The sequence below is a fragment of the Stegodyphus dumicola genome, chromosome 3 (genome assembly GCF_044657685.1).
Source record: "Stegodyphus dumicola isolate Sdum_Otavi_A_Nest chromosome 3, ASM4465768v1".
In the NCBI taxonomy this organism is placed as follows: domain Eukaryota; kingdom Metazoa; phylum Arthropoda; class Arachnida; order Araneae; family Eresidae; genus Stegodyphus; species Stegodyphus dumicola.
In genome coordinates, this window is record NC_140770.1 from 132,532,066 (window position 1) to 133,108,781 (window position 576,716).

The following is a 576,716-nucleotide window of genomic DNA, read 5'->3' on the forward strand; positions in this document are numbered from 1 at the left end:
AACTGTAAAGAAGCCTGGAATCTGTAAAACGTTTTGGGAATGAATATTTTTATAATAAGTAAAAATACAGCTCTTAGGTTCCTTTCTAAGTACATGTCATAATAATCCAAGGCTAATATTGTTCAAGTTCGTTCAGCTGAATTAAAAATCTATCTCTTAAGATTCTTTCTCATCATATATTGTTTTCCAAGGCTAGTTAATATAATGATATTATTAAAGTTCATTTTGCTGAGTTCACACTTCTGAGCAATAGATAAGAACAAAAAAAACTAAAAGGAAAAGTGTTGCATGTCTTCGAAATGAGTTTTGATTCACGATTCAGTTAATATGTTTACAAAAGAAAGCTGTCTGAGATTCAACACTGATCTTACCTATCAGCAGGCTTGCTTTTCTATTACAAAGACCTGAAAGAACGTACGTGGGCTGAATCATTTCAGTAAACAATAAAATATTTGCCTACATTTATAACAGATTGTTCTAAGAAATATATATTTACTTTTCACGCAGGTTCATAGAAGAAGTGTATTTTCGACGTATATATGCATTTATAGAGTGTTAGTTATCAGAATTACATGTTTCTAGTAAAATTATACATGGAGCTTCCTTGTATGCTATTTGTATTATGAGATATTACAGATGTCAAATTTTTACAAATAAATAACTAGGAACAAACATTTGATTTTAGTTGCCAAGCAGGATATTTATGTCTTACAGATCTGCATATTCCAACATTTAAAAACATAAAGCTTTAACAATCTGTATACTAAAAGAAGCTTAGTACTAAAAGTAATCTTAATGGAAATATTTATTTGTTACATTTACAGTTGCATTTTACGTTCTAATATGTATATGTATGAAACGGTGAGCAAAAATCGTACTGTTCATTGAAATCATAATAACTAAGCTGCCATAACAGCTTTATAAACTGCAGTAATCGTAATAATCGCAAGCCATAATGAACGGTCTTAGAGTAAGTAAAGATAAAGATTATGAGGCTTTGTCATATGAATAATTATATCAGTCTTTAACACAACTTATGTAAATAATAACAACACAATTACTGCTGCATCTGGCTTAGAAATGAAAGCATTAACAACGAACAAAGGACAAGTGAAAATCCGTGCTGTAGATCGTGTTAATATTAAATGATGCCGTACCTGTTCTGAATGACAGCTGTATTACGGTAAAGTATAGATGAAATGAATTTTCAATATTTTTTTTGGTGTTTTTCATGGTATCGAATCTCCAAAAGTTCTTTGCGTTCCTACCAAAAATTACATGAGTTTTATTTTCAAGATCCCCCGACCCAGCTATTCCAGAGATATTGTTAAAATTTTAAATCTGGATCGTTAACAGGTTGTTTCGTAATATTGTCCTGTATTAGCTTATTTTTTATTTAGAAAATTGTAAGTTGTGATAATATTCAAAACACAAAGGTTAATAGGGGTCATGGATGGGATAAAAATCAAACATCTTTCACTTAATGGATTTGAATACGTGATATGAACTAAAACTAAGATTAATTAAAGAGATATAGCCTAAACTATCACGATTCTAATCGAGTTGGCCCCTTAACTCTATTTGACTACGAAGCTTATCAAGGGCTTGAGTACGGCCGAGCGTAATAACAACTTTGAAAGAGTAGCCAAAAGGCAGACGCGTGCAAATCAGGAACTCGGATTCTCTCTAACTCTGCAAGTAGACTTCGCGGTTTAAATACCGCTCCTCCTCATTAAGTATTCAGAGTGATTCCAAAACTAAGTTCTGGCCAGAAGTAGTATGTTGAAGTTAAGAATTTGACAGGAAAGGAACCTTAACTTAAAATTTAACTGTTAATAAAATTAACATAATCCTTACAACTTAGTGAGTGAAAAGGAAATTATTTACAAGCAGAATAACTTTTTGGTTAGGCCTACCCGAGGGCAAGCGGTAATGTCACTGAACACTGGTAGTTTGGTCTGAGGTTCGGATCTCGCAAATGGGCTGGTCGTATGGGCGTTTTCCTGGGTTTACTTGGCGGTTTCGTGGTGGCGACAGACAAGATGAAGCCTCGATACGACACGAGAGCTACAGGATATCAGTTCAACAAAGGAGAAAAGGTGTGATTGCGGAGTCCGATTCGATGGAAATGACTTTCTCTTTATCTGCAGTCACTTTGGGATTGTCTGTACACAGTCTGAAACGGGCTGAACGACGTCGTAGTTTGGATCCGTAAGTAGACCTAAAGTCGTTCAGTACGACAGATTAGCTCCTTACTGTGGCCATAGTACGTAGTGTATATAATGGCCATAGTACGTAGTGTACGTAGTGTATATAAGATTTTTTCTTCTAAATTTGTAAGTTTATGAATTCAGTTATTGATTTAGTGCTTGATTTGACATTTATTGAGATTATTGTTTCATTCATGTAAGCTCCTTAAAGCTCAAATCATGTAATACATGCCAGGGATTTGTGCTGCCCGGGACATGCAGTCCTTAGGAAGGAGGCAATGTTAAGTATTTGGTACATAGATACTAGATGATTTTAGTCCAATCATTTGTAAAACAGTTGTATTTTTTTGCGTAATATAACGTAAAAAATCTTAAGAGACGAGTTATGCCCGAAAAGTACCAATACAGACTTTTAGGTTTTATTAGATTACGGCAAAGCACTCGAGGGCTATCTGCCTTAAGGGAGGGATGCCTTCGTGGAGGACTTTCTAAGAGAACTGGCTCGTATACATGTTACACATGGGGAAAACCACGAAAACGCTCATGCAGCCAGCCCGTTCGCGGGATTCGAACCTCGGACCGAGCTACCACTGCTCAGCGACGTTACCGCTCGGCCGCTGGTGGGCCCACCAATACAGGGAAAATCCATTTAAAATTCAGTAAATAGATAACACAGTAATGTAGCGAGAAATTGCCAAAAGTCGCCAAATTTGGTAACATTTGGGTCCAGTTCCTTATCTCTGTATAGGTGTTGTAATTGAATAAATGTAATTGATCCCATAATTACCCACAGCAGTAATTCGACCTTCGACCTTCATATTGCTTTCCAGTAATTTTGAGAAGCAGAAGTACTAGAAATATCTCGGTGGCCGGTTGAAAACTATAAGGTCGGAGAGAGCATCTGCTCGCAGTTAGTTAGTTGTTTAGTTGTTGTTGTTCCTTGTTGTTAGTTCAGCGTAAACTGAGGTATCTCCAGGTTAGCTTTCTCTTTAGGTGCGCTTTACATTGTCTTGCGTTTAACGTTCTTAGTAGTTTGAAGTGTAAGTATTGATGGCACTCTGTGATCACCTGTACGAATACTTATGTGGAAAATTGCAAAACTTTAAAGTGTTTCATTTGAGAAAAATAAATTTTATGAACCTCTTATCAAACCTGTGTGTATTCAATCTATTAGAAACCCGTACGCACGCAACACTATTTTGACTGAAGAAATGAATGTGAAATTTAATATGTGTTTAGTATTTAGTATTGGTACCTAAATAACTATTCTAAATCATTCTAAATAGCCTAAAGTGGTACAGATTTCGCCATAGAAAGGACAGGAAAAGTAAAGAAAAATGTCATTTCTGAAATTTTATTAGCACGAAAAATGCTTCTCTGCCGGAATGATGACGAATGTAAATCTCTCAATAATATGAGAGTATGTATATCATATGCTTACTCTCACACTGTGAGTTATGTATATCATATGCTTAAATCATATTTATATTTGTTATGTATGCTTTTCTCTAATCTAAATACTATGTTAAGGAATGTTTGAGGATATCGTCTGGCTTACCGTTTAAGATGATTTTCAGTTCTTAAGCGGCTCGAGAGTATGATTTCTTTATAGAACACGTCACCAAGAACATTCTTCTATGGGATTTATATTCGGCGACTATGTAAGACATTTAACGTGTTTAAAACCTGTTCTTTGGAGAGTCTGAGATGCTTCCGCTGTCCTGTGTGGGCATCCATGCTACATCTGCTACTTCAGCAGGCGTTTAATTATAGCACAAAATATTACGATAGAGAATAACGGAAGAGATATTCTTCAGTATAAGTTTTGATCGTCTCCAGGATTAGTGCATGACTTGCACTGACTGCCCTACTTCTAAAAAATTAATGATAAGTTGTAAAGTAAAATATCCATCGTATTTCTTTATTAGCTGGTCTCCATCTTCAGCTAAATGTTAATATTCTGTTATAAAAATGTTTATAAAAAATTATGTTGTCTAAGATTCGAATCCATAAACAGAACATCAGAATGGAAGAAAATGAGGAGACTTAAGCTCATTATAATAATGCTACTTTTAGTACTTTTGATTAGTAGCTAAATTTCTGTACGCTGTTCTACCTCCATTGATAAGGCTTTATTTCCTAAACGAGAACATAGAAGTCATCATTACGATGTACTTAACTTACAGTTTCTATTTCATATCTTATCTTTGACATGTTAGTCGAAGCACAACAAAATTAATTATATTAAAGAATTCTTTTTCATAAGAAAGACTTTATTCATCGCTCTGTTATTCAGATCTCGGTGCATTCTTTTCCGTCACAAACGGCGCCTTCTATAGACATATAGTACTAACTGTATGCAGCGTGCAACTCGATTGATTAAACGACTACCCTACTTTATCCTTTATCGCAAACCATCAATATGTTGATCATCCAGCGTTCATCTGCATTTGTTTTGAACTGTTACTGTGTTTCAGTTACTATATATTTTTGGAATGGAGAAACAGACACCAGCACTCATTTTTGGGGAATCTTTAGCAGGAAACGGCAGGCGGTTCTCTCATTCTAAAGGTCACTTACATAATCATTGTAATGTTAGAAGCAACACTCTATACTTGGGTCATTATCGTCACTGTAGTTCTTTTCTTGAACTAACGAGCTATTAGATCACAAATGCATCTGTCTAAATGTTGTCTACGATTTGCTTTATCGTCTGTAGTATACGATGATTTTATTCCATTTATCATGACAATACATGCGAGAACTATCTGTCTGGGGAAAGGGATTCTTTAGGGGAATGCACTCTAGTGAAATCTGGATTTTATATTGATGAGCAATACCACGAAACAACTGTTCCAAGATGCAAACTCCTGTCGAATTACTAGCATTCAGCAGCTGTATTTAATAACAAGCAATAGAACAAAAGATAATAAGTCGAATATCTTTAATGCGATGCAGGTGGTCCTAATGTTCTATGCAACTGAGATTATTAGGTCTATGTTCGAGCAAAGATGTCAGCGTTACGCAAATCATAGTGCTTGTTGCTTTACTACTTTTAGTTTGTTATTACTGCTATACTCAATAATGCCCCGAGTTCGCTTTTATTTTGTTGCCGTTGCCTAATGCTTCGTTATGTTACTTTTCCCTTCGACCTTACGTTCTGCATACTAAATCTTAAGTTGATGTTAATAATTTTCCTAAATAAACATAAAAGCAGTAGTAATTAATAACAATTAAATAAAATCCGCAGTTAGAATTTTAAAAATAGACAAAATTCAAGCTTTATTTGGAGTTGATTTCAAGATAAACTACGATGAGCTGCCTGAGTTGCATGACTTCAGAGTAGTGCTTCTATTATTCAATAGTACATGACTACTATTCTTGCTATTATACGAGGAATTATTTTTCTACCCAACAGTTAGGGACATGATCTGAAATTAATTTTAGATTCAATTAGATAATTCTTTTTCTGCCATAAAACTATTTCAAGTCGTAGAGACATTAGGTATTTTTGGAACCAGGTAAGATGAAAAATGAGCAAACCCCTTCGCCGGGAATCGAACTACGGGCCTCTGTAAGACCAGCCCAGCATGCAGAACCACTACACCACGAAGGCACGCTAGGAAAGCGGGAGAAATACCTCATGAAGTATTAATTTCTTAGTAAAAACAGCACTAGTGCTGGAAATGATAAAAAAGAGGGAAAACGAAAGAAAGGAAAGGAGTGCTTCTAGAAAATGATTAGCATTAGGATAGCTTTATTTTCATAAAGATCTCAGTAATGATTATACTTAGAAGCGGGCGACAAAGATTTATGTTTCGAAATTTAAACCTAGAAGTGGACTAAAGTGGTGAAGCTATTAAAACCCTCTGATCAGCACGGGATTTCTGAAAAAAAAAAGCCACCACAAAGCGGTATTTCCTCCATTTTAATGCCCAAATGTTCTTGATCCTTCATACTTAAATTTATATACTTTTAATATAGTATCTAAATTGATTGGACATATATCAAGATGTAGGTATAAAAAATTTCTTATAGACATCATAAAAAGTATTCTTGGCCGTATATATACGGCCTCCTGACCTGAGGGTTAACATATAAGACAAAACGTTCGCGTTTCTGATTTATTAAAATGGCAGGTCTGATTACGACTATGCAATTATTATATTTTTTCTGTAATTAGATCTAAAAATTTTCAAGATTTTTTATATTACAACTGAATATATTCTAAAGTACCTCCAAATGTTTAAACACGATTCAGGATAACTTATGGGATGATCGAACACTAGCCGACTAATCATCCATGAATTCAAAATTAAATATGGTAAGGCAGATTCGATACAACTCACCTCGCTAATAGGATCGCTATTCTGACCAGCCTTATACTGCGAGTGTTAAGTGGGCGATTTAAAGAGATGTGCTTGAAACCTTGCTGATTTGAATTTAAGCTTGTAAGTGCTAAGTTCAAATAAGCAACTTAAGTATGATTAAGAAATTCCTATACAAAATATACATAGCATCTCACTTACGTGTTTACTTAGCTCAAAATCACTTGCGCAAGAAAACATTCAGAAGCGTTTAAATTTGAGAAACCTTTTTCTGTTTACACACATGTTACATAATACGTTTCACATGACATAGATAAGCAATATATGTGGCATTCAATATGCTGCCTTGAGCGAATATGTATCAAATATTATTGCTCATCATCATCAAATATTCATTGCTAAACACACATAAAAGATTTATAATTACTTTCGTGAATAATCTATGAATGCCGAAAGATACTAAAACCGGATTATATTAGAAAATTCGCTTGTATGTAGAGTTCATTCTTATGTTACAAAGATTGCTTCTAAATTTCCATTAATAATTGGCAACCGAGCTGACAAAGTGAATAGTTGATACGCAATCGATATTATCTGAAATTACTTTCGTCGCTTTCAACACTGTCCTCGTCGCAAATGTTTAATCACTAGAAATCATCTGATATGGTGATTTATTCTCTCCATGCTTTAACACTTACTGGATCTTTAATATTTACCTAGTATCACAAAGTATTTTTTGTTTGAATTGAATTTGCAAAATACTGATTTGAATCCGCTTGACCAAATGATCATCGCAAAGGACATTAATACAATTGCTATATTATTTAAAGTATTCTAATTTTAAATTTTTATTTCTTTTTTTTTCTTTTAATCAGCTGCTAATTCTAATAAGTTTGCAAATAATGTATCTGAAATATACTTTGTGGTAGCTTTTCAAAGATTTGAAGAAAAGGCAAAATGTTAAAAGTTTGCTTATTCACCTCGATTTTCCCGTGTTTATATCACAACGGAAAAGCGTTTTATATAGTTTCCTGCCCGTGCAACGTTAATGCGAATCAGTTATTTTTAGAATGTCCTCCCAAAAGTCATCTCAGCCCTTAGATAGCCCTTGCGATAAACGATTAACATAAAAAATACTGTATGCTTCTGAATTTGAGTCTCTTTTAAGGTGTCTTAATTTTGTATCATTCTTTTTAACTCTGCTTTAAATGTAGGATAGGTATTTGAAGTTAACAAAGCCCGCAAGGGCAATCTGCCTGAGTGAGGGGACATCTTTGGAGCGAGTTTCTAAGGAAAACTGGATCGTAGTAGTATTACACATGAAACAAACTGACCATGCAGCCAATACCTTCTCCTAGGATCGAACCTAGGTCTAGCTACTAGTGTTTAATAGTCTTTACCACATGGATGTTTGGTTGGGCGCTTGAAAAGCAGGAAAATTCTATTAGTTATAAGGAAGACGCAATGGGCATCAAAATGAAGCTACACGGAACCTATTAGCAGAAATACCAATATGTACGATTTCAAATATTTAGTAACGAGAGAGAAAGAGATAGAAATACAAAAGGATTTACAGTGTACATGTAAAGAAATCTTAATTTATTTTCATGTTTAGGTGAAAGCATTTACTTTAGTTAACAATTCCTTTAACTTGAGATCCTATTTCTCTAACTCTCTACCGTACGTGGGCTACCAACTTTCTATAAATTATACTCTAGTCCAGCGTTTCCCCAAATGTGGGTCGCGACCCGTCACCGGGTGGCAGAAAAATTCAGCTGAGTCATGGCAAAAATTGTAAAAACACAAAAATTCTATAACATTTTGCTCTAAATTTAATATTTTTCGAAACGCTTTCAAGTACCACAGGTGGCAATTCTTTACCACCGTTTCCTACCGGACCGTTTAAATTCGTATGCTCTGATTGGCTGATTTCGATTCGTCATTATGTGCCTTCTTCGGTACAAGGGCCGTAAACTCACATGTATCAAAACAAGGTTATATTTGAATTTTTGTTACCTACTTTATTTGACAATAGTTATTATTACCTATTATTAATATCAACTCCATATTGGTAAGTAATAAAAATACTTTTTCTTATAAATCATTGATAAACAAATTCTTTTTATTAAAGCTTTCACCTTTTTTCAAAATGGATAAATGGTTAATCAGGAAACCACAGATTTAAATGATGATGATCAACCAAGCACGAGCAAAGCTGAATATCATAATCGTGAAGAAACTGTACCTGAAACACCTAAAGCAGATATACAGCGACAAAAATAACAAGCGTAAAGCTACTTGGACTCGCAACAATTGTAACGAATATTTACTCTTTGGGTTCATTGCTGGCAGCAGTCAAAATAATTTGCCGCTATGTGTTATTTGCAATGAGCAACTTCCAAATGAAAGTATGAAACCATCAAAGTTGAAACGGCATTTAAACACACTCCATTCGGATTACTCTGATAAGCCAATTAACTTTTTTACTGATAATAAAAATGAACTGATTGCTGCTAAAAAATGAAAGATACCCTCTTACCTCACCAGTCAAATAAAAACCTCACTTTGACATCTTCTGAAATTTTCAAATTAATAGCTGAAACTGGGTATCCTCATAGGGCTGGAGAAAAATTAATACTTCTCGCTTTGAAAATTGTCGCAAATAATTTGTGCGGAATAAAGGGAAAATGTTTATTTTCGGCGATACCATTATCAAATAATACAGTTAAACGGAGAATTGATGATTGCGCGAAACATTTAGAAGAAAAACTGGTTCCTCAAGTAAAAAAGAGCAAGTTTTTTTCTTTGCAAATAGATGAAAGCACATATATCGAGGATAATGCAAATCTAATGTGTTTTATCAGTTATACTGACGAAGACACCATGCAAGAAAATTTTTGTTTTTGTTAAAGGCTACCGACAAGAACAACCTCAGATGAAATTTTTAAGGCTACCAATAATTTTGTCACTAGTCACGGTATTGATTGGATGAAGTGTATTGGGCTAAGTAGCGACGGAGCACGTGCAATGGCAGGTTGTCATAAAGTTTTGTTTAAACAAATTCAAGAATTAGCAATTAATTGTGAATGGGTGCACTGTAGTATCTATAAACAAGCGTTGGCGGTAAAATGAATTCCTCTAAATTTAAACATGACTTTGGAAGAATGTGTCAAGTTTGTAAACTATACAAAATCTCGTCCATTAAATAGCAGACATTTTATCGAATTATGCAAGGAAATCAGGAGTGATCATAAATACCTCCTTTTATTTTGTAATTCACGATGGCTTTCTAAAGGAAACGTTTTAAAAAGTCTGTTTGAGCTAAAAGACGAAGCCTTTGTATTTCTGAATGAACACCCACCATCTAAAAAAGATGCTATTTTTCTAGGTAAGGATAGATTTCATGATTTCGAGTGGTTAATAAAAGTAGCTTATTTGTGCGACATATTTGTTACATTCAATGAATTGAATTTAAATTTGCAAGGCTTTGGTTTAAATATTTTCAAAGTATCGGAAAAAGTCGCTGCATAATTTTAAAAAATGACTCTGTGGAAACAACGACTTTAAAAAGGAAATTTTAAATCTTTTGAAACATTATTTAAATTTATCGAAATCCATTCAAACTAGGATGGAGAAGATTTGCATCTTGAAACACTATCAGTTTCAATTAAATCTTTAGAAGCTAGTAAATAGTTTCAAAGACTACTTTCCGGATATTCCTTCAAATAATATGTGGATTAAAGATTCTTTTTCTGTCGATACTGAAAAGGAAGAAATGTTTAATCTTAGTGAACAAAAAGTTGATAATTTAATTGAAATTTCATGCGGCACCGATCTTAAAAAAGTGTTTGAGACTATACAGTTAATTAATTTTTTGTTGCGCTGTCAAAAGGAATATACAAGCGTAAGCGATAGAACTGTACAACTTTTAATGCCTTTTGTCACCACTTATACGCGTGAAACTGCGTTCTCAGCCTTGGTGTACTTAGAAAATAAGTATCGAAACAGACTGGATATCGAACCTAATTTGAGAATAAAATTAATAACATTAAGTCCTAATTTGAAATTACTATGTGATGAAAATTAACATCATCCTTCGCACTAAGGTCAAAATATGTAAAACAAATTTTACTTTATTTACTTTAAGTTTTAAATGAAGATAATGGATTGTCTTTAATTATTTTTTGTTATATAATTATTTTTCAATTTTTGTGTATGAAATAAACAAGCAAATAACTTGAATTTTGATTTTTATTAAAAAATAAAATGTGTTTTGTAAATAAATGTTTTTTTCAATAAGGTGGGTAGCGAAAAAATTTAAATTCTCGTACCGAGCCGCGGTCAAAAATGTTTGAGAAACGCTGCTCTAGTCGATGCCATGCAACTTAAAACTCCAAGTTGAACTTTCTTGCTATCCTATTATTCCTCTATAAACAAAAGTATTTAATTCCTTTGTGTGTGATATATCTGCAACCGTTACAAAATCCAATTTAGTTCATTAGTGAGCCAGCATATTATATTAATGCATTAATATAAGTTAATGTATTCAAAAAGATAAATGATGAAAACTTATAAGATCACTGTTTGATCTCACATTATATATGCATATATATTATATAAGCAGAATCTATGCAAGCATCAGACTATTAGGAATGAAAATTTACTGAATCGAGAGGATTCATTTAACTGCGTAGAATAAGGATGATTCCATTTTTTTCAAGCATTGCTTTTTTATTTTTTATTTGACCAGTGGGTCGTGTTCTATCTACTAGATACTTTTCTGTGAGAAGATCGTCCATGTGTCGTAAAAGGTAGATGTCTTTGTAGTCACGAAAGTTCCACGCCGTTTTAATATAATTTTGGGATTCTGCGCAGTTTGGCAGAGAGCAGAAAAACGAATGATGTTACACACTATTTGAGAGCACTAATCGATAGAGAAAGTACATAGCTGAGATATACCCCCCATATCTCAAAAGATTGGTGCACTTGGTTTTTCCTCCTGTATCTGAGCCAATTTCCCTTAGAAAGGTGCTTCATGAAGACATCTCTTTCCTTAGGCAGATAACCCTAGTGTGCTTTGCCATAATTAATGTAATTAATGCTATAATCAAACGTTTTGACCGTTTAATCTCACAGCTTAACGATCATGTCGAACGCAAGTAAGAGAAACGAAAAACATATTAAGATAGTCAACGACAAAAGGCTTCCTAAAACCGCGTGAAAAGTATAGGTGATGCTACATCCTATTAGCAGACAATAAAATAAAGAAAGACCAAAATTCATGCTCAAAACGAGAGGGAACTTATTTAGTGTTCCCCAATCGTTCGGCCTTTACGTATGACACTGCTGACTCAGCTAAGCCAGATGAACTCCTTGGGACTTTCCACAGCTCAGCCTTATGTGCTTGTGAGCTGATGTTTGATCTTCAAGACCCAGTAGGACTGTAGCACCTCTGCGGAGATGAGGTTGGTTTGGTTTGGTTTATTCTGCTTATTTGAAAGCGCAAGAGAGGTTTTCTGCCTACGGGCAGGGTTCCCTTCTTGGAGGAATTTCTGAGGGAAACTGGCTTGTATCATGTTACACATGGAGAACACCACGAAAACGCTCACACGGTCATCCTCTTAGTCAGATTCGAACCAGAGACCTAATTACCAGTGTTCAACGGCTTTGCCGCTCGGCCGCTAGTGAGCTCTCCGGAAAAGAGGCAGAACAAGTATATTGCTGACCGAGACGTCGTGCGAACTGGAGGGAAAGTCTGTAATCCAACGGCTTTCAAGCGCATGGTTTTGGCAAGACAAAGTTCAGAAAAGGGTAAATGGTAGTAGTACGGAAAAGTTTAAAAGAAAAAAGTAACTGTATCCTTGTTACTGTTTTTTTTTAGAAAAACAGTAACAAGATAAACAACCTTTAAACAATGCTGAAGTGGATAAACATTTAAAGATGAGTGGATATATACTGTGGATATTTTGTCTTCTCGTTTTTGGCTTTTACTTGAAGGATATTTCTTCCTTTTATGATGTAACTAATAAAATATGAATGCATTTTAGTAATAAAGTATTCTATTATAATACCATAGCACATACCTTCAGTGTAATTTTAGTTTTAAAGGAGAATGAAATATTTAAAAAGCTAACAACATTTAGTTATATGGATATAACTAAGAGCTTAGTTATATATGGATATAAATATAGTGAATAAACACCAGCAGAATAAATTTTTGGAAATTAATTTGGGAGTGTTAAAAATTCTAATGTGTAAGACAGAAACTTAAAATAAATCTAGCCCAACGAAGTTGCATATAAATATGTAAAAATAAACCTAATATAAATATATGGTAGAAATAAAGGAACTGTTACTAATGTAATAATATTTAATGTGCCAAGTGTAATGATAGAAGTGTGTGATCTGGAAAAAAATAGAATTAAAGTAACTTACCCCCAAAGGATGACACTTCAAATAATGGGAATTACGAGAAATTTATTATACCTTGACACCGTGAAAATGTAAATAAATATTAGCATAAATCAAGAAACAACACCAGACATAAGACAACATACCACGTGCTACCATTTTTGAGTCCTAACTGTTCGTGCACAAATGCGTTAAAGATCCAATCTAATAAATCTCAGTTCATCTTCGTTACACAAAGTTACAAGATAACAGAATTCAATTTTTATAACGAAGGACTTTTACTTCAATGATTATTTCAATATATTTTTGTTGAAACATGAAGCCAACACAAGATGCGACACGTGCACGGGAATTCCTCTCAAGTCGTAAAACACCATTCATTTACCGCAGAAGCCAGCATCTAAATCAATTTAGTTAATTCTTCATCCGATTACTATTATTTTTTTACAAAACTGCATTCTCTCGAAACTATATGGAAGTGGTCGTCAGAAATGCACGAAAAGGAACAAATTGCAGACACGCATCACCCCCGGTGAGGACGGGCAGAAGAAGGTCCTACTCCTTCGAAGTCTCGCAGCAGAAGAGAGCGAAAACCGGTTGTAATCGTCAACCTTGCTCTGTCATTGAGCGGTCGCAGTGAAGAGACTTGAAGCTGAATAAATGTGGAGGCTTGCCTGCTCAACTAATTAAATGATTCTACATTGATTTTTTTTTCAGGGATTGTGAATCCATAATCATTCCATCATTCAACAATTCAGGAATCTCCTACACCAAGAGAACGGCCCTTCTGTCCTTCTTGATATAATGCAAGTTCATACTTCTATTAAAATTATTTCATAAACTTTTGTGAAAGCAAGTATAATGCTTCCCTAGGATTCCGATTACTGCAATCAATTTTTTTAATTAAATTAATTCTAAGTTGTAGTCAGTTTCAGTTTTGAAAGTTCTTTATTAATTTGATAATGCATATAGATATATGTACTTGACAGCAAATTAGTGTCACAATTTTGTGTAGGCTTCTGTTTTACAATTTAGCAAGCTGCAAGTAACCTTGCTTTTTTCTGAAATCATTTTGATAGCTTAAGTCTAAAAGAAGACATTGTGTCAGGACTATGTGTCTTATGCATACTCTTGGCAAACATATTGGTGACAGCATCAAGTATAATCTGACAGTATCAAGTATAATAAATATCTTGTAGTGACAGTATCAAGTATAATAAGTATCTCGAACAGTTAGATGAATGCAGCTATGTTCTTGTGAGTGCTAGAAGAACTACAACGTAAGAAGGGTGTAAAATACACTTTTATTTAAATCACTATTTATGTGGGAGTCATCAACGTCCAATGCTGAATTAGAATACTAGTATTATGACGTCATCAGTATAGCATCACCCAGCGCAGTAAGAATCATCCCAGACAGCGTTGAGACCTGGTCGAAAGCGGAGGGCAGACGTGAGCAGACGGCTCACACGTCTTCAAGAGTTTATGAACTTAGATTGTGCTTTTGATGTTATGCCTTTAGGTGTAAAAGGACTACATTATTATGTTAATCCTGCATACCGTTAACTTCATCTTTATTTACTTTTTCTTATTTACTTTTACTTCTTTCTATTAAATAAACCATTTAAATATTACTTCGTGCTCTCATGCTGTGAATTAAGTCAAATTCTACAAAAACACATCGGGACCAACCGTGCGGCTCGAATTCCAAAATGTGCGAGTAGTAGAACTGTGCTTTGAACTGTGAACTGAGTGAACTGTTCTCACAAGTTATTCGATTTATTGGATTACTCGTATAAAGTGTGGATTACCCAATTGACGACGATCAGCTGTCGGGTGAGTACAAAACTTTCTTTCCAATATGAAGTTAGTAGAAATTCCAGAATTGGAAGCAGCTTTAAAGAACAGTAAAAGTTCTGAAATCAAAAGTTTGCATAAGCTTATTTTTAATACTGATGGAGACCGAAATAACCGGAAAAGATTACGTGAATTTTCTGGCTTTATATTTAAACCAGATTCTGAAGAATTTAATAAGAAAATAGATACAGTGCAGAATAGTTTTACTTTGAATGAGTTAATTAAAGTTTGCAATGTATTGTGCATAAATTCAGAGGGTTTGAAATCGGAGGTAGTAACCCGAATTGTCTCTTTCCTATGTGATTTATCTGTATTATTTGAAAATATTTTGCATGAAGAAAATAGTGATATTGAAGATGAAACTATTAATAAAATTTCTGAAGTAATGCTTGATGATAATCAAAGAGACAATCCTGGTTTTAATGAGTCTCAAGTAAATAACAGTATGCAGCTTCTAATTCAAGATCATTTTAAACCTCATCTTAGTTTTTCTGATTTTGAAAGTATTGTTAATCCTTTTTCTGGTAATGCATATGAAAATGTTGATAAATGAATTGATGAATTTGAAGATGTTATAAATTCTTTGAAATTGAGTGATTTGCATAAATTAGTTTTTGCTAAAAGATCATTAAAAGGTAAAGCGAAACTATTTATTCAGAATGAACCTAAAGTTAATGATTGGTGTAAGTTAAAAAAGCTTTTGAAATCTGAATATGGTAAAGCTTTTAATTCTGCTGAGTTGCATGAAATGTTATGTAAACGTAAATTAATGCCTAATGAATCTTTAGATGAGTATTTTTTGAAAATGAAAGAAATGTGTTCGCGAGGTAACATTGAAGATGCTTCATTAATTAAATATGTTATTGATGGTATTCCCGATTCTGTGGTTAGGAAAACTATACTATATGGTTGCGAAACAATAACTGAATTTAAACAAAGGCTTAAAATTTATGATAAAATGAGATCGGACAATGATAAGTTTAAAAATCCGAAACCGAAAGTAGACACTCAAGTTAAAGATAGAAGTAAGCCTGCCTCATCTAACCGAAATCAATCTAACGTTAATAAGGTCAAATGTTTTAATTGCCAGGAATTTGGGCATTATTCAAAGCATTGTGTAAACAAATCAAAGGGTGTAAAATGTAAAAAGTATGGGCATTATTCAACGGACTGTCCAGAGCGAAACCCCCGAGACACATCAAGCAGCTTTATTACAACGAATTTCCGACAAGGATAGAATTATGAAGACTGTAGAAATAAATAATCATTTAGTTGATAGTCTAGTTGACACTGGTTCAGATGTAACGATATGCAGCGTAGAGTTACACAAGCAGATTGGTTCTCCTAATTTAAATTGTAGTGATATCACATTAAACGGAATTTAATCAAAGCAAACGTACCCCATCGGCTTTTTTATTTCTGATATTTCAATTGATAGTTTTTCACTGCGTACGAAAATTTATGTTGTTAAGTCGTTATGTAATCAAATTGTATTAGGTTTGGACGTATTGAATCAGTTTAACTTCTCTTTTACTGAGAATGGCCTTCAAATAATTTCTCATCGGAATAAAAGTAATGTAAACTTGATAACTGCTGCGTCATTTCGAAATTCTAACGTTCGTTGCGTTATGGGAAATTTGAATATTGCTCTATCATTGAAGAATGTTTATGATCTTTCTCAGTCGTGTGGCGTTTCCGTTAATGTAAACAAAAGTCCCGAAAGCGGAAGTAGCTCGACGTTTAATTACCTTTTACATCTGGTGAATGCTATTTCTGTCAACGAGATTGATTTATCGCATATTTCGAATGTAGAGCATAAAGAAAGACTGTGTAATTTAATTAATTCGTACCAGCCTCGGAAAAATAGACAATCTGACTTCAAGATGCAAATAAATTTATGTGATGATATTCCTGTCTGTCAAAATAGAAGATACATGTCTTTTGCGGAACAAAATGTTGTTGACGATCAAATTAAGAAATGGTTGAAAGAGGGCATAATAAAGCCTAGCAATTCTAATTATTCGGCGCCTATTGTTTTGTGTAACAAGCGTGATAATTCGAAACGTTTATGCGTGGACTATCGGAAATTGAATAAGAAGATTATTAAAGACAAATTTCCACTGCCTTTAATTCCGGAAGTACTTGATCGCTTAGAACAGTCAAAAGTTTTCACGACACTAGATTTGAAAAATGGCTTTTTCCATGTAGACATAGATGAAAATTGCACCAAATATACCGCATTTGTAATACATAATGGTATCGACGAGTTTCTTAAAGCTCCTTTTGGTTTATGTATTAGTCCAAATGTTTTTCAAAGGTACATTTATTCAGTATTTCGTGACTTGTTAAATGAAGGTGTACTAATTATTTATATGGATGATATAGTCATACCGGCTAATGATGAAGTTGAATGTTTAGACAAATTAGAAAGAGCATTCAAAACTGCTTCGGAATATGGATTACAAATAAATTTCAAAAAGTGCCAATTCTTAAAACGTAAAATTGAATTTTTGGGACATGTAATTGAAAACGGAACTATTCGACCATCACCTTCCAAAACTGTTGCTGTTCGAAACTTTCCACAACCGCGTAACTGTAAACAACTACAAAGCTTTTTAGGACTAATGGGATATTTTCGTAAATTCATTCCTCAGTATGCTAAAATAGCTAAACCTCTTAGTGACTTACTTAGAAAAGGTATTGGTTTTAAGTTCGATTCCGAACAACAGAAAGCTTTTTGCAGATTAAAAGAAATTCTCTCTCAGGCACCTATTCTACACATATTTAGGCAATGATATCCATTAGAACTCCATACTGATGCTAGTAGTCAAGGCTTTGGTGCGGTATTACTCCAGTTGTCTGATGATGGTAATTATCACCCAATCCAGTATATGAGTAAGAAGACTTCACCGCAGCAAGAGAAACCCTGTAGTTACGAATTAGAAGCCCTTGCAGTAATAGAAGCTCTGAAGAAATTTCGAAACTATTTGTTAGGGACTAAATTCAAAATTGTAACTGATTGTCCTGCTTTTCGGAAAACTTTAGATAAGAAAGATTTAACTCCTAAAATTGCAAGATGGGCAATGTTTATTGAAGAATTCGATTACGAAATTGTACATCGTTCAGGAAGCCAAATGAAACATGCTGGTGCTTTAAGTAGAAATGCTCTAATTTTAACATCATACACATCCGATATAACTGAGAAGATTCGGTTAGCACAACAACAGAATGAAGATGAACATGTGAAACTGATAAAGAATTTAGTTGAGAAGGGAGAAGAAAATGGATTCTTCGTGAGAAATGATATTTTGTACAAATTTGAAAATGGTAAAGATCTTCTAGTAGTGCCAGAATCCCTACAGAATGAAATCATACAGAAGGTACATACAAAAGGTCACTTTGCTGTAGGTAAAACTGTGAATGCCGTAGAGCAAGAATTCTATATTCCCAGACTGAAATGTAAAGTTGAGAAAGTAATTGCTAACTGTATAGAATGTATACTGTACAACAAGAAGCAAGGAAAAGCAGAAGGATTTCTTCATCCTGTACCGAAAGAAAACGTTCCCTTGAGTACGTATCATATCGACTTTATTGGACCTCTTCCATCGACAAACAAGAGATACCAACACATTCTAACTGTTGTCGATGCTTTTACGAAATTTACTTGGTTCTATCCAGTGAAATCACCAACTGCGCAAGAAGTTATTTCAAAATTGAAGCAACAACAGACTGTATTTGGAAATCCAGCCAGAATCATTTCAGATCGAGGTAGTGCCTTTACATCGAAAGAATTTTCAGCTTATTGTACTGAAGAAGGAATAGAACATGTCAAAATTACTACCGGTATTCCAAGAGGTAACGGACAAATTGAGCGAATTCATAGAATTTTGATTCCTGTTTTGTCAAAATTATCACATGAAGATTCAACGAAATGGTTTAAGTATGTTCCAGATGTTCAGAGAATAATCAACAGTACAACTACGAGAAGTACGAAATATTCACCGTTTGAGCTTCTCATAGGCACGAAAATGAAGAATAAAGAAGATTTGAGAATTAGTGAGATATTGAATAAAGAATATTTAAAGCAATTGATGCAAGAACGTGATGAGATGAGAGAAGATGCTAAAAACAACATTTCGAAGATACAGGAAGAGAATTGTAAACAATTGAACAAAAAACGTAAGAAACCGAAACTATACAAGATTGGCGACTTGGTAGCCATTCAAAGAACTCAATATGGGACTGGTTTGAAACTACGACCTAAGTTTCATGGACCGTATAAAATCATAGCTGTTCGATCAAATGACAGATATGAAGTCGAAAAAGTAGGATGCCATGAAGGACCAAATTTGACATCTACTGCGGCTGACCATATGAAGCCATGGTCAAATTGATTTAATGCTTGTATCAGCTCAAAACCTAAGGACCTGATACTCTCTTTTTTCTTTTCTTTTTTGTTTTTTTTTATTATCTTTGCGGGTACATGATGGTGATGTCCATTCAACAGACATCGAGGACGATGCCTCTTCAGGCTGGCCGAAGCTGTGGGAGTCATCAACGTCCAATGCTGAATTAGAATACCAGGATTATGACGTCATCAGTATAGCATCACCCAGCGCAGTAAGAATCATCCCAGACAGCGTTGAGACCTGGTCGAGAGCGGAGGGCAGACGTGAGCAGACGGCTCACACGTCTTCAAGAGTTTATGAACTTAGATTGTGCTTTTGATGTTATGCCTTTATGTGTAAAAGGACTACATTATTATGTTAATCCTGCATACCGTTAACTTCATCTTTATTTACTTTTTCTTATTTACTTTTACTTCTTTCTATTAAATAAACCATTTAAATATTACTTCGTGCTCTCATGCTGTGAATTAAGCCAAATTCTACATTTATAGTAACTCCCAGCTTTGGAGTGATAACAAAAAATAATGACCGCGCTTGGGTCTAAACTGAACAATCAAACAATTTAAAGTAAAGCTTAAGTAGAAATTTAAATAGTCGCTGTTCTCAGAGCTTAAACGCGAGATTTGGCCTATCTAAGGTGCGTAGCAAGCCTTAGCTAAGTACTAGCGCACTTAAATCACTTCAATAAGTATTAGAGTAATAGCGCTAAGGCGTAAGAATTTAATACTAACTAGTCTGGCGAACGTTCACCGAGCCGAAGTGGTCTGAGACTAAAAGCTCTCACACACTTGAGAAGTTTCTCACTAACCTCTAAATACAAAAACTTGGCTCCAACCCAAATTAGCATAAATTCTGAAGGGAAGTTGGAATAAGAGTTTACAGGAAAGGGTAACTTAAAATAAAAAGAAATTTGGTTAGTTTAAATTAAAACCTTACAATTGGACTAGACTCTTAAATCTAAATTTATATCTTCATTGCATAGCATAAATGAATATTGTTTCAAGAATTTCTGATCAGGTATTTGACATTAACAGACTTTACACAAGAAGGTAATTAACTAAGAAATTTAATAGATCTGAGATTTAATAGAATACAGAAGTCCAAGATATATTATAGTTTCTGAAGTGACAGAAATGTAAAGTTGAGAAAGTAATAGTCTATAAAAAGTCTCTTCAATAGAAGAGACCGGTTCTGAAAATGAATTAGATGACATATCTGGAAGTGAATTCACAAATATTTTTTTCAAATAATGTCTCTGATTCCTGAATCATATAGTAGGAGATTATAAAACAAAAAGCAAAACGGTGCTTCCGATTTATCTAAAATAAATTCAGGCGAGTGAAAAATTTGAAACATTTGGAAGGAAGCTATTCAAATATCTGCTGAAAGCAAGAAAAACTTATTAGAAACGGAAGTGTTAAGGTGCATAACTCGTATTCACATTACCTATGAGGAAAGTTATGAACATTCTCTACAACCTATCCGTTTACCGTGATTTGAATTCCCTTGGAACTGTGTCCACCTCTGTTCAATAATTTTACCGAGTGATTGCAGGTGGCTTTGGTTGTCATTCAATTCATCTCGTCAATTGGAAGTAGCGTAAGACAGATTACTGATTTAACCAATTTTACTAATACACATGTGCTATACATTCAATGCAGTTTCAGCATATTTATGATCAGGTAAATTTACTGCTCTTTCTGTGGAGCAAAATGAATTAGAATGTGAGGTATCTTTCGGTACTCTTCTGTTATCGGGACCTGATTCAGAATTGTATGTATGTATGCATGTGTGTACAGATGTATATGGTCATGTATGCATGTATATAAGTACATAAATATGCATGTGTCTGTATACACATACACATATGCGATCATACATCCATACACAAGTGCATACATGCTTACATTTTTTAATCTGGTCTCATAACAGATGAGTACTCAACAGTATAATGATTTCCAGAACTTCGTGGATCTAAGCTAATTTTCCAAAGATTGAATTTCCATCAGTTGTACTTAACTCTTCGTATTAAGTTACTGCGCACTGGCAACCAAAATGTATATCTTTAATTTATTATCTCTACATTCATTACTTTATCTTTTCGCTTTTATAATCAACCAATTCCGCGATTTTTTAAATTATCAAAACTGCATTTAGGAATTTCACGATTAACGCTGCGCTGTATCTTGTATATTACTCGATTCCTTATGCATATCATGTAAAAATTCTTTCCTGCCCTCTGTCACCGTGTGTCTTATAAAGCAATTAGCACCCATTCTGTTAATCAATCTAATTAGTTATGCAGTTGTCTTTTAATATATCTGCAATATGTAGTACCTCAAACGGCCCATCCGTTTAAGCAATCAAAATGAAATTACAGATATTGTTTTTGCAGGTATGCACTCGAGATGAGATTGTGATGATGTAAAACAATAGAGCTCTCACAGTTAATGCTACAGTTGACATATTTCGAAATTTTCGGGTGGCAATACTTATTTTTTCCTGCGCGAATTGATCAGTGCACCGAAAAACCATCAATAGCCCTGGAACGATACACGTTTCACGAAACTTCCTGGTATGAAATATTTACAAAGAAGAGCACTGCCAAAGAGAAGAAGAGGAAAAGAAACTTTTATTGGAGTTACAATCTTTGAACATGCCACTTTCGCTGACGATAACGCATTGCATGCGTGAGATTGTTGATGACGAATGGAACAACGCAGGAGTAATCTGTGTTACTTCAGGTTCCTTGACATCTTTCAATTCTGACAAGTCTCGTGATTTTAATGTATGCACCTTAGATTTCAGATAACCGCAGAACCAGAAATCTGTCGGAGTGAGATCGTGGGATCGCAGTGGTCCCGAAAGTACAAAATTTCAGGAGATGACCTGATCTTCAAAGTGCTGTTGCAGCGCTTGCAAAACATATATGTCCATGTACGGAGGACTACCGTCATGCATATATACAATGTCATTAATAACATTATGCTACTGCAATTCTGGAATTACGTAATTACGTAATTGTGCAGCAGTGCTGTATACTGAGCACTTATGATAGAGCACTTTTTCATACCAGCAGAAGTGACCTCTTCTGAGACTCTTCTCTTCTTAAATATCATATATCAGGACTGAGAACGAATGTGCTTGCGATGCCACACAACGCAGTCACTTTAGCTTCGTGTAAAGGTGCTCTGGTGCCACAACGTGAGGGTTTTCGTCAGTCCAGTGAGTGCATGGACCTTATAAGAAATAGACCAACCCAAATGGGTTTTCTCCCTCGTCCTGACGCATTCCCGGCTGTCACGTTGACCACATCCGGAGGAGTAGGGACGACTTGCAGAAACTTAACAATAGTTGGCAATTGCAGCGAGTATAATTTCCAAGAAAAAGCTGGTGATGTCGCCTCATTTCACAAATTAGAATTTTTCGGTATTTTTATTTTTGGAACTGAGATTGAGGTTTAAAAATTTAGCATCCTTATCAAACATAATTAATGTTCTAAATAAAGCTGTTTCTTAGCTTTTCCTATGCTGTAAGGAAATTTGTATCCACTTATTTTAAAAAATAATATTTTTAATCTGAACTAATCAAAAAATTCAAACAAACAATTTTCTCTTACGATTATTATGCTTTTTATTGGTGTAAATAATTAAAAAACGCTAAAATCCTAAAAATGGATTTTTGAAAGTTTTTGGTTAAAATTCTTAATTGTGCCGCTTTTTTTAAAATTATAGGTGAATATTATAGCATAATATTCTACAAAGGATTTTTTCAATGATATTTCATAATACGTCATAGTGATAAACACTTTTAACACTTTAATAATTTTTATGCATTTATTCTAATGTTAAAAATTGTATTTAACTGTAATAATTAATTGTGCTAGTATTTTATAGTGATTTTTTTTTAAAATTTATTTCTAGTTCTGCTTTTCTTAGTTTTCTTATTTATTGTGAATTAATTTTATTAACTCAAAGCGGCGGCAGCTCAGAAAAGCTATTAGTTTTGAAACGTCATTTTCCTATAAATGTCCGTTTCACTTTGCAGACTGTTGCCACCCAATATTATCGTCCTGTATTATATTTAAAGAAATTAAATAATGAAAACTGTGCATGAATGCATGTATGTTTCTCGCATAGTGAAAAAACGAAGGAATTCAGAGGCATCAAATTTTGAATAACGTAATCCTCCACCCGAACGTGGGCACCTGGAGGGCCGAATCTCGAATTTGTTTTAATCCATTTCAAATTTTGTAAAACTTTAACGAAGTTTTGATTAACAAACTCAACGAGCTCAAAGCGAGCATTGGCAACCATGTACAGAAAATAACATTTTTATATCCAGGGAGGAAATTCTAAAGATATGCCATTTTCAAATATTTTATGATATTGCTTTTGAATTGAATTTTATGTGGTTTACTTGCGAAGAATATCATATTTAATAAATAAAGGTAACACGCAAAACGTTAAAAAACGCCCCTTTGGACATAATATAAATCAAATCTGAGTCCTTCCTGATTTTATAATTTTTTTCCTCATTTCACTCAGAAAAGTTTATGCTCCGAATTTCATGAATTACTAAAATAAATAATTATCTTGTAATGTTATTAATGATCTTATTATCAAACAAATGATCGTCTTGTTATGTTATAATATTTTTAAAAACCACTACCTGAAAATGCTCATAAGATCAAAGAAAATTATTAGATCTTGTTTAATTTTACCTTATTTGATTCAAAGCATCATGTAGTATCAGTCCAATTTAATTTTTCTTTATTTATACACAAAAATAAGTTCATAAATATTGCATTTAGAATTTTTACAGTTTTATTAAAGAAATTCATACAAGAATTACGTGGAAAAAATGCGCAAAATGCAGTAATGTGGCTTTCATAATATCATCACTTATAAAACGTATCACATTTAATAATTAAAAACACTTATGTGATACACACGCCATAGGTTTCCGTGTGAAAGTAAGCCAGATCGTCCCTACTCCTTTTTGCGGACATGTGGGTGACGCAAGGTCCATGAGTGAGTGCCACGCCTCTTACCTTACCCTCAGCGCACCTTCAACCATGATAATTCCGGCATATCAGCGGAACTAGGAATTAGCTGTTCTTAGAATTTAGGTTCCCAGTTAGTGAGAAAGTCACCTCATTAGTCCCAGTTAGGGAGAAAGTCAGAGAGGTTTTCAGCTTCAGAGGTTCTGAATAGAAAGGTTAAGTGTACTCTATAATTACAAATTCGTACTGAAGAGTACAGGAAAGATAAATACTCCGTAACCGCTGGAATGGAAGATAAAATAGCTTTGCTATTATTTACTACCTTATGTTTTTATATGAATATTTCAGCATTCTTCTTAATTTTAAACTTTCTTTCAGCATTAAGTTTTTGACGCTGAATATTTATTCGTAACCTATCATTACCATTCACTAACCTTTTATTGCAGGATCGTACATTTACCATGACATTCAAGCTTTATCAGCTAGTTTAAACAATGTCTTGTTTGCATGGAATTTAATAAAATTATTATATTTTCCTGTGTGATAAGAGAATATTACGATTTATGAGAAAACTACGCATTCTAACGTGCACTCAACGTTTGCCTTCTTTATTTCTCAAAAAGCCAAGTGCTTAAACTTTGATTTAGAGTCCATTCCGGAGGCTAATTAGATGCCAGATGCGCATACATTTTGAGAAGACATATTAACCCTAACTTTAATAACTAAAATAAAAGATGCCACACTGAATTCATATTTATTCAGATTACCTTTCTGATTAGCATTGTCAATATTTATTTTGTCAAATGAATGTTATCTTGTATTTGAAAATCATTTTTCCCTTCCAAAGCATTTTCTAAACTTCTATTTAAATTTTTTAGAATCGTTATTTATTTACAAAGGAATAAATTATTCTTCTTATGCACTTTTGAGTCATAAAGCTTTTAAATTGTGATCCAGCAACTAGAAAGTTATGAATTCAATTTCGGCTTGGGCGATATTTTATTACAATATCTATTTTGAATTCCTCTTCCTTCACTACAGTTCTCGCTCAAAGCAAAAATAGTGGGAAATGATCCACACCAAAACGTGGCATTTGTTCGCCTTTCTGAAACAACCGTTACGTAGAGAAAAGTGTAAGGAAGCTAGATACTCCTTCAAGAATAGACGATCCATTTCACGAATTGATGTTTCAGAACTTGAATCCGAACAAGGTTGATATCAGAATAATGTAATTTTACCTCTACCGTTTTCTCTCTAACATTATATTTAATGTTTGAAGGATAGCTTTGATAGTAGAAAGATCATCATCGTTCAAGTTATCTTATGGTTATTCAATTAGCTAAAGTTACACATAATAGCTTTTTGCACGTGTGTAATAATTCTGTAGATGACTTAAGGATTAAAATACAGCTTAGATGAATATGATCGTATGACGGGGAAGAGTAACTGGGTTTTAGTACTGTATAAATGCATCAAAGTGAGTGATAAATACGAAATAAAACTATTAATTTCAATTTAGCAGTAGTCCTTTTAATTCTTTATTTTGATTTGGCTATATCCACTCCCTCTCCTTGAAACTACTAATATATGAAACTAAAGGGTTTTATCTGAAACCTAATCCGCATTATGGCATCTTATTCCTCCTGCAATGCGGTAAGTTATTTTAAAATTATTGCTAAAATTTAAACATATCTATAAGACATCATCGTTTTTAAATATTCCTTTGCTGAAATGCACACTTTTTAAGCCTTTCTTTCCTTGGGCTAACCTCTGTTTCTTATTTCTCTGCTTCATCCATCGTCTAGAAATATGATCAGTTATTTAAATTGTAGAGTGCTTATCGCATCTATAAGGATGATGTGGAAAGAAGAATATGTGTACTAAGAATTAATTATCGATGAAAGTGTGAGGATTCTATGTTACGTCTACAAGTCTTTTTTCTGCGTTATGCATTTTATGAAGCTAAGCAACTCTATCATTCTACGTATTCCGCAAAGAATCATCAAGTAACAGAAAATTATTAAAGTAAATAGCAACAACCCCTTAATTCCTCATTTTAATTTGTGTATCTCCCCTTTGTTTTCCAAACTGTTAAACTAATCCAACTGCCTGAACTGATGAACTTTCAAAACTGATGATGATGAGAACAGTAGGACAATGAAAAGGAGGATGTGGAAGACAAGTATGAAAAGAAGGGAAATATATATGATGAGGAAGAGGAGAAGTATCGTGAGGAGGATGAGGACTATAAGAATGAGAAAGATGAGGCTGAGCATGATGAATAAGGATGGAGCAGGATGAGAATGAAGATAAGGATGGGAAGTATCAGGCGCGTGAAAAGGCTATAACATAAATAACACTAAAGTATCTTGGACAAATTTAGAGTGAAACGGAGCCCAATTATCTTCAGTTCTAATCGAGTGAAGGTACGAGAAAAGAATTCTTACGGATAGAGAATTACATGATTTTTTATGGAAACCCACGTTTCATCCAAACATTTTCAACTCTTCTTGTTTCTTCCGCATTATATTATATTTATGCCGTCAAATCTTCTTTGTATGTTTACGATAAAATGAAATTATAGTTTCATCTATTTCATCTACTTAGCATTTAATAAAGAGAAGGGGAAGGTTGTGGATGAGGAGATTTATTAGGCATATGGGGATTCAGAGGATTAGAATCTTGATAATGAGGATGAAAAGGATAAGGAAAGGTATGGCGCTGAAAAAGGAGGTTGAGGTAAATGTTCACGAGGATAAGGTGAATAACGAAGAGTATGGTAAGCAAAATGAGGATTAGGATGATTATGATAATAAGAATCATAATAATGTTCATGAGGATGAATATAATGTTGAATACGACGAGGATGAAGATGGTGATAAAATTTAGAATGTTGTGTAAGATGGAGATGATCAGAAGCATGAACAGGATGTAGTGCATGAGAAGGGGAATGAGCAGCAACGTAGACGAGTTGGTTAAAATGTCAGTGAATCGGAGGTTCACTAAGTCTCAATTATATTCAGTTGGCACTAAGAACGCCTCAGAAAAAGACGCCTCTTGAGATCTTGAAGAAAATGTAAGCCTCATTCAAACAATATCACCTCTTCCTTTTTTTATCATCACTTTCCATTTATACCATCTGATTTTATCTATTGGTGCGAAAACATATGGTGCGAGTTAGATGTTCGTTTATTTTAGATTTTAAATATTTTGTTCACTTAGTTTTTTTATTTCCAAATTTCCATTTTTTTCGTCAGGAATTTAATCGCAACTCATACAGTTGTATAATAGCTGTTTAAGTACTGCTATAAAGCTTTAAATGGGCAATTAATCAGGGTCCATAAGCGGATTAATTCACAGAACTCTATTCATATACGAAGAATTAAAAGTTAAAAATACCTGAAAACAACATGAACATGGAGCTCTGTAACACTGCAGAAGCATTTCAGTACTTCGAGTTGTATTTAGGAATTTTTAGCACATATTTAAGAACAGATTACTATTTTTCACTAGTACCAACATTGAATTAGATACTGTCTCAATACCAGATAATAAGTTACCTTATGTATTGAAAGCTACTTGACCAAGAGGAACTGTTTTTTTAATCTGTGGGGACGGATTATCTTAAATCGGAATTAATGTTTTCGAATTAATGTTAATGTTTTCCCTCATATCTTACTAGTCTTGACTAGTCTAATTTTGCACCATAGTAAAAAAATTGAATTTTATCAGACTATTGAGTACGGCGTTTAGAAACAAATATAAATTGTAAGAAACAAAATTTAAAAAGAAATATACAGTCTTAGCGGAGGATAAAACACTTTATTTTTGCGACAAAATAGATATAAACGATTTTCATCAACATGTGGAGAAGCTCGTCACACTTTCGATGAAGAGTTATTTATTCAAACACATGCATGCTTGAAAGTTTGCACCTTGGTCAGAAATATTTCAAAAATAAAAATGATTCTTACAATAAATACAAACAACACAACACATTTGTACTTAGTTTGAATTCAACCTGAAAACTCGGGATGATAAACGCTTTTGTTACAATTTTCAGTCTTTTCAGAAAGTTCTTGATTTATTCTCTTAACAAAAAATTGTTATCAATTGCTCTTAGAAATGTTCTTTAATTTTTCAGTGTCTTTCCGAAGCGTTATCCAGTCGGTTATGAAACAAGCCTGATAGTTATTCTACTCATTAAGCATTTAATTGTGCTGTAATTCTTTAATTATGAAATTTACTCATTAATCAAGTTTTTAATCATTGAAACTTCTTTATTTTATGCTATATCGTAACCTACCTGCATACTCAAAGATTTCACACTTTAAATGTAGAGAGAACTGTTGGAATGAAATTTTAATTGCAACCCATACAACATAGTACTTTCAGACATGTATGTATCATACGTGCCATAACTGTTAATTGTTAACGCTATTCGAAATGATTGTACCTTTAAAATCGATAATTATGCACCTCAGATCAACGAATGCATAATTTGTTTCACCAAACATACAGTGGGTACAAAACGTATTTGCACACATACATTTTTGTTCACAATTTATAAGAAAATGCATTAAGAAATACAAAAATTGGCATTTAAAAATAGAATAAGCTTATTCATTTAAATTAATTACAAAAATTACAATAATATTAATAAAAGACATTTCTTGCAACAATATTAAAATAGCTTATATCAAAAAATATTTGCACACTCAACTCAACTTTAGCAAATTTGCATTTTTATGCTATTATTTGAGGTAAAAAAGTAAAAAAGTAAATGTTTGCTTCTCTACTGTTCGGTATGTTATAAAGAAAGAAGATCTACATCAAATAACTTGCGTTCTGGAAGCCCAAAGAAACTTTCACTGCGAATGAAGCGAAAAATCATAAGAGAAGCATAAAAAAATCCATTTGTTAGTGCAGTTACTTTAGTCAATTATGTCGCTTCAACATCTGGAGTTCAAATCTGTGCTCAAAGTTTTCGAAATGTCCTGCACGATGCACACATTTATGGGAGATCACCAAGGAAAAAACCTCTCATAACTGAACGAAACAGACTGAAGAGACTTGAATTCACTAAGGAATATATCAATAAGCCAATTGATCCTGGAAAAATACCATATTCTCCGACGAGAGTTAAGTTCAATATCTTTAAACCAGATGGCAGGAAATTAGTTTGGAGAAAACCTTGTACTGCTTTTCATATTAAAAATGTGTTACCTACAGTTAAACATGGAGGAGGTTCTGTTATGATTTGGGGGTGCATGGCTAGCAAAGGAGTTGGTAATTTGTGTTTCATTGATGAGAATATGACAGCTCGCACCTATATTGATGTGTTGCGAGATAATTTGTGCAATAAAATTGCAATAAAATTGGGTATCAGTAATTCGTACTATTTTCAGCAAGACAATGATCCCAAGCACACTGCCGGTATAACACGTATGTGGTTGCTTTATAATGTACCCAGAAAACTTGCCACTCCACCACAATCACCAGACTTAAATCCTTTGGAAAATTTGTGGAATTCTGTGGATTTAAAAATAAGAAAAAGGAAGATTTCAAGCAAATCTGCCCTTAAACAAGCCCTTATTGAAGAGTGGTCGAATACTGACCCTACTGTTACAGAAAATTTAATTAAACCAATGCCAGCAAGATTACAAGCAGTAATAAATGCTAAAAGAAATGCGTACTAAATATTAGTTATTTGAAATTTGCTTATATATTTTATTTCTTTTGTATTCATGCAGGTGTGCAAATACTTTTTTGATACGAGATATTTAAATTTTGTTACAAAAAAGCATTGTTATGTATATTATTGTAATTTTTATGTTTGTTTTGGATGATTAAACTTATTCTGATTTGGCAATACCAATTTTTTTATTTCTTAATGCTTCTTTTTATGAATTGCAAACAAAAATGTAGGTGTGCAAATACTTTTTTTACCCACAGTATATTATTTGAATAGGTAAATATGCGCATATACATACTGAACTTCGTGCACTATATTGCACAGTACTGAAAGAGGTGCCTATACACGATATTGTGTGTGTAGCCTCTTCATTTGTGTTCTACACATGAAATGACATTAGACTTCTTGATCATCCGGGGGAAGGGTAAACATGACACTCTGATCTTTGTATTTAGTTTTCCATTTAATACCTGACAGACTTACATATACATATATATTTTATATGATCCATGAGCATTGTGCGCACTTGCTTTAACCGACGAACGAGGTCGCAACCTCTCTTGCATTTTTACTATATTAGTACTGTCTCGCTATTTTTCCGTTTCGTATCTTTTAGATTTAATATAAAAATGCTGTTATCTTACACACAAACACACAAAAAAAACATATATATGTTTGGGTTGAGATTCAGAAATCATTGGCGGCCATTTTACACGCACGATTTTCCAGAGAACAAAGCAAAACAGAGACGAGTACGTATGACCGCTGAAGACCACATAGACACCTTCTTACAATCTTCATCTGCATTTAAAATTTCTTAATTTGATAATGATGCAAACAGTGTGCCTTAATTTTATTTCCGGGAGAATTTTCATATTCAATAAGTTAAGAAATAAAAGTAAAAATAAGTAAATACATAAAATGAACTTTTTCTATGAAATAAATTTATTTATTTATTTTTATTCGTTATTCCATTTTATTTGTTGTTGTTATAGCTGCGAATATTATGAATAGCTTTTCACTTACCCATAACGTGGTAATATATTCTGCTTAAATGTTGGGAGGATTAAAATGATTATTTTACTGATTTATTTTTATAATTAAATATGTTCTTACATATAATATTGAACGACAAAATATGTACATATGTGTAATTGTGCACCTTAATCGGTTTTTATAATGTTAAGTTTTAGCACTAATAACCTTCTTATTTAACAGCTAACAACAAATTATAAGATTAATTCAGTTACTGCAATGATCTCTAATTTATTTTAAGAAGAAATGAATATGTATTCCTGATTATATATAACCTTTATCTTATTTAAGTACTTTCTAAACTAAAGGAGTTTGTTTTCTTTATTAATTTTGATTCCGAGGAAATAAATGGAACTTGCCTGAACTTCAGTAAATTTTTATATCTTTTGTTTTGTTGCAGTTGACAGGTTTACTTGTTGATTTGTTTATATTTTTACTTCCTTGTACAAAGTAAAGGACGTATTGTAATCGCAAAAAATGTCAAATATCGTATTTCAACGAAAATACCCATCTCAGCCGCTATCGGAACCACTTGAACAATGTTTTCGAGAGACATCTGTACCTACGGACATAATAAAGAACTGCTTTTGGCAAAAAGGATTGTAAAATACATTTAAGGGATTGAGAAGAGACTTTTCTCCTTGACGTCTGTATATATGCATCTCGCATAACTCAACAAGTAGGTGTAGAACGTTAACATTTTATTTATGGTATTTATTTATGCTATAACATGTAGCTGACCACCTCCCTTTTTCGTTGCAATTGACTGCTCCAATATTATATATATATATTTAAACAAATTTAAATTTAAACAAATTAAAATTTTTAACAAATACGTATGAAAGTAAAAAAGTAAAAAAGCAAATTTAAATTCTAAAAAATGCCAAAATAATTTAAAATAATTTAAAAATATGCAAACATGTAAAAGATTTAATTCTCGAACTAAACTACAATATCATTTAAATTCAGAAGCATAAGCAAATCAAGTTCAAAATCTATCCATGAAAATAAATCAAGTTCAAAATCTATCCATATATATATTTTCCCTCTCTATTACCTGGCTTTGTGAGCGTAGTTTTTTTATTCTTATATGTTGGTAAATTGTACATTTTTTTCTTTAATGTGAAAGAATTAAGTGGTTTTTGTGTTCCGGTTGAGGTTTTTATACCTTTAATTAATCTTCATGCAATATATGCAGAATTGTCAACAATTTAAAAGTTTAAGTGGTGAGTTAAGCCTAACGCACCGCCATTTGTTTGCATTAGAATTGTGAATTAAGTCATTTTCTGCACCTTTAATGTCCTTTTGCCGAGTAAGTCCAAAAGTAAACTTCCAGTTTTGTGCGCCCAAAAATCTGCCTTCTTCCCTGTTGGTCAGATTGCTTGTTTTTACATAGAAAGAAAATCTAATTTTAAATGCGAAAATTGTTTTTTAACTGTTTTAACTGTATTCAGTGTTTTAAGTTTTTCTATATTTTGCAAATTTTAATGAGGACGATGGGGTTTTATGTATTGTTAATTTCCCGTGAAGTGAGGACTGAATAAATTGAATGAGAAGTATATCTCTAATGAAATTCTAGGATTAGGTTTAAATGATGTAGCAAAAAATGCGTTAAATTTAATAGGCCATGCACGTACGCCATGTGGTATTCACATACGATATTTCATTATGCCATCCAATCAAGAATTATTCAAAATTCTAAATGCCATTTGTTTAAAATTCAGATTTTTTTCTTTAATATATTTCTAACAGTTAAAAGATTTTATTCAAGACTACAAACTTTATTTATTTATATTATCAAGTATTTTTTAATAAATAGTAATAAGTTTAAATGTGTCTAATTTTTTCTGTTTAGTGATATTCAACTTACTTGAATTAATTTATTTTCTTAATATTAATTTTATGGGGTGAAAATTAATTTAAAACTGTGAAATGGTTTCTTTGATATTACATCTGCTACGAATAAACTAAAGCTAATATAATTTCTTTCCAAACACTAACTGTACTTATTAATTAACTGCAAAATTAAAATTATATACTAGTTGAATTAACATTACGAAAATTATATATCACACTTTCCCCATGTCCCATTTTAGTAAAATGCTATTATGATGCTGCATTTAAGAAATTTAGTCAAGTGTTTTATTAGTTTTCAATTTTCAATCAATGTTGTGAGTTTTAATAATTCCTAAACAAATAACATTTTGTGTTTTTCCATGCGTACATGATATAATATGAAATTTTAAAAACTTTCAAAGAATTCTGCGCTGCAATGTCCTATTTAAAACAGAGACTCCTCTTATAGCATTTTATGTAACCTGAATACCTGAAGTAACCTGAATAAATGCTCACTGATTTTAAAGTAATGCACATTGCCGTATGTTGATGATGTACCTGATCCATGTTTAAATGTATTTTAATAACTATGATAATTTATACCCTGTTTCCTTACGAATAATGTTAAAATCATATATTTATTTTTCTTAGCAAATTACGCTATTGTATTAAAAGTTACGCTATTGTTTAAATAAAATTGTTTTTATTGTTGTTTAATTACGCTATTGTATTAAAAGCGTAATTAAAATTTGCATCTATTTCAAAAGTAAAACAATTACTGAATACAACTCAATTAATTTCTTTTATTGTTTTTCGTAAATTACTTCAAGTTATTTAGACTTCATCTCTTAATGTTTAGAATATTTCTAATACCACATGTAGCAATGCATTAATTATTACTTAAAAGACCTTTTGTTTTTATTCAAGGAACAAAGAAAATCATTTCAAATATCATATGTAGCAATGCATTAATTATTACTTAAGTGGCCTTTTGGTTTTGATTCAAGGAACAAAGGAAATCCATGTAGTGAGATTTGAAATACTAATAGGCATCAGGAAAAAAAGCTAAATTTGAAGTAAAGATATTAAAAAAAACCACTTATGCTAGAGTTATACTCATGTTACAGGTTTCCATTTTGTTTCCGATAAAAGTATATAGTAGTTTTTTCTTTTTTAATTTTTCACTTTGAAATTTCATCACATAAGTAAAATAAGCATAATTATACAGTTTAACAATTTGTTAAAAATAATAAGATTCTTATTTATTTCAGATGCTTAATCAGTTACTGCAATATGTTTTTTGCTTAAGAGATGCACACCATCTTCTAAATCAAATAATTTGCCAATTCAGTACGTTAATTCGAATTAGTATATACATTTCATACAAATATGGAATATCTCAAAAATATGAAATACACATAAATGAAAGATATGACGTTAAACACTATTCTTCGATCAATTATTCTTCAATGATTGACCACGTAACTTTGCAAATTCTTGTTGGGTTGCAGTATCATATTTGAGTAAACAAGTAAATGGATATATGATCAGATTTGATAGTAGCTCCATAACAGAAACTATATGCTGTCTCTCAGATTTTACAATACCTAAACTGAAGTTATAATTCATAATAATATATCTTGGGTAATTGTTCAGTTTGGTTATTTCAATGCAAAGCAAAAGAGTACTATTTGTATGAGGACAAAGATATCTTCGAGAAGGACGTTTTAAGAGAAACTGATTCGCATTCATGTCTCATATGAGAGAGCCACAAAAACCAACAATGCGAGCATCTCTTCTCCTGAGTTGGAATCCGAAACGAACTTGTGGCATTTTAGCTGTCTTTAACAGCTCGACCAATAGTGGGGGTGGGGTGTGGCATATGCAAAGTAATGAAAATTTAATTTTGATGTTTGTCGTACCACGTGCGTGCTATGCTGTTGTTTGAGATATTTGAACAAGCTGATAAGTTAATGAATTTTGTATCAAGAGGCCTATTTACAAAGCTAGAGACCTGAAGCAAAATCATTCACGAAGCCTTCTCTTTCTGAATTTTATAAAAACAAAATATGTAACATTGTGTGGGTTATAAAATACAAATATATATAAATTTAAATTCAAGAAATATTTTTCAAGGGGGAAAACCGGGAATAATATCAATAATAAAGAAATCTTCCTGGTTTTATTAACCTTAATTAATCTCAACAAATTAAACTAACAGATCACAAGAACGCAAAAAGAATTGTTTGTCAAAAAATCCACATATCCAAATGACATCATCAGTTTCAAATATGATAGTTAAATCATGGCATAGATTAATTGGGGCATTCGCTTATGAATGCAAGTTTCATTAAATGAAAGGACTATTCATAGTACCAGTCTAAGTTTTGAAGGAAGACATGAAGAGCTAAATTATAAAAGAGAAATTTACATTCATGTTTCTAAATCTGATTTGTTAAAATTTGACATTGAAAGCTGTTATTTAAAATGAACATAAATTAATTCTGAAGGTTCTGAAGGTCCTCTTAAAATAGATTTCTGGGCGTATGCCTCACTGGCTTTTACGTAAATCTGTCCTTGGATGTATCCAGAGAATAAGGGAAATTAAATTTTGATATTTGTCGAAATAACCTAGATATTCTAACATGCACCTTACATAATGAAAATTGATCAGACATGAATGACATGCATTTCACAAGCAAGATATTAAATATGTTCTGTTAGAGCTATCGTAATCATTTCTGTGTTTCCCAACAACTCCATATGAATCCCGATTCCGTAATCCATTTTCGTTTCTTCTTCGTATAACTGGCGAAAACAGATTTTCGAGATATTCTCAAATTTCGCTTCCATACTTACGATGCAAATTCATGACGCAACATTCTGAAAGATATTCCTTATAAAATCATTTTACAATTTAATCAGGTTTGATTCAGAAATCGAAAGAAACATTATTGTTGAGATTTCTCTACTAATAGGTATTGAGAATTTGCGATTCGAAGATAGCTAGTTTGTAACTAAAACAGAGTTTACATTTTGATATTTTCAGAGATATCATTAATTAGTATAATGCTATATTTAAAAATGATAATGATGGAGAAAATTCATAAGGATATATTTTAAAACATGAATAAGCACTTTTTTGTCAAACAAATTGTAAGGCCTAGAAAGTTTATTTTAGCTAATACGTTACTTTTTTCTTTTATTCTAGCTGTCACTACAATGCAATATGAGTTAAACTTAAACCGCGAACAAATTTATAGTTTAGGAGAGGTTTGTGGGAATGAGCCAATAAAGCTGATTAGCGAAAGATGCCCCATGATAAGCGAAAACGGTGACGGAGTAATACAATACAAAAACCTTACTCATCACAAAATCCATATATGTGTTAGCGAGCAAAACTCAAGTTCCCATTTTCAGAGACGAGCTGATAGGCGAAGTGTGCCTTTTATCGTTTACTGCATTAAATATTTACGTTATTAAAACTGAGTAGCGATGGTTAGTAATTGTTATTTTTTGTTGTTCTAAAAGGTGTAGTTTTTGTAAAGTTTTGTAAAGTGTTTTTTTTTTTTTTAGTTTAGTTTTACATTTTACCTGTGTTATTAAAGTGTTACGTCTGTTGAGTGCTAAGACAAAAATTTCTCATTGCAAGAGAAGATTAAAATGTGGAATAAGTTAGATAATTTGGTTTAATATTGCATGTTTTTCATATAATAATCAGTTATTTTTTGCAGTTCGTTGAGTTATTATTAATTCCTTTTTAGTTGCACCTCACCGTTGACAGTAACGCAAAATATGCCTTGCTTAAAAACGTGTAGCTACATTGCCAGGAATATTTAAGACATATTAAAAATATATGTAATTAAAAATTATTATATTAGCTTTGTTTTCAATTAAACGATAGTGAGCAATCTAGAGTATAGTTATGCCAGTAAAATGATGTCAATGTTTAGTTTATCTAAAAATATTCGTTTTGTATTTTGTTTTGTAACAATACAAAAAATAAAACTTTCTGAAGCACTAATTTTCTCTAAAATAAATTAAGACAACCGCAAAAATAAAATTTGATTTGTATTACAGTATTTGTTACATCTAAGACAATTATCTGAAGTTTTAGAATAACTTTATAGTCTATGGTCCCATTTAGTTTGCGTTTTAAAGTTTGAATTGTTTAAGCTCATCGTAACAGCGTTAAGATAAACCTAGTAGCCTACCTTCCGATGACTAAAATAAAACTCTGGATTCATTTATATAATATAAGTTATAATTTAGATGCAAACTGAAGTCCTTACGTTTTTTATTTCAAAAATGCAGATAATACTGAAAATTTGAATATTTTGCACCTCTTATGTTTCTAATTTCACGTTTCAGACGTGTCTTTCATCATACTTTTAATCGTGCACGTGCAAGCATCAGTCTCAGAATATGATTGGCTTGTTTCCATATCCTAAAGTGCTTTAGAAGAAGCAGCCATTAAACAACCAAGAAGATTTTTCATCTTCGTAAAGAAGATGTATGAAAGAGAAAGAAAAAACACAGAGTTCGATGACATTTAACACATTTTCTTCAGAGACGACTGCACAAATATCGAGGTAAGGGCTGTTGTCCATTCATCGTTCTTGGCATGGGTAAGGTGACTCGACAGGAACGTGTGCGTGTGGAACAAGTGAATGTTGCCGTTTTGGGTACCTTCCGGTTATCCTTGAGCCACCCAGAGCGACGCATTCCGTTCCTAGGGAAACATAGTACTGTCTTGAAGTAGTCCCGAAACCTAGAAAAATTACAAATTTGACAAATTTAACAGTACGTTGATTAGCATCATTCTTTAAAGAAACACATAAATTACGAACAAAGGAAGAATTTAAAAACCTGAGCTATTTCCGTTACCAAGAACTGGGTGCAGTTCAAAGCGCATTTGTAGGTATAACGATGTTTTCAATTACCTCTTGTTACTGCATGTGTATACAATTTAATAAGGAATGTTGTATGCATGTGAATACGCATAAAAGTAAACTATACAGAATTTGATGGTCGTTAAATAAATGATTATTCCTTATCTTAAGCAAAAAGTACATACGATCAAGTTGCTAATAAACTATATTTGATATAAGAATTAAATGTGTAATCCGATGGCTTTCAAGCGGATTGTCATGGCAAGACATAGTTCAGAAAATGGTAGATGGGAACAGTAAGAAAACGTTTAAAAGAAAAAGATTTTTAAAATAACAGTAACTGACAAAATAATCGTTAAAAATATAAATCGGACATATCTTACCTATTAATGTCAAAATATAATTTAAAATAAAAAGAATAATCCTATGAAACAGATAAACTAATGTCATCTAGTGGATAAATATCACTTTTATTTGGACTTAATTGAAAACAATTCCTTTTATTATATTTAATTAGTTTCAAAATTATAAAATTTCATAAACTTTAAAACAGAATAGCGACTTTGTTTGACTTTCCACATAATTTTGTAGATATATTTTCGGTGATTTTTGAATATTTATATTCTTGAGAATACCATATGTTCTCCCTCCTTCCAGTAGCCGAGTGGTAAATTTACTGAAAACTGGTATTTCGGTCCGAGGTTCGGATCCCCCAAACAGGCTGGCTGTATGGGCGTTTTCGCGATATTTCCCGTGTGAAACGTGTATACGAGTCAGTTTCCATTAGATTGTCCTCCACAAGGCAACATTTTCCTTAGGCAGATAGCCCTAGTGTGCCTAGACATAATCTTAATTAAAAAAACAACATCATACCCCCCGAAAAATAAGAAAAAAAAACAATTTACAGTTTTGGTGTGTTTCCCGACTTAGTAAAGTTGGAGGAACGTTGTTTCTAACGTAAACTAATTTTTTTTTTTAATATTTCATCAGGTCTATTTCCAGGTCCTTAGAATAATGCCAAATATGACTTTCTTAAAACTTCAGAGAAACATTTTTAAAGTTACGTAACTTACATTACGTTATTTTAGAAACAAAATCCATGTTTAAATGATAAAAATTAATAATGTTAAAATGATAAAAAACAATGATAAAACATGTCATTAATAATATTGCTATTTTAACTGTCATTTCGTATTTGATGTGAATATTCCTATGGGTAAAATAATCATAACAGAACCGCAACCACTATAAAAATTTTGAAGACGCTTCACGTTCTTTTCTTGCCACCCTTATTTCCCAGAGAGTCTGTTATTTCCGAGAGGTAGTTGCGCATTTATTCATTGCTCACGTGTAGCATTTATTGCCCATCGATTTTCATTGTAATTTTGCTGCTACTCTCACAAGTTATCACCCCATCATCCACTGCACTCTGAGGTCCAGAAAACTTTTCACATTTCCAGAAATTTGTTGCCAAGTTTAGAAATCAGAAGAGAACGAAATACGAAAAAGAAACGTTTTATTTCCATTTTAAAGAAGTGGCTTGGAAATGCAGACGGAAATATTTTGTTTCTGATTTTGAAATGTGAGGATAAAATTCAGGAAAGAAAAGACTGTCAAGCAAAATATATTTTCATATTTATGGAGTACAAATGTATAAAACTGCTAACAGCTGGTTGTTAGTACAAGGATTTAGTTTCCTTTGATTAACACTAGAAAGACTTTTACCGTCATTTCGAAGGTTTCAGATATACATTTTGTCACTACCTCATTTGCTATTGAAGTTTCGTGACATTTCCTATCTTTACGTGATGTATATACAGACTTTCGCAAAATTATAATTAGTCATAAAAGAGGAAAAATATGCGTTAAATATCTCTATAGTCTACAGTCGTAATTGGGAAAGCACTATAGAAAATAAGCAGAAATGATAAAATAACGCTGTAAAATGGTGCTGATTAAATAAATAGCTATATTTATTTTCTTTAGCTAGTCCAGCAATTGTTTTTGAAAGTGACGACCTTGGAAACACATTTTCGGTCACATGACATGAGAGGATATCTATGGAACACAGGAAATATGCATTTAATCTTCTTCGACATTAAAAAGAACATACTCATTGTAAAAGTCTTAGAAATGAGGAGAGTAGGCAAAATTTCGGTTAAATACATTAAAATGAATTTCAAGCAAAAATATTCGAGAAAAATAAAATTTTGTTGAAATTTGAAATACCTAATAGCGATTTTCAAGCTGAAGAAATCATAGCATGACAAGTTTCGGTTTTCGTACGAAAGTGCAGAAAAAAACCTAATCCGCAAAGATACCCGCAAAGAACAAACGGAAAAGACAATTGAAAGAAATTTGGAGTAACACAATAGTTCTGATGCTTCACCTTCAAAGAATGAAGAAATTATATGAGACGGCACAATGTAGGCATGTTTACTTTGTAGCCAACCAGGACTTTCGTACACAAAAAAAATGCCATGTTATCAGAATTTGGTGGCAGTGGCATAAAGCTTATGCAAAAAGAAATATGCAAAATAAAGAATTACAGATTCGTTACAGCTATTTATCTCAAAAATACAGTGCATTTGTTCAATAATACACTGTCCTCCAAACGTCAAGGAACAGCAGGTTTTTCAAAGATCACCATTACAAAAATGTCAGTAACATACAAATCCACTGTTTATGATACTAACGTAGTTTAAAGAAATATATGTAAAATCAAGAGCTACCACTTTTATCTTGTAGAAATGAGTACTCATATAGGAGCTGTAGGGGGAAAAATGCAACGATTGTAAGTTTTGTTCAGGAGTGTTGATATTCATTTGTTATCAGCAATTTCGTTGGCAATATCCAGGAGAGTCTATCTATTTCGAGGAGAGTCGTTTACCAGATTCGTTGAAGTGGCAGGCGATCGGATGGATGGAAATGGTAATGTCACAAGCTGATGTTGCTAGACGTCTTAGTGTCTCTCGTAGTATGGTCCACCGACTATGGAATCAGTTTGAATACGAGGATTTTGTGTCTATAAGACATGCTCCAGGCATACTAAGAGTTACAACGCCTGCGGGATGCCGTTAGCTCTTTCGGCCCGAAGAAGGAGCAACATTATTGTGAGCAACATCATGGCCGATCATATAGTGGCGACAGAAACAAGAATGTCAGATACTGCAGTGCGCAGACGCCTGCAGAATACATTATATATGTAAGATGACCAGCTGTTTTTGTCCCCCTGATTCGATTACACAGAAGTGTCCGTTTATGTTGAGAAGGTAACACATCTTCTGGACTAGTCAACAATGGGCGCCTGTTATCTTCACAGACGAGTCCAGGTCCACATTGGAGAGAGATTCTGGTCATCAGCTGATCTGAAGGGAACAACGCAGCAGATAAAACCAATCCCACATTGTGGAAAAACAAAGTTATAGATGTGGTGGAATAACCGTTTGGGCTGGTATCTCTCTCAGTAGTTATACTGATCTCTGCATGTGGTCCATGGAGGAACTTTGACCAGTGTGAGATATCGATATAAGATCCTTGATCAATTTGTCTGCTCATATGTCGCTTTTATTGTCCTGAATTTCTTCTGATGGACGACAATCGCATCGAACGCAGTTTGGTGAAGGTCCTGAGGGTCACGGTATGGAGCGGATAGAATGGCCAGGTCAGTTTCCAGACTTGAATCCGATAGAGCATCTTTGGAACTACCTTAGGAGACCGGTTTCTGATATAAATCCTCCTCTAGTGTCGCTACATGAGCCTGAACATGGATTACTCAGATTCTGGGCATTGTTTCCTATTGCACTGACCAACTACTTAATTGACAGTACGGAACGTCGCTGCTGTCAATATAATTGTAATGTTATTGTTTATTGTTGCGTGCGTACGGGTTCGTTACGAAATAAATGCACAATTCCGATGAAAAATGAACAAAAAATTTATTATTATCACAACAAATATGGTTAAATGTCCTCAAATAATCGTGCAGTGTCATAATATATCACAGTAGTTATCTTCTAACTACTCAAACGTTCAAGAGAACTTAATTCAAAACAGCTAAAGAAAGCTAATCCGCGAATTCGCTACAATTAACAAGAGCAGTTTTCTAACAAACTCTTAAAACAACAACAAACTAAGTAACTATTACGAATTGAGAGGTTTTTCTCCTTTTATAAGATTTTACAATCGCGCGCGAGAATTTTCTAGTACTTTCTCGAAATCAAAAAGAGATATTTATTAAATGTTACATGCACGCGCTCTTGTATTTTCAATTTTCCGGCTTAGCTTTCTTTTAATATTCGGCACGCGCTGCACTGCGCCGTAAATAAAACCATTTAATTTATAATTCAACTAACATTAGCTATTTAAATACCAAATCCGTAACACTGCCCCCTTCCCAAGGATTGCACGTCCCGAGCACTACCATTCCTGGACAGGAAGCCAAACTTACAACTGTGGCGTAAATAAAATAATAACCATCACATTACAATAATAAACAACATGAACAATAAATGCAATAAATAAAACAAATCAAATGCTATCAAATACTAAATACACATTTAAAAACAAAAAGGACCATGGTCTTACACTATTTACAATTATTTACACTACGTACTATGGCCATAGTAATGAGCTAACCTGTCGTAATGAACGACTTTAGGTTTAGACTTCGAAGTCTTATGGATCCAAACCACGACTTCATTCAGCCTGTTTAGGGCCATGTACGGACCATGCCTAGGTGACTGTAATTTAGGCCTGACTCCTTTTCGCTGAATCGAGTTCCACAACCTCACCTTGTCTCCTTCGTTGAATCTGTGTCCAGTAGCTCTCGTGTCGTATCTGGACTTCACTTTCTCCGTCTCCAAGTTCACTCGCTTTCGTGCGGAACGGTGCATCACTTCAAAATGGGCCTTGACATCTTGGATGTGTTCCTCAGGCGATGAAGGCGCATCCGTATGGCGATCAAACAGGCGGTCACAAGGCAGACGAAGGTCTCGACCGTAGAGCATCTGAGATGGAGAATAGCTGGTAGTCTTGCGTTTCTTTTCGCCCCTTGTATGATTTCGGCAGCTTCCCGACCTGGGTCTTTCAGACAAGGCGTCGGCATTTCCAGGTGAGGATCCCTTCTGAGGATAGATAGTCATGTCTTCAGACCCTGAAAGCAGTTTGTTGTTTTTGAAGTCTAATGAAAAATTGTATTACCTTAAAAAGTCCAGTCCGAGTATGCATGGATCTGTATTATCCGCCACATATGCCGTGTGATGTTAGGCGGCACTTCCAAACGTGATGTTCAGGTTTAACTTCCCAGCTATGTCGATCTTGTTACCAGACACAGACTGAAGGATAACACAGGATGGCGTCCAAATAAGTTTATCTTTAAACGGTTCAGCTAAATTTTTCCGAATGATGGAAACATTAAGTCCTGTGTCAATGATCATATTGCAAGGAAATCCATCGATATGCCCATTGATGGACAGTCCGTTACTGTTGCCACTCACTGTAGAAATCTTGAGCGCTTTAAAACAAGGTTTTTCATTCTCTGGCAACCTCCGTTCCTCGATATCGTCATTCATTTGTTTCCCCCGTCGTTGCTGGGAAATGGTCTCAATTTCCGTGCTTCGGGGTATTCTGCAGTTCCTTCGCACGTGGCCTTCTGCTCCGCAGTTCCAGCACTTTGGTTTCTTGTCACCCCTTTTCCGTCCCATGGCATTTAATTGTCCGTTTAAATCGTATGCCTTATTTTCCGTGCTTTGGGGTTTTCTGCAGTTCCTTCGTAGGTGGCCGTCAACACCTCAGTTCCAGCACTTTAGGGTCGGTTTCTTTTCAACAACATTCCGTCTCAAGGCATTCACGGATCTCGTCAACTCATCCGTTTTATTATCCGTGCCCTGGGGTGTTCTGCAATGCCGTCGTATGTGCCCTTCAGTACCCCATTTCCAACACCTTAGAGCCACTTTGTTCTTACTCCCACTCCGTATCAAAGCATGGACTTGTCTGGATAAATCATCTAAACGAGCCATCAATTGATCCACATTCTCGTGGACTCGCAAAGGTCTGACTGGATAGCGGTCTCTACGAGTAGCTTGCTGCGCTGCCTCGAATTTCACGGCGTACAACAGAGCGCTTTTGATGTCCTTTACATCCGCCATTCGTAGAGCTTTTTGTATTTCAGTATCCCGGATGCCGTCGATAAAGTATTGCAAGGACAGGATTAGCGTTGTTTCTGTCGGGCATTCAGAAAAGGCGGGATGGGACAGCCTTTCAACATCCGTGGAGGGCTCCTGAAGTGATTCGGTAGGCTTCTGTTAACGAGATTTTAATTGGAGCCTGCTGTAGTCTTTTAAACACTTCTCCCCAAAGCGCACGATAGAAAATTGTGTCCTATACACCTGCCAGGAGTCTTCCCATCATACGTCGAAACTTCAGAGAGGGACGAGCAGGCATGGGTAGAAATTTTAAACCATCCGAAGTGCTCCCTGCTGTCGCTACGAATTTCCTTAAAATATCCACCTCTTTGGCAACTGCAGAAACACTGTCATCAATTTGTTGCTCGATTTGGTGTTGGACGGCACAAGCTCTTCCTTCAACTCGTTGCTCCACAGCTGACACTCTATCATCTATTTCATCTTTGACAGAAGAAACCTTTTCTTCAATTTGCCCGACTTTATTTTCGGCAGCTCCTATTCTGTCTTCCATAGCCTCAAATTTACTTTCTATAACGCAGGTTATTTCTCTTTTCATTTCGTCTTGACCTGCTTCAATCTTTTCTTGTACAGCTTTTATGTCCTCTTTAAAAGTTACTTGACCAGCTTCCAACTTTTCGTGAACGGCTTCCATTTCCTTTTTAACAAATTCTTCCATCTTTTTCTGACCAGCTTCCATCCTTTCCTGACCAGATTTCATCTCATCTTTCATTTCCTCCTTAAACGAAGAAAAGGCCTCCTCATCTTTCATTTCCTCCTTAAACGAGGCAAATGCCTCAACTGTTCTTCTATCCCTCTTGTTATTGGCATTCAAATCCCACTTCTGACACCAAAAATTGTTGCGTGCGTACGGGTTCGTTACGAAATGAATGCACAATTCCGATGAAAAATTAACAAAAAATTTGTTATTATCACAACAAATATGGTTAAATGTCCTCCAATAATCGTGCAGTATCACAATATATCACAGTAGTTATCTTCTAACTACTGAAACGTTCAAGAGAACTCAATTCGAAACAGCTAAAAGCTAATCCGCGAATTCGCTACAATTAACAAGAGCATTTTTCTAACAAACTCTTAAAACAACAACAAACTAAGTAACTACTACGAATTTATTTATTTATTTATTTAGGTCTGATTCACCTCAGGTATACAACTACTTTGAGTTTTGACCTGTTCAATCTGTGCAGCCTATGAAGGCCATTCACGGTTTTTAGTACATTAAGGTGCGACTGCACCTCGCCCGGGGGCGTGACGTTAGAACAATGTGCAACCATTCCGTGGCGAAGTCAAGCTGAATATACGAAAATTGGGAAATTAATACTTGGAAAACAAAATCATCCAGCATTAAAGTCTTTGCATTCGGTCAGGATAGTAGCGTAAGGTTACTGTATTAATTACTGAGATAGGGTGTACAGTCCAGCAGCGAATCAGGAGTGGAACCACAGCAGTGGGCGGGGTGAGATCACACAATACACAGTCCTTAACACATATTAATTGATTCAGAGTCTCTAGCCTGCTTCCAGGCAAATAGCCAATTTTGGCAGTAACACAGTACTGGTTAAATAAGCTTAGATAGAGCACAAAACACAACTTCATATGTACACTATTTACATATTTACATCACCACCGCGCATTATGGTGAATTGACCGAGGTCTCTTCACCACGCTGTCCACCGTAGGGTCATAATTACCGAGTTCTCTTAGCGTGTGCACTGGAGAATTATCCATTTTTTTCGACGAAGTTGTGCGCCTCCATGAGGATTTGTTCAGGAATGAGCTTTGTTTTCAAGTCTGCATGAATGATTCTATTTCGTACAAACCAGGGAGCTTTAGTTTTGGCTCTTAAAATTTTGTTTTGAAGGACTTCTACTTTTCTCCTATCCGTCTTATTGGCAATTACCCACACTGGGGCGGCGTAGAGCATAACTGGCTTAATCATAATGAGCTAGATCATGCGTTTAGCTTTTAAGCTCAATTTAGATTTTCTACCTATAACAGTATAAAGCGACATGAAAACTCCGTTTGCTTTATTTACATGGTTGGTTACGTGCTCTTTGAAGGTGAGCCTATCATCTAGGGTAACTCCCAAGTACTTTGCGGACGAGCAAACTGGAATCACATCATTCTCTATCTTGATATCCGTGTTCGTAGTGACATTTCTTCTGTAGCGATGGAATTGGGCAATTTTACATTTCGCGGTATTAATTTTAATTCTCCAAAGTTGACACCAAGCAGCTACTATACTGATGTGAAACTGTAGGTTAGTAAGAGCAAGTTGGTGGTTTTTAGATTCCGATAAAATCACCGTGTCGTCTGCATATTTCAAGGTTTTAGCATTCAGTGGGTTGGGTAAATCATTAACGAAAATGTTGAATAATTTTGCGCCAATAACAGACCCTTGCGTGACGCCGCTGGCAATGATTTTCCTTTCGGAAAAAGAGTCTGCAACTCTCACCTGGAAGGTTCTTCTTTTTAGGTATGAGATGATTAACTTCACATGGCTGACCGGGAAAAGAAAGTTATTTAGCTTGTAAATCAGTCCTTCGTGCCAGACCTTGTCGAAGGCCTTCTCAAGGTCTATGAAGCATGCTGCCACACCAGTCTTGTGGAAAAAAGCTCTCGTGATAAACTCAACGATGTTTAGTACTTACTGGGTTGTACTGTGGTGTTTCCGGAAACCAAATTGGGCCGGGTCTATCAGATCCAATCTTTCTAGATGGTCTATAATTCTGTTGTTTAAAGCTTTCTCAAATATTTTTCCGATAGCCGGAAGAAGGCTAATAGGACGATAACTGTCTGCAAGTGAGGGGTTTTCCCCGGCTTCAGTATAGTGATAATAATCGGTAATAACTCGTCCTGATGCAAGCATTAAAGATGTTTATAAGTAGCACTATACACCTTGGAGGGAGGGCCTTCAGAGCACGATTGCTGATCCCGTCAAACCCGTGAGCTTTCTTGGTATTGATATGTTTAATGATAGTATGGACTTCTTTCGGGGAGATGAATTTTATATAATCCGTATTATCCCTGTTTTTGAGTTTGAACCGCAAATGAACAAGATAGGTTCATTTGCGATTTTGCAGCTGAAGATGGTGGTTCGGTAAAACCATCGAAACTAGTCCTGTGAAAATTTTGTAAATATAACGCTGATTTTTGTTGTTTGACTTCTGAATTAGTATTTATTCGGCGTGTTATTGTGTCTTAATTATGTTAACGATATTTTGAACCTCCTCTTCGTGCTGGGGGTTCTACTACGAATTAAGAGGTTTTCCTCCTTTTTCTAAGATTTTAAAATCGCGCGCGAGAACTTTCTAGTACTTTCTCGAAATTAAAAAGAGATATTTATTAAATGTTAAATGCAGGCGCTCTTGTATTTTCAATTTTCCGGCTTAGGTTTCTTTTAATATTCGGCACGCGCTGCACTGCGCGGGAAATAAAACCATTTAATTTGTAATTGAACTAACATTAGCTATTTGAATACCAAATCCATAACATTATATATGTAAAAATATATTGTGATGATTGCTGCAAAATTGTAACCGGCTTCAAATAAAAAACATCGCATTCGGTTGTACACCTTTACTCAACATCTAATAAATTTATATGAGTGTAAAAGTTTAAGGAAAGAAAAGAGGAATTTATAAAAGTTATCGTAGGCGAAAAAATTCTCACACGGATACAGACACCTCTATAAAAGTTGTAAAAACGTACTGTGAGAACAATATTTGTTGCTTATTCGCTGAAAACTTATAATTGAAATTTTTGGCCAATACATCACCTTCTTTACCAATCTATGTAGGTTGGCTTAAGGTAAAAAACACTTTGTATACATCGTAGCTTTCGATTTTAATTAAACCCGTCAAAACGAAGAACACTTTTTATAAGAGAAAAAACACTCCTTCTATTGTTACAAAGGCGTAATCCGCGAAAATTTCATGGTTTGTCAAATATGGGATTATTTAAAAATATTTTGCAGAAAACAATTCCTAAGACAGACAGTTCTTAAAATCTTAATCATTCTAAGCTCATCCACAAATATTAACATTCAGCTTGAAATAAAAAAAATGGACTAAATTTTACCTTTCTAAATATGGAATTAAAAAATACTAATAGTTACCTCAAAAACTAGTTTTTGGGAGTTCAAATCTTTGCACAGAAATACAATTAAATATTTTTACTACTGAGTAAAATTTGTTTTCTGAATTTAAAAGTATAAAAATAGGTAAATATTTTAAATTATTAAAATATAGTCATGAATTACTTTAGAAAATTTTGCATTCTATAGAAACTATGAAACTTTCTTTCAAGATATCCAAATAAAAATTAAAAACATACACATTTCATTGTTATGTATAAACTAACATTAATATTTTTGTAGCTCAATTACCAACTGAGCAATAGCAATACAGGTTTAACGATATTCGCCTGAATAAATCTCATGACAGGACAGACAATTTGCAACCATGCCTCCTCTAGGATTCGAACCTGGGCTCTTCGGTATCGCACTCGACTGGCACTATACCGTAAACTGTTACTTATATATTGAAAGAAGGAGCTTTCCTGACATTTATCCGACCACTATATTTTGTTCGTATCTCGCTCGATTTTTTAAAATTCCATTCGAAATTCTTCTCCAAAATCACACCCCCACGAAGAAGTTTCAAGGTAAATAGAAATAATTCTTCTATACTTTGTTTCAAAATATCTATGTAAAACAAAGGTAAAGTTTGCTGGAGTGATGCCATTTTTCCACTCGATTAACGGTTAACATTCAAGTGTGTATTTCCCGAAATATTTTATTTTCGCTCAGTACAGTAATTTCAGATGAATAGTTCAAACGTGAGCAGGCACTTCTCGAAGTGATTAATCCTTTTTGAAATTTATATCGCTCTTTCACAGCCCAATTTCTTTTCGAAAGTCCACTAAAGTTTCCACTCTGTGCATATTCGATTTGTTTCTGGAAACTCTTTAAGCAAATAAATGGAAAGAAAACTATGGCTATAAAATGCGTTCATATCAAAAGAAGAAAAAAAAAGAAAAGTATCTATGTTCTTTCCGTCAATAAAGATTATTTGACTGGAATTTTAATGAGAGTTGAAAAGATGTCTTTGAAAGTTTCTCGCGAAATCGAAGAAATAGGTAAATACTAGTAGTAGCTTTAAAAAGTTTCTTAGTTTTGCATATGCATATTATCATAAAATCTTAGTACCATTACTTAGGTATTATAGATATAAAAAATTTAGGTTCGTTATACAATTCGAATTTTGTCAATAAATTTCGGAAGGTATTTTCGTTTGAGAGTTGTTCTAGAATTGCTGAAATTATTCCGAAAATAATCTAAATGAACCAAAGGACACTTTTAAAAAGTGAATACTGCACAAAATATTTTATGATTGGTAACAAAATTTAGATGTAAACATTCGATATAAAAGAAGCTCAACAATCCAGCGAATGACGCTTGAGTGATGACGCCAAGAGTGAAGAGACTAAATCGGTCTACATAAAGTCGTTCATAAATCCATCAAATCGGCCTAAAGTAAGTCGGTCAAAAATCAGATGCAATATTGACAAATTCCTTCAACTGATATGGTGTTACCTAATATGAATTTATAGAAACAGACGAAATTATTAATTAAGAATATTATTTAAATATTTTCCGGCCTTTGCGTGAAGTAACTCTGGTAAGATAACTCATGGATTTACATAGGTGTGCAGAACACAATGCACTTATTGTGATAGTTCTATATCTTCCTTTCTACTGAGCCAAATGACGAAATGCAAATTGTGTTTTCCACGTATCTAAAGCGCGACTTAGGATATATATTAGATTTATATATAGCATTGTTCTAACATAGGTATTTTGACACAAAATCGGACTTGTACTAAAATGAAATGCGTTCTCCACCAATGTCATTAAGACTTCTGTTATTGAATTATTAGACTCTGTTGGAGGCTACGGTAACTAGTTATTTTGATTAAACAGGTATCTTGTTTCCTTTTTCTTACTATAAATCTTCTCTCGGCATTTTCCATAAAAAGGCAAATTAATTAAATTTTAAATAAGCCTAAGGCTCTTAAATCTTTCAGAGAGTGCCTTACAGCATAGACTGGGCGTCAATCTGTTTAATGTTTTTACGCTTGAAATATAACTTGGTGGCACAAGTTTCTACTAGCTACGGTTTCTTCGTGAAGACGTAAGAGGAAACAAGTCTTAAATTAGGAGTGTTAGTTTTGTACTTTGTGTTTTATTCAAATTGATCGAGTGTTTTGGTTACCGCTAGCTAGCTGCGTTTAGTTTCTGGTAAACACTTTGTTTATGTAATCGTTAGATCGGTTAGTCAATAGTTTTACCTTTAAACGTTTAGTTTTGTTGCCCTTTTTGAACAAAACGTCTTTCAGCAGGCTTCTGCTGTTACTCTAACTTGAATTAACTTTTTAAAGTGCTAAGCATAATTATGAATTGGAACGTATAAACTAATTAAAATTTAATTGTAAAAAATAACACTTGATGGTATTGCAGATTAAAAAAAATGATTAGTTATTCTCATAGAAATTCTTTTACTACTTATTTCGCAATTTTATATTCTGATCATTTCCCATTCACGTCAAATCAATTTCCAGAATTTATTTTTTTTCTCCTTAGGTAAAACAGAGACTTTAGCAGTCTTTGCCAGCTTTGCCGTAAATAATTACCAATCGAACATTATTCCTTTTTCGACGAATTCCACTCCATTTGTCCATTAACGTATGAAAGTATAATATATTTAGCAGTTTTTTGTTGGCAGAAAAGAAAAGTAGGTTAATATAGTTCTTTCTTAAATAATGCATCCGTATGAATCTGAGTTAAAATGACTTGTTCTTGATGGATGCTACTTACAAATTTGCCGATTGTTTAGGTTAATATAAAGTAAACGGTCTTCTGTCAATCGTCTCCCTAAAATGATTACTGCATAAAATAAGCAATACTTCGGACAGCATAAATAAATATTGGTTTAATAATGTTGTTCTATAAGACGGTTATTCTTTAATTTATAAAAATTTATGATAAGAATTGCTATCGAATATTCCATTTGCTTCTTATATGCATTTAATTCGAAATCTGAATAATTACACCAATTGTGGATATCTTTGTGATTCTATGACATGTTGATATTATTTTATCCTTAAATAGCCGATTCTAAAATGCTACTAATTAGTTAATTTCAGTATCTTCTGATAATATCCTACCCATAAAATTACCCATTATTATTATCCGATGTACGGAGAGCACAAGCAAACGGTCAATGCTACCTATCGTAAAATAAGCAACGTTCTCTTTCATAAAATAAACAGAGAAAGGAGAAGTTGCTTTCTAGAAAGATCAGAGGTATGCCTCTATTAAGGAAAAAGAAAACTAACAAGCTGCCGAACTACTTTGTTTGATTGAAGAAGGAATTCATTCGCGACTTCGAAGCAAGTACTTATTTTTTCATTTTATTCTATGGCGGATTAGAGGTCATCTTATTTTTCGTTTTGCTTCATTTAAGAATATTAAACAATTGCTAATATGTAGGTTAATTCACTTGATGGCTAATAACTGAGTAAATATTTTAAAATTAGGCAAATAAATTTATCTATAACTGATCACTCAAAAAAATACTTGCAGACTTATTCGTGTATTATTCTAATTATCAATTCATTTTCGATGACGAATTCACTAGAATGAGACTGATAAAGTTTACCATTAAAGAAGTAATGGATAGCAGAAGATGAAGAGACTCTTCCGTTTTCAAAGAATCAATGTCTTATTCTGAGAATTTACCAGCTTAAGGAAAGAATTAGGTTTTTTACTCTTGCAATCTGTATTTCATTTTAAATATAGCATTGAAATCAATGTAGTAAATATTTTATTGCATGCATCTTGAAAATAAACATGTATATTAAAAAATTTTAACTTTCATATTATAAATTTTCAATGTCGAATATTACTATAATTCAAGAACGAGTATCTTTGCAGGGGTAAATTACACACCGTATCTACAAAATAACTTAAGCGATCCTTCGTCTCGCAACCGTTAGTCATAGGCATATACTTCCAACTAAAGATATATTTATGTGACGCAGAGCCAAAGAATATGTACTGTTAAGAACGAAAACTTCTGCACAGCAGGAGTGACTCCGTCCCAATGTAGAGGGAAACAGCTGCGCATGCGCGAAATATCTGTTGCCAATCTCGAAGCCGGCTTCGAAGTTCGAAGGTTACATTTATCAAGAGTTCATAAAACGAATATGGTTTCAAATTTATTTAAACGTTAAAGGAAATGAAAATATTTTTTCGCGCAAGTAAACTAATTAATAAATTAGTTATTTTGATAAAAAAATGTACGAAAATTCGAGTTTAAATTACCGCGAAAAGTTAAAGAAGAAACGATTTGTCAACGAACGTTTCTTCTTAACCTGTTCCTCAATTTCTTGTACACATCGCGGATAGGGAAATTCTCGCCGCCAGGTTCCGTCGCCAAATTCCTTTTCGCGAATTTTTCCCTCCACATTCTAGCGGCATAATAGCAAACTGGTTCACATTACGTTTATGGAACCTTTCCTTCTTTGCAAAGACGTTCTTTGACAGGGCCAACTAGACGGGAGAGTTGTTGGAGACTCTGACTACCGTAGGGCCTGGGTTCGAATTTCAAAGAAGGCATGGATGTATATTGTCTGCACCTTTATAGGAGGCAACGGTGGCCCATCTATTAGGTGCCTCCAGCGAGATGTATGCTGAACCTGTTATATAAAGTCGTTGGGTGCTTAGTAGAGTGGTCACTGTGTCCGACCTTAGTAGTGTTCGCTATTGGAAAGAAATATATGACGTAGATTACTCATACTTTGAAATCACGAAATCTAATTACTTATGCATTTCTACGCTACCTATATATATGTTAAGGTAAATTTTATACTCACTGCAAAAAGTAAATCAGAAAACGTGTGACCCCGGTAAGACAAAAATCGACCAAGATAGTTATTATAAAGTTTTTTTTATTATTATTTTCCAATGGCAGATTGTGAACAATTATAAATGTAACCCAGCCCATTAATCTATACAATGCCATATGCGGTGGTCTCTTTATTATGGAGGCACCCAATAGGTGGGCCACCATCGCCTGTCCTATGAAGGGACGGACAGTTAAAACCATGCTTTCTCCAATATTCGAAACCAGGCCCTTCGGTTTCGCAGTCAGCTTCCCTGACCACTATACCGACTGCACGGCCTTATTTTAAAGTTGGCTATCATGTAAATTGAAAACTGATTGTCTGTACTTAAAATGCTACTAAAAGTTTGTTATTAAAAATAAAAATGTCAATTTACAGAACCGTTTCTGATGTCAACAGATTAAGCCGCGAGCATATATACACAGAATTTTATGAAAAGTATTGATCAGTGTAAAAGTTTTTCACAAAAGTAAATTTCATTCATAGAATGTTACGGAGTTCGTGTTCTAGAAAACTTCAGTACTGGTCTATAGACACTTAGCAGCATTATAGCATTATTTGCATAAATTAAAAATGAAAATAATATCCAGTTCTCTTTTTTTTTTCTTTTTGCACGATTATAGCATAATGATCATAAAATAATAAAACTTCAAGAGGGTATTTATAGCATATCTTAGCATTTGAAACTTATACATTACTCGCGTAAAATTCTTTCGGCTTACCAACTGTAAAAATATTATAATTAAAAAATGTTAGAAATTAATAAATCACAAGAAATTACCAGAGATTGGCGTTTAGGAGGAAACAATCAACCTCAGATTGTTTTAACCGATGTCTCATAGCTAATTAAAAATGATGTCCAAAATCCCATATTTAATTATATTTAAATACCTTTGTCAGCTATTGCTGTACGAGAGTTAAATGTTTCGAGCTTTATTTTTTATGTTGATTGTAATACACTGCTGGCCATCGTAAATGCAACACCCTGAAGGAAGCATGCAAATAACATGAAATTTATAACATGCATAATTCATGTTATGAAATTTATAACATGCATTGCAATTTATAACATGCAAATTTATAACATGAGGTGAGATATGCAAATGATTAGAATTTCAGGGCAGACGCACATATTGCTCGCATGTGGCGCCACTTCAAAGCGCTATTTAAGGCTTGGAGTTTTCGACGACTTCAAGTTCGGCAATTTTGTTTTTCTTGTGTTTTTTTTTTCAAAAAAAAAAAAAAAAAACGATTAACTATGCATCGTAGTAAACAGCGATCATCGTTTGATTCAGTATCCGAGTTCGACAGAGGAAGGATAGTGACCCACCGAGAGTGTGGATTATCTTTCAGGGAAATCGGAAATCATGTTGGACGAAATTAAACAACTGTAATGCGGATATGTGACCGTTGGATGAATGAGGGTACGACGACTGACGTGTTCGATCGCATTCTCATAAGTGCACCCCTTCACGTGATGACGGGAACATTGTGCGCATGGCAGTGACGGATCGCTCAGTCACATCACGAACCACAGCACATCACATACAGTCTGTAACGCATCATCCAGTGTCTGCGCGAACCAATCGACGCCGTTTACCGCAGAGTGGTCTGTCCGCAAGACGTCCATTGCTTCGTTTAACCTCGATGCAGAACAACAGACGTCTCTGCCGCCAGTGCTATGAAAGAAGGATGCAGATGGCAGAATGCAATGAAATTGTCTTTACTGACGAGTCAACCTTCTGTCTGCAAGACCACGATGGTCGGATTCGAGTCTGGAGACACCGTGGAGAGAGGATGCTGAACAGCTGCGTTATGCACCGCCACGCTGGTCCTGCACCATGTATTATGGTATGGGGCGGTATTGGATATCTCTCTCGCACTCCTCTAATATGCATTGCCGATACTTCAAACAGCTCCGATGTGTTGGAGCCAGTTGTCCTTCCTTAACTTCAGGGCTTGGCACAGCCATATTTCAACAGGATAATGTGCGATCACACGTGGCACGCATTGTCCATAGGTTCTTCGTCAATCGCTAGATTAAACTGCTTCCCTGGCCGGCTCGCTGTCCGGATCTTTCGCCGATAGAAAACATGTGGTCCATGGTTGCTGAACGATTGACCCAGATTACATCCCAATCTACCACACCAGATCAACTTTGGCGACGTGTGGCAGCTCCAACAATCTCGGCAACTCTGGCTACTGATTTTGGAAGGAACAACACTTCAAAGAATTCTATAACTTTAACTACTTGATACTTGGTCAATATATTATCTAGTAAATAAATTTTGTTGTGATATCTCTTGTCTTTCTTGGTGTTGCAATTTGGGTGGCCAACAGTGCATTTGTTACATAAAAGTATAGAAACCAGAGGAGAGTATAAAAAGTTAGATTTTGTTATTTTTAGAAACTGTTCTGCATTTTAAATGTAAAAGTGCTAAAAAATTATGGCTTATTTTTAAAAAATGGATTTACTTAAAATTGCCACTCTTAAATTTGTATTTTGTTATTCAAAAACAAGTATCTTTACAGCGTAAATTATACACTGTGTCTATAAAACTTTTTATGCGATCCTTAGTTTTGCAAGCATCAGTCGTAGACATACACTTCGAACTAAAAAATAGGTTTAAATGACGCAAATTATTCATGTTTTAGCATTTCTAAGTGTTAAAAACACCAGTTTCGTAAAAATTACGAAATGTAACTATTCAAGAATGAATATCTTTACAGAGGTAAATTATGCACCGTGTCTACAAAAGTTTTTATGCAATCTTTTGTCTTTTTGTTTTGCAACTATTAGTCGTGGACATATACTTCCAACTAAAAAAAGTTTTAAATGGCGCAAATTATATATGCTTCGGCATTGTTAAGTATTAAAAAGTCAGTTTTGTAAAAATTGCAGAATGAAATTATTTACGGATTTCTCCACTTCCTATTTATATGCTATGGTAAATTTTATACCCATTGCAAAAAGTAAAAGAAAAAAAGTACTGTATGACAAAAATTGACCAAGATATTTAGTTTTAAAAATTACCAATCAATATAATTTCTTTTGCAACTCCACTTCATTTATTTAATATCGCCTAGAAACAGCGTATTTAGCAGTCTTTTGTTTGCGGAAAAGAAATGTAAGTTAATCCTGTTCCATTTTAAGAACAGTAAAGTAATGTACTGTTGGATCGGTTGGTACCCTGGTGGCGGATCGGGGAATGCCTCCGTAGATTTATCCTTGGGTGGTAGGAGGGAAATTAAATACCTCCCGCGGACCAACGGGTAGAAGTCCAACCTCTTTGAGGCTCTGGCAGCTTCTTTTTCTATGAATTGTGCAATTTTATAATAATGAGTTAAAAGGATTTATTATTGATGGAAGCTAATTACGTACTTTGCTTCGTTGAAAATATTTTGGTAGGTAGGAATTTAATATATTTATTAGTTAAAAAGATTATTTTACTTCCATTTCCTTTTTACGTCTTCTCAATTCTTTTCTTCTTGTCAAATTTGTATTTATACTATATTCTACTACTGTTTATTGTTAACAATTATCTATAAGTAATTTCCTGAATATTCTTTCATCTTAACCACTTTCTTGAAGGCACAGAATTATAATATGCACGATAATTCTGAGTAATCAGATTACAGAAAAATGAAAAAACAGTAATGCTATCGTATTATAATTCCTTTAGCTGAGACGTTAAAATGTTAGACTTTTTTTTCTTTTATTTGGTTTCAAATGTATCTAATGTAATATCATTTTACTGATAAAATGGAAATAAAAAAAATTAAAAATGAGCTGGATATTTTTACTATCAAAAGTTTTACGCAGAAGTCCACATTTTTATATTCGAAGTAGATGAATAGAATAAATATTAATCTCCCGCATAAAACATTAAAATTTTCATTTCTCGTATCAAAGGATTTCGTAATTTAATTTCGAACTCACGCTTGAATATATTATCAAGTTAGTAAATCTCATTTTTATATTATTTAATTTAATATGTAGTATTGCATAAACCTGGTCGGAATACTGATAATATTATGCAATATATGTTTTTACAAATATTATTATCATTGATAAATTCAACATAATAAAGTAAGTCGCGTTTACATTTAATCAGTAAAGAATATATGTTTAAATATTGCATACTTATATACCTAAATAATATATGTTTTATTGTGACTTGCATTTTAGATTTATTTACACTTTTCCTTTCATTTATATTGATACAATGCGATCTTAAATTTACTTTGTTTCAGAGTTTTAAACAAACCGTTTTAGATGAACTAGCATTATTTATTGATAATAATAACTTATGAATCGCGTATTAAAGAAATTAAACTACATCTTTCATAATTATATTTACCTAAGTTTCGTAATTTATTATATAATTATCTTTTAAAGGGACAGGTGAATGGGAATATACTCTAAAACCCATTTTTCAATCTAACATAATAATTTTTAATGTATTTATCTTTAGACAAACTAAAAAATCACCGATATTGTGTCTCCGAGAATCTTTTTATCTGATATTTTTATCTCGTCACGATAAAGTTTGCAAGTTACTTATTTCGTTTTAACCTAAGATCGAATAATTTATGTCAGTGTTCATAAAACGTACCGCAAGATGCGTAACATTTAATTTTTTCCTGCCCTACCTTCCATTGCTCTAGATTATGCTTCAGAACGATTTGAAAACGTTTCGTGTGACTTGGCCATTGAATTTATCGGAGTTTGTGAAGTCTAGACTGAGATTCTCTGTTTTTGTTCGTTTTATTTATGCATCTAATATTTAATGCTTTAGTTAAGTTACTTTTATAAGTCCCATGTTGTACATTTGTGGTGCACGGGGAGATTGTATGTGTTAAAAAATTTATTCCACATAATACATACTATGCAGAAATCTCGTGAAATCGAAACATTTTTCCTCATAGGTACTATATTTAATTACAGTGAAATGATAAATTGCTCAACATTAATATTTGATTATTTTAATCCATTTCAAAGGTGCATCTGGTATGCAATTTGAAGCTGATTGGTTGACGTTTACAATCATGGAAACAAAATCATTAATTTATGCATGCATATAAATTTTCTAACCTGGCGTTCATCCAGTAATAAACAATGGGATTGTAACAAGAATTGGACATTGCCAGCCAATAGATGGCTAGGTAAACGTGCTGTATGTGATCAGAAACCAGAGTTTCTTGGTGATGGTAGACGTAGAGGAAGTATATGTGGTAGGGCAGCCAGCATACGCCAAATAATACTACGATTGCGACCAGCATGTGCACTACCTGCAAAAAGAACAAAGTTACCATTATTTTAAATACATTTTTTAAATCTTGTTAAATTCAGTTTAAAAAATAAGTGATTGTTGCAATTTGAAATTATATGTGAGATTTAATTTTCATTTCAGATAATTGATCCTTATGTTCAGTTTGATATTCTGAAATTTGGAAAAACACATGAACTGGAATACTTAAATTAACAATTAATACCTTCAGCAATGTTTAAGTCTCAAATCGTTTGAGCAACTTCACACGTCTTAAGAGGCTTAGACTAAACCTTTTGTACTTCTCAATAGTAAATAAATTAGATTCTCTCAAATTTTAGTTGTAGGAAATTTCATGGTTTCATGTTATTTTAAAATGCATTCAATCAATTATTCACTTTAACATTTTGTGTTTACCGGCTGACTATATATAATGATTCATACGACAAGCAATCGAGAATAACTGCTTAACTTTAAGGTACTAAAATAAGTTATTCGTACTTACAATGCACTTTGAAATGTATCTTCCCCAGCAAAATTAAATTTAGTTCCATATACTGTTGCGAAATTATACAAGGGGCGGTATTTAAAGTTGCCCATTAAAAAGGAGAAGAAATATTGCAGATAGCAATAAACGCAACTGAACACACCCAAAGAAGTCAGGGCCTTGGATTTACAAGACAGGTCTAACGTTTTGGATACAACATTGCTAGAAATATCCTTCATGACAGCTAATTTGTTTTCATCTCTCAGATTTTAAATCTTAGAGGTAAGTCCTATGGAGTCATATGGAGTAGGGATATGAATGGATACATGGAGAAGGAAACGTGAAAAATGAGCAGTGTCCTCTCCCGAATTCGAACTCCAAACCTTCCACCTGCTAGCGGGACACGAAGCTACCAGTTACACTACGAAGTCACGCGATAAGGAAGGAGAAAATACTTAACTCCTCAAAAAAGTTGGATTTCTACTTCCACCCCAGGTTTGGCGTAGAGCCCGCCGTGGGGGAGAGTGGTCCGAAGGTCTCCATTCCTCTTCCCTACCATATATTACCTCCATATATTTGGAGTGCCTCCATTCCGCAAAGACACTATACATTTACAAACATCCATGCCTTCTCCAGGATTCGAACCCGATCGCTTATATACCGCAGTAGGCTCTCATAACCCCTATATCGTCTGGGTGGCACGAGAAAAGGAACAAGAATTAATTGAAATTATTTGCCTTTATGAAGTCGTTTTCATTTGCTAAATTACATATTGAAGTTGTAATAAGCAAAAGTATTGAATTATTTTTATGACTAAATTACTCTTTTGGGATTCTAAAATAATACATATATATATATATATATATATATATATATATAACCTGCCCTAAATTTTTAAAAATTACACTAGTTATTCTTAGGTGAAGTTTAAAAAGGGAATATATAAGCAATAAAACTATTTCCACTGTCTAATATTTCTGCGAAGAAACAGAATTAGCGCATTTTTTTAAACAAAGCGAGTATTTCCAATTTTGTAATTTTTTTTAACATCAGTATAATGCTTATAAAAGCTTTAAATATATAATTCTAAATTTGTTCAAAATATTTCAGACTACCGATTCTTTAAATATATTTCAGTATAATATTGCACCAACTGTTATACGAATATTAAAAAAGCGAAATTAAATGCTTCAAACATTTTGCAGTTTTAAGTAACAGAGGATCAAAGTCCATATTTTATCTGCTTTTAATTAAGCCAAACAACGCCTTATCTGCTTAAGTGGAGGGATGCCTTTATGGTAAGGATTTTATAGACATAATTCCTTTATACCCATGTTATATATTTGGAAATTTATGAAAATTTATGCAGCTGGCTAAAAAGTCGGGATTCAAATCCCGACCAAATTACAAGTGTTCAATAGTTTGAGAAATCTTCAATTCATAAATGTTGTATAAGAATGGATTGCTTTGGCATGGTATTACCTATAGATGAAACCAGGCGAGAAAAATATGGAAATTATGTTCAGGAAGAGGAGTCTAAAAGCAGTCATTGTATAGCTCTGTTATTTGAAAAATCATATGTACTCGTATTTTTTCAGAATTATACTCTAAATGTCACCAATTGATTGAATTGAAAATTATATCTTGAAACAGTTTTTTTTCCTAAAAACATTTCTTTTGTGCTAACAATTTAAATACATGAAAGGTGAATAACAAAACTTCGACAAAATTAATAAGCATGATAGGATGCAGAAAAACAAGCATTTTTAATTACAAAATGCATGTTTCCTAACAAAGTGTTCGAGAAATTTCCGGCAGCGACGCCAAAGTGATTCGCTAGACTTCCAGCTAAGACGTATAAGCCTTCGAATTCGTGCCCGTTGTCATTTTTACTACATATTTCAAAAGGAATTGCTCCACTGTTCCACTGGGTATGTATGTCACGTAAGAAGCTGCCAGGGCAAACGTTAAAGAAGCCCAATACAATGAAACGAAGTCCAGTGTATTCCATTTTATAGGGTCAGCGAAACCAGCATATTACAAGAACAAGACTGTATCTAAATATTTTTCTAAATGACGCGTACCAGAACAAAAAATCTTTGCTCAATTCGAGTGGAATTGCAAAAAAAGCGTATTTGTTAGCGTTTTTAGATACAGGGCTGCAAAGCGTGCCAGGGCATCATATGCCACAGAGGAATTAGCGACCATTCTGAATGCAGGATTCGAGTATTCTCCCATGGTATAAGTAGGGCTCATTCGATGGTGCTGTGCCAAACTACAAACGAACGACTACATCTTCATCATACATAAAAAGGTGAAGCCTTCATATCTTTAGATTATTAGCGTAGTATCAAATTTGCTACTAGCTCCTTCAGCAGAAGTGCAAAGGAATTTTTCTACAAATAATCCAATTTACTAACGAATACTCATCAGGAAATTAGACACGAAAGAAGTTTGAAGGATCATATTTGTCATATGTGAGTACAAGTATAGGTAGAAGTGAGAAGGCTACTAAAAATTCACCATTGGTTGTCGATCCTTCTTGAGGCTCTGGTAACCATTCTTCCATGAAATTCATGGCCAGGACAGTAACATCTTCTCGTAGAGAATTATATATATATCTCGCCTCCCTTTTACCATTACTAATTTTCCTGTTTCTTAATTTATATTTTAATAACTTATTCTGCGATGCCAATCGCAAATCTTTAAAAAAATAACGATCAGGCAATGCTGAGGTTTTAATGTAAAGTCATTTTTTGATTCTTGAAAGCAGTCCTTCAATTGACAATCACACTCCCATCACTGGAAATATTTTATATTCATGATTTTCCATACGTTTTATAGATTTTAAAATATTCTAACTACGTGCTTAAGAACTCGCGCAAATTTGAATTCGGTAAGTAGAAAGTTAAAACTTCTTTGGAGTTACTTTCAGAAACATATATTAATGCGTTTATTAGTGCCGCGTCAAAAGAAATTTCTCATTCGACCAGTTTTAGTATTAGTTGCATAAATGATACTATAAATAGCAATTTAGTACTTTTAAGCGTATTACTCAATGCAAAATACTTTACGATGTCTTTCATAAAATATGCAAGTGCGATTGTACAGTGCTTCTAGATATAGCTATAACCTGCTCTGAAATATTTGTTCCAGGAATTTATCTGAGGCTACCTTTTATGAAATAGAATAAAGTATTATCGCAGAGAAATGAAATCAATAATATATACCGAAATGTATAACGACTAAAGTTAGTAGTTGTCACGTGCATAACTTTTATATAAAACATCTGCCGTATGCTGTTTACATATTTATTAAACTAATATAAAACTTTGAGTATTTATAAAAGTACCAGAATTATAAATGATAGATATTTGTAAGTCAGAATGAACTTAAAAAAAGTGATACACGATTATCAGTAAAAATATATTTTACGTTTTTGTATTGCGATATCATAAGCAAAGAACAACGAATTAAAGACAAGCAAATATCTTCCAAAAAGATACTTATACAGCAGCTGCGTTTTTCAAATAGAAATAATTATTAATAAAAGTATAACCAGTAAATAAACGTAGAAAAGAAGATAGACGAATCCTCACATATTTGATATATTTACTTTGAATTTTATAATAAATTAGAATGTGCAGAATTACATTCATCATCTGCTAATCTAGTACATTTACATATCAACCATGATTTTGAAAATCGAGAGTTTTAAAATGCATCGAACATATAAACTTTGAAATTCGAAGACAAAGTGCATCAGACTAAAAAGTAAATTCGAGGGTATTACATTAAATTTAAAATATACCTTCGGTCTGCATAATGCGTAAATCGTTCTGTGTAGATGTAAAATGACTATAGCTTCATTTCTAAGGCAAAACCTGCAAGAACAGATTATGAAAATTTCATGCTGGATAAGAAACATTACTTGCTTTTTTAGCGCTAGAAGTGATAAAGGATGTTCCAAAATATATGTAAGATTTGGTTTGTTACATTTGGTTCATTTGTGCAATAAAGTGTTTCCAGCAAAAAAAAAAAAAAAAAAAAAAAAAAAAAAAAAAAAAAGACAGTGTCACAGATGAGAGTTCAGGGTTATTAAAAATGGAGCGCTACTCTAAAGAACAAAACATTTTCATTATTGAGCGATATTTTTAAAATAATGAAGGTTTGGCAGCTGTAGTTCGCAATTTTCACGCAACATTTAGTGGCAATATTGATTAACTTTTATAAGGTATTTTCTTCCTCTTTCCAGCATACGTTTGTGACGTAACGGTAGTACACTCGAAGCGTATTCCAGAGGTCGAGGTTTCGAGTCCCGGCGAGGGCAGTGCACATTTTTCACGTCTCCGAATTCAAAAATATAAGTAAGTAAATAAATAAATCCTAATGACTCTACAAGTATGCTCAGAACTAAAAGGTTGGGGAGAATAATTCGTCACCACCAGGATTTGGCGATTGAGTCTCTTAATCCTCATTCACCTTTTAAAAAGGGAGTACATATAATCAAGGAAGTTTCTTCCTATATTTATGGTATTTAAGGTATTTTCTATCTTCTTCCAGTATTCCTTCATGGTGTAACGGTAGCATACTCTGCACGTATTCGGGAGCTTCAGGTTCGAGTCCCGACGAGGGAATTCCTCATTTTTCATGTCTCCTGCCTCGAAATAACTCTACAGTGTAATCATTTATGATGAGATTAATTAAAACATTTAGGAAGACAGGATGAATTAGCGATCTCAATAATTGTGCCTGCCTTTCAACACAAACCATCGAAGAAGTTAATGACAGTGTTCCTTAGTAACCAGAAAAATCAATTAGGAAACACCATAGTCAAGAATTGGATATTTCTGGAAGTTCTCTGCAGTTTATTCTCACGAAAGATTTGCATAAAATCATCTTCAGCTTTGAGGCTCATTCCCATCTTTAAGGCTTGGTTAATCGGCAAAGTTATCGTATTTGGTGTTCAGAAAAAACACCAGTGATTGTTAAGAAAAAAATAATGCATCCAGAACGTGTTATTGTCTGGTCTGGAGATCATCATGCTTCTTAAAATACGGCTGGTCAGGCAACAGCAATTGATGTTACTTCGCTATCACAACAGCAAATACTCAATACTACAATTACAATAAAGCCCAAATTACTGATTAGCCAATATTTTGTGCTTAAATTATAGATGTGAACGACATTTAGTTTCAACAAGACACTGCTACATGTCATATAACACGAAAACCAATTCAATGAAAAATTGCAATGAAAGAGTGCGTATATATAACAGCAAAGTTCTGGGGTCTATTTACTCAATATTCTATTCCATACATGAGCCTATACTGTATACTTTATGAATAGATAAAAATGCACAATTTGTAATTATAAACCTATGTGTTCTTTAAAAATTACTTCTTGCGTCAATTTTAAAACGAACTTTCTTACCTTTCTTAGTCTTTATTCTTTTTGGCAGTTTCACTTTTCAAATTTTATCACTTAGTGTTAACTCCATGTATTATTTTTAAGTAAATAATGTAGTGCATATATATATATATATATATATATATGTGTGTGTGTGTGTGTGTGTGTGTGTGTAAGATAGAAAGTATGGAAGCAAACTTCTAAACTTAATTGTGTATAACTTCTTTTAGTTTTATTTAATTTGGGGACTTCGTCTCGCTGTCTTAGAAATATCCCACTGTGTCATTCAAATTAATCATGCGATTTTACGTAACGCTTAATCCAGACACCTCGTGCCCAATCAAAATAATTGTAAGCTGAAACTTTTGCCTCCCTTCCTTCTTCGTTTGCATTACTACTGTGACACTCTCTTTTTTCGCTTAAGCTTTCATTCTGTTAAGACGCTTTGCTGCAATCATCTATATGTTGCTATGATAGCTTCTACCGGTATAAGTATCAAAATTGTGAATGTTCTGGAAGTAGGCACGACTGGAGTGCCAAGTGAACTGTGGCCACAAAATGTGAATTAAAATAAATAGTTGAATTTAATCCGAGTCGAGTTGGACGCTTTAAGTATCAAGTATCTACGCTATAAGTACTTCTACGCTACGTCATAGAGTCCTTATATCAATTCATCCAAAATTACGTTAATAATGTTATAGTATTTTTAACTTTTACCTAAAATTTTTCAAAAACTACCAAAAGGTACCCTACAAATTAACCATAACACTAAAATACTCTTACCACAGAAAAAAAATACTAGTAACGATAAAGTTGAAAAATTTTGCGTTGTGTTTCTTCCGGATTAACCCTTAAATCAATTTGAGTAAAAGACTGGTAAAAATCATGAACACACAAAATAAATTTAACCATTGAATGATCTAGAAAAACTTATTTATTTAACTATTAAAGCTAATGACAGATATATCCATTAGTTAAAAAAATCTAAATATATTCAACAAAAGTGGTACTATTGTTTTTACACATCCAACATTTCTGAGTAATTATTTTTTTCTTTTTATTTATAACATCCTTGTAATTACTATTAAATTTGATATTGCAAAAACTGGTAAAACATACCAAAAACATTATGCTATAAATTTAAGAACAGTACCCTCCCCGGGGAGCAAAATAATAAAATAAATAAATTTAACAAGTTACACTTTCCACTTCACACCTAATTGCTCAATCCAAAAATAATATTTCATAATATTGCATTCAATACCATCATTTAAACACTATTAAAGCTAATTTTTAACCTCTATTTTTTGATTAATTAAATATGGTTTTACCGGATAAAGATATGTAGTGACACCTTTACACTTTTACAAACAGGTTCGTACTTAGAGGAGCAAGAATGCTCTAATACAGGCACTATTACTAATCAACCTCACCAATGAGTAATACAAAGAAAAATTCAATTAAATAATTCCTGAAGAACTTCTTTCTCAAAACTATTAAGTTAAGTTACCATGATTTTCATAAGGCTATAATTCTTTATTAAATTTAATGCCTTTATTTAATCGATATACCAAGGAAAAATATGATTTCTATAGAGTTAGGATAATATTATCACTTACAACAATTTAGGTTCAACAAATTAAATTAATTCAATCTTTTTTTTTTGACTGCAGAAATCTATAATACTTGACTAACCAAGTATAAAACAAAAAAGAAATGAGAACATATCTGTAATTGAGTAGAAGGCAAGACAACCCCAAAACAAATGTCCATTGAAGCTCATGAGGACTGCTGCTGTTGAAAGGAGAAAAAAAAATGTTCGTCGAATGTATGGAGTCATTGAATTTCTTGTAAATATTGCAGTTCCGGATGGGGAGAATACGAGGATATTTATGAAGAACTAAGAGGATTAAACGGCCAAATCAGTTGATCAGTCCCGGATACGAGAATTATGATGAACAAATTCTTCAGACAATTTCGGACATCCTCAGAGGGAAACGACGAGGCAACATCTAGGAGATCTCAGGAACATTGGTGGTAAAATTTTTTATTTTCAATTCAGAGTGTAGCGGCAATCAGACGGTTAAGAACTAGGAGCACTCATCACTTTTTTTCATAGATCGTGTAAGGATTTAATTTTTTTCACACATGAAAGAAAATAAATTGAAGAAGGAAAATTTTGAATTATTGAAGAGACAAGATGCCAAACCTACGGCCCGTGCTCAAGGCGCTTAGCCAAGGGGCCCGTAGGTCCCACGGGAGTTCCATCCATTTTCTCGGCGGAATCGGCTGCCGCCTCGGACCGCATCAGAAAGCAAATCAAGAAAGCAAAAGACGTGTCAAAAAAGTGTGCTCGTCCCCCAAAACAACCCGTTAAAAGGGAGGACGCTGGACTGCCAAGTTGGCACAACCCACTCTTCGCCAAAAGTTAAAATAGCTGCAACAACAGCATTCCCTCATGTTAGCAAACTCGCCAAATCCACCACTTTGAAACCTCAACGGAAATTCTATGTCGCCAAACCCTCGCCAAAATAACCACGCATTGTGGAAGGGGAAACCTGGAATTTCAACAACCCTGCAAGCAGTCCCAACGAAAGAACGCTGAAACTAGCAAAAAGTGACTTCTACCGGAAAAGGGCATTTCTTCCCCCATAACAGAAATCAGAATGCACAACGGAAAAAATCTACTAATTAAAGCTCATAACTGAAATGCAATTAAAGTTAGAAAAACGAAAGTTATGTCAAATTAAAGAGCTAATTTTTCTGCAACTAATGATATTAAATACTAAGAAATCAAATTAATTTTTGACATGAAAAACTGAGTTTATTACGTGAAAAGTTCACCTAAATCCATTGTTTGCGTGTACAGGATTGAAGACGCAGTTCGCGTAAACTCGGAAAGCCGAAATATATTACCCTAGAATTAATAAGCCAAAAAGAATATAACCACTTGTGTAGCTCAAATTTTGAATAGTTACTAATTAAAATTTTGATTTTTATGAATCAATTAAATTAAATTCGCTACACAACATCCCTCCTATGACCGGTAAAAATTTTTTTGGCAAAGCCAAAAAAATTTTAGGACCCACAGACAATGGAAAAAGTTTAAATAACGAACCCATTAAGAAAAAAATCAAATAGACCTTGGTACCCGGTTAAGTGCCAAAAACATAATCAACTCAAAACTAGTTGTCACGGAGAGCAGTGATAAAAAAATTAAAATTCAATTACAAAGCACAAAGTTTAACCAATTAAATTAAAAAATCTAATTCCAACTCGAATACTCAATTAACAGCAGCAGGAGTGAAGTGTCACAAAAAGTCCATTTGCAAAACAAGTTAACATAAGTACATAAACCAAAAAAAAATCACAAGTGAGTGAAAAATTACACCTTAACAAATCAGTCAACCAACAGTGACAAAAAAAAATCCTAAAAAAATTACACACTGAACTGAACCAGAAGTTGAAACAAACGGAGAACACTCCCAGGAACGGAAAAGAGAAACTTGACCAACAAAAAATATTAAGCCAAAAGAAACTAGCGCGCGTCTAGAAACAAAAGGAAAAAATAAAATTTAGATAATCTTACTGGAAACGAGGAAATTAAAAATCAGGCCAGCCGAAAAAATCCTTAAAAACAGAACACTATTGTGTAAAGAACTCGAAACCGAAACTAAAAGAAATTCACACAAATGCAGACAACTCCTAGACCAAACCAGTTGTAAAATATGGAAGAAAAACCTTTAACTATTCTTTCAAGAAAACAAAACTACCACGCTTCAAAAAAAATAAAATTCATAAACAATTCAAGCTCAAACCAAAAAAAAAAAAAAATCAAATTCTGAAAATAGCCAAAATGAATCCAACGAAACAGAACTGAAGCAGGTTACACACAGAATTTACACGTAAACAAGAAGGTGTCCAACAAAAGGGTTTGCCACAATTTTTAAAGAAAACAATGCTGCACCAAGGTTCTCAAAGTCTAGCTCCTGGAGAGTAGTTAAGAAGATGAAGAGTATGCATTGCACTCTAGGTAGCAATCGTAAGCATGACTACTTCACATCAAAACTACAAAACTGCTGGCACAAACTGCAACAGCAAACAAGAGGGAAGTGTTTACACAAAAACAATCAAACTTCTCAAAATCATATTCTCAAAATCCACAAATCTCACAAAACCCAATTCTATACGTCTTCTTAACTCACTTCAAACAAAACTCCTTGAAATACACTAAGCCTCAAGAGCAATCACAAATGTTTCAGTAACCACACAGTATAACCAGAAACCAGAAAAGAAAAGTTTTTGAAAGACAATCCCAATGTATTCACAAAGAAATAAAATAATGAATATTGGATAAAATATATGCCGATTCTTCTTATTCTAGAGTAAAAGAAAAGGTCAAACAATTTCACATAGACTAATAAAATACTGTTTTATTCCAGAAAGAAATTTTGATTGATAGAGGAATAAAATCTAAGAATTTGTAGAAAGATTGGATCTATCAGAAATAAATCGTTTGTGTGTTTTTCATGAATATCTTACATGAATCGTAATGAATATTGGATAAAATATATGCCGATTCTTCTTATTCTAGAGTAAAAGAAAAGGTCAAACAATTTCACATAGACTAATAAAATACTGTTTTATTCCAGAAAGAAATTTTGATTGATAGAGGAATAAATCTAAGAATTTAGTAGAAAGATTGGATCTATCAGAAATAAATCGTTTGTGTGTTTTTCATGAATATCTTACATGAATAAAATCTCTGCACCTGGGGTAATTGGATTTTTTCCATCAGTTTGCAAACAGCAATATGCCAGTATCTGTGCAAATGAAAAACTGCAACGGAGGTTTAAAGAGATTATTCAGCTCCTCTTTTACAGCTAGATCTAGCTTCAAATGTTTATTGTCTGCTCTCCAAACAGACCTTCGTGCGAAGAAAATTTATAATGATGAAGGTGTGAAAATTGCAGTGTTGGAAGATTTCTAGAAAACATTCCTCAGATTACGTTTTCAGGAGCACAGACAGCTCGCGAAATAATGCAAACGTGTATCCAGGTACTATGATATCACAATAAAATATAAACTATTAAATTGTTCTCTATTTTTAGACGTATATCAGGCTGGAAACTATGTAAAAGCTGGTGTCTATATCCCAAACATAAGAATGCAAGAAATTACGGATATTTTTAAGCTGTAGTAATGGTTATTTGCGAAAACTGGCAAGGATTAAGCTTTAACGAACATTTTAAAAATGCTATAAGTATGTAAAGTAATATCGAATTATTGTATAATAGTATATGAATATGATAAAATAAGTTAAACGTTGGAAAGAAAATGACATAGATTTTACAACAGTAATTTCTGTAAATTAAAAAATTCCGAAATACGAAGCTTTAAAACAATTTTGTAACTGGAAGTATATGCTTCGGACAGCGGTTGCGAAAATAAAGGCTGGGAAATGACTTTTGTGGAAACAATGCGTATGTCAATTCATTGTTTACCTGAATCTGGAGCAAAGACACCAAACAATCTTTTAATCATCTGCGTCATGAACGTAGATTTTGGGAGAGAGTCACCCTTGAAAAATTTCAATTATTATCTGAAATACTTAACGACTTAACTATATATTTTACGAACATACATTAACAAATCACTCACGTTACACATTTCGGCAGTTATTCCCAGAGAAAGTAATTTAATAATTTATTATATAAAGTTGAATTTTAACTAATTTTTATGCGTTCAATTTTGTGAATGTTATCGATGGGTGAAAAATGAATGTTTAAGAGGTAATACGGCTGTGAAAGTTATCTTAATCTGATTGCAAAGGTAAATATAATGATTTTATACCAGCCGATTACTCAACGAAAATATTAACAGAAAAATTAGATTTTTAAAGTACTTTATGAGTCATTATAGTTGTTGAATTTTAATTTGGAGTTATTTTGAGAGTTTTAACGCAGTGTAAACTTGGTTCCTCATGAAAAGAGAAATACAAGTTAAGTTAAACGTAAACTTTAATAGGTGCTTTCGTTGAGCTTAACAAAACAGGATATGTAAATTTATGACATGTGAGGAATAAATATAACAATAAAAGATGAATAACTGATGATTAACGTGACTGGTTCAAGCATAATTTGTACTCAGCATAATTTTACTAATTAGTATTCAAGCATAATTTTCAATCCTATGCAAGTGAAAAAAGACCCTAATTTATTCCCATTAGAGCCGGGGGAAATTACGCAGTTCACAGTCCTTCAAAGAACTTTTGAACATATCGGAAGATTACTTTCATTCCGTAGCACTGCGCGGGATTAATTCTTTTATACACTAATAAAACACCACATCAGAATGAAGAAAAATTTGTTTCCCTTTCCGCAGCTTTATAATGCTGTTGAATTCCGTTACACAACGCAGGATTTGAAGAGGTGGTTGATTAATTTTTTCCATTGCAGTTTGGAATACAGGAAAGCTTGCGGTAATTTATAACTGTGATAGTTCAGTGCAGATGACTTAAGGATAAGATACATGAAGATTATTATCAGATACTCGTGGTTGGAGTAGACGGTCCTAGGACGGTGGTAGAAGATGCATTCCCATTGCGTTCGAGACAGATAACTTGTCAGATTTGATATATAATAATAATAATAATAACGTCCAAAAAGAGAATTTAGTGGAACCATTCGCTAGAGGATATAGGATCATGGCTAGAGGTGGCTGTATTCTAGAAAACTGGAAATTGTGGACATAGTGGTGGCGTCTTTCTAGATGCAACTTTTGAAGACTCACTAAACCCTTCATAATTAGAACATATCTTAAATGCTTGTTGATTATTCGGACAATCTTATGGCATGACCCAGCACAATAGCGACAGTCTACACCCAACAGTTTTAATTATGACGCATTACATTTTATATAACGAATAGAACCAGGTAAGTAAGACACGATCTTCAGCTAACAAGCGCATACAGCAAGAGAGAGTGCGTACATCGTGGCCGGAGTATTCATAATCTCTAAGCACTTTGTTTTAATCCTGCACAACGTTTGAGCAAGAGTTTTGCCAAAGGGTTATTGCGGGAAAAATACAAATGCCTTGAAGGGCCTCTATTTACAGTTGAAAACAGAAATTTAAAAGACTATTGACAATTAATTATATATAGATTGTATATTTTATATGTATGTAAAATATACAATTGGTTTTATATATATATGTGTGTATGTACCCTGCTAAAAATGCCCCGTAGAAACCCATAAATTTTTTTTTACGGGGAATTGGCCTACGGGTACCCGTACAGCTCTGTGGGTACCCGTAGGCCAAATCCCCGTAAAAACCCACAGACAGAAACCCGTACAACTGTACGGGTACCCGTAGGCCAAATCCCCGTAAAAACCCATAGAAAGAAACCCGTACGGTTGTACGGGTACCCGTAGGCCAAATCCCCGTAAAAACCCATAGAAAGAAACCCGTACGGTTGTACGGGTACCCGTAGGCCAAATCCCCGTAAAAACCCATAGAAAGAAACCTGTACGGTTGTACGGGTAGCCATAGGCCGAATACCCGTAAAAACCCATAGAAAGAAACCTGCACGGCTGTATAGGTACCTGTAGGCGAAATACCTGTAAAAAACCTGTAAACAGAAACCCGTACGACTGTACGATTACGAGTAGGCCAAATCTCTGTAGAACTGTAGGCACTATAAACAAAATCCCAGTAAAAACCCATAGCCAAAAATCAAAACTTTATATGCATATCCATCCATTGGCCAAATTTCAAATAAAAAAATGGATATTCCGTAGGTCTATGCCTTGTAAAAACCAGTAAACAAAAGCATGTACACCTATACAGGCACCCATACGCCAAATCCTGTAAAAACCACTACACAAAAATCCACAGACCAATAAAGGTACCTCTTGGAAAAATCGCTGCACAAAACCCATAAACAGAACCAATAGCATTATACCATAGTGGAGTATCAATACATAGAATCGTACATAGAAGAGGGTATCCATATACAGAATCCCTATAAAAAACAATACACAAAAATAGAACTGTAAATCAAATTTCCATAAAAACATAAACCAGCAGAAGTACATAATTAGCACTGATGAAATGTACAGAACTAAATTGCGGAGAAAGCATGTAAAGTAATTTTAAATAAAACTCAATGCGAATAAATAAAAATTTTAAAATATCTAGAAGCCTACGAGCCCGTCCTTCTTAATGCACGTCAATATCTATAAACATATTACAAAATATTTGTATAAATTCTCTTTACAAAATTTTAAACTACCTTTATATAATTCTGAAAATAAAATGAATAGAAAGATAATAACCAAAGTCATGATTCACAACCATCAAATGATATATGTACATATATATATGTAAGAAAAATAAGGAATATGCAAAAGATTAAATTAGCAGCGTAAAATTAATTTTCCTTCTCTATTCTAAAAACAGTAATCTTTCTGCACTGCATCATTTGGAGATTAATTCATGTCATATGACTCTTACATAATTTGATGTTCTAAAAGAAACTAAAACTCAAACAGCCAATAGTAATTTTACAACAGTATTAACTATCAAAGACGAGTAAAAATGCATCGAGAACCAAAATTAACTCGGTCTGAATTAAGATTTCACCATTTATGTAACGCATTTGCTTTTTACGCTTTGTATTAGCTGGATTGCAGTCTGTCTGCTCCTTGTTTCTTACTACACATTTATCAAAAATGTTAATTTTTGGAATAGGCATAAATAATGTGCCAACTTGTTTGTGGCTGCAACATATTTGCTGAAAGAAAAGTTGAATTAAATCTACCTCGACTGCCAAATTTCTTATTCATTGTGGATTGGAGTTTCAACATTTCTAATTCATCAAAATTCTTGCTGTTCATTACGGATTCAGCTGCTTGTATTCGACTACAGAATCTATTACATATATATATAATATCATTTCATTTGATGGTTGCGAATCATTACTTTGACTGTATATATATTATTGATTTCATTATAAATATATACATATAGTACTGTACCTCACTGCATATATTTGTATTTCAGTTCTTTAATTGGGAAATTAAACAATTGTATTTAATCACATCAGCTTGTTTAACAATTTGATACCTAATGAGAAATGTATTGCCAAAGGATGGTACTTTCTAGCATCTGCTTAAATTTTAAGTTACCTGCAATGCACTAAACCAAATTAAAAAACAAAACTAGAAGAAACCTAAATTTTCAGGAAGAGAAACATTATTAACAAGCAAGCAAAAAGAATGCGGGACTTGCAAATTAGAAACTTAACATAGAAATCAAATTTAGCATACTTGCTATCCCCTTAAAGCTCGCTTACCAATGATAGTAACACCCTGCATCTTATTATGACATGCATACACATAGATGTTTTGCGTGGAAGAAAGGATGAATCCAAGAATATAATGTAGTGAAGAAATAATAATATAGAAACACTGTGTTGACCCCTTATTACAATACTTTGAATGTTACCTGTATCTCTCAAAAGATAAATGAAACATGAAGATAACATATAATAAACTTAATAGTACCCAAAATAGAGTAAATTATATTGTAACAAAATGAATTTAAAAAAAATTACAAGTTTCAACAAATACCAATTCTCAACGCACAGTTCGGGAATTAAGAAAATATCTCATAGCGTATAATGTTTTATTCTGTATCTCACTTTTAGTGCTATATAATCTTCCACAGATTTTATATAAATAAAATCTATAACATAATGGGTATTTATAGTATATGTAGTTCTTGATGTAAAAAAGATAAACTTTCGTACTGTAAAAATTCCATCTATGTGAATAAGTGTGAATATACTAATATACACATAATTATACTAAATAACTAATTTAATGAAACTAAATTTTTATAGAAAAATGGGGAAAGTGTAGAATCGCCCACTGCTTGCCGTGTTTTTAAGAATTGCACATACTCGGTATCCATGTACACATCGACCTATTTTCACTTAAAAAAAATCTCAGAATTGCACAAAAATGCCATTGTGCACTCCTTTGACTTTATTCATGTACACATCAACCTATTTTCACTTTAAAAGTCAAAAGAAAATTGACAAAAATCCAATTCCTTTTACTTTTGTACAAGTGCCAAATAAATAAGTGGGCGATTCTGCACTTTATCCGAAAAAATATATAAAAATACTATTTACCTATATATATTAATAATTTATTATTACCCAAGGTTTTTCATATATCATCTCAAGGGAACATAAATTTAATTAAAGCGATGCATTATTGGAATAAATTTGAGTCAGTGTTTTAGGTGCAAATTATTTAGATTTCTATTGTAGAAAGAATACTTGAAATAATGTATAGAAATATTATTTTGAACCATAAAAATTCTCAATAGTAAAATTTAAAGTACTGAAAAGGTAGCTATAGTTTTTGACAGTAGATTATATAATATAAAAATACCTCATGCTGAGCATTTTCTGAAATTACAATGCTAAATGAAATTGATATAGTGCAGTATTTAGCAATAATAACTTTTTGTAAACAAATGTGGCTATATTCGCTTAATTGTAATAACAGTAATTTTAACTGCATTTGTATAAGGCTGTACAGAAGATTTATTTATATGAGTTTTCATCCGCAGAGAACAACCGGATTCCCTGTGGAAGGGATTCCGAAAATAATGTTTAAATATTACTCTAACTATATTTGAAAGCAATGCTATAACAGTGCCCTTATAAGACTCATGATCCGAAAAGCTTTGGTTTTAAATGTCTCGTAAAAACTTTCCATTACTTCTGAAAAATTCATACCCACGTAAAAATTACTACACCGAAGTCAATTGATTATACAGCAAAACGTTCCTAAAACAATCAACTCCACAATTCGAGATAATGCGAGTTTCCTGTAGCCTGACAAAACTATGAACGATTTTTAAGTCCTGTTATTTAATTATTGTCCTGATAAATGTGCCATTATCAGAGGTGGTCATTTAAGAAAATAACCACTATATGAGGTTTCAACTAAATGTAATTTTTTTCAAATAAATAATTCACTTTTTATACTCCCAAGACTAGTACATTTAATATTACATAAATCCTATTCACAAATCTATTTCTATTTCAAAAGCAATTTATGAAAAACACATTTGAAATTTTCTTCATCAAACTAATAATAATGAAAATTAAAGTATGCATAAAAATGATTATATGTGTTTTAAGAAAATAGCACAAATTATTTAATGTAAAAATGTGGTTCTAGTCTCATACTTGTAAAGAAAAATAGACCAAAAAGAAAAAACAATGTAAGCTACTATGATCATCTAAATTTTCACATAATTTTAGTAGTGGAAAAAAGATTCCTTAAGCTTGTATGTCTTGTCTACCCCATTCAATAAGTAATAAACACATTAAATACTTCAATGTTTATTTCACTAATAAAACTTACCTTTTTTGCTCGCGAAATATAATTAGTACATTTTTTAAAACATAAAAAAGCATTCTTTTTGCTCAGCCACATCACATTAGTCGAAAAATTCAAATTTGAATCATGCAAGATCATTTTTAAATAAGGTATGCTCAAATTTATTAGTACATAATATTCAAATGATAAAGCATCTACATGAACAAGCTTTAAAAAAGTATTTCTAAACTGTAATCAAAAAAATAAATTTTCCAAAATACAGTTTCAGTAGAATGCAAAAACTACATTTCTGCATCTGCACACTGAAGCAAATTATCAAGCCTGAAATTATCACTTTTCAGTCTTTAAGCACATTGTTTTTCAGGATAAAAGTAAAGATGGAAAATCAATTTCACGCTCGGAAACTCCATTTCACAACTAGTCAGTTATCAGCAACGTTCTCTCAAACATTAGACACGATTACACGTGCATGGCTTTAGTGGTATATTCATGGTCAGTGCTGGTATTTTATTATTTATTACTAATTTCTAAACAGTAAAACATAGTAATATTTGTAATACAATAAATCCTAGTAAATAATATATTGCATTACTACAACCACGAAGAAAATAACACCACCATCATACAACAATAACTAGAGCGGCGCCATATTGCTTGTTTGGGAAACTTCTGAGAGTGGAGGAGGGAGGGAGAATTTTTTTTCCTCACGTCAGCGTTAACAGAGGGAAAAGTTTTGCGATTGTGAATGAACTTGTTCGCGTTAAAGAGATGTTGGTTGATACCGGTGTTTATTTGTAATATCAGAAATGTAAGTGCTTATGTGTGTGTATTCAGAGAACCAACTCGTAGCAAAAACCACCTCCCTAAGACGACCGCCTCTGAAAGAGACCAGTATTTCTGAAAACATAAGTATACTTTGGTATTGAATATTCCTTCTGTAAGGCGACCATCCAAAAAGAAAATTCTGCAAGTGTGTCTGGTCGCCTTAGAGAGATTCATTCCGTAGATGCAATCTCCCTAAGACGACCACCTCTAAAAGATAAACGTATCTCTGAGAACGTGAGTATCTATTGGTATTGAGCATCATCTTTCTAAGGCGACCACTTGCAATGATGAATTTTTATTTGCGGCTGGTCGCCTTGGAGAGACCTCGTTGTGTGTGGTGTATATGATTACTGTTATTGTTTCCGAAAAAAAATAAATAAAAAATAGCATATTTAGTAAAAACCCTCTCTAAAACGACCACCTGCGTTTACAGGTTACTTAATACTGGTGGTCTTAAAGAGATCATATTTTCATTCTGTTAATTTTATTGTTTACAAGAAGTATATTAACGTCAGATAAAAAAATAGCACAAACCCATATAAACCAACAGAAAATTTATTATTATATTGATACCAGTAAGAAAACCAGCAAAAGTCAATCTAAACCTTTAGAAACCAGTACAAAGTTCTGCCATTGAATGTTGGTTGTATGGGTGTCAATTGATACCAGTAAGAAAAACCCACAGAGATCAATAGAAACCAGTAAAAGTCAATAGAGACCATCAAAAATTCTATAGGTACCAGTAGAAAGTTTTACTGGTTTCTATGGGTCATTTTGAAACCAGTAAAAAAAACCCACAGAGACCAACAGAAACCAGTAAAAGTCAATAAAAACCCATAAAATCTTATGGGTACCCATAAAAAGTTTTACTGGTTTCTATGGGGCATTTTTAGTAGGGTATGTAAAATATGCAATTAGTTTTATATATATTAAAAATTTTTGGCCTTGGCAAGACCCTTGCTTCAATTCCTATGTTTTATTATTATTTAAATTTAATTTTTGGTACTTTTACAAAGTATTAACTCTTTAAGCTAGTAGGTCCACCCATAAAATATTGTATATTTTGACTAATAGCAAATTACTAATTCAGAAGTCAAACAACAAAAATCAGCGTTATACCTACAAAATTTTCACAGGACTAGTTTCGATGGTTTTACCGAACCATCATCTTCAGCTGCAAAACCGCAAATGAACAAGATAGGAAATAATGATTAGATAAGATAAGAAAGCCAGGACAAGAATAAGCAAGTGGCGCCATCTGTTGGCGAAACCAGAACTAAAACATAATTTCTCTAAAAGCCGAAGGCAAATTTGGATTGGAATTAGGATCGTTAACTAGAACAGAAAGATTTTTATGAATGTGAAATGCCTCTAGAAAATCCAGTTCTCCAATGGAAGATGTTTTTTGAATAATTTTGGCAGCAGAAAAATTGAAAGTGTGATTTTCGGACCAACAATGTTGAGCAACAGAAGACTTCTGTGTTTCCTTTTTTCTAACACATGCCTCATGTTCTTTGACGCGAAATTTTAAGGCTCTCTTAGTTTGGCCAATGTAAATTAAACCACACTGGCAAGGAATCCTATAAATACCCCAGGAATTCATATCCGGAATGGGGTCCTTGAGTATAGAAGTTGGAATTTTATTGATGGGAGAATAAACAACCCGAAAGTTAAATTTCTGTAAAATATGTGCAACTTTATAGCTAATTGATGGAAAGAAGGGAATGACAACAGAATTTTTATAATCTCCTAAAATAAGAGTGTGGCTTTTAGTGTGTTCAGATGAGAATTTTTTAACTGCTTGATTAATAATGTTGGGTGAAAAGCCCCTGTCAATAGCTATTGCTTTTAAATAATTTAGTTCTTCATCAAGGGCTAGTTTGGAGGAGCAAACTTGAAGAGCACGGAAAACATAGGAATAAAATGAACTTAACTTTTGTTTAGTCGGATGATATGATTTAAAGTGTGGTGGAAGGCAAACCGATGAAACTGCAAACTGTAGTACTGAAGTTGGATGTGTTACGTGTGACCAGAATGTCGAGAAACGGAAGAGAATTGCAAGTCTCAAGTTCAAAAGTGAACTGAATAGCAGGATCAATAGAATTCATTGTTGAAAGAACTTTATTTAAATCATCTTTATTACCTTCAAACAGGGTAAAAGTATCGTCTACGTAGCGGAACCATGCCGGGAAGTTTAAGGTTTCAAACAATTTTGATTCATAATAATGCATGTAGATATCAGCCAGGATGGGACTGAGGGGGCTTCCCATGGCTAATCCCTCAGTTTGTTTGTAATATTTATTTTGGAAAACAAAATGTGTTTGTTTCAAACAGAGTTGAGTGAGAGAAATTAGCTCCTCAATTTCGATGCAAGAGAAATGAAATTCGCGAAATCTGGTTTCTAGACATCTTAATGCACCCTCCACTGGGACATTGGTGAATAATGATTTTACATCAAAAGAAACCATGAGTAAATTACTAGGAGAAATGTTTTTAACCTTTTTTACAAACTCTATTGAATTTTTTATGGTGTAAATGTTATTGTCTAATAGAGTGGAAAATCTAGAAACTAAATATTTAGCTAAAGGATACGAGGCAGTACCTAAATTTGATACAATAGGGCGGGAAGGAATACCACTTTTATGAATTTTGGGAAGAGCATATAATCTGGCACAATTCGCAACAGATGGGATAAGCGAATGTTTTAAGTTGCTTGAAATGATTTGCGAAGATTTGATCGCAGTTTTTATTTTGGATAAGTCCGAAGGTGAAGGATCTTTAGGGATCGGATTATATGGTCCTTCGTTTAAGAGTTTAGTGACACCATCGATGTAAGTGTTCTTATCCATGACGACTATCTGGCCACCTTTGTCGGCCTTTGAAATGATAATATCCGGGTTAGAATGAATTTCGCGCATTGTAGCTCTTTCTCTCGCAGTTAGATTTGGTTTCAAAGGTTTATTATTGAATTTCACATTATGAGCGATAAGATGCCTAATCATTTCTTTCTGTGAATCTGAAACTTTACTGAACTTGAAAGCTTTTTCGATAGGAGCCAAAATCTTTGGAATCGAGGGTTTACAGGTTTGTGAGAAGTTAAAATTATATTTTAGAAATCTCTCTTGTTCTTCTGAAAGACTAACATTAGAAATATTAACTATTGGCTTGATGTTTACAATGGGAAGATTTTTTGAACTACTTGAACTGGAAGACTGTAAAAGAAGTTTTTCGAATTTAACTGCAAGGGTGTTTTTATGACGGTTAACTGCATTCTCCGTTCTAGACCAAGACTTTTGTTCAAGGGCAGTGAATTTTGGATATGATTTAGCGAGTTCCAGATGAAGCTTATAGAGTTCATGTTCAATTTTGGACAATTGTTGACGTGTATCCCTTATCACGGACCGAAGTAAGGCAAGCTTGCAATTTAACAGAATTCTTGAAACGCGACTCGAAGGTTTTTGATTAGATTTGATTTGAATAAAATTGGGGATCAATTTTTTACATTTACATTTAAGTAAAAAGTCAAGATGATTCAGGAATTTTTGCCGTTTCAGGCGTAATTTAGTGAAACGATTAACGGATGAAGGCATGAATGCAAAAATCAAACTAAATTAACAGAGCAATAATAAAGTACACACAAAACACAGAAAAATCCCTCACTGAAATGAATAGAAAACAAAACGTTTGTAAGCAAAATGCATGAAATCAGACAAGCAAAGCACAATATCCAAATGTACAAAACATAAACAAAACTTGAAAATTGCAAAAATGTACTCACCGAAACTCCTACAATCACAAAATAGCGGCCACACCACGTGCAAAAAAGAAAGCAAAATGTAAGCCTGTTTGGGGCTTCTATAATTAAGACACAATAACACGCCGAATAAATACTAATTCAGAAGTCAAACAACAAAAATCAGCGTTATACCTACAAAATTTTCACAGGACTAGTTTCGATGGTTTTACCGAACCATCATCTTCAGCTGCAAAACCGCAAATGAACAAGATAGGAAATAATGATTAGATAAGATAAGAAAGCCAGGACAAGAATAAGCAAGTGGCGCCATCTGTTGGCGAAACCAGAACTAAAACATAATTTCTCTAAAAGCCGAAGGCAAATTTGGATTGGAATTAGGATCGTTAACTAGAACAGAAAGATTTTTATGAAACACTTTTATGAACAGAAAGATTTTCTAGAGGCATTTCACATTCATAAAAATCTTTCTGTTCTAGTTAACGATCCTAATTCCAATCCAAATTTGCCTTCGGCTTTTAGAGAAATTATGTTTTAGTTCTGGTTTCGCCAACAGATGGCGCCACTTGCTTATTCTTGTCCTGGCTTTCTTATCTTATCTAATCATTATTTCCTATCTTGTTCATTTGCGGTTTTGCAGCTGAAGATGATGGTTCGGTAAAACCATCGAAACTAGTCCTGTGAAAATTTTGTAGGTATAACGCTGATTTTTGTTGTTTGACTTCTGAATTAGTATTTATTCGGCGTGTTATTGTGTCTTAATAATAGCAAATTGCTATTTATTTTATTTTGTACATCGGCATTACCATTTCATTACCTATTGTTCTTATTACACCTTAATGTGTTTCTTCAAGCAGACGCGTCGGGAAATTGGAACAGAAAATTGAGACTAAAGATATTGACAAAGTTTATTTAATTAATTAAAAATGTGTCGCGCACAATTTCAACTGTCTGTTTCGGCGAAACGCGATATGGAGTTAGCTTGATTCGAAATTCATTAAAAAATAATTTCCCCTGATGAGCCATAATGAGATTCGAATTTGGCTAATCTGCCATTTACCGCTTCTTAGTTTTTTTATTTTTGCTCAAATAATTTGTTAGTACTTTTACTAACGTTTTGAATATACCTTCATTAGATTAGCATATTGCTTACTATTAGTATTGATTTTTACTTGCAAATATTCAAATGTATTTTTTTCTCTTATAACACATTTCATTGCAACTTATTTTGCTTATGTTAATGTTTTCTCGGACTCGCAGTATTTCAGCGGCTTTTTAGCGTACGAACTAAATTTTTTATTTTAACCTTTTTCTAAATTTTGCAGCAAAATGCGCAAAATTTTTGACCACATAGATCTTTTATCGTTTGTTCTTTTTACTTTACTTTAAATTATATATATATATATATATGTATGTATGTAAAATATATATATAAAACCAAGAAACAGGTGAATTACATATATCATATTCTTAAATAGTGGTAAATGTAATAAAAGGAAAGCCCATAGTCTTATCATATAGTAGAGAAACATGTAAAAAAACTGAAACAAAAGGCAAAATGAAAAAAAAATATTTAATTTGCATTTATCTCAGTTTTGGTTTGCATGTTTATTGGATTATATTATGCTATTTTGTGCTTCCTTGTTACTAAATTTGACACTATATAAAGATATTAAATCTGCTAAATTTATAAATTTTTGATTATTTCATTAATTGTATAGCATACTGCAGGACGTTAACAATAATTATTAGTTAATATTTCTAGAATTTGATCTGCATAAATTTATCTCCCTCTCTCTGTCTGTCTCTCTCTCTCTCTATATATATATATACACACATACACACACTTTTTTTTCTCTTGCATTTTTGCATGCATTATTTTCCCGAATTCTTGCAGATTTCTTTTAGTTTAACACTTTTTTTCCTCTGTAGACTTATGCTTTTAAACACTGTATTGCTGCCCATAACGATACTATCGATTTTTAAAATTTATAAATCCGAAATATAATCCATTACTCATAAACTGAAGTTAACATCTTTTAATAGCAATATTTGTAATATCCCACTCATTCTCGCTGTAGTTTGCGATATAATCACATATTACGTTTTAAATGGTTGAAGCCATGACATTAAGAAGTGCAAAGATAAAAATACTTGCAGTACTAAACCTGAAAAGCAATTTATTTTAGCTTCATTTGGTAATCTTTGAGGTACATATCATATGCCACTTAAAATACACCTGGGTATTGTGTTCAAGTCGGTTTGTATACATAATCAACGGCTACAGATATAAGTTACAAATAAAATTGCAAAACATACCTAAAGTCACTCAAGAAGTTTATTTTAATCTCTCTATTACATTTCATTTAGCTTCTCAGAATACTTACACTGTATAACGAACTCTATAAAGTATGGCCATCTGTAATAAAACAAGAAATCCAAAATTTTTGAATTCTTGTGATTAACTATTTTAGAGCTGTGTTGTGCTGTTCTAAATATATTTAGTAGTAAGCTATTCCGAAGCATTATATTGCTATTTATTCCCCTTTATTTATTCAATATTTTACTAATTGCTGCATTGCTTTCCTTTTTACCGATAAATAATGCCAACATCTACATCAAGAGTAATGGTATAAGACTTAACTAGCATGGTATAAGACTTTTTATTTCCACTATATTTCCTACATAGCCATTACTTATGAGATGTCTGTATTACTATTTGCTAAGAACATTTGTTTGTTACGGTTATTTAAAAAATGCATTGATAAATGAAAGAAAGCTGTAGAATGATAATTACTGAATATGGTACATATTTCTCAATTTATACGTATCAACATTTAGTCATATTTCACATTGCTATGAAACTAAAATCGGTAATAAATCAATTGAATCTCTATCACCTGGAGGAATTTCTGCATAATTTTAATAATTAGAATTAGATCTATAATTGCCAATATTAATGTATGATATTCGTGAGATTCGATTACTGCTGACACAGTTAGATTATGCGCAGTAATTAATATTACAACACACGTTAAATTATCTAGGATCACTACTGTGGGTATCGTAAATTTGCAAGTGAAAATACAGCATAATATTTAAATCCTATCCTACTAAAACTATCTCACAAACATAATATTTAAATCCTATCCTGCAAAAACTATCTCACATTCATTAGTTAAGAGTAACAGGTGAGGACCTGTGAACTAATGAAATAATTATATATTTTACTGGCAATTTATCATCATTTTAAGTTGTAGCGTTTTTTGTTTTTAAACAGGAGACGTGAAAAATGTATGGGGCCCTCACTAGGACTCGAACCCTGGACTCCTGGAATACGCGTCGAGGATGCTTCCAATTACACCACGAAAGCATGCAGAAAGAAGGGAGAAAGTACCTTATAGATTTTTCAAAACATACAACAATAGAATGCAAATATAATCAATTGCTTCTCACAAACAATAACAGTAATCAGTGTTACCAATTCTAAACCTAAAAATACACTTTCCGCTGCAAACATAGCTATTTTGTTTACTGAGTCACCTAACACATAGCCCACCGGCGGTCGAGAGGTAAAGCCATTGAACAGTAGTAGTTTGTTTCGGAGTTCGAATCCTGGCAAATGTGCTAGCTGCATAGCTGTTTTCGCGTTTTTTCCCATGTGTAACATGAATATAAGCCAATCTTCTTCAAATGCTCTCCATGATGACATCTCTCGGCTAAGGCACGTAGCCCTCGTGTTCTTTGCCGTAATCAAATGCACCATACATAAAATGCAATGATCCAAGGTCGGCATGCTAGGAAAGAATTCCATACACGTAGCAATCATACGTCTTCAAGCTTCATCAGGGTGGATTTTTTCTTTCTTTTTCCTTTTCTTTCTGTTCTGATAAACTATTGAAACAGTAAACCTCGTTCGTAATAACCCTGTACTGAAAGAAACTTTTCTTTGTTGAAAGACGCATCACTCTTAAGCTGGTTTATATGCAAGCAGAGGAAAGTCATAGTTTAGCTATACCAGCAGTGCTCTCAATGAAACACAATCACGAACGTTTTACACAATCCCTTCTTATCAGGCGTTATTTTCTCCAGCAAGAAGGCTACTGGATGCAGCTCACCTCGTCATCGCTCTACAGAGTAGATGTTCTATCATAACTAATACAGTGGAGCATTTATCTTTAACCTGCTAACAACGACCTTACCTATTTTAGCTATTTTATATAATCTTCCGGAGTGAGAGTTCCTTTATTTTAAAATCAGAAATGACATAGCAGAATTCAATCTGAGAAAAACTGACTAGTAGCTTAGTATCTCAAACTAATGTACACTGCTCAAAAAAAAAAAAAAAAAAAAAAAAAAAAAAAAAACAATGGGACAGTGTTATATCTCCCGTTCTACTGGGCCGATTGACAAAATTCAAACTGCGTTTTTCATGTCTCGAAAGCGCGACTTAGGATATATATTAGATTTATATATAGCACTAATCTAACATAGGTATTTTGACACAAAATCGGACTTTTTCTGAAATAACATACCAAATTTTTTCCATATTTCGATTCTACGACTCAAATTATGCCAGAATACCAAGTTTTGTAAAAATCGTACGACTAGTTTTTACAATATTAGCTCTCAAAATTTTAGCTCCTCAATGTTAATTGAATTTGGCAAATATTTATTAATATCTCTTTTTCCATTAAACTTTTTTTATTTTTTTCTCTCACATTTCGAAATTTAGGTTCATTCCAAATAAAATTTACCCATTTTTTGTGTTTTATTTTTAAAATTTCTATTTTTAAATAATTTTTATAAATTTTTCGAAAAACATTTTGAATTATAACCTATAAAATTTTTACCCATCATCTTAAAGTAGGTGTATTTTTAAGCATATCTGCAAAAAATTAGAATTTTTTATTCAAAATTTTCTAAGATATACACGAATTTACATATTTTCGCGTTTTGAAATTTGCCATCTTTTTTTTGAGCGATAATAACGCCAAATGTGGTCTATGGATTTTTGTTAAACTGAATTGCCACAGCTATTTTTAACCTTAAACTTCAAGTAAAATTGTACGGAGAATTAATTATATGAAATTTTTTCCCTCAATAAGACGTAATAAATATTTATTAATACTATATGAAAAGCTATTTTTTAAATTATAGATGATATTATTCAAATTTTTAACAATTTTTTAAAATTTCTCTCTTTCTTCCGTTTTTAAAAAAAATAAGAGTGCATTTTTCTAAGCGATCTTAGAAATCTTTTCTTTTTACCTTCGGCGTTTTATCGTCTGCTACTTTACTTCGTTTAAATCGAATTGTCTAAAACTGAGAATTTTCGTTTAATGTTTATTTGAATTTTATGAAGATATTTTATGACATTAACTGCATAATTTATTTCTAAACAAACTGTTGCTTTTGAAGTGGCTGAAAGAGCGGCAGATACTATCATCCATATTTTTAAAGCACAGTATATTTTTATAGAAACATAAGATTTAGAATAATCATTTATATAAGTCAAATTATGATATAAACATACAATCCTCTAGAGACTGAATTAGTGGAAGTTCAATGGTTATGTAGAAATGATCTGCAGCTACTTAATGGCTGGATAAGTCAGCAACTTCTGTGGACAAGTAAAAATAATTATATAAACGACACCCAACATTCTGGATTCAATTAACAACGAGGATACGATGTTTATTAAATGAATTTAAGAAGTTTTAAAACATAAAAAATCAACTCATTTTTTATCCTAAAATGTATTTTTGTGCGTAGCGTATTTTCATTATATCCTTAAAATTCTAATTTAGAATGCAATTGTCAAGAACTGAATCCTAATCATCAGTAATATAATAAGTAATTATTACGGTTATTAATAAATCCTTCTTATGAAGTAATTTCAAATATTAAAAAAAAAAAACTTTCTGTCTGAATGCAAATATTTTTCTATGCAAAATTTTTAATTTTATATTAATCAAGATTGCACACGATATTATTTATTTGCACTTCAATTTTTACTGTTAGCTCTAGTAGAAGTTACAAATCAATTATATTTAATTACGGATTGGATTGGAATATTCAATTATGGCAAAGCACACGAGGGCTATCTGCCTAAAGGGAGGGATGCCTTCGTGGAGGACGTTCTAAGGTAAACTGGCTCGTATACACGTTACACATGGGGAAAACCACGAAAACGCCCATGCAGCCAGCCCGTTCGAGGGATTCGAACCTCAGACCGAAGTACCAGTGCTCAGTGTCTTTACCGCTCAGCCGTTGGTGGGCTATTTAATTAAGGAATGACCATCTAAATTTAGAAACAGCGTACCGTAACAGAAATTCAATTATTGGCGCCGTATCTTTCATGTTACTCCCGATTGGCAAGCTACATGATTTTTAATGAGTATTCGGGTTTTGCTAGTAACTTCATTTGGAAATCGCGCTTAAACTAGGTTAGTTGGTTATTTGAACATAGAAAGAACATGGGAGCTGTTTGGTTAAGATGCTTTCATAGAGAACCTTTGTAAAGAGAACCTAAAAAACTACGAAAACCAACCATGCAAGCCTGGGTTAGACTTCGCAACAAACAATTAGTATTTAACAATCTTCAAATGCTAGGCAACTGGTGAGGCTCCAATTAAATCTCCAATTTAATTTGTAAGTATTTAAAATATTGTTGTATACTTAGACACAAAAAGCAGAATTTAAGTTTTGTTAACTCGTTAGTAAACTACCAAGCCGTAGTGCAAATGAATATTCAATTTCTTTTGCAATAATTGTATTCACTTAATATTCTAGGAATATGAACTAAAGAAGGAACGTTCTCGGAAGATTAAAGAAGTGTTTAAATCCTGTGATATTAGGTTTGTCTTACAAGCTCAGGATCAAAACGATTCTGCAATTGCCCCAGTAGTTGACTTGTAAATGGCTGTGAATTAAGCAGATGACTTTTAATCTTACGTTTTCAGTCAGACAACGTATTCCAAATGTTTTTGTATTGCATGATAATGCATCTTTTCATTATTCAATAACCAGTTGAAGAACCGATTGTGTTCCGAAAATAAGTATGTGTACTCAATCGTCCTGCATGTTTTTCAAATTTGTCTTCTTGTGATTTTTGTCTTTCTCAAAAACTAAAGTTGCCTCTCAAAGGAAAGTTTTTTGATATTGAAGAGACAAAATAAGTATGACAGCTACTTTTAGAGGCATGTCAAAAACAGATCTCTACAAGCCTTCTCTTCCATTAGATGTTGTGCAGTCAAACAAAACGTTGCATCAGCGTAAATTCTATAATCTATTTTTATTACACTCTGATTACTTTATTAACATACAGTGAATATATAATAAATCTTTTACTTCAGCTTAAGTAATTCGGAATTTTTGACGGAATTGTTGTCGGAACAAGGACTTAGAAGATAAGTCAAATTAAATATTTCGATAACACAATAAATTCAAGGTCAAATTTCAATATTTTATTTTCGAAAGTTTCGTTTATGGTGATAATCTTAACAATTTGGCAGAAATGAAAAATGTGATACACTGACATGTCCGTAACATTACTCCTGATATGCTAAGAGCTGCTGTTGAGAATGCAGTAACAGTATTTAACTTGCTTTCGGAAAATGCTGGACGCTACATAATATGCTTCGTAGCACGTTTTTCAAAATATTAAACACATTTTAAACAGATGTTTTCGTGTCTTATTTCATTTAACAATATTGTATACAGCGCCATTTTTTCCCCTGGTGGTGGGTTTTTGAACTCTTTTTTCCCCGCGGAAAATAAATTATCATAACCTCCTTTACACGCTTCCCAAGTTTGATAACATTTGGTCCGGTAGTTTTCCTTTTATGACCATTTCAATTTGGAACTGTAATTATAACCACCATGCAAATTAAACTTTAAAAGTTTGACAAGTTGGTTCAAGTCCCAGCTTTAAAAATATATGTATATAAATATAATCTTTTACATTAATCATCTTAGAAAGAATGTTTTAGGAAGTTAATCTTTATCTCGCGTTATAGATTGTATAAAAAAACGTGATCTTTCATATGATTTAGATTGTTTCAGCTTATATGAGAATCGGGTTACTCGGTGTGGTTCAGAATAAACCCTGCTGGACTGTTTTATTACTTTGTCATTTAGCAAAAATATTTTAATTAAAATATTTATTCTTTGGACTTCGCTTTAAACTTAATTTATAGATAAAATGACTGTTGAAAAGCTGTTTTTGAAAAGCTGTTTTCAGCTGAATCGCAATTCATGTAATTGATATTTTAAAAAGTTGACAAGAATGCAAAATTTATGGAAGTCTAGCAATCGAAAAATCTTAATTTTCTTGTGTGACCACTGAAAATAACTGCAGAAGAAAAGAATAAAATTAGGGAGAAAAGTAAGCAAACATTTGCAGGGAAATTTGGCTGTCAGACATACCAAGATGTTTCAAAAAGTTGGACGCTTTTGAATATACTTTCAGGATACTTAAAAGAATTTAGGCGTTCAAAGAGAAAACACTTGAACGTGTACACCAGCAAATACCATCAATTGAGCTTGTGTTAGCAGAAAAGACAAAAACGATATCATTGCAGATTAAAGTGAAGAGCGACTGGTTTTAGTCTATGTGGTTGTATAAATTTAAATTCGTTATAGAACATCATATCGTATCATAAATGGAGAATCCCATGATTTTATCAGTCGAATTATTTGAATATTCAGGAGTTTATCCAGTATTTTGTATGTTTCGAAAAGTTGGATGCATTTTTAATATACTTGCAGAATGCCTAAAGAAAAAGAGCAAGAATAAAGTAGAATGCCTGAAGAAAAAGAAAAGAAAAAATAAATTTTTGCGTAAAATTTAATATTTCTACTTTTTTTTTTTTAATTTAAAACTTTTTAATCTTATGATATTTTATTCTTGCGATTTCAAAAATAAACATTTGACTAAAATATGAATAACATTTTAAGAAACCAAATGTAGGATAAAATTGTGTAAAGCAATGGGCACAATGATAAAACTGTTTTAAGCAGTGTATGCAAGTCATCCTAAGTTAAAATGTCGTTTATACATCTCTCTTATTTATATATCTCTTTTCTGAACGGAAAATTGAAAGGTGTGTTAACTTTGCTTTACTGTATTTTCTCTTTTAATATATGCAGTTTTCAAACGCATCGTAGTCTGGGTTACAAAGTATTCCTCCGAAAGAAACGCAATTCAAATAAATAAAATCAAATTCTGGAAAATTTATATTAATAAATATATTTAAAATGCTCAATTCGAAGGAATAAATAGAAAATTTTAAAACAATTATCTGAAGAGACAATGCAACACAAACAATTAAAATAAAAGTATAAGAATTTAAAAATTACCTAAAATAATAACTATGACAAAAAATATATATAAAGAAAACTATTTGAAAAAAAAAATAAACGCTGCACCTTTATTTACGCAGTTCGAATAGGTAAATAGAAATTTTTAAAACAGTTATTTGAAAAAAATATGCAACTTAAACAATTAAAATGAAATTCGAAAAAGAAAAAATTACTTAAAATAATAAGTTATAATTAAAAATATAATATAAAGAATTGGAAAAAAGGAACGATGGTGACATTTTTTCCTCTTTCCTCTCACGGGAAAGGAAACTAGGTTGCTATATATTAAGAAGTTCGCCAAGTGAACTATTCTTGGCGCAAACTGACAAAAACGTGCCAACATGAATTTGCGAATTTCTCCGTAAATTTCGCTCCAAATTTTACAAAATTTCATATTTAGGCGTAATGTGAGTCGTAGAATCGAAATATGGAAAAAAATTGGTATGTTGTTTCAGAAAAACTCCGATTTTGTGTCAAAATACCTATGTTAGAATAGTGCTATATATAAATCTAATATATATCCTAAGTCGCGCTTTCGAGACATGAAGAACGCAATTTGAATTTTGTCAATCGGCCCAGTAGATCGGGAGATATAAGACTGTCCAATTTTTTTTTTTTTTTTTTTTTTTTTTAGCAGTGTACATTAAGCAGGAGTCAGTACTCAATGCGTAAATATTAGGGAAAGCATTTAGTTCTGTAAACTGATGCCTTTCTTTTAACTCTTTCGCATTGGTACAGGGCCAAAATCTGTTGCTGTCAAAAATCTGAAACCCCCTATATGCGAATTTTTGTCGTAATGGTATTTCCTTCTTTCAGGCCAAGTAGAATGCTGCACCCTTAAAAATATCCTATTTAAGCGAAGTGATTACTTTTGTTTTGGATATCTTTGCGCGGTTTCACCTACTGTGTGCAGTTTACCCTTAAGAAATGATTGCAACTGCAAGCAACAATAGCTAAACGCTGACTCTAAACAAAGGAGAGGAAAGGCGCGTTCTAATAACAGTTTACTTTTAGTCGCTTCAAAAGAATGATCCGCATGTAACCCTGGAAGCCAATGAGACATTCACTAACGCGATCGGGGAAAGCACCAGCTGAAAAAATTGGACGCACGCGTTCGGGCGACTTGCCGATATCTGAATACTCGGTGATTTAGGGTGACTTCGCTGTGAAAGAGTTAATAGCAGAAAGAGTAACTTAAAAAAATCCTTTATATTTCAAAATTCACTTTATAATTTTATTCTCCGTTTGTAGAGACATTAAGTTATTTTTGAAACGGGGAAGAAGTGAAAATGAGCAACGCCTTCGCCGGGAATCGAACCCCCGACCTCTGGAATCCGCGCTATGAAAACAGACATGGAATAAGTCCTGTTTTTAATAGGTGGTTCTTCCACATAGATTCTTCATCTTCCATTTATTTGGTCCTATTTAAAATATTACTATTATTTTATACTTTGTTTACACTTGTCAGAAATATGGTATTTCGGTAATGCCACAAGGTATAGATGAACGTTACTTCAAATTTAACTAGGTTTCATTACGAAGGTTGCTATTTTAAGGGGTATCAGTAACCCCTTTACCGATAATGTTAAATTGGCCATTTTCGATGTACCTTTTCTCAAAATCTGCTGTAGACACAACTTGAAATTTTTTCTGTAATTAAAGTATACTTATCTGATTATACTGAAATGAGCTTTTGAAACATTTTGAATTTTAGAGTAAATTACAGGATATTTTGTTAGGCATAGTAAAATTTAGCACTTTTCTCACACAAAAAAATAAAATTTTTTTTTCTAAGTTTATTACAAAAAGCTCATTTCAGTAAATATTAGGGAAGCTAATAAATAAGCCATAAAACGTTTAGATACCTGTGAGCAGTAGTTCCTGAGAAAATGTACATCGAGTATATAAAAATCACGTTTGGAGAAAAACGCGTTTTATGTAAAACGTCTCGTTGATCAAAGCAGTAGATGACAAATAAAAGCTAGATTTTTGTACAGTTCTAATTTTCATAGAGATTAAAGAATGATATTTTTAGAAAGATAAAAGTGTAGAGAATTTGAAAATGCAAAAATCTGAAATCATAATTTTTTGAAGATTTTGGGGTTCCAACTCCCTTAAACTACATTAACAAGGATTTGAACGTTGGTTCAAATTTAAAACTTATGACATGTGTACATGTTGAAATGAATAAGCTAGGAGAAAATCTATACTCTGATTTTATTGTTTTACTTAATACAGCGTATTTGTAGCTTGCAAAACAAGTTTGTTTTTATCACTCTTTCAATTAAAAAAACGTTCTGGAAGATTTTTTGGGAAAACTGGAAATAAACACATAAATACCAGAAGCTCGTCTTCTAAAGAGCTGAAAATCTGTCAGCAACTAATTAAAAAAGCGCATCCAGAATAAATTGGATATATTAGGCGCATCCAGAATCGCATCGAAAAAGTCGCAGAAAAAATTACCTAATTTGTTTATTCATAAATTGCAAAATCACTATAGATGATAAACATTAATGCACTAGGCTAACACTTGTATCCTGAATGTCCATTAATTGTCTTTCTTGTTAAAGATTTTTGTGGCAACAGCGATGTATTGATCCAGAGAGTTTTTGATTACATTTTAGGATACTAAAAAGAGAATAAGATTTAGGTACACTGCTAAAAAAAAAAAAAAAAAAAAAAAAAAAAAAATAGGACAGTGCTATATCTCCCGTTCTACTGGGCCGATTGACACAAAATTCAAACTGCGTTTTTCATGTCTCGAAAGCGCGACTTAGCATATATATTAGATTTATATATAGCACTATTCTAATATAGGTATTTTGACACAAAATCGGACTTTTTCTGAAATAACATATCAATATTTTTTCATATTTCTATTCTACGACTCAAATTATTCCAGAATACCAAGTTTTGTAAAACTCGTACGAGTAGTTTTTAAAATATTACCTCTCAAAATTTTAGCTCCTCAATGTTCATTGAATTTGGTAAATATTTATTAATATCTCTTTTTTTTTATTAAACTTTTATTATTTTTCCTTTCACATTTCGAAATTTAGGTTCATTCCAAATGAAATTTACCCATTTTTTGTGTTTTATTTTGTAAATTTCTATTTTTAAATATTTTTTATAAATTTTTCGAAAAACATTTTGTATTATAACCTATAAAATTTTTACCCATCATCTTAAAGTAGGTGTATTTTTAAGCATATCTGCAAAAAATTAGACTTTTTTATTCAAAATTTTCTAAGATATACACGAATTTACATCTTTTAGAGTTTTGAAATTTAACATCTTTTTTTTTTTTTTTTTTTTTGAGCGATAATAACGCCAAATGTGGTTTATGGATTTTTGTTACAGTGAATTGCCACAGCTATTTTTAACCTTAAATTTCAAGTAAAATTTTACGGAGAATTAATTATATGAAATATTTTCCCTCAATGATGCGTAATAAATAATTATTGATACTATATGAAAATCTATTTTTTTTAAATTACAGATGATATTATTCAAATTTCTAACTATTTTTTTTTAATTTCTCTCTTTCTTCCTTTTTTTTAAAAAATAAAAGTAAATTTTTGAAAGAGTAAATTTTTACCTCGGCGTTTTATTGTCTGCTACTTTACTTTAACATTGTTTAAATCGAATTGTCCTTCTTATAAAGTAATTGCAAATATTTCAAAAACCTGTCTGTTTGAATGAAAATATTTTTCTATGCAAATATTTAAAATTTTATATTAATCAAAATTGCACACGATATTATTTATTTACCCTCCAGTTCTTACCGTCAGATCTAGCAGAAGTTACAAATCAATTATATTTAATTAAGGATTGGATTGGATTGGATTCTTTAATTATGGCAAAGCACACGACGGTTATCTGCCTAAAGGAAGGGATTCCTTCGTGGAGAACTTTCTAAGGGAAACTGGCTTGTATACACGTTACACACGGGGAAAACTACGAAAAAGCCTATGCAGCCAGCCCGTTCGTGGGATTCGAACCTCAGACCGAACTACCAGTATTCAGCGTCTTTACCGCTCGGCCGCTGGTGGGCTATTTAATTAAGGAATGACCATCTAAGTTTAGAAACAGCGTACCGTAACAGCAATTCAATTATTGGCGCCATATCTTTCATGTTACTCCCGACTGACAAGCTACATGATTTTTAATGAGTATTCGGGTTTTGCTAGTAACTTCACTTGGAAATCGCGCTTAAACTAGGTTAGTTGGTTATTTGAACATAGAAAGAACATGGGAGCTATTTGATTAAGATGCTTTCATAGAGAACCTTTGTAAAGAGAACCTAGAAAACTACGAAAACCAACCATGCAGCCTGGGTTAGACTTCGCAACAAACAATTAGTATTTAAGAATCTTCAAATGCTAGGCAACTGCTGAGGCTCCAATTAAATCTCCAATTTAATATTTTATTTGTAAATATTTAAAATATTGTTGTATTTATTCTTAGACACAAAAAGCAGAATTTAAGTTTTGTTAACTCGTTAGTAAACTACCAAGGCGTAATGCAAATGAATATTCAATTTCTTTTGCAATAATTTTATTCACTTAATATACTTGGGATATGAGCTAAAGAAGGAATTTTCTCGGAACATTAAAGAAGTGTTTAAATCCAGTGATATTAGGTTTGTCTTACGAGCTCAGGATCAAAACGATTCTGCAATTGCTCGAGCAGTTGACTTGTAAATGGCTGCGAATTAAGCAGATGACTTTTAATCTTACGTTATTCAGTCAGAAAACGTATTCCAAATGTTTTGTATTGCATGACAATGCCTGTTTTCATTATTCACTAACCAGTCGGAGAACCGCTTGTGTTCCGAAAATAAGTATGTATATTCAGTCGTCCTGCATGTTCTTCAAATTTGTCTTCTTGTGATTTCTTTTTTCGCAAAAACTAAAGCTGCCTCTCAAAGGAAAGTTTTTGACATTGAAGAGACAAAAGGAGTATGACATCTACTTTAAGGGGCATGTCAAAAACAGGTCTCTACAAGCCTTCTCTTCCATTACATGTTATGCAGTCAGACAAAAATTTGCATCAGCGTAAATTCTATAATCTATTTTTATTACACTCTGATTACTTTATTAACATACAGTGAATATATACTATATCTTTTACTTCAGCTTAAGTAATTCGGAATTGTTGTCGGAACTAGGACTTAGAAGATAAGTCAAATTAAATATTTCTGTAACCCAATAAATTCAAGGTCGAAGTTTCAATATTTGATTTTCGGAGGGAGGCGAATTTTTTTCAGTTTTGGTCTATTATCCTAAGTATATTTGCTTCGATTCTTTATTTTTCCATAAAAGCGAAAAATTTACGCATGGTATACATATAACGCATAGCTTCAAATTAAAATTTAATAATATACAGAGTAGTTATAATTAAAGTTCCACATTGAAACGGTCATAAAAGGAAAACTATTGGATCAAATGTTATCAAACTTGGTAATCGTGTAAAGGAGGTCACAGGAATTTATTTTCCGGGAAAAAAGGAAGTTCGATACCTCACCACCAGGGGGAAATGGCGCTGTATGCAATATTGTTAAACGAAATATGGGTCGGAATCTAACTTAACCTTTTGTTACACGGGTTTAATATGTTGTATACCCTTAAGTAAATTAAGAAGTAAGCAAATTACCATTTAAATTCGTTAAATTCGATAAAAGTCGAGTGCGCCATCCGTGTAAGTGAGAAATTTGTCTGTGAAAACCACGAATTAGCGATTAGAAAATGTGAGATCGCAAATCACTCGCACAAGTACGTACAATCTAGAAATCGTTTTCTTACAGATCGCCAATTTGTAATTTTTGAAGCCTGAGTTCGGCCATAAACATGAAGATACTGATTCAAAACGCTTTTAATCGATTTGGGCCAAAGATATCTCTCATGTTATCTATCTAGTTCCATTGCATTATCCTACTGTATTCGATTGTATAACAGTCATTCCACAACGTTTAGTGTTGAATGACAGCTAGTTTTATAACTGAACAATTTTTCTCTGAAGAGGAGTCGACAGCTGGATCACTGTGATTGCAGCTCACTTAGAGTCAATGTTAAAATGTTTCGTGATACATGAACTGCCATAACGTGGCATTTTAGATACTACGATTTTTATGCAGGGCTGGGCCCCACCTCACGTGTGTCGCACAGTTACTTAGGCAACATTTCACGAATGAACGTCTGATAGGTCGACACTTCCCCTCTTCCCACCAGACCTCAACCTCTCTGACTTTTGGTTATGGTGTTATCTCAAAAGCACTGTTTATGGTGATAATCTTAACAATTTGGCAGAAATGAAAAAATTTGATACACTGACGTGTCCGTGACATTCCTCCTGATATGCTAAGAGATGCTGTTGAGAATGCAGTAACAGGATTTAACTTGCTTTCGGAAAATGCTGGACGCCACATTGAACATGCTTTGTAACACGTTTCGGAAAACATTAAACACATTTTAAACAGATGTTTTCATGTCTTATTTCATTAAACAATATTGTATACAGCGCCATTTTCCCCCTGGTGGTGAGTTTTTGAACTCTTTTATTTTTTTGCGAAAAATAAATTCCCATTACCTCCTTTACACGATTCCCTAGTTTGATAACATTTGGTCCGGTAGTTTTCCTTTTGTGACCATTTAAAATTGGAACTTTAATTATAACCACCATGCAAATTAAACTTTAAAAGTTTGACAATTTGGTTCAAGTCCCAGCTTTAAATATATATATATATATATATAAATATAATCTTTTACATTAATCCTCTTAGAAAAAATGTTTTAAGAAGCTAATTTTTCTCCCCCGTTATAGATTGTATAAGAAAACATGATCTTTAATATGATTTAGATTGTTTCAGATGATATAAGAATCGGGTGACTCGGTGGTACAGAATAAACCCTGCTGGACTGTTTTATTTCTTTGTCATTTACCAAAAATCTTTTAATTAAAATATTTATCCTTTAGACTTTGCTTTAAACTTTATTTATAGTTAAAATGACTAGAAAATGAAAAGCTTTCTTCAGCTGAAACGCAATTCATGTAATTGATATTTTAAAAAAATTGACAAGAATGCAAATTTTATGGCAGTCTAGCAATCGAAAAATCTTAATTTTCTTGTGTGAGCGCTGAAAATGACTGTAGAAGGAAAGAAAAAATTTAGCGAGAAAAGTAAGCAAAAATTTGCAGGCAAATTTGGCTGTCAGACATACCAAGATGTTTAAAAAAGTTGGACGCTTTTGAATATACTTTCAGGATACTTCAAAGATATTAAGTGTTCAAAGAGAAAACACTTGGACGTGTACACCAGCAAATACCATCAATTGAGCTTGTGTTAACAGAAAAGACAAAAACGATATCATTGCAGATTGAAGTGAAGAGCGACTGGTTTTAGACTATATGGTTATATAAATTTAAATTACGTTATAGAACACCATATCGTATCATAAATGGAGAATCCCATGATTTTCTCAGTCGAATTATTTGAAGATTCAGGAGTTTATCCAGTGATGTATGTGGATGTCACTTAAAGATGTTTTTTTCCTCCTGATGAGACAGCGACTGAGCGGTAAAGTCGCTGAACACTGGTAGTTCAGTCCGAGGTTCGAATCTCGCGAACGGGCTGGCTGCATGGGCGTTTTCCTGGTTTTCCCCATCTGTAACGTGTATGCGAGCCAGTTTCCCTTAGAAAGTCCTCCACGAAGGCATCCGTCCCCTGAGGGAGATAGCCCTAGTGTGCTTTGTCATAATTAAATAAATCAAAACCTCTTGAGGAAACCAGGCTTTCCTTTCATCTCATACCTTCAAAATATTTAGCCTCTAACGACTGATAAAGGCTCTGACATAATTCTTCGTGAAGAACTTTCTAAGGGAGACCAGCTGGCATACACGGTACACATGAGAAAATCCACGAAAACGCCCATGCAACCATCCCGTTTACTGGGATTTGAACCACAGAGTGAACTACCAGTGTTCAGCGACTTTACCGCTCGGCCGTTTGTGGTCCTTTATGAAATGGAAGGCGATAACTTTATTTAAAATGATTGTCAGAAATACCAAGATATTTCGAAAAGTTGGATGCTTAAAGAAAAAAGAGCAAGAATAAAGTAGAATGCCTGAAGAAAAAGAGAAGAAAAAAAATTGCGTAAAATTTAGTATTTGTATTTTTTAGTCCAAAGGGGCTTTGTCCCTGAAGGACTATTGTTTTCGTTTTGCGATTTTGCGTCGAACTCATAAACGTCGGTTCACTTTTCAAACTGTTGCCACAAAATGTTAGAGTCCTGCATTATATTTGAAGAAATTAAATAATGAAAAATCTGCATAAATGATTGTCTACTTCTCGCATTGTGATAAAACAATGGTACATAGAGCCATCGAATTTTGAATGACGAAATCCTACTGCGAATATGGGCATCTGAAATCCCAAATTTGGAATTTGTTTTATTATAGATTTTATATTTTGTAAAACTTTAACGAATTTTTGATTTACAAACTCAATGCTTTAAAAGCGAGAAATGGCAACGTTATATATATAAAAAAAATACTTTTATCTCCAGCTCGCGAGGCTGTGTATATCAGAAATTCTAAAGATATGCTTAATTTAACATTATTTTGCGATATTGCTCTTGAACTGAATTTTATGGTTTAAGTGCAAAGAACATGATATTTAATAAATAAAGGTAACACTCAAAAGGTTAAAAAAACGCCCCTTTGGACGTAATTTAAAATCTGAAACATTTCAGATTTTTTTTTTTTTTTTTTAATTTAAAACCTTTTAATCTTATGATATTTGATTCTTGCGATTTCAAAAATAAAATATTTGACTAAAATAGAATAACATTTTAAGAAACCAAATGTAGGATAAAATTGTGTAAAGCAATGGGCACAATGATAAAACTGTTTAAAGCAGTGTATGGAAGTCATCCTAAGTTAAAATGTCGGTTATACACCTCTCTTATTTATATATATCTTTTATATATATATATTGAAAGGCGTGTTAACTGTGCTTTACTGCATTTTCTCTTTTAATATATGCAGATTTCAAACGCATCGTAGTTTGGGTTGCAGAGTATTCTTCCGAAAGAAACGCAATTCAAATAAATAAATTCAAATTCTGGAAAATTTATATTAATAAATATATTTAAAATGGTCAGTTCGAAGGAATAAATAGAAAATTTTAAAACAATTATCTGAAGAGACAATGCAACACAATCAATTAAAATAAAAGTATAAAAATTTAAAAATTACCTAAAATAATAACTATGACAAAAATATATATATAAAGAAAACTATTTGAAAAAAAAGTAAACCCTGCACCTATATTTACGCAGTTCGAATAGGTAAATAGAAATTTTTAAAACATTTATTCGAAAAAAACATGTAACTTAAGCAATTAAAATGAAATTCGAAAAGGAAAAAAATACTTAAAATAATAACAGTTATAATTAAAAATATAATATGAAGAATATTATTTGGAAAAAAGGAACGATGGTGACTTTTTTTCCTCTCACGGGAAAGGAAACTAGGTTGCCATATATTAAGAAGTTCGCCAAGTGAACTATTCTTGGCGCAAACTGAGAAAATAGTGGCAACATAAATTTGCGAATTTCTCCGTAAATTTCGCTCCAAATTTTACAAACTTTCATATTAAGGCGTAATTTGAGTTGTAGAATCGAAATATGTAAAAACATTGGTATGTTATTTTAGAAAAAGTCCGATTTTGTGTCAGAATATCTATGTTAGAATAGTGCTATATATAAATCTAATATATATCCTAAGTTGCGCTTTCGAGACGGGAAGAACGCAATTTGAATTTTGTCAATCGGCCCAGTAGAACGGGAGATATAGCACTGTCCCATTTCTTTTTCTTTCTTTTTCATTTTTTTTTTTTTTTGAGCACTGTACATACATTAACGTTTTAGCTAAGAGTTTAGCTTTATTTAAAAATTTTTATTTGAGGTTATTTTGATTTGTGAGTTGATTCGATGAAAGATATGTTAATTTTGAAATATCTACATTTGCACGATGAGACGATTACTTGTGAGTAAATTATGCTCTTTTTTTGTGTATAATTGATGCGATGAGAGCTAAGCGTAGTCAGTTTGAATTATTTATTAAGACTTCAAATAATTATGAAAAAATTGAAAGTATTTTATCGAAAGATCAAAAGCTTTCGAAATTAAAATCATTGAACGATAAAGAGAAACACACACATATACATTCGTACGTACATATATATGCATGAACATATACTTCCATATATACATTTCTGAATCCGGTTCTCATAACAGAGGAGTACAGTCAATTCCTGTGATTTTTTAAATACCCCTCTTTTAGGTATGGAAAAATTATTGTGGTATAGATTGAATAATACCTTGGATTTATCTCTTTATGAATAACTGAGAAAACATGAGACAAAAGAAAGATGAATTTACTGTCATTAAACTGATAATGCAGACAAAGTAATTACTTGTGTTACAACGGAATAAAAGATAAGTGTCAAAACACTTTTGTAGAAAATGGTATACTAAAATTACAATGTTCAAAATTACAATATTTCAAACAGATGACACATCTGAATTTATAACTCAAGCGATTTTACCAAGCAAATGATTATCTTCAGAGGTTTGGTAACAGAATAACAACATAAGAAAAGAGGAAAAACATATATGAAAATATGAATAGTAATCATTTGAGATTATTTCACAAATAGTGTAATAAGACACAAAAATGCGACATTTGGAAGTTTGAAATTCTTGTCAAAAATTTAAATAGGTATTGTTAAATCATTTATTTATAAGCACCTTTGGATCTGAATCTAAGTACTATATTTCTCATGGTGTCAGTCTTTGGAAACAATCATATGTAACTAGGTCTTTTTACATTAGTTAATCAGTTTGTAAATGTATCTCTGCATACGTTTTCTGATTTTGTTAACAGAAGAAATATATCGTTGCAAGAAAATACCTCCCTTTGTGAAATAATATAGATAAAGGCATCAGTAGAGCATTATATTCAATACCACATGATATATTAAAATATTTGCTCTGCCGAATATGACAATTTTTTTCTACTTTCGTTTGAAATGGGTTTTCGAAAAAGCTACAGTTTTTAGTAAATAAAAGTTCTAAGAAAAATAAATAATATTCTCTAACAGTATTCGTAATGTGTAAAATCAAAGATTAATATCAGTTTGTTACAGGTAAATTCATTTTTACGCGAGTTTTGAAGCTTTTGTGCAGGTTATTTCTATCAAATATTACGAAAACATAAATCAATTATTATCGTTTACCAGCTCTGTTCTTGACAAAATTTGTGCAAGCAAAATTTTAGAACAAAACGTGTTCCTTTGTAAGTATTGCGTGAAATGTTTATAACGATCTTTTATATGTTCCTCATTTTCGAATATTAAACTTATAAAAGAACTTTAGGAAAGAAAAAAGGGAAACATCAGATCGCCAAGATTAGAGTTATGGATGTTTCAATTCCAGGTGGAAGAAAGACAATATTTACACCACGAAAGAGCACATAAAAAATTCCGATAATTCCTCACACTCTTTCCAAATTGTAAGGCCACTGGAGGAAGATGCGTGACATAATCGATCAAATCTAACTTTTGGCAGATTATCGTCAACCACCTTTTAATTAGAGCGCCTCTGCTGAAATATTTTTATTCTTTTACGAAGGGAGAAAAATGTCAAATCAGCTGTACCCTCATTAGCATTCAAAACGCGAATCCACCATACAGTTAGTATTAAGTACTGAGCATGAGAGCACATACAAAAGAATGCGATAATTGCCAGTGCCAAATTGTTTTGTGTTCCTGTACTATCTGTCACTATATTTAACTATTTTTACTGTCGATCAATACTACCGTGGTTATTTTAGCTGATCATGACAAATTTGCGTATTGCACTCAATGCAGAAACGATCGTCGCGGAGGAATTAGTTAAGAGTTTCCCGCCGGTCTATGAAAGTTGTTCAAAGTTTGAATAATTACAAGCGCTGTATCGTAAAGAGTACCTTCTGATAGAAGTGCGTGTTAGAGATTTACTTTCTTTACTCCTAGGGAAAAATTAAAATGAAAAGTGTTCTTGCAAGAAATAAATACACCGCAGTGTTGTGTGTACTGGTGGAGGCATCGTTATCTAATGAAAATCTTCGAGCATGGAAGGGTTCAGTGTTCCCAAATAAAAGCTTAGAGAATTTGAAACACATGAAGAAGACAGCGATCAAAATGGTAAGATTCCTCCTATCGAAGGGAACTTACTTTTATTTTTACTTGATGAATTAGGGAGAGAAGAGCGAGTGTCTGTAGCCAGTAAATGTTTTGTAACAAATCAGCCATCTATAAGTTATAGCTAAAAAAGTACTGATTTAAAAAGTCGTCTACGAACTTCCTCCGTATAGTCTTTCATTTCGACTGCCAAAGAAATTAATTGCTTATTTTGTTCAGATTTTCATAAATCATGCGACTACTATAAAGCTCGAAAAATGGCAGTAGAATACAGACAAAATATTGTACAGACTACTCAGAGTTACTGATGACTTTCTTTTAACTCTTTCGCATCGGCAGAGGTCAAAATCAGTTGCTGTCAAACATCTGAAACCCCCGTATGTACGAATTTTTGTCGGAATGGTATTTCCTTCTTTCACCCCAAGTAGAATGCTACACCCTTAAAAATAACTTAACTTAAACGAAGTTATTACTTTTGTTTTCATCTCTTTGCTTAGATAAGGGTCATAGGATAGCTAAATGCTGGGAAAAAACGTTATGCATTGTTTGTGGAAAAAGACATCACGAACTCTTGTGTAGAAATATCCACACTGATGAGGAACATCAAAGTAGCTTCACTACTGCAAAAGAAAGTAGTCAAATGCCTTATGCAGACGAAATATTGGCAAATTTATTCGAAGGTTCCCTTCAAAATTTGTGTCCAAATGTTCTGCTTCAAACCTTAATGGTCACACTAACAGGGAATGATTCTAAACGTCGAGCAAGTGCTATAATAGATTCTGCCTCCCAACGGTCATGCATTTTACAGAGCACTGCAGCAGAAATGTATTTCGGAATAGGCGTTAAAGACAAGTTTTGCCACTTATTATTTGGCGGTACTTCTATAGGTGTAACAGATATTTTAGCTGTATTTGTATCCAAAACTGATGGAAACTATCTTAGCAATTTCAAGGCTCTTGGTCAAGATGGTGTTTCCGGTATTGTACCTCTAATCGTTACTGTGGAATGGTCAAAAATGGTATTAAGCTTACAGATAAAAGCTCTGGTTCCCTTGAATTCTTAATAGGGGCTGATATATTAGAAGAGAAGTTAATGGCAGACGACATTCGACTTCTGGCTTCGGGACTTATAACCATAGATACGAAATTAAATTGGACTGTAACGGGTAAAAAACAATAATGATTTTAGAACCTTCTAAAATATCAGCTAGAGTTTCATGAATCTGCAAGAGAACATTTCTTAAATATAAGTAGAATGAGTAATGAAAGTCGCTTTCAAATAAACATACCGTGGCTCGAAAACGATGTATCTCAGCGAGATAATTTTGATTTAACCCCTAAAAGACTAAATAATGCAGACAACAACTAAAACTAGAAAACCTATAAGAAGACTTTGGGAATATACTTAAAGAGTAGAACAGGAGGGGAAAAATAGAAGTGATCCCAGGTAATGAAATTGAATTACAGTGTTATTATTTATTATATAAGCATGTTGTAAAAGAAAACTTTTCTACAAAAATTAAACAGCTAATTTCTAAAGAAATTTGGAGACTTGTTAACCCATCAGATTTGTCCAGCAGAGTTCTGCTAGATATTTAGTGGAATAAAAATGAAGAAAAGGACCACAGGGGATGTCACAAGAAAGCCCAAGGAATGATTTCACAAGCGTTGCAGAAGAAATTGTCAATGAAAAGAAGATAGCTTCATCTATGATTAATGTCAATTCGATTATCTTTTGTTATCGAAACCGGATTCCGAAATACATGTAGGTATGCATGTGTGTATGTACATACGTACGTATGGTAGTATGTGTATACACACATATACATTCGTACGTACATATACATGCATGAACATATACTTCCATATATACATTTCTGAATCCGGTTCTGATAACAGAGGAGTACAGTCAATTCCTGTGATTTTTTAAATACCCCTCTTTTAGGTATGGAAAAATTATTGTGGTATAGATTGAGTAATACCTTCGATTTATCTCTTTATGAATAACTGAGAAAACATGAGACAAAAGAAAGATGAATTTACTGTCATTAAACTGATAATGCAGACAAAGTAATTACTTGTGTTACAACGGAATAAAAGATAAGTGTCAAAACACTTTTGTAGAAAATGGTATACTAAAATTACAATGTTCAAAATTACAATATTTCAAACAGATGACACATCTGAATTTATAACTCAAGCGATTTTACCAAGCAAATGATTATCTTCAGAGGTTTGGTAACAGAATAACAACATAAGAAAAGAGGAAAAACATATATGAAAATATGAATAGTAATCATTTGAGATTATTTCACAAATAGTGTAATAAGACACAAAAAAGCGACATTTGGAAGTTTGAAATTCTTGTCAAAAATTTAAATAGGTATTGTTAAATCATTTATTTGTAAGCACCTTTGGATCTGAATCTAAGTAGTACTATATTTCTCATGGTGTCAGTCTTTGGAAACAATCATATGTAACTAGGTCTTTTTACATTAGTTAATCAGTTTGTAAATGTATCTCTGCATACGTTTTCTGATTTTGTTAACAGAAGAAATATATCGTTGCAAGAAAATACCTCCCTTTGTGAAATAATATAGATAAAGGCATCAGTAGAGCATTATATTCAATACCACATGATATATTAAAATATTTCCTCTGCCGAATACGACAATTTTTTTCTACTTTCGTTTAAAATGGGTTTTCGAAAAAGCTACAGTTTTTAGTAAATGAAAGTTCTAAGAAAAATAAATAATATTCTCTAACAGTATTCGTAATGTGTAAAATCAAAGATTAATATCAGTTTGTTACAGGTAAATTCATTTTTACGCGAGTTTTGAAGCTTTTGTGCAGGTTATTTCTATCAAATATTACGAAAACATAAATCAATTATTATCGTTTACCAGCTCTGTTCTTGACAAAATTTGTGCAAGCAAAATTTTAGAACAAAACGTGTTCCTTTGTAAGTATTGCGTGAAATGTTTATAACGATCTTTTATATGTTCCTCATTTTCGAATATTAAACTTATAAAAGAACTTTAGGAAAGAAAAAAGGGAAACATCAGATCGCCAAGATTAGAGTTATGGATGTTTCAATTCCAGGTGAAAGAAAGACAATATTTACACCACGAAAGAGCACATAAAAAATTCCGATAATTTCTCACACTCTTTCCAAATTGTAAATCCACTGGAGGAAGATGCGTGACCCAATCGATCAAATCTAACTTTTGGCAGATTATCGTCAACCACCTTTTAATTAGAGCGCCTCTGCTGAAATATTTTTATTCTTTTACGAAGGGAGAAAAATGTCAAATCAGCTGTACCCTCATTAGCATTCAAAACACGAATCCACCATACGTTTAGTATTAAGTACTGAGCATGAGAGCACATACAAAAGAATGCGATAATTGCCAGTGCCAAATTGTTTTGTGTTCCTGTACTATCTGTCACTATATTTAACTATTTTTACTGTCGATCAATACTACCGTGGTTATTTTCCTTTTCCTCTCAAAAGCAAGAGACTTGCCATTCGGCTGGAGATAGTGCTATACAAATTCGTCATCTTATCAGTAAAAGACACAAAAAAATAAGGGGAATAAGTTCGTAATCTTATCTTACAGACACGAAAAAATAAGGAAGGGCATAGTAAAATGCCCATGTTTTATTCAGAATTCGATCTCACGGCCAACGGCGTGGCTGCAGCTTCTCTAACCCACTGCATTGTTGTGGAAAAGTAGGAAAATAATTTTACCTAGATACGAGATATATTAGAAATAATATTTAACATTTATTATTATATATATTTGCTGTAATATTTCTGTTGTACTTATAACTGAAGATTTCATAACAGGTTTCTCAAATTAGTATGAAAATCGGTTTGCCAGTTATCTGAAATAGAAACATATTTAGATACTTTATTAAATAATACCTTAACGTATAAAAGTGTTATTTAATATACCAGCCAAATGAACCAAAATATTGAAATTTAACACTTAACACTTTGATTGCCGCGGTAGACGGCAAAAGTTCTGATCAGGCCAACTCATCTGTATTCGGATGAGAATATTTGAATACTTAGGAGGTATTTGAAAGTATTTGAAAAAAAAAAATGATTGTTAATTGTTGAAGGAAAGAAACGACAATGAATGTTGCCGGCAGGTAAATTCGTTCTGTTCACTAAACTGAATTGTGCATTCTTCGGTATCAAATTCTTCTTTCTTCCTGAACGACCAACTCTTATAAAATCTAATCAGCTGTATCTACACATTCATTATCACTCTAATTATTAGTATTCGAATCATAATCTGAAGATGTAATTTTATTTACAGTTATCTTTCTGAAAAATACGAAGTGTTCTCACCGTTAATATAACGAATTTTTCGAAGCCTGTAAGATCTGTCTCTGTGATTCCATATGAACTAAATTAGATCCTACAATGAACCTGGCGAAATCTCGTACAGTCATGAATAAATTACCAGAACAGAAGAAGGTAAAAATTAACCCTTTATTTAATTCAAATGATTAACAGAAATGCACGATCTTTGTGCTTACAATGGCACCTTCAACTTGCGGTGAAATCGAAACGTAGAATATAGTTCAAGTCAAAATCTAAATAAAGTTGACTCAGAAAAACCTAACAGACGAGATATGATAATCCGAAATGGCCAAGAAGCTTATTAACGTAACAGCGAGATAGCAACGAAACGTGCGCTGGCTAGCGAAAACACGCTCTGAATTAACTCAAAGATTCACTTCACTTACTTTTAAATTTATATTCTGGCGAGAAAATGTGAGCGGAAGCTGAGGAGTTCAGGAAAGGTATCAAACTTAAAATAAATTTGTTATGCAAAATAAGAAAAAACGCTAGAAGCCTTTCAAAATGTTACTTCTTTACTGCTATAGGATTCATTTAAAAATTTGAACAATTGAAACTTCTACTATTGCATGCATGATGGATACTAAAAAAATATAAAAATACAAAGTCAAGAAATACCTTCCGATGAAAATATCTATAAATTAAAAATTTCTCTATAAACTATACACAAGCAAAGGTCTGACTGTTGATTCTGTTACAAATCATTTTTATTTAACTGAGAACAATGTATGATTGAAAGTAATTTTATCCGTAACATTTGACAATGTTTTGCTCATAATGTGTTTAAACACATTAATCACTTCATTAATAATAAATGTACTTCGAACAATAAATTCTTACTGCTTAAAAGTACGCAATTAATATTTGAACGATCATAATTCACAAAACTGGGTTATTTTAAATTCCCAGTGACGTCTCAGTAACAACTGATAAATATACTACTCATGAAGAGTTGGCACAGTGTATAAGTGTAGTCAAAAGAGAGCATATTTAAACATTTATGAGAAATGTCTTATATTTAAATATTAAAATATGATATATACCAGATGATTACCTAAAGTGTTACTGATTACAGCAGATAATGCCCCAGGTTGCAAAATATTTCTAAAATTATAATATTGCCATACTATGTTTTGCAGAATTAATAAAAATTATTAAAGAAAATTAAAAAGATGTTTAATAACTTACGCTGAGTTTGCGCAAATGCAAATACATGTAATTTCACAGGGATAGCAATTTCTTTTCCTAGCGGCAATTTTTTGATGCTTTAAATTTAATTAATGATGGAAGTTACGAATGTTGCTCAAATGTAATCACGCTCCATTGGAGCTCTTAACGACTCTTCATTAAGAGAGAATTTTGAAAGGGAAATGAAATAAGAGTCCTAATTGCCTATTACGAAAGTTTAGCTTCTAGAAATTTCTAACTTTTATGCATTAGTTTGTAGCAAGAAAAAACTGAGAATGTGTGAATTAAATGATACTGTTATATGATATATAAATGATAACTTCTAATTTAAATAAGCGATATTAAAAACTGAAAACGCAAAATTAATCTAATTAGATTACTTCATTTTAACGTGAATTCACCATTTCTAATGTGAAATGCAGAAATTAATTTGAAATATAGATTACGTAATAAAAATATTTGTACAAGACTAAATTGTGTAGTGTATGTGACCCTTCATTTGTTTTTTTTTTTTAATTTAATGTTTAATATTTATATTCAACTCTGTAATCTGGAAGGTAATTTTATGTCTTCAGTATTTGCTGTTTGGTATTAGTGAACAGTGGCAAGATATGCTGATCTAACATGGTGTGTTGCCGTTAGTATGCGTGCATGACTTTTTAACCCTTTCGCCGTCCTCTCCTGTCCGCGAAAATTTCTCCCGAGCGGTTTTTCGCAGCGGGTAATGTTGTTTTCTCTGTGCATATAAAACTTTTCGTACATAACTTTCGTAGTGAATGAATTTAAATGAATATTAAGTAAAATTATAAGGAAATAAAGCATAATGGAAAAGTAATAATATCTCTGCTTATTTCTAACAGCATGATCAATTTGATCAAGGCGGTCCACTCCTCCCATTTTGTTTTTGTAATCTTTTACAATTATTCGTTTTTCTACAATTCCTTTTCCGTGTTTCAACATCAATCATAGAGTTATTATTAACTGTATTCATCAAACGTATATCCTTCTTGTCTTTCCAATTCACAACCTCATTTTTTCTCTTCTTCTGAGTAGAAGATGAAGATCTCTCACTGTCGTGTATCTTATGTAAAATGGCGCGAATATTCATAAAACCCGAGGGGAAATTCAATTAGAAATAGAATGCTGATTAGTACTACCGTCTAGGATGTATTAGAACAAACACAAATAAAAACTCAAGTAAACATTTAGAAAGCGTTTTAAACATTTAAAAGATTTAAAATGTAGAAGAACGCTTGAAGCGCGTTACGGCCGCCCTGAAGAAGTTTCACTTGAACACGCTAGACGCGTTGCGGACGACGAAGAGGTTAACTATCGACATTTCCTATTTAAATTAGTTGTTCCATGAAATTTTAAATAAGACTTCTGAAAGCATTCAAACATTTTAGCTAAATAAAATTAATTCTAAAATAATAATTACGAAATTCAGACAGAAACTCACCCTCTGTTTGGACCGAACCACATCATTTTGGAGGTCTGTGTTCTCTCCGATGACTTTACTGCCCCAAAGTACACATCCAACCCATGTATACGTCACCGCCATAGAACCCATGGGTGCTACGTATGTTACCAGCAAGAAGACGATGTTGTACCTGTTGAATAAGAAAGTTTAAATTGGGTATAAACACCATTGTTTATGATATATAAAATCGAAAATAACAGGGGAATTTAATGTGGTTAATTTCAGTTCTGGCCTATGCTAGAAAAGTGAATGTCAAAACTATAGAAACTCTACACTAAATTTATTCTAAATCTTTCTTAAATATAAAGTACTGTTAAATTTCGGTTTTAGATTCTTTTTACTGAGTCTATACGTTTTATTAAGAAATCATGAAAATTCCTTCGGTTTTTACAAATAGTTAACTATAATAAATATTTAATTTTATTAACATTATATTTTTATTAATAATATTATTATATATTTATTAATAATTAAATAAAGCGCGGCTAAATACTAATAACAATATTCTACAATATTTGTTATAGTTTCGTAATTCCACGCATCTGAAAAATACTATTTACTCTGATAAAATATTTAGAGTAGGGAAAAGAATCGAATTTCGACTGGCAGTGATTTTAAGAAATAAAATGGGACTTATAAATTTTAAAACAATCTCTACATGATTACATTTTCCTAAATTTAAAATAGAAAACAAAGGCCATATCACGCCATACAATAAGCGAAACTAGACGAAACGAATGTTTGCTTCTTTTTTAACATAGTGAATAAAATTATTTAAATTATTGTAGAATAGTTAGAATAATTACTGTAGAGTAGTAATTAGTTACCGCCAAGTTTGGCGATTTTTGAGATATCTTTCCAATTTAGAGAAATAGCAATTTACTCAGTGTTAAATAGACTTCCTCTGTATTCTTATTTTTCCAGTAAAGCATCGCTTTCCTAAAGCTCTTCATATTACATTATACAGAAAAATTCAATAGTTTCACTAAAATTGTCTGTCTATGAACAAAATTCGTAGCAATGTAATAGTGTAGATGAATTATTTGCCAAATTTTTAAATTATGATTAAAAATATTTGCCAGGCTAAATAATAATAATACCTGTTTAATTCGATTTTCGTCCGATGACTGTTTAAATAAAATGAAATCGATTTGTAAAACTATTAATTATAGGAAGATATTCAAAAAATTTCTTCCTACTTCAGACCTGTACTTTCTAAAGCCACACTTTGATTATTCCTTACAGAAATTATTTTATTACGTTTAGTTTTAATTTCGAATCTGTATCTTGAGATTATCACCTGAGTTAAAAAGAATCTCATGTAGGTACAGCGTTGCAGGAATAAAAATAACTACAAGTCAGTAAAAAATCGTTGTTTCATTGGAGTTGATATTTATCCTCTTTACTTTTAATAAACACATATATATTTTTAATCTTCTTGCCAGTAGTCACAATCTCCTCCTTTGTTATTTTTTCCTAATATCTCTGCTTCTAAGCATATGTTTGCTTACGCAAAGATGTTACGCAATATATATGAGATACATGGTTACGCAATATGTTTCCTTGCATAGTCCCGTCCCGTCGTCCTACTTTATGAATTGTTGACCTACGCGAAATGCGGCATCGAATGTATTCCATAAAATATTGCTGACGCGTAAAATACACATGTCATAAAATATTGCGGTCAGGTCATGTTTTTATCTTACGTTCAAACTATAGTCTGTTTAAAATAAGAAATTTAATCAAAATCGTAAAAACAACCTTGTATTTAGCGTAGGTATAATGAAACACTCAATCGATTTCGAGGGTAGCTAAAGGTCCCTCTTCATCAGGAGAAAGAAATACCTAGAAAGAAGAAAATAAAGGAGAAGGAGTCACAGAAACACGTGGTTCTTATCAGCATTGTACGTGGTTATAGCTGGATTTTTAATCAGAGTTGCACTGGCCGCCTACTTTTACTGAGCCAGGCTATCTGATCGAGCATGAAAAATTAGCGACGTTAAAATAGGGAGCGAGGGGCAAATGCACCTTACGCTCAAAATCTGAACTTCAAATAATGGAAAGCAACCACTGAACGGATTTTTATACCCTTCACACATACTGAAATAAATGAGTTGGTTTTGCTTACTAAAGTTTCTCTCAATCAAACCCACTTTGTTTTCCAAAATGCATATTTTCGTCAACTTGAAGGATTGGCTGTGGGTAATCCTCTCAGTCCGGTACTTGCTGACATTTATATGCACTATTTTGAGATGAAATTATTTGATAAATTATCTTTTCGTCTTTGGATTCGGTATGTTGAGGACACTTTCGCACTTTTTGACGGTTATAAAGAGGACTTATACGAGATTCTATCTATTATGAATTCAATTGATCCAGCCATCCAATTCACCCTTGAAATTGAATCCAACAATTCCCTCCCCTTCCTCGATATTCTTATAATCTGCAATGAAACTGATTTTAGCACCACTGTGTACCGTAAACCCTTTGCAGTTTGTTTACCACCCATGCCAAGTCATGCCACCCTGTTAAGCAAAAAATGGCTTCTTTTTACTATTATGTATTCCGCGCGCTTAAAGTTTGTTCCTCTGAATCTTTGCTTACCAATGAACTTAATTATTTGAAAGCAGTTGCGATTGCCGGGGATTTTCTCCCGTGATTATTGAGCAAGCCGTTAAACAACTTTCAGATTCCCATCAAAGAAGACATTCCACTCTTAGAAATAATATTAATGACCTTGTCGTGCTTCCATTTTATCCTTCTGTTAGCTATAAAATTGCACGGATTCTCCAGAAATTCAATTTTCAAGTCGGTTTCTCCCCTATTAATAAAATTCATCCTTCGATTCTAAAAGATTGCGTTTCTGTCTTGAATTCTTGGGGAATTTATAGTATATCGCGTCAGTGTGGTTTAAGATATATTGGCCAAACGAAAAGAGCGTTGAAGTTTCGTATCAAGGAACATGAATCTTATGTCAGAAAAGGCGAAATTAACATACATAGCATATCATACTCGGACTTTTAACCATAATTTTGATTTTGGATCTGCAAAAATTATCCAAAAGGCTTCTTCCATAGGTGAATTGGATTTTCTTGAGGCTTTTCACATTCACAAAGATTTAGCAGGTGTAGTTAATGATTTGAAGTCCAATCCAGTCCTTCCTAAAGCCTTTAAAATTCTACTATCTTAATTCAGTTATTTATGCCGATAGATGGCGTTACCTCCTCGCGTTTGGTACTACCAGAGGGTATAAAAATCCGTTCAGTGGTTGCTTTCCATTATTTGAAGTTCAGATTTTGAGCGTAAGGTGCATTTGCCCCTCACTCCCTATTTTAACTTCGCTAATATTTCTTTATGCTTGATCAGATAGCCTGGCTCAGTAAAAGTAGGCGGCCAGTGCAACTCTGATTAAAAATCTAGCTATAACCACGTACAGTGCTGATAAGGACCACGTGTTTCTGTGACTCCTTCTCCTTTATTTTCTTCTTTCTAGGTATTTCTTTCTCCTGATGAGGAGGGACCTTTAGCTACCCTCGAAATCGATTGAGTGTTTCATTATACCTACGCTAAATACAAGGTTGTTTTTACGATTTTGATTGTCACATTGGCGCGTTTCTCTTCTAGTCAAGAAATTTAATGCCGTTTTTCTTCTCCCGAACTGCCTCGTAACTACAGAAACGACAGCCTCAGGCGATGGATCGAATCGCCTAATTTTTTCCCTTTACTTCTTTTTTTTTAGCGTATTTCTTTTTTGAACTGCATGCGAATTAAGACTGACTTGAACTACAACCTCAAATCAGGTAGAGAAAACAAGTGTTATGTGGTGATGACGACAAGCGTTACTTTCGCATAAAGGTAGGTTGGGATTGTAACGGCCTTGAAGGGCCTTTTTTTAAAGATATAGACTATAGTTTTGTGAGAACAAATATTACATATTGTGTTTCGCTTCCGTCAGTATGGTACAAATTTTAAAGTTTGTATTTGGAATAACATTCGAGCGTTTCAAACAATAAACTTCACTTTCACCTGTTCTAAAGTGGTCAGTAGTGTCCTTCACAACTGACTTATGGAATACAGTGACATTTTGAGAGTCCACTTCAGTGAAAACGAAGCAAACGTGGTCATTGAGTTTTCATTACTTCATTTAATTAGTCTTGTATTTTTTACTGGATTTCTGGCTAAATCTAGGACTGTTAACATCAAACCTCATGAATGCGCATTCTGTGTTTTATGCGCAAGGCATATTAATGCATGTTTTCGCTCCCCGTTACATCTTCAGGATTTTCACTTCCAATTAATCATCGGAGTTATCAAAAGTCTCATTAAAGTGTACCGTTTTCGGTTAAAGAATGTGAAACTAACCATTAAAGTGAAGGACAGTGTATATCAAGATAGATGTTTCCAGAATATATAAAAAAGATCTCTTATGAGTAACTGTTAGACTACAGGTAAAACTCATTATCGAATAAATCCTGCTAACCTATACAAGAAAATGTAAAAGCAAAACAAATTAAACACACGCATAAAGCTTTCGTATCATCAATTAACCTGATCCGGTGTTTGAATCATTTGTGTAATATCACACTTTTCCTAAAACTACGACTCCTTTTACTTACTTAAAAAAAGAGACAAAATTCTTAATTTTAAAAACACATTAGCAAGTTTTAATCAAAAATAAAGCGCCACTAGTCGCAAAATTTAAGATTATTTAATTTAAAATAAATCCTGCTATAATTCAATAAGTCTTTCATTAATATTTTTGTAATAGAATTTCATTTGTGTCTCGGAGGGTATTATTTTAATGAAGCATAAAATTAATTTTCCTGCAAATAACGTAGATCTTTCCTTATAATTTATAACGTCTAAGCAACACACAGTGCTGTCTCCAGTATAATTAATTTTATGTTAAGCAAAAATACCCTCAAAAGGAAAAGTATGAAATAATATCTGAAATAGATTATGAAATTAATTTCTGTTATATGATTTCGTATATTAAAACATTAAAAGGTAACCGAACTGCTATATTTTAACAGGCATTCTTTTCCTTTACATGTTTAAGATTGCATTTATGTTTTAAATGTCAGTGCTCCTCATTTTAACGCTAAATATGGACTGAAGCATAATTCCTGTGTGATGAAAACAAATTAAGAAATACATTTTGTTGGGCGAGATAAAACAGCGTTTTTGAAAAAGTACTTAAAGAATGCGTAAGGTCATTTTTAAATTTTGTGATAACAATAGGGATAAAAATATCACATGCCAACATTTATACAGAGATAGTAATTTTCAGATTTTATGTATTGCAAAGAAGACAGTATTGCAAAGCCCTAAACAATTATGGCTTTTCTTTACTTATTCGGCTAAATCAAGCAGGCTTTATTTGAAAAAATATTTCGTTTTTCTAATTTCATCAAAATATTTTTTAATTATTTTGATGATAGTAAAGAGAATCTATTCTCATATTTAAAACCAAAATGGCGAACATTTATTTTATAATACAGATGATTTGAATTTGGACTTTGAAAGAAAATAACTGCAATTTTGATACAAAAAAACGAATCATTGAAGGAAAGGCGAGCGTCAAATATTGCGCCACCTGTGACGAAATGATAAGAAAAAAAATTTTCCTTAGGGGCTAGTACCGTTAGATAAAATTACATGCTACAGCATGCTTATAGTATACTTAAAATGTTTTATTTAAAGTTAAAATTAAATTTTACTTAGTTCATATGAAATCTATAGCGATCAAGAATAATTTAAGAGAAAAAAAAAAGAAACTTATATTTCAGTAAGGGAATTTGAATTGCATATTCCAATTTAAGTTTAGAAAGGCTGGCAAATGTTAATCGAGGATTTTAAGGTAAAAATTAGAATATAGTTTTAAATCAGGACTGCTTTCTCATTAGAGATAGAACTCGACCAACTTAGCTCGCAGTTTCCAAGTTCGAAATATACCTTACACTAGGTAAAAGGTTTGAAATAAGGAATTTTAGTATGAAGAAATCAGGCATTAGAGAAGATGTATAAGCTTCTAATCTACAATTTAATATCAAGCATTTTACTTTTATATTTTGCTTAATCGTGGTGAACGTGGCTGAATCGCTATCTATATAGGTAAGCTTGCCCTTAGGCCTTTTGTGTTCAAACAATTCTTTTGTATTCATAGGATCTATACCAACAGAATCTTTATTCAACTGTTCTTTTGCCAGTGGTAGGCAAAGGTGGAAAGTATAGAAGGTTAGATTGTGTTACATCCTTATGATTTGTATTCTGCCTCACGATGAGGCTTATATTTAGAGTTTGATGGTGTAGTGTTTGAAAAAGCTACTATTTCTAGATTTAAGATCGATCATATAAAATAATTGTCTTATGCTCAATGAAGAAAAGTCTTATACTCAATTAAAAGCACTGCAATGGTTCACCATCACCAGGTCCCCTTCTCCTTTGCTTGGGCTTCGACAAAATTGACTTCTATCGCAATGTTTTACTGGTGATCACTCTTTTGAGGATGAACTGCATTTTGTATCTGATTTCTTTTTTGCAGATCAAGAGAAACAGGCAATAGCAGTTTCACTTAGAAGAGACAAAATTACTTACATGTGGTCGGAATAAGAAGTTCCCGCTGGTCCATCTGGCCAAACCAGGTAGCAGATTGTGCGATAACCTCTGTCTGCGTACCTAAAAGTCATGGTCGTAGAGTACATGAGAGACGGACACGAGAGAGCTGCACCTGCCAACCACACGCTTCCCAGGATGGCATATGCACAAGACTTCGACATCCGACGTCGCAAGGGCCTCACTATAGCTACAAACCTACAAAAGACGAGTAAAAATATCATTTATTTGAATTTTTTTGCATTTAATAGACATGATATTTAATGTTTTTTTATTGTTATTTCTAAAAATAATTGTAAATGAGCTTTTGAAATTTTTGTTATTACATTAGACATTAATTTTACCTCCAGCCAATCTATGTAAATAAAAAGGTCATGTCAGAATTTCGCTCCAAAATTTCGAAAATTGGTTTTCAATGAATAAGCATAACTAACGTCACCATATTACGTTTTGGCTACTTTTACAATGATGTCTGTCTGTGTGTATCTGTATGCCGAATTTTTCGTCCATGATAACTTTGTATCAAACGTTAAAAATTTTCTATTTGCCCGATTAAACTTTTTGCTTTCACATAAAAAATAATTAAATTTACAGAAATATTGAGGAACCGGAAGTGGTACTTTACTTTGAAGTCCATAACAGGCTTTATTGGGCAACTGGAAGCTCTATAACAATTTTGAAACGATCAGCATGACGTACTATTGCATATATAAACCCTAATGCAGAATTGGGATGGAAGGAGCATTGTTTACTAATGCCTAAATACTGAGAAAATGTACCTGCAAATCAAAATGAATTTAACATTCTTCATATTAAGAAAATAACACGGAAGAAAATTGAATTACGTTATTCGTTTCAAAGCACTTATTTTAAATATATTATAAAAATTTAATCTTCTTTAATTAAAAGGCACTTGTTATCATATATTATTCAACTGCTCAATAACGTTGAATAATTTTCATAAGAAGCATAAACGGGTAAACATTTGCTTATATTGGTATAAATTTAGAAAAATCAGATTTTCCGCATGGGTTTGGCTTATATCTATGCAGCAAGTGTGTTTGACGATTCCAAACGCGGTGGAAATACCACTGGTCAGCGACTATACCACTCAGCCGTTGTTGGTTGCTGATATCAGAATAGAATTTTATTAGATTTACAAATTTATTCTTTGTGTATTTTTTTCTTTGTGTGATACTTTTAATATCACTTTAAAACTGGGTGCAATATAAATCTTCAGATTCAAATTAATTACATTAGAAAGAAATTTAATGTTTAAAGTTAGACTTAGAAATGGGTAATACGGTATAAGTTCATTCTTTATATTTTCAATGAGAACAACTATACTTTTCATTATTTTCCTTTTTCGGTTTTCAAATAATGAAATAACAGGCAAAAAGTCAGTATATAATTTTTGAAAATTATTCTCTTTTCCATACAGACGAATTAAAATATTATTTCTTATATGATTTTTTTATTATAAACGTCTATAGAGCAGGCATATGTTCCAGATCTTTGAATCTAGGCTCTAAAATACCTTCGTAATAAACTAAATGTTATCATGTTGAAAAGAATCTAAAAAGAATATACAGTAGTAAAAAATATTACTATAAATAAAGAACCACCAAAACAAGAAGAATATTAATAAGCAAAGAAGAGAAAATTGAAACAACAAAGTGGCAAACTATTAAAATGCATTCGAAACAATAAAAAAATAACTACTTCCCAAATAATATAATTCTACATCAAGGCGTCTTATAACAATGTATTATTTACGAAATTTCGTTTGGAGGTATATCTGGTACTTAGTTGGGAAATCTATAATGATATATGCAAAACATTCTGGAACAATTAAAAAAAGTAGCTAATTCACAAATAATATAATTCTACAACAAAGCATCCTATATAAATATAATATTTACGAAATTTCGTTAGGAGATGTACCTGGTACTTAGAAAAGTTGTGAAATATATGATGATATATGCAAAACACTCTGGGAGGCGCTTTCAATTTATACATACGAAGTCTGAAATACAAATTTTGTGTAGATAGAAAAAAAATGCTCTTTTGAAATTTCATTAACTTCAGGAAATTTGATGCATTATGTTTTATTACAAAATAAAATAATGCTTTTTGTAGAAACAGCTCTGAAATATTTTTTTGCACAACAGATGCCTTCTATCAGTCTATGGTTGTAAGCAGTAATATAATCCCTTCAAGTTTAAAATAAAGAGGATATTAGAATAGAGAAAGCGTATTATGAAGTAAAAGAGAGTTCGACAACTAAAGATAAATACAAACAAAATTATATTTCTTAAAACAAGGTACATGCTAGTATATATTATAAGAATATATATATATATTTAGTAATTCTTATTGGTATATTGTTTCAGGTGTAATTCAAAAAGAGCGAGGTTCATAATTTCCATATAAAATGATTTACCTATTTGCTTAACAATAAAAAAATCTGATGTGGAAATCACACGACTTCTTTTTACGGCCTATTAAATTGCACACATTTTTTGCTGCATTTCAATTAAACTTGTCTCCTTGAATTTCAATAGAGATAAATTTCTCACTCAGTGAACTCAATTCTGACGCCGCAGCAGGGCAAAAATACATGAACCTCGCAACATCTTCATTAAAAATTGTAAAATACAGGAAGAACATAAAACATCTAATAATGTTAGTAACAGTTAATTTTTTTTGTTACAATCAAGATTAGTGTTTCTACGAAAAAACAAGCAATTCGGGCAGCGGAGAGGTCAGATTTTTCAGTGCACAAAATTGAAAATTTACTTCTAGTCCCACTCAGCAAAAACACACTAAAATTGATGCACAAACTGATTGAATTCACTATTCTAGAAGTCTTTCAGATGTAAACAAATGGCGGCCTCGTTAGGCTTATACAATTTAAACAACATTTAAATTGTCGAAAGTTCTACAACTATTGCATGCACATTAACTAAATGCATAAAATTGTTAACCGGAACATAAGAACAACATAATTCAACCACATTTACAGCAAAAAATTCCCAATTTACCAACATGTGAGAATAAAACACTGAGCTTACCAAGCAGGGTACTAGAGTGGGTATACATCTATATATATTTATATACTTTTCCTGTGGCCGAATCCAACCAAAACGGATGGTGCACAACTGCATGTTCTAGCAGTAGTATGTACAAAATGTCAACTTTCTGAGGCTGCTAGTTTTTGAGTTATACGATATATATATATATATACCTACTCACGTACACACGTCACGAAAAACGACTCCTCTGAATCCATTTTAAAATCCATTTTCGGAAAAAAAAATTTTGCATGCAGAAACATCCTTCAATTTGAAGGTTAAAATGGATATTTTCGATCAAATATGATACCCGAAATGTTTCGTGATTACAATACTTCGTACAAGGAAGTGAAAAAGGAAAAGACACACTCCTATTTAAATGCTCAACACCATCCTTCAAACTAAAATGAGTCGTTTCTTTCTGAATATGGCTGAGAACTAGTCACAAAATCTCTTTTACTCTTAATGAAACCAAGGAAAATCTGAATTTATTAAGAGTAGGATATTTAACATAATGTATCTGAACAGGATACTTTGAATCATATATTTATTCCTAAGGTTTATATGTAACAAGTTTTCTCTAGCACTTTATAAAAAGGTTAATAAATTTGAAATAAATCTGAAACCAAGTAAATTTTGGTGCTAATTTTATTGTCATACTCTCTTCATTATTAATAGAAATGAAAGTTGAAAGTTCGAATTTCTCTCGAAGAATCCTCCATAAAATCCGGTCATCTTTAATACATAGCTAACACTTGCTTTACCATAATTAAATCAATGAACCAGCAAAGACAAACCGGCGGAAATAATTTAAAGAACAACTTTAAAACGATGCTTTATGTTAAATGTACTGAATGACGTTCTTTGAAAGGTACTTGTAGTTTTTTAGTGGCTCACTATCAGTATGATGACTCAAAGGCAATTTTAGCCTACCTGCTACCTTACCAACTCAAGTACTCAACAAACTCAAGGATTTCAAAAAAAGCAATGGCAACGCTGTACAGAAAAAACATTTTTATCTCCAGCGCATGAGACTGTGTATCGGAAATTCTAAAGATATGCTCAATTTAAAAGGATTTTGCTATATTTCTCTTGAACTAAATTTTATGGTTTAAGTATATCATATTAAATAAATAAAGATAACACACACGACTCTTTGAACGTAAATTTAAAATATGAAACCCTTCATATTTGGATGGCTCTTGGTACCGCTGTTTTATCACAATGCGAGAAACATACATACATTTATGCAGATTCTTCATTATTTATTTTCTTCAAATATAATGCAGGGCGATAATATTTGGTGGCAACAGTCTGAAATGTGAAACGAACATTCAGAGTGACTCCACGCAAAATCGCAAAATGAAAACAATAGTTCCCTCAGAGAAGATAAATTTTGTCCAAACGTAACGGTCCTGACGCTTGTATTTAGCCATGATGAGTTGTCAGAACATGTTAAACGCAAATTAGAACTAGTGATAGCGATATCACTTTAAATACAGTTGCCATTCCGTTTTAAAATCAGATCATTTTAGTTGGAGCATTCCGTAGAAGCAAAATTTGATATATAAAAGCACAGTCCCAGAATTTCGAAAGTTTTAAAACAGCTGAAATATGATGGATTTTTGTCAGAATTCGTAATTTTCAGGCATAAAAATACACCAAGAAAACACTTCATTTCCAACGTACTACCACTATAATTATCCACTACATGTTTTCTTTTTTAGCACGAAAACCAAAAATATTTTAACATGAATTTATCTACTGAATTTAATAAGAATATATGCCAAGCTTCTTAGATAAAACCTCCTCACCTCGAACGTGCAAATCGATTTTTAATATTTTTCATTCTACATTCTATTTAAAAAAGGGACTTATGCTTTGGAAAGATCGGTTCATTTTTATCACCTTTTTCTTAATCAAATCTGGAGCTCGGAATAGCCTTCTTGCCACGTGACTATTATGTAAGTCGAACGTGAGGATAACGGCCCCGTCACGCAAAGCTTCGAAATTACCTATTAGAATTCTAAGACTACAGAATGGGAATATTTTATTCTTTCATTCCAGGTTTGGTAAACGATAGTTAACGAGCTCTATTTTTAGATTCATTTGCCAACGGGAAACAGGCACATATTAGCATCAACGAATTTATTGTACATTAATACTGCAAATGCGTTCGTACAAAATACATGGAATACAGATATTATACGTTCGCTCACTTCATATTGTAATAACAAATAACTCTGCATCTGATGACAGTAAAGATGTGATTCAGGTTTTATAGTTTAAAAGCAGAATATGTTGTAATAAAGTAACTTACTGGGAAATATACTCCTTCTCTCAATTATCTGTACATTAAAACCAGCTCAACAGGATTAAAGTAAAATATAGCTCCTAGGCGTATCAGGAGTACGGAAAATAATCTTTTTTGTCTGATTTTAGAGGAAATATTTAACTTCCTTTACTCTAAAAATGGTTTTGTAGAAGGATAATATTCGCAAAATAGACATATCCTTGGCTGATATATGTTCCAAAATCACACATACATATTCTTATCACGCACATATGCTTCTTCTGCATATATATAAAGCCGCGTATAAATAGCTAATGACTAAGACACCATATTCGTTAATGCAACCCATTCTAGGTTATAGTGAAAATGCGTAAGATACAAAATTAAAGTACCCTTAAAGTTTGTACTAATTAGCCCCATCATCTTATCATTTTATATACACTATCATTTACAGTTTAATCAGCTCTTACCAGAATGCAAATTATCTATATATATATAGAGTAATAGAGGTTTGAAAATTAGAAACTTTTTTTTTTTTTTTTTTTTCCCCGTTGTGGTGTTTTCTCGTCCAATTCTGAGAATTACTTTAGACTGACATCTATCTTTTGCTGGCCGTTACTTTATTAGATATAGCGATAAGTCACCTGACAGTCTCAATAGAAAGTTTCATTAAATATCTCAACGGCTGCCTATATAACCGTACATGCATCTTTCAAGAGATGGTTAAAAAAGATTTTATTTTATTTTACGGATGCCAAACATTAATCCATTATTTAAGGGGTCTCCAGTACTTTTTAACAATGTCCCCATACCGAGAATGTGCAATACAATTGTTTAAATGTTCAAAACTCATAGGCTGATTGGAGCCACACCATTTTTATTGCAGAGTTTGTTGCTCTCTCTTATCTTCTCTTTGATGATGATTTCAAAAATGCAATACAAATTGTCCTTTTAAGGACATTCAACGACTGATAATTCTCCAATGGTATGTCAGTGGAATTTCTCAGGAAAAGGAACACAACTCCCGACAATCTTGGGTTCACATGACATTGATGTTTTCATGATAGTCGAAGCAAACCTTAAATATATTATAGTGCAGCTGAGATGGTCCGTGTCGATGTTTGGATTTATCAGATCCATTTTAAAATTTTTAACTGTTACAGGCCCCATGCGATTCTAGGTTAAATTTTGATAACTTTCAATTTTCTAGTAAAGCAATTTTATGGGGAGACTTAAATGTACGTAACGTACGCTGGAATTATATGGTTAAAAAGGAAGTGCAAACGAAATTTTAGTTTGAGATATGTAACTTATTTTTTAATAGTAACACTTCTGTAACTAATTGATATGCCACTACTAATGCTTATTACATAAAGTAAACTTTAAATTTGATTAAACCCTCCTATTTTAAATTTGATTACGGTATTATATATACCACAAAATAATAATTATATAAATTTTATTAAAGTATTATATATACCTAAAATACTATGTCATTTTTAACGTCGTAGATATTCAAATTATCTGGCAATCAAACATAACAATGAGAATGACAACACCTATACTTCAGTGGTCTATTTTAGAAAACAAATCATTTTACCTCACAAAGAGTTTAGCGTAAAGGAAGATATTTTCACCGAGTAGTTAGTTCTCTTTCATCTACCAACTAGATCTCCAGCCTCTGACAAGTTTATGATATCTCACATGCTCTTCCTCTTCTCCTTGCGTACCCATATGCAGTTTCCATATATTTCAATGCTATTTTAATTAATGTCATAACATTTTATTTTAGGAATTGAATAGACTACATTTGACGATTTTTAGGTCAAGAAACAGGTGGATATGTTTGGCAATGTGGTGCCAGGCATCCGAAGTATTATGAAACACCTACTATTTACCTAAAGGAACTGTAATAATTGGGAAAATTCAGAGAAGCGCATTTGTTTGATAAAATATTGTAATATTTTTCGAAAAAAATAATATAATTTATGTCATATTCATGTTAACGAGGTATAGCAGAATATTCTGCTACTGTTTTATGTAGTATGTATAGATATGAGAAAAACACCGCCCCTGTACCATTGGTCAGGAATCATAGCTATCACATGCAACTTGTCTAATGCTGCAGCACATGAATCATAATTAAATGAAAATGAAGAATTTTTGCAACAAAATTTAATAAAGTATGTATGGGAATACTATTATTGATGAATTGGCATTCGAGCTCTAATAGAACAGAGCTCCAACGTCAATATGACAGAGATTGTACACTGCGGGGGGGGAGTGAATGGACAGTTCCTATATCTCGCATTCTACTGGGCCGATTGACAAAGTTCAAACTGTGTTTTTCTTGTCTCGAAAACGCGACTTAGGATATATATTAGATTTATATACAGCATTGTTATAACATAGGTATTTTGACATAAAATTGAAATTTACAGAAATAACATGCCCATTTTTCTCCATATTTCGATTCTACGGCTCATATTATGCCTAGATATTAAATTTTGTAAAATTTGGTGCGAATTATGGAGAAATTAAAAAATTTATCTTGGCGCAATTCACTTGGTGAACTTCTTAATATATGACAACCAATTTTGCTTTTCCTTCCATTATGCCGGAGCGGAAAAAAAGGCACCTCGTTCCTATCTTTTTACGTTGTGTACGAACGGGAAAAATGTCCCATTGTTCCTACTTCCAAAGGGTTTTAGCAAAGAGTCTAAACCACATTTAATGTTTTATCGCTTTCAACAAATATGCCAAATTTCAAAACGCTAAAATATATAAATTTACGTATATCTTCGGAAATTTAGAATAAAAAACTGTAATTTTTTGCAGGTATCCTTAGAAATACGTTTACTTTAAGATGACAGTAAAAGTTTGGTAGATTATAATACAATTTTTTTTGAAAAACTTATTAAAATTATTTAAAAATACAAATTTTAAAAATAAATCATAAAAAATGGATGAATTTAATTAGGAATGAACCTGAGTTTCGAAATGTGAAAGGAAGAATTAAATAAGTTTAATAAAAAAAAAGAGATTAGTAAATATTTACCAAACTCAATTAACATTGAGGAGCTAAAATTTTGAAAGCTAATTTTTCAAAAACTACTCGTGCGATTTTTACAAAACTTGGTACTTTGGTATAATTTGAGTCGTAGAATTGAAATATGGAAAAACACTGGTATGCTATTTCGGAAAAAGTCCCATTTTATGTCAAAATACCTATATTATAACAATGACATATATTAATCTAACACATATCCTAAGTCGCCCTTTCGAGACATAAAAAAACGCAAGTTGAATTTCGTCAATCGGCCCAGTAGAACGGAAGATATAGATTTTTTTTTTTTTTTTTTTTTTTGAGCAGTATACATGCGTTTTACATAGGTTCTGCTGTTCGGCTGACACCCCCAAAAGTTTCTTTCTATGGCATATAGACTATTAAGTTTTTCGAAATAGAGAACGAGAAAAACGCATTGCGCTCTCGCTGGAATTCAATTGCACATTTTTAAAGAAAATGACCTTAAGGATTGTTAAGAACGAGACCACAAATTCGCGGAGGCGATGATTCTGTGATAATTGTGCTCCCGCTGTGAATCGAATCGATCGTACATTTTCAGACGTAAATGACGTTGAAGATTATTTACACAAGACCACAAATATATGGATAAGGTAATTCTCTGCATTCTTCCCTTGCTTAAACAGCGCCTGGAAAAGATATAAAATTGACTCATCAATATCTGATCTTTTAGTTCTGGAAGCACTTTAGAGATTATTAGAATTTTATAAATAGACTAACGTGAAACATCTATTTGTTGAATGGGAATTAAATCAGGATTCATTTAGTGGGAGTTTGATGTAATAATTATTTACAGCACAAGAGCACACAAGGGAAAATGTGGAAGTTCTCAAAAATGCAAATTGAAATTTTCAATAACTTAATAACAAATATCAAAATATTTTCGTCTATTTCATTATCAAGATGATAACTAAACATTAATTAATCATATTATTGTATTAGTAGTTTAAGGTATAACGTACAGGCAATCTGGATAACAAAACAAGATCTATCAACGTGCTAGAAAGTCAAGGAAACTAATTTAATACATGATACACATAAGAATGGTAGAGATTTAAAAAATATAAATACATCGTAATGCAAGTTTAAAAAATTGATTTTGATGTTTTCCTAATTTTCTGTCACTAGCTGTAACACTTAAGAATTAATGACGAAAGGTGCTGTATTTATGATAGTGATAAATTGCATCCCGCTATAATCTTAGTAAAAATATTTTACTGAAAGTGTATGTTCGTAAAGTAACAAAATATCGTTTATATAACATGCTGGAATAAATAATTGAAACTAAAGCTAACTTAAGAAGCGTTTATAATTTAGTTCTGTTTTCCAACTAGCAGTTTTTGCTGAATAATTTGTTATGTAATTAAGGACATAGAAAATAATTTTTAATAAATATATTCTATGTAATCATGCCTTTAATTACAATTTTATATGAGTTTGATTTTTAGTTCTCTTTATTTCATAAAACAAAAATGTTGTCCTAAATTCATCATTTCCTTTTTGACGGCAATTAAAATTTATTAATAGAATTTATCAGAATTAAAAATCAAATTACAAAACTGTTAATGTATTTTCAAAAGGAGAAACTTAAGTTTTTAAATCAAAGTAAAAAAAGGTTTTATTAGATTATTTTAGAAAAAAAGAATCAATAAAGAAATCGAATTAAAAAAATATTGGAAAAAAAAGGAATCTAGGGGAAAAATTGAAAAAAATTCAAACTACTTAAAACAGAAGATAAAAAAAAACTAAATATTTCACTATGAAAACTACGTTTACGAGAAAAGTTTTATGAAATTTCAGCTAGTTTCTACTTACTTTGATGATAAATAAAATACAAAAAATTTCCTTTAAACTAGGAAGTTGTAACTTCTAGCGCAGTTTTCTAAGTTAAGGAGCTTCTGAAAAAATATTAATATACTGTGCACAAAATAAATAAATAAATAAATACATAAAAATAAAAATTACGCTTCGAAGAATCGGGTTAGAAAGTAATGTACAGTAAAACAGCTGTATGATCACGGCTATTACCCGTAACCAAATAATTTCTGCATGTAAATATGGCATTAAAATGGTAGATCATGTTTGTAGTAACTGAGTGTGTGCATAAGAAGCTTATCGTGTATTGGGAAAATGCCCATGCATGAGTCATAAGTTATGTAAATCAATATTATCGTTTTATTACTATTTATTTACCTTCAGAGCAGTTATTACTCTCAATGATTTTTCCAATAGATTTTGTAGAGGTCTACATAAGTCTAAGCACGTTCATCACCATATTAATCTTTAATAATGCAGGTTTTACCACACGATTGTTCTATACTTCTCGTTCTACCGGGCGGATTAGCGGAATTCAAACTGCTGTTTTTATTTCTCGAAATGCAACTTAGTATATATATATATATATATATATATTAGATTTATATTAAGCACTCTTCTAATATAGGTATTTTTACACAAAATCAGACTTTTTCTGAAATGGCATGCCCCTTTTTTTCATATTTTGATTCTACGACTCAAATTATGCCTAAATATTAACTTTTGTAAAATTTGGTGCGAAATTTAGGGGATAAATTCAAAAATTGTTTTTAGCCCACCAGCGGCCGAGCAGTAACGTCGCTGAACACTGGTAGTTCGGTCCGAGGTTTGAATTCCGCGAACGGGCTGGCTGCATGGGCATTTTCGTGGTTTTCCCATGTGTAACGTGTATACGAGCCAGTTTCCCTTAGAAAGTCCTCCCGAAGGCATCCCTCCCTTTAAGCAAGCCCTCGAGTGCTTTGCCGTAATCTAATAAAACCAAAACCAAAACCAAAATTTATTTTGACGGACTGTTTTCAGTTTGCGCCAGGAATAATTTACTTCGCGGACTTCTTAATTTATAGCAACCTGTTTTATAGTCCAAAGGGACAATTTGTCCTGAAGGACTATTATTTTCGTTTTGGTATTTTGCGTTGGTACACTATAAATGTCCTTCTCACTGTTTATGTAGTAATTGGAAATAATCAAAGGAGATATAAATATGTATAAATCCTTATATATTACAGGCAAACATTGATTTATCGAACAGGAAGCTTACAGAATTTATCAGCGAGCGTTTTCTGCTTTCTACAACTACGCGCAGATATAAAAACGGATTGTAGCACTCTTTCGCAACAAAGCACATAGGATATGTTAATATTTAACTAATACTTTACATTTTTTTAACTTTAAAACATACATATGTGTTCCATGCATACTTCAGTAACAAATGAATCATTCCAGGAAAATCATGCGGGACGCCAAAATGGACTGCAAGGAAAAAAAGGGATAAGAAGAGGAGTTGAGGGCATAAAAATGGACTCATCACATCAATATTCAGCTAAAAGGTTTCATATTTTAGACTTTCAAATTCTTACATTATCATTTATATGCATAGTCTATGAGGAATTGCACGTCCTCAGTTAAAGAAAAAGGGGTTTAACATACAAAGTTGAAGAATAAGAGTTCTTAAAAATAGTTTTGTTCAATAACAGCATACATAGAAATGTTATAAACTTCAATATCCTAGATTAGAACTAAAATCTGGCATTCGATTTAATGAATGTAGTTACCTGTTTTTGATTGTAATATGATGCTGTTTCAGTTAATCGAGTAGAAAAGCTTTTGTGTGATTCAGTAGTCTCAACATTAGCATAAGAGAATAACCTTTCATTCAATATGAAATGTTTAATGTATGTGCTTTCAGAATGTATATTCATTTAATCAAATATATTTGCAGATATATTTTTAAACTTTTGCGAATGTGCTTTTAATGTAACTGTGTAGACACATTAGGTATTTTTTGGAAACAGGACATATGAAAAACGAGCAACGCCTTCGCCGGGAATCGAACCACTGACCTCTGGAATACGCGCTCAGCCTGCAGACCACTACACCTCAAAGGCATGCTAAGTAGGCGAGAGAAAAACCGTATAACTGAACATAGATTCAATTATGATGAGATGCAATGTATAGTAATGATAAGATATAATATATTTACAATAAGCTGTTATTGAAACAGGTTTGGCTTATTTAAGTATGGCAAGTCAATTGAGGGCTATCTGCCTAAGGGTAGAGATGCCTTCGCGGAGGACTTTCCGAAGGAAACTAGTTCGTATGCATATTATGCATGGAGAAAAAGAGCCCATGCAGCCAGTCCATTCATCGGGATTCAAACTCAAATCGAACTCCCAGCGTTCAGCAACTTTGCCGCTAGGCCCCTGGTGAGCTGTTTCAAAATAGAAAGAACTTCAGTGGAATTATTTGAAACGTATACCTGTTTATTGCTGGAGAAGAAATAATATTCAGGATAGATAGTTTCAAGTTTTTATTTTTAAATGAAAAATCTGTGTAAAATGCCGATTTCGATCCACAAATAGCTGCTTAACAGATTTTGTCGTAATCCAGAAATCCGCGCAAATACTCCAAAATAACTTAATAATTTCAAAGCGCATAGTGATTTTTCGTATTATGCTAATTAAACTGTTACATCAAAAACTCATTCCGTGCAGTAGATCTACGATACAGCACATAGTTTTGACATGTGCTATTCTAAATTTTTAACGTCGCTTTGAAACTTACGGAATACAAGGTAATCAAGTCAGGATGAAATATAATGGACACACAATATTTAACCATAGGTAATGTAGGTATAATTCAACTACTCTAAACTTTTGCTGTTGGTGCCTTTCTCACTTTCAAAAATTTAAAACAGTTGGTGCCTTTCGCACTTACAGAACATTTAGAACAGTTTTTATATTTATAGAAACTTACGTTTACAAATTTCCGATAATTCATGTGTAATTTGAATAAAATACTTATTTGGTACAAAATATTTGTGCATGATATTCATTATTTATTAGTTTGTTTATGAAAGAATTGTAAACGCAAAAATTTCCTTATGTGAAATTTCTTAATGCAAAGTTCTTTAAAGTTTTATGTAAAGTTCCTTTCAATGTTCATTTCTTTTCTACTATTCCTTTATCTAAAGTTCATCTGTGTCGAAATTATTTTGTTAAAATTTCATTTATGCGAAATTCATTAATGCAATGTAAAGCTACTCTGAGCAACGTAAATTTATAAAAAGTTTCCTTGTATAAAGAAAATGATCAGAAAAATTATCATTTCATACAAGGTAGAAAGGTTTTTATTATTGTAATTAATCAGTTATTATGATTTAGATCTGTACTGTCACTTCTACTCTCCGTTTTCACGCCAGAATGCAAATTAGTTCTCGTGTACTTTCGATGAGATTTTAAGACTATATGCAAAGTGTCTTCTTCCTCTACAGGCAACATTGCTAACATTCTGCTAGTTCAGATAAATAATGCACCCAATTCATTGATCTCTTATACACTCTCTAGAAAAAAAAATCGAAAATAAATAAATAAATAAATAAATAATCTGAAGTGTTTCCAATTTTAAATTACGTCCAAAGGGGCGTTTTGTAGGTTACCTTTATTTATTAAATATCATGTTCTTTGCACTTAAACCATAAAATTTAGTTCAATAGCAATGTCCCATAATAACTTTAAAATGAGCATAACTTTAGAATTTTCGATACACAGTTCGACGAGCTGGAGATAAAGAGACTTTTCCTCCGTAGAGTGTTGTCATTGCTCGCTTTTAAATCGTTGAGGTTGTTACAGAAAAATTCGTTAACGTTTTACAAAATATGAAATCCATATAAAACAAATTCCAAATTTCCAATTTGGTCTTCCTCATGTACATATTCGTAGGAGGATTACGTCATTCAAAATTCTATGGCTCTATGTACCGTTGTTTTATCACAATGCGCGAAATATACTTACATTTATGCAGGTTTTTCATTATTTAATTTCTTCAAGTATAATGCAGGAATCTAACATTTGGTAGCAATAGTTTGAAAAGTGAAACGGACATTAATAGTGAATCGACTCAAAATTGCAAAACTAAAACAACAGGTCTTAGTAGTATAACAAACAATAGTATACGTAAAGCGAGCTGTCATACAGAGCACTGGGCTGCCAGCTGCACCATATGGACACGGATGCGCAAAGGTGTTGACTGCAATGATTGCTGCAGGCGGAATCAAGGCTCTGGAAAGCGAAGGTGCATGAATGCGAGGCAACACTGGATCATTATGCGACAGGTTCGAACTGCCCAAACGGCATCATTCTCCTCTATCCAACGTGCTGCACTCTCCTCCATACTACCCATGGCATTTTCCACCATCTCACGATGCTTGGTTGAGGTTGGTGTGCCGTTAACAGAGGCCTTTAAGACGTCTATCTTTAACCTCATAGCATTAATAGAACGTATGGAGTGATATCGTAACTGATCATCATGGCTATGAACCGATTGGCATCACATAATATTCAACGATGGCCACCGTTTCATTCTTAGAGCGGATGACATTCGGGTGCGTGTGTGGAAAGGCCAGGACCAACGGACCCATTTAAGCTTTATTTTACAGACACACAGCCATTACCCCTCTTGTGATGGTGTGGAATGCTATGTCCTATAACACCGGTTCGACCCTATTCATCCTCACGCAACTGTAACAGCTCAACGATATGTTGATGACATCTTGCGATCGTTTGCATTGCCCTTCATGGACCATTTTCCAACAGGATAAAGATAGATCCTATATGGCTTATTTATCTCTAGAGTGTCTCCAAGCTTTTGATAATTACTCTTCCTTTGCCAGCAAGGTCACCAGGCGTTTCGCCAATCGAACATGCATGGGATATGGTAAGCCATCTGATTCGTGTGCCCCCAAATGTAGCAGATCAGGAACAACAATTAAGGAATGACTGACAGAATGCATCAGGGGATGAGATGAGAAATCTTTCACTCTTTACTTCAGCGTTTACAAACATGATACGCGCGTAGAGAGAATTTTACCATTTTCTGATTTGAACATTCAACGTGCTATTGATAGCTACTGATAGACCCCTTGAATTTTTAATCATTTCGTTACCTGTTTATCAGCTTTATATCAGGCATATTTAATTTTAAAAAAGTCAACTTCTTTATTGAGCTTTTTTTTTCTCTTTTTTTCTAAAAAGGCCTATTTTTAATAATACTAAATACTTTGCGACCAGCTTTGGTAGTTCCTAAAAGTCTATCAACAATGTCCTGAGCCATAAGACCATACTTGTTCGGAGTTATACGTATAAGAACTTCATTGAAGTCAGTGAAGTTTTCGTATGCGTGACACCTTAGATATAAATAAGAAGTATTGCAGCTGCAGAAATTCAATCAATTATTAGGACTAGCCGGAGGTTTATCCTGGCTTCCTAACTGGTAGCCAATCGGCAGGTTTATTTTAGCTAACTAATTGGTGGACAATCGTCAACTTCACCTTGGTTAACTAATTGATAACCAATCAGCAAATTCCTTCCTGGTTAATTCATCAGGAACAAACATACCAGTTTAAAAATATGCACAAAGTAATGCTAGAATGTAGTGCTGCTTCATCATTTGAAAACAATATTAACTTGCGAATCGGGCAGAGATGCTTTTATAAACATTGTAAAGTTTCCTTTATGATATACGCTATAAATCTACTCATTATCATGAGACGAGATGATAACAGATGTAGCATATTGAAAATATCGCAAAGCATACTTTCTGAAAACCTGATCTTTGCTTTTACATTACGACTGGGCAATGTGAGAACTAGTAATGAGCCAGGAAATAAGCTTTTTGATTTTAAACAATACCTCAGATGTAGCTGCTGTTTCACTCAGAAAACGTAATATCTGCTAAGTGCCACTCGCTGATTTCTTCCGAAGATAAAACAATTAAATCTGATTCACTAAGGATATTCAGCAGTTTAAATATTTAGGTTCTAGGTAAATGGAAAGGACGCAATTTCGACTCATGCGAAACTCCCTATACAATCGATTGCTTTATGCAAAGACTACATGCAACGGCGTTTATGTTTGCGATCTCATTTTATTCAGATAGGGGTAGGATGGAGACTTATGAATTTTTTACACTTTTTGCCGAAACTGAAACATGCGTTTTGCTGAGCTAAATTCGTTGAGAATTTACTGCTTAAGAAGCGTTGGTGCACACGTTTTTGAGCAGCTTTTCAATTCAAACTGACACATCTGTATTATGTTAGTTACATGTCTGTTTAATAATTCTTGTAATAGTAGGAAGCCAGCAATATCGTCGGGATTCAGACGTACTGCAAAGGTCGGGTTTAAACAGAAACATTGCTTTCAATCTCACTATGCAGAGAACCTACTCGCATCTTTTAAATTCTTTCAAAGAAATTGAAAGGAAACTTGAAAGTGTAATTCAACATGCAAGTTCACGACAAATTCTGTGTACTTACATATTTATATTGCTTACATATATATATATATATACTAAATATTTATTTCCAATTATAACATTTCTTCATATTCAGATTAAGAAACACATGAACATAGTTTTCGTACTATGGCGATTGGCGATGAGAATCTTCTGCACTAAACATTTTATAATTTTAAAAGAGGTAAAATTCCATTTCGTTATGCTTCAATAAATTAAAAGTGGAATGTTACAAAATTAGCAGAGATAATCAAAGCAAATTAAACTGAGTTTGATAGTTTTTCCAAGCTAATGAACCCAGCTGTTCTTTAAGAGATTAATAAATTCGTTAGAGTGAAATAACATTCGCATTTAAATACTTTTAAGGGACCAGTTACAAATGCAAGTGGTTCCTTAAACGTATTTAAGAGTATAATTTGGAAAATTAATGCAGCTGGTCCACGAAGTATTTAATAGTAGATGATAAATTTTGATTTAAAATTTCCGTGTTCAAAGGTTTGTAGAGAATTTTATATTTTGTAGAAGGAAGAAGAAAAACCTGAACATCCATGGATCTTTGATACTCCAGATGCTAATCACTTGCATAACAAAAACACACAGTAACTGATACAATAATTTTGTACTTTTTCTCCCGTTAAAGTGCGAGAACCAAACATAAAAATCTTCGTGTGAAATGTTACCATCCACCTCATTTCACTTCGTCTGTATTTCAGATGGAAACATGGGGGATTAACTGCTTCTTCGACAGTATTTGAATCACAAAACTTACTATTCAGTAGCTTGTAATTGGCTTACGCCAGATGAGGACGCATCGATATATGTGATAACTCCTTGCCACTTAGATCTCAAGTACAATGACTACTCTTTTGCCGCTCAGACGGTAAAGTGGTTAGTGACTCTTACTTCCGCAGCGAAGGAACCAAGTTTAAATCCCGGAGAACATGTAAATTGATTATCCTTTTACAGGAGGTAACGATGGCCTGCCTATTACGTTCATCCATAATAAAGTGACCACCGCTTCCGGCGTTAGCAGTGGCCAGCGCCTTTAACGGCTAGTGCCCACCATTAGAAATACAAAAAATGATTGCTCTTTTTAACTGTCAATTATGTCCTATGCGGATAACATACAATGTTAGATTTTACTTTTTTACAGAACACTGCGAAAAGTAATGCTGAAACTCTTCTCATTACATGCTCTATTGACTTGGAAAAACTAAATAATCCGAAGCTTTTGCAACTGGAAATATGTGTCTAGGAAATATTTAAGGAAATAAAGCCTCCAGCCAAATTTTCTCAACTTTCGGTTTAACTTATAGGCGAAATAAAACGTGATATTGAAGGTAGTATACGTGAATGGAAGCTAAAAATAAATGATAAATTCATGGATCTCGGTCACCTTATCGGGAAAACTATTTACTAAGAATATATAAATTTCTTTCTTAAAAGCATATACTACATTACCTACTCCATTTACTATTATTATTATTATTATTTTGCTTTGAATACAAACATAGACTTAAACAATGCATGAATGTTAACAAACGTGGCTGAAAAATCACCAGAACCACAACAGAAATGTGAGCCATCAGCAATTCACGCGAAGTTGGTGATAAGTACCGTTTGGTTCTTGAAAGCTTTACATTTCCTTTTACACAAAAATAATGGCAAACAGCTAAAAGGGTATCAAAGCTTTCAACTACTTAACATTCCCCTTTACTTACAATTTATTTATTTTACTGCAACTGCAAGAGCGATTACTTTCTTTCCATTTAACAGGTCATATCTTTAGCATTCCCTACGTCACTAGAAACCATTTTGCCAACACACAAATTAATGTTAAGTGCAATAATAAAGTCCTGGGTTTACTAGAGAGGTGTTAAGTAAGCATTCAAGGAACTTTCAAGTTTCTTAGCTATCTAAAACTCAAACATTCCAGCCAGTTAAAAATAGAAGTAGTCTGTAATAAAATAAATAGGGGAACTTTCAAGTAATCGTTAAAATTTTCTCTTGAACTCGGCACAGTTCTGCAGAAGAAGCAACTACAAGGTTTTAAAATTTGCCCGCAAATTCTGTAATGAATTAGGAATACGCTATTAATATTTAAATCTATATCGTTAAAGACGAATCTTAACGTGGCTATTAATAATAAATAATCCTGAAATTAACTGCTGCAGTTACTAAGAGTTGGAGAAAGATATTCTTAAGAAAACGAATTTACATATTTACTTCCGCTTTAAGGAAATAGATCAGAACGTTGAATTCTTTCTTAAAGGACTAGATTCGACTCGATTATTGGATTATGACAATCCACAGTAGGGTTGTCATGTTAGAGGGAAGGATGCTTTCGTGGAGAAATTTTAAGAAAAAACTGGCTTGCAGTCTGGTTAAACATGGCAAAAACTTTAACTACCCAAGTGGACTGATCGTTTGCCAAGTGTAGAACCTGTGGTGAACTGTTAATCGTCTTACACATTCGGCTCTTGATACGACCTATTATGAAGAACGAATGACCATTAATTGTCATGTAAATTTTTTCTAAGCATTCCCCGATCTTCACTGCCCCAAAAGGTCTCTACAGATTAAATATGTTAATATTCTAAAATGATACTGAAAGCAATAGCAAAATGATAAATACATAATCGAAATAAAAGGAAATAGTTATGCTTGTAGTTTCCTTTTTCCAGAATCGGGAACAGGCTCTAAGGCTTAGATGCTTCAGACGGAACTACGATATGTTAAGTCGCAAAAGATTATTTTCGTCAACACTGATTAAGTAAAATCATCGAAAACTGCGTAATACAAGATATAATATTTGTTATGTAGTTGCAATACTTGTATTGAGAGATGTACTAATATTGCGAAAGTTCCAGAGGAGTATTTTTTCTGTAATGGGAAACTATGGAACAGGATCTTCAATTTTACTGCAAAAATAAATTGAATAAAAATAAAAGAAATAATGATGAAAATATGTCCCAACTTCTTTTTTTTACCAGTAGTTTTCAAACTGTGTCCCTAATCTGGGATTTCGTATTTTGGTCCCAAGAGTTAAAAATCAAAGTTCAACAGATTTTTTTACTAATATATGCCTCAAAGCTAAATGCATAAAATACTTAAAACGTTTCTTAAATAACTATTTATATCGTTGCTTATGTCATAAATAATATGAAAGCGATCACGTTTTTACAATATAATGAAATAATGATTTTCTTTAAATATTTTACGCGTAAAGTGTAAGTAACATTGGGTTTACTTCCTATGCTTTTTTAACGTTTATCTATTTTGAGTATGATAGTGTTCCACACACACCAGAAAATAATTTTATTGGATTTTCTGAATCCACAAAGATAGTCGCTATGGATCAACAAAAATATATTTTTATTTAGTTTCGACGGAGCTCTCAAATTTAGGAAATTTCTGGAAGTTATTTGGATGGCATTTGAAAATCGTTTCAATCATACAGTAATCATCACACTGTATTATTCTAAGATCTTTCCACCTCAGTCAGAGTAGACTACAGATTTCGAATTTTGACTCTGAAATTTGGTGGTACAGAAATCATATATACCCATAACCTGATAAAATGTTAATAAAGTGAACGCCGTTTAAGGTGATCACGTTTAAAGTTATGTCTCGTATATTGTTATCGAACTGCTCAAGTCCCACTCATTTGTTGATCACATATTAAGATCAGCAAATTTGCTACGATCAAAATTATATCTGCAAGAGCAGTCTCGTAGAGAATAATTTTTTAACGGGTCAAAAATGTACAGTTGTCATCTACAATCAAAATATACTGCAGAAATTTTCAACTGAACGACAAACGTCACCAAGGGGTTAATTCGGCAAACAGCTTGGTTTTAATAACAGTTCTACACAAAGGAACCCTTTTTCCAAGTTTTACTAACTGCTTTGATGAAGATTGTACTAACCAGACCACGATTGTATTAGTTAGTGTGTAGAGACATTAGGTACTTTTTGGAAGCTAGAGAAGTGAAAAATGAGCAACTTCGCCGGAAATCGAACCACGGACCTCTGGAATCCACGCTCAGCGTGCAGACCACTACACCACGAAAGGCACGCTCATAATAACGGGAGAAATAACTTATGAGTTTAAAAAAGTTGTAATTATCGATCGTCTTGCTCTTAGGCTGTGTTTGAAATTTACATTTTGAAGAAAGCCTTTTTTCTAAAAAGCACTAATATTTCATCAAGCTTAGTAAGTTTGATATTTTTATAATTTGTAGTCGCCTTTCTTAACATTTTAAAGTTCTAGAGATTAGTAAAAGGCATAATGATCTAAGGGATATTCATCACTGCGCTGCGACTAGTTTCGCAAAATTAGTTAATAGAATGCTAGTTGAAAGTTCTCAGGCCTTCTTATACAATATTTTAAATAATTCTGAAGATATTTTTACAAATAAAAGCAAATTGTAATGAAAATATGGAGAATATACAAAACGAGAATGTTTATAATATTGATAAAGCTCTCAGGGTTTGTTTTATAGATATATGTATAAACAACGCGGAAGATAACAGTTGGCTGATGCAGAATAAAGCCAAAGAATTAACATTAAAAATAGAGGAAGGTGATTTTGTAGCAAGGGAAAAATAGCCGATTTATTTGAAGAAAGAAAAGAGAAGCATTCATTATACATACAACCAAGTTTGAAGAGAAACGTGCTAATTCACCCCGCTGTACGAATGTTATTCCAAAAGTAATTGCCTAAATTGTCTACAGAGCACTGTAGAGAAAACATTTATAATAAATATAAAACAGATCTATGCTGTCTTACATTGCCCCAGTATCTATAAATATACATATATTAAAAACGTAATGTTCAGAGTTATGGAAAATATCGAAAGTTCGTATGGTTGTTTTATGCTGCGTTAATACATGGTGTGATAAAAGAAAACTTTAAGTAATCAGAAAAAGGAAAAAACCTCGATGCTTTAAATGAATAAAGGTTTTGCCAATGGACTAAAGGCATTATGCAAAGTATGGATGATGTACGTAATTTTAACTGAATCTCTTTCGAAATGAATTAAAGAACTAATAATTGTTGCCCTTCTTCTTATTGGAAATTCTGCAGCTGTTATGTAAATGCCTCTGTTTAGAGTAAAGAATGCTGCTCAAACGAAGTATGGCTAGTGACGCTGACGTCCGGGAGCCAATCCCGAAGAAGGCTTGGATGTTTGTAAATATATAGTACCAGCATGGAGTGTGCAGTTTGGATGCACTCAAAATATGTGGCATGTCGAATGTCCTCTCGACAGGAGGGTGGCAAGGGATGCGGGGGAGAAACCCTTGGACCCGTCCGCCCGATGTGCTCTATTTCAAAATTAGGGTGTAACCTAAAAGTTGGACTCTAACCGGTATGGTGATCAAGGCTGATGCCAACGACAGATGCGGTCCTGTACTCCTTGCCACAACAAAATTCGTGGGCTTGTTCTGATTAAGTCAGACAAATGAGATTATTCTTAATAACAATAAGTACCGAATTTGAATTTCAACAGGAAATATCGCAGCCTTAACTTAACCACATAATCTAGGGATTCCCTCCCCCAATGGCAGGCCGTCAGCCGACTTCGGCTTAACCAATTCTAAGGCCAGAAATAGTGGTCACTTATTATGGAGGCACCTAAAAGGTGAGCCACCTTTGCCTTCTATAAAGGGAGGGACAGTTACAACCATGCCTTATCCGGAATTCCAGACCCTTTGGTATAGTAGTTGGCTTCCCTAACCACTTTACCATCTGGATGGCCAAATCTAGAGATTACTAGCCGTTAAAATATTATCGTTGTGAAATTAGTGATAGGGTCTTTTGTAACATGAATAATTCATATACACGTGAAAATGAATTACAAAGGCTATCTAACTTTCAGAACACTTAGATTCGATTTCTGCTTTTAAAGTTTTTAATTGGAAGAGTATATTTCAAAATTTATTGTCTGACTTAAAGGCAACAAATCATGTATACAATTCCTTTATACTCCCACTACACAAAATCATTAAATTTTAGGATAAAACTTTCTTCTCGATGTTGCTAAAGGAGGTTCCTTTGGCATCTTCTATGACAATGTTTTCCTATCATTTTTGTATAATATCCACTTCTCATCTTCATTAATGAAACGTTTTTAAAAAAAGGAGTTTCTTTGTTTGTTTTCAGTAAAAATTCAGATACCGCCCGAGACTCTAGCAAGTATATTCTTCTCTGTTAAAAGTATGATGTACCCATATATAACAGTGACTAACATACCTAATCTTCTTAAAAAGATCCCCTATGGCACATTTTGCAATATTTAATCTTTCTAATAATTCCTGAAATGTTTAACTTGGATTTTTAGCAATAGCTTCTCCTATTATGTACTTGTTTACACAGAATGGTCATCAAGTGTGGGTACACAGTTTGAGGTTGAAACTTCCGCCCTAAACCTCTCAAACTATCTTCGAACTATGCCATCATAAATAGCAATTTATCCATGTACAGCACACATTTTAGGAGTTGTCTGCCTATTATTTTACGAGCCCTGGGACGTGTTTGAAACGAAAGAGCATAGTATGACAAAAACAAATTTTCAGGTTCTCCATTCTTAGCACTTCTGTGAAATAAAAGATAGGTCATAATATATATTAGAATTATGAAACAAAGCGGGAAAGGCTGTAAGTTAACACCCGAAGCGATAAATATCACTCCGTATTAGTAGTAAGAAAATAATTAGAAGGAAAAGAATTTCATCAATTTGAAAAATCGTAGAACCTTTCAGATGACAAAAATGAATTCTATACAATATTTGCCATTAGAGTTTTCACTCTACCGCACATTGAAATGCGATGGTTTGCACAGAAGCACTTTATCATTCTAGGTATATACATAAATGCAAAGTATTTTCTATCACTTTTTCCCTGACAAAACGTATTTATAATAAAACAACTGTACTCATTGAAGACATTTTATTACGGAACCATCAGCGAATTATATGAATCGTAGATCAGTTCCTGAATGATGTATTTTATAGCAAGTAAATTATTTCGTCATAGTAAAACTAGCCATACTGATGCTCAGAAATTTGAACAAAGCAAAGAAATATAAATTGGGCATAGGAAATGTGAAACGCATTTATTTGAACACATTCCTACGTTCACATATCATGGGGTATAACAAATATTCCGGTAGAGAAATAGAAGGAAAATGTCGAATAAATAATTAAATAATAGGGCTAAAATACGATTTCTGATACAAAAAAAAAAAAGCTTATTTCTAGAGATCTCTGTTAATAGGGATTATTATTATTCCCCCAAGAAACAAGTGCTTGACAGTGTGTATTCATGCCAAAAATAATATCATCTATGCAATTTGGAATATATATGCCCTTCGATGGAATGGATATATTTTTAGCTAGTGATAGTCCTGGGCTTGATCACAGATAGAAAGGTTTCCCAGGTTTTATATGCTGGATAGAATTCAAACCTAATAATCCCGATGGACGTTTCATATAAAATAGTGTTCCTTACTCTAAACTCAGGCCAGTGATATAATCCAGACGAACTCGAGAGTTATCATACTTAAAATTGGCATCAATTTCCACAGCTTCAAGATATGAATGATCATATTGAGCAAGATTATGATGTCTATACATCGTTATAGTCATATTACCACGAGAAATTGAGTAGAGATCAGTTAGACAACCGGCGACGATCCCTATTTAACCCCTCGTCCTTTAGAGATGCATTTTTCAGATGTTAACGGTTATGTGAGAGCATTCTATAGCTTCGGCAGATCAGTAACTGTTGGAATCAAGCTGTAAACTATTAAAGTTTCATTCATTCTTTAATAGCACCGTGCCCATTTCTCTAGTCCAAATGAAATGATAACAAACAATGCTGCTTAAACAAAACAGATTGTGCAATAGTCTCCGTGGTCATCCAAACTGCTGGTCATGTCATATACAGATGAAACTGCATATAAACACCTTGCAGAGTTTCTGCTTTTCGTGCCGTCCTGCCGATGTTTTGAAGTTAGAAATAAGCTGATGTTCAGTGACTAATTTTGGTATCAAGTTTACAGATCGAGAAAACTCTCATCTTGAGTGAAAGTGACTCTTGGACTCTAAATGCCGTTCTTTTATTTTGATACATGTTCCAAAAGCAAGAACGAGCAGTGTGATTGACATTCACGGCTTTGAGTGCTGTCCAACTGTCTCTGCCCTCTTCTGAGACAAGGTGACTTACTTTCATCACCTGATATTACTCATATGACTGACTGTTCAAAATTTGGTTATTTAGATTATCCTTTTGAGATCTAGAATATGAAAACACATGCGATGCATGACAAAGGGTAATTTTAATATCTGACACAATTTTTCATTAAAGGATATCCAATTCGTAAAATATTTCTCGTGAGCTAATTTACTCGTATATCGTCGAGCACTTGCCGTGAATGAAAGTTCTGCGATTATACGCTGTTTCTTTCAAATAGTATTCAAACTATTATTAGTTTTATTGCAGTTCAGTTAAGAAAATAATTATAAAACACCACCAGGTGCAAATATACGTGAAATAAATTAAAATAATTAAAGTCATCCCAAGTAGCACACGACGTTGCAAACTGTTGCGAGAGGTTGCAAAGTGGTCGTGGTAACTTTTACGACGTCTTTACAACGTTGCGAAGACGCAAAATATATGCCGTTGCATCTTGGCAATTTGTCGACGTCGCTAAAACGTCATGATATGACCGTTTTTAGACGTGGACAATTTAGCATTTTTTTTAGTTCATCAGCATTACATTTGGAAAGAAAAGAGACTAAATCTGCCCTTTCAAGAATCTGAAGTCCGCATAAGATTTACTTTACAATGTTTCATTACTTTATTTCATCTAAATGTATTAATCTAAGGTAGATTCATCTAATGAAATGTAAATCTAATATAAATACTTTTGGTTTATTAAATTTAATTAGTACTAAAAATACATACTAAATAATTGTTTAAAATTTTGTTAAAATAATTAATACTTAAAATATTTTTATAAATATTATAGCAAAATATTTAAAAATGAAACTAATTTATAACGTAAGTTATTAAGTTATGCATTTTATATACTAAAAAAGTCATATTTCCGAAATCAATGCAAACCACGTGTTAGCAACTGTTTCACTACTGAAATATGACTTTATTTCTTATTTTTGAAGTAAGGACGAATTCATGGCTGTCCGATATAGTATATGGCGGAAGGAGAAGCTGACCTGTACATTAATTTACTGCATGCTTATATAACCAACAACTCGAGATTTGCGCTTTTTGGCTAGCTGCCAAATTCGAACAACTGCGCAATTAATTCAGATTCTAGCAGTTCTTTCAAGTCATTGGGTAAAGATGCCATTCTAAGGCGTTTGAAAAGACATGTTTGAAATTGAATCAAGCAATGACTGATATAAATAATATTGTTTATATCAAAAGTAAATGTAATACGCTGTCAATCAAAGAACTCATTGTGCGTCTTCTCATTGTTCTGTATCTATTTACTTCAACTGCGTTTAGCGAGTGAAATTATCGTGAGAATGCTGAATTTGTGCTTATTTTGTGTGTGAATATCTGCTATCCCGAATCTAGTGTTCGTGAAATAGTGTCTCTGTGATCTATAGTGGTCTGTGGAATATAGTGTTCGTCAAAGAGTGTTTCTGTTGTTCGTAAAGTAGTATTCTCTGTGAAAATAGTGTCTGTCTCCAATCGCTATGGTTTCAGCAGTGCAATATTTGGATAAACTTACTAGCTTTGTGCTTCGGTTATAACGTTATAAGTGCTATATCTCATATCATTCATATTAATCGATTATTATGTTCATATTAAAAATTTGGCTTTCAGAATTTATTCATATTAAACCAAAAATAACATACAACGGCAAGCCAATTTCTGGTTTTGCTTAAAATGCAATCAATACAGAAGCAACAACAATTCAAGCTGTTGTGGTATGTTCATTATTTTCAAAGTACAACGAAATTATTGGACTGGTACCAGTATTTAATATGACTGCTGAAGATAAATTAGATATATGTATGTAAGAAATTAATTATTAAAATTAATAATAATACATATTCTATAGTATATTTTCTTTTGTACAGTATGAAGAAAAGATTAATGATTTTGAACAGTGTATGAAAAGTATGATCGAAAAACTAGTGTTAAGGAAACATTAACATTTCAATGGGATATAGTAATCTATAATTATGTGATATTTAATTGTGTAATATTAAAAAAACACAAAATATTTTTTTATTGATTGCAAATTGCAGTTTTATTACTTTTCGTTTGGTATCTATTCTTCCAAACACTGCGTAATTCGCGTTTTTTTAAATATTGTCGTTATGTATGTTTATTAGATTATCTCAATAAATGAATGTTGGAAATCAGGTTTTATTTTTTTATTAAATTTATGTATATTCTATTTTCTTCGCTTACTTTGTATGTGCTTGTGATAACAAAGAAATTCATAATAAATAGAAACAAAAAGTTTCATCGTGTGCTATTTAACAAAGAGCTTACTTTAACGTACATAGCTTACTATCTTATACTATATTATTTCAATTATTTCTGTACAGTAACAAAAAGGAAAGTTATTGATTATAAAAAGTGCATGAAATAATCATTGTAATCTACCACTATTCCCTAATGTAGAAACTAAAAATAAGTAAATACATTAACATATGATCGAAAGAAATGGTGTTAAGAATCATCAGCATTACTAGTAAATAGTACAATCCATAATTATTGCACTTTAATTGCTTACTATTTAAAAAACACAAATATTTTTTTATTAATTGGAAATTTTAGTTCTGTTACCTTCCTTCTGCTATTTATACTTTCAAACACTACTAGTTCATGTTTTTTCTTAAATAGTGCTGTCATGTATGTTGGTTGTTAGGTTATTATTTCATTTCAGATATGAATATGCGAAGTTATTAGATTTAGGTATATTTTTGGTCACATTTATTAACTACTTTATACTGTCTTTCATTTGCATATCTTGGAAATATAGAAGTTAATGGTTATATTTTTTACTGTGAAACGCAAATAAATTTAATTATACTTGAGTTCAGGTAAAATAGTAATTATTTTACCTTAAGAACTGCTTCCTAATTTACCATGACAGGGGAAATTTTCAATGTCTCTAAGATTTAACAGAAATAAATATGATAATGCTATTATCAAAAACGCTCTTTTCTTAACCCACATATATATCTTTACTTTTATTTATGTCTAATTGAATTTTATTTACTTAAAGCCTACTATTAATGTTATATATTTATAATAACCACTTTCATAATTACTCTCACTTAAGGGAAAAAAAAAAACTGATGAAATCTTAAATACTCGTAACTTCGAATTTAAATTATTTAAAAAATATAGTTTAAAGCACTGAAAATAGTTAAGGGTATTATTAATTATGCATGTTTAGTCTAAAGAGAACAAATTGTATTATCTTTGTATTATCTTCTGGTTTTAAGGAAATGATAAAATATTTAAACTATAGAAAAATACAAGGAATACAAAAATTTAAAAAAGAAGAAAAAGATATTAATTATTAAGCTTATTTTTCTGCATACATCAATATGTAACACAAGGACAATAATAACGACATTTTCGCAACTGTTGTAAAAAGGTGGAATTTTGCGAACATTTAGGCGTCTTTAAGACGTCGTGATACGATGCTTTCACAACCAAAATATCACCTGCGAAAGACGCAATGCTCGACGATAATGTGACAAAAACCTCGTCTGTAAAGACGTAATAAAGACGTCTTAGCAACGGTTGCAAAACAGTGGATGTTCGCGGACATCTGGGCGTCTTAAAGACGACATATTGCAACGTTTTTGCAATGACATCCGCGACGTGTTTGCAACGTCGTTACGACGTTGCTGTGGTACTTGGGATATAGACAGAATTTTTTTAAAACAGGACTTTAGCGTCAAATCCTTTTAAAGGTTTAGCCAAAATTGTGCAAATAAAATAATAATTTTACAAAGTTTTATAATTAAAGAAAGTATGTGAATTACTTTCTTTCTAGAATGGACTCTCGCTTATCTGTTTAAGCCATTCAAGTTTCGCTTCAGATCACTCTGTGCTGTGGAAGTAGTCGGTAGGTTATTCATTCCATTTCTCAAGTCCTTTTTCTCCCGTTTCGCTCTTAATGGGGGGGGTCCATCCAAAGGATTCTATGTAGGTGATCACACTGGCTTATAACATTATCCATGAAGAACTTTATAAAAATTCCGTACCCAAAATATTATATATCACGAAAGTATCCAAGATGGGTTTTCGAAAAAATTCTCTCTCTCCAAGATTGGGCTACAACGTATATTTTTTTTTATTATTCATCCAGTCTCGAGTCTCTATTCTGTTTAGAAATGTTAATATGCTGCTAGTAGTACTGTAAATATTTAAGACTTAAAACATCCTCATGAATGCTTGAGAGAACTCTGAACTTGAGAGAACGAGCTGTGAGAACTTAAAATTCTAATTAATGGACCAAATAATACAAGCTCTATGGAACTTTAAGGGAATGTTTCAAGATCGTCGAAGTAGTTTTACAAAAGTCTTATATTCGCTCTCGTACGACAGAACTGTCGATTAACGAAGATTCCGCTGTCCTAAGTATTCACTTCTCGATATTAGTGATAAATATATCTTATATAGTAGTATAAAGAAAAACTGCATGTTTAAAAATACAGTTGGTAATATAAATAAAAACTGTATGTTTGAAGAATCACTGAAAGGTCAATGGATTCCTGATAATTTTACGCCATAATCACAATGTTTTATACTTGATCTCTTATGCTATAAATGTTCTTATGGAGAAAAATATGAATCATATTTTAAATGTTCCTTTTAATTTCTCAAATGTACTTCAGCAATGACAGAACAGTGCTTATAAATATTTAATGAAAGTATTTCCTTTCTACATATGGCAAATATATGTAACTAAATTTAAGAAAAGGTTTCAAATATCTAATAAAACAAACTGCTTAATATTTTACACGTGAGCAATCCGTACATAGATTTTAAAAAGGCTCTACTAAATACGTGACGTAAAATTCTCTTGTTTGGCGATTGCATTTTCGTTCCGCTGTCACAGAGTTGATATCTTTTCAATTTTCATTTCTTTTTCTTCTTCTTAAAGTGGAAAAGAAATGTTTTCATCCATTGTGAAGGAATGGAGTACTTCAAGAACGAGAAGACATACTTTGTTTTTATCTTATCCTTCTTTTATGTTATTCAACAACAACAGTTTCATATGCCAGACAACTGACAACTGGAAGATAATAACTTAGTTAAAAGTTCAAAATAAGTTCTCAATTCTCTTAGAGACAGGATTTCTTCGAAACGCCTGAGCTGAATTAAGATATAAATTCCCATTATGGGAAATTTTGCATATGCCTTACAGAAATAATTTATGCATGAATTATGTATATGATTCTGTATATGAGTCAGATATTTTTATTTAATTGCATATATTTCTCAGATATTTTAATGGATTTCTTCCAGTAAGTAAGAACTGTCACTAAGCAAAACATCGACTGATTTTACACTGTGTAGGTATTTCCAATATTTAAGCACACATGAAAGACTAGCTAGCGCATTCAACAACCTATTACGCTTTTTTATTTTTCTCTAAATTTCTTTGACGGCTGTCTTATCTCCAATCAAAAATAGTTAATGTATTTAGTATAACATCTACTTAAATTTCTAAAATACTTTAAAAATCTTAACATTTGCGCCTGATTTTGACGCAATCATTCGTAAATTTAGCCTCAAATGTTTTCAGAACATTTTTTTTCGATAAAATATTTTAATCCCTCAGTGTTTTATTAATGTAAAAGGTTTCTGAAAGATGATGAGATTCTAAGGGTTTAAAATTTGAGTAGATTTTTACAAGAATTTTCCAATTTCATGTGTGATCTCTCATTTTAAATAAGGTATTTTTCTAAATTTTTCTTTTATTTTCAATTGTGTTTCTGGTTAGAGGTTTTTTTTTTTTTTTTTTTTTTTTTTTTTTCCTAAATTTTCTTACTGAACGTCCTTTATCTTTTGTACTCGTGTTTAGAAAAAGCAGCAAAATTCGCATTTCATTTTTACAAAATAGGCCATGTTTTACTCGCTTGGTAATTCGACATAACTGAAATAAAATAAAATATTTGCAATAAGCGTTTTTTAACGGCATATCATGTCCTGAATACGAACTGGCATTTTAGTTTCTGCTAATATTTAGAAGTTACAACAAAATTCTAAAATGTATATTTTCCTTAATAAATCACTCAACAAATCAAAAACAACAAAACAATTAATGTTTAAATGGAAAACTATTGATACTTTGCAGATCAATTAAAGTCAAAATATGGCGGCTTTCGTTGCTAGTAGATTTCTGTTAGTAAAATTGTCGTAGATTCACTCAAATTCTGAAATAGTCAATTTTCACCACTCAAGTTTATACAATTTCCTGTCATATATGCCCACTAATCAGCTAGGTTGCTAAACAAAATCTTATTGTCACTCCAGAGTATGATAAAATAATTTATTGGCAATACAATACTGAGTCACGTGACTAATTTTTGGTACAGTGTTTATTTACGAAGTATTGTGAGTTAATTAATGCTACTAAATATAAAAAAAATAAGGAAAGTTTTCAAAAAAAATTAATTTTCGATATATCTGTTGTCATAGTGTTACATCTTGGAAATTATAATAACTACGTTTGAATTCCAAAATTAAACTAAAAAATCGCATTTTAAATATTCTCCCTCATAGGATGAAAACATGCTCCTCTTTTCTTATTCTAAAGTTACTAATTAGAGCTTTAAAATAAAAATTAAATTAAGCCATACAACAGAAGAGCTTATTCATCAAGTTTAGAACATGAAATGATGTGCTACGTGAAACAAATAGATACGTGACAACTCAAAGGAATAGAAAGCGCTAAGAAAATTCTAAATTTCCTGCTGAGTAGAAAAATTCGCCCTCTTATTTTACGCTTCGGCTCTACGAAAGGCAGAAAAATTCAGCTTTATTATATTTCAAAGCTTCTTTGTCAAATACGATTTCAAAGTTGATTTTTTCACCAATTTCCTGTCTTTCGTTGAAATGTTGACGACTCAACATGATTCACCTTAAAGAAAGGAAAACTAATATTTAAGAAAACGAAATAAATCATCTCGAAAATGGCTACAAAACCTAGACAAGGGATGTGTTAAAACTGAAAAGTAACATGGCTTTTAAGAAAATTAACCCTTTTGTAACTGTGTTTTCTCAAACAAATAACAGCAAGAATATTAATTTCTGCTTTCTTTAACAGAAGCTAATTTCTCGATATTGCACATAACACTTCTGCTAACTCCGGCTATTGTCTTGCTGCTTCGTATTGCTTGGCTGTCTTACCTCAGTTAGCAAGGTTGTAGTCCATATTCTTTTACTTCAGCTATTTTTCCCTCAGTGAATAGATATTTTCTTGAATTCTTTGTCAGGAATCATTGATAAGTTAGCCAATTCATTACTGACAATGTTGCCCAGTGTACACCATAGGGAATAAACGGATATTTCAAATTCGAAATTTTGAAGACAAACACATAAAGGCACCTTTTCCTTATATTGACAGTCAGCTTTTGCTAAACACTTTAAAAATCTGGGGTTGCTTTTGGGTATTTTTAACGTAACCTCTGTTTACAATTCACAGCGAAAAGTTAATGTCAATGACTGACAATACAACCTTTCGTATGTGATGTTTTCTGTAGCTACAGTTATTTATTCACAAGTAACAGCATTATTACTGAAATTTATCTTTACAAGTCATGAACTGAGAATCAGTTGTTACTGAAACAATATCTGCAATAAACTATTACTACTCGACGAGGAAAATATCCAAAATCGCTATAAACAATTATTCCAAATTTTTTGCTAAGATTTCCGTTTTGGAAACAATATTATTGTCATATGACTTCTGTAAAAATTGCATAAGCAACAAAAAATATGCTTTAGCTTCAAACTAACATATATAGTACAAGAAACATTAGCAAACTGCAATATGAGAACCTCGTAATAATCGCAATGTATGCTAAGATTATATATAAAACCACAATTTCAATATTACCGTGATACTGTAGGAAACTCCTCAAATATAGGAAAAGTATTATTAATTTTCTCTGAGGGTATATGTTATAATTTAAAATTTCATAGGGAAATGCATTAAATAGTTGCTCTGAAAATAAATTTACTAATGAAAATAAAAATAGTATGGCAGGGACACAGGAACTTTTACTAAACTATTGGTAAAACTAAACAAACACAGCTTGACTATATATTAATTAATTTAAAGATTCGTTAGTCGGCATAAACCGATTCTCAGGCGATTTCAGCTTTCTGCCACATATGTTCCACAGCAACTTCAAAAAATCTCCAAACTTGACGAGATCTTTCTGTATTTACTCCAAGCAGTAATACATTTTTTTATCCGAAATAGCAAACATCTATATCTTTCCATGCCTCTCCATGTTATCATCAAATTTTGTCATCAGAATTGACAGGCAGGTAAATACGATACCTTCAATTCCAACAAATGCTTCCAAAATCTGCAAGCGGCTGCAAAAGCATAGTCATTTTCATACAACAATTTACGTAGATTTATAACAACTCACAAGTGTACTTCAAATATTTTACATGAATGTTATTACATAAAACTAGCTTTGTAATTTCGATTGTCAATAGATACCCAGACGGAAATATATTATATGTATTCCTGATGTATTAGATCTTTGTGCCAGTTAGCATTTCCCATTACTCATTTAAGCGTTTATTAAATTTGGTCGTTAAATTTGATGTATTTTAAAGGATTAATGTTTGTGATATGTTTCGGAATATAATGAATTTTCAGTCTAGTTTACGATAGTGACCCTTGTTGTGAACGCATTTTGCTGGATTTAACAAAACATTTTTATTACTGAACTATTTATTCACATTTAATACATACTTTTTTAAGGAATGAGTTTTTAAATCTTGTATTCAATACAGAAATAACAACATAAGAAGAACAATATTGAAAAACAAGTGTGAATCTGCCATCTGTTTGTAAATTTTAGGAATTTGAACAACATTAAGAAGCATTTTTTACATTTCTTATAATTTAATACACAAATGTGAATGATTGTTCAAATCTACAAATAAAACTATAAATTTATGTTTTAAATTTATAGCAATTAATTGATTTCCTTAAAAGTATAACAACAAAACTTACGTATAACTTTTTTTTAATGCTTCAAAATGAGATCAATGATTCTATAAAAAAATAGATGGATGTAATTTAGCATTTACATACTCTTAAGCATTTCACGTAGGCTGCGAGGACAGAGAAGGAAAGAAAATGTGAATAAACAAAGATTTTCTGTTTCTTAAAAGCAATTCTATTCATATCACAAAATATTCCATCATTTATCATTATAAATACGGTGGGAGTAACTGAAGACGGGTTTTATTATTGTTTTACGCTTCTTAAGAGTAGAATAACTATTAACTTTGATCATTTTATTTTTAAGGTTTACAGAAGTTTGCAAAATTTACCTTTATTTCTTTTCGGATAAAATATTTCCCCGAAAGTATTTAAAATTACTTGTTCACAAAAACGTTTCAAAATTGATAATGAGTTCTCCGGCCAAATGGTAAAGTAGCTGAATACTGATAGTTCGAACTGGGGTTCGAATTCCGGGGAACAGGCTGGCTGCATCCGAGTTTCCGCGATTTTTTTTTCATGCGTAATGTGAATATGAATCAACTTCCCTTAGAAGTCCTCCATGAAGGTATTACTTTCTTTAGATCTATAGTCCGAGTGCTTTGCAGCAATAAACAGAAAACGCAAACATAAAGCTTAAGATGGAAAGCAGAAAGTGCTCATCTCCAATGTCATTGGCTACATAATACGCTGGCCACGTAGTCACGCTTGATAGCATTTAAATAAGATGCCATTTTCCAGCCCACACGACGTACTACCATTAGGCTCATACCAATGCAGTTTTAAGTGTACTGTATTTATGTATTTATTATAACACAGGCCATCAAAGGATATTCTTTCAAAAACAATATTCTGAATCCTTCTCCAGCTAATTATTTACAATATGTTGTTAATATATATATGTGTGTGTGTGTGTGTTTGTGTGTATGTATGTATATTAATTATTTAATTGTTAAGTTTGTTTTCCAATTATTTATTTCAAAGTGGAAAATTATATGTTTAGATATTCAAAAGATACTTAAAATAATCCATATGAATAATTCTGTGCACTAGGGAAAGTACTAACTAGCTCTATCCATGTAATAATATTTTTTCTGTATAAATAAAAATTCGATTTTAAACTATAATCTCTAAAATATATTCATCTGACAAAATGGCAGACAGCAAGCTGCAAAAAGGAAAGACTAAAGCTTAGTTATAATTAAAAATAAATAATATTATTTTAGAAATTGGTCTTAATTCTGAGCTAACCTTTTAATATATCTAGTTATTTAGTGCAATTACCGCGTCGCTTCAGAACACTGATGAGCAGTTTTACGAAAAGCTGAATAATGAACTATTTCATAGTCCTTCACATTGCTACGGAATAAATAAATTTAATCTAAGCTTTGGATAACTTCACTATTTATCGTAATCCATACAATTAACCACTTGCAGTAAATCATTCTTATTTTAAATTATTAACTTTCCGCGGGAAGTAGTTACTGTCGGTCGGAAAGCTACTGTCAGGAAGTGGTAATTACTGTCTGGTTACAGTCTCTGGATAAGAAACATTGATATCGAGGAAAAAATAACACAGATATTCAAAATGATAATTCAAAGAGTGAAAGAGTATTTTAAACTTTTGAAATTAATAGTATAAAAATCGTACAATTACAAAAATAATACAGAAGCAGTTATGAACTTTTAAAATATTATTAAATTTTCGGTTTTCTTTAACGATAATAAATACTTCAAAGATAAAAATGCCATCTTAATTTCTATATCTATTTTTAATGCTGAGAAGGGAGACTAAATTCTTTGCGTTAAAAAAAAATCTACTTTGTATTAAAAAATCACATTTTTTTATTGCTAGGCCAGGCCGACTTTTATGGCGCTTTATTTAACTTATTTTCTTTCTTTTAATTAGTTTTTTTTTCCTATAGAATCAAATTTCTCGAAATTTAACAAACATATATATTTTCAACTAAGTTGAATATCACACAGCAAATTGCTTTTGAAATTTTTATTAGTTTTAAAGTTTAAAATGAACTTTTCTCTTATAACCAAATAAATCATCGCAAAATTTTGAGTTCCACCCAGATTTTAAGGATAGACATAAAATATTTTTCCAAATGTTTTTTCCGGAATCCCTGAATTTATTTTCCAAATATTCGCTATTTTTTGCCATTAAAATAAACTATATTCAATTAGTCTGCCACTATTTCTTCTGACGGATGTTTAAATGAAAAGATTGTTATTAATATTTGCATATATTTGATTGATGATGAAACCAGGTTTGTAAATTTGTAAAAAATGGGTCTTGTTGGTACTGGACGTATCTCATTTTTCTGAATCTAACATCAGAACAAGCCAACGAAATTCATCGTGGCAAGAAGTGCAAGATTGCTCTTGTCGTTGGCAAGAAAGAGCCTGAAACCGTACGACTTTGCTCAGTTCGGCAACCACTTTTGATGAAGAGCACCCAGGGGGCATGGTTCCAAGGGTCTCCCACCCCTATTCCCCTACCAAAACCTTTCGAAAGAACTTTTTGCTCGCCGCATATTTAGAGTGTGCCCATATCGCACCGACACTATACATCTATAAACATCTATGCCTTCTCCAGGATTCGAACCCGGGCTCTTCGGTTACGGCAGTCAGCGGTACTAACCACTAGCTCGATTGCGCGGCGTAAAAAAAAAAAAAAAAAAAAAAAAAAAAAAAAAAAAAAAAAAATTGAGTTTTGTTTAGCTGTGGCTGTGTCGGTTTATTTCTTGTTTTAATAAGCGTTAGCTGCAGGCTCTCGTTTATTAAATATTTCATGGCGCACGAGCAAAAAAAAGCACAAAAATGGTCAAGGCTTTTTTAGAAAATAATAAAGAATGCATGTCTGCATTTCTGTGTTTATATAAGATGGGTATTTTTAGAAGTATTACCTTTTCCTCTAAAAAGGAAACTGAACTTTCTTAGCATTCCTTGAACAAGAACCTTGTGATAGGTTGTCGTACTATAAGAATGACTATCAATTCTCTGAAGCACCACTTTGACAATTTTAATCTTAAATGTATCATTTTTAGCAGACACGATTAAGAGCAAGATATTTATTTACAGTCACATATGACCACGGATATTGTCGTAACTAAAAATATATTGTTTTTGCCATTTTATGTATTAATCATTGTAAATGAAAAACTTTTTTATACATGTTTTATTTTTTTCATTGCAAATATTTTGTTTTTCTGGATATTTTATGTACTTTTATAACACTCTGAAGTTTCGCTCGGAGAAAATTTTCTCCTTTCCCGCCACTTGAAGAACAGGTAGATTAAATACAATTAGCAATCCCAGTTACAATCAAAGTCATTTGGTAGGAATTATGTGTACAAAGTATTTCGAATCGAGTGGAATACCAAATAAGTAACGATCAGATACTCTGGACTTTACTTAAACATCACTATATTTTAATACATTTTAAACGTCATGGAGCATAGTGAAATATTTACTTGAACATAATTTATAGTCCCTTTGAGAACGTAATTTAGTGTAAAATCTGTAACAGTTACCACGAAGCCAGCGCGTTATTAACTTAGAATTTCAAGTACTAAAATCTGACAGGATATATTACAGGAATGTAAATATTAATACCATAAGCATTCAAATTTTCATATGAATTCTAATACTTTAATAATTCATTTCATTACATGACAGTTAACTTTGCTTGTAATGTTTCAATTTGATGATCATAATTAATACTACCTTTCACATACTCGCCAAAGTCCAGCTTAGGTATATTAACTAAGTTCATTAAATACTCACACAAGTAGGTGTTACTCAGAATGGTTGAGGTGGACACTGATTGATTACCTGATTTAGAAGCTCGAAACGAAAAGTTATATCGTTTAAATATTATTTCCTGTCTTTATATATTTAAACTCTATAAGGTATTTTCACCCTCCTTTCTGCATGTCTTCGTCGTGTAACGGTAGCACACTCGGCGCGAATTCGAGAGGTCCAGGTTCGAGTCCCGACGAGAGCATTGCTCATTTTTCATGTATCCTGCTCCAAAATAATGGCGATTGGGTCCGCTAACCCCCAATCGCCCTTTAAAAGTGGGGGTATATAAGGTGCCAGAAGAGTGCGCAGCCCGACATATCTAACCAAACAAGTTGGTCTATGGTTGGAAGCGTATTCGAGAGATCCAGGTTCGATTCCCGGCGAGGGCACTGCTCATTTTTACTGCAGAGATATCAAGTTATTTTGATGCGGAAAACATGAAAAATGAGCAGTGCTTTCGCCGGGACTCGAACCTGGACTTCTCAAATAGGCGCTGGGTGTGCTATCGTTACACCACGATGGCAAGTAGAAAGGAGGGATAAACTATCTTATAACTTAGTTAAACAAAACTTACAAATCAATTAAAATAGTGCTATATTTTAGGTTTTCTTAACGTAAATTAGTTCATGGAATGAATGAAAATTATATACAGAAAATAAATTTCTAGATTATTATACAATTTTGAACTAAAATATCTGGTTATGAGATTTCATTAATTATATTTTTAGTGTTCTTCTTTATAAAATCCTTTAAAATATACTATTAATAACAGTTAGTTAATTAAATTTCTATTAATAACAGTTATTTACTGATGCTTTTTTATCAGTTATATTAAGTAATGTGAGAATGTGTATATTAAATACCTGAATTAACGAAAAGCAAAAGCGAACAAATGTTGTAATAAATTTAATTAGTTAATATTATTTCAAGAAGTTATGAAATTAGTAGAGTCAAGTGTGTGAGTTCTGTAAATTGCTTTGTAATATACATTAACCTACAAATGTTCGCAATTACATATCATACGTGTTTTTTCGGCATACTGCTCTTTGTTAATTCTGTACGTTTTATTTACAGCCAGAACTTTATTGGCAAAACAAATTAAACTAAGCTAGTGACGTTACGTTAGTTTGCTCTTATTAGAGAAAGATATTTCCTCACTTGTGTTACAGCAAATACATATTTGTGTTACAGAAAATACATTAAGATCTGATTGATGCATATTATTTTTTTAAAGTTCTTTCTAATATACAAACAGTGTAATGTCTTTGGGATCTGCGCAGGTTGTCTGCCATGTTGGTTGGTGTTTTGAAGTGTGATTCTTAAATTGCTTATTTTCCAGTGTGTTTTGAGTTTTGACTTTTACTTGGTGAAAGTGCTCTTACATGATTGCTTACGAGTTCCGGTTTATGGAAAAGTGCTACTTTGTGCATGATGTTGGATTTCTACAAGGTTTGGAGAAGTTTAAAATGTCAAGTCCACGTAGCAGCTTATTTGCATACCGGAGTGCTGTTTTCGGTTACTTTGGTATTAAAAGTCCGTACAAATGGTATTTTTTACCGTGCTTTTGATCTAAATGCTTGATTTTATGCTTCTACAAGTTTATGTTAAATTCTGGCTGCTATTTTAAAACTTTTGGATACTCTTAGTTACATGTTTCGAAGATAGGCTTAACGTGGCTACCAAGTGTTTATATTTTTAGATCTTTTGTTTTGCACTTGTAATTTTAGATCTTTTGCCAGGTGATTAAATATTTTTGAATTATCTTATTACTAGAAGTAACTGTCCAACATTTGATGTTTCGAAGTATTGACGAATTGTTTTAAGAAGTCTCATTGCAAGTTATTTGAATTATATTTAAAAATTTTTCTTTGGTGCTCCATCACCTGAAGACTTTCCGCCCGTTAAAGAAGAGTTGAACGAATTTTAGTGCACCAAAATCTAAGTTTACTTACTACTGCGCTAGAACTCTAGTTTTTGCTTTAAAAATTATATTATCATTTATGCTGTAGGATTTTACTGTCTGTTTGAGTGTTTTGTATTATAGAAAGTTTTTATTCAGTTTTAAGATATTGAATTTATGAAATTTTGATTTTATAATATAGTCCTCTTATAGTAGTTCTTTACCAAGATTTAAGAACTGTAAAATTTGTCTCTATTAACGACAAAAGATAGTCTTAGTCAAAGTTATAGATAACCTGAACAAGTTGTTGGAAAGTCCGATATTTTAGGAGTAATTCAGGGTCTTTTCGACACTGCTGAAACTATGAGAGATAAACGAATAGCCAAGAATATCATACATGATTTATCTTCTGGCCTGACATTTATTGCTAAATGGATAGAGAGATGTTCTACAAATGAAATTGACTTTGAGAATTCCAGAAGGAGAGAAGAAGTAAGAGTAATTGCAGAAAAAGAGAATAAAGATATAGAAAAAAAGATTAAAAGGGATAGAAGAAAAGATAACGAAATTTTACTTAGACCAATTGATAAACAGATTGATCATTACGATGAAATAACCTATCAGCTGGATCAAGGGAGAACTTGGAGAATTCAACATTAAATATGCCATGAATAAAGGTTGTCCCCAGGGCTCCTGTAGCGCTCCCCTGTTCTGGGGTTTTATTGTAAATAATTTGCTCAAGGATGTAAATATACCTAATATTTCCACTTATTGTTACGCAGACGACTTATTACTTTTAATCTATGATGTTTCTTTGAGTCCCATTTCAGGAAATTAGGTTGCATTCTAAATAGTTGGACTAAGGAAGAAAATATTTTATTTAACATGGATAAAACTTCTGGAACTTTTTTCCCAAAAGAAGGGAAAAAGTAAGGAATTCAAGACTTAAATTTCTTGACAAAAACATAAAATTTTATAGTACAATTAAATATCTGGGTGTTACACTGGATGAAAAACTAACTTTTATAGAACATTTTAAGAATATCCATAGAGCAACCGACAAGATCTTAAATTTCTACAGGACTCAATTTAACGTTAATGTTTTACAGTTTAAGAGTGATATTCTGAAAAATCTGTATGACAATGTTATTATACCTAAGATTATGTACGGTATCGGAGCTTGGGGCCGACGGGCAGGGGAGCTTGTCAGGTTGAGAACTAAGCTTGATTCAATACAAAGAGGTTGGCTTCTGATTGTCACTAGATGCTTTAGAACAGTTTCATCTGAAGTCGCATGTATTTTGGCCGGGGTTCCCCCTCTGTCCATTCATTATAAATTTTTCTACAATAAATTCCTATTACAATATTCAATAGAAAGCTCTCTTATTCTGGAGGGAATCCAGGTTGAGAGCAACGCATTTGCCCAAATTCACAATAATTCGATTCATCCAAGACAGAGACATGGTATATTATTTGATTGCAATGTATTGCCTACCAGCGAATATGAGATCTATACAGATGGGTCCGGTTTCAAGGGAGGTGTGGGATGTGCGTTTGTTGTATATTTTTATGGTTTGGAGATCCATTATCGAAAATACATACTGGATAAACATAGTTCAGTTTATCAATCAGAGCTATACGCCATTTATAAAGCCTTCGAATGGATTAAATCCAATTTGATCTATAAATGTACAGTTCATATATACTCGAATGCCTATTCAGTGTTATATCTGAAAAATTTATGTTGTTGTTTTAATACCTTTAAACTTTAAACTTTGCTGCAAGGTGCCGGACAAAAATACCAAAAAAAAAAAAATATCAAAAAATAAAATATCAAATAATTTAAAACAGTCAAAATCTATTTCATAATAATGAAATATCATATCGGCATTCTTATAAACATTCGTATAGTGGTAGTACAATTTAACTTTAGGAAGGTTTGCGTTGTGAGTAACCTATGTAAAAGGAAATATCAATAACTCCAAATTCAATTAAACTCCATGTTTCTTAAAAGCCTCCCGGCTCAAACAAATGGAGGGACATGACAGACCACAGTAAAATATACACAGCATAAATACACAAATGCCATTAAATTTTAAACACACATTTATTAAATTCTTGAATATATATTATATAATTAAATAATGGATAACTGATCAGCAATACATATTTTTTCTAAGCAAAATAACACATAATACTACACCAAATTACAGCTTATATTAATTAAGATTAACATTATCAAATTCTACTGTATCATAAGTGTAACACTAGTATTTTCTCCCATTTCATCTTCTAACTTTAAGTATTTATCATGGTAATTCACTTTAAGAACACTGATAATTTCACCATCGATTAATTAAATTAAGTAATTGCTCAAATTTCAACAAACATTAAAATGACGACTCTTGCTTGAGTATTAAGATAATTATTGCAGTAAAACAAATAAAAAAAAAATCACTCACTGGGTGAAGTCCAAACTGCAACACTCACTTTACTCGGGAATACCTTCGTATACTGATTTAATAAGGTGATTTGACAGCTCCACAGATCGTCTAGCGTCCAAAGTTTACTCGAGCACCACATTATTCCTGCTGTCCTTTGTTCACAAAATCATCGTTAATGGAGGCAGACACATCTTGCGAATTTTAAAGATGACTTGGTTGCAACACCATTGAAGCTGTCCTTACAATAAATAAATTCCAGAGCATGGAATGATGAAAAAAAAAATCGACGCAGCTGGCACAGGCAGAATAAACAGCAATGCACACCTTAGAAGGGTCCTACACGAGTCTCTTTCATTCTGGAAGCCCCGAAACTCACCATAAGCGTAGAGCACCTTTGGAACAAAATCTAATTAGGAAGTCAAAGCCGGTAAAAAACAGGAATACAGCATCAGGATGTCAGGATCACCAAGAGAATCTGCCGAACAATTCTTGGGATAAGAGAAATCGAAATTCTGCTGAGCTCTATGCCTTATGCCAACGCAAATTCTCGCCAGCTAAAAGCCGAGAGAAAAATCATACCCTCTGCCGGCTGTTCACGCGGCTCGCGAGAAGCAAGACCCGAAGGGTCAAGCCCCCACTTTTTCTCCTCTTACTCTTCTTGAATATCAGAATCAGAATGAACTCTAGCCTGGTGCAAGCACCCAGGAAATCTCGGTTTCTCCGCCTCTGTGAGTTCATAGGCTTTCAAAAAAATCATAAAATTAAATCTTACCAATCCCGGAATTTTAAGTTATCTAAATTGAGAAAATGACACACCCATGACGAATCAAACACCAGAAAATCTGGAAATACAATCCGAAAAACATCTGCACTCACATAACGTGAGAAAAAAAAATAGACCACCAACTAACAAGTGAAACTAGCTTTTACGAGTATCCAATTATTTAACTTAGTACACCTCCCATTGTCTTGAAGTAACAAAACTGCCAAAGCGACAGGAAAAACGATTTCCGTTTCACACGCATTAGCTAAAAGGCGACAATACATACCCTACTACCTTCATTGTTGGAAAGGCCATAAATCAGATGTGTGTCTTCGCAACCGTCTCTCGCCCTTGTTACAATTCCCACTCAAGAATAATGAGTTAAATAAAACCTTAAGAGCTTAAGAATACTTTTTTTCCCAGATTAAAGTACACATGAATACAAATAAAAATATTAGAATAATAATAATTTAAAACACATATTAATAATTTAAATTCGCTACTAAACATATTGTCCCACGCACCAGGGAAAAAAAAATTTGAGCAACAAAATTTTTTTTCAAAACAAAACAGAACAGCATTTCAAACTAGTACCAAGTTAAGTGCCATACAAAGAATCAACTCAAAACTAGTTGTCACGGAGAGCAGTGATAATTTTTTTTTTAAATTTACTTACAAAGCATTAAATTTAACAAATTAAATTCAAAATCTAAATGCAACTCATATAACCACTTAAATAGCAACTGGAGTGAAGTGTCACAAGAAAAAAAATCCAATTTCAAAATAAGTTAATAAAATTACACAAACAAAAAAAAAAAAAAAAAATCACCAGCGAGGGAAAATTACACCTTAATAATTCATTCAACCAACAGTGACAAAAAAAAATCCTATATGAATTAAAACCTGAACTGAACCAGAAGTTGAAACAAACGGAGAACACCCCTAGGAACGGAAAAGAGAAACTTGATCAAAAAAAATTTAAGCCGAAAGAATCTAGTGTGCACCTAGAAGCAAAAAGGGAAAAATAATTTAGACAATCTTACTTGAAACAAGGAAATTAAAATTCGGACCAGCCGAAAAAAATCCTTAAATGCGAAACACTATTGAGTCAAGATCTCAAAACCAAAACCAAAAGAAATTCACACAAATGCAGACAACTCCTAGACCAAACCAGTTGAAAATACTGAGAAAAACCTTTAAATATTCTTTCAAGAAAACAAAACGAACTCTTCAAAAAAATCAAATTCTTAAGCAATTCAAGCTCAAACCAAAAAAAAATTAAATTCAGAAAATTGGCAAAAATGAATCCAACAAAACAGAACTGAAGCAGGTTACACACAGAGAATTTACACGTAAACAAGGAAGTGTCCAACAAAAGGGTTTGCCACAATTTTCAAAGAAAACAATGCTGGACCAATGTTCTCAATGTCTAGCTCCTGGAGAGTAATTAAGAAGAAGAAGAGTATGCATTGCACTCTAGGTAGCAATCGTAAGCATGACTACTTCACAACAAAACTACAAAACTGCAGGCCACAAAAATGCAAAAGCCAACAAGATTGAAGTGTTTACACAGAAAAATCCGAACTCAAACTCTCAAAATCCATAAATCTCACAAAACTCAATTCTATACTTCTCCTTAAACCACTTCAAAACAAAACTCCTTAAAATACACTAAGCCTTAAGAGCAATCACAAATTTTTCAGTAACCACACAGTATAACCAGAAACCAGAAAAGAAAAAGTTTTTCAAAGACAACCAACTTGAAAACAGAAACTCAGTACAAAACTAAGTGGAGTTAATTACTCTTAAAATATGAAAATCATATCAAAATTCTTCTAAAATCTCCACAACACTAAACTCACGTAAGTAATTTCTAATTCCACAAAATCAAGTTTAACTTCTCAAACAAATTTTCACTTCCACTAGTATCAAAGTTTAAATTTCCAAAACACATTTCACATCCACTTTTTAAAGTTACTGCAACACTGCAACAAGTTCAACCAAAGAAAAAAAAAATTAATTCAAAATCAAAACAATAAGCTATTAAGCTCAAAAATTGACAAACCAAAAAGAAAAAAAAATATATATCACTGTTAAAACAAATGTCACACCACTCACTAGTAACCTCACTATGAAACTACCATTAAAACCACTTGAAAAGCCAACAGTTAAGAGTAAGAATAATACCTTTTAACTACATTTCTAAAACTCCAAACAAAATCAGCTCTACCTTTTAAAAAAAATGTTTTTTTGTTTTTTCCAAATTCACAACTCAAAATGGCTGTAAAACGCAAAACTCACTATTCTACTGTTTTCACACATTCTCAGACAGCAACAAATGTTCACAGAATTCACAAACTAGGTAGAAAATTAATAACTCAAACTCAGAAAAGCTAAACAAGAAACTTCACTCCCGCTGAAAACTAACTTCCAAAAAAAAAAAAAAAAAAAAAAAAAAAAAAAAAAAAAAAATCAATCAATCCCTAAATAAACAATCACTGGTCCCGCGCAACTTTACAAATCTAACCAAAATTAACTTTAAGAAACAAACATTTCAGATTTTTCAACATTTCAAAAATCCAAATTTTTAACTCAATTCAATTAGGTACTGATTCCATGGAAAACAAATCCAATAACACATTTCATGTTCTTTTAAAAGAAAATTACTAATTCTTGAACACAAAAATACTGCTCTGACACTAATTCAATTAATTAAAATTAGGAATCTACAAAGCAATTATTCAAAAATGCAATAGCAAAATCAATTCACTAACACAAATACTATTCTCACCAAAAACTTTATACTAAAGGATAAATGGAACAAACATCTAGGTGAGCGCAAAAAAAATTTTTTTTTTCATCATTTATAATCAAAAAATGTAATAATCATACACATAAAAACAAAATAGAAATCAAATATAAAAAATTACTCAAATAATATGCACAAAAATTATTCTAGTGGTCTGCCAGTCGCGAGGTCACGGCACCAATGTTATATCTGAAAATTTTATGTTGTTGTTTTAATACCTTTAAACTTTAAACTTTGCTGCAAGGTGCCGGACAAAATTACCAAAAAAAAAATATCAAAAAATAAAATATCAAATAGTTCAAAACATTCAAAATCTATTTCATAATAATCAAATATCATATCGGCATTCTTATAAACATTCGTATAGTGGTAGTACAATTTAACTTTAGGAAGGTTTGCGTTGTGAGTAACCTATGTAAAAGGAAATATCAATAACTCCAAATTCAATTAAACACCATGTTTCTTAAAAGCCTCCCGGCTCAAACAAATGGAGGGACATGACAGACCACAGTAAAATATACACAGCATAAATACACAAATGCCATTAAATTTTAAACACACATTTATTAAATTCTTGAATATATATTATATAATTAAATAATGGATAACTGATTAGCAATACATATTTTTTCTAAGCAAAATAACACATAATACTACACCAAATTACAGCTTATATTAATTAAGATTAACATTATCAAATTCTACTGTATCATAAGTGTAACACTAGCATTTTCTCCCATTTCATCTTCTAACTTTAAGTATTTATCATGGTAATTCACTTTAAGAACACTGATAATTTCCACATCGATTAATTAAATTAAGTAATTGGTCAAATTTCAACAAACATTAAAATGACGCCTCTTGCTTGAGTATTAAGATAATTATTGAAGTAAAACAAATTAAAAAAAAATCACTCACGGGGTGAAGTCCAAACTGCAACACTCACTTTACTCGGGAATACCTTCGTATACTGATTTAATAAGGTGATTTGACAGCTCCACAGATCGTCCAGCGTCCAAAGTTTACTCGAGCACCACATTATACCTGCTGTCCTTTATTCACAAAATCATCGTTAATGGAGGCAGACAGTTCTTGCGAATTTTAAAGATGACTTGGTTGCAACACCATTGAAGCTGTCCTTACAATAAATAAATTCCAGAGCATGGAATGATGAAAAAAAAATCGACGCAGCTGGCACAGGCAGAATAAACAGCAATGCACACCTTAGAAGGGTCCTACACGAGTCTCTTTCATTCTGGAAGCCCCGAAACTCACCATAAGCGTAGAGCACCTTTGGAACAAAATCTAATTAGGAAGTCAAAGCCGGTAAAAAACAGGAATGCCGCATCAGGATGTCATGATCACCAAGAGAATCTGCCGAACAATTCTTGGGATAAGAGAAATCGAAATTCTTCTGCTGAGCTCTATGCCTTATGCCAACGCAAATCTCGCGAGCTAAAAGCCGAAAGAAAAATCATACCCTCTGCCGGCTGTTCACGCGGCTCGCGAGAAGCAAGACCCGAAGGGTCAAGCCCCCACTTTTTCTCCTCTTACTCTTCTTGAAAATCAGAATCAGAATGAACTCTAGCCTGGTGCAAGCACCCAGGAAATCTCGGTTTTTCCGCCTCTGTGAGTTCATAGGCTTTCAAAAAAAAATCATAAAATTAAATCTTACCAATCTCGGAATTTTAATTTATCTAAATTGAGAAAATGACACACCCATGACGAATCAAACACCAGAAAATCTGACAATACAATCCGAAAAACATCTGCACTCACATAACGTGAGAAAAAAAATAGACCCCCAACTAACAAGCGAAACTAGCTTTTACGAGTATCCAATTATTTAACTTAGCACACCTCCCACTGTCTTGAAATAAGAAAACTGCCAAAGCGACAGGAAAAACGATTGCCGTTTCACACGCATTAGCTAAAAGGCGACAATACATACCCTACTACCTTCATTGTTGGAAAGGCCATAAACCAGATGTGTGTCTTCGCAACCGTCTCTCGCCCTTGTTACAATTTCCACTCAAGAATAATGAGTTAAATAAAACCTTAAGAGCTTAAGAATACTTTTTTTCCCAGATTAAAATACACATGAATACAAATAAAAATATTAGAATAATAATAATTTAAAACACATATTAATAATTTAAATTCGCTACATAACATATTGTCCCACGCACCAGGGAAAAAAAAATTTGAGCAACAAAATTTTTTTTCAAAACAAAACAGAACAGCATTTCAAACTAGTACCAAGTTAAGTGCCATACAAAGAATCAACTCAAAACTAGTTGTCACGGAGAGCAGTGATAATTTTTTTTTTTTTAAATTTACTTACAAAGCATTAAATTTAACAAATTAAATTCAAAATCTAAATGCAACTCATATAACCAATTAAATAGCAACTGGAGTGAAGTGTCACAAGAAAAAAAATCCAATTTCAAAATAAGTTAATAAAATTACACAAACAAAAAAAAAAAAATCACCAGCGAGGGAAAATTACACCTTAATAATTCATTCAACCAACAGTGACAAAAAAAAAATCCTAAATGAATTAAAACCTGAACTGAACCATAAGTTGAAACAAACGGAGAACACCCCTAGGAACGGAAAAGAGAAACTTGATCAAAAAAAATTTAAGCCGAAAGAATCTAGTGTGCACCTAGAAGCAAAAAGGGAAAAATAATTTAGACAATCTTACTTGAAACAAGGAAATTAAAATTCGGACCAGCCGAAAAAAATTCTTAAATGCGAAACACTATTGAGTCAAGATCTCAAAACCAAAACCAAAAGAAATTCACACAAATGCAGACAACTCCTAGACCAAACCAGTTGAAAATACTGAGAAAAACCTTTAACTATTCTTTCAAGAAAACAAAACGAACTCTTCAAAAAAATCAAATTCTTAAGCAATTCAAGCTCAAACCAAAAAAAAATTAAATTCAGAAAATTGGCCAAAATGAATCCAACAAAACAGAACTGAAGCAGGTTACACACAGAGAATTTACACGTAAACAAAGAAGTGTCCAACAAAAGGGTTTGCCACAATTTTTAAAGAAAACAATGCTGGACCAATGTTCTCAATGTCTAGCTCCTGGAGAGTAATTAAGAAGAAGAAGAGTATGCATTGCACTCTAGGTAGCAATCGTAAGCATGACTACTTCACAACAAAACTACAAAACTGCAGGCCACAAAAATGCAAAAGCCAACAAGATTGAAGTGTTTACACAGAAAAATCCGAACTCAAACTCTCAAAATCCATAAATCTCACAAAACTCAATTCTATACTTCTCCTTAAACCACTTCAAAACAAAACTCCTTAAAATACACTAAGTCTTAAGAGCAATCACAAATTTTTCAGTAACCACACAGTATAACCAGAAACCAGAAAAGAAAAAGTTTTTCAAAGACAACCAACTTGAAAACAGAAACTCAGTACAAAACTAAGTGGAGTTAATTACTCTTAAAATATGAAAATCATATCAAAATTCTTCTAAAATCTCCACAACACTAAACTCACGTAAGTAATTTCTAATTCCACAAAATCAAGTTTAACTTCTCAAACAAATTTTCACTTCCACTAGTATCAAAGTTTAAATTTCCAAAACACATTTCACATCCACTTTTTAAAGTTACTGCAACACTGCAACAAGTTCAACCAAAGAAAAAAAAATTTAATTCAAAATCAAAACAATAAGCTATTAAGCTCAAAAATTGACAAACCAAAAAGAAAAAAAAATATATATCACTGTTAAAACAAATGTCACACCACTCACTAGTAACCTCACTATGAAACTACCATTAAAACCACTTGAAAAGCCAACAGTTAAGAGTAAGAATAATACCTTTTAACTACATTTCTAAAACTCCAAACAAAATCAGCTCTACCTTTTAAAAAAAATGTTTTTTTGTTTTTTCCAAATTCACAACTCAAAATGGCTGTAAAACGCAAAACTCACTATTCTACTGTTTTCACACATTCTCAGACAGCAACAAATGTTCACAGAATTCACAAACTAGGTAGAAAATTAATAACTCAAACTCAGAAAAGCTAAACAAGAAACTTCACTCCCGCTGAAAACTAACTTCCAAAAAAAAAAAAAAAAAAAAAAAAAAAAAAAAAAAAATCAATCAATCCCTAAATAAACAATCACTGGTCCCGCGCAACTTTACAAATCTAACCAAAATTAACTTTAAGAAACAAACATTTCAGATTTTTCAACATTTCAAAAATCCAAATTTTTAACTCAATTCAATTAGGTACTGATTCCATGGAAAACAAATCCAATAACACATCTCAAGTTCTTTTAAAAGAAAATTACTAATTCTTGAACACAAAAATACTGCTCTGACACTAATTCAATTAATTAAAATTAGGAATCTACAAAGCAATTATTCAAAAATGCAATAGCAAAATCAATTCACTAACACAAATACTATTCTCACCAAAAACTTTATACTAAAGGATAAATGGAACAAACATCTAGGTGAGCGCAAAAAAAATTTTTTTTTCATCATTTATAATCAAAAAATGTAATAATCATACACATAAAAACAAAATAGAAATCAAATATAAAAAATTACTCAAATAATATGCACAAAAATTATTCTAGTGGTCTGCCAGTCGCGAGGTCACGGCACCAATGTTATATCTGAAAATTTTATGTTGTTGTTTTAATACCTTTAAACTTTAAACTTTGCTGCAAGGTGCCGGACAAAATTACCAAAAAAAAAATATCAAAAAATAAAATATCAAATAATTCAAAACATTCAAAATCTATTTCATAATAATCAAATATCATATCGGCATTCTTATAAACATTCGTATAGTGGTAGTACAATTTAACTTTAGGAAGGTTTGCGTTGTGAGTAACCTATGTAAAAGGAAATATCAATAATTCCAAATTCAATTAAACACCATGTTTCTTAAAAGCCTCCCGGCTCAAACAAATGGAGGGACATGACAGACCACAGTAAAATATACACAGCATAAATACACAAATGCCATTAAATTTTAAACACACATTTATTAAATTCTTGAATATATATTATATAATTAAATAATGGATAACTGATCAGCAATACATATTTTTTCTAAGCAAAATAACACATAATACTACACCAAATTACAGCTTATATTAATTAAGATTAACATTATCAAATTCTACTGTATCATAAGTGTAACACTAGTATTTTCTCCCATTTCATCTTCTAACTTTAAGTATTTATCATGGTAATTCACTTTAAGAACACTGATAATTTCCACATCGATTAATTAAATTAAGTAATTGGTCAAATTTCAACAAACATTAAAATGACGACTCTTGCTTGAGTATTAAGATAATTATTGATGTAAAACAAATAAAAAAAATCACTCACGGGGTGAAGTCCAAACTGCAACACTCACTTTACTCGGGAATACCTTCGTATACTGATTTAATAAGGTGATTTGACAGCTCCACAGATCGTCCAGCGTCCAAAGTTTACTCGAGCACCACATTATACCTGCTGTCCTTTATTCACAAAATCATCGTTAATGGAGGCAGACAGTTCTTGCGAATTTTAAAGATGACTTGGTTGCAACACCATTGAAGCTGTCCTTACAATAAATAAATTCCAGAGCATGGAATGATGAAAAAAAAATCGACGCAGCTGGCACAGGCAGAATAAACAGCAATGCACACCTTAGAAGGGTCCTACACGAGTCTCTTTCATTCTGGAAGCCCCGAAACTCACCATAAGCGTAGAGCACCTTTGGAACAAAATCTAATTAGGAAGTCAAAGCCGGTAAAAAACAGGAATGCCGCATCAGGATGTCATGATCACCAAGAGAATCTGCCGAACAATTCTTGGGATAAGAGAAATCGAAATTCTTCTGCTGAGCTCTATGCCTTATGCCAACGTAAATCTCGCCAGCTAAAAGCCGAGAGAAAAATCATACCCTCTGCCGGCTGTTCACGCGGCTCGCGAGAAGCAAGACCCGAAGGGTCAAGCCCCCACTTTTTCTCCTCTTACTCTTCTTGAAAATCAGAATCAGAATGAACTCTAGCCTGGTGCAAGCACCCAGGAAATCTCGGTTTTTCCGCCTCTGTGAGTTCATAGGCTTTCAAAAAAAATCATAAAATTAAATCTTACCAATCTCGGAATTTTAATTTATCTAAATTGAGAAAATGACACACCCATGACGAATCAAACACCAGAAAATCTGACAATACAATCCGAAAAACATCTGCACTCACATAACGTGAGAAAAAAAATAGACCCCCAACTAACAAGCGAAACTAGCTTTTACGAGTATCCAATTATTTAACTTAGCACACCTCCCACTGTCTTGAAATAAGAAAACTGCCAAAGCGACAGGAAAAACGATTGCCGTTTCACACGCATTAGCTAAAAGGCGACAATACATACCCTACTACCTTCATTGTTGGAAAGGCCATAAACCAGATGTGTGTCTTCGCAACCGTCTCTCGCCCTTGTTACAATTCCCACTCAAGAATAATGAGTTAAATAAAACCTTAAGAGCTTAAGAATACTTTTTTTCCCAGATTAAAATACACATGAATACAAATAAAAATATTAGAATAATAATAATTTAAAACACATATTAATAATTTAAATTCGCTACATAACATTAGCACTCGTCGCCTCTCTCGGCCGGACCATAAAAATGATATCATGAATAAAATTAAAAATGATTATATGAATTTAAAATATAAAATGTCAATCAATATTCATTGGGTAAAGGCCCATATTGGTATCATTGGGAATGAGAGGATGGATTCCCTGGCAAGGGAGGCGGCCGTGGGGGATGGGATCTCTGATTGTGATCTACAACATTCTAAAAAAGTTACCATTAGCAAAATGAAAGATCACATGTATAAAACCTGGTCTGATCAATGGAATGTGTCTTCTAGAAGATCAGAGGCCTTGTCAAATATAATAATTAAGAAGAATATGCCTATCTTTTGCGATAAAGACTATAATTAATTAGTAACAGGGCATGGACGCTTTCCTATGTACTTACAGAGGTTTTCCTGGGAGATAAATTTATGCCTTAAATGTGATATAGCCTGTGACTGCATTCATTTTATTGAAAGCTGTACACTCACGGGGGGGGGGTAAGAGCCTTACATGGAATCGGAAATGTAAGAGAAATGATTCAAAATTATAAAAGAGGAGTAAAATTTGCACAAGACATTATGAAAGTCATCAATTCTCATAAGCATGTCATCGGTATCTCTGATTGATCGAGCTAGCATACTGAAAGCGTTAAATTTATGGAAACTACTCTTAAAGGGAGAGAAAGACTTTATATGCAAAGGTGCAGGGACAGCTTAAATGTTTTTGTGTTTTTATGGGCCCTGTTATTCTTTTTAGTATACTAACCTAATTTTCTTTCCTTTTTGTTAAGCTGCTAAATTGATTTTGTTTTTATTTGGACACGGCCGGCTCGTGTCCTTTGTTGTTGGAAGGGTTGCGCCTGCTTTTCTTCATAAGGTTCAACAAACCAAGCGGAAGGGCTGCGCCCGTATAAAACAAAACAAAACATATTTGGATTAAAGAACATAAGATAATCTATCTACACATATATTTTCAAAAACTCGGCAGGGGGCCAGTTAGTTCGGATATTTGGTGTTCTTATGTAGAATCAGAAAGTTTCCGATTAGAGTTTGAATTTATAATGGTCTATTTAAGGAAGCCATGTTAGTATTTGGTTAACTTTGGAATTAAAGATCATATTATCAAAATAGATTTCAATAGAAAACATTGTATGGCTAGATATTAATTCTTGAAACTGGGTAATAAGGTGGATCTATTTTTCTACTGTCACTTACTTGCCAAGTAAGAAATAAGTACGCTATAAGTTACGTGAAGCTAAAGTTCTTTAATGGGCAACTAACAGTGCGATATTTCCCTCACGTATTTCAAACACTTTTTGGCATTCATCATGGAAATTACGCCTCGAGAGGATAAAGAAACTTGATCCCTCTCTGAGAGTATGCGAATGTCATCATCTATCTAACACGACAAGAGGATTCTAAATGAACTTTTCTGGATATGAGTTAGGAATAGGCAAATTGCATCTAGGAAGTCCCTTGAGCATAAACACAAGATTTGTTAACAGTTTTACGACCTCTCTAAATATGAAGGCAGAAGAATAAATATAGTTATTCAAAATAACATATTATAAAAAATGTGAGAAATTGTTCAAACACTGAGGTAAAAACGAAAACCCCATATTTTACTATGGACATATGAACTAGTTCTAAAGGACTGAATTATATAACAGATACTAATTTTGGATGGCATTCATTATTAAAAAAACATATTTCTAACTTTTAGAGCAGTTCCTCTTAATCTAAATTTGAGAAATACATAATTTTATAAGAATAAGTGAACAAGCTTTAGCAGTGATTTTCTAAGAAATAGTTTGAGAGATAAATGAGATTAGTTAATCAAAATGATTAGCTGTCGTAAACGACTTATTTTTTTACTCATAAAACAGCAGTTCTGTCGTGTCTAATTTGTTTAATGCTGGCTTCTGCTGTGGAGAAATGCAATTCCAAACACATAATAATATAGGGAAACGGTATTTCTACTGAAGATTAGTTTATTTTCGATTATAATATTATATTATAAGAATAAGCTTTATTTTCGTTTTAAGGTCGAATCTCAACTTTGTATATCTTTATATTTTAGCAACTATGAAATTGATTTCTAAATCTCTTGTTTCTGGAGCTGGCAAGACCGATGAAACAAAATCCTTTATTTAGTTTTTATCTGAATATAAAAATTTCTCATAAATTTCTAAAATGTGCGCATCTCCATAAACTGCCTCTTCCCCTGCGTGCAAAAATTTCGTTGACCCATTGAGCAAAATAAATTAGCAATTCTACCATGTAGAGACTTTAGGTTATTTTTGGAAGCCGGAGAGATGCAAAAATAGCAACCGCCTTCGCCGGGAATCGAACCACAGATCTCTGGAATACTGGCCCAGAGTGCAGAACCACTACACCACGAAGGTACGCTAGGAAAATGGGAGAAGTACCTTATAACCCTTGAAGACCATGAAAACCAAAAATGCACGCCAAAGAGAAATTTTCACCTATATAATTACTAAATGGTGACAACTTAATTCCTTTTGTGACTGACTACATTTCCATTCGTTGTTCAAAATTACAAGCTTATAACGAAAGGTGTATAAAATTTCAATAATTTATAAAAAGCTTAAAAGAAAAGAAGCTTAAAAAGAAGCATAGCGGAAGATGTTCCATTGATGAAGAGGTGTGTGAATGCAGGTGTGATATTTTTAATCAGCATTCCTAGCGATGAGGAAGTTTATCATATGCGTTATGTAACTCAAGAGATAAAATGGCTGCATATGGAATGAAAGCATGTTTTTCAAAACTAAAATTACTTAGGAACAGCATATATGCAAAGAACATGTTAAAAGTATTCACTGCGCTTGTGAATAAAGCTTAGGAAATCAACAGTGATAGTCTTTAAATTTAGATTTCACTGACCATAGTTTAGAAAATTTTATGAACTCGGCTAAATTTATTTTATACAAATAGAATCACTGGAACATTTGAGTGAGATTCCTGCAGTTAGGTTTACAAAAAACTGGACCACTGATGAAGGCCTAGCCACTAAGGACGCAACTATAAAGCATTTTCAAACAGCTGTACGGGCCCACCAGCGGCCGAGCGGTAAAGTCGCTGAACACTGGTAGTTCGGTCCGAGGTTCGAATCCCGCGAACGGGCTGGCTGCATGGGCGTTATCGTGGTTCTCCCCATGTGTAACGTGTATACGAGCCAATTTCCCTTAGAAAGTCCTCCACGAAGGCATCCCTCCCCTTAGGCAGATAGCCCTAGTGTGCTTTGCCATAATTAAATACACCAACACCAAACGGCTGTACTAAAAATACAAACTTTCTATACACATTAATAAAACTTAACGTACAATATCTTATACTGCACATTCATATAAGATTCTAGAAATACGTAATTCTTTTGTAATAATCCTGTAAGGGACCAATTTTTTTCGCACCGGTGGTTTTTGCCTTCAAATTTATCTGAAAGCGAAGATATTACCATCATGAGAACTCGACTTAAAATGAAAAACATCATAGCTTGTTTTGAGGTTATGATTCGTAAATTTTCAGAGGAAAAGCACTCAGTACTTGAGTCTCAAATCATAGCTATAACCTCAAGACAAGCTCAAACTATATAACCTCAAAACAAGCTATAATGTATGAAAAATATTATAGCTTGTTTTGAGGTTATGTTTCGTAAATTTTTCAGAGAAAAAGCACTTAGTATTTGAGTCTTTCAATGATTAAAACTGATTGTATATTATCATATATTTATTATCTACAAATATAAGTGTTATTATAAGTAAAATCTTGAAAATACTATTCACGGTCTACTGCTGCTTTTAAATATGTTAAATGCTGAATTAATGTACTCAACATAATACTTTTAAGATAGCATATAATCTGAAATAATGAATTGACTTCTTCTAGCTTTAGCCTTTCTGCAGTTAAGACTTATTTTTCGTATTTTAACAGTATTAAGGTGTAAAATGATTTATGAGTGCAAAATTGATGACTAAGTTATTATTTCCTACTTATTTCTTAAAAGAAATAAAACATAAATTTTTCGGAGAACATTAGAAGACATACTTTGATTTAAAATGCGAATAGCAATCTTATTAATCGTCTAGTTTAAAACTCCGGCTTGATGGGCACTCCTGTATTTTGCATTGCAGTTCTCGTGTTTAGGCAAACAATACTCATATATTCTGAGTTATTCTAATCCAGTCTGAAATGTTTCTGTTTCTTGCAAATTTTTGCTTATAATTAATTTGATTGCATTGTTAATATTTGCCAAGGAATTTACACCAGCCTGTGTTTCTGGATTCTAGCTTCGATTGATGTGTGTAGGTAAGACTACAACGTTCCAAAAATCCTCATTAACGTAATAATAATAAATCGATAAGTCTTCAACATTTATCCAAATCTAAGCATACATTTATAATTTATGTAATTTCTAAAATAATACAATTTTAATTTTAACTCTTACTAACCCTTTTAAAGAAAACCGTCTGGTATATATCTATCTCTCTATAAAAAACCACGAAAACGCCTAGGCAGCTAGCCTTTGATTTGAGACTCAAGTACTGAGTGTTTTTTCTCTGAAAATTTACGAATCATAACCTCAAAACAAGCTATGATGTTTTTGAGATTCGGAACAATGAACGAACTACCAGTGTTCAACGACTTTACCACATAGCCGCTGATAGACCTCCTGAAGAAAAAATATTGTTCTTTTGCAAATTCAGTAGCTAACGAATTTTTAGATTTTTTAAAATTAATCTAAAAAATGCGATTTAATTTTAATAATTTATAGTACATATCTCCAGTAAATGCTACACTCCAGCCACGTTAGAAGAAAACCCAGGTAACTGACTTGTCTATTGCCCAAAAATGCAATTATTGCACTTCAGAGATCTTTTACCTATCCCAGAGAAGGGAAAATATAATCTTATTTGTAAATGTATAGTGCTCGTGCGGTCTGGTGGCACTCTAAATTTGCGGCTAGCCAAAATTCTTCTGGAGAGGTTGATGGTAGGGGAAGAAGGTTGGGAGACCGTCGGACGTGTCCCTTCCGGAGTGCTCTCCATGGGAGTGGAATCAAGCTAAATCGCACTGTCACCGGTAAGGTGCTCAGGGCTGTTGCCACCGACCGAAGTAAATTTGCACCTCTTGCCACGAGGAAAGTCGTGGGCTTAGGTTGACTATAGGTCAGAGAAGTGAGCATTAGTAAAAACAACAACCTTTTATCTTCCATTTATTCTTATTTTATTTCAATAATGTAATAGATTTAATACAAAAACATTTTTTTTTAATCTTAATGTAATGCAAAACATTCTTGCCAAAATTAAACAAAGAAATTACTTTTTTTTATTTTCCTAAGCATATAGTATATTTCAATATCAGTTAAAATTACGGAACAAAATTAATTTTTATTTATGGAAGCTATAAAATTAAACTCGAATAGTAACTTATTAAAACATATTACATTTTGCTTCAAAAATGGCACTTTCTTCTAAAAATATAATAAAACAGCACACAAGAGTAGCGCTCTGTAACAGAAAATACTGGTAATCTCACTGATTACGTCATAAATCTCTTACTAATTAAAATACTTTGATTTTTTGGGGTTTGCTACATCAGACAACTACTCATTACTTGAAATTCTGAATGTCATTCGGAATGCTGAGAAACGGAATTAATTTAATTGCTAAAATGTACTGTTCAAAAAGTTTCATTAAAGGAGAATGGAGGCTGCTGATTTTTTTATATCTGAGGCATAAATATAGTGGTTTACAAATTCATTAACTTTTGACGTCAGTAAAATTTATTTAATTTTCTTCAAGCATTAGGATTATTATAAGAAGAAAAAAAAATCTCCATCCTTTTTGTTTTATTTCTTACGCATTATTTGTAAAACGTTTGGAACCTCATTAAAATCTGCAGGTGACGTGGAAATGCAGTTTTCGTTTGACGTCATCAGATAGACGTGCTTTAACTGAGAATGCGCTTTAATTTCAGAATTTTATAGATTTTATATTTAAAAGAAAAGTTATACGGCCCTTAAGATCAGGCAAAATATATCACAGAAGGGTACAAAATTTGAATACATTTCTATAGATTTGGGGGCTGTTACAACATAGATTTCTTTTCTTTAGGAATAAATATTTTTGCTTCTGAATATTCATCGGATGTCTTATGAAACTGAACATAGTTTTAATTTAAAATTCATACTAATCTAAGTTTTTCTTTTTGTTTAATTTTATGTTGTATTCACTGGTAAGTTTTTTTTCCAGTTAAATGATATGGATCGCTTTCATATGACACGAAACACTTAAAATGAAGCATAAGAAATTTCTTTTTAATGATAGCATTTATGTAACTTATTATTCTTCCTACGAATGAATATTTTCACATTCTACATGTTCTAGCATACTGTCTAGGAAATTACGGTTTAATTCCTTGGTTGTCTTAGTGAGATTATTATCAAAGTACACTAGGGCTATCTGCCTAAGGGTAGGGATGCCTTCGTGAAAGACTTTCTAAGGGAAACTGTTTCGTATATAAGTTACCACATAGGGAAGGAGGTTCGATTCTCGCAAACGGGCTGCCTGAATGGGCGTTTTCGTGGTTTTTCCCCTGTGTAACGTGTATACGAGCCTTTTTTTTGCTTATAAAGTCCTCCCCGAAGGCATCCCTCCCTTTAGGCAAATAGCCCTAGTCTGCTTTGCCGTAATCTCAATAAACCAAATCAAACCACATGGGAAAACTGCGAAAACGGACATGCAGCCAGCCCGTTCGTAGAATCCGAACCTCGGACCCCCCGAACTACCCGAGCGACTTTACCGCTCTCCTGCTGGTGCGCCTCTCGGAAATCATGAAAGTATCTCATATTTATTATATATGGTTAAGATACGTACCGTTTCGATAATTGTGGAACTTAAAATCCTGATGAATGTGTGCATACATATATATTAAATTACTTCGATCTTTTGAATTAGTTTAAAGCAATATATGAAAACATCGGTTTTATCTTTTGCACTGCTTTTAATAAATACATATATGCATATATTTAACTTTTCTGATTTTTGAGTGCTGTTTAAGAATTGTATTAGTCTCTATTGCATTAAAAAATTGTAGTTTGTCTCCCGCGGTTTAGAGAACAGTCCTTTACATATGGTATCATTACTTATAGAATATATACAAACACAATCCATTATTACTACTCGGATTATACAAATATAATCCATTATTAATACTCTGATTATTTTTATAGATATCTCTAGGGAGAAAACGATTTAGGTTTGCTTATTTAAGCTAACAAAATATATTTAATAAATTGTGTTTTGTTTATCAGAATCATTTAATAGTCAGATATGCGTCACAATTTACGCTGCAGGTGTGTTTTTGTTTTTGGTATTGATGTAGATATACTGTACCATACACAGGTGTTTTGTATCTAATATAACAGACCCTTCCGCACTAAACAATAGTCTTTCTTTTACGTTAAGCCCAACAGCGGTCGCGCAGTGAAGTCGCTGGACAGTGGTAGTTCGATCCGAGGTTCGAATCTCGGCAAACGGGCTGGATGCATAGGCGTTTCCGTGTTTTTCCCCATGTGTAACATATATACTAGCCAGTTTCTGTTATAAAGTTGGCAGGAATGCCTCCGGAGGCATTCCTGCTTTCAGACAGATAGCCCTCAAGTGTTTTCTACACTCAGTAACCTAACCTTATAAGATACTTCTTTCGCCTTCTTAGCAAGCTTTCGTGGTGTAGTGGTCAGCACGCTCGACGCGTATTCGAGAAATCTGTGGTTCGAATCCCAGAGAGAGCATTGCTCCTTTTTCACCTCTCTTGCTTCGATATAACTCAGTGCCTCTACGACCTAACCTAATCTCTTATTTCTAGACAGTATAATTGTAGGCTAAGTGGATGTATGCTGGAGGGTGTTTTCTGTTTGAGTATACATCCCAGTTTTCTTTCAAGGCAAACGTACAGGGTGCTTTGAGGAGCGTGTAAAACAGATGACTGTTGCAGTCCTCTTTTCATATCTAATTTATTTTGGATTTGTATTTTGTTTCCTGTCATAAATGTTACTTGTATGTATTTCCTGGTTGTAGCATAATTCTGATTTTCTACTGGCAACTTATATTCGATGATTTTATTTCTAGCGGGTCCTAGAGTTCTCTTTAATCAAAGAAATGATTTCTCGTCAACAAGAGACAATGGTCTAATTTATTTGCTAACTCTTTTCAAATTCACGCAGAGAGACCTTCAGTTCCAGATTTAATTACGTCATACATAGTCATTATCTGTTTTCAAGTCAGAGATAACACGCTCCATGTGATATTTTCGGCTAAGCAGTTACTTTCAAGTTTCATGCATCGTCATTAAAAACTTGAAAACATTAAAATGTGATTGAGGAGAATCTGAGCTTCACCATCATTCGCTGCGGAAGTCAGGATATGTAGAGGAACAGGAAGCTCTTTTTAGTACCTAATTGTCTAACATGTAGCCATGCCTTCTAGGATGTTTTATTCTAAAATATCTCTTTTGGTGCATTCTATGTGTTGTACTAATTTCAAAATGTGTTGCATTAATTTCAAAACGTCTTGTACATAAATAAAATGCATTTATTGTATAATACACTCATTTATCATTTAAAAATATTCAAGAACATTAAGTAAAAACATTAAGCAAAACTTTAAATAGCCATTTAAGGAAAAGATTAACTTCGGTGTTGAAACTTTAGGAATAATGGAAAAAAAATAGCACATTTTTAGTTCGAAATTTAGTTCATGTTAGAAAGATTTATATGAATTGTTACTGAGACCAAAAATCAGTCTTTTTTCCTTAAGAGAAAAACATGCAAATATTTTAAAGTACTTTGTTCGATTATTTCCGTACTTGAGTACTATTAACCATAATTTAAATTTTCTTTTGTTAACTTGTAAATATGAATTTTAAACTAACAGCACACTGTCTCATGCAGTCAAATTCTGTAAAAGACGCAGATGAAGCTTATAGCTTATTAATCATAAAGTCGCAGAATTCAAATCCTAACGATAATCATGCATATGAAAAAGAGATAATTTTCTTATAGAGAAAAATCTGAAGTATTTTCAGAATTAAAATTTCATATTACATAAGTAGTAGGCATATGTAAATACCTAAATACCCATTTTTAGCAAGAGGTGCATTAGCCCAGAAAAGCTGCTAGTCTCAAAACGGCAGCTCGCGTCGAATCACTTTTCGGATTGTTGGCACCAAATATTATCGCCCTGTGCTATATTTAAGAAATTAAATAATTAAGAACTTGCATGACTGTATGAATGTTTCTCGCACTGTGAAGAAACAACGTTACCCAGAGCTATCAAATTCTGAATAACCTAGTCCGGTACCATAATATAGGACCTGGAAGGCAATTCTTTTTTTAATTTCGAATTTGTTTTATTATCTGTTTCATATTTTGTAGAACTTTAACGAGTTTTTGATTAAAAAGCTCAACGATTTCAAAGTAAGAAGTAGCAATACTCTATGGAATTAAATATTTTTATTTTCAGATTAAATTATAAAAGTATTGGTGGCAACACAAACATTCTGGTTACTAGTTCCCAAAGCAGGTATATTGTGTTATCAGCAGTGAAACTTTGGAAGCAATTGCTTTTAAAATAAATAAGTTATCCCATTTCTTGCAACAGTAATATATTCGAAAATTTTAAGGTTTTCAAGGTGTACCACCCGCCTTGAATAAGATAAGTATTCATATGTTAGCATTTTAATATTAAAAAATTTCTTGTGTAAAATTTCAGAAAGCTAACGTTTCACATGGTCTTTCATTTCCTATTGATACATTAATAAATGTTTGAACTCATCTTAAAAAACAAAACAAAACGACCTCCATACAACAAAATTCGATCGAAATATTTAATTTTAAAACCTGAGACCTTTTCTTATGAAATTTCAGGAATCGAGCTGAACAGCAAATATTTAAAATCGTATACAACTAAAAATTAAATGCATATAATTGAATTAATGAGTGGTATTGATAACCAGACAAAGGAAAATTGATCAAAGGAAATTCAGGAAGGAAATCTCATTTACAGATATCATATAATTCGCGTCCTATAGAACTATGGAAATGTTCTGGTATTGACAAATCGGTAACTCATAATATTGTTTTCATAAAGTAAAAATGGATAACATTTCTAGTCCAATAAAAGTTTTGTATGACTCATACGTTGTGTCTTTTAACGTAATAAAACTGTACGTTAATATAATTTACATATTTTTACTACTAAAATTACTTGTGTGAAATACTTTAGAGGAAAACATTGCGCCAAAAGTTTAAATTAAGGAATGGCATCCACTAGTAAATCGCAAAAGAATGTGATTTTAATGATAGTGAATAAAAAAAATAAGTCTCAAATACGTAGTAATATTAAATAATTTCGGCAAGAATGTAGTTTCCCTTACGCTAATTTAAGTCTAGTATGGAGACAACAGGAATCAGGCAGTGTGGGAAACGTATAAAAACTGCGCATTTTTTCTTATATTAGCATCGCTCCTTTTATCATTTTCACGCGATTATTTCCTGCATTTATCATTGTTTTTATTTTTACTTTCATTTGCATGACATTGAAAAGATAAACAATAATATCCGGCGATTTCGCTAAAGCCACACGAAAGAGAAAATGTCACGGTCGTGATTGAAAGCACGATCAAGGATTTTGTATCGATATCGGATTTGTATATAATCTTACTTAATCGTTATCTGCGAAATCCACCTAAGAACATCCAATCAAAACCGACGCCTGTATCTATGTGACATCCCAAGACCAAAAGCTAAAGCTTTCTGGAGAGATTTGATATGCAGGTAATAGAACCTGTAGCAGGAAAAAAAAACTGTGCAATAAAAAAAGAAAGTATGTTGATAAGTCAAAGGTTTTTTTTTTTAACTTTTTAAGATTTACTAACTACTACTCGCAGTGCGATATTATTTCGAAGAAACTGAATTACGTATTACTTAGATATCTGAAACACAAAAGGATTCATGATACAACATTTTTAATCAGAACACGTATTTCCTAATAATTAAAAGGAAAATAAAATGTCAACGAAATAATTATATTTGATGATTTTTATGTTATTCTGAAAGCATACACATTAGTCAATTACGCATATTAAAAAATGTCAAATATATATGAATAATAATTTAAAGCTGTAATAATTAAAACTTTTTGAGGATTCCATCGTCTCAGAAGCAACAACTGTGAAAAGCTAAGTCTATGACTGTACGTATTCAGATCAAGCCGTATCCGTTAAATCTCTTTCTCTGCCTATTCTATACACTGATCGAAAAAATTAACACATAAAATAAACATCCTGTTGCATATTTTCATACTGAATTCTTTTCCAATAATTGTATTGGATTTCGCCAGACGGTACTGTAGGTGTGCTAACAATATGCAAACATGTCAGCTGTTGTCTGGCTTTCATATGGCTTTTAGCATTAGAGTTCTGCTTGTATTGATAAGCAGAATGCTGTTTTTACTAAAGCAACCAGTTTTCCTTGCTGAACAGTATTTCGCCATTCCGTTTTATGCTTATATTATAGAAGAGTTTCTCAGAAACATCCGGAAGCGGCAAAGCCCATAAATTCAAAGAGAAAATATTAACCATTTTGAGGATTGCTATTCAATTGCACACAGAAAGATTTCCGAACCGCCCAGACAGTGTGGTTACGAGAGCCTACTGCGATACCGAAGGGTCTGGGTTCGAATGCCGAAGAATGCATGGATGTTTGTAAATGTACACAGTACCTCTGCGGCATGAGGGAGCTCTTAATATTTGGAGATTTGAGAGCCCTTTCGAAAGGTTGATGGTAGGAATAAAATGGTGGGAGACCCTCGAATCCTTTCCCCCCCCCCCCGGGGTGCAAGCCGTCCAAATTGGGGAGCCAGGAACTGAGCGAAGCTGTGCTCTCACCTGTATGGTGCTCAAGGCACTAGCCAACGACAGACGCAATCTTGCCCTCATTGCCACGATGAATTTCGTGGGCTTATTCTGGTGTTATTGTCAGACAATTGAGATAAATCACAACAACAAAGAGTTCCGGAAGATCGGCTGTTTTGATTGAGGATAAACTGCTAGAAGTTAAGAGATGGTTGCGGAGATTGCATTCTAAATGCTTGAGAAGACTGTCAATGTTTGTTAAAGAAAGAGTGCCAAAATGGTATAAGAATGTTATGTTATGCTGATGATATTTTATTTGTAATTCGTAAAAACGCGTTCGTGAAATTAGGGAAACTGTTTTCATTTGCTATAGCAGATTTAAGAATTTGGATTGAAAAAGAAAACCTGAGATTATATTTACAAAACAACTAATTTCTTGTTTTACCCAAAGGGTGGAAAAAAGACTAGACCACCACAACTAAAATATGAAGGTGTTCGGATTAAGTGTGTTGAAAGCCTTAAATATCTTAGTGTTTTTCTCGATTGTAAACTGAATTTTGAAGAGCATTTTAATAATATTTATAAAAGACCTAACTCTATTCTGATGTATTAAAAGAAATTTCTAAGCCGAGTCATTAGCACTGAAAAGTAATATTATTAGATTAATTTACAAAACAGTTATTACTCACACTGCATTATATGGCGTTGAGGCTTGGGGTTCCAGAGCCGCGGAACTGCAACGAATCAGAAATAAATTGGATATAACGACCCTGACTGCTGCTTCTGACCAAATGCTTTTAAAATTCTCGACGGAAATCGTTTGCATATTGGCCGGTATGCCGCTCCTATCGATATTTTATTCTTCTTATTATGATAAATTTAAATTACTTTCACAAAATATTGATTTTATTACTTATGTTTTTCTGTCTTTAATATTAACAGTATACATCCTGCTTTAAGAAAAGCAGTGGAGTATGGAGAACAAATGTTCGCGTAAGGAGAACTGGACATATTTACTGACGGTTCGGGGTTACTTGTTTGGTAGCGAAATAGATTATGCCAAAATGAAATTTGAACCTTACAATTCGATTTTTCAAGCCGAGTTGGCTGCTACAGATTCGCAAAGGATTTGATCTCTATAAATAACAATAGAACAATACTGGGAATTTTGATTTTATATTTTTGACTTTATTTCTGTTTTAATGTGTATTTTAATCCTTTAATTTAATATTTAAATTGTATTTTTGTTTGTATGTGTTAGGTGTGGTGCGTCGTTAACCATGAGGCCGTTTATTATCGGCCAGAGGGTTGTAGAGCACTCATATGCTTACATTACATGGTTCTGATAATTTGATGACAGCCAAGTGATTATAAGGTTGATCGAAATTTCTTTTATGAGGAAGTGTGGTTCTATCCTAGAAAATTCATTTCTTAGTTTGCCGTAAATCTTTCCACACATTTGTTGACAACAATTGGAATTGCAGATTTTGATAGGGCTTTATTTTTTGATAAAACCTCGCTTGGGGCCCTGTTTACTTTCAAACTGCAATGAACAGTATAATGTGCTATGAAATCATTACAAATTTTATTGCTAATCTTGAAATCGATGGACCTGAGCATTGATTCTAAATCAATGGTGTAGCTTGTCACACATTTAATGAAACCATGCAATTCGTCCTTGGATTTTAGGACATGCGAAAGTACTCTTTCTCCAGCGATTACCGATTTGGCATTCAAACATATTTTTTAGGGAAAGAGTAGATTAATGGAAAATTCTATACAAAACATTCGGGACCTCAAGAATATTAAGAAGCTGGATAACAACATCAGTGTATAGATGCTGCACAAAGTAACCTTAAACGTAGCAGAAAAACTATACACATGTGTTATTGAACAGGGTACCATTTCGGACATGCATTGCGAAGACAAGATTTGGTATGGCACTCGCACAATGTGAAGTCATTGTGCGAGTTAACATTCTCTTAACTTTGCGTTTATTTATTTCAAAAGTAATTAATTTCATACGATTTATTTTACGTTTTCAGTTATGAGTTGCAAGGAGCTAATTATCGATGCTATTTATATTTTAACTGCATTTGCGAGAATTAAAAATTGCCTTCACTTGTTACCTGTTAATATATCTGAATATTGGGTTAAAAATTACACTTATTTTTGACAATTTAGTCATTATAGTATTTAAGCAAAGATTCCGTTCTGATAAAGCGATTTATTTGGTTACTAACGTTGGCCACTACTAAGCCAGAAGCGTTGGTCACTTTATTATAGAGGCACGTAATAGGTGGGTTTCCTTTGCCTCCTATGGGGGGACGGTTAAATACAACCATGCCTTCTTCGATATTCGAGCCCGGGCCCTTTGATATCGCACTGAGCGTCCAAACCCCTTATGGGCGGCACTCTTGAGCTAACTTAAGTAGTCCTGTTTGTCTGTAATCAGAGACTATGCTATTTATATTGAAATTAACTTCCTCTTATTCACTTCACCATTTCCTCTAAGTCACACTTATTGATTTGAAAATATCGTCAGGCGTCAGCAACGTCTAACACTAGTCAGTTACCACCGACACTCATCGCTTCGTGTTTTTCACTCCCCAGAATGCAGGGCAAATGAAAAAAGGTAATTGATGCTTTGATTGGTCACTCTCTCTCCACAGCGGGGGTGTAGCAGAAAAGGGAACAAGGGAAGAAAATTTCGCCTACAAAGACGGGAAATGGGAATGCACTTCCACAACCCTTTCAGCTGGTATTTCTTTGTAACTACTACTCGTTATTATTATTTAGGGAATTGTTTTGGTTAATTTTCAAATAAGAGACTAAGCACAAAAGAAATTTTCTCCTGGATATAAAAAACGAGTTTGCAGTTTTCTAAATAGAGCCTAACAGCTGGTACAAAGGAGGAAGAGACATTTCTAAACCCAATTTCAGATGCAAAACGTTTATCTTTGGAGGGATTAAAAAGAAGCAAATATTTGAATTTTGTAGGATGGTGAAGTGGTTAAATACCCGCAAATAGCCGAGTTTCATCTGTAGCGCATGTACTGCCTTCTGTTTATTTAAGAAGTTAAAAGTTATTTTAAACTTTTTACGACTTGTTCATTTGCCTCATATCAAAACCAAACTCCCCTTTTCAGTCTAGTGGGGTCTGCAGGACATTGAAATAAACTTCTAGACATTGCGGAACCCTACAAGATTACGATATTAATTAAAATCAAGCAAATATGAACTGCCTCCTACTGTAGAGAAGCTTCCGTGGAGTAACTTTTAAGGGAATTTGCATAATATCTACATTTCACATAGGAAAAATATGAAAGGATGATTCAGCAAACCTCTTTTTCAATATTTGAGCTAACAGTGTTCAGCGGTTTTTTTCCTCTTGGTTTCGAAAGGAAGTAATATAGTGGATACTCGACTAGTCATCACGTTTTCAACCATCCATTTCTCTTATCTGTTATTAGCTGTTGAATTACTCAAAGGGTTCTTTTTCTGATACTTCTTCTGATTTCTCTTTATGATAAAATGCCCATGTGCATTTAAAACGTTATAACACTGCGTTAAATAAATTAATTCACAGGATAAAATTTAAAACTCAATAAACTTTTGTATGCCACATTGTCTCATAGAAACTGTAGAAGGATATGAGGTTAAAACTTTAGAAGGATATGAGGTGTGCTAGAATTATTGAGATGTTACTTAACGTTTTAGGAAGTTAAAGGAATATGCTGGGAAGTCCTAAGGTAGGTAGCACTTTAAACCTTCACAACAAACTGTGCATTGCTGAAACGACCTATCGAGCTTAGCCCGAACGCAAACTGGAATGTGAAATAAAGGGGCGTATTTAGGAGGTTTATGGGAATATTCTGAGAAGTCCTAAAGATGTAATAAGTCGGACTTTAAATCTTCACAAAATTTGTGCCCTTGTCGAAAGGACCTATCGAGGATAGCATTGAGATATACATGGATGTGACATTAAAATGATGTAAACTTGTAAGAATATAAAGAGGAGCTAGCGGTCATATTCTTGGAACTCAAAGGATGCAGACAGTATGAATTTAAATCCGAAAACCAGCGCGTATGGTATCGAAGAAATCTAGTGAGGATGGCGTTAGGATATACGGGGATATAACTAAGCACTCGGAAAGATGTGTATGAAAATTACATCCATGGGAAAGAAATATTCAAGGTATTCTCAGTTATTCCGTTGATATATTTGTGCTACCCTGTAAAACCTACTTTGTTACTTTCTTAATCTTTCTTAATGCGCGTCCTTTATGTTAATTTGTAATTCCTTCTTAAATTTTCGTTTAAGTCAGTTCTTTCGAGAACAAAGACGTCGACATGAACGCAAACCTAATTATGGAATAGATACCTCCAGTCGAGAAAACCTAGTAGAACCTCCAGTTAAAAAACAATAAAATGTAGAAAATAAAATATCTCACATAAAAAATGTCTTCTCGGACATGATAATTCCGTTTGAAAAACAACAAGAAGTAGCCTAAGAACATAGACGGTAGCAAAAAGTGTATAAAAATAAAATAAATTGCATTATAAAAAGTATAGGGTAAGGTAGCTTCCGATTTCCTTGTAACTCAAAGTGATTGGCTTTTCTAAAGTGAGTAGCTAAAGCCTAGTCAACACAAAATGATCGATGGCTTTTCTCCCGAAATTCAGTTATTCCGTTGATGAATTTCAAAATCTCAGTGGTGATTTCAAACTGAAAAATTCTTGTTAACATCGTCTGTACAGATCTACTTGTAGGTCTAAGAAATAAAACTGTTTTCGCTATATGAGACGTCTTTGAGTCAATTCATGAACTCACGTTAAAAAAGAATGAACCATATTTACTCCTCTTACTACCTCCCTTTTCATTTTTTTTTTTTTTTTTTTTTGTATCAAAGAAGAACCACGGAATAAAAAAAAGTTCAGGAAAAGCCTTTCATTTTTGGAAAGTGTCTGAAAGCTACGGAGATATCTAAGAAGATTAAAGATTTCGAAAGATTTCGCAGCTTATTTTTAGCATCAATTTCCTGGAATGATACAAAGCTGTATTAAAACCAAGAACATAAAACGTTTCTAGGAAATCTGCTTGATATCGTGCAGCTCTGCGATAATATGAAGAATTCGCAATGATTTTTTTTATTGCGATATCTTTGAATTACCTAAAATGATTTCTCATTAACAAAGTTAATAGTTTAATAATCAAAAAAGTTATTTCATTCGCTTCAGAGCAATAGATTAACTTTTCGTTTTGAAGAACTCTGAATTTAAAATTACTTTACTGTTCTGAAAACTCTCAGACGTTGAAAATTACTACTATCGAATCACTTATATTTAATTTTTAAACTCAAGACTTCATTAGCAATTAGCTAAAAAATAATTAATTCGAAAAAACAAGTCAAATGAGAATCAGCTATTGAACAACTGGACTAGAGAAGCTACAAGGATAACTTTTCATCATTTTTAGTGGTTTTATTTTAATCATTAGTTTTCAATTTTGTCCGCTCTCGATTCCATTTGAATGATGTTTTGGTGTTACATTTCTACATACGGACAATATAAAGGAAAATATGTAGTAGTTTCCAAAAACTGATTATGACATGGATTTAAAATGGATTCAGAAGAGATTTTTTCGTAACGTCTGTATGTGCATATATATCTCGCATAATTCAAATACGAGAGGTCTGTATATATATATCTAGTCTGTTACTCGGCTTGAGGATCTAAGCGTTTTTATTCTTATATGTTGGTAAATTGTGCATTTTTTATTTAAAAGTGATTGAATTATATTGTTTTTATGTTCTTGTTAAGGTATTTATGCCTTTATTTAATCTGCATGCAGTTATCAACAATTTAAAATTTATTTAAGTTCCACTAAGCCTAACATCGCCGCCAATTGTTTACATTTAAAATTTTGTAGCACAGTGAATTCAGTCATTTTCTTCACCGAATTCACTGTCTTTTTGCTGAGTGGGGCCAAACGTTTTTTGCACCGAAAAATATGTCTTTCTGCCTAGTTATAATTGATTTAAACTCTAATTTTGCGGTTTTTAATTCTATTCGGTGTTTTAGGTTTTTCTGTATTTTACAATTTTTAATGAAGATGTTTTGAGTTTTAATGTATTTTGTTAAAAAAACATTATAAGATAACCTGGATTAACCTTTATATAATAGATCATGTTAGTACTCGGATGTTCAATAATGTATGGCATTTTCAACTATTTTCCTTGGAATACATGCGACAATAGACGAAATTAAAAAAAGCTTTTGTCCAACGATCCAACGATTTTGATTGGCTAATTAATACTCTGACCATTTCACCTGAACAAGCCTTATAAGCATAGCTTTTCACTTTGAGCTATGAGAATATCTCATGTTAACTGAAACTTCTTAAAATGAAAAAAAAAAAAAAGAAAAAAAAATCATACTGCAATAAAACATTTTAAAATTAATTTTCACTTTAATGCATAGGATTCAAATTTTGATTCATAATATAAATTCCTTTGATAAATGTGGAAAGCATGTTAAGTTGCTTTCTATGGCTTCTAGAAAATAAAACAAGAAAATAATTTTTTCAATGTTCAGCAAATTTAAAGAAGTGATGTACTTATTTCGTGTAATAATAGAATCCATAAATGAGGTAAAAAGTATTAATTTATACTTATTTTAGACTTTATGTTTTTTTTTTTTTTTTCTTAACGAAATGTAAAATATCTTCCCAGTATCCTATTCTTTAAATAGGTTTCGCAATAAAACTAACTTTCAAGAGCTGTGATTTTTACTAACATCAGTTGTAACTATAGGAGTTATACATCAACATTATTCCTTATTCTATTGATAGATCTTTAACGAATACATCGATAGAAATGAAAGAAAAGAATGATAAATTCAATTTTAGAAACTATTTTAATATATCTCGATTCAATATTTGCGAAGATAATTTAAATATAAAACTCATATTTCATTTATGTCAGCAAAAATTCCTAATATTTCAGATTATTTCATACAAAATGTACGGTTTCGAATTTCAGACCTATATGAAACACTTGGTTACATAATGAAATATTTCGAAGTTTATGTATGGTTAGAAAACGGGAAGTAAATTAATGTTGTTCTAGCTCGATAAAATAATATATTCTAAAAAAGAAACACAAATTTTACAAAACGAGGAATACAAAGGCTGCTGAAACGCATTTTCTTACATAGAATAAGTAAGAAAATGCGTCGTAGAATTTTAAAGAAAACGGAAAATATAATATAAAATCTAGAATATATTTGAAATTTGAAAAAAAAAAAAAAAACTTGTAGTGAAACTTGCAAGGCTCCCTAAAAATGTAATAAGACTTTATTTTAATTTAGATGCAGTTATTTAAAGAGCAAAGCATATGAGAGTTAAGTACCTAAATGGGATACTTAACTCTTACATGCTTAACTCTCATACAAAGAAAACACTCATGCAGTCAGCTTGTCCGCTAATGTTTGAATCCATACCGCAGCACCAGTATTCCACAGTCTTATTCCCTCTACCTCTGAAAAGACTAAGTTTTCGTAAAAAAAAAAAAAAAAAAAAAAAAAAAAAAAAAACCATTTTGAACATTGCGTTTTAATGAATTAACATATTACATAAAATTGCTGTTTTAATGAATTAAAATAATAATATTATTAAATTGAAAAAATATTAATATAGGGTTTAGCAGATAAAATAAAATCACCAAACAAATAAGGTAGGGATATTATGCATGAAACAGCAAGAGTTCTAACTTTATCATAAAAATTATATTAAATTTAAAATTAAAACAGAAAATCTGAAATGCTTCAGATTTTAAATTACGTACAAAGGGGCGTTTTTTAATCATTTTTTGTGTTACCTTTATTTATTAAATATCATGTTCTTCGCACTTAAACCATAAAATTCAGTTCAAGAGCAATATCGCAAAATAATTTTAAATTGAGCATATCTTTAAAATTTCCGATACACAGTCTCACGATGTGGAGATAAAAATATTTTTTCTGTACAACGTTGCCATTGCTCGTTTTGAAAAATTTGAGTTTGTTAATCCAAAATTCGTTAAAGTGTTACAAAATATGAAATCGATAATAAAACAAATTCAGATTTGGTCTTCCAGATACGCAAATTCGGAAATGATTACGTTATTCAAAATTTGATGGCTCTAGGTAACATTAATTTATCACAGTGCGGGAAACATACATACATTTATGCATATTGATCGTTATTTAATTTATTTAAATGTAACACGGGGCAATAATATTTGGTGGCAACAGTTTGAAAAGTGAAAGGGACATTCAGTGAGATTCGACGCAAAATTGCAAAGCGAAAACGATAGTCCCTCAGGGACAAAGCCCCTTTGGACTAATTAACGTTTGAAGATATAAAAATGCATGCGTGTGTGTAATCACAGTACAACCATATTTATAGGTGACCATATTGTTGATTTGAGCTTACGCTAATTTACAAAACCATTCATCAGCTACGTAACTCAGCATATGCTACTTTTACACATTAAATAATATTTAATTTATTTTCCATATCACATGCTGTAGTTTCCATAGTGTTGCTATACTATTCATAACGTGACAGCTTGCAGTATTATTCAAGTTAAAAGAAAGATGTTTTGAATGTCGTATATTACGTACCAGACGGAGAATGTACTCAATTTTTATCCATTTATCCGTAATTTAAATATAATATGTAACAATGATTTTAACACTTACAAATGGGTAAATTAAATATAGATTTATTTTAAAATATGTATAAGCACAAGCCTGGTTTGGAATCGCAAGTGATTGAAAAAATGGCAGAATGACTATCGCTATTTTGAATTTATCATTTAAATGACAGAAATAAAAATTATTGTAAAATTGAGAGCATCACTAAGTAACAAGTCTGTTTCATTGTAATTTTATACAGGCTTACATTAAAAAGTGCTAAACTATTTATTTGTGCTGTCACCCGTTTAATCGACGGAAGGTTGACCGAGCCAAATAAAAAATTCAGTTTGGTTGCTACGGAAGGATGGAAAAATTACTGTCTCATCGACCGTGGTAAACAGTGCTGTCTACAGAAAGCACAAAAACGTAAAATAAAATACGAGGGGGGGGAAGAGTAGTGACTGCATACTTATAAACTCTTGCACTGTAACATCATTTGGGAGACATTTCCTTCCGGGACCTGATGAAACGAAAATCCTATGACAAATGTGGTACAAATTATGAATCAAAGTAGTATGTATACAATGTGTAATGCATTTAACAGTCTGACAAACACGTGACATTTTTAACGCATTTTGACACACTGCATCTGATATACAGATATATCCCTAAAATGGTTACAGCCAAAAACACCGCGAACGAAAACGTCTCGGAGAAAACAACGCAAGGCGAAAACATCGTGGGAGAAAATAAAGCAAAGAGAAAACATCGTGGTAAAATATATCGTCGATGAAAATAAAGCAGTTCAAATATTTCGTAGTTTAAAAACATCGTCGTCGAAAAATCGTGGTAAAAAATAAAGTACGGTAATATCGCAGACATGCGTTTTTAAGGCTTTAATAATTGTAAATGGATATGATTTGTGAAAGCTAAACGAAAAGAAGTATAATTTTCACATATATAGTTTTATTAACTAATAAATTAAAAAAAAAAAAAAAAAAAAAAAAAAAAAACAGAAATAACTTTCACTGTAAGAGTATCACATTTCACATTAACAAAAATGAAAAAAATAATCCCATAATTAACTTAGCAATTTCTTTTATTGATAAGGTCATGCAGTTATTTATATTACTTTTTCTATTTTTTTAGATTATACATTTTATGAAAAATTACCAGTAAAACTTTATAAAAATAATTTATTAATGACATTTGTTAGTTAACTATGTCAGCTTGAATTTCTGTTAAGTGCTATAAACTGCATTAATTTTCTATGCTTAAGTTCCCATTTTACATTTTCAGCAAATATTTATTAATTAATAAAAATATGAAAATAAAAATTACATTTCTTTACATCTTGCGCTCACAAATTATGCGAATTATTAAACAACTACAAAGCCCGGCGGTCGTACGAAATGACCGCTGTTCTACATTTTATAAATTGTAATTAAAATGATTTATGCAAAGGTGCCTGCTAATTTAAAGTGAATTACCAGGGCAGGCGGTGAGGACGCCCCTTTGCTTACTGCCCCACAGGGTTTCCCCTCTTCTACTTGCTTAATTGCTTAAAGTAGAGTACAATGAAGGAAACCACTGGCGGTACATTTCTTGAGAGCCCACCGCTAGTTCAATCAATAAAGGTAATTTAAATAATGAAATGTTAATTCACATGTCAAAGATCTCTTTGTACACAACATTTCTTGTGTAGATCTTTCCATCATCAGAAAAACAGATCAGAAAAACGGGGTGGCTGCATGCTATCTCGACTTCGAAAAGGCCTTTGATAGAGTGTGGCATGCAGGCCTCCTGCATAAATTGAATCATTTTATGCTTCCAAACAGTTTCGTAAAACTCATTAGTTCCTATCTGAAAAACAGGACTTTTCAAGCTCGCTGCGGTGACGCCTTATCTGTCAGAAAAAGAATTCATAGCGGGGTCCCGCAAGGATCCGTTCTTTCCCCCCGACTCTATATTGTTTATATCAATGATTTCCCGCACCCATTCAACACGAAAATACTCAAATACGCTGACAACATTGTAGTACTGACTGAATCCAGAAGTCCCCAGCTCGCTCTAAGTAATTTGCAAATGCATCTCAATATGATCAATCACTGGTGCAAGACTGGGAAAATTAAGCTCAACGCATCTAAATGTTGTATTGTACTCTATCGGAGATACAAAACAAGATTAAGAGTCAATACTGATATCTACTTAGATAGAAGTCTAATCCCTGTAGCTAATTCCTATAAATATTTAGGTGTTTACATAGATAAGTCTCTCAACTTCAAAGATCATATATCTTAACAAAGCAAATGCAGCCTACATGGCAATTTATCCTATTATCGGCAAAAAATCGAAGCTCAGTCTAAAAATAAAGAAAATGCTTTACATATCTCTAATTCGACCGATCATGCTATATGCAGTACCAGCCTGGGCAATCGCCAATAACACTGAGTGCAAAAAATTAGATATACTCCAAAATAAAATTCTACGTAGCATTGTGAATGCACGTGGTACGTGAGAAACTCTATAATTCATAACGACCTGGATATTCCATCTGTGCATAACTTTATACTCATGACAGCTCACAACTTCTTCGAGAAGATGAAGCATAGTCAGTATAACGCAATTAAACAAATGTTGTATTATGATCCAACCATTGAATACACTGTCAAGCGCCCAAGGACAATTCATCACACTTCGTCATGGTGGTAACTTGTAAATTTTAAATTTAAAATTTACTTGAACTCTGAAATTGGACTCTATCCTATTATTTGTGTTGCATCTTATACTTATGTTAATCAAGAAAATTTTTTATTCAAGATTTTATGTAACTATTTCATTTTTTAAATTATTTTGTAAAAATTTTTACTTTATCGTATGATTCTACGAACTTTTGAACATTTTACGGCCTATATAACTACTGCATACTTCTGAAGGACTTTGAACTCTTATGCCATTCACAGCTTCAAACTGTCTTCGCGCCATTTTCATGATGTCTCTCTATTGCTTATCCTGCATTCTTACTAGCTATATTGCACTCACCACCTGCATTTGCCATACAACTCAATGAACCTGCCTGCATGCTTCAATTTAATGCCATTGCTTACCACTGCACAATTTTTATGATGAACGCCTACTTTCGTAAGTATTAAGATATGCCTGCTCACGCAGCTGAATTTTCTCCGCCCACGGGTGTTGGTACTTACCTAGTACCATTTATTTGAAAATATCTTTGCCTAGTGCACTTTAATGCGATCTACTGGCGAAAACCCTTTAGTAGTTAATGACCAGAAAAAAGTAAGTCATAAGTAATACAATTATTAAAGCATGAGAAATGCATGGCTGCGATGTTATCCTCATGCAATGATTTGTAGGTACTTTATTTTTTACCCCGATATTTTCATCGACGATGCTTTTAAATTGCGAAGTTTTTGAACCGCTTTATTTTCGACTACGATGTTTTATGCCACGAAGTTTTAGAACTGGGACGTTTTCTCTTTGCTTTATTTTCTCCCACGATGATTTGTAACACGTCGTTTCCGCCTTGCTTTGTAACACGACTTTGTTTTCTCCGCGAAGTTTTCATTCGCGATGTTTTGAGCAGACACCCCCTAAAAGTGTTTTTGCAGATATTTTTAGAAAATTTCTATTTGAATATTGGTTCTTGTAAAAGTAATAATTATTTATAACGTACTTTCTTTATTTATATTAGTGACCTGTTCTGTGTTTTTTAATTACGCTGAAATTAATCATATTTTTATAGTAACCGTGGTCACTGTCTCCAGATTTACCAGAGTTAATATGAAGTTTCCCGTGCTTAGCAAATACCTATTCTTTTACATTTTAAACATACTTTCAACTTGATTATTGCTTTAAATCCATTAAGGGAACGCTGATTTTGTTTTTACATTTTAGTGCACTTCTAGACATTAACCATCTGTAATAAAACACTAAAATAGTCTAACTCATACCATGCACACTTCTTGTCTAAATTTATTAGAAGTAATTCCACTGAATATGGAGAAACAACAAAAGTAATATTACCACTATTTAAACTCCATATAATATTACTTCTAATGATATATGTCTTTTGGTGTGTTTTGAGTTTCCAGATTGCTTTGTAGAAATCAGCTCTTTCATACTGTCTTGTTATTGAGTGAATTTCTGCAAACCTTTCAAAACAGGGCTCTATTAAGCTGGAATTTCACCCAGCATAAAAAAATAGTCCGAGAGTTTGAAACCCGATGAGTAAGGGGAAAAAATAAAGAAAAGTATTTCTTTTGTTTCCAATAAAATACTCAACGACAGTTGCACTACTGTAAGAAATAATTTCAGTTTCTTGCTGTTTAGTCGCGGAAAACACTTGCGGCAGATCTAGCCAAAGACAGAATTTCATTCAGACCTCTTTCTTTAAACGAATGATATTTTAATGGCACTAGGATTGATTGAAAACATTTAAATCTGAAACACTGTAGAGGTGTACACCTTGCACAAGAAAAAGGACTGTTCTGTATCTCCCGTTCTATAGGACTGATTGACGAAATTTAATTTGCGTTTTTTTCATGTCTCCAAAGCTCGACTTACTATAGATTATATTTATACGGCATTGTTTTAACATAGATATTCTGACACAAAATCGGACTTTTCTGAAATAACATACTGATTTTGTTTCCATATTTCGATTATATGACTCAAATTATTTCCAAATATTAAAGTTTGTGAAATTTGGTGAGAAACGCACCGATGTTTGGTTTGGTTTAGTTACTTATGGCACAGCATTCGAGGGCTATCTGCCTAAAGGGCGATACTTCGTGGTCAACTTTCCAAGGGAAACTGGTTCGTATACACGTTACACATGGGAAAACCACGAAAACTTTACCGCTAGGTCGCTGGTGGGTACAGAGAAACTTACTGAGAGATTTGAAAATTTATCTTAGCTCACGTTTTCAGTAAACGCCAAGAATAATTCACTTGACGATTTATCTTTACTTCTTCAAGTGTGAACGCTTGGAGAAAAAGGTGCAAGATTCATTCTTTCAATAGCTTTAACAAAGTTCGTAAAGCACATTTAGCATCATTAGTGCTTATAACGAATATGCCAAATTTCATTGCGCACCAGTACATAAATTCACGTATATAATCACGAGAAAACGTATATAGCCACGAAAAATTTAGAATAAAAACCTCTGATTTGTTGCACGTATGAATGCTAATTTGTTGCAGGCATGAATGCTAATTTTTGGCAAGTAGAAATAATTCTTCTTTAATACGACGGTAAACATTTTATAGGTTCTCATTTATTTCGTTTTCTAAAACTTACAAAAATTACTAAAGAATAAAAATTTAGAAATATAAATCAGAAAATATCTGTTAATTTATTTGGGTATAACTTAAATTTCGTGCTCTGAAAGAAAGATTGAAGTAAGTTTAATACAAAAAGGTATTAATAAATATACACCACATACAACTAACACTGAGAAGCTAAAACTTTGAGAGCTGAATTTCTAAAAACTGCTCGTGAGATTTTTAAGAAACTTGCCATAATTCCAGTCGTATTGTCGAAATGTGGAAAACAATCGGTATATCATTTCAAGAAAAGTCCCATTTTGTGTCAAAATCTCTAGGTTTGAACAAGATTATGTATGAATCTGATATAAATCCGAAGTCGTTCTTTCCAGATGTGAAAAACGCAAGTTAAATTTCGTCAATCGGTTCAGCAAAATAGAAGATATAGAAATGTCCTTTTTTGTGCGCAGAGCGTACACCGTCAAGAACGTTTAACAAGTTTTCAAATCTTATTTACCTTTTTCATAACTTTTTAAATAATTTAGCTTAGTTTTAGTAGTCACGCAATTCTGCATCTCTCACGTTCCTTAGATTCTCAGATTTACAGTAAACAGTAATTTACGCAATCTGGGAAGTTGGTGTCTCTATCACTTCCACTCCCCTGACTAACTATGACTTAAAAGGAACCTAGAATATATTTTGCTAGTGAGTGTCATATTTCAAATTTAGAGTACACCTCTTAAGTTTACAATAAGATCTTACTCTTAAATCTGATGGAGCATTTTTTATAAAAACATATAAAATGCCTGCTACGAGGAAGATGCTCTGCTCTCTCTCTCCATAAATAGCAAAATTTAACTTTCATTTGGAATTCATTTTAAATAAAAAATGTCTCCCTGTCCTTTTAGTACCTAGGATCGTATATTTGGTAGTCTTATTCCGTGTATAAATAAAAAAATACAAATAAATACTGAAACACTTGCTCAGTTTAGCTACAAACCACAATTCAGAAACCCTAAATCACAAAAAATCGATTTTGCTTTCAACAAAGTGCATATATGAAAGTAATGTTTCATTTTATAAATATCTAATGTTATTAGTCCAAAGGGACTTTGTCACTGAAGGACGATTGTTTTCGTTTAGCGATTTTGCGTTGGTTCACTATAAATGTCTGTTTCACTTTTCAAAACTTTTCAAAGTATTGCCATCAAAGGTTAAAGTACTGCATTATATTTGACGAAATTAAATTATGAAACATTACTAATAATAATATAATAATTAATATAATAATTAAATAATTAATAATATAATAATAAATAGAATAATAATATAATAATTAAATAATGAAACATTACTAATAATAATATAATAATAATAATAATGAAACATTACTTTCATATATGCACTTTGTTGAAAGCAAAATCGATTTTTTGTGATTTAGGGTTTCTGAATTGTGGTTTGTAGCTAAACTGAGCAAGTGTTTCAGTATTTATTTGTATTTTTTTATTTATACACGGAATAAGACTACCAAATATACGATCCTCGGTACTAAAAGAACAGGGAGACATTTTTTATTTAAAATGAATCCCAAATGAAAGTTAAATTTTGCTATTTATGGAGAGAGAGAGCAGAGCATGTATGTATATTTTTCGCATTGTGATAAAACAACGGTACATAGAGCCATCGAATTTTGAATCACGTAATCCTACTGCGAATATGGGCATGCGGAAGCCCAAATTTGAAATTTGGAACTTGTTTTATTATCGATTTCATATTTTGTAAATCTTTAACGAATTTTTGATTAACAAACTCAAGGATTTCAAAGCGAGCAATGGCAACGTTGTACAGAAAAAACACTTTTATCTCCAGCGCTGAGACTGCGTATCGGAAATTCTAAAGATATGCTCAATTTAAAACTATTTTGCGATATCGCTCTCGAACTGAATTTTATGGTTTAAGTGCGACTAATGTGATAATTAATAAATAAAAGTAACAGACAAAATGTTAAAAAAACGTAATTTAAAATTTGAAACCATTCAGATTTTTTTCCTTATTTTTTATTTTTATTTATTATTATTTATTATTATTTTTTATTTTTATTTAAATTATTGATTGATATGTCAAAACTATAAGGCACGAAGAAGAAACAAATATAACAGGCAACTATTTTATTCTTCTTCGCAAATTAATTTTAAATACTTTTCATATTTCCGAGATTTCTTTTTGTTTTTGGTTACAAAACATTTTCGAAAGAAAGGAAATTTTTCTCGAAGCCAAACAATTTTTTTTTAAAGTTTCAGCACAGCAGTGGCGAAATCTCTATCACGAAAGTTACGGCCAATAACTATTCCTTGAATCGCAGCTTTCTTATCATGTATTCAATTGATTTATAGAATATTAAGAATCATGCTTGCATTTAAAAATGCTTTTCAAAAGGACTGCAAAGGACTGAAATTTTTGGTCCTGCTGTTATGCCCCACCCAATTTAAGGAAAAAAGATTAATTATTCTATTAGATTATGAAAATTTTCGTCACGTAACACATTTTAATGAAACTATTGTAAGATTCTGAAATTAATTAACCAGTTATTATTTTTTATCTTTACTATAACTTCTTCTTTCCGCATTACTCATCAGAATGTAAATTAGCTTCTATTCTATTTAAGTTGACGGTTTTTAATCTTGGAGAGAGAGTTCTCAGCGGTCCGCTGCAAGAATTCTTTGTGCTTTAGCAGTTTTTCTAGCTGACTGTTGTAAATTACGTTTATGTAAAATAATTGAGTTTATTCTAGCCAGTTATTCCAGTTATTGGAATAAATTATAAGCGTCTGAATGAATTGTCTGTTATTTCTTAATTTGCGTAAACCACGAGTAGTGTTTTTGTCTGTAGCAGAAGCTGTGCCCTTACACTCAAACTATATTAAAATAAAAACAAAGTCTAAATCTAGCTCTTCATTAAACTGAAACCTTCTTCACTACTTCGTAAACATTTGAGACTTAGCGATATCTATCTTGTCTAGTAGTGTCTGCAGGACTTACCTTTAATTTTCAGATCAATAGCAGCCATACAATATAAAAATGTAATCTTTTAAATATGTTATGTACATCAAATTTCTAAAACGTACATCTGTACGTTGTCTATTAAAGATCTTTCTTTAAGAAGGAGGGAACTCTTATATACTTTCTGAAATATGAAACAGCTGGAGCCTTTAAAATTTCGAAGTGCTATTTAAACCATGCTTCTTGACTTAAAACGTGCCTTCCTAATTGGTTAAAATGATTACCGATACTGTCTGTAGTATTACAGTACCCGAGTTTTTTGCAAGTGTGTTGTTTCTATGTGACACTGGAGGACTTAAATATTTTGGCAAGCTCAGCGTTCTCTCGACAGTCCTGGAGTTAGGGAAAGGGGTGTGGTATACCCTCAGATCCGTCGCCCAGAGTGCTGTCAAAACTAGGTCAAAATTCCCTTGGTTGTAATTTGTAAGCATTTCTGGTGCACTTTCTCATTTAAGTTGTATTCCTTTTAGTTTCAGCTATTTGAAAGAACAACAACAGCAGTTAAAAACGACTTAAATTATGAGTTTTATAAATTTTTTATATATTTTAAAGAATCTTGTAAAGAGAATTCTAGAAATCAGCAAACGCCCTAAACATTAATTTGATACAGAAGTTTTAAATTTTAGCACTTTCATAGATATAATTTGAAGTACGCAGATCTATATTCATATTTTGTTGATATAAAAAGCGTCGTTTCGAAATTAGGTGATTTTGGTGATACTCGATTAATAAATTCGATTTTTTAATTGTATTTATTGATTTATTTATTTGTCTGAAAATTTTGGCTAGCAAAAATACTCTTTCTTGCCACAATTTTCACTGAGGTACTCATAAAAATTTTACAGTTCGTATATTTTTCTAGAAGTGTATGTACTTATATGGATCATTTCTTAAACTAAAACCAACTGTTCAAGTCTACGACCAAACGCCAAGTAACTGGTTACGACAAACCGTTCAAGCTTTAGCTAAAGGCATGTGGTGGAAGCGTAAAAGCCTGCAGCAGTGTAAAACTAAACTATTATAGTGAGTTTCGCATTTCCGATCACGATTTCTTAACGGGCAACTGCTACTCAAGTGAATTGATCTTTTCCATACCCTAATCGTAATTTCATAAATACCACTGGTTTTGACTTCCTATACATATATGCCATAATAACACATCATATCGCACATATGATTCAGGTGGGATCGTATAATATGTCATAGTGAAGTTATCTTTCCTATATGAATCAGCATTCAAGATTTCAAGATCTCAGTTCTATAGAACGTTTCTTTGAGAAACGTCCTGTTGTAGACTGCAATCTCGATACAACGCATTTATTGAAAAGAGCATTTTAAGAAAGAAATGGATGATACTGCGCAAACAGCTTACTGAACATCTAGTGTTATGCATACGTAGAAGCTGCAGAAATTCATTAGCAGTATGGAACTTCATATTTTTCAAAAATAACCACCTGTTATATCATTTATTGTATTTATGAAACTGATGCATCTTTGATTTGGTTTGGTTTTGGTTTATTGAAATTACAGCAAAGCACACTACGGCTATCTGCTTAAGGGGGGAATGCCTTCGTCGAGGACTTTCTAAGGCAAACTGGCTCGTATACATGCTACACTTGGAGAAAACTACGAAAACTCCCATGCAGCCAGCCCATTCGCGGGATTCGAACCTCGGACCGAACTACCAGTGTTCAACGACTTTACCGTTCGACAGCTGGTGGGCGATGCATCTTTGGAGTTGACAGTTAAGCTTCCAGTTTCTTTTATTAATCATTCAATTTTAATATCCGTAGCTGTTTCTGTATACGTATTGTTTTTATTTATCAATGTGGTGTAAAGATACAAAAGCCATACCGCAATTTAATTAGTGCAATTTTTCATTTTGTCTCTCTGCTGTTTTACGTAACCATTGAAAAAAAAATATGATGTGTACACCACATGACTTCCTTGTACGGAATATTAAATTGTACGCATTTTCTTGCATTTCGTTTAAACTGATTGAATTGAATTAAGTCTACTTCGCCGACAGCGTATAAACCACAATAGAATAAATGCATTCTATAAAATTCACTCTATTTGTTTACCATAGCGACACTCTGGCGCTAGGTTCACTTAACAGTATTATATTTCGTTCATATTATAACTCAGAATGCACAAAATTTATATCATTTAAAGAATTATCTAATCGTTGCCACATGTTCTATTCAAATACTATAATAAAGCTAGAACGATGTATAAAAGAAATTAAGAAAACAACACAAAAAAGAAACAGTTTTTCACAGACGATTGCGTATTTCTCATTCAATTGATTCAGTTCTCACTTCGCGAAAAGGCAAAAAAGTACATAAAAACTCAAAATATCTGTACTAAAAATTACGAAGTAAATCGTAAACACTTATTTCCTCGAAAAAAATCCAGAAAGGATTAAGCATGATTTAATTCGCAATAATAAATGAAGGCGCTATCTTTGTTGTTGCGAAGCTACGTTTCTCTAGATTGGCAACAAATCCACTACTCTGCTGTTTCAAATGTAAACAAGCAATGGCCGCCATCAAAAAAAAATTATTAGGCTTAGCGGCACTTAAACAACTTTCAAATTGTTGATAATTCTAAAAATGTTGCCTACAGATTTACTAAAGGCATAAAAACCTCAACCGAAAGATAAGAACAACATAATTCAATCATTTTTAAAGCAAAAAATGTACAATTCACAAACATATAAGAGTAAAGAAACTGAGATCACTGAGCCGAGTAACAGAGGAGATATATATATATATATATATTTATATACGTTTGGCGCGGCCGATTACAACGAAAATACGAGGTTCACATCTAAATGTTATAGTAGTTCTATATACAAAATTTCAACGTTCTGAGGCTACTCGTTTTTGAGTTATGCGAGATACGTACGAACGTACATACGTGCATACAGACACCACGAAAAATTCTCTTTAGAATTCATTTTAAAGCAGTTTCATAATTTTTTTGGAGGGAAAGAGTACTTTATTCTGTCCTTACGTACAAATATCACGCAAAAACATCGTTAAATGGCATTCGATAGCGGCCAAAATGGATATTTTTGTTGAAATATGCTGCCTGAAACTTTTCGCGATTACAATACTTCCTTTTTTACTTCGTATAAGGAAGTAAAAATGGTCGAAATGACCGTTAGCATTTTGACATATATGTTGAAATAATTCATTCCGAAAACCAGAACTGAACTTGCAAAACAATAAATTCTGAACAACCTTAGTTCTGTGGAATCTTTATGGATGGATCAAATGCATAAATGGGATGATAATGGGACGTGGAAAAATAACAAATGTTAAAATGGATAAATTTGATATTTGGGACTAGGAATGGACGTTGTCTTTTAGTTATAATAGAAGTTTTATTTTTCCAATCAATGAAAAGAACTGGAATTAAGAATAATGAACTGCATACTTTAGCCGGAAAAAATGTAACGCAACTCAAATTTTGCATTTGCTTCTACAGTTTTGCATTTTATATTGATATATGTTTTGACTTTCAGTGACAGTATTTACGAATTATTACGCAGGAAAAATACTTCCTGCAGTTTTAAAATATTTAAACTTCGCAAACAAACAATAACAACTAAAGTAAAAAAATTCTAATAATCCAACTCCACAACTAAGCTTTTATTACTTTAATTAGTTTATTGATTTTTAATTTAAGTTTCAATTGAAACTTAAATTAAATTTTTTCTTTCATACAGTAACAGCTCTGCAACTTCTTTTATATTTGGTGCGAGGAAAAGGCTTTTGAAAGTTATTTCTTGGCAATACTTTCATGTTTCATAAAAACAGTAACACCACTTTTGTATTTAAAGTTGTGCTGAATTTGAATTACATATTAGAGTAAGAAAGAAGAGAATGACGTAAATTATTTTATGACTTATATTCCTCCTTCAGCTACCAAAATGGAAATGTGTAAATAAAGCAAATTGATAAATTTTTTCCAGCACTAATTGGTCTGATGGAAAATAAAAAATAATTCCATACATTTAAATTCAAAGAACCAGATTCTTCTTTACCTCCAGCGCGCGATACTGTCTATCGGGAATTTGAAAGATATGCTGTTTTTAATTATTTTTGCCCGAAAGAGGTTACCATAAATTCTCCCGAAACGTGTATGTGTGCATAACTGAAAAAAAAAAAAAAAAAAAAAAAAACGCCCATTTGAAGAAATTATAAAATCCGAAACCTTTCAGATTGTTTTTATTTCAGTATTTATCGTTAACAAGTTAAATCTATTTCCTTTTACTTTATAACAAATAATAAAGCAAACGATTAAACCAAGTCTATGCAGTTTCTAATTCGCCATTTAGGACAAAAAATAAGGCGAGGGCTCTTTCCTGTCCTTCCACTTGCTCATTATTACCATTATAGCAAGACACATTAGGGTATCCTTCAAGAGAATGGTAATGCCAGCCACATTTTGTAGAAAATTTCCAAATGTAACAAGAAATATTACCTATGGTGAAATCGAGAAAACAAACAAAATTATAAATTAACAAATATTTTGATATAATTTATTCTAATTTCAATATTTCTCCAAATATAAGGTTGTGAAGAGGATTAAATGTGCAACGCTTCTTCCTCAATTATTTACTTATCTTGCTAGTTAACGATTTTTTATCTCGTTATCATGCGATAGCTAAAAACTAGTAGTTTCTTACAGCTATTATTAAAAACGTGGGCAACCTGCTTAATACATTTAAATCTTTCGGATAGAAACATAAGAAGCTTTAACTTTAAAACACATTTCAATTCTAAATTTTCTTAGAAGGTAAAGGTTATTTTTTTTTTTTTTTTTTTTTTTCATTTCTGTGGTAAGTTAAAAAAGTTGAAAAAGAAAAGAACTTAAGTAATATAATTTAATGACAGGAATTTTCACCCTAATAAAGAATAACGTTTACATTAAGAATTAATCGGCTTTTTTATACTCTTTCAAAATTACTTAAAAGCGAGTTTTGTATCTTGTATTTGGCAACATTTATAGTTTTGTTGTTCTTCTTCAACTAATTTAAAAGTATATAATTAATTATTATTAGTCCAAAGAGGCTTTGTTCCTGAGAAACTAAAGTTTCCGTTTTGCGATTTTGCGTCGAATCGCTCTGAATGTCCGTTTCACTTTTCGAACTAATGCCACCAAATTTTAGCGCCCTGTATTATATTTGAAGAAATTAAATGATGCAGAATCTGCATAAAAGTATGTATGTTTCTAGCATTGTGATAAAAGAACAGTACATAGAGCCATCCAAATTTGAATGACGTAATCCTACTGCGAATATGGGCATCTGGAAGCCTAAATTCGAAGTTTGGAATTTTTTTTTTATTATCGATTCCATATTTTGTAACATTTTAACGAATTTTTGATTAACAAACTCAAGGATTTCAAAGCTAACAATGGGAAAGTTGTACAGAAAAAACACTTTTATCTCCAGCGCTGAGACTGCGTATCGGAAATTCTAAAGATATGCTCAATTTAAAACTATTTTGCGATATCGCTCTCGAACTGAATTTTATGGTTTACGTGTGAAGAACATGATATTTAATAAATAAAGGTAACACACACAATTTAAAAAACGCCCCTTTGGTCGTAACTTAAAATCTGAAACCCTTAAGATCAGATTTTTTTATATTAATAATTTTGATTTAATAACTGGGGAGAAATGTTAAGAATTCCGCTAAAATGCATCATTATTTCACATTCTATATTCAGGAAACGAACTGAGTTTAGTCTCTTCAAAGCAAAGCATAATATTATCTTTGATATATATATATATATATGAACAGAGTATGTCTGTTCAATTTTTAGAAACATATTTTAAAACTTCTGATTTCGAAACTGGTATTCAAAGAAGAAATTTTCGTAATCTGGCGTCGTCTAGTTTGAATGCGTTGAAATTTACTTTGAGAATATATCTGAAAATTTATAAATTATGAAACATTTTAAAAATAGAGAAAAAACGGATTCGTCGGCTCTTAACTCGAGCCTGTAACGAATTTGAAGAATGTCAGCTCAGTATTAGTGACAAAATTTCAAAACGAACGGTTACTGGAAAGGCGTAAAAAATTATAAGCAATTGCTTTGGGCTGATAAATTTTCTGATGCAGAGATTTAGAACGTAGTCTATGAACTTGAGAGATATATTGATTGTTTGCGATCTTTTGAACAGGAACTAGAACTCCTATTGAAGGATGAAACATCGTTAAAAAATAATGTGGATTTAGTGCTAAACATCACCATCAGTCAACAAAGTGCTTTCTTGCATTACCCTACAATAAAGCTGGCAACACTTGATGGTAATATTAGGAATTAGCTGCACTTCGGGGGGACAGTTTCAAAAAATAGGTTAGGCTCCTAATCTTGATTTACATCATAAATGTTTATATTTATCTCACGCTATGGAAAAGCGGAGTCTCGCCAAGGAGTTAATTAAAAGCTTTTCACCTAGTGGCAATAGTTATGATATAACTTTGAAACAAATAAAAATGTATTTTCATAGATAAGAGTTATTAATTCAAGTACATATTAGAGATTTAGTTGCTTTAGTTCATCAAAAGCAATATTCTTCCAAGCATTGAACACAGAAAATAATTTAGAATGTAGGTTATATTTTTTTCAAGATGAAGTTGAGGCAGAAGAACGAATTCAACTAGCCTCGCTGAGTTTTAATTTTAAATCAAAAATTGATGTAAGATTACCAAAAAAGTATCATATGATCGGAAAAAGTTAATGTTAATTAAATTTGGGAATTTTAATAATGTTCCAAGTGAAACAGATGTCCTGACGTCGACACTTGGAGCTAAGAAATGTATATTCTGCTCATATGCTTATTTTCCTGGAGATAACAAGTGAGAAAAATGACTTAATATATAGATTAATAAATAGATAGATAGATGACTTAATAGAAGACAGGAAGCCACTTATACAAAACTCAAAATGTTGCCTTTTGTGTTTAAAGCCTGAACATCCAGTTCGAAAATGCAATCGTGGTGCTTGGTGTTTATGTTGTGGGAAAAATCACCATACATTTATGTAGAAATATTCCTCAAGTATCGTTATGCAACGTTAAAGAGTCCTCAAATGAAACAAATCCTGTATTTGTATGTTTAATTGTGCGGTATATTGAGTATTGCATTTAGAGCTAGTTTTACCTATGTCGACTGAGAGTTTTTACAAGCACTTCGAAGATGTATTGCCCATAAAGGTCTCTGCGAAATCATTTTTGCTATGATGGAACTAATTTGTGAGCACTTCCAATTTATTCCAAATTTTGGATTGGAATAACATCACTGATGATACTGCTCTAACTGCCATTCAGTGTACATTTAATCCACATACTGCTTCCGCGTGCAGAGGTTGTTGGAAGATGTTAATAAGAGATCTCAAGAAATTACTATGACGAGTATTAGGACGTATTTCATTGACACGCAAAAAAATGACATAGATTTATGTGATTGTGAATCGGTGATCAACTCTTCTTCACTAACATACGCAGCTTCAGTAATGCATCTGAGCCTTGCTTTATTTCTTCAAGACCTCCAGACATCTGGTGCTCCTGATCTGGACGCTACGTGACATAAAATCCTGAAAAAATGAATTAAGTACTGACAAAACTTGTGAAAGGCTTTACCACATGGTTTCCGATCAAGAAACACTTGGAGCTCTTTTTGAGAGAGCACAGAGTAAAAGGTACATGAAAGTAGCTGTTGGAGATATCGTTTAAATAGGAAGTGGTAACACAAAACGCATTAGTTGGTCATTGTGTAAAGTAAATGAAATTCTACTTGGAACGAAGGGAATCGTAAGACTAGCAAAATTTCAAACTGCCAGTTGACATATATTGAGACCAGTGCAACGTTTTTATTCCCTAGAAAGATCTACCAGTGATCCTGCTGTAGAAAGTTTCTGACGGAAAAAGTGGGAGATAAGACCTCAGAAATAATTTCAGATGATAATATTCATACGAATTTCCAACCACAAGTTAAAAAGACAAGAGCAGGGGGCATAGTTAAAGTGACCAAAGACTTAATTTGTGACTTTTGAACTCTCAAATGTAATATTATTTTATCGAACTTTATATATTCTCTGTGGCATGTATAGCTTAATTTTGTACGTATATTTTTTATATTCAGTGTATTATACTATATTAATTGTTTTTTTGTGTTAGTGTAGGCAATTATTTTGAAATGTTAAGTTAACTAGAGGAAACAAAAGTTAACTTCGGTGGGAAGATATTGAGAATTTATCGCCTTTCTTCATACTCTTCGTAAACTATTTTGAAAACACCAATTTTATATCTTGTATCTGAAAACATTTAGAATTTTGTTGTTCTTCTTCAATTAATTTTAAAGTATATGAGCAATTTGTACTTGACATTAATAATTCTGAGTTAATAACTGGAGAAAAATGCTAAATACGCTACTAAATGGCATAAATGTCTGAGATTTAATATTTAAGCAACTGTTGTGTATTAATTGCTATTATTTTCAAGCTTAAGTTTTGTTTACTATTTCATTTTTGATCTGTAATTGATGTTCTTAATTTTTTTTCTTTAATTGTTTAAAGTTGGTGTAAGTTTAAACTGTAACTTTTGTAAACTTTAAAATTTAGGTTTGGCTGCTTTAAAAGTTTTTCTTAAGTTGTTTAGTTTTAATTTGAGTTTAGAGACATAAGTTTACTTGGTTTTTATACTTTTGTTATGACCCCTACGGTTGTTTAACTTTTAACTTTAGTTTTTATTGTAAAGTTTTGTTTGCTGCACTTTTAGTGTGTTCATTTTTTTTAAGTTAACTTAATTTTTTTACCACTCTTTCTATTAAGGTTATCGAATACATATTTTCTGACTGGCGGCAAGGTAAATCAATAGTAATTGAAATTCAATCTGGTTAATGAGTGGTTATACTTAAAATGCTGCTGAAGAAAGAATTTATATAGTGCTGATATTTTTAATGAATGATATTGTTATGTAATAGTTTAATTTTTAATGTCCAAAATTCATTTGTGTTGACGAAATATTCACAGGTTCAGACTATTTTCACATCCCAACCTTCGGCTTGGAATTCATTCTCAGAATCCCTTATCAGAGGATTACTGCACCCCGAAATTCTTTCGCCCAAACGAAAAACCACATGTCGGATGACGTGTTGGATGTATACACCATCTGGAGTTTCACTGAAAGAGGACCCGGGTGCTGTGACAGCGCTAGCAGGAAAAGGTTCTACAGCGAATTTGTGAGGAGGGGGAAATAATCGTTGGATAGGAAGCTCTACATGGTCGAGTTGAACCTCGATGCGAGGCTAAAAGCCACCCCCCCTTGTTTTCGTCTGCGGAGATTGTTGACACATCGGTGTGGCCTTGGAAGCCGAATGATTGAACTGCGCTAACAGGCTCTTCTGGTAGTCGGGAAACCCCTTCTCGTGAAGATTTCTCTGTTTGGGTTGTGGACTTGTCTGGTTGCTGTTTGTTCACCTTCTTCGCCAAATTTTTAAAAAACGCTCCAGCTATTAAAGTGGCTGCGCAGGTTGTCTGAGAGGGGAGGAGACGGAGAAAGGATTTTCGATGACACCTTTTTTTTTTTCTGACGGAGCCAGAGAGACGGAGGAAAGTAATTTCATGAGAATCTTCGAAGCACAAGAAAAATAAAAGATGTCAACTTTGCCGTGCAGCTTGGAGGGCAGCCGCATGGTAGACGTAGCAACGTAAAATAACCTGCACCGAAGGGTGGCTCCTACATCTATAATTCTTGCTGAATTACGCTTTCAATGATGGCCTGCGGAGGGAAGACCTGTGTCCTACTGGTTGGAAGCAGCAATAGAAGGAAAGCCTGGCCTCCGAAACAATAGCCTTTGTTAAATTTTATCAATTTAACTCTTTTTTCCTTCTTACAGATTATTTTTCCAAGCTTCCTTGAGACCAAGTTGTTCGCCGTCGCCGTTCGCCTGTATCAAGTAATCCAACAAAAAATTGTATGATGGCTCCCAAAACCTGAACTGTGAAAATATATATTTATATATGTTAAACATGAGTATGTCATCCTTTTCTGTTGTTTCCTCATATATTTAAATGACCGGTCACCACCATTTTAAAATGTAACTGTATTCTTACTATTATCTCCATAAATAAACGTTAGATTGATTTTACCTACCTAGTTTTGTAATTACTTTAATTATTTGACTTTACACTGGACCATAGTATTTGAACGGGTTACAGCCCAACATTATGTTGTTTATCTCACAACGCATCTTCCTGAAATTTAGAATTGTTTTATTGTTTATGTTACACTATGATAATTACTCGAACTCTTATGTCATGTGATTGATATAGTATTGGTTGAAAAGTTTTTGCTATGTTGCCCATATACATACATTTACCTACAACAAAATTTGGTATGAACATTGATTATAAAAATTACACAGAAATGATGTTAAGAAGTAAATAATACATTTGAAATATATTATGTTATATTGTTCTTTATTGTTCAATAGAATAATACGGTAATACAACTAACTGAGTAAATTTTTTGAGAGTAAACCATGATATCAACTGTAACATATATATACTATATAGTCTTGCGAATAAAGTATCCGTGTTCATATTTTATCTGTGTACAATTTACAGAGACATATTTTTCAAAATCCTGATTTCGAAAATCTTATTAAAAGAGCCAATTTTTGTCAGTTTACGTTTTTCCTTGTTTGAAATTTTCACTTAAGTGATTTAAATATTTGTATTCCAAAGATGTGTTTATACTGAGTACACTACTGCTTACGTTTCATTTTTAAAACATAATTTTTTTTCGTATTCTCTTGCAATTCCCTAACCAAAGAGTAAATTTTGATGCTTTGTAAAACGTTTGGTAATGCGTAAAAGTACACTTTACGTTTTCCAAGTTAATAAATTTTCATTTCCAAAGCACTCATTTCATACAGTCTATATAAAACTTCTAATTTTATTAATGACATATTTTTATTTGTAACATAATTTGCCTTTGGGCACTACACGAAAAGGAAGGGATGCCCCGTGGTGGACGTTTTAAGGGAAACTGTTTCATATCTAATTTATACATGGGGAAAACCAAGAAAACGCCCATGTTCGTTTCGCTGAGACTCAAACTTCAAACAGAGTAGCGAACGTTCAGCGGGTTTTACTGCTTTGCCGCTGATGGGCCATTAATGGGATATTAAAAAGAGATTTTATCTTTAACTCCTCTCCAATAGAAGATTTTTCTCAACTATCAACAATTAACTATACTGAAAAATTGTTTGAAATACCTTTTATAGATATCGGAAATTTAAGAAAATAACCAAACTTTGTCATATAGGCGTTTATAAGCTATAATATATTTTATGTTAATTAACCAGTTATCAGAATTTAAATCTTTATCATGACTTCTACTCTCCGTATTCCTCAGTAGAACGCAAATGAGGTTTGTGTGTATATAAACGGTGTTTTTTTTTTTTTTTTTTTTTTTTTTTAATATTTAAATTAGAGCTTCTGGCAATCGCGTTTTGCTTTTGAGTTATAGTTGTCAGCTCTGCTTAAAGTTACATTCAAGCTTTAGTGTCTTGTTAGTTGATCTCTTAAAACGCTTCGATAAAACAGTGAGCCAGCTTCATTTTATCCTATTTTATGTATAGTCTGCGATTACGTTATCCGCAACTGAATTGATATTTGCTATGCTAATGCAAACACTCACAATTAATAAACATTTCATCTGCAGCACAAGCTGTACCTTTTCAGTTCAGTTTGAGATTAAACAAAAAAAAATATCTGAAAGGTGTCGGATTTTAAATTACGTCCAAAGGCGCGTTTCTTTAAAGTTTTGTATGTTACCTTTATTTATTAAATATCATGTTCTTTGCACTTAAACCATAAAATTCAGTTCAGCAGCAATGTCGCAAAATAATTTTGAAATGAGCCTATCTTTAGATGTTATGTGGTAAAAAAATAATATTTTCATCTTTGAAAAAACTGACTTGTTTTTGGTGCCGCGACAGAAAAAAACAACAAACTACTCTAAACTTTGTACTTAATCAAAACTTTTAAATCTAAGAGACATCAAAGAAAGATATCCTCACAGGTGTTTTGGTAGAATCACGATTAATTGACAAAAACAAAATTCGAAAATGCACTTCCACAACAAAATCTTTAACACGCTATCTCTCACTAAACTAAAACTAATTTAGATATCCAACCTGAAAACACATAAATTTCAATACTAAATCTAGAGATAGCCTTAAACCTTTAACATTTCAAATACCACACAGAACTCTTCAAAACACCGGGTAAAGATACAATCTCCCAATTAAGCAGTCTACTCTTCAAATCAAAATAAATTCAGTAAACCGATCGTATAGTCACCGACACTTAAAACTGATTTTTTTTCCTACTACCGCAATATAATTACCCAGGTTCGAATAAAATAACCATGTTTCCGTAAGGATCACATGGGTGACCTACAGTAGACCACAATTAATACACAAAAGAAACATACAATATTAAGGATAATAAACACATTTATTGAAAATTCCCACACATTATAATTTAAGATAGCTGGTCAGACTACCCCTACAAAATCTTTTAAAGTTACTCATAGTTTTTTTTTTTTTTTCTTTTCCTAACAATCTCAATTTGAACATTATTCCATTAACACAAAAATTATAGTGAAACACGTCACAGTTCTTAATCATTTTAAAAAGGAACTCAAGAAGATTAAACTCATTTAAAAAAACTAACTTAGAATAAAACATATTGACATAGCACTTAAACATTAAAACAAAGATTCCTTCCTCCAATTAGTTCAATTAACTTCTGACTATTAAACATTAATAAAAAAAAAGTACCTTCTCAGCTAGAATTTAGTAAAAATATTAAATTTTTTATCTGCCTAACATGACAGCTCTTGCTTTAGTATTAAACATTTCCAAATTTTAAAAGATTATGTATCAAAATAAAACACCAATGAAAATAAAAGGTCACTCACGAAATCCGCGGACACAGGAAGCTGCCCGGATCCAGTCACAAATCGCCGAAACGATAACTGCCAAATCTTCATCCTTTTCAGGAACCGGACTTTTTTCACAGTTCCAGCTGTAATCACTGTTAAGCAGCATTTTAACTCAATCAACTTCCCGATTTCGAAGTTCCACTGAAGATAAGAGAAAGAGGACGAAACTGGAGACAAAAGACCAAGGCAAACCTCAGGTGATGACGACCTTCCATATTTCCATCTTTTCTAAAGCAAAATAGAAACTCCAGCACGAACGAGCAGTTCAGACTGTTCCACAAATGGGAAAGAAACATCAGCGACGAAATTGAAAATAATAGGCCGCAAGAATTGCCGCCGTCAACATGTCGAGCATCCGCACTGTCTCGGACCCTCCGTACCCAGATTCTCGGAGATAAAAACTTAACTGCATACCGCGGTCGACCCCCGAAGAACCGCTGCGTTTTTCCTCCGCTCCATCCCAGCACCTCACTGACCGCGGCCGGCAAAGTAGCAAACCGGCTAAGGCTCCAAAAAAAAAATCTGCTAAAAGTCTTCTCTAAAAATCTCTTTTTTTCAAGTCCAAAAGATCCGTCTCCTTTTTCCGTGCAACGGCTTAAGAAACCTCGGTAGACGCTCACCAGGAAACGCCTCAAAATCACTATTGGCTCAAACAACACTAAAATTAAAAATTTAGCCAACCTTAAGGAAACTTGGACTCCCTTTCGCCAACTAGAAGAAAGGTCATAAATCGCCACTGAAATTCTCAGAAATTCAGAACTTTCTACAAAATGACAGACCCTTTCTTTCCCACGCAACAGAAGAATGTTTCCAACCTATGTCAAAACATCGCCGCCCCTTAGAACTATTCGCCTCTGAACGAGCAAAACATGTGTTTTCAACTCCTCGCGAAAAGAGGAAAATGCAGCTGGACAGTGACCTCTAACCTCCAAGGAAGCCGAATCGTGAGAAACGGAAATACACCCGCGCCCTTTTAACTGTAACACAATTCTGCCAAACTTAAAGGAGCTTTGCCGTAAAGTTTAACAATATTAAATATTATACATTAATTTTAAATAAGCTCAATACAAATTCATTAAACACACTAAACTAATATAATAACTAAGAATACAATATGCACAGTAAAATAACACGCAATAATTATACACAACAAAAAATACATAAGAATTTTCATAACATAGAATTCCCGATAGAGAATTTCCCGAGAGAGGACATAAAAAGATTTATTTTTTCCCTCGTAGTGTTGCTGTTTCTCGCTTTTAAATCGTTGAGTTGAGTTTGCTAATTAAAATTTGGTAAAATGTTACAAAGTATGAAATGGAGAATAAAACAAATTCCAAATTTTAAATTTGGGCTTTCAGATGCCCATATTCGCAGCATGATTACGTCATTCAAAATTGGATGGTTCTATGTACCGTTGTTTTATCACAATGCGAGAAACATACATACATTTTTTCAGATTATTCATTATTAATTTCTTCAAATATAATACAGGGTGATAGTATTTGGTGGCAACGATTTGAAACGTGATACAGCCTTTTAAAGTTTTCAACGCAAAACCGCAAAATGAAAACAATAATCCTTCACGAACAAAGCCCTTTGGACTAAAAAGGTTATTTTAACATTCTTTTATATTTTGTGATAATTCGCTATTGTTCTAGTAGTGATAATTCGCTATTGTTCTAGTAGATTCTTCACAACTTTAGCTTCCAGTTACAAGAGAAACCTAACAAGATTTCAAACAAGTTAAGAAGTTTTCATAAGTTAAAATCTCTTCCATAGCTCTAATATTTCGACTGTTTATACCAGAAGATGAGATTGAGAGGAATTTTAAACGAGAGAAATAATATAATTTATGAGAAATGCCTTCTCTATGACCTTAAACAAATCACCTTGTTGAATCAGATTCGAGCTGGTGAGGTTTCCTTTCTCTGCTCTACACTAATAATATATTGTGAAATTGAGCCATGCACACGTATTCTCGGAGAACAATTAACTTTTGAATTATACATAATTAGCAGTTTCTGTTGTCTATTGTTTTGGCTAGAAGCGAAAATAAATATATGTTAAGTTTATTCTGTATTTTGAACTGAAGTCTTCAGTAAGAGTTCATTTTTTAGTCCAAAATGGATGTTAGTCCTAAAAGGGATATTATTCTTGAAACAGCATTTTGCGTAGAAACACTTAAATACCTTGTATCACTTTTTGATTGTTGCTACCAAATATTTATCGCTTTGTATTATGTTATGTAAAAAAATTAGATAATGAAGAATCTGTATGTTACTCACCTCATATTGGGAAAAAGCAAAGGTACTTACAGCCACCAGATTTTGAAAAATGTATTTCACCACTCAAGCATGGGCAGTACATATTTTGAATTTAAAATTTGTTTTATTTCCTACTTTGGAAAACTTTAACGAATATTTGAGAAAAAAAAAAAAAAAAAAAAAAAAAAAAAAACGAATGATTTTAAAGCGAGCAGATCAACAAGGGGAAAAAATAAGCATTTTTATCTCCAGCAGGCCATACTGTCTATCGGAAATTATAAAGATATACCATTTTTAAATACTTTGTGGTTTTTCAGTCGAATCGAATTTTATGTGACGTAAGCGCCAAGAACGTGATATTTAATAAATAAAGTAAGCACACAAAAAGATAATAACAAAAAGACCAAAAAAGTTTCGTAAACACTTCTTAACAAGAAAACTGAACACTGATATAATAAACTAAGAAGAGACTGGGAAAAAAAATGTATGCGAACACTTAACGCTGTATCTGGAATTTTAAACGTATACTGCTATGCTGCTTTGAAAATTTTTGTAATTTACTGTTGCGGCGTAAGTGGGAAAAAATGATGCTTAATAATGAAGCTAAAAAGACCAAAAAGAAATGTTTGGTATGAGTGAGTGTAACGGCAGACAGGGTAGACTGCTGAAATGAATGCGTAAATAAGTTTTAACAAACTGTTTTGAGAAACCATTTAAATCTGAAGTCTTTCATATTGTTTTAATCCATTTCTTTTATTTTACTGTACTATTGTGTTTATTTAGAATTCTGAGACTGAGCTAGAAATTAGAAACTGTGCCAAAATTTCATATGAACTAGTGTAGGTTAAGGAAACGTGACATATATTTAGGCTATTACATATGTTAGTCTATGTACACACAAATTCGCATACTAAGTTGAGTTTTTATATCAAAAATTTCACATACTAATATACAAAATGAATAACGGATGCTGGTTACTGATATTTATTTTTTCTCCTTATATAACACTATGAGATAAAACTCGAATAGAATGTGAAATTCGTAATTCTCCGAGTGTTTATATTTGGTTAGAATAATTTATCATAAGGAATGAAAGAAACGAAACCGTATAAGCGGTCTGGATTAGAACCATATAGGTTTAGGCGAGACGTGCTAACCGATTTCACCACGAAAGCGCATATGAGGGAATAATACGAGTAATTCCTTACACTTATCAGCTTCAGCTTCCAGGTTCATTCCTTTGTCGAGTAACATGTGCATAGCTAATTTTATTCAGATTTTACAAGTTAAATGGTGAATCAGATATTCATAAAATTATATTGCAAAACTTTTTAATATGTACTATGGGTACACTAACTCAGGGAATATTAACAAAGTACGCATTTTAGAAATATAGTATGAAATTTGACAGCAGCGACGAAATATTTGGATTTCTTTCGCAATAATGATCTTAATTTAGCTCAAGTTGTTTAACAGTTTCAAATGTAGTCCTTTAAATGAAACATTTTATTATTACTTCATGTATCTAATGTTTTGTGTCCAACATTGTTCACATATTTTATCAGGCTAAAGTTTTAAGTGAAGCACTGTACGCAATTTGGCTGGAGGGACATAGCCGTCTGACAAATTCAGGTGTCAAAACTTTCAGCAGAATAAACTCTAAAATTACAGGACCTGTGGCAGAAAGTTTGAGCACAGTCTGTTAATCTTCGAGTGACACACTTCTGAATTAAATTCGTTTGCCGCTGTGATTAAAGTTGCAAGTTACGCCGAAACTCACATTTTGAAATGCGACAAAATATTTGAGTCTAAAGTTTTGTTAACATTAGGAATGGAAAGCACTTTACCATACGTCGTTTCAGAGCTGAATTAGCTAGACTGTCCTATTGCATAACGCAAAAGGACGCTTGATGATAGCAAAGAGAGACATTTTAAATAAACATCAAAATACAGGGTTATACAGAAACCAAATAGTCGGGAAATGAATTTTCTTTTAAAACTATAAATATACACACTAAGTGAATAAAATTAAAAAAGATCTAAAATCTAAACACCGTGTTTTAACTGATTTTTCCTACTTAGGTTTGGTTTATTTGATTATAACTAAACACTAGAGAGCTATCTGCCTATGAGGAAAAATGAAGGACTTCGTGGAGGACTTTGTTAGTGAAACTGGCTAGTATACACATTATATGGGAAAAAAAACCCCACGAAAATGCTCATGCAATCAGCCCGTTTCCGGTTTTCTTAACCTGGACCTGGGATCTTAAGACTTAAGGAAGTCACAAAAAGTAACCCTACTCTTGAAGGGGGACCGTACATACAATTATATTCAATACAATAAAATTAAACTGATAAAAGATAATTTAAAATTACCACTATCAAACTAATTAATTGGCATACCAACCTATCAAAAAACGTTATTAGCAACACAATACTCAATCAAATCAATAGAATAAAAATATCTGTACAAAAATGGACTATTTAGAAGAAGACCTAACATTACTCGCGTAAGTTTTTATACACAAATCAAATTCATTTTCCTATTTTATTTATTATTTACTTAGCAAAACAGACGCTATCTTTCAAATTTAAGCTTTAACCCTTTTAGTACGAAATAAACAAAAATTACCCCGTTTTCTATCCAACTGAACAAATTATGTCATAAATAAGGTAAATTTGGCATAAACGGTTGTCAAGCCAAAGGCTGGGACACATATGTACCAGCCGTAGGAAATGGTAGAATACATATATCCCACAAGTAGAGATCGATTTATTATAAGCACACCTATTATTCTGGAAAACTATTATATGAAATAGATTTTTACATCGTATGGACTATAAGAAGATCTATTATTTTGGAAATCTTTATTATATCAAATAGATTTTTACACCGTACGGTATAGGGTAAAGCATTGTTTTCATAAACCATCATTACACAATACGCAACTCATATTTGTTCTTTTCTCTACGTTCATTTGCGTACAACGAGTATAGTGGATTCTTGATTTCCCAACTACTGAAATATGATTCCCAATATTCAGGAGATTCTTAATCTTCGTCCCAGCAGTAATTTTTAAGCTTTTAATGGGATATGTATGTCCCTTTAGTGGTCAAAGGATTAAACTAATACATTATGTTGAGCTTACCTTAAACCGTCCACGGAGCATGAGTCTGAGTGTTTTGTTATCTTTAACATTTGTATATCCTGTATTTATTTGTAAATCACTTTAATGTAATTTGCTGTAGCTACTTTCCTCTCATTAACAAAAAGCAAATTAATTTCAGAAGCCTTTAATGTAAATTGCTCTAGCTACTTTCTTTTTATTACCAAAAAGAAAATTAATTTCAGAAGCCCCAAATGTCGCTTATTCTGAGCCCATATCAAATATGTTTATCAGTTGTAAGGATAATCGACCAAATGTGAAAATTCTGTTAATTCTTAAACTAGTGTGTATGATACGTACTAGCACAGACTGTATTCTCTAAATGAAAACAAGATCATTACTTCATTATATTTTTACTTCTTTCTACGAAGTAAAAAGGAAGTATTGCAATCGAGAAAATTTTCAAGTATCACATTTTAACGAAAATACCCATTTTGTCCGCTATCGAATGCAATTCAACGATGTTTTTGCGTGGCATTTATGCATAAGGACAGAATAAAGGACACTTTCCCCCAGAAAAATTATAAAGCTGATTTAAAATGGATTATGAAGAAAATTTTTCGTGGCGTCTGTCCGTACGTACGTACGTACGTATCTCGTATAACTCAAAAACGAGTCGTCTCAGAACGTTGAAATTTTGTATATAAGACTGCTATAACATGTAGATGTGCACCTCATATTTATTTAATATTCTGTACAGGAAGTCGTGGTGTACACATTAGATTTTTTTTCTTCATAGCAACATAACTACATAAAATTTATTTTGGGAAAGAACTACAACTTTTATGAAAATATTATTAAATTGTTTATCTTATATCTTTTTCAGTCCACTAGTAATAAAAATGCTCTTATATTTTAATTTTGACTTGCGGGACCTATAAAAGATTTACATGCATTTCGAAGTTTTCCGGCACACAGTTTGGAGATCATTAATGTAAATATTCATGAATTGCTACTGATCGGATTACAACAAGCACGCGATGGCTTTTTGCGTATTGATTTATCGTAAACACTAAAATGGGTAATCTACAGAAAAGAGTATATATTATTCTAATTTGAACCAAGAGACTTTGTATATCGTTAAATACCATCCATGAGATGATTTATGTAATTTCGTATAACTTTTTATGGTATAATTTCCTTATTATAGATTCAAAGACACATCAGCTGTACTACTTTCTGTAAGTTTTTGCACAATTAACTTTGTTTTGTTTTGCAATATTACTGAAAATAACGCAAGTTCACTTGATAATGTCACCGTGTTACTAAACACGTTATTGTACAATAAATGATAAATACATATAAAAATTAATGTGTAGTAACGCAGCATTAAATGTACTTTACGAAAACGTTGTCAGGCATGCTGAAAAATTAGCATTCTTAACTTTGCAGATAAACTCTAACACAAAGTTTATTTTAGTGTTTGGTTGTGAGAAGGATACTCTGACAATTTTGCTTTCATTTTCGCATTTAAAATACAACTATAAATGTGCTTTTAACGTGCTGTTGTGTACGTTTTAACAGTGGAGATAAATCAGTTAATTTATATATTTGGTATTAGGTAGGGTGTCTTAGCATAGCAGTCACAAACTTTCAAGAGAGATAGAGTATACCTAGACAATGGAAAATTATATAGCAATTTGACAGCAAAAACACAAGAAAGGAAGGACAATAACAGGATGAGAAAAAATTTTGATTATGCTTAGTACATCTAAAATGCTAGGACAGTTTTGCCTGATGTACGAGGTAGATGTCGTCTCCACCTGAATGCAACGTATTCTCAACATTAAATCGTCAGGGATGGTCCATTGCATTGGCCAGCAAAATCACCAGACCTCACTTGCATTGACTACCGTATATACTCTCGTATAAGTCGATACAGCGTATAAGTCGACCCCCCCCCCCACTTCGACATAAAAATTCGTAGAAAATAAGAAACCCGCGTATAAGTCGACCCCCAACTTCCGAAATCGATCGAGAAACTTCGAAAAATTTTTTTTAAGTACTACATTTATTCAAAATCATCTGAGGAAAAAAAGTAAATACACGATAAAAAAACACCTTGGTAAATAAACAAAATCAAAATCCTTCAACGTCCGATTCATGGTCAGATTCGCCAAATATTTCATAGAACTCTTCTGTCGTCATTGGCTCGTCATCATACATATTTTCAGTCTCGAACTCTGTATTGTTACAATCACTACTAGGGCCTTCGTCGTCATTTTCACTTTCAAAAACAGCATCATCTTCCGTGCCGTCTAGTTCGTTACTAAATGTTGTCGACCGAAACTAATCCACTCTGCCCAATATTTTCTAACATTACTTTGAAGGGCTTATTGAGGCAGACATCTAGGGGTTGAATGACGGATGTTAATCCTCCCGGAATTACGGCTACAGTCGGTTTTAGGTGTTTTGGTACTTTTGTCACTTCTTCAGAAAAGTGTCCACGAAAGAATCGTATACTAAAAGCGAAGGTTTTTTGAAAGCTGCTCCCGGCCTTTTATCCCACACATTTTTAAGCCAATCGACTGTTCCGTCAGCATCCATCCATAAAGAAATTTTTGAACTTCCGATTCTTTTAATTTTTTATGGCCCCACGTATAAGTCGACCCCCCCACTTTTAAATCTGTTTTTTGTCCAAAATATCTCGACTTATACGCGGGTATATACGGTATTTACTTTACGGATATGCCAAGACACAGTGTACGATACCTCCCGTTAACAGGACTGAGAAACTTGTTGCACTCATCGAGGCAGATGCTGGGGAAGTTCGGGATACGCTCGGTAATTTCCAAGATCACCAGAACTTCCATGCGCCGATACTGTGAAGCCTGCTTCATGGTCCGAGGTCGTAATTTCGAACACTTTCTTTGATGACGATCGTTATCTTGTTGTTTTCTTGTTTCTTATTTTTTCTTCATAAAGCATAATAAATATATCTCTCACCCTGTCCGTGTTCGTACTTTCTTGTGTTTCTGTTGTCACGACGGCGTCAAGGAAGCTTTTCCGACCATAAAATTGCTATCAAATTTTTCATCCTCTAGGTATAATCTATATCTTCTGCGTAATCGCTGTGCCGAAACACCCTGTATTATAATTATAACTAAAGAACATTATTTTTGCTCTTTGATAATATGATAAAATTAGAATTACATAAATATTCTTCTCTTAATTTTTCATATCGAATAACAAAATGATAATCTTTTCAAAAATCAGTTTTCCAAATAAGTAAACAATTCATGCGGACACATTTTAAATTTCTGGATAATAAAAAATTTACGATATTTAATTTTCCGTATACACACAAAAAAAATTTATTCCAAAGTATTCCCAACGTTAAACATTTAAAGGAACAGGAATGAGAATTAAAATGGATGTCTCAGGAAGTTCTGTCAAAATCGTTCAAAACCACTATGAAAATGGCATAGAATATTAAATTTTATTTATTAGATTCAATATAATTATCTACTTAAAGAAAGAATGTCTTCGTATAAGTATTCCTAAAACACTGGCTTGAATTCTTCTCAAACATGGGAGAAAAATAACTACAGTACCCCATGCTACCAGCCGTTTCACCAGGATCTAAACGCGGGATGAAGAATGAGTCCTTAGAGGTCTTATAACCTCGGCTGTTGGTGAGCCGCTTTGTACAGTAGATGCGGTGAACGGATTGAGTAAGAACGCAGTGAAGTTTTTGATTTTATGTTCTGCAGATTTTCATACAAAGAAAAATAAAATTAATGAAAGTAATAAATAAAATTAATGATTCAGAATATAAATTACTGTCTCCTACAAAGATTGCTTTAAAAATATAGCATACATTGGAATTATAACTAATTGATTTGTTTAGTACAAAACATATTTAATTTGATAGCGTTCACTAGAGGTCGAGGGGTAAAAGAAGCTGAACGCTTGTAGTTCAGTTATATATAGCTTATAGTTCGCTTATAGTCCCGGCGAATGGGTTGGCAGCATTGGCGATTTTATTGTTTCGCCGCCCAACTGGGATAGCTTATGACTCCGACTGTTGTATTGAATAACCCGAATTTAATTCTCGGAGAAGGCATGGATGTTTGTAAATAAATGTATAGTGTCTGTGAGGCATGGGAACGCTCAAAATATGCGACGAGTCAAAAGTCCTCTAGTGAAGCCGAGGTAGTGGAAAAGGAGAGAACTCTCAAAGTCGTCCCGTCGGGGCTGCTCTCCTTCAAACTGGGACCGGAACTGAGCAGATCCGGACTCTCTGTTGGCTGTTGCCAACGATATGTGAAATCTTGCCACCTTGCGGTGATGGATTTCATGGGCTTGCTCTGATATCAGACATGTGGGACTACTCACAACAACAACAACTTTGGTAACAAAATTATGTATTTTAGTGATTGCAGTAATATCTATTCAGTTGTTTAGGGATACTCGTTAATAGGTTAGGGATACTCGTTTAGAGAATATTATATCATTCTCGAGATCAGTGTTCACTTATGGCACAAAAATTCTGGTTACTTTTAAAGGTATTTGTCAACGAAATGTACTTTTTATGAAATGATTATTTATAATATAAAAATTCATGTCAGTGCTTTTAAGAAATAAACAACCGATGTTTTCTCCTTAATTTATCTTTAGTAATAATTACTGAAAGTAGGCCATTACATATGTAAAACAAACAAGCCATCTTATGTCTTGCAAAATATAACAAGAGTAATACTTTTTATTTCTTCTAAGGCTTGTACAGGAACGTATATTCCGAAAATATATCAGAGGTATATAGAAGCTTACGTATTTTTCTAATATGAAACAGATTTTGAAATAAGAAAATAATGTAATATCAAATAAAGTTCGTGACACGAGTTTATGTTTGCGGAAATAAATCCAAAAAAACCTTGAAAATGTTTCTTTTTCTTTATATATGTATAGTATATCTTTCGGTGTATATATACATATACACCGAAGATATATATATATTTGATATATATATATATTTGACCAAGGAACAACGCATACCTCAGAACATTCTATGGAAAAATATTCAAGATCGTATATTTTCGGATATTTGCCCGAAATTCATAAGGGAGCAAAGTGAAATAGAGGAAATGAAATGCAGAATCCTTCCTTATAGAATAAAAAAGTTACTTTAGCATATATCACTTTTACGCGTTGAATAAAATTTCTCTAAAATACTTAAATTTACATAAAAGGATTTTTTTGCTATCTTTTACCTCTCGGAATCATACTGGCACCTTGCTTCATAATAAAAACAGAATCATGACAAAGAATTATTCCACTCTACTATAATTCAACCTATATTACATAAAAAAATTTACGTGTTGGTTTATTTCTGCCATTTAAATTTTAATCTTAAACAAGCACTTTAAATTAAGCCCATTTTTAAACTTAAAAACATATTTTTAACAACATATTTTTAATATTAAAATTAGAATGAGCATATTTAAGGAATTAATCTGAATTTAAAAGGCTGAAAATGACTTTTTTACAGAATGTTTTCTTTTAAACGGAAACTTGAAAATATTTCAGAACAAAGCATAAATCATTTCATGCTTGCGAAGAAGTGGTACATACAGCATTAGCATTAGCTAATAAAAACCGCTCAGGCGGTATTTTGGTTGAGGAAGCTTCCTGCGATGCCGAAGGGCCCAAATTACGAAATCCCGAAGAAGGCATAGATGTTTGAAAATGTATAGTGTCTTTGTGATATGAGGGCACTCTAATTCTTCGGCGAACGTTTTCTCGTGTGGTTTTGTAGTAGCAAAGGGAGAAGGGCGGAAGACTCTTTGATTCTTCTTGGGCTCTTGTTTAAAATTGGGGAGGGGGGGTTAGAAAAAGACTTGAGTCTTGAAAATGCTTGAGTCTCTAGCAACCATTCTTCTTCGAAATACATAGACAAGATTAAAACAACAAATACATTAGTAAATAAAATTGTAAAAACCCTATTTTATAATGATAAATTATATTTAGTTTAAGTAACTTTGCTTTCACTTTTGATTTCAATTTCCTGCAAGAATGCAAATTCAAATGACGTATATGCAAAATGTCAGAGAGTTCGGAAAACACTATTTAAGTAGCAGAATTGAAGAGTTAGTAGTAGAAGAGTTAGTTATGAGTACAGCGGGTTTACGCTAAGAATGAGTTTATGCCGCGAGGCAAGATTTATGCCGTGTGTTTGCAAGTAGCTCTGACGTTGAATTATCTGTGATGGACACTTTCTTCTAGTTTATTTAATATTTTAGACTCAGTTTTGCTGTGGACAGTCAAAAATTCTGATGTAGACTGAAGTAGGAGCCAGCCGTGTAGTTGAAATTTAATTCATTTTGATTGTACATACTGGCAAAGTAACTTAACCTGTGGCAAAGTAACTTAAACATTTTATGTTTACGTTACTTTGCCACAGGTGGTGGTTAGTTTGTGAGCACCGAGTGCGAGCATGTTCTATTCAGTTTAGTTAAACTATTAAAACGGTTGTTGTAATCTTTGCCTCGTTATCTCATCTTCAGTAGGGGTCTACATTTTATGCTCCTTAGCGAAATACTTTTTTAACAATTTGATTGAATAAATTGTTACTGCAAGAAGGTTATAAAACCCAAGTATGCTCACCTAACTACCTGTTACGGGGAATTACTTCCTAAGTATCGGCAGCTCTCTCCCTGATTGCAATCTCCCTAATCCATAAGCATATGTTAGACAAGACAGATCCATAAACATATGTTAGTTAAAGATGAGAGAGTACACTGTTTAAATTAAGCTTGTCGGTAAATAAAACTTAAAAAACTCTTTATTTATGCAAAACTTCCACACATCATTTTATAAAAGACAGTGGAAAGACCAAATTGCTTGAGAATAGAAATTTATGATTTTAAGTTTCTTTTTATTTAAGCTAAAAATTACAAATTTTTAATCGATGGCTTGATTTCCACATCGAAAATAATATAGTATACGAAAAAAGATTTGAATAATTCTGCAAGTATATTTTTCAGATAGTTCAACAGAAGTTTATAAAATATAAATTTAAAACGAATATTACATTATTATCAAGTGATATTTGCTATGTTAAGTAGTTAAATTTCGTATTAATTCAAATGTTTAATTAAAAATCAAAATTAAAAGAAAACCCTTAAAATTCCATCTCACTCTCTCTTTTTTTTCGTGAAGAATATAAAGAAGAATATATTACTTATATTTAAGTTCTAATATTACCCATGGCCTATTCGTGATTTGTTTACCTTCAATATCTGGCAGAGTACCAGTTGCTGAGGAGGAAAGGTTATTGCGTGATATTTTGAAAACTGCAAGTACATTAGATGAAGTGGTTTTACTTGTTTGAAATACATCTCCCAGAAACAAAAGTCGCATGTGTGCATCCAACTGTCGGTTCATTATAAGTCATTTGAAAATTTGCTTTGAATATGATATATATTTGTAATGTTATGTAGAATAGAGATCTGTAAATGTATAGATACTTTAAAGTCAATTAAATTAAAACAATAAATAAATACTGCAAAATTTTTTTTTTCAAATTTATCCGCTGAAAATGTGTTCTATTTCTGCTCAGGAAAGTATCTATATAATATTTGATTCAAATATAAGCAATAAACATAAATGAATAACTGAAGAAAATCAAATTAAATATGATTTAAAGAGCCTTTTTCGAAAGAAATAACTGCATTTGAAATTCATGGGCTGTATTTACATGAAGTAATTTTTATTTAAAACTAGCAGCTACGCGGCCAGCCTTCGTCTGGCTTTTAAATACACTTGAAAAATGCCTGAAGGGAACACCAAACGTCAAATTTAAAAACTGCACAGAATTTTACTTTGTAAAACAACTTCATAAAAAAAATAATAAAAAAACCCCAAAATTAAAAAAAAAAAATGTGTTACATATAACAAAATTACAACGAAATAAGTAATATCTCTTAATAAAAATATTAATTATACTAATAAATAAATTAATCAACTTCCCGTTGCCTTCTCTCAACAAACAACGTTCAGTATCCAACAGAAACATTAAATTTAAAAACTGCACAGAATTATCGCCCTCATTTTTCCAAGTGGCAAGAGTGCTGATTTTCAACAGTCAGCAGTCGGTATACAATTGAATGAAAAGCGGTTGCCGAAACCACATTTCTAAAAGAAAGAAACTATTCAAAATGATGCGATAAAATCGAAAAGATAAAACTAAAAAATTCTCATTCGAATTTTGAAAAAAATCGCTTCGAGGTGCACTGGCTCTTGTCTAGATGCACCTATATACCAAATTTCGTAGCCCTGGGTTTATTAGCTTACGCTCAGTACGAACAAAAGACAGACAGACTCTTTCTTTTATTATACGTAGAGGTGATTATACAGTTTCTATAAATAGATTGCACTTATTATCGGTTATTTCTATAATATCGACATGAACAATTTTACTTAGTTTTTAATACATTTTCTTGTACAGAACTGGAGTTACATTTTACTCTTCCTCTTCAACGATATTAAATGTATCGTTTTAGAGCCCGTAACACTTATAAATATTAATTTGCTTGTCTGTGTTTTGCGTCGTAATATTTTTAGTTTGTATACACTTCTTTTTATGATAATGGAAAAAAATCATCCGTTGGCTTGCGATAAAATTGTCTTTAGCTCCCTTACCTTTGTGTTGTTTGTCATTAATAATCTTTAATAATCTTCAAGTCATTATACAGACTTAATTTTCAGGCTTTAATTTCCATTTATTTAAATGGAATTAATTTTCTGTTTCAGTCAAAGTGCCATTTCCACACACGCACATTTCACTACAAATTCTTTTTAATTCGGTCCCGTCTACCTACCTTGAAGACTAGAAGACTAGAAGTGGACCTACCTTGAAGACTAGCCCTTAAAAGTTCAGACGTTCAATTTTTGTTACGTAAACAAGAGGCGGGGTCTCTCAGACCGCGCTCTATTTTATGCATTTTAAAAATATAAAATTAAAAAATTGTACTATTGTTATTATATAAGCATTAATACACTTTGCTTATTATAATAAAGTAAATAGTTCTTAAAACTCAATTAATGCATTAAAAATTAATTTTTAAATCAGATACGAAAAAGTACGAAACACTTAATAAAATAAATAAAATAAACACTTCTGACTTGAAAATGCGTACAAACTAAACTGCTCAACAAATTTTCTATCTACAGAATTTGGATTATATAAAATAATACAAAAAAGTATAATATGTAAAGAATATTTAAAAACTGCCACATATTATTTTAAGCATATGCAACACAATTTTCGCAAATTCTCTTAAAACATTCATTATAGTATATCGGATTCTTGAAGCTGAAGGCCCACCAGCGGCCGAGCGGTAAAGTCGCTGAACACTGGTAGTTCGGTCCGAGGTTCAAATCCCGCGAACGGGCTGGCTGCATGGGTGTTTTCGTGGTTTTCCCCAGGTGTAACGTGTAATCGAGCCAGTTTCCCTTAGAAAGTCATCCACGAAGGCATCCCTCCCCTTAGGCAGATAGCCCTCGAGGCTTAGCCGTAATTAAATTAAATAACCTAACCTCGAAGCTGAAACATAGATACGTAGCTTTTCTCTCAGTCTAGCAGGGACAAAAAGGCATATTTTATGCTTTTTAGGGGTATCAGTTCAACTGGGATAGAATAGATTCCGATGGAACTTCCTAATACTCTTTGAATACAGATTTTGATTTCTTGGTTCACAGTTGGCTTTTAAAGCCACCGTTCTATATGTGGTTTCACTAATTTTGATAATAATTCCATCAAAAAAAATTTTTTTTTTATTAATTTGGCACTATTTCTTAACGACTAATGTATTACATGGGCATTAATTCCATTTATATTAAGTAACCTAAAGAATATGGCTTTTGGCCATCGCCTTGTTATTCGACTTGTAGAATGTTTAGAACATTTTTCATCTATTGCATCTAAACCTCCTTTAGTCACATAGTAAAATGTTATTATTTCTGGTTTCTCAGTTTCAAGTCTTCTGATTTTGAATGATGCATTAAAGAAATGAGAATAACACTTTTTTTATTTTCGAGGCACATATGAAACGAGAGTCATTCTATCTGTGAATACCTAACGAGAAGATCCTTCCCTTTTCATTTTATTTGGAAAATATTCACCTGGTATTTCTCTCTTTTTTTTTCATAGTACCTACATTAGTCAAACCTCTAGAGTTCAGTTCTTGAACAAGTTTGACATTCAAGTAGTAATATAGCCATCTTCCCCTCATGCCAGAAAAAAATAACGTAAACGAAAAGGTGAGGTCTATATGACCGCGGCCCAATTTTAAAAGTTATTTTAAAAAATAATGGATAGAGTTTAGTAAAAATTTAGGAATAGTTATGTTTTATGTCAACTTGAAAGTGCTTAAAAGAAGAAGAAAAACTATATAACTTATAAGCAGAGTTTCTCCGTTCTAAAATATAGACCACACCTCTGTGTTTAAGGGCTAGAAAAATACCTTGAAGACTAGAAGACTGGAAGACTACCTACCTTGAAAACTAGAAGACTAAGTAGACTTTATTTTGAAGCACTCTCTCTAGTAACACAAATATGTATATAACTTACAACATTAGTTTACGTAAGTACTAGAATTATATCTGTTGATGTTAATTTCATCTACCGGAGCACATAATTTTTAATGAAAGTCATATTTTCGTCTGAAATTTATATTGTTGCTCATTAAAAGGCGCATAAGCTTAAGATTAGGATTCAGTTAACGTATTCCCAGTTCATTCAGTAGAAAAATACGATAACGTTGACATATTTTTCAAATGCAGTAATTTAAATGCATGTCCATATTTTCACAAATGCTTCCAGTCTTCTTTTTACTATTATTTATAATCAAGATCTTCAAAATTTTAAATGTTGATTTTTTACAAGTAATTGATAAGCTATAATTATTTCTTTTTCATAAAAAATAAAATCTGCTCTTTGGAACTCTCAAACGTTCCAAAATTTAAACTTTTCTTCCAGAAAAATGAAATGTTAGTTTATCTTAAATCCAAAACTTAAAAAAACTGATAACCGATTTAGCCGGAAGGTTCATTGTAATTAAATTATTGATTCTATCATTTTTGGCTTCAGCTACTGATTTCCTCAAGCAAATTTGAGCAAGATGAAGTTGTGTATAATTCAATCACATCCAGATACTTTCGTGGTCAGTAACAAATGTTTTGAATTTGTATTTTAACTTTGATAATTATAAACAGACAAAACATATCCACGTAGAATCTAAACAGGAAAGCACTTTTGACGAGACTTTATAAAACATTTCATGTGATTTACTTTTAAATGATTTTAACTTCTAAAGAGGCCAGAAAGAATATCGGATCCTTTCAGGACAGCAAGTTTAAAAACATCCGATGTGTACAAACCATGACTTATTCCTTGTACAGAATTTTAAATTATACGCATTTTTTCTTACATTTCATTTAAACGTATTGGATTGAATTAAATCTACTTCGGCTATAGCGCATAAACCACAATACAATAAATGCACTCTTTAAAACTCACTATATTTTTTTTATCATACTGACACTCTGCCACTAGGTTAAATAAACAGCGTTATATTTCATTAGTTTTATAAATATTCCTAACAATCTAACAGTCTCTGGTATACTGCATCTATCCAACGAATACAAACAACATTTAAATGATAAGGTTAATAATAACATTTATAATTAACTGTTATCACAAGTTTCATGAATATAAATGATATTCTTAAGAAAAATAAATTATTGTGATGAAAGATAAAAATGTTGTTGTTATTCATAAAAATTACCATACATAAAAAATCAAGGACAAATAATTATAATTGATTAAAAAATTTAATAAGAAAGATAATAACATTTATTTTCATGAAACTTATGATAACAGTTAAATATATATAATCCATAGTTTTATGTTGCCAATTTTTCGTGGTGTAAGCCTATTGGAGATCGCATCACGTTAAATAATGGGGATGTATCCCAATACACAGTACCTCATGGGTGATGTGGAAATCGGCGTATGACAAATTCACCGACTTTAAATTAAAAAAATTACATTAATTATCGATTCGAAATTAGACATTTCGTTCATATAAGAAGTCTAGGTTCACATTTAAATAGAAAGTGTGCCCAGCAAAGCGGGCGGGTATCAGCTAGTACAAAAGTAATATTGTTACACCCGGCCGAAAACATTTAAGAAACGCTAGTTTAGAGACTTGCTCTGTAGAAACTTCTGAACACTTTTTTCACCCAACGGGTAGACACTTGTTTAAAAGGAATCGTAAGAAATGACCAGATTTATCTATCATTAAGCCGTATCCAACTTAAGCACCTTGTCTGAGGGAGTATCATATATACCCACGTATAAGTCGATACCGCGTATAAGTCGACCCCCCCCCAATTCGACATAAAAAATTCGTAAAAAATAAGAAACCCGCGTATAAGTCGAACCCCCCCCCCCCACACACACACACTTCCGAAATCGATCGAGAAACTTCGAAAAATTTTTTTGAAATACTACATTTATTCAAAATCATCTGAGAAAAAAAAGTAAATATACGATAAAAAATACCTTGGTAAATAAACGAAATCAAAATCCTTCAACGTCCGATTCATAGTCAGATTCGCCAAACATTTCACAGAACTCTTCTGTCGTCTTTGGCTCGTCATCACACATATTTTCAGTCTCGAACTCTGTATTGTTACAATCACTACTAGGGCCTTCGTCGTTATTTTCACTTTCAAAAACAGCATCATCTTCCGTTCTGTCTAGTTCGTTGCTAATACAACATTTTTTAAATGATTTTATAATCATTTCAGAGGGTATTTCGTTCCAAGCATCTTTAACCCACTGAGAAATTAATGTAATATCGGGCTTTTTAATGTTGCCTCCCTTTGTAAATGTTGTAAATTTTGACGTGTACGCATGCCAACAAAAGTATTTCATGAATGAACAATAACTATTATAAAGACTTATACGTACGTAAAAACTATCTGCATTTCTCTTTTCTTAGCGTGTTGGCGAAACTTTTTTATTGCTCGATATTGATCTGTTGTTCATAGGCCGAAAATTTTTTGGTTTAATCGAAACTTACTCTAGTTAAAGTATGAATCTCTGTGATTAGTTCGTCACATAATTTAAGTCATGAAATTACTTCAAGTAAGTGATTTATTTGATAAGTCGTCCAATTTGAGTGCGGGAAGAAAACAACTGCATTATGTAAAGAGATTTTTGAACTTCCGATTCTTTTAATTTTTTATGGCCCCGAGTATAAGTCGACCCCCCTACTTTGAAGTCTCTTTTTTGTCCAAAATATCTCGATTTATACACGGGTATATACGGTATATGGGTGTATGGAACGTTGCCTGACCATGAGGGAAAAATTCTTTTACTTCCATAGCGCGATTGATCAGGGCCAACGAAAGTCCTCACACATACATGCACTTATGTTTTAAACACTTTTATAGGGGGAAAAGGCAGTAAGAAATGTTTCCAAGACAAGCATTCCTCCACGAAGGAAAACCTCCTAGGAGTCTACTACATAGAAGTAGAATCTTTCTTTGATTAGCTAACACGAAATAGAGCTTCCAACTAAACATATTTTCAGCGTCGTAAAATGTTGAAGATACATGTGTGAAAGAGATCACTGTAACACAACTTTCCCCAAAAACCGTTACTGGTAGAAAACTGTTATTCAATCTAATACTAGAAGAAAGGCTTTTCTTATAAATGTTTCTTATTGCGTTTCTCGTTTATATAATGTCGTTGTCAAATCTAGGGAAGCGCGATGCAACAAGAAACGCATTGCTCCCGGCATTAGTTTGAGAGGTAGATTTCTAACCACGCCGTTTGAGCAACATTTATTTATGTTATACGATTCCTTTCGCGTGCGTAGCCCTAATATTTTAGGATCCTGATGAAAAATTGTGTTGGCAGGTTTGTTTCGCTTAGGACAGGAACAAGATTAACCGATCAGAAAATTCTGCTTCTGTACTGTCTTTACGTCGGGAAGTCTTCCTTTGTAGTTCAGGGCGAAACGTATTTCTGAGAAACATTTCTTACTGCGTTTCGCATCGCTAAATATGATAAGGGTCTTAGGACTGTAATGGTGTTTTAATGGCCAAATGTCTCTACGAATTTATCAGGTATATAAGAAGGGCTGTTGAGAGCATTATGTGAAGGTCAAATCAATGCCACTGGTTTTAATTGAAAATCTATGAAATAAATCTCTAATATAAACCTTGAAACAGTATCTAAGAATGAAACCAATACTGCAAAAATTTTGCATTATCATTTTGTCATTAAATAGCCTACACCATCATTTGCACTCCGGTTACGATGATCAGGAATAACGGCACAAGGCAAAGTCTTCAGCTTGAGATGTTTTCCTTTTAAGATGTGCTCTTATTTCGTTTTCAATATGTACAATATATTCAACGAAGTCCGACTGCATGAAAAAAATTATTCATGAAATGAATATTGTTTTATGCATTTCGGCTTTGACGAATATTTCACATTTTAAAAATTTGATCTCTTCGAAATTACTTGGAATTCCTAATGTTTGATTATCAATAAACATTTTCAAATTTAAATATGATGATGCCAGCCGAAAATAATTTTAAAAAACAGTTAATTAATTTTATGAAGTTATTTTCTTAGTGAAATATCAGTGACGCAAGAAGAATTTTTTCATTTAAGATAATGATTAAAATTTTCAGGTAATGACTACAAATTTACTTTTATTGAGAAATTATGAATTCAAAATTGTATTAGGATGATGTTACATGCAAACAGTATAAAATCTGAACATTTAATATACAGAGTGTCTGTCAAATATTTTAACTAAACAAGAGGATGATAGTATTCATCTGAATATTACCACCTTTGTATTCACTGAGATTCCACGTTTTCAGCTTCAAATAAAAATGAATAGCTTGACAGTAGCGTCTGTGAGTACATGAAACTTATTAAAAAAAAATTAATTTTTAGTTTATATACTACTATTTATCATTTCCCTCTATAATTATAGTAAGCATTAGTCCAAAATTATAAACAGGTTCCATTCTCACGTTTTGCTGCCTTAAAGCTTTTTCATCTCTACATATAATAAAACAAAGAGTCTGTCTGTGTGTGTGTGTCTTTCGTTCGCGCTGCGCGTAAGCTAATAGACCGACGGCTACGAAATTTGGCACATAGGTGCATCTAGACAAGAGCCAGTGCACCTCGAAGCGATTTTTTTAAAATTCGAATTAGAATTTTTTTAATTTTATGTTTTGTGACGAAATCGCGTCATTTTGAGACATAATGGGCTATAGGAAAGCGAGATTTTACTCTACACACTCCATTTTCACATCGTCATGAAACGTAGGCACTTAGCTATTTTGACGAATTTAAAATAAATTTTGTTTCTTAATAAATCGATTTAATACGAATTTATCTAACAAAGTGAGCTTAACACATTTTCAAAGGGATTTTTTCTAAAAAAGTTTATTTTTAAAAATGTACAGTTTATTTTTCTTTGATTTTTGGACACGTTAAACTTTCATCCTTGCGACTGCTTTTACAAAAAGAATTTTGGAAAAATTATAATACTTTGCATTTTTAAAAAAAAAATTTAAAATGAAGCTTCCGAGTACACTTCTCACATCTCACATCTTTAAAAATGTGGTTTTGGCAATAATTTTCCTTTCTCATTATTGTTGATAGATTTTTGATGAAATCGCATCATTTTGAATAGTTTCATTCTTTCAGAAATATGGGTTTGGCAACAATTTCTCATCGTATTTCTTATGTCATTGTTTTTAAGAGATTGGCATATTTCGTTGTCATAGTTTTATATATATATAATGCATTTTTATTGATATTTTTTTGATAAAGTTGCCCTGCAGAATAAAATTCTGCGTGGAATTTTTTTTTTTTTTTTTTAGTTTCTTTCATGTTAAGTTTTTCTTATTTCACTGTTTGTAAGATATTGAAATGTTTTGCATGATTTGGTTTCTTCAACGGAAAGTTGGTTAATTTTTTTATTAGGATAATTAGGATAATTAATATTTGTATTAAGGGATATAGCTTATTTCATTGTAATTTTATTCTCTTGAAAATATAAGATAAAACATCATTAATTATACTTTGATTTTCAGAACATTTTGTTTTTTGTTTTCTTTTATGTTATTTATTGCTTATTTCACTGTTTTTAAGCTATTGAAAAGTTTTAAGTGAATTTTTTTAGGAAACAAAGTTCTTAACCTCCTTTATACCATTTGAGTTCTTAAGATTTTGCAAAGGGAAGTTGGTTAATTTATTTGTTAGGATAATTAATATTTGTATTAAGGGATATTGCTTATTTCATTGTAATTTTGTTATACATAATAACATTTTTTATGAAGTTGTTCTGCAGAGTAAAATTCTACGCAGCTTTTAAATTAAACGTTTGGTTTTCCCTTCAGCCATTTTTCCGGTACATTTAAAAGCCAGACGAAGGCTGGCGGCGAAGCTGCTAGTTAGGTCATAAATGAAGATTATATTTGGAACTTCTCAATACGTGATTGGAAGGTGAAGCCCAACTATAAAGAAAACAATGAAAAAAGGGCAGTGCTGTTTCAAAACAGCACAAAATAAAATTAATATTCGCGTAAATGTGTAGTTATTTGTTGAAAAACTACTCATTTTAGCTCTACATTTGTAATATTTGTCATAATAGAGGAATGCATTCCTTAAATATTGCCGACATTTTACGCCGTACCAAACAGCAATTAACAGAACAATAAGTCTGTATAATTCTCATTTCGTTCTTTTATAATTACTACTAAATTAATTTAAAGAGGGACTACTTTGTTCAGTATCTGAAGTTAACTTAATTAGTATCACACTTCATAACAATTAGGAGATGTGGAAATAAAGGTTTAAGACATTTGTATCCTCACTATGTCTCAATTAAGAGAACTGTAGCAGATTTAGTCTTTCCCGTATCATTAGAATAAATGTTACCTCAGCTTGACGAAAATAGGAGTTTTCATTGAGATGTATTTCTTCTTAAATGGCGTAAAACAAAAAGGTGTCTGCCAAAGCTTACGCGGGAAATCTTTTGAATGATCATTTGAATGATGATCTCCAAAAATAATATAATTTAAATTTAAATAAATGAGCGAAACACTACATAAAGCTTAAAATCAGACTAAAGATAAGAATGATGTGATACATTAATAGCCTGGATTAAAGCCGTTTTACGTAAAAACAAATACCACTTCGAATTCAAATTTTTCCATTACTTATAGTCGCAAAAATGATATTTTGGTCGTCATGAAGCTAAGTAGGGAGTAACGAATTTTCGTTAATCGTGAAATGATAATATTATGAAGTTAATATGATTATAGTTATTATGATGATAATATTATGATGTTAATTATGAAGATAAATGTATAGGTCTGGCATCGGTCGTGGAAACTTAGCCGACAACCACTTAACCGACACCAGTTAGCCGACAGGATATTACTCTACATCAGGGGCTCTCAAACAGGAAGAATAGCCTTCTTAGGGGAATTTCATAGTTACAGTCACACTTTTATACACATGTTAAGCATTTAGTTTTATTTTATGAATATGAAAAAGACTTTTATCAAAGTTTTGTTATTTATTAACATTTTTCGTGTTTAATTATAAAACACGTTAAAATAATCTAAATTTAAATAATGTGTATGCATTTTGCGAGTTTTGGAAGAGGGGGATAATGATCATCTAGCATTGGTGAAAGGGATGCATGGAGCAGAAAAACGCTGATAACACTTGTTCTACAATTATCAAATCTTGCATCAGTTGTAAACTGCTGCATTCAATAGAGCACTGATTTTCAAGTGTGGGGCGCGTTCCCCAAGGAAGGCAGTACGACCTCTTCGATATAGGGTCATATATTCGATATAGATCTATTCGATGTAATTATATTCGATATAGGGTGTTATATTCGATTTAGAGGGCGCGAGCCAAGAGAGCAATACTTCGCCGCGCTGCACTTGTGTCTTAATTGAACCAAAGAACATGTATGATAAGGAGGAAAGCTTTGCCCAAGTAGAAGTGGCTGCGTCAGACCGCAGAGGGAAAACTATCTCCAAATTTACTGTACAAGGGCTTTACGTTTTTGGGCATGCAAACCAGCGAATAGCTGTCAAAGAAGATCCATCCTTAATTTTTTTTTTTTTTTTTTTTTTTTTTTCCGCCTGGACGAAATAATAGTCGAGCTGGTGTTGAAGGTCACGTTTACAAAGACAAAGTTCTGTGATACCTTTCTGTGTGTGGTTTGGATAGGCAAGTTACGTTATAGAGTCTTCGTGTATTTCTTGAGAGCATACTCTCTTAAACCCTATATTGAAAACTAAGCAACGAATTCTCGCTATGTCTTTAAGAATAAATACTGCAGATGAAAGGTTTAAATAACCTTTTTATTTAAATCTTTAAATTAAAACATATGCACTAACTTCGTGTTCACAAATCACCATCACTTGTTGTTATCATCAAACACAATCATGATTATATTGTTATGTATTAATCGTTCTATTTTTTTTAAGCTTAAGTGGTTTGCTTATTTCAGGTTTTGATTTGTAATTGAAATTCTAATTTTTTTTTCTGTTTAAAGTTGGTTGTAAGTTTAATTTGTAACTTTTGTAAACTTTAAGTTTTGATTAGGTTGCTTTAAAAGATCTGAGTTAAAGTTGTTTAATTTTAATTTGATTTTAGGGACTTAAGATTTTTGGGGTTTTTGTATCTAGTTGTTTTGACACTTAAGGTTGTTTAACTTTTAACTTTAATTTTTATTTTAAAGCCTTGTTGCTGCATTTTGGTGTGTTAATTTTTTTTCTTAACCTTAAGTAATTTAATTTGTATCCCTCTTTCTTTTAACGTTAAACGAATACACACTTTCTGACTGGCGGAAGAAGAAAAATAATTTGATTTTATTTGTATTTCTTTTTGGATAAATTGCGTTTAGTCTCAATTTGTGGCTGAGGAAACAATTATTTCAGTGCTGACATTTTTATTATGAATTATAATGTTGTGTAATTAGTAGCTTCAATTTTTTTTTAATTTCCCAAAGTCATTTTGTATTAACTTAGTTCAGAGATTTTCACCCCTTGCCTTCGGCTTGGTTTTCCTTCCAGCGGAAATTCTTATCAGCAATTGTACTGCACACAAAATTCCTTTCTACTAAGCGTTCCACCATGTGTGGGGGGCGAAGTGCTTGATAGTTTTTCCATGTGTTTTCACGAAAAGAGGACCCTGTTTTGCTGGACCAGGCTAGCAGGGTAATGTTCTAGCAGGGTGATGAGGCTAGCAGGGTTGATACTTATGGTGGGGGAAAATATTCGTTGAGACAGAAGATCTGCACTATCGACTGGGTCCCTGGAGCGAGGCTAGTTTCTTCCCACCTGTTTCCGCCTGCAGTTTTGATGACCCATTGGTGTCGCCTTGGAAGTTGAACGATGGAATGGCGAGAAACGGCTCCTTTTAGTAGTCGGGAAACACCTTTCCGTGAAGATCCAGAGTATGGGTTACCTTTTTTTAACTTCCTGCTAGTCAACATCTACGCCAAGTTTTCAAAAAACGCGCCAGCTACTAAAGCGGCTCCGCAGTGTTTTTCGTGGAGACGGAGACGAAAGAAGGGAGACGGAGAGGAGGAATGGATCGACGTTGACATTTTTTTTCCTGAGGCTTCTCGCAGCTGCAGCGACTAGATGAGACCTTCTCCTATCTTCTGCCTGCCAGACCCCGAGAGTTCGGGAAATATACATCATACTCGATATGCTAAGCCGTGAAGGGAAGATGAAGTGACTCGTGATCCTCTCAGAAGTGGTCTACAGAGGATAACCTCAACGAACCTTCTTGACCGAATTTGCTGTTTGAGCGGCAGAACAGAGCCAGAATTCGACGATGTTGATATCATATCTTGTTTTCTTTTTAGTTACGCTAACTTCTATCTTTTCCTTCCCACAGTTATGCCGAAATGCCTGTAAAGATACCTGAGTCGTATTACCTGTTAAGTCTCAAGACTTTTGTGTGAATTTCCTTTATGGTGTTGGGGCCCCCACTGACCCTGTTTGTTTAAAGGTATGTTTTATTTAGTGTTCTTCAGCTATGCTCAATATCCAGCCACCACGTTTTAATTGTAATTTATATTGAGGTCATGACTCTCTTCTGTTTTGTAATCATAATATTTTCCTGCCATAAATAAACGATAAGTGTTTCTATTATCCTGTTTGTATTTATTGTAATTAACTTTTACACTGGACCTTAAACATAGAACGGGTTTTTTTAAAAAAAAATTCACAACGCATTTTGAATTGTTTACATATTTCGTTTTTAGGTTTCACTATGACTGCTCACACACTTAGTATGTTATTGTTACAATATTGATTGATATGTTCAGATAAGTGACTTATACACACAGTTACCTACCTCATAACCCGGGATGAACTTTTGCTCTTGTTGTATCACAGATATGGTGTTAATTTGTAATTATTAAGTATGAATTTATATATATGTTTTACATAACATAAATTAAATGGTGCCGTGCTTTTAGTTGGTCCAGTGTACTTAAAAATTTCTGTGCTAATAGTGGTGGCAGTAAACTTAATTGAATGCTTAAATAGTTATGTTTTGATTTTCGTAATTGCTTTTGTTTACTGTTTTGATTACTGTTTGTGATGAAAATTGTGTTTAATTAAGGTTACACATATTATTTTGTTATTACACTATTATATGGTTTATCAGTTTAACTTTCACAATGCCTGTAATTCATAAATTAGTAAGGAAGAATATCAGAGCACCTACCAGAATGGCGGTAAATAATAATTCTACTGGGAATCAGACTACACAGCCTACTACTAGTAGAATATCAGTTTTGGGGGCTGATCCCCTTGTGTCTATTACCACCTTTAGTGGAGCTGAAGGTTCTACACAGCTTAGTGATTTTATTGACAGAGTTAATTTAGTTGCAGCACATTTTGGCTGGACTGATTCTGATAAGTTGACTGCCATTAAGGTAAAATTGGAGAGTGAGGCAGCTGCTTTTATTCGCAGTAATCCTCGTCTCAAGAATGAGAGCAACTTGGTTGCTGTAGTGGATGCCTTAAACCACAGGTTTTCGATAGTGCACAATTTGCATGCTCATTTTAGAGCATTAATTCAGGCTTTTCAGAAGCCTAGAGAGACAGTTAGGCAGTTTGCTGCTAGAATAGAGGCACTTTCTTGGAAAACTGTGCCATTGGATAAAATGGAAGATCCAACTGTGGAGAGTCAGAGACTTGATTTACTTTTGTCAGTTTTTCTGGAAGGTCTCCATTTACATTTGAGGCGATTGTTGTTACCTCAGAACCACAAAACATATGCAGCAGCTAAAAGACATGCTATAGCTGAAGAAGAGGTTTGGTTTAAGACTCATGCAGATGAGCTTAACAATGTGCACACTGTTGAAGTTAATGCAGTTTCCACTCCTCGTGTCACAGTTAAGACTGCACAGGTTAATAGTTCAAAAGACGAACAAACTGCAGCTATCAAGGCACAGCAAGAGAACATTGTTACTTTGACTAACATGTTAGGAAATTTGCAAACACAAGTACAGTCATTGATGTCTAAGTCTACAGTTAATAGTAGACAAGTAGGTCCTCGTTGTTACAGATGTAATAGGTTAGGTCACATAGCTAGAAATTGTATAGTGAATTTATCTCAGGTTCCTAACAACAATGTCAGAGCGAGACAGTTTTCACGTAACATTGCTAGCCAGCAAGGTAATGCTAGAGTAACACCTAACACACTACAGGTTCCAGGTCAGTCTAATACAAGCAACAATACTCAGTTAAATCCTCAGGCTCCTGTTTTTAGCCAGAATTTAAACTAGTTAGGGGTAGGGAGAGCAAAATCTTTAGTTCATCCCAGGAAGCCCTCTTGAAGGTACCTTCAGTGTATTCAGTTTCTTTAGGTGAAGCACCTCTTCCAATAGTGAATGGCTCGATTTTGGGAAATAAACTTAAATTCTTTTGGATTCAGGAGCTACTGTTAACTTGTTAAATGCTAAATACTGTCAGTGTTTTGGAAAGAAACTAAAAGTTCAACCTTGTGAAGTTTATTTAAAAGGGATTTTAAGCAACAAGGTGTTAGTTAACAAGAAGGCCACTTTGCCTGTTAAATTTCAGGATCAGATCTTTGAAACTGAATTTCTCATTATTGATAGTTTGTCTGATCAGTATGCTGCACTGTTAGGAACTACATTTTTACACAAACTGTGTATTGATTTTAATGCATCTAATTTGCTGGGTCAACGCATTTTAGTGCCTTTGCACCTTCACAAGTCTACGTCAAATGCTGATGTTTCTAATAATTGTGCTTCATCTCCTATTAACCCTCCTAATGATATCTTTTGCTACTCTGTGACAAAACATAAACTTCCTCCTTTCTCTGAGAATATTCTCAAAGTCTCATCTCCTCTTTTACCCTTTTCTCAGTCTTTTGTTCTTATTGAACCTCTCACTCACCATCAGCACTCTAAATTTTGTGTAGCGCGTTCAGTCAATAGTAAACATGATAGTAATGAATTTTTCATTAAGGTTGCTAATTTTCCTCCTGACTTCATACACATCAACAAAGGTATGAAATTAACCACTTTGGCTCCTGTTAATGCCAGTACACCTGATATTCAGCCAATATTTTCAACGAATCTTGAGACTGGTGATCAGTTTGAACCCTGGGGAGGTCAGTTTGACTTAAGTCATTTTCATGAACAACAGAAACATGAACGTATGAGTCTCTTAGACAAGTTTCAGCATATTTTTGCTTCTTCAGTTTCTGAACTTACTGGTTGTGATACTATTTTGCATAATATCAATTTAAAGGACAATATTCCTGTCAGACAGAAACCTTACAGAACTCCTTATCATTTAAGACAAGAGTTAGATAAACAAATTGCTGAGTTGTTAGAGACAAAAATTATAGAGGAATGTGATAGTGCTTATTCTGCACCTGTTATTTTGGTTAGGAAGCAAGATGGTAGTTACGTTTGGTTACAGATTTTAGAAAATTGAATGAAAAGACTGTTGAAGATTCGTTTCCCCTGCCAAACATGTTTGAACTTATTGAGGGTTTAGGGAATGCTACTTATTTTCCTACGTTGGATTTAACCTCAGGGTTCTTCCAAATGAAAATACACCCTGAAGACACATATAAAAGTGGTTTCACTACACCTTCTGGTCATTATCATTGGACACGTGGTCCTTTTGGTTTGAGAAACGCGCCTAGTTCCTTTCAGAGACTTATGTCAATTGTGTTGGCAAATCTTTCGCCTTTACAGATCGGTATTTATATTGATGACATACTTATAGCTTCTAATACATTTGAAGATCACTTAAAAAATTAAAAATTGTATTTGATAGACATGATGCACATAATCTCAAATTAAAACCCTCTAAATGCAATTTTCTGAGAAATGAGATCACTTATTTAGGCTTTAAAGTTTCTGAAGGTAAAGTTAAGCCTGATGATAAAAACCTTAAGATTATTAATAGCTTTCAAGTGCCTAACAATAAGAAGGAAGTGAGAAGATTTTTAGGTCTTGTAGGATTTTATCGTAGATTTATTCAAAATTTTGCACACAAAGCATTACCACTAACTGAATTAACTAAAGATAAAGTAACTTTTAGTTGGACTGATGAAACTCAACAGGCTGTTGATACTTTAAAGACTGAAATTTTATAACAGCCTATTTTAGCTTTACCTGACTTCAAGAAACCTTTTGCTTTGTGTACAGATGCCTCGAATTATGCTCTGGGAGCCATTTTAGGTCAAGAGGATGAGAATGGATTTTTACACCTTATTTGCTTTGCTAGCAGAAAGCTGAAGGATCCTGAAATTAATTATAGCACAGTTGAGAAAGAGGCTTTAGCTGTAGTTTGGGCGACTTCCCATTTTAAACAATATTTCTTAGGTAAAGGTTTTACTGTTTATTGTTATCAGGCTTCACTTTCCCATGTGTTAAAACTAAAAGATCCAACATCTAGGATTGCCAGGTGGATAATGGGGTTGTCTCAGTATGATTATAAAATTATTCATAAACCAGGAAAATTGAATTCGACTGCTGATTATTTATCCAGATCTGTCAATGTAGCTGAACAAATACAAACTTCTACTACACCTGATCTTATACACACCATTAAAGAACAACAAGCTCTAGATCCTTATTGTAAACAAATAAAAGAAGAATTACTAAACAATAAAACTCCAAAACCTCTTTCACAAATTTTTTCAATTGAAAATGATATCTTGTATTGTAAATTTAAAAATCCTAAAGCTCGTTGGCAAAAACAAAATAGAATTGTGGTACCACAAACATTAGTTCCAAAAATTTTGCAACAGAATCATGATTCACCTGTAGCTGCTCATTCTGGTTTTTATAGAACACTTCATAGAATTCATTGCTTTCTTTTGGAAGAATATGCATAAACAAATTCTAAATTACATAAAGTCTCGTCATTCATGTATACAGAAGCGTGGTTTTAAACCTTCACCAAAAGCTTCTTTAATGAGAGTTCAAATAGCTAATAGGCCAATTGAACGTATTGCCATGGATATTGTAGGCCCTTTGCCTTTGACAGTTTCTGGACATAAATATATTTTGGTCATTACTGATTATTTCACTAGATGGCCTGAGGCTTATGCTTTACAAAATTGCTCATCTGAAACAATAATTGAAAAATTGGAAATGTTTATTGCTTCTCATGGAGTGCCACAGCATATAATTACAGACAGAGGTACAAATTTCATTTCACAAGCTATTACTGAGGTTTATAAAAAACTTGGAATTTGTAAACACACCACTACAAGTTATCACCCACAATCAGATAAGGTTGTGGAAAGGTTAAATAATACACTCATCAATTCTTTAAGTCATTTGGTGTCTGAAACAGACACCAAATGACTTAAAGAATTGATGATTCTTTAAGTCAGATTGGGACAGGCATTTACCATTTGCTTTGTTAGCACATAGAACTGGGAAGCATCAGGCTTTGGATGATTGTCCGGCGTTTCTTTTGTATGGCCGAGATTTAACGTTACCTGTTGACATTTTGACACAGTCAAAATTTAAGACGTATGATGATACTAAGACGTATTCAAAGGATTTGCTCATAAGACTGCAAAAATCATTTCAAGTTGCAAAGACAAATTTAACTACTGCAGCTGAGAAACAAGAAAATACGAGAGAGTCTAAAACTTATCACAAGAACGTAGAGTTAGGTGATACAGTATATTTATATACTCCTGTGGTACAGCCAGGAACGGCTAAGAAGTTATGTAAATTTAACAAAGGACCTTATCGAGTAGTAGAGAAGTTATCAATGGTTAACTTCAGCATAGACTTGCTGTCTAAAACACATACACGTCAGGTAGTACATGTTGATCGTTTAACCAAAGTGCCAGAGAGAATTATATTTCCTACTTTAGAGATCTCTGATCAAGATCGTTGTTCTGCTGGTCAACTTAGTGACACTACTACACAAGTGCCTTACAATTTAAGGTCTAGAGACACTCATGGTTTTGTAAAGAAGTAATTGAGCTTTACACTTTTGTATATATTGGTAGGGTTAGGAAGTTATTTTCTTCTTCACCACAAGTTTTGTTTGTGTACGATTACTGGATCCAGTGTTTTTGTTTTTGTGTGGGCTGCGCGATTGGTTAGTTGTTTTAGTGTTGTTTTGGCCTTATCCAGTTCACGTTTTGTCAGGGTTGTCAACCTTCTTTTCTCAATATAGTTTTTTTTTTTTTTTTTTTTTTTTTTTTTTTTTTTTTTTTTTAATCTTGGTGGCTGGACCACTTGGTTTCGTCTTCAAGTTAAAGGTTATCAATTTTTTTTTTCTTTCTAAGTGGCGACTTAGGGCTTTTAGGCTTAGTATTGACTTGTTGGTTGTCGTTTCTTATTTTACGTGTTGCTGAGTTTTGGGTTATTTCATTTCTGCCTACTTTTGTATCTATTTGGGTAGGTTAGTTGAACAACTTATGAGCAACTTTGTCTTTTACTTTGTAGTTTTTTTTTGATTTATTTTGCAAGACGATTATATTTCGTTTTTGGTATTGGATCCATTGATCTTTGTAGTTTCGTCGGGTTCACTGTTTGGATTCGGTGAGGTTAGTGGTGTACTAAAGTATACTAGTTGATTTTTTTTTTTTTTTTTTTTTTTTTTTTTTTGCTTGGCTTGTTTCGCCGTTTGTTTGATTATTACTTTGAGTGGTTTGTTTTGCTGTGAGTGTTGGGTGTTTCTGATTCTCATTAGAATTGGTAGGTTAGTTAATTTTGTTTTCACTTAAGTGTTTTGCTAATGTTTTATCATTTCTGCCCAGTTTCAGAGCTGGCTTAGGTTTCCATTTAATTCTTAATTTCTGTCACTGTCACCACTACTTAGCTTGTATCTTGCATTATGAGTGTTTTCAAAGTCAGAGACTATTGATTTTCGGAAAGGGGGAGGATTTGTTATGTATTAATCGTTCTATATTTCTTTAAGCTTAAGCTGTTTTGCTTATTTCAGTTTTTATTTGTAATTGAAGTTCTATTTTTTTTTTCTGCTGTTTAAAGTTGGTTGTAAGTTTAATTTGTAACTTTTGTAAACTTTAAGTTTTGGTTAGGTTGCTTTAAAAGATCTGAGTTAAAGTTGTTTAATTTTAATTTGATTTTAGGGACTTAAGATTTTTGGGGGTTTTGTATCTAGTTGTTTTGACACTTAAGGTTGTTTAACTTTTAACTTTAATTTTTATTTTAAAGCCTTGTTGCTGCATTTGGTGTGTTAATTTTTTTTTCTTAACCTAAAGTAATTTAATTTGTATCCCTCTTTCTTTTAACGTTAAACGAATACACACTTTCTGACTGGCGGAAGAAGAAAAATAATTTGATTTTATTTGTATTTCTTTTTGGATAAATTGCGTTTAGTCTCAATTTGTGGCTGAGGAAACAATTATTTCAGTGCTGACATTTTTATTATGAATTATAATGTTGTGTAATTAGTAGCTTCAATTTTTTTTTAATTTCCCAAAGTCATTTTGTATTAACTTAGTTCAGAGATTTTCACCCCTTGCCTTCGGCTTGGTTTTCCTTCCAGCGGAAATTCTTATCAGCAATTGTACTGCACACAAAATTCCTTTCTACTAAGCGTTCCACTATGTGAGGGGGGCGAAATGCTTGATAGTTTTACCATGTGTTTTCACGAAAAGAGGACCCTGTTTTGCTGGACCAGGCTAGCAGGGTGATGTTCTACAGCATACTTATAGTGGGGAAAAATATTCGTTGAGACAGAAGATCTGCACTATCGACTGGGACCCTGGAGCGAGGCTAGTTTCTTCCTCCCCGTTTCCGCCTGCAGTTTTGATGACCCATTGGTGTGGCCTTGGAAGTTGAACGATGGAATGGCGAGAAACGGCTCCTTTTGGTAGTCGGGAAACCCCTTCCGGTGAAGATCCAGCGTATGGGTTACCTTTTTTTGGCTTCCTGCTAGTCAACATCTACGCCAAGTTTTCAAAAAAATGCGCCAGCTACTAAAGCGGCTGCGCAGTGATTTTCGTGGAGACGGAGAGGAGGAATGGATCGACGTTAAAATTTTTTTTTCCTGAGGCTTGTCGCAGCTGCCGCGACTAGATGAGACCTTCTTCTATCATCTGCCTGACAGACCCCGAGATTTCGGGAAACATACATCATACTCGATATGCTAAGCCGTGAAGGGAGGATGAAGTGACTCGTGATCCTCTCAGAAATGGTCTACAGAGGATAACCTCAACGAACCTTCTTGACGGAATATGCTGTTTGAGCGGCAGAACGGAGCCAGACCTCGACGATGTTGATATCATATCTTGTTTCCTTTTTAGTTACGCTAACTTCTATCTTTTCCTTCCCACAGTTATGCCGAAATGCCTGTAAAGATACCTGAGTCGTATAACCTGTTAAGTCTCAAGATTTTTGTGTGAATTTCCTTATGGTGTTGGGGCCCCCAGTAACCCTGTTTGTTTAAAGGTATGTTTTATTTAGTGTTCTTCAGCTATGCTCAATATCCAGCCACCACGTTTTAATTGTAATGCATAGTGAGGTCATGACTCTCTTCTGCTTTGTAATCATAATATTTTCCTGCCATAAATAAACGATAAGTGTTTCTATTATCCTGTTTGTATTTATTGTAATTAACTTTTACACTGGACCTTAAACATAGAACGGGTTTTTTAAAAAAAATTCACAACGCATTTTGAATTGTTTACATATTTTGTTTTTATGTTTCACTATGCCTGCTCACACACTTAGTACGTTATTATTGCAATATTGATTGATATGTTCAGATAAGTGACTTATACAGACAGTGAACCTACCGCATAACCCCGAATGAACTTTTTCTCTAGTTGTTTCACAGATATGGTGTTCATTTGTAATTATTAAGTATGAATTTATATATATGTTTTACATAACAATATTAAATATGGTTTTTTTGCTATACGAAAAAGTGGTGTATACCAGCCGCAATGTGCTATTTGCTACGAAGTACTGAGCAATGATGCTGTGAGACCTTGTTGTCTAGAGCGACATTTATCGATGAAACATAGCGCGTTAAAAGACAGTTCGAAGGAAGTATTTTTGCGAAGTGTGAAAATCTCAAAAGTTTGAAATTGGACAATACTGAATCCTTTGCTCAATCATCCTAAAAAGGGATTGAATATCCATACTCATTGCAACGGCCAAGAAACGTCATTATTGGGCACACACTCCTCAAAACTTGTCTGTTGAAAACAGATGATATTGTTCTTGGACTAGAGAGTAAAGAAAAGCTTTCGCAAATACCGCTTTCTGACAGCACTGTGATATCTCGCACTGATGATATAGCCGAAGACATAAAAAATCAGTTGGTGCAGGCCGTGAAAAGAATAAAATGTTTTGGCAATGCAGTTAATCAAGAATATAGATTGTTGGAAAATGTTGTCAAATGTTAGTTTTAGTTCGGTTCTTACAAAACGAAGCACTTAAAAGACGAAATGCTGTTTTCTGCAGAGTTAATGACTACTTTAAAAAGCAATTTATATAATGAGAGCAATCTCTAAATTCGTTTGCAAATACGATCTTTCATGGCAAAGCTGACAGATGGTGTTTCGTCAGTGCTTGGATCTCGATCAGGATTCGTGAAACAGATGGTCAATGTGAAAAATCCCAAGGTAACAGTTTATTTACTGTGTTATACACTGTGAAGCTTTGCCAGCTAAGATATTTCCAAATAAACTCAAGGGTGTCATAAAATAATGCATGAAATTTGACAGTTATGTTATAAAGAGTGCTTTAAATACTCAACGTTTTAAGGCCCTTTATGATTATTTGCGAAGAGATCATAAAACACTTATTTCATACGGACGTATGCTGGCTGTCAGAAGGTAATATGTTAGCAAGATTATTTTAGCTTTGAGATTAAATGATAAGGTTTTTTTGTTTTTTAAATCAAAATCAACCTGAACTGGATGAGGAATTCCGAAAGCCAAGTAGCTGCATTGGCTTATCTATCAGCTATTTTAGATTCGTTGACCTCACTGAACTTGAAATTACAAGGTAGTGATTTGAACATAATTTATCATCGGGATGCCGTCACGGTGTATATTGATAAGTTGCAAGTCTGGAGAACGTAAAACTTTAGCCTGCCGTTATTCCTGCTATTTGGAATTCTGGAAGAAAGACGCTTTAAGCAGATTTTTAAGAATACTAATGCTAAGAATAAAATCCCAAATAATTTGCTGCACCTCACAAATGAATTCAAACGTCACTTCCCTAACTCCTGCGATAAAAGTGTTTACAGAATGGCGACGATCCTTTTCAGATGTGGTACTAGAAACATTACAAGAGCAGAAATTAAAAATGATTCTGAAATCAAATATGGCTTTGAGAAGATGATGGATAAGCCATTATTTTGGGTAACCTATCTGTAAGTTTATCACAACATAACAGGAGAAGCACTACAACTTCGCTTACCATTCTTAAGCACTTATTTGTGAGAAAGAGCAGTAGTTGTAACAATAAAAATGAAGAAGCAAAATCAGTTTTGCTAGTGACTTACGTTGCATACTTCTTCTATTCTATCTAGAACTAAATATTTTGTCAAAAATATGCAGGCACGTCCGTCTCATTGATTTATCTGTTTGGTTCTTACCATATATGTCTAAAATAACATATTCTATTATTAACATTTCCTGAATTATGTTTTTGTTCTTACTATCCTTATAGGTAGATAATATTGTTATTACTGGGGAAGAAGACGTTTTTATTTAGTTTAAATTTGACAGTAGCGAGGCATGACAAAAAAAAAAAAAAACTTTGCGTACCTATGAATTTATTTTTCGAGGTTTGAATAGAGAAAGAATGATCATCTAGTACTGCTGAAAGTGGTGCATGAATCAAATAAGGCTGAAAAGCCCTGCTCTACATTTATTAAATTTTGTATCAATTTTAAAGTGTTGCATTCATTAGAGAGTTTGGAAACTAAAGTATTTTATACTCCTATTATGCGATAGATTTTTAAAAGTGATTGCAGTGGTTGATGTAGAGTTAACGTACAGTTGATAAACACTATTTTCAACTCTACATTATTTATAAAAACCTTATACCTAGATGGAAATAATTATGTTGTATCTCAAAATTTCCGCTTGTGAGGTCTATGGACCTATGAGATGTTCTCAGAAATACAAAATTAATAAAATGGTGAAAAAAAATTGAACTAAGGATTGCAGTTGTGAGCTCATTTTTAACAGCTTTCATGCATATTAATTTAAATATATTTAGTATTTACTTCTTTGAGTGGTGAATGAAATTAAAAACTTTAAGTAAACTTGAATCACATATTAGATCATAGATGCGTTACTGTAATCTATATTTAAGACACAATAACTCGCCGAATAAATACTAATTCAGAAGTCAAACAACAAAAATCAGCGTTATATTTACAAAATTTTCACAGGACTAGTTTCGATGGTTTTACCGAACCATCATCTTCAGCTGCAAAAGAAGCAGCAACAGAAGACTTCTGTGTTTCCTTTTTTCCGGAAAAAAGGAAACACAGAAGTCTTCTGTTGCTCAACATTGTTGGTCCGAAAATCACACTTTCAATTTTTCTGCTGCCAAAATTATTCAAAAAACATCTTCCATTGGAGAACTGGATTTTCTAGAGGCATTTCACATTCATAAAAATCTTTCTGTTCTAGTTAACGATCCTAATTCCAATCCAAATTTGCCTTCGGCTTTTAGAGAAATTATGTTTTAGTTATGGTTTCGCCAACAGATGGCGCCACTTGCTTATTCTTGTCCAGGCTTTCTTATCTTATCTAATTATTTCCTATCTTGTTCATTTGCGGTTTTGCAGCTGAAGATGATGGTTCGGTAAAACCATCGAAACTAGTCCTGTGAAAATTTTGTAAATATAACGCTGATTTTTGTTGTTTGACTTCTGAATTGTAATCTATATTGTTAGATAAAGCATTTGTCTTTTGGAAAAAAATAGGAAAAAAAAAGTTATTCAAAAATTTCAGTTTAATATTTTTCTAGGCTAGTCTATATTTTGGGGTATTCCTTGCATAATCAAGTTGTTCTTTTATTTATGCTTAGAGTATTTTACAGTGTATGGTTTGGAAACTCTACTATGACGTTATTGGTTGTAATGCGTGATCGCGATGATTTTGATTGAGAACATTTCTCAGTGTTTATTTCTGCGTTGGAATTTTTTTTTTTTTTTTTTTTTTTTTTTGGTGCTTCTCACGGTAAAATGGCTGCCGGTGGTAAACTGAGTGTTTGGTGATATAAAATGAGGGAGCGGGAGGTGTTTTCTGAAATTGTTGAGGACAGAAGGAAACAAGTTGGAAGTAATTCAACGAAATATCTTTCTTGGAATAACGATCATATCCTATTGCTGGAAGTCCTACAGTTGTTTTTGTGATAATGGCTTCATTCATATCCAGTAAATCATGCAGTGACATTTAAGTATCCGGCAATCGGAGCACTATCGATCAGCACTATCGAAGGAAAGGGATTTTTGAAAGAAATACCATCGATTATCTGGCAATACGGAATTTATTTTTGATTCTGACTTTTGTAAAATTATGTGGCGATGGCAGCATACAGATTCTAGATACAACAATTTTAAACAGTTTTTGGATGATGTTAAGGAATTCTGTGTGTCACACACCGAAGACACAGAAATTTCTAATAAGACAAGTCGTTATTTCCTTTTTCTACTGCTTAGATTAGATAACATGCATTTCCATTCTTATGTTATTTCCTTGTTTTATTTTGATTTAAAATTCAGTTTATTGAGATTACATTTTTTATATATTAATTATATTTTATTGCATTATGCTTCGAACGCCATTTTAAATGGAACAACGTTGCACGTAAACAAGAATGGCGCCAAAAAATCGCCAATTTTCGCCAAGGGGGACCCTGAAATATAATTTGATTTTTTTCTGTTTATTTATTTACTTATGTATCAAAATTCTCCAACGGAAACTATTTTTCTGTTTATTTATTTACGTAGATATAAAAAATTTCTCTCTTTGGAATATCATTTGAAGAAAACGAAAAATGTTTCAAAGAACTAATTTACTATTTCATTAGTTTTTCACAAAAACCAAATCTGACTCTTTGAAAATTAGCAAAGAAAGTATGATATTTAAGTGAAGAGACATCCATAAGAGAAACGAATATTTTGTATGAAAAACTGCGTCTAGAAACATCGGCTAATCTATCACACCTGCCAACCGTGAAATATTAAAACACCTGAGGTTCTCGATCGGAGATCGGGTATTTTCGGGAGACTTTCACGTTGCGGGGCGACGTCATTTCAAAAAAGCTCCATGTTGAATTAAATTCATGTTGAATTAATTCAAAAAAGCTCCATGTTGAATTTATAATGCATGATCCAAGTAATTAATATTCATAATATGATACTGATGTAAAATATATTAATATTTAATTAAATATTCTAAATGGTATACTCTTTGGCAAAATTTATTTTGCAATCTTACACTCTTATAATAAGAAAATTCTTAAATTCTCAGTAAAGAAGAAAAGCTTTTTATGCCTTAATATTAAATGTTGAATATTATAAAAATACGATTAATAATCAATGTACATACAAATGGGTGGATAAACCATTAACGTATTATTAAGAATTACCATAACCATTAATGATTAATGTACCATTTAATGGTATAAAATTAAATACAAATGTAAAATTATATTTAACATAATGCATTGCAAATATTTTTATGTATGTAATACGGACATAACATACATTTGCGTATGTAAACTTTTCCATAAAAATAGTTAAAACATAATCTGACCTGGATTCAGATTTTTGCGTCACGTCAGAGATTTTGTTAAGTACCTTGTATTCTCTCTCTAAGTTCGCAGTTTACTGAACTGTTCTTGGACTTAGGCTCGCTAATATAATTATATTTCTGTTTATTATTAGACATCGCTTTCTTTTCACGTATTCCGCATAGAACTCTATAGTAAAACCAGAAGTTTTTTAAAAGCAGCATAGTTTTAGAATTCTCGATAAAGTGTTAAAGTGTTAAATGATGACATACATTTTTCTATTTTTATTTATTTATTATTTTTTTTTAGTTTCCCCTATCAATGCTCAGTTTTCTTAGTAGGATGACTTGTAGATACATTAGGTTATTTTTAAGCAGGAAAGATGAAAGATGAGCAATGTTCTTGCCCTGAATCGAACCACGGACCTCTCGACTACACACCGAGCGTGCTGGCCACTACACCAGGAAGGCATGCTCAGAAGACGGAAGAAATACCTTATAGACTTGCACAACTGTTTTAGTCTCTTATTTTTGTAATTAAACATCACTTTCTTCGCTCTTATGTGACTTAAAATTCAGCTGTAAAATCACAAGACTTGATTGTGTACCCAAAAAGTGTTAATTGTTGTCATACTTTTTATATTCGCTATATTATTTCTTAAAACCATATGGTAACAGTATTTGGTGGCAACATCCTTTTACTTGAAAACTTATGCGAACAAGAAGGAGAGGATCGAAACAAATACCATCTCTTGTGCTAAAAATGAAATACAAATACTAACTAGTCAAAAATGCGTTGTCAAAAATAACAACTAGTCAAAAATAACAACTCTACAAAACGTAAAGTCTGCAGTAAATTAAAGCAATTCAATTTGAATAAAATTTAATACAGAAATGTAGCTGAAAAACATTAGGTTTGAGGGAGAAAAATTTGCACAGTTTAAGTTTCTTTAATTCGATGAATTTTATTTATGCTGGAAAATGCGTTTCAGGAATGGCTTAAAATTACATGTGGAAATGTGAGAAATCAGAACAGAAGTTTTTTGATAAACCCATGAGAGATGGCAGCTGTATATGTATACGTATCTACTTATATATAAATACCGTTTCGAAACCAAAGAAGAGGAAAAGAAAAATGAGCATTTTATATTAATTGATAATTCACAAATTTGGAATCATTTCTGAAAGACTGATTGGTTTTTATTTCATATCATAATCACCTTTTATCATTTGTGTATATTAATATATACGAATATTTTTCACTGCTTCTTGTTTTTTTTACCAGGAAAATAACAAAAAAAGGAGTTCATTCTGTTTTTTTTATTTATATCCTGTATATCTGTAGCACTCAAAGCAAATTCTTTCCAGTGATTGCACAAAATTATTGTCTACTGAAGATGAAAGACCATTATTATTCTTTTGAAATGGATTGAGATTTCGAAAGCTATAAAGAAATCAGTTTTAAATTCTGGTAGTTATAAGCAGATAAAAGCGTATTGTATATTTATAACTAATTATTTATTTTATTTTATTTAAGATTTATGAAATGCAACTTCTTTTTTCGGATAGATTCGTAGGTTTGCTGTCTTGATTTATTTTATATAACTTTACAGATTGTTTTTTATTAAATATACATTAATTCAGTAAAATGCAGCCTCAGTCATTAAAATATGGAGAAAACCATCGACGAAATGGATTATACAGCCGAACATTCAGAGCTGGGTTTAGATTCCGATGAAATTGATAACTACATAAGCATTTCCTGTTTTCCTCATATTTAAATTGAAATTTCTCAGGAATGTGCTCCATGAAAGCAGCACTTCTGGCATGCTTCACTATCATCAAATAATATAATCCAATCTAATCCGTCTAAAAGAGTAAAGATCTGGATTCTTTAAAGCGAGTTTGAACAGATTACGAGGAAAATCTGGAAATAGTCTACAACTGTGGTTATGGAATTTCATCTGAATAATTTTAGTTGTTTTCTATCGATCCTCCAAAATTTAACTGTTGAATCTCTAACGCTTCTCGTAATCTCTATTCACTACTCATTTATCCTACAATTTAATTCCATCGCTTCTTTGCTCATTGTCAGTTTAGTTTATGAAAGTATACTTTCATGAGGTAAAAGACAATACGAATCTTTTCTTGCAATAAATTATGTTCTAAGGAATCAAAGCCCATCTCTTGTGGTAGGCTAATCAAGAAATTGTTCTGAGAATTTGAAAAACCTGAGTTCAATATCAGTTTATTACAAAGGGAACTGTTCTAGAAATCCCACACCCAAAATCCTAACACCAGAATTTCTACAATGGCACCTGAATAGAATGTGGAGGAAAAATAACTAGCCCCAAACTGAATAAAATCATTGGAAGTCATCTCTCGCCATGTTTATCCTTCAGATCTAGAGTGAATGTAAGAAATTAAAATGTTTTTTTTTATGTGCTGTTATTAGCATATAAGACTGAAGGAATTTTGTAAGCTTTCTTTAATTAACCAAGGATTTTTAAAGTTAGTTTCTCTCTGTTTTTATTACTTTTAGCAGTATGCCAAATAAATTAGGTTTAAACATGAATGTAATGAATTTTTAGAGAGCATGAATCGGAAAGATGTGCCTGTGGATCATGATATTCAGCAAATCTAGTCTCCTATATTTGTTGTATTGTACTGCTGATACCTGATTAAAAATAATCTATCTGTTTACAGTTTAGCAAATTTTAATTGCAGTTAAGCTTATGTTTAGTTGAAGCAAACTTATAAAGAACTATCTTTGCGCAAGCCGATGTGTGGTAGGCGAAAAGTTGTAAAGAATTATGTTTGAATCCGTGTACGCATTCTTGTGCCATAAAAGGTTATAAAGTATTTATCCCGCCTTCTTAACATGCCTTCGTGGTGTGGTGGTATACACGCTCGGAGCATATTCCAGAGGTTCGTAGTTCGATTCCCAGCGAAGGCTTTGCATATTTTTATCTTGCATGCTTCCAAAATACCTACCTTTCTACAGTGGCGCCCGAACTGAAAGTGTGGTGGATGATTATTCTCCCCACCCAAGATTTGGCGTTTGAGTCCCCTGAAAACGCTAGTCACTCTTTAAAAAGGGAAGTAAAAAAAGTATTTTAAAAGTATTTTTCAATAAATTTATTACATTGTATAGAAAAACAAGAGAAAAATAATAATGTTAAATTATAAAAAACTAACACAGCAACATTATGTAAAATAATGCTAAAATCCATTGGAAAACTTAATTTAGTGAGACATTTATTTGCATTTGCTTCTTTCCAGAAATTAATTGAATATTTGGTTCAAGCTTTGTAATACGCAACTTAGTAGATCCTCTAAATGAGCATCGGTAATTTGCGTTCTTAAACTAGTTTTAATTTTTGTCATGAGAGAAAATGTTGACTCGCAGCACGGCGTGCTGTCTGTCTCTTAGAACAGCCACCGTCAAGGTGTCTGATGCGTGGCGCTTGCTATAGCAACACGGTTAGTGCATTTTACGTAAGGGTGAGCCATGGGAAACATAAGAACAAAACAGAAGAATTTCTATAGTTGGACGTTGACACACCGAAACGTGTGCCAGAATGGCAATAATTTTAGACTATGAAAGACTTCTAGAACTGCAGGATGTCCAATAGATATCAGCGAGGTTTTTAAATCAATTAATTTTCAAATTGTCGTAATCTATTTATTAAATTTTAATTAATACAAAAGCTAGAGGCCGCACAAGAAGCTCACAGAGACCGCATGCGGCCTCAACACCGCACGTTCCTCATCTCTGGTGCAGAAGGTAACAGCAAGATTATAACTATATAAAACAGCCACATTCCATGAGCGTCTTTATATGAACAAAGAAATGGGTATACCGAAGTCTTTGAGGAATTTAAAAGAGCAGTGGGGCCCTAAAGTGCTCAACAAATCCCTCCCCTCCTTACTGCCCAGATTTAGCTCAAAGTTACTCTGATCTGTTTTCCAAACTGAAATTTGACGTTCGTGGAAAGCTATTTAATCATAATGGTGGAGTGAAAAGAGTAGTTATGGAATAGTTTCAGAACAAACCTTCAGATTTCGTTTTCAGGGTCACAGAACGACTCATTAGGCGTTGTCAAATATATGTCGAAATACAAGGCGGTCATATTGAATTTTTTTTATATATATTGCTTAGAAGTAAACAAAAGGAAAGCTTTGGGATCTACCTGTCTAAATATTTATATAGCGGAAATATTCGACGTTAAAGAAACTTATGTTTTTTATATTAATGTTGTCCACTAACGTGTTAATACTCATTGAAAGCGAAGATCAAAATGAATTTCAGACTTCAAAACATCATTTAAAAATCAATCTTATGTGATTACTGTAAAGGAGTTGAGTTCTGCTTGCTTCGTGACGGATGCCATCCTGTTAGACGTTTTTAAGAAAACTGGCTTGTTTCTACGTTACACATAAAAAAAATCACGAAATGTCTATGCAATCAACTCGATCGATGGGAATTGAACTCTAGCCAAATTATTCGTGTTCTTTAGTCTTATCCTCTCTTTTACTGATGTGCAAAAATTTCCTTCATTTAGAGATTTTACTTTTTAAATTAAGAAATGCCCTATTTATTTATTTTCTGAAAACTTTGATTAATTTCTTATGACCTGCATTACTTACTCCAGTTAAATGCATTAATTTTAATATTTCTAGAAATTGGTTTTATTATACCTGCTAATCGTAAACGTTTCTTTTCTGGAAACTAATGCTAAAATATTTGGCAAGATAAAGAAAAGATATTTAAAGTACTCTTAAAATTGCCTCTAATATGTCATGTGTAATAGATATTACTTATACGAACCAGGTTAAAATAGCCATCCTTTGGTCACGTACAGTCTCCATAGTTACCGACTTACTCCTGACATTTTCAACGGTTTATGAAATTCCAGAGTGAAAAGAAAGCTACACAGCTGTCAGCTAATGAAATTCCTTTCTTTGATTTAATCCTATTTCACATCAAACTTTAGAAAATCCATTTCTATAAAACTTTCATGACAGAAAATACCCGGCATCTCTACTGCAACAGTTAATCCTTCTTTCAACTGATATAGTTACCCTATTCATTTTCGTTTTCCAGAATATATATAAGCATAATATTCCGCATACCATCATTTACGACTTCTTTTACGAGTCAATGAAATCAGTCTTAGTAGACTTTCAAAACGTTCCAGTTATTTAAAACTTGTCGAAACAATGACTGATAAAAATATTTATGTTTTAACAAACCAAATTTTTATTTAATAAAATAATGGGTATATTGAAAGCGTATTAAAGATTTTAGGTAACTGCGCATTTTCAGAAACAAACTTGACTACTAAAATATAATAGGTTGGCGATAAAATAATTTTGGTTTGCACAAATAGATAGCTTTATATTCGTTTTGTTATTTTTCAGTCAATCTTATAATTTCTTCTTTTGAGATTTAGTAGCTGACACTTTTAAATTGTAATATAAACAAGGTATACTTATGTCTACAGCAGTTAGTTTAAGGTCAATTCTTTTTTATTTTAATACAGGCAAGAAAGCAGTGGAGGCTCACAAGGATATATGGGAAATTTATGGTGTTGATTCCTTAACAGAAAGGAAGTATCAGAATTAATTTAAAAATTTTCATTCTGAAGATTTCTCACTTGAAGATGAGAGACGTTCTGACCGCATTTCTGAAGCTGATGGTGACAAAAGTAAAGCCGCAACTAAATCTAATCATCATATAATAGTATGAACGATTGAAAACAAGTTAAATGTATCAATTGCCAACAACAGAAACAACAACTGAAAACCAAACAGGATGTCTAGGACTCGTTAAGAAGCTGGATATTTGTGTTCCGCATGAATTGAAAGAAATTCGTTTAACACAGTGAATCAATATTTACGATACAAACGTAACGCAAATGACCCTTTTTTGAAACAAAATATCTCTGCTGATAAAAAAGGATCGCTTACAATAGCAGTGATAGACAAAGATTATGTTGCAAGCATGATGAATCAGACAAATCGTATCGAAATCTAAGTTACATCGAATAAAGATCATGCTGTCAATTTGGTACGATTACAAAGGTGTTGCTTATTTTGAGCTTCTAAGCAACCAAACGATCAACTCAGATATTTATTGCCAAAAGCGTATGAAACTGGAAAAAGCAGTCAAAGAGAAAAGGAAAGAATTTGCAAATCGCAAAGGAATAGTTTCACCACAACAATGCCACGCATTCCACCACGACAATACGAATCCTCATATAACTTTAACGTACGAAGTTATTGGAGCTAAATTGGGAACTGATGTCGCATCCCCATACAACACCGACCTTGCACCATCGGATTATCAAATATTTAGAAGTTTGCAAAACTTCTTAAGTGGTAAAAATTCCAGTATTAACGATGAGCTCAACGGCTGCTGGTTTAGATTTTTCTGATAACAACCCTAAGTTCTATGAACTCCGAATCATGAAGTTATTAGAAAGATGACAAAGGTTCTTCGAACAGAATGGATGGTATTTAACTGATTAAAGTTTATTTTTATATATAAAAGATTGAATTTTATTTCCCATTAAAAACGGCATTACTTTTTCGCCAACCCGATGCTATTCATTATTAAAATTATATTAAGTTAGCTTTTTATGGGTGAAAGATTTGAAATTAATTTAAGTAGTTTCTACATTTGTTTAAACACAAAATATGGGCTTATGCAATATAAAACTGATACACCAGCTAAGTATTAGCATTGTTTTATGAAAACGTAGAACGGAAATAACGTGGAGTATATGAGCATGATAGCGTATTATATAACAAGGAGAGATAGGTTTTATGTAAAGAGATTCATAAAATTGATGTATTTAGATATCAGTATTTCTGTTCTCCCCATTGCTATTTATACAATCTCAGAAGTCCTCGGTAACGCTGAGGTGGTGGTGGTGGTGGTGGTGGTGTATTTAATTATGGCAAAGCACACGAGGGCTATCTGCCTAAGGGGAGGGGCCTTCGTGCCTAAGGGAAGAGTCCTTCGTATATGCCTTTGTGAAGCACTTTCTAAGGTAAACTGGCTCGTATACACTACACATGGAGAAAACCACGAAAACACCCATGCAGCCAGCCCGTTCGCGGGATTCGAACCTCGGAGCTAACTTCCAGTGTTCAGAGACTTTACCGCTCGGCCGCTGGTGGGCCCGGTAACGCTGAGATTTCGGTAACTTGAATATCCACAGCAAAAACTTCCATACTCAGATGATGGTCTTTCTTACCGTAGTTTACTTCGCCCATATATGTGCGCTGCGCTTTGAGCTGTTAGAAGAAGAAACTTATCAGAGCAAATTCAGTGCATAAACGAATGTAGCTTATCGAAAGGATAGGTACTACGTACATTGATTTACATCTTTTGTTAAAGACGTTTTTAGATATACCACAGGCCCCCTGAATGCCAGCTAAAGCTTTCCTGTACTATTACGAAACCATCATAATTCTGTAGAATCTCACGTTGATATATGTCCTCGGATTTATAGAGATTTTGCTATGCACGTATGCTCTCATTTGCGAAAACATTCTAAATGCTCGGATAGTAAGACCTGGTGATTCGTTTCCAGCCAGTTCAATGTCCTGATTAGTGAGATCAGCTATCTGTACCATAACGCTGTATCGTGCATCATAAGGGGTATTTTGGTTAAATGCCATCTCCTAAAGTCCATACAATAAAGTGGATGCTCTGCAGTCTTTACACTACTATTTGTTGAGACTCAAGCATGGACTTCGTACACTACTTGAGATAGTTTTTCTCCGTTGCCACAAGAAATAATTCTTGTAATCTGATGCTGGTCATGTTCATTGAGAGTCTTTCCCCAGCTACAACATTCTAGCAAGTTTTTTTCAAGATCTTCTTGAATGATATGAAAATCCGAAATTGGCCTCTGTTTCCGAAAGGTTATCTCAAGAAATCAATTATTAAACCACATTCAAAATTAATTAAATTATAAAATATTGTAATCTCAGGGTGGAAGCAGTTCTAGAAGCCTCCAAAAATATCTTTCACTTATTAAACTAGCAAATATTTCAGATTTTTTTTAACCAATGGCGGGCCTTCAGCCGACTTCGGCTTGGCCGCTACTAAGTGGTGGCCACTTTATTATGGAGGCACCTAAATACATTTTACACAATCTCATTTGAACCATTTGATTTCAGTGCCATTTTATTTCAATGTTTGCATCATTTTTCAGTTTTTGCACCATTTTATTTCAGTGCTTCAGACTAAATGTCGCTAAAAGCTTATTTTACATTGAACAGACTTGTCAGCTACACCAAAGATAGAGAAACTCAAAATTGTTAGTACATTTTCATTTTGAAACAGAGCTTCAAGAAACTGGAAGGAATTCGGAGTTAATTGGCTCATTAGTGGTTGAGTGATGAAAGCTGTTGCCCACTAATAATTCTTTAAAGTTTTAAACAACCGTGAATGAGCTGCCTGCATTGGCATTTACATAGTTCTACCAATGTTTAAAGTACATACAAGCCAGTTTTCGTTAAACTAGCTTCCAAAAATGCGTCCTTTCATTGAGGCAGATAGCCCTCGTCTGCTTTGTTGAATTCAAAGAACCAGCTATGTATTTCGAGGTGGAAAAATAATTTGAAATCTGTATACTGTAATTTTTAGTAATTGCCTTTACCAGAAAATTCAAATTCAATAGAAGATTGCATACTACTTCCATAAAATACACGAACTAATACAAAAGTAACGTGCAAACCTGGAATATTCAAAATATCTTAATTTCCAACATCTTATTAGACCAGAGAATTAATGGCTTTGCTCCAAATAAACATGTCTGCACATATAACGTATCATGCATTTTAGGCATGTCACAGAACTTTATAATCTGTGTTATGTATTCTAAGTTATGACAGAATTATTTCATAGAAAGTGGTCAAAGGCTTATATCTTTCCGTAATATGACATCCACCTACGCATTTAGTTAATGAGAAATTAACTAAAGAGTGATACTAAATCACGAAATCTACGGGATATTTGCAGACGCTTCGCCAAACATTGTTATGATACTGAGTAAAATAATGATATAATATGAATGCGTTTGTCCATTTAAAAAACTTTGCTTCATAAATCAAATTCTCTAGACGATTACTTTCCTCTATGAGCCTCCGATTATACTGACGAGTGTATAACCAGTGAAATGAGACAGGTCTTCCGCGTAGATTTAGTTTGAACTTAGCTGAACGCTGTTTATTTAGTTAACCTGTTTCAGGTGTATATAGAGAAGAAATATGCACTAAACGTTTTAACTGAACTGATTTAGAGGTTATTTATAAAGGCAGCAATCATATCATAAACGCTTTCTGACAAAGTCGTAAAAAAAATTCTGAAAGCTTTTAAGTTTTATATTACTCCCAAAGGGATTTTTTTTTCATTTACACATACGTATATGTTTGGAGAGCATTTGGACTAACGTCTCTTTGTGCTGAAATATTTAAAAACAGCACATGTTTTAAAGTTCTGCTAAACAGTCTCGCGCGATGGAGATAATCCGTACAGTGTGTTGCCACTGCTCGCTTTGAAATCGTTGAGTTTCTTAATTCAAACTTAGTTACAGTTTTTAAAAACATTTGAAATAGATAATAAAACAAATTTCAAATTAAAAATTCGGGCTTCTAGGTGCCCATATTCAGATGGAGGACTACATTATTCAAAATTTTATGGCTCTAGGAAACTTTTTTTTTTTTTTTTTATTTTTTTAAAAGGCAAGAAATGTACACACATTCGTGAAGATTCTTCATTATTTAATTTCTTTAAATGTAATACAGGGCGAAAATATTTGGTGGCAACAATTTGAAAAGCGATACAGCCGTTTATAGAGATTCGACACAAAATGCCATTTAAGACCAATAGCCTTTCTGGGCTAACCTCCATTTGGGCTAAAAATATTTAAATAGTTCAAGAGGAAAAAACACATAGTTTCTTAGTGGTTGAATGAAAGTAAACAAATAATTTCCTCTGTTATAAGCTTTACACACAAAATTTATTTTTCTAAGCTTTTATGCAGTTCATTCATGGTATTTGTCGCTGTGATCGGTAGATTGTCATTGATTTTTAACTTATCTCTTGACAATCTATCGAGATGGAATTTTGTATGCATTGCTTGGGGATGTCAATGCAATGTGACGAAGTCAATTTTCAAAATTCCATTCAATTTTTTTTAATTTAATGTTTAAATCTTTTTTCACATATATCTTCAGTTAACGAATATATTAAAACAATCTGAAATTTATTGTTTCCACCATCGGATAGAGCTGGAAAAGTTTTCACACTGGATTGTATCAGAGTTTTAACTTTATTTTTTATTTTTTGTCATTTTCTTATTAAAAAGCAAACTATTTGCCTCCATTTAAAGCAAAAAGGATGGGAGAATTTTAATCACGGTATTTTTCTAATTTTGCTTACAAATATGAAACAGGAATTGAACAGAAACACAGAATTGTGAAACAGAAAGCCATTTTTCTTCAAGATTGCTTAGAACACATAATTTCAAAGTTATGACGTTACAATGAAATCTGTAGTGTTAATTAAGATACTATATTCCATAGTGTTACTTTTAATTTTTTCCATTTCAAAGTTTTTTGAGTAGTTTTATCAGCATTTCATTTTAATATCAATTTTCGTAATTTTATAGCGGTTATGGAAGTAATTTATTCGGTTTATGGAAGATTCAAATTCTAACATCCAAAAATGCATATTTAATAAAGATTTCATATTTTTAACGGTAATGCGAAGAAATTAAATACGCTTTTTTTAAATTAATAATGGCAAAAAATATTAATTAGGCCACTTTATAAGAGAATGTTTTAAAAATCTAGATGAGTTTTTATAAGCTTTTACTTACCTCGCTTATGATTTTTGTCACTACGATTAATAACTTGCTATCAATTTTTAAACTGTTCCCTGATAAGTTATCGAGGTTACATTTTCCACATACATTTTCATTGCGGATGATAATATATTATGGTGAAGACACTTTTTTTAAATTTGGTTTAGATTTCTTAAAATTAAATATTGAAACAATTTTTCTCATATATCTTCGTTTGAGGGGAAAACTAAAATTGTTAGAATTTTACCCTTTAAACCATCATTCAGATCAAAAATATCCTTTAAATAAAATTTATATTAGAATTTTAAAAATTAATTTGACAAAATGGCTGTATTTTTTTCAATCAATTGACGTAAATGTATTTTTTAAATACGTAGAGATGATTTATTGTTGAAAAAACAATTTTTAACTGAATAATTTGAATGACAAACTGTCCCTGAAACTAAAAGGATGAAATTAAAATAAGATTAAATAAAAGATTTTACAACATAAGCATTTATTTAAGACTCATAAAATAATTATTGAACTAAAAGAAGGAAATAACTTATCGTGCAGTTTCATAGGAAAAAGACTTTATATAATACTCTTTACAAAATTCATCTTCAACTTTTACTGGGAATAACAAAATCTTGGGCGTCTAAATAACGCAACATATTAACGTGATTGCAAATCCAAAAATATAAGATGTTATCTTTATAAATTTCGCACAGACGGCCCTTCCTTCTGTTATTACTTGCAAATAGAAAGTTACTGACATTTTAAATACTAGCAAGTTAACATCTCTCTTCGTCTGGAGGAATTTGCATCAAGGTAAGTTAGTTTATCATGTAAGCAGTAACACCGCTAGTGAAAAAATTATGTGATTACAATATGCTAAAGGATGTTTAATACTGCATAAAAATACAGTAATGATTGCGAAAAATGCAGAACCATAAAGGAATCGTCGAAATGAATGAAATTTATTTCACATATTACTGATAGGGGTACAAATAAACGGTCATTTTACAAAACAAAAACAAACAAAAAAGTCGGAAATCAGTACTTTGTGTGTCTTCCACGCAGACACATAAAAGGCTGTACACATCGTGGTATTGAATCATAGAAGTTCTGAATCTGACCTTCCATATCGCTTCGATTTGATGCAAAGCTCAGTGTATTCCTGAATTGTACGAGAGGGTTGCCGACAGATGAACTACCAGACATGCTCTATGGTCGACATATCCGGGAAATAAGCAGGCAAGTGAAACTTGTTGTGCCCTTGTTGAAAGAAGGCTTGTGCAGTCTGAGAAACAGAATCATTCCAGCATGAACGGCCACGTAGGTTTTCAAGAATTACATATTGTGACATTTGGTTATGAGTTATTTGAAGTCATCTAATGTTATTGGCAATTTTAAAAGAAGTTATTTGCCATTACGTGACATGAATTACAGGTGACCATTTTTTAGTGTTATGCAGAGTTTCATGTCATATTTGTTTTTATGAATGATAGTGACCATAATCAACATTTAGAATTCCAGCTGCGTTGAGAACTTTGCTTCGCTCCTGTACGAACACCTGACATAACTGAGCAACACACGCCCGTAAAAAATAGAACTGTTCTGACAATAAAACCGATTATTATTTAAAAAATAAAATCCCATGCGTTTCAGTGCATGTCTATGAATACCACGGCATGCTGGTTTATTTTTGAATAACACAATTCAAATTCGTCCGGTTACTCTTAGATCATCCGGTATATATCACACCGACTGAAAAAAAGGTTTAAGAATTATTTATCATTTTCGTCTTTCTCCAATCCAAGGAAATTTGCAAAATTAAATAAAATAATATGTTATCTATTGTTCTTTCGATTGCGAAAGTCATTGACCAGACGGCTTTCCAGATGTAGACAATTTTTTCAGCTTCTAGCCCGCGCAATAAAATAGCCATGTTGTTGATCCGATAAACAATATAATTAAATACTAGGGAAATATTCCACCTGTTCGCTACATCCTCACTATAATAATAATAACTACAGTAGATATAAGAGGCAGTTGCGATCATAATGACGATTGATTTTATTCTGGCTGTTGGCTAGTATTTCATTTCCTTACATGCATAAAAGTGCTTAAAGTTGCAATTTAAATAACTGATCATATGAAACCAAATACAGCGGAAAAAGTAATGATTTTTAGCAAATTTGACTAAAGTTTGTTGAACTCTTAAAGCCAATGTTAGCTTAAATTTTAAGTAGAAGTTTTGCTGAAATTTCAATTGTAGTTTATACAGCTAACCATTTTGAGTCGAGTAAAGTATCCAAACAATGACTCGAGTTTGCTTTTGCTGTTATTAAAATAATATGTTTGCATAGAAAAAAAATTTTTCACGCATGTATTTTCACATGCATTCATCTGAATGAAAGCAAAGATATATAAGAGCTTCATTCCCATTTCGCCGATAAAACTCATACATGAAATTCGAGAAATTGGTTTCATTTTTCTTAATCTTTGATATTTTCTTTTTAAAGTTTGAAAATAATTAGATGATTTCTCAGTTTTTCACTCTGTAATCCAATTCATTTATGCGTATGCAGTCTGAAATCTAAATTTTTTCGAAAAAATATGAGACAAAAATAACACGAGAATATTTAGCATAAGCCTTTTTTTTTTTTTTTTTTTTCATTTCATTAAAAGTTCAAATTTTTAAAGGGATTTGAATCCCGAAGGACTATTAGTTTCGTTTTGGCATTTTGCGTCGGACTCATAAATGTCGGTTCACTTTTCAAACTGTTGCCACAAAATGTTAGAGTCCTACATTATATTTGAAGAAATTAAATAATGAAACATCTGCATAAATGTATGTATATTTCTCGTATTGTGATAAAACAACGGTACATAGAGTCATCGAATTTTGAATAACGTAATCCTCCAACAAATATGAGCATGTGGAAGACCAAATTTGAAATTTGAAATTTGTTTTATGATCGATTTACTATTTTTTAAAACTTTGACGAATTTTTGATTAACAAACTCAAGGATTTCAAAGCGAGCAATGGCAACGTTGTGCAGAAAAAACATTTTTATCTCCAGCGCGTGAGTCTCTGTATCGGAAATTCTAAAGATATGCTCGTTTTAAAACTATTTTGCGATATTGCTGTTGCACTGGATCTTATGGTTTAAGTGCGAGGAACATGATATTTAATAAAGAAAGGTAACACACAAAATGTTAAAAAACGCTCCTTTGGACGTAATTTAAAATCTGAAACATTTCAGATTTTTTTTTTGGTGTTATTAAATATTAGCTGTTATTAATACTAGTTTTGTTATTAAATAATATTGATAAAATGTGTTGACAAATGCTTTATGCAATTTATCAACTTAGATAGATATAAAAGTTATAGACATAAAAATTGAAAGAAGAAATTATATTATCAATTAATTACTATTTTATTTTATCTTTATATAGATTTACTGTAAATGTCCGTTTCATTTTCAAACTGTTGCCACCATTTATTATCGCCTTATGTTATATTTAAAGAAATTAAATAATGAAGAATCTGCATAAATGTATGTATTTTCCTCCCACTTTGATATAACAACGGTACCAAGAGCCAACAAATTTTGAATAATGTAATCCTCCTGCGAATATGGGCGTCTGGAAGCTCAAATTTGGAATTTGTTTTATTATCGATTTCATATTTTGTAACACTTTAATGAATTTTTCGTAAAGAACCTGAACGATTTCAAAGCGAGCAATGGCAACACTTTACGGGAAAAAAAATATCTCCAACGCGCGAGACTGTGTATTGGAAATTCTAAAGATATGCTCATTTTAAAATTATTTTACGATATTGCTGTTGAATTGAATTTTATGGTTTAAGTGCGAAGAATATGACATTTAATAAATAAAAGTAACATAGAAAACGTTAAAAAAACGCCCCTTTGGGCGTAATGTAAAATCTGAAAGCTTTCAGATTTTTTCTTTAAATTTTTTATTTATTCCTATAAATTACATTTTTAGGTTAAAAAATTATACAGATAAAGAAAGCAATGAGAAACAACACATAATTTTGACTGTAACCTTACTAAATCTTTACCTTAGGAAAACTTATATTTAGTGAATCTAAGAGAAAATTCTTAAGCTTTTACGCGACTAAAGAAGTGCATGGGTTATTTTTTCTGATGAAATTTTATTTACTTTTAGTTGTCATTTATTGGAACCAGCTCGTTTTTAGAAAACTAAAGATTCTGAGTTATTGTATTAGCAATTTTAAGTAATATACAGCTGGAAGAAAGAAAGAATATGCAGCTGGAAGAAAATAACTTGATTTGATTAGATGTGTTTTATTTTTGAAGTAAGAGCTAAAACACGAAAATTCATGAATGCTGACCAAAACCACTGCCTAATGGAGCCACATAAACTACATGAGTTTATTCCATGACTAAATTTAGTGATTAAATGCCCTGTTTTTGAGAAGGAGTGAACTACTCCCGTTTTGTAGTTTCTAACATTTTCTTACAATAATCTAACCAACTTATCAAAAAAGGAACCATAATATATTTTCTCGTTTCCTTACTGAGAGATGAAAAATAAGTTAGAATGAAATAATTACTTAGCCAATGAAAATTAAATTATACAGAATAAAAACAAATTTTTATAATTAAGTATTTTGGTATAATTCAAAACAAAAATAAAAGAAAAATATTTAGAAATGTTAAAATTATGTCTATTTATTTGTTTCAGTGTGACAAAGCACAAAAGAATTATTTGCCTAAAGGAAGGGGGTCTTTTTTGAGGAATATCTAAGGGAAACAGACCCATATTTAGATTTTAGAGGGGAGGAATGCGTGGCTCAGAGCCCCACCAGCGGCTGAGCGGTAAAGTCGCTGATCAGTAGTAGTTGGGTCCGAGGTGCGAATCCGACGAACAGACTGGCTGCATGGGCCCTTTCACAGTTTTCTCCATGCGTATCGTGTATATGAGCCAGTTTCCCTCAGAAAGTGTTTCACGAAATCAATCCTTTCCTTAGACAGATAGCTCTCAAGGCTTTGCCGTAATCTCATAAACAAACGAAACCAAACCGTCCCCCCGACGGGAAAGTGGTTAGTGACACTGACTGCTATACCAAAGCGCCTGAGCTCGAATCTCGGAGAAGACATGGTTGTAATTTGCCAATGCCTTCATAGGAGGAGCCCACCAGCGGCCGAGCGGTAAAGATGCTGAACACTGGTAGTTCGGTCCGAGGTTCGAATCCCGCGAACGGGCTGGCTGCATGGGTGTTTTCGTGGTTTTCCCCATGTGTAACGTGTATACGAGCCAGTTTCCCTTAGAAAGTCCTCCACGAAAGGCATCCCTCCCCTTAGGCAGATAGCCCTCGTGTGCTTCGCCATAATTAAATACACCAACACCGAGGTTCGAATCCCGCGAACGGGCTGGCTGCATGGGCGTTTTCGTGGTTTTCCCCATGTGTAACGTGTATACGAGCCAGTCTCTCTTAGAAAGTCCTCCACGAAAGGCATCCCTCCCCTTAGGCAGATAGCCCTAGTGTGCTTTGCCATAATTAAATACACCACACCACACCTTCATAGGAGGCAACTTTGGCCCACCTATGAAGTGCCTCCGTTATAAAGAGACCACCGCTTTTGGCCTTAGTAATGGCCAAGCCTATAAACGGCTATAGCCCTCCATTAAAAAACATAGGAGAAACCACAAAAGTACCCATCCAAACAACTCCGTTCGTCGAGATTCCAACCAGTACCCAACTGCTAGTGCTCAACGGTCTTAACCGCTCCCTAACTGGCAGGTCTTACACGTGATTAAAAATATTAATTATAAAAAATTCACTAATTTACCCAGGAATGACTTTTACTCCGGTAATTATTTTTAGTGTGCCTTTTACAATTTCACTGCTTCCTTAACTCAATGATCTCAAACTCAAATTGCCCGAGGGCCGCATGTATGATCTGAAAACAGCTGATGGCCCAACATTTTGTTAAAAATATTTAAAAAAAAATTTATTGACAAAAAACGACAACTGTAAGTATGTTAAGAAAACAAAAAATCTTTTAAAAAATTTAAATTTTGTTTACTAAATGTAATAAAAAAACATACATAAAGCAACAATAATAAAAATATCTCAAAGGAAAATAATTTAAAAAAATATATTTAATTTCTGTCTGAAATCTACAGTTTGACACCCGAAAGACTTTTCTTTTAGTTACACTTTATAAGACACACCTTGAAAGCTAAATATTAAATTTTTAGATTGATATTTTCTTAAAATGTTTTAACATGTGTAATTGATCATTAAATAACATTCTTTAATTTAAACATAAAGAAATTATGAAAATTTTCTTAACTTTTCAGAGAGCATTTACGAAATAGGACAAATCTTGAAAATATAGACAACTTAGTCCTTCTGATTTATCAATTTTTTCTTCCGCTCATATAATGTTCCTCCTCCTAACGGAGTAGAATTGAAGTTGATTGAATTCCTCTTCTATTACGTTCGTTTTTCTTTAAATTTCTTTTATATTTTTAATTGGGGTTTTGCTTGTTTGCAACGTTTTTGTTTTAACATTTTTTTTAATTCTTTAATGCATATAGAATTGTTTGAAGTTTATTAATTACGAATTTCAATTTTTGGATTTTGTGAAAACTTACTTCTACATTTCTTTCTTTGTCTTTATTGATAATTTTTCAGCAGCTTAATGTGTGAAAATTTTAGGTATATTTATATTTTTTAAATGTTTTGTAATTATATATATTCTAGAGATTAGAGATATTTCTATGGATTAGAGATATTAGAGATCTATCAGAGATTTTCTAGAGATATTTTTAGAAATTATCTTCATTACGGATTGTAGATGCTCATCGTTCAATCGGTTTTTCCTTATTAATTTTTAAATATGAAAAATATCTGTTCTCATGTAAATGTCTTCCCGAACAAGCGATTATTATTAGTGCACAATTTCGTAATTTTTGTTTATTTTTTGACAAATACGAATAAAAGTTAAGCTTCTTTAAATGATATTTATATCACATGTAAATTAGCCAGCTCCATTTACAGATTTTCTACCGCAATATTTATATTAGTTTTTAATGATAATAAAACTAATGTAAATTCGGACTTCAAGTAATTAAAATCTTGACATCCTTGTAACGAAACATATTGATAATTGAAATGTCTTCGAGGACTGCATAAAATTGCTTCAGATGCCACATGTGGGCATGAGTTTAAGACCACTGCTTTAAAGGTTACAGCCGAAAACATCGAGGCAAAAATATCGCATACGAAAAAGTTGCGAAGAAAACAATGCAAGGCGAAAAAATCGTGGTACAAAATATCGTGGTTGAAAATAAAGCGGTTCATAAAATTCGAAGTTTAAAAACATCGCAGTCGAAAATATCGTGGTTAAAAAATAAAGTACATACAAATCGTCGCATTACGATAACATCGCACATATGTGTTTTTCAAATCCCATACTTACGTATTATGTAACTGACATTCATCATAACTAACAAATCAGCATCCAAAAAATTGATGATACATGAAAATATTAATGACAGTTTAAGAATAAACGGAAACAAAGAAAAATACAATTTTCACTAAAACAATATCAGATTAAAAATTGGGAAAGAAAACGATTTGATAATTAACTAAGCAAATTATAGAGGTAACCTCATACAGTTATTTTTCCCCAAGCATTTTTAGACTATTTTTCATAAAAAATATATGAAACTTTATAAAAAAAGGTTAATTCATTAATGACCTTTGTTAATTAAGTATGTAAATTTAAAATTCTATTAAGTTCTATAAGATGCTTAATTTTCTACTCATTTTCAATTTTTAAATGCTTAAGGTTCCTTCTCATTTTTTCAGCAACAATTTATTCGTTCATTCAAAAATATGAAATATAGAAGTAAAAGGATCCTTCTTTCCTTCGTACGCTCCCAAATCATTATGCGCACATACGTTTACAACTTTTAAAACCTTAAAACGCATGTGTGCGATGTTATCGTTACGCGATGATTTGTAGGTACTTTATTTTTTACCACTATATTTTTGACAACGATGTTTTTAAACTACAAAGTTTTTGAATCGCTTTATATTCGACCACGATATTTTGTACCAGGATGTCTTAGAACCACGATGTTTTCTCTTTGCTTTCTTTTCTTCCACGATGTTTTGCACCACTACATTTCGCCTTGCGTTGTTTTCTCCGCGAAACTTTCGTCCGCGATGTGTTTCGCGATATTTTCGGTAGACACCGCTTTAAAGCATCAAATTTTTGAATTACATTCAGCTAAATTTCCTACTTCATCAAACTATGCATTGTAGAGACATTAGGTATTTTTTTGGAAGCAGGAGATGTGAAAAATGAGCAATGGCGTCGCCGAGACTCCAACGACGGCCCTCTCGAATATGCGCCAAGAGTGCTGACCACTACACCAGGAAAGCATGCTAATATATATATATATATATATATATATATATTAAGAAGACGGAAGAAATACCATGTATCATGTTAACATATATTAATTGCATAATGAACACGACATTTTAATATCGCTTTCATAACAAATATTCTTGAAAATATACATATTTATTAATAAGTTTTTCTTTAGGTGAAATTAGTTAGCCACAGCAAGGTCAACCAAAAATTTATTATTACATCTATCACGTCAGAAAGAGGTTTGGACTAATTTAATTCGAATTTCATGTACCTTCAAAGGTTATCTTATATAAATAGCTCATTTTTTTAACGTTACTAACATTCTAATTCCTTCGTTTAAATCGTATTTGAATCTTATTTCTATTTTGAAATTAAGTTTAACTTTACAGCGATTTTATAATTTTCATTCTTCATTTCCCTATTTTAAAAAATGGTTTTATGCTGATGAATGTGTTGCTAAAATTGATGTGTCTTTGAATAAGCTCGTAGTTTCACATGGTAATTTTGCATATTAATGACCTTTTTATATTTTCCAATTAATCACTTTTATTAAAAATAGTTAATGGAAGGAAAGTTTATCCGAAAATATTGACGTGATTAATATTATATTAGCTTTGTCTTCTCCATATTTGCTTCAAGAAAACTGTTATATTGCGAATAGTCTTAAAATGTTATGCGTAGTTCTTAAAACGGGTCACTTTTAATGTGTAAGTTCTTTACGCAGCTCTAATTTTCCCCTTTCACAATCTGACCAAAAACGTTAACTTGAATAATGCAAACTTATAAGGTATTTCTCCCGCTTTCTTGGCATATGCTTTCGTGGTGGGTTGATCTGCACGCTGGGTGCATATTCCAAAGTTCCGCGGTTCGATTCCCGAAGGCGTGTCAAGTTTTTCATTTTTCCTGCTTCCAAATTACCTAATGTCTCTACAAACTCTTCCAGCTAAGAGCATTCCGCGTACATGACTGATACAAATTTGTTAAATTCTGAGATTTTGTCTTACTGCTACTATATCTCTATAAGTTGCTAGCTTTCCCATTTAACATTCTTCGGTTTAATAATATTGCAATGAAATCTTGTCGTCAAAGTATAATTTAATTGCTCTTGAATCATTTAGAACGTAGAAAAATAGCCTAGGAAAAAAAGTAAGTCATCTTTAAATGTGTTTATATTCCTTAAACGAATATGCCATACCCCGTTAATTTATTACAATATAAATAAATAATTTCCCCAAAACTAAAAGATATAAATGAGAACCGTCGGAAATAATTCTTTTCATAAAGCATTTGTGAATTCCACAGGCACAGTGAAATGCTTTGAAATTAAAGTGAACATTACTGCCCATTTTTATTAAATAATTTATGTATAAAATTTAAGTGAATGCTTTATTATATGCATGGGTATGTGAAGATAAATTCCTGCTAAAACTTTGGGCAATAGCATCGTATAAAAAGCATTTACTTCTTTTGGAGTGAAGTAAAACTATCTTCATCACTTTCCCAGGAGTAACATTAGAGTTATTTGAACACAAAAGAAATAATATTTTATTTGCTCAAGCATAAAAAATACATTTGAATAATTTAAGCACAAGTAGCTGTTGCCTCTTAAGAGCTTAAACATCGTAATGCATTTTATTTCTGACAAAGAAACCAAAAGAGTTTAGATGGTCTTCTTTTATTATCTTAAGAATTCCCTTAATGTGCTCGAATTGAAAGTGTTTTTATATCAAATAAAAAAAAGAAGATGAAGAAAATGTTCTGGATGTCAAATGTTAAACAGTACGCTGAAGGACATGTTTTACAAAAACAATATAAATAAATTCACGCAGACAGCACTACTTAGTTTTCATGCAAAAATGTTTTCATTATAGAATTCTTTAAATTATTTTAATAACAATACTAGTCAGAGATGAACCGCAAGAAAAACAGTACAAACTATGTTAAGCATGTTAATCTTCTTTACTGGGAAAAGCTTTTAAAGTTAAATGCTAAACTAGAAAATAATTAAGTACTTTTCGTCTTAATGTACGCATTTCAATGACTTAAAGCAAAATATGCAAGTAAAGCGTTTACTATTCTTTCTAAAGAGAATTACTACTTTATTTTCAAACAGTTCTAAGCTAGCGAAAACTTAATTTTGTTTCATTGCAAAGTCCTAAACACAAGCATTGCGAATAAAACCTTTAATTATCTCCTTAAGACTTTCTTCTGCTTTCAATTTTTTTAATCAAAGTATTTCTAAAATAATAAGGTATAGCAGTTCAGACAGTTTCTTTGAATAGTATTGTAAGGAAAACAGTTTGTGAAACCTTCTCAGTACACCTAGTAAAAATGTATATTCTTAAGAATTTTTTTTTTTTTTTTTTTTTTTTTGCATGTGCTGTCACTTCTGCTTTTATTAGGTGTCACCAGAAAGCAAATTAGTTAATGGATATTAGAGTTCTGAGTACAGAGGTTTCGTCAGCGACTGTTGACCTCGTATTGTTGCAAATGCCCAGCTGCAATAACAGCGTTTCCCCGTAAATCGGGCTTAGAGTTGCGGGAAAATGGGAAGGAAAGTCAGGGTTGCCATATTTGACGCGAAATCACCTATTTGGCAGCACTTGGTGACAAAATTGGCGATGTGCCATAACGGAGCAAGAATATTCTAGAACGAAATCTTACTGGTTTTCCAGAGAATTTTCTCGAAGGCAGGTAAAAGGCTAAATATATACAGGAGTACCGAGAGGAAAGGAAAGTACCTCGAGTACATGGAGTAGGAAAGTACCTCGAGTAGTGCAATATTATGTTGAGTTCAATAGTAGTCTTGATTTCAGAAATTAACTCGAGAGTGATCGACCGAGTCGAGAGCTGTACGTTAGTGCTTTGCCGTGAAGCAATCTTACCGTTATAGCCTGATAGCCTTAAGGTTGCGTTGCTGATTGTTTTAGTGTCTTTATCGTAGTCTTTCAACGAATGTAAACGTGTTTTTCGAACTGTCCTGTGTAGTACTGACGAATAAATTGTGTTTTGATTTAAGTGGTATCGTTAGTCACCCCAAATTCTTGAACCTGTAGAACCCAACAGTATTATTTTCGATCAGCTTTTCAGTATATTTGAATTGACTTCCGCCTTGCTTGCTTTTGCTGGCTTGAACCAAAACTTATGAATGAAATTTAACTTCTGAATATCATATTTTATATTCTTAAGTTCTAGTAGTTTTTTGCGTCAAGTTGCAAGAAGCAAAGCTGTCGTTTATTTACAAGAACTGTGCAAACTGTTCGGCTGAAGATTTACTTTAAAGGCTTATTTTAAACCTTTCTTGACATGTGGTTACTTTACTAAAATATTTGGAGATATTTAGATTCCACACCTATCTAAGGATCGGAATCTAAAATTGCGAGATGTATTGGTACATTTCAAAACATATAATCAACAAATTTTAATTTCAATAGAAATATTTGAGATTTTTCTATCAATTCGATGTAAATTTGCTTTTGAAATTTTTGGCAAATATAACTTCCTGAACTGTTTTACCAAGATGTATCCTTTATCAACTTTGCGATGCGTGAAACGCATTTTTGAAATTGAATTTCTAGTGGATTTCCAATATGTGTTGATAACAGATAATGTTTGAAAAGGATTGCCTTTGAGGAGTTGGGCGTATCCTATGGTTTCTTTCTGAGAACAAATAAGGTACGTCGCTTGGTTATTAGCTAAAACGTGAGATATACCAGGGTTAGATTACTTCACTGCATACTATTCAATAAATCAGCTCCACGTTTAACATCCATTTCAGCTTCAACTAACAGAAATTAGAGCTCTAATAAAATTAAATTACGTTTTCTACGGAAAGGACACACAGCCATTATTCATATTATTTATAAACCACGGTTTTAACTTATATGCCATTCGGAGACCACTAACGTAATGTCAGTCAAAAATAAATTCATCAGCTCTGTTTTACAATGCATAGCAAAACCACTAAACGGATGCAGTAACAGTAGTACTACTCGGACACTGGTGGGACTTCACGGGTGCTGAAGAATTTGTCAGAAAAGATCTTGTTTCATTTTCTGAATTCTGCATGAAATGCTATGAGAAGAGCAATTCAATGTAGACGAAGCAGAAATGAAGTAACATACAAGGCTCGTAGAATGATAAAGAAAATACAAGGCTCGTAAAATAACTGGATTTTAAATAAAATAATGTCTCAAAGCTTTTCAATCAGTTTACAAATTATCACCAAGTGTAGATTTTATCATTTTTCATACATACCCTTACATTAAATAAAGGAAGCTAATGATGTTACTTTTCAGATAATGACAAAAGTTGCCATAGGCTTCATGTTCATGTAGGAATAATTTATACTTAGAATAAAAGCAAGCTTAGAATAAATATATTTTCGATATTCACTAGTAAATGTATACATATTGCTTCTCATGCAATTCCCTTTCGTGACATTACTAATATTATTACTTTGAAGCCTTTTACGTTTCTAGGGAAAATAAAACATGTTTTTAACAGTTTCTTTTGCTATATATTGATTCAGTTGTTTCTTGTGCTTAACACTATTGTTCCCTTCTATGTTTATTCAAAATAGCATACAAAAAGTCAAATAATAGTTGAACACAGATCACTAAAATCATAGCAAGCGCAAAGAAATACTAGCACTGAAATTTCGTTTGACTTGTGAATATTAAAATTCTCTTTAGTCCAGGTTTAAAAAAAAATGTGTGCAGTTAAAAACTGTTATGTTTAAGACCTTCTTTTCAAAAATTTACTAGGCATTTCTTTCTTATTGATCTGTAGAAAGCTTTTAATAAGTTTGAGAAACAATGTGAAAATATGCAGCCGCCAATTTATCATAATAATTAAATTGCTAATAGTTAATATTTAGTCTTCAACTCTTTCTTTCTGCTTTCGCTTTCTAACTTCCAAGCATCATCAAATTCAGAAAAGAATGTTATCTCAATTCATCAAACGACAAGTTTAAATAACTCTGATTCGGAACTGCAACTTATCTGAACCAATTACCGATAACTGGATTTCTAGGATAGCGGTTTCACTTGTCTGTGCTCCAGTTTTCCCTCTTTCTCTATTAGAAATCTTAAGTTATCAGAAGATTATAAAGTGAAACTTGAATTTGAATTTCAGTCGTTAGAGGTAGATTATTTCAAATATTTATTGGATTGCGTAAACTACAATTACTTGGTAGAAGCTTAAGTCACCTGTTTAATGCAGTAACGTAAGTTAGCTATTATTCTAGTTTATTGTAATTTATTTTCTAAGTTTTAAACTTAAAAATAGAAACAAATAAAAGTTAATTCTTCGTCACTATATTTGTTTACCTGACTATGGCAAAGCGCTCCAGGGTTAACGTTAATGTTTATTTACTTACGGCAAAGCACATCAGCGTTACCTACCTAGGAAGAGGGACGACTTCATGGAGAACTTTCTAATGCAAACTGGCTCGTATACACGTTACACGTGGAAAAAAAAACTTGAAAACGTTTATGCAGCCAGCCCGTTCGCCGGGATTCAAGACCCGAACCGAGCTATTAACGCTCAGCTATTTTACCGTTCGTTCGCTTGTAGGCGCCTCGAGGATTCACGTATGTGCTGCCTTCATGAAAAGTTTTTAATGGAAAACTACTTGGTATTTGCTTTACACGTCTAGCTACCATGGAAATACTCATGCAGATAAGCGTATGCCGGGATTAGATCTTAGATGGATTTGTCAGTGTGTTAACAATTCTAGCTCTAGTAGACTATGAATATTTTTTAATGAATCGTTTCTCATTGGCAGGGATAATTTGTGACGAGATACATAATATAGCCAAAGCCAACATGCTATATTGGAGACATACTGTTTCTAGAATTTTTAAATTAATTTTGTTATATTTACGTACTGCTATTTCTCTAAAAACTATATTTAAAACTTCTTAATTGACGTTAATTTGTTGAAAATAAGTGTTTCAAGAAGAATGTTTTAATAACTTTAGATTAATATTAATTTTAATTTTTAATCAGTCTTGTTTTAGATGATAAGTAAAACTGAAATTATTAAATCTGCACAACCTAATTTTAAGAAATAATTCATTTCGTATCCTTTCACTCATTTTTAATAGACTCGTAAAATTACTTAAGTGATATTTCATCATCGCGAGAAATATAAAAACTAAGATGTTATTAACTGGCCAGTTTTAAAATTCTGTTAAACCTTTGTAGAGACATTAGGTATTTTCAAAGCAGGAGTGATGAAAAATGAGCAACGCCGTCGCCTGGAATCAAACGATGGACCTCTGAAATACGCGTCCAGCGTGCTGACCACTAAACTACGAGGACATGCTAAGAAGGCGGGAGAAATACCTTATATACTCCCCCTTTTAAGTGCGACTGGGGGTTTTTAGGGAACCCAGTCGCCAAAGCCTGTGTGTGGAGAACCATCATCCACCACCCTCTTAGTGCGGACGCCAGTGTAGAGACATAAGGTAATTTTTGAAAGCATGAGAGATGAAAAATGAGCAACGCTCTCGCCTGCAGCCGAACCACGGACCTCAGAAATACGCGCCCAGCGTGCTCACCACTTCACCACGCAGGCATGCTAAGAAGGCAAGAGAAATAGCGCCCGGGTTGGTCAATTATTTATCGTAAATGAATAATTATAGGCTCTGAAAGTTCAACGATTCCTTTAACAATTAGCTAAAGCAATCATCCATGAGACTTTCGGTATATTCCAAGAAGTCCGCCATTTCATGATGCTTCTCTGTCACTCTTGTATCGTGGCTGGCGCTGTGGCTTTGTGGCCTCTGAATATCGCAACTGTTACCATTTGCTGATTAATATGCTTAGACATTACCGCAATGGGTGGAGTTTAATGGAGGAAGAAAAACAATTACATTTTATTGTAAAAGTTATACACTTTATTTTGAAAAAGGGTAAGTCAACCTAGTTACAAACGGTTTCTGTTTTTGGCTTGGTAGAAATTTCATACCTCTCGTTTTGAGAAAGGATATGGGGCATTGTTCCTTTAGCAATTTTCCTTGAAACACTGTACTCCTGCAATTTCTTCTACTCTAATGACACACCAGAAGCATATACTTTAAAACTGAGTTTAAAGGGGGATAACAATTTATTCATTAACCCTTTGGGTACATTTGACGAGTGAGACTCGTCATTTGCTTACTTGCGCGAAGTCGCCCAAGAAGTTACTTATTTGGGCGAGACTCGTCATTTGCTTACTCTAACTCGTCCATCATCCACCACCCTCTTAGTGCAGACGCCAGTGTAGAGACATTACGTAATGAGTTTTGTAACTAAAATGCTGTTTCAAAAATATCACTAATATGAGTATATTCCAAATACAATGTATTACTTTTACATGTTAATCCATATAGCGACAAATTAAACCCGCCCCATAGGCATAAAAATCTTCAAACAATTCAGTACTCAAAGGGTTAAGCAGCTGAAACGCGCAACACAACCAAAAGAACAGAGAGTATTAAAACGGTGACTATGGAAAACTTAATATTTGTCATGTGCATGTTTTCCTGAATAACATTTACACCCGTGGTTACCAGAGTTAGGCGTGGTGATTTCTGCTAAGGTGATTGTGATAATACTTAAATGCCAAATATCATTATTCACATTACTCTCCCTTTCATTTCTTGTGTTTTCTTCGCTGCACACTAGCACATGTGGATATTAGCACACCACTTCTACATTGCTATGTAATTACGAATCGTCTTTAAATAACTATCCCCCTCTGAAATGTGCACAAGTTTTAAACGAATATATAAAATTCTGGAACAGAAATTATGAAAAAGTCATCTGTGCTATCCCAGAACTGTAACTCCGGATTTTACGATTGCTATCCAGACATTCTTCAAGTTGCTTTACTACGCGTGCCCAGTTGAGGAAGGAAAAGACTCCTTATACATATGTAACACGTAAGAATGAGTTCAAAAATATATTACAAAAATGCTAACGAAGCAGTTTCTTTGCATTGCTCAAAAATGAATGGGAAGAGGCAAAAATTTAAGCTGAAATATACATTAACTTGCAATATGGCAGACTGCCACGTAATTGTGTTGTTTAACCTCATGGGTAATACTATCTTTCGAAAAGAGCACAAATATGTTTAGAGAAAAAGAGGAAAGTTCATGCAATATTTACAACTGCAAATCTTTTAAAATGCTTTATTATTCTCTTCGTGCTTTATTTCTTATTTTTTATATTATCTAAGTACAAAAATAGAAACTCGAGTAAAGTACGAAATTAACAATAATTTGTTACAAGCAGAAAATCATATTTTTCAGATGTACATCTGTTAACTATTTTCTGAAAATACATCGTACGGTTTTAATGACAACTCTTTACTCGGAAATATTTAGTGCTTTCTCCGAATGCGTCATTAATCTTGCTCTTTACTTTGGTTATCTAGGACTTCCCTTAACTCATTTCAGATATCCCGCTGACGAAATGCATTTCGCAGTAGGGTTTGGATGGCTTCATATTACCCCATTGTTCTCATCGATCCTCTGCTGAGTACGTCAGTCTCTGTCTGCAGAAATTTCACAGCTCAATAAAACTTGTTTTGCGGTATGAGAAATCTAAGAAAAAGGGATATTCCAATGGGAGAACGCATCGACTTTTGAAATAAACTGTCTTAAGTTAACAATGATGCTTAAATACTTTAAGTTAGCGCGAGATAAGTTCTTATTGACTTAGATCGTTATTTGTTTTCTCTAGAGACAGGAACAATGGGCGCACGTTGAATTTTTCCAAATGTAGGCTGATGAATTGTGTTAAAAGAGAAACACGCCGTTGTTTAAGATTATACAGGAACTCCCCTCCCCCCCAAAAAAAACAAATTGCAGATTTAGAGTAAAATTCTATTTATATCGAGCACAATCAGATACGTATTTATGTTTACATGAACAAAGCGGGTCCACCAGTGGCTCAGCGGTAAAGACGTTGAAAACTGCTAGTTCGGTCCTAGGTTCGAATCCCGCTAACGAGCGTTTTCGTGGCTTTCCCCATGTGTAACATATGTACGAGCCAGCTTTCTCTAAAAGGCATATCTTATTTTGGGCAGGTAGCTCTTGAGGCTTTGCCATTTCTACATATAATGAAAGAAAGGGTCTTTCGTTCGTGCTGCGCGTAAACTAATATATCCAAAGCTATGAAATTTGGTACATAGGTGCATCTAGACAAGAGCCAGTGCAACTCGAAGCGACTTTTCGCTTTCTTTTCCAAAATTCGAATCAGATTCTTTTTTATTTTATTTTATCTTTTTTGATAAAAACGCATCATTTTGAATAGTTTCATGCTTTTAGAAATATGGTTTTGGCAACAGGGTCTTCATTCAATGCTTTATATACAGGATTGCTGACTGCTGAAAATCAGCACTGTTGCCACTTGGATAAATGAGGACGATAATTCTGCGCAGATTTTAAATTTGATGTTTCTCTAATTTTTAAATTTCTAATTCTAATTTTTGAATTTAATGTTTCTCAACAAACGTTCGGTTAATGGACGTTTGTTGAGAGAAGGCAAAGGGAAGTTGATTAATTTATTTTATTAGGATAATTAATTTTTTATTAAGGGATTATTGCTTATTTCATTGTAATTTTTTATATGTAATACATTTTTATTGAAATTTGTGTCTTTTTTTTTTTTTGATAACGTTGTTCTGCAGAGTAAAATTCCGTGCAGTTTTTAATGTCTGGTGCTCCCTCTAGGCATATTTCCGTTAGAATTCTTGATACAGCCTTAAATGTTGTATATATTTTCTTTTTTTTCAGTGTTTCTCAATTTATCTCCTAAGATTGCTCTAGGTACCGTTGTTTTATCACAGTGCTAGAAACATGCATACGTTCATGCAGATTATTCATTATTTAATTTCTTATACAGGGCGATCATATTTGGCGCTAACAATTTAAAAAAGTGATCTGCCGTTTATAGTGATTAACCAAAAATGTTATTTCGGGACTAATATACAGTTCGGGTCTAACATTCCTTTTGGGCTAAAAATCAATACTAAAATGAATATATTTACACAATTTTGAAATTATTTCAAATTTTTTTTATATTCACGTTTTGATGAAATTCTATGTCTTACAAATAAATATTCTATCTATGTTGGTTTCAAATATTTCAACATTAGCTTTTCAATTGTATTCTCAACTTCATAAAACTGCTGATAGCATATTTGATCGGTACCTTTCAATGTAAGAACTTTTCTCATAATTTGAAGTGTTTTTCCAGATTCGATTGATAATGGTGTAGCATCGCATTTTCTGTATCACTTTAGCTGTCAGTTTTTGTAGTTCTTTTTAATACTTTCTTAGTCAGTTTTTATACACGTTGTCTCAATATTGTTGTTAGCTGGCACATATTCTGAAAATGATTCTTCATATTTTCACTCATCGATATCTGAAACATTAACTGTAGTTTGCAGTTCCTCTGAGGCTTTATTTACATAAAAGCTACATTTTCAAAAACAGTTGAAGTGATTAATACACTGAATTGACTGTAATATTTATAGTCGATATTTAACATATCTATTTTCTTATTCCCTTTTGAAGTGTTTGCGTTTTCTCAAAATTCAATTCCATTAATCATTTACTGAATGCAATGAAAGGTTTACTGAAATAAATTGCGTTTTCCAAACGAGACACTATTTTTTTTTCAGAAGGCGATCAGAAGTGAGCATGCTGCACTGTTATCTAATTAATAAAGCAATGTTTCATTTTTCAGCTCATTGGACCACTGAAAAAGAAAATCAGTAAAAATACTATTTGTCATAGATGAGTTAGTACTTAGTTCGCTTTGTTTTAGTGTTTGAACATTTGAACGTATTAAGCGGCTACGTTTATTAACCAAAAATGTTATTAGTAGTGAGCACTATATTTATCAATTTTGGCCCACCAGGCGGCCGGGCAGTATAGTCGCTTAAGACTGGTAGTTCGGTCTGGTGTTCAAACGGCTGGCTGCATGGGCGACTTCATATTTTTCCTTATGTGTAACGTTAATATGAACTAGTTTCTTTTAGAAAGTCCTTCACGAAGCCATAATTAAATAACCCAAACCTAATAATTTTTATAATTCTACGTACTTATAAGTTTTGAATAAGCTTGGGATTACATTTAATTGCCAAAAATAACTGAAATAATATTACGAATTTTTTTTTTCGGAATCAATGGATATTTATTATACAGCAACAGCAGTCTAGTGTTTTCTGACATGAAAACTTCCTTTTTAGAATAGGCTGCTGAAATTGATAGGAAAGTCAATAAATACATTAAAGAAAACAGAAAGATATGAAGCCAAGAATGTAAGAAAGCCCTTTAAGCCAAAAACGTAAGAAAGCGAAAATCCAATAAATTGGAAAGGAACAAAGCGATTCTTTTTCTGCTAAGGTTTCGGTTAATTTTTTATACTGCATTTTTGTATTTTACCCTTCACACTATTTCAGAATTTTGTTTGACTTTTTTATGACAAACGTTTTAATGCCATTTGCCTCTGCTTTTAAGATATTCCATTCTGCTTTTTTCCATATTCACCATATTCATTTCTGTCATTTAATTTATTTCGAAATTTTTAGTGGAGTTTTGTTTATAGGTTTTAGACACAACGATTTAAGTTAGTTCAACATCTGAAAATTTTTAAAGTTTATTGGTAAAAATGTATATTTTGAAAACTAATAAATTGAGATTTCATACTGTTATTTGTTTTGAAAATTTAAATTTTTTTCAATACTTTTATCCTAATTACATCAAAGTTAAGATAAATCATTCAAACGCTTTTCTTACTTTCACTGAAAATTTTGAGTTGAAATCCGTATCCTGAGAGATTTAATATAGCAGGTCTGGTAACAGGAAGATCATATTCATAAAAGGACAGTATTACTGCGTCATGTATTCTTGTGGATTTACGTAGTGTATAATAAAAGCCAATTTCGTTCAGAAATATATATATAATATTAAATATATAATAATAATCATTCCTCTTAAGGGAGTTACACCTTAAAAATTATTCAAAAGCTTTCACTGGAAACGCTGAGTTGAAATCTGTTACCTAAAATATTTACTGCTGCATTTCTGATAAGAGGAAGATCATACTCCTAAAAGGATAGTGTTACTGCTTTAGTGTGTTACATGATGTTGTGGATTTACGTAGTTTATAATAGAAGTCAGTTTCACGTACAAATATTTCCCTCAAAACATGCATTCTTGTTAAGGTTATTATCAGAGCGCATTCCTTACGTAATTATTTTAAGTTCATTTTAAAGTTATAGATTGTTTAACGATTTTTAAATTAGTCTTCTTTTAAATTTTGTTAGTTAGTTTAGAACCTAATACATTGAAAAATATAGGAGTTCAGGATTATTTAAGGCGTAAAAAGTTCAAGATTGTGGAAAAAATTATTTAAGCATACAAAGTTACATATTTTGTACAGATGGAAAAAGCATACCAGCTTAAATTTAAATAACTGACTAAATTCAAACAATAGAAATGCTTAATACTTTTCAGAAATAAAACTGCATTTATTCCAGGTAAAATCCATTACGTCTTTCAGAATAATTTTTGCATAAGCATTTTCTTAAAGCGTTCTTCTTAACAATTCAAAACTACTCACATGGATGGGAGCTAAAGAGTACTAATTATAAATTAAAAAAATTGTGAAATTATTTGATGACGAATTTTAACTTCAAAAGATTTCTTTGTTATTAATTCAAAATCCTTTCTGTTATTCAAAAACTTTTTTTGTAGATTTAGCTCAATGCACATTTTAAGTAAATGCTTGTTAAATATATCCCATTAATATGAAACTGCTTTCAAGACTGAATAATGTTTTCTAGATAGCGTTTGTAATCAATTACGTTAAAAATTATTCTTAGCATTTCATGCTAAACTTTGACTGCTATTTTGTGCTCAGAACCTTTCTTTTTCCTTACAGTTAACCTATTCTTATTTACTTATTCATAGAGTTACTAAGTCTATAACTACCTTAGAACAATTTATGCTTTAAAGTAAACTTTACTCCAAGTTTGAGATCATAGATGAAACTGTTTAAAGAGATAATTTTATTGGATAATCCTTGGTCTGATGGGAGATTTGAGTGAGCCAAGTTCACCAAAATTCTAAGAGATTAGAATCCCAAACATTTCTCTGCAGTTGTCAAAGCGTGGCCGACAAGATGAGATCACTTAACACTTACAGGAGCAGATCTAGGTCGCACAAACCTTACCTTAATTAGGATGATAAACAACAACAGCAACACAAAATATTTAAAAAGAGCATTATATTGCATAGTATTTTATCATATTTATCTTAAGAATATCATATATACCCATAGAATTTACGATACATAATCTTGCGTACTGGAGATAAAAATGTTTTTTTTTTTTTTTTTTTTTTTTTTTTTTCTGTACAGTGTTGCCATTTCTCGCTTTGAAATCGTTGAGTTTCTTAATTTAAAACTCATAAATGCTTCACAAAATATGGTTTGGTTTATTGAGAATATGGCAAAGCACACTAGGGCTATCTGCCTAAGGGAAGAGATGCCTTCGTGGAGGACTTTCTAAGGGAAACTCTCTCATATAAACATTACACATGGGAAAAACTACGAAAACACCCATGCAGCCACCCCGTTCGCGGGACTCGAACCTCAGACCGAACTAGCAGTGTTCAGCGATTTTACTGCTCGGCCGCTGGTGGGCTCTTTACAAAATATGAAAGATAAAACAAATACCAAATTCCAAATTTGAGCTCCCAGATGCACATATTTGGGTGGAGACATATGTTTTTCAAAATTCGATGTCTGCAGGTAATACATACATTCATGCAGATTCTTCATTATTTAATTTTTTCAAATATAATGCAGGGCTCTAATATTTGGTGGCAAAAATGTTATAGTGAAACGCCGTTTTATAGTGGACAACGCAAAATGCAAAACGAAATTAATAGCCCTTCCGCGCAAACCGCCCCTTTGGGCTTAAAAAAAAAAAAAAAAAACCCTCATTTACAATGTGTTTCACGTTTTCTGAAAATGCATGCCAAGTATATACTTCTGTGTTGCTTGAAATCATTTTGTTATATAATTAGCGTTCTTTCACATATATATTTAATGCTACACTTATATATTTAAAAAAATTAGTAAGTCTTATGTATTTTATTTCATAGAAAATCTTCAAATTAATTCTATTTTGCTTTTCATCATTAGTGCAAGTCAAAAAGTTTCACGGATGCTCTATCAGCTAAGTCTGATTGTTTTTTTAATATTTTCTCAACCTACGGAATTTATTGTACAAGAACATGACAAGAATACGCAAATTTATGATAAGGTTTTCCGTAACTTCCTGCTCTTACAATTCCATCTGTAATTTTTATAATATCTCCTTGGCCACTAAAGCCGCCGCGGTAAGATTTGTTGATACGTCACAATGAATGCGGTATAAATGATGAATACAGTTACAATGAATGCGGTTTTCGAAACGCGTCCGCCTTTATAAAACATATTTTCGACATCATTCTATATTCTTTAATTACAAAAATTATACATGAGTACGTATTTTGGGCGTCGAGTATTATATCAATAAAAAGAATATTGTACAATGTTATAAGGTTTTATTCTACTATTTCAATTAAATAATTTTCTTTTATCTTACGACGGTTGTGAACGAAAACACATAAAGAAAGTTACTTTCTGGCTAGGAAAAATGTTCTCCATACTTTTCAACAGAGTTATTCTCTTGGAACCGAGACATGTTCCTTTTAATATGACTTTATTTACGCAAGTAACAATAAAACGATAATTAAAATGTTTACCTTTGCTTTAACATAAACGTTCTTCTACTCTATAGCAAAAACAGTACACTTATTTTTGGCGTTCACACAGACTTATGGTCACATTATAAGGTATTTCTCCTGCTTTCCTGGCGTGCCTGCGTGGTGTAGTGGTTCTGCACGATGGGCCGGTATTCCAGACGTCTGTGGTTCGATTCCAGGCGAAGGCGGTTGCTAATTTTTAATCTCTCCGGCTTTTTCAATTGACCTAATGTTTCTAAAACATTTAGAACAAGAAACATGTGTTTAAGTATATCAAAAAGAAAATAATGTATATGTAACCTAGAATGTCTACTATTAAACACAAAATTAGCGATTTTGCATACATTAAACTAATTCGCGAATGACAGGAACAGAATTATGCTGATCTGAAATCGCTGAAGCCTTTCGAAAAAAACGTGTATTATGACAGAATACTTCAGTTGCCGCTCTTCTCTTTGGCGCCACACATCTTGACTCCTGCTTATACATTTCACTGAAAAGGAAAGAAAGCGTGAAAAAAGTGTGGTTCATTTAATGTTAGAAATAAAATAACGCAACAGATTATTTAAATTTTGTAGCGCAAAATTGCATTTATCTTTGATTATAAGAAATATCAAAGATAAATGCATTTATTGTAAAATTATTATTATTAAAGTAAATATTAAATTAAGTAAATATTCACTTTCGCTGTAAAATCCCCTTCACTCAAAAATAAATTAAATTCTTCACTATATTATGGGAAGGGGGATCTTAATACGCATTAAGCGTTTGTAGATGCATTTTTGGCATTCAAAACAACCGGGATTAGATATGATTTATTCTTGAATATCAGCTTATAACTAATCAGCCTTTCAATACATTTTAAAAGCAAATTGAAAGATTCAAAATAATTATATCATCATAATATAAACGTTTATTGCTTGCTTTTCATATTTCATATTTTAAACTTGTTTAGATACAAGTGAATGCAAGCATGAGTTTTGCTATTTTTCAGATTTTTACACACACATTAAAGCATTTTTTTTAACTGTGCAGCGGATTAAAATCACCTAGAACAGCATATTATAAATTTGTCATATCTAATTTATTTTCTAAGTAAATATGGTAAATTCTATAGTTTCTGGCAGAAAATTGATTAGTTTAGCTGAAGATGTTCTTATTTGTTTTATGCCATAAAAGGTGTGAACGGTAATGTCGTTGAAAACTAGCAGTTCTGTCCGTGGTTTGTATCCTGGCCAACGGGCTGGCTGCATGGAAGTTTTAATGGTTTTCCCCATGTGTAACGTGTAAACGAGCAAGTTACCCTCAGAAAGTCCTTCACGAAGGCATCCGCTTAGGCAGGTAGTCCTAGTGTGCTTTGCCATAATCAAATAAACTGAATCGAATATTTTAGACTGCAGATGTTATTTTACAGCCTTTTGGAAGACAGGAGTTGTTTATTGAAACTTAAAAAAATTTGCAGAAATACAAAACTTATGCAGCGAATCTGATTTTCTGTCAAAAATAATGCTTGAATTTCCATAAATCAAAGATACTAACTTTGCATTGCCTCAGGAAAAACCAGATTCTATATTAATTAAAAAAAATACTCCGCATATTATTCGGATAAAAAAATAACAGCTTTGAATATTTGCAATGCTAAATGTCTTATTTAGCAGTATTTCCTGCATTGAGTAGAATAATGTTATTCAGTAAATAAATACAAGATGCACTTGTCATATTATTTACTGAAGTTTTTATTCAATGGATGACGAGACAATAAAGGAAACTAGGAAACGTTGTCTATAATAATGGAGTGAAATTGTTGTGCTGTCTTTAGGTAATCCTTAGCTTTGAAAGACAAATGGAGGAATTAGTTTCTGAAAATCTGGCTACTATATCATAACAGCTTTAATAGGAGAAATTTCACAGTTTCCCTTAGAAAATCCTGCACAAAGGTTTTCCTTCTCTTAGGCAGATAGCCCTCGAGTGCTCTGACATAATTAAAAAAGCCAAGTCAAACTTACCTGTTTAATTATTGAGCTTTAATTATTATTTATTTAGATTATTAAGAATTTTTGAGAAAATTTCTTGAGGTATTGCTGGTAATCGAATTACAGATCTTTTGACTCATGGTCTCGCTAAATGTATATTAACAACTTACGCCAACTGAGTACGCACAGTAAATGCGAAAATCCCTATAAAACTTTTAATTTCTTGTATTAATCATATAAGGTAAAATTTTCATTTTAAAGCCAAATAGTAGCACATACAGAGTACTTAAGTATCATCTCGTGAAATTTAGCTGCCATCGAAACATGAAAGGTGACGTATTTTCAAAGTTCTGCCGATCGTTCTAGTGGAAATTTGTAGGAACAAACACATCTTTGTTTAATAAACAATCAAAATTGGACCCATTTTCGCTTTGCACTTCTTAAAAAGGCTTTTGTCGATTTCTAATGTTCTGTTAGACCCTCTAATTTCACAAAAATATCTATTCAGAGCAAATAATTGTTGGTAAGAATTCGTTACAAGTTATCATACTTTTGTAGTTATACTCAGCTGACTATATCCTGTCCATTTATAAGCAGGTCTATTCATACGTACGTTTTGGATAGTAAAATTCCATAACTTTGAAAATAATCCACCGCTTCTTGTTCCATAACGTAGAGCTTCAGGTTTATGTTTAAATGTTGTGAGATTTCTTGCCAGGGGGGACGAGAAATTGGGAAAGAGCGATAAAACGCAGGCTCCATTAAAAGCTTAACAATTAGATTGTGAATAAAGATTCCTTTCGCTTTTTGTGAGTGTTGGGGAGAGACGAAGTGCTTTCTTTTCATTTGACAAGATAAACAAACTACGGGACTGCCTGATTAGGGAACGGACGTGCCTTTTAAAAGACGACGTCTTATGAGTGAATTCCTGAAATAATGGAAAGGAAAGGTAACATTTATGTTGTTGCACTAGGTAATGAAAGTGGCAGCTTTAAAAATAAAGGCTTGGTTTAGAGCATAGTGCCTTTTATTGTTAAAATGGGCCTTAAGCTGTAAAGAGAAAAAAGGGTAGACAAACTTATATTACATCATGTTCGTGACCGATGGTCTGTCGTGAGCGTGAAAATGTTGGGAAACTCCGCTCTGCTAACGAGATGAGAAAAAATGACCTACTTACCTTTTCTTGAAGCGTTGTAGTTAAATATGTGCAGCACCTACTTTTAATTGCTACATGGTTACAGATGGTTCGAGAAAAGCTGTAAAGGACTGTGTTTGACCAATTAGCAAGTGAAGCGCTGTTGTATTATAAGATGTCTTTTACTTAGTAATTAAGAAAGAAGTTAAATAAGGAGTGCATCTCCCGCTGCATGCCAGAATAACCAACAAAGTATCAAAGTATCAAAGCTAAATAGGAAAGCTTTCATTGGAAAAGATAATTTGAGCGCATGATCTTTTGCTTTCTGCTTGGAGTTGGATAAGAAATTTAGCGAAAAAGAAGAAGAAAAAGAGGAGAGAATGCAGATGATAACTGGTAGAAGGATGTGTGGTAAAGGAGAGTATGCTAACGCTCGAGCGTTATCTCTTTTAGTTTATAGATAATGTAAATCTGAAATTTTGAATATGAATTTGTGTTACGGAGTTCAATTCCAAACTTATGACACCGTTATTATATGTGAGTTATTTATTCTGAATTTAATATGTTAATGTGATGTTTAAGATAGTAGTACTTAACATCAGACTAAAAAGTTTAATAATTTGATAACTTTTATTTTGTGTTTATCAGTCTACGACAGTACACTTAAAGAATTTTAAAGCGTTATCTAAAGGAATCTGAGTCAAAGTGTTTGCAGCTGAACTGGATTGCCATTTAGGTAGGCTTCCTTTTATAACAAAGTCTTTCACTTTATTTTACAGATAAAATTTTCAACTAGTAGGCACATTTCGACGACTTTCGAATATCGCTGAGCCGCAGAAACTCATTGAACCAGTATCAGAGAGGGGATTTCAATATTTTTGATAAAATATCTTGTCACGCTCTGATACTTCGTTGCATCATTTCATGCCTGCGAAGTTTCTACCAAACACTGAATAGTCATTTTAGTCAAATGTTGGTCATAAAATTGGATGACTTCTATATTTTTCAGAATTGAGAACTTTTCTTCGAAATATAGTGCCATTTGTTGACAATTTTTTATCATAATACTGTCATAGCAAACTTGTCTTGATTTTAATTTAAGTTAAACAAGGAGAGTTTAATGGTTTTATTCACCCAGCCACTGACGGGCGGCTAAAGGAAATGTGAAGATTCATCACTGTTATTTATCACGTGGAGCTAAATTATAATTTTAGTTAATCAATATCATTCAGTGATGTCAGAAATGCATTATTATTACAATTATAAATCAAATAAATATATCTTTACATCTGCTTGTATTTATGAAGGTTCCGCTTATATAGGTTTATTTCGCTTTACCTGCCGCTTAGACGGTATAGTGGTTAGGGAAGCCTGACTGCCATACCGAAGGGCCCGGGTTCGAATCCCGGAGAAGAAATGGATGTAATTGTCTCTCCTTCCGTAGGAGGCAAAGGTGCCCCACCTAATCAGGTGCCTCCATAATAAAATGATCACAACATCTGGCCTTAAGAGTGGCCGATGCCAACATAGGCAAGTGCCCGCCATTGGAAAAAAAATATACGCATTTAGCTTCAATAGAATTTACTATTATGCTATTCATTCGATTCTTGGTATAAGAAAGATAATTGAAATAAAATTTATTTGTTATAACCGAAAAAATCTAAACTGATATGTTTCTTTCTTTAACCAATGGCCAGATATTTACTTCATTGCATTTGGAAAGAATGGCTGATCCATCGATCATTTAGCTTTCTCACTATTAACATATTTGTCCAGGATTCATAACAGAGAGACATACACTGCGTCGCAAGAAGAGAAAGAAGGCACACACAAAGACAGTGTAAACTCACACGCCAGCCGAATCTACAAACTTGGCAAAAGCTCAGCCACCATTAGCTCTTTAGTGCGGCAAAATGGCTCTTGTAAGTGTTAATGTTTCTCTAAAATTAAGTAAACACTACTTGTCAGTTGGTAGACGAGTCCTTAACCAGATTCCTGCAAAATATTTAAGCATAAAATTTTAATAACTGTTTTTTCATAATCTTAAATATGAGGGGAATAAGTTAGTTCAGCTGATAATTTTTTGTCTAGTAGAAGTCTAGAGTAGCAATTTCTCTTTGTCATTACATGCCATGTGATGGGTGTATTTCTCTTATTCTATGCTATCGATGCCTCAGTAATCAAACACGCAGGTTCATCTTAATCGAACATATGTAATTTATAGCACTTGGTTGCTTTGGTTTCGCAGACTCTCATATCAATGATTAAAATGCACGTAAGCTCTGCGGAACATTAAACTGAGTGCTTGCCACGCTTTCGATTCAGCCAAAGGAATAAACATTCATTGAAGGTTTGCCTCATTTGATGTATATCACAGCGGATAGAATAGTCGTAAATATTTGAATGCTTGAAACACTCAAGGAAATGAAAATCGATCGATAAGGTTATTTAAGAACAAACATGCAATCATTTCCAGGTGATTAGATTACAGGTTGTTGTAGCTCGCAACGGATGACTGAGAAAAGTAAATTTAGAAAAGTACGGTGTTGCAGATATTTTCAGAAACAGAAATGTTAAAGGATAATGCTCCTTCCTTATAAGCACGCAAACGAAATGCTTTTCTAAAATGGTACTCGCATCTGCTAATAAAGAGCTAAATACGAAAGTGAGCAAACTGCAGCGTGCAGAGAAATGGATTTGTACACGAGGATGTATCTATCGACAACGTTTCGAAATGTTTACTTACACTTAATAGTTGGCAATAAAAGAGAACAGCTACGTTATGTATTTTAGCCCGAAATTTTGTTACTCTATAGCAAGGAATCGAGAAGTAATTTGAGAAGCATATTTTAATCCTACAAAATAAATTATTAAATAAATAAAATTCTTTGATCTGAGACACTACATGCATAATGCGTTTGCACATGTCTTCACTTTAAGCACGATAAAGCTCCAATTATCGGAGTCTCAAATATCCGGGACGCAGATTATCCATATCGCTTTATATTCTTTTTTATTTAAATAAATTAAGCTCTTTATTTAATCAATTTAAACTTTTGTCCCAGTAATACAGATTAATAAAAAATTGATATTGTGATTGTTTTTATTGCTTTACATCTATAAAGAATAATGTATTTGAAAGAGAACTACGCCAACACAGAATTGAAAATTAGACAAAAACGACAATTTTAGATTGGCTTAGAGTTTTGTAAAAACGACTATTCATTTCGAGTGCAACATAGGATTTTACTAGGAGCAACATAAATTTGCCAAAAACACAAGAAGCGATTAAACATTTACATGAAAATTAATGGGTGAAAAAAACCGAAAACCATAACAACCATTCATCCTCATCCCATCTGGTCTATGAAGCACCATTTGCACTTCTAATCAGGTTAGTCTAAGTAACTCTTAACGCGCAAGTAACGGTTCAATAAAGTCACTTCAATATGTGAATAAATCACACACGAATTAAAACTATAAACAAAATTTATTTACAACATGTTAGCTATCCTAAATTATTCTCAAAACCCAGAGTTCAAAGTCATTATTACCGACTTAGTCAGTTCTTGCAACAATTCTCTAAGCACATAGTGCAATAGGGCTGCCACAAATGTATGCAAAATTAAGTTATGCACTTAAATTGTCAGTCACAACATGGTCCTTCTGTCATTTACGAACTTGCTGGGAATCTCTACACGTTCATTTCGTTGTTCGAGCCTTGAAGATTTAATCTCTGATTTTAAGTCTCTAGAAGTTTATAACTTACTTTTCCAAAATGCTTTGAAACATATAGTAGCACAAACTAAAAGAGCATATAAACTTCGCAACAGGAAACATTAATCCTATTTTTAAAAAAGACAAATAAACTAATTTTCGTGGTCACATAACCACAATTTTGATTTTAATCGTGTTAAAATTATCCATAAAGCTTCTTAAGTTCGCTAAATTGATTTACTTAAGCTAATACTAAATTCGCTAAATTGATTTACAAAAATTTATCTTCTTTAATCAATGGCATTAATTCCATTCCAACGTGTGCCAATGGCTTTTAAAGTTTTAATTTCTCTGATTTACACGTTTCAATACTACCTTTATCCACAGATGGCGCTATATTCTTTCCCTCTTTGCACCAGCTTATAATTTTTACATAACATATTTATCGCTTCTTCCAACTCCACAAAAGTCATTTTTGATCCTGAAGAAGTCCTAAATCTAATTGTCACCGAAGTCAGTAGAGTTTATTTAAAATTTCTGCCGAACTAAGATTGGTTCTTTTATCTAATTTTAAAGAATAATAGGTACTTTTCCGTTTTACCGGCGCAAGCGATAAAGTCGCTAATAATGGTGCAACCGATGCCAAACGGAACATTCTCGCTGGTAACCTTTTACGCCTCATTTTCAAAACAAGACGCAGCTTTTTCTTATGATTGATTGTTTCTTTCAATACTGACATATAATTACATAGAATTTTTATCAGATAGTTCAGTTTTATGTCCAAGGCCATTTTCGGTAATTAAGTCAATTAGGATGCAATCACAGCGCTTACCCGAAGCCGAAAATATAGAAAAGGTAAAGTCAAGAGTTAAATTCATCAATTCTAATGAGAATGCATTAGCGAAGTAAAGTACTGCAGTTGTACATAATTTCTGAGTAAGCTATTCGTACGAATTGAAATATTTCTTGCATTTAAACTTGTGTTCCAAATTAAGATTTAACTTGAAATTAATGTAGATAATTACTGAGAGCATTAGATTTTTGTAGAGAGTAGTTTACGTGAGAAGAGATCGCTTGGGGTCACGTGATATGAACCATGAAAGCGTAGTAAATTCTTAAATTAATGTCTTTTTACAAATTTATTGTCTTTATTTATCGGTTTTCTTTAAAATTTTAAGCGATATTAAAATGTTTATGCCTTTAAAAAAAGAATTCTTAAAACTAACATTTTTTTAAATATTTTTTATGTGTATACTGTATGTTGACGCCAATAAAGTCTGCTTGGCGAGATTTGCGCCGGCGAAACGGAAATGTACCGAATAATATCTTTATTTAGTTTTATTTTAATGGAAAATGGTTACGTTGTTTTAAGTAAATAAAAGGCTTTCTTAATACAAAATATCGTAGGAAAGCTCTTCAAATTCTATTCTATTCACTTTGAGGACTTATCTTTTTGGCAAAATAGAAAGTACTTTAATGAAAGATTTATTAAAAGCCTCGTGAGGAAGTAATTTAATTAATTACGCAGTTAAGTCTGTAACAATTAAATTCTTCGTTATCAATAAAACAAATGCATTCATCTTCTGGAAATGAAATAATTTTACAGAATTATTATTCTTACTATTTAATCCTGCCATTTAAGACCGTACAGCTCAAATATAGGTTTTTATTACGTATCTATCTTTAATGTCTGAAGGATTAATTGTATCGCAAATAGCTTTTAAAGTTTTAATTTCTCTGATTTACACGTTTCAATACTACCTTTATCCACAGATGGCGCTATATTCTTTCCCTCTTTGCACCAGCTTATAATTTTTACATAACATATTTATCGCTTCTTCCAACTCCACAAAAGTCATTTTTGATCCTGAAGAAGTCCTAAATCTAATTGTCACCGAAGTCAGTAGAGTTTATTTAAAATTTCTGCCGAACTAAGATTGGTTCTTTTATCTAATTTTAAAGAATAATATCTTTATTTAGTTTTATTTTAATGGAAAATGGTTACGTTGTTTTAAGTAAATAAAAGGCTTTCTTTATACAAAATATCGTAGGAAAGCTCTTCAAATTCTATTCTATTCACTTTGAGGACTTATCTTTTTGGCAAAATAGAAAGTACTTTAATGAAAGATTTATTAAAAGCCTCGTGAGGAAGTAATTTAATTAATTACGCAGTTAAGTCTGTAACAATTAAATTCTTCGTTGTCAATAAAACAAATGCATTCATGTTCTGGAAATGAAATAATTTTACAGAATTATTATTTTTACTATTTAATCCTGCCATTTAAGACCGTACAGCTCAAATATAGGTTTTTATTACGTATCTATCTTTAATGTCTGAAGGATTAATTGTATCGCAAATGTTTTGTTCGAGTGTTAAAATGAAATTTGCTAACCAAGCTCAGTTTGCAATTTCTACTTAAAAGCTTTTAGAAAATATATTTTAAACTCTTTATATTTTAAATACAATATTTTATATTTTAAAATTTTATATTCATTTTTTGTATTTTAAACTTTTTATATTTATTTTTTATATTTTAAACTTTTCATATTTACTTTTTATATTTTAAACATTTTCAAACTTAATTGGCCAACTCTTCGAGGCTTTTCATTATAATCTGAAGTTTTCAAGTTTTAATTAAGTTTGCTTTTAAAATCTACATAAATAAAAAGAACAAACTGTCAATCTCATATTTCAGATTATGCTTTGACACCTAAACGAAGATAATTATTATGTTACCTTTATAGTGTGAAATCCTCAATCCAAAAAATTGAAAAAGGCCTCCCCCTTTATTAAATAATTAATTACAGTCTAAATAATTAGTCTAATTAGTCTTAAAACTAATGTAAATAAAATAAAAAATGTACTATTAGATTTCAGATGCTTCCTAGTCATTATACCATTTGGATTTGTAAACATAATACATTAATTAAGAAGGGAGCTACTAAAAGAGGTATGTTTAGATATTAAAGACAACTGGTGGCTTATTGTACACTGACTACCAATAAGTATTTGGACACCTGTGATAGAAAAGAAAAACTAACTTTATTCAAAATCAATAGTTGGTAGAGCCTCTACCAGAGGTAATTACAGCGTGGACCCTCCGGGGCATACTTTCCACAAGTCTTTGTATGACAGCTAGTGGTATTTTCTTCCACTCGGCTTCGAGAAGACATAGAAGTTCCTTTACCGATTTTGCACGGGTAGTGCACCCCTGAATTCGGCGATGCAACTCGTCCCAGAGGTTCTCGATAGGGTTCAGGTCTGGACTCTGGGCAGGCCAGTCCATTCGATGAACTCCATTGGCACCATACCAAGCCTTAGTTAACGTCGAAACATGACAACTGGCATTGTCGTCCTGAAAGTAACAGGGGTCCAACCCGTAAAACTGCTACAACGTAGGAAGCACATTGGTCAGCCAAACTAGTGCAGTAGGCATCGGAGTTGAGCTTACCATGAATGGAGACCAAGGGTCCCAGCCCATACCAGGAGAAACAACCCCAGACCATAATTCCACCTCCGCCGAACTTGACTGTTGATACAATACATTCTGGCAGGAGACGTTTTCCAGGCAGACGCCAGACCCCGACCCTGCCATCCGAACGGTAAAGGGTGAACCTTGATTCTTCATTCCAAAGAACCCTTTTCCACTGATCTACGGTCCAATTTCGATGTGCTTTGCACTACATTAACCGAGCAGCGCGGTTGGACTTTGTGATCAGTCTTATAGGCAGCAGCACGACCATGAAAACCAAGCAGATGTGCTTCCTTACGGATGGTATTCATTGAAACAATACTCCCGGAAGCCTGTTGAAACTCCTCGCGGATGAGGGCCATCGTTTGGGTGCGGTACTTCCGAATTTCTGTGGACAGCACTCGTCGGTCTCTATCTCCCAGTTTCGTTGGTCTGCCGACTCGGGGCACATTCAGACAATCACCGCTCACCTTCCACTTCTTAATCACATAGGCCACTGTCGATTTTGGGTACTTGAGATCGCTAGATATGTCCCTTAAGGATCGGCCACATTTGTGATACCCGATAATTATACCTTTCTCGAAATCAGAGAGCTCCGTACTGCGATGCATCTTGCATGCGACTAAAGCCGATGCTGTTTCCTACAAGATATATACCGGCGGAGTCCGTGACGTACCTTAGGACCGCAGATATCGTCATTTGCATAGGTTTCCAAATACTTATTGGTAGTCAGTGTAGAAGATGAAACGTTTTTCGTTCATTGTAAATAAAAAGTCGTGTTTGGGATAAGAATTAATTTCGCTGATTTCTTTTAGCTGAAATAGAAATGAATTGTGTGTTTAGGCACAAAAAATAACTTCAAATTTTATTTTATTTTTATTTTTTTAAAAGATGTGTTCTGCATTTAAACTCGTGAATGATATATTTAATCGTACTTTCGTTTTGGTTGGTAGTGAGCATGAAATTTGTGAAAAAATAAAATTACTACCTTTCCGTAACATTAACCGTTCTATTTAGTGTGGGTAGTTTGATATTTTTTCATGTAATTTCTATCCACGCAATCACATCGTTATCTGCCCCTACTAATACTTGTAAGTTTTAAGGTCTTGTTGATTATATCCGTACAGTAGTTGTAACTTATTTTCATATTTGATCAAAAAAGGTTAAATATTAACTTAAACATGACTTTGTGATAAGAACAGGCGTGACTTATGACTTATAGTCTGCTTACAGCACTTTGAAAATAAGTGAAATTGCATTAAACCTGAGAAATATGATTTGATCTTAATGGATACCCGTATTTAAAATTTTCTGCGTTCCAAAAATTTGAGAAATCAAAAATTTTAAAATACGAACTCACATGCCGAAGTAAAAGGTATACTTAGTAAATTACATTCTATAATTGTCAGCTATTCATATCCCGATGCCCAGACCGTTTAGTGGTTACTGGAGCTCACTGCAGTACCGAAGGGCCCGATTTTGAATCCTGCAGAAGGTATGGTTATAACTGCCCTCCTTCCCTATGAGGCAACGGGAATCGAATCGGCCCGCCTATCGAATGCTTCCACAATAAAATGGCCACCACTTCAGGCCTTATGAGTGGCCAGTGCCTAATAGGGAAGTGCCCGCCTTTGGATAAAAACGAATTGAAAAAAAAATGGAAACGAATTGGAAAATTCATATCACAGTATTAAAATTAGAAGCTGACCATTTCAGTGTTTCATATGGCTGTGAAAAATTTCTTTTTGTGACCCCTACTAGGATAAAAATTTACCTGTTATAATTAGTTAAGGATATTATACGTAAAATTAAGCACATAATACGAATTCTGATAAAATATGCTTTTAATTATACTCAAACTGCTATATATCTCGTCTCGGAAAACATTTTTGAAAGTAAATCTAAAACTAAGACAATTATTCTTTTAAATTCACGAAATATTATTAAGAGAGCGGTAATTTCGAGAAAGATGTGCGTGAGGATCAAAAATGTGCTTTCTAAAATGTTTAAGTTTCGGTGTAAAGTAGCGAACACACCATTAACAACGGCTGCTGAACTAGGCGGCACATTACAGCTGCACACGCAAACGTGGCTGCATCTTGCCCATTGTGAACGGATTTTGAACCTGAGCATATGTGAAGATGAAAGTAGGCGAAGATAGAGAATAAAGAAGTTCATAGATGGAATACTAATAAAAGTGTAAAAGAGTGGTTAGATTACTCAGTGAACGAATATTCGGTTGCTTATTAATGTACGAATTTGCGTATAAGGCCCTGACTCTTGATGCCACCAAGAGTACCAGAAACTTCTACTGTGCTGTGATATATTATTCTGCTTCGAGATTACTGTGATGTGTTGTTTAGTTCCGAATTGAGCAGAAGTAACAAGAAAACGCTTTATAGATAAGATTTTTAAATTTTTATTTAGTATTTGCGATATTCCTGTAAACGTAAATGATTGTGTTAAATTCCTATACGTTAGCAAAGAATCCGTTAATTAAAAAAAATCTCTCGACATCAAACATATCCAAAATTAATAATTCTAAATAACAGTAAAAAGAACACACGTTTAATTTACACCTGCATTATTTTAGACTACCGCAAAATTTGTCAATTTAACATGGGTTTATTAAATTTCATTTCTAACTTTCTTATTCAGGTTAAACCCTGCAATTACGTTTTTATCTCCTTTTATTAAACTAGTGGGGATTTATTATAATTATCTTCCCTGATTTTGCCACATACTTTTTTTATTATTATTGCTATTACTTTATATATTTTTATTTTCTCACATACATATTTGTGAAGACGATGTGGGTTTTAAATTATTATTATTACTTTATCTATTTTTATTTTCAGACATGCATGTGTAAGATTCTAACCTGTGTACTTTTAAGTTACAGTTAAAGTTGAAGCATCTTAAGAACTGGTAAGCGAATAATCGCTTGAGTTCGTGAGACAGAAACTAAGACTTGGGAAGGGTTCTTTATTATACCAAATTAAATTCCCAGAACTCATTCCTGGAGTTTTACAATAAAGCCTCTACTCGAGCTTGAACTCAGGAACTAAGAAATTAAACTTAACTAACTTTAACTAAAAAGATATAGCCGAAGCTATCAAGGTTCTAACAGAGTTGGCCACTTAAATCTAAATAACGGCGAAGCTATCAAGGGCATAAAGTTTGGCCGAGCGTAATAATAGCTTAAGAGAGAGTAGTCTAAAAAGGTGAACGCGCGCTAGGCAGAATCACTGGTTCTCTCTAACGAAGTCAGTAGAACTTCACAGTTAAATACTTCTCCTCATTTGCATTCAAACGCGATTCTAAAAATACGTTTTGGCCGGAAGTTGTAAGCTTGAAATTAAGAACCGATAGTAATTTTAACTCAAAATTTAACTGTTAGACATATTAAGATAATCCTTATAACATATCTGTGAGGACTATGTGTTTTTTATTATTATTACTTTATGTTTTTTACGACATAAACCTACACACATACGATATAGTTTTTTTATTATTAATACTTTATCTAGTTTTATTTTTTCTCATACGTTTTTGTGAGGACGATGTGGTTTTATTATTATTATTATTATTTTATTATTTACTTTCTCACATACGTATTTTGCGAAGAAGATACAATATTATATTGCCATTGTTTCAGATTTCTTTACAGGTGGTTTTTTATTAGTGTTAAAGTCTTCTCACAAGTCCTTGTTTAGTTGTTACATAATTACCGTAAAATTGGTATCACCATGTCATCGGATATACCTAAATTTATTTTCTAAATTAAATTGTTTGAAATTTTTAATGTAATTTAGCGAATTTCAGCTGTTTTCAGAAACTGTTCTTTTTAATTTATGGTGCTCTTACTATTCATAAAACAATTTTTAAATCAATTGATTTAAGCTTCAGTTGCTAACAGGTCATCCTTCTGAGTGACAGTAAGAGTGGATTTTTAAATCAAAAAATATTTATTCAATTGATTCAGATCTTATCCCAGATTATAAAGAAATATCTTTCGACGTTCTGAGGCGTGATTTTTCATTCTTTACTGCTGTCTCACATTTCACAGACTAAAGGCACAATAATATACAAAGAATTCTTTTAAATTATGCACTTGGAGTGACTTATCAAAATTAATAAATATGAGTTTTGGCTGTCATATTATTCTTTATCAAACACGACTAAAAATAAAATTGTGGGAAATGTTAATATTGCTTGATATTAATTCGAAATTTTCAAAGAGATATACAAAGCTAAACTTGATAAATCTTCTGTGCGTTTTTTTTTTTGTATTATCTATTATCACTTCTATTAACCCGTAAAATTATGTTAATATCTTATAACAATTATCCATAGTTGTCGTCTATAGGCAACAACTATGGAAGCAATCAGATTTTAATTTTGGTCAGGTTAGATAGAAAATACTTTGTTAGCAAAACACTTACTTTTTAATGAATGTCTCAAACTATACAATAAATTCTAAAAAGTTCTTACGATGAATTTTATTCATCATTAGCACACATTAAATTATTGTTTTGCATTTTATCTGAATTCATTACCATAAAATGATTTTTATAATATATCTGAATTGAACTAAAATAATAGCTTTACAGTTCTACTGTTATATCTTTAAGTTGCAAAGTATAAAAATATAAATATTATTAAAGCATCTAAAATCTCATTTAAATGTTATGACGTTCTTTTTCTGAAGGCGCATTTACGTTCCTGCAGTGAAACAGTATACAGTAACTAAACTGAAAGGTAAATCATGAAAAGAAAAGAAACAGCTGTGCGCAGATTTAAATTACATATAATACGTTGAAAGAAAAAAGGTTTTTGCTGCTTAAGAGATGTAAAGACAAATGAAAACAGGATTTTATGCAAATACTTTCGTCTGATTTTGAAACAAAGAGAACTCTATAGAAAACCAAAATGACCAAGCAATTTATAGTGGTTCAAATTCAAAATGGGAATTCATTTTTTTCCACTGCATGTTTTGGAAACGAACGCATAACTCATAGATGAAATACAAAATACAAATATATTTAATGTGGTGGAGCTATGGACTAGTTGTAATAGGGGTAGGCAGTAATAAGCGCGTTCCGAAATGATTTTTTAAATGAAATCAAGATTTTCACTAATGATGAGCATTTTTATGATGGGCTCTGCTTCGTAACCACAGTTAAAGCCCCGCCGAAACGGGTTGTGGGAGGTTAAGCACTAGTGTTTCTTCCTAGCGAGAGTTAAAATGCGGCAAAAATGTTTTCGTGAGCTCTGATTTAAAGTAAATAATCGTTTTCAAAAAGCTTTTACCTGTTCATTTTTTCTATCTATTAAGTTTTAAAATACTGCTTTACTTTTTGTATTAATCACATGTTTTGTATAAATGAGCAAAAATGTCCAAATCACACGATGGGGCAAGTTCTCATGTGATACAACTTACCCTAAAATTTTAATTCATGTAATTAGATTTGCTTCCTTAAAAGTTAAGAGATACAGGCAAAGCCAGTGGGACACTAGAATTTCGCTATAATTTGCATAGCTAAAATCCTCCGGTACTATTTCATCCAAAACCTTCTACAAGGGCACATTTCCTGTACCATTCCTTCTGACGTCCCGTAAGGAAACCTGTAACTGATCGACCATAAGAGTATATTGCAGTAGGGCAATAGAACCCCGGAAATACAAAGCAGTATTGCATTAATTACAAATACTGTGCAACTTTGCTCCAGTTTTGAGGTAGAACACCTCGGGGCCAAGCCGAGGGTCTCCGGTTCTGTTCCCCGACCAGCAGCTACTCGAGAAGGCTTTCAGCTCGTCGTGCATTTCAAATGATGCCTAGATATTAAATTTTTAAACTATGGTGCTAAATTTATGGAGAGATTCAAAAATTTATCTTGGCGCAATTTTTTTCGCAGTTTGCGGCAAGAATAATTCACTTAGCGAACGTTAATATAGCAAATTTTATTTGGAATGAATCGAATTTTCAAAATGTGAAAGGAAGAATCAAATAAGTTTAATAAAAAAAGAGAGATTAATAAATATATACCAAACACAATTAACACTGAGGGGCTAAAATTTTGAGAGCTAATTGTTTAAAAACTTCTCGTGCGCTTTTTACAAAATTTGGCAGTTTAGTATAATTTAAATTGTAGAATGGAAATATGGAAACAAAATTGGTGTGTTATTTCAGAAAAAGTCCGATTTTGGGTCAAAATACCTATATTAAAACAATAATATATATAAATCTAATACATATCCTAGGTCGCGCTTTCGAGACATGAAAAGCGCAAGTTGAATATCGTCAATTGGCACAGTAGAACGGAAGATATAGAACTGTCCTTTACCTTCCCCCCCCTTTTCTTTTTTTCGCAGTGTATATGACTGAAATGAAAAAAAATTCAGATCTAATATACTAGTTACTTTTTGTTCCTTTTAACACACCTGCAAAATTTCAAACGTATTGCTATATTTTATATTCATTCTGCTCAGAAGATGTTTAATATTAAGAATAAAAATATTGCTTGTTAAGGAACTCTTTCTAGGCATTAGTCAAAATATTTCATGGGAGACTTTGCTCGCTAAGAATAAAATTCTTTTGCCTCATTTTTAGATAAGACTGCCCTTTCGAAGAGTCTGCGAAGGCAAAAAGCGATAATTGCTTTAAATGCCTCTGTGAGAAATTTCCTGTCCTGTGAAAAGCCAAGCTGAAAGAAGATATTTTCCTCCTACCAGGAATTTAATCTTAGGTTAAAGAATTTAACGTCTGGATTTGAAAAGAGAGTTAAATTTCTCTGGAGGATATCATTGCTTGGGTTTTAAGTTAAGACTGCAGATACTGACTGTGTAGCTACAGTGAATTTATGCAGTAAAATTTCAAATATCTAAGGTTGCCCTCACGAATATAAACCTCTATTTCGAAACTACAGATCTACATTTTTTATCAAAACTTGTCACAGTAATGTGAGGAGAAAGTAGAGAAATGAGAAAAAAAATTAAAGTAAGAAGAAACTAGGGCGTTTTGAGTAAGACAGAGTAACGAACAAAAAGCTAAACAAAAAGCTACCGTTGTTTTTAGAATCTTAATGTGGGTGAAAATTTTGTTTGGCTGTTACTCCAGAGAAGCACCTCTGAAAAATAGATAAAGGCGGATTCAATATCGTGGGGCAAATGCTATCGTTATCTCATATATGAATTTCATGGAAGAATGGTTGCCAGAGCCTTAAAGAGACTGGACTTTAATTTCCACTCCAATTTAGAGGGAGAGCACCTGGTGTGTAGTCCCAAGATCTCCCACCAATCCACATAAAAAGACTTTATGCTCGCGTATATTTAGAGTGACCCCCATGACGCAAAGACACTATACATTTACAAACATCCATGCCTTCTCCAGGATTCGAACCTGGACCCTCGGTACATTAGTAGGCTCCCCTAACCATTATACCGTCTGGGTTGTGAAAGTAAAGGCAATATAAAGTCTTTGACAAAGAAAACTTTTCTTGCGAATGATTGCATTTTAATCACGCAAAATTTTGACTTCCAACTGCAAGGTAGCTCGAAGCAACATTTTAGCTTTTGATATCCTCTATAAAAATACTCGTATTTGTTGATCGCTTCTTATTATAAATAAATTTTCTTGTAACCAAATGCGCGTTATTCGAATATACCAAGTGCTCCTATACTGTTACATGTTTTTATTGCAATTCACTGAGCAAGTCCTAAAAACAAACATTTTCATACGTTGGAATAAGTCGATCAGAATTTTTATATTTGTCTCTTGAAATAACAATTTCACTTTCCTTACATATTTTAATTCGTAATTTTTAACGCTATTATTAAATTTACTACTACTAATGCATTAATTTAAGTATTGAAATCCCACTAGCGGCCAAGCGGTAAAGTTGCTGAACACTGGTAGATCGGTCCGAGGCTCGAATCTCGAGAACTGGCTGGCTGCATGGGCGTTTTCCTGGTTTTCCTCATGTGTAATGAATATGCGATCCAGTTCTACTTAGAAAGTCCTCCACTAAGGTCTCTCTTCCTTTAGACAGAGAGCTTTCGATAGCTTTGCCATAATTAAAAAAACACGAGAACTATATTTAGATATTATATTAAACAGCAAATAATACACGAAGTAGGTATTCATAATTGCGCTTACATTCAAATCTGTGCTTCACTTTTTAGTATCACGAATGTTTTCATTGTGTTTTCAATTTTTAAACTGGAACAAACATATTTATATTACGCTGTTTAAGGATTTTCTTAAGTATTAAAACATTAAAAATAACTTGGGAAATACAAACTTCCTTAAGTTTTTTTAATTTGTGAAATGATCATTTTTAAATATCCCTTCTCTTCGAAAAATAAGTAAGTAAATAACATGGGTAGCTGCAGTGTATGGATGATTTCATTTCGGAAAAATTTAGATAAATTACTCACACAACTTCATCACTGAATGTGTCATTAAGGAACCCATTTAATGCATCATTGGCAGAGCTCAATTTATGTAAGTTAAAATTTCCTTGATGTTGCGTTCATTAACTATTTGAAACTTAAGTTTAGATTGAGTAGTGTTTCGGAAGCAGTAAATGGCTTCTACAGTTCTTTTACCTTAAAAGAACGTTTTTTTAAGCCTGTTTCACCTTTTTACCTTTTCTGGTGAACTTTACATGTGCAGTTCAAATACATGAGTGATGCATGTAATTCAGACATGCATTTATTTATTATTTGATATGTATTTATTTCATCATTACGTGCTTGTACATGTGATCAATACACAATGATATAAGTTCATAAATGAAGTGAGGCATAATAAAAATTCGTTTACCAGTAATCTATCTTGACTGAAAATGCAAACTAAGGGAGTTCAAAATTTCTCTCCTCCAGTTTTTCTTCAAGCTAAATTTTTCTCGCCTTTATTCTTTTAAAATAAATAAAATGAACTATTTTAAGGTGGGTGCCAGCGGATCGAAGACTTTTAATATTTTTTATTAAAAGATCTTCTTAGAGAGATGATCTTTATTACTGATATTCATTCTTAAGTAGACAGTCTCAGTAAATATACATTTCAAACGAAATATTCAATTTCAGATTATTTTATGGAAAAATAGGCTAATGTCAATGTCTAAGAAATTACTTTTATTCTTGAACATACTTGTTAACCAAACGATAACGTAACATAATTTCTCGTAAGTGTTACTGCACAGCAACTTTCATAGTACTTCAATATTTAAAATCCTATACAAGATTTTGTATAAACAACTTTCCGACTCAAAATTGAAAACAAAGCATAAGTTTTAATAAAACTTTTATTTTACTATCACACAGAACAAAGTTGACTATATTATCATCACTTTGTTTTAAATACAATACCTTCAAAATGCTTCTTCTAATTCTGCAGGATTTGCATGATCAAAGGCTTTGCTATTGCCGCTGCTTCAATACAAATAGCATCTTTCCATCTCTCAAATGCCTGCGGCTTACGTTACATTCCGCTATACTTCAGCTTTTTCGTATCCCTACAGAAAACAGGGATTTACGAGAGAAATATTTCCAGGCAGTCCACTTGCAGTTCATTGATATTGCATGGTAGGTTTGTCACAACTTCATCGTCCTTGTGGTAATTTTTTTTGGAGATATCTAAAATCTCCAAAAGTCTTCAAATGCAGATCATAAATAGCCGAAGAATGGGAATTTGCTATTTGTTTTGAAATCTCCACAATAACCGAGGCACTGACCAGATGCAAACTGCAGAACTTATGGGTGAGGCCTCTGGAAACTATAGCTTGTAAAAGGAGGCATTTTGACAACATAATTTTTTTAATAAAAGTAACTAATAATGTTATGCATTATTCTATATGAACATAAAATACCATTTGCGCTTTGTAAAAAAAAAGAAGAGACTGAAATCGGATGTTTATAACTTTAGACAGTCTATAATAACAAGAATTGAATGTGTCCTTATATGAATTTATAAAAAAATTCTTGATGACAGGAAACATGAAAACTCTCATTATCATCGTTCTGCCGCACAGAACCTCGAGCAACAGAAAATGTCGACTCAGTTGCATCTTGCGAAATGGTCGGTTAACGGTCACACGATTTCTAATTTCTGGGCGAACTAGCAACATTAATTAATCGGAACAGGAACCAAAAATATCTCTCAAGAATCGAAGGTACTAAAGCACTGAACATTATTCCAAAGTATGAAGAAACAGATGCGTGAAGCATTCACAGAAATTGACGTCGCATTTAGCTATGCAGTTGCAATACATGATTGTATTTCTCTGACAATAACGCTTTTGACTGACCATGCTCTGGTTTCTCTTCATTATTCGAGCGTTGCAGAAGTCATTGCAAGATTCTAATGCGACTGTTAGACTGGGGTCACACTTGAATTTTTGTTTTCAAAAATTCACTTACCCGCAGGTTACACACCATGTGGCAACAAATTCAAAAGCCACCACTGCAGCTAAAATTTGTATAATTTAATTGGCCGTGCAAAAAGTCATGTATTATGCACACCAGATTTTTTAAATTACAAATACATGCTATTTCCTTTTCGTGGTTTAAATAAAAGTAAAATATCTGGAATTTGAACTCTATTTTATGAAAAATTATATTAAAATACTATCATTTTCAAAAATTTTTTGTTCAGAAATGAGTCATTTTTTTTTTCCATAAAGATAGGTTTAACTGGTCGATTACACAAAAATGTGTTATCCGAAATGAGTTCACCAAAGCTAATTAGGTTAAACGTGATTCTGCTGTCAGATAGGAAATGTTCAGATAAAATAATTTTCGATTCCGATCACGTTTATGTGTCTAAATAAGAATTTCTCAGAACTAGACGAAGAAAATGATTTGTTGCTAGGAAGCGAGAAAAATGTTAATAATTATTGGGAAGAACTATGCTATATTATTTCATGCAGTAACTTTGAACACAGAGGCAAACCAAAACACCTAAATACTCAAAGGTAGAAAAATAAACGAACACTTTTTGCAAAGATATTTTTAAAATTCTGGAATTACTACCTATATAATAATACTTACGTGTATTTTGCATTTTAAATAGAAATAATTTAAAAGAAATATATGTAAGATTTACAACGCGGTATAACTATTGATTCTATTGGATAATAAACGTACGTTTAATGCAACGAAACATATATTTCTAATTCATCTACAAAGAAAAATAACTAAAGATTGAGAGAATATGGTTTGTCAGACAATGCATCTGAAAAGCGCCAAAAGCAGTGTTCATGTTTGTTTCCATCGTCTTGTACTTTTTAAATGTTATCGAAAGTCTCGTTAACAAACAGATGTATTTCTTTTATCCTCATATTATAAAAATAAACACAAGACGCCTCTGGAAACTCATTCATACAGAATGCTTAACTTTTCTTTAGAAAAGCGACAATGTAAAATAATAATAATAATAATAATAATAAACAAACAGAAAAGTAAATAAAATATAATAAAACTCAATACTTTCTTGACATGAAAGTTGAATTATTATTTGTAACCTATTCTATCTCCACTCAGTCTAAGCTACAAACATCCGGTCGTCCAGGGTTCGCTCGAATTTTCTCTTGAGTTGCCATTACTCCGCTTAGTTTTGTCCTTCAGACGGAAGCCTTCTCAGAGGGTTTACCCTTTACCCTCTTTTTAGACAGATAACCATTGCATGTTTTCCAATATTCAAACTAGCAACACATCGATCTAAATATAGATGGTACAATTTCAGTCCTAAGTATCGACAACTAATAATTTTATATTTGAATACTAAAATCAAGTAAATAACTCTTAACTGTCTAAATTCATAATATATAAATAAATGTATTATTTCGAAGTTATACGGAAACGTTAGCTGGATCACAGTTATGCGGAGCATAGATTCAAAATACAGATTATAAAAAATATTACAATCTGTATTTTGATATTAATTTAATGAAGAACCAGTGTTGGTATGAAATCGAATCTAAATCCATAAAAAAGCAGTGTTAATATGATTTTCATTATTATCAAATACCGAATTCGATCCTTATCCACTTCTCTTCCTTATAATTTTATGGTATTTTCAAAGGTAGTATGCTTTTAAAATAGCAATGCTATGCTTTTGTTTTGATGTAAACAGTTTGAGTAGTTTTATTTAGAAGTTCTAAATTTTCAGCAAGTTCATATAACCAAATTTTCGCTGAACTGGAATATTATTTGTATGACATTTAACACTTCAAATAAACAGATAAATGTATGAGCTTCTTTAAAATTAACGAAATAGGACAAAAATGAAAAAAACAGTAAGAAACTGAAACGAAAATATAATTTTCGTTCGCAAATATAGCGCACTCTTGCATTGCCTCTCAGTCAACCGAAGATTACAAAAGCATTGCGTAAATAAAGCATAATATTTCATAATACGGCTAGACCTGTTGTTCCTGCTGTTGTTGTTGTGATTTAACTCACTTGGCTGACAATACTTGGCTGATAAATATGCTACATATGAACAAGTGAAACATGCTGACGAAATTCATCGCGATAAGGAGCCCAAGATTGCCCATGGCCTTAGCAATAGCCTTGAGCACCATGCAGGTGACAGTACGAATTTGCTCAGTGCCTCCCCGAATTTTGAAGGGGAGCAACTTAGGGGGGAACGAATCCGAGGGTCCCCTTTTCTCCTACCTTCAATCCCTTGAAATTACTTTCGTCTCGCCGCATATTTAGAGTTCTCCCATGTCTCACAGACGCTGTACATTTCGAAACATCCATGCCAAATCTGGGCTTTGAACCCGGGCCCCTCGGTAAGGCAGACATCGTCGCTAACCACTATCCCGCTAGGGTGGAGCGTCCAGACCTTAAAGGCAATATCTAATATTATCATACGTTGTAATATATTATTATAACTATGTCGCTTAAGCAAACGTATAATGTATTTTGTTAAATTTGTTCATTTTTCAGTATTATATACTGATACTATTCCGTTTTGAAGACCGTAAAAAAATGACGGCGAAAATGTATCCGCAAATGCGCCAAATCTAGCAAACGCGCCTATTTTTACAGCGCGCCAAATCTAGCGTACGCCCTGATTTCGTTATTGCGTAAGTTTATATAGTTTTATATTTCTTAAGACGCCATTGAAATACTAGTTTAATGTTTAAATTCTTTTTTTGATATCCTATGGATTTAACAATTTGGGAATTGCCCATGACGAAAAGTGTGCAATAGAATTTTGGTTAAAGTGCAGAATCACCCATTGCTTGACGCGTTTTTAAGAATTGCACATACTCGGTATCCATGTACACATCGACCTATTTTCACTTAAAAAAAATATAAATAAAATAAAAATTAAGAAAAAACCCTCAGAATTGCACAAAACTGGCACTGCGCACACCCTTGACTTTATCTACGTACACATCGACGTATTTTCACTTAAAAAGTAAAAGAAAATTGACAAAAATTCAAATGTTTTTACCCTTGTAAAAAGCGGCAAACAAATAAGTGGGTGATTCTGCACTTTACCGAGAATTTTTGAAGGAAAAGGAATCATTCATTATAGAAAATTATGTTTGAACAACCAACGAGATGAAGCTATGCTTTAGCGATAATTCGGTAGCGAAAAATCATTCAGTTATTTTTAGCAATTTTTATATAAATTATAATAATGATCTGAAATAGGTATTTACTCTTATGCTTCCATTCAATCATGCTTAGCCTTTTTTATATAAATTATAATAATAAAAAAGTATGATATGAAATTAACCTTTCATGTAAATTAAAACATCAATCTTAAATAGTTATTTACTATTATACTTCCTTTCTTGCGTTAGGTTTGCCGCAATTATTTTTGGCAGCACTGGCATCAACAATAGTTTGGCGATTTTTTACGGCCCTCAAAACCGAATAGTACCTATATACTATTATAAAGTCCATTTTTTAGTATTATATATTTTAGTACTGTTGAAATTAATACGCGCGCAGTGCAAATAATTTCTGCTTTTGTTATGGCTCTATATAAATTTGTGCATACGAGGTTATTTACTGTCTTACTAAGTCCCATAGACGTCTTGCGTGGTGAAGCTGCGTACAATTCGCTGATGTATGTTGCGAATAAAAATGCATTGCTTAGAAGGCGAAGTTGCATTACATAACACCCCACTTATATTGCATTTAAATTATACCAGATGGTAAAATAGTGCAGAATACTATACATTATATTACATGAGGAAAAAGTGCAGTATACAATACCTTGATTAGTGTGCAGCTTACAGTTTGACATGTGTTGTTTACATTACATTTAAATTATGCAAATGAGGAAACAATACAGTAAAGAATAAATTGCATTGCTTGAATATACCGTACGGTATACAATACATTAATATCAGGGAGTACAGATTTAACATGTACTCTCTGAGATTATTTAGATTGTTTGCATAGTTGAACAAATGACATCTCTAGATATAATAAAAGAAAGAGTCTGTCTGTGTGTCTTTCGCTCGTGCTGCGCGTAGGCTAATAGATCCAGAGCTACGGAATTTGGTACATAGGTGCATCTAGACATGAGCCAGTGCACCTCGAAGCGATTTTTTTCAAAGTTCGAATCAGATTGTTTTTTATTGTATCTTTTTTCATAAAATCGGAGTATTTTGAATAGTTTCATTCTTTCAGAACTGTGGTTTTGGCAACAGTTTTTCATTCAATGTTTTGCATATTGGACTGCTGACTGTTGAAAATATGAGGTAAAATATTGATTGCTTATTTCACTGTTTTTAAGATACTGAAGAGTTTTTTTTTTTTTTTTTAAACGGGAATTTGGTTAATTTATTTATTAGGAAATTAATATTAAGGGATATTGCTTATTTCATGCCACTTATTTTTATTTATTTATTTTTTATTTATTTATTTATTTGACACGCAACACGCATGATTTTGATTTGTATAACTATTTCTCTCTGTTATGGCCCACCAACGGCCGAGCGGTAAAGACGCTGAACACTGGTAGTTCGGTCCGAGGTTCGAATCCCGCAAACATGCTGGCTGCATGGGCGTTTTCGTGGTTTTCCCCATGTGTAACGTGTATACAAACCAGTTTCCCTTAGAAAGCCCTCCACGAAGGCATCCCTCCGTTTAGGCAGATAGCCATCGTGTGCTTTGCCATAATTAAATAATCCAATCATTTCTGTTATTGAGCATAAGGACCTGATCTAAAATAAACATCAGTAACAGAAATGTTATTATTGAACAAACATTTAATCAATTATGACGAATTAATGTAACTTAACCCATTTTATGAGAACTTAATTGTCTAATTTCTAAGTTAATAATTATTTTTTCCTACTTTCAAGCTGTTGTATTTAAGAAAATGTGTGTCAATTACTTCAGAAAATCTTCGAACAATACTCTAATTTTAGAACATTGTATCGAATTAATGTAGAAATAATGAAACCATACAAAGATAAAATTTAATAGAATAAAAGGAAAAATGATGGTTGAAGTCAAGACAAAAAATTGGTTTCCTTTGTTGTGTTTCTTCAATTATAAATCAAACAAAAATGTTCCATGGATGAATATTGTGCAATAGTTATAACTGTGCTGGATTTTTTACACATAAAGCCGCATATAATTAAAACATATTTTGCTATAATTTTTCTATTAATTCCATTTATTTTAGAGCTATATTTTTCTAATAGATTTAAAATGAAATATGTAAAAAGCATTTTAAATATATTATGTTTGCTTGCAGTTAACAATTAAATGTTACCTTGTATTCCAAAATATATAATACGGTTACTAAAACAGTTAATTCTTCCTTATTCTGTTACATATTGCTTTTATGTTTATACTTAAATTTAAATGCTATGCACTTTCATGTAACTATATGAAGTCTAGCCGCATTTATTTATTTCTTGTTAAATATGACACATATTAAGATTTGTAAAGTCTATCAGGCTTTTAAAGCCGGAGATGTGAAAACTGAGCTATATCTTCACTGGAATTCTAAAGCCATGTTTCCCTAATAGCTATGCAGGCTACCAATTGCATTTTTAAGTTATACAGTGGGAAAGTAAAAAAATTCCTCTCAGTGTGACAGTTTTAAAGTAATTACAGACGTTTCAGCAATTGACGATTAATAATCACACGTAAGAAACATCCATAAGATCAATTTATAAACTAATTGATTATTAAAAATTATACTGTGTATAGTTAACACACGTATAAAACATCCATACGTTCGATTTAAAAAATAACTGATTATTAAAAATCATACTGTGAATTAAGCACATATTTAATATTTTCCTCCCGTATTTCAATTTATTTAGTCTGCTACATTCATTACAAAAATGTCTGTGACATTTGAATTCACAGTTTATATGCATGATAGTACTAAAATTTAAGAAAATATATGCAAAAAGAATAGCTACCACATTTATGTTCTAGAAATGAATATTTAAATAGGAGTTGGGAAAAATTTCAAAAATTGTAAGGTTTGTTCTATTCTCAACGAGCTGTAACGTTTAATTCTGTTTTAATGAGTACCTAAAATTCAAAAAAATATCTACTCATTTTTTTAGATTTTGTTTATGACAAATGTTATGACTCAAGCAGACTAATTACTTTCTAATAATTGAGTTTTCTTCATAACTTATGATCTAACTATAGTAAAATCATTATTTTGATCCTTACTTGGAAAAAAGAAGAAACACTCTTATTTAATTTGATTGTTGTTATTTGATAGCGGATTGGTTTGTTCCCCTTAACAAGTCAATTAATCTACGATTAGTGGAATAACTACCTTTTCAGTACATTAAATTTTACTTTGATTTTTAGTATCTAAAATCTTTCTATACAGCTTGTAAATCATTTTTACTGCAATAGAAATATAAATAACATATTTTTAACTACAACAGAATTCTAAATAACTTTAAATACCGACTTAAAATACTGATTAAAGTTTCTTACTTAAATTTCTGTTCCTTGGAGATGATATATGTAAAACCTTTTCTAATAATAAGTAATTGATTTATTACTTAGCAGATTTAACGCAAGTATTCGGCTTTTTAAATTTTTCATAAATTACTGATATATATATATATATATTTTATGTATATATATATATATATATATATATATATATATACATATATTTCCTATATATAGTAAAAGTAGAAACAGGTATTCAAAATCGAGTGACCTAGTAAGTCAAAATTAGCGTATAAACTTCCATAATATCACTCTAAGTTTCTTTTAAATTTTGTTGATATTTTGTTACACTTTGTATACAAGACTCCTCTTATTTTACTTTTGGTGAAATATGAGTCACAATAATAATATAGCTACGATAATTATTTCTTTAAAATTGTTATTACATTTGATTGAAACATGTAATCCAAAATGTTTATGTATTTTATTTTTTACAGCAATAAAATAACAAAGAAAAATAAATGCTGTAGATTTATAAATCCATCATAATTAGCGAGTATACGAGATCTAAAAAACTTCAGTGATTTTTACTTCAGAGCACGAAGTAAAAAGGAAGTATTGTAATCGCGATAGGTTTCAGGCATCATATTTTAACGCAAATATCCATTTTGACCGCTATGGAATGCAATTTAACAGTGTTTTTGCGTGACATCTGTACGTAAGGACAGGATAAAGGATTCTTTTCCCCCAAAATAATTGTAAAACTAATTTAAAATGAATTCTGAAGAGAATTTTTGTGGCGTGTATGCGTACATACGAATTTATCTCGTATAACTCAAAAACAAGTAGCCTCAGAGCGTTGCAATTTTGTATATAGTATTGCTATAACATGTTAATGTGAGCCTCGCATTTTGGTTACAGTCGGTCGCACCAAAGGTATATAAATATATGTATATATATATATATATATATCCACTCTGTTACTCGGCTCAGTTTCTTTATTCTTATATGTTTGTAAATTGTACATTTTTTGCTTTAAAAATGATTGAATTAAGGTTTTATTATCTTCCCGTTAAGGTTTTTATGCCTTTAGGAAATCTGTATGCAATATTTTTAGAATTATCAACAATTTAAAAGTTGTTTAAGTGCCGCTAAGCCTAATAACTTTTGCTTGTTTACATTTGAAACAACAAAATAGTAGATTTGTTGATCTAGAGAAAGTAAGTTTCGCAATAACAAAGATAACGCCGTTTTTAATTATTGCGAGTTAAATCATGTTTAATATATTGTGGAATTTATTCGAGGAAATAAGTGAAGATTTACTTCATAATTTTCAATACAGACATTTTGAGTTTTTATGTATTTTTGCCTTGTTGCGAAGTGAGATGAGAAATACTGAATCTTCTGTGAAAAACTGTTTTCTTTTCTTTTTTTTTTTTTTTTTTTTTTTTGCTTGTTCTTTCTTAATTTCGTTTGTACCATTGTTTTAGATTTATTATAGTATTTGAATGGAACATGTCGCAACGATTAGATAGTTCTTAAGATGATATAAATTTTGTGCATTCTGAGTTAAAAAATGATTGAAATGTAGCGCTGTTAAATGAACCTAGGGCCAGAGTATCGCTATGGTAAACAAATATAGTGAATTTTAAAGAGTGCGTTTATTCTGTTGTGGTTTATGCGCTATCGAAGTAGATTTAATTCAATTCGATAAGTTTAAATGAAATGCAAGAAAAAATGTGTATAATTTAATATACCGTACAAGGAAGTGATGTGGTGCACGCATCAGATTTTTTAAAAACCCACCAGAATTTAGAAAATTAAGTTAAAAATGTTCCAAGAAAGCTATTTGTTTAGAAGACTTTTTTTACTTCAAGAAAGCTATTTCCAAGAAAGCTATTTGTTTAGAAGACTTTTTTTTTCTATCCAACGATGTAAAGATACACTAACTGTACCGTTAAAAAGCTGAATACCAGATTAAAAATATTTGTATCGACTTTTGAAAAGATTTCTGTAGAATACTGCATTATCCCCTCAAGTATGTGAAACATTTCAAGAAAATTGGATTGACAGAATGAACCACAAATAAATATCAAGACTTAAAAATCAACCAACCATCTAACAAACAAACAGAAAATCTGAAGTTAAATAGCCTTGTAATAATTTGGATTATACTCAAAATAGACTAATCTGTACAAAATACTTTTTCTTCCTTATAAAGTATAAACCATTCTTTCGTGGTATAATTGATAATTTTTCATAAAACATCACAGCCATTCTGCGATATTTTTCGAATTTACTCACTTTCGCGCGTGATTTTATATGATCGCGCGTGATTAAATCGTGCGAGATTTTCGTGCGTGATTTATATTAATCACGCGTGATTTTCGCGCGTAATTAAATTTAATATGTTATTAAAAATAACATATTAAATTTAATGAAAATCACACGGGAAAGTGAGTAAATTCGAAAAATATCGCAGAATGGCTGTGATGTTTTATGAAAAATTATCAATTATACCACGAAAGAATGGTTTATACTTTATAAGGAAGAAAAAGTATTTTTTGCAGATTAGTCTATTTTGAGTATAATCCAAATTATTACAAGGCTATTTAACTTTAGATTTTCTGTTTGTTTGTTAGATGGTTGGTTGATTTTTAAGTCTTGATATTTATTAAAAATGTTATTAAAAGTGTTATTAAAAATAACATTTTATTTTAAACTCAGAGAAACTAAATATAATGTATTCTAAACGAGGCGTATTATAGTTCAGTCATTTGATCTAGGTTAGAATTTCAGCCCGTAAATTTTAAGTAATTTTTAAGTAAGTGCAACTTATTCAGTTTTGCGGATACCTTCCAGCAAAAGTGAATCCGCAGTTTTGCGGGTTCCCTGAACACTTTTTAAAGCAAAATACATTTAGCAAATGTTCTCAAATGAAAGCATGAATAGAAGAACAACACTGACACACAAGTCCTGTTTATACAGTAGTGTCTCTATTATTCCAGTGTTTGTAAGGTCTCAGCTGTCCAAACACGTTAACATTGCAGAACGTAAAAAGAATTTGAAGCATAAAAACACAGCACATAGTTATAGCCATTAAAGTCGAATGTATATCAGAAATTCTACCGAAAAATAAAGGATGTTAGATCAGATTATCCAAATACAGCAAACGTAACAAACTTAACCGAACACAACAGAACTCAAGAGGGTTACCCACTAAGGGAAGAATACCTTAGTGGAGGATGTTTTAGGGAAGATATATGTCCTCATATGTAAGGTGATATTCACATATGAGGAAAGCCACACACACACACACTCACAAAAAAAAAAAAAAAAAAAAAACTCACTCATACAGCTGGCTCTCTTCTCTAAATTCGAATCCGGATTGGATTACTGGTATACGGTAGTTTTAACAAAGGTCTCTAATCTACTTTCCACAGGCCAAAACCAGCCCTCAAGCATCACCAATCGATAGCCTGCGATAGCTTTCTTGACATACCCGGTATGTGGGTAGCGACATTTTATTTTGATTGTATTTTAAAATTCTCACTTACTAGAGAATATCACCTTAAAATCTCCAGTAACAATACTGCATGTTCATGGTAAAACAAAAGCATCTCGCGGCAAGTATCGCCCAGATTATCGACAGGCTTGCAAAACTCAGAGCTGACCTATGCCTCATTATATAATTTTTTAAAATTATTTAATCCTTCTTTTTTGAGGGGAGAGTAGGAGTAAGAACAGTGTCTAGAGAAAGAATTTAATGTTCACTCATTTTCTTTCCAGAAGTTTCTGAACTACTACTGCATTTGGATGTCACGAAATATAGGACAGTAAGTTTTTACTATAAAGTCTACAGACTTTATAGTAAAAACTTACTGTCCTATATAAAAGTGTTATATATATATAACTTACTGTCCTATATATAAGTGTTGCCTTAGTAAAGTGTGTTTATAATGTACGTTCCGCAATAAAGCAATATGAGTATCTGAAATAGTGTAATAATTATGTAAATTATGTCCTGAGCCTCAACGGCTACAGTAGCTTGCAACGTTATTTAAAGAACCTTCTAATGCTAGATATGCGGAGACGAGAGACAATACCACTTAGCCTTTTGGTAAAATTATATGTATCCGTTTCCCGTCACCTGTCAACTACATTTTAAAATTTACAGCAGGAGTAAATTTTACAAAATAATAATCCTAAAAAAAATTATATACACAATGAAACTGAATATTTTAATTGTAATTAGTGACATGGAATTTTTCGTAAAAATTACAATAAGTGATGTACATACGTAATTCACGTAATGGAATTAAAGTTTATACCTATGGTTAATGATATTTATGTAATTGTAACTTTCCATTGATAATTGATTGCAGTTGTGCATCAAGTTGACTTGTCAAAACTATCAGCAGTGACTTCAAATCCTCAGCAGTTAACTTTGATGTGTGGACATTTCTTATATATTTCATTTTGGAGAATGTTTTTCCACACAAATAAGTACTTTTGACAGCAAAAATAAAGCAACGAGAAAATTTATGCAGCTGATCAAACTGTGTGAGTTAAAGATCCTTATAGAATTCCAGCAATGATGAGTTAAAATATTTTTTCTTTAAAAATATCGCTACGCTGCAAATCAATCATTTCCCTTTGAAGTTCTGGGGCGGAGTTTTTATGTCAGCGTTAAAAGGATTTTGATAAATCTTGATTATGCAATTGCTTCCAAATTTGAAAAACGAAACTCAAAATTTCTTTTTAAAGTACGCAAAACTTCAGTTGAAAAATCGACCGAAGACGGAGTCTCAGTTTGCTGATTGAATGTTTAGCAAATATGAAAATGCGTGAGACATTTTCTGTTCAACTGAGATCAAAACATTTTTTTGTCGAAAGAACTTAATAATATGAGTGTATAAATCAGGCAGAAGACGAGTTTCTCCTTGTAATTTTATATTAAGGTTATTCTTATGTTTAGTTAAATATGTGTGAAATAAATTTCAGAACCACCATTGTTTTTCAACTAAGCCAAAAGATTTCTTTCATTCAAGAAAATTTCTATAATAACTCGGAAGTTAGAATCACTTGAGAAAGTTTTCGCAGCTGAATCAGCATAGTGCGCAGTTAAGTTATTTTCTCCAGGCTTTCCAATAAACTCACGGAACTGATGATGGCTAAGCGTATATGATATGATACTATTAACATCTTAATAATACATTATATGATTAGCTTATATGATTAGCTTTTAAACTTTTGACATATCAAAGCATTTTCTGGCCAAAGGCTGTTGATGAAGGACGTAATATACTATTGTAGCTTTTGAACCATCTTCATTTTCTACATCCTTTGATGCGAGAACAACGACACCATCATTTTGATCATACTTATTTTTGCCGCCAAAATTTAATTTTCCCCCCTGAAGATTGTTTTCCTGAAGAGCATTTTCAGTTCCTTTAAATAATCTTCTCCTGTGGTCGTTATGAATGTCAAGAAGCTCTTGATTCACTTCATAATTTTTATCTATCTCTCGAATAAAAAGTAACAATTGAGCAATATCTGAAACATCTGTTGGAACGAGTCACGCGGAAACGCCCACGAATTGCTACTTCTTATTATGCATTTACATTTTTAACGCACAAATTAGATAGTAATTACCGTAGGCTTTACCAAGTTTGGAATAATTCTAAGAATGTTCGTCTCATAATGATGTTTCATATTGCATTCTTTGAGTACTGATATTCTTTTATTACAAATTATACACACTACCTTATTATTTGACTTAAGCACGAAATATTGACATCCCCATTGCTCTTTAAATATTCATTCTTTTCCATATTAATACAAATCCACACTAAAGCCCCTTAACTTCAAATAAAAATAATGTACTTGTCGCTCTGATCTCGGAACGTTTAGTTATCCAGCTCTCAGTTGTCTCCCGTAGCTGTATCATGAGGCCTCGTAACGTATTTGAAAACACTCTGAAGTACTGGAATCTTCCAGTAAAGAGGTCAAGCAGCTGCAGTGACATTGCCTTGACTCGTGCTCTTAAGTGCAAATCTAAATTGCGAAAGGAGCGGTGTCCATCTTCACGCCAGGTGTACAGATCTTATTCGCTGGCTAGTTTCCAAAGGAAAACTGGCGTCCAGTTCACAACTGTACTATATTGGTAGGATGAGTTAGTCAGCAGAGGCGCCCTTTCAGACTTTCCCATGAGGGAGCAAATGAGACAAAATCCTTTACCAGAGAGGAGCCAAGAGGATCAAAATCTCTTGAAAAATAATTAAAGTAGTCCCAAAACCATGTAAAACGGTACATTTTCTTAAATTTCTAAAGCTGTGGGAAGCGCCATTACGATCTGCCCTCTATCAAATTCGCTTAGATCAGCAGCTTTTCCATTTACTCGCAGAAGTAAGCGCAAGAATGGTTCCTTACATTCTCCAAAGAAGCAGTTAAATACCATCCCCAATTAATCACGTGCCCTCCACATCATCTGGACGTGTTCACTGAAAAATGTGGGGATAGTCATAATATTTTCGCTCGTTAGTGTAATAGTATTGCCAGGTATATTTTACTTTTATAACAGTTATTTTAATTTTAAAGTGCTTTCCTATCAATTCTTGTTTTCACTAGCAACTCCTTACCAGAATGAGATTTTAGAATTCAAATATAGGGTTCCTTGTTCTTTAGTTCTCCGATGAACGTCGAGGAACCTAGTGAACTATGTAGCGAGTAATCGCTGAGTTCAAATAACCAAATAACTAAAGAATGATAGAGTTAAACTACCTTTTATTTTACTCAAATAAGAATAACAGTTGGCCCCTTTCTTGGGCTTACAATAAAGCCTCCACTCGGGCTTAAACTTCGAATAAGAAATAAGAACTAAACTATAACTAACTTAGAGAGACTTAGCCGAAGCTAAACACAAGTATCTAACTTAGTTAGCCCTTAATTTAACTTAAACTAGCCGACGAATATCAAAAGGCACGTAATAATAAGGCCGAGATTAATAGCTTCAAGAGAGATTTAGTCCGAAAGCAAACACGCGCTACTCAGGATTACCAGCTCTCTCTCTCTCAAAAAGAAAGTTGAACCTTCGTCAAAATGGTTCTTCTAGCTCATCTGCATTCAATGCTATTATAAAACCTCATTCTGGTAGGGAGTTATAAGTGTAAATAAGAATTGATAGGAAAGCACCTTTGAAATTAAAATAACTGTTATGAAATTAAAATATTCCTTACAGTAGAAAACCTAAAACAATTCAATTTTAGTATTTAAGACTTTTATATTAATTAGAACAACATATTAGATTTTAGCGAAGAAACATAAACCTTAAATGATACGCTACTCGATGTTCTGAACAGATTTTTATGAAAAGCATATATTGTGATACTATCCAAAACTTCTCAAATTTTGTTTTTAAAACTCGTATATGCATATACGATGCAAATAAATCATGATTGAGAAAAACACATTAGAGTTTTTCGATATTGTTGAACTGGAAACAGATTTGCACGAAAAAATATAGAATAACTATACTATGAGTGAATTTAATCTAAACTAATGCAGCGAAAATTAAGGCTATTTCTACGAATATTATATCTTGACATCATATTTATTTATATCAAACTGTAAAAAAGAATGATTTTTAGAGTAGCGTTTCATTTACAAAACTTTAAAACTCTTGAAATCCAGGCATTTTGCAAAAAAAGGCACTTATTATTTGCCCTGCAGATGATGATGGGACACGAGAGCAAAGACAAATTCGAAAAGACCCGTTGCTTTACTTCTTACTGATCCCAGAACGTAAAGCAATCATTATTCAGCCATAATTTTAAAAAAGACCAAGCATTTTTTACTGATGCCTAAACATCGCAGGATATACATGCGGATCCAAATGGCCTTTTTAGATCTGTTAACAGATCTTTACACTATACGAAGCAGTAAAAGAAGTGTCCGTACTTAATGAGCATCTCTAGTAAACAAAATATCAAGGCTTATTAAGTCATACTGTTTTTCTTACTGTCCCATAGTTTTCTTTAAAAACTGATTTTTTTTTATTTATTAATCTCACCCTCCTTGCTGCAACGAATTACATGGAAAACATTTAAGCATAACAAACTTTTCTACCATTTTATAAATGCTAATTTCTTCCCCTCCCCCTTTTTTACATATATTTTGCATTTACAATTCATTTCCGTTTATTAAACACATATTTTTTAATAAAAAACGATTAATTTTTTTGTTATTTAACTGCCCAATAAAACACAATTTTTAATTAAAAGAATAAAGCGGCAAATATTTGATTATGGTTATATTTAGGCAAAGGCGTTTATACACATGGCCAATTAAAACTAATAAAATATAATTCCGTTTTTCGTATTAAACACCTTTCTATTTATTAGAACAATAAATTATATTTTTTTTTACTTATGATCAGTATAATGTGATGTTTTATTTAATACTCGTTGCTATTTGAAATATGGAATTAGCGGTAGATCATATGATATACCATCAGATTTTTCCCGTATGTGTAAAGTCTCCCAAAAAGGCATCCCTTCGCTTAAGAAGATTGGTTTTGCGTACGTAATATAATAAATTAAACTAAACTAAACCCTGCAAGGAATGATAGACTAAAATAAGAACGCACCTATAATTTAGAATCAACTCATAATTACATTTTTTATTAAGATAAAGCACAGGACGTCTACCTTGTGAAAATGAGTACTTTCGTAAAGGCCTTTCGAAGGGAAACTGATCCATATTTGCGTTCCAAAGAAACCATGCGATCACGTTGTGCACTGAGATTTGAACCTGGGCCAAACTTTCAGGGTTCAACGATCTTAACCACTCTGTCACTGGTGGGCACATAACCGCAAGTGTTTGTCATTATCCTGACTTAAAAATTTAGTTAGGGAATTTGACTTAGGGAATGCATGGGATAATTCATAGGAGTGCAAACGTGTAATTCATAAATGTCAATTAATTGCATTCAAACTCATAAATCACAAATGCCAGTTAAATGAAATTTAGAAGTTAATCCTTTTGCAGACAAAATTAAAATTTCGTCCTGTAGTTGCGAAATAAGATTTTTAACTTTCTATGCATAATAATATCTGCTTTCCAATAATTGATAATTATCTGAACAGCACGTTCACGTATTATTTTAGCATTTTAATACTTACGTTACGAAATTTTTCTAGTTATTAAGAAATATACAGAAAAAAATACAAGACATTTACTATTTATTAATAAAACTGATAATATTTTTAATTGTACTTCGGCAAATCTGATAATTATCTTTTCATGAGTACATTATTATGACAGTCGGTGAATTTTAAGCAATTATTTAAGTAAGCATCTTGTTAAATTAATGATTTTATTAAATAATTGAATAAAATATTAATACATTTAAAGAAGCTAAAGCGATCAAAATATTCTCTTTTGAAGAAGTATAATTCTTTCATCATATTTAGCTTTCATAAGATTTAATAAGAAAATTTCATGAATTAAATATCATCGTTAAAATTTGTTTTTTAATTGATAAAGATAGAAAGTATAAAGATAGAAAGCGTAAAAGAGAAAACTTTTCTGAAGTGGGTAACATTATTTAAATTCAGTAGCTATTTAATGTTGCTTAAAGAAGAGAGAAATATTAAAAGTATATTCTGGTTATTATATCTGAGATCTTTTAAGAGTAATGAAGTTTGAATAAATTTTTGCCTTCTGTTCTAAATTTAACGAATTATTTCTAAAAAATTGCTTTAAATATTGAGTGAAAGAGTTATTTTTTTTTAAGGTTAAGAGTCATTTAAGTTTAATAAAATGTTAGCATATTTAATCCAGTTATTTATACTCCAGAATTTTAATAATAAAGTATAATTTGCTTTTACTTATGTAAAGTTTTATTACAAATTTTAGAATTAAATTGAATTAAACTTTTAAATTCAGAATCTTGAATTTGCATTTTTTATTACTGAAAAATTAATTTTGAAACATTCAACTTCATACATTCTCTACCATATTTTTAGAGCTGCTGATTTTGATATGCAGTGATATGCATTATATAGGGCATTAAACAAATGCACAATCAAATATCCTTTGAAATATTGGAGCACGGTTCTAATTTACAAAATGAAATCTGTTAAGTGAAATCTAAGATAAAGCCAGTTTTGGTCAGGTTGGAGAGACATTAGGTTATTTCAAAGCAGAAGAAATGAAAAATGTGCAGTGCTTTCGCCAGGACTCGAACCACGGACCTCTCGAATACGCTTCAAGCGTGCTGATTACTACACCACGAAGGCATGCTAAGAAGGCGGGAGAAATATCTTATATACTCCCCCTTTTAAAGGGCAACTGAAGATAAGAGGACGCAGTCGCCAAATCCTGGTGGTGAAGAAGCATCATTCTCCACCTTTTAGTTCGGGGCCATTGTAGCGTCATTACTATTGTTTTTGAAGCGGGAGAGATGAAAAATGTGCAGTGCCCTCGCCGAGACTCGAACCACGGACCTCTCCGCTACGAGCCGAGCGTGCTGACCAATATACCACCAAGGCATGCTAAGAAGGCGGGAGAAATACCTTATAACCTGACACATTTTAGTCAATGACGTTATATACTTTTATCTTATAGAAAAGAAAATGATACAGGTCAGATTAGGGTACATGAATAAGGCAAAGCCACGAGGGATATCTGCCTCAGAGGTGGGTTTCGTGGAAGACCTTCTGAAGGAAACTGGCGTGGATTCACGTTACACATGGGAAAAGCACGGAACCCAACTGTGCAGCCAGCCCGTTCGTCAGTGATCGAACCCAAACCGCGTGGAACTCCCAATATTCAGCGGTCCTTACTACTTCACTTCTGGTTCTGCCATGACAATATGAATAAAGTCTTCAATAAACGTAAACTCCCATCGTCGTGTGAAAAAAATTCCCATTGTTGTGTGCTTACCTTTGAGTTACTACCAATTAAGTATTTCGGAAAATTGACAAAAAGATCATAGTAATTGCAAAATTTTAACTTATAGTAACTGCAAAAAAGTACAGTATTTAAATATGAATGGGCTGTTGGATTTTTCGACCATTTCACCTTGTTACATACTACCTTTCAGATTTTGAATAATCCGAAGTTCCCTGCCTGCAAAGTGTCACTTATGACGGTTATAAGTCAGATGAAAAAGCAGACATTTTTTCAGTCCATAGAACAAAGGATTATCATTAAATATTTAGATGGAGAAAGGGCGATTACAAGCTTTTTTGATTAAGACAAGGCTTCGGAAGCAGTATAGGAAACAAAGTCTCTCACACGCAGACGAATTGATTACGTTGGTGAACACCTGTTATAATCGAAAATGTAGGCTTTAGTGCTTCACATTGGCATTATACAAATTCGATAGCGTCGACACCAAATGAACACCATTAAAAAACCGATTAATCAGATTCCAGAAAGCTGGGGTGCAAAAAAGGATTACTTACTCGGAATGAACAACTGTTTCTGTATGGTTTGGTTTGGTTTATGCCTCGAGGGCTATCTGCCTAAGGGAAAGGATGCCTTCATGGATTCTATTCTAAGGAAAACTGGCTCTTATACACGTTACACATGGCAAAAACTACGAAACCGCCAGTGCATCCAGCCCGTTCGTGGGGTTCGAACCTCGGACCGGACGACCAATGTTCAGAGATTTTAACGCTTTGGCGCTGGTAGGCCCAACTGTTAATATTTAATGATATCTGAATTTGATGTAATTAGATTAGATTATTTTCTTAACTGAACATCTTTGTAGAAAAGAAATATTTTGTTTTGTTTATAAAATCACGCCTTCTCGTTAAACGTTCTGGGATATGTAATCAATATTCATCTGTATTTTATGTTTCTTTTAGCTGCTTAAGTTAAATTTATAGCGCGAATTAAGAGTAAAGATAGAAATTAGGAGTTACAAGGCTACTTTGGGTAAATAATGTATAGTAATAAAAAAACAAGCATAATTAAAATTTTGCCAAATTTGAGCAAATAAATACTCTGTAAGGTATTTCTCCCACCTTTTGAGCGAGCTTTCGTGATGTGGTGGTCTGCACGCTGGGCGCGTATTCCAGAGGTCCGTGGTTCTATTCTTTGCGAAAACGTTGCTCATTTTTCATGACTCCTGCTTCAAAAAATTCCTAATGTCTCTATAACGCATCTATTAAAACTGCTAAGGCGGGAACATCAATTTTAGTCTGTGAAATCCTATGTCCAGAGAAATGAGACAAACTACCGAAACTGAAGGAGATTCTTTTCTAGCCTTAGACATCCATTTTACTTTCGACAAAAGTATATTTTGTGCAACTTACTAAAATATTTTGTCAGACTTAAATTTTTATTTTACTACTTCACAATATAAATTCTTTCTCAGAAGAAATTATACTGAACTGAACAGTAAGACCTTACATTTACTTGAAAAATAAAATCCAGTTTACTTTGTCTTTAATAAGATGGCAACTGGCAATTAAACTAACAAACGAAACTTTCGTATAATTAAGACAGGGAAATGTAACTTTCAGGCTTTCAAATAATTTCAGTTTATGAAGATATATAGTCAAACTCTGGATTTGTATAAATGTAATTTTACCTTTCTTACTTTGATACAAAAAATGAAATTTCCTTTACCATTAATAAAAGCGTGGCTAATAATAAAACTAAAACATGCTTTTCGAAGAAAGATAAAAATTAACTGTAACTTTCGATTTTTGAATTCTGATCAATTTTTCGATAATTAAAGATTGTCTGACGGTGCCTCTAAAACCATTCAAGCGTAACTCTTTTAATGAATTCCTATAAATTTCCAAACCAGCCTTTCAGCATTTCTGAATAAACAATCCTAAGCAAATCACATTCATGAATCCCAATACTTTACTCCCCATCTTCTGGAAGGAAATTTTTAATGATTTCAAGATAAAAATTGTGACAAAGACAATTTCAACGTATAAAGTTAATTAGCCGATAGCTTTGATTTTTCTAAATGAATCAGTGGATTAAAATTATCTGCAATTTTTTAAAGAATGCTTAGATACAAACTAAAAATTTTAAAATTTCGACTGTTTTATTTTAAATCAAATGCTAAGCGTCAAGAGTTTCATGAACGTTTATGATTTTTTTTTCATGCAAACTGAAAATTACATCGATTTTAAAAATAGAAGCATCTCCCTGAATCTCCATCACATTTGAAATTGCGGTAGTGTTTAGAATAATCATTTCCATTTCCTTTAGTAGAAAATCCTAATTTTGCGTAAGCTTTATTTTATAGATGAGAGGTACCTAGAGTTTCGATGGAATTGCGAATTTGTATAAATGTAATTTTACCTTTTTCTCGACAACAGATAATGTAAATAAAATAAAGAGGTCTTTCAGATTGTTATTATGTTTCAGACTGCTCATACGAGATCTTTTACTTAATAGTGAATTAAAATTTTTATTCATTCTTCATAAAAAAAGTATGAGTGTGAACGAGAATTATTTTTAACATCGGCAGAGGCCAAAATCTCTTTCACTGAAACATCTGAAACGCCCGTATATATGGTTTGATTTGGTTTGGCTTATTTAATTACGGCAAAGCACACTAGGGCTATCTGCCTGAGGGAAGGGATGCCTTCATGGAGGACTTTTTAAGGGAAACTGCATCGTACACACGTTACACATGGGGAAAACCACGAAAACGCCTATGCAGCCAGCCCGTTCGCAGGATTCGAACCTCGGACCAAACTACCAGTGTTCACCGCTCGGCCGCTGGTGGGCCGCCTGTATATATGTATTTTATGGAATGGATTTTCTTCCATGTCATGTAGGTGGAATACCCGTATATATTCCCCATGTTATGTGCTACAACGCTAATAATAACCGACATAAGTGAAGCGTCAACTTCTCTCTTGGGATCTATATACGCTTTCACCACTGTCTGCAGTTTCCCCTTACGACAGGATTGCAACTTCGAACATCAATAACTAAACATTAACTCTAAACAAAGGAGAAGGAACGAGCATTCAAACAACAGAATTACTTTTAGATGCTTCAAAAGAAAATGGCATGTCATTTAACGACTTCTGAAAGCAATGAGCTATGCATTAACTTAATGGGAGAAAGTACCAGACAGAAAATGATTCAGGCGTTCGGGCGACATGTCGATGGCTGAATGGTCGGGCGTTTTGCACGACTTCGATGTGAAAGAGTTAAGCCAATTAGTTATCCACCCAACATCAATGCATTCTCATGTCATCACGATCTCACGAGATATGACCAATAAGGTTTCTGGGAACACTATAAAAATGCAAAAATGCTAAAGATAGGTGTATAATATATATATACATATATATATATATATATATATATAAGAATTTCAGCCACAAATTTCTAGAAGGCGGTTTTTATGTTAAGGCGTCTACTAACCGAAAGACATAGTTTTAAATTCCCATTTTCATATCATGAATATCAGAAATTTTATATCTAACAAAGTTTTATTTTTATACGAACCATAGTATCGTCATCTTTTACTTTTCATATGAAAGAGCTTTTCACAAAGGACTTTCTGATTTTCTTAAGGCGTAATTCTCATATTACCAAGCGCTCTTCATGCTTTCTATTTGAATAAATGCAAGTTATATTTTAAATTAATAAGTCATTTTCTTACTAAATGAGTACACACGTTTAAAGGTGGCGTTAATTTTCAATGCAATAATAGCATAGAACTTTTTTTCTTGTCGTTGTGTTTTGCGATATTCAACAACTCATACTGAGTGTCAAATTTTATAACTCCTGGGAAAATATCTCTTAACCTAGAAGACTTATCTTGTCTGCTTAAGGCAAATATGTACCAAATGTTAAACTGAAATTGCATATGAATGTCAAATTACAGTTTTTTTATACCTCATAATTTTATAACTTTTTTTTGTTACTTTTTCGAGTAGTTTGTAATTTGAAAATTTCAAATCGCATTCTTTTTTTTATAATTTTGCATTTTTTAACTAAATTATGGAATTTGATTTTTATTAATACCCTTTTCTGGAATGTTAACTAAAAAATTCAATTTCCTTCGATTTTTCGTTGTGAATTTAAAAGTGTCATATAGTGCCATAAACTGCTCTAGACCTGATTTTTCAAATGAAACTCTAATTTTCAACAATCTGTTCGAGGAAACTTATCCATGGAATTCATATGAATTAATCTGGACCTAATTAAATGGTGAAAGTACTTTAGCAAAAGATTTAGAAATATTAGTTGCATTATCTTGCACAAAATAGGAAAATAAAGATTCTGAAGCACATTATTAGATCTCTAACAATGAAATCAATAAAGAGGTTATTGCACTTTCTAAGCACGGTAGCAAGCCAATCATAACAATAATTGAATTTCGGTGCTAAGATAGAAATCGGGAAACTTTTTGGAGATAAACTATAAACTGTTACTCGGAAATGTGACATCTATTCCTCATCAATAACGTAGGTAATTTTCTTTCACTTTATTTTAGCATTATTTACCTAAAAGTAAAACGTTACGTATACGTAAATACTTCAAAGTTATTTCAAATACTTTTTGTGAAACACTGAATATCTTGATAATAGCAAATGATTTACACACATATGATTGCTTTAGAATTCTTTTTCAATTTAAACTTTTTTTTATTTTAAGCGAAAATGTCAAAAATGTAACTTCAACGGAAACTAATTCGAACTAATTCGATACACAGGCATTAACTGTTTACCTATTAGACTTATATGAGAATGAAATCTAACTGGAAGGGAGAAATGTTAAATTACTCGAAAAAGCAAATTTGAATTTTTAATGAAATTGTCTCTTTTATAGATAATATTAACATATGCTTTTCGAAGCAGCGCTATGTTTAAAAAAAATTTTAGCTGCACGCAACGCACAAATATTTTGATACAAAGTTGAAAAAATAAAGAAATTAAAGGAAAAGCAAATAAAAAATCTTAAAGCTTTCAGATTTCATATTACATTCAAATGGGATTTTTTTTTAACGCTTTGCGTGTTACCTTCATTTATGAAAAATTATAACATATAGAAAAACCTAAATCATCAAATACAATTAAAAACCAATTTTCAAAAATTAGAGCTTCTACACAAAAACAAGCAATTAGGCCAAAGAGGCAGGAAGACAAAATTTTCGATGCACAAAACTGGAAATTAATTTTTTGTCCCACTGGCAAAGAGGAATGCAAGTTGGTATGTCGATTTACACAATTCACTACTTTACTAAGAATGTGAACTGTAAACAAATGATAGCCTCGTTAGGCCTACGCCATTTAAATTCGTAAATTATTGATAATTCTACAACTATTGCATGCAGATTAACTAGAAGCATAAAAACCTTAACCGGAACATAAGAACAACATAATTTAATCACTTTTAAAGTAAAAACGGCACAATTTACCAACATATAAGAATAAAATACTGAGCTCACCTAAGCGGGTAACAAAATGGGAATATGTATATACAGGGTGTATCAGTATCACATGTCGGAACTTCTACTGGTGATGGGGTGCACACCAACGACTCAGAATCCTAGAGTAATGCAGGGTCTGAAATGCTTTTGTGAAGTGGTAGATGACGTTGCTCGAATATTCCGAGAGTCCTTGCAGGAAATTATCATTTCGCACAAGGAGCAAAGCTAGTAGGACGAATAATTATACGAACGCGGAGTTAGCCGATATGCATCAATGGCGTATACACAGCCATAATTTCTTTGCAAAGCTCCACCGTACGTTAGCTGAAACAGGTTCCTTTCAACGAGCTGTAATGAATCGAGCGCGATCAGCACGGACTCCGGACATCGAAGAGAATGTGCTACATCATGTACACTCTAAGTTCGAGTATACGAAGTAATGCACGCATTCGGGGTTTCCTGTTCCAGCATCTTCAGGATTCTCGGAGAAAACGAAATGCGTCCGTAAGGTTGCTATTTATATTTCTGGCTTTGGCAACAGTAAGTGTTGTTAGATGATAGGCTCTAAAAACTTGTGATACTTCTAACTACTACGATGAATTATGATAGTTTTTATCGTTTCTGTCAAAGATAAGACTTTATTTTTCAAAGCGTGTAGGGCGTAAAACAGTCAAGATAGACTGACTGTTATAATCTGGCTAATAAAGGGCACAGAAAAAATAAAACGTACAATAATATGCAAGGCAAAGTCCGAGACATCAGATTTTTGCCTATCAATTATAAAACAAGTTCAAAAGCTTGGAAAAGTACTACTATACTGTAGGAGATGTTGATTTAAACTTAAGCTTATGGCTATTATTCTTAGCTTCAACAGTTTAATTTGAGTTCAAGCTTGTCCAAACCTTCTTGCCCCGTGTTGCAGTATTCACTAGAAGTTAGAAATTTATCCAAATTAATTTCATTGTTCCATACATCATTGTTTTCATCATTAGTTTTGATTCTGCAGGCTTTTCATACGCTTTTCGTAAAATATACAGACGACTCCAATCGAAAGTTTGGTATTTTTAACCTTACCTTCTTCAGACTGTTTTGCCATTTTATCTAGATTGGCGTTGCTTACAGGGCTGTATACAGTACAGTGCTTACAATAAACTGAAAAATTCATCCCGGGCAAAAAATGGAATTAACTCGTGAACATTTTCGTGCGATCATTTTTCATACATTTCGACGTAGATTACCAAGACGAGAAAACCAGACCGTCTTGGTAATTTACCGAGACGACGTAAATTACCAAGACGACGTAGAATTACCAAGACGACGTAGATTACCAAGACGATTCTTAACTAATACCACTTCACGAGAATATTTATAATATAATTATGGCCCTAGAAACCTTAAATGAAAATTCTTTCGGAATACCAGTTGTAACAAAAATTTAAATTGAAGAATGTTACACACTAGTAAATCAGAAAAAAAAAATTTCATTGAATGGCATTTAAAAGAAAAGCCAAATCTTGAATTATAAGAAAATATTTATGCATTTCATTTTGGCTTTAAAATAATTAATGATGAAAAAATGAAGAAGCTGAGTTATTTTATGACCATTAATTTTGTATTTTTGGAGTAAAGTAAGAAAACAAGCAAAAAAAACAGCAACATTTACAATAAATTAGAAACACTCTGTTAAAGTAAAAGAAAAAAGAAAGAATTCTGTCAAGAAAAAGTATAATATATTTTCATATTTTGTAAAATGCAAACCCATCATAATGATATTCTCAAGGAGGTAGACTATTATTTTAAAGTTAGGAAGTTATTTAAATTTTTTTTTAAGCTAGAATGTGTAATATAACAAAGAAAAAGCATATTTTCTCATTAAAATTCATGTATAACGCATAATAACTTTATAAAAATGCATTTATCATTTAGTAAATAGTCTATCTCTTTACATGAAGTGTTCTAAACATGTATATCAGTTTTCATAAGATATCAATCATAATGTTTCGAGATATTGTGCTTCATGTTAGCATTAAAACACGAAAAATGAAAAACGATAAAAACGCATTTAAAGAATTCAAACACTCGGTTACCTACTTTTGATCAGTTTGTAAACTTAAAATTCCGCTGATTTATAACTAATGCCCTCTTGTGTTTTAGAATTTAATATTTTTTTTTTTTTTTTTTTTTTTTTTTTTTTTTTTTTTTGCTTTCTAGCACCTTTTAAAATTTTAAAAAGCCAAATCAGGGAATGTCGTGTTGCATTGTCGATACGGTTAACATCAAAGCTTTCATACTCGTTTGCAGTGTAGCAACCAATATCATAACTAATTTACTATATCTATACATAATCTATATCAATATATATCTATACCTATGAAAAGTAATGAATATTACGCTGTAATCTTTATATATATAAGCGGCTAAAGTGTGTGTCGCCGATAGTTTATTGTTGCCACTCGGAAAAATGAGCCCCGGAAACTAACATTTCCGCAGTTTTTAATTAATATCTCGGCCGATTAAAGTCGTACGAAGATGAGAACGTTCGGAATGAGAATGGATTCGGATAATTTTTTTTGGAATTTGAGGATACGCGTCTCGAATTTCAGTTCGGTGCCATTCCGTTGATATTCGAGAAAAAAGAATTTGGCACGTAGCCAAATCTCTAATAGGGAAAACACAAGAAAGAAAGTGGAGAATGTAGAGAAAAAGTAGCGGAAAATTAGTTTTTAATTAATATCTCGGCTAATTAAAGTCCTAAGAAGACACGAATGGTCAAATGGCGTGCCACGGACCTGCGGAATCCAATTGTTTTGTTGCCATCATAAAAATACTTTTTGGTCTTTAAAATGCAATTAGATAAAATTTTAACCCCCGAAATTATAAGTAAACAACTCTGACACACCCACTTCGGCCTTTTAAATATTTACGTCTTGTGCAGTTCTGGTATGCTTTTCGAGGACAAGGTGTCAAATAAAGTGTCATAACTTCGGTTTAAATTAACGCAGGAACAAAATTCAAACAGTTTTGAAAAAATAAGAAATAAGACTTTCATCGCGCACAAGAGAATAAAAAGGAGATTTTTGACCAAAATCTCGGTTTCTAAGGTATACAACCCCCTTAAAAACCTTTCACCATTTTTGAACGAACAACCAACTTTATTAGTCAAAACTTACAGAATAACTAGAAAAAAAAATTTTTAAGTGCGCTCATGGTCTGCGGATAATCGTCTGCGGTATTTACATTTCCTAGTGGAATTATGTTGGTAGCGTAGCAACGCAAATACGTTACAAGTGTAAAAGTTTCCTAAATATAAATATAGGAGGCTGGGGAACATATAAAAGTCTAGACTGAATATGTTTTACAAGATTTATTTTTTTAAATTAAAAATACCAAACCATGAATATTTTCATCATTTAAAGCATCTTTGTATTTGAAATATGTACTTGCTACCAAGAGTTATAAAAATAAAGGTCCAGTAAGAGCTTTTCTGACTACGGTGTGTAATTTCCATTTCTACACTTTTCTTTAGTAGGAAAATGACTCCAATAAAATGTGATTCAAGCAAGGGAAATGTCTCGGTTCTATGTAGCACATTTATTTTAATAGTAATTTGAAATGATATGTATAAAACCTACATTATTTATTACGTACGTTTGTTCTAAATTCTTTTTTTAGCTCTTGGTCCTATTCAAACGACTCTTATTTATGTACATAAGATATTAGATTCCGGCAAACGTTAATCCGACTTACGCGGTTTTTATTGGTACTTCCTATTGCGTTACTTCGGGGTGTTACTGCACATGGTCCTGACTTACGGAATGAACTCGAAGCTACGCAGTTCTTTAAATTCCCCTTTAGTTCTTTTACTCGTAGTCTGTTAGTTCTTAGTTCACATTTCTTCGTCCCCACCATGAAGATCATTTTCCGAGCATTTATCACGGTCGTACTTGGAACACAGCACACCAAGGAGTTCCCGGAATTTTTTGTTTGCAACAGCAGGTAGTGATGCGTTTCACTGAAAACTATATAATTTCAACTTGTACAGATAATTATAATATCTACAGCTAAAATACCGCGAATAAAATGTAAATCAAACTAAAGGAATAACTCCATTTTAAGTATTGCAGCTATTTTAATGTAGTTTTGAATATATATGTTAAGAAATTACATATGTTATAAGGTATTTCCCCCGCCTTCTTAGCTTGCTTTCGTAGTGTAGAGGTCAGCAACCTCGCCGCGTATTCGAGAGGTCCGTGGTTCGATTCCCGGCGAGGGCATTGCACATTTTTCATCTTTCCTGCTTCGAAATAACCTAATGTCTCTTGGATCCCCTAATCCCCAGTCGCCCTTTAAAAGAGGGGAGTATATAAAGTATTTCTCCAGTCTTCTTAGCATGCCTTCGTAGTGCAGTGGTCAGCACGCTCGGAACGTATTCAAGAGGTCAGTGATTCGATTCTCGGAGAGGGCACTGCTCATTTTTCATTTTTTCTGCTTCGAAATAACCTCATGTCTGTGCAATGCTACTTTCAAATAAATAGTTTCCTAACTCTTGGCCTATTTAAATATTTTTTTTTAATTTTATGTTTGCAAAGTTAGATTCCGATTGCATGAATCCGACTTTGCATCTGACCCACTTATCGCATAACTTCGTGGCATTACTGAACTTTGAAAACTTAAATGTTAAGAGTTGCGAAAGTACCATTTTCATTGAGAAAAATCTTTCAATTACAAAACTGAAAGATTCCTTCTTTCTATGAGAAATAATTTATTTTAATTCTTATTTCGTCAGGATTTTCTCTCATCTAAAGGCCTAATAAAACACTCTCTTTCTCCATGCTAATATATTACCAACAACAAGCATTTTGATGAAAGTTTTTTATGCCGGCTATGGTATCTCCCTTAAATCTAAAAATATTGTTGACTTGTGCAGTCTCAGTGGTTACACAGGCTTTGACACTGACAAGCAATAATATTTTGTCTAGAGAATAAAGTCCATAACAGATTCTCTGCTACTGAGGATACAAAAATATTCGTTATTTCGCAAGGAATCAAAATTTCGAAAGAGAGTAAATATATATTGCAAAAATAGAAACATATATTATAAGCACTTAAACAAAAAGTCATTTAAGTGTTTTGAAAAGAAATATGAAAAACATATTTTCTGTAAACACTGCTGATGAAACTGAATCCTACTGTGTATATTTTGTTCTTTGTTATGATAAAAATACTTATTTCCTTGGGTAAAAGGATTATTTCATAACTCCAAAGAATCCGTATGAAAGCTGCCATTATTGCTTTCGAATTTCAGTCCAGCCGTTTATTATAAAAGGTAAAGAACATAATTATAAAAATGACAATTTTCATAAATTTTGTATTGATTTAATTGCTGCTGCTTTGAATTACTTGTCAACCTTCAATTCTTTGAATGGTAACAACATAAACAGCAATATACTGCTCATTACTATATTTACCTCTACATCTAAAAGCTCATTTAGAGCATAAGGGCTAGAGCATTTAACATAGTTGAAAAATCTAAATTAAAATAGTTAAAATAGTTGAACACTCCTTGAGTAATTAGCTGTCGTAAGTGGTACTTGTAGAACTTCTAAGGTGTAAGATCACAAAATCTGTTGAACTGAAAATCTCTCGAAAGGTTTATGGTAAGCGAAGAGGAGTGCTAGACTTTCGGATTCTATTCAAGCGGCGATTCTTAGCCAAAACTGAGAAGCAGCTAAGATTTCATTTGCTTTACTTAATTAAAACTATAAATTTCTTCTTCAGTCATTAAATTTATTTATTCAGTTCCAAATAAGCATTCAAAGATTCTATGCTGCGGTGCGGATTCTGATTATATTTAATGTATTGTAATAGGGGGACCGGAAAGTAATGTCGCTTTCTTATATTAAATGCAAACGAATTTAATAAGTTTTAATAAATTTTTATTTTTTATCAATAATATAATAAACTTAATTATTAACAACCTTTTGCCATCTAATTTGCAGATTTTCAATCTCGGACCGTTAAAAATCAATTGCTTTTTGAGTAAAATATCTCGAGAAGACATTTTGGACATCATCCAAATTTTCAAACTTTTTTCCACTAAGAAATTGTTGTAGGGATCCGATGCTGCGATATCGGCCGAGTATGGTGGGTGAGTATGGCGGTATCTCCCACCCCAATTCATTAATTTTTTCCAGTGTTCGTCTTGCACAGTGCGGTCTTGCATTGTCGTGTTACAGAATGACGCCTTTTCTGTTGACAATTGCTATTTTTCGATTAAAGATTGGTTCAAATCATCCAATTGTTCACAATAAAGGTCTGCATTAACAGTTTGTACAGGTTTCAGTTATTCAAAATGAACAATTCCGCGAATACTCCATCAAACACCCAGAAACGCCTTTTCAGGGTGTAAACCCTTTCTAACCCCTATCAAAACTGCCTTTTGAGTTTTGGATTATCATATAGGACTTATTTTTTGTCTCCACTAATCAAACGATCAATAAACAGTTCTGTATGGTGCCTCTGAAGCAATACGTTGCATGTGATGGATCGCTTGGCTTTGTTCTTTTCGGACAGATTATGGGGGACTAAAGCACCTGCTTTACTTATCTTTCCATTCTGCTTTAAATGTTCTTGGATGGTCGACCAAGGTTGGGTAAGAGTGTTTGACGTGGATTTGCTTCCACTTTTGCCCTTAGCATGTTGTTGTCGACATGCGCAGAAACGACATTACTTTCCGTTCCCCCTATTATTAAGGAACTTATTTTATTTACTTTTTATGTGAAAGAAAAGTAGCGTAATGAATTAATGATTTAGAAGATGTTTTTGTCTTTATTATTTGTTTTTTAAGTTTTTTTTCTTCATTAACTGAACAGAAAGGTAATTTGCTTACTATAAAACCTTTTTAAAACCTTAGAAGCTATTTATCCCACTTTCTTAGTATGCCTTCGTGGTGTAGTGGCCAGCACACTCGACGCGCATTCAAGAGGTCCATGGTTCGAGTCTCGGCGAAGGCATTGCTCATTTTTCATCTCTTCTGATTTAAAAAAATACCTAATGGCGCAACAACCTTGCATTTGTAATTCCTAATATTGTGCTATTTTTATTAATGCATGCGGCTTTGATTGCACATTTTTCGATTTATTTATTTTTTTCAAATATTTTAGTAAATCTTTTAAATGATGAACTGTATACATTTCCCCCTTTTTTTATTTGTTTGCTTTAGTCAGTTACGGATGTGATGATTTGATACCTGTTTTATTTCTAGATTTAAATACATGATGTGTGCTTATATTTGGGAGTTCAGCCTTTAACCATTCACGGCGTCTTTTTTGTCGTTCATTAAGTTAATTTTCTCCAGAGATACTTCAAGAATATCTGTAATAAAAATGTCATGAATAATATTAATTTTCATCTTTGATAGCTTGTTTATAAACCCATTTATCCATGGCCTTACGCACATATAAAAGAATATATTGGGTATCGATATTTACTTTGAATAAACTTTCAAATTCTAAGTTTTTAAGGGAGAGGAAGTATGAAAATTTAATTAATATTTCTGGAAATGGAAGAAATGATAAATCTTTATTAATAGGGAAGCAATTAATATTGCTTGCAGAGAAGAGGTCAAAATTTTTTATTTGTTCGTAAGTTCATTTGTTCGTATGTTATTCATCTCGTGTAATCACAAAAAATTTACTCACAGATATGTTCTATCACAAATTATTTTTAAGGACATACAGACTGATGAAAGGTGAAGAGGAACAACTCTCATTTTCAGTGCGAAATGAACTCACTTGCAGTTATTGAATTGTTATAAACTGGTGAAGAGATTCGTTATAAAAAATAATTCACATTTTGATTTCGTAAACTGACTATTAAAAATTTAAAGAATTTATAAAAACGTCATTTTATTTATCACTATAAAAACGTAAATTATTGCTAAAAAAATTCAGCAAAAAGCAAATTACTTCTGAATCGAGCACAACTTATACTATGGATTTGAACGAAATTCGCAGAATAAGACTGAGTGCAAATTACATTAATTATCTGGCAATTATTCTGAAAATACACAACCAGTCTACATGCCAGCTCCCCAGGTTTTCTTTCGTAGTAGAAATCGTCGAGAAACATTATGAGAAAAAAGTCACTATTCACTAGTTAACAGAGACTCATACCTCGAAGCCTAAAAAGGGAAAGCAATTAGCTGGTATTGTTCCCTACATCTCATACACATCATGCTTAAGAAATACAGACATTGTAATATTTGTTCTGTTGTTGATGTTGTTGTTGTCCGTATAATATTGAAACAATGATTACCAAAGCCTATTCGAAAGAGAGGTTGGGCTTCTATTTTCCACCCGCAATTTTGAGGGAGAGCAGTCCACGCCTCTCCCTTTCCACCAATCTACACGAGAGGACTTTCGCCTGGCCTCACATTTCGTGTGCCGCCATGCCGCACCGACACAATACACTTACAAACATCTATGCATTTTCCGGGATTCGAATGCGAGCCCTTCATTACCGTAGTAAGCTCCCCTAACCGCTATACCGTGTGGGCGACATTTGTTCTGTTGAAGCAAATTATCACTCAGCTTTCTGATTGTATCTTACTTACAATAACACTGATGTTTGATGCAAAAACCAATCATGATGACCATAGACTTATTGCTCAAATATACAAATGTGCATATTTTAGAAACTTATGTCCAGGTATATGCCAATTAGAAATCTTATCAGTATTATATGATACCTGTTGATGCTGGTTGAAATTATGTTGATTCGAAATTATGTTGCTATGATCATTGCACATCTCTTTGTCTTCCAGTGAATCAGTGTATGTATCTACTGTTTTGAACTACTTCATAAAAATCATTTCTTAAATTAGGTTAGATTATTTTAATAAAACACATCGGGCTTTTCTTTCCAACAAGAAGTATGCCTTCGTGGCGACATTAAAAAAATTGCTCGTGTGTACACAAATATGTGAAAATATCATTACAGTCAGCCCATTTGCTGAGGTTGAAATCCATTCAAACTTCCAGTATTCAGCATCTTGACATCTCGGTTACTATTGGCTATTAAATAGTTTCTTCTACTCATTTTTAATAGTACGACAAACTCATTCTGTGTGAGGTTCAGAAGTTCTAATGTTACAGAAAAATATATTTTAATGAGATTCATTTCTACCGATATAACAGTAACATATAGACATAAAATTTTGTATTAGAGATGAACATTTTAGTTTTAATTCTGAATGTTACTTTAGATAAAGAGGGATATTTTTATTTGTTAACTTATGAGAGACAATGAATTAATGACAATGAAACTATGCAATTAAAAATGGTTGCAAAAATAATATTCTAAAAGTTTTAGTGACAATAATAGTAAAGTTATTATTATTGTCACTAAATAGGTAATAGAAAAATTCAAAATTTTTCTTTAAATTATGTTACGAATAAACAAAATACACATTTAGCGTATTTATTCATTTTCTGAAGCTGAAAAATCTAAATGATATTTAAATAGCGTATATTTTACAATGCATATGTGCTGGGAAATTTCTCATGGCGACAACCACGCGAAGAAAACTTTTAAAGGCAATCGCTATTCCCATAGAGCATAAAAAAACATCAGATGTAATAATAATAATATCCTGCTCTCTCTTTAATCTTGAACCAAAGCATTACGTTTACTAAGTCGACCAACAAAATATCTAGTATTGGTATCAACCTTAAACATTTAAAGTGATATAAAAAATCATATTATTCATACCTCAACATGATGTCATTTATCGTATAGATTATGCTGTTACAAAGTGTTATTTGAATAAATTATTGCATTTCTAAACTATTTATACTCACTCTTTTATTTACTATCTATGCATGTGGTAAAGTGTACTAAATTAATGCTCATGTAATATAAATTTTTCCCAATTTTGCTTTTGAGTTTACTTGCAGCAGTGCATATATTTCAAATTTGAAATTTGTTGTAAGTATAAATGACATTTTTCCCCTTATGCAAAAATACCATTTAACGTTAAAAATTAAGATTAGCATTCATTAACTCTGTTCTCTTCTTGGTGAATGAAACCTACCTAAAACATTTTTGGTATAGTTTTCGGAGCGTCTTCTGCGCTCCCAAACTCGACGATTTAAAAGCGAGCCATGGCAACACTCTACGGGGGAGAGGGAGGAATCTTTTTATTTGCAGCGCGCGGAACTGTGTATCGGAAATTCTTAAAATCGCCTCATTTTAAAATTATTTTGCGACATTGCTATTAAACTGAATTTTATGATTTTAGTGCAAAGAATATGATATTTAATAAATAAATGTTAAAGAAAAGCCCCTTTGGACGTAATTTAAAATCTGAAACCTTTCAGTTTTTTTTTTTTTTTTTTTTTTTTTTTTTTTACCTACTAAGATCTTCATTTCTTCAAAAATGCAGTGATCATTTAAATAAAATGTATATTTTTTTATATTTATGTTATCAATTCAGGAAGAAACATCTACACTTCAGAAACACAATGCCTATAAAATTACTTAAATATAACCACTATATATGATTATACATATTATATTTTTAAGGCAGAATGCAGCAAAGTCGTACTGTCACCTGTATACTACTTAAAGCTCTTGCAAACGACAAGGGCAATCTTGCACTCCTTACCAGGACGAATTTCGCGGGCTTGTTCCGATGTTACTATTAATGAAGTGACTTAGGTCACAATAACACCACATATATTGTTTTTCAGGAAAGAATGTAGTGAAAATTTAAAACCTAGAATTATAAGTTATCAAGAAGAAAATGTCCGTTTCCATAATTAGGAAAGAAAATCACGATAGGTATAAAAAAGAAGAAGTACATTTAAGAATGTCATTGTTATAGATTTTACAAGTATAAAATAAAAGCAAGATTTTTCTAATGCCTTTCATAATGAGAAATGACAAGTTGGAAGATACAAGAATAAGCAAATTTTTGGTGAATGTCAACCATTCTCATTAAAAGTTCACTTTCAAAATGGCATGCGATGGCATATTTCCCTACGCTTTCTATAACAATAAATCTCAGACACTGAGATCGGTCGAGAGTGACATTAAAGCTCCACGTAAAATGCCTTGAAATTAGGCAGTTATTCATTCCTAAGCTACGAGTATATTTTACCAGCTCCTCCACTAATGGCCGAAATGTGACAAAGTATCTTTCACTCTAATGGCTTTGTCAACAAATTCCAAATTTGTCTCCATGCGATTCAACATTTTTTAAAGCGCCATACTGGAGATATTTTTCTGTCAGAAAATCATTTAACTACTTGCACTAAAAAGACGTGCCACGCACTTGGAGATGCTTTTGTCTCAAACCGAGCGCAAAAATGAAAATAACGTGGTGCACACGCCATCTAACAACGAGATTGTTTATTTCTCGTGTTACAGCTCTGGATTTCACTCGCAGACGCGGAGCGGCGTAAATGAGACACTTGTTACGCTTGACGCTTGATATATTGTAGCGCACGGCACCGCAACCGTGAAGTTTAGTAGTAGCGCAAGTGGTTAAAAATATACGTTAAAATATTATTTAATTTGCAAACGCTATTTTTATTTTATTATATTAATTAAATTGGAAAAAATGTCTTAATTTAGATTTCGTTATATATAAATAGGTTTTGTGAAATATGAACGCTTTCTATAATGTAGCAGAGACAAAAGTAAAACGAGACCTTCTAATTAGTTTTAGGCCATGTTTAAATAAAAGAAGTAATTTAATTTACATAAGAGAAATCATTTTCAAGGCATCTCAAATAGTTTTATGTGCGTGAGGCTTCCCTATATAAAAATAATTATTTTAGATATAAAAATAAATTGCTCTTTTAAACAAATAAAATATTAACTCTGTTATTTAATTTCTAGTTTCTTACATGTTATCCGTCGACCGGCCAAGTAGCGCAATCTAACACCAATTTCGGATGACAGTATCCTTTAGAATCCTGCAGTAATGATTGGCGAGCGTTTCCAAAATTTCCGCTAACAGTCGACGGGCTAATTTGTAACTACCAATTTCGATACAGTTTTTCTGTTTGTTTTATTGAAGTGAAATATTTTAGTTTTTATCGGTACTTCTTTGTCATAGTGGCACACGAGACTGAATCGCCAAATAATCGAGATATCTCACCAAAATCAGCCTCCGTGTTTTTAATTATGGGAATATTAAGAATATTAATATTATCTTCGTGTTCTAATGCCACGTAATCGTATATTAGCACGGTGTTACATTTTTGTTGCCGCCACGTTGTTCATACATTATCCACCTTTGATGAGGTTTTCGAATTCACATTGTTTATTTTAAAATATACTCGTTGCTTTTTTGTGAATGTGACATCAGCAGTCTTTAATTTACCATGTAATAAGGTGGACGCCATATAATTTTCTCAAGAAAGAGCTCTTTTACCTGACAAACCAGTACGGGAAAATGGACAGAACATGCATTAATGAAAAATTAACATGAATTAATTTTATGTTAATGATGAAACCATTTGGAAATGCAGTGTTAGAAACTACAAAAAGAAGAATGCCCTTAGTGTTTGTGAGAACACAGAATTCTCACAGTGAACACGGTGACTTTATCGATTCTTGAATCGTTATCGTGCCCTACCACGTGCGTCGCAGTGGATAAAACCTGGAAGGACTGGTTTATTCTGCCTGTCGTCGTGTTACCCAGTGTGTGGGCCTTCGGGCCACACACAGCTCTCACCATCGTCCACGGAAGAACATAATGTAATCGAGCTGATATTCCTTTGCATAAGATGGAGGATAAAATATGTTCTTGTACGAAGAATATAAGAACTCAGGTAAACTTTGCTGATTATGCTGCGAGGTAAAAAATTGTTCCTGTGCTGTGATTCAACGTGTATAATCCTGATAATTGGATTTTTCGAAGTGCCGACCATGTGCTTCAAATTCAAGCCTATCTACAAGAAATCTTCTCTCTTCTCCTGCGAATAATTGCACTGCCTATTAATTAAGCATCTTGCAAGATGCTGATAAGTAATGTGCCATCGATGCTGTAGGATTAGGAATTACAGTATACCGTAAGAAATGAACGTTGTGAGAGTCCCGTAGGACTAACGAGTAGGACATGCCGAAAGGCATTCATGAATGTAATTTTTTGTAACGTATATAATCTAGGATAATCAAGAAAAGTGTGTTTTGTGATTTAATAAATTGATATTTAAAAGAGAAATACAGACTCATGCATGCCTTATTGGGTAAGTCATCTTATTCTTATTATTAAAGATTATGCAATGTATGCAATGTACTAACCATTAAATTTTAGTTTAACTATTTACGCGGAATTAATTCGCATTTGATACTCTTAGTATCGTTACTTTAATACGATCACGGCCAACAACACCACATTAATGGTGCCGTGACCAGGATAAAACAAAACAAAAAATGAATTTAAGTTTTATCTGTTGGATTTCAGGTAGAGAACCATTTTACGTTTATGCCTAAAATTATAACTACACATGTGATTCCAGTATGAATGCTATTGATAATTGCTTAAATATTTTGAATTTTGTGATTATGTCTGATATCAAATAGGTGAATATTAGTAGTGATTGGATAAAATTTTAAATTTTGTGATTATCTGATATGAATCATTAAGAAAGATTAAGTTGAAAATTGCATATATATATAAAAAAAAAAAAAAAAAAAAGTAGAATTCCATATGACTATGTTTTCTGCTAATGTGAAATAATTTAATGAAAAAAAATAGATATGTGAAAATGGTAATATTAATTCAAAATTGGTCAGTATTTAAGAAATTATTCCTGAATGTATATCATATTGTGTGGTAAGGAGTATGTAATAACTTGTATCCATGTGAAAAATTTCGACAAGTTACAATAGTGTATTTGTGAATGTACTATATATTAGGAGTAATAATAATAGTAATTTATAGTGGTACTAAAGGATAGTAAATTGACTCAGAATGGCTACGAAAAACAATGTAATGAATATGAGTCTGACTACTGCTCTGCCTACTTTTTCAGGGGAGCATGACGAAAATATAACATTTTTTTTTAGATCAGTTATGCCAAATGGCAAATTTAGAGAACTGGAATGAGAACAGAAAAAGTCTGGTGTTAAAAATTCAATTGAGGGGTAAAGCATTAAAATTTGTAATTGATAATGAATCGTGTAAAGATATGTCATTTGATGATTTAAAAGCATTACTAAGTAAAAAAATTGCAAAATCTCAGTCATTTGACACAATTCAAAATAACTTTAACTCAATTAGACAGACCCCAAATCAGTCAGTCGGGGACTTAGCGGAAAAAGTGAATACTTATGCTACAAAATATTTTGGGTGCTATCCTAGTTCGAGTGAAGAGGTACATAACCTCACTCAAAAAGCAATGCTTTCAAAATTCTTAGAATCTCTCAGACCAGATTTAAGACTGGAGGTTAAAAAACTAGGACCTGTTAATTTTGCTACTGCTGTTAAACAGGCAAAGAACATAGAAAAAGCATTGGAGGATTCTGGTAATAGCTCACAGACACATGATTTTTCACCTGAATTAAATACATTAATTATGCAACAAATGCAAAGTAATAGAGCCATTGAGGATTTGTCAAAAAAATTTAATGAAATTTTACCTCATGGTAGTGTAAACAATGTAACTAGACTAGAAAATAATGCTACACAAAGTAGTAATGATAGAGAGTCTTGTCATATTTGCCAACAGAATCATTGGACTACAGAGAGACCTTATTTTCCTTCAAACAATAATTTTCAATATTATACACAGGCTAGAAACAATCACAGAAGAAATATTTTTGGGGGTAACTTTATCAATAGAAGGAATAGATATAATAGTCAGTATGCTTTCACGCGAGGTAATAGACCACAGAACAGTAATAGAAATAAACCACAATACAGAAGATACAATACTCGTAGAAATAATTTAAACTAATGAAGGGTACTTGCAGATCTCCCAGATACACTAAGTATTAATCAAGTGCTCATAAAAAAATGTGGGGGAAACAAGACAAAATTAAGAAAATAAGGAACTCAAATAGGCCAAATACACATGAAAGATTCCGACACAAAATTAAAGAAAGTAGTGAACAAAAATTGGTAGCTTCTTGCCAGACTAATAGTATCACAGAATTACCAGTAATAGAAATCAAATTTGGCGACTTTGTGGTAGAAGCAGTACTCAATACAGGTGCAAATTTAAGCTTAATACAGCCAGACACCTTGCAGGTAATAAAAAATTATACAAAGATTCATTACTTAAGCAGATCTGTAAGAATACATACGCTAAATAATGCTATTATCCCATATTTATCTGCTGTAAACTTAAAATTTCGTTTAGGAAATAAATGGCTTGCCAACCAATTTTTTGTTACACAACATAATTGGAACACAAATTATCAAATGAATTTAGGGTATGATTTCATTCAAAAAAATAAGATACTTATAGATGCAGATAAAAGTCAGCTAATCATTGATAACACATATTTTGACCTTCTGGACAAAAGAAAAAATTGTACTAACATTAATGCAAAAAAGATAGACAAGAATAGTAGACCAGAGGAGTCGGGTATTGTAAGAGTAGTATTAAATACCAGAATTGCGCCAAATTACAGCAGAGATAGTAAAGTTAAGCAATTAATATGCAGAAAGAAAAGCAAATAATGTTCTCACCAGATAGGCAAAAAGTGGGCAAGATAGGTATGACTGATTAAATTCATGAGATAAGTGACAGGCAATATATATTCACCATAATTGAAAACAATTCCAATTCCGCAATTATTCTAAGAAAGGGTGAAAAGATTGGTAAGGTATATAAAGTCGAAGAAAAACAATTTGAAAAACCTAGAGAGCAACAAAATTTGCAGATTAACCATATAACTTTAAAAGAAATTAACAAATTAAGAAAGGAGAAATTAAGCCCAGATGATTTTGATTTAAATCATTTAGAAGCAGAACAAAAAAATAAGATGATTGAAATGCTCATGAAAAATTCAGCTGTGTTTTCAAAATCTTACACCACTCTGGGTGAGACTGATGCTGTCGTGCCACAATTTAATTTGTTACATAACTTTCAAATTCAAACTAGACCATACACTATTCCTCGCATTGCTAAAAATATGCCCAAGAGGAGATAGCCAAATTGTTAGAAGCGGGTATTATAGAGCCATCGACATCGAGTTACAATTTTCCAGTAATTTTTGTCAAAAAGAAAGCACCACCTAATACTGATCCTAGCAAATTAAAATTTAGAATGGCAGTAGATTATAGATTGCTAAATTGAATAACTGAATCATATCAAATATGTCTACCTAAGATTTCAGATATTTTGCATAATATAGCAGGTAAAAGTTATTATTGTGTGCTAGATCTTAAGTCAGCATTTTTTCAAGTAAAGTTAGATCAGAAAGATAAAGAAAAATTAGCCTTTTGCACAGAACTTGGCAATTTTCAACCAATTTGGTTACCTTTTAGTGCAAAAAATTCATCTGCTTATTTCCATACTCTAATATCAAAATGTTTAGGTGAATTGCAGGGTCCAAATTTACAACATTTTCTAGATGACGAAATTGTTGCAGCTAACAGTATAAATGAACTAGTAATTATTTTACAAAAGGTGTTTGAGAAGTTAAAAATATTTAATTTAACGTTAGACCCAGCCAAATTGCAGTTATGTAAACAAGAGATTACGTATTTAGGTTTATCGGTTAATAAGAATGGTTTTGCTCCTTCAGAGGAGAATATTCAGAAAGTAGCCAAATTTCCTAGACCAAGGAATGTGAAAGAAGTTCAAACATTCACAGGCATGGTAAATTATTTTCGACACTTAATTTTTAATTATGCAGAAAATGTCAAGCCAATAGTAAATTTAACAAGAAAGAATATACCATTCGTGTGGAACGAGAGATGCCAAAATGCATTAGATAAAATACAAGAATTAATTTTAGAAAAACCCACAATAAAAAACATAGAAAATTATAAACCTTTGTATTTAGTAACTGATGCTTCTAGATCAGCCATTTGTGGCATATTAATGCAAAAAAATGATGATAAGTTTTTCCCAGTACAATTTTACTCAAAAATGTTAACACCTGCTGAGGTTAGATATCCTTCAATTAGGAGAGAATTGTATGCAATCTTCAGATCAGTAAGCAATTTCACGAACATCTGTATGGAAAAAAATTTATAATATTAACGGATGCTAAACCTCTGACTTTCCATATTAGTCTTGATCAACAGCCAGATATTGTAGCACGCTGGTTGATATATCTACAGGAATTCCAATACACGATTGAGCATATTCCTGGTTTAAAAAACCCAGCAGATTACTTGTCAAGAGTTTCAGAGGAAGTAGTGGTAAACAATGTAAATATATTTAGGACCAATGATAATTTGTCTATTCAAATCATAATTAGTAAACAGCAAAGTGATCCAGACATAAAATCAATTATAAAAAAATTACAGGATAACCACAAAGAAAGTGTAGACAATATTTTATTGACAGTCATACAGATGTAGTAATGATAAAATTAAAACCTGTAAATGTTAGAAAGAAAGACAGAAGTATCCAGATTAAAATTCTAATTGCTAAGGCATTAATTAAAGATGTATTACAGACAGTTCATACGCCTCACTTTGGTATTCAAAAGACATATGAGTTTGTAAAGGCAAAGTATTATTGGAAATGTATGTACAGCGATACGAAAAGTTTTGTAGAAAATTGTTCAGATTGCTTACAAAATAAGTCTGGACCTCACAACGTTCTGCCACGTCCAATTCCTAAGAAAGATCTTGCTCCTGGAGAGATGATAGCTATAGACATAGTTGGAAAACTGCCAAGATCCATAGATAATAAGTTTTATGTACTCACTATCATTGATCATTATTCCAGATATTTGGAAACAGTTCCGTTAAACAACTGCACTTCTCAATCCATCATAAAATCTTTAAATGATTATTTTGCCAGATTTGGCATCCCAAAAATTTTGTTATCAGACAACGGTTCCTATTTTTGTTCCACAGAATTTACTCAATTTTTAAAATCGCTTAAAATAGAACACAGAAAAAGTTCAATTTATTATCCACAGTCCAATGGGATGATTGAAAGAGTTCACAGGGTAATGAAAGAATCAATTGCAGCAGTATCAAACAAAATATTTGAATCGCCACAAAAAGTACTGATGTTTAAACTGTATTATAATAATGCTAAACATTCTGTAACTCAATTTTCACCAGCAGAACTATTTTTTGGTAGAACATTAAATACTCCCATTGATAGCAATGATCCTCTTAAATTAGCAGAAGATTTCCAGGATTTCCAAAAGACTAAAGGAACAATTGAGTAGAGATAAGCAACAAGTAAAATTAAATGAGGATGAATACTTTAATTGTGCAAAAAAATATTCGAAATGGAGAAAAATTCCAGAATTGAAATCAGGGGATAAAGTTTTTATGCAGGAATTTACTGATCGAAGGGTGCTACATCCAAAATACAAGGGGCCACATGAGATCATTAAAAAGCTACGAAATGATAATTATATAATACAATTAGAGGATAAAACCACTAAAGTTCACGTAAGTAAATTGTTTTTACAAAAGCCTTCAAGAATAGATTCAACACAAAATGACGATTAGGAGTGTAACACAATTGTAAATTGTAGATCAGCAAATCAAAAAAAAAATGTAAAGAAGTTGTGATTATGATAAGAATGTAGCATGTGTACAAGCTAGATAATGAATGATGATCAGGCGTGGTATGGGTCAATTTAGTGTAATAAAGCGCTAATTGCACGATTTTGGTAGAGTTGGCTGGTCCAGATACCAGAAGAATTGAATTGTACTATGCAGGGTATCATTGATTACTAGGTAGCAGATTAAAAAAGAAAGAGTGTGGTGCAAATCTCCTTGTCTTACTGCTGAGTCAAATTGAAGCTATGTAATTTAGTAGTGGATCTAATACAAATGTAGCTTGTAACAATGTCATGACACATTGGTGTATGAAATGTATATGTGAAATGAATATGATCAAATGATAAAAGTAGCGAAGTAATGAAATAGTGCATGTGATTCTAAAATGTAAAGAATGAGATAATGTAAACAATGGTTAAGAGGAGTAACATCAAATTGATAATGCAATATCATTAGTAATTGATAAATTGATTTTATCACATGTGAGTTATAAATTATATATGTCAAAATTTCTTTTATGGAATCACATCTGTGGTGATATTTTAGGTGAGAGAAGACATGCATGAGTACGTAAAAGAATAATACTAATTTAGGAATGTAAAAAAAAATGTGTATCACAAAGTGTTTAAAGTGCTGTGTTTTTTTTTTCCCAAGCAATGTGAAAAATTAATGTGAATTATGTGTGTATAGTGCATACGAGAGCTCAACTGTGTGCATGTAATGTGAAATGTTTATATAGTGCCAACGAAATGATAAAGTGCAGTGCCTGTGAAGTGATGTAAGGATTGGTGTGAAATGAGTAGGTAGTGCAGACGAAATTTCAAGTGTGTCCAGCAGAGAGGGATTTCATTTGTCCAGTGATCGGACAATTTTTTTTTCTTCGGCCGGAGGGAATGTGAGAACACAGAATTCTCACAGTGAACACGGTGGCTTTATCGATTCTTGAATGGTTATCGTGCCCTACCACGTGCGTCGCACTGGATAAAAACTGGAAGGACTGGTTTCGTCTTCTTTCTGCCTGTCGTCGTGTTACCCAGTGTGTGGGCCTTCGGGCCACACACAGCTTTCGCCATCGTCCACGGAAGAACATAATGTAATCGAGCTGATATTCCTTTGCATAAGATGGAGGAGAAAATATGTTCTTGTACGAAGAATATAAGAACTCAGGTAAACTTTGCTGATTATGCTGCGAGGTAAAAAATTTTTCCTGTGCTGTGATTCAACGTGTATAATCCTGATAATTGGATTTTTCGAAGTGCCGACCATGTGCGCCAAATTAAAGCCTATCTACAAGAAATCTTCTCTCTTCTATCGCGAATAATTGCACTGCCTATTAATTAAGCTTCTTGCAAGATGCTGATAAGTAATGTGCCATCGATGCTGTAGGATTAGGAATTACAGTATACCGTAAGAAATGAATGCTGTGAGAGTCCTGTAGGACTAAAGAGTAGGACATGCCGAAAGGCATTCATGAATGTAATTTTTTGTAACGTATATAATCTAGGATAATCAAGAAAAGTGTGTTTTGTGATTTAATAAATTGATATTTAAAAGAGAAATACAGACTCATGCATGCCTTATTGGGTAAGTCATTTTATTCTTATTATTAAAGATCATGCAATGTATGCAATGTACTAACCACTAAATTTAAGTTTAACTATTTACGCGGAATTAATTCGCATTTGATACTCTTAGTATCGTTACTTTAATACGATCACGGCCAACAACACCACAGTGTTGGAAGTTGGTTCAGTGGTCCGAGAATATCCTTCTATTAGATATATGTATTCTTGGGGTAGAGGAACTGACGTCCACGAAATGGTGTAACAAACATTTTAATATGTGTGAAAGTGCTGCAGTTGACAGGAACAATTACATGATAAAATAATAATAATAAGGATAAGATAATGATTCTTAAAAATATCCTTTGAAAGCAACATGTGAGTATTAGTATAATGATATATTGCGTTGCTTAATTTTACATTCGCTCTTCACGAGCTTGCGAAATTACAGTTGAAATCTTGGCGCAAATATAAAATCGCCAAATATGGTTCGATGCCGCTATAACAAAGAAGTATCCTTTTATTTAATAAAATATTATATTTATTTTGTGATTATCGGTGACTACCAAAGGCATTGCTCACTGGTGACCTACGGGGTTGGTGTCACCAGTACAAGGCAATGAATTATAATTAGATAAATTGCTAAAATTAAGTGAAATCGAAGGACATTATTCACCGCAATGTAAGACCACCACTGATCATTAATCTAGTGTTCGCCAATAAATATTTTGGTAAATTGCCGCCTTTGGTAATCTTTTATTTAAATTTTTAAGAGTTTTGGTAACCTTATATTTTCATTCACAAGCGTAGGTTAATAAAATGCTGTAGTGGTGACACTTGCCATCCATCACCTGTGGTAGAGTTGTTAAAACCGCTATATATAGGGAGTTTGATCCCAGGCGAATAGTTTGATGGCATGTCTGGTTTTCATGCTTTTATCCATGTGCAACGTGAATACGAGCCAGAAATGCTCCACGACGGCATCTCTTTCTTTATGCAGACAGCAATCGTGTGCCTTACTATATTCAAAACAACCGAACTGACTAACCAAGCGGAAGTAATAAATTGTAGGTACCTGGTAACGTAATGTAATTTAATCAAATTTAACTTAAGCTGCAAAAATTTTTAAAGAGCCCTCTCTAAACTTAAATCTTAAAACAAACGCGTAAAATCTTAAAACCTTAAAAAAATATGTTATTGACTAATTGCTCACTTGTCTATCTATAGTCAGCCCAAGCCCACGAAACTCCTTGTGGCAAGGAGTGCAAGATTACGCCTATCGTTGGCAATACCTTGAGCACCTTACAGGTGACAGTGCGATTTAGCTCAGTTCCGCCCCGAATTTTGTGGGAGCGACTGAGCCCACTTATCTTCTCTACCATCTCCCACGCATCTTCTGTACCACTAATCTCTCGAGAGGACTCTCAGCTCGCCACATATTTAGAGTGCCGCCGTGCTGCACCGACACTATACATTTACAAATATCCATGCCATCTCCGAGATTTCGAAACTGGGTCCTTCGTCACGGCAGTCAGCAACGCTAATGACTATACCAGTTGGGCGCCTCAAACAAAATATAATATAAACTTTCTCATATTAAATTCTTTAATGACTAACCTTTTTTCAGGCAGTCTAACAATTTCGCTATTTTTATTGAAGACGATTTCAAATAAAATTTTAAATAAAACTACCAATTTCGAAAGATAAGCATTTGGCATAGATATCTCTCGCTCTTTTTTTAAGAGCACAAAAGATGCCATATAAGTTTTTAAATTATTATTTGAAATCTAATTTAAAGTAATACTATTTTTTTTTTACTTTCATAATTTATTTTACTTAATATTACTTTATTTACTTTACTTGACTTAGTTTGAAAGTTACAAATTTTATTTTGAAGATTAGAAAACATGCATTATATACTAAAAGGGGCATTTCAGTGTGTCATAAAATTCTATGTTTATTTCAAATTTTGTACATTCATTTTAATTTTATTGAAAATTATAGGCACTTTGAAATGAGAACAATTTTTTTTTTGAAGTCAATTCCTACTTAGGTCAACGAAGAAAAATTTTATTTTAGTTACTTTTATTAACATTATTAAAATTTTTTCGTTTCTAATTTATGATGCTGATAAGGTCTATAATTTCTCATTCTATCCATCTCTAATATGTAAGAATAAATAAGTAGGAACTGACTTTAATATGTGAAAAAAAACTTGAACTTGAGTGGATGAATAAAATGAAAAGTATTTTATTAAGGATTGAAAATTTGAGTACGATGTAGGAAGAGTGTCAACTAATAGTAGGAATTTAAAAAAGTAACTTTTTTTCTTTTATTGAAATTTTCGAATCCTACAATACCAAATATCATACCAAGACTACTTAAAAAAATAGTCTCGTTTATATCGATCACAGCAAAGAGTAATTTCTAGATTCGCTACTGAAAAACCTTGCTCAAACATTGGAAAACACTAACTACAGTTTCTTTCCTGTGTTAAGAGACTTCATTCTAGTCAATGCCTGCTTCAGAAATAGAGCAAACGTTAGATGTTTGCTTAAGCAGCAACTACACGAAGCTTTCTCTGACCACAGATTAAAAGTCTAATTTTTTTCAAAAGAAAGGTAAGATGTCTTTTTAGCTGTGAATTCTGCATTCGCTATACATAGTTTATCGTTAAGCAATAAAGTCTGAAGTGAATTTATTTGTGTTATGGAAAATTCTTATGTATTTTTTTGTTGTGTATAATTTTTGCGTATTATTTTACTGTGAATTTGTATTGTGCTTATTTTAAAATTAATGTATAATATTTAATATTGTTATACTTTACGGCAAAGCTCCCTTAAGTTTGGCAGAATATGTGTTACAGTTAAAAGGGCGCGGTTGTATTTCCGTTTCTCAAGCATAGGCTTCTTTGGAGGTTAGAGGTCACTGTCCAGCTGCATTTTTCCCCTTTTTCGCGGGGGTTGAAAACACGTGTTTTGTTCGTTCAGAGTCGAATAGTTCTAAGGGGCGGCGATTTTTTGACAGAGTTATAGGTTGGAAACATTCTTCTGTTGCGTGGGAAAGAAAGGGTCTGTCTTCTTGTAGAAAGTTCTGAATTTCTGAGAATTTCAGTAGCGATTTATGACCTTTCTTCTAGTTGGCGAAAGGGAGTCCATTTTCCTTAAGATTGGCTAAATTTTTAATTTTAGCGTTGTTTGAACCAATAGTAATTTTGAGGCGTTTCTTGGAGAGTTAAACCGAGGTTTCTTAAGCCGTTGCACGGAAGGCAGGAGATCTTTTTGGACTTGGAAAAAAAAAAAAAAAAAAAAAAAAGCGATTTTTAGAGAAGACTTTTAAGAGGTTTTTGGAGCCTTAGGGGTTTGCTACCTGGACGGCGGCCCTTACGGGGCCGGCCGCGGTCAGGAGGTGCTGAGATGGTGCGGAGGAAAAACGCGGCGGTTCTTCGTGGTCGACCGCGGTATACAGTTGTCTTTATCTCCGAGATTTCTGGGTACGGAGGGTCCAAGACAGTGTGGGTGCTCGACATGTTTGACGGCGGCGATTCTTGCGGCCTATTATTTTCAATTTCGTCGCTGAGATTTCTTTTCCCATTTGTGAAACAGTCTGAACTGCTCGTTCGTGCTGGAGTATCTATTTTGCTTTCGAAAAGATGAAAATATGGAAAGTCTTCATCGCCTGAGGTCTGCTTTGGTCTTTTGTCTCCAGTTTCGACCCCCTTCTCTTATCTCCAGTGGAACTTCGAAAACGGGAATTTGATTGAGTTAATGTGCTGCTTAACGGAGGAATTTGAAAACTATGAACTATGAAAAGGCTCCGGTTCCGGAAAACAACAATGAAGTTTTAGTAGTTATTGTTTCGGTGATTTGAAATTGGATCAATGGATTTGGGCAGCTCCCTGAGTCTCTCAAAGGTGGTACGCCGATTTCGTGAGTGACTTTTTATTTTTTGATACATAATCTTTTTAAAATTTGGAAATGTTTAATACTAAGGCAAGAGTTGACATGTTAAGTAGATAAAAATTGAATATTTTTACCAAATTTCCAGCTGAGATAGTAATATTTTATTTAATGTTTAATAGTCAGAAGTCAATTGAACTAATTGGAGGAAGTGAATCTTTGTTTTAATGTTTAAGTGCTATGTTCAATATGTTTTATTCTAAAATTAGTTTTTTTAAATGAGTTTAATATTCTTGAGTTCCTGCTTAAAATGATTAAGAACTGTGAAGTGTTTCACGATGATTTTGTATTAATGGATTAATGTTAAATATGAGATTGATATGGAAAAAAAAACTATGAGTAACTTTAAAAGATTTTGTAGGGGTAGTCTGGCCAGCTATCTTAAGTTATAATGTGTGGGAATTTTCAATAAATGTGTTTATTATCTTTAATATTGTATGTTTTTTTTGTGTGTATTAATTGTGGTCTACTGTAGGTCACCCATGTGATCCTTACGGAAACATGGTTTATCAACCGAACCTGGGTAATTATATTGCGGTAGTAGAAAAAAAAATTAATTTTAGTGTTGGTGACTATACGATCTGTTCACAGAATTTATTTTGATTATGTTGAGTAAACTTCTTAATTGTGAGTTTGTATCTTTCCCCGGTGTTTGAAGAGATCTGTGTGGTATTTGAAATGTTAAAGTTTTAAGGCTATCTCTGGATTTTGTATCCAAATTTATGTGTTTTCAGGTTGGAGATATAAATTAGTTTTCATTTAGTGAGAGATAGCCTGTTAAAGATTTTGTGGTGGATGTGCATAATTAATCGTGATTCTACCAAAACACCAGGGAGGATATCTTTCTTTGATGTCTTTTAGATTTAAAAGTTTTGATTATGTACTTACAAAGTTTAGTAGTTTTTAGTAGTAGTTAGTTTGTTTTTGTTTTTTTATCGCGGCACCAAGCAGTCAGTTGTAAAGAGATAAAAGTTAAATGAAAAATATTAAATTTATTTTTTTCCTACATAACATTTGTCTGCTTATTGGGATTAGCACAAAGCTCTAATAAAAGCATGTTTAGAACTTGTACTTATCCTTGCTTTGTCGGTTAGTTGAAAAAAAAGAAAGCAATTTGAGGGCTAAAGCGATAATTAATATTCACGTTATGCAAGGGGAACTTACGAAAATTTTACTAGCCGAGAATTGAACCCTGTTAGAATTAACTGTGCTCAATAGCTTTACTGATTCGGTCTCTGGTGCGCTTATTATACTTAATTAAAACTTTACTAAAATATTGGTGATTACAATAGAAAGTTTTTCTAAACAATTTTTGTAGATATAACTTTTAAAAGAAAACTTGCAAACTCATTTGTAATTACGGACCTTTAGAGCACCATTCACCAGCGTTCGAGCGGTCAATTCACTGAAAGTCCTACTTGGGCTCGATTCCAGGCGAAAGGGGTGGCTGCATGGACGTTTACATGGATTTCCTGGTGTTTCTGGTTTTTGAATACGACCCAATTTCCCTTAGACAGTCCTTTACAAAGCTATCCCTGTTCCCAGGCGAAATAGCAGTCGAGTGATTTGCCGTAATCAAGTAAAGCAAAATACAAGCTTTCGAGAACACCCCCCTCCTGATAAGTTACTGATTTCCTTTTAAACAAAATTTAGCCATATTTAAGTACATATCGTTACCATTTGAAAGGTTTTTCTCCCCTCTTCCCCCCGGGGGTCAACACAGAGGGCTCTGTTTTGTACTGGCTAGGATCTGTTCCTAGGCAGTCTCGGCCACGGGGGAATAAAATTTATGAACCTGGCGATTCCTCAAGATTCCTGAGGTGGGGCTCTTTTCCACCTTTTGCGGGTCGGGTAACGTAAGTCCCCGGTAACTAGGGTAGATGAATAGCGGCTGTGCCATCGAGCATCCAGTCCCCGCTGTCCTCGGTGTTCTATGTAAAACCTGAAGGGAGGGGCTGTGCGTGTAGCACTGGCAGGTAGCATCAATCATCGGCCAGTCAAAACTCCAAGTCATCATGCCCACCCCACTGTGGTCTCTGCTACTGGGACGATGGTCTTGGCTGGTCAGTGTTTAGCGGTGGGCTAAGAGGGAGTCTAAATTTGCTGATGTGTTTGGGGATGTGTGAGGCCCTGGGCTCTGCAAAAGTGTACAACCAGCTTCGGGTGGCTTTTGACCAATACTTTGTACGAGTTCCAAAAATGTGATTTAGTTCACGGGTTGGGTACAAATAATAGTTAGTTCTCCCCCCTTAACCCTCCCTTAACCTGTTAAGGGGGAAGAACTAACTATTATTGTAAGACCTATCTCTAACTGTCCACATGCATTAACTTACATCCTACGCTGAACCTGGCGAATTCTCGCACAGACGTGAAAATAAATACCAGCACAGAAGAAGGGTGAAAATAACCCTTTATTAACTCAAACTAAAATAACAGACAGCACGGACTTCCTGCTTTACAAAAACACCGTCTACTTGAGGCGATAACTAAACGTAGACTAGAATACAAATCAAAAATTTTAAAACTAAACGAGTGCAAGAACGCACTTCAAAATTGCTCCTACGAAATGGACTCACAGAGATCTAACCGGCGTGATCATAAGGCCAAAAGTCTTACTCGAGTGACCGCGAAATAACAACGAAACGTGTGCTAGGCTAGCGAAACACGCTCTGAATAAACTGAGATAATCACACGTTTAATCACACTTCATTTAACTTAAAATTTATATCCTGGCGAGAGAATGTGAGGGGAAGTTTGAGAAGTTGAGAACAGGTAAACTTAAAATAAATTTGTTATGCAAATTAAGAAAAACCCTACAATATTTGTACTAATATTTGTATTTAGTTCTTCCCACTTAACCTGTTAAGAATTTTTTTGAGCTTACGTTACGTTATCAAAGAGGAATTTTTTGCGATTTTTTGCAATAATTGTTATTTTACAGAGTGAGTGACAAAATAGTATACGTTTCTAATGCATATGATAAATTAAAAACTTTTTTACTAAATTTTGTTCTGACTGCCATATTAATTAAAATAATAATTTAATAATTATGACGACGTTTTGCGGCAATATGTAATATGCAGTCCTGTTTATGTTTGTGTGTATGTTTTCTTTTTTTTATTCTGTTTAAATAGTAATAAACGTTTTTAATACTTCGGCATTCTTCTCGTTAAACAACTTTCTATTAAAAAAAGAAGTACGGAATATAGAAATAAACGTTAATTTTTTTTTTTTTTAAATGGAGTAACATTTTAGTTAAGTATGGTTGTTTTCCAGCAGCAAATAATAAGTGCTATGAATTGGAGATAATATATATTATTTACATTTTCCAAGTGAAGTGAAATACTTCAGTGATCATTTATATACTCAATAGTAACTTTTAATGTGTTAGGGTTTTTAGGATGCAATGTAGCATTATGAAGCACATAGAAATAAACGCTGGAATTCTTAAAATCGAAAAACTTTTTTAACTGAGAATAATTTTTTCGAGCAGGAAAGATTTACTGTTACGAGTTGGAGATAATATATTTGTACTTCCCAAGTGAAGAAAAATATTTGTGATTTTTATATATTAAATGTCACATTGTAGGCTGAAGTTTTGAGCATGTAGTGTGGCATTATTATTATCACTGCTACAACAAACAACATCCAGTTATTTGGCGGCATACTAACAGACTTCGCTTGAAAGAAAAACAACCTGCTTATTGCATAATAAAATAATAATTATTAATACAAACTTTCTGCTTTAAAAAACTGTCTACATGAAACATAAAAAGGAAACACGCTTAGAATAATAACAGTTAATAGTAGACTATGTCATGGTATATAAGGGTTGCTTTTATCCTCAATAATAAATAATATAACTGTACATAACAATCTATAAAATCGTTAAATAATCCTTCTATTTCAAAAATATAAAAGCATGCAACGATTAATCTTTTTTTTTTTACAATCACTTGCTAATAAAATACAAGAGGAATGTAAACCAATGCAAACAACAGGTGCACCGCAAAGTAATGAAGAAACAGAGAAAAAAGAAGTTGAGTACTCATCAGGGAGAGAATTTTGTTAAACTTGTTTTGCTTACTGTTAATAAATATTTGCTTATTGTTGAGCGCTTTCGACTAGACTCCGTTGACTACTTTGTCATTCGCTTCGCTTGGCGATTTATCTCGTGTTTGGTTCACAATTGGCGACATTTGCGCCCGGCTAACAGAAAAGTACCAAAAAACTTAACGGAACCTTCTGAATGACTGTTAAAATCTGAAACCTTTCAGGTTTTGCTTTTCAAAATTTTCCACATGTATGAGAATACACAATTAAATCAAATTAAAAAAATCAACTAAAGTAGAATGATGTCTTTATTGGGTAGTAATGGATGGGTATGGCTCCTCATGCGGAAAATATTACCAATCTGAATGATGAATAACGGGAGTCGACACATACATTTATGTATCTTCACAGATGCTTTTGTAAGTTTATATTTTTAATTCCAAGCTTCCCTAAAAGAACTTTTGTCAATTTGTTTATGGTAAATATAAATTTATTTCAAAATATTATAAAAATTTATATATATTTTCGAAGGAATAAAAATAACAGATTTTCTTCAACTTTGAAATGGGAAAGAGAGCGAAAAATCTGTTAAGGCAACCTAAGAATTATCTCTTGATGTTTTTAAAACTATACTATACATCGCGAAGAATAAAGCATTTTAAATCTCGGAAAAAGAACTTTTTCTAATACACATATTATAATTTAAAACAAAATTGGAAATACATCAAGGTATAGTCTCCATTCTGTATCAACAGAGACCCTCGATACTTTGTAATGGCAAGGGAAGGGATGCCTTCATGAAGGACTTTCTAAGGGAAACTGGTTCGTATACACGTTACACGTGGCGAAAACCACGAAAACGCCCATGCAAGCCATCCCGTTCGTAGTATCCGATCCTCGGACTGAACTAGCAGCGTTCAGCGGCTTTACCGCTCGGCCGTTATTGGGCCTAGAAGACTAAAAGTGTTAACTACTTTTAGTAATACAAAAATGAAATATTAAAGAAATGGCATTAAAAAATATATGGACAGTGTAATGATATAATCTGAAAGTTATACATTAAGAACTGTCCCTTTAAGGGGGAAAACTGAGAAGTAATTTACAAGTAATTTTAAAATAATTTAAAAATAATTTATAAATAATGTTAAATGTAATCGGGAAATTTTGTTATTCTTTTTCACGTAAGTATGGCCCATATATAATAAGATATTCAGCCTTTTACGCTTTATAACGTAACCTATTAATTAACCGACTTAAAATAATATCAGAATGCACACACTATCTTGATATATACTTTGACGTTTCCAGTAATTTAAAAAATAAAGTTAGAGTTTGCGATTAAATATTTTTCTTTTCCGTTTCTTTCGAAATGGAGAAATTATTTGAAAACAAAATTCAACTGTTAAATACGACTGTAAATATACTTTTTCGGAAGAGGAAAAATTACTTTAATGTAAAACATTTTGTTTTTAATATACTTTCATACTCAACCCGAATAACAGAAACAAGCGGTAACTTGTAATTACGTTAATTATTGTAGTAATTAATGTAATGAATTTCCCTGATTACAGAACAAACCACCGCTCTTGTAATTACCGTAATAAGCTATTAAAAGTGCACCGAATCGTCGCAAACTGTATGAGCCGATTTCAGTCGTTTTTGAATTTATTTATTTTTCTTTAACGTAGTTAGTTGTTATCCAGACATTTTTCGTCCAATGTTTTCAGCGTTTCTGCTCTTTCTCTCAGTCTGTTTTAATCCGGTTCTCTCAGTCTGTTTATTAATGAAATAAAAAGTAAACTTTATGATCATTTTATTTATTATAGCTTTTTAGTTCAGAAGGACAAATATAAACTTTGTATTTTCCAACATGTGTCCTGAGGGTGATTGCATTTGCATAATGCCAATGCCAGTGATTATATGTTATGGATTGCCTGACAGTAACTGAGTGATTGAAATTGCATTAATTACAGCTATGTTTCCATTTGTTTAAAGAAGTAAATATCTATTATATTCAAAATTAAAATTATTCCTTCTTTCGAAGAATTCTATGAAGTAGGCTAAATTAGCTAGGTTACGGCTAAGCACAGAAGAACAGTCTGCCTAAGGGATACCTTCATGAAGGATAAATGGCTCATATGTACGTTACGCATGGGAAAAATCCATAATATATGTCAACATTTTCCCTGATATCGAACCTGCTTGAGGTTCCCGCATTCAATGATCATCATTCGGCCAATAGTAGAGCTAAACAATTACATGACCATGTTAATTTAATTTGATTATGGGAAAGCATGTACCCTGATTGGTATAGTCTGTAGTGGTTAGCAATGCTGGCTGTCACATCTTTAAGGCCAAGTGCCAATCTCGGAGAACATTTGAATATTTGTAAGCGTATAGTGCCTTTGCGACTTGAGTCACTCAAAATACACTGGGAACCAAAAGTCCTTTCGAGTGTTTTGGTCATGGAGGAAAGAAAGGAAGGAGCTACCAAACCGGCACTAGAAGTGAAGCACTGCTTCGAAGCTTCGGTCACCAGATGGGGTGTATTTTGTTTACATTCAGAAGCTCGCTTGACAGTGCTCTGATAGTATTTCGACACACGACACGATGAAAAATACCTTACGGTACCTTTAAAATTGTATAAATCTTTCGATACCCTTGATAGTGTATCCGCTACTTTTATTTTATGCTCCAAATGCCAAAATGTTTAAAATAAAATAATTTGTTTTCACATCCACATATTATTGTAACATGTAATATTAAAAGTTTTTTAGAGGAGAGGCTTTACTGTTGCTCATTTTAAACTCATCATTTTATTTTTATATATCTGAAAAATAATCACTTTGGGCTTACAGGTTTTACTTGGTTATTATTATTTATTATCTTATTAGAGAATTGTTAAACTGTGTAAAATTGATAAAAGAGGTATTGAGTGCTCTGGCAAAATATATTTACTAGAAGATTTGAATTTGATGATGAATGTAATCTAAAACGTGTTTTAAGTCAAAAGTTTGAAACTTAATGGCTAAATGTAAGCATAAAATTATGCATGCTAAAATATTTGTAATTAGGTAGATAGGTCAGGTTAAGTTTTTATTAAATACAGTAAAGCATGCAAGGGCTATCTGCCTAAATGGAGAGATGCCATCGTGGAGGGGGTGTTTTCGTGGTTTTCCCCATGTGTAACGTGTATACGAGCCAGTTTCCCTTAGAAAGTCCTCCACGAAAGCATCCCTTCCCTTAGGCAGATAGCCCTAGTGTGCTTTGCCATAATTAAATACACCACCATTGTGGAGGAATTTTGAAGAAAAACTTACCTTTGAGTGGGTATTAAAAATAATGCATATAATTTTCATTCATATTATATTTATACATATTTCTTATGTAGAAATTTCGGGTACATATTAAATTAGTGTAAATTACTTTATTCGAAAAATATAGTGAATGCACAGAAATTAAAGATTTGCACATGCCTGAAATGAAAAATATGAAATATGTATGGGTATTTATGCATGTACTTGCAAAAAGCATGTATCTGCCTTTAACAAAATAAGTAAATATTTATGAAATTATTTGATTTATTCATTCATAAACAAGTGAAGGTTACTGTGAAGAAATATAATTATTAAATGTATCTAAATTTATAACGTTTATAAGATTAAATTTATAATGATTACATTTTATAACTCAGTTACAAGTTTTAAAATAATATTTTTAAATTCAGAGAATTCAGAAATATTCAGAGAATGTTAAGTACTATTTAAAGCATTTCACTATTAAAATAAAAAGTGCTCTAATTTGAATTGGCTCTAATTTGAATCCAATAGAGCATTAATTATAAATTGACTTATGGTTTGGTGGTAGAGAAGAGGTGTGGGTGACCGTCTTACGCCCCCCTGAATTTGTTCTCTCTCGCAAATGGGCGGGACTGCACAATCAGTGTGTGACGAGACTACTTGCACAACCAATGTTGAAACTTTAATGTCCCACTCACTTCTACTTGTACCTGTATTCAAAACAGAAGTACAAGTTTTCAAATTTCTGTTCACAATAAGCGAAAAACCCACTTCAAATAGAACTGTAAACGGATAATAGTACTGAAAATAACTAGAATTTTTAAAAATTCATAAAATTCATTGGTCAGTCCATCAGTTGTGATGTCACTGAAAATGTTACTCGTCACCTCTTTCTAATGACTCTGTTGGGACGTCATTGGTCACGCCTATTGTTCTCCTGATCCTTCTGCTAAACTATCAATGTCTTGGCATTTTTAAATTTAAAAAAAATCAATATTATGAATCACGGGAAACTATTGCTAGTAATAAAAAAGATAAAGATTTCGATGTGATGCTTAAGCGCTGTCTGTAATTGTTCAAATTACTTAAAAGGATTATAAAACATCACTCTTCTTGTTCGCATTTCCAATAAATTAATGATACATGACTGTAATCTCGATTGACAATTATTCACTCAATCTGGTTATTGATTATCGTCTGGTCTAATGCAAGGCTTTGGAATAGTAACTATAATTAAACACCCTTAATGAAGATTGGTCAACAATGTATAGCAGAGATAAAAATGAATGGGTAGGAATATATTCATAATAGCAGAAAATATAAAAAATTATGAGTTTGTTTTTTAGTTACTTCTGATACATTTTCACCTCTTTATTTTTTAACCTAAGAATGAAAAAATGAAAATTGCGAAAAGTGATCTGCTTAAATCCTTTGAACGTTTGGGGTAATATGAGATTAACATAGTATAAATATTACATTGTGAACAAAGAACATAGAAAGAAGTATGAGCAAAATACAGATAGAACATATAATAAAAATCAAATAAATAAAACAAATGTATCTGAAGTGGGAGGATATAAGCAACATTTGTCTCAAAAATGAGAATTGTTCTTGATTAACATAAAATTTCTTCTTTCCAGCTCGAAACAATCCTAAACTCAATAAGACTGACATTCTTGTGAATGGAATTTGTTCCATGAAATTTATTTAAATAAAATAAAATTTAAATTAATTTAAATACAATATAATAATTTATTTAAATAAAATATAATAAATTTCAACTTATCTTAATTTTATTTAAATAACTGCTTTCATAAACATGAATTCAAAACATTGCATAAGAGTTTTCACTTAGACTAGTTTGGTACTTTAAAAGCTATATAAAGTTAGCTTTTCGAAAAATCAGATTCTTAATTGTTTAAAAAAAATCGCTGATGTGGACACCACATGACTTCCTTGTACAGCCTAATTCATCAAAACGTGTTCTATTCATTTACGTTATGTCAGAATTTCTTCGATATCGTTGCGTATATTACCAAACAAGACAATCATGTTATGTTGTTGTTACTTATGTCATTTGTCTGACAGTAACATCAGAACAGGCCCACGAAATTCATCCGGGTAAGGAGAGCAAGATTTCGCCTGTCGTTAGATAGAACCTTGAGCGCTATACAGGTGACAGCATGAATTCGCTCAGTTCCATCACAGTTTTGATGGAGGGCACCTGCGGAGGCGGGATCGAGGGTTTTCAACCCCTCTTACCCTATCAGCAACCTCGCAAGAGGACTTTCGGCTCGCCATGTATTTAGAGTGTATCCATGCCTCAAAGACAATATACGTTTACAAGCATCCATGTGTTCTCCGTGTTTCGAACCCGGGACCTTCGGTATCACAAGAGGATCTCCTAACCACTAAACCACTCAACGGCACAATACAATACACTTTTACTTAACGTTTCTAAAAAATTCTAATTAAGGTATGGGCACAGAAAGTATCAATTAAAAAATTAAACCGAAAATCTCCGGCTCCTATCAAAGCATGGTGACTGTGACTTACAGATTGGTCACTGTGATATATGTGTTGTTCACCAATGAGTTATGGCTTTGGCGGTCAGCCTATTAGATTACTTTTGATTAATAGTTTGGTTAAATTAAATGAAACCGAAGAATATATTTGACCATCAGAACTATGATCTTCAGTAAAACACAAGGCCTTTGGTGTCTAGTGACTTGTGGGCTTTCAATAATCAAAGCTTATGCCAGTCAACTATTCAAATCTTTCCTTTTGAGAATAGAAATAAATCTCGTGTTACCGTAGCAAAATATGCCTTAGTAAACTTTCATGCTGCAATAATACAGGATCTTTTTGTCGGCAACTATATCTTCAGAACGAAATCATGCGACTTTCTTTCCGGAATGTAGAATATTAGCATTTCTAGATAGAGAACTGAGCTAGAATTTCTATTTACGTAACATTTTTGGAATTGCAAATATCATTTTTTTAAAGTATAGCTTTTTACGAACTGCAACGTCTTTGTAGCCAGGAATATTCGTGTATTGTAAAATTTATATTTTTTGTTCTAAATGTTTGTATTTTCTGTTATTTTAATCGGTTACGAACGTTTCACTTCTCTTAAAAGCATGTATGAGAGATATTTGTCCTCCGGTTGAGTTTTTTATTCCCAATTCATCAAATGTCTTCAAAAAATAATTTATTGGTATAAATTCAAAAGGACTATCCCTTCGTTATCTTCTTTAAATGCAAAAAGACTATCTCTTCTATAATTAAGTTATATAATTAAGTTAACTATAATTAAGTTATCCAAACCAAATCTTCTAGTATAACACTATATCTCTCTCACAATTTCATAAAAACTATCTTCGTGAATATCGTATACAGAATTTAAGAAACTGATAATATAAACAGGAATCATTGCAAACAGAATGAACGGAACCGTTATAAAATAAAACAAAAGTATTCTAAGGGAATTTACGTGAGAATTTCAGTATTATGATGCCTAAAATAGTTTATTGAAAGCGATATGATTCTAAGCCCTTAATTTGTATGGAAGATAATATAAGATATTGTTGATTTGAAAAAGACCGCTTTGGAAGTGGATGGTTAAGTACATTTTAAAGCAGTATTTGGGGATAGAACATTTTGAAAAATACGCTGACCAGCTATGATTTATTGTAACTTGAAATAGTATGAAATGCCCTTTTTCAAAAGATGACACATATATTAGTCTCCAAAATTTAATTTATTGCAGTTTATTACAGACTATTTATATTGTAAATGTGCAACATCTAATAATAGTTTTACGTAGCTTAATAGAAACATATAATGTGTACTTAATTTCCAAATGACAACGCTATAAAAGAGTTCAATTTTTCTATGTCAGTGCTATAAAATTCCGAGCATAATGGTTTAAATATAACCAGCTGTAAAACATTTGAACAACGATGGACAATTTATCCATAATGAACCACTTGAATTCTTGGAATTTTATGAATGTTCTGTGTTGGCAGAATATAAGACATCTAGATGTGTGAATGGCTTAAGTAGTTATCGGATAAAGAAGGATAAATAATGGTATTTTATTAATAGCAAAATCACATGAGGGCAATATGTTAAATTTTCTTCCATTTCTTAACGTATATGATGTGGATACGAGCCAGTTTCTCTTAAAAATACTCCATGAAGTCAAACTTTCCCTTAGACAGGTTGCAGAGACATTAGATATATTTTTGGAAACAAAGGAAATGAAAAATGAGCAACCGCCTTCTCCGGGAATCGAACCACAGACCTCTGAAATACCGGCTCAGTGTGCTGACCACTACACCATGAAGGCACGCTAGAAAGGCGGGAGAAATACCTTACATACTACCCCATTTAAAGGGCGACTGGGGTTTTTAAGGGACCCAATCGCCAAATCCTGGGTGTGGAGAGTCATCAACCACAACCCTTTTAGTTCAAGCGCCATTGTAGAGACAATAGGTATATTTTTGGAAACAATGGACTTGGAAAATGAGCAACCGCCTTCGCCGGGAATCGAATCACGGACCTCTGAAATACTGGCTCAGTGTGCTGACCACTACACCAAGAAGGCACTAAAAAGGCTTGAGAAATACCTTAAAAGGTAGCCCTACTATACTTTGCCATATTCAAATCACACACGCTAAACTAGCCTTCCTTACTTCTCCTCCATCCACGCTAGGAGGATTTCCAGATTCATAGATGTTGTGCATGATTTCCTATCGTAATTATATTACACTGTCAGCTGCACTGAAATCTTCTTTGAGAAAAATTATCTAAAAACCATCTGTAAACGTTTCTAATAATAGTTTATAGTATGATGGTGCTAAATAATGATTTAAGTCCTTTATACGTATTTAACAGATATATTAAATTTAAATGGTAAATGTTAAAATCAGTTTCAAATTGTTCATAGATAGTTTTGAAAAAACAAATATTTCATAGAAAACTTCGAATGGAGTCATAAAGTTTAATCCTTAAAACACTTAACGGTTTTTGTCAGATAATACTTCCAGTGTTAAATATTCGTAAGAAGACTATAATAAGCAGGGAAAACTCCTTGAAGGATTAAAGTGAATTATGCTCGTCAGGGAGACAGCATTATCTATCATAATCTGGTCGTTTCCCTTAAACTTAATGAATCCAATCTTTCTGAAACTTAATGCTTCTTATTCAATCTAAAAGAAATCGAACAAATCAAATTTAATTTCAGTATGCAATAATGTTTTATCAAAATGTTTTTATAAAGTGGTTTAAAATTCACCCAGAACCAGCTCTACCTCCAACAGAACCGCCTCGAAATGACATAAGTCACCAAATTTAGAGCTTAATACAGTCATATAGTTTAAAAACTATAAGTATAAAATTAAGTACTATTTTATAGCTACGTAATTTTTTTTCAATGGAGGAATCTAAAAAATAAATAACTTTTTCCTTTTAATACATTATGCTAAAACCGTTTATATATATATATATATATTTAACAATATTATATTCCTCATACAGCATAGCGAGCTGAACATAATTTTCTATTCTTAAGATATCCACATTTCGGGCTGTTTTCGAAAGCTTATATAAATTTTTACAATGTACACCTGTAGCTTAAAAGAAAAAAAATAAATAAAAGATTCAATTTAACAAAAAGCATCTGAAAATTTTCAAGTACAGGGAAGTAATTCGTATATAAGAACCAAGGAAGAACATATTCCACTTTCTTGAAAATTGCTTTCGAAACACTGGTACATTGAAGGTCAAGTTACAGTTTATTCACGGACGAATGATGGAGCGCGAGACAAGCGTAAATATTTAATAGAAACGTATCAGTTTAGGGCAGACAGTTGTCAAACATTTCTCCCGCGAAATAATACTAGAAATTCACTCGAAATATCAGTTGTATTTTCTCTTGTTCCAAAGAAATATTAGAAGAAATGATAACACGATTTTATATCACGATTTCAGTACCGCTTTCCAAAATATTTATTCATACCCAAATTAATATATATATATATATATATATATTTGTAATAATAAAATTCCATTGTCAAGAATAATCTTCAAATTCTAACTGTATGTTCTTTTCTTTTTTAATGGCGACGTTCTCTTATTTGAAAGTACGTGGAATTAAATGCACAGCCCCGTAGCCAAGTTGTTTTTCCCGCTTTTTCTACACGTACAGTTATAGGATGTTCTCGAGATATTTAAAGCGAACTGGATTCTCTGACGAGGCTGACGTCATTTCTTGGAAGCTCCGCCATTCCACAGGCTATAAAAAGACTCGCAAAAGGTATATCGGGGCTTTTTCTTAAATGTCACGATGCAGTAAACTTCATACATTATTAATTCTTTTTATTTACTCCGGATATCTGATTTTTATAACTGCTGTTTCTCCTGAATAATAATAAATGGATCCTGTTTTTTAAACTTATCGTCTGATTATTTAAGCTACGACTACATTTATGATTCTTCAACAATTTATTTATTCCTGACAAAAGCTGGTACATCACACACACACATATATATATATGTGTGTGCGTGATGTATATATATATATATATATTATATATAGTATGCTTTATTTACAGTCAAAGCAAAGGAAAGATGCAGATTTTATTTCTTTAAAATGCTTAATATTATGATATTTTACTTTATTACGATTTAAAGTGAATGAATACATAAAGTGATTAAGACACATCATGTGCGGAATACTTTGCTTGTAAAAGGATATACTTCGTGGAGGACATTTTAAGGGAAAAGGTATTTTGCATTTCTGACTGACTCATCACTGCTGTCGGGGAATCGATGGAAATCCCGTAATGCCAGCTTCTTTGCCGGAAACTGTGTCAGGAATATTTTCCTCCGGAATGTCGGGCACTATTTTGTCTTTTTTCGACATTGGCCACTCCTAAAGCCGGGAAGTGGTGCTCATTTTATTGAAGAAGCATCTAATATGCGGCCACCGTTGCCACCTATGAAGGGGACGGACAGTTACAACCATGCCTTCTCAGGGATTCGAACCAAGGCCTTTCGGTATCGTAGTCCGCCAGTCAGGAATAAACTATCAGCGTTAAATTATCTTACCCATTCGGCTGCTGTTGGGTTAAAATACTTCTTTAAGAAAGTCTTCATTTTGGGTTTTTTCCTTATGAGGTTTTATTGTTATTAATTTATTGATAATATTTTACATTCTCTACTCGTACTTCTGTTTCGTCAGCTTCCACTGGAATGCAAATTAGTTAAAATATACCAAATAAGTACAGAGTTTAGACAGATATTTGGATGATCGTCACTTCGCTTTGCGGCTGGTTGAATATTACATAGGGTCTTAAGGTTTGGATAACCACTTTTGCTTCGTGAATAGTTAAGGCTGTGCCGAGGTTTAGTAGGGCGCGTTGATTTTGCTTTTCGTATTCAAGTGAATTTTAATGTACTTTCTGAACTCGTACCTTCAGGTAGCGTAGTTTTGTTCCTATTAAGCATTTTGAATTCCTGTTCACGATTTAATAAATATATTTTTTATTAAAACTTTACTTTAAGTTATGATAGCGTGATTTTAAGTGATCACTTTAGTTAATAGATAGATGAGACGATAATTCGCCTTACAATCTTTTCCGTTATAGAGGTGATTTTGGTAATTTAAAATAATACACTAATGTTTGTGAAAAGTGCAACACCATAAAGGAAGTGTCAATAATGAATGAAATTTATTCCACATATTATTGAGAGTGATACAAATAAACGAGAGCATGTACACGTCTTGGCATTGACGAGACGTATTGACCACTAAATAAACATTCACCGCAGACAGAGGACGATGAAACAAGAGGACGGTTCTCAATCCACGCGTGCGCAATCGCTTTGTAATTCTAATCATTTGCATGTGTTACCTCACTTTACATTTGCTGTAAATTTAGTTTAATTTTCATAATTCGTTTACTGTATTGCAATTTTCAGTAACATTAGTGTAAAATCGCCACAAAGACAGTTGTTTTTTGCATATTTTCCTTCGGACGGATAAATATATTTTTTTAAATAAAATAATTCGAAATTGGCAATGTTTAATTAGAAATATAGCTATGCTATTGAAATTGGCAGATAACCAAATACACGCTGCTACTCATTCAAATTGCAACATCATGGACGAATTAGCCCATCAATATAAAATCTGCATAATAAATGCAGCACGAGATATGGAAATGTTTTAGAAAATAATATAATGAAATGAAAATAACAGCAAACAATATACCATTAATTTTCCATATTTTTCCATCTAAACCAAAATAAAATATTTTATTTAAATAAGTGATATACATTTCATTAAAATCAGAAAACAAAAAAAATTCTGATTAAGAACAGGTCCTCCTAAAATATTCATTTATATTTTTATTTCTTAATATTTAACCTGAGTTGTCAGATGAAAAGATCTTAAATTAAAAAAAGGCTAACATTTTTTCAGTTATGTACGGCATTTATATTTTCTAACGTTAAAATATGAAGGAGCACAATTTGATGTTATTTAATTGTCTTATTGGTAGCCAAAAAGGGGGAAATTTGCACAAAAGGAATAAAATTTGCAAGAAATTTATTAATTTCATTTTGGTATTTTGCGTTAATTAATTTATAAACGTCTTTTTACTTTTCAAATTGTCGCCACCAAATATTACAGCCCTGCATTATATTTTAAGAAATTAACTAAGAATCTGCATGAATGTATGTATGTTTCTTGCACTGTGAAAACAAACGGTAACTACAGACATAAAATTTTGAATAGCATAGTCCTCCACTGGAATAAAGGCCACCATTTGGAATTTGTTTTATGATCTATTTCATATTTTGTAAAACTTTGACGAATTTTTGATTTACAAACTCAAATATTTCAAAGCGAGCAATTACAGCCCTGTACGCAAAAAAAAAAAAAAAAAAAAAAAAAAAAAAATATATATATCTTCAGCGTGCGAGACTGTGTATCGGAAATTCTAAAGACATGCTCTTTTAAATTTTGTGTCACTGGTGTTGATTTGAATTTTATCGTTTAAATGCTAAGAAAATAATATTTTAAAAATATAAATAACACACAAAACGTTAAAGGAATGGTCGTTTGGGCGCAATATAAAATTTGAGAGTTTTCAGATTTTTTTTATTTAATTACCTTATTATATTATTGTCGTGAGTTATTTAATTCTCTTATCCTTGTGTCTTATTAACACAGTTCTTCTTTATAGGAGAACATATTTACGACACTGGCCACATTTAAATATCATCTTAATAAATTTCTCTTAAGGAAGTATTTTTGATGTAGCAGAGTGTGGAAAAACTAATCTATCAGTTTCCCTTTCTCAATTAAGGATTACCTAAATATAGCACGACAATGACACTCCATTATAATACACAACTTTTCCTAGTTTCCTTTATTGTCTCGTCATCCGTTGAAAGAGAACTTCTGTTAATAATATGACATGCGCATTTCGTATTTATTTGCTGAATAACATTATTCTACTGAATGCAGGGAGCATTAATAAATAAGACATTTAGCATTGCAAATATTCAAAGCTGTTATTTTTTATCCAAATATTATTCTGAATGACTTCCTTTAGTATATACAAAATCATGGTTTTTCATACGCAAGGTAACGGTAGTATTTTCGATTGACGGCAATTCAAGCACACCGTTTTAACAGAAATTTAGCATTTCTGCATATGTTTTGTTTATCTGCAAATTTTTAAATCTCAATAAAAAATCCCCTCTCTTTCGAAAGGCTGTAAAGTAATGACCGCAGTCTAAATTGCTTGATTCGGTTTAGTATATTATAGAAAGCACACTAAATGCTATCTGCTTGAGGAAAGAGATCGCTTCGTGGAGGACCTCTCTATTGGAAACTGATTGGTATGCACTGACACATGCGAAAGACTACGAAAATTCCAATGCAGCCAGGACGTTTGTAAGAAATTTTATGTGGAAATATATTTTAATCACCAAAGAGGGCGTAAATATTTCATGATGTTATACTTCTTGTTCTTGGATCTGGCAGTGCCAGGTGAATGTGTGTTGGACGTGAATAAACTTGGCAGTTTTGAAACCTGATTCGTAATGTCCTTTTACCTTGGTGATTTGTGTTATTTGAATAGAATTAGTGTAATTTGAACCAAGATAACTTAAAATCTTGACGGTTATTATAATATTTTATCAGGTGATTGTGTGTTGGACGTGAATAAACTTGGCAGTTTTGAAACCTGATTCGTAATGTTCTTTTACCTTGGTGATTTGTGTTATTTGAATAGAATTAGTGTAATTTGAACCAAGATAACTTGAAATCTTGACGGTTATTATAATATTTTATATTTTTGGCGCCCAACAGTTGCTCACGAACTGTTTTTGATTTAGAATGCGGTGTTGTCGTGTTAGTGAAAAATTATTCCTCGGCACTGAACATGGCAAGATAAACGTTCAGAATACTTGTGAATGCTTTTCACTAGTAAAGTGAGTTCCTAAATTAGGATTATACCATTTGAAGTCTGCTCCAGGTAAGAGAATAAAATTACTTTTGTTGTTATTATGGCAGACGATATTATTAAATTGAAAGCTACTAGAAAAACTATGAAACAAGCTATTTCTAAAATAATAAATGTTGTAGAACCTGAAATTAAAAAAGGACATTTGGGATAAGAATATGGTAGAAGAAAATGTGTTTTTACTTACTTCTAAATAGTTTGCGTTGAAAGAAATTAATGAAAAAATATTGGATTGTTTTAAAGGGGATGAGCCTGAAATTTAGAAAGAATGTATCTGTGTTAGAGTATGATGAAAAAATGAGTTTATGTATTTTAGGGCTAAAAAGAAACTTAATTTAAATTCTCAGATAGTCAGCATTGAATACGATTCGCCTGATAACCATACTGCTGCCGTAAAGGTCGAAAACAAAACTAAAATTCGGTTACCTAAAATTTCAATTCCTAAATATAATGGTGATCCTAGTTTATTTTTGGAATTTTATAATTCCTTTGAAAATGCTATTGGTAATAATAATGAGTTAACAAAGGTCGAGAAGTTTACCTATCTTAAATCCTTACTCGCAGGACCTGCTTTAAGTGCAGTATCTGGGTTTGCACTATCTAATGAAAATTATGTCACTTCTATAAGTTTAATTAAAGAAAGATTTGGACGATCAGAGTTGGTAATATCTTTGCACATGAATAAACTTTTGAATCTTGAACCGGTTAGAAGTTCGTCCAATGTGAAAGCACTAAGAATAAGATTCTTGTGAAATGAATATAAGAAGTTTAAATTCATTGAGCATTGTGTCGGAAGTTTACGGGTCCCTTTTAGGCCCTTTTATTTTAAAGCTTTTACCAAATGATATGAATCTGGAGTTTAATAGAAAAAGAAACTCTAAACAGCAACATTGCCTAACAGAACTTCATTCGAATTCATTAGATTGGAAGTTGAGAGTCGGCAAGCTTCTAATTTAATAATAAACTCAAAGAAAAGAGACACAAATTACAGAGTTAAGCAGAATAAAAATAATTACTTAAAAGAGGCAAGTGTTCCTACTGCTTCGGCGTTAGCCACAGTGACTAAGCCATATTGTTTCTATTGTAATCAAAATACACATGATGTAGGAAAATGTGAGAAAACAAATGAGAAAAAAAGAGCGATATTAAAATACAATGGACTTTGTTACAGATGTTTTAAGAAAGGTAATGTATCCTTCAGATGTAAAAGGAAACTTCAGACTTGTGAGTTGTGTAATGGTTTAAATCATAATAAGTTATTTTGTAAAAATATTGTTCCTGGAAGCAGTTTCAGATGTTAAATAGAAAGGTAGTAACAGTATCAGATTCTAAGCAGAATGTAGTTGCACCCCTGTCGTTTAACTCTAAGACTGTTTCTGAAATTGCTGATAAAGGTGTATATTTACAAACTTGCACTGTTTACGCTTCAGATACAGATAGTACTAGCCAAATAGTAAAAATCTTAATTGATGGTGGATCACAGAGGTCAGTTATTAGATCTGATTTGGCTAAACAACTAAAATTAAGAACTTTAAAGAAAGAAAGGTTATATATTTATTCTTTTGGGTATATCCAGGGTAGACTAATGGAATATAATGTTGTTCAAATTACCCTGAAACGTATACATTGCCCTAATGACTCAATCACTGTTGAAGCTCTTGTTACAGATACAATTTCTGGAGCGACCATAAAAATTCCCTCCAAAACCTTTTTAGAAATATTAAAATCAAAAATGTCAAATTTAGCCAATTATGGTGAAGCAGCTGAAAGAAAAATATTATTAGGAACTGATTCATGTTGGGAAGTGCAAACAGGCGAAAAGAAAAGAGTAAGTAATAAACTATTTGCGGTGTCTTCTATATTTGGTTGGTCCTTGGTTGGATCTTTGGAAGGTGATCAGTCTAGTGCCTGTAGTTTTACAACTGGTGCTTCTCATTGCTTGAAGAAAAATAATGATTCAGTTAATGACTGTTTGCGGAGGTTTTGGATTTTGGACCACTTGGGTTTAGAGGAAAACGAGAATCCTGATGGTCAGTCAGTCATTCAGAAATTTGAAAAATAATTGCATATTACTAATGGTAGATATGTAGCTCGTTTGTTATGGAAAGCACATCATGAAAACTTGGGTAATAATTTAGAAAATGCCAAGCGACGTCTAGTAGCTTTGGTTAATAAACTAAAAAATGATGAATGACTTAAAGAGAATTATGATAGTATAATAAACGAACAGTTAAAAAATGAAATAATTTAAAAGTGCGAAATTTAAAGTTGTGACTGTAGTAAAATGTATTATATGCCACATTCTCCAGTGGTAAGAAAAATTGTATCAAAAACTAAACCCCGTATCGTGTTTACGCATCTTCGAAGTGTAATGGGGTATCTCTGTACAATTGTTTGATGCCTGGCCCAAATTTGAATCCTTCTGTTTTGGATTTGATATTGCGGTGCAGACAATACAAACATGCGTTCTCAGCAGACATTGAAAAGGCCTTTCTCCAGATTGGAATCTTTGAAATTGATAGAGATGTATTACGGTTTTTATACTTTGATAATAATTACAATTTGAAATATTATAGAATGACTCGCGTTCCTTTCGGTGTGTCATGTAGCCCTTTCATTCTGAAGTGCACTATAAAAAAGCATATAAAGAAATTAGAGTTAGGAAATCCAGATATTTTTGAGATGTTGAACTGTTCGATCTACGTAGATGATGTTTTCTATGAGGCAGATTCTGTAGAACAGGCTTTTAAGTTACGTACTGGAACCTATTGCGTGCTTAAAGATGCCGGAATGAATTTGCATCAGTTTAATACAAATTCAGAGAAACTCAAAACACTTTGGGATGATTGTGGAATAATTAAATCAGAAAATGAACTAAATAGCTCCTTAAAAGTATTAGGGCCTAATTGGTTTACGAGTAAAGATGTAATTTCCTTGAACATAGATAACTTGTGCGAAACATTAAATAGTTGTAGAAAAACCACAAAAATAAATATATTAAAGGTGACTGCTACTATTTTTGATCCAGTAGGTTTCTTGGCGCCATTTGTATTACGTGCAAAATTGATAATGCAAAACCTTTATCAGTTGGGTTTAGAATTTGACGACGAAGTTCCAACAGAATGTAAGCAGTTGTGGTCCGAGTGGAACGGTGAAATCAAAACATTAAAGAAATTTGAAATTTCTCGAGAATATTTCCCAAAAAATTGAATCAAAATAAAGACATCGAACTGCATTTATTTTGCGATCCATCTATTAAAGCGTATGGTTCAGTTGCGTATTTTAGATCGGTTGAAGAAGAGCAGGTAGCATTCATTATGGCAAAATCTAGAATTGAACCAATAAAACAAAAACTCACACTTCCAAGGTTAGAGTTGGCTAGGAGCATTAATATCGGCAGGACTTGCTAAAAATTTTAAAGAGCTGTTTTCAGTTCATGACGAAAATATTTATCTGTGGACTGACAGTATGATAGTTGTTCACTGGATTCATAATGCTCCTGAACGATGAAAAATGTTTGTAAAATATCGAGTATCTGAAATACAATCATTAACTTGCCCAAATAACTGGAGACATTGCAATGGGATGTCCAATCCAGCGGACATTTTATCTCGAGGATGTTTAGCCGAATATTTGTTGTCTTGAAGATTATGGCAGTCTGGGCCAGACTGGTTAGTTGAATCAGTGAGTGCTTGGCCTAATAAATTTATTGCGACAACGGAGTTTTCTGATGCTGAATTAGAGCGGAAAAAGTGTATAAATGTTACCACAATACTACCGTGTATTGCAGAAAAATCTAATTCTCTGTTGAATCTTGAAAATTATAATAAATTAATTAGAGCTATTAGAGTGATTGCATGGATATTTAGATTTATTCACAATCTGAAAAATAAAACTGACCAGAAAACAGGACCCTTGATAGCAGAAGACCTCTTTGCCGCAGAATTATATTTGATAAAAGAAGTTCAATATGAACATTTTTCTGATGAAATTAATAGTTTAAAGTCTGGACAGTTTATTTGAAAAAACTCAAACATTTATGAACTAAATCCTTTTCTAAGTAGAACATCAGTGCTACCTGAAGAATTGGAGACTGTACTGACTGAAATTGAGGCGGTGATAAATCGTCCACCTTTGACTTACGTCCAAGATAATGAGCCCCAAGTTCTGTCACCTGCTCATTTTCTGCTAAGGCAGAAACTTCTAATTTGCCTCCTGTCAAATACACTCATGAAGTGTGCAGTACTAAAGAAATTCTTTTAAAAGCGCATTTATATCGTGAAAAATTATTAAGTAACTTTTGGAAAATCTTTTATAAAGATTATTTGTTTAATCTGAGGTCTGCAAATTGTGTGAACAATCACCGTGCAAAGCACGACTTGAGTATGAACGATATGGTGAAAATATATGATGAACATTTGCCACGTAACATGTGGAGATTAGGAAAGGTTCTCAAAATATTTACTGGTAGAGATGGACTAATTCGCAGTTGTGAAATAAAGACTGAAAAAGGCATTATAAAGAGACCTTTACAATTATTAGTTAAGTTAGAATGCTAAGAGTATTAATATTGTATGATAGTATATTTCTTATTAAAAATGTAATCTTAATGCTACTAATGTTGCATCTATTTTATTTAATTGATATTTAAAATGTTGTATATTTAATATTTAAAGAAATGCATATATTAGAAAATTTTAAGGTTGTAGAAATGTATAAGTGTATTTAAAATTTAATTTAATTCTGAAGGGGGAAAAAGACAGGCTTTTGTAATATTTCTAGTATTTTAGTTGAATTATGATAATCCCGATTTTGAAATCGTTTATTTAATATCTTGAGTTATATAAATTCTTGATTTAAATCTTGATACTTGAACAGGAATGTTATGAGAATAATTTTTGATGAATGAAATTTTACTTGATATTCTTGAAACATATGGTAAATTTTACATGTTCTTAATGTTTATGTGACATTTCTTGATTACAAAAAACTTGAATTTGTATTGAAATGCTTAATGATTCTAGAAAATAATTCTTGAAAATGTTCATGTAACACTGATAATCTTGATTGTTCTGAACTACAGTTCAGCCGGGCCCAGTGTATAAGAAATTTTATGTGGAAATATATTTTAATCGCCAAAGAGGGCGTAAATCTTTCATGATATTATACTTCTTGTTCTGAGATCTGGCAGTGCCAGTTGAATGTCTGCTGGACGTCAATAAACTTGGCAGTTTTGAAACCTGATTCGTAATGTTCTTTTACCTTGGTGATTTGTGTTATTTGAATAGAATTAGTGCAATTTGAACCACAATAACTTTAAATCTTGACGGTTATTATAATATTTTATAATCGCCAAAGAGGGCGTAAATCTTTCATGGTGTTATACTTCTTGTTCTTAGATCTGGCAGTGCCAGTTTAATGTATGTTAGACGTGAATAAACTTGGCAGTTTTGAAACCTGATTCGAAATGGTCTTTTATCTTGGTGATTTTGTGATTTGAATTAGTGTTTCTTGAACCAGGGTAACTTGAAATCTTGACGGTTATTATAATATTTTATATTTTTGGTGCCCAACGTGGGCACAAACCCAAGACCCCGAGATTAAGTGTCTCGTGCTCTACCGACTGTGCTAGCCGGGCAGTCGGAAGATTATCAGTAATACATGAATATTTTCAAGAATAATTTTCTAGAATCATTATGCATTTCAATACAAATTCAAGTTTTTGTAATCAAGAAATGTCACATAAACATCAAGAACATGTAAAATGTACCATATGTTTCAAGAATATCGAGTAAATTTTCATTCATCAAGGATTATTGTTATAACATTCTTGTTCAAGCATCAGGATTTAAATCAAGAATTTATATAACTCAAGATAATATTAAACAAATTACATTTCAAAATCAAGATTATCATAATTCAACTAAAATACTAGAATTATTACAAGAAACCTGTCTTTTTTCAGAATTAAATTAAACTTTTAAATACACTTATACATTTTTACAACCTTAAAATTTTGTAATATATACATTTCTTTAAATATTAAATATACGATGCTTTAAATAGCATTAAGATTACAATATCAGTAAGAAACATACTATTACACAATAGTAATAATCTTAACATTCTAACTCTAGTTGGAAGTAATGATGCTATGACTATGTTACCGTGAAAGACCGAAATTGGAGAATGTCGACTTTCACCGGAGAATGTCAACATTCACCAAATACGTCAGTGAAAGATCGAATATTGCATTGCATTGTTGTACATTTGGACCCTCACCGGTGTATGTCGACAGTCACAGATATGCTCTGTTGTAGGTCGAAAAGAGAGGTCATAAAGTGTCATAATAGTTTAAATTGTTGCAAAAAATAGGATTTGAATCACATAATTTAGTAAGTTTTTATTACTGTTATTTTATTTTCTCATTTAGAACGTACTGTATAATTAAGTAAGTTTTTAACTTCTATTATTTTCCTTTCTCATTTTGAATGTATTATGCTTTTTAAGTTCTTATATTCTAAAGTTCTTATTTTAAATCTCAAGTGCGTTTTTTTCGCGATTGAATTACGAAGAAGAAAGTATAATGTTCTTATATGTTCAACAGTCATCATTAGTACATGGTGAATTTCGACATTTACCGGTGTAAGAGTATTTGGAATAATATTTCGGAATTAAAAAGATTTGAGAAATATTTGGAAAATATTTCGGGCATACACCAAGCGACTATGTGAATGTTGACATTCACCGGTGAAAGTCGACATTCTCCAGATTTCGGTGTTTCACCGTAACAACTACACCTGTATGAACTCGTTCATGTGCATTACGCATCAGACGCTCTCTAAAATGAGTTTTTGAAGGAGTAATTATCTGATGCTTTTCATGAACACTTAAAGTTGATTTTTGTGGTCTTCCCCCTACTAACAAAACTCTGTCCTCACTTAGAAAAGGATTTAGTTCATAGATGCTTCAGTTTTTTAAATCAACTGTCCAGATTTTAAACTATTAATTTCATCAGAAAAATGTTCATGTATTACTGATAATCTTGATTGTTCTGAACTACAGTTCAGCCGGGCCCAGTGCGTAAGAAATTTTATTTAATTATATGGAGTCGAACACAGTTCGGAGCTACCAGTGTAGTGTTAAGTGATTTTAACGCTTGGCTACTGGTGGGCTCTAAATTATTCGATGTATATAGAATCTGATTTATGTTTTAATCATAACTGTTATATGAATTTGGAGGAGATTATGACATCATAATTATCCCATTGTTGCCTTTGCATTTACTCTACTAAAGAAACACTTTCGCAAAATGTATGTAATTCAGTTATGCATTATGAGGAGGTTATTCAGAAATAAAGACAGAAGGAACAAAAGAAAATAAAATTCGTCAAACGAGAGCGAAATGCTTGCAAATAACATAAATAAGTGAGGATATAATCATATGAAAGCTGCATAAACCAAAGTTTTTATCACATAGAAAGCAAATATACAAAACCTTAAATGGACAAAGCTTTAACAATAATAATAATTATTATTATTTAAGCTTTGTCCATTTAAGGTTTTGTTTATTAATTTGTCCATTTAAGGTTTGTTTATATTAATAATATTCAAACAAATTCATCAAGAAAATGAATCAGAAAAGTGGCTGATTTTGTTAATGCTTTCTTTGATAACTGTTGATTAAAAAAAAAAAAAAAAAAAAAACATGTCCGAACCGTTTTCTTTCCTTTCATTTCTTTTCCTACTAATAGTTTGAAATGATAATCTCAGTTACATATGCGTGTACTAATGGCGTTATTAATAAGGCAGTTAATTAAAGTGCTGAGAAGAAAGTACTTGCACTTCACAAATGCAGGTTTCAAGCACTATGGTCTTAATGGAGAATTAAGAATTGTCGTGTAACTGCTCTTCCAGGGATATTTCAGACGCCATTTATGAATTCTATATCAACTGATCTACCTTGTCAATTATTCGGTCAGTTTTTGGGTTCAAGAAATCATCAGTTAGTGGTATTTTGAATGCGGATGGGCATCACAGTTTATAAATAGGTGACAACCTGCATGAATATTCTCAACCTGCCTTCATGTCTTAGGCTACAGTAGTGCTGACAGCTCTTCGGAATTTTAATCATTGAGGGTTATTGATTTTTTGAATGGATTATTTTACAGACAAATGCATGTTAGACTAGTCTGGTTTACATTAATAGCCGAAACAAAAATCTCTGGGATGTTTACAGTTATAGGTTAAACAATCTCAGACAAACTTTTACAGAATTTACAGCGCATTCTTTGTTTGAGCAAAATATGTTTACCATGAACATTGCCAGGGTATATTTACTTAAACTATAGCATAACGTTATAATTCATTATAATCATATGTCTTAATTGATGCAATACATTTCCATATTTAATACATGACGCTATTAGAATGCTACGTTTGATGATGTATTACAATATTAATAAAATGCTTAAAAATATAAATAAATGAGTAATAAATCTAACTAATATATAATGTAGATATATTAAAGGATATGCTATAAAATTCTGCAGTAAAATAACAGACAACACAGAAATGATTAGAGTTTCTGTTATGCTTAAATGCAATTAGTGCCCATGTCAAAGGAATACGTATTGGGCCAATTAGTAATTCTATCAAGATGGCTTATTATGTTAAATATAATGACAGTCGAAGACGTGCATAGGAGCTCCACTGATAATTATTCTGCTTCAGAAAATCATATCTGCGTGATTGCAATAATCATAGTTCCTGAAGTGGTAGAGGTTTTGGTTTTCATCAGTTGCTTCAACTGCAAAAGCGCCAAGAATAACGTTAGGTGTCAACCTCAAGCAAAAGGCAACGCAGGCCATTTTTTACAAGTTATAGCCCTGATTTTATTCTCTGCACTGAGTCAGAAAGGTCTTTCATTTTTAACGTAGTGAAATCCAAACCATTCGCCTTATGGTATAGATTTATTTTCGTTAAATATTTTATATACATTTTTCTTAAATACATATAAAACCATCAACAATTATTCACTGTATCAAAATTAAGTTTTTTGGGGGGTAGCACTATATTTCTGAGTCTAGACAAGGTATGCTTTATAACAAACTTTTTAAACATATTCAGTATGTTAGTTTGTCTCAAAAGTATTGGGTTGTTGCATAGCTGCATGCATTTTTTCCTTCATAGAGTTTTTCTATACATCACTGATGATGGCAAAAAAGTTTATACGGCCAAATTTCAGATAACTGTACTCGCATATCACACTCATATCAATATGGACCCATCAGAGGATGAGCAGTAAAAGGCTGAATGCTGATTAGTTCGACCTTTGTTAATATTACTGCAAACGGACTGGCGACCTTGGAATGGATTTTTCCATGTGTAATGTGAATATGAGCCGGTGTCACTTAAAAGTCCTCCATAAAATCATCTCTTCCCTAAAGCACAGGATTATTCTGCTTGCCATTATCCAAATGATAGAACAAGATGAAAATAAAGGATTTTGTTTCGGCAATCAATTTTCAGTTTTTTTTCCCAGAGACTAGACTATCAAGTGTGAAGCTGGAAGGAAGAAGCATTTCTGACATCTTCTGCATAAGTTCAACAAAGAATGCAGAGTTTTCCAGTCAAAGTTGTGTGGTATAGGAAGCTAGGGTCATTTCAGCTATTGCTGAAAAAATTACCTGAAAACAGGACTGATCAGCTCTGTGATGATTAATTTAACCTAAGCGATCCTTACACTATGGTAGCTTATCTCACGTTGATGAGAAACATTTGAACAACATGAACCATTTTGATCCACACCAAACCGTTTTGCAAATTTATCTATTGTGATCTTGTGAGCAACTCTACGATATTCGTACAGAACATCAAGGAAAACGAATAAGTATGACATTACACATGCACAAAGGCAGACTACGTGCGACAAATCAGATAAAATTTACTCTTGACGAAATTGGTAGGTTCTTCCACGTACGGTATATTTCCCAAGATGCCGTTCTTACAGATTAGTACCTTCGTAAACAATGATAAGCTACAAAATTTTCTGAATGAGATTTATGCTTTCACAACCACCAAGAATTTAAAGAAACAGCATCCAAAGACTAACAGATATTGGAAACAGACAGTGAAGAGTGCAGGAGAATACATCAAAGAGGCATTGCGTTATTAGTTTAACACTGAAAACTATAAATGTACACTGATCGAGAAATATCATGAACTTATGCATATATCAGTAGTTATTTTGTACCTTTCAGTTTTAACCTATTTAAATCATGTGAATAACAAATAACTTTCTTGATGTAAGAAATTTTTATTGGCTGTTCTAAAAGGAAGTCAAAAATAATTTTATCCCTTAATGTGCATTATTAAATCAGAAGTTCGAACTTAATTCTAGCCATATCTTAATTCATGCTTTAAGGATAGACATTATTGGAAATATTTTAGACTATTTGGCTTGATGTATATTGCAAATTATATACCACTAACTCCCTACGTAAATTTTACTGTATGTCATACGTGTAAATTACATCCCCATTACGTACAAATTATATGGTACTATTAAATTTCTGTCAGAAGGAAGTACTTTTAATATTTTTATATTTATTTAAGATACGGGTAATTTTTTTGCTCCTAAGTAAATACTAGTATAAATAGTTGAGTAAAGATGAAAGGATTTTGGAAGCGAGCAATCGTAGGAGGATTTTCTAAGACCTTGCTCTGAGTAGAAATCATAATCCTTGAAGTAACAAACTGAATATGATTACTTTAATTACAACAAATTATGAAAAGGTATCTAGGAGAAAGAATGACTTCGTGGATAATCTTTTAAGAAAACCATATTCATGTTATAAAAGTCACGCTGGTGGAGTCATTATAAAACTGAAAACCTGATTAATGTCTCAAAAATGTTCATGAGAAAAATGCTTTTAATTCTTAACAACTCAATAAAGCCATCTATTATTCTCAGTATTCCTAATAAAAATGTTGCTCCACTTTTAAACTGACTGATAAAACTTTTAAACTGGCTTTGGGCTGATAGCAATCGAGTCCGCTTACAATAGTGATGAGAAGAATCTATGTAAGTGAGCCTTTCCGTATTTTTTCCTCTTTCTAAATATCATAGCTCAATTATTATTCATTAGTTGGCTTGTTATGAGCTTCCATGCCCGATTTACAAATCCCAATGCAAATGATTTCATATTTATTTTGTGGTTTGAATGTATATATTACCTTATAACTACAAATTTAAAAATCTTTCCGGGCTGAAATCTTCCTAAATGCCAATTTTTTAAGAAAGTTCAGATATCTTTTTTCTGCAAAATATAACTAATATATAATGCCAACTAACTTCTTCGCTTAAGTCAAAAAATCTATAAAAATATTAATTGATTTAAACATGGAATATAAAAATATCATAATGACTTCCTCAAGCGTTTATTAATAAAACTAATAAATTTGTTGAATTAAAGTGATTAATTGTAATTTATCAGTCTAAATAGAATATTAACTGATAAAAATTTTACAAGCTAAAAAATAAATAAAAGTGGCATTTTTTTTTGTCAAAACCTTTTGAAACATAAAATTATGCAGGAAAAAACTTAATTTTTGATTGACATTTTATAGCATACTATAGACGCGAAATTAAAAGACAATGGTTATTTAATGATAATAGAACTAATGATCGATTTTTTTATCTTATTTCTTTAGAAGATAAAATCTAATTGCAGTAAGTCATTATCTTCTACCGTAGCTAATCAATCTGTCATTCTGTCTTTTGCTGTTCCATAAAACAGTGCAGCGCTAATAATATAACTGAAATCTTAAATATTCAGAGAGGAATCTCTCCATTTAAGAGCATAGTGTGCGATGAACATATTTGTCAGTTTTGTTAATGTCCACTTTTTTGGCAGCTTCTGGAAATTGTTGCGTATTCTTTAATCTGCCTGTTTTCAAGATATGCTTCGGTTTCAGCATACATTCTAATACTTCCTATTTTTATTTCTGTTCTGGATACTTTTTACGTTTATACCAAATATTCTAGTTAATGTAAACTGAAATTCAATAAAGCGTAACATACTTAAATTTATTGATTATTTAGTAAAGTGTGAGAATCGCCTTTTCGCCAGATATACATAAATTTATTAACAAGAATAATTCATTTATTGACGACGATAATTAATTCGACACTAAAGTTTTTCTTGTTAAAATTATACTCAATATACTTAACTTTATTGAATATTCATATAAAATATCGGCATCGACTTTAATTCGGATTTGTCTAAATAGTGTTACAAATACCCACCTGCATTAAGATAGCTTCCCCACAAAGGGAGTTTAGGGTTGCCATAAAATGAAAAGTAAAGATAAGGTTGACAGATTTGGCAACATTTGGCTACAAAATCGGCAATATATCATAAACAGAGCAAGAACATCCTAGAACGAATTCTTAGCGGTTTCCTCGAGAATGTTCTCGAAGGTAGGTCAAAAGCTATATATACCCTGCCTGTACGCGGAGTAGAAGAGTATGTTGAGTTCAGAGATCAGCTCGAGAGCAATCGACCGTGTCGGAAGCTGTACTTGAGTGATTTGCCGTGGAGCTGTCTTCACGGTTATAGACTAAGGCCATATTAATGATTGTTTCAGCGTGTTTGTCGTAGTTTCCGACGACTTTAACGTGTCTTTGGAACTGTCTTGCGTAATACTGACGAATAATTTGTGTTTTGATTCTTCATCAAGCGCTTTCATGAATCAATCCAAATCCGCGAAACGATATACTGGTTACACAGATAAAACACAATATACCGATTACACACATAAAATTTTGGGTTCAACGAATACGTCGGATAAACCTGAATTTATTGTCTGACTGAATTTTTGTATATCGCTAAATTTATTGATTACTTATATCACTGTATATAACTAAATTTATTGGTTACTTGACTACATTTATTAATTATTTAGATAAAATGTCTGATTCGTCATGCACAACGCATTGACACGTTCGTACGCTAGAACATACCGATACGTCTAACACCTTAAGAAATTAATTACGGCAGTCCTAACATATGCTGTTGTTATGCAATAATTCAGAAATCCTAAAATTTACAATTCAGATGCATGAAAGGACGCTAGTTTTATACACTACTTAAATGCTGAAACAAATATTTTCTCTGCAAATTGAAATAGCAAAGAAATATAAATATTTCATTATCTACAATTGGAACCTTTCAACTCTCGCACATGTGGATGAGGAAAAACACGTATTACTGAACAGTCTACAATCTTATCAGGAATGAACCTTTAGATTGCCTTCCAAAACAAGAAATGGAACAAATTTCGTTGTAGTCGCTCAGCTTTAAATATTGTAAGCAAACAACAATCCTTTCGCAAATGTTTAAACAGCTTTTGTGAATCAATGGAAGCAAACAGAAACAGACTACCGAATCGGAAAGTCAATTTGCAGGAAATAATGAGTGTTGAAGAGTAATACTCTCACATAATGTATCAAAATTTAATAAAATCTCAGTTTCTGAAACATTCATTTCAAAAATCTGAAATCTGAGAAATGTGCGGAATTCTAAATCATAATTAACAGTGATATATTGGAAATAATGATTAAAGATAATGTAGATATAATATACGTCTGATTTTCGAAAACGATTGCCTTTCATATTATTTTTTAATAGTGTGTCTAAATATGTGTTTCCAATGACAAAATTATTTTTAAATGTAGAAAATTTTAACAATACTGTATGTATTTTGTATGAGTAGTCATAACACCGGTAAAATTGTAATTGTAAAGAATAGTCAAATGAAAATGAGTCGAAATCATTAAAGACGTGATCTTTCCAAAAACCTGTCAAATCGTAGCCAGTGCTATTCTCAGAATGGCTAGAGGCAAGAAGTAGACTACTCGTTAAATTTTAGGTTTTGTAAAATTAAACTCGTTAAATTTTGGTTTGGTAAGTTTCGGTTCAAACAACACAAGAGTCGGAAGTGGAAATATTCTTCGCTTTAAAGCTATTTCGTCGGTTTGCAGTTTGCTCTTTGTAGCGGTCTGCATTTATTGTGGGACAAAAAATGGAATTTTTACATTATTTTAAATTAATTTTTCAATTCCAATTTGACTTTCATAGTTTGAAAATCGAATTTATTATTTGTAACAATTATAATGAGAATTATTCAAGATATATTTCTACTAAAAAGGCCTGAAAGATTACGGAAAGACTTGCAGATCTCTATGCAAAAATCAAAAACGGAACTAAAATGATTTGAAAATGAATATAAAAATCTTAGTATCGAAAATACGCACAGCCCAATAGATCAGATCTTGACGGTAAAGAATCACCATACATCATGTTTTTGTTTGGGCTCCCTCCGTGGCGTTCATAGAATTTGGTTTTGAGAGGTACAATTCTTATCATAATATTAAAATTGTCGTTGCTCAGGTTTTCTTATAAATTTTGTAAATTGAAAATTAAATTTAAGTAAAAATTTATCTTATATGTACAATCATATCAGGATATTTAAGTACAGTACACAACATAAATTAAACTGCATTTGTATTATTATATTACTAGTAGCTACGTGACCAGCCTTCGTCTGGCTTTTATATGTACCGGAAAAATCTCTAAAGGGAGCACCAAACGTTAAACTTAAAATCTGTGCAGAATTTTGCTCTCCAAAACAACTTCATCAAAATAAATAAATAAAAAAATTAAATAAAAATGTATTACATGTTACAAAATTACAATGAAATAAGCAATATCCCTTAATACAAATATTAATTATCCTAATAAATAAATTAACCAACTTCCCATTGCAAAATCTTAAGAATTCAAATTGTATAAAGAAGTTAAGAGCTTTGTTTCCTAAACAAATCATACAAAACCTTTTATATTAAAGGGTTTATATTTATTTTAACTAACATTTATTTTAAGTTTAAACTATCTTTCCTGTCAAGCCTTACTTTCCCATGGAACTGCCAATGCCAGAGTATGTCAATTTTAGTAGAATGCGCAAGGATTCAAATTATCAGCGGAAGTATTCTGAGTTAAATAGAAAGGAAACGAGTTCGAAGGTGTGCTTTCTTGCTTCACGAGTGCGGAGGTGGCTAGTTAGAAATTAAAAAACCGCGCGTTTCGGCCTGTGTGCTTGCCTCGGCCAATTGTTAATCTTTCAACGTAATATTCAGAGTTTGCTGAAGTATCAGTGGTAGTGTAAAACGCGGTGAGGTTAGTTACGTTTAGAGAGCCTCGTAGTTAGTCTCTTGTTATTATCTCTTTTTCAGTTTCTTATTTTTATTTTACCGCCGGGTCGGCGTAGTTTGTGAGCGTCAAGAGCACGCATTTGTAATTTCTAAAGTTGAATAAAAAGGGACTTAAACCCTTCTCAAGACTCTGTCTAATTTCCAGTTTCAGCAATCACCACTTTGTTGCGTGCAGGTTGGAGGCGCGCAACTTTACATTGGCGCCCGAACACTTGTCGAACTGAAATGGCCGAAAATCGGATGGAAGCCGCGGGACAACAACAAGAAATGGCAAGCCAATTGGAAGGATTTGGATACCTGGTCCAGACGTTGAGAGCGTCAATCAAGCCAAACGTCAATTTCGACGGAAAAAATTCGGTGGCGATATTTAATACAGTTAACTGTCGAAATACCTTGTAGGACTAAACCGTATCGTTATGATAAACAAAAAGACCTAATCATCGAAGAAAATATTCAGGAAATGTTAAAGAACAAAATAATAACGCCCATAAATAGTGAGTACGCGAGTCCAGTCGTACTATGTACGAAAAAGAACGAGTTTCCTCCTTCGGATAAAAGGGCTTGGAGGTTTGCTATCGATTACAGAAAACTGAATAGTATTACTAAATTCCCAGTTTACCCTTTGCCGGTTATAGAGGAAATTATTAGAAAGATTAAATCTACTAGATACATGACTACTTTGGACTTAACGTCTGGTTACTATCAAATAGCTATGAGACCCGAAGACATACATAAAACCGCGTTTATAACAAAATCGGGCACTTATGCATTTTTACGCATGCCCTTTTTGTTGTGTGGGGCCCCATCAACATTCCAGAGAGCTATGGACATTGCTCTAAAGCCTGTCCTAGGAAAATCGACTTTAATCTATCTAGATGATATAATTATAACGAGTAGTACGTTGGAACAACATATCTAGAAGATCTAGAAGAAGTGTTTAAATTATTAAAAAAGGTCGGTCTTACAATTAACGCCTCAAAATGCAAGTTCGCAACTAAAGAACTTAAATATCTGGGTTATAAAATTTCGCAAAAGGGTATAGAAACTCAAGATTAAAAAATAAAAGCAATCAAGAATTTCCCACCTCCCAACACCACTAAGAACCTTTCTTCTTTCCTTGGGTTATGTTCTTATTGTTGGGTGCGTAAGGGTTCGTTATGAAATGAATGCACAAGTCCGATGAAAAATGAACAAAAATTTATTATTATCACAACAAAAATGCTTAAATTTTCTCAAATTATCACGCAGTATTCTAATATTTCACAGTAGTTATCTTTTAACTACTCAAATGTCCAATAGAACGTAATTCAAAACAGCTAAAGAACGCTAATCCGCGAATTCGCTACAATCAACAAGAGCAGTTTTCTAAACAACAACAAACTGAGATGTTTTCCTCCCTTTATAAGATTTTAAAATTACGCCCTAGAATTTTCCAGTACTTTCTGGAAATCAAAAAGATATATTTATTTATTTAATGCACGCGCTCTTGTATTTTCAATTTTCCGGGCTTAGCTTTCTTTTAATAATCGTCACGCGCTGCACTGCGCGAGAAATAAAACCATTTAATTTATAATTGAACCAAGATTAGCTTTTTAAATACCAAATTCGTAACGTTATTATCAGTCATTCATAAAAGATTTCGCTAATATTGTTGAACCCCTGTTAGTAATTAAAAGAAAGAAAAGTAAATTCACGTGGACAGAGGAAGCAAATACCGCATTTGAAAGATTAAAAGAAGCGCTCATCAATGCCGCTGTTTAGAAATTCCCGGAAGGGGACGAAAACCTGGAAATTGCAGCAGATGCGTCGGACTATGCTGTGGGTGCGGTTTTTATGCAAAATAGCCATTCTTTGGCATTTTTTAGTAAAACGTTGAATCATACACAAAGGAAATATACAGCTACAGAGAGAGAAACATTAGCCGTATTAATGGCTGTACACAAATTTCGAGTTTGTTTCGGCAAAGCGCCAGTAACAGTCTCTTCGGATCATGCGGCTGCTGGTAGACTTTACTCGGGGAAAAACCTAACGCCCAGGTTAAAAAGATGGGCTTTAAAGCTCTAAGAATATAATCTAATAATAAAATATAAACCGGGAAAGGAAAACAATGTAGCTGACGCACTCGTATAAAACTGGACGATGAAGGTAATGCACTTAAATGCACTGTGTTGACTTCAAAAATTTTAGATTCTAGAGATACAAGTATCGCTGAACTGAAAGCTGATCCTGAATTTGGAAGTATCTATGCATATTTGAAAGACCCCGAAAGCTTTGAACATACAGATATGGATGCGATAAGAAATAGAGCAGAAAACTGTGAAATAATAGATAATTTATTATTTTATACGAAAACAACAAACGAAAATCTCGAGTACAAACCAGTCATCCCAGCCTCGCTTCGATTAAGCATTTTGAAGGAATTACACGACGCGAAAACAGCGGGTCATTTAGGGGTCAGAAAGACTTTAAAAAGGGTATGCGAGACGGTATATTTCCCGCAATTATACAAAATGGTAACTGCGTATGTGAGGTCCTGCAATCAATGTCAGTTAATAAATGATATTAATTACAGCCCGGCCGGGTACTTAAATAGCATTCGCGCTACATTTCCGAATGAAATTTTAGGCATAGATCTTCTTGGTCGTTTTCCCCAGAGCAAGTTAAATAAAAATCGTTTTCTTTTAGTAATTGTAGATCATTTGGACAGAAAATGGACAGAAATTGTTCCACTTAAACGCGCGTCAGCCAAAACAGTCGCAGATGCATTCTTACACAGATACATTTTAAAATACGGTGCACCGATAAAAGTCATTAGCGATAACGGTAAACAATTCATTAGTCAAATATTTGAAAACATATGCACTGGACTTGGCATACGTCATATCAGAATGGTTCCGTATAGACCACAGGCAAACATAGCAGAAAGAGTTAATAAAAACATTGTAAAAATAATTCGCAGTTACGTTAGCACACATCACAAGCGCTGGGATGGCTACATAAATGAGTTAGCTTATGCTTTAAGAACGGCAAATCACGATACTGCGGGAAAAACTCCAGCAGAATTATTTTTAGGCCGAAAGTTAATTACGCCTTTAGATAAATTATTCTTTGTGCAACAAAGAGAGCAAGAATTTAAAAAGAAAGATGTGCAAAAACTTATTGACCAGGCGCTTAAAAACTCGGATACGGCAAGAAATAAGCAAAACGTATATTACGATAGAAAACGCCATGAAGCTGATTTTAAAGTTGGGGATAAAGTATTGAAGCGGAAATTTTCTTTATCAAGTGCCCCAGACAATTTTACTGCAAAGTTAGCTCCAAAATTTGAAGACCCCTATGTAATTCAGGAAATCAAAGGAGTCGTATTGTACCTTAACAACGAGAGAGGGGAAATCTGTAAAGCAAGTCCCGACCAGGTGAAAAATTACTATAATCAAAATGATTTTGAAATCCTTAAAAGTTTCTTGCAGGACTCAAGCGTAAAAGAAGTAGAAGGTCCAGAAATAACGTCACCCGTTCCACCACCCAAGAAGCAGAGAACTGAAGAGAGACCTAGCCCTTCTACAACCCACGCGACGGTACCGAAAAGAAAAAAACGAAAACTTTCAGACTCCAGCATTTAAGAAAAACAAGAACGCAAAGCCACCGCATAAAGAAAACTTGGTAATGAGGAAAACACCACCTACAACGTATCGCGGTAGAAATTATACATCAAGGAGAACGCTCCCAGGGCCAGAGAGCCAGGTGCAAACAAGGCCGCCGTTCCCGAAAATAAAAAGACAGCAGGAGGAACGAAAAGACCAGCAACAAGAGAAGAAATTCAAGAATGACTCCAGACCGGAGGCGTAATGGCAGACCGCACATTGAGTTGAACAGTGTTAAGCGAATTTCGCTTACTGCGCATGCTTGATGGTGTACCTTTGGCGCGGGAAGAAATATTGGCGACTAAAAGCAACCCTACGCTAGCTCATTCGTGATCTCCATGGCTGTCGAGTGATGTGTACAACTGCAATATTGTGGAACTTTGTTTAGTAGTTATTTTAACGTTCATACCGATTGCACTTGCTTATTTTTCTAATATATGTTTCATTTTAATTTGTCTAACAGTGCATTTAATAATTTTTACCATATATTGTGCTTAATAATTCGTTATTTAGATGTTATTTGTTTACATGTTGTAATTCTCAGTAATGTAAACTGGATTTTCCCGCTTAGTTTGTTAACGTATATTCGCGCTTTTATTTCTTATTTAAAAGAATTAAATAAACAGCATTAAGGAATTGTAAAATTTCTTCAATGTTATTTGCAAACACTTGCTATATTTTTTACGTATGTGTTTCTTTGCGTATGTACGAATGTAACGTATGGTAAATTCTGAATTGTTTTTATTCCTTAAAAGTGTAATTAATATATCCTGAATTTCAGTCTTTTTCTGAGCGAAAATTCGTACAGTTCCAAAGTGAAGTGCAGAATTTCATAAGTATAACATCTTACATTTTGAATGCAAACACTGCTTCACATTATTTCGTAATAATTATTTACATCTTCCCCATCTATACCTGTATCAATTTTTTCATCGGGTTATTTATCAATAATTCCTGGTAGAATTAGAAATATATTATTAGAAAAGGTTTTTCCTGTATCATCTGCAAGGAACAGAAATTTAAAGCTATGAATTATTGGAATGAATTTTAGCCAGCTTTTGAAGTTATTTAGATTTCTGTTGCATTAAAAATTATTTAAAAGCTGCATAGAAATATTATTTTGAAATGCAAACATTTTAAGTGCCAAAATTAAAAGTATTTAAAAGGTAGCTATTGTCATTGATGATAGATTAATTGACTTGTCAAGGGAAACAAACCAAGACTTCAGTACATAAACAATATATTTTTTATTCTGGGGGGGGTGAACATTGTTATTAATGGTGATATAATCAAATAAATAACAAAGAATCTGCAAGTAAAACGTATTTTACCATTTCTTTGAATTTAGATATTTTTCCGAATATTCCAAGCATTTAAAAGAAATATATTTTACGTATTTTGTAACTGTGAATGTATTCGTAGTTCCGGAAGTTCTGAATATCTGCAGAAACACATATTTCGGTCTATGACTTAGCTGGCTTAGTTAAGTTAAGAAATAAATTTTTCTTTAATATTAACAAATGATTATATATTAATAAGAAATTGGTACATTTGTAATTCCCCCCAAAAATTCTTTAAGAGTGGCAAACACATACATAAATTTGATTCCTCCCCAGTATGTGTGATGACTTCCATTAGACTTCTTACGTTCCATTAGACTTCATGATTATTTTGTAACAGCTCTACGTATTGCCAAAATTGGGTCTTTATGCATATATATATGTATAATGCATACAACATACATGCAATTATGATAGCTGTTAATATATCATAAGTGACTAAACACTACGAATACTGTTTCTCTTTCAAGACATGTACTCTCAAATGTTTTCATAACAACTTCTGTATTTATTTAGGAAAAATTCTACTGATAAAATACTACACACAGAAATATTTTTAAAATGGTGTTTAAGAATGCTGTTGATTTTTCAGAGACACAGTAACAATTTAACTGGTTATAACCTTAACAGAGCAGAGATGTCAAACAGAAAAAGAAATGCCATTAGAAATGCTCAAATGCCAAATTAAAATATTTGATCATAAAACAAATGCAATTACAGTTAACTTATTTTCGAACTTGAAGATTGATTTTCAAGTATAAGTTAATGTTTAATAAAAGAATTTCATGAAAACAACCTAAATTTGAAGTACAATGAAAATAGCTTAGTACAATGATTTTGTCAATGTATTCTTTATGTTTATTTATGGGAAATTAACAGTATGTAACCTATGTTATGAATATAAAGTTAATTTTTATTTTAAACTCCGCTAATTAAATATAAAACAGTTACAAAAGTCTGAATATTTGGTGTAAAATTCGATTTTTCATTATTAAGATTAAATGCCTTTTCCACCGATTACTTTTCTTGATTTAATAAATCTCTTTTTGGTCTTTCTTACACCTTATACGAGTTTCACCCACTTTGGTAATATGTACTGTGTGAGAACTCTGGAAAACTTAAGCGACTTCTCGTTATGTTTTGGAAATTACAACAGAGGTTTGGAATAGGTGTAAAAAAAACCTTTTATAGACTCGGACAAATTAACAGAGTGCACAGCTTGTTCATACAGAATCAGCTAGCATTTATGGCGTAAATCAAAAGTAACGAAATGAATTCACCTCATTTGAATACACTCAAAATTAGCATCCTGGCAGGAAAATGGAAAGGAAGAAAGAAAAGCTAATTATCATAAAATAGCTGGTTAATAAAAATAAATGAGAACTCTACAACCTCAATTCACTATTTTAAATTAGCCATTTTCATTTTCATGCAGCCTTTATATCAAAGTATGCATTTGTTTTGGTGTCAATAAACTTAATTCTTTCATTTTTTACCTGATTACATAACATCACATGCAACAGCAGTAAATATGAAAAACACATGCATATATCCAGCAGCATGTTAATTTCTTTTGAATATATGGTGTCTGTCATCTACAAAAGAAAACTAAATTCAAAATATAAGATGCGAACATAGGTCTCCTGTTGGATAATATAAGAAAGTCACACTTTCTGGTATTACTATTATTTTTTATTATTTGTAGGACTTAGGTCCTACAAATAATAAAAAATAATAATTAAAAATTAAACATTGTGTAGAGAGTAAAAAGCATAACGCAGAAACTTGTTGAAAAATTAACATGTATATCACTTTGCCTGAGTCTTATGGTCAGAATCCCATTCTGTATAATAATATATGCATTTGACATTATTAGGTATTGCTAATTAAAATAACATTTAAATACTTCAATGAAATATTAAGAAAATGAGAAAAATTATGAATACTACTTACTATATGGTATGAATTTTTTAAAAGTGAGCTAATTAATAAACAAAGAGCAAAATATATAGTTCCATATTCCTTATGCTGAAGTTATAAGGATCTTAAGTTTTACTAACGTTTATTTTATTTTAAATCTTTTCTATCACTTCTTATTTTCTACTTCGGCCAGAATTAAAAGCTTTAACTTATTTATGCAAATTTGTCTGGCGAACGCCAAGTACTTAAGTTGTGGCTTTTTGACAAGCGAGAGAGAAGGAAGGAGTTAGTCGAAGCAGGCCGCTTGCCTTAGCAGTTTTACTCGGTTGCTGGTTGCCTTCCAGGCCAGAGGTTTAATCCTCTTGATAATTTTAAACGTATTGTAGTGTTAACAGTTATCTGTACTACATACGCCTTCCTGTTAATATACGGCCAATCTTCCACGCAGGCCCTTGTTTGTTATTCCAAAGTTAAGTTAAAGTTTTGTTAATATTTTTATATTCTTACGTTCAGACCACAAGTAGTTGGTCTTTGTACGGAAATTAGTGTAAAGAGTGAAAAATAAAGAGTTTCGTATACCCTTCCTGTGTATCTTGTCTACTTCCCACATTTATTGAACATAGCTTTAGTAAGCTCCCTGTTCCGAGTCAGGGTCTTTGCATGTTCCCAAAGAAAGTAAGGCGGAACATTGAACCTGATAAAGTCTACTTCATGCTGATTATATCATCATTAGTTATGAGGGCAGAACATTTGTGGTCTTCACCTTGCAAAATCATGAGGAACATTTTAATAATATAGGAAAATTTCATATAATGGCTAGTAGCTGAACTGAATGAAATGAGTATTTTAAGTTCACTAGAAATTTAGGGTCGTGTAATGTTTAAATATTTCAATTTTTGGAAGAAACTATTTAAAATGTCTTTTTTTTTTGGAGATGGGCTGCTTTAACTGCTTTTGGACTACAGATTCCAGCCATATAATCTCATAAATAGGATTTAAAGATTAATTTTTTAACCCAGGCAGATCATATTTCTTCATATGAAATTATTGTTCAAAATTTATTCACTGCCTTACTTATTCATTACACACAGTATATTCATATACTAATTAATCATATATTAATACAATATTCAAATACTAATAATTAAATCCTTAAAAAATGTTCCTCTATTAAAAGGAAAAACATTTAAAATGTCCAATTGAGCAGTATTTATTTTATCTCAAAATATGTCACTATTGTATTATTTTTCAAATTCGTTATTAATACATGAATTAAGTAAACTCAAGTATTATTTAGAATTGAGGATTAGTGATATGGGATGTTTAGAATGTTCAGGGTTTTATGGAAAAGTACTACTGAATGGTAAAAAGATTTATTAAAATTCAAATACAGTAATTCAATGAAGTAATATACACATATAATTAATATGCACAACAAACAGTTAGTATGAAATGCATGACAGAGCAATAATGAAAACATACATGAATTTACAATAACATAAGTTGCAAAATAAACAGAATACAGGAAAACTCGCATAAATTTACAATAATACGAAACAATTAAGTGTTATGAGTAATAATATTAGTCAGATTTTTCTTTATAGTTAAATCTTCATTTTCATTGCTCTTTTAATATCTTGTGTTGGTGGTTGGCCTGCACGCATTCTTTAAGCGATAATCTCTGTGGCACTTCATCAAACCCTAAATTGTTGAAACAAACATTATCAAATGCTAACTTGTAATGACATTAATACATGCATCATAACAAATACACAATGAATATTAAGAAAATGTTAATGTACCAATATTTCTTGTTTCAGTAGTATCAATTATTGAAATATCATAAAAGAGGAATTAGACATTTTTGATTAAACATTCAATTATACATCTATCAATTTCAGTGTTATAGTGTGGCACCAGGGTAACTATGCGAGACACACTAATCCCCTCGAAGATTTCTGATTTACAAAATAATTTTGGCAGTAACTTGTAAAGGCTAAATAATATTATCAAAAAGATGCAATTCTTAAGTAATTATGTATATTTTGCAGAAATACTTTGGAACTGTTTGAGCTGGTATTCGTGAGAATCCTTGAGTAATTTTTTGAATGCAGAATAGTTTAACTGAGAAACAACAGAATGCAGCCAAATGATATCCCTAAGTATTATTTCATTTCACTTTCTAATGCATGCATAATAGCATTAATTAAGAATTTAATAAAAACATTAAAAATAATTACATGAAGCAAGATCTCTAAAATTTCAAAATTGCATATAAAAATCTAGTTTAATATCTGCAATACATTTTTAACTCATCATATTTTCATAAATTTAACTTTACAATTTAAGACTAATTACAATAAAGCATACTTTATGACACAAGAATATGAACTTCCAGATAATGTGTATCATTTAGTCTGAGATTAAAAACTATGCTAGGAAACATTCTGGAAAACCATATTTAATACGTTTTAAACTATTTTACTTTCGTAGATAATCTCATCAAAATTATTAAATATTCATCAATTTTTGATCGCCAGTTTCTGTTACCTGCCAGCGAGGTAGAATGTATTCACCAAGAAACAAAGAATATGTATTATATACATGTAAAATATAGAAAATACAGTGGCTTTGCTCTGCGCGAGCATGCAACTTATAATTAACTTACTGCAGTTTCAGGATCTTATCCTAGACCAGTACTTTCGAGAACATTCTGGCATGTTATACAACCGCTAGTACACATACTGAATACGTGCCATTTTTCGTCAGACTGCTTTCTTCTACCGCTGCTACAAGACCTTGCAGCTGCTCCTCCCATCTTGTTCTTTCCTTTGTTAAAGCAGATATGACGTAAAGTCTAAATTTAATCTTACTTAGTTTAAATCAATATTGAATATATAATTTTGAGAATTTCATCTAAAGGCAAAATGATCTGCTGAGAGAATTGAATAAAGATGTGGGATCTAAAAAGCTAAATCCTTCTTTGTCGTCATTTTGCAACCTTCTATCCAGCCATAACAATGCCTGGCCTATGATGTAGTTATATTGTCAAGCTTTGGTCATTCCTGTGCCTGCCAAAATATTACATATACACGTATGAAAATTATTAATATAAGCTACATAATGTAATATTAATAATTTTCATACATGTATAATTTTCTAATGATTGTTTTGTCACATTAATTACAATAAAAGTCTGAAATATTGCCATGTCTTGCAAAATATCAACTAAATCTGTACACAAGATAAGAAATATCAACTAAATCTATACACAAGAATTTTCCATTAAAAATTTCTGTGCAGACCTGATAATCATTATATATACTGCTCTTTGTATTATGTACTGAACTGTAAAGCTCCAGGTATACAAAACATTTCAAGACACTCGATATTTATTCTGTTGCAGAAGCAAACTGTTTATTTTCAATATATATAACAATAAGCAAAGATGATACGTGACAAATCTTTCAGTTCTATAATTTTTATATCTAATATTCAGTGCACTATTATGCTAATAAGCAATCTTTATTCTCAAATCCTTGCATTATATGTTGGTGATTATGGGTGGTCTATTATTCATCTGTTTTCTTATCCGTCATGGCGACTACACTAAGTCTGTTAATCAAAGCTCAAATGTATGCCTGTCTCGTGTAATTTTAAAGAAATATTTGAAGGAAAGATAGGTTAAATTACATAATAATTATACATACTTTGCCTGTGTGTTTACAGTCAGACATAATATTCAACAACTAATATGCTTGAAAATTCCCAAGTGGGATTTGAATGGCTTCAATAGCATATACTGGAAAATTAAATAAAAGTATTATAAAAATATTGCACCCATTTGGATGGCTTAAATAATAGTTGTGTAATAAAAGAACATTTTAGGTTTGATATTAACTAATTAATTGTTTTTTTATTTTATCTCTTTGACCTTTAAAATGAAGAGGTAATGTTTCTAGTTGATATTATGTGAAAACCTGAAAAGCAAACAAAAACTACACTAAATCTAAAAATGTTTCCAAAGTTCACACATCTGCAAGAAACTAATAAGGTCAACAATGCCTGATTAACTGAATTTGTTGGCAGATGATGATTCAAATCTGAATATAGAAGACATGTAAACAGTATAAAAGCATATCAAATTTATATCAGTGTACGAGTCATCATATGTGTGAATGAGTGCGTACTATAAATTAAGTACAAGTCTTACTCTGAACTATTTAGTATGCTTATACACTAATTTTTGCATTTTCTTAATTCATATTTTTAATTAGTATTATTACAAAATTAAATAATATCTGTAATAATTGTAACTGAAACAATTGTATTTGAAATTTCACCTCTTTCATAATAACCACAATTGCCTAGTACATATTCATTAGCAAAGCATACAATTAAGTGCTTCACAGTATTATTAACAGTAAGGATGCTATCACACGTCAGTTTGTTTCGGAAGAATAACTGTTTGGCACAATTCTTCTGCTTTGTCACAACAGCCAATTATCATAGATCACTTTGAAGTTAACATGGGAAACTGGTTCCCCATTACAAACAAGCTGATAGTTGATTGATTGAAAACGAACAATTTGTAATTTTTTTAGAAAGGAAGGAAAACGTTGCATGTCTTTCTTTCAATAGTAAACCAGGCAGAAAAATTGTCCGAAACAAGTTGTTCATGTGAAACAAATGCCGTGTGATAAGGGTCTCAGACATCATTACTTACATCTAACATTTCACTTCCAGAAACAAGGGTCAAAATTTTTCAGCTGCCATTCACTGTGCCAATGCCTGAAATTAAAAAAATCATTTTATAAAAATCTTTAAAAGGATGATTCAAGTATTGAAAAATCTTAGATCATAACTTGGTCATACACACAAAATATATTATTTTTTATACCAATAAAATAATATGTTGTTCAGTGCTGAATGAATTATTTAACAATAGGAGAGGGTCAATGGTTGTGAAATCACATCATAATAATAAGAGAATTTATAAAAAATGAAATAAGGTGTTTTATTTAAATTTTATTATTTAGTTAAGAATAATTATCCTACTAACTTTAATTCATATATTCAACTCTGAAACACACTTTCTACAACTTATCTTTGGCTACTATAGTCTGTGTAGTCAGCTTGACAGATACAGTGAGCAAATGATGATTGACAGTCATAATTGTTATCTTGTCGTCCTGGTACAGTACACGTGTGCAGTACACGTACATGTTTTCCTACAACTTGCATGATTGCATACATACTTTTTCACAGCAGAAATATACAATTTTATGAAGAACTAATTTGCAATAATATATAGCATACATGAAAACAATCCAAGCATACTTTATATTAAAGTGCAATTTTATGTAATCATTGATGAAAATTACATACATCAAAATATACTTTATTGTTGACTTTACTATTACTTTAGGATTATTAAAAATCATCATCAATTCCTACATGCTGTACATCATCTGCCTTTTAAAAATAGAACTTGTTACATTTAATATTTCAACAGGTTTTTCTATTCAATGGATATTTGATAATATAAGGAGTAAAGTAAATTTGAGCTAATTATATTTTATTTTACCAATTCTTTACAGTTATACCACAATACATTACATTATTTTATATTAACTTCAACCAAAACATTTCAGCACATTTTGAGATGAAACACTCAAGTACCTTGCATCAGTTTTAGCTGTAATAAAATTACGCTAATAACTTTCTTCTTGAAGTTTCTCGAAAATGATGTTTCTTTTCGAAAAAATTAAAACAGTAAGGAAACAAATTTCTTAAAACATCTTTCTTAATGCTACATTATATAGAAATTTAGGAAATGTTAAAAAATGTTAATGAACTGTATATGTGTTAAAATACAATATATCACATATTGCACACATAACATATCAAATTTACTGAAATGGGAAAATATATACATACCTGAAAGCAATCTCGCAATAGCATTTGGTTTGAAGCTCGCGCTATCCACTAGAGCATCTGCATTTACGCTACTTCCTTTACCCATTTTGTGCACTCTTCAATCGAATTTAAACTTGATCGTATCGTTCAACTTTCCAGTTGTTGGAGCAGTACAGGAAAAAAATCTAATTTTACACAGTAATTACTTTACATTGCACATATACTCTACGAAGACATAAACGCCGGATTTGTTTACAATCACATGCCGGTACATCTATCACATACCGTATTTATCCTCTTTTCAAATCGCGCCAACATAATAATTACGCCAAATTTTTTTCTGGGCATGCGCAGTATGCGACATTCGTTTAAAACTGTTCAACTCAATGTGCGGTTTGCCATTATGCAGACCGGAGGACGCCAAGACCAGCCGTCCAGGGAAAAACGAGAAAGACAGCATTCCGACGACTACTACTATAAGAGGCCAGCATGCAGAGGACGAAAAAGAAAAACTAATGTAGACGACACTCGGAGGTCATTAAGGAGAAGATTGACGTCCATGAAACCTATAACGTGGGAACAGTCCTGCCAGAAAAGAATGACGGAGTTCCAATCATCGAAAACTCAAAGATAAGTTAAAATCTATAATTTTTTTTTCTTTTGTTCCAAAATGTTATGCGTAAATACGAAGTTCTATGTTTTGACGGAAGTCAATGTGTCTCGGTTAAGACTTAGTTTTGTTTTACTATATTTAGCTAAGGCAAAAGTATTATTTTCTTTAAGTATAAAATCTAATAACAAGCAGTTTCTGTTGGTCGAAAGACTAATTCTGTTATGTTAAAGCCAAAATTTGGCCGAAGATAAAATTAACTTCGTATTCTTGTATTAATAAGAACTTTAGTTTCAGTGCCGCCAGCTTGGCGAAGAATGAGTAAAGTAAAAATTTATTTTTCTCTTATTCATTTTATGGTAAATTGTAAAAATCATATGTATTAGAATTTTGTAAATATACGTAAATACTTGAAAGTTATGTAAAAGTAGAATTTAGTCTAGAAGCATAAAATTTTAGATGCCAAAAGTAAATGCTTAAAAGCAATGAATTCAAATTTAAGTATTAAACTGTAGATAAAATCATGCTTTAGAACGAAAGCCTGCATGTCTAAAGATGAATGAGGGGGAAGTTAGAATGAATGTTTTTTGTAGGGTTCTCCACCTACACTTAAAATTTTAGAATATTAAAATAGCTCATTGAGTTGTAGAATGTCGAGTAAGGTGTGTCTATTTGGTCGTTGAATTCTAACAAATCATGGTGGTTAGGGGAACTGTTATAATACTAAAACACGAATATTCCCGTTTGACACCACACATGGTGGAGAGCCAGGGTAAAGTTAAATTAATGTTTGAATACTTGAATGAATGTGAATTAAGCAGTACTAAGGAAAATAAATCGTTTAAAAACAAAAATTTATTCAGTGTCAAGAAAGTGTAAATTATAATGTATTTAGAAAGATACTGATACTTATTTCTTCCAGATGCTGGAAGGAAAAGAACAAGATTGTTTGCTGAAATCCAGGAAAAGTAGCTGTAAGAAGAGAGATTTAATTAAGTATACTCAGAAATTTTATTATCCTTTTGTGAGATAAGATTTTTTTTATGTAAACGAGGCTCTTAAAATTTAGTTCAGAATTGTAGAAACTTTACAACAGGTCGTTTGCAGGATCAGCTTCCAAGTTTTCCAAATTCTGGCAGCGGCAAATGTAGGGTTTATATTTATATTAACTAAAATTTATTTTAAGTTTAAACTATCTTTCCTGTCAAGCCTTACTTTTCCCTGGAACTGCCAATGCCAGAGTATGTAAATTTTAGTAGTACGCGCAAGGATTCAAATTATCAGCGGAAGTATTCTGAGTTAAATAAAAAGGAAACGATTTTGAAGGTGTGCTTTCTTGCTTCACGAGTGTGGAGCTGGCTAGTTAGAAATTGAAGAACCGCGCGTTTCGGCCTGTGTGCTTGCCTCGGCCAATTGTTAATCTTTCAACGTAATATTCAGAGTTCGCTGAAGTATCAGCGGTAGTGTAAAACGCGGTGAGGTTAGTTACGTTTAGAGAGCCTCGTAGTTAGACTCTTGTTATTATCTCTTTTTCAGTTTCTTATTTTTATTTTACCACCGGGTCGGCGTAGTTTGTGAGCGTCAAGAGCACGCATTTGTAATTTCTAAAGTTGAATAAAAAGGGACTTAAACCCTTCTCAAGGACTCTGTCTAATTTCCAGTTTCAGCAGTCACCACTTTGTTGCGTGCAGATTGGAGGCGCGCAACTTTACAATATAATTAAAATTATATTTAATTAAAACATAATATAAAAAATGACAATGAAATAAGCAATAAATCTAATATTTTCAACAGAAAACTGTCAACAGTCTAGTATCCAAAGCAATGAATGAAAAACTGTTGCCAAAACCACATTTCTAAAAGAATGAAACTATCATTAGAAAGCAATAACCAATCAAAATTGTGCTTTTTGGGGGACAATTCAAAATATACTTCTTTACCATTAACTAAGAAAGAGAGATAAGGGGGGAAAAGGAAAATCTTTCTGTTGTTCCTCGCGAGACACATGCGCGTCAGAAAAATAAGATTGCGATGCGCATGTTGCGTATCCAAAAATCAAAAGTAAAAAGCATCCTTTTATCTCAAATTTTCAACAGTCAGCAGTCCAGTATACAAAGCATTGAATGAAAAACTGTTGCCAAAACCACATTTCTAAAAGAATGAAACTATTCAAAATTTTGCGGTAAAATCGAAAAGATAAAATAAAAAAAAGTCTGATACGAATTTTCAAAAATCTATCTATCTATTCTATTCTCTCTCTCTCTCTGTATATGTATATATATATATATATATATATAGATAGATAGATAGATAGATAGATAGATATAGATATAGATATAGTATGGTAGATTTGTTTGATATATATATATATATATATATATATATATTATAAGATGAACTTGGAGCAAGCTGCAACGGAATGACGATGGTTCTCTGCGTTATCACTTGGAGAAACTTTACTATGTAGACAGAAAGATGAAACTCGTAGGAGAGTTTTGTAGGCAGATGTGGCAGAGCTGAATGTAAATTTTTTGCTGGAAACGAAACAGTTATCGAAAATATATTTTTCGTCATACATGATCATGGGCGCAATACGCACCCCTGCAGTTTTATACAGAGTATGAAATTTTAGATAACAGCGTAGATAGTAGCACGACAAAGTAAAGAGAGCCAAGTAGAGTTTTGATTGCTAGAGAGTCGATGCTATCAAAATGTGCGCAGTTATCCAGTACAGAGGTTCATCAGGAAAATATTTAGGTTAGAAAGATTTTTGTTCTCAAAATTGTGAGTACACATTCTAAAATAGCTATGTCATCAGCTCTACGCAAGCCATGTGACATACATTGATCGAGGAAAAACGCAGTTGAAAAAAGTTATTACGAATTTTAGAATACAGAGAAGAAATATCTAAACTAAAAATAAGGAATTAAGAGACTAAACTAAATTAAATTATAAAGTTGATTTACATATTTTGTATCTTTCTCTCTCACACACACATATATAATATATATATGTATAATAGATTCTGTAGTAGAACGCATGTGGTTTTAAACAGCGAGAATTTTAATGTCGTAGAATGCTGAAACGTCGATCCACAATGAGTAAAAAATTTGACAGTCAAGGTTCATTTAATTCAACTTTCATTTATTTCAGTTAACATGTTGTGGTCACAATCAAGTTGGCACATTAATTATGCCAACTCACATTCTAGATAGTTTACATTCTAGATACATGTGCAGTAAGATAGAAGGAGCAGACAGAATGCGGTCCAGTTAGCCCAAAGGAAAGAAAGCAAGAGCGTTATGTTCAGGGTGAAATCTTAATTCAGACTGAGTTAGTTTTGGTTATCAGTTCATTTTGATTGAATAATTAATGTAAAATTTACAATTGGCTATTTTAGTTCCATTTATATCACCAGAATGATGTAAGAGTCATATGACATGGATTAATCTCGAAATGACGCAGTGCAAAGAGATTACTATTTTTAGAATAGAGAAGGAAAATTAATTTACGCTCTAATTTAACCTTTTACATATTCTTAATTTTTCTTACATATTCCCCACTTCAATGAGAAAAAAGCGTAGCGACAGAGAAGGCTTTCTAAAGAAAAAGCGTTAAAGCGCTAGCAAATGAAGAGAAACGTAAATCATAAAATTTTGATTAGCATAATTAATTAACAATAAAGCATAAATTTTGAATATCAGTTTTTAAAAATAAATTTAATTTTTAGAGCCTTATTAAATTTATTAGCATTTCATTCTAAAAAGTCTTTTTGCTTGAAAGCTCACAAAATCATAATTCTTTAGGGAAGGTTCTTATTTTCACAGAGTACCATTCATAAAACCTTTTACATAATCATTACTTATAATTAAATATAAGACACATAACTATTTATGATACTAATTTCCATATTGATAAATTGTATTTTAACACCATAAATATAAAAGAAGTAATATTTTCAGAAAGTATGGTTTCACCGTTATTATCCTTCATTTGAAATTCTTGATTTTACCAAACTGGAAGGCCCCACAGTACTTCTAAACAAACATTTTCATCAATAGAACCATCCTCTTGGGCTAACCATTGTGTTCATTTGCACTAGTGGCTCAGGGACGCCTAGGCAATAACTTGAAAAGGCATAAGTTCCTGGCATAAGGTAACTGGCCTTTGTGAATTCCATACTAAAAACGTATACTAATATTTATATATAAAAAATTACATTCACTCATAAAATGACAGCGTTCAACATTATCGTATATGAAGAGGATAAAAGGAACAACTGTAGAGGCGTAATAACAGGCCTCTGTTTGGAAACCAGTACTTTCTCTACTCTCTGTACTTAACGCCTTACCTTATATCACGTCTTACCTTCACATTTGCACCTACGCACTATAAATAGTGCTTTGACAGAAACTACGTTTCTTTCCCTAGCTTCCACCATACCAACAAGTTCGTTCTGCTCTACTTTCCTGCTTGAAATGACGTGGCAACTTTTATTTGTCTATAAAAAAAATGTACTGAATTCAACGATGATTGAAAAGCAATTTGTCTGCAAAAGGATGATTTGAAATGTGTAAAAATAAAGATGCTGATTCTTCAATTCAGTTTTGCTATTTTCGACTCTACGCATTCAACCCTCAGCCCTTACGACTGCAAGCTACTCAAAGTACCAGATCATGACTACGCAATTAAAATACTACATATACATACAAAACACACACACACATATATATATATTGTTTCATAAGAATAAATGAATTTAATTAAATATATTTAATAAATTAAATATAAATAAATTTAAATACAAATTTAATTAAATAATGCTTTGCGCCATTGCTGCAAGGAATGAAATTTGCTTTTTTACTTTTATACGTGTTTGTTAAAATTAAAATTTAATTTAGTTTGTTTAAATATATTGAAACTAACAATAGCTGAGCATAAGTCCAAAGTCTTACTAATTCCGAAAAAGGGAGGCTCACTAGTAAGACGCCCCACCATCAAAATTAATAACCAACGTCTGAAGATAGTAAATCAGCTAAAGTACCTAGGAGTTACGTTCGATCATAAAATGACATGGATCCCTCACATTCAGGATGTAAAAATACGGACAACAGCAATTGCTAAGCAGATGAGACTCATCTACGGATATAAATGGGGCCTTAATCCGCATATCCAGAAAGTACTCTATACAACTGTAGTTGAGAAAATAGTAACATATGCCGCCGCAGTATGGGCACACCCAATGCAAGGCAGAAAAGTCAGGCATCTCAACACTATCCAAAGACCCTTTGCATTGGGAATCACCAGAGCATATCGCACCACTTCAACTGATGCCATTAACGTGCTCGCCGGCCTCCTTCCTCTGCACATTCGTGTCGAAGAAGAGGCAGCACGTTAACACGTCCTACAGCTCAAAAGAACAGTCACTTTCGATGAAGAGACTTACTACCCTGAAGACTATGAAACGAATGTCTGCCCACTCAACATCCAGCCAGCAGTGAAGGGCAAGGGAGTTTTTGTCACTATTAATCCTACTACAACCCATCGTCCCGGAGAATTTATCATGTACACGGACGGGTCAAGAATAGATGAAAAGGTAGGATGCCCATATGTAGCCATGACGCACGACACAGTAAACGAGCAATGGAAAGGTCAACTCAGACAGAATAACAGCGTCTTCCAGAGCGAAGCGGTAGCAATCGCAAAAGCAATTCGCTACCTGCACACACATCAGCACAGCCATGCTACCATCAAAATTGATAGTCTATCATCGCTGTATGCCATATGGAACCCGGACCACACATCAGACATCACACAGGGCATACAAAAGGACCTCAGGGAAAACTTTCCTTATCGCACTAAACTGGAATGGATCAAAGCTCATGCCGGCCACCAAGGCAATGAGCTAGCTGATCAACTCGCCAAGGAGGCCATGACAGATCCATCCAGTACGCAAATAACCATTCCATGGCCTCACTCGTTTCTCAAAAAGACACTTCGTTTAAAGGCCACCGGTTTATGGTAAAGTGAATGGGACACCAGCGCCACCGGGAGGCGCACGCACTACTTTATCAGCTACGTGGATCCCAGCAGAAACACTGCCAACACACAGCTGGTAAGATTTATATCCGGACACGGACCTTTCCCGGAATACTTCCACAAACGCGGCATCAGCCACACAAGCCAATGTGCGTGCGGAGAAAATGGCTCACCAGAGCACTATCTTACATCTTGCCTACTTACAGAAGGGCTGCACATCAATCTACCACAGACGAACCGTCAAAATTTTGTAAGCACATGATAAAACAGCGGCACCTAATTAAAAAGATAGTGCAACTGATGGACAAACTGTCTGACTTAAACATAGACCTGTGCCATCCTTAGATTTTTCACTCTACCTGTAATATAACTGCACGTAATATCTACAAGAAGTGTATCAGCATTTACCATGAGTACGATGGTAATATAAAGTAAATATAATAAAATGCAAGCTGCGCCATGCAATGTACTGTAATACGTAAAATAGGATAATGACCTTAATAAGTAATGAACATAATAAGCATTATGAACTTAATAAGTAAATGCATACGAAAGCAGTGTATATGATATAAATATCTTAAATTTGTATATGATGTATGTAAAATGTAAGGAAATGTACTGAAATTTTCAATGTAACCTGTGTTCACAAACTCTGTAAAATGTGCATCCAAATGTATAATTATGCCCTTGTTTGGCCCTGTATTGCAACTAATTATTCTGCCCAAACTCTAGATAAAGGTGGACGTGGCGCTATACCAATTAACCAATTGACAGAGGGATGGTGCCCACGTCCTCCGTCGCATGTCGCATATATATATATATAATATATTATAATATATATATATATATATACACACATATATACACACACATATACATATACATATATATATATATATATATATATATATATATATATTTAAACAAAATATAAATATGCCAGAAAAGCAAGGATTTTTGTAGAAGAGAGAGATTTCAATTTTCCTTTCCCCTGATGAAGTGCCATTGAAGTAGACTGAATTTCTCTTCTGTTATATTCTGTTTTCTTTAAAATTATTTTGGAATTGGGGTATTGGTTGTTTAAAAGTTTTAGTTTTTGCATACATTAATTGCTTTGTCGCATTTATAAGATTATTTGAAATTTAATAATTATGAATTTCAATTTTTTTCTTTGTGAAACATTAATTCTAAATTCCTTATTATATATATATATATATATATATATGTCATATTAAAAGCAATTGAAAATACGGAACACTGTAGATGCATGATTAGACCCATACTGAAGAAGATTTTGATTGCGTAGTATGCTAGTAATGCTAACTTGGTAATATCTAAAGAACTTGGCAGTCGAGGCAGTTTTAATTCCATTTTTATTCGCAACTGATATTTGTGGCTACAATTCCTTGGCGCTCTAGTCGTGCCTTTCCACAAAAGATTTACATTTTTGATATTGTTGAGATAGAAAGCAAGCCAGGGAAATTACATCTTAGCACAGTAGAGAGCAAAAGCTGAAGTGCGTAGTTATGCAAGATGGAAGCACGCGAAGAGAAACGTTTTTGCTTGCAATTCGGTGATTGGTCGTCAAGAGGCATCTGGTATTAACGGTTACGTAAGATCGCATGATTAATTTGAATGACGCAATGCAGAGAAGTTATTACGATTTTAGAATAGAGAGGAAGAATTAATGTTTATAGTTACATTATAATTCTGATTCATATATTTTTATCTTACATAAAAAAAAAAAAAAAAAAAAAAAAAAAACATAAATCATAAAATTTTTGTCCTGTAAAGTATAATTTATAAATATCAATTTTTTTTTAAATAAATTTTTAATTTTTAGAGTTCTATTGAATTTTTCGTATTTTTGTTTGAGAATTCACATAATCATAATTCTTCAGGGAAGGTTCTTGTTATTACAAAATATCACAAAATAAACTTTTACATAATCATTACTTATAATTAAATGCACATAAATATTTATGATACTTATTTCCATACTGATAAATTATAATTTAACATCATAAATAATAGGATTAAGATTTTCAGAATTTATGGTTTCACCGTTATCATCTTTCATTTACAATTTCTGATTTTACCAAACTGGAAGCCTCGCAATACTTCTAAACAAACATATCCATCAATAGGGCTGTCCTCTTGAGCTAACCCGTGTGTTCTCTGCACTGGTGGCCCAGGGTGCCTAGGCAGTTACTTGAAAAGGCCTCCGTTCCTTGCATAAGGTAACTGGCCCTTGCGAACTGCACTAATACATTCCATAATAAAAAAATATAATAATAAAAAAATTACACACACTCATAAAATGAGAGCCTCCAACATTATCTTACTTGAAGAGTGTGAAGGGAACAAATGTACAGAGGTAATTACAGGCCTCTGCTTAGGAACCCAGAACTCCCTCGACGTACACTATACTTAACATACAATCACCCATAAATTTAACACGCATTTACCATAATTTCATATTACGTATCTGTAGTAATTTCACTTATTTTTAACATCTTTATTTTTATAATAATTATAAAATTCGTATTCAAAATTCTCAAAAAAAATTTCAAAAACATAAAAACTTATCTTAACATCCTTCCCTGTGAATAATTTAAATGGCTTAAAATTAATTACTTAATTTTCTCACACATAATTATGAAAAATTAGAAAAATTAATGAACAAGAATTTCAGATTTTCTCAAAACAAATTGCAGAAATTCTAACCAAAGTTGAAATGAAAACTATAGAATCCGCAGCACATTAAATAATTTAGTTCCTGAGCTAGATTCACACGAATGTAATAATTTTTGAGCTGTTGAAAAAGCGGAAGAGCAAATAATTTTCTATCGCGCATACTTGCAAACACTCAGATCGACCTTGAACCCGCTGTAATGCTTAATTCCAAAACGGTAATTCACCGATGATTTTCTTTTCACTAAGCATTCGAACTTCTCAATTTATCGAGAGATCACTTTCAATCTGTAAACACTACGCGTGATTATTTTTTTGAAGCACTTGCAAAACACCACAGCAGAAGAATGATCTGTTATTTTTCAAACATTGAAAAAACAAATTTGATGATTCACTTCTTTCACATTATCTTGGATTTATCACAAAACGATGATTTGAAGAGCTGAACTAAATTTTCCATTGAGGTTTGAGGCTGCAGGAAACTATCCTACCGGCTTAATTGTCATATTAAAAGCAAAGGAAAAGACGGAACACTGTAGATGCATGATTAGACCCATACTGAAGAAGATTTTGATTGCGTAGTATGCTAGTAATGCTAACTTGGTAATATCTAAAGAACTTGGCAGTCGAGGCAGTTTTAATTCCATTTTTATTTGCAACTGATATTTGTGGCCACAATCCCTTGGCACTCTAGTCGTGCCTTTCCACAGAAGATTTACATTTATGATATTGTTGGGATAGAAAGCAAGCTAACGAAATTACATCTTAGCACAGTAGAGAGCAAAATCTGAAGTGCGTAGTTATGCAAGATGGAAGCACGCGAAAAGAAAAGTTTTTGCTTGCAATTCGGTGATTGGTCGTCAAGAGGCATCTGGTATTAACGGTTACGTAAGATCGCATGATTAATTTGAATGACGCAATGCAGAGAAGTTATTACGATTTTAGAATAGAGAGGAAGAATTAATGTTTATAGTTACATTATAATTCTGATTCATATATTTTTATCTTACATTAAAAAAAAAAAAAAAAAAAAAAAAAAACATAAATCATAAAATTTTTGTCCTGTAAAGTATAATTTATAAATATCAATTTTTTTTTAAATAAATTTTTAATTTTTAGAGTTCTATTGAATTTTTCGTATTTTTGTTTGAGAATTCACATAATCATAATTCTTCAGGGAAGGTTCTTGTTATTACAAAATATCACAAAATAAACTTTTACATAATCATTACTTATAATTAAATGCACATAAATATTTATGATACTTATTTCCATACTGATAAATTATAATTTAACATCATAAATAATAGGATTAAGATTTTCAGAATTTATGGTTTCACCGTTATCATCTTTCATTTACAATTTCTGATTTTACCAAACTGGAAGCCTCGCAATACTTCTAAACAAACATATCCATCAATAGGGCTGTCCTCTTGAGCTAACCCGTGTGTTCTCTGCACTGGTGGCCCAGGGTGCCTAGGCAGTTACTTGAAAAGGCCTCCGTTCCTTGCATAAGGTAACTGGCCCTTGCGAACTGCACTAATACATTCCATAATAAAAAAATATAATAATAAAAAAATTACACACACTCATAAAATGAGAGCCTCCAACATTATCTTACTTGAAGAGTGTGAAGGGAACAAATGTACAGAGGTAATTACAGGCCTCTGCTTAGGAACCCAGAACTCCCTCGACGTACACTATACTTAACATACAATCACCCATAAATTTAACACGCATTTACCATAATTTCATATTACGTATCTGTAGTAATTTCACTTATTTTTAACATCTTTATTTTTATAATAATTATAAAATTCGTATTCAAAATTCTCAAAAAAAATTTCAAAAACATAAAAACTTATCTTAACATCCTTCCCTGTGAATAATTTAAATGGCTTAAAATTAATTACTTAATTTTCTCACACATAATTATGAAAAATTAGAAAAATTAATGAACAAGAATTTCAGATTTTCTCAAAACAAATTGCAGAAATTCTAACCAAAGTTGAAATGAAAACTATAGAATCCGCAGCACATTAAATAATTTAGTTCCTGAGCTAGATTCACACGAATGTAATAATTTTTGAGCTGTTGAAAAAGCGGAAGAGCAAATAATTTTCTATCGCGCATACTTGCAAACACTCAGATCGACCTTGAACCCGCTGTAATGCTTAATTCCAAAACGGTAATTCACCGATGATTTTCTTTTCACTAAGCATTCGAACTTCTCAATTTATCGAGAGATCACTTTCAATCTGTAAACACTACGCGTGATTATTTTTTTGAAGCACTTGCAAAACACCACAGCAGAAGAATGATCTGTTATTTTTCAAACATTGAAAAAACAAATTTGATGATTCACTTCTTTCACATTATCTTGGATTTATCACAAAACGATGATTTGAAGAGCTGAACTAAATTTTCCATTGAGGTTTGAGGCTGCAGGAAACTATCCTACCGGCTTAATTGTCATATTAAAAGCAAAGGAAAAGACGGAACACTGTAGATGCATGATTAGACCCATACTGAAGAAGATTTTGATTGCGTAGTATGCTAGTAATGCTAACTTGGTAATATCTAAAGAACTTGGCAGTCGAGGCAGTTTTAATTCCATTTTTATTTGCAACTGATATTTGTGGCCACAATCCCTTGGCACTCTAGTCGTGCCTTTCCACAGAAGATTTACATTTATGATATTGTTGGGATAGAAAGCAAGCTAACGAAATTACATCTTAGCACAGTAGAGAGCAAAATCTGAAGTGCGTAGTTATGCAAGATGGAAGCACGCGAAAAGAAAAGTTTTTGCTTGCAATTCGGTGATTGGTCGTCAAGAGGCATCTGGTATTAACGGTTACGTAAGATCGCATGATTAATTTGAATGACGCAATGCAGAGAAGTTATTACGATTTTAGAATAGAGAGGAAGAATTAATGTTTATAGTTACATTATAATTCTGATTCATATATTTTTATCTTACATTAAAAAAAAAAAAAAAAAAAAAAAAAAAAAACATAAATCATAAAATTTTTGTCCTGTAAAGTATAATTTATAAATATCAATTTTTTTTTAAATAAATTTTTAATTTTTAGAGTTCTATTGAATTTTTCGTATTTTTGTTTGAGAATTCACATAATCATAATTCTTCAGGGAAGGTTCTTGTTATTACAAAATATCACAAAATAAACTTTTACATAATCATTACTTATAATTAAATGCACATAAATATTTATGATACTTATTTCCATACTGATAAATTATAATTTAACATCATAAATAATAGGATTAAGATTTTCAGAATTTATGGTTTCACCGTTATCATCTTTCATTTACAATTTCTGATTTTACCAAACTGGAAGCCTCGCAATACTTCTAAACAAACATATCCATCAATAGGGCTGTCCTCTTGAGCTAACCCGTGTGTTCTCTGCACTGGTGGCCCAGGGTGCCTAGGCAGTTACTTGAAAAGGCCTCCGTTCCTTGCATAAGGTAACTGGCCCTTGCGAACTGCACTAATACATTCCATAATAAAAAAATATAATAATAAAAAAATTACACACACTCATAAAATGAGAGCCTCCAACATTATCTTACTTGAAGAGTGTGAAGGGAACAAATGTACAGAGGTAATTACAGGCCTCTGCTTAGGAACCCAGAACTCCCTCGACGTACACTATACTTAACATACAATCACCCATAAATTTAACACGCATTTACCATAATTTCATATTACGTATCTGTAGTAATTTCACTTATTTTTAACATCTTTATTTTTATAATAATTATAAAATTCGTATTCAAAATTCTCAAAAAAAATTTCAAAAACATAAAAACTTATCTTAACATCCTTCCCTGTGAATAATTTAAATGGCTTAAAATTAATTACTTAATTTTCTCACACATAATTATGAAAAATTAGAAAAATTAATGAACAAGAATTTCAGATTTTCTCAAAACAAATTGCAGAAATTCTAACCAAAGTTGAAATGAAAACTATAGAATCCGCAGCACATTAAATAATTTAGTTCCTGAGCTAGATTCACACGAATGTAATAATTTTTGAGCTGTTGAAAAAGCGGAAGAGCAAATAATTTTCTATCGCGCATACTTGCAAACACTCAGATCGACCTTGAACCCGCTGTAATGCTTAATTCCAAAACGGTAATTCACCGATGATTTTCTTTTCACTAAGCATTCGAACTTCTCAATTTATCGAGAGATCACTTTCAATCTGTAAACACTACGCGTGATTTTTTTTTTGAAGCACTTGCAAAACACCACAGCAGAAGAATGATCTGTTATTTTTCAAACATTGAAAAAACAAATTTGATGATTCACTTCTTTCACATTATCTTGGATTTATCACAAAACGATGATTTGAAGAGCTGAACTAAATTTTCCATTGAGGTTTGAGGCTGCAGGAAACTATCCTACCGGCTTAATTGTCATATTAAAAGCAAAGGAAAAGACGGAACACTGTAGATGCATGATTAGACCCATACTGAAGAAGATTTTGATTGCGTAGTATGCTAGTAATGCTAACTTGGTAATATCTAAAGAACTTGGCAGTCGAGGCAGTTTTAATTCCATTTTTATTTGCAACTGATATTTGTGGCCACAATCCCTTGGCACTCTAGTCGTGCCTTTCCACAGAAGATTTACATTTATGATATTGTTGGGATAGAAAGCAAGCTAACGAAATTACATCTTAGCACAGTAGAGAGCAAAATCTGAAGTGCGTAGTTATGCAAGATGGAAGCACGCGAAAAGAAAAGTTTTTGCTTGCAATTCGGTGATTGGTCGTCAAGAGGCATCTGGTATTAACGGTTACGTAAGATCGCATGATTAATTTGAATGACGCAATGCAGAGAAGTTATTACGATTTTAGAATAGAGAGGAAGAATTAATGTTTATAGTTACATTATAATTCTGATTCATATATTTTTATCTTACATTAAAAAAAAAAAAAAAAAAAAAAAAAAAAAACATAAATCATAAAATTTTTGTCCTGTAAAGTATAATTTATAAATATCAATTTTTTTTTAAATAAATTTTTAATTTTTAGAGTTCTATTGAATTTTTCGTATTTTTGTTTGAGAATTCACATAATCATAATTCTTCAGGGAAGGTTCTTGTTATTACAAAATATCACAAAATAAACTTTTACATAATCATTACTTATAATTAAATGCACATAAATATTTATGATACTTATTTCCATACTGATAAATTATAATTTAACATCATAAATAATAGGATTAAGATTTTCAGAATTTATGGTTTCACCGTTATCATCTTTCATTTACAATTTCTGATTTTACCAAACTGGAAGCCTCGCAATACTTCTAAACAAACATATCCATCAATAGGGCTGTCCTCTTGAGCTAACCCGTGTGTTCTCTGCACTGGTGGCCCAGGGTGCCTAGGCAGTTACTTGAAAAGGCCTCCGTTCCTTGCATAAGGTAACTGGCCCTTGCGAACTGCACTAATACATTCCATAATAAAAAAATATAATAATAAAAAAATTACACACACTCATAAAATGAGAGCCTCCAACATTATCTTACTTGAAGAGTGTGAAGGGAACAAATGTACAGAGGTAATTACAGGCCTCTGCTTAGGAACCCAGAACTCCCTCGACGTACACTATACTTAACATACAATCACCCATAAATTTAACACGCATTTACCATAATTTCATATTACGTATCTGTAGTAATTTCACTTATTTTTAACATCTTTATTTTTATAATAATTATAAAATTCGTATTCAAAATTCTCAAAAAAAATTTCAAAAACATAAAAACTTATCTTAACATCCTTCCCTGTGAATAATTTAAATGGCTTAAAATTAATTACTTAATTTTCTCACACATAATTATGAAAAATTAGAAAAATTAATGAACAAGAATTTCAGATTTTCTCAAAACAAATTGCAGAAATTCTAACCAAAGTTGAAATGAAAACTATAGAATCCGCAGCACATTAAATAATTTAGTTCCTGAGCTAGATTCACACGAATGTAATAATTTTTGAGCTGTTGAAAAAGCGGAAGAGCAAATAATTTTCTATCGCGCATACTTGCAAACACTCAGATCGACCTTGAACCCGCTGTAATGCTTAATTCCAAAACGGTAATTCACCGATGATTTTCTTTTCACTAAGCATTCGAACTTCTCAATTTATCGAGAGATCACTTTCAATCTGTAAACACTACGCGTGATTATTTTTTTGAAGCACTTGCAAAACACCACAGCAGAAGAATGATCTGTTATTTTTCAAACATTGAAAAAACAAATTTGATGATTCACTTCTTTCACATTATCTTGGATTTATCACAAAACGATGATTTGAAGAGCTGAACTAAATTTTCCATTGAGGTTTGAGGCTGCAGGAAACTATCCTACCGGCTTAATTGTCATATTAAAAGCAAAGGAAAAGACGGAACACTGTAGATGCATGATTAGACCCATACTGAAGAAGATTTTGATTGCGTAGTATGCTAGTAATGCTAACTTGGTAATATCTAAAGAACTTGGCAGTCGAGGCAGTTTTAATTCCATTTTTATTTGCAACTGATATTTGTGGCCACAATCCCTTGGCACTCTAGTCGTGCCTTTCCACAGAAGATTTACATTTATGATATTGTTGGGATAGAAAGCAAGCTAACGAAATTACATCTTAGCACAGTAGAGAGCAAAATCTGAAGTGCGTAGTTATGCAAGATGGAAGCACGCGAAAAGAAAAGTTTTTGCTTGCAATTCGGTGATTGGTCGTCAAGAGGCATCTGGTATTAACGGTTACGTAAGATCGCATGATTAATTTGAATGACGCAATGCAGAGAAGTTATTACGATTTTAGAATAGAGAGGAAGAATTAATGTTTATAGTTACATTATAATTCTGATTCATATATTTTTATCTTACATTAAAAAAAAAAAAAAAAAAAAAAAAAAAAAAACATAAATCATAAAATTTTTGTCCTGTAAAGTATAATTTATAAATATCAATTTTTTTTTAAATAAATTTTTAATTTTTAGAGTTCTATTGAATTTTTCGTATTTTTGTTTGAGAATTCACATAATCATAATTCTTCAGGGAAGGTTCTTGTTATTACAAAATATCACAAAATAAACTTTTACATAATCATTACTTATAATTAAATGCACATAAATATTTATGATACTTATTTCCATACTGATAAATTATAATTTAACATCATAAATAATAGGATTAAGATTTTCAGAATTTATGGTTTCACCGTTATCATCTTTCATTTACAATTTCTGATTTTACCAAACTGGAAGCCTCGCAATACTTCTAAACAAACATATCCATCAATAGGGCTGTCCTCTTGAGCTAACCCGTGTGTTCTCTGCACTGGTGGCCCAGGGTGCCTAGGCAGTTACTTGAAAAGGCCTCCGTTCCTTGCATAAGGTAACTGGCCCTTGCGAACTGCACTAATACATTCCATAATAAAAAAATATAATAATAAAAAAATTACACACACTCATAAAATGAGAGCCTCCAACATTATCTTACTTGAAGAGTGTGAAGGGAACAAATGTACAGAGGTAATTACAGGCCTCTGCTTAGGAACCCAGAACTCCCTCGACGTACACTATACTTAACATACAATCACCCATAAATTTAACACGCATTTACCATAATTTCATATTACGTATCTGTAGTAATTTCACTTATTTTTAACATCTTTATTTTTATAATAATTATAAAATTCGTATTCAAAATTCTCAAAAAAAATTTCAAAAACATAAAAACTTATCTTAACATCCTTCCCTGTGAATAATTTAAATGGCTTAAAATTAATTACTTAATTTTCTCACACATAATTATGAAAAATTAGAAAAATTAATGAACAAGAATTTCAGATTTTCTCAAAACAAATTGCAGAAATTCTAACCAAAGTTGAAATGAAAACTATAGAATCCGCAGCACATTAAATAATTTAGTTCCTGAGCTAGATTCACACGAATGTAATAATTTTTGAGCTGTTGAAAAAGCGGAAGAGCAAATAATTTTCTATCGCGCATACTTGCAAACACTCAGATCGACCTTGAACCCGCTGTAATGCTTAATTCCAAAACGGTAATTCACCGATGATTTTCTTTTCACTAAGCATTCGAACTTCTCAATTTATCGAGAGATCACTTTCAATCTGTAAACACTACGCGTGATTATTTTTTTGAAGCACTTGCAAAACACCACAGCAGAAGAATGATCTGTTATTTTTCAAACATTGAAAAAACAAATTTGATGATTCACTTCTTTCACATTATCTTGGATTTATCACAAAACGATGATTTGAAGAGCTGAACTAAATTTTCCATTGAGGTTTGAGGCTGCAGGAAACTATCCTACCGGCTTAATTGTCATATTAAAAGCAAAGGAAAAGACGGAACACTGTAGATGCATGATTAGACCCATACTGAAGAAGATTTTGATTGCGTAGTATGCTAGTAATGCTAACTTGGTAATATCTAAAGAACTTGGCAGTCGAGGCAGTTTTAATTCCATTTTTATTTGCAACTGATATTTGTGGCCACAATCCCTTGGCACTCTAGTCGTGCCTTTCCACAGAAGATTTACATTTATGATATTGTTGGGATAGAAAGCAAGCTAACGAAATTACATCTTAGCACAGTAGAGAGCAAAATCTGAAGTGCGTAGTTATGCAAGATGGAAGCACGCGAAAAGAAAAGTTTTTGCTTGCAATTCGGTGATTGGTCGTCAAGAGGCATCTGGTATTAATGGTTACGTAAGATCGCATGATTAATTTGAATGACGCATTGCAGAAAAGTTATTACGATTTTAGAATAGAGAGGAAGAATTAATGTTTATAGTTACATTATAATTCTGATTCATATATTTTTATCTTACATATATATATTATATATATATTATATATATATTATATATATATTATATATATATATATATATATATATATGTACATATATGTGATATAGATATAGATATATAAACACCACAATAAGCATTTCACATGTACTATTTGTAGATAAGTTTCCGGGTATTTTATTTAGAAATTCAGTTTATAGTTTTGATGAAATATATATCGCATTATTCCTGAAGGGTTCTGAATGATTATTTAATACATTATCTCCATCATCTATTCGAAATCTGAGGAGTTATGAGAACTACCTTCATTCTGATGAGATTCAGCACTATGATCATGTGTATTCATTCACATGGAATCGTGATTATATTTTAGTGGAAATCGATTTCTTTCATGGAAGATCAGTGTTTTAATGTTTTTAGAATAGAAATAATGTTTTTAGATTTTATTTACCTTTGTCATAGCTGGAGATATCAGTTGCATGTCATAGTTTAAAATATCGGCAACTAAGATAAAGGATTCCTATGATATTTTTTCTCTTTGTAGTCAAGGAATTTGTAATTATATTTTCTGTAATTGTGAAAAGGTTTCTTCACTAATTATCCTCGAGCTTGAATTTGTGACGGGCCTCTATATCCCTTGGAGAATATTAAGTAATAAGCTACTTTATTCAAGCAATAAGGTGCAATTGAATTTTATATTTACTTCGCCAAATAAGGAACTTAAATATACATACTCGGCTGTAGCAGCCCATGATTGTTTTAAGAAAATTAAGGTTTTCTTTGTCAGTTATTTACGATTCACAAAATTTGTTATACGTATTTTTAATCTTAGAGAGGGATTTCAATTTCAGCTAAAGAGGGTGACTTTTATCTGCCACTTGCTATTGAGGTTTAGCATTCTAGAGTTGTTTCTCATCATCGCTTAAAACTTTGGCTACATTTTAATTTTAAATTCGAATTTGGTACAATCCTTAAAATAATCAAGTGGAAATGCTATCTTTTCTTACTCATTTATACGCTACATTTTCTCTAAGAATGGTTAAAATATGGTGTCTAAATCTAAAGAAAAGATGGAGTGAATGACCTCATTTTAGTACACTACCTTCTGAAATTCACAAATTTTGAAAAACGAATGAAATAAAAGAAGTCTAAAATAGTATTTGATCTGTCGCCTGAATTCTAACGGTGGGCCTCCAAGTAGTTCTTTCAAGTAGCCAGCCACTTATATCACTAGAGTACGTAAGAGAAGTATGATAATTCCTTATATAGCTTTCAAATATTATTTTGAGATGGTAATTCAGTTATTATAGTAAACATGCAGACAACAGCATGTGAAAAATACCACATGTTATGAATTTACCATTTTAAAATATGGCCTTCAAGCCCAGCATCCCCATCTGCAATCCTAATGTGCATCCTCGTCATCGCAGAGCATTTATTTTCTCCACGCCATCTGTGGCTTTAATTCAAGTCAGGCTTCATTCACGTGCTTTACGTGAACGGAAACACTCCAAAAGGAAATTAAGTGGGAAAAAAATTAAGCGATACCACTTCTTTCCCCTCAACTCTTATTTCTATAATTAAGAGTCAAACCGGGTTGCAGAAAATTATCTTGACGTTCTTATTTTAATGTAACAGACTGTAATTATCTTCAAAGTTGTGTTCGAATATATTGTTTCTTGAATACGGTTTGCAGAATCATGATACCAAATTTAAGAAATAAGTCAAGGCAGGCTTTCAGACTATAACATTATTATTGAAATTCATTTAGTGAATTCAAATTCCAATTAGTAAATTATCTCTTTTTCTGTCTCTGAAGAACGTCAGGTGGAGGGCAAAAGTTCACTAAGCAAAAATCTTCAGATTTTAGCATTTCTACTAATTGTAGTTACAAAATAATGCTTCTTTCAGACATTCCTATTTAATGTGATCTATGCATGCCTCAAAATATGTTCTTTAATGCATATATTTTTCTAAAACACTGTGTTATGTGATAAAATTGATTTTAATTTTAAAAAAAAATTCTCATAACGTAGGGCGTATTAGTATTTTTTGAAGTCATTTAGCTATTGTATTACTTTTACTGGCATTTGATTTTTTCGAGTTTTAGAGTTTTAAGTTTTTAGTTTATGGCAAAACGTACTAAAGCTATATGTCTAAGGGAAGGATTTCTGAATGGAGAAAATTATGTGTAAAGCCGGATCATCCTGATATTAAGCATGACAAAAACTATGAAAACTCCCATTAAACCAGCCCATATGCTGGAATTAAATTACCCCAACGTTCAGCAGCCTTATCCGCTCGGCAGCTTAAAACCTTATTACACTCTAAAATCACATCTTGCTTAACACATTTCCTTCATTTTAAACCATGGGTCTAAGACCAGGGATTAGAGAGATAATTACCAGCGGACGTTTTTTAAAAACATGCTGAACAAAGTTTGGTTTCACAGCCTGCTTTGTTCTGGCACCTATGTCCAGTAACGGCTATCTAAATTACGTTAGTTAGTGTCTTTGACAACTTTTATTCTGAACGCTCCACACGAAAATACAAAATTCCTTTTCAGCACCATGAATAATGCAAGAAGACAAGAAAAAGAAGAATAAAAATTCTTCCTTAGAAGAGCTTAAGTGCTGTGCACTAGCAAGATATTCTTCCCAGGATTCGGGAGCAGATGTCTTCAGCTGTATATAAAATAGAAAATTTTAGGAACAGTAATGGGTTATCATGTTTATTTTTCCAGATAACGAGGTTCCCAAAGCAAAATTAAAGTGTCTTTCCTTAATTTAATAACATGTGTTATAATGTTAAATTAATTTTATTCTACAAGTAATTACATACCATCGAAGCAAATGGGTTTTAAGAGATAGCTTCTACTGAACTGTTTAGCAAGATAGAAATTTTGCAATTAAATAACTTGTTTTTAATATCAACTTGAAAACATTACGTTTTTGCAAGGGTATTTAAATGTCATGCTTCAATATTAAACGCTAGAGTTTTAGTTGTTTTCTTTAATGTAACTTTTGTTTTCTGTGGTTTTCTCTGGTTGTTAGATTCCTTATTTCTATAAATGTGATACATAAATTAAAAACAGCTCTTCGGAAATATTAATTTCTTTTTTTACTTTAATACACAATGTATAAATAAAATCCACAACAAGATTTGAGAACGTAAATAAATAAATAACTGTAAATAAATTAATGCAATGTAATAGAAATATAAATAAATAAATAATATATCATTGTACTCCACGTAAACAGCTGATGATAAAACGAAAGCATTGTCCTTCATAATTCTGAATAAATTCACAATATCTAACAATAAAAATCTCTCGTTATAGTCGAATTCAATGGATCAAAATTAAATTAAATATTTAATTTGAAACAAAAGATTGAATTACATTGATACATTTAATCAAAGATGATCAATTTCTGTACGTATGGTTGTCTGTTTCAAGTGTGTATTGTTTCCACAGAAGTCACGCACTTTTTCATACAGTCAATACTTAGCAATATAACTTGGCAAAATAAGCGCAAACTTCTCGAGATAGTAGATTATTGATGGAAATTTATCTGTGAATTTTGAAGAATTGTGAATTTGAAATTTTGAGGATAAATAAACATCGAAGCCGAATTTAAAACTACACGCACAAAAATATTAAAATATTTTAGCCCATTAAGAACACAGTCTCTTGAAAATTTAATATTGTCAAGATTAATCACAGGTTCATCACACTTGTGTCTTAGAAAATAAATTTAGAAGAAATAGTCATTATTAGGGATGTAGATTTAATGTAAGCTCATCAGTTGAGAAACGTTTGTAAGGGTCGTTGCACAGGATGACTGCTACGAGATGTGACAGAAGAAAAAAACGAGACTGTGTAGTTTGAAAACAGAGTGGAGTTGGCAACAACTGATTTGTTGACGTCATGCCACATACTTTCTCTTTCTCTATCCATCCGGCCAGTTTTGACTTAACCGACCACGCCACATTGATACTGCGTCATTGAGTGAACAGGTGCAACTGCATTCTGCCGAAAAAATGTATAATGTAAAAACCGAACAGCGAATCAACATTACGTTCCTTGTGAAACTTTAGAAATCAGCCACGGAGGAAACATTTTAAAATGTTAACCAAGGCTTATGGAGATTAAACTTTGCCTCAAGCACGTGTGTTTGAATGGCATAAGCGGTTTTCATTGGGAAGGGTCAGTGCGGAAGATGATGAATGTGCTGAGCACCGAAGGCGCCCAGTACGTTCATCTTGATTGAATGGGTTCCCAGTGGATCAATACGACTACATTGAAGTACTAAAAGAACTTCGTGAAAAATTTAGGAAAACAAAAGGCCACAGCTGTGGAGTGATGGATGGCTGTTGCACCAGGACAATGCAGCCGCCCACACGGCCCTATCTGTCAAGCAGTTTCTGACCAGCAAAAACATTACTGTGATGGGGCATCCTCCGTATTAACCTGATTTTGCTGTATGAGACCTTTTTGTGTTTCCTAAAGTTAAACCTTACTTAATGGTAACCCATTTTACTTCAGCTGAAGAGTTCAGGCAAAAACCGAAAATATCTTGAAGGGCCTTCCAAAACTGTTACCAGCAATGGCAGCACCGAATGCAGAAGTGTGTGAATGCTGAAGGGAATTATTTAAAGTGATAATGTCACAGAGAACTGATTCTGTTAGTACAATGATTTATTGAACCAGTCTCGTTATTTTGTGCTACACCTTGTATTTTCATATCTCATTATTACGACCGTTTATTAGGGGAATTAAAAGGAACAAGATGAAACCTTATACAATCTTCTGAATGTCCAAACGGTATAATGGCTAGAGGAATCTACTGCGGTACCTAAGCAGGGCCCGCGTTCCAGTCCCGAAGAAGACATGAATGTTTGTAAATGCATAGTTTCCGTTCAGCATGGGGGCACTTTAAATATACGTTAAGCCGAATGCGCTGTCTAGAGCTTGATGGTAGAAGAAGAGGTTGTGGGAGACCTTGGATTCGTCCTTCCCGTGGTACTCTCCATCGTAATTAGGGAGGAAATTAGGAACTGAAATTAGGAAGGGAAGTCATACTGTCACCTGTATCGTGATCAAGGTTCTTGGCAACGACAGGCGCAATCTTACACTCCTTGACACGATTAATTTCATGGGATGTCGGAATTTCATGGGCTGTCTAATGTTACTGCCAGATAAGTGAGATAAGTCACAACAACAAAAGACGTACCACTGCCTTCTGAGAACAACAAATGAATCATCAAATCATGCGTTAGAATTTCAATGTCTGGGAACTGGTCATAAGTGACTCAAATGATTTCGCTCAGATAATTTCGCTACCCATCCTACTTTACGTAACTCTGACTTATGGACGTGTTTTCAAAAATGTACGCCATTCGTCTGCTAAAGCTCGCTCAATTTGATATCAGGGACCACAGTTCGGAAACGCGATGCTGTCTTTTTCCTTCTCCTGACAAAGAAACTTTGTAAAGTTATGAAGCTGCCGTTACTCATGTCCTGTTGCTCCAAAATATCACATCAGATATTTCATTAACAAAATGTAAAAGTATACATATAATATAAAATTGAAAATGATGAATTTGGTTTGCCGTGAAGCCCAAGAGATAATCTCAGTGTGCAAACATATTTTGCGGTCCCCCTGGTGGATATCTCTGAGTTAAGTAATAGTAACATAAAACTAGTCTGCAATTTTATCATACTCATTGGCCCTTGGATTGAATCGAAAAAGCATTAATTAAGTTCCAATAAAAAAGTCTTTGTAACGTACAGTATTAGAATTTTTAATACTTAAAAATAACTTTTTTATTATATTTACACGCATATGTATACTAACATATGCCCCACTGGTGGTGCGTATGTATACATATACAAGATCAGGCATTAATTAGAGTGTGAAACTAATGACATTTTATAATTTCAGTGTACGTTCCTGATGTTCTATTTAATGGATAATGAATTCTTTATTTAATGTATAATGATAAAGACTCTTTCTCTTGCAAGGTCACGTAAAAAAAACAGATTTTTTACAGAAGCCTAGCTCTTAGTGAACTGAAACTATTTTAGTAAAATTGCTATCTAAATGAAAAAATTATTTAGATGAAACATTGTATAATTTCATCTACATATGCATGATCAATATTTAAGGCATAATGTCTGCATTCAACTTTTCCCACCATGTAGAGTGTTCTGAAAAGAAGTAATGAAGCAGAGCGGAAGAGGGAGACGTATTGATAACGAGACTTATTTAAAGAATTCTGATGAAAAGAATTGATTACGAATGAAAATCCGGATAATGACTAGTTTGTCACTTAAAAAAAAAGAATGAAGGCCTGTTGTTTTGATGTTTTTGTCTGTATCCAGATTATTTGACTTGAATATTTTTTTCATAAGTTTATTTGTTGGATTGTCATCTATGTATATAACGGCATTCATTCGAATTTTAGATTTGGTCCGAATAATTTCGTTAATCGATATACCAAGGAGTTATCTTTATTGCATGAATTTATTCATATTTATTTTATAAGCGAAAAATTTTATTTTTGTTCAAGGGTATAGCTTTCTATTTTTCAGTCGATATTCAACGAATGTATTTTTCTTCCTTTTTGTTTTAATTTTCTACTACATTAAGAATAATTTTACTAAATTAAACTAAACTCAGTGGTACAACAGCCCCAGTGGGCCAAGACCTGCAGTGCCCTGAAATCTACTTTCTTGAGCGTGGTCCCCGGAGTGCGTGAGCATATGCTTTAGACAAGCGGTCAGTTGGTCGCAGGAACCCCCCGGTGTTTAGTCCCCAAGCGAACTTGGTACTTATTTTATCGACCCACTCAAGAGATGAAAGGCTGAGTCGACCTTGTTCATCCGGGAAATCGAACCCCGGACCTGTGGTGCTGCTATTTTACTAAATTAACATGATTAAATATTTCTAATATAATCGCAGTCATGAGACCGGATTTGCCTTTAATGTAAATATTCGTTTGCTATGGTTCAAAAATATCGGAAATATTCTTCTTCGCATAGAGATTATTCTGCTATGTATTTTTCACATTAGTTGATTAAAATCTTAATACGAGGTTCATGTTTTTAATGAAAATGAATCTAAGTTGCATGATGATATGTTACATAAACGCATCAAGATAAATCAAATAATAAAAGCAGCGAATTCGTGCCTTGTAAGGGATATACATGTGTTTTTCTATAAACGTCGTTTCCCTTCCGCAGCATATGGTATCCTACATAATCTAAAGTAGCTTTACAAGTACACGTTTCTTACATTTATTACAAGTGATTCATGTGATCAGTACTTGTTGCAAGTGATCGGCGATACCGATCATAACTTGCTTATATTTCTTACATTTATTGCAAGTGACTATTCCAAACTTATGCTTTTAAGTATTATTTGATACCAATAAAGAATTAATACATACTATGTCGATTCCACGTTTTGGGTTGTTATAAGATTCAAAAGGATCTAACAATATTTGGAACCACAAATCTAAGATAAGATTGCTTTCCCAATGTCATTTAATGATTAGGTTTAGTTATTGATTCAGAAACAATTTCGAAAATGTCTGAACATTCAATTTGAATGAACAGTATTATATAACATATATGTAAAATTTAAAAAAAGAAAGGAAAAATAAACACTTGTAAATAAATTCTAACTTTAATTTTGAAATAGACTCTTACTGCTGTATTTCAATTTGGTTAATTTAATTTGGTTCTTGTTTCCGTTAAAATTATAATTACTTCTAACAATTTTCTCTACACTGCGTAATTTTAAAAGTAACATATATCAAAAGTAACATATTCAAGTATCATATACATGCTATATGATACTTGAATAACACAAATGATGTAGGAATAAACTCTTCAAACAATAATAATTTTAGACAGTTATTATGTAGCAATTAAAATACGGCTAAATCAAAACTAAAACATTTTAATCGGGGATTTCATCTTAGACAAGTCACATTCCTTCTTCCCCATTCGCTTTCTGTTTCAACTTACTAACGTTTCCTTCTGCTGCTTCAAATATATTTCAAAATTCTATACCGTACCAATATAATTCTTACAAATGGAAGCGTTTATTGACAAGTTGTGGGTAGCTGCATCCATCAGGAATAAAGAAATGTTAAAATAGACCCTGACTGAAGCTATTACTATATGCTATAACATATGTCTCTAGCTTCCAAATTATTTTAATAAGTCAACAAGATACGAACCTGTGCGGAGAATCATCAAAAGCATCTCCACATTAATAACTTATAATTCCCTCTTAATTCACTTATAATCCATCCTCTTTACACTCAACTTATAATTCCTTTTTCTGCAAAAGCCGCAATGCAAAATGTCTTGACCAATCGATGTGCTGGATTAAAACAAAGCTATTTGATGTTATTTATATTTCCACCATGATTTACGCACTCTCTTTTTGCTGCCTACGTTTGCTGGCTAAGAGACATTTCTTGCTTGGCTGCTTCTATTCATTATTAAAAACGTAATGCGTGATAAATGAAATTATGGGGTGCAGATTGCCTCATAAAATATGTTTAGCTTATCAATATTTTGTGTTGCTTCAAAATTTACATCTAGTAAGACACCGCCAATAGTAAAACCATTTCCAGTTATCTACAATGCAACAACATCCATTTATGATTGTTAGGGAGTGGTTGTACTCAGTACAGGATTTACGTATAAGATACACAAGCTATAGCTTAGCACCCTCCACTTTCTTGGGGTTTCCCCCTAAAAATTATATTATAGTATTGTAAGGATCTTAAGTTTTACTAACGTTTATTTTATTTTAAATCTTTACTATCACTTCTTATTTTCTACTTCCGGCCAGAATTAAAAGCTTTAACTTATTTATGCAAATTTGTCTGGCGAACGCCAAGTACTTAAGTTGTGGCTTTTTGCCAAGCGAGAGAGAGGAAGGAGTTAGTCGAAGCAGGCCGCTTGCCTTAGCAGTTTTACTCGGTTGCTGGTTGCTTTCCAGGCCAGAGGTTTAATCCTCTTAATAATTTTAAACGTATTGTAGTGTTAACAGTCCTCTGTACTACCTGTTAATATACGGCCAATCCTGTTAATATACGGCTTCCTGTTAATATACGGCCAATCTTCCACGTAGGTCCTTGTTTATTATTCCAAAGTTAAGTTAGAGTTTAGTTAATATTTTTATATTCTTACGTTCAGACCACAAGTAGTTGGTCTCTGTATTCCGAAGTACGGAAATTATTGTAAAGAGTAAAAAATAAAGGGTTTCGTATACCCTTCCTGTGTATCTTGTCTACTTCCCACATTTATTGAACATAGCTTTAGTAAACTCCCTGTTCCGAGTCAGGTCTTTGCATGTTTCCAAAGCAAGTAAGGCGGAACACTGAATCTGTTAGTATAACAGACTTATAAAGGCTCCATATCTGAAATAGCTTAGGGGTTTATCAAGTCTTAATCCGGCTCTGGTTGTACTAAATTTCCTCCTCGGCCGAATAAATTATTACATATATCAAAAGTCTGACAGTATTAGTACCTAAATCAACCCCAATGGGAAAAGATCAGCCACCGCTTTTCCAACAGACTCTCTGGTTATGTTATTCTTGTATCTATGCTTTACTCCAGTCATCTATACCGAAATACCACAATTGTATATCGCAGCTCGCTTTCCTGTGTTTAGAACTCCAATGGAAAAATTTATCAACCAGCTCATCAAATCTTCAATTGCGTAACGGGACTCAACAACATAAGTAGTAGGGAAAAAAAAAAAAAAAAAAAAAAAAAAAAAAAAAAAAAAAAAAAAAAAAAAAAAAAAAATTTACCTTTCTTGCTGGTGTATTTTACCAGTGGTTAAAAAATTAATCACACGTACTTTTGCAGAATGAAAGTAATCTCCCAATGTGTTCAAAAATGAAGGTGATCGAACTGTGTAGCATCCTCCGACTGTTATGTTAATAAATAAAGTTCTTTTTCTCTCTACTCTTTAGGTTTGAATTGATTGTGTAAGTTCCACTGCAAGTTTTCGGTGTTATTGTAAAGCACAAAATACGTGCCTTTCTGTTCATAGTTGATAACAATAAAGGGTTATTTTTACCCTCCTTCTGTGTTGTTATCATTTAGCCCGCGCGAGAAGTCGCAGGCACCTTAGTAGTACCTCGTATAGTTTATATGGCCAAAATGAGTACGATCCTATATAAGTAAATTAGAAGTGTCTGAATAATAATAAATAGAAATTTTCTAATAATAATAAATTAAGCATTGGTAAAATTCATACATATGTCTATCAATGTGAATTTGCCTTTAAGATGAAAATGTTGGTAATTAGAAGGAGCTCCGGGTCTCCCCGTTTGTATGAATAAGAAAATTAGAAATGCCTTAATAAAAATAAATAACATAATTTCAGTAAAACTACTTCAAATTATATTGAATGGAATTAATTTTGAATTTTTTTGTGATTATGTACAATAATTAATAGACGTATTCAGAAATTTTCTTTAAATAATTATGTAATTTAATATACATTTCTGTTCACAAAATTTATAACTTAATATGATATAACATAACTTGAATGTTATAATTATTCATCTTCATTTGAGTTTTAATTTTCGTATATCTGTTTTTTTATTACAAGTACGTACTCTAATGTTATTTATAGCTACAAAACTAAATCGAAAATTCGCTTTTTTGTTTGGATTTTTCTCATACATTGCTAAAAGCCAGTTACCTTTTGTATAGAAAGGAGCTTATTAGGTCCAGTTGTGTTTAAGCAACTCACAGCCATTAGCCCGTAATTATGCTGATTTCCTTTGTTAAAAATCTGCTCATTTTAATCGCAGTTTACTCTTATATATACTGTACATTTTCATTTCTGTGTATTAATCATTACATTCATCTACAGTAAGCAAATATGGTTTTGTTTTATGATAAATATTAATTTTAACAGAATTTCACAATTATGTACTAGAAAGAAACATTTTGATATTATATTGTTACGAAATATAACCTGGTTTCAGAAGGAAAAAAAAAAAAAAAACGCAACAATTGGTGTCAGAAGTCGGATTTGCGAGTTGATGCAAGTGATCCTGCAGAGGAAAGCCATGGCGGAGGAAACGAAGACTTTGATGACCTTCTTTGTCAAGATCAAAGCCTGACAAGAAGAGATTAAAGCCGGATATGCTGAGATAAAATCTGGATATAAAGAGATGACAGCTGAGATCAAAGCCGCGCAGAAAGAGATGAAAGCGGGACTGGAAGATAAGAAATCCGTACGAACGTGAAGGAAGAAAATATTGTAACAACTGGTGTCAGAAGTGAGATTCGAACCCACGTCCGGAAACCAGTTGTTGCGTTTTTCTTTTCTTCTGACACCAGGCTACATTTCGTAACACTGCGTTTTTTTCTCTTTTCTGACACCAATTGTTACGTTTACGTATATACGAGGTTCGCGTGGATTTGGAGTGAATAACGACGACACTTGATGAAATATCGAGAGTAAGTGCTTCGTCGAAAGGGCGAGTGAGGGTGCCTCGTCGAGTGCGAGAAAGTCAGTATCATGTTGGTGTCTGATCTTGCGAGTCGATTCCCCGAGTTGACAGCCAGGCAGCGAGTGTCGAGTGGGCCGTCGAGTGCACTCGAAGGAGTCTCTTAGTGTATCGCGGTTAGTGCATCGTCGAGAGAGCGTATTGAGCTCCGGGAACGACTGAACCGAAGAGTCGGGAGCTCTGCTCTGTGTGTTGTCGATTGCATCGCGAGTTGTAGCGTGGAGAGTCTCGAGAGTACGTGGAGTTCCGAGAACGACCAAGCAGAATCGGGAGCTGTACTCTACTTCTTTGCCGTGAAGCTGTCTCCACCTTGATAGTCTGATAACCTGAAGGCTGTGTCGCTGATCATGTCAGCGTGTTTATAGTAGTTCATTGACGACTGTAAAACGTGTTTTGGAGCTATCCTGACAATACTGAGTCCTGACAATATATAAAGTGTGTTTCGATACTTCATTAAGTGTCGTCGTTATTCACTCCAAATCCACGCGAACCCCGTATATACGTAAACGTATTTTTTTTTTTTGGACACCAGGTGTTGCGTTATTTTTTTTCTTCAGGTTCGTACGGATTTCTTATCTTCCAGTCCCGCTTTCATCTCTTTCTGCGCGGCTTTGATCTCAGCTGTCATCTCTTTATATCCAGATTTTATCTCAGCATATCCGGCTTTAATCTCTTCTTGTCAGGCTTTGATCTCGGCAAAGAAGGTCATCAAAGTCTTCACTTCCTCCGCCATGGCTTTCCTCTGCAGGCAGGTCACTGGCATCCACTCCCAAATCGGACTTCTGACACCAATCATTGCGTTTTCTTTTCTTCTGACACCAGGTTACACGTCGTAACAATATTAATAACAATACTTACTTTTTATGCAAAATGTTTCACAAGACTGCAAGAATTTCTTATGTGCCTTTTCAACCGCCTCAAAAACGTTAAAAACTTATGTTTTAGAGACTTGTAAATTGGGCTTTAAATTTAACATACAGAATCATATTGTGTTCTAGTATTTCTAATACATCGTGAAGTAATTTATTTGTTTTCCTATCGAAATTGTAAATGTTGCATAAAATTTTCCTTCCTTAACGTAGAATATAAATAAATTCAAAGTCTAATTAGAATAGTGCTGGATTAGTACGCTGAAGTATGGCTAACTTAGGAAAACTCAACAAAGCCTAACAGGCGTGACAATTATCCGAAGTGGCCAAGGCGCTTACTAGCGAGATAGCAACGAAACGTGCTCTGGCTAGCGAAATCACACTCTGAATAAACTCAGATTCACCCCTTCACTTAACTTTACATCCTAGCGAGTAAATGCGAGGCGAATCTAAGGTATTCAGGAAAGGTATCAACTTAAAATTATTTTTTATGCAAAATAAGGGAAACCCTACTATCGAATTAATAACATTGTACTACAGTAACTCTTTATAGACAAAAACATCTACAAGAATTTTTTGAAACTATCGACGAACGGATTCATTAACAAAGTAAAATGTAACAGAATTCGAATTTTCAGTTTTGAAAGACACCAAAGGTCTTTCTCTGGAAACATAAACCTGATACAAACAGCGAAAAATGCTTTCGTTATCAGCTCATTCTGACTGTGGTAAAAGTTTTCTAAAAATAGGAAATGAAACAGTTAGGTTAGTTATTTAAATAAACAAAGAACGAAATAAAATGTTAAGCTTCGGAAATTTGTTTTAATTCTACTTACATTTAGAAGAAAACTATTGTTATTACAGATTAGAAAAACATATTTCAGGCAGAAGAGATGCATATTTCTTTGCTATGAAAATACTTTTGGTGCGTTTTATCCTATTACAAAAATGTGCTAAAGTTCTTACTTGAATTACTTACACGCAATCGAAATTCAATCCAAAATTTGTAAAATCCAAATTTAAAAGAAAAAATTAATGTACACGAAAGCAGTTTTATTTACAATCTCAGTACTTATTTTGACCGTTTTTCCAACAAATACAGGTGACATATAAAAGTGCTCGAAACGGCCTTCGCAATGAAAACTGTAAAAATATTCACACAAATACCAATATCTTTCTCAGGCTTATAGGTTTCTCAGGCCCAGGTTCTATGCCTACATATAGGCATAGAAAGCTCAATTTCCCGTAAACAAAGGATAAATGTCAAATACCAAGGTTATGATATTTTGCAGGTTGATAACAGAGTATGATTCCCTATAGGCGATTAATCTTTAGGTGAAGGATCTAGTATATATGAGGCTGTAGTAAGAAGTGTACGATAAATAATTGCTCTTTTCGGAATTAAAATAGCGACGCAAAACACATTAAAATTCTATATGTGCGTAGAGGTTTTTCTCTTTCCTCCAATCTTATTCATAGCATCAAAAGTGCACAATGTGTTTTAACAAATTTTGCATCTGTTTGTAATATTAAATTGTTACAGTGTTGTATACAATCATAAAAAGTATTATTTTTTTTTACTTCAGAATGCATGACCGAATTTTACCTACATACAGGGCGGTGCATTTTCAATTACCCATTTTGAAAATAATGCACTTGGCCTTGCAAGACAATGATACTCCAAAAATTCTATATCATGTGCTCCGCTACACTTGTCCACCTACATGCAAGCTACGTAGACTTTACTATTGTGCTTTGTGTGAATTTGGCAATGTTATCTGTGAAACACTATCTCTTCCAAATGAATTTTGAAGTTTTGGAAAATTGACAGTAGATTACATTTCGTGGGCGCAAGACTTTTGCAAAATGCTTTGCGGTCTCGACTATCAGTAACCATGGAGCACTGATACCCGACCTAAGTACATCAGACTTCTTTTGGTGTCACCTCAAGGATAAGATGTTTGCAACCATATTAGAACGTACGTGTGGTAATGTTTATTTTCGTTGGTCGTGGTGGCAAACGTATATGTCACATGTTATGATAAACAGGAATATAGTGGCAACTTACCCCAGGACAAGATCCAGGTCTGTGCCCGCCGTGACGAGAGAGTGACAAACACGTGAAAACAGATTTAATTCTTGCTTTATTGGACACCAACAATACTGAAGAGATATTCCTTTTTTTTGTAATATGGTATGTCACATGACGATATGAGTCCTCCTCACTCAGAACAAAAAAGGATAGATCAATTCTTCCACACAGCCCTTCGAAGACTTGGTGTATATCAGCTCAAACACATGCAGGTACTCTTCATCGGGATGCCGGGCGAAAATGCCAAGCCCGGGAAAAAGGAGGTTAGCTTAAATTTTGCAGCTACAACATCAAAGAGAAAGAAACTCGCTTCTTTCATACATACTGGGAGACCAAAGAAAGCTTGCACGATAAACTCCCAAAAGTTTGCATTTTACCCCACTCTTACTGTCTTTCTCTATGCAGCATCTCCACCTCGCACCTTCACAATCTCCTCCTTCTCGTCCCTCCTGGTAGACAAAAAATACCGCCTTTTATAAAGTTCCACAGTTACGTTTTGCCGCCCAATGAAAAAAAATCCAGCGTCAGAAGGGAACCAATCGCAAAATACCTTCAGCTACCCAGGCAAACAGAAGTGAAGACGCTAGTTGTCTGACGCAATACTTTCTTCCGCTTACAACAGTTGTCTGATGAAATCTGTTCCTCACCTTACAACACAAGTTGGCGAAAAAAATGAAACTGTCACCAAGGGAATCTGATGCAAATATCTAAATATTGCCATAACGTAGTAAATAATTAATTCAATGTGACCTCGTCACATATCCACCCCTCCTTCGGAAAAAAAAAGGGTAAAAAAAAAAATTCCTATGTACACGAAGAACATTCCTAGTGTTAAGAGGGAGCCTCATATCAACACATGCCAATTCATGTGAAAGTGCTGGTTGAAAATACATATATTACACACAAATTACTATTTACATAATAAATAAAAGTACTTAGTATACAAATGCCAGGCAAATAACATAATCAAATGTGCTATAAATAAACATACAATTTCTAACATATTAAAACATGGAGATCACTTAATTAAATTGCTATCGTTTAACACCAAAGTATATGGATAATTGTGCAAAGAATCCAATTTTCTACTGTTGGCACAGATGATTAAAGTTCAATTGATAGTCTTCTGTGCATCACGCACAGTAATAGAAGCATTCATTTTAAAAGTCCATGAAAAATATTATAGTCTATAATATCAAAAAGTCTATAAATTTAGCATAATTACCGTACTGAGTATTCAGGCACAGTCTCTAACACGTTACTCAGTAATAAGTGATATAATCATTGCACATTCACATAATTTGTCCAAAATATTGAAGAACTAGGCACATAATTGATAAGTGTGCGTTAAAAAAAGTACACAGTCCACAAAAGTAGTCGAGATGTCAAACAATTTGAACATTGTTCATTCTGTTCTATTTGCACAGAATTCAGCATTTAAGAGGATATATGGATACACAAACACAGAAATATCATGTGTAAACAAATTTAACTTGCAAGACATAAGACAGTTGTGGTGGTAAATGCATTAACAGTGAGTCCTCAAAGGCACAGTAATAGAATATCATGCTATAGTAATTTAGTAGCACTATGTAATATGGTTTAACATTTATTATTTTATGCTACTGCAATGCAGCTAGATATTACCAACATTTTGAATTAGCACCTAAAAGGGAGCAGCACAAACCCTTAGAATAAAGTTAATATGCATCGAACCATTGGACCAAATTAAATATATCATGACATACAATACTTCTCATGCTATACAACAAACAAAATTCACATACCAACTTTTCATGCAAAACATATTTCATGCTATAAATATGTAGTATAACACATACAGTTTCAAGATAAAAGTAGGGCGTATAAAATCTCATGGTGACTAAAGGTTAGAGAACCGTTACAATAAAATAAGAAAACATTCTTTATAAGTTATTACATTTGATAAAGCAAAATTGCAATTTTTACATACTCCTAGTTACACTTAATAAATAGCATTTATGATGACAAAATATTATAAGACAACTATAATCACATAATACAGAGAGATTTTGAAAAATAAAACACCTTTAATCATTTTAAATATGTTAGGCTCAATGTTGTTGAATCTATAATTGATATTTAAGGGTGATCAAGCCTTAAATACTAATGATTATGCCTGCACAATCATAAGAATTCAACAAAAGAGGCGCAACAGAATAAATTTGGTACAATTAGATATAAATACACTACTTAATAATATAATAACTTTTCATATATATCAACATTCTCCAATACACTACTATGTTAAGACGAGAAGAAAATTTAAACGTTCTGTCTTTTTCTTAGATTATACTGATGTGTAACTTGAGGAGCAGGAGGTGGATTTTGAACTAAGTGAGAGAATCGTTTTGGAGCTAAACGAAGGCGATTGATGTGAATTTTGAATGGTTGAGCAAACTCATTGTCAAGAGCTCGAATAGTGTAGTTTACATCACTTGATTTTGAAACAATACAGAATGGTCCAGAAAATCTGGGTTTAAATGTATCCTTAGATTTCAGATACACTACGTCATCAATACTGAATGATCTTAATTTGGCATTTTTCAGTTGACGAGTATTTTGTTCTACTTGTTTTCGCTCAAGCGTCTCATAGGCATGTTCATAAGTTAATTTCAGCTGCGTTAGAAGATCACACAAATAATGGGATTTATCCAATTGAGCTGGCCTTGGATCAGGATGAAATGTATCAAAAAGTAAAGATAAGTTTCTTCCAAAATGCAAAATATTAGGAGAATAGCCTGTTGAAGGATGAATAGTACCATTGTAAATATTCTGATGGATTAATAAGCTGATACCTCCGATGGCTTTGACCGTAACATGCAAAGTGTCTGTAATCATATTGTACAATGTTTTGCTAAACAAGAAACGAGGCTGCCATTTGGGAGACATAGTGTTTCACAGATAACAAAATGTATATAAAGAAATCGCTCAAGAGATGGTGCCAAAAAGAATTCAAGAGAGAGCCAAAAATTAGCACTTTACAGAAATATGGTTGTTGCCGAAAATTTATGTAGCTTTTTTTTAACAAGATAGGTGACAATTAAGAACAGGATCAGTTAAATAAAAACTGCGAACCAAGATGGCTGTCAAAGAGCATAAGTAAATCGAAAGTATTCTTTGACGAAAATTTATATTGATGGCCTTACGCGATTTAAATTTATCTAATGAATATTATATACATTGGTTACAGCCGAAAACATCGCGGCAAAAACATCGTGGACGAAAACGTCGTGAAGAAAACAACGCAAGGCGAAAACGTCGTGCTACAAGACATCGTGGGAGAAACATCGCAAAGAGAAAACATCGCAGTTCTAAAACGTCGTGGTACAAAACACCGTCGTCGAAAATAAAGTGGTACAAAAACTTCGCAGTTTAAAATCATCGTCGTCGAAAATATCGTGGTAAAAAATAAAGTATCTACAAATCATCGCATGATGATAACATCGCAGACATGCTTTTTTCAGGCATGCTTTAATAAGTGTAAATGGATATTCCCATAATGATTTGTGAGCGCAAGATGGAAAGAAGGATAATTTTTACTTTCATATTTTTTATTAATTAATAAATTTTTAATGAGAAAATAAAAAGGAAACTTAAGCATAGAAAATTAATGCAACTTATAGCACTTAACAGAATTTTAAACTGACATAGTTAACTAACAAAGGCCATTAATAAATCATTTTTATAAAGTTTTTACTGATAATATTTCATGAAAAGTATAATCTATAAATTAAATTTAATTTTCTATGCTTAAGTTTCTTTCTTACGGTTTCAGCAAAAATTTATTAGTTAATAAAAAATGTGAAAGTAAAATTTATCCTTCTTTACACCTTGCACTCACAAATCATTATGGGAATATCCATTTGCAATTATTAAAACCTGAAAAAAGCATGTCTGCGATGTTATCGTCATGCGATGATTTGTAGATACTTTATTTTTTACCACGATATTTTCGACGACGATGTTTTTAAACTGCGATGTTTTTGAACCGCTTTATTTTCGACGACGATGTTTTGTGCCCCGATGTTTTAGAACTGCGATGTTTTCTCTTTGCGATGTTTTCTCCCACGATGTTTTGTAGCACGACGTTTTCGCCTTGTGTTGTTTTCTCCGCGACGTTGTCGTCCACAATGTTTCTGCCGCGATGTTATCGGCGGACACCATATACATTTAACCTTATTATCAATTAGTCATGTATTACTTATTTGATATGGTTTGCCACAAGCGTCAATTTGTTTTTGCTAAATGAAAACGAACTTCTCAAGTGGACCACTTATTACTTCATTCTTGTTACTTTCCATCTTGATCTCGCGATATCTACTCAGGTCAGGTCCAGGAATCTATAATGGTCTGAAGAAAAAAAGCACTTATCTTTGTCAAGGCCTATGGCACTGACAGTACGATTTTCGGCACATCTCAATCCTATTTTTAATTTTGATTTTGACGGCACAGCCTTTCGAAGGTAATTTGGCTAATAGATATTTTAATTATCTTCCCTATGCCGCAAATACACTCTACAATCTACAAACGTGCACATCTTCTCTGAGTTAATTTTGATTTTGACGGATTCAAGGTTCTTCTGCTCCTCTTTCCTTGGCACAGACTTTCGGAGATAATTTGGCTAATAGATATTTTAATTACCCTCCCTATGCCGCAAATACACCCTACATCTATAAACGTGCACATCTTTTCTGAGTTTCGAACTAAGTACCACAATGTGGCGTCTAGCAGCATTTAGAGCCACACCAATCAGGCCGCACTGACTAAATTCAGCCAAGAATACTTTTGTGGATTCTTATAGTAGACGATGCTAAACGTAAAATATAGCATTCAAAGTTATGTTTATATAAAATTATCTGAATCAAGCATGGGGATTATGGATTTAATTTACCGTAATTTAAAGGAGAAATAAATTGATATCGCTCCTTATGGTAATGAATAAAGGCGATGTAAAGACCTGCTAATTACTATGCTTAACGATAGTTATTGGACAAGAAGAGATAATCACTTGATCAAACAGCTTAACTCCTATGCATTATGGTACTAAATATAGCTAACATTCGACGGTATGCCTGTTTCGTAACTTTTAGCAATTATCTGCAACTTAATACGGGAATTTATGATATTGGTTATTCTCTAATCTAAGTAATGAGTTTGGTTTCCATATAATTTAGAATAACTATGAATTAATGTGCAATGAGGTTAAAGACCCAAGCATGCCAAATAATAGAAAACGTAAGCATATAAAGTAAGTTAAGAGTCTCTATAAGCAGTTAAAATAGCTACAGACCATAGTTTCGTTAAATGAAAGGCACTTATTATCAAGTTTTTCTTATCATACAGTGGTAGTTCATAGCTGGAAAATTTTCAATCGCTGGTTTGTTTACATAGTTTTATCTTACACGTTACGTAATATCAGAATCATATTTATTTTGAGAATGTCAAAAATAATTCTAATTAGAAAATAGGCAAGGTGAATAGCAGTTTTATATTTCTATAGATAAAGTATTCAAGGAATGTCTATTAAGGCATTATTTGGTGTTCGATATTGGAGATCTCGTAACATTCAGTTTCTAGTCATTAAATTCACCATTGTTTATTTTTCTTTTATAATAATACTAATTATTACTATTATTTGTATTCAAAGAAATTCCATTTGAATTTTATATTGCATAAGGTAGTGTGCCGATTGACACATTTTAAGTTCTTATAATATATAAGAAACAAGGGGGAAAAACCGAACTTGTCTATAAGCACATCCTAGATTGCTTGCTGTTTATTACGCAACAATTGTAATTTAAATTTTTTAAAAATGCATGAAACCGATTGTCTTCTTTTACACCAACACACTGTTGAAAAACATGGCTTAAAATCACTATACACACAGCCTCAACGAACTCGTTGTTCACGTCGAGGCAATCAGTAGCTTCAAAGTCATCAGTAATGGCTTGCGTGAATTCTTGAATAGTCACGATACGCCTCTGTTCTACATGGCCTATCAGGATTTCCCGCTGGAAAAGGTCTTCACTAGGGTCGGACTTCCCTTACAGTCACAGACGTCATTTCATAATTACTACAATCACTGGGAACGCAGTGTTGGATGTGTAAATGCTCAACTGTGTCTGACTGTATGAAATAGCGTCCTTTCTTCTATTTTATCATTTCGCATCAATCTAAATAAGCTATCATATTTAAATTTTAAATGTATTAGAAGGTATTGCACCAACTTGTATATGTCGAAGGCAATACTGTACCTATCCATATACATAATAAGTTATTTTGCATATGTGGAGACTATTTTTCTAGCAATTAATTTCATTTATTTAAAAGACTGCTGATGAACACTTGCAGTGAATATTTAATTATTTATAAGGAATTGTTACTGGTCACGTTTTCTGAGCACTGCAGCTAATAAAATGTCATTATATCTCAGTCGTTTTCAGATAAAAGGTCTTTGATGAAATCAGTGCGGCAAAGAATCAATTTGTTATGCATGAACCTACCTGTTAATAACACAATAAATTCTCCTTACTTATAATATTTGTAAGACTGATAGATTTCGATGCCAGGTTATTATAATTCATAATTTGCTCAGCTTCGTTTGTGTCACGTTTTTTAAATGCAGGAGATTTTTTTTACCCTCTTCGAAAGTGAAACAATTTCCTGTTAATTTCAATGCAGATATATTCAAAAATTCTATTATTACTGTCTTATTAGACAGATGATGCTTACATCTGCTGCTTACAAATTTTTTTAGCAGAGTAGTATGTGTATTTAAAGCATGTTATATGCATGTAGTGTCTATGTTTAGATACAAAGCATGCCTTTAAAATTATTATCTACTGAAGTACAATGCTACCCACATTTAACAGATCAATTACCCTCTGAAAAGTTTTCAGGGATATGAAGAAGTATAATCACACACGTGTTCAGATTCTTAATGATTATATTACTTACACTGTTTATTTTTTCGGGTAAGTAACCACTAACGCATTTTAGAATATTTAGCTTATGCATTACGTTATAGATCTTTCGATTCCAAGTTGTCAGATGTCTGAATTGTAAATATAGCTCAGACTGAACCAGAGATATAACCAGAAACCACCCTACAATTGTCACCGAGTTGGCGACAAAGTTATAAATATTGTCAAAGTTAAGGCAAAAGGAAATAGTAGTATGTTTTGTACCTATTTACAGGACTAGTTTCGAAAGAATAGAATTTTTATTTTCAGCTTCAGGAGTGAAAAATGACGAAGGAGAAGTTTGTGCTCACGCTTTAAAAATATATAGTGGAACCTCGAGATACGAGTTTAATTAGTTCCACCATTGAGCTCGTATAGCGAATTTCTCGTATATAGAAACAAACTTCCCAATTAAAAATAATGGAAATCCAGTTAATCCATTCCGTTCCCATCAAAATTATGAACATAAAAATCAATTTTTCTAATAAATAACACTGGTAAGTAATATAACCGTAGTTTACCTTTATGATAGCTTCCGAAACCGAATCGCCTTGTACTGCTTCTCGTTAACCCACACCAGCACAGTTTCTCAACATCCTCTTGGAGTTTTGGACTGTGCTTAGTTTCTTAACTTCTATCTTCTTCTTCAGAATAGTGCAAATCATCGATGTCAAATGTAAGTATTGATATCTGCTTTGCTTATGTGCGTGCTCATCATGGTTTCTACGGAAATGAAAGAGCTGATTTCTTAGCTAAAGATGCCTTAATTTTACCCACTGATATCAACATTGGCATTCCAAAGAGTTATTGGAAGTCCTTTCATTATAAAAAGCTTTTAGCTATGTGGAATGAGAAATACATTTCATCTTGTAATGCTGAAGTCACCAAAAAAGTTCCTTTCTTCTATTTACCATAGACTGAATTCCGAGTCTTTCCTCTCTTTAAATTTTAAAGTGTCTCAGTTTTTATCTGGTCACGGTAAATTTGCAAGTTATCTGTTTCGTTTTAATCTACGACCAAACAATTTATGTGAATGTTCAAAAAGAGTTCCTCAGGATGTGGAACATTTGATCTTCTCGTGCTCTACATTTGACGGCCCTAGATTATGCTTACAGAACGATTTGAAAATGTTCGGAGTGACTTGACCAGTGAACCTATCTGTTTTCGTGAAGTCCAGACTGCTGTTCTCTGCTTTTGTTCGCTTTATTTATGCATGTAATTTGAATGTTTATTGATACATGTAACCTTTAATATTCTAGTTAACTATTCTAGTTCTGTAAGCCCCTGTTCTGTTGTACATAAGTTCTGTTGTACATATGTGGTGCACGGGGAGTCTGTATGTTCTCAAAGGAAAAAAAAATAAGTCTTCGCCAATTACGTCACTCTTACACCATGCTTATATTTATCTATGATTTCTTTCTTAATTTCAACGGCCATAGCTTCCTTCTTTTTATTTGCAGCACTAAAACTTTATTTGCAGGTAACAGTGTTCTTGGGAGGCATCGCAAAAAAATTATTTTCAAGTTAAATGTAGAAAAAAAACTATTAACTAACAAGCGCACAAACACGTAGATATAAGAACACTGAGTGATCTGACGAGGAGATTCCCCGAGTCGAGCCGGATCGGGAAATAGCGCCACGCATACCAATAGCCTAGCTCCTTGCTCTTAACTCGAGTCAATGCTCGTATTTAGAGACGAATATTTCGCTCATACCGTATTTCGAATTTCTCGTATGTAGAGGTGCTCGTATCTAAAGGTTCCAATGTATATGAAAATATGAAACCATACATTTAAGGAAACAAAACAATGCTACTGGCCCCATCTATTGATAAAACGTGGGAACAAATATAAAATAATTTCAAATTAAAGATGCATTAGAATTTGGATTCTCAGCTGAAAATGAAACATTTTTCTCATGTAAAACATTTCTAGAAAATTTATTTGGCACTTACGTTTTTGGATAACTTTGTCTCTAGGAAAATGTAACTTTTGACCAGAAATGGCGGGCAACAGAAAGCTTACGTGTTTCTTTTATGTGTGAAATGGGTGATAAGAAGCACATAAAGCCTCTGTTACCCAACACTGTTAATCAAAAGATCACATTTTTCTTTTTCTGAATGCACTAACATTTGAAACACTACCTATATACTACTTTGTAATAAATTGTTTTAATTCGCAGTTTCGTAGCCATTATGTTAGAAAACTCTAGTTAGTGTAATCTAGTTAGTCACTAATTAACTGATATACACTTGAGAAACATCTAGGCAAAATAAGTTAGTAGCGTTCCTTTAGAACAACAATATTAGCATGAGTTTAAAATTGCGAAAATAACTTATCCCGATTTTTAAGTGTTGTCATTCCCACTAAATTTGGCATTCTGTCATGCATGCAAAGTGGATTATGGGGATAAAAATTAATTAGGATATGCATTATGGAAACTGGTGCTTTGAACATTTGAAAATTATGAACAGAAGGATTTTTTTATACATTTAATGCAGATAATTTTAAATTTAAAACTATATCATCTCTAATCAAAAGTAATTAATGAAATTTAAAAAAGAAGAGATTCAGAAATTTCTCATCTTCTTAAAAAAATTAAATATGCTATCAGAAAATATGTTGATTCCTTTAATCTAAAATTCATTAAATAAATTACCAAAAATGGTCTACGAAAGGCTAGAAAGAATAAGTAATTACGAAAAACAGAAGTTTAAAGACCAAAATTTTCTCAGGCAATGAATGCAATTTTAAATTACAAACATCAAACATCCAGAACACAGTTTTTCTTCTCATAAAAGCAAAACTAATGGAATTTTCTTCTAGAGGGAAATACATTCATTGCATCAAAAATGTTGAGAAAACACATCGTAATGAGTTATTTGTGTCTATTTCTTTTAGGGAGACATATGTGAATTGTTTTTTCTAGTTTATTTACAGAAAATCACAAAAGTAGTAGTAAGAGTAAATGTCTTCTACGCCCTCTCCCCCCCCCCAATTTTTTTTCTGTGAAGTAGATTTTTAAAATTATGAAAAGTATTAACATTTTTCAATCTTTTGAATAATTCCAAAAATGCGTACAGGTGAAAATGAAAATGAGCTAAAAATATTGCTGTTTGCTTCTTTAGACAAAAATGTTTCGAATTTTTTTTTTCAGTAAAAAACGTTAGTAAAATTACATTTCGTAAATTTTAATGCCAGATACAGTCGTTAAGAAAACTTACTTTAAAATATATTATGCAGATTATTAAAATCGGGAAGTCTCTAATACTAAAATTTTTAAAATTTACAAAATTAGATGAATTTTATATAAGTACCTAACTCTTTCAGTGCATGGATATAATTAATCATTTTTCATAACAATGGCATGAAAAAAATATCCTGTTATCATCATTTTTAATTGCACTAAACAGAAGCATTGTAGAACTATACTGCAGTATGTTGTTGATCTTGGAATTTGTTGAAAATTAAGGGCTAAGGCAAATGACTTCCAAACCAAAGTTAATATAGGTTTTAATCGCCCTGATAAATATATTGTGCTATTATAATACTGATGGTTGCCACATCGGTGGTAAAAATTTCGAGTTTCGGAGAAGCCTTGAAGCCTCGTTAGCGTTTAGTGTCTTTGCTGCATGGGACACTTAACACATGGCGAGCCGAAAGTCCTATTAAGGGGCTTCGTGGTAGAAGAAGAGAGCTGAGAGACATTTGTATCCGTTCTTCGTGGATTCTCCTTTAAAAGTGGAGCAAAACTGTGCATAATCGGACTGTCATCCCATGCCAATGGCAAGTGATTCTAGTGAGATAAGTCACAACAGCAACAAATAGCTTTATGGGGGTCCTTCACATTTATTCTCTTATGCATCATTGGTAACTTACTATTTTAAAGGCAACCGTGCATTTCACCTTTCTTTCCAACAAATTCAATAATCTGCTTAAATTTACTACTCCAATGACAAATCTATTTTGTGATATTTTCTGTTTATATTCAAGTTAATAATCTAGTAATTCGAAATATATTTAATTTACAACATGTCAACGTAATAACGGTTGTGAATATTTGCTAAATTTTACTAATTATTAAAAGATGTCTCTAACATTACGTTTTATGCACCTGGTTGTTTGTTTTTGAAAGATATCCTGATTTCATCAGACTTAATTAGTAATATTGTAATTTTAATTAGTAACTGGAAATGATTTTGTTTGCATGTAAATTTAAAACGTCTTCATATGAAATCATAAAGAGTAACGAAATCATAAAGAATATGTTTATACATAATCGACATATCGATTATTTATTCATAATCGATTTTATACACACGGGATTCGAAGACCAGACTTCCCGAATACACGTAGAGCGTGCTTCTAGTTTCACCACAAAATCATGCCGAAACCGGGGAGAAAATACCTTACATACTACCTCTTTTAAAAGGTGACTGAGGATTAGGCGACCCAATCGCTAAATCCTGGAGGTCACATATTATCCTTCACCACCTTTTAGTTCGAAAGCCATCTGAGAGTCATTAAGTTATATCGATGCAGGAATGTGAAAAATATGTAGTGCTCTTGCCGGGATTCGAACTCCAGAACTTCCTAATATGCGTCAAGCGTACTTCAGTTGCACCGCGTCGACATGCGGAAAGGAGTAAGGAAGTGCCTCATAATTTCATTAATTAACAAAATAGATGTTTCTTTTTTGTTGCTATGTGATCTTCTTCAATTTTTTTCGTTCTTTGTTCTAGAGATTTAACTCCTATGTAATAATGAAGCTGATATCTACACCCATTTTGTCATAATCAAGTACAAGCAATCAACGTTGATTATATCGGCGAATCACTTTTCCACAATCAATATCAGATTTCAAAATACAATTCCTTCCAAAACTAGAGCTGTAGAGACATTGGGTTATTTGCAAGCAGATGTGAAAAATGAACAATGCCCTCGCCGGGACTCGAACCGCAGGCCTCGCGAATACGTGCCGAGCGTGCTGACCACTAGACTATGAAGGCGGGAGAAATACCTTATATACCTTTTAAAGGGCGACTGGAGATTAAGGGAACCAGTCGTCAAATCCTGGTGTTGGAGAATCATCATACTCCACCCTTTTAGTTCGAGCACCACTGTACAGACATTAGGTTATTTGGAGGCAGGATATGTGAAAAGTGAGCAATGCACTAGCCGGGATTCGAAAGACGGGCCTCCTGAATACGCGCCGAGCGTGCTGACCACTGCACTACGAAGGCATGCTAAAAAGGCAGGAGAAATATCTTATACAGATCAAACTGCATGTATTATGTTTTCCGCAGGAAAAGTTAAAACACTTCTTAATTTCTAAATTCCTCTTAAATTTTAATTTCTGCATCGCTCATATAAATTTCTGTAACATTTGACCATAAAATATTTTAAGAACTTAAAGCAGCTATCTCTTCCTTTCCAAAAATGTACTCATACAGGCTTAGACGAAACTTCATACGTTTAAAATATGTAAAAGAAAATCATTTCCTACTAATTAGATTTGCAAATCTAAATAACTCGGGAAAATAGCCAAACTTTTGCTTATAGGCTTCTAATCTAAACGGCTAAAATACTTTAATTAGTAATTTAGGTAAAATAATGAAATTACGATAACCCCGAAGATTTTTATGCCGAAAAATGGCAGAAAGTGGTAACATATTTTAAAATGTTCGTTTTTGTTTATTATGACGAAGCACACTATCTGTCTAGCCTAAGAGGAGAAATGACTTCATAGAGAACTTCTTAAGCGAATTCTATAAAGTGTACACGTTATAAATGGAGAAAACAACCAAAACGCCCATGTAGCAGCCCGTTTTCCTGGATTCAAAACCAGGATGTAATTACCAGTGTTCAGCGATTTTACCTCTCGGCCGCTAGTGAGCTCACTTCGAAAAAGAAAACCAAATTTCATTTCTCAAATCTCAACTCTGGTACCTCATTTGCTTGAGTAGTATTTAGATTGTGTTTAGTGGACAAAATCATAAGCGAGATTGGGTGTTTACATGCATATTCACAAAGCCTACAGACTATTTTCTACGGGCTGCTCTCATTGGAGGAAACATCTGCTTGGCGGTCATATTTGGAATAGCGAGTTATCGCCTTGTAGGCGTGGTAATTAACGCCAAACAAACGGAAACAGCGTTTATTTCATTCGATATTTTTTTAGTTTATGAATGAAAGCTTAGAGGAATTGTGTAGAATATATTTTAAATAACCCCCTGATCTTATTAATAGTTTATTTGTAATTGAATTCAAACTTTTGAAAGCACGTAATTGTTTTACAAGAAAAAAGATGTTTACCTGGAGATAGCATTTCACTTTTTTGTCATTTCTGTTAGAAAGAGTCTATTGTGTAAATTTCGATAGCGCATTAATTTATACAAATAAAGAAGTATTAAAAAATTAACCAAATGAAAACATTCAGTAAACATTTAAGGGCGTTGAATGCCTATTCTTTTTATCTAAATTATGAGTAAGTATAACTAAAATTATATTTTATTCCATTATGCGCTATTTTTATTGAAACGCTTTTCGGGATCTTGGATCGTAATCTTGCTACTGGTACCTACTACAAAGAGTACAAACCAGTAAATAAAAATAAGAAAGATTAACATTAAACAAAACTAGCGAAAATAAAGGCGTTTAATTTTTAACACCGCACTCTAAGGTCAAAAGACAAATAATGACAAAGTCATTCCATAAAGTTAAAATAAAAATAAATTCGTGCAGAGCAGAGCTTATGAAAACTACGAGCGCGGATAGAACCGGCGACCTAGAAGACTGAGAATTTTTCTCGTGCTCGTTACCGCTGGGTTGTGGTTTTTCCTGTGGGTTATGCACACTTTTTGGTTCACGACGCTAAGATACAAATTGTAAAGGCGATGAACCAAAAGTCGCCAAGCACTATATTCTGTAACCCTACGTTTCTTCCTCTTTTAAACAATCGGAGCAAACAGCAGCATTAACGGTTTGTAGGCTTTGTGAATAAGCTGTTTACATGGTCCAGTATGTTATCGAAAACTGAAAGATGATTAAGTTTCGGAAGGCTTTGCTAAATGGAAAATAGTAATTGACTAAAATCTTAATTTCAGAATGGCGTACTAAACATCAAACTTCCCTTTGATGGTGATGGGCGAAGCCTTCTATGTTATGTGGGTGAAATAAATAACGTATTTTAAGCTTTAAGTACAATGGCGTTTAAGTACAATAACAATTATTTAAGTACAATGAACGTAATATCCCGGTGATAATTAAGGGGCCTTGAGTGCATTTCAATAATATTTAAAAACTAAAAATGGAGAAATAGTGCAGTAAACCATGATGTAGATTCGTTCTCTTTAATGTCAAAAGTACCTTAACTCGAAACTAGTTCTCTTCTGGTATAAATAATTGTAATTCATTAATGCCTGTCGCTCTAGTTCCTGCTATCATAAACTTGATATTGGAGATTTACTATAATGAGAAGGAAAATTGAACGAATGTACGCACTCATGAGGCAAATGGTTTAAGAAGGAAATTGGATAGTTTAACAACCTCTGCGATAGTATTGATGCTCGTGAATTAAACGTTGGAGGATTATGAGACTAGAAGACATAACGTAAAAGGACAACCTTGATTAAATCCTTCATTTTTATGTTGCAGAATAAATGTGTGGACACTTTCTTTAAAATGTTTTTATAAATGTGTTATCCTATTCTTTTAATGGAAAAAAATGGAATAATTCGGTTGAAATATCATCGACTATATATAGATGATTCTTTAGAAATGATAAATATTTGCGACGATAAATTATTGTCAGTATAAAATTCGGTAAAATTATAGTGGATGAAAACGTGAATGCTTCTGCTAGGTGCAGGTGCGTATTTCAGAAATTAGGAAGAAAATCATTACTAAAATGCTGAGAAATATTCATGTTATTCAAATTCTTTCGTATTTTATAATCCCCTGTAACATAATTGGTAACGAATATTGGTGTGAATAAGAAACAGTTTGAATTCAAACATAAGCAGTCCTTTTTCCTATTTGTATGGTTGATATTTTTATTAATGACTTAAAAATTCAGTGAAAATGCCCTTAAGCTCAGAAAATGCACTTAAATGTAAAGCATGCCCTTAAAAATAAACAAAAATTCCCTCCAAACTAAAAAATAATAATATAAAAATGATCCAACTAGCAAACTTTGACAAATGGATAACAACTCAAACAATCACACATACCTGTAATTTGAATTTAATTTTTACTTCCGAAAGTATAGTAACCAAATGTTTTTTGCGTTCACGGTATTAGATAGATAGCCCTTTTTACTTCCTTGTACGAAGTAAAAAGGAAGTGTGGTAATCGAGAAAAGTTTCAGGCAGCATATTTCAACGAAAGTATCCATTTTGACCGCTATCGAATGCAATTTAACGATGATTTTGCATAACATCTGAATAAAAAACTCGTTTCCTCCGAAAAAAAATTATAAAACTGCTTTAAAATGAATTCTAAATTGAAATTTTCGTGGTGTCTGTATGTACGTACGTAAGTAATTACGTATTTATCTCGCATAACTCAAAAACGGGTAGCCTCAGAACGTTGAAATTTTGTGTATAGGGCTGCTATAACATGTAGACGTGCACCTCGTATTTTTGGTTTTGGTTGCAATCGGCCTCACCAAATGTATATAAGTATATTTATATATATATATATCCACTCTGTTACCAGGCTCAGTGATCTCAGTTTCTTTACTCATATATTTGAAAATTATGCATTTTTTGCTTTAAAAATTATTGAATTATGTTGTTCTTATCTCTCGCTTAAGGGTTTTATGACTTTAGTAACTCTGCATGAAATATTTGTAGAACTATCAACAATTTAAAATTTATTTAAGTACTGCTAAGCCTAACATTGGATTTATCTAAAGCAGCTGTTTTGCGTGATTCAAAGATCAGAGTTTCCTTGGATATGAACAGATCTCTGAAGATGGGTCCGTCGATATTTTTTCAGTACTTGGATAAAAGCAAAGTATCGTTTGTTGTGAGCAATTGTTCCAACTTTATAGTGAAAAATCACAAACATGTTTTACAATCTATCATAACTGATGGCCTCGCACAACGATTCTTTATTGAAGAGAGAGTCAGAGGAGTGTAGAAAACTGTTGAAATAACATCTAGAAAAACAAAGGTGCAAAAGTCAACGAAAACAACAATGTCTCAATTTTTTGCCACTGTTAAGAAATCTTTTTCATAGACTTTAGGAAAAGAAGCTGTCTGATGGAACTAAAGAGAAAAGTCATGGAATAGTGTGTGACAGAGTTTGTCTTCTTCATAGTAATGATCCCTTGCATTCAGGCGTCGTTGCTAAAGAAGCACTAAAGAAATGTGGATTTGAAAAGTTTGATTACCAGCCTTACAGCCCATATTTAGCTCATGATCGTTATTTATTCTTTGAACTGAAATCTGGCCTTTGCGGGAGGAGATTTAAGGAGGATAATAGCGTGCAAAGAACTGATAGAGGAAAGCAAATCTTCAGATTATTTCGTCAGAGGCATAAATTTACCCTTTAAACGATGCAAAAAGTATATTATATTGAAAAATAAAATATTAAAATTTCCTTTGCTGCTTTGGAAATATATTAGGCCAAAAACGTTTTGATCTACCTAGGCTTTCTGATATTTTTACTATTTTCGCATGTATTTATTAAATATCCTAGTTTCTCAAAAATGTTTTAAAAAATTATAAACCCTCTTGTTTATGGCTCATCTTCTCATTGCTTAGTGCTTACAAAATAACTTTCAAATAATAGGAACAAGAAAGAAAACAAATAAATTTGAAAGTAAAAATTTAATTTCAATTTATCAAAGGTAAATTGTTCGTTCATTGATAAATTACAGTAATATATTGAGTATCAAATAAATAGAATATTAAATGGAAATTTCGTTTTGTGAAAAATAAAATACCAAACTTTTATAGGCAAATGTTGTCAAAAGTTGTTTAAAAATTTTTAAAAGAAATAGAGATATTTTTTACTAATAACGAGACGTTAATCCCCTATATTAATATTTAAGCTTAATTTCATGTCAGATAACGGTACTATTTTGTACTGAATATCAGGCATTGTGTATATTTATTAATTAACACAAATAAAAGTTTTATTAAGCATGATACTCATTCATTTAGTATGTAATATTTTAGTTTACAAAAATTGATGTAAAGTTAAATTGATAAGTTTGTTAAATTTTTTAAAATATTGCAAAAACATGGATATATTTACCTAAATTTTGAAAATGTTCAGAGGCAAAATGTTAAAAATATATATTTTTCTTTAATTCGAGGAATAAATTACATCTCTTTCCTTATTAAATAATGATGTTAAATAATTTTAAATGAAATAAAAATTGGATAGATATACTTCCCATTTTATGTAACAAATAATTCTTTCACAGTTTCGAAGCAAGTTATTAATTATTTAACATCCAATATATGTCACGCATATTGAGTAACGTTGCGGGGTTTTGTCTCGGCTTAAGATATAATCTTAACTTACCCGTCTTAGAACGTAATCAATAAATTGAAAGTCATTAACTTTGCATATTTTCAAAGTACAGTTTTTCCTGAATCATGGCAAGTTAGCTTCTTTAAATTCTACTTCATATTTATGTGCGATGTGTCACGGAATGTAATTGAAATAACCATCTTTACCCGTGTTGATTTTAATTTAATTGTACACAAGTGTAAAAATTCTGCTTTGATTTCAAGCCAACGATGGATATGTATTCAGGCACCAAGGTTATCGAAGACATTGACATTTATCTTTGTTTTGTGATAAAATTATTATATCTCTGTCATAGAATCGCTTTGTTTTGCTATATACATTTACACGTGTAATATATAAATGAAAGGTTTCTCCATTATTTACAGGCATTTGCCTTTTACATTTAGCCCACCAGCGGTCGAGCGGTAAAATCGCTGAACACTGGTAGTTCGGTCCGAGGTTCGAATCCCGCGAACGGGCTGGCTGCATGGGCGTTTTCGTGGTTTTCCCCATGTGTAACGTGTATACGAGCCAGTTTTCCTTAGAAAGTCCTCCACGAAGGCATCCCTCCCCTTAGGCAGATAGCCCTAGTGTGCTTTGTCGTATTCTCAATACACCACCACACCACACCTTTTACATTTATTGCTTAGAAAACATTTCATAATTTTATGAAAACATTTCCTAATTTGCAATTACGATGGCCGCTGTTTTGTTTAGATTTAAATTCTACACTGGCGTTTCTAACTTCAAATTTTAACATTTCATAAGTTATTTGAGAAGGTTAAAAGAAACAAAGTGCTATTTGAAATCATTTCTGTACATTTGTTCTTTCAGGAGGTATGGTACTACCATGATATTACTTCAGGCCAAGGAAACGCGAGGAGACGGTAATAAAAAAATTGCTTTAATATGAAGCAAAATTTCCATACGTACAGCGTTTAGGTTTAGTTTGTTTAACTACGGCAAAGCACGCTAGAGATATCTGCTTAATGGATGGAATGCTTTCATTGAAGATTTTCTAAGGAAACTTGTTTCGTATCCACGTTATGCATCGGTAAAACCACCAAAACGCCAACCATTTTTTCGGGATTTGAACCCGGTACTTGGCGTCAGCGACTTTACCACTCAAATACTAATATCTCACCATATGTGTAGACTCGCACCTAATGTATAGCTTGGGAATATTGATTCTTGATGCCTGCCAGAAACAGCATATACGCGGTATAGATTGATTCAAACGGGTAAGAAAGAATTGCGGAAGTCCACTAAATGCATTCTTGTCGATAAACATTTATATTAATAATTATAGTCCTGCGGAGATAGCACGGCCACTTGAATGAACACGAGAACTTCTGGGACTATAATGTCGATGACAGAAAAAAAAGCAGATTGAGACGTACGAACAACTATATTATGATATATTTTCGGTGCACATTGTGATGAACACCGCGCCCTCAATACATTCTATCCTGCTCTTATTTTATTTGCTCTCAGACATATCCGAGTGATCGGATGACATATCAGATGACGTATACATTCATGTTTTGACAACTTTAAATTTAAGAAAGAAGTACATGTTGTAAAATAATAAAAATGTTGTATAATAAATAAAATTTTTATGCGGTTCTCCGTTTCTGTAATTATGCTTAGGAAAATTTTCTATTCGTTATAAAACATAAATCTCGAAACGTTTGACTCTTGTACGACAACAAATTACTGAGATACTTAATTATAAAATTTTGGGCGCATGGCGTCATTTTCTTCACGTTTTATTTCTTCGGAATCAAAATCTAAAAATCATAAAAACATTTTCTTAAACTAGAATATTTTTCATTTTAATTCATGCAAATCACTTTACCAGTTGGCTAGGTGGAAAAATTAAAAGCCTGGCAGTACTTTCTAGAAAATGAATTCCGTAAGTTTCTGTGAATAAGATTTCCTTTATATTAATCAGTAAGCTTTACAAAAATCTACGTAGAAATGCTCGTCATTCAATCTATTAAAATCAAAATCCTTTTTCTAAACTAGTATTTTACTTTTAGTTGTGCACAAATATAAACATTTCTCTTTCAATTTGTGTATGGTTCCCTAAATAGGATCTTGACTTTAAAATTAAATATTTCGGTTAATGTCCGTTGTACGGAAGTCAGATGATTCCGTACGAAGTATTTACTTTTTTTAAATGAGCATAATGTTACTATAAGAATCTTAGTGAATTATAAAGAATGAATTTGACAATAATCATGAAATAGTTTTTTTTTAATTTAAAGAAGAAAAAATATGAATATTTGCGTCATGTACCATATTTCAGTAGTGTGAAAATACCTGTCTATGCCCATCGGTTGCGAAAATAAAGACTGCGAAATGTCTTTTATAGACAGGGTATATATTACATTATTGCAATGTATTAATTATTTACATTACAATTACTTTAAATTATTGAAAAAATGTAGACTACAGTACGTTGTTATGGATGTCTTACGCTGCATCCTCATGATAAGCCGAAAATGCCATCCTTTGAGGTCATTAATGTGGCTTTGCGTCATTGAATTCTGAGTACTTCGATTTTAACGTAATATTTGCAATGAGATTTCCTGTTGTGTTCAAGGCCTTATCATATACAGATCATTTCTCCCGGCCCAATAAAATAAATCTATAGGTTTCATATTTGGCCATCTGCAGACAGAACGAACATCACTGAGAGCAAGCATATCAGAGGTATTCTTTCATATATAGATGCTTAAATTAGTAGCAAGTATTTATATTAATACCAAAGCTTTAAGCAAATTGTAAGTGTTTACGAAATCGAGAATTTTACGAAAACGAATTTCATTTCAAATAAGAAGGTATCAGTTACAACATTTTTTTAAAAATAAAAATACAAAATTCTTTTTTTTAATTTAGTCTCCGTGAGTTAAAACTTTTAAATGAAAACAAAATAATAAATTAAATAATAATAAATAATACTACGATTTTTTTTCTTTAATTTACTAAAGAAAAATGGTAAATTTACCTGTAAAATGCGCAGTTTGTTCTAGAGCGGCTTTAATGACTTTAAATTGACTTAAAATTAAGTTTTTCAATTTCAGATAACTACCTGAAAATACTTGTATGTATCTGTGGGTTCTCGAATTAATAGCGAGTAGATTGTTGTTTATATATAATAATTGCATAATTAATACTTTTTTTTTTTTAAATTGAAAGATTTATTACGTAAAGGCAATATACAAAGAAAAACTTTGTTCTTAAATAGTTCTTCACAGTATAAAATTACAGAAGTGCATACAAAGTACACCATAATACAGAAAAGTTTTCTCAAAATTCTCACCGGTATTTTAAGAATTTGTACAAATAAAAATATTCGTATGTCATTAAAGCTTAAAAAATCTGAAGTGCACAGGCGTTGCCCTTGAACACTCCATGTATTCGGCACATATGAATGTTTAGCAGGATCTATGAATGTCAAATATAATAAAAGTCAAATCTGAAATATCAAGTTGGTATTCTGAATTAAAATCGGAGAGGAGTGATAATTCTGAAATAAAATTTCATTTAGGTATTAAATTTGAATAGGTAATCGATTTTAAGAATTAAAATTTGACTATTAAGAATTCTTGAAGAAGAATTCAAACTTTAGAAAATATCAAGAATTCAAACTTTAGAAATTAGGGAAAATAATAGGTTTTTGGGAATTAGGATGAGAAAAAGAAAGTTCCTTTCAGTGGGATCCGAATCCGGGATCTCCAGTTGTTAGGTGGGTAATGGTGGGTGCTCAATCCACTTGGATCACAGAGGACGCAATAAGGAAAACGGTTGTTCCTTGTAACTCTTTCATTCACATTCACAATCTGAGAATATTATGCCACTTATCTTAATTCAAAGTAAGGGTCTTCAACCAGTGGCCCCTTATTTCAATTTGAAGAAACATTGAAGATTTTTAAAAAATTTTAATTTCAAGAAAAATTGCATTTTTGTCCTAAAAAACTCAATTTGTCTTATTCTTGATATTTAAAATATTTTATTGACATGCCTGATATTATTTGATTGCCTGATATTATTATTTTAAAAATTACAATTTTGACTACGCATAAAATCTCAATTCCATAAAAAGAGTAGATTCTTATCTCTGTTGTTAAAGTGGTTAATTTCATTCGGTCTAAAGGACTTAAACACAGGCAATTTCAATAGTTCTTAAGTGATTTGGAAGCTGAATATGGTTACGTTGTGTATAATGCGGAAGTACGTTGTCTAAACCGAGGAAAGATGCTCCAGCACTTGTTTTCTTTGAAGAGTGAAGTTCAACAATTCATGGAATCTAAAGAAAAATGTATTTACGAGTTCATTGATGAGAAATAGTTGAAAGACTTAGAATTTCTTGTCGATATTACAGGTCATTGCAATGATTTAAACTACCTCTTATTACGAAAAAATATACTTGTTCATAATCTTTATTACTTTGTAAGAGCTTCGAAGACAAAATTAATCCTGTGGGAAAGTCAGTTGCTAGATAAAAATTCCACTCACTTTCCAAAACTGATGGAGTGTCTGAAGAACTCTACAACATGGAATTCATTTTAAAGTTGAAAGAGAAATTCAAAAGCAGATTCTCTGATGTTCATGGACATTAAATGTTCATGAGAATGTCGCCATTTTCAGTGGACGTTGGAAGTGTTCCACCTGAACTTCAATTAGAATTTAGAGATTTACAGTAGGACTCTGCAGTAAAATGCAAGTTTCTTGAAAATCCTACATTAACTGCTTTTTATTCGAAGCTCGTGACCGAAGACAAGTATCCAAGAATTCATAAACATGCACTCTTCATGTTTTCTAACTTTGGCAGTACCTACATATGTGAACAACGTTTTAGTAAAATAAAAATCCTAAAATTAAAAACAAGAACACGGCTGACAGACATACATTTAGAGGAAACTTTACGAATTGAGACCGCACAGATTAAACCGGATATTGAGGCTTTAATCAAGCAAAACCATTGTCAAAATTCACGTTAAAACTAAAGTAACTACCAACTCCCGCCAGTAATGTAGGTTTTTTTTTTTTTTTTTTTTTTTTTTTTTTTTTTTCTCAAATGCATTTTGTAACATCGTTCTTTACAATCATCTTTATACCTTTTTAGTTAAAAATGTGACAATCGATTTTAATTCGATTTCGGTTTGAATTTTTGGAACCAATGTATGTATATATATATATATATATACAACATATGTACAAATGTGTAACACTATCTCCTCTCTTGATATTAATTGTAGTCTTACAAAACAAACCCCTCCCTTTTTCCTGTAAATTTTCTGAATACACTATTTTTGACAGACATGTGGCCCCCACGGATCTTCGCGAATTTATTGATGTTGCCCTCGGGCGAGAAAGTCCTAATTTAAAGCAAGTTTATTTTCAGTCATCAATTACATTATTTAAACATTAAATTACTTTTTTTTCAACAGAGTAAATAGAGGAGTTCATTTGTGTAATTCATTTTTATTACTGAGCCCTCATTTTGGTTAATTTTGAAAGGCTACAATTATTTTATTTTCCGTCAGTGACAGAAAACCATAATCTGATTTCTTTATTTCTATCCATATTATCCTGCACAGTAATTAAGTCCCAGGATTTCCTCAAATAATTATACTATACTGTAACACACAATTCACGATGTCTATTGTAATCTAACGTAATCACATTTTACCGTTCATATAACTAGTAGTGGCGTTTTGAATGCTAATCCTTCATCAGACTTGTAATTTAATTAGTTTGTGTCAGTCTTTCTGATACCTACGATTGTTCAATTTTTCACGCTGCAATTCTCAGCTAACACATTTTCTCTATCAAGGTTTTTTAAATGTCAATAATTACTAACTTGTTAATTAAAGATGTGATTCTTAACGTGTGATGTAATTGTGTAGTTAAGCACAATAACCGAAAATAATGTAGTCACAAAATAATTTTTTCTTATGCAGAACAAAGACCGAAGAAGGCAAACAAAAAATAGGAATAAACGAGAGGTAGAGATACAAGATAATATAAGAGAAGGTAATTCCAGGCATACAAGATAGATAATTGCAAAAATAGTATCATAAAGTGTGCGGTATTTAGCGTTAACTAGTTTCAAAGAAAAGGAATATAATAGTATCTAGCAATAGATACAACTGAACATGGTTGGATAATTGGGGAAATCTCTGATTCACAAAACAAGCCGCATTTCTTCAATACAACAAAGTGTCTAGAAGACGGTATTTAAGGCACTGCAGCCATTTTTCATGCATATTTGCTTTGACGGGACGCAGAAAGATCCCTCATAACATCCACATTCTCCTAAAAAATCGCATTTAAGGCTGAAGCCTTCAAATACCGCTGTAGGAAAAGAATGTTGCATTGTGAGGGTATTGCAACTAAAAAACCTTCAATAGATAAATTGCTGTTAGTTTATATAGAAACTGGTTGGATAAAATATAATTAGAACGGAACAGAGCTATATATAGAAGGATGTGCAGACTGATTCGGCACTATGCGGTGTAGTATATTACTATTTGCTAAAATTATGTTTGTTACTGCTTGCAATAAATAATGAAAAGGCACCTTTTGAGAAATGTTGTTGTGACATATCTCACTTGTCTGATAATAACATCGCATCCCACGAAATTCATCATGGCAAGAATTCAAGACTACGCCTATGTTTTGGCAAGAGCTTTGAGCACCATACAGGCGACAGTAGGAACTTGCTTAACTTCGCCCCCAATTTTGATGGAAAGTACCCCGAGGGAAGGGGTCCGAGGGTCTCCTTTCCCTCTTTCTATACCTCTCGAAAGGACTTTCGGCTTGCTGCATATTTAGAGTGCCCACATACCGCAAGGACATTATACATTTACAAACATCCATGCCTTCTGCGGGATTCCAATCCGGGCCCTTCTTTACGGCAGTCAATGTCACTAGTCGCTACCCTGGTTGGGGGCCCCTTTTGTGAAATAAATGACTCATCACTTCAAACTACACCAAACAACGACTCTCGATTCGGTGATGTTTAACGGCTTTCGTTATACTCATTAGACTTTACTGCATTACAATTTTGAATGAATCTGTTCAAAAGCTTGAAACATAAATTACACATTATATGGTTTCAACAGCCTTAAAAAATAAAATTCTTCAACTGATTGCGATTGTTACGCAAGGCAATCTACTTCCCATCATGCCAATGTACTTGAAAGATAACAGAAATGATTTAATTGTTATGAAACACATTTTCAAGGTAGTATATTAAGGAAATGAGAACTGTTTTTTGGAATCTAAGACACCAGCTTATCTAACTGTATTTAGTTGTATGTATTGCTGTATACTATAAATACATTACTTTACTTTATTATGGGCAATATTTAATGGTCTATTATGTATATATGTAGAAAGATTTAGTTTTATGTGTGCCCTTTAAAAAACACTTTCCCCGCTAAAAAGTTGTTTCTTATGATATTAAAATTTCTTTATTTAAAAAAAAAGGATGTATGTAACGTGTAAAAATGTCTTGAATGTCATGAATGCTGGAGTCCAGAATCTACCACAAAATTCAGCGGTTAGCATGAATCGGGGCACATCTGGGAAGAAATCGGTTTCCCACTAAACGCGCGCTTATCGCGGAGGCCGGCAGTGTCTTCCGCGAGCGTCTCTCCAGGGCCGGGGGCTTTTTTGCTACTAAGCCTAAATCCATGAAATTTCCGAAGTATCAACGCATTGTTTAATAATGCTCTATAGAGTATTTAAACGGCTTATGCTTTATAGATATTTTTATATATATACTTTATTTACCTTATTTTTTGTTTAAATGCATATTTTACACATTTTATTTTAATTACTCACCATTTTATGACTTTTAACATTATAAATCTGAAAACTAAATATATTACTTAAAATTCTCTTTTCATATGAAAAATTTGAAAACAGGGATCTACACACAGTCCTACGTTACATTCCTTGAACTCGTAATAACTCATTTGCCGTTTTGGAGGATTTTTCCGGGAATGTGAACAAACGAAGCATCGTCGTCTCATTTTCTTATCAATCTCTTCTGAACAAAGTTTTGGAAAATGTCTTTCAGTTAATCTTTCAGAATCAATATCTGAAATATTTTGCATCATTTCTGCTATTTCATGCTCTGTTAATCATTTTCGACGCTTCGACATTGAAACGGTAAAAACAGAAAGAATTCACGTCTAACAAGATCTAATTATTTTCTAAAAACTGAACTGTAAACCGAAATACTCAACGCTTTAGCGCACATAAAACTTCTACTTACAATAAACAACTACCACGTGCGAATAAAGTGCGATTTAAAGAGACGTCATAAATCACACCATTCGGAAACATTTAGTTCCCCGTTTGTTTATATAATCAAAAACACGTGTATGTGAGTCATGCTTCTCTCATTTCGAGTAGAAGGTCTAATGCGCATGTATCTGAAACCATATGGACATACAGTGCCATCTTGTGGTAGAAATTATAGTTTGAAAAACGTTCCAAGGTACTGGCACAAATACGTGACAGTCGGTAGAGAATGCAACAATCCTCTGGCACGCCTGCGTGTCGGCCGGTAGATAAGTGTGTTCGTTGCTGGCACGTATACGTGACAGTCGGCGCGAAGGGGCTAATGCTGGTTCTATGGTCGGTTCCCTGCATTGTACTAACTGGTTCTTTTGGCAGAAATGAACGGATCGCAAACAGCAGGTCTTTCATGTAGCCTTTGGGAAGCAGTAACTCTAAAATTCGGTTTCCTGTACAGCATGGAGATAACAAGAGTGTTTAAAGCTGCAGCAGTACTATTACGCCTCGTTGAAATGGATAAATATCGATATAAATTGGCGGTCATATGTCTTGGACCAACATGCTTATATGTTTTTATCTTGGGTTCCGGTATCCATAAAATGTTTCCAAACGTTACACACTGCGGTGGGTGTTGCATTCACGTTTCTTAATGATCTGCGGAGGCATGCCTTGTTCAATCCTCCGCACTTTCACTGTTGATTCTCATCATTATTTCATCATACAAATGTGGGCGATAGCTCATTTAACTCTGATTTTGAATTACCTCAAAAGTTGCAAAATATCATCTCAGAAATCACCGAGGAGTGCTTATTGCACAAAAGTCACCGAGGACGCAAAATGTCAAGTGGGCTTTCAATACACCTTCTGCTAAATATTCCGCTCACACGCACACGCACTTGCATATTCTATACTAATTATGCACTTCATTGTTTGAAAGTATAATTTGTCTTATTCGAGATGATCCGAAATTTATTAAAACGCTCTTTACCCAAGGTATAAGGGGAAAAGCCATAGGCAAGAAAATGCAGCTACGTTTTTTCAATTCCTTGCTTATGTATTTTCCTCTTTTTTTCCTCTGCCAGTTGCTTGTTATTTTCATGCATTTTCTTCTTGGCGTAGTACTTCTGTTTCGTGATAGCATATTCATAAAATAACATTTCCGAAAATAAGCCCCAAAATAAAATATCTCCTTCAAAATTTCAAATATTTTTAATTTCACCCTGTAATACTCGGATGTAAAAGCATTTTATTTTGTGTTAAACTAACTCTTGAAATACCTTTGATCGCACAGTTAAGAAATGGAATAGGTAATTAAAATTTATCATGCTTATAAAACACGCAAATAAAATTGTGATAGTCGAAACTTCTAGAACAAAAATGATCAGAAACTCTAATTCACATCGAAAGAAAGTTTTATTTTAGAAATTTCTTCTAAAGCAGCATATGGCTGTTTCACATAATTACGTATAAGAACGAAAGAGCGAGACTTTATTTTAAATATTACATTAAATCAAAATAAATATTTTAAGAGAGTCTAATGAAAAAATAAAGGTATCGATTAGATTCAAAATAATAGGCAAAATTGTACCATTACTTCCTTACATCCAAAAACTAAAATTCTATAGAGAAGAAAAAGCGTAAAATGGATAAAAATTAATCACGGAAAACTTTCATTATTTCTTTAGGCCCAAAAATAAAAATATGACGAAAACGTCAGTTATATAATTTTTAAAAAATTTGGTTTTAGAAAGAGCTAACTGGAAAATTAAATCTTAATTAAACATTTCTTTTCTCTTAACATGGAAAACTTTCATAAATTTAACGACGAAGTACATTATTTACACTTCCGTTTTGAAACTAAATGAATGAACGTATATTTCAGGGTCTTTTACACAATGCAAAGTTGTTTTAAGTTTTCTTGCAAAGGCATTACATATTATTTCTGTTTAACATCAGCGGTTTTTTTTCAAAACGATATAAAACCCAAAACTCTGGAAAAAATCTCATCCACTGGATAACCACATTAGTCATAGAAGAAAAATCGTGAAGTCAGCAAATGATTTTACTGGAGAGCACAAGTAATCTATACTATTAAAAATCTGTGTTCGTCTGCCTACTTGTTTATTGGTTGGTTGGTTCGTTCGTTTGTTGGTTTCTGGCATTCTCCTCCACAACGGCGGGAAGTTGAGTTTCGAGAGAAGAATCTGCGGATTCCAAAAATTTGTAGAAAGCCATTTCGACCATTCTCATCTTCCTATGACTTTAATCAGCCGATATATTAGCTAAAAACTCTGAACACCCAATTTTCGCCCTCATTTCTCCGAGTAGTAACAGTCTCGCACGCTGGTAATAAAACTCTGCTTTATTTGGAAAAGTATTGCCACTGCTCGCTTTCAAATCGTAAACTTTCTTAATAAAGTATTTGCAAGTTTTACAAAATATGAAAGGAAAACAGCATCGCCAAACATTGAATATATTATTATTATAAAAGGTCATATTCTGACGTTAAAGAAAGCATGCGATTGCATGTAGCGTCATTCTGTGTCGAAAATGTTTCGCATTTCATTTAAACTTATTGGATTGAATTAAATCTACTCCGTCGATATCGCAAAAACTACAATAGAATAGATGCACTCTTTAAAATTCACTATATTTGTTTACTATAGCGACACTCTGGCCCTAGGTTCATTTGACAGCGTTACATTTCGTTCATTTTTTAACTATGTCATAACACAATTAAGAGGCAATCGGCCTAGTGCGGTCTTTACCAATATATTATAAGTAGGGTGTATTAAATGATGAGTAGAATCCAGTAAGATTGAACGTACTTTTTGCACCTAGTGCAGAGTCTCTAGAAGAGAAGTAAATGTGGCCTCACGATGTGAGGATCTGCAGCTTGAGGATTTCTGCCGCTCGGCTATGCTTGTCTTGAGAGAAGCTGCGAATTAATCTTGATCTGCAAAGTTCAAAATCATCTCAATGGCTTGAAAAGCTGGGCAAAGTTCTGCATATTTGATTTAGCTGAATTAATTCTCTGAACTTATTGTGGTTATTGATTTCAAGAGATAAAGGGTTTTCTGATCTTTGAAAATGTTAATGATGTCTGCTAAATTTTCCTGCGGGTTTTTCTGCTTAACTTTGTCACTGTAAAGGCTTTTGGGCATTTCTTCATTTTTAAAGCAGTTATTTTGGGAGTGCCCGAACTCCTGGAAATTGAAACATTGAATTGGGCGTTTTCCGGGCTCATATTTTCTATTGTGATATTGAATCCGAACATATTGTTTAATTGATGAATTTTCTCTCCTGCAGAATTTCTTTTTAGTTCAAGGAAAAATATAGGTAAACGGATAATGTGGTCTTCTGCTTTCTTGGTGAATTGCTTTACTTTAATTATAGGGAAGCTTCTGCGTTCTAGGTCTGCGTGAATTGCTTGCTCTGTGTAGGATCTTGGGATATTCTTAAGTATAACTTTAATTGAAGAGGCTGAGAAAATTTGGTACGTATGAAATCTAATCTATACTTTCTGGAATTTATCAACCGTAGCTTTATAATCGGCTTCGGTGGTAGAGTAAAGGAAAATCTGTTTGGCTTTGATTGTAACTTCAAATTCGTTTTTACATATTTGGGGGAGTTTTCGTTTTATTTTCTGCGTTATTCTGTGTTGTAGTCATCTGCGTTTCATCTGTAACTTCCGTAGCTTCGTTATTTTCGTTAAGAATTTCAAATCTGTTATTTTGCGGAATATCTGGTGGTGGGATAGACTCGGAATTTTTTGCTGTTTTCTTTGGATTTTGCCAATCCTTCTGATTTATTGTTTTATCCTCTGTTTTAGAATTAGCGAGCTTCGAAGTGTTCTGAATGCTTGCTAAATGAACTGATTTTGTTGAATTTCTTCTTGTAACTTTGAACGCATTCTATCGCTGGTGGGGAGGTTAATGTCTTCATAGACTCAATAAAGTTTAATTTATCGGCGATTTCGATTTCTAATTTGAGTGAGAGATCTTTTGGATTAGTCGGAAGCTGAGTATTAAGATATTCTTGCGAGATAGCTTCTGTTAAATTAGGAAAAACGTTTCTGTGTTTGTTAACTACTGCTTCAAAATTTAAAGGGAAGGGTTTGAATTTCTTAGTATTATCGGCTACTTTCTTAGGACTTTCTGCGGTTTTCTTTTCTTTTCTCTGGGACTTACTTTTCTCACTAGAAATTAGAGTAGCAATTATAATTTGAAGCGCCAGGTCATCTGAAGCAATGACAGGCATCTCTTTGGATGTAGTCGATTTTCTTGAATAATTCGAATAAGTAGAATCATTATCGCTATCATAATTGCTGAAAGTAGAAAGCCAAGGAATTTTGCCTCTATCTGGTGGTTCGCTATTACTGGCCATATCGAGGAGAACAAGCAAAAATAATATTTACTAAAAATCAGGAAGAGCAGTCGTCCTCGCAAGAGAGAAACTCACATCTCATGCATGTCATTTTTTAACTCCGAATCTTTATATTTCATATTATATCATTTTTTAACTCGGAATGCACAAAATTTATATCATCTTAAGAATTATCTAATCGTTGTCACATGTTCTATTGTAATACTATAATAAATCTAAGGCGATGTATAAAAGAAATTAAACAAAGAACAACAACAACAACATAGAAACAGTTTTTCACAGACGATTCATTATTTCTCATTCAATTAATTCAGTTCTCACTTAGCGATAAGAGAAAAATACATTAAAACTCAAGATGTCTGTATTAAAAATTATGAAATAAATCTTAAGCACTTATTTCCTCGAATAAATTCCAGAATGGATTAAACATGACTTAATTCGCAATAATAAAAGAAGGCGTTATCTTTGTTATTGCAATGCTTGCTTTCTCTAGATTGGCAACAAATCTACTATTCTGCTGTTTCAAACGTAAACAAGCAATGGCCGCCATGGAAAAAATTATCAGGCTTAGCGGCACTTAAACAACTTTTAAATTGTTGATAATTCTTAAAATATTGCATACAGATTCACTAAAGGCATAAAAACCGTAACCGGAAGATAAGAAAAACATAATTCAATCATTTTAAAGCAAAAAAATGCACAATTTTAAAATATATAAAAATAATGAAACTGAGATCACTGAGCCGAGTAACAGAGTGGATATATGTATACGTATATTTATATACTTTTGGTGCGGCCAATTGCAATCAAAATTTGTGGTGCACATTTACATGTTATAGCAGTCCTATATACAAAATTTCAGCGTTCTGAGGCTACTCGTTTTTGAGTTATGCGAGATACATACGTACGTACGTACGCACGTACGCACAGACGCCACGAAAAATTCTCTTGAGAATTCATTTTAAATTAGTTTTAAAACTTTTTGGAAGAGTCCTTTATCCTGTCCTTACGTACGGATGTCACGCAAAAACATCGTTAAATTGCATTCCATAGCGGTGAAAATGGATATTTGCGTTGAAATATGATGCCTGAAACTTTTCGAGATTACAGTACTTCCTTTCTATTCCGTACAAGGAAGTAATAAAAAGCTGTTGTGAACAAATTTTTTGTTTCGGGTTTGTATACTTGACACGGTATGTTATTGCCATGTTAATTTTTTTACTGATATTTATTGAGAAAAATTTGCTATGTTACATAGAATTGAAATCATGACTTTGTAAACCTGAAGTTTCAAAATTTTGGTTTCCTGCTTTAGCAGAATATATATATATATATATATATATATATATATTTACAGATTGTTTTGTTGTTGGGAAAGTGTCAACTGATTTCATTTATGCTGAATTTTTTTATACATTTTCTGTTCAGGGTTTATAGAAATTATAAATTTTGTTTTGGCACCAGTCTGCTCATCTGACGGGCTTGCCCCTAGTGTTTAACTAAAACATGCATTATCTTGGAGATTTATGATTCTTAAATGAAGAATGCTTTAAAATATTCTTTAAAACATAATTATTTCAAATTCAGAGTAATCTGATTTTTTTTTCCTACGAATTCAGTGAAGGAAACGTCAGTGACAATTTGAAATGTCATCTTTACGTAAAATTTCTAAAAGATCTTCTATGTATATGAAAAACGGAAACTCATTCTGTGGAGCTTAAATAAAGCTTTGTAAGGTCGAAAGCAAGGAAACCGAAATTAGTGATAAAAATATGCCTGCATATGAACTTAAAACTCAGGGCGCATAAGATATTTTCAACCAAATCTGTGAGATTTTAAACCCTAAAGCCTATGATTTGAAGGCCTCATCGTACCTAGCCAAATCAATATTTAGCCATAAGGTCGCATTGCGACCACCTCGTGCAACAAGAAATGGAGGTTAGCCATTTCGTCAATGGATGTTACATAAATTTTAAAGTGAAGTAATTTATCTCAAATTTCACTAAACTCATAATTTTAAAAACTAAAAACAAAATAGGGTACGGAGAACGAAAGAATAAGATCAAAACAAGCGAAAAATATCATTTAAATTAATAATCTTATAGAGCCATTAGGTTATTTTGAAGCAGGAGTACATGAAAAATGAGCTCTGCCCCTGCCGAGACTCGAAGCTAGATCTCTAGAATACACACCGAGTGTGCTATCGTTGCACCACGAAGGCATGATAGGAGAAGTCATAAAGTACCTTATAACCCATTTAACCATTAGATCTGATAACTTACACCCAAATCAATAAATAATGGGGGAAAATAACTGGTGTTAGAATCCATTGATAAATCCAAGTTTCTCATTCTTTAATCCTTACTATTTCTTTGTTGCCACTTATCATTTTCATTATTTCTCTTGAAAAAGTAACACTTTTTACTTCCTTGTACGAAGTAAAAAGGAAATATTATAATCAAAGCATCCTATTTCAACAAAAATATCCATTTTCATCGCTATCGAATGCAATTTACGATGTTTTTGCTTGACATCTGTACGTAAGGATAAAATAAAAGACACGTTTCCTCCCAAAAAATATCATAAAACTAATTTAAAATAAATCCAAAAGTATATAAATATATGAATTAGGCTCAGAAGATCTTAAAGATTTAAATTAATTACGTGTTAACACACTAATTTAAACCAACAGACGTTAAGTACGTGGGATGGCAAACGAAGCTTTCAGAGTGAGCAGTTAATTGGGACGGATACTTATTTTCAAATAAATGTCGAGCGAATCTTTTAAGAGAAAGTCTGTATTACTTTGCGAATCTCGCATCAGTCATTTTTGATTTGAAAACGTTTGTAAAATGGCGATACCAGTTGGTTCCTGAATCCTTCATAGAAATCTGCTGCTGGTCATTGAAATAATCTGTCAAATTGCACGGAATTATCACATTATTCCATAAGAATGATGACCGAAGCACTTAGATAATGCAAACATTTTGGAAGTTAAATGATTTAAATCCTGGAAAAAAGCGAAGCTAATTTTTCCCATTTTCTGCAGTGATAAACTTAATAATGTCCACGGTGGCTATTATGTTTAACTGAGCTCCCACACTAACTGTTAGGGTTAACCATTTATTGGTAACGATACCTCTTCATCACCTGGATTTGGTCGACTGGACCTCGTGTTTCTCTGCAATCGCCCTTTAACTGTGAGATAATGCTAGGAACTATCGCATCTTCGCTCATGCTCTAGCAAATCGAATATGCGTCATTCGAATCTCGGGAAGGGCAAAGATAACTTTCCATGTTTCCTCCTTTGAAGGATACCATACTCTCTGTAATATGGTTTAAATAAAATTAATAACTTTTTCCATCAGCACATTCTCATCAAGGACATCTACTTTCGTCTCGCTTGAGATTTCTGGCACCATTTGCGCGGAGCTGTATCGAAAATGCAGTTTGTTTCGTAAACATAATGCAGTCCGCAATAAAATTTAGTTATGTGTTCATCGTCTTTTACAACAATTCCAATACCTGATGAGATGTTGCAATTGGCCTAAAACATTGATTTTGTCCGACATCTATATGCGCAGTCTACACCAGCAAGAATGGGTGAAATGAATGAGTTTAAGGCAACATGAATCAGCATAATATGCATAAATGTGCAGGACTAATTTCGAAATATTAAATAAAAAAACTTCTTCTGCAGCTGCACATATGCAAAGACGAAAGAGAATCTTGTGCTCGAGAGATAACAATGAGAAGAAGGAAATCAAGGTACTGGCATTATCTGTAATGAAATGTAGCTAAGACAAAAAGGTAGTATAATTGGAATTTAACTTTTAATATTAAAGCTTTTCCTTCAGTCCTAATTCTGTTATGAAGCTGTTAAAAATTTATCTAAAAATTACTGTTAAATGCATCTTGAATAATCCATATACTACATCAAATAATGTTATCCCTAAAATCACTTGTCTAGTTTTTGAGGGAGAATATTGAGTCCTCACTGAGTGAATGCTAGTTTTAAATCCGCCACCTATTCCGCTTGAATGCAGGAAATTGTTCGTGCAGAAATCTAATTTGCAATGGAAAATTTATTTACTGATTATAAAGCTTTCAGATTCTCCTCTTTGCACTAGCTGCTAGCTCATTCAGTGAAAATTTAGATTAGTAAAATGTTAAATAGACAATGAAGGACACTCTAAGGTAAAACAATCCGAATGTTTACAAGTACTGCAGACGCTATATAATCGTCAAGAATTCGCAAAAGTGCACTAACAATAGATTCAAGTCATTCTATAGGAGTCAGACATAAATCTACAGCAAAACATTCTCCATACAAATTTAATTTGTTCTGACTAAGAGTATTGCATTGGGCTGTCGGAGTGGTTCATTGTACGGACGGTTATTTCTAAGATAAAGGTAGAAATCTGAATCCAGAATTGAATTATTAAATCATAGTATCAGTGAAACGGATGATGATGTAAATAGTTTGTAAATTACTTGCATTTATTTGCTTCTGCTCTATGTTTTGTACTATGTATTAAATTATTTATTTAATTAATTAAATTTAATATTACATTTATTTATTCAGTGCATTTTTTGGTTAAAAATCATAGATAATCTCATTAATCAAATTTATGGTGCTTTATTGTGTTTGAAAGATATTATTTTATGTATTATGTTGCATAATTTACAATCTTGTTAAGCCTGTGAAAGATTTTGTCGCGTAGTTGACGAAAATTTGCGATTTATACTCAACTTGATATCTTCCTGGAATTTACCTCCAAAATAACGCATTTCCGAAGCCTTAAGAGCAAATTTTGTCGAAGTTTCTAGAACTGCTAACGCTTCTCCTTCTGCCCTTCTATAAATAGTACACTCTGAGTGTCCGTCAACCAGCTAGTGACTCCTGTAATAGTTACTTTATAAGGTATTTCTCCCGCCTTAACGTGCCTTCGTGGTTTAGTGGTTCTGCACACTGGACCGGTATTCCATAGGTCCGTGGTTTAATTCCCGGCGAAGACGATTGCTCATTTTTCATCTTGTTTGCTTCCAAAAAATACCTAATGTTTCTACAGTGGCGCCTGAACTAAGAGGGTGTTGGATGATGATTCTCCTCACCCAGGATTTCGCTATTGGGTCTCCTAAAAAACCCAGCCGGCCTTTAAAAGGGAGAGTATAAGGTATTTCTCCCGCCTTCTTAACGTGGCTTCGTGGTGTAGTGGTTCTGAACACTATACCGGTATTCCAGAGGTCCGTGGTTCGATTCCCGGCGAAGGCGATTGCTCATTTTTATCTTGTCTGCTTCCAAAAAATACCTCATGTCTCTACCAACTTGATCAATATTTTAGGTGTTTACACTATTCAAACTCTGGTTTCTGATTAATTCTTTATACTTTCCTCTGTATGAGATTCTGATCTTCTGCAATATTTCTCACGTGTTAAGCAAAATTTGTCTAATCTCTGTTTTCTATAGACTATGGATAGCTACTTGAATTACAATATTAAATGTTATTCATTTCAGTAATGTTTCATTTTTCTGTTCAAACGGTATAATTTTTAAGAATATATTAAAATTACAGCAGGCAGTTTCAAATTTTACTAATGACAAATCGATAAATGAAGTACAAAATGCAATTCCAAGTAATGAAATCATTACATTTCTTAATAAATATACTTGAAAAATAAAAAAAAGCATTTTTATAACCTAAACGGAATCAAGCTACAACTGTGAAACAGCTTCGAAGCGCTTTTTATAAAATTACCTGCTGTGATTCCTCAGAAGCCATGCATATATCAGTGGATCTGCATTACCGGGAGCAAGTAAGCCCCCCTACCCCCCAAGGAATGGAGTAAAAATAATTGTTTATACCGATATGGGTATAATAAAAACCTGTTTTTCTATCGACGAAGTACTATATATTGTAATCTCTATTCTACTTAAATTAACTTGTTATGTAAAAATGATTTTCAAAATTGTGGAACTGGCAAAAGCTGTGATTTTCACTCATGGATCCATTTGACTTCTCAAGGGACACGACACCAACCAACCAACTTGCATAATTTTTTATAGTTACAAATAATTGTTTCCAAATCCCATCTTTGAAATTTTTCTGCTGACGATTATATATATATACACAAGGTGTATCAGTATAGATTTGACAAACTTTCAGAAGAGACAGAGTACACATAGACAATGGCAAAGCACATAGCAATGTATGGTCGGAAACGATTTCCTGGCGCGCTAGTAAAGACACAAAACACACGAAAGGAAGAGTGAGACAAAACATGTTTTATTATGTTTAGTACAGTAGAAACCTACAATTACTAACAAAAACAAACAACAATCGTCATTAAAGACAGTGTTCGAAATTACAACATTGAACTGAGATGGACCCTCACTTCTCTGGCACATGGAAGATCGCAGAGAAGATACATGATGCACGGTTCATCACTGTCTGGGTCATAATTTCGAACACCTTCTTATATCGTGATCGTTGTCTCTTTATGTTGTTTTTTCTTTGATTTTGTTGTACTCCGAATAATAAACATGTTTTATCGCCTCGTTGGCCTCCTTTCTTTATTGACTTTTATGTCATAACTACCGCGTTAGGAACGCTTTTCCGACCATGTATTCCTATGTCATTTCCCATATTCCAGGTGTACTCTATTGTTCCTGAAAGTTTGTCACCGCTGTACTGATACAGCCTGTATGTAATAAACGAGAGTGCAATATTGATGGCGTAGAATGTAGAAGGTTGAATCTGTAATGAAAACAAGAATTATGATGACATAGAATGCTAATCCGTAATGAATAAGAAACTGGCGGGCAAGGCAGAGATTAAATCTTCATTTTATTTTAGTAAACATATTGCGGACACAAAACACTTGGCATATTATTTGGGCCTTTTCAAGATGTTTACATTTTTGATAGATTTGCAGTAAGAAGAAAGCGGCAGACAGCAGCCCAGCTAGACCGAAGAAGAGTAACCGAGTGCGTCATGTTAAGACGAAATTTAAATTCAGACTGAGTTACTTTTTGTTTCTTAATGCATTTCATTGGATAATTAAAATTGCTCTAAAATTGTTATTGGCTGTTTCATTTTTTTAGTCATCAGAATTACGCAATAGTCATATGACATTCATTAGTCTCGAAATGACGCAGTGGAAAGAGAAATTACTAGTTTTAGAATATAAGAACGAAATTAATTTACGTTGCTAATTTAAATTATGATTTATCTTTCACATATTCTTTATTATCCTTACACACTCACACGTGCATATATATATATACTAGGAAGCCCGGCGGTCATACGAAATGACCGTTGCTCTAGCTATTATAAATTGTAATTAAAATGATTTTTGAAAAGGTGTCTGGTAATTTAAACTGAATTACCCAGGGCAGCCAGCGAGGACGCCCCTTTGCTTGCAGCCCCACCGGGTTCCCCACTTCTACTTGCTTAATTGCTTAAAGTAGAGTGCAATGAAGGAAACAACTGGCAGTACATTTCTTAAGAGCCACCGCTAGCTCAATAAATAAAGGTGATTTAAATAATAAAATGTTAATTCACATGTCAAAGATCTCTTTGTACACAACATTTCTTGTGTAGATCTTTCCATCATTTTTAAGCTCGCCTTGTAGAGGATCATCTATTATTTTTAATTTTACGTCCGTTCTTTCACGAACTCTTGAACAGGCGACATAAAGTTGACCGTGTCCAAATGCAGCCTCAGGTAAAAAAAATGCCAACACGCTTAAGCGTTTGGCCCTGAGACTTATTGATGGTCATAGCAAAGGCAAGCTTTACAGTAAATTGTCTACGTCTCAATTTAAACGGCAACCCTGTGCCATGGCAACTTCACCCCATTGACTAGTACAGTTACGCAAGCAACCAATAAACTATCGGTGACAAACAGACTCTTAAGCCGCATATAGTAAAGGAAGGCTTTGGAAATTTCTGTGGCTTAGGAAATCTTGTAGTGCATATATCTTTTAACATAAGCAATTTTTCATGCGCCTGAAGATTGTTCTTACTGTTAGCAAAAGATGGAACCACTAGATTGACATTAAAATTATTTTAGAACACGTTATTTTTATTAAGCATTACATCCATAATGCTCATTGAGGAGTTGTCAGATTCTGGATTTGCGGTTGTAAGTACACCCAGAGAAAACAGGATCGGAAACTATCCGGTTGAAACCGTTAAAAATCTGAGAGAGAAAAGAAAGAGATGCTATCGATTACAGGAAAGAATGTCATCTGGTATAATAATTATACGTTTGAAAGACAAGAGTATTGCTAGAAGAGTTTCAAACTGTACTGGAGTAAATCCATTATGTTCAACCAAACGCTGAGTGGTTTCTGAGAAACAGAAGATAGTAACTATTACATACAACCTGTTTATGGGGGTACCGAAATCGAATGATTGATAATACTTCAAATTATCGTATTGGATTCCGTGGAAAAAAATGGTGGTTTCCATTTACCATACTTCTTGATAGCCATGATGATTGTTTTTAATACCATGTTTAATGCCGCGTTTTTTTATTGATGTTTCGAATTAAACGTTTCGAATATAGCTGCATTGAATTCAAAATTAATGGCTCATCCATCTTGCAAGAAACAAGTCAGAATGGATCAACTAGAATTTCCCGACAGCTTTTCACAGAACTATCTAAAAAAATTTGGAGTGCTTCCCAAACCTGGAAGAACAATCACTTCAACAAAGATGAGTAAACGTGTGACAATAAAATTTAATTCGATAAGATTGGCCACACAATTATAAACACAACTACGTAAGTAAAACACTACTGCAATGTGCTCAGTGTTCAGGTAAGTCGCAAGAAAATGAGAAAAATATAACGTTGGACTGCATGATAAACGCGTTCAACAATTTCATGAAAAATAATTGTTTTTAATTTATTGTTTTTCATTTCCATTTTTTATAATAAGTAAAATGATAAAATGTTCTTAAAATTTGATCATATTAACCTTTACTTACTATTAATCATTTGCAACACTGAAAATTTCAAATAAGAGTACAGGTGTATTTTGCTTACACGTATGCCCAGTGTCCCATAAACAGTAGATTAATTAACTCAGCAAATATGGCAATCGTGATCACTTTCACGCCTAAAGCGGATTTATATCTATCATATTAAGCGATATCAGTTCATTAACAATAAATAAAATTGGTCAAAAACGGGCATAAACGGGTTAATAAATTGGACTACTCCCAGTTTATACAAATCAAACTATAAACACATAATAATTAATTATCCAAAAATAAACATAATAATAATCCAACCACATAGTTCGACTACAAATAAGTATTAGAACAGTTATAGGTCAGCTACATTCTAGCGATCGACTTCTATGCACAATTTCAAAACGTGTAACGAATAGTTGTAAGTTAAGTACGAAAGGCGTAAAAGTAAACAAGCTCTTTTTAAATAAATTTTGAAATTCTTCAATTTTCATGGTTTCTTTCTCCTTGATTTCTTTACAAATTATATAGATATATTTCTTTTCTGATTTGCGCTGACATGTTCTAAAAATAGCTTCACTCTTCTGACCTATAAGGTTATCGAAAAGAAGAAGAAACATCGGTTCGCGCGGAAAGTATTGACGAAGGAAAAGATAATGCAAAATTCTTTAGCTAAAGTTAAAAAGTTAAGCAGTCGGAAATATTTTAGTTACGTGCATTGGGTAAGGTATGGCTTCGTTTGCATACATAAAAGAATTTAAAGATATTTTTTCATATGTTAGAATAGAAATGAATTCAAAATGTTTTACAGTCAAGTTACAACTTTCTGTAAAAATGGGAAGATTCTTAGGTAAAATCATTTAAATCGATCCTGGACTTGTAAAAGTACTCCAAATATAATTTAGATAAGCAAAATATAAATAATACTCAAAAATAAAGAAAGGAACAATCTGTTTTATTGAAATTTTCTATAATACTAGAGGACTTTTAAATATCTTAACAAAGGTCTAGCATTCAATATTTAGAACGAGTCTAAAGTTTTAAAAAATTCATAATTTTTTGTTTTTTTTTATCTGCTGCAAGCACCGATATTTTAGCTGGCAACACACAGCGCTTATAACTAGAAGTCAAAATTTGGAATTCAGATCACTGGACGAGAAATGTTACTTGTTAAACTATACTTCTGTTTTAAATTTCTATCATATTTTGAAGAAACTATAATAAACTGAATAGCACATAAAATAATGAAATAAAATTTCATAAATAAAACAAAATTGAACATAATATTGTGATTCATTACAATTTCCACAAATTTATTTGCAATTGATTCATGATATTTTTCATAAAAACGCTTGAAACATAAAAATTTGTTATTGCATACATTGATTAAAAGGCTGCTTAGAATCTTTTTTAAAACACTTTCCTCAAAATCTGAAGAACCATCATCAAAAATCATTAAAAAATACCTCTATATTTTCAGAATGTTACAATGACCAGCATTTTTAGATTTCATTAAATTCTCAAATATTATTCATTCATTGTGCTCACCATGTACTTAAGAAATACTATAAAATTACCGTGCAGTCAATCCATTGGTCAGAATCAGAACCGGTTTCGAAGTACCAGTATGAACTGGCTTTATCCGCTCTGTCGTTCGCGAACACACGGCCTGGAGTACTTATCGGCTTACAGCAAGGAAAAATGCTGCCAAATTTAAACGTCATGTAAAGTTATAATAGTAATAATAAAAATATATTAAAAAATATTTTGAATTTCATATGAACACAACATGGGATCCTTATACCGCCTACTAAAGTATAAGTAGTTTTTGCTGCACGTCACTTAAACTTACTTCCTCGATTTTCATTTGAGATATATTTCTCCTTCAACCGATTGAGTTCATACTTCGCGGCAACGCAAAAATGCATGAAAAGTCAAATACCTTCTTTAAAACGTGTTACACAGAAAAACTTAAATTTAAAAACTATTTAAAAAATTTGCAATTAAAATTAGCATTTTTTATTCCACATTTGGCATATTTTTTTTTTGAGCGATAATAACACCAAACGATAATACACACTCGTCTATAATGGAAAAAAGAAAAGGAAAATAGATTGCTATAAATTAAGAAGTTCGGCAAGTAAATTATTCATGGCGAAAACTGAAGAAAATACGCCAAGATAAATTTTGGAATAAATTTCGAATCAAATTTTACAAAATTTAATATTTAGGCATAATTTGAGTCGTAGAATCGAAATATGTGAAACAATTAGCAAGTTATCTTAGTAAAAGTACGATTTTGTGTTAAAACACCTATATTAGAACAGTGTTATATATAAATCTAATATATATCCTAAGTTTACTTCTCGACATGAGACATGAAAAACGCAATTTGAATTTCGACAACTGTCCCGGTAGAACGGGAGATATAAAACTGTCCCATTTTTTATTTCACAGTGTACGTGTATACGTCACAAAAATATCCCTTCTGAATCCATTTTAAATCATTTTTTACAATCCGTTTTGAAAAAAAAAAGAAGCCGTTTTCCTGTTTGTACGCACAGATGGCACCAAGAGAAATCGTTCAAATGGATTCGAGAGCGGTCAAAATGGGCATTTTTTTCCAAATATGATACCCAAAAATTTTCGCAATTACAATACTTCCTTAACTTCGCACAAGAAAGCAGCGCTTTTAATTAATATAATTTTAACAGAAATCTACAGGGAAACGATCTTACTTTAATTGTTTTAATTGTTTGATCGCCAATAACGAGCTCATCTCGCATTCCACTTAAGCGACGCTATAGGCGCAGAAGAAAAGAACTCATATTGTAAATTTACGACTGATAGCTACTCAGCGTATTTGGAAGAAAGATTTCCTTAGTCTTGCACCTACCGAAAGGTTAATTTGCTTTCAAAAATATAAATTTCTCCATAGAAAATATGTAATTTATTTTTCAAGTCTCCATAAATCGGCAGTAATACTTTACCGCTGTTAAGAATGTGACTTTTCAACCAGGCACCAACGGGAGATAGAAGGCATTTCTTTTTGGGGCAATTTTTCATATTTTATCTTCATCTGACTTCCTCTGTTATCTAATTTATTTTAGAGGAAGGAGGCTTTCATGGAAGACTTTTCAAAGAAACATAGCTCGTACCCATCCCACACGTAGAGAAAATCCATATGCCGTTATGTCGGGATTTACTGAATCTATTTTTTTTCAAAGGCTAACTAAATAACTCTGTCAAACAAAACAAGAGCGTCTTTACTCTAGAAAGCATTATCTGCTTTGAAAAGAACTCTTGCAATTTATTTTATTTACCTTGGAGAGTCATTCGTATTTTTTGAAGCAGGGGATAGGAAAAATGAGCAATGCCCTCGCCGGGATTCGAACCTTTGTGCTCTCGAATACGCGTCGAGCGTGCTGACGATAACACCGCGAAGACATGCTAAGAAGGCGGGACCTAAATACCTTATATACTCCCCTTTTTAAAGGGCGACTGGGGATTAGGGGACGCAGTCGCCAAATCCTGCAGGTGGAGAATCATCATCCAACACCTTTATAGTTCGGGCGCCACTGTAGATTCATTAGGATTTTTCGAAGCAGGAGAGCGAGCCGAAAAATGAGCAATGCCCTCGCCGGGACTTGAATCTCGGACTTCTAGAGTAGGCGCCGAGTGTGGTGACCACTACACCACGAAGGCATCCTAAGAAGGCGGGAGAAATACCTTATAAACTAATTATGACAAAACACACAATCCCTATCTTCCTAAGAGAGGTTTTTATGTAATATTTCTGATTGAGATACTGTTCATATCTGCATTAGATATCGAGAAGACACATTAAGGGAGCCCTTTCGCAGGGATCCGACTCTGGTACAATGTTCTCTGAAATCGCAATTCCCTCTTTGTTTGCAAACTATTCCATAGGATACATTATTGACTTTCTGTCTATTTTGCTAATATGTGTTTATTCCTTTTCGCCTTAGAACACAAGAAATCATATGTCTGTTTATACATTTTTGAAATAATACTTTAAAAGTGCGTACCATCCACACCAGCGGCCGAATGGAAAGGCAGCTGAACACTGCTAATTCGAATTGAGATCACAAAGAATAGTCGCCCAAACAGTATAGTGGCTTGTGAAGTCTACTACGCTTCCTAACGTCCCGGGTTCGAAACTCGGAGAAGTGTGGGTGTGTGTGATTATGGTAAAGCCTCGAGGGCTATCTGCCTAAGGGTAGGGATGCCTTCGTTGGGGACTTTTTAAGGAAGACTGGCTCGTATACACGTTACACATGGGGAAAACCACGAAAACGCATATGCAGCCAGCCCGTTCGCGGGATTCGAACCTCGGACCGAGCTACCAGTGTTCAGCGACTTTACCGCTCGGCCGCTGGTGGGCCGAAACCCGTAGAAGACATGGATGTTTGTAAATGTAATGTCCGCGCAGTATGCGAGCACTCTAAACATGCGGCGAGCCGAAAGTCTTATCATGCGGTTTTATCGGAGTGTGAGAAGTTACTGTTCTCACAGGAGAGTAGTGGGAGACCCACCCTCCTGATGCTCTTCCTCAAAACTAGGGTAGAAAATAGAAGACCAACCTCTCTTTGGTGTAGGCTCTCGCAACCATTGTTCCATGTAATATGGGCGCGACAACAACAATATTATCACAAAGAATAAGGTGGCTGGAGGGAAGTTTCTGTTTTTCCTCACGTGTAGAATGAATACGAGGCAATTTTTCATTGAACAACCTCCATGAGATCACGTTTCTCTTTACGTACTAGCTGTTGCGTACTTCGTCGTAACTGTTGAAATTAAAAAAGTGCGTATAATAGAGTTTGCTTCCTGCCTTTTAAATTTCGAGACCATTTCTCCTGGATGTTCCTCACAAAGCTACCCCTGCATTTAGACAGACATACCAAATTTATATTAAGGAACACAATAAATAAGCTTGTAAAAGAGTAAACAGCACTTTCGTTACTGATAAGATCCCTTACTTTGAAATATTGTTTTTTGTTAAAAAAACATGAATAATTGACTGCAGCCAAAAAGGCTAGGCGAGCTTACTACAATTTTTATTTTTTACTTATTTTGCAGCATATTGCGCAAGATTTTTTCTTGACCAAAATTGGTTTTTCAAAAATTGTTATTACTGCTTTGCTTGATAAATTATATATATATATATATATATATATATTATATATTTGATGTATATATATATTATATATATTTGATGTATATATATATATATATATATTACAAAAGAAATGGCAAGTAACCATATATCACGCGAGAAATAAGGTAGATCGCATGCAACTATCTATAAAGATAATATACTTCTTGCTCTAGTGATACTAGTTTCTAAAAGTGTAATTCCCCTCCCAGCCTCTCCAGGAAAAAAAATATTGATCCATTATCACTTTAGGACTACGTTCGGGCAAGAAAAAACATCAAGCATCATACTTGCTGATCAAATAAAATCTATCTTCTTTTACTAAAATTTTCCGGAGGTATAACAATTTTTAATTGAAATATACTTTCATACTCTGTATTTTATGTTAAACATAATATTACAGAACTTTTAAAACATTTTCATTTTCAAAAATCATTTCCATGCTTAAAATACGTTAAAAAAAAAAAAAAAAAAAAAAAATCCGAGTCTTACCTGTCTATGCTCATGGCGAGGATAGTGAAGACGGACGTCGAAACTGTTAGGTTGGCGAGAAAATTGCTCGCGATGCAAAAGACTTCTCCGAAAGGCCAGTGACTTTCCAGCATGAACACAAAGTTGAAAGCTGCATTTCCACTAGCCAGGAGGAAATCCGCTATAGCCAGATTCAGCAAGAAAAGATTGGTGATGGTTCGCATGCGCCTGTGAGCCAAGATGATCCAGACCACGATGGCATTGCCAGCCACAGCTATCGAAATCATAATCCCAAACAGCAGTGCCCAGATAGCCTGCACCTGCCATGGTAAAAGATAGGGCCGGCTTAGAAGAGCCCCAGGTACGAATTCACCCAAGCATCGGGCCCATGCCTGTTCCTCACTAGAATTAGAGTTTTCTGTCTCGTTGACACACTGAGTAACATTATGTCGTAAAGCTGGATCTCGCAAGTACAGTTCCAATAAATCTATCTCTTTTTGTTGAATATTTCCCATAACGTTTTAATTAGTTGATTAAAAACATCCTTGAGATTCTTGTTGAGAATTGCTAGCTACCAAAACAATCAGAACCAATTCTATATGTGTCACACTTGCTCAAAGCATAGAATTATGAATTCAGTAAAACTATTCAGTAAAACTATTGGAGTTGTTTACACCGTATAGTCAGTCATTGGACAGCTGGAATAAAAGCTTTATATTTTACTTTCATTTAAATTTATAATTTTGTTAAACTTTAAAACTTAATAGTGATGTATTTCACTTTGCTTAACGTTCTGGGCCAAATTTTAGCATAATATCCAGCAGATATGCGCAGGCTTCAGTTGTTGTTGAAATAGCATTCCGTTCACAATTCAATTTCCATAAATGCACAAATAATATTAGTTTGTATTATTTTCTTCAAAATCAACTTAAAATTTTATGCCTTTATTTGCATGTAACATAATTCGATAATTTTTCTCATTCTTCTGCAAACTTATCAAACACACTATACATTTCACTGGTAACGGAGATATGTACTTGTAGTAATTTGTAAAATTATTTGATAAAAAGGGAAAATAACTGTTTTGAAAAATACATAAACCACTAAAAATAAAGTAACATTGGTACAGTTATTCAGGAAGTAATTTAAGAAACATATTTCATTTGATTTCGAAAGCTAATGTGTTAAACCAGTTATAATAGCTTTTAAAACAATACAAAAACTTCGGTCTTAAAGAAACAGAAATTTCCTACTTTCCCAGTCGTTCCAAAAAATATCTGTTTAATGAATCCATGGCTGTTTCTCAATGAGAGTGTCTAATTTAGTATCCGTGTTTGAGAGTCACAGTGATGTTGATTTTCCGGCATAACTATTTCGGCCAGCATCGACACATGTACTGAAGTGTAGCCGAAGTTACTGTACGTGCTCTTCAGTCAGCGAGTACCCAGCTGACTGCACGGCGAGCGGCGCATGTACTGACTGACTCTCTTTTCTTCCGCAAGAGCGGCGATGGAGCAGCGCCCTTCTGAATGGACAATCGCTCGCATTTTACGCACAACAAATAACGACATCAGAAGAACTTCGCGTGAAGGGTACTTTTTTGTCAAAGAAACAAAATGATTCAGTTATAAATCAGTTTTATACTGATCTGTGAAGCGAGAAAATTCTCGTTTCTGCTGGATTTCATAATGTGTTTATTTCAAATGCCAAAATCATTTTTAAACGGATAAGTTTGTTATCTAACAACTTTCATCTGATATTGCGCTCAAAACATTCCTTTCAGGTTTCATTTTTCATATAAATTATCACATATTTGAATAGATTTGTGTTCCAAGAAATTATTTTATTCTCAAATTATAGAATCTGAATATATATATATATATATATATTTCTTTCCTAATATAGGATTATTATAAAATATATTTTTCTAAGCAAATATTACAAATTTGAATAGAAATGTACTCCAGAAAACTATTTCACTTCCTGATCCCGCAATTTTGGACCTTTCTAGATAGTACATTTTTCTAAAATGGGATTTATACAAAATATAATTTTGAATAAAGGATTTGGTGAATACGACCAATTTCTATTAGAAAGCCTCTCACAAAAGTATCCCTTTGTTTAGGAACCCATGCATTTTGCTATATTTAAATAACTTAATTTCTGATAAAAGATTCTAAAGAATTATTTTTAAAGATTTCCATAAAGGATTATTATAAGATACATTTCTCTAACAAAATTTCCAAAATTTGAATGAAAATGCTCTCCAAAAAATTATTTTATCCTCGAATATCTAATTTCACGGCTTTATAAGATATAATTTTCTGAATAACGCATTTTCATAAAAGATTATCGCAGGATATATGTTTCTAAAAGCATTCAACAATATGAGTGGCAATATTCTTCGAAAAATTGCTTTATGCTCTCAGATTAGGCAATTTCAGGCTTTGAGATACTACGACACTGAAATGTTATTCTGTGGATCTGCTGTCTAATCACTACTACCGGAGCAATTACAGAGTTCCTTACGGAGACTTAGAATGAAATGTATACCTTGCAGGAAGTCTTGGATTGTGAAAGACGAGAAGAGGCGCTTTAGCTCTGTAGGAGCTAGACTCGACAGCAGCTAGACTGGTGCCATCTATAATACTTGGAGAAAATCCAGGTAGCCGGCGGAGAGGATGAGTGTTGCCAACTGTGAGAATAGTGTTTTCCAGGAGACAATGTCCAATCCAGGCAGGCTTTAAGATAGGTATAGGTAAGGTAGTTTTATTCAGAGAAAGAAAATTGATTGTATAATATTAAAGCAATAAACTCAGTTAACATACAGTATCTGAGATAAATGTCAGTTTTCAGATAAAGGTACGCTTGTATTCTAAGGTAACTCATCTGTTTGAATAACATTTATATAAAGTTTACACATTTAGATCCACAAATAAATAAACAACTGAAAAAAAGCGTGATTGCAATAGAAATTAGAGCAATGACTTAGCTAATGAGTTTCCATGATTCTCCCATCTGTAATGCATAAAGGAGTCAATTTCCTATCGAAAATCCTCGACAAAGGCATCCCTTCCTTTAAATAAAATAGTGCTTCGGAACTTTAATTAAATCAAGCCCGTTAACTACCGAAATGGATAATTGCTTTCATTTTACGAATGAAATTTTATTTTTTTTCCAATGAACAATTAAGATAGAATTTTCATGTTTAATGTTTAAATCCGTATTTTTTCACAAATACGATTCATTTAAAAATCTAAAAATTACCTTTTTTTAATGCTGAACGCTTACGTTTTCAGTTTGTCTTTTCTAAATTATATGTCTGAATTGTCTTGATTCCCGGCCGAAATTTTTCACTCATAAACTCATCTGATGCTTTTAAATATCTTTATAAGGTATTTTAAAAAGAGTACTATAAATTTTAATTAGTCTTAAAATAATTTATGCATATCTTTGCGGTTTCCCTCTATGCTAATTGATAATTAGTTTAACTGTTTGTACAGTTAGGAGACTTATTGTTCCATCTTAATTTATAAATAGAATAAAATAAACACAGGAAAGGTTTAAAATAAATTATTTTATATGCTCGTCAACATGGCTGTTACTTAATAGAAGAAATAACAGAAAATAAATTCTCTGCAGCTTGTAAGAAACTCAGAGCAAATACTTAATGAGTTTTTCCTGATCAACAAATAAAACGAAGAGGACGCCTACTGAGCTACTCAGCCCTACACCATAAAAAATGAGATTCAGTGATAGCTGCTGACCTTCTTTAAACCTAGAACTTGGTTCTCCGAACTTATAACCACATGTGGTTTTTTTTAGCTCAAACTCTAGACATATCATCTGCGAGATTTGGCCAGAAATAGTAAAAAATATGCGAAATACCTTGCTATACGCAAAGCCCGAAATTATGCTTTAGAGCTGAAGAACAATGGAGGGTAGAAAACAATGAAACGTCTCTGGGATTATACACAGTCCTAATCCGACTACTGTTACTGATAGATACTAACTTAACACAAAAGTTAATGACTTATATACAAATGACTAGAAAAGAATCAATCTAATCCCTTGGAGTGATATGCAAATACACCCATACACGTATACATACACATACACCAAAAAAAGATAAAAGGTACAGATGGAGGACAAAATAATGCGAACACCTGTGAAAAAGTATGACGCATTTCACACCTGCAGTACAGCCACGCCACTCGCAACAGAAGTCTGCCACCTAGTGAGCGTGAAGAGGAAGCTATCAGTTTTTCAACAGCAGTCAGCTGCGTCGCATGCTTTGATCGAACTGCCTGTGAAAAGTTGAAATGTCAGACCTGTCAGAGTTCGAAAGAGGAATGATAGTTGGAGCGCGTTTAAGTGGAGCATCGGTTACGGAAACAGCAAACCTTGTGGGGTGTGTAAGGAGTACGGTATCAGCCGTTATGACAGCGTACACAAAAGAGGGGAAGACGACGTCTTCAAAGCACAACAGTGGCCGAACGTCAAAGCTGGCTGATAGGGATAGACGGGTCTTGAAGCGCATAGAAGCCCAAAAGCACAAGCAATCGTTATCCTACATAACATTTAAAATAAAAAGGCAACTCCAGGCCCCCATTTCAACAAAAACTGTCAAAAGCGAACTTCCTGCTGCGAACATTTATGGCAGAGTGGTAATTCGTAAACCCGTGGTGAAAGCAACTAATGCTTTCAAGCGACGCCAATGGTGCAGAGATCACAAAGGCTGATCCCCACAGCAGTGTCAACAGTTAATATGCTCAGATGAATCGTCATTCACCCCATTTCAGACGACCGGACGCGTTTATGTCTGGAGAATGCCCAAAGAAGCGTTTCATCTCGACTGCCTCTTGCCGACTGTGAAAAGCAAGGGGGTGGTGCCATTATGGTATGGGGTACGATATCTTGGCACAGTCTTGAGCCACTTGTTATTGTGCATGGGAGGATCACATCCAATCACTATCTAAGCATTCTAGTTGATCATGTCCAGACTGTATTCCCTGTGGAGCGAACGCTTTTTCAAAACGCCAACGCCCCTATCCAAACTGCTAGGTGTATTTAAGAATCGTTCGAAGAACATGACGATGCGATTGGACATCTCGCTTGGCCCCCCTCAATCGCCGGATTTGAATATTATTGAACATTTATGGGCATATTTGGAGTCCAAACTTTGTTCCCAGTTTCCATCTCCATCCGGACTTCCGGAATTAGAGACCGCTCTGCAGGAGGAATGGCTTAATAATCATTTAAATATTGTCCATGACCTTTATGCATCTATCCCACGTCGCATTCAATCTGTACTTCAGTCAAAGGGTGGCCCAACCCCCTATTAATAAAGATTTTCCATTAGTTCACAAGTGTTCGTATTATTTTGTCTTCCATCTGTATGAAAGCTTGAAATGTTCACTAGAAAGTTCACAAAAAGGAGGAAATATAGATGCTTCATATATTCACAAAAATAAACCTTTCTTTTACCACTAAGGATCGTGATGCACTATCCTTAAGCTTCTAAGGATTTAATATTGTAGGTTCATAGTCCGACAGTGCGGCACTTGCAGGAAACTCCGAAGTTGAAGTGGTACTGAAAACAAATTAAGGCAATTTGTTAAAATATAGTCACACAAGTGAAATTTGTTTAGAAAATAATACCTAATGTGCCCAAATCATGGATCATTAATCATGTTTTTTAGCAGCTTCTTCTTTAAATGATATAATTTTTTCGTTGCGTCTTGAGAGCAATGGCCCAAGCTGGTGCGGCATATGTAAGCATTGACTTATCAGAGAGATATCGAGAGTAATTCTGCTCTTAAAGTTAGTTTTTGATTCCATGCCAAGCAGGTTTTAAAAGGCATATAAGACAAGTTAGCATTAGTGAAAGCGTATTCAGCATGCTTCTTGAAGATGAGTTTGCTCTCTAAACTGACTTGAGTATTCCTTCAGGTGATGATTGGAAGTTGAGTGCCATTGATAAAAATAGCTTTTAATATTCTGTTTTTCTTACTTTAGCTCCTGAATATAATTTTATATATACGAATATAATACGTAATATTGCTTCCCAGTATGTTGATATTAATATACCATATTGAGCAGCAGAGAGCATTATTTCTAACACTAAACGGGAGCTCCTTCAAACTCTAGAACTCAACACTTAAATGCGTAAATTAATTTTCCTCCTGGTGGTAGCTAACGAAGTGGAAGTGAATATGCAGACAAAAAAAAATGTCTTAGCCAGTCGAATGTCATAAACCTTCAATTTATTGAACTACAAAATCGATTTGCAGATAAAAATAACAGTTGTTACTTAAAATATGTTTCAACTATCTAATTAAACACAACCGCATTTATGACATCTTTATTAATAACTTGTCATTTCTGCATTCTAAAATAACCTTTCTGCATTTTAAAAGCATCTGTTCATTATTTGAAACATGCAGTATAATATTTGTTATCCGTCTGGTCAAACATAGTCAGACACAAGATATTCTTCATTGTACACTTTTCTGATTTGTTGATTCAACCTCTTATTTTCAATAACTTACTCAAAGAAGAAAGCTGCCGTTTGTTTTCCTTTACTTTTAATCGATTTGCTGATGAACTAACAGCGCGTCGGTCTTTGTGCAACCAAAGAAATCAACCTTCTACGAAGGAATCGTTGGTGTATGATTTCTATTAATAGCACTGAATTAATAACTTTCCCCAAGTATTGTTGTTTCACACACTTTCTCTCAAATTATGTCAGAAATTATCTTAAGGCTATAGTCAGGATGATCGTGAATGACATGTGGCGCTTGTCACTTAGATTATAAATGCGATAAATACTTTGTATTAAATTCAAGGAATTTAAATTTTAATGATTAAATGTATTTTAGAATTCAGAAATGACAAGTTTTCAATCTTGAATTAGAATAACAACACATAAATAACTTAACTAAAATAGATTTTTAAATCGGTAAGAAGAATATTTTGTACAAATGCTGGATTGAAATAAATGACATTAGGTGTGGGCATAACTTAATGTGTGACAATAATGTATACAAAACAACAAAGAAAATGCCATACATTAGCATCAGTTGTGGCCAAGAGGGCAATGCTGCCCAAACATGATATTGAAGAGTTAGCTAGTATGCCATGTGGTCGCCTCTGACAGAAAGACAGCATGCACAAAGAGTAGCCATGCTGTTAACTAGAGAGTTCAATAAATATTCAATAAATATTCAATAAATATTATTTCCTGTGAAAGTTGCGCCCACTCCTCCACCAGAGCAGTTTTTAACTTTTGAATGGTTCTGGGTGGGGTTGGCATGCTGTCATAGTCCTCCCAGGAGCATCCCAAGCATGTTCATTAAGATTAAGACCAGGAGACATTGCTGGCCAATCCCTTTGCTGAATATCCTCGCTTCCCGGATAGTCATCAACCAGATGGGCCTTATGTGGTAGTGCATTGTTGACCATAAAAATAAACTCAGGGCCAACAGCTTCCCTAAAAAGTCGCACATAAGGCTGTACGATTTCCTTCCTGTTCCTTCGGGTATTCACGGAACCAGTGTCAAACACATAGAGTGGTGCGCGGGTATCTTGCATGATCCCTACCCAGACCATCACTCCTCCACCATCATAATGGTCCCTTTGCATAATCTTCCTGGGATGGGATAGGGTCCCAGGTTCCCTATCCCATCCCAAGAATATATCCCATATCAATAATCACCGAGAATAAGATTGCAGGCTGAATATGAACTCATTCATGAAGAGAACACTAGCCCACAGGAATATGAATGGTGTATACAACACTGCTGGTGTTGTATACACCATTGTCAACATTCTCTTTTGTGGACCCTCTCTTTCGGAATTGAGTGGGATACAAATAGCGGGCTTTCTGGCATACAGTCTTGTCTCATAGAATCTTCTGCCAGCTATCTTTTTTGAAACTGATGTTCCTGTGGCACTAGCGAGGTGACAAGACAGTTGTGCATCTGTAGACGTCTTCTGGCTCTTGGCTGAAAGTACGAAATACCGCTCGTTAGTAGTCGTTAGGGCTCTCGGGCGACTTTGTCCTGGTCTTTTGGACACTGTCCCGCTGATTTTAAACTGATTCCATAATTAGAGATGGCACTTGCTGTTACATCCAGTTCTTTTGAAACAAAGCTTGGGATTGCCCTGCCTCAGATCTCTACCCATGATGCTGCGTCGCTTACCTTGTTTAAGCGATGATCTGTAGTCATTTCACCGAAGAAATAGCAAAAAACAGCAAGATTATTCAAGAACGATAATGAAAATCACTATTGTGTTGCAGAACGGAATGACCTGAGCGCCTGTACGCAGACGTTTTTACCTCCTGCTGGCTTGACGCCCACAGGAACACATAAACTCACCCCAGCGACACCAGCGCCAAAAGTATATTATATGGCAACCAGCTGTCTATGTTTTGTCTGGTAGTTTAGGAGGAATGTGGGAAAATGTTTTTCTTTTCTTAAGTTTGTCCGCCAGTATATTTCTCTCTGCATGCATTCTTCCTATGAGTGGAAGCACATCCTACTGGAAACTGGAAAACTGTCATTCAAAATTCATCAAGTGTTCTCCCAATGGAATTTCTGCTGGAAAGGCTTGAAAATGCTGTAAAATTCTTTAGAAAGCAATACTTTATGTGATAAAATAAAAGATTCTGAATGGTATAAGAGAATGTGTCAATCATGAACTACATTATGGTAGACTCTCCCTTTCGATTAAAAGGCAATACAGCATAAACTCATAAATTTGGTTTTTGGCCAACATAATTTATTAACTAGGAATATAACAGGACAAGATTCTGTATCAAAGATATCCTACCGTGTAATTTGGAAAAATCGCTTAGGATTGCACTGCTTCACTTCTCAAGTTGTTCCCAAAATCGTTGAATTTTTAACGAAATAAGGATGCATTTAAGGGATTTAGAAGAAACTTTTAGACAGGGAATGCTTCTTAAAATGCCTAATTGCTAATTTACCCACGCATTTCACATAAAAGCAGCTTAACGATCAAGTAACTGAATTACGCTCGGAAACTAAAACAAATGCAAAAGACAATGCTAAATTCGATGAAAAACTGTGATAATCCTAATTGTTTTCTTCGATCGTCGTGCTATGGTGAATCAAGAATATGCTTTCTTCGATTGCTGAAGTGTGGTGAATAACATATACCTCGCAAAGGGCCAAATGTTGAGCAAAGAAGGTTATTTGAGAGTTTTCGACGTTCTTAAAAAAAATCGAAATTCTGAAGAGATTATTTATGGATTTTGATCCGCTAAGAGGTACCTGCTCTCACTAATCCTGTGGCTATGAATGCTTGATCACACATTCAATAAATATTATTCCGCAAGTCCTATTCACCGGATACGGCATTTTGTAGTTCCACCGTTGAAACTGTTACGTTCTGTTCACCGTTTTTGAGCGAATTGCAATAAAATAACATTCGTTGAAAATTCTGTAGAGGTTTTACAGAAACGAATTTAAAACATTTTTCGACACTTATAAAAAATAAAGTTACGTCATTGTAGCCGGAGGGGATTAATTCGGCGTGGGCTTAGTAAATATTGACCAATAAATTAGAATCTTATATTTTATGAAACCATTCTTGAATTTTAATATCGCAGCTGTATTTCAGTAAAATTAGAGTTATTTTTTGCAGCATAAATTCGTTGCTACTGTCACAAAACGCATATATTATATTACGTTCCATAAAAAATAATTGTATTATATTGAATTCGGCATTATTTTATTCCAACGACATTATATTTTTCTTATGTTGATTTCAAAATCTTATCTCATTCATTTTGATATTTATCGCAACGATATGCCAAGAAGTGGGAAATACCTTTTACGGAATGAATTCGCTAGAACTATTACAAAATACGCTTTTATTTTATCACACTATATATATTGAATATTAATAATTTTATTACATTAAATTCATACTTTTTCCGTCCACTTGACGCTATGTTTCTCTTAAGATGATTTTGAAGTTTATCTCATTTATTCTGATGTTTATTTTTATAATAGCTTTGGCTGCCCTGTACTATGTTGCAATAACAGAATAATTTAGACTTGATACTCAATTATACTGCTTACATCTCATGTTTGTAATTGAATGTCAGTTATAAAACTGAAAGGTTTTAAAATGTACTCTAAAATTTCACATCAACCATTAATCGTCTGCAATTGAATCTCTAATTTTAATTGAATTCTTCAAAGCAAACGCGAACTGAACACGTTTAAAATGTCATAAATATGATATTTTAATCATTTACAGGTAATAAACAATATTTAAACGAAATAAACTGCTCGCGTAATAGATTAAAAAAAGCTTTAAAATAATAGGCTAAATAATTTATCATGTCATAATTAATGGCGTATGAATTAGTTTCTTCTTTCTAATCGTGTCTTGCACTGTTAATATCATCTTTATATTTGTTCATTATTATTCCAGAATGAATTTATTGAGCATAGTTCCTATGATATGAAATAAATCATGTAATTTTAATGTCGTATGTAACGGCTTCAAGCAAAGCCTTCAAATCATAAACATATTACGTGAACTATATGCATAATGCTCTATGAATACAGAAGAATGTGTAATTCAGAAAATGTCAGTTATATATAGCAGTATAGCAATGCTTTATTCCTTTTGTTTCATGGAAACAGTACACGAATATTATTATGCTATATTAAACGGAATTTATGTCTTCTAGACATTGAGACAGAAAGAAAACCAAATTCTTAGTTTAAAAACAAACCTAAATCCTTAAGCTAATCTTATATTTTTTTTCTTGCAGCAGAGTTTCTCAACATTTTCACTCTTCAAATAGATTTTTAAGTCTCACTGAGCCCTTGAAAAATCACTATAATTCTTTATGCAATGGCTGAAAATCTGAATCTTAAGAAATCATTGATTTAGTGTCTTATCAGCGAAAACATTGTCCAGTAGGATAACATTACGCCAGCGAAGAAGGGGAAAAGAGCGCCGGTATCATTCTTCTTTGCCAGTAGCCGAATCCATAGTCTTAGCTTGTGCTAGCAATCAGTCTCTGATAACACTTATGATTTTCAGGCACACATATATATTGTATACAATTACCCATACATTAACATACGATTAGCCTGCTCATTACCATTTATCGCGAAACCTCTAACGATTTCGCGATAAGACTTGGCTGAGAAACACTAACCAGCTCTTAAGTCAGTCATATATGTATTATTCTTTTTAAGTAGTTTGCATTCAATAACTCATTTAAATAGATATATTTTTATCCTGACGGATGACACAGAACTCTGAAATTTATTTTAACTGATGCCTTCAGAATGATTGGGTTATAAACAAAAGCGCAATTGATTAAAGGGTAACTGAAGTTAAGATTAAATGATGATTACATATTGAAGATTGCTACAGGGCATCCCAATTGAAAAGGGACCCAGAAAACGTGTGATAAAAACCTTATAACAACCGGAAATAAAGGCCAATTTTTACATGGCATACCTTTAGATTTGAGAAATTTAAGTACATTACGAGATATGCAGTAAATACCCTTCTCCACCTGTATACTCAGTTCAACACGCACTGTAGATTTGTGTGTGTTGCTGTTTGTGAGTATTGGGCGTCTCTGTCTGGATTTCACGGCGGATGCTCTGACTTAACTCATTGACGTGGTAACATTGTAAATATCTATGGAAACAATGATGTCCCGACAGTTGTATGTGGGTCCCGTGTTTCTGTGTGGCGTGACTTACTGTTCGCGCTGCTCCGTGCAAATTGCTTCTTCCAATGCTGTTTTATTCTTATGGTGAATCAATATTCTGTGGAGGAGTGCGTATTTCTTCTGAAACAGTATTGGATAAGTAGTTCCTTTAAGATATATCAGCGAGTGTTTTTGGAACTTTCGGTGGTCGACGTAAACCATCTAAACGCTGTTTTGGAGGCTTGGGGAAGAAGCTGGAGACATAATGAACATTGTTAGATCAGTACGGTGGGGTAGCGAGCTTCATTTTCCCGATGAAGCTCGCTACTCCACCGTACTGCTCTAACAATGTTCTTTACAATAGATGTTTCTTTACGTGTGTCTTTACATTAAGTCTGGTTAATGTAAAGACACACGATTTTTGACCTCGTCCGCAAAGTCCCTCCGCCGTTTATCGCAGGAATCTGGACTACCGCGTAGCACGTGTCAAAGAGCTGCTAAGGAAGCCCGCCTGTATCCCTAGAAGTTTGTAGTTGTTACAGAACTGATACAGACTGACCATGATAAACGCCTAACATACTGCCATGGGTTTAAACGTTTTATAGCTTGGAGGTCGGGAATACTTCAGTACACGTGGTACAGTGATGAAGTATGGTTCCTCTTGTCAGGATACATGAACCCACAAAACACCGCTTGTGGAAGGGTGTAAAACAGCATGCAATCTTCTAAGTGGCCGCAGATCACGAAACACGGGGTCCTGGGCCGCAGCTAACATAATATGTGATAAACGTACCATGAAAAATATCGTAAAAGCAGAATAGTATTTCAGATAGAGATTCTTTCAGGGTAAAAAATGATACCAAATTGTCCTTCAAGACTACGAAATGAAGCATGTTTGTAGATGTAAAAGACTGAAAAGCGGAGCGTTAAGATAGTTCAAATGGTATCCCTGACTAGAAGCTTGGCTGGCGGAAATTTAGCTATTGGCTGAAAGAAAGGAGAGAACAGAGCAACAGGAAACTGCAGGATTTGTTGCAAATAAAAATGTACAAATAGCAATGAAAACAAAAACAACATGTTACAACAGCATACAAGTAAAAAGATATAATGTAACAGCAATAAATCAGGTAGAACTGTGATGGAAAGAAAGACTGAATTCAGAAACCATACGTCTACAAACGGGTAGCCGAAAAATGACAACTAAGATGAAAAGCGATACAAGAACCAAAACACAGAATACAAGTGAATACAGTAAACAGTTTAATGTCTAAGAACGGCTCCAGGCCGTCGTAGGGGAACTCCTTCATAGAAGATGAACGTATCTAGTGCATTATTACAGCAGCGCGTCATACGATCAATTTGTTTGACATTATTGTGACCATTGAAGTGCACCAGGTTATGTTTCATGAATTTGTGAACCAGTTATATGATAAGGTACTAACAGTTGGCTCTTACCAGCAAGATAGGGTCACATGTCACACATCTATACAGAGTAAGGCTGCGGTGGAATTATCTTTTCCTGACAGAATGATTTTCAAAGATTTATGGCGCCAGAGGTCATAGACTTGGCCCGTTTGCATTTTATCTATCAGATCACCTTAAAGATAATCTGTACAAGCAAAAAGCATTCATCTATGAGTTACTTTATACCAACCGCTGTCAAATCCAGAATACTCACGTCCAATAACCTGGCAGCAACGTACACCAACAAGCAGAGCTGCGTTAAACTGTGTGTACAGGTGGAAGGAGATGATTTCGAGCACCTCTTGTTATGTACTTTCATTTCTCACATATAAAAGTATGTCATGTAAACATTTGGTTTCATTTACTCTTGTTATAAAATTTTTATCATAATTTTCAAGGGGCCCCTTTGGAATGGGACACGTTGTATTACTCTTGAGATTTATTACAAAGGTTTAAACTGATCTTTAAGATTTTTCATTTAAGAAATATAATAGTAGAAAACGATAACAATCGCACGGCTCGACACAAATTCGAGAAGCTATAAAAGAACCATAGACAACTTATAATCCCATATCGCCTTCTACAGTAACCGAAATTTAAATAAATGAAAGTTTAAAATGAATCTATTTATTAATACGACAGAAGATGGCGATGCAAAACTGATGAAATACGAAAATCAGACCCGCAGCAGAACAAGCTTTCGAAGTGAAATTAAAATAAGACGTACAAATTAGCACGCGCTGAAATAAGCTTCAGCTTGAATTCTAAATATTCTCAAAGCAAATGCCTTTTGCCAAAACTAAAGTCGATAAATCAGTTCAAATATCAGAGTGGTATAAACGGAGTAACAGGTCAGCAAGTAATCAAAAAGCTTTCTCCCAAATTCCGAACAGCTGCGCTTTTGTAATTCGTAAGTAATTTGCATTCAAGTACGAATTGACGCAAGCAGAACTAGAATTGAGGCTTAAATAATAATATGAGTTGGTTAACATAAAACCCTGTAAGATATAATGGCATAATTTCTATTTTGTATAATTTTAATTTTCTTTTGTATAATTTCTATTTTCTTTTAAAATAGCTGTCGACTTTGATTTCTACTGTTTTCATTTTCTCTGCCATATTCATTGCTTCTAAAATATGAAATGGAGCTGTTGCCTAAGTTATTAATGTATTTTCTTCTAAAGAGGTTAGAAATTCTTGAATTATATTTTAGCACATATGAAGAAACAATATATATATTTATAATTTATTAAAATATTAAATATGGAATAAGAAAAACATTTTTCGCTTTAGCAATTTTTAATTTATTAATTAACTTCAGAATCTTTAAAACAAATATATTAAATTCACATATGGAATGACAAACTATGTAACACGATCTATTTATAATATTCTTTAAAAACTTTACATATATTAATACAAGGCGTATTGGGGCCGAGCATTGTCATGGAGCAACACAATTTCTTTACTGAGCATTCCTCTTCGTTTGTTTTAAATGGCACGCCTTAGTTTTGTTAAAGTCTCATAATATCGTGCCGCATTAATGGTTTCACCTCTGGGAAGAAATTCAGTAAGCAAAACGCCTTTCCTATCCCAGATAACAGTGCACATGATTTTTTGTGATGACATTGTCACTTTGAACTTTTGTTTTTTCGGAGAATGAGTGTGTCTCCACTCCATCGATTGTTGTTTCGATTCTGGTGTGAAATGACACACCCAAGATTCATCACCTGTCACAATTTGTTTAAAACGTTTTCTCCCTCATCACTATACCGCGTGAGAAATGCGATAATCCAAGCGGTCAGACACAATTTCGAACAAAACAGTACATGAAATTTGTAGAAATGCCTCTGAAAGGGTTGTCATTGTGAAGCGTCTGTTCTCATGAATTACTTCATCAACGTTCCTTAACAAATCATCGATGACAACAGAAGGCCGACCACTCCGAGCCTCAGCGTGGACATTTGTTCGACCTGCATTAAACATTCTTACCCACTTTCTCACCATTCCATCACTTATCGCGTATTCACCGTAAACTTCTGTCGCTTGACGATAAATTTCGGCCGGTTTAACATTCCTCGCGTTCAAAAATTTAATCACGGCACGAATCTCACATTCAGCGGGAGAACTAATTGTCTTAAACATTTTGAATGTGCACAGCAAACTGAAAACACAACATAGAGCAACCAAAATAGCGACAATTGAAAGTCAGTGAACAAGAAAGACTAGTGCGCATGCGTGGGATGCCTACCACAGCGCTGCGACGGCGCTAGAATGAAACGATACTTAGTTTCCGAATACGCTACGTAGAATTTAGATTTCACTCCATTTTATTAATTATATAGATGCTGGTCTATATACATTTTTACCAAATTCTTCTTCAGGAATTTTTTTATCTTGTAGCTTTATCTCCTAGAGCAAAGACAGCCTACTTCCACTTTTATATTTATTTTGGGTGACACTTAACTTTTTCTATTATCCTTCCTACTACCGAATTCTTGACTAGTCCCCTAAGGCTTTTTTCTGACTATTCTATTTATTTCGCACTTCTTTTATTTCTATCTTATTTTTTGTGACAACATATTTACCCGGAAAACTTGAAAGGGATTATCCCAGCCATTTATCACGCAGCTGCATCATCTCCAAGAAATTTCCCTAGGATGGAACACAAAGAGTAGATCCGCGAGCATCTGCGAGATGGGAGAGAGGATTCACACTACTCTTAAACCCTAAGCGGAAGTCAAATCCACACTTACGATTTAGATTACAGTCAGCCTTCGCTAATTAATATGTCGTGCGAGGCGGCACTGGTAATTGGATCGGTTCTTTCTTACAATTTTGTCAATCTAAACAAATGAAAGTACTCCTCAAGATGTAAATGCAGTTGATAAAGTAGAGTTATTTACGATAACTGGAACCGTTGCATATGATAAAAGGATAAAGTAATTTTATATATGTCATTTTGTACAGTAAGTATTTTCCTTAAGCCATTAGGGGAATGATATTGAAATAAAACTAAAGTCCCAAAATGATGTAGTAAATAGAGTTTTGCGGTTTAAAAGAGATGAAATAAAATCACTAAATTAAATTTCTAAATAATTGAAATGCTTTAATCCATTGAAAAACGAGGTGGTAAGGAACGAACTATATTACCAAAGAGATGCCTTAGAAGGTTTGATGATAAAAATGTTTGGCTCATCGTTATATGTCTTCAAGGAGGACAAGAGGCCTCTGAAATGCATTGAAAGTGCTTATAGTTTTGTATTTAAACCAATCAGTCAAACATATGGCCAAAAATATGAACAAGTTTAAGTATGTGTACCAATAATAGCCGACAAGCATCAGAGCAGTATTCAAACTGGGTCCACAAGATTAGATCAGGACTGCACATGATTCGCAAAACAGAGTGATGTTACATTTTGTTGAAAGATCTAGAAGTTAATATCGTCATTTACATTTTTTTTTTATTTGAGGGAGAAAAGAAATCTTTCGTATGTTCAAGTTCAACTAAAGTTAATATTAATTGTCAAATGTTCATCTAAAGTGGTTTTCTTCCGCTAGAGGGCGCTAGAAGTTCCATTAGTGAGAGAAATGAAAACCTTGTTTTTAATATTCTTTTGTAAACAGTAGATAGTTCGGTTTCGAATCCGTGTGATGGACGGATAAACTGTTACGTACAGCCATAAGAGAAAAAGGAGAGGCTGTACAAGAAAATGTGATGTCAAGAAATTCACTTGTGGTTTTTCTGTAAAGAAGACTGCCAGCTGAAACATCATGTAAGATTCAACGATGCATCAGAACAGGTAAATGAATTTTGTTCTTGTTTTTTAATTAGTTATGAATAGAACCTGCATACGTCAGTGGATTCTGACAACTTCGATCAACAGTAGTTGATTAATTACGTAATATAATAAAGTTTTTGGCGTCCGCGACAGGACGTGTTGTCCTAAAGAAGAACTAGTTATTTATGCTTCCGAAAACGGAAGTACTTGAAATATGTTTATATTTTGAAGATGCATTTTGTTGAATGAAAGCAGTTTATATTTAAGTTGAATAGAAATAGATATTTAGTAGTTTCAGCTTAAAATATATATTATAAGTTTTATGTTTTTTAATAAAAGTAATTTCAACGTAAAACAAATCTATGTGTAAGAACCCAATTAAGGATTGAGGAAATAAAATTAAGTGAAAAGGATTACTTTGAGATTTTAAAGACAGACTATGCTTTTGTTTTGTCTTTGGTTGGTGCCAAGATGGAAAGCAGACAGCATTCTAGTGCAGCTGTTACTCAGTCATAACATCCGCAGCAGCAATCCACTCAGCAGACGCAATAATAAATGAAGGCAGTCCAACCCTTCGCGCCGACTGTCACGTATACGTGCCAGCAACGAACACAGTTATCTACCGGCCGACACGCAGGCGTGCCAGAGCATTGTTGCATTTTCTACCTACTGTCACGTATTTGTGCCAGTACCTTGGAACGTTTTTCAAACTATAATTTCTGCCACAAGATGGCACTGTATGCCCATATGGTTTCAGATACGTGTACATTAGACTTTCTACTCGAAATGAGAGAAGCATGACTCACATACACGTGTTTTTGATTATATAAACAAACGGGGAACTAAATGTTTCCGAATGGCGTGATTTATGACGTCTCTTTAAATCGCACTTTATTCGCACGTGGTAGTTGTTTATTGTAAGTAGAAGTTTTATATGCGCTAAATCGTTGAGTATTTCAGTTTACAGCTCAGTTTTTAGAAAATAATTAGATCTTGTTAGACGTGAATTCTTTCTCTTTTTACCGTTTCAATGTCGAAGCGTCGAAAATGTTTAACAGAGCATGAAATAGCAGAAATGATGCAAAATATTTCAGATATTGATTCTGAAAGATTAACTGAAAGACATTTTCCAAAACTTTGTTCAGAAGAGACTGATAAGAAAATGAGACGACGATGCTTCGTTTGTTCACATTCCCGGAAAAATCCTCCAAAACGGCAAATGAGTTATTACGAGTTCAAGGAATGTAACGTAGGACTGTGTAAATCCCTGTTTTAAAATTTTTCATACGAAAAGAGAATTTTAAGTAATATATTTAGTTTTCAGATGTATAATGTTAAAAGTCATAAAATGGTGAGTAATTAAAATAAAATGTGTAAAATATGCATTTAAACAAGAAATAAGGTAATTAAAGTATATATATGTATATAAATATCTATAAAGCATAAACCCTTTAAATACTCTATAGAGCATTATTAAACATGCGTTGATACTTCGGAAATTTCATGGATTTAGGCTTAGTAGCAAAAAAAGCCCCGCGGAAGACACTGCCGGCCTCCGCGATAAGCGTGCGTTTTCGCTACCCGGCTCGAAGGGGTTAAGGTAAAATATTTGAGTGGAATTTAAAGTAAAAATGAATGTTGATATGATAAAGAAAAAACGTGCAACCGCACGCAGTGCTTTCACTAGAACGATTAAGGTTCTAAAGAACGAAATTAGTAAAAATGCTCAAGCACATAAAGCTTTATTAAAAGATAAAATTGTGAAGTTAAAAACGATAACTGCTGAGTTAAAATCTTATGATTCAGAGGTACTAGATTTATTAATTAAGAGCAGTGCCACTGAAGATGATTTAGAAACCGAAGTTATAAGCTGTGCGGAATATTCTCATGAATTCATCACAATTGAAAGAAAAGTTAGTGAATTACTAAATGTAAACAAAGTTCCAAATGACGCAGTTTTTAGTAATTCTGATGTCAGTAGTAACTCTAATCTCAAGCGGTATAAATTACCTAAATTGAATATAAAACCTTTTGATTCTCAGTTAATTAATTATTTGCCATTTTGGACACAGTTTAAGAAGATACATGAAGATAAAGAATTAGATGATTGTGATAAGTTCCAATATTTGCTACAAACTGTAGAACCTGGAACTCGTGCTAGGCATTTATTAGAAAGTTACCCGATAACTTCAGAAAATTATTCGAAAGCATTGCGAGATTTTCAAGAGCGTTATGGGGACAAAGATATTCTTATCGAAGTTTATGTCAGGGAATTTTTGAAATTAATTACAGTAAATGTTCAAACTTGGGGTAAAGACAGATTATCATTGTGTGACTTATTTACCAAGGTAGAAGCACATTTAAGGTCTTTAGAATTCATGGGGCTTGATATAGAAAGTAATTCAGCCTGGCTATACCCCATGATAGAATCCTCCTTACCTGATGATATTTTAAGAGCATGGCAGAGATGCAATATTAGGGGAAAGGAAGATTCTGATAGTGAAGTGAGTTTTCTGAAGTCGAGTTTAATGTTGTTAATGAACTTTTTGAAGAGGGAGGTATCGGGTGAAGAAAGATTACAGTTAGCCAGGTCAGGCTTTGAAAGTATTATCCCAAAAGAGGGAGTAAAAGAGAAAATACTGAAAAGGGATAACAAGTACCCTACTGAAGCTGGTTTATTCACTACTAAAGAAATATCGTGTTTGTTCTGTGGTAAATCGCATGAAAGTAAGGACTGTGTAGTCGCCAGATCGTTCTTCCTGGAAGAAAAAATAAAGAAAGTCAGGGAAAAAGAACTGTTGTCTGAAATGTTTACGTTTTGACCACCGTGCCAAAATGTGTAAAGTTTTTGTACGCTGTCATGTCTGCTCAAAACCTCATACAGAGCTTTTGTGTCCTGAAATAGGTAAAACGAAAGAAATTAGTGATAAAAGTAAACCCATAGCGGATATCCAGAACACATCAGCCGTGTTCAAGAGAAGTAGCTCGCATGACACTAGAAATACTAATTAAGGGTAATAAGAAAATTAAGAAGGTTAGGGCACTATTGGATAGTGGGTCCCAAAGGTGTTACATTTTAAAGAGCACCGCGAAAGAACTTGGTCTTAAGCCTCTCGCTACAGCAACTATTACCCACACGGTATTTGGAGGTGCAGAAATAGAAGCTAAACCTCATAGTAAATATAAAATTAACTTAAGTGCACCGGTTAATGATCGCAAATCAGTTCTCACAACCGAATTCCTTGACAAAGAAAAGATATGTGGGAACATTCCACGCATTCGAAAGGAGTCTGTTCTAGAAGAGCTTAAGAAACATAGATTATGGGTGTCAAATATGGTACGAGGTGTTCTGAAATAGAAATTTTAATTGGCAGTGATGTTTATGGCCAACTCCTAACAGAACGAATCAAGCAGCTGCACAACGGTCTAACGGCAATTCAGACAAATCTTGGATTGACAATTTGCGGTGAGTTAGAGAATCCGTCCCAAGGTTACATGATAGTGGTACAGCTAAACGTTGATGACTAATTTATCTCTGAGAAAACTTAGCATTCCAAATTTATGGCGGCTAGAAACAATAGGAATTAATGATCCCGCTGAAACGTTGTATAAGAAGAAGAGCTAGCCCATGATTTGTTTCTCAAAGAACTTACGAGAAGTGAAGACGGGCGTTACCGTGTTGGTCTTCCATGGACTTGTATTAACCCAAACATTCCTTCAAATAGAAATGAAGCAGAAAGAAGGTTGTTTAGCACTACAAGAAGACTGAAGAAGTTGAGTAAATTTGAAGATTATGACCTAGTCTTTAAAGAATGGCAAAAAGAGAATATCATACAGGAAGTCTCAAAAAAGGAACTAGAAGACGTAGGAGGCCATTACTTGTGCCACCATCCAGTTATTAAGCCAAAGAGTGCTACTACGTCTATCAGACCAGTTTTTGACGCCTCGTGCAAAGCTGGAAGAGCACCATCCTTAAATGACTGTCTCTTCAAAGGACCAAACTTGATAGAAGAAATTCCCGTAATATTATTGAGATTCCGAGAAAAGGCTATTGCTGTTGTATCCGACATCAGAAGAGCCTTTCTCCAAATTGAAGTTAAGGAAGAAGATCGCCGATTTTTGCGATTTTTATGGTGGGAGAAGGAAAATAAAATTAAAGTCTATCAACATAACAGAGTGTTATTTGGAGCTACTTGTAGCCCTTTCTTACTCAGCGCGGTTTTAAGATACTATTTGAACAAGTATCCAAAACAACTCAAAACAGTTACTGACAAACTCTTGAAGTCCTTCTATATTGACAACTGCGTAACCTCCGTAGACAGTGCATCCGAATAAGAAGAATTTATCTCAAAGTCAACTGAAATTATGGCTGAAGCTAAGATGGATTTGAGATTATGGCAGTTCGGTCCGGTAGAAGAAATAGAAAAGTTGTCAACTGAGAACAGAAGTTTGTTTAAAGAAGATCTTACAACTCGAGTTTCGGTTTTGGGGATTAAATGGGATAGAAAGGAGAATTGTTTAATGATCTGCAATAAATTTGAACCTGAAACAGAAAATCCTACTAAACGGAAGAACTTGTCCATAACTCAAGGTATTTACGATCCCATCGTTTTTCTCATCCCAGCATTGTTGCCAGCCAAGCTAATGATTCAAGAGGCCTAGTCAGCTAAGTCAGAATAGGATTCCCTGCTTCCAGAGAAGATCCAAAAGGAGTTTCAGAAATGGTATAGTGAATTGAAACAATTATCTAACTTGAAGGTAAACAGACGCATAGGTTACGGAATTAAAGAAAAATAGTCTATACATGTTTTTTGCGACGCGAGTCAGAATGCATATGGAACAGTAATTTTCCTGCGCTGTGAAGATAATAATAGGATTTCGGTACAGCTTCTAGGAGCAAAATCTCGACTTGCGCAAAAAAACACTTTGACAATCCCGCGTCTAGAACTTCTTCCTTGTGTTTTGGGAGCCAGATTAGCAAACTACATTCGTGAAGCTCTGAATGTCCCTACGATACCAGTTTATTACTGGACGGACTCTTCAACAGTTTGTGATGTTGCGTGGCCCCAACTTGTCCGTCACAGTAGTAGTGACTGCTATGAACTGGACATTACACAAACACGTAAGAAGGTTTTAATTCCTTTTTGTTTCACTTTAGAAATTACAGTTGCGTTCACTTGACGCTCACAAACTACGCCGACCCGGCGGTGTAACAAAAATAGAAAAGTACAACTAAAAATAAATAACAGGATGTGTTGTGTAGAGAATTTGTCTGATAGCGTTATAAAAACTATGTGAATGATTTTCTGATTTATGGAAATCTTAATTTTTATTTGATTATGAATTATTTATTTTAAGGCTTTAATTTTGGGGAAAAACAGATGCTTCTGGGAATATTATTTAGTTTAAAAGAATATTATTTATTTTCTTTTATTTGCAAATTTTGTACAAAATTTGATTCATTGTGAAAGAAGCAGGGAAAGGGAGGCAATTTTTTGCCAAGTCATGATTTCGCGCGCTTTGTCCTTTAGAATGTTCGAGAAGGAAATTTCATTGTGGAGTTGACCTTAAGAGAGGAAATACGTGATCAAAAGGTCAAAGGTTGCTACTTGCCTTTCAATGTAAGTCATTCAGGTTTTTGGCGATTGAGGGTCCGGTTGTTGGCTAAGTGAAGAAGGGCGCGCATGCGCGTTCACCCTTATTTCCGCATTCAGGGGTTGAAAACGCAAATTTTGCCAAAATTAAGGGGGCGATAAGTGAAGCGATAGTGGGAGCCCGCGTTTGTGAAGGAGACGAAGGAAATTCGAGTTGGATTCCCTCTCTTACTGACTGGCGGGGGAACTTACTTGGGACGTTACTCGTGAAGCTTGCTCTTGGGATGAGTAAGAACAGGCGAGCCGTAATTGCCTAGAAAAAAACGTTTCTGGCCGGAAGCTGCAAACACGCTCCCTTGCCGCGTTCTGGTAAAGAGGCGAAATTTGAACGAGTTACCTGCGTGTTGACTTAGGACTTTCAGGACCAAGCGGATAGCCGTCCTGGGCAGCAGTGCTCCTGTTTCTGTTCTACAGTGGTGAAGTGGCGTCGACATTATGAGAACCAGTGTAAAGATGAGCCCGGCCGACGTCAACGCTTATTAAGATACGAGCCCTCCACTTCAAGATGTCCAACCAAGTTAAGTTTTATTTTTTTGTGTTTGAACTTTAAGCAAGTTTTTCAAAAACGTCCTTAGAAGTAAAAACAACGTCGAATCTTAAAATTAATTCTCAGGCTATCAATTGTTTTCCCTTTCCCCTTTTTAAATTACCAGACAAACCTTAAGTTTTTTTTATATGAATTTAAATGAAAAAAAAGGGTAAATGACAAATTGATGACTTCTCCTTAGACTCTCAGATGAGGTTAAGATTTTTTTTCATTGTGATGTAATTGAATAAACTGATATTTAATCTGGAAACGTATTACAGTATGTGTTCTTTATATATTTAATATGTTTTTCCTATATATCTTGTATATGTTTTTCTTATGTTTTCGATCCTCTCACGGCGCGGTCCCGGGATGCATTTTTTCACAACGCAAAATGCTTTAACGTTTCACTATACGATCACTAAAAGTTTGGTAGTTGGCAAATTCTTGAGTTTAGTTTCCTCCCTAAGAGGAAGTAGAAACCTTTCACGGCAAGTAGGTTCATATTTAACATTTAACATATAGGAGTTTCTTATTTAACATGGTACCTTGAAGTAAAGCTATTTAACTTTGGTGTCGAAACTTCTACATAACATTGGTGCCGTGACCTCTGCTTAGTGAAGGATCGAATCAGTAACTTATTTTTTAAATTTATTTACTTTGTATAACTTACTGTTTTATGAAAGTGTTAAATTTTATGTGTGAGGACTAATTAAGGTTTTGATTTGAATTATGTTTGCTTACTGGTTACTGCAGGATATTAATTCTCTAATTTAATTTAAGAATTGAATTTAAGATTAGTTAAACTGTTTTGGTATAATATTAACCAAAAAGATAGTGTTTTAGTACGTGTGATTCAATGATTTCATACTGTGCATGTTAGGTTGTTTACTAGTACAAAAGTATTAGGTTTTAAGAAGGCTTGTGAATTTCAAATTTTGAGGCTTTCGAAATACTCAGTATGTTTTAGATGTAATGATCGATACTTATGTTTTCTGTAAAAGTACCGGAGTTGTCAATGAGTGGAGGTTCTTTTAAGTTTTGTGCGTAACTGGCAGCTGATTAATGATTTGAATGATTCAAAACTATTAGAGGGCGATATGTCGAAGAAAACGCGCCGTTCTACTAGACAGCCTGACCCATCAGTAGAGATGTTGGAAGAGACAGCCCCGGGCGTAAGGGGTACTTCAGTTTTTGGCTTGGACCCACTGGAGTCAGTTCCTATTTTTACGGGAGGAGAAAATAGCATTAGCCTAGCTGATTTTTTTAGATAGACTCGAACTGATAGCATCACATGTAGGATGGACGGAGTCAGATAAAGTTACGGTAATTCGGGTTAAACTTGGGGGGGAAGCCGCGGAATTTGTTAGGAATAATCCGCGTTTGAGGAGCGAAGCTGGTTTTTCCTACCTGGTAGGTTCCTTGAAGGACAGGCTTACAACAGTTCAAAGTCTACATTCCCATATTCGCTCCCTTATACAGGCATTTCAAAAGCCGCGGGAGTCAGTCAGACAATTCGCTGCGCTTATCGAGGCTTTATCTTATAAAACAGTGCCAGTAGAAAGGATGGGCGATCCGGCAGCAGAGACTCAGAGACAGGAATTGCTATTATCTGTTTTTCTAGAAGGATTGCATTTGCACCTTAGACGTCTGCTTTTGCCCCATAATCATAAATCATTTGTAGCAGCGAAAAACCACGCAGTTTTGGAGGAAGAGATGTGGATAAAAAACCATGCTGAGGCAGATTTTCAGTCAGCTGAAGTTAAGGCGGTCCATACTACGGGTACGGTAAATTCCAAGGATACTCTTTGCGTTTCGGGTGAAAATGTAGAGCTTGTAGAGGCTATTCGATTGCAACAACAGAACTTAACCCAGTTGACACAGATGATGAATACTTTGCAGAGCCAAATGCAATCTTTGATGGTGCATAATCCTCGGTCGAGATCCTTACAGCCTAGATGTTTCCGTCGTAACCGGGTAGGACACGTAAGCAGAAATTGTTATGTAAATGGCAGGTCTAATAACGAGCAGGGTAGATCAGATCACAGATTTCGACAAAGAGAGGCAGGAACGGCGAATACACTTAATTCTCATATGGCACCCGAACATTTGACGGTAGCATCTCAGGATCGAGGTGCAACTGGTAGCAAATTGAATCACCAAGCTCAGACATTTAATTTAAACTAGAAAAGGGTGGGGAGAAACACGCTTCCATTTCTTCCTCGAATGCCCTTTTGGAGGTGCCATCCGTCTTTGTAGTCACTACAGGAGAATCTTCATTACCAATAGTAGAGGGTTCTATATTACAGACAGAAATTAAATTTTTGATAGATTCGGGGGCAACGGTTAATATTATAGAGGAAAAAATTATTGCAGGGTTGGGGGATAAAGTTTCATTTTCTCCTTGTAAACTTTATTTAAAAGGAATTTCTAATCAGAATGTTCTAATCACACGAAAAGTTTGACTTCCCGTAGTATTGCAAGGCAGGATTTTTCCTGTTGAATTTCTAATTAAGGACAAGGATTTTTCTTTGCACTATGGTGCCATTTTAGGAACACAGTTTTTACTTGATAATGCACTCATGCTGGATTTTAGCACTAAACAATTACTTGGGCAAAATTTTGCTTTACGTTGGTGTGACAGTTCAAATTGTCTCTTTCCGAGACCGATAGATTCCTTGGATTATTGCTATGCAGTTCGTAAACATAAACTTTTGCCGTTTTCTGAGAATATAGTAAAGGTAATTGCTCCTACGTTTAATGATTCGCATGACACAGTCCTATTAGAGCCGATTGATAAAAACTCTCATAGTAAATTCTCTGTGGCAAGATCAGTTAATTTAAATAATGATTCTAAGACTTTTAACGTTAAGATAGCAAATTTTACTCCACAGACTATTCATATTAACAAAAGAACTAAGTTAGCATCTATTCTTCCTGTTACTGTGTCTTCAATAGAAACTGCTTGCGTGAATAACACGACGACCATGGAGAAAGGAGAGGATTTTGAGTCGTGGGGGGGAGAATTTGACCTTTCTCACTTGTCACCGGATCAGCAGCAGCACCTGACTAAGCTTTTAAGCCATTACAATGACATTTTCGCTTCTTCTGTAACTCAGCTAACGGGGTGCGATACAATTCTACACAATATTAACCTTAAGGATAGTATTCCGGTTCGACAAAAGCCATACAAAGTGCTTTTTCATCTTCGCGAGGAATTAGATAGGCAAATAACAGAATTATTGGATTCCAATATTATTCAAGAAAGCGATAGTTCATATAGTGCGCCGGTTCTTTTTGTAATGAAAGCTGATAATACGTATAGATTAGTGACGGATTTTCGGAAAATTAATGAAAAAACTGTTGAAGATTCATTTCCTCTTCCTAATATGCTCGAGCTTGTGGAACAATTGGGTGATGCGAATTTGTTTTCAACGTTGGACTTAACTTCGGGATTTTTCCAAATGAAGATCCACCCGGATGACACATTTAAAAGTGGTTTTTCGACCCCTTCCGGGCATTACGAATGGCTTCGGACACCTGTCGGAATGCGCAATGCACCCAGTTCCTTTCAAAGGCTCATGTCTGTTGTCTTAGCCAATCTGTACCCGTTAAAAATAGGCATATACATAGATGACATTGTGATAGCTTTGAGTACTTTTGACGAACACCTTGAAAAGCTTAAAATAGTTTTTCACAGACTCAGAAATCATAATCTTAAGTTGAAACCATCCAAGTGTCATTTTCTCAAAAGCCAAATAACTTATCTAGGATTTAAGGTATCAAAAGGTATCTTACAACCAGATGACAGAAATTTAAAAGTTGTACAAGCATTTGTTCCTCCTCGGAATAGAAAAGAACTTAGAAGGTTTCTCGGGCTTGTAGGTTTTTATAGAAGATTTATACCTAATTTCGCACAGAAGGCTCTTCCTCTTACACAGCTAACAAAAGACAAAGTTGTATTTAAATGGACCAATGAAGCTCAAAATTCCTTTGACACTCTTAAAAATGAACTTTTAAAGGAACCTATTTTAAGGGGTCTCACGACCTTTAAATCTTCAAAAATATCGATTTTTTGAAAAACATATATGTTTTAGTTTGAACATTTCTGCGCACTTTAAAAAAAACCGTGTTAAAATATTCCGTGTAGTTTAGGAGATATCATTAAAAACGTAAAGGTCTCTGACACGAGAATCCTTCATCACGTATGTAAATAAACATTTAAAGGGACACGTCATTTGCTCACAGCTGTCATATCCGTTATATATAATTGAGTGTTGCTACATTCTAGCCTACAAGTCTTATTTTTATTTCGTCAGTAATCAGTAGCAATGATTCTACTCAACTTAATACTTATTCTGAATGTTTACATCGTGTTTCCGTAAGCTATTACTACGTTGTTTGATTCTGCAAAGTTGTATTGACGTTTGCAGCATTTATTTGGTGTATATTGAATTTTTGATGCGTTAGTCTTTTTGCTGCAATAATAAGTATATTTATATATTATATTTGTGATGGCAAATAATAAAAGAACTTCTGGGAAGCGAGCTAAAAAACGTCGCTTCCACGGCAACCGCTACACGAATATCAGATCTGAACTTTCTGATAAAAGCTTGGTTTCATCAGGTGATGACCATAATACTCAAATTGAACATGTAAAAAGTGCATCCGAGAAAAAGCTTAACAATGCATTATTTAATGAAAGTGATACTGACATTATGAATCGTTTTCATGGCTATATAATTATGGATAAAGACATATTGTTTACATTTTTGAAAGAGAATGTACTGTGCAAATTGTGCTGTAATTCTGTCAATATTTCTGAGAGAAAAGCCTTTGGATTATTTTCAACAATTTCTGTGAAATGTGAAAAGTGTAGTTTTAAAACAGAATTCAATAATTCAAAGTTGATTGGTGAACACAAAAATGTTCCTGAATTAAACAGACGAATTGTTTATGCTATGCGATGCATTGGTCAAGGTGTGGAACCTCTGGAAACATTTTGTGGTGTAATGGATCTAGGTAAACCTGTGACACAGAATGCTTATGACAAAATCTGCAAACATATAAATGCAGCTTCAAAAACTGTCGCCATTCAAAGTATGAAAATTGCTGCAGAAGAAGAGGTATGCAAAACTGCATCAAATTCTGGCACCGTAAGTGGTGATGGAACATGGAAAACGAGAGGACATACTTCACATATTGGAGTATGTTCTGTAATAGGTGCTGAAACAGGGAAGGTTTTAGATGTTGAAGTTCTCTCGTCCACTTGTAAAGGATGTGATCTATGGAAAGCAAAAAAAATCTGGGAAAACTTTCGAAGAGTGGCAAATGAAACATTTGCCAAATTGTCAGAAAAATCATATCGGTTCTTCAGGAAAAATGGAAGTCGATGGTATGATAAAAATTTTTCACAGATCAGAAGCTGAAAGAGGTCTCAAATATATTAATTATATTGGTGATGGTGATTCTAGAACATTCCCTGCTATACGTGACAGCAAACCATATGATGATAAAACTGTTTCAAAACTTGAATGTGTTGGTCACGTACAAAAAAGAATGGGAACTCGACTGAGAAAGCTAAAACAAGACTATAGATGTAAAAAGTTGGAGGACGGTAAACCTTTATCAGTCAAAGGACGACTGACAGACACCATGATAAATAGGCTGACTCAGTATTATGGAAATGCAATTCGCTCAAATGCTTTGTCAGTTGATGAAATGCGTAAGGGTATTTGGGCAGTTTATTTTCATACGAGATAAACTGATGCTGAACCGTTACATACATTTTGTCCTGCTGGTGCAGACTCATGGTGTAAATATCAACAAGCAGTTTCAAATGGCTCAGTGGGTAAATTTCATCATAAAGTGACTTTGCCATCTTCAGTCATGGATGTTATAAAACCTGTTTTTAAAGCTTTATCAAGTCCAGATCTTTTGAAACGATGCCTTGATAGCTTCACTCAGAATCCGAATGAATCTTTTAATTCCCTCATATGGCAGATGTGTCCGAAAACTTCTGGATCTGGGAAACGAATTGCAGAAATTGCTGTATATGAAGCAGCAATTTTATTTAACATGGGCAAAAAGGGTAGGCTATCTGTGATGAGGCAAATGGGTATCCATCCAGGTATAAATGCAATAAAATCTCAACTTCGCAGTGATATGAAACGTGTAAATACTGCTAAGAAGAGAGCAATGCAAAACACTATAGAAACACGAAAAGCAAGGAAAAGATCCAAAACAAGTTTAGAACATCAGAAAATTGATCAAGAAGGAATAATGTATGAACCTGGAGGTTTTTAATTTGTGTATATAAATATTATAAATAGTAACAGTATTTTGTGATAAGTTATGTGTGTCGACAAAAATTTAAACATCTTGTTCAAGAAACTGATTATTAATATATTTTTATTCTCAGAAATATTTATAGGTTTATAACACAGTTTGCACATTGCATTCTCTTTCATGTATATGAAAAATATATCTTTATCTGCAATAATGTATCCTTGATAACGGTTGACTGTGTCATCACTTTCATTAAACAATGCATTGTTAATTGTTTTTCAGATGCAGTTTCCTTATTATAAATATACATTCTGTCATTAACTTTATTCAAAACACAAACAAAAAGCATAAAATACAAATTAGATACCAAATAGTACGAGTTAAGACTCATTAAGTCACAATGTTACTCATTTTTATAGCGATGCAAACTTTACGTCTTTATCTCAAAACGTATTTTTTAATGCGTCGCGCATGATATTTCAAAAACTTTTTAATGTATCTTTCTGAAATTTGTACCATAGTATTATCATGTTACACTAAATTAATTAAACTAAAATTTTGGTATTTTAATGAAATGTTTCAATTTTATAAGGTATGTAAAAATCAAAATATAGCAAAAAAATTATATTTAATATATATATCATAAAAAAATTAAAAATGCATGAATTGTGTAATATTTTTAGTTCAGTTATATTCTCAAACATTCTTCTGCATAAGAAAAGAAAAATTAAACATTTTGGTACAAAACATTTCTTGTACATGTGCGCGCAGTGTGCGTACAGATTAATTAGATGTGAAAAATGTCTTATAATTTAACATTTGTTTTTACAATTTTTATTATAATTTTCAGGACATTAAATTAATTTAGACATTAAATTAATAATGAACAAAATATTGAGTATTTTTGATAAGAATTAAAAATGTTGCACAAGATTGAAAAAAGGTAAAAAAATTCATCTTTCGACTCATTCAAGGGTCGTGTGACCCCTTAACTCTACCCAATTTTTCCAAACCGTTTTCGCTTTGTACGGACGCTTCCAATTTAGCCTTAGGAGCTGTTCTTTGTCAGGAGGATGATACTGGGTTCTTGCATCCAATTTGTTACGCAAGCCGGAAGTTAAAAGATCCGGAGACCAGATACAGTACAGTTGAAAGGGAAGTTTTAGCAGTAGTTTGGGCTACTGCCTTTTTTCGCCAGTACCTTTTAGGGAAAAGGTTCACAATTTATTCAGATCAAGCGTCGCTGTCCCACGTACTAAAATTGAAGGATCCCACTTCTCGGATAGCTAGGTGGATTATGGGCTTGTCCCAATTTGACTATACAATAATACATAAACCAGGGAAATTGAACGTAACAGCTGATTTCTTGTCTAGAGCAGTAAATGTAACGCATCTTGTTCAAAAATTCTGTCAGTCCAGACTTATTACATACGTTCAAAGAAGAGCAGGGTTCAGATATGCATTGTAAGCAGATTATTTCAGATATAAAAAAAAAATTTGACTCCTAGTCCTCGTTTTTTGAAATTTTTTATGCGTAATGGCATTTTATATTGTGAATATGCTAAGCAACGTACCCGTTGGCAAAATCTGCACAGGTTGGTTGTTCCACGATCTTTAGTTTCACGTATTCTGCAAGAGCACCACGATTCGCCGGTGGCGGCGCATTCCGGGTTCCATCGCACACTGCAACGTATTCAAAAATCCTTTTATTGGAAAGGCATGTATAGGGACATTCATAATTATGTAAAATCTTGTCATTCCTGTATCGGAAGGAGGGGTCACCGGCCTTCTCACAAGGCTCCTCTTCTGAGAATGCCTGTGGCTTCCCATCCGATAGAAAGAATAGCCATGGACATTGTTGGTCCCTTAACCATTACTTTACAGGGAAATAAATACATCTTAGTTATCACTGATTATTTTACGAGGTGGCCCGAGGCTTATCCTTTGAAAGACCTTACTTCTGAATCTATCATAGAAAAACTGGAACCTTTTATTTCGGCTCACGGTGTGCCTTTACACGTAGTTACTGACAGGGGCTCGAATTTTATTTCACATGCAATAAAAGAAGTATATCAGAAATTAGGCATCACTAAGCACACCACCACCAGTTACCACCCGCAGTCTGACGGAGTCGTTGAACGCTTAAATGCTACTCTAATAAATTCTCTCAGCCACCTTGTGAGTGAGACGCAGGAAGATTGGGACAGACATTTGCCTTTCGCACTTTTAGCGCACAGAACTGGACGGCATAGCGCATTACTGGACTGCCCAGCATTTTTTCTTTATGGAAGAGATTTAAATTTACCTATTGATTTGTTGACACAAACAGACTTTAAGACTTATCGTGACACAGACACTTATTCAAGGGATTTAATTTTAACACTCCGCAGGGTTTTCTCTTTAGTAAATAAAAACTTAACGGAAGCGGCTGAAAGACAGGAAAAGATTAGAGACAAGGTTGTTTTTTCAAAAAATATTAAAATAGGGGATATGGTGTATCTTTATACTCCTGTGTTGCGGCCTGGATTGACTAAGAAATTTGCGAAGTTTAATAAGGGTCCATTTAGAGTGGTCGAACAGGTCACCAAAGTGAATTTTAAAATTGAGTCAGTTACGAGCCCACAGCAGTCGCAGGTAGTACATGTGGATAGATTGTCAAAGGTACCTGAACGTATAAACTTTCCTTCATTGCAGGCGTGCAACTCTGATGCTCCAGAGAGAATTCATAATCAATGTGCTGATATTCCTTATAACCTGAGACGTAGGGATTCGCAAGGTTTTGTTGCTTACTAATGTAGGGCTTCGCAAACATTTATTTTTGGACTCAGTAAATCAGAATTTAGCGAAATATATACATATAGATATATATATATTTTTATATAGTTTGACTTTTTCAGTTTGGCCAAACGTTATTTTGTATATGCATTAGGTTGTATTATTATTATTATTTTTTGTGTGTGTATTGGATAAATTTCTAATTGGTATTTGCACAGCGTATTCGTTATGCTATTTTCGGAATTGATTTTGGTTGAACTGAATTTTTGGACAATCACGTTTTCTTTCTTTCTGATTTTTTTGTGTGGGGTATTTTCGGCTGGTTCCGAGGTTCCTTGTGTTGTAACGTTCTTTTCTTTTCTAATGCTTGGCCCTGATCAGGCCGCTTCTGTTCTTAGACGTGATTATTTGGGATTCATTCCTGGAAGTTATTCAATTTCGTAGTACTTAGGGGGTCTTTACTCTTTGTTTGAATACGTTCTTGTGACATATTTTATTTGGAATTGTTTGAATTATTAGTGTGTTTATTTTCTCAGGAATGTATTTTATGTATCTGCGGCGCGTTAATTATCTTATTTTTATTTATTTTATTTTTTTGGTGTGAACAATTGGATTAGATTATTTCTTTCTTCGGGTGTGAGTATCCGAACACATTCAGTGGCTTATCTATCGTAAAGGAAAAAATTGACAGATAAAGTCTTCTTCAACTTTGAAAGAGTGATTGTTCTTCCTTGGTCGAAGGTGAGACGTAGGAGGGTGAAATCTGGTTTCTTTTAAGGTCAAGTTTCTCTACTAAAGCTATTGTTGTGCTGAGTTCACATTACGAGGTTGTTGCATTCACTTTCTCGCGTTGAAGGCTGAAGGGGGGAGTTGCTAACACAATGATTTCTAACTACAGGGTTTTCCCTCGCTTGCATTGACAACTCCGTACTCATTTAATGTACTCCATGATTGCGCTCAGTGGAAATTGTCAACAATAGTAGAATGTGTTCGACCTCAGGTGAAATTGTTTATATTAATGGACTGAAAGAGAAAAAAAAAAGAGAGAGAGAATGAATAGATAAATAAATGTTCAGAAATGTGGCCACACAGAGACTGCAACACTAGTGTGATGTAATGAACTGACAAAAAAAAAGAGAAATTCTTTTTGTCATAAAATTATTGATTGATCTTAGACATATTTTGTTTGTGATTAACGCCTTATTTTTATTTTTATTTTTGTATGTGTTCTGAGTATTTCTAGGTTTAATTAATTAAGTGATTTAATTGATGTTTTTGATGATCTTCCTTGACTATTTTAATTAGTAATTGCTTTGATTAATCTTGTTGTTTTCCTTGCACATTTTGGACATGAAATTTAATGTGTCAGTAACGTCACTGTTACCAAGGAGTCGTGTGAACTATTGTTACATTATGTTATCCTTTAGCCTTATTGCACAGTATGAGTCATGGTATTTCAAGAAATGTCTGTCTTCTAAATTTTGGTAAACCAAAATTTAATTCCTTAGGGGAAAGGAATGTTGTGTAGAGAATTTGTCTGATAGCGTTATAAAAACTATGTGAATGATTTTCTGATTTATGGAAATCTTAATTTTTATTTGATTATGAATTATTTATTTTAAGGCTTTAATTTTGGGGAAAAACAGATGCTTCTGGGCATATTATTTAGTTTAAAAGAATATTATTTATTTTCTTTTATTTGCAAATTTTGTACAAGCTTTGATTCATTGTGAAAGAAGCAGGGAAAGGGAGGCAATTTTTTGCCAAGTCATGATTTCGCGCGCTTTGTCCTTTAGAATGTTCGAGAAGGAATTTTCATTGTGGAGTTGACCTTAAGAGAGGAAGTACGTGATCAAAAGGTCAAAGGTTGCTACTTGCCTTTCAATGTAAGTCATTCAGGTTTTTGGCGATTGAGGGTCCGGTTGTTGGCTAAGTGAAGAAGGGCGCGCATGCGCGTTCACCCTTATTTCCGCATTCAGGGGTTGAAAACGCAAATTTTGCCAAAATTAAGGGGGCGATAAGTGAAGCCATAGTGGGAGCCCGCGTTTGTGAAGGAGACGAAGGAAATTCGAGTTGGATTCCCTCTCTTACTGACTGGCGGGTGGAACTTACTTGGGACGTTACTCGTGAAGCTTGCTCTTGGGATGAGTAAGAACAGGCGAGCCGTAATTGCCTAGAAAAAAACGTTTCTGGCCGGAAGCTGCAAACACGCTCCCTTGCCGCGTTCTGGTAAAGAGGCGAAATTTGAACGACTTACCTGCGTGTTGACTTAAGGCTTTCAGGACCAAGCGGATAGCCGTCCTGGGCAGCAGTGCTCCTGTTTCTGTTCTACAGTGGTGAAGTGGCGTCGACATTATGAGAACCAGTGTAAAGATGAGCCCGGCCGACGTCAACGCTTATTAAGATACGAGTCCTCCACTTCAAGATGTCCAACCAAGTTAAGTTTTATTTTTTTGTGTTTGAACTTTAAGCAAGTTTTTCAAAAACGTCCTTAGAAGTAAAAACAACGTCGAATCTTAAAATTAATTCTCAGGCTATCAATTGTTTTCCCTTTCCCCTTTTTAAATTACCAGACAAACCTTAAGTTTTTTTATATGAATTTAAATGAAAAAAAAGGGTAAATGACAAATTGATGACTTCTCCTTAGACTCTCAGATGAGGTTAAGATTTTTTTCATTGTGATGTAATTGAATAAACTGATATTTAATCTGGAAGCCTATTACAGTATGTTTTCTTTATATATTTAATATGATTTTCCTATATATCTTGTATATGTTTTTCTTATGTTTTCGATCCTCTCACGGCACGGTCCCGGGATGCATTTTTTCACAACGCAAAATGCTTTATCGTTTCACTATACGATCACTAAAAGTTTGGTAGTTGGCAAATTCTTAAGAGTTTAGTTTCCACCCTAAGAGGAAGTAGAAACCTTTCACGGCAAGTAGGTTCATATTTAACATTTAACATATAGGAGTTTCTTATTTAACATGGTACCTCGAAGTAAAGCTATTTAACCTTGGTGTCGAAACTTCTACATAACAGATGAATAAATAACGAGGTCACTACCTACAAGGCTCCATAAACGTGACTAACTTAACCGCGTTCTAAGATACAGCTGGGATTCAGTAAACTTTCTGATTAACAGGTTGAAAGATTCAACTAACTGCCGAAGTAGGCACACAGGCCGAAACGCGCGGTTCTTAAATTTCTACCTAGCAACTTTCACGCTCGTGAATCAAGAAGCTCACACTTACAAATCTCGTTTCCCTTCTATTTAACTCAAATTACTTCTGCTAAAATTTGAATACTCTGCGCGTTCTACTACGATTTACATACTCTGGCTTTGGCAATTCAAAGGGAAAGTAAAGGCTTGACAGGAAAGATAGCTTAAACTTAAAATAAATGTTAGTTAAAATAAATATAAAACCTACAAGTTATAGCATGGATACGAAGAAGTGACCAATGAGGTATTTTTGTGGGTAACAGAATCAGAGAAATATGCAAACTCACAGAATCATACCAATGGTATCTTGTCCCAGATAATCTAAATCCGGCGGACCTGCCATCTTGTCGTTGTAGCCCAAGACATCATATCGAGACGAGATGGTGGGAGGAACTAAAATGGTTAAAAGACGAAGAAAATAATTGGCCCAAATCGGAACAGATTCCTGATGAAGATTTAGTTATGTCAGAAAGAAAGAAAAGTGCTATATAAGTCACAAAATTGTTTCCAAGTAGAGATGGTTGTACACGTGTGGCACGGGTAAAAACCTCTTCAGAAACTTTTGTAAGACCGATTCGTAAACATTGCCATTTGGAGATATCTAAGAACGATGACCCAGTAGTCCAGCTGATGAACTGTATGAACACTTTTCACAACTAAATTTTAGAACTTTAATTTTTTTTTTGGCTTGAAATTTTCGTAGATATTATTTTTATTTCATTCTATTATTTTTGAGTAATGATGTAAATTTAATTTTAATGTTTAATTTCTGGCTTCCACCATAAATTAAAGGTGGGAGTATGTTAAATGTTCATCTAAAGTGGCTTTCTTCCGCTAGAGGGCGCTAGAAGTTCCATTAGTGAGAGAAATCAAAACTTTGTTTTTTATTCTTTTTGTAAACAGTAGATTGTTCGGTTTCGAATCCGGGTGATGGACGGATAAATTGTTTCGTACAGCCATAAGAGAAAAAGAGAGGCTGTACAAGAAAATGTATTTAGATGTTAATTTTTTCCTTTTGAATGTTTTATGGAAATAAAATGTGATGTCAAGTAGTTCAGTTGTGGTTTTCCTGTAAAGAAGATTGCCAGCTGAAACATCATGTCAGATTCAACGATGCATCAGAACAGGTAAATGAATTTTGTTCTTTAGTTAGTTATGAATAGAACCTGCATACGTCAGTTGATTCTGACAACTTCGATCAACAGTAGTTGATTAATTACGTAATATAATATTAATTTAAACAAAGGGAAAGAACCCAAATGATTTATTAGCGATTAAAGAACACCAGATACAGATAATAAAAAATGTTTGAATTTGTTCGTGGTTTGCATATAAATTTTAAAAGTTCGACAAGTACATTCATTTACCCAATTGGTTGTCTGCATGGAACGAGGCTTCATCTGAGAAGTTATTTTTATGATGCATCAAGTTCACTGTCAGTTATCTGTAATACAGGTAGCAAGAAAGTATCTTTTCTCTTCCCTTTCTGTGTATGCAACAGCTGAATTTCTTAAGGATATAACCTCCTTTATTTAGGATTAGCATCAAAATATAAGATTTATCTGTTAATTACGGAATCAAATGAACTTCTGGGGAAGACAAACTGCCGTATACTTTATACGTTATTTTCTGATGTTCTTGTGTACATAGTTAAAAGTGCCTTTGGAAAATAGTATAAAACATGCTGTTTAGTCTTTTAGACAGACTGGATTGCATTTAGGTAAGTTATTATTTATTATGTATGTGGAGATTATTAGACTCTTCGACGTTAAAACGTTAAAAATCAGCTGTGTGCGCTCAATGAGATTCCATAGAGATCTTTCAATTTCCAGCTGGATATCCTACCACTTACACCGTGAAAGTACGTACGGGTAAGGCGATAGCTTCTTATATTCTTCCCTAGTGAAAGGGCGACTAAAGAGAGAGGGAGGAGACTCAATGGGTCAAATCTGATTCGTACTGCACGGCTAATAATACGGTTGATAAAACGTTAGAGCTAATAGATTTTTCTTGAAACAAGGATCGTCGGAAAACAGAGCTTTCTTCGGGATTCGAACCACGGATCTTTTATTTGCTAGCCAGACCTGCTACCAATTACACTTCTAGATGCCGCAGAGAAGAAGGTGATTTTTCTTTCTAAACATATCCAATTCACTTCACATAAGAAATACTTCCCACATGCCTCATAAAATTACACCATTTGTTCTCAGAGGCCCTGCATATGCACGATGCAATGCTATAGTTTCATTGAGAAATATAAAAGAGTCAACTATACAGGTAGGTGCAAGTATTTTCAGCTAAAAATATTTCATCAAACATTAACTTTTGGGAAACGTGTGATCTAATATTTCTTTCAAATAAGAAATGTTCAGTTAAACATTAAATTAACTTAATTTTAATTAACAGTAGTATATTAAATTTACTTCTAAGTACATTAGTTTTCTGATTAATTTTGTTTCTTACTCGGCGGCTTAGATAAAATATTCAAAAATATAAATTAATTCTCTTTAATGTCATTTTCTTTAATAAAAGTATTTAATTAAACATTAACATTTGCAATGTGATCTATGATTTCTTCCAAGCAAAAAATGTAGAGTTAAACATTAAATGAACTTAGTTTTAATTAATAGTAGTTCATTAATTTTATTTTGAAGTGCATTTAATTTTTAACTAATTTTGTTTCTTATTCGGTGACTTAAGATAAAATATTTAAAAATATAAATTTATTTTCTTTCGAATAAATTTTAATCAGAATTTCTATCGGGAAAGAGTATATATTAAACCCCCCTCAAAAAAGGAAAAGAAAAGGAAGAGTTCCTTAAATAAGTACAATCACATTAACAAGAATTAAGATGCATGCATGTATCAGCTGGGAATTCTGAATGGTTGTGCATAATTATTTAGGCGGAATATTGTCTGTATTATTGTGAGCTATAAATATGATTTGCGTTCATTATAATAAGAGCTCATACGACAGTATAGTTTTTAATTGGAAAGAACAAAGAGCTATAATAAATAATAAAGAGCTCATTTTTAGTAATAAAAATCCTAGTTGTCAAAAAAAATAACACTAAGCTTATTAGATTATACACAGACTTTAAGCTCATGAGACTAAGAATGATGCTTATTAACAAATGTCATAAACTGAGTTTAAATCTGTTCGACTTCTTGTTAATTATTTTAAATATGGTTTCTTAAAAATAATTAATTTTGTTGAAGCTTCATTATCCTATAATATTGTCTGTATTTATTACGTAATTCCGGAGTCATTCTGACTAGAGGGCGCTGCGTTCGTCCTAATAGTCAGTGGCAGGCAGGATACTAAAGGTGTAAGACGTGGAAGGCAGAGATGCCTAATAATATATCTCTAATTGATTGAAAGTTTCGTATATTTTCTTGTAAATAAATGTTGTTATTGTTAACAAAACCTCTTATTATCTCTTGGATGCACCTTTAGTCTCACAGAACCATTAGATGCAAAATTGGTGCATCTTGTCCGCGAATGTGGAATACCGGAAGCAATTAGTCATCATTACTGGATTATAGTTCTGAGAAGTTTGGATACTGTACGTACGCCTTTGGATACATAACATTGCATACTGGACTGTGGAGGTAAGATCTTTTGAACTCACAAATTCTGAGTTAATATGGATAAGCTTTCGAAAATAACTGAAAAAAGAAGTAACGTTCGCGCTAGTGTTACTAAACTAGTTAAAAGAGTGCAGAAGCTTGATGAAGCCGTCGAAGACGTAAGTTCATTATCAGAACTACTGGAACTATTAGAAACGAAAGAGCAGATCTTGAAAAGCCATGATTTAGAGGTGGAAGCACTCATAGACGATCCGCAAAAAATTAAAATTGAATTAAAAGCTTCGGAAGAATACGATGACAAAATATTGTTAGCTAAGATTAAACTAAAGAGCAAAATTAAAGAATTAAGAGCAGAAAATGTTCAGCGGACTTCTTCAGTTCTTAACACATCTAGTGTTTCAGAAAACACCGTTACGGCTTTAAAATTACCAAAGTTAGAAATTTCGCGATTCTCTGGTGATTCTGGCAAATTTATGGAATTCTTAAACTGTTTTGATAGCGCAATCGGTTCAAACAATTCACTTAAGAAAATTGAAAAATTCCAATATTTAAACCCACCAGCGGCCGAGCGGTAAAGACGTTGAACACTGGTAGTTCGGTCCGAGGTTCGAATCCCGCGAACGGGCTGGCTGCATGGGCGTTTTCGTGGTTTTCCCCATGTGTAACGTGTATACGAGCCAGTTTCCCTTAGAAAGTCCTCCACGAAAGGCATCCCTCCCCTTAGGCAGATAGCCCTAGTGTGCTTTGCCATAATTAAATACACCACACACACCAATATTTAAAATCTCTTCTTTCTGGTCCTGGATATAACGTTGTTGCGGGTTTTGAATTAAACGAGAAAAACTATGACTCATGTCTTGAGCTTTTAAAACAAAGATATGGTAGAACTGATTCTATTATAAATTCTTACATGACTAAATTATTAAGCTTAGAACCCGTGAGAAGTTCGTCTAATGTTAAGGGTTTGCGTAAATTATACGATGAAATAGAAGTTAATATAAGAAATTTGCGTTCATTAAATGTAACGGAGGGTTCATATGGGCATTTATTGAATCCAGTATTATTGAAGTTGCTACCACAAGATTTGGTGTTAGAGTTTCACCGAAAACGAAACAGGGAAGTGAATTGTGAGGTTTTGGAAATTATTACGTTTTTGAGGAATGAAGTCGAATCTAGGGAAATTTCCGAAACTGTGATGAGCCCCCTAAAAAGTTTCGAAACAAAACGATCCTTTTCCCAAAATTATCAAAGTGTTCAAACTTATCAGAAAAACTATTCAAAGCCTAAAAATATATCAATCGCTTCAGCGTTAAATACACAAATAAAAAATGCTTGTTTATTCTGTGACGGCCATCACGATTCCGTAAGTTGTAAAAAATGGATGTAGAACAAAAAATAAATAAGCTTAGGACTGAAGCTAGATGCTGGTGTTGTTTAAAAATATCACATTTCTCGCGAATGCAGGGCAAAAATATCGTGTAAAATTTGTTTAAGCAATTTTCATCATGAGTCAGTGTGTAGAAAAAATAAACCCGTTAATGTTACTATGAGAGGTTGTGAGAAGCAAGTGGAAAGCGAAACTGTTTTGAATGACTCACATTCTAAATCTAATAAAAACGCCGAGAATATTTCTGTGTCTCATAGTAATATATGTACCGAAAATAAGCCCTTTTTGCAAACATGTACAGTTTTAGCCTGTTCGGATAAAAATTCAGTCTTAACTAATGTTATTTTAGACAATGGTAGTCATCGAAGTTTTATTTCATCTCGATTAGTTAAAGAATTAAAATTAAAGCCCATACGCTACGAAAGAATAGCTATTTTTGCTTTCTGAGACAAAATAGCACGTGAGAAGGAATACGGTATCGTTTCATTGACGTTGCGCAATAGGGATCAAAGTTCGAAATCGTACGAGTTAGAAGCTGTCATAACGGAATATATATCTAATTTGTCCTTGAAAATTCCTGATGTATCTATTCGCAATGCGTTGAAGGAAAGAGGTTTACCTTTGGCTGATTCATTTTCTGGCGGATGCGATTCATTTTGGGATATTGTTTATGACGAGAGAGTAAAGTTAAATGAAAACATAACTGCGATAAATTCTTGTTTCGGTTGGTTACTAGCGGGAGTGGAAAGAAGTAATAAATTAACTAATAATTATGAAAATGTATGCTTAGTCATGGACTCGTCTTCAATTTTGTGCGATTTGAAAAAATTTTGGGAAATAGAAGAATTTCAGTCAGACAAACAAAACTTTTTTGAATGGGACAATCAATTGATTGAAAAATTTGAAAATTCTTTGGAATTTAATGGGGAAAGCTACGTTTGTAGACTGATGTGAAAGGAAAACTTGGGAACCTGCAGTTGGGTTGAATTCTAATTATGAGGTTGCGAAAAAGCGTTTTGATTCGTTAAAGCAAAAACTAAATAAAAATCAAGAAATTTATGACCAGTATAAACAAATTATTTCGGATCAGTTAGAATGTCAGATTGTGGGAAAATGTGTTAATGAAGATAAAAATTCAGGATATTATATGCCCCACAGAGCGGTAATTAGGGATGACAAGGAAACAACTCGAGTTAGAATTGTTTATGACTGTAGCAGTAAGGCTAATGAAAATAATAAATCTCTTAATGAGTCTCTAGAATCGGGAGGAAATCTTTATGCAAATTTATTGGACATAATTCTTAAATTTCGAGAATATCAAGTTGCATTTTGCGGAGATTTAGAGAAAGCTTTTCTTATGATAGAGATTGCGGAGGAAGATAGAAAATACCTTAAATTTTTGTGGTTTCCCGAAGAGGTAGGTGATTCAACCGAAACTCTTCATTTAAATCGTCTCCCATTCGGTTTAACTACTTCGCCATTTTCCTTGGCTTGCGTTTTGAAATTTCACATTACGAAATTTAAGGAACATCATCCAAAATGTTATGACATGTTAAATTCTTTTCTTTATGTTGATGATCTCTGCTATGGAGCCAATACCGTTCAAGATGCTTATCATTTGACGTCTACGGCAATAGAGATATTAAATAAAGCAGTTGGATTTCATTTGAGGAAGTTAAAAACTAATTGTCCGGAATTGTATAAACTTTGGAATGAAAACTGATGTGAGGAAAATACTGACTTCGGCCAAGGAACAGGTTTCTTGGGATTGAAGTGGGATCCGATTGAGGATAAAATTAAATTAGATTTAAGAGATGTTAGGGATTCCATTGATGCTAGAATCACCAAGCGTCACGTTTTGAGAGTTATTTCAAAGATATTTGATCTATGTGGACTGATTAGTCCCTTTGTAATCACTGTGAAAATTCTTCTGCAAGAGATGTGGGAACGTGGTCTACAATGGGATGAAGATTTGCCAAGTGACCTACAAAATAAATGGAGAACCTGGTGTTCTGAACTTTGTGAACTTGAATCAGTAAGTATTGAAAGAAGGTTTTTTGAGAGTGTAGAAATAAGTGAAGTTTCTCGTCATGTGTTTTGTGACGCCAATCCCAAGGCATATGGGGCTGTTGCGTTCCTAAGGTACGTGAATTGCAATGGCCAAATCAAAGTGAGCTTTATAATGTCAAAAAGTAAGGTTGCTCCTTTAAAAACTTTGACTCTTGCAAGATTAGAGTTAATGGCAGTACTCCTCGCTGCACGTTTAGGAAATTATTTACAAGGTCTATTTCTTAATTTCGCGAAACAAATTTTCTTTTGGAGCGACCCTCAAATCGTCCTTCATTGGTTGAAAGGATCTTCTAAACAATGGAAACCATTTGTCGCCAACAGAGTAGCTCAAGTGCAGTCGCTGACTCTACCAGACTGTTGGAACCATTGCAGTGGCTCCGACAATCCCGCAGACCTTACTACTAGAGGAGAATCGGTTAGGAGGATTCTTACAAGTTCTCTGTGGTGGTCAGGCCCTGTTTGGTTGTCTAAACAACTTTACTCGTGGCGTCTTCAAGAATCGCTAAAACATTTTAATGGCATCTGTGATGAACGCGTTATAGTGAAAGAGCGACGGACTGCACTGGTTAATTCCATGGTAACCAGTTCAGCTAATGGAAACTTACCTATGTCGTCGTTACTGGACGTTAATGACTTCAGCGAATTAAGTAGATTACTGCGTGTTACTGCTTGGATTAAAAGGTTTGTGCACAATTCTAAATCTAATTCTACAAAATTAAATGGACCTATAGGTGCTCCAGAACTCGAGCAAGCTTTGCGTTTTTGGATCAAAGCTACTCAATTCAAACATTATAGTACAGAAGTTACCCAACTTCTTTCTAAAGTAACTACTGATAAGAGTTCACGCTCAGAATTTAATTTGAATCCTGAACTTGATGATAATAACTTACTTTGTTTAAAGAGCCGTTTACAGTTTTCAAGTAACGATATGCGAGCCAAACATCCTTGGCTTTTTCCGTCTAATGATAAATTTGTTGAACTACTTATCTGTGATTCTCATACTAAAATGTGCCATTTAGGTGTTGATGCAACTTTAACACATTTACGAGAACAATTCTGGATTGTTAAAGGTCGTCAATTTGTGAAAAAAGTGTTAAATAACTGTCTGATTTGTAGACGATTCAGAGTGAAATCTGGAATGCAGGTGGTTGCCCCTTTACCGCCTGATAGAATTCAAGAGCATCCACCATTTGATGTATGCGGTGTGGATTTTGCCGGACCATTTTTTGTTCGTGATTTTAAATCAAAGTGTTATTTACTTATATTCAGCTGTGCAGTGACAAGAGCTATCCACTAGAAGTAGTTCTTAACATAAGTGCTGATTCTTTTTTGTTAGGATTCCGACGATTTGTTTCTCGTCGAGGATTATGTTCCACTATATATTCTGATAACGCCAAAGCTTTTAAAAAAGCAAATAGTGAATTGAAAAAATGGTGGAATCAGATAGATAATGATCAACTTAAAAATTTGTTTGCTTCTAAAGGTATAGTTTGGAATTTTATAGTTGAAAAAAGTCCATGGTGGGGAGGTTTCTGGGAGAGACAGATACGAATGGTTAAAACCTGCTTAAAGAAAATTGTTGGACGATCCTCTCTCTCTTTGAAGGAATTGAAAACTGTTTTTTCGGAAATTGAAGCTCTGGTTAATTCCAGGCCTATCACGTATCTGTACAACGAACCCTCAGAACCCTCTCCACTCACCCCATCTCATTTTCTTATTGGTAAAAGATTGGTGTCTTTACCTGTAATAAAACATAAAAATGAAAATTTAAATGTTAATAGGAATTCTTTGGTAAAGAAATATAAATATCAGCAAACACTTTTGAATCACTTCTGGAACAGGTGGAGAAAGGAATATTTACTTAATCTAAGATCAGCTTATATTTCTCCACAACCAGGTAAAATAGTTTCATTTAAAGTGAATGATATTGTTTTGATTAATGATGAGCGTTATCCCAGAAATATGTGGATGATGGGAAACATTTTAGAGCTATATCCAGGAAGAGATGGAAAAGTTCGTTCTCTTCTTATTCAGACTCCTAAAGGACAAATAAAACGCTCTATATAATTTGTGTATAATTTGGAAATTAATCCTTAATTGTGTTAGTTTAATTGAGTTGCAACCTGTTAATGTTCTATCTGTGTATTAATGAGAGTTTAATTGTGCTTATATTTTAATGCTTGATATTTGAACAATTTTCTTTGGAAGTTAAAAGTGTAATTGGTTTTTGTATGTTAAGTCACTGAATAATTTTGAAGCTTTGTATTTGATATAATATGCTACTTATATTTTTATTCTTGTAATTTTAAATGGTTCCTGAATGTAAATTTAGTTAAAATTCAATGGTAAGTGAACTCAAATGAGTTCAGGTGGGGAGTATTACGTATTTCCGGAGTCATTCTGACTAGAGGGCGCTGCGTTCGTCCTAATAGTCAGTGGCAGGCAGGATACTAAAGGTGTAAGACGTGGAAGGCAGAGATGCCTAATAATATATCTCTAATTGATTCAAATTTTCGTATATTTTCTTGTAAATAAATGTTGTTATTGTTAACAAAACCTCTTATTATCTCTTGGATGCTTCTTTAGTCTCACAGAACCATTAGATGCAAAAGTATTATTGTGAACTGGTTCCGAATCTTTCTCGGATAAATTAAAAGCTATTTCTTTAATTGGAAAAATCATGCCATTGTAAATTTTAACGCTAGGAAGGGGGGGGAGAAAAAGGAAAAACAAAATCAGGGTTCTTTTGAGAGGGGAGAGGAACTTATGTGTGATCTCCCTAGGAATTTATAGTTTCACTTAAAATCTATAAAACCATGCTTTCTTGCGCAATCATAAAGCTATTTTTGTTTCTTAAAGCATTTTTTAACATTTTCTAGTAAAATAATTTTTTGAAAGCATTCTTTTTTAACATTTGTGGTATATTAACTATAAACTAAAATTAAACTATCAAGTTATAATAAAACTATCTTAATTTTTTTAGTATATTTACAATCCTTCTTTGCAATATATTGAAAAATAAATTTATAAAGAGAAAATACGTTTAAAATACCTTTAAATATTGGACACTTTTAAAGTCTGATGGGAATGTTTTGAACATGAGAAAATGTATTGGAAACTTTACTAAAAACGGAATTAAAAGATGAAAAAGGATTTCCAAAAGCCTTTTATATGCACTCTTTTGCAAAAGTGCTAAAATTAATAGTTGGTCGAACCGCCCCTGGAGGCAATGTATGCTTGAATTCGTCGAGGCAAGGAGTGGTAGATGTTCCTAATGTCATCCTACGACACATTATGCCAGGCTTTCATCATTTGTTGCTCCAGATCGGCGCTATTTTGTGTTGCCCGAATCTGGCAGCCTATCATGTCCCAAACATGCTCGATTAATGAAAGGCGTGGTTACTTTGCTGGCCAAGGAAGAGTATCAGCCGCACAGAGACAGTCCAGAGATATGCAAGCGGTATGTGGCCTGGCATTATCTTGTTGGAAAATGATGGATTGACACCAGGATGACGTGCCATGAAGGGTAATGCAACCGGTCACAGTATGGTATCAACATATCGTTGAGCTGTTAAAGATGTACGGAAGATGACTAAAGACGACCTGCTGTCATACGAAATAGCGCCCCACACCATCACACCAGGGGTTATGGTGTATTGCTTTGTAAAACAAAGGCTGATTGGGACCGCTGGACCCGTCCTCTCCAGACACGAACACGGTGGTCATCTGCTTCAAGAATGAAGCGGGATTCATCGCTGAACACCAAACGATGCCAGTCTGATGGCAGCCACGATGATCGGGTGCTACACCACTCCAGACGACTCCGCCGATGTTGTGGGGTCAAAGGTACACTTCTTAAAAGCCACTGTGAGCGTAACCCCGCCTCAGACAGCCCCGTGAGATAGTGGACGGTACCAGGGGAGGTATAGACGTGGCTGTAGTTCATTGAATAATCGACAATGATACCATTGGGGCGGTTTGGGCCTGGCTAAAAATTATCCTATCTTGCCTCGCATTTGTGATCCTTGGCCTTCCAGAGCCTTCATTTCGTCGGCAATTTCCTTGTAGCAACCATTGCTGCCAACATCTTTGCACAGCAGTGTCTGTGCGCTGCATGTGGCGGCCTGTTGCTCGGTATGACCACCCAGCTTCACGCAACCCTACAATGCGACCATGTTCGAAGTCGTTTAGTGTTCTGTAAGGTCTTCGATATCGTCGTAATTGCTTCTTTACAGAATTACGGTGGCAGCAATAAAAAAGATAAATTTTCTACCTCTGTTACTGGTTTTATACCTCGCGAATTACGCACTAGAAATGCGCGCTATGATCGCAATTCCTGTTCATTTGCCTTGAAACTTTGATCATTTGTATATTCGATCAAGATGTTTTTGCATACCAAATTTCGTCACGATCGCAAAAGTTCTTTTTGGTGCTTCGAGTGTTTTGTAAAAGAGTGTATATTTTGTTTTCTTTTATGTTATTTAGGCTTCTTGTTGTAACCAAAGTAACTGAAGTAAAATTAAGATTATTCACAATCAATTCCTATAATTCTTCTTGAAGATAAGGCCCGTAAGTAGCATCAGAGTGGTGTCCGGGAATCCGAGCTAAGAAGGCTTCTAGTAAGAAGAAAAAAAGTATACAATTATTTTATATTGGAAATTTTATTTAAAAGAAGCCTAGAAATTATATATGTAATTAAATATAAAGTTTATTTCAATAAAATAAAGAAATGATATTTACGGAGGCATGAATGACGAAGTGTATTATTGTTAGCATAAATTTAGGTATTTTGCATAATGAAACTCGAAAGGCATACGAAACGAACGTGCGCCAAGGTATATATTGGCGAGAGAAAGTAAAGTTCGTGTGCAATGCAGTATATTTGATTTTCACCCTAGCTACTTATACCTGGCCAAAGGTCTAATCCAGTAGTACTTTCTTCTCTTTCAGGTACGATGGTAAAGTATATTCCTGTTTATTTTTCTTATTGCCTAATATAGGTAAGCCTGGTGATTTAGGATTGATGAGGATTCTCTGTAAGTTATTCTTTTGAATACTTCAATTTTAATGTCTGTGAACATTATTACTTTATTGTTATGCTTAAGTTAAGCAGAATTATCCTATTTTATTAAATAAACATTTCGTAGTTAAAATTTTTGACTTATGATTCTTTAATTCTGTGCTTGAGGAAACGTACTCATTACGCCTTCAGTGCTAATGCACAACCAATAAAAGATTATGAGACTGAAAAATTGAAATTTTGTAATGTTGTAAGATTCCAGGGGCATAAAGTGTTAAAACTCTTTGTTGAGAAAAAAAAAAACTAGTTACAAAATTTAAAAGAATAATTGTAACAAATAATAATGTCTATTCTAAAAGAATCAATTTGTATAGAAAAATGAACAGATGAAAATTATTCAGTGTGGAAATTTAAAATACAACAAATTCTATTAAAAGAAAGTTTAGATGATGTTGTATTCGAAGAAAAACAGGAAACTGATATTGATATTTGGTTAAAGAATGATCGTAAAGCTAAAGCTTTAATATGTGTAAACATTTCGGATTCGCAAATTATCCATGTTTTACATAGTAAATCTGCGAAAGAAGTTTGGCAGAAGTTAATGTGTCCATGAACGTGTAAATTTAACAAATAAGTTATTTCTTCTTAGAAAACTATATTCCATTAGATATAATAAATGCAGGAACATATCAAAGGAGTACTAGAGTTGGCTGAAAACCTGCGTAGTATAGGTGAAGAAATTAAAGAAAATAATTTAATAGCCATACTACTATGCTCTTTACCAAATTCATACAACTCCTTAATAACTGCAATAGAAAGTAAATCGGAAGCTGAATTGTCGCTAGAATATGTTAAAAACAAACTAATAGATGAGTATTGTAGACGTGTGGAAACTAAGAAAGTTCAAAAGTACGATTCAGTTGCTTTAAAAAGTAAAAGCGAAAATAAACCAAAGTATGTTACACAATTTTGTACTTATTGTAAGAGAAATAACCATACGATAAATGACCGTTTTCATTTAAAACGCAACGCTAGAACTTCCCCGAAAACAGATGTAAATAATAGTAAAGTAAGAAATTATTCTCAAAATTATAAAAGTAATGCATGCCAAATAGCAAATACACAAAGTGTAGAAAACATAACAAAACTTAAAGAAAATAAGTATTTTAAAAGTATTGAAACTGAAAATACACAGATTCAGTTTAATCAAGTTCTAAAAGTGGAAAATAAACATGAAAACACGCAAACGCAAGAATGGGTTATCAACTCGGGAGCCTCAACTCATATGACGAGTGATAAGCAATTTTTCTCTCAGTTAAATGACTCTAATAAACAAATAGTAACTGTAGCCAATGGAGCTAAATTAAATTCTTATGGTATTGGTGAAGGTTATTTTAAAGTTCAAAACTTAAAGGGTCAGGTTACACAAATAAAATTGGAAAATGTATTGTATGTACCAGGTTTAGATAGTAATTTACTTTATGTTCAACCTGTTACCAATAAAGGTTGCATTGTTACATTTGATAGTAATAAGTGTTACATAAAGCGTAACAATATACTCGTAGCCGACGGCAACGCTCAGCAAGGTTTATATAAATTGATCGTAAACCCAATTGATGACAAGGCTATGCAAGAAGAAATGCATTCTCTAAAAGAAAATGAAACCTATAAACTTACAGAATTACCACCAGGAAAACATGCAGCAGGCAGCAAATGGGTGTTTAAGACAAAATATGATGAAACTGGTAAAAATATAAAATACAAAGCACGCTTGGTAGCCAAAGGATTTACTCAAAAATACGGCAGTGATTATGATGAAACTTTTTCACCAATAGTGAAACACACTACGATAAGAGTTTTCTTAGCATGGGCAGCGTATAATAATGCCAAGGTACATCAACTAGATGTTAAAACAGCTTTTTTGTACGGCAACTTAAATGAAGAAATATATATGGAACAACCAGAAGGATTCGTGGTTCCGGAAGAAAGACATAAAGTTTGTAAATTACAGAAGTCGATTTATGGTCTCAAACAAGCAGCTAGGTGCTGGAATGCAGAAATTGAAAATACACTGAAGAATCTTCTGGGGTTCAGTCAGAGCAAAGCAGATCCGTGTCTTTTCACAAAAGTGGTTCGTGATAAAAGAATTAATTTAATAGTGTATGTTGATGACATCCTAATAAGTTCTACAGAAGAAGGACTAATTCTTCAAACAATTAATGATTTAAAGAAACGTTACCAAATAACGCATCTTGGTTAAGCTAAATATTTCTTAGGCATGGAAATAAATCGCAAGGAAGATGGAAGTTATCTCTTATCACAGAAAAATAAAATTAATCAACTTGTCAAGCAATTTCAACTTGAAGAAGCGAAACACGCTAGCACACCAATGGAAACGAACTATTATAACCTAAACAAGGAAGAAAATCTCCTAACTTCAAATGATAAATTTCGCCAAGCTATTGGAAGTCTTTTGTATATATCGTCTATCACAAGACCAGATATCACAGCTTCAACTCACATACTCAGCAGAAGGTGTAATAATCCACGTCAAAAGGAGTGGAATGCTGTTAAAAGAATTATTAGATACTTAAACATGACAAAGAACCTATCCTTACAAATTTCGTCAAGTGAAGAACCTAATATTGCAGTTTATTCAGATGCTGATTGGGGACAAGATATTGAAGATAGAAAATCTACATCAGGAAGTGTTATTTTATTAGAAAGGAACTGTATTTCATGGTTTTCAAGAAAACAAACTTGTGTTTCTTTATCCTCAGCAGAAGCTAAATATGTTGCACTATCGCAAGCTACGCAAGAACTATTATGGTTATTAAAATTAACAAGATTTCAATTTACCCAAAACTCTACCAATAAAGGTATTTGAAGATAATCAGTCTATTATAAGACTTGTAGAATCTGAAAACTTCAGTTCACGCACAAAACATATTGATACAAAAGTTCATCATATACGCGACTTGAATAACAAAGGAATAGTAAAACTTGCTTATCTTTCAACAGAGGAAATTGTTGCTGCTATTATGACTAAACCAATTCCTAAAGCTACATTTCAGTTTTGCAGGAATGAATTACAATTGGTATGAGTTTCATTAGCAAAACAGGGGCAATGTTAGCATAAATTTAGGTATTTTGCATAATGAAACTCGAAAGGCATACGAAACGAACGTGTGCCAAGGTATATATTGGCGAGAGAAAGTAAAGTTCGTGTGCAATGCAGTATATTTGATTTTCACCCTAGCTACTTGTACCTGACCAAAGGTCTAATCCAGTAGTACTTTCGTCTCTTTCAGGTACGATGGCAAAGTATATTCCTGTTTATTTTTCTTATTGCCTAATATAGGTAAGCCTGGTGATTTAGGACTGATGAAGATTCTCTGTAAGTTATTCTTTTGATTACTTCAATTTTAATGTCTGTGAACATTATTACTTTATTGTTATGCTTAAGTTAAGCAGAATTATCCTATTTTATTAAATAAACATTTCGTAGTTAAAATTTTTGACTTATGATTCTTTAATTCTGTGCTTGAGGAAACGTACTCATTACGCCTTCAGTGCTAATGCACAACCAACAATTATGTCAATATTGCTGCCAGATGGCTATGTAGAACTTTTTGTATGAAAGGCTTTCAACAGAATTTAATAGTTTCCAGAAGGTCTGATGAAAAACACGATATTTACGAGTGTTCGGATAGAATCCTGCAATCGAGTATTTTCGAAAACATTGCGTATAAAAATGCCTTTTGAGAGTGAGGCATTGTGCCTCATTCTCAAAAGGACATTCATGGACTATTGTGTCCTTGCAGCTTAGTTTTTCTTGGACTTCTGGTGCAGTCTTTGTGCTGTGGATTTGTTACACTTTCAGATCTTCATCAGCTAACCTTGCGAGTTCTTCAGACTCACTAGAACAAGCCAATATAAAGAACTATCGCTAACTTACCGATTTTGCAAATAACAACATAAATAAACGTGAAACTCACATACTTTAGGGCCCACCAGCGGCCGAGCGAGAAAGACGCTGAACACTGGTAGTTCGGTCCGAGATTCGAATCCCGCGAACGGGCTGGCTGCATGGGTGTTTTCGTGGTTGTCCCCATGCGTAACGTGTATACGAGCCAGTCTCCCTTTAAAGTCCTCCATGAAAACATCCCTTCCTTTAAGCAGATAGCCCTCATGTGCTTTGCCATAATTGAATAATACAATCCAATCCAATCCACATACTTTAGTAGTTGGTAAACAAAAAGCAAGAAAAGAGGAGAAAATTTGCAAGAAGCTCGTTGCATTTAACTTCTTGGCTAAATAGGTCTTAACGTCGAGTCTATACGAATATAATAGTAGTCCTTACGAATGATTACAAGACAGGTAAGGCTTACATCTAGAAATTAATCGAGAATTTAATAATTTTATACTATAGCTGTTGTCACATAAGAAAGCCGTCATTACTCTATTCATAGTATTTTTAATAATAATTTGATTTGAAACGAATGATTTTTTTTAAGACTTTACGTTTTAAATTTGGGTTAAATTGAGTTTAATGGATCATATTAATAAAACTGTTAAATACATTGTTTGGTAGTTACAAGATAAATTTAGAAAAATGAAAGATAATTAACACGATAAAAAATCTTAACTAAAATACTAGCATATAAATTACATAAATGTGTGTATAGTAATTTATTTGCAATTAATATATCATAATTTATTTCATTTTTATACAAATATAAAATTTAATAAGTTATTTTAATATGGTCTTTTTGATATCAGATGATTTATTTCGTTGTTTACCAATCTGAAATTAATAACATTTATTACTTCAACCTACGTACTCTTCACCTACTTTCTAAGAACATTATTTTATTTAAAATCGAAGATGATCCTCGATCAAAATGTAGAGGAAACAGACGAGTCTGAAAGCATTTTAGATGAAAGGAAAGAGTCTTTAAAGAAGACAATGGGGAAAATTCAGCTAAACTAAACTATTCAGAAAAGGAGAGTGTTATCACTCTATTGGAACATAGAATATTAGAAGAAAGTTGTCGAGTAGGATATCTTCCTAATGCTATCGAGGTTCCTCAAATGATCTCTAGAATTATAGCGGTCAAAACCAACCTGATAGCCTTTTTACGAAAGATGACAAACAACAAGACTCGTCTTTTTCGAAGGTCTATTGCAGTTTTATAACTAAGGTTGGATCATCACCATATGGCAGGTTTCGCCTGCTAGGTGGGCTGGGGGCCCTAGAACTAACTAGCTAAGACTGGATTAAGATTAAATACAAATTGGTTATAGTTCTCAAAGATTAAGAATCCAAATGTTTATTGCCGTTCGGTTCATAGTATTGTTCCCTGGTGAAAATTCAAAACAATATACCAGAGTGGATCGCCTCAAATGAAAATGAAAAAAAAGTTCTAAATCCGATCCGGAAAGTAAAACAAAAACATCTTATGCGATGATGAATGATGAGCCGGAATCTTATTGAAAGAACGAAATTTTTATTTTAGGGTAACTATTTTTCCCCAGTGACGGGATAATTTATGCATTCCTCTCCGTCGTCGGTTCCAAAGTAGAAATAATATTTTTTATATATTATTATAATATGAAGTAATTTCAACTCTAATTTCTTATGCAAGCAAATGAAAAAGACGCAGATGATAAAGCAGCTTATTTCGTACGAAAGTTTCTAGAAGATGTATCATTAACATTTCTATTTCAGTTATCTTTAGTTAAGATGTCCTTTAAAGAGGAGCTTGAAAACTTTAATAGCATCAAATAATTGGCAGAATTGCTGGTAAAGGCTGAACGATCATTTTCAAAACCAAAATTAATAAAAATTATTTCCGAAGCTGTATGAGACACGATTTGCACTTAGAAAAATCGAGCCCAAAAACATTAAACTTGAGAAAATAATAAAATAATTAACGGGTTTCCTTCCTAAACAATTAGAAAACAGAGGGGTTTGCAGTCCAAGTGTATAAATGAAGTGTTCTGAATAATTGCTGGTAAATATTTTATGTTAATTACATCACATAGGTTTCTTATTTTCCTCTATGTGGCATAAAATATTTTCGGATATTATATATGTTTTGACTTAACAGGCGCACACATCAAAGTGAAAATTTTCGAAACATTTTTCATTCGATTAAAGTGCATAAGGCTACTTTAATTATTAAGAAAATGATCAATTATAACTAGCAAGAAAAGGAGTTAAAGATGGCAGCGACAATAACTTACGCTGCCCGATTAGAATGTGTTACCCAGACGCCTCTGAGTCTCTAATTATATAGGCTTGCTGGAGATACAATGCTCGATGAAGGGAATTTCACAATTAAAATGTTTTGCAATAGGAATATTCAACTTGCCGCTCACATGGAGTGAGGTAAAGCATTCAAGTTAATGATATATAGAATCAATTCTATGATAGAGATGCTAGATTTAAGAATAGCCAGCTGTTAATCGAGTACTTATGATTGCACTATCGTTACAAGGGAAGTGCTTGATATTTCTTAACCAGGAAACAGTTTAAGAATTGAATACGACTTTCGGACTCGGACAAGAATTTAAAGTGCCCTTACCAGTGGATTTTATTGTATCCATCCATAAAATCAGCTAGACTCTAATACGGTATCTTGTCTGAAATAAGATAAAACTACGGTGCATCTCATTAGAAAACAGGTTTTAAAAAAATACGAACTGCCATAGAGGAACTCTGAAATGAAATGAACTTCAAGGCAGTTTTGTCACTTTATCAGATGTCGCATAGTAATAAATTCATCATTCACAGTTGCCAGTATTCAGTGAAAATATTCAAACCATTTCTCCTGCAATTAAGCTTATGCTACGCTATGGATTAAAAATCTGCTTGCATCTTCTTTCTTCTGTGAATCTTTTCACGGCACTTATTAGAAGGTAAATATAGCACTCTTAAGCCCAGAAAGATATACTCATTAACATCTGAATCTTTACATGACTTTAAGTCTTATCCATAGTCATCTTCTACTATGCATCAGTAGCAGATAAATATAACACCCGCAAGCCGAGTAAGAAACACTAATCAGCAACCGAACTTTACATGACTTCATGTGTTATCCATAATGGCTTTTACTAATTACAATAGTGAAAAACTAATTCACCAAAATTCAAAGAGAGATTTGCATGTTCTAAATAATGTCAATACTATATTCGATACTCATTGTCTAATGAGATACGTATATATCTATTGATTTCAACAGGGCTGAGCCTAATGAGATACGTATATATCTATTGATTTCAACAGGGCTGAGATGCGTTTGCTGTCAAGCCATCATTTACAATCTATTCGTCCTCAGACTCATCACGGTAAAAGTGTAAAAAGTGCTGCAACAGGCCTACCTGGTTATACAAATGAAGCACTGTCCTAAACAATTAAACGGATTTTTATTTTTTCTTAAACAATCATAATCATTGGCAACGAACATGGTCTTCGTGGCCGATTTGATGTATCTGCTGTTAATTTGTTACAGACAATTCATTAGAAAAGGAACGGCCTGGACATCATTATCAACAGAAGATCACATCTATTTTGCATTAATAAGTAAAAGACCTGCTTGCTATTTCTTAGGGGAAATGTTGTCATTTAGGTGCCGTACGTCAGCGTGATAATGCAGAAAACTTTCAGCACTTCAACTTAAAAAAACACCGCGATGCTTTGTTGCAACAAAATTGAAGATTACTGTTCATTGAGCACTAGTTAGAATTTTATTTTCTGCCCAGTAAATGACAGAGTCGAACGGTCAAGAAGAGAAAACGACTAGTGAACTCTGATCAGTTTCATACTGTTGCCTTTTATCCAAGATATAAAATTCGAAGAAGTGCAAACTTTGCATTATGCACCAGCAACTACTGTTATGTTGCCGATGTTTAGTGTCAGATCACTATATATTCAGAATACAAGCAAAACATATTGTTACGTTTTTCCTTTAATTCTTCTGACACCAGCGGTTACGTTATTTTCTTCCTTCACGTGCGTACGGGGTTCGTGTGGATTTTCACTGAATAACGACGAAAATTTATGAAGTATCGAAACAAACTTTATTTGCCAGTATTGTCAGGACAGCTCCAAAACACGTTTTACAGTCGTCGATGAACTACTATAAACACGCTGACACGATCAGCGACACAGCCTTCAGGTTATCAGGCTATCACGGTGGAGACAGCTTCCTGCAAAGCAGCCGACTCTGCTTTCCGGAGTATAGCTCACGACTATGCTTGGTCGTTCTCGGAACTCCACGTACTCTCGAGACTCTGTACGCTACAGCTCGCGATGCACTCGACGACACACGAGCACAGCTCCTGACTCTTCGGTTCACTCTTTCGCGGAGCTCAACACGCTCTCTCGACGATACACTAACCGCGATACACTAACAGACTCCTTCAGTGGACTGGACGACTCACTCGGCACTCGCTGCCTGGCTGTCAACTCGATCGACTCCGCAGGGATTGACTCGCTAGACGAGGCAAACACACTCTCGATGAGAGACACACTTTCCCTCTCGATGAAGCACAAACTGACTGACTGCGGACCAGCAGGGTTTATATAGCTTTCGGCTTGTGTTCGGGAACACTCTGGGCTAAACCGGTAAGAATTCGTTCCAGAAGGTTCTCCAACCGTCCATGGTATATTGCTAATTTTGTCGCTAAATGGGTGATTTCTCGCCAAATGTTGCAACCCTGCCTTCTCTTGCCATTTATGGCAACCCTAAAACTGCTTTGCGGGGAAGCCATCTCACCGCGTCTTTACATTTCGTAACAATATGCTTCATTAGCGCATTTATAAGGAATTATCGCCTTCCCCTTGGTTGTTCTCTTACTAAGAGTGATAAATGGATTGAACTATACTGGTGAAATAAATTAAGAGATAAAACACGTTTCCCCAAATATCTTGAGAAATACTGTATAGAAATAAATGAAATTAGGTACGATTATAGTTTATTGTATGCCAATAATGTGTAGAAAACAACAATTAAAATGCCTTTCTCTAGCATGAGTTATGGTCAAGAGTCCAATACAGTCCCAAATTTGAGGTTGGAATATAGCAGTGAAAATGTGGCTAGCATGATGTGCGGTCGCGTCTGATAAACAGACAGTATGCACAACAAGTAGACATGCTATTAACAAGAGAGCTTAGGAGTTCCTATGGAAGTCGCACCCATTGCTCCATCAGAGCAGTTTTAAACTCCTGAATGGTTCTGGATGGAGATTGGTGAATTGCAGTGTTTCTTAACCTTTCTAGCGAGTCGCACCCCATTGAAAAATGTGTTTTAATTTTTTTGTCTAGAAGAATACATTTTTTGCGAAACTTATTGTTTATTGAAAAACATTGTACGTTTTATATAAATACAAAACAATATTATTTTTATTAATAGCTAGTCTGTTGTTGTTTGTTCATTATTATACTGGAGAAGCGAAGTTCCTTTTTTGAAAGATATACGCGTAAGTCATCACTTGCATTTAAGCGATTTCTCGCTTTAGTTTTTATATGCAAAAGCGATGAAAATCCCATTTCGCACAAGTAGGTGGTAGCAAAGGGTAAGAGTAACTGCAGTGCTCCGTTCGCCAACTCTGTATAACGTTGTAACTGTGAACACCGGAATTCTTGCAATTCTAATTGTTCGAATTCCATTTGAACATGTCCACTTGCTCGCATTTCAATTAGTTGATATTTTTTCAGATCACTATCATCCATCAAATTCAAGTCAAATAGAAATGGATCCAGTATCCATCTCTGAGTTTTGGTAATATTTCCGATAGAAAAATATCCATTGAATGATTCGCTCAATCGTCTCAAATGCATTACAATGTCGGGTATAATTGTATTCTTTTCATTTTTCGCAATAACAGAATCAAGCAAGGGAAACTTTGCAAAATGCCCCTTTACTACTCGACGTATCCAAATTTCTAATTTTGCGATAAATGAAGATAATTTTTCACTAGGTATTATTATATTTATACTAAATCCTTGCATTGATAGATTCAATTCATTTAAATGGCTAAATATGTCTGCTAAGTAGACTAGCCTCAGCATTGCAACATTACTCTCAAAATCTTTTACTAAATAACAGCTTTGACTAGTCAGTAATTGAATAATTTCTTTACGCAATTCAAAAACTCTGTTAAGCATGCGACCCTTAGATAACCATCGTATTTCGGTGTGATATAGGAACACGGTATTATCAGCACCGATTTCTTCGCAAAATGCACGAAAAATGCGATGATTAAGTGCTCGCCCTCGGATGTATTTTACTACATTTACTGCTATAGTTAGATGTAGTTTTAAACTTTCTGGCAATGCTTTCGATGCAAGTGCATGACGATGCAACATGCAATGCGTTATTATAACTTCCGGTAATTATCTTTTCATGTGTGAAAAAAGTCCTGAATTTTTGCCTAACATTGCAGGGGCTCCCTCAGTGCATATTGAGCCAATCATTCATTGGTAATTGATATTTATTAAAATCTTTGATGCGATTGAAAACATCAGTTCCTCCTCTCGTCTTCATCTCCAGTGGCTCGCAAAATAGAAATCCTTCTATCACCTCTTTTTCCTTCACATACCTGACAAATAACAAAAGTTGGCTACAATTATCAATATCAGTTGACTCATCCAGTTGCCTGCTTATTTTTAGTGGACTGATATTTATGTCTTCAATTACTTGCATTAAAATATCTTCACTGAGATCTTGTATTCGCGATCGTATAATATCATTCGATAATGGAATCTGTTGGATTTTTTTATGTGTTTCCGAATCTAAAACTGTTTTAGCAATAATTAAAGCAGAAGGTTTAATCAACTCTTCAGCGATCGTGTGAGTTTTTTTCCCACATAAATATGCCACTTTATATGACGCTTCTAATAAAGGTTTCTGAATTGCTGGTCCGCATAATTTTAGGGTAGTTCCACTGGTATCAAACCGAGCCTTCTCTGACTTCAAAGCTGTTCATACTATGCGCTTTTTCGCCACCACGCAGATTGTTGAAATGCTCTAATAACTTTGATGGTATGAGATTGCTGTTGGAAAATATCTTGGAACACAAGATGCATTGGGGGTCGTTGCGTGCCATCTTTTTCGGTTGTGCAAGTAAATCCATAACAGGCATACTTATCGTTCCATTGTCGTTTTTTTTTGACATAGTGGGGTTCATTATAATCGATTTAATTATTTAGAGATAATGTAATATAATATACATAATGTTCTTACGTTTGTAATATCACTGAATCCTATTCGGTTTGAACGGGCAATTAATGTATTAGTCTCAAGAGGTTTCTGGACAAGTCAAAATACACAATACACATGTCGCAGACGCAATAGTTGACTCAACTTGACTCAACCTAACACAGGCGCAGTAGATGCAGATACAAATTTGTGAATCCGTAGATTCCATTTGAGTAGCACATATTGAACTCAGCTCATGCGCAACGTTCTCCGCTTGTATTCCCGCAAAGTTTTTTTTTCTTTTTTCTGTCACCTAGCTACCTGTTCGCGTTCATTTGTAGTGTTTCATGCCTTTTCGTAACGTAATGCATACGCCCATCGGCACCGGCTCTTTCCTGTGTCTTTTGCCGATAAGTGAGCTAGGTGCTACCAATTTTTATGAGCTTTAATATTGGGGACACTATTGCAGATTTCAAATATTTTATTATATGAAATTTAATAAATGATATTTAATAATTTTTATGGTTAGGTAGGGGCTTCTCCCTCACCCCCAAAATACATTCGAGCACCCCCAGGGGTGTGGGCACCCCTGCTTAAGAACCACTGGTGTATTGCAATAGCCCTCCCAAGAGCATCTCATGCATGTTTAATACGAATAAGAACAGGAGATTTTGCTGGCAAATGCATATGGTGAATATATTCGCTTTCCAGATAGTCATCAACCAGGTGGGCACTATGTGATCGTGCATCGTCGTCCATAAAAATTAAATAAGGGCCTGAAAAGTTGCACAAAGAGCTCTAGGATTTCCTGCCTGTACCTCTGTGAATTCACGGAACCAATGCCAAACACATGGAACATCTTGCATGTGCGGGCATCTTGCATGATCCCTACCCAGACCATCATTCCTCCAACACCATACTGGTTCCTTACTATGATGTTGTGGGATAGTATCGGGTCCCAGGTTCCCACAATATCAATTATTGCTGAGAATCAAGCTGTAGACTGCATCTGCACTCATTCGAGAAGAGAGCGTTAGTCAACTGAAGAGGTTTCCAGTATTAGTGTGTAGAGACATTAGGATTTTTTGGAAAACCCGAAGAGATGAAAAATAGCAAACGCCTTCGCCGGGAATCGAGCCACGGACCTCTAGAATACCGGCCCAGCGTGCAGAACCACTACAACATGAAGGCACGCTAGGGAAGTAGGAGAAATACTTTATAAGTATTGTATTCACTATTGTAAACGTTCTATTTTGTTGGAGTGGGATGCAAATAGCAGGCTTTCTGGCATACCTTCCTGTCTTATGGAGCCTTCAGGCAACTGCCTTCCTTGAAATTGATGAGCCTGTGGCATTAGCGATGTCACGAGACAGTTATGTGGCTGTACACGTGTTGGCTGAACATACCAAATACCGTTCATCATTGGTCATGGTGGCTCCCAGGCAACCTGGTACTGGTCTTCTAGACGTTGTCCCGTTGTTTTCAAACTGATTCCACGTATTAGAGATGACACTTGGTGCTACATTCAGTTCTCTTGTAACCTGAGCTTGCCTTAAGGCAATGCTGAGGCTGCTCTGCCTTAAGCCTGCCCACGATTCATCATCTCATACCTTCGTCTAAGCGATGATGTGTACTCATTTCACCTAAAAAATAGCAGAAAACAACAAGATTATTCAAGAAAGATAAAAACCACTTCTGTGTTGCAGAGCGGAATGAGCTGAGCAGCTTGACGCTTTAACGTCTAACTGGCGTAGTGACGCCCACAGGAACGCATAAACTCATCTCAGTGACATCAGCGCCACAGTGACATTATATGGCGACCAACCGTCTAGGTTTTGTGTAGTATTTTATGAGAAATACGGAAAAATGTTTTCCATCTCTTAATTTTTTCCACCAGTGTAGTATTGGAAGGACAGTTATAAGATATTTCTCCCGCCTTCTTGGCATCCCTCGTGGTGTGGTGTTCTGCACGCTGGGCTCATATTCCAGAGGTCCGTGGTTCGATTCCCGGCGAAGGTGTTTCATATTTTTCATCTTGCCTGCTTCCAAAAAATACCTAACACCTTTACAGTGGCGCCCGAACTAAAAGGGTGTTGGATGATGATTCTCCTCGCCCAGGATTTGGCAATTGTGTCTACTGAAAACCCCAGTCTCCCTTTAAATGGGGGTGTATATAAGGTATTTCTCCCGCCTTCTTGGCAGCCTTTCGTCGTGTGGTGGTCTCTACGTTGGGCGCATAATCCAGAGGTCCGTGGTTTGATTCCCGGCGAAGACGTTGCATATTTTTCATCCTGCCTGCTACCAAAGTCTTTAAGTGCATTGTTTATTAGGATTGCAACTAACAGAATTTTGAAATAATATAAAAATACACATAGTCACAGCTCCAAATTTTTAAACAGCTTCCAAAATTGCGATATGAATAAAAAGTTCTCTTTTTTTAAGCAATACCGTAGCGAGTTCGTGCCCTGTAACACACTTAAATTAAAAAATACTTATTCTAGGTTTAAGGATAACATTTTAGAAAACATGTAAGGTATTTAGACTAGAAGAGAAACACGCTAATGTGACAATCAAAATCGTAAAATCAACCTTGTAAATACCTAGAAAGAAGAAAAAATAAAGGAGACTCAGAAACACGTGTCCTTATCAGCACTGCACGTGGTTATAACCGGATTTTTAATCAGAGTTACACTGGCCTTTCACTGAGCTCTACTTTTACTGAGCCAGGCTATTTGATCAAACATGTAAAACAAAGGACAAAAAAATTAGCGAAGTTAAAAATAGGGAGCGAGGGACAACTGCACCTTCACGCTCAAAATCTGAACTTTGAAAAAAGATTTTGAGCGCAAAGGCCGGTTGTCCCTCGCTTCCTATTTTTAACTTCGCTAATTTTCTTGTCCTTTGTGTTACATGTTTGATCAGATAGCCTGGCTCAGTAAAAGTAGGCGGCCAGTATAACTCTGATTAAAAATCCGGTTATAACCACGTGCAGTTCTGATAAGGACCACGTGTTTCTGAGATTCCTTCCCCTTTATTTTTCTTCTTTCTAGGTATTCTTTCTCTTGATGAGGAGGTACCTTTAGCTGCCCTCGAAATCGATTGAGTGTTTCAATATACTTACGCTAAATACAAGGTTGTTTTTACGATTTTGAATGTAAGGTATTTCTCCTGCCTTCCTAGCGTGCCTTCGTGGTATAGTGGTGAGCACACTGAGCCGGTATTGAAGAGGTTCATGGTTCGATTACCGGGGAAGGCGTTGCTAATTTTTCATCTCTTCTGTTTCCAAAATTTACCTAATGTCTCTACAGTAGCGCCCGAACTAAAAGGGTTGTGGATGATGATTCCCCTCACCCAGGATTTGGCGATTGGGTCCTCTAAAAACCCCAGTCGCCCTTTAAAGGGGGGAGTATATAAGATATTTCTCCCATCTTCTTGGCGTGCCTTCGTGGTGTAGTGGTTCTGCACACGTTGCCGATATCCCAGGGTTCCGCGGTTCGATTCCCGGACAAGTCGTTGCTACTTTTTATTTTTTCTGCTCCCAAAAAAATCCTAATTTTACTAGAGTGGCGCCCGAACTAAAAGGGTTATGGATGATGACTCTCCACACCCAGGATTTGGCGATTGGGTCTCCTAAAAAATCCAGTCGACGTTTAAAAGAGGGAGTATGTAAGGTATTTCTCCCACCTTCGTGGTGTAGTGGTCAGCACACTGAACCGGTATTTCAGAGGTCCGTGGTTCGATTCCCGGCGAAGGGTTGCTAATTTTTCATCTCTTCTGCTTCCAAAAATTACCTAATGTCTCTACAAACATACACATCATCACTGTCTCGGATATCATCTATATCTTTGTGAATAAAAATGTTTTTGCTCTAATCAGTTCTCCGTTTTCGGACCATGTAAAGCAGTGTTTCTCAATCTTTCAGTCTTCGCAGCCCAATTTTCAGTCATAATTTTCATCGCGTCCCCCCTCACATATAATAAAGTGTATACAATTGTAATATATTTTGAGTATTTTTGGAGCTAAACCTACACTACGCCCTTAATTTTAAGCCTTAAAAATTACCAAGAATACGGAAATTTATTCACATTTGGCAACATCGATCCTCAGCATTGGCAAAGCAAGAATCTGTTGCACTTTTATTGATTTTCTGTCCACCATGTCAGATATTCTCGCGGTTTCGCGAGAAGTTCCGATTTGTCTCGAACATTCTGGAGTGTCTGCGTGAACGTCTGTATGTTTACATATCGCTGTGTGCCTAGATGGCACTGCATGTCGCAAGGATTGCCGTCTCGAGCATACGCAAATGTCAGAAAATGTTTCTCTATAGAGAGAAGGAAGAAATTTGATAGCGCCAGGTTGAATTCCAGCTAGTCGAGTTTATCCTTCTATCGCTATCTATTCTACCGTGAATGTTTGTCATATGTTTTCGTGACCCCGATTAGTCTTTGAAAGCCTGTTCAGGTTTCCGGCCCTGCTGTCACCTATCACCTGTTATTTGCAATTCACCGTATTAAATATTCACGGCGTCAAATTTATGCAGAATCATGGATAAATTTTTAAGCGGGCGTAAGCGAGCATTAGACGATAGTCAAGCATCCACAAGTATACAGACGAACGTGGTTCCGAAAACAAAACCAAGAAAATATTCTCAAGAATACTTAAATTGTGGATTTAACAAAACTAAAATAAACGAAGAAGAAAGACCATTATGTATCATTTGCTCAAAAATATTGGCAGCAGACAGCATGAAACCTAGTAAACTTCAACGACATTTGGATAGGCTTCATAGTGAGTAAGTCAGCAAACCCAGAGAATTTTTCGAATTAAAATTAAAATCATGTGAAAAGCAAAAATTATTTTTAAAAAAATGTTGTCTTTGAATTAAAAAGCATTAACTGCTTCTTACAAAGTTTCATAAAAATTAGCTAGATGTAAAAAGCCTCACACCATTGGTGAAGAGCTTATTTTGCCAGCAGCAATTGAGATGGTAGAAACTATGTTTGGAGATAATTTTGCAAACCAAATGCAATCCATACCTCTTTCAAACGATACTGCTGCCCGTCGAATTAGTGATATAGGCTGAAGATGTACAGTGTCAGCTTTTCTCGAAGTTGCGTGACAAATTATTCTCAATACAGCTTGATGAGGCAACAGATAGTAATTAAGATGCTCATTTCCTTGCCTATGTTCGATTTTGTGATGATATATCAATAGTAGAACTTCTTTTCTGCAAACTAATAGAACTCAAAGCAACAGCACACGCATTATTTGCTATCTTAAATGATTTTATGAACAAAGCAAATATATAATGGAAAAATTGCACCGATGATGCTCGTTCAATGTCAGGAAGATTCCAAAGTATACAAGCACTTGTAAAACAAAAGTCGCCAGAGTGTGTCTGGACACACTGCATGATCCACAGAGAGGCTCTAGCTTCAAAAAAATTGAATCCTGGTCTGAATATTGTGTTTACCGTTGTAACCGTAGTAAATTATATAAAAATTAGACCTCTGAAATCAAGAATCTTTTCCGCACTTTGTAAAGACATGGGCGCAGTACATTCAGCGTACTATTTTATTGTGAGGCGAGATGGTTATCACGTGGGTAATTTTTGCAACGTGTTTATGAATTAAGAGATGAAATCGCTATTTTCCTATAAGAGGAAAACAGAGCGGAGACCGAGAATTTTCGCGATGGTTTATTTGTGATGAAATTGAGCTACTTGGGCGACATATTCAAGAAATCAAATAACTTGAATCTTCAACTCCAAGGAGCAAATACACATATATTGGATACGAGTGATAGAGTTAATGCTTTTTGTAGAAAATTGGAACTATGAAGCAGAAATGTAAAGCAAAAACAACTAACAGCGTTTACAAATGTGGATGATCGTATTAAAATTTACAAGGCTGAAGAACAACATGTAAAAGTAGTTTTTGTAACCATTGAAAATCATTTAGCCATGCTGACAAAAAATTTTAAAAATTATTTTCTTGCTGACGACAAACTGATAAAAAGTTACGAGTGGGTTAGAGATCCATTTCAACATACTCCCGAAGGGCTCTCAATTGCCGAGGAAGAAACCTTCATACGCTTCATGACAAGTGGAGAAACCAAAAGACAATTTGACTCTTTGAATTTTGGGCAGGAGTGAATGATGAGTTGTCTGCACTAAAAACAAGGACATTTTGCAATTTATTACCATTTCAACATCCTACCTTTGTGAAACTGGATTTTCTGCGGTGGCATCGTTGAAGACAGCATATAGATCTCAGCTAAGTATAGAAAAAGAACTGAGAAGGTCTATTTCTAATATTAAACCTTCCTTCGAAAAACTTTGCTCTACAAGACAGGCCCAAAGAAGTCACTAAGAATTATTAAAATTGTTTTTAATTTAATAAGTTTTGATTAAGTTTTGATTTAGTAATTTTTTTAATTTAATAAGTTAAACACATATGACAAAGTATATTTTGTTTAGTATGTGTGTGTGTGTGCTTTTCTTTTAGTCAGTTAATATTTTTTTAATAATATTTTCTATTGGATATGCTCGCGTCCTACAGTTTGAGAATCGCTGATGTAAAGCATTTTCACATAAAACCATTGTAGAGACATTAGCTTATTTTTAAAGCAGGAGTGATGAAAAATGAGCAAAGCCCTCTCCGGGAATCGAACCACGGACCTCTAGATAATGCGCCCTGCGTATAGACCACCACACTACGAAGACATGCCAAGAAGTTGGGAGAAATGCCTTATACTCCCCCCTTTTAAAGGGCAACTGGGGTTTTTAGGGGACCCAATCGCCAAGTCTTGGGTGTGGACAATCATCATCCACCACCTTTTTAGTTCGGGCGCCATTGTAGAGCCTTTAGGTTATTTTTTAAGCAGGAGTGATGAAAATGAGCAACGCCCTCACCGGAAATCGAACTACAGATCTCTGGAATACGCTCCCAGCGTGCAGACCAACACACCACGAAGGCATGCCAAGAAGGCGGGAGAAATACATTATAACATATTGTGATGTAGCCGTTCCTCAATAGACACTAATGCCGGCTAGCTTTAAAAGGATTTATTAACAGAGCACACAGGAACGGTTACAAACAAAAGAAATATATATAAAAAGGAAACATAAACGAAATGGAACATCAAACATTGAGAATAACATAAAATAGTAAGCTATCATCATGGCGGCTGGAGGTCGACTGACGTTTTTTCATATCGCCACGAGATGGCGTTTAAATAAAATAGTTCGGTTACAGTTCATGAGTTCATGGCGTGAATAAAATAGTTCAATTACACTTAAATAGGTCTGTTACATCCTCTCCCTCTGACTTCGTAGACGTCTCGGCAAGAAGTCAGGAACTGACATTTGTCTACTTTGTGCAGCGGGCGGAGAATCAGATGGACGGGCTCCAGTTTGACGAGGAGTAGATTTTGCGTCACCAGCACCTTGTGCAACAGGTGCAGATTCGGATGGTATTACACGTTTCGGGCGTCCTCTTTTCTTTAAGGGAACCACTGGAATTACACGAGCTGAGTTTTGCTTATTTCGATCTTGATATGGTTTCAAGGCTGAAACATGATACTTGCCGAGAATTTTGTCTGGTTCATGAGGATCGGCAACATCATAAGTGGTTGGAGATCTTTAGTCACTATCACATAAGGACCATCTCTCTTCGGCATGAATTTAGAAGTTTTCTTCAGTGGACCTTTGCTGATTGGGTGGAGGGTGACCCAAACTAATTTTTAACAGAACTAAATTTTTAACAGTGTGTCAGTCTTCAAAAAATCAGCGATTTATTATATATAACAGCTTACTAACAATGAAATAATCAATTAATTTATTGTGTGTACTTTCTTTATTGCTTTTCCAAAATCTAATGCAATTTCACGACGCTTCGTCATACAAAACGTATTACATTAAACTTTGGCTTAGATCCATCGGGTGTTGTTTGTACATATAAGTTCTTGCATCTCCTGAGCAAGTGTCACTGAAATTTCACTTGATTTTCTTGTTAGAAATTCTTGTTTTACCTTGAAACAAACTTAAGCAATCAATTAATCTTTTTAATTTCAAACAAAGTGTTTGCTCAATGCTTCAACGATTTTGGGGTCAGTGTTCATGACGAATTACCTCATATTAAGCACTCATAAATTCTAAGAAACTTATCTGTTTAATAATAAATATAAGTATATTTATGAAGTTTTATTTTTCTCTTAGTAATCCATTTTACTGCATATTTAGAAATAAATTCGACAAGAAAGCAGTAAAATAATGCAGTCAAAATTAGAGAATGAGCTAAAATGAATCGTTTTTCAAGCTATATCTTCAAAGCAATTCGAAAAACTAGCTTTAGGGTATTATTTATGTTAACAATGAAGATGGTGTATCAAAATAAAAATTAAGCTTGAAGTTATTATTAAAAGTTATGTTATAAAAGGAAAACGACTATTGATCCGATTTCTCAGAAAAGCACTGAAACACCTTTCTCTTCAGTGAGAGAGAAGTATTTATTATGAGCGTTTATTAGCATTTTAATAGTAGTGAAGTAAAAATTCAGTATCTAAAGTAATACAAAGGCAATTTTATGTTCAGTAAAGTAAACGAATTTGTTAACAAGAATACATTCAATATTTTCTTTTAATAATTCATAATGTACTAACATTGCATTTCTGACTAGTTTACCTTTTATATAAAATATTTAATTTCATAATAATATCAGTTGCAAATGCTGCTAGAATTCGACCGATTATTTAAAGGAAGAATGATCTCTGTCCGCAGACAGTTAATTCATTTCAATATCAGATGAAGGCTTAAATAAAAATCTCATAGCCAGAAGCATATATTTCCAAAACTGATAATGGGTCCATTATCAATATTCTTTTTCTTTTGAAGGCGAAGTAAGAAAGAAAAATCCGAAAATACAAACATTAGACAAAGCATTCAATTTTTATTTGGTCATCTCGAAATGTCCCCAAAATTATTTTCAAGATTAATTGGAAATATAAATTATGAAATACGATAAATAAACGATAAGGTCTTTAACCTGTAATTTTTCTCTTTATATAAAAAAATATGAAAGTGTCATGACAATCAGGAATGTAAAAGATAAAAGATAGATAAATTTAGTAGCATCAAAACATTAAACATACACTTAAGGGTAGTTTAGTGTTTACAATGGTTGAAAGTAAAGACTGTTAGTCCGCATTAGATCCATTTAAGCTGAGAACATTTGTGTTGATCAGAAAATATTTCTTATAACAATTAGCAACATTAAGCGACAACAATGAATACGGGAGGTCTTTGTTTGGAAAGGAAACAAAAAGTTTGAATATTTTGATTTGATTGAAGTTTAATGTAAATAGAAAATTTTATAACTTGCCATTGTCACGCAGAAGTTATTTTAAACGAATATCAGTCCTTAGACGTAATTCAGAAGCTTTAGAAATAGCCTACAATACGCATTAAATGAATACACACTGAAAACCACTTAGAAAAGAGCATAAAAATTGCCCATTACTGGTTTTAGGGCACTGTAAATGAGTTCTGTTTCAAAGAGAGCAGAACTACTTATTATGTCTACTCCTTAATATTTCACTACAGAAAATGCATGACCGAATGCATATTGCCATGGCGTGCGATGAAAATACAGTAGAGCTGTGCCTTAATACTTAAAATGGAAGAGTGTAATGAAATAGGTTTCATATAAAGATAAAACACTTAGCTGGGCTTCAAGATTTCAATTGCAGAGACATTTTAAAGATATTGACATACATAGAATTAACAGCTAGTTCTAGTGGCTAATTACTGTAATTACGAATGTCAACATTCCCAAAAATGCATGAAAAGTGAATGGGTTAATTATGTGTGGCAGTATTGTGTTTGGCTGTGTGCGTCGCCAGATGACGTCATGTTGTTTTCGTAATAACCGCAGCCAGGACCAGCGAACTCACTCTCATTGCCCTTATCTCGAGTAGGAGAAGACCATCGGCCGAGCGGTAAAGTATCTGAACACTGGTAGTTCGGTCCGAGGTTCGAATCCCGCGAACGGGCTGGCTGCATGGGTGTTTTCGTGGTTTTTCTCATGTGTAACGTGTATACGAGCCAGTTTCCCTTAGAAAGTCCTCCACGAAGGCATCCCTCCCTTTAGGCAGATAGCCCTCGAAGCTTTGCCATAATCACACACACACACACACACACACACACACACGAGTAGGAGAAGGTTCGAGTATTCATGTTGAAATTTGACTCTTTTAATGAATAGCTGTGTTAATAAAGTTGTGTTTTAACAATGTGGAGTCATGTGTTCTAAGAATATTTACCTAACCATATTCTTCACTCCTAAATATGCAAACATTCCAGAAACCCATTTGCATGAAATCCGGTATAAGGAAAAAATATCGGATTTGTTCCAGAAACATGAAGTTTAAAATTGATGGCATATCACCGGAATACATTCCACGTAGGCCGAACTAAGTGTCAGTATCTAGTCATTTTTGGAAACTTCTCAAAGCTGTAAAGACAGATGCAAAGAAAGAGATTCTCTTCCGGTAATTAGTTAAAATATTATGCCTGGAGTGAAAAAATAGAAGGAAAGTTGCTTGAAGGCGTTGTTTAAAATTTGAAGGCGGCTTAGTTAGGCTCAGATCTGTGTAACATATTTCATGCCTTTGAATGTTTTGTGAAACACTGTTAAACGTAAGTTAGCGTAAAGAACTTCATTCAGAAAGAAAAGCCCACCAGCGGCCAAACGGTAAAGAACACTGGTAGCTCGGTCTGAGGTTCGAACTCCGCAAACGGGCTGGCTGCATGGGCGTTTTCGTGGTTTTCCCCATGTGTAACGTGTATACAAGCCAGTTTCCCTTAGAAAGTCCTCCAAGAAGGCATTCGTCCCCTTTAGGCAGATAGCCCTGGTGTGCTTTGCCATAACTGAATAATCCACTAATCCAAAACGAAAAATATACATACTTCTACTTCCGGCCTTAGTAGTGGCCAACGCGTATAAACAGCTAGGGCTCGCCATTGGCAAAAAATGTAAACGTTTATTCTTATTACATTCTGTGTAATTCAAAATATATCTGTATTTTCCTTCCATTAATCTCAAAGACGGAGTGAGGCAAAGAAAGTCTTGATTGAAAATATTATTTGAAGAGATATGAAACTGTGAATTTGTTTCTCAATTCTGAAATAACGTTATAAGTAGCTTAAGATTTCATAAAATTTTGTCTTAAGTTTTTAGGCCTTTAGAATTTCAACTCGCATCCAATTTCATTAAGACCTTTGTTTTCTGAATTTCTTTTTATTTCTGTGGGAGGGGGTTTATTGTAAGGTATTTTATGTTAAATAATCAATTTTATGATTCGAACATGTACTATAACTTCTTTTCGTTAGCCCTCAACAGGACGCAAATCAGGTTACAAATTCTGTAACGATCCCAAGGTCAAAGCAAACGCTCGTACCACAAAGGGGTTCAAATATCAGAAATTACTCTTAGGAGCTATTTTTTAAGAGCTGTATGGTATTTAACTGCTACATAGCGGATTCACGATGGAATCGCAAGGTTGTTTAAAGCGTCCAAGAATATGGGGAACACGTGCACAGCGCTTCATAGAAGTACTAAGAGTCACAATCGAACCTCATGCCTCGAGATCGCTAGAGCAGATGACTTTGAACCATGGAGGTAGGAAAGGGTTACTTCCATGGAGGTAGGTTACTTACCTACCTGCCCTGGCTGGTAATGGGCTGGGGCATGATACCTCCATGCCCCAGCCCATTAGCGCGGCGATCAATCAAGTCACAACAACCAAAGGGCTTGCAACCATGGAGGTAGGAGCTTGCAACGACGCACACAACATGAGTTGAACAGCGACTTCGGGAACTTTTACGCCGCTTTCCTCATCAGTACTATTAGATGGCGACATTAACAAAGGACAAAATAGGAAATTGAACAAAACAGCTTCACGCTTCTGTACCACCACAAATATTTAAATCGAAATCTTTTGAGAGATTTCGATATACAGCTTTTGCAGCAGGGCTTGCAGCATTCTCGATCAACTTTACCTGCTCATTGAACGGCATTAGACATTTCGCTAGCCGATGTTAAAACATACCATTAGAATTTCTGAGGCAGTTTAGTTATGCTTAATTATTTGTAGTCTCTGGCTACGAAACTTTTAATCTGAAATTTTAACTTTTTTTTTTTTTATTTTACTCCCCGCCATTCGCGTAGTTTTGTTTATACGCTCATGTGTTGCTTTCTAGTTAAATTTAAGTAAAATGAAAATTTACTTAAACCAGTGGCAGACCTACAGCTATCAAAGCCAGGGGTGACCTACAGTTGTCTAGGCTTGGAGGTCTCCCTTATTTTAAATGATTACCATACAACATGTAAACAGAAATGTATAAACATTTATTATGGAAATAGTTAAAATCATTTGGAAACAAAAAAAATCTTAAAAATTAAAGAACGTCAACTTACACCTAGCCAGAAGCATACATTAAAAAAAAACTTCTCTACTTCTCTATCTGCCACTTTTTATATTTAGAAAAAGACTTTAAACGTTTCTAATCTAAAACTGCTTTTTTGTGAGCTTCCGAAAAATTTAGCTTTATCAAAGCTAACATTTTATCTCCTTTGCATTTGCAATGGAAGTTATTCCTAAACCGCTAAGTCTTATTTGGTTTATTGTTGATTGAAGATAGCTTTTTATGAACTTCAACTTTAAAAGCTTCTCTCGGATTGGAACAGAGAATTGAGACTAAAGATTTTTAGACATAGTTTACTTAGTTCATTAAAAATTTGTAGCGCAAAGTTTCAATTGTCTGTTTCGGCGAAACGCGTAATGGGGTTAGTTTGGTTCGAAGTTCATTTTAAAAAAATTTCCCTTGAAAAGCCAAAATGAACTTCGAAATGGGCTAATTAATCATTTTCCGCTTCTTAATTTATATATATATATATATATATATATATATATATATATATATATATTTGTATTTTACCTTGTTCAATAGATTAGTATTTTGCTGTGTTTTATAATTTATTTTTATTTAGCATATGGCCTATTAATTTACCTCGTTCAATCGATTTGATTTTTTTACTGTGTTAGAATTTCCTAAAATGTTTAGCATATGGCATTTTTATTAATTTAACTTGTAAGTATACAAATGTTTTTTCCTTTTTCACACGTTTTATAGCAACTAAATATGCTTATGTTGGAGTTTTCTCGGAGCCACAGTTCTTGGTAACTTTTTGGCGGGCTTACTGAAATTTATTTTCTAATTTCTTATACATGTGTAGATACACTATATGTAGATTTCGCCCTAAAAAGTCTAAACTTCACACTATTAGATATCGCTAAAGAATACAGAACTTGTTCCTGTAATGGAAATGACTCTGCAAAATAAATGGAAACGAATCACCGTAAAAGAGTATTTCTCTGTCCGATTATGCTTTAATACTTTCGTTAATGAACTACGTATAACTTAGTATCAGAAAATTGAATTAGATCTTTTCTGGAGATCAGCAGCTTTTATGCAAGAGGTAAAAAACTAAAGCAGAAATAATTGACCGAAAATCATTATGCTAATCTTTCTCGTTTTGTGTTAGTATAATGCAATGGAACTTTTATCATAAGATTCAAGACGATGGGTCAGTTTTCCCTCTAAAATAAACAATCTTTCAGAGTTAAGGAGAATAAAAGTCAACGAATAGACTCCACTATGTGTAGTAAGGATTTGTGTTGGAGTGTCAGTTAAATTGGAATATAATGAAAATTATATCTACGAGCAACCCTGTTCAGTACTTACATTTGCTTGTAATCAAAATATTGATAGGGAGCCGAAGAAAAAGCAGTCGAAAGTTCTTTTTTATAAAATATGTTCGGTTTATCCATCTGATTTAATCAGCAGTTCCCAAAACTGCATATTAAAATTAAAATAAAACCAGTAAATTAATTTAGTTACCGAATTGTTAAACCAAATTTTATTGTGAATATATTGTTGAATATACTAATTAAGTTTTTTTCTAGTATAAGAAAACACAACCTTGCTTTACCAAAAAAAAAATATTATTCTGTTTATGTAATAACAGAATTATAAATATAATTCTGTTTATGTTTTAAAAAATTAAAAAATTACATGTCTGGAAATTTTGTCTTATTTGAGACTATTATGGGTTTTCAAACTGAGCATAGCTGTATTTACTTCAGTCTTATAACTAGGCTATATGAAATGATTAGAATATTTGATTTAAATATATATTACCCCATGGCAAATATTAAATTTCTTGTGCCAATTGTAAATTTTTTGATGTTGTCAAATAAGTAGTCATAATAAAATAATTTATAATTCTTCTAATATTTCCATAATTATGAATTAAACACTCCCAGAATTTAAGAACATTTAAGCAGTAACTGAGTACCTTTATTTCTTTCAAATTCCAAATTCGAACAAATAATTCATGTCTATTCAAAACTTATTTGCTATAGCGAAAAGCCCGGAGCTAGTAATTTTTAGTATTGAATTATGGTTTAAATTTAGTTTTTATTCCAATTTTATATTTTATCTGCAATTATAGTACTCAGTCTCACATAGAAAATATTTTAAGACATACAAATTAAAGTAATCATTGGTACGAAACAAGTATTAGCGTAATAGATTAAATATGGTTTCGAAATACACCAGTTTCAAGTTTAAGTGTAATTTTCTTTCTCAGCTGCAAGAGTTTAAAGCATAAAAAATAATACTGTGCCTACGTAAGAATAAGACAGGAAAATCAGAGAATTTTCTTTTCGAATGTAGAATAAGAAATCCTTATCTATTAATTATGACGTAAACGGTAAAACAATGGAAAAGCACATCCTGGAAAGGTTTTGTTTTGTTTTCCGTTTAGTTTATTATGGTAAAGCATATTAGGGCTATTTATCTAAGGGGAGGGATGCCTTCATTCTAAGGTAAAACCGGCGTATACACGTTACACATGGGAAAAACCACGAAAAAGACCATACAGCCAGCCCGTTCGCGTGGAGTCGAACCCATGTTGGAATTACCAGCGTTCAGCTTTTAACGCTTGGCGGCTAGTGAGCCTCATTCTTGAAATGAAGATGAGACTGCGACTTCCTTTCAAGACTTCCTTTTCCACATTTGCCTAGAATATTCTCAATAGACTCATTAGCTCGTTTTCCTCTTTTGTAAACATTTTCTAAAGAATTATATACCATTGTATGACACCCAAACTATAATGTGTTCCTCAAGAACAATTTGGTTCAGGCGTAAACCTTTACACCAAATTGTTCGCAGATTTCGTTACTTCAGCTTTCCATAAGCATCATGCAGCCATCCTCCTTATAGCATAAAGACCTTACTTTCTAGCTTATCAGATGGACTTCTGCTCTCAGGGCATTTTCATCATTCATTCTTCTAAGTGATAATTCTTCCGAATAATTAATATGAATAATGAAAAATTAACAACATTCTCTCAAACCTCATAATGATGCTAGAGGGTGTTCGACAGAGCTTCAATTTGGGGGGTCTCTATTATGCTTGTTATATATGAAGATATCCCTGTTTTAGGAATGACAGTCATCTCATAATGGCCTGTGCTGATGATACAGTGCTTATCACTGTATCATTTAATCCCAACTTCGTTCTGTAAAACATGCTGGAAGAATTCAGTGAACGTTTGTGCACCTTAAGGTTTCGATAATTGAAGATAAAATCCAGGTCTTCGTTATATTACAAAGATTCAAGAAACACAAATTTGCTCATGAGCTTACTGTTTTCCTTAGAGATTATAAATCTAGTCATAGTGCAGTCACGATCAGTTACCGATTCACATCGATTGACTACATCAGTTCTGTGGGAAATAAAGCCAAATTTGTCTTCTTTTCAACCTTTATTTTTCTTCTCAATACAAAATCTGCTTTCTACATTACAATGATTAAGATTGTTTTTCTTGCGCGTTTAAGACATTTTATCACTTATGCATCTTTAGTTTGGTGCACTGTCTTAAAAAGTTTCGTCTAAATACAGCAAACTGAAAAAAATTATTATATTTTTTTTCAGTTTGATTTTTATTAATTTGATGTTTGTAACAGCTCCTTTTATGTTCTCTTTTAAGAAACTCAGGTTTGTAACGCCACTAATATTGACAATGGCTTTAAAGTATCCCCACAGCCAAGAATCACATTAGGGATGTTCGAAGAAGAGGCGCCAATCCGTCGGAAAATATTGGCTGATAACTCTCTCATTACCGAAGTGCTGCGGTAAAAGGTTCTGTACTGAACAAATATTATACTTAAGAACGGAAGCACTGTCAATCTTAAGAACATGTGGCCGAGTTCTATCTTACATAAATATGTTCTGGTCCAAGCACTACCTTTTCTGCAGTATTTGCTGATATTTCTCACCAAAAAGGATGCATCTTTCACCAATCGAACACATTTGGGATGTGACTGGACGCCATTTGCAGACCCTGTCATTGCCGCATTCAGAAGACGAACTGTAGCAAATGATTGACACCTTCCGTAGGCTCCTTGACTTCCGTACCTAGACGTATTGCTTCGTGCATCTCCGTCCAAGGTGGTCCTACAACCTACTAAGCCGAGGCTGTTATCGCTCTGAGTTATGCATATCTTTTCGAAATAAAGATCACTTACTGTCCATTGCTCTCTCTTTCTCTATTTTCTGAGTTTCATCTCCTTCTGGCCACTCCTTCTTGTTGCTGCATTTTCAATGTCGGCTACTATATTTTAATTGGATGATACATTCGATAGGAGATCCTAATAGTTTAATACTGGTATTTCTGATAAGAAGACTATTTCTTCCTATAGGCAGTGCTTGGCGTTTTGTACTAAAATAGTTTAAATCAAATAATATAGTAGAGATTGGAGAATAATAATTTAGAGATTTGTTTCAAAATTTCCATATAGATTTTTCAGAAATATCTCGATGATAAACATTGAATGAGATTGACCTTATGAAGGTCTGTCTCATTTTATGTGTCTCATTGTCATGTCATGTGTGAAGCATTTATCAGATTAACAGTACAAATATATGACAGAATAAAAACTGAAAAGCTTAAAAGCAAACAATAGAGGAAAAAAATCTCATTCTTTACCTGTCATTTTAAAGTCACGAAACCGAAGTTTCTCGTGTAAATGTAAACAGTAAAAATCCGATCAATGAAAGAAAAATCTTTCTGGTGTTTTTTCCCCATGGTTCTATAAGAGTAATGGTAGTGCCAAACAAATAATGTAAAAGATGCGTGCGTATAATTAAAGTCATCGTCTCTTAATCTTCTACTGTCTTGGTTTTGGGAGCAGTTACATATTAAATTATTTCTTTCCAAATAAAGTGCTTCTCATGCTACGAGTTTAATTATTTTTTGGGGCTATTGTTATGGTTCATCCGGTAAAATTAGTTCTAGTAGAAAAGTAACAACAGAGTCGATAACATCTCATTTTCCCCTCTGTTAATAAATATGTATGAGAACTCTCTTGGTTTATTACACTGTATTACGATAATTCAATTGATCTGAACTCGCTGTATTTAAAAAAAAAAGATGCACATATGATAGACAAACTCATCATCTTTGCCTCAAAGTCGACAAACAGCCTGTGTATCCATTATTGGTCCACAACAAATACTCAAGCAATTGTCGAATTATTTCTATAACATTCATAGCATTGCCCTCTCCCTAGGTCTCTTGATTTAACCTCATGAGATTTTACGCTTTCGCATATACATACATTGCCATTTCGCATATGCATCCATGTGTATTCCGCATATTAATCCATTGCCAACAATTTTGGTACACTATGTATTCCCCTTATATTACAAAATAAAGATCCAAGCCTAATCGATTTCAGTCATATCGTTTGAAGCATAAGCTCCAAGTCTCCTGTCCTAAAGCCATATAATTTCTTTCGTTAGGAATATTTTAAAGACTGTGATTTCATACATGCTTCCACTGTCAACAATACCGTCACGTACTTTATAGGTGTTCTATATGTGCATCATCGGCTATAGAAAGATGAAAATCTTATGTACGTGCTTCATAGATAGCACGATAATCATCCACGCACTAATCAAGTTTGGTCGGCATCCTTTGCAATATTTCCCTGACTCCTTCCAATACAACGCCATGTGAAATTTTTGCGGGTACCTTAAGCCTAACCTTAACACTAACCTTTAGACTGGTACCTTAAGACTTCGATTTTTTTTAACATATAGTCAGTGCCAATAATTTAAGAATATTCTGCGTGTACCCTTGATACATAAGGCACATTTCAAATAGCGAAGTTGTACTCGAGTTCGGTCCAACATCTTTTCTGGCACTGTCCCTTTCCAGATTGCTTGATCAAACGACAAGCGATTTCTTCCATTAAGGACTTACGTTTTGAACTGTGTTTTAATTATATACCCTCCATGTCAACAACAGTAGTAAAGATTAAAACACACCAGTGGTCCTGTCATGACCTCTGATAGAGGCGAACTACAAAAGGTAAGGAGCGATCTCCATTACTTTTGCAAGAGTGACCAACATAGCATACATAGAACATTTTAATGAATGATGAAGCAAGTATGTCAGATATTAAACAACAAAGCTGCAAAATGAAATTATTTCGTATTTCAATAATTTTTGTTGCCGAATTTTTGTTTTTATCGGTTTGTAAAATTTACTGTCAACTATGAATTCTAGTCATTTAAAAGGCCAAAGTCTTTTCTCTTTAATACAAATACTTAAAGGTATTCTGAATGCAGATTCAGAATATGAAGCTTCCAGTAAAACTCTTTATTATTAATCACTAGCTGATATTTTATTCAAAGTATGGCAATACGTATTTCACAACTGCGTTACTATACGCAAAACTATCTTTCAGGCTCTATTTGCTTCATATAACTTTGTGAGTTTAACAGTAAGTAAATGAAGATACTCAGAGTAATAATTTGCAAAAATAAGCAAGAATGTGTCGCTCACTGCAGTTTAGTTGAGGTGCAGTCCTCTTATTTCGCAGCGTTGCTATAGTAGTGGTGAACGCAGTAAAGTTCACTTCTTTGTTAGAAGAAGATATATTTGACTTTGAACAGATTATTTTACTCGTCAGTGGAAACAGAGCGAAATTCGTTTCATCAACGAGACTTAGCGTCAGGAAAATTTACAAAAACTAGAGAACAGCTTGTAAGGTATATATTTTAAACAAACCAGTTATTATAATTTTGACATTTACTTTAACTTCTTTCCTTGTTCGTCACCAGAATTCAAATTATTTAGTAGTGTACTTAAATTAAGGTTAATGGATTTTGAGAGAGAGAGAGAGTTCCTGGCATTCGCTCTGCGTGGTTAAATTTCTGCCAGATCTAGCTAAATGTAATTATCTCGGCTTTGTATGACCTACCAGCCGATAATTTAAACCTACGTGCCGTTATATTATTTGAGCCAGCTTGTAGCTCAGTATTTCACTGTATTTACACTACTAAACGTTTAAATTGTTTTGATTATTGTTATTTAATTTTCATTCTCGCAAGCAGTGGTTATCTGTTGAACACTTGTTTTATTATATGTTCATTGACATTTTCAAGTCTTTTTTACAATATTTTAGACATTGCGACAACTTTTTAATTGTATATTAGAATTATGGAATTAACGTTCCAGTACCAGACCAAGTATATTATTATGAGTGGCGTCCGGATGGATTAAAGGTCATGTCACAAAATCGGGCAATATTTAGTCTGGCCTCCCAAAGATTTCAAGCTCCTCCAGTACCAAGAAGTAAGATGGAAGGCCTCGTTTTCATCATAGACTCTATACGATCGTCGATAAAATTTTATTATATTGTTGCACAGCTACAAAAACATCACCGTAGTAATATCTGTGCTTGAAGGTCAGTAAGTGAGCTGGTAAAAATGCATTGGGAAATTTGTATTGGGTGAACCAAGCAGCGAGAGTTATACGTTCGAAGCATTTAAAACTACCATTTCGAAAGTTTCTCAACCCGTGGTGATGGATAGGACGAAATTAGAAGCGAAACATTTTGGTAAATATCAAAGAATTAACAAACTTTATTATGCTAGCGATTTTTAAGATTAAGAATTTTACAGAAATTGCAGATTAAAAGCCAATTCTAGGCCATCTGGGAATAAGAAACAGACCTGAGAGTAAGAGATGCTGTTTATTTTTCATTGTTACAGAAATTTGCAACTCAATATGTCAAGTTCTGTAACGTTTGTTAGTTAACGACATTAAATTACAGCTCAGCTGCGTACCTAAATAGCATAAAAGCTATTTTTCCTAATTATATAACAGGAATAGATTTATTAAGCCCCTACCCATATGGTGAAACAAATAAAAATATATATTTGCTCGTGATGGCTGATCATTTTTCATAGTAAATAGAAATAATTCCCATAAAAGGATATTCTACTAAAATTGTTGCAAGTTAATTTTTATGTAAGTTTGTATTAAAATGTAGAGGTCCAGTTAAAATAATGTGGAATTAGGGAAAACAAATCGCGAGACAGATTTTTGAGGATGTATATTCAGAATTTGAAATTTAATTCAAAACTGAATTCAGAGAACGCACTCTTTAACCCTTTGCGGCACAATGTGTCCGGTCTGGACACACCTAAAACTTTCCTTCTGTACGCACAGAAAAATTGAATCAAAAAGGATTTATAGGTTACTATGCGTTACTCTGAACCTTCTTTATTTATAGTAGATGGCAGCTCAACACAAACCAGTCCATCTATTTTAGCCATGTTTAATTTTTTAAGACCCTCCTTTTTCGAAGAAATCTTCCAGATCTTTTTTAGGGTATAAGAGGAACTATTTCAAAAGAAATTTCTATGTTAGTTTTTGGTCTGTATACTAATCTCCTTATTCCATATTAGCTTTGAAATTTTATCTTGAAATTTTGCCTAAAATCAAACGGCGAACCCTAGGTGTGCCCAGACCGGGTTCACCGATAATCTAGGACAACTGAGAGTCTGTATTGTGTGTTTCTCCACATCTCATCGGTCAGTTAATTGACAATAATGCTCGCTTCAGCACTCTTTTCGAAGCTCTATTCAATCAGTGTGCCCACTTTGAGCACACCCACACAATTAAAACGATAAGTGGTGTCTTCACAAAATTTTACTTGTGTACTCCTCTAGACCTAATTAGACTGCCTTTTTTTTTTTAATCAAAACTCCAACATTAAAAGGTAGCGTGCCGGAAAGGGTTAAAAGTTTCTGTTGAACTATGAATGATAAGTTGACAAGTGTAAATTTTAGCGTTTCATGGTTCAATCAGTTTTCCTTCCAGATTCGTGGGGGGAGAGGAGATATGAAGTAAATAATGATTGCAGGAAATTGTCCCAAATTCTGTAACAAACGAAATTTAGATTTAGGCATTTAACTAGATTATTGTAAAGGTTGGCTCAAGTTGTTAGATTTAGAATTAAAAATCTTAGCAATATCGTTAAAGACTTTCGCTTAGATTATTGAAATTCTGCTGGTAAAAGTTGTGAGATTCTTATTTTAAACTAACTAGTTTTTATGATATTGACTTTTACCTTAAATTCGTCTTTCCTTATTCCTCGCCAGAACTCAAATCAGTTTGTTATGTGTTTGAGCTGAGGGTTTTGGATATTCAGAGAGAGAGAGCTCCTGCCAACTGCGCTACGTGGTTACACTTCTGCCAGATGTAGCTAAATGTAATTATCTCGGTTTTGCGTGCTCTAGCAGCCGATACGTTAAACTTACACGCCGTTAGATTGTTTGAAATAGCTTGTAGCTTAGTATTTAAATGTATAGTTTTACTGATCGGTCAACATTTAAATGAATTTGATTCTTCTTATTTAATTTGCATTACCACACGTAGTGGTTATCTTTAGCACGAACCGTGCCATGTTTTGTTATAGGAACAGGACAAGGCTTGTTCCCAAGATTAACGAAATTAAAATAGAAAATTAATGCAAATAAAATATTAATGAAAGAAAATACATAAAATGAAAGAAAGAAAATAAAAATAGTGAAAGGAAAGAAATATTAATGAAAGCGTTGTTTAAAACCTCTCTAGGCTATTTTCATGCTATTTTAGACATTCTAATAACTTGCTATGTGTTTATTAGGGTTATAAGACTGACGTTCCAGCATATAACCTGTTTAAGTTCCAGCAGTATGTTCCAAATATAAGTTTACAATAAGTAAAGTACAATATGTGTTCAACATATGAATATGTAACATTAGAAAGTCCAATGAAGATTAAATACGTGGTGTAAATGAAGCCCATTGCAGCTTAAATCCTTGAGAAAAATAATTTTGTGCGTTTTAATAGTGCACAACACGAAGTTCCGGGTAGTAATTAATACAAATAAGCAAAAATTTGCCGTTTGGTGCTGTTTGATTGAAGCTTCGTCACGCTTTATCACGCCATTGCTATTGCAGTTATAAACTGTGTAGAACACAGTAAACAGGTGTTTAATTTGTTTGTCAGATCAATGTTTTCTTTCAAAAAAAAAAAAAAAAAGAGAGAGAGAGAAATATTTTCTCCCTCTTTTTTTGGTGGAAGAATATTTGAAAGCCACGCGCATTTATTACGGTTACAAGCAGAATAAGAAAATGCGTACAAGGAAAGCACTTTACAATATTTTGAGCAATAATGCTATATTGGATAGATGCTTATTCTTTGTTATCTGTACATATTACTAGAGTGGAAGATTACTTGAGTGGTATTTTCAACAGAGTGTTAGAGAGATATTTCTTTAAAATATGAATATAAAGTATTTCATTTGTATAAACAAAAGAAATAAGAGTCGTCACTCTTTATTACTTTACAGTCGCTAAATATTAGCAGTTTGATCCAGGATTCTATTCCCAGTGAAAGGGCATTTCAGGGGTTTTCCGCATGTGTAACATTGAATAAAAGTCAGTTCCCTTTAGATATTCCTTCACGAAGGCATTCCTTCTCTTAGAGAGATAGCTCTCGTATGCTTTGTCGTAATCAAATACACTATACACTTTATTTACTTTCCCGTAACAGAAGAGAAATTCCTAATTATAAAATGAACGTATGACTACTTAATTTTAGAAATTGATAAAATTAGAAAATGGAATAAACTGTATCGCACTTTTCCTAATGTAAAAATAATGTAAATGAAAAACAAAACCTGTAAATTATCATGCAAGAATAGTAAGAAGAATGATTCTTGAAGTTACTTTTGAAAAATATAACATAGACGAAAGACAAACATTTCAGTTAATCCCTGAATAATTCAATAAGAGTTTCTGCTGTAAAGATTATTTTTTCTTTAAGGTAAAAATATATAAAAGTTGCTCAGTAATGAATTTCTGAATAATAAAAATTTCGGGAAAGGTTTCGTTTAGTTACTGCAAGATAAATAAATATTTATATCTATTCTAATAATATGGAGAAAATCATACTTCTTCAGTACCAAACGAAAAATAACAAAAGAAAATTTACTGAAAGAATTTAGAAAGTAAGGATAATTTAAAGGCATATATTCCTTCATAATAATAATAATATTCTTCGGAAGATATGTAGTCTCTTTTTGTTTGATTAACATAGTATTAAAAATATTATTGATACATTTTGCCTGTAATACTAGGGACAAAAGGTAGTTTTATTTACAAATATGTACTGAAAATAAATAATTTAACTCTTAACTATAAATAATCTAGCGGAAATGTAATTCCATTATAGTGGTGTAGAACATATTCTTTTTATTTAAATTACGATATATTAAATATTTATAAAACTTTTTCACTCTTAGAAGAAACATTCTTTCTAAGAATTGTTCTTGGTTATGCATTTTTGAAAGATAATTTTGATAAAATGTTTATGTAGAGTAAAAATAATATTTTTTAATTGCCAAGAAATAGAAGCAAATACTAGAGAAAATTATATTGTATAGATTTAAATTATTCTTGTAATTTTATGTAAATATTTGTGCTATTTTCTGCTATTCTTGTCATTTTTGCTTAGATTTTTTATTAATATTTTTGTGTATTCCATATTTTCATTTCAATATTGTATTTATTTATTGCATATTATGACACAAAATTTAAGTTATACATAGTTATTGTCATGTTTCTATATTTAACTGTTTGTAAAATTGTAATATTTTTAAATGTACGTAAAAAAAGACGCTGGAATAAATGGCGAACTGACGATACAACATCTTTGACACACTAGGAAAGATTTTTCTAAAACATTTTGGTAAATGTTAGTAATTAACACTTTTTAGTAATAAGGAAAGGATGTTTAAGGATTTTTTAGTAAATCCTTTCATTTCTTGGTTATAGTATGAATACGAAGCAATGCGAAGCGATCAATTATCAAGCATTTAATCCAGTTGGATTGTAGTCGGAACTGGTATTTCTCAATGAGTGATCCTGTCATTCCAAATTCGTACTGGTTTGAAGAGAATTACAGCAATCACTGATTTCTCTTTTTTCATAAATCTTCAGCTGCTCCTACTTCCTTTATAGAGAACCGCTTCCACTTGACATACTACACTCATGTCCATAAATTAAGGATAATGCAAAATCAGGCAAAGGAAGAGTTAGATGCAAAACAAATTTGACTTATTTCTAAAGCTTATTTATTAAACAAAAGGTAAAGAGCAAAAAAAGATGCTATATGTTTGTTATTATTAAAAAAAAATTAGCGATTTTTTCTTCCTGGAGCAAATTACAAAAAAAAAAAAAAAAAAAAAAAAAAAAAAAAAAAACTATTTACAAAATTCCAATATTACATGGTTGCTATGATTGTTAACTCTTTCGCATCGAGAGAGGACAAAATCTCAATTTCCCAAACATCGAAAACACCCGTATCTAAGAATTTCTCCTGGAATGCTTTTCCTTCCCCCATGACAAGTTGAATACTACAGCGCTAACAATAGCCTTACTTAAGTAAAGCGAGAACTTCTTTCTTCGACGCTTTGACACTGGGATTGCAACTTCGGGCATCAAAAGCTAAACACTGACAGTAAGCAAAGGAAAGGAAGGAACAAAGGAAACAAGGAAATTGACAACAAAGAATGATTGACGTGTGATTTAACAACACCTGAAAGCAATGAGTAATGCAGTAACGTGATGGGGGGAAAGCAATGGGTAGGAAATTTTCAGGCGTCTCGGGCGTCGAGCCGATGTCTGAATGCTAGGGCGCTTTGGGCGACTTCGATGCGAAAGAGTTCATACATTGTATGTCTCCCAGACGATGCAATACAGCCCGTACAACGCCTAGGCATGCTGAGTATCAAATTATCGATCTGATCTTGGGGGATAATACACCACTCAAAACGCAATGCTCTCCGAAGTTCCGGTAGACATGTATGAGGAGGTTGACGGGCTGCAACTCGTCGGCCAAGCATGTCCCACGCGTGCTCTACTGGATTCAAGTCCGGTGAGAATGTTGGCCAGTCTATACGGATGATATCCTCCGATTGAAGGCATTCGCTTACGATGTTTGCACGGTGAGGACGGGCTTTCTCATCCATAAATACAAATTGTGCGCCCATGGCGCCCCGAAACAAACGTACGTGTTGTTCCAGAATGACGTTCCGATAGATTTGGATAAACCTGGACTCGTCGGAAAACATCACACAAGCCCACTGTTGCGGTGTCCACAATGCTACTCTAGGCTAACCGCAGGCGACAGTGAGTTGCAGTAAGTGGAACGCATCTGACAGGTCTACGAGCATATAGACCAATCTGCCCTAAGCATCTATACACGGTCTGCCTTGAAATTGTCGTACCAGTGGCTGAAGAGAGCTGACGAGACAGGTCTGAGGCTGTGCTCCGCCTGTTTCTTTTGGCAGTAACTGCCAAATACCGGTCCTCATTCGGCGTTGTAACTCTCGGGCGACCTGTGCAGTAACGTCTACTCACATTACCATCATCTTGGAATCATCTTGGAAGCCTGGAGATGACACTATGGGCAATTCCAAGTTCGTCTGATACTTCCAGTTGGGTACGCCCACATTCCAGACGGCCGATAATTCTACCACGTAAAAAATCATCCAAATGCGTCCTTTGTGTCATAACTATTCGGTTATTGCACTGAAATGCTTATAAAGCGCTTGCGAACAATTTTACTTCTTTGCCTGTATTCCTTATATATCACTGTCTTATACTCTCGTCATTGTGACGTACCATCGGTGTCATCTGGTTAAAATATTAAATTTGTAAAAAATACAAAATGCAATTCATTATACAATTCCCGATCTCTATAGCTATATTTATTAAAAGTTTATATTTGTTCAAAAAAGGTCAAACAAAAGAGTTGAGAAAAACTTCCGATATCTTTAAATTTTGAGTTCACCTTATTTTGAAATTCTAGAGGTCAAAACAAACTGAAAAGCAAAATTAGAGACTTCGTGTGGTAGGTTTCAAATACTGTCACATAGACAACTCATAATATTATTTCCATAAATTAAATCTTAGAAATATTTCTAATCAAATGACTGTTTTTTTTATATGACAATTATATTATGATTCTAAAGTAACAGAATAGTAGTGAAGGTTATTCAAACATCTTAAGAGTGGAACACTGACCTGTGTAAATACTCTTTCGTATTGCCAAATGTAACAAAATTTTAAAGGGATTGTTATGTACTAATAAATCATAAAGAAATGCCATCGAATGTCATTAAATGAAAATATAAAAATCTGATGCACACACCATATGACTTCCTTTTACCGGCCTATTAAATTAGACATACTTTGCTGCACTTCATGTAAACTTCCTTCCTCGAATAATTCTAACATAATTAGCCAATCCCTCAAGGCAAGTTGAAAATGGTATCAAAAATTAAAGTTGTCAAAATAAAATATCAAACTTAGTTTTTGTCGTACTAAAATCAAACTTTCGATAATTTTATATCTTTATAATGAGTATCAAAACTTAACAAAATATAAGTATAGGAAGGGAAAGACCGCATTAAAAATTAAATTCGTTATTCGTCGGAAAATAATTTTTTTAAGTTTAAATTGCCAAAACATTGGTAAGCCGGCTAATAGAGTAGATACGTATATATTTGTTTCTGCCGATTGCAATAAAAGTGGGAAGTATGTTATAGCAATCCCGTAATTTCAGCGTTTTACGGCTAATCATTTTTGACTTATGCCATTTTCTGTTGAAATTACGATACCCGAGATATTTCGCCATTATAATACTTCCTTTACTTTGTACAAAGAAGTAAAAAGAGCAAATTTTAAATATTCTTTGTATAATTTTCAACCGACCCTCCAAACAAAGCATTGAAGCTTGTTTCATGGCTCTGAAAATCTATAAAATGCCAGAATTTGAAATTACGTATCCTGGTTCCCAGTTAAGTACCTTTGGTTTTAGGATGCAAGTCAAACTTTTGTGTTTTAGTTTTAAAATAAGTAAAAATTTCCTAAATGGAACTGTAGGGACTGTGTAACCACAATAAATTAGATTAAATAATATTTACACAACTACTTTCTTAGATTTTGAAATAGAATATCATGGATATTGACACCATTTGAAGAATTTTTATATTTCTAAGTGCATGACTACCACCAAGAAATTACAAATTAAAGAGTGATGTAATGATTTTTTAGAGACTCTGTAAACATAATCATTGTTCACCAGAAATAATTCGGATTACATTAAATTTCTTAGCTTAAAATCTTACATTGGTAATTAAGAGTTCACATGAGTATTTAACCTTATTTATATTTTGATTCAAAATAATTTAAATTATACTACAAGAAAATATTACATAAACTATAATTTTTTTCAATAAAAATTACGAAATTTCAAAAAACTACCAAAATTTAAGATATATTTCTTAAATACAGTTATGCTTAAGAAATGCTAGTTTTAAATTCAATAGTTATCACTAATTCACAAAAATGACGATTACTCAAAAAGTTACATGTACAATTTAATGAAACTGTCCCACGGTATACAACATACAGTAAGGTATAAAATAACATGAAAAGAAATTACCAGACAATTATGGTGCTATAGAAATTATAGTTACATATGTATAAAATTAACAAATCGTATGTGTCAGTTTGGTACAGGACAATTACCTTCAATATGGAGTATGATCTCCCCTAGAAGCAATATAACACGTGCAATGACGTGGGATACAGCGGACGTGTACGGTCGAACGTTGTCTTCCTGCAGCAGGAAGTTGTCATTTATTGCCTCGGCATAACGTCGCACATAAGCGTCACATAAAACTTTCTCACATATGAGTATAGGAGGCGAGAGACCGCAGAAATTTAAGTACAAATATTAAATTAAGCGATAAAATAAATGTCATCTCTTCTGAGCATTCATGGTTCCACGTGGAAAGACACGGAGGTTTGTGGATCCACCCAAAAATATACCACCTCAAACATAGGCATTGCCTCCTATGATGGATGTCTGATGGATGTTAACGAGTTCCATGTTCTCTCCAAATCAAATATAGCCTACTGTCGCTTAGGATGCTGAATCTAGACTCATCCGAAAAGAGAACAGCCCTCCATTGATCAGCTGTCCAGTAGACATGTTGACGTGCCCACTTGAGATGCTCCATTCTATGACGTGACTTGAGCGGCACACAAAGGCTGGACATCTCACGTAGAGACAACCTTTCTACGCACGTTTGGCTTTGACATCAACCTTCAAGTGGCTGCAGCAAGGGAGGATCTGTGCTGAGTCGGAGGTGAGGTTCTATACCTTCGTGAATATAACAACAAATATCAGTCATCGACGCACATCGTAGCCCTTTGCCATCCTAGGCCACCTGGATGCCAAATGTGTGGTTAGAATTTGTTAAGTCTATGAACCACAGAAGGACTCACATGTAGCCATTTGACCATCTTTAGGCTCCCAAAAGCTCTTCATTGCAGTTTTTTGGGGTAAATGATGCCTAGAGGTGTAACAGATTTAAATAATATTAAAATCTTGTAGTTTAAATAATTTAAATAGATGAACATTAAGGTATTTGTGATTGGCAATATTTGAAACCAGACTCGAGTGTCTCGTGCGACTCTCGCACGAAGAATATAATTTATTTTTAAATGATAGAATATGTTTTTTTTTTCCTTATTTGTATGTCGCCATTTTTTGAGTGTTAAATAAAAGTTATTGCTGTGTTCCATCATTGGAGTTGCTTCATATCGCCAAAGAAGTATTACAGTCTTAATTATTTTGGAGGCACCGACCAAGATCGAATAATCGTGCGTATTTTTATTTCATTAGTTCATCATTGAACATAATATTAGTGATACCAGATTATTACTTCCTGTTAATATTGAATTGCTTTATTTTATTAGTTCATCACTGAACGCAATATTAGCGATATCAGATTATTACTTTCTGTTAATATTGAATTGCTTTATTTTATTAGGTCATCACTGAACGCAATATTAGTGATACCAGGTTATTACTTCCTGTTGACATTAAATTGTCTTATTTTATTAGTTCATCACTGAACGTAACTTCCTGTTGATATTGAATTGTCTTATTTTATTAGTTCATCACTGAACGAAATATTAGTGATATCAGGTTATTACTTCCTGTTAACACTGAACTGCCTTATTTTATTAGTTTATCACTTGAACGTAAACTTAGTGATACCATTTTAATGCCATTTCTACTAGAGCTCAAAGGAAAAGAAAAATAGCTGAAGAGCAGATCTTGGAACAGATGAAGGAAGAAAATAAAGCATCCAGAGATGTATTTGAAGAAGTTAATTCACCAGAATTAAACGTGGGAGATGTTCACGAAAATTTGAAAACCGATAAAGAAATTAATATTGAGAATCATTTTGCAATGCAGCGTTATCATCTTTCGGCTTCTGATTTAATATCAAAGCCGCTACTAATAGACGAAGAAAACAATTGTCGAAAGCAAATGACAAATGAATATTATCCGAAAGGCACAGATGAACTGAGTAAAGGCTTTGCTGTGAATTATAGCCGAGGAACTGGTCCACCATGGAAGAGATCTAGGCGCCGTCAAGAAAAATAAAGAAGACTAATTTGAATACTGTCCATTTTCTTCCTATTTAAATGTGGTGTAAAAATATTTGTTTAAAACTTAAAATTTTCGGCCTGAAAATTTGGAAACTTATGAGAGAAGTTATCTTTTCTCTTTAAGCAATTGAGCAAGCTGAGCTTATAAACTTTCGAAATTTACAGAACGTTTCCCTTCGGCAAAAGTCTCTCTGTTGGGGAAGAGCTTGTAACAGATTTAAATAATATTAAAATCTTGTAGTTTAAATAATTTAAATAGATGAACATTAAGGTATTTGTGATTGGCAATATTTGAAACCAGATTCGAGTGCCTCGTGCGACTCTCGCACGAAGAATGTAATTTATTTTTAAATGATAGAATATGTTTTTTTCTTGTTTGTATGTCGCCAATTTTTTGAGTGTTAAATAAAAGTTATTGCTGTGTTCCATCATTGGAGTTGCTTCGTATCGCCAAAGAAGTATTACAGAGGTCATTGTTACAAATTAACAATCCTAGATTTCTTATCTTAGTATCACAGAGTAATTTACAGGCTTGTTCTGAAACATGCGGTTTTAACCTACTCGCAGATAACGTATTTCGACTGCAGCGGCACTGATTTACGTACTGCAGTTTTACTTAGCAATTCTTATTTGACAACATATTCAAATTTTATACGGATTCGCTTATTTTTGAACGACTTATATCTGTTTTGGGAAATTTTTTTCCTTAATTTTTGAAAAAAGTGTAGTTTTGTAAGGATCTTAAGTTTTACTAACGTTTATTTTATTTTAAATCTTTACTATCGCTTCTTATTTTCTACTTCCGGCCAGAATTAAAAGCTTTAACTTATTTATGCAAATTTGTTGGCGAACGCCAAGTACTTAAGTTGTGGCTTTTTGCCAAGCGAGAGAGAGGAAGGAGTTAGTCGAAGCAGGCCGCTTGCATTAGCAGTTTTACTCGGTTGCTGGTTGCCTTCTAGGCCAGAGGTTTAATCCTCTTAATAATTTTAAACGTATCGTAGTGTTAACAGTTGTACTACTCTGTACTACAGTGTAACTCTGTACTACGTACGGTTTCCTGTTAATATACGGCCAATCTTCCACGTAGGCCCTTGTTTATTATTCCAAGGTTAAGTTAGAGTTTAGTTAATATTTTTATATTCTTACGTTCAGACCACAAGTGTTTGGTCTCTGTATTCCGAAGTTCGGAAATTATTGTAAAGAGTGAAAAATAAAGGGTTTCGTATACCCTTCCTGTGTATCTTGTCTACTTCCCACATTTATTGAACATAGCTTTAGTAAGCTCCCTGTTCCGAGTCAGGTCCTTGCATGTTCCCAAAGCAAGTAAGGCGGAACACTGAACCTGATAGTTTTAAGTATATATTGTAAAAATATTGAGAACTTGCGTGCTTTAATTTGGCATTAATTAGGCTAAACTAGAAATTTAAGTACAAATAGTAACTCAAGCGATGAAATAGATAGTTAAAATTCCTGAACATGTATAAATGGATACTAAAGGCAAAATGGCAAAAATAAAATTATAATGTAGAAATATTAGAGTACATTTCTAGCATGTTGAATAGTTTGCCATTAAATATAAACAATTTTTAATATATTTATAAAAGAGAAAAATATAAATAACGTATGATTAAAGACTGAAAAGAAGACAAAGTAATTAGATCCTGGTGTGCATATTTCGCTCTAATGAAATATTTTTAAACCGATTATTTGCGATAGACTTACTGGTTTAAAAATTAGTCCTCAGAATTGAACTACAAAACTTTATGTATGAAGTGAGCTGTTCAAAATAGCAAAGCGCAACGGTGGCAAACAATATTGCTTTTAGATTATTTCATCGTTAGCTAACATTATATTATGAGTTGTTAACATTTTTATATAAAGACTTAATTATACAATCCTTAGCAGCACATTTATTTTAGTTGAGCTCTTCTGCTTGAAGAGTTTTGCATTTGAACCAGCAAACAGAAAATAATACAAAATCACAAAGATTTCGCCTAAGAGGTGTTTAAGAACTTTCCCTTCCAAACAAAACAATCTTACTGTAAATATTTCGTGAGAATAAATTACGTAATTATTCTAATTTTGTGACTACTAGTGCACAAACAATATTTTCCAATAACAGTAACCAACAAGAACAGTACCTGTGAATTTTCAGCGAGAATAGATAATCTAAATAAATTAGTAATAAAGATGTTGCTATGATAAGACACCAATTTAACGTTAACAATGCTTACCAAATTACCAAAATTAGTTAAAATGTTTAAAAAGAACCTATTCATAAAAATGATGCGATAAAATTTCATTATCATTACCTGAAGAAGAGAATACGAGCGACTTTCTCTTAGATAATTTTCCACGAAGTTATCCCTTCCCTTAAGCAGATAGCCATAGTGAGTTTTGCCATGTTCATTGAACCTAAGCGTCACCTTTAACAATGTAGGGGTTGGTAGAGACTGATTGTTAGTACGAAACGAAGGCTGCACATTTGATTTCCCCATAAAGTTGGCGATATGAATGTGTCCTTTTCTCTTCTTCCTAAGTATAATATTGATCTGTCTACTTTGGTGCACACTGGGAAAAATTCTTTGTGATGGCAGAATTACTAAAGAATTCTCTCTCTCACGAATGCTTTCGAACAAGAGTCCGATCATTGAGCGGAAGATTCTTAGCGCTTTTCACATCGATCTGCTGCACCCGGAGTCTGAATTGAACAATTCCTAAGAATAGTCAATAATTTTACTCAAAGTTACTTATCAAGGAACTTGAGGAAACTTACAAATTTTTCAGTTACGTTTCTAAGTCACAATTAGATATGTAGGGAAGCTTTGATAGCTGAACATGCAATAACAAGTAAACGGCTTATTATTTTCCTCCTTTGCTGCGTTACCTCATGACAGTAACCAAGGTTTGATAATATTGGTAACTGGTCGAGGAAAGTAATGCATTTTTCACCCATTGAGGTTAAAGGGACGCAAGAGTTTATTTATTTGGAAAAACCATCAAGTGCCTTACGGTGGAATAACATATCCAATACTAATTAGACTCAATAAGTTATTGCTACAGAAATCAGGTCAGCAACACTTGGCTGTCTGTCCCTTGCGAGAATAGTTGCCTGGTATATCCAGTGTTGATAATTTGTTATCAGGCTTTTATTCCTTAAAACAACCAAGCACTAAGTCTTAAAAAGTATTATCTTGCAGGTCATTACTTCGATGCAAGGGAAAGTACACTATTGCCGGATACAGGAGAATGGATTGAAATATCCCACAATAGATTCCACTATAAAATGCCGAAAGAGATTTCTGGAGAGAAAATTATACATAAGGGGCTATGGTCACCAAGATCTTTAACTCTTACGGTCTAAGCCACTTTGTAGGGACCGTTTAAATCAAAAGGTTTTTGTAAACAATATGCAAGCCTTGAAATAGCTGAAAATTTTGTGGATGATTGTTGTCATTTAGAATACAGATAAATTTCATTCTTCTGAAAATGTTAGGAAATTTAACTGATGTATTGAAGGCCATTATATTGTTTATATTAACATTTGTAAAATGTGTTTGTCTGATTATCGGATTTTGAGTTTGTGAGTTAAACCCGTATGCTCCAGAAAAGCTACATGAAACGAAATTAGCCGGTCCCAATGTGTAACACTCACCTACACCTGCCCAGACAAAACGACCCCATTACGAGTATTGCCAGCTACGACAGAATTTTTACTATTGAGTATAGCTTTGTGAGTATGATGTTCAAAATGTACCGCCCAAAACTGCTCATGCCCACCATGATGGGAGGCCACTCGCAGATGGGTGGCGGGCCCGTTGGCCGCCCCTCGTCGGGAGATTGTTCCCGCCTCTCCAGCACGCAGAGATAGACCCACAGAGTGGCCTAGAACACCTATAGAACTCATATATATAGAAGTTTATTTGGCAGCATACGGATCTTTTCACGGTAAACCATTTTTCTTATACTAAATAAAACGTTTTTCATTAAATTTACGCTATAATCAATCAAGTCTTCGTTGTTTTGGATGTGAATGATGCAAAATTTAGTAAACACCAAAAAATATTACTAATATATGGATGAATATTTATGTAAAAATAAAAGGAAATAAAATCATGCGCTTATGGATAAAATGGTTTCAATTTTCTGTGATTTAACTCCTCATGAACCTAAGTCACTCTAAAAGAGGAAGTAAAAAATAACTAGAACCTTTTTGAGAGTGAATCTTTTATCCGATCTCTTGTGTATCTCTTGAGTGTGAATGGGGGATGATCCTTTCAGTACTCCCAAATCGGCAAAACCATTTTAAATCTCAAATACACAGTGCATAAAAAATAAATTCTGTTACGTATCTAAAATATTCCTCAAAACAGCAAATGTGTTCCAAAAGAAGACTAAAAAATACGAGAACAAGTGTGCACCAGAAAATGTTTCAGTTCCATAAAAGATAAAATATATTACATCCTTATTTTATTCAATCTTGGAAAATAACTTAAAAGTATTCAGAAAAAATGTGAACAAAATGAGATTAAATTTCACTCTCTATCTGTATTTTTTACTTTTCCAGTTTATTTTAAAGTGAAAATTTTCCGAACAACATATTTCAAGTACATTTCTTTTGGCTCACTATCATATTTTCTTCATGCATATTTTCATGATATGAAGGATTAACAAACCCAAGTAACAGATGAAAGGTCCATGATTCGAATCATACTGAGTACACAGTTAGAATTCGAAATTTCATGCAGAGATTAAGTATAATAAATCCCTAATTTGATGAAGGTTGTAGAGTCATTAGGTTAATTTGAAACAGGAAACGTGAAAAATGCGCAGGACCCTAGTCGTCCACCACTTATAGATGGCATTACATTTTTTGAAGCAGGAGACCTAAGAAATGTGCAATGCTCTCGTCGGCACTCGAACCCTGAACGTTTCGAATATGTGTCAAGTATGGTTCCAGTTACATCAGCAAGGCATGCGGAAAGGAGGGTTCAGTACCATAAAATGTAATTACTTGCATTTCCAGTTTGCCTAACATTTTACGTGCTGCTTAAATTTACTTTATAACTTAAGAATAAAACAAGTACTTCTAAATAAAAAGTACAATTAAACGAAATATTGGAAAGAAAACTTTTAACTCAGTTTTTTATGTGTTTTTCAGATGTATTGAATGTTATATTTAAAATCTTATTTCATTCATACATATGCAGAAAAGAAAGCTTTTAAGCCACTAACACCAGAATATAAATTGATGGAGTAAATATTTTCCATTGTGAATGCGTTTATTTTTCATACATTTATAAGGTTGTAGAGACATTAGGTATTTTTGAAGCAGGAGGGATGAAAAATGAGCAATGCCCTGGCTGGGACGCGAACCACGGACCTCTCGAATACGCGTCAAGCGTGCTGACTACTACACCACGAAGGCATGCTAAGAAGGCGGGAGAAATCTCTTATAAGGTTTATTGAAATATCGTTGTTAATCCCGAACTCCTTTCTATTCCTATTGTTGCGTAGCGAAAATAAGTGGTTTAATTAATTAAACAGTCGTATGTCTAAAACGATTTCATCTATCTTAATAAAAGGAGTTTTAAATGAAACATAAAATTTTTCTGCTTACAGTCTAAGTTTGAAGTATAGGAAATCATATTAAGTATTCTTAAACTACTATATTGCGCAAAAATTCACCCATTGCCTATTGTCTCTTCGCGTGAATTAAGAAACTTGAGTGAGAAAAAGCGTTGAACTTAACTTACAAAGACCCCAATTAATAGAAAAACAAATTAATTTAATGACTATATAAAATAAGGGTTGTATGGTATAATTTGGAATAATTGATAAATAAATTTTAAATAAGACTTAAATGGTTTAATTAATTAAACCATTTAATTTCACTACACAACACCATTTCTGATATTTATCGATTCTTTCGAATATTTAGAATATACATAACCTTAATGAAAACGAATAGAGAAATAAATTATAATTTCGTTAATCTTACTAATTGGGGCAAAGCCATTTCGGATAATAAATTATAGCTGTTTCAGGCTATTAAGGTTCGATACTAATAACCTGTAATTATCTTAAACGAAAACACGCTTTTCTAGGCATTAACACCTGTAGAATTCTTCCTTAGCATTTAAATGAAGAGAAAAACATTTTCAAAGCTTTTATTTAGCTCACCGTTGGTTTTTATTGCTATGCGCAATGTTTGTCATCAATGCTTCACATTTTTCCTGATTAGATTTTCCTGAGTTTGAATTTTGGGCATAGACTATCGTGGATGGTAAAATACGGGGACAACATACTACGGGGAAGCGCATGTTTCAGAATTCCAATAAGTTTACTTTGAATTAATGTTTAAATGAGTTTTCGCACGTATATTAATTTAAGGAATAAACTAAAAATCTCAGAATTTTAATGTTTGTACACTCCAAAAGAGCGATAAGGACTTTTAAATGAAATTTGCAATTTCTAATATTTTGACAAATTTTCGAAAATCGCTCCATTTTTTTTTTCACGTAGTAAAATTGCGGGAGGTGCAACAACTGAGTATTCAATTGTTGCAGGAATGATTTTTCAGCTCAATAACTCCATTGGCAATGTGTTATTGAGACTAAAACAATGGAAACAAAAAAAAACACGGTTTGGTTTCTTTGATTACATCAAAGTAATTTAGAGTTATTTGCCTAAGTAAAGAGGGATGCTTTCTTGGAGGATTTTCCCAGGGAAATAGGCTCGTATCCACGTTACACATGAGGAAAAACAAGAAACGACTACGCAAAATGAGAGAAATATATCGCAATTTCTGCATATATAAGCTTAAAAATCAAAATCTAAAGTATGCGCTGTAGGGTGCATTAAAAGCTGCATTAATTCAGCAATGATAATTACTAAAATCAGAACATAATCTAAGCAAATTTAAGTATCATATTCCATCTAGATTAATGATTTGGTACAAAAGTATCAAAATCGCTAATGCAAACAACCATTGGAAAAGAAATATGAGAGATCTTCCAATCTCTCCAATGAATCAACGCAATGCAAAAATAAAATTCGTGAAATAAATCACCATAAACACATGCAAAATGCGAAATAAAATGATAATGCATTTTAATCTTCCTTTCGCATATTCGTCAGGAAGTTGGCATACCGAAAAAAAAAAAAAAAAAAGTCTGTCTTTTAAACTGATAAATACACAAATACATGAAATTAATCTTAGATATGTGCATTTAACAGCTTAGCCCCTAGCGACTGAAATCGATACGCACTTTGGCAATTTTCATTAAAATAATTAAACAGAAAACCGAAACCGATAATAAATCCAAAAATAAAATAATGTATTATGAAGAATAATTAAAAATTTTATAAAATGTTTGAAATGTGCATGTAAACAAAAACTTCAATTAAGAATAATGGGAGTAATATTTTTCAGTACCGTAAAGCAATCATTAAATTAGAAATAAAAGTCACGTATTGAGGAAAGTGTATAAACACAATTTTTATCATAAAGTATCTCAATTAAATTTAAAAATATCCTTTATTAAATTCAAAGACTAACAAATTTTAAGTCTAAATTAAATAAATTAAAAAAAACTTTGAATATTGATTTTGGAATTAAGAAACATTGAAATTATGAAAAAGTGAAATTACAAATCGATAATATTTTAATATACAGGAATGATTTGGATCAATAATCTAACCCTAGGGGCACACCAGTGGCCGAGCGGTAAAGTCGCTGAATTCTGCTAGTTCGGTCCGGGTTTTGAATCCCGCGAATGGTCTGGCTACATTTGTGTTTTCGTAGTTCTCCCCATGTGTAACGTGCATAAGAGCCAGTTCGTCTTAAAAAGTCATCCATGAAGTCATCCCTTCCCCTTGGCAGATGCCCCTCTATGCATTGCCGTAATTACGTAAATCAAACCAAACCAATCTAATCCTAGCATGTGTAAACTGTGAAGAAAATTATTGGTCAAATCTATCTGAGTAATTTTTATCATGTCAGGTTGCTTTTCACGCTGGAAAAAACATTTTAAAATAATTTTTAATAATTGACTCTCATCCAGTGTTATTAAAGCCAGCTTCTAACACAACATTCGGGCTTGAGAAGAGATTTGTCGGCCACTGTGCAACTAGTTAGGATTGCCGAGTTTTTTGGTACTAGTTTGCTGATACAGCAAAGTGTTGCTTCTTCTCACTGGATGCGACCAAATCTTGCGAGGCGTACCCAAGGATCCCGGAGAAGGCATGGCTGTTTGCAAATTTATAGTGCCTCTGCAGCATGGCCGTACTCTAAATATACTACGACCGAAAGTCCTCCTAAAGGATTAATGGTAGGATAAGAGGGGGCAGACCCTCGTACCCGACACCCCGAGGTGCTCTTCTTCAAAACTGGGGTCGGAACTGAGCAAAATTGTACTCTTACCTGTATGGTCCTCAAGGCCAAAGACATTCGCAATAGTGTACTGCTTCACATGATGAATTGTGTGGGCTTGTTCTGATGTTACTAGCAAACAAGTGAGAAAAGGAACAATACGCAACACACTGTAATACCCAGAAGGAAAAGCTATGGAAATTTGAAATTTAGAGTATCAAGATATTTAAAATAATATACAAATGATTAAAAAAAGAAAAACGAATTTTTCAGATATTTTGATTTAATCAATATGCAATAGGAATATTTGGAAATATTGGTACACCATGCCTTAATTCAAGATATGGTCCTTCTTTTGAAACAATGGGTCCCAGAAATAATGTGTCCTAGCTCGACAAACAAGCAGGGTGCTCCGATGTATGTATGAGGTTTATTCCTAAGTGGAGTATTGAAAGAAGTTGTAGAGACATTAGGTATTTTTTTTGGAAGCAGGCAGGATGAAAATTTAGCAACGCCTTCACCGGGAATCGAACCGAGGACCTCTCAATTACGCGCTCAGCGTGCAGACCACCACACCACGAAGGCATGCGAACAAGGCGGGAGAAATATCTTAAGGTTTGAAAGCAGTTCTGTCCTAAGATTAGCAAACGCTTTAAGCAATTTTTATTATGATCTAGTAATTAGAACTCGTGAAATGAGTCATAGCAATTCGGAGAGAGAAGCGCAGTAAAGAAATTTCACATACGGCTATTTCAAGAGCGTATCACTAATTTGAGAATTTCGGCAAAAGTTTTGGTCTTAAAAATCTAAAAATGTGGCCTTAAAAAGATTTAAAGTAAAGATGTGGGCTTAAAGAGACTCTGGATAAACATGACTTTCTTCAACTAGTAGGAACCGTTTCACAGAATACCAGTATACTATGATGCCATTTAAAGTAACAGCCGCATTCAGTAGAGAGGCCTCTGCTAACTACAGGGAAAGGATTATGAAGCATTCCCTTTATTATATGGATCTTAGGTGTCCCAGACAGCAAACGTACGCATGATAAATACCCAAAATAGAGTTTCCTGGGTATGGAATTTCTAATATTTTGACTGGTACAAACGAGCAGCCCTGTGTGACTCGTTCAGCTGTTTAGCAGAGAAGGAAGGATCTGCTTTTGGAGGAAACTCCTTAAATTCAGAATCGGCAAAAGATTGTATAAATTGTATGGGCTGCCTAATATTACTGATGCTAGATTATGGTTACAGGAACTTTCATTTGAGTTTGGAGACTTATCAGAAGCACTTAAATCAGTCAACATTTTTGAACAGATCTCAGATGGGGCCTTATAACACGCTGTGAAACACAGGAATCATAAATCTCCGAGCACAAAAAAATTTTCAACTGCACTATAAGATGTGTGGTTCAGTCGCAGAAAATACTATCACATACCCATTAAATCTATTTATCGGCAGTTAGATCTACACTCCCATGTAGAATATATTAAGCCACATCAGTGGATGTATATGTGTACAATATGGAATAATATGAACTCATGGGGTTACAAATAAATATCCAAGTGGCTTGATATAGCTAGTGGTAGTTGTATAAATTTTAAATCTGCGTTTCAGCCAAATAAAATGAGCCAATTGTTCGCTTTGATGTTTTCACTTCTATCTTTCAATTGTGCGTTTTGAAGTTATTTTAAAATTTATGGTGGATTTATGGTATAAAATTTATGGAAGTTATTTTAAAATAAAAAAATTTTATATAAAAAAATTTTTTAATACAAAAAAACAAGAAATCCTCATATAATGCTGTGTCAGAGAAAAGGTGGTAGCCATTTCTGAAATGGCACAAGATTGTATTATTGAATCATTAAGCTATTTTATAGGAAACCGAAACATGTGGAGGACTTTGAAATTTACGTAACATAACACCCCTGCTTCTTAAAACTGTTAAGTACTGTAAAGTGTCTTTAACAGCTTCTGACAGTACCTGATTTTTAAAGCTTAAATTATTATTTTTGCCCTTTGGCTTGTCAAAAAGGGGCTCTATTTTTAAGCATGCGAAAACATTCTGAGCGAGATTTTTATTATTATACCATTTAGGCAATTTATGCTTTTATTTACCTATTGACCTTATATGATTTTATGTATCCTGCTTTTTGATTTTCGCACCATGTGATACTTGAAGTACTCATTCAAAAACCTTTACTGTTGCCCTCGCTGGAAAAATTGTTTATTAAGATGTTTTAATGGCATGTTAAACAGTTTGATATATAGATTATTGGAATACGAATTCAATCGCACACGAATTTTGCTTTAAGGTAAGAGTTTTCTAAAACTGTAGAGATCCCACATGCCCGCAGAAAGACATGGATAACTTAAGCTCTAGTTTCGGAACAAAATTTTAATTTAGTCTCTCAAGTATTCGATTACGAATCAAGAGATCCAAATTTTAATTTTAGCTGGAAGAAAACACGTTTCCGACTCTCATCGAAATGAGATTTCGATTGTATCTAAAGATTTGATCTGATTTGAATGCACACTTCTATGTATACTTTGACATTTTATTAAATGTAACATTTTTTTTAGTCATTTAGTATAATTCTTAAAAAAAAGTTAGAGAATAATTCCGTATTCCAGACTTTTAAATGCATTATTTCAAGGGTAATATTTAAATTCCTTGAATCAAATTTATAAAATTTCTTGTTTTAAGTTTTGTTTGAATTTTTGCAATATGTCTACTTCATAAACTATACTATATAATAAAGTATCATTGTTTGATTGGGTAGTATTATTGTTAATCAACGCAAGTAGCAGTTATAGTGCATCCCAACTTAATACAGTTGTAAGGTATTACTCCCGCCTTCTTAGCGTGCCTTCGTGGTGTAGTAGTTCTGCACGCTGGGCCGGTATTCCAGAGGTCCGTGGTTCGATTCCCGGCGAAGGCGGATTGCATATTTTTCATCTCTCTTGCTTCCAAAAAATCCTAATGTCTCTACACAGTAGTCATCAAAAATTAAATTATGATGAGAAAAAATATGCTCACTAGGTTAATATTGCAATCAATTCCCAATGCTGTAATTATTTATGTTAATTAAATACGATTGAACGCAAAACTGCACTTCTGCACATATATTAGCGCCGTAAATATGCAATTTCGTTGACTGACAATGTGGTACAGAAGGGACGCATGCTGAATTTCTAATCTATAGTGTTATATAAAATGAATGTGGTTTCTTAGAGTGATCAGTATTCAGTAGTCATGTCTCAGAGGCATCATTTAAGTGAAGGTCAAAAGTGGTGAATAATTGTAAGAATCGAGGAAGTCAAACACAAATGGAGGTCGCCCAAGATCTAAAAAGTGAAACCCACCAGCGGCCGAGCGTTAAATTTTTCGAACGCTGGTAGTTCGGTCTGAGCTTCGAATCTCAGCGAGCGAGCGGTCTGCATAGGCATTTTCGTGGTTTTTTCCATATGTAAAGTGTATACGAACCAGTTTTCCTTAGAACGTCCTCCACGAAGGAATTCCTCCCCTTAGGGAAATAGCTATCAAGATAGCCATCAAGAGTTTGGAGCCGCTTTTTAAGGACTGTATCAGTTGATAGACAGCCTGGCCAAGGGTGAACAAGAGCAACAGCTCTATCAAAAGACCTTTTTCTATCGGTGTTGGCTCGAAGAAACCGCAAAGTGACTGCAAGAGATTTTATTTTAGACCAGGTTGCGACAGGAACTCAAATTAGCCGTTCTACTGTTACACGAAGGCTTAACGATGCTGAACTGTATGCCAGAAAACCAATGGTTTGCGTCTCACTTCCTCCAGCTTACAAAGGGGCACTTAATAAACTGGTGCCCTCGTCATGTTCAATGGAGTCAAGAACGACTGGGACGCATATTGCATATTGACGAGTCCATATATAGTCTGAAAAGGGATTCTAGATGTGTTTTGATTTGGAAAGAGGAAAGAACACGCAAGGTGACTTCCCTTGGCAGTGAAATATCTCTTAATGGTTTAGTGAGGAAGTACATTACAAATGGCCTCAATGAGCTGCATATCCTTCAAAAAGGTTCTGTAACAGCTCTGAGATATACGGATGATTTATGTGAGCTCCAAGTTAGATTGCTTAGGGGTGCTGTTGGCCCAGATTTTGCTAATGGATGGCATTCCTCGGCCTCATTGAGCATATGTGATGCCAGAATACATGCAAACAGAAAATATCGCTCGAATGGATCAGCCACCTTACTCACCTGACTGGAACCCGACTGAGCATATGTGGGATGTTTTCATTCTACGAATTTCAACTCACCAAATCCCTCCCTGTCCATAAAAAAGCCTAAAAATGCACTTTAAGAAGAATGACATGCATTTTCACCAGACTTAATCAAAACATTGGTTGATTCTATGAAATCAAGATGTGAGGTATGCATAACTGTCCGAGGTGACCACACACCATGCTAAAAAAATTGTTCTCCTAAAGAGATGACTTAATTTTTCAGCAATTTACGATTTCCATAAATTTTGATTTAATTTCAATATTTTGAGAATAATCAGCTGCCAAACATAAATAATCACTGCAAATTTGCCATTCAAATACCTTTCCCATTGAGTTTGTTATCAAAAGTTAATTTTCATAAATCTTTAAATCTTTATTTCTTTCTAATTTTAGAAATGGTTTATCATATCACCGAAAATCTTTCAAAGATAAATGCAGAAGTGGTACTGAAGGGAATGTTTTTTCGTTACACGGTAACATTTTGTTTCTATTTAAAACTAATGAAGATGTAAAAAAAATCTCTAATAAAAGCTGCTCTACTACCTTTCAACTTTGAATTTTATAAAGCAGAAAGTTTAATCGTTATTCGCTGTTTTAAAATGAAAGCTTTATTTTAAAAGTGGGAACAACATTGTTAACCCATGAAATATTGTTACATTGTTAACCCATGAAATATTGTTACATTGTTAACCCATGAAATAAAATTCTTTTATCGAAACTTGAGTTTTCTCCACAATTAATTTATTATTTAGTTAATGTATTTTAATATCTAAAACATCAGTTCATTTTTATTATTTTATATGCTTAACAACTGTAAACATCATTTTTATTCCATTTAATCTAAGAAATTAATTTGAAATATTGACAAATTAAAATGGCAACTGATGTAAGATCAGTTAACACGCACGCTGTACTTTATTAAGCGATGTTAAGAAAGAAAAGTGACTGCTTTATATTTTGAAAGTTTTCCCATTATTGTGTCAATTCTAAAACCAGCAGAATGCAAACGTAATTTCGGGTTTCCTCTTTAGAATCGTTTTTCAAATACATGCAAAATTATTAGAGAAAGCAAAATAATTATAATTGCGCATTCCTTTGTAAAACGCTATTTTCAAATTTTTGCATCAATGCTTTTATATGAATATTTTATACGATTACTTTACGTTGCATATATTCTTTCATAAACAGTCGAATATTACAGATGGATATAGAGTAATTTAAAACTGCTATCTGACAGTTTTATTTACTGACTAGCAGCTACGCTGCCAGCCTTCGACTGGCTTTTAAAT

General features: G+C 33.1%; 1 protein-coding gene and 1 long non-coding RNA gene across 2 annotated transcripts; one reads left to right on the plus strand and one right to left on the minus strand.

The window, feature by feature from the left end:
* Nucleotides 1-28,022: 28,022 nt before the first annotated feature.
* On the minus strand, nt 28,023-475,614 carry LOC118195023 (tachykinin-like peptides receptor 86C). Its single transcript, XM_085813325.1, has 5 exons — nt 474,107-475,614; nt 115,270-115,485; nt 108,652-108,802; nt 57,947-58,143; nt 28,023-37,557 (listed from the first exon to the last, which is right to left on the minus strand). The coding sequence occupies exons 1-5, from the start codon at nt 474,598-474,600 to the stop codon at nt 37,353-37,355; spliced, it is 1,263 nt and encodes a 420-aa protein (XP_085669451.1). The 5' UTR covers nt 474,601-475,614; the 3' UTR covers nt 28,023-37,352.
* LOC146998087 (uncharacterized) lies at nt 56,121-206,855 on the plus strand. The gene is made up of 4 exons (XR_015040269.1): nt 56,121-56,256; nt 115,217-115,498; nt 126,998-127,101; nt 205,699-206,855. It is a non-coding gene; the product is annotated as an uncharacterized LOC146998087 (long non-coding RNA).
* Nucleotides 475,615-576,716: the final 101,102 nt, after the last annotated feature.

Bases quoted from the DNA above. Each gene is read 5' to 3' on its own strand.
- LOC118195023 (XM_085813325.1), bottom strand. From the start codon at position 474,600: ATGGGAAATATTCAACAAAAAGAGATAGATTTATTGGAACTGTACTTG. The intron at 58,144-108,651 runs GTGAGTTTCTGT...TTCTTTTTGCAG, and splicing joins TGGTTCGGTCCAAACAGAGG to GTAGTGCACATGCTGGTCGC. The intron at 37,558-57,946 runs GTTAGAAAATTT...TAATTTTTCTAG, and splicing joins TATTACTGGATGAACGCCAG to GTTTCGGGACTACTTCAAGA.